General features: G+C 34.3%; 29 protein-coding genes and 3 long non-coding RNA genes across 51 annotated transcripts; 16 read left to right on the forward strand and 16 right to left on the reverse strand.

The window, feature by feature from the left end:
- Positions 1–8,097: 8,097 nt before the first annotated feature.
- Positions 8,098–57,369, reverse strand: LOC117234277 (paired box protein Pax-6). Of its 4 annotated transcripts, none has more exons than XM_033495329.1 (10): positions 56,662–57,369; positions 47,761–48,067; positions 34,993–35,245; positions 34,581–34,761; positions 28,342–28,618; positions 24,067–24,231; positions 23,084–23,154; positions 15,404–15,630; positions 13,618–13,874; positions 8,098–9,412 (listed from the first exon to the last, which is right to left on the reverse strand). In XM_033495329.1, the coding sequence occupies exons 2-10, from the start codon at positions 47,771–47,773 to the stop codon at positions 9,324–9,326; spliced, it is 1,533 nt and encodes a 510-aa protein (XP_033351220.1). In that variant the 5' UTR covers positions 47,774–48,067; positions 56,662–57,369; the 3' UTR covers positions 8,098–9,323. The 4 variants fall into 4 exon arrangements, with proteins under 4 accessions (XP_033351220.1, XP_033351222.1, XP_033351219.1 ...); XM_033495331.1 differs by having other exon boundaries at positions 23,072–23,154; positions 34,993–35,158; positions 56,662–57,365; XM_033495328.1 differs by having other exon boundaries at positions 23,072–23,154; positions 56,662–57,365.
- A 13,568-nt stretch (positions 57,370–70,937) lies between these two features.
- Positions 70,938–71,491, reverse strand: LOC117234360. The gene has a single exon (XM_033495484.1). The coding sequence runs from the start codon at positions 71,481–71,483 to the stop codon at positions 70,938–70,940; it is 546 nt and encodes a 181-aa protein (XP_033351375.1). The 5' UTR covers positions 71,484–71,491.
- A 7,618-nt stretch (positions 71,492–79,109) lies between these two features.
- LOC117234286 lies at positions 79,110–80,434 on the forward strand. Its single transcript, XR_004493497.1, has 3 exons — positions 79,110–79,245; positions 79,578–79,843; positions 79,960–80,434. It is a non-coding gene; the product is annotated as an uncharacterized LOC117234286 (long non-coding RNA).
- Positions 80,435–94,179: 13,745 nt separating this feature from the next.
- Positions 94,180–128,149, forward strand: LOC117234368 (torso-like protein). Of its 2 annotated transcripts, none has more exons than XM_033495490.1 (3): positions 94,180–94,968; positions 123,974–124,637; positions 125,584–128,149. In XM_033495490.1, exons 2-3 carry the CDS (start codon positions 124,002–124,004, stop codon positions 125,977–125,979), a joined length of 1,032 nt encoding a protein of 343 aa, XP_033351381.1. In that variant the 5' UTR covers positions 94,180–94,968; positions 123,974–124,001; the 3' UTR covers positions 125,980–128,149. The 2 variants fall into 2 exon arrangements, with proteins under 2 accessions (XP_033351381.1, XP_033351383.1); XM_033495492.1 differs by lacking the exon at positions 94,180–94,968 and adding an exon at positions 122,607–122,770.
- Positions 126,368–130,094, reverse strand: LOC117234367 (tetratricopeptide repeat protein 5-like). The gene is made up of 8 exons (XM_033495489.1): positions 129,607–130,094; positions 129,042–129,392; positions 128,708–128,950; positions 128,584–128,637; positions 128,320–128,505; positions 128,007–128,179; positions 127,768–127,912; positions 126,368–127,697 (listed from the first exon to the last, which is right to left on the reverse strand). Exons 1-8 carry the CDS (start codon positions 129,688–129,690, stop codon positions 127,578–127,580), a joined length of 1,356 nt encoding a protein of 451 aa, XP_033351380.1. The 5' UTR covers positions 129,691–130,094; the 3' UTR covers positions 126,368–127,577.
- A 100-nt stretch (positions 130,095–130,194) lies between these two features.
- On the forward strand, positions 130,195–242,873 carry LOC117234369 (ubiquitin-like protein 3). The gene is made up of 4 exons (XM_033495493.1): positions 130,195–130,641; positions 229,629–229,737; positions 232,979–233,143; positions 236,772–242,873. The coding sequence occupies exons 1-4, from the start codon at positions 130,612–130,614 to the stop codon at positions 236,834–236,836; spliced, it is 369 nt and encodes a 122-aa protein (XP_033351384.1). The 5' UTR covers positions 130,195–130,611; the 3' UTR covers positions 236,837–242,873.
- Positions 242,874–245,264: 2,391 nt separating this feature from the next.
- Positions 245,265–262,394, forward strand: LOC117234411 (putative protein FAM10A4). Its single transcript, XM_033495573.1, has 5 exons — positions 245,265–245,467; positions 245,762–246,052; positions 246,195–246,607; positions 261,413–261,628; positions 261,959–262,394. Exons 2-5 carry the CDS (start codon positions 245,770–245,772, stop codon positions 262,184–262,186), a joined length of 1,140 nt encoding a protein of 379 aa, XP_033351464.1. The 5' UTR covers positions 245,265–245,467; positions 245,762–245,769; the 3' UTR covers positions 262,187–262,394.
- Positions 246,912–257,359, reverse strand: LOC117234410 (sarcalumenin). 3 transcript variants are annotated; one of them, XM_033495571.1, is made up of 10 exons: positions 257,159–257,359; positions 251,770–251,856; positions 251,618–251,703; positions 251,386–251,527; positions 249,816–250,985; positions 249,555–249,671; positions 249,140–249,369; positions 248,874–249,065; positions 248,547–248,810; positions 246,912–248,444 (listed from the first exon to the last, which is right to left on the reverse strand). In XM_033495571.1, the coding sequence occupies exons 1-10, from the start codon at positions 257,229–257,231 to the stop codon at positions 248,064–248,066; spliced, it is 2,742 nt and encodes a 913-aa protein (XP_033351462.1). In that variant the 5' UTR covers positions 257,232–257,359; the 3' UTR covers positions 246,912–248,063. The 3 variants fall into 3 exon arrangements, with proteins under 3 accessions (XP_033351462.1, XP_033351461.1, XP_033351463.1); XM_033495570.1 differs by having other exon boundaries at positions 251,371–251,527; positions 257,159–257,352; XM_033495572.1 differs by having other exon boundaries at positions 249,140–249,312; positions 251,371–251,527; positions 257,159–257,350.
- A 1,144-nt stretch (positions 262,395–263,538) lies between the features above and the next one.
- Positions 263,539–264,856, reverse strand: LOC117234413 (lateral signaling target protein 2 homolog). Its single transcript, XM_033495576.1, has one exon. It carries the CDS (start codon positions 264,751–264,753, stop codon positions 264,322–264,324), a length of 432 nt encoding a protein of 143 aa, XP_033351467.1. The 5' UTR covers positions 264,754–264,856; the 3' UTR covers positions 263,539–264,321.
- Positions 264,755–287,602, reverse strand: LOC117234409 (proton channel OtopLc-like). The gene is made up of 9 exons (XM_033495569.1): positions 286,495–287,602; positions 272,498–272,723; positions 272,090–272,204; positions 268,440–268,665; positions 267,661–267,818; positions 266,502–266,718; positions 266,205–266,367; positions 265,218–266,084; positions 264,755–264,877 (listed from the first exon to the last, which is right to left on the reverse strand). Exons 1-8 carry the CDS (start codon positions 287,576–287,578, stop codon positions 265,250–265,252), a joined length of 3,024 nt encoding a protein of 1,007 aa, XP_033351460.1. The 5' UTR covers positions 287,579–287,602; the 3' UTR covers positions 264,755–264,877; positions 265,218–265,249.
- Positions 287,603–293,729: 6,127 nt separating this feature from the next.
- LOC117234412 (zinc finger matrin-type protein 2) lies at positions 293,730–295,700 on the reverse strand. Its single transcript, XM_033495574.1, has 5 exons — positions 295,472–295,700; positions 294,886–295,106; positions 294,728–294,801; positions 294,490–294,635; positions 293,730–294,400 (listed from the first exon to the last, which is right to left on the reverse strand). Exons 1-5 carry the CDS (start codon positions 295,478–295,480, stop codon positions 294,257–294,259), a joined length of 594 nt encoding a protein of 197 aa, XP_033351465.1. The 5' UTR covers positions 295,481–295,700; the 3' UTR covers positions 293,730–294,256.
- An 883-nt stretch (positions 295,701–296,583) lies between these two features.
- Positions 296,584–298,661, reverse strand: LOC117234332 (adenosine kinase-like). The gene is made up of 6 exons (XM_033495430.1): positions 298,641–298,661; positions 298,051–298,272; positions 297,600–297,773; positions 297,253–297,523; positions 296,869–297,138; positions 296,584–296,797 (listed from the first exon to the last, which is right to left on the reverse strand). Exons 2-6 carry the CDS (start codon positions 298,248–298,250, stop codon positions 296,597–296,599), a joined length of 1,116 nt encoding a protein of 371 aa, XP_033351321.1. The 5' UTR covers positions 298,251–298,272; positions 298,641–298,661; the 3' UTR covers positions 296,584–296,596.
- A 406-nt stretch (positions 298,662–299,067) lies between these two features.
- On the forward strand, positions 299,068–303,457 carry LOC117234272 (RNA cytidine acetyltransferase). The gene is made up of 17 exons (XM_033495318.1): positions 299,068–299,175; positions 299,302–299,565; positions 299,631–299,789; positions 299,920–300,156; positions 300,232–300,436; positions 300,497–300,618; positions 300,696–300,832; positions 300,909–301,184; positions 301,260–301,341; positions 301,405–301,521; positions 301,598–301,774; positions 301,839–301,986; positions 302,072–302,216; positions 302,292–302,497; positions 302,574–302,746; positions 302,846–303,094; positions 303,177–303,457. The coding sequence occupies exons 1-17, from the start codon at positions 299,068–299,070 to the stop codon at positions 303,402–303,404; spliced, it is 3,033 nt and encodes a 1,010-aa protein (XP_033351209.1). The 3' UTR covers positions 303,405–303,457.
- Positions 303,458–303,537: 80 nt separating this feature from the next.
- Positions 303,538–309,749, reverse strand: LOC117234273 (nuclear fragile X mental retardation-interacting protein 1-like). Its single transcript, XM_033495319.1, has 6 exons — positions 308,986–309,749; positions 308,266–308,457; positions 304,560–304,858; positions 304,261–304,490; positions 303,980–304,165; positions 303,538–303,872 (listed from the first exon to the last, which is right to left on the reverse strand). The coding sequence occupies exons 1-6, from the start codon at positions 309,412–309,414 to the stop codon at positions 303,553–303,555; spliced, it is 1,656 nt and encodes a 551-aa protein (XP_033351210.1). The 5' UTR covers positions 309,415–309,749; the 3' UTR covers positions 303,538–303,552.
- Positions 309,750–310,533: 784 nt separating this feature from the next.
- On the forward strand, positions 310,534–312,697 carry LOC117234402 (cyclin-A2). The gene is made up of 6 exons (XM_033495557.1): positions 310,534–310,924; positions 311,122–311,592; positions 311,678–311,901; positions 311,988–312,192; positions 312,262–312,509; positions 312,603–312,697. The coding sequence occupies exons 1-6, from the start codon at positions 310,763–310,765 to the stop codon at positions 312,682–312,684; spliced, it is 1,392 nt and encodes a 463-aa protein (XP_033351448.1). The 5' UTR covers positions 310,534–310,762; the 3' UTR covers positions 312,685–312,697.
- A 1,282-nt stretch (positions 312,698–313,979) lies between these two features.
- On the forward strand, positions 313,980–316,837 carry LOC117234403 (clathrin light chain). 2 transcript variants are annotated; one of them, XM_033495558.1, is made up of 7 exons: positions 313,980–314,135; positions 314,597–314,755; positions 314,957–315,043; positions 315,123–315,212; positions 315,296–315,407; positions 315,615–315,626; positions 316,458–316,837. In XM_033495558.1, exons 2-7 carry the CDS (start codon positions 314,602–314,604, stop codon positions 316,636–316,638), a joined length of 636 nt encoding a protein of 211 aa, XP_033351449.1. In that variant the 5' UTR covers positions 313,980–314,135; positions 314,597–314,601; the 3' UTR covers positions 316,639–316,837. The 2 variants fall into 2 exon arrangements, with proteins under 2 accessions (XP_033351449.1, XP_033351450.1); XM_033495559.1 differs by lacking the exon at positions 315,615–315,626.
- A 132-nt stretch (positions 316,838–316,969) lies between these two features.
- LOC117234401 (ankyrin repeat and LEM domain-containing protein 2) lies at positions 316,970–321,013 on the reverse strand. Its single transcript, XM_033495555.1, has 10 exons — positions 320,442–321,013; positions 320,014–320,345; positions 319,612–319,920; positions 319,335–319,487; positions 319,042–319,268; positions 318,813–318,960; positions 317,779–317,914; positions 317,584–317,689; positions 317,349–317,477; positions 316,970–317,204 (listed from the first exon to the last, which is right to left on the reverse strand). The coding sequence occupies exons 1-10, from the start codon at positions 320,566–320,568 to the stop codon at positions 317,156–317,158; spliced, it is 1,716 nt and encodes a 571-aa protein (XP_033351446.1). The 5' UTR covers positions 320,569–321,013; the 3' UTR covers positions 316,970–317,155.
- Positions 321,014–322,155: 1,142 nt separating this feature from the next.
- On the forward strand, positions 322,156–333,360 carry LOC117234400 (1-acylglycerol-3-phosphate O-acyltransferase Pnpla3). 2 transcript variants are annotated; one of them, XM_033495553.1, is made up of 13 exons: positions 322,156–322,630; positions 329,130–329,242; positions 329,413–329,532; positions 329,626–329,814; positions 329,963–330,046; positions 330,357–330,533; positions 330,610–330,785; positions 331,340–331,450; positions 331,980–332,134; positions 332,215–332,302; positions 332,383–332,476; positions 332,553–332,751; positions 332,826–333,360. In XM_033495553.1, the coding sequence occupies exons 1-13, from the start codon at positions 322,471–322,473 to the stop codon at positions 333,014–333,016; spliced, it is 1,857 nt and encodes a 618-aa protein (XP_033351444.1). In that variant the 5' UTR covers positions 322,156–322,470; the 3' UTR covers positions 333,017–333,360. The 2 variants fall into 2 exon arrangements, with proteins under 2 accessions (XP_033351444.1, XP_033351445.1); XM_033495554.1 differs by lacking the exon at positions 331,340–331,450 and having other exon boundaries at positions 322,158–322,630.
- A 3,398-nt stretch (positions 333,361–336,758) lies between these two features.
- LOC117234398 (transcription factor SPT20 homolog) lies at positions 336,759–343,737 on the reverse strand. Of its 3 annotated transcripts, XM_033495552.1 has the most exons (22): positions 343,438–343,736; positions 342,328–342,438; positions 342,044–342,235; positions 341,811–341,929; positions 341,455–341,704; positions 341,092–341,304; positions 340,792–340,970; positions 340,501–340,710; positions 340,239–340,398; positions 340,081–340,155; positions 339,945–339,963; positions 339,631–339,857; positions 339,385–339,544; positions 339,096–339,301; positions 338,879–339,026; positions 338,581–338,774; positions 338,370–338,507; positions 338,188–338,284; positions 337,941–338,017; positions 337,672–337,855; positions 337,292–337,458; positions 336,759–337,145 (listed from the first exon to the last, which is right to left on the reverse strand). In XM_033495552.1, the coding sequence occupies exons 2-22, from the start codon at positions 342,373–342,375 to the stop codon at positions 336,990–336,992; spliced, it is 3,219 nt and encodes a 1,072-aa protein (XP_033351443.1). In that variant the 5' UTR covers positions 342,376–342,438; positions 343,438–343,736; the 3' UTR covers positions 336,759–336,989. The 3 variants fall into 3 exon arrangements, with proteins under 3 accessions (XP_033351443.1, XP_033351442.1, XP_033351441.1); XM_033495551.1 differs by having other exon boundaries at positions 337,292–337,455; positions 339,631–339,963; positions 343,438–343,737; XM_033495550.1 differs by having other exon boundaries at positions 339,631–339,963.
- A 449-nt stretch (positions 343,738–344,186) lies between these two features.
- Positions 344,187–353,751, forward strand: LOC117234240 (rho GTPase-activating protein 26). 5 transcript variants are annotated; one of them, XM_033495238.1, is made up of 22 exons: positions 344,189–344,207; positions 344,272–344,356; positions 345,329–345,492; positions 345,946–346,103; positions 348,941–349,012; positions 349,107–349,208; positions 349,279–349,389; positions 349,490–349,594; positions 350,158–350,229; positions 350,472–350,538; positions 350,618–350,715; positions 350,805–350,899; positions 350,972–351,053; positions 351,149–351,251; positions 351,334–351,555; positions 351,696–351,801; positions 351,890–352,211; positions 352,312–352,501; positions 352,585–352,741; positions 352,821–352,877; positions 352,983–353,062; positions 353,146–353,385. In XM_033495238.1, the coding sequence occupies exons 3-22, from the start codon at positions 345,333–345,335 to the stop codon at positions 353,235–353,237; spliced, it is 2,451 nt and encodes an 816-aa protein (XP_033351129.1). In that variant the 5' UTR covers positions 344,189–344,207; positions 344,272–344,356; positions 345,329–345,332; the 3' UTR covers positions 353,238–353,385. The 5 variants fall into 5 exon arrangements, with proteins under 5 accessions (XP_033351130.1, XP_033351128.1, XP_033351129.1 ...); XM_033495237.1 differs by having other exon boundaries at positions 344,188–344,356; XM_033495239.1 differs by lacking the exon at positions 350,158–350,229 and having other exon boundaries at positions 344,187–344,356.
- Positions 353,752–354,337: 586 nt separating this feature from the next.
- On the reverse strand, positions 354,338–357,323 carry LOC117234241 (putative neutral sphingomyelinase). 2 transcript variants are annotated; one of them, XM_033495243.1, is made up of 7 exons: positions 357,276–357,323; positions 356,238–356,370; positions 355,888–356,061; positions 355,624–355,807; positions 355,213–355,539; positions 355,024–355,129; positions 354,338–354,912 (listed from the first exon to the last, which is right to left on the reverse strand). In XM_033495243.1, the coding sequence occupies exons 2-7, from the start codon at positions 356,309–356,311 to the stop codon at positions 354,566–354,568; spliced, it is 1,212 nt and encodes a 403-aa protein (XP_033351134.1). In that variant the 5' UTR covers positions 356,312–356,370; positions 357,276–357,323; the 3' UTR covers positions 354,338–354,565. The 2 variants fall into 2 exon arrangements, with proteins under 2 accessions (XP_033351134.1, XP_033351135.1); XM_033495244.1 differs by lacking the exon at positions 357,276–357,323 and having other exon boundaries at positions 355,965–356,061; positions 356,238–356,670.
- LOC117234238 (cytoplasmic FMR1-interacting protein) lies at positions 356,945–363,570 on the forward strand. Of its 2 annotated transcripts, none has more exons than XM_033495235.1 (20): positions 356,945–357,075; positions 357,393–357,557; positions 357,741–357,968; positions 358,056–358,235; positions 358,333–358,514; positions 358,587–359,111; positions 359,189–359,393; positions 359,461–359,675; positions 359,783–359,913; positions 359,990–360,160; positions 360,233–360,315; positions 360,521–360,589; positions 360,927–361,000; positions 361,066–361,471; positions 361,563–361,762; positions 361,854–362,383; positions 362,453–362,547; positions 362,652–362,890; positions 362,960–363,107; positions 363,182–363,570. In XM_033495235.1, exons 3-20 carry the CDS (start codon positions 357,759–357,761, stop codon positions 363,395–363,397), a joined length of 3,879 nt encoding a protein of 1,292 aa, XP_033351126.1. In that variant the 5' UTR covers positions 356,945–357,075; positions 357,393–357,557; positions 357,741–357,758; the 3' UTR covers positions 363,398–363,570. The 2 variants fall into 2 exon arrangements, with proteins under 2 accessions (XP_033351126.1, XP_033351127.1); XM_033495236.1 differs by lacking the exon at positions 356,945–357,075 and adding an exon at positions 357,293–357,310.
- A 1,304-nt stretch (positions 363,571–364,874) lies between these two features.
- Positions 364,875–367,111, reverse strand: LOC117234234 (WD repeat-containing protein 55 homolog). The gene is made up of 8 exons (XM_033495232.1): positions 366,995–367,111; positions 366,606–366,770; positions 366,278–366,470; positions 365,998–366,180; positions 365,851–365,924; positions 365,616–365,782; positions 365,312–365,529; positions 364,875–365,229 (listed from the first exon to the last, which is right to left on the reverse strand). The coding sequence occupies exons 1-8, from the start codon at positions 367,017–367,019 to the stop codon at positions 364,968–364,970; spliced, it is 1,287 nt and encodes a 428-aa protein (XP_033351123.1). The 5' UTR covers positions 367,020–367,111; the 3' UTR covers positions 364,875–364,967.
- Positions 367,112–367,926: 815 nt separating this feature from the next.
- On the forward strand, positions 367,927–373,097 carry LOC117234233 (E3 ubiquitin-protein ligase TRIM33). Of its 2 annotated transcripts, none has more exons than XM_033495231.1 (12): positions 367,927–368,006; positions 368,217–368,741; positions 369,457–369,686; positions 369,774–370,054; positions 370,151–370,261; positions 370,339–370,533; positions 370,606–370,718; positions 370,879–372,057; positions 372,190–372,328; positions 372,401–372,584; positions 372,669–372,821; positions 372,924–373,097. In XM_033495231.1, the coding sequence occupies exons 2-12, from the start codon at positions 368,411–368,413 to the stop codon at positions 373,095–373,097; spliced, it is 3,090 nt and encodes a 1,029-aa protein (XP_033351122.1). In that variant the 5' UTR covers positions 367,927–368,006; positions 368,217–368,410. The 2 variants fall into 2 exon arrangements, with proteins under 2 accessions (XP_033351122.1, XP_033351121.1); XM_033495230.1 differs by having other exon boundaries at positions 367,929–368,006; positions 372,169–372,328.
- On the reverse strand, positions 371,565–374,751 carry LOC117234236. The gene is made up of 4 exons (XR_004493488.1): positions 374,654–374,751; positions 371,933–372,042; positions 371,785–371,859; positions 371,565–371,701 (listed from the first exon to the last, which is right to left on the reverse strand). It is a non-coding gene; the product is annotated as an uncharacterized LOC117234236 (long non-coding RNA).
- A 501-nt stretch (positions 374,752–375,252) lies between these two features.
- LOC117234232 (centromere protein J) lies at positions 375,253–379,412 on the forward strand. Of its 2 annotated transcripts, none has more exons than XR_004493487.1 (3): positions 375,253–378,737; positions 378,887–379,029; positions 379,152–379,251. XR_004493487.1 is itself a non-coding variant. In XM_033495228.1 (3 exons), exons 1-3 carry the CDS (start codon positions 375,364–375,366, stop codon positions 379,278–379,280), a joined length of 3,699 nt encoding a protein of 1,232 aa, XP_033351119.1. In that variant the 5' UTR covers positions 375,253–375,363; the 3' UTR covers positions 379,281–379,412. The 2 variants fall into 2 exon arrangements, 1 of the variants encoding a protein (XP_033351119.1); XM_033495228.1 differs by having other exon boundaries at positions 378,834–379,029; positions 379,152–379,412.
- On the reverse strand, positions 379,391–379,999 carry LOC117234237. The gene is made up of 2 exons (XR_004493489.1): positions 379,733–379,999; positions 379,391–379,667 (listed from the first exon to the last, which is right to left on the reverse strand). It is a non-coding gene; the product is annotated as an uncharacterized LOC117234237 (long non-coding RNA).
- Positions 379,997–382,692, forward strand: LOC117234235 (serine/threonine-protein phosphatase PGAM5, mitochondrial-like). 2 transcript variants are annotated; one of them, XM_033495233.1, is made up of 5 exons: positions 379,997–380,488; positions 380,875–381,053; positions 381,791–382,005; positions 382,113–382,243; positions 382,321–382,692. In XM_033495233.1, exons 1-5 carry the CDS (start codon positions 380,334–380,336, stop codon positions 382,463–382,465), a joined length of 825 nt encoding a protein of 274 aa, XP_033351124.1. In that variant the 5' UTR covers positions 379,997–380,333; the 3' UTR covers positions 382,466–382,692. The 2 variants fall into 2 exon arrangements, with proteins under 2 accessions (XP_033351124.1, XP_033351125.1); XM_033495234.1 differs by lacking the exon at positions 379,997–380,488 and adding an exon at positions 380,728–380,750.
- Positions 382,693–383,302: 610 nt separating this feature from the next.
- Positions 383,303–385,369, forward strand: LOC117234298 (serine/threonine-protein phosphatase PGAM5, mitochondrial-like). The gene is made up of 5 exons (XM_033495374.1): positions 383,303–383,613; positions 383,927–384,114; positions 384,228–384,442; positions 384,517–384,647; positions 384,803–385,369. The coding sequence occupies exons 1-5, from the start codon at positions 383,450–383,452 to the stop codon at positions 384,951–384,953; spliced, it is 849 nt and encodes a 282-aa protein (XP_033351265.1). The 5' UTR covers positions 383,303–383,449; the 3' UTR covers positions 384,954–385,369.
- On the reverse strand, positions 385,236–387,192 carry LOC117234297 (nuclear speckle splicing regulatory protein 1). The gene is made up of 3 exons (XM_033495373.1): positions 387,174–387,192; positions 386,687–386,906; positions 385,236–386,606 (listed from the first exon to the last, which is right to left on the reverse strand). The coding sequence occupies exons 2-3, from the start codon at positions 386,710–386,712 to the stop codon at positions 385,487–385,489; spliced, it is 1,146 nt and encodes a 381-aa protein (XP_033351264.1). The 5' UTR covers positions 386,713–386,906; positions 387,174–387,192; the 3' UTR covers positions 385,236–385,486.
- Positions 387,193–387,516: 324 nt separating this feature from the next.
- Positions 387,517–396,542, forward strand: LOC117234262 (carboxypeptidase D-like). Its single transcript, XM_033495290.1, has 15 exons — positions 387,517–388,103; positions 388,198–388,442; positions 388,530–388,685; positions 388,766–388,941; positions 389,017–389,164; positions 389,246–389,340; positions 390,970–391,472; positions 391,597–392,073; positions 392,152–392,420; positions 392,862–393,039; positions 393,132–393,517; positions 393,674–393,815; positions 393,902–395,381; positions 395,468–395,644; positions 395,863–396,542. Exons 1-15 carry the CDS (start codon positions 387,645–387,647, stop codon positions 395,997–395,999), a joined length of 5,028 nt encoding a protein of 1,675 aa, XP_033351181.1. The 5' UTR covers positions 387,517–387,644; the 3' UTR covers positions 396,000–396,542.
- Positions 396,543–397,581: 1,039 nt separating this feature from the next.
- LOC117234285 (cysteine--tRNA ligase, cytoplasmic) lies at positions 397,582–401,373 on the forward strand. The gene is made up of 10 exons (XM_033495344.1): positions 397,582–398,190; positions 398,286–398,480; positions 398,596–398,938; positions 399,083–399,223; positions 399,306–399,516; positions 399,582–400,051; positions 400,160–400,304; positions 400,454–400,659; positions 400,728–401,090; positions 401,150–401,373. The coding sequence occupies exons 2-10, from the start codon at positions 398,302–398,304 to the stop codon at positions 401,273–401,275; spliced, it is 2,184 nt and encodes a 727-aa protein (XP_033351235.1). The 5' UTR covers positions 397,582–398,190; positions 398,286–398,301; the 3' UTR covers positions 401,276–401,373.
- The last annotated feature ends 7,046 nt before the right edge of the window (positions 401,374–408,419 follow it).

Raw genomic sequence — 408,419 nt, forward strand, 5'->3', positions numbered from 1 at the left:
AGTCAAAAGATTCTGTACAAACGCGACGATCAGCCGCGAAATCGAAAGAAATTCGAAATCTTGGATGGAAATAAATCTGCAACACATTTGGTTCTTTTTATCTAAGCGACGGTGAACGCAGAAGTGGTCGATGCGAATCCGAACGAAGTGTACGACGTCGAGAACCGAGGCTCCCGACCGTTGGAGAACCGACAGAATGGCGGCGTTTTCGCTCTCACAAGCGATCTTTTTCCCTAATTCGGCCATTACGTTCTCTTTGTTTTGTTTCAGTTTTTTTTTTTCGTATTTTTTCTTCATCCAAAAATATAAATTTTACTAATGTACAGTACACAATCCCCGTTCGCCGTAGAAAACGTTCAATCGAATTGCGGTACACCAGCTGCGTGTCAAAATCGTGGAAAACGATGTCCTTTCTACCAGACGAGGCACGATTTCTATTATATTTATAATATATTTCGTTCGTGCCTTCGATCGTCGTCACGATTTCGACTCGCGAATATCTTCAATTATACCCTATTGACTGCTGACAAATCGTTTATAGCTCGTCATCTATTTAACAAGAGAGAGAGAGAGAGAGAGAGAGAGACTCGACAACGACGTTCTCGACGGTAACGCGACAGTTGCTCGGCAGAAAGCTTCTTCTTCGAGGAGGAGAAGGAGGAGGAGGAAAAGCTGTTTTACTGGAGAATCGGAGAGTCTAATTAAACGGATGTTTGTTGCGTAACACTGATATACACATGCTCGAGGAATATGCTTCGGCGAAGGGAACAAAACGTGGTCCAGAGTGTCTTGGAACGGCGAAGTCTCGTGACCGATCACGATTCGAGTGTCTCGTGAAACATATCGCGAAACTTTGATCGTTTCTTGTATTTTCTTATTTACCGTTGCTATTAACGTCTTGACAGCCAGGCTCTGAGTAAGAATACGAATCGCATATGAATTGAAACCTTGTAGATAAATGAAACAATCGTAAACTAGTTATGCTAATTGTAAGTAAAAAAAGAAGTAATTTCTGAAAATCCAGACAAATTTCCTAATTAAATGTTCTGTTTCATTCTATCGATCCATCGATATAAGAACGAACGAGGATTAGTTGACAAAGCTGAATAATATAATCTACTCGTCATCGGTATTCGATTGACAATATTCTCTCTTCTCAATGCCGGGCGTCACGAAATTAATATTATCATTTAATTCTCATCTCGCCAAAGTCTTTAGGTATCGATCGTCCCAACCGTGACGATTCAACTTTCGATCATACTTATTTTCATCGCCCATTCTGTTCCGTTACTGGAACGAAACACGCGATATTTTCAACGACACCCTGGCAAGAAGTCGTAGACATGTCACAGAAGTCTTAGACGCGTGGAAAAAGTGGATCGGTTTCAAGTCGCCGACATAACACCGCGTAATCCTCGCATCAGGTACGAATCAGCGACCGAGAAGAAGTTCAATCGACTACCAACAAACGCAGCCAAGTACGAGTAGTCCTCTTTTTCCTTCTTTTTTTCTTTTTTTTTCTTTTTTTTTTTTTTAAAGAGAGAGAAAAAAAGCGAAACAACCGGAGTAAGAGAGGGAGAAAACGGAGGGTGAAGCGCGTGTTTTCCGAGAGACACGAAGGGGTGGTTGGTCGTTTTATCACGTTCGAGCCGCGTGAAACGGACGTCGCGACCGGAAAACCTCTGTCGACGAAAACACCGACGAAAAATCTCGAGTGGTTCTCGCGGTCGCGCTTGCGCGTCCTCCTCCGTTTTCCCATCCCTTTTCGCTCCGTTAATGCGATTAATTAGAAATTTTATATCGCGTAAAAAGCCTTGTCTCTGAGGTAGTGCATCATATAATATCAAATTACCCTGTACCGTAATTTTCCCACTTTTCGCGACACTTTTGTACGTGTGTACGTGTATAGAAGTACGTGTGCTTCGGATGGCCGCACGGATGGTTGGCTCGTACGTGCTACCGCCCCCCGTGGAAATTTATTTTCGCGGAAAGTTTCGGGCCACCGAGAACTCGATTCGCGCCGTCGCGTCGCGGTCATTTTGAATCTTTGCGAATGTTTTAAGCGGCCGATTGATCCTTTGAACCGTATCGCAAAAGCTTTCTTTTTCATATTATAATAACAAATTATAATAATCTATGCTAGTAGATTTTGTTCGTTTTACAATGCGGGAGAAAGTTTATGTAGAATTCTATTTTCTATCGTACGAGTCACGCGGAAGTTAAATTCGTTCGATTCGGTGTTTGAAGGCGAAGCCAAATTTCAATTTGGTAAGAAAATTTTTGCTCGTCGATGCCAATAAACTGAAAAGTGGTAAGTGTATCAGTTTTCCCATTAAGGAAACCACACACAGCGAAGCATTTATTTAAAAGAAATAGCCGAGAGACTGAAAGACTGAAAGCTTCGAAACTCTATCTAGTACACGGGAGAAATCTCGGTTGTCAAGATTGGTCGAACGATAGTCGTGCATCCTCTGCGAGAAATGCACTCTCGACATGATATCGACAGCAATCTAGATTATATAAAGAAAACTTTATTCGCTAATATTACTGAAGACGAAGAACCTCGTGTAAACCAGTTTGATCGTAACGACCATCGATCTTAAATTTATCGAGTATTGCACATGTCGCAAGAAATTCCATCCTAACTACCTAGCAGCAAAATCATGGAAAAACAATTCTTTCCTATCCTCTTCGGACTTAAGAAACGTTTTAAGGATAAAAAGGAAACACAACACGATCAAGCACCTAAATTGCAATATCGCGAAAATCGATTTCGGTAACTCGACAAATATTTTATTTTTCAATTTTAAAAACAAATTTGGTTGCGGGCGAAACCAAGCTTCGATCAAAAAATACCATTTCCGTAGATCAAAGTCTAGTGAACCGCCACCGGCGTAGCGAATCGATCTCTCGAGGCCTGATCGTCGCGGATCCATCCCTAAATCCTTGCACATTAGCGTTCGTGCGATGTGATCGTATGACTGGTTGTGACGCGTCGTCTCGCGTCGATTCGAGATCCGTTCCAAGACTTCCGTATGCAAAGATCGATGTATGTGAAGCGTGAGAAGAACGTATAACGCGGCTTGGCGTGCGTGTGGCTGGAAAGTTGGCTAGCGCAATGGCACGATAAAATAACACGTACTTTGCTAAATATCAAATGACTAGACTTGGTGTGTTTATATATTTCTGGAAAAATGTCCTCGTACGTAATACAATTATTAATATCCGTTTCGTGTAAACAGTTAAAGGTACATAGTATTAAACTGTTCGTCCTAAAATTTTCGTCATCTTATACCACTGTCGGAGAAAGAAATATTATATATATATATATTACAAATACATAAAAGAAGAAATAATACGGAATTAACATTGCACCGTACTGTAAGATAACGAAATCCTTATTTTCGTATGGAACCGAATTTTATCTTTGAAAACGTGTAAATTCGAACACGTAACCAATTTCCTAATCTCGCTATATCGTTTCCTTCCACACAGATTCTACTTGTCATAATATTTAGATAACATCAATCTCTGCTAAGGTTCCATCTCTTCGATGGTATCGAGAAAAATATAATATTTGCACAAATATTCGCGGTCTACGGATAATCGATATGTGATCAGTTCGACCAATAACAATAGATACACATACGCGCGCTATTTTCAAGCTTGTTCTATTGTATTTGATATAACATGTAAATTGATCAGATGTATATTCGATCCGCTAGCCAACTTTGCAACCTCAAACGGTATACATTTGCGTGAAAACAATGAGCGAATAATAAAAGTAGGCTCGGGTCGCGTCCTCGAACGCCGATGGACCACTCCCGCCGTCAATTTTTCCACTCTTCGCAACGACAGAGGCGGTCGATCGTCCGTTTCCGGTTTCCAAGGGAGAACATCGAATACACGTGGCAAAGAGATTTCCGTTTCTTTATGTTAGCGTGTGTATGTGTGTATGTGTACGATTTCTATAAAGTGGTATACGATCGAACGGTACCGAAACGACCGTCTTTTCGCTTATCTAAACGTATATACACAGCGTGTCGACGATTTCTGTCTAATTTACATTACAGGCTAAGAAGAGTATAACAAATGCTATTTTACAATCGCCTTTATACAAGAAAATCGACGAGGGAATTTGCTTCGATCGCGGGCAATCGAACTGTCGGTAAAAAAAAAAGGGGGGGGGGGGGAGAGAAAGCAAGAAGAGAGAAAAGAAAGAGACAGTTCGTTTACGAAAGGAAATTCTTTCAACTTGCGATGCGAATGAAGCTTCGTTTCTCCTCGTCCTCGATAACTCTACGTATTTCTTCCTTTTCTTTCTTTTTTCTTTGTTTCTTTTCGTGATAACACGTTTGTGAAACGTTCTCTCGGCGTGACTTGTGCTTCTAGAAAACGTGTGATTCCCGCGTTTACAAAGTATATAATATATATACTCTAAAGTATCCTCTCTGTTCGAGTGGTTCCGCGATCGGTCGATAACGATCGAGCAAATCTATTTTATATTATTTTTTTCTTATTTCTCCTTCTTCATCTTCTGCTTCTTCTTCTTCTTCTTCTTATTCTTCTTCTTCGTCTTATTCTTTTCGTTACCAGCTACAGATTGGATTGTCTTAATCTAGAATCGCGTGGAGTTTGGACCAAGGGGTGGGACCACCCCTTTTTCGTACCCAGGGGGAGAAATATAGAGAACGTGCTCGATGGACGACGAAAATATATCGTCGTGTCCTTGGTGGAGCATGAGAAGAGGAAAAGAGAGAGAGAGAGAGGGAGTCGGTTTGAGAAACACGTTTTTCTTGTTCGACTAGTTGGAGGAGTCCTAAAGCTAACGCTGTATCCTTGAACCCTTCGTAAAGTCTGCGAGAAAGAGGTTCGGTCTCTCAAACGAGATTACGCGAGGACCTACGTAGTTAGAGCGAATCCTGCTGAAGTGCGTTCCGCCTGCGTCTGAACACGGTTCGTGAGACGATCCATCGCGACTGAGCGTCGTTTGGCAATTTGCGAATCTTTCTGCAGAGTTACTATTTAGATTATAGCGAACGTGATTTGGAAATTTTACCTTAGACAATGATAATTATCGTAAAGACGATTCTTTAGTTGCTTAATTTAAAAATAGTTGCACTTACGATCGAGATAACTCGCGATGCGACGTCGTCGTTCGATGCTTTCGAACGAGATATCTCGCGTATCTACTTTTTAAGTACCTAAAAGTAACGTTTTATTTGTTAAGTATCGACGTCAAAATATTTAAATTAAAATAAGAAAGAACAAAAATATCGTATGGCACTCTCGAAGCAACTACAAATTTTAATTTGTACTCGATAAAAAAAATAAAATATTTCCTTTTTCGTTTTAAAAATATGTGAAAATACATATCCAACGTTTAATTATATTTAACATCGTTAAGTACTTTACGACGATTTGGGTGAGATTCCCACCGTTTACAACTTTTTGGAATAAACTTTTGGCATAAACCAAATTTTTAAACATCGCCTTGCAAGATATCCCGTCCATAGATTCAAAGGGGAGTTACACAACAAAAGAGTTACACACTTTTCGAACCTCGTTAGAAAAGTATCTACAAAGATTGCTGGTCATGCAAGGGTGCAAGATACAATGAATATTTTTTCAAACGTAAAAAAATACTGATTTTTATTTCGTTACATTTTGTCGTTTATAGTGTTAGCTATGGTTAAAAAATTGATTCGATGAAAGACCAAAGCTGACTAACGATTAATCTCTTAAATAAGTATCGAAAGCTTTAAAACATGTTACACTGTCAAAAACATAACGTGTCGCGATGCAAATCCAACGATAGAAATGAAACATTTCTTAGAAAAAAAAAAAAGAAAGAAAACAAAGAGAAATCAATTTCTTTATCGTTTTCGATGAACGAAAATCTTTATCGCTACAAAAATGTTCTCCACGACTTTCGCGGAACTTCTCTACGAATTTCCACTCGACGAGGGAAGTTCGATCTCGTAAGCAGTCACTTTTCCGAAGCAAGTTTCTGGCTGGTGGAACGTTGTCAGCCGACGCCATATCTGCGAGCAAGCGTGATGGCCGGCCGGCGAAAAAAGCCACCCTCGAGGTAGCTATCAATCCCCGCAGCTCCCACCCTTACAAAGGCAGCCAGCTTGGCCAGAGCCACCCTAAAGTCTCGCGAGAATATTTGCAGCGGATGCCCGCCCTTCCTCCCTCTGTCTTCGAATCCCTCGAAATTTCCACGCGAATCGCTCGGCTGTCATGCGTACCACAGCCACGCGTGAAAAATTCGATAAACGAATCTTGCCGGTCATCGATCGAGAGATATAAGAACGCCCGTAAACGATAACAATACACAAATGGAAGTTTGAAATTATTTTCATGCTACGAGTAAAAAGATATACTTCTTTTAGAATAGTTGAAATAAGGATATTTTATTTCATTTCGAAATATCATAGATTCTATTCGAATTCGTTAGATTTTTTCAGATATCCAGATTTCTGAAACAATGATAGATTTTTAAAGGATATTTACTTTCAAATTGGTTCCACTTCACTGGCCTATATCTAATTTGGATTAATAGTTTGAACTTTTGTCGAAGATTCCGGCTTTTCAATCGTTTTAAGTTCACAGTCCGCATAAAATTAAGGAAACTGTCGCTATCGATCGTTACATTCGCTGTTACTATAAATACGCCAGTTTACCCTTCGATTCATATTTTCCTTTTTCGTAAGAAACATCTGCGTTACAAACAAAATTGCGTTTCTTCCAATACGTCACTATCTTATTCATCTTTCTAAACGATTCCGTCGAGAAACTAAAATGCAACAATTAGCAGCTACTAACTTATTTGACGTAACATATGCGTCAGTAGCAGCGGATGTGTTACACTCTGTTTCCTCGCAACGGTACTCATAAGCAACGAAGTCATTCTTCAACTTAAAATTTCCAAATTTGAAAATTTATCCAGACAAACAACAAAGAAAATATTAACACCATGCTACTTATATACAATAGATAACCTACTTCGTTGATGTTCGTTCGCTGGTATATAAAATTTCAAATATTATGTTTTAAATGTATATTGCAATACGATATACTTGTAGCATTTCGTACATTGGATCGTCTAACGAACATGTTCGACGCCGATACGTTCATTTGTACACTGTCGTGAGTAGATGGATAATATACCCTGCGTGACCCGGGTCATGCGTATACGTCTATGACCACTAGATTAAACGCGATTCGAAGAAAGGACGATGAGCGTCCGCCTCGATCTTTGATACATCGCGTTCGCGCGACGATCGACGCGATTTTCCGACATTAAAATGTACCAAGTAAACAGCTGTTTGAAGAAGTTTAAGCTTACGTGCAGTTTCTCACGCAATGAATGTTCATTAACCCCTCAAATCAGTTTCGCGTAGGTACAAGAAGCGTACGTCGTCATAACTTTATCGTTTATGGCAATTCGATGTATACGTATCAGTTTGTTGATACATTATCGTTTGTCTGTACGTATTTGTTAACACTTTGGCGGGCAAAACGATTGTAATCGTTTCTCAATAAAGATCATATACCGAAATTTAGTACGTTGTACGATACGATACGATACTGCGAATGTTTATGGGAAAATTCAAATATGATAAAAATCTATACAATGTGAAAAAATACATTTTCTTGGATATAAGTTTTTCGTCTTTGGTTGCGTTCATAGAAATCTGAATTTACATAATATATCCACCATCTAGGATCTAGATAATAATTTCAGTAACACGGTACTCTACTTATTGTACACGTTGTATTACTACACAACAATTAGAAATGGGTTTTCAAGCACGTTGCAAAAATATCTACATGTCGGCGAAAGTGTTAAGAAACTTGCTGAATTTAGACGAATTAATTACCGACCGAATAATTGCCGACTCGAGAGGTTAACGCGCAAAGTGCGCGAGAATTTGCGATCGTTCGTATTTAAAATAGCGAAAGATATTTCAAAGAATTCTTCGATTTCAATGGAACAACGAACGCTTCGCGCGCGTACTTTCCGTTACGAGGGTGTTTAATCGTAAATTCTGAACGAGAGTGTGCGTACTTGTTTTTTCGGTGACCCAAAGTAACGATCAGCAGTGTCCGCTAGTTGTCGAGATTTGGCAAGCTTCCAACGGGTAATTAATCGAATTAAAGCGGACTCGTTAACCTTTTATTCCCTTTTTTCAACTCCTGTTGCGCTGGTCCCTTAACAGGTTACCTGATCTCATTCGTGCAACCCTTTCCCTGTGACTCTGAGAAAGTGGGAGAACACAACTCTTTGAAAACGAATTATGGCTGAAACGTTGATTCTTTGTTTTTATTTTCTCGATAAACTAGATTACGTGCGGTACCTCTAAATTCGAAACAATAGAAAATCGGATACGTTAGATCATCGTATCGAATATCGAGGATATCGAACATGAACATTGCTAATCGGTATTTATACGTCCCAAACTGTTAAGCAAGACAGATATAGCAAGTACTTCTCGTCCTAGCCAGTTTACTTACTGCAACGAAGAGAACAAACGAATATGTACATCGGCTAAATAAAAGAGAACAGTTAAACTGTATTAAAATCATATTCATAATATGAAACTTGAAAACAAATTCCCATAATAATTCACATAAAACACGAACCTAAAATATTGCAATACGAAACAACAAAAAAAACTCTTCACTCTATATTTTTAATAACACATTATCATACGACGCCGAAGAATCAACCAGTATATAAATACATTCATTAATCGATCCAGAAAAAGAAAACAATTTTATAGCGCAGCAGCGCCGTATACGTAAGAATAAAATCATAACGTATGAAAAAAAAAGTTACTTTGATATTAATTTAAAAACAAAAAAGAAAAAGATCCATCTAGGAACACTGCTGACCCGCTGAACTTGCAAAGTCACAATCCACGTGTGTTCGGGGCGACGCTGAACAAGCGTCGTCGATTATCTCGTTCGAATGTCATCGCGCGCCATCATGACGCGATCGCGATGAACGCAGTGATCGAGGTCGGCGATTCGCCGTACGGCAACGAACCGTCTCGTGTGATCGAGTATCGCGCGCGCGACCATCTCTGCAAGAGAGCGTCCGAAGAGATTGATCGGTTGGTTCACTCACTGGTGTCGGAGGTGTGCACGGGAGTGGTAGCCGGTGTGTTCGAAGGCTGATGCTGCGCTGGCTGCGTCGGTATCCCGAGGGAAGCGAGCAGCGGCCGGGACACTGCACCAGGGGTGGCTGTCGGTGGCGGCGGGCTCTCCTGGCCGACGAGCAAGCTCGCGGGCGGGAACCCGAAGAGCTGGGATCACTGGAGCCTCGGCCAATAGTTGCCGGTCAGGTCTGGTGTTTGAGACGGGATCTGCACGGGAACCGAGACGCCAGCCGATATCACACCTGCAATGCGATTGTTTGTTTTCCGATTAAACGATCGATCTAGTTTTGTTCTGTGATTGTGTTGCAGAAATAAGTACGACGTGGACAAGATTCTTGGTGGAACAGCGGACGCGACATTTACAATGGAACTTCTTAGGAGGCAAGTTGATCAACTTTGCTTCTTGTGGCATTTTTAATCTTGTTCGCGCATGTTCACTGTTAACGTTCAATTCTTAAGGAACACTCGGCTTCACAAGCAGATTATGGGAAGAGATTGACATAAATAATGTATGTTGTAAGATACGCTCAAATTGATATCAGATTTGTTTACGTTACTGTCTATGGCGTTGAGCGGTTTAGCTTTTGAAGCAAGGATCTGGAGAAAAAATCGAAGATTTGGATCTTTAGATTTGCGAATCGTAAAATGAGATACTATAGAAACATACAATGGCTCACGAGAGTATTTGAACGCTTATGGTAGAAACATTCTACGTGCAAACTATTTGTACAAAAATTACAAACCGATCATTCTGACTTCGATAACTGTACCCTTAACAATTACCTAAAAACGCTCTTCGCTCTACTTACGAACGAGCCAGCTACAAAACAAACCGATACTTGTTCCACGTGAATCGTGGCGAAAGCGATACGTGAAGAGGCATTGCGGAAACCAGGGTGCTTAGCAATGGAAAGGATGGGACATCGGAACGCGTCAAAAGCAACGTTAACGAAAGCAAGAGAGAGAGAGTGAGAGAGAGAGAGAAGAAACACGCGGTGAAAGTTCCCCGCGCTCATGCACGTAAAACGATTATGATGGATAAGTTGCGGCTCGTTCCGCACGTAAGAAGCGAGAGAAAACGAGTAACAGAGGGAACCTGTTCGCGACAGGGGCCAGGAGACGAGGGAGCTAGAAAGGAAGAGGCGGATAGAAAAAGGGGACGAAGGAAAAGAGAAGAATCCGGTGCTAGGGAAGGAGGGAGACAAGAGGAATGCCGGCGCGTGTTCCGCAGTATTCCACCATTCTACGGCGTTCCACTTCATTCCTGTAGGTACGCCGCGCACCCCCGTATTTCCTCCCCTTTGGGTTCGCACGTTATTGAGCGCTCGCCCAGCCGAGGCGAGACCCAACCCATCCACATCCTCTGTTCGCCCCCCTGTATACCCTGAAGAGAGGAAGAGCCATCGAGAGAGCGAGAGAGATGGGTGAGAAAGAGAAAGGAGCAAGAAAGGGAGAGAGACAGGGACAGGAAAGAGAGAGAGAGAGAGAGAGAGATCCAGGAGGGTCGAACCTCAGCGCACAGTTTTCGTTAAACGAGAAAGAACAGGGTGAGGAGAGGGTCGTTGGCGGAAGAGGGACAAGTCGAAGAAGAAAGAAACAGAAGGCAAGAGGGTGACGGAGGGAAAGTGAGAATCGGGGAAAATGGAAAATTCAGCAGCCACGTTGTTGGATGGAATGGGCGCTTGGAAAACCACCGAACATACCCGGTCTTCGATTCTGCCCGCTGGCGCCCGTACGAGATTTGTTTTAAAATCCTTTTACAATTCCGTGGACGAACGGTCAAGTGCTTAAACGAGCTACGGGCACTGTTGCTTACCGTTCAGAGATGAGAAGACGGTTAGTACGTAATTTTGCTACGGCTACGTCCACCTTTAACATCTTTGGAATGTTCACTGTTTCGGTTTTTGCACACTTTGACCTGCTGTAGTATCAGCTTGGCCCCAGCTACGTTCTTCTAGCTAACCATTTTCTGATCTCTGCACGGAACAACGTTCTGTAGCTCTCTAACCGTGCCTTGACAAGACACTTTATTCTGCCCTCGACACGTAAGATACGCTGGCTGATCGATTTTAGAGAACCATTGATGTATTTCGGAAGATTTCTCAGAGGCTGGTGGTTCTGTTTGCCATTGACTTTGGCTAAACGGATTTGCTCGTATTCTGTTGGGAGCCTGAATTGATTTATTCTAAAAGTTTAGACTCTCTGCCGAAGCATTCGAGGTGCAAAGCGAAAGGGATTGTTGGTTGGTAGTTTAGTCGACGTTCGAACGATGAAAAAAAAGGAGCAAATTAAATGATACGAAAAAATATATCGAAGCAGTTCACACGCTTGATGTTACCTACACACGACATTATACTTTAACAATATTATGAACTAATTAAACGATAAACGCATTGGTTTCTGATATAACTGCTCCTACGTATAGAACGTAAGTGTACCTTCTTTCGAAACATCAAAAATGTATTCCTATCGTTGACGGTAATTAATCGAGTAAAATAAATTTCCCCCGCAATTCAAAAAATATTTAACGTGAAAAGGGTGAACTTCGGCAGTGAGAAGGAACGAAGACACACGGTTCGTTAGGAAGGCGTGCGAGAATTTATTTGAACATTTTCCACGTCAATCGTACGGTTTCCGGCGGCACAAATTTCCTCGCGCCCATTAAACGTATTTTCCACTCGTGTCGTTCGCTACGGGTAACCAGAGTTCTCGCGAAGACGCTTATCCTTTTTCGTCGTTTGGCCACGGCCGCGCGCACGGAATTCCCGAGTGTACGTAATCAACCGGCAGTTTCAATGTTACAGAATGAGCACGTTTCGCGAGTGCCGCGAGCACGCGACACGAATCGCAATTTTTTCTTCCCCATCGAGCTTCGCTGCCACCACTTCCGGTTTCGGCCAGATCTTTATCCGCCATCGAACTCGAAAGCTCGAACGAATGAAACGAGCGATCTTCAAATCCGTTTGTAAATGGGAAATTATTTCTTCCAGCGGGTCTTCGTGGAAAGTGAAATGTCCGGTACATCGTCCTTTGTTAAATGTTGTTCGAGTTCTCGCGTGTGGCCGTGTTTGGAAGTTTTTGAAATATTTGGATCAATAAGAAGCTGTACACATATGTCGATTAACTACGCAAATCGACGAGTAGCGTGGCGAATTGGTCTTGTTAAGTTTATCTTGGAAATTAATATCGTTTATAGGGTGGGAAAGAAAATTGAAAAGAAATGTTCACAAGTCATTTAGATAGAAAAATGAGAAAAATCACGACGTACAACCATCAAATAATTACGCGATACATACATATTTAGCTATTGGCGTTCTTAACCAACCAATTCAGTTTACCTATAAATTAATCAAGATAGCGTCTAACCATACAGACCATTTACCAGTAACTATAACCTCCAACTGTTTAATAGATCCATCAAGCAATAACATCTGCGCCATTACTCTAACCAAACATCAAAGCAATCCTGTAAATCAACATTCCCTTGGTCTATCCGCCTTGAATATGTCCAACCGCGAGAGAACACGCAGAATCTTGGAAACTGGCAAAAGCCTCGGAAATTTAAATAATATCTCCGAAAGGAATCTTCCAAGCCACTTCTGACATTAAAACTATCGATGACAAAAGAACACGTTAAGAATCCAGTGACTACCAAACGTAAATAACACACGACACCATCTCTGTTACAAATTCCTGAGAATTTCTGTCTATGTAGTAAGATATAGCAACCGCTATATTAACTACGAATTAAATAAGCCGTTCATCTGTAAAATCGGTTAGCCGCACAAAACGAAAAGCAAAGGAAATTGTGGAAATTACGTGAGATAAGCATCGATGAAATGCGTTGACGAAAAATGTTAAATGTTTCGAAAAATGAAGTTAAACTTCACTTTGACCTGCGAGCGGTACAAATGTACAAACTTTGCCAAAGTTAGATAATTTGCTAATTTAATACTTATACACTGCAACAAGCAACACTCACCTATCATATCGTCGTGGTACATATTATCAATAGTCATTCGATTTTACAGAACCATTGATGTATTTCGGAAGATTTCTCAGAGGCTGGTGGTTCTGTTTGCCATTGACTTTGGAAAATTTAGTGATAATTTACTAATTTAATACCTATACACTGCAACAATCAACACTCACCTATCACATCATCGTGGTACGTATTATCAATAGCCATAGTTAAACAGCCAACAACCCATCTGACCAACAATAAAATACACCTGTCATTCGCACGATCTGCATTCATCCAGTCGAACGATCGTTTCAAGGTAGCGTACAACCTAGAAAAGAGGCGACTAACCGGAGTCCTATGTATACGATCGGTGGCGACCTTGATCAGCGTTTAAATGCCGTGGTGGAGACGAAGCGGATACCGGAGGATGGCCTTGAAGATTGAACAAGAACAAACAAACAATCCTTTAAAGCGGAAACTCACCAGTCGCGGTCGAGGTCGTCGGCTGGTAGGGTGCACCACCTGGTCCTGCAGGCTGCCCTCCTGGCGTGGTGGGGGTTCCACCATGAGAGGTCGGTATACCACGATGGGGTTGCGAGTGCGCAGCAGTGCTGTGTGCGTGGGAGTAAGACTGCGTCAGAGAGTGAAGAGGCTCGTGGAACACGTACGCCGGATATCCCTCGGCGCGCTGCTGAAGACAGCTTCCACCCATTGACCCGCCCAAGCTGCTCGACATCGAGCTGCCAACAGAGGAACGAGATCCGCGTCAGATCAAAATAACCAACATGTTCGATTTGTCTGAACGTCGTTTCTAGCGAATAGGTCGAGTGGTTTTCGTTATTAATAAGCTATGGACGTTCAGGCAAATTTATATTTTTGTAGACACGAAGAGGCGGAACAGCGATCTGTTTCGCCTACTTGCAACGACCGATATTTTTCGATATATTTGGATATTTTATACGGTTTTACGATTTACGTGCATTTGGGAAATTTTTGTAACTCTAAATTCGTCATAAATATATAAGAATCTATCAGGTCTAATTATTGCCAAAACTAAAGCTCGACGTTGGCCCTTAAATCCTCGAAACTTATCCTCTATATAAGTTTAAAACACAAGTTTCGAGGATTTAGGGGCCAACGTCGAGCTTTAATTCTTATTCTTGCCGAGAAGAATTTCGATTTGCTTTGAATCGCGTGGAAGGTTAAAAATAGCGAACTTTTTGGCAACTTTCGTGTAACGATTGTATGCGAATTTTACGCGGTACACGATATTTGTTACGGTAATTTAATGAATATACAACGTAGCAAGTTGAATTCGATATTTGCAGAATTTAATTTGTTCCGACGAATATTCGATATCAAAGAGTCGCCAGCGCCTGGATTATGATGTTTTTGTTTTTGGAAATGACATTCGAAGATAAGCTTTTAGGAAGATTAAATGTTGACAAGGTCAGATATTTATGTACACAGCGCGATTTTCAATGAATCGTGAAATGTTGAACGTGAAAAATACAAGGTATTTGAGGATTGTTTGGGAAATTTAAACTCGACGATACCGATATCTGTAATCTCTGCAACAATGCAACACCGATTAAAGCGTAGTACAATTGCCAAATCTTTAAACAACGGATCGCAGTTACCATACTATTGTTAGTCTACCACGGTTTACAAATGAAACGTAAAAGAACGAACTATACTCGTCAAAAAGCCTGCCAATACGTAAAAAAAAAAACATTTAACAATACCACGAGTTAACTGAAACTTTCATAACACAGACTTTTTCAAAAAATGAATCGCTATAGAAAAATGCATCAAATTCTTCGAAATACACGATTCGATAAACTATTATAATTAAAAATCTCTCGATATACTCCAGAAATTCCTCATAAACGGGCCCTAATTTTTAACAGACAATAATTAAAAAATAACCAGTGTTGATTATTTAACTCGATAAACTGACAAATGTATCTTTGCCTATATTTACAAAACTTTCGTAAAGAAACTCTGACTGTTACAATAAATAAACAACAATTATAAGAAAAGCTATGAACCTTCTCCATTCCTAAATTGACTACTCTAACTCTAGGAGATCGTTCCACTTATGATCCTTTCACCGTCCCGTAACAAACATCGTATTCAACCTCGACGAGAGAGAGCTCGATCCATACTCTCTTACAATACACAAAGTCTTTGCACCCCTGTATAAGTATACCATACACGTAGACGGTTGGCGAAACAAAAGCGAAAGAGACGGTGACAGAATGATTACCTGTAAGTGTCAGGCATCGTAGCGATCGGCTGCGGTATCGACGAGTACATGGCGTTGAATCCGGCGTTTAAGGGTAACCGTGGCGTGGCAGGGGTCGCAGCTGGGGGCGCGGTGCTGCTACCACCCCCGCTGCTGCCTCCGCCGACTACCTGATCGACGGCTGCTCTCCTTTGGTTCCGTAATTTCTCCTCTCGACGCCACTTCGCCCTGCGATTACTGAACCACACCTGCAACCGACGCAATGACGGTGCTTTTGTCACGATAAGGGCGTCACTCCGCGCGATGTGTTCGCATTATCCGCACCTATTCATCCTCGCATCCATCCTCGCATTCTCTCGCCACCTCGCATTCTACTTTTTTCCACACTTATCCTCTCCGTGTCTCGTTCTTTCATCCCTCTAACCATCCACGTTTCTCTCTTTTCGTTCATCGTCGTACCCTCCATCATCCATCGTCTCTACACACCCTCTCTTCTTCCCTCTCTTTCTTTCTCGTTCGTTCCTCGCTTCTATCTACCTCTATCGAACCCTCTCTACCCCTTCCTGTTTGTATTCTATCTCTCGACCTATTCTCCTTGTCCAGCCATCCGACAGCCGTAAAATCTAGATACCTTTTTCCAACCTCTTCCCCCTTCTGCCCGCCAGCCCCGGGTAAGCTCACGCAGTCGAGTTTGCACGAGACTGTGCCGCAGTTTGTTAATTGCGATTGAGCAGTTGTCGGATGGAAAATTGAGTTACTGTGTGTTCTCAGTGGTGTGTACGTCTGTGCTCGTACGTCTCGCTATCTCGCATCGTTTGCCGCTGTTTCTTTCCCTTACGACCTATCCGACGCGCTTTTAGTATTACACAGAACCGACGATGAGTAAAATAGGAAATTTGCTTTATCGTGAGAAAGTAAGACAACTTGTGAATGAAAAGATACACGTGGATCGATTATATTCGATAGCTTATATTAAAAATTCCTCTGAAAGTGCAGTGAGTTTCTTTCGGATTTTTGCACCGTCCGATTTTTAAGGGAGAAGTTTTACAGAATACGATTTCTGAAATACCAATGCTCTGTTTCCTTCCTAAATTCCAACAGAATATTTTGATCATCGTACGGTAATATAAATTAACGTGAAACATTCTACAATATTCGATTCTTTCAATTCAATTTCGACACACAGAGGAAGCTCTCTTTGAGCGATTTAAATTAATCTCGAACGTTCTACAGTATCCGACTCCTTTCGCGTAACAAAATTTCATCTAAATTACGTTTTCTGGATGAATTATAGAGTCGTACGTAGTTACGCTCTGAATATTCAAAATCGAAAACTGAGTGAAAGATCAAAAGATTCGTGACTTTTGGTTAAATTTGTTCACAAATATTCCGCGTTTAACTGAATGCTGGTTATTTCAAGACGTACAACTCTAAGCTAAGCCAAGCCGCACGTTTAATAAGCTGTTCATTCGAGAAATACGAGGAAACGTTACCGAGGACTCGAGCCAATCGCAAAGTTCAACTTCTCATTGCCAACAAACGGTTAAACGATTCGTTTTCCATCCACATTTCCTAACATCAACAATCTTCTCTAAGTTGTATAATATATTCTCCGCAGATTATGAAACAGAACTCGTAAATTTCATATTGTACTTGTTACTTCACAATCGAATAAGCAGCATCAGTTCGTTGAATAAGGTTTGATTGAAATGATTTCACGGAAAGAAATAGACAAGGATGAAGGGAAGTGCAATTATTGGAAAATGAAAAGAAAACAAATGAAACAACGGATAGGTAATGGATGGCGGAATGGATGATGATACAACGAGGAGAATGTTTATCTAAAGTATTTAAAGATAGGAGAGATATAACGAAAGAATCGGTATATTTTTATGTTATCGTAGTTATTTATAAGTTTGTGTTTCATATCTCTTATGTTCCAGTTATCATTTATGCTTGTAATTTATGTAGAAGCAAATCCAATTTCCAGGCTGAAATAAATAAAATATAGATACAGAAAGAAATTCAAAATAGGGTAATACTTTAATAATTTATAGTCAAATATACCATACGTACATAGAAAATGACGATAAAGTTATATAACATAAATAAGAAAAGTACGTCGATATCTCGATGCTTAATAAAGGTAAACGTCAATTTCGTCAACGATCTCTAGAAATTTTCAGTTCGTTGTAAAGGCAAAGAATCTGAAACCATTTTATTCGATTTGATAGTTTAGTTCGACAGTGTCAACGATAAGATTGGAAACAAATCATTCGTTCCTTAGGAATTGTACAGTAATTGTATATCTAGATATACGAAACGAAGAAATTTTCGAAAGATGCAGCTGATGAGTTCGGTTTCTGTGATACTGTCCAAATCGCGATGGCCACCGACGATATCTTCTAGCAAAGATCTCTCGCGCGAGCATCGCGGAAGATGGTCGTAATAACAAGTAATCTCGAGCAACAAATCGGAGCTTAAGTTCTTTGTTGCGCTTCCACGGATTTCCTGATTTCGAAGATACCTCGTCGCGATAAGAGGATTCCCTCTCCCTACGATATGTCGATTTCCCTTCCTGCTACCCTCCAATCACTCGTAGCACAAACACGCTCCGGATTACATCGTAATTTCTTCCCTCTAAATGTCCCGTATCATCCTCTCGTGTATAACAAACAAAATATTTACTCTATAATCGCGTTTATACCAAACAAACAAAGGAAATAAGTAAATAAATAGAACGAAATGAAAAAAAAAAGTAGAAATTACGTAGAAAAATAAAAGGAAGAAAGGAGGATAAAAGGGAGAGAAAATGGAATCAAGCCGGAATTGTTAAATTATGAAACGACTCGATTGCTCGGCTCATTTGCAAAGGGTGGAAAAAAACGCAACGAACATGCTCTTTCTCTTCTTTCCACTAGCAACGAAGAGGCGCGCGCTTTTATTAATAGCTGACAATTGCTACGTCGGCTGTTCCGTTCGCGAACAGCCGCTTAAACGTTCGCGCGATAATGAGAATAACGATATAAAAATTCGATTGCCAACAATGAGCGCAACTTTCTCAATTATCATGCGCCACCGAGAACGCTAACAATAAGCCAGACCCGGCAAGGGGCGTTATTATTTTTTCTCCTCTTCCACCCCCGCGTTTCAACTCCCGTCCACCCCCCTCGCCAACCCATGATTCTGACGCTAATTTGTACGTATTCATTCGAGCTATTGATGGAAAATAAAATAAACAGTAAAGAGAGAAGCCATGGGAGGAGGATCAATGATTTACCTCGGTATTGAAGTGTTTCACGGAATGGACAGTTTTGTAAGTGAAAAGTCTTGCAAGTCCTTCTTTCTCTCTAATAATAGAAATACTTCGAAACGATACTATGTAACTACCTTTAACATCTTGCAATTTTTACAATACTCTCGTCGTTTCTTCATTTCCAAAGCATCTTTCGATTGATCGCTATAATTCACATGATTTCTTTCTTCACGCCATTACCTATAACTTGATTTAAAGCTAATGTATCCAAGCTCGGATAATAATATGTTTGGATAGGAAAAAATTTTGCGAAGCGAGGAATCGCTATAATATCGTATTTAATAGGCATCAGAAATAAAACGGAATAATCTTGGTGCCTAAAATGGTCACCGAGAGTAACCAAATATTTTCTTCTCTCCCCATATTATTTCAATAGGCAGCGAGAAAATTCAAAATTCATTTCGCCCGCCGCGAAAAACGTGATCCTGCACACCCGGCGGCCCTCGATTGAACGAAATAAAAAACAGAAAAAAAGAGGAGAGAAAAAGTAAAAAAGAATAAATTTCGTGGCGGCAGCGACGTGGCAAATCGTGTTCTAGCGGGCCACCGGCAAATATCCACCATTCGCCCGCAGCGGACTCCTTTCGCCCAATACCGTCGTTCCTCGTAAACTCGTCCTACCGCGTCCCGAAAACTCGTTTGAATCGATCCATTCGGAATTCCACGAACCGGGTACATCGCTCCCGTCCCTCGCGGCAGACCTTCTACTTTGATTGGCAATGTTTAGAAGATGGCGTCGCACGCGAATTTTAAGATCGTTTCGTGAAATTTTGGCTGGTTCTTCATGTATACACGATGCTGCTCCATGAAGTTTCATATATATAAGCGATAGGATTGTAGGAGCTTTTCCTGCTGTGTTAATATTTCTTACGTATTTTTCGCTCGCAATTTTTTTTCTTTTCTCTTTTTCTTTTTCTTTGGGAAGTAGAATGTCGTTCGATTGAGTATTATAGGAAGAAATAAAGAAAAATTTGGGTACTCTTATTTTATGTGGAATTTTCTTAATCCGATATGGATGAATATTGCGTTGACATAGCATTTCATTTGCAAGTTTTCTCTTCAATCAATCGAAATTAATTCCAACCTCGGTTTCAAGGATTCGTTCCATGTATTTTTTGCCACTATTTGGTCTAGTTACGATCGCCGTTGAATGGATTAGAATTAAAACACCGACTGAGAAGATACTTTTTTCATTTAACTCCAAACAACACGAGAAGACATTCGCTCGAATATCTTTGGGGCAGAACGAAAACTATCGAATAGAAATCTGAAACTGTATCGATCTACTACAAGAGATGCCTTTTTCGAAGTATTCCTCGAGGGAAACTTTAAAAACTTCAAAATTTTCGACAGAGGTAACTTCATAATTTAAGATGGACCAAATGAGAAAAAAGATTTTCACACTTTATACGAAATTATCGATCAGCTAAGAGAAGTTGTACTTCTAAAGAAAGTTGTACTTCTACGGAAGTTTCGAAGACCTTTAAAACGAAAATTTGAAGAAATTACTTTTACATTTTTTTTAACTAAAGAAAGAGGAAACTTAGACTCAACTCCTATTACTTTCTTGATCAACTACAAGAAGGGAGGATACCTCTATCGAAGGGTTCCTCAACCAAGTCGAGGAAAGTTTTTGGAACTGTACGATTCAAGAAGATTCCTCTAGAATTAGTTAACTAAACGGAAAAAGAGAATATTCGTTGGACCCGGTTCATACTCCTCGAAACTATAAGATAACCAGGACCAAATTATACCACTATTTTCCAACCTTTCCAATTATTTCCAATTAGCCAAATGACGCATAAAAAGACATTCTTAACAGAATAATCATTTCCTTTGATGTATCAAATTTCATCCATCGATATATTACGACGATTACAATAGAAAATTACCACGTATTTATATCGAAATAAATAAGTCTACAACTTCTCTGCAATAACATTTTCCACGTACAGCAGTCATCCTAATTCTACGAAGATAACCGTGACAACCTTGCATAAAAGACTTCGTAACCTCTTTTTACATCTCGTGTCCCAAAGAAACTGAAAATCTCATAACACGGAGAGTAAATACCACGAAATAATTTTTCCCAACTACCATCTACTACTATGACACATATTGGCGAGCGAAGATTCTTCTCCATTTCTTTCGATCGTCTTCGTTTTCTCTTAAAAGGCAAATGCCAAGGTTGACCGTGATGATCGAGGGACTTCGGCCATCGCGGCTTCACACGAGGGATTCTCCGCTCTCTGGCCAGCGCCATAGATGATAATCGGGCAGTGGCGGCGGTGTTGCGCGGCGCGGCGTGGCGAAACTCGTGCGAGTATCCAAGGTATAGGTGGAAAAGCGAGGAACAACCAATCAGAGGGCAACCTCCCTGGGGACGCGACGTTGCCATGGTTGCGTTCGAACCCTCTTAGGCCGTCTGTGCCGGATCCCTCACGGCTTGCTCGGGATATGCCGCGTGCGGCGTGGCGTTTCGTATCCGTGGCACACGGCCGTGTCGGCGAGTCCACCACGCCGTGTCCTGGCCAATGCCACGCTTTTGCTTTCTCTCCTCTGCACGTTGCTCTCTACCATACCTTCGTCGTCGTCCATCCGTTCTCCTCGTTCCACCGTTTGTTCGTCCATCCAACGACGTTCGACTCCGCGCTGCTGGTTCAATCGTTCCTTTTAGTCCCCTTTCACCCTCTTTCTCTTTCCATTTATCTCTACCCTTCTTTCTCTCCTTCTCTACCCTTCCTTCCCTCACCTCTTTATCCCTCTCTTTCGCTCTGCCTTTGCCTCTCGCACCGGCACTCCCGGTTTCCTGCACTTAGCAAGATCAATACCAGCCAACGAGGCTTGAAAACATGCGTCAACATGGTCTTGCACTGTTTGTACGTCCACATAACGCTCAGCGCCCGGTTACTACCACCGACGCGAAAGCCCGCCGGCCACTTCACCACCCCCTATCGTCGGGCCAGGTGAGGGAGGCCGGCCGGATAGCAAGAGGGTCGAACACAGGCCGAGCCAGAGGCACGGCGCGGCCAAACAATGTTCGATAAGGCTGCGTACATATTAGCTCGTATAACCGTGCGTCACCCCATGACTCGAGCAACGATGTTATATTAATTAATTACGACACACTCTCTCGCGCTCGCTCTCTGTCTCGCATCATTTCTCTACGTGCTATGTGTGTCTTGTGTATGCCCGCATGATTTACATCTCGATACGCGAATTATGAATGGCACGGACATAACGATGGACCTTTGTCTTTAAGAGGAACAAAGATTTTGGACGATTCGTTTCTTTACGGGATATGTTGCGTCTGCTTGAACGATACGTTGTCTTTGATATTTGGATATTAGTAGCGAATACTGCGAGCGTATGGAATTTATGGATAAATGGTATGTCGGAATGTTGCTATAATGATTGATCACGGATTATGATTGTTCGTAATAGTCACACGTTAAGTGTAGCTAACTATAAATCAGGAAATTCATCGTTTAAATTACAAATTCGTGATAATCGCTCATCATATACAGTTAACCATTGATTATGAGAAATTTGACCACGAAGAATAAGTTTCACAGCTTTCATCCTAATTTCCAAAGACCAAGGTTTCTTTAAAATGTATAATGTTAAAATGTATATATAAAATGTATATATGTAAATGTATATCTTTATAATGTTTGCTCCAATGTATCCAAAGCCAAGGGAAATTAATGAAACGTATAAAAGTTCCAAGACGAAGCTATTGTTAATAAAATACGCTACCTAAAATTGCTTTACCCACAGCTTCCACGGATACTTTTTCAAGAATGCAACGAAGAAAAACTTCTCGCGGTTCAGTTTAGATTTTTAAGAAACTTAATACACAGACGATGAAACAAGAAAAGTCGAATGGCGTTAAGACACACGGCGAAAAGGGTCTGAGAAGAAGACACGGGCATAAAGACGAAATCCCCCCGGGTGGTCTCGCAGATTCGTCGTCGGAGGTGTTTAACGTCCCCGCGCGTTGGCGGTCACGCGTTTAATGAAAGGGCATCGTCGCGCACTTAACAGCCGCCCTCTTCGTCGCTCACAGCTGTGTAGACGAGGAGAAGACGTCGCGTCGTCTAACCTCAAGAATGGTGGAAGAGGATCGACACGGAGGACGAGACGCGGTGAAAGAGAAAGAGAAAAGAAATTGGAACGAGTGAAAGAGAACGTGCTGCACGTGTAACGAAGAAAAGAGTAAGATGTAGAAAAAAGAAGAGGAAAAGAGAAAAGAGAGATAGAGAAGGAAGGAGAACGAAAGAAAGGATAAAAAGGGGAAGGGAGAAAAAGGGCGGTGGGTGGAGCGAACGAGAAAGAGGAAGCACACGCCGCATTCGCACATTCACACTCACCTGGATACGTGCCTCAGGCAATCCAATCTTCTCAGCGAGACGCTCCCGTGCAAACACGTCCGGGTAATGTGTCCGCTCGAATTCTAAAACGAAACCAGTTTGCAACAAGTGCTCGTTATTAAACGTGCCTCCGTTGGATAGCTGGCGCGTTTCACATTGTATATATATATATATAATATATATTCTACTATGTGCGTATGTGTAACGTATAGTATGATAAAAGAAAAATATATACACGTAGCTATACGTATAGAACTACATAATATTTGTTTGTATTCGTATATACGCTCGTGTACATACAATTTTATATTAATCGCGCATAATTTCGATTCACTGCGAGACAAGATTAAAAGGATAATTATCGACGATACTCGAACGCGAGGGCGCGACTTGAATGGCCGCGGATCCAATTAAAGCAGTCGTGCTGCTCCTGCTGGGCGTACGAAGAGAGGAAAGCCCGATATATTCGAGGAAAGCAGTAATTTACCTCGACCGTCTCTGAATATGCATGCATCGCCGCGAAACGGACGGAATATACAGAATCCCCGAGTGCGCGCGCGATCGTTCGACGTTTATATCGTTATTACCGGCTGAACGAAAATGGAGCTTTCGTCGAGGATGAGCACCGATGTTTGTTGATGTTTGTTAACGTGGAAACATGCAATTGAAAATGTACGCGCTACTATTTTTCACTATCTTCTTTTTTTCACCGGTGCTCGTAATTGTATAGCTGGATTTTCAATGATTAGAAGAGAGAACGTACGCGATTCGTAGCAATTTCAGTCGCTCAGAGTTTAAATTACAAATTTTGTACTCCGGTAGATGTTCCGAGAGGGTTAGCAATTTACGTTTTTCGCGGAACTAACTCGTTCATTTTTTTTTCTTTTCTTTTTTGAGATTTATTTAGGATATGGTGTATTTCGTGCTATTAATACCGCGTATACGTAGAACGTAGCATGTCCGTTGATAAATTGAATTTATTCTCGTGCGCTAACCTTTCTCGAGGCTGTCGATCTGCTCGTTGGAAAAGGATGTTCGGTTGCGCTGCAACTTTCGTTTTAGCCTCAGTCGAACTTGCGAGTCCTCGTCGCCGGACGAGTTGTGCTCCGAATTTCCATCTGACGTTGTTTCTTGCTGATGCGACAACAAAGAACCTGTATCTGAAAACAAATACGAAAATTCCTGTTTTACGTAACGAGCTCGAAAGACATAAAGACACTGCTCGAAATCCATAATACAAACATCTTTTCTTTGCATTCTGAAACTTCTTCTCTTTCCTCGACCAGCGCGGATAACGTCCGACTAAATTAGGGGTGGCAAGTGATTCCTCGCGCGAGAAGGATAAAATTCGGGAAGGCAAACGGAGGAGAGAAGGATTCTCAGGACCAGATCCAATTAAGGATCGTCCTATGTCAGTATCGTTCCAGTGATTTTGCGATGGACGCGGACTAACGACGCGACGGCCCTCGACATTCCTAGAAACAACCACGAGCATACCAACGAATTAAGAATGGGACAGAAAGTGGCAGAGCGGAGGCGTCTGCATAGTCGTCTCGCTCGATCATAGTGATCGTGTTGGTGCGTGTACAGGATGCTTCAGAAAATTGATGCTAAACTTTACAAGCACATAGCACTTACGAAAACAAGCAAAAAGGCTTAATATGTATAGGTCCAAATAGGGCGAGGTCGGTAGACTATTTGAGTCGAGCGAGGTAATTTGCTTCGTCCTTCGGTAAATTTGATTATGAGAAATTTTTCGAGCGATCTACAGTTGAAAAAGAGACGCTTTAACCATAATTTTCTTCAAAAACATGCCTTGATGTTATTATAAAAGGGTTGTCCAAGCAGCTAATATTTTCAGTTGTAATTTTCGTAATTTAATAGTTCGTGTATATTCTTTTATTCCTGCAAATTATTTTGTCATATATTTTATTTAATTTTTATATATACCTTCTTGCTAACTCAAATAATCCTGCCATACGCTTTTCTTGCTGAACCTGAAGTACACGATATTTTCTTATTCTTTCATCATTATGTTAAAGACTAATAGCGTAGCACAACAATTTTGACTATATCGCGCGTAGTCCAGGAGTAAATTTTAATATATCGATGCTCACCTGACTCAAATAGGCTCTACCTTATTATAAAGTTGTAGAATCTGTACAAATATCACTATTACAGTCTATAAGTCGTGAACACTTTATTAAAGAAATACTTTAATACAAAACGCAATTCCTGGTATAATAATTTATCGAAATAAATACGCGCGTGTCGAGAAACTCCGTATACACTATGATGCGTCGATATGCTTACACTGCGATCGCTGAACTCTTCGCTCGTCAATTCGCTTGTTTATTTCTACTGGTCGGGGGACGGTCGGAAAGTTTGAACTCGACTGCGTTTGACGGTTGAAAGTAACGGCGACATTGTTTTGCTCGGAGTTCATTACACCTTGCAATATCTATGACCTAACGGTCATGATACTCACGATAACTCGAAACAAAACAACAATAAGATTTGAATTTATTCTGCTCGCGTGCCGCTACAAAGTCAAAATTAGGGACATTTTGACCGACGTTTATTAAGACTTTTTTTTATTTGTTTTCCTGAGTACTACATGACCCTGAAGTTTAATAGCACTTTCTGAAACATCCTGTATGGAAACAGTCCGCTCCTCCGGTCGTCATCGTCGTCGTCGTCGTTGTTGCCGTTGTCGTTGTCGTCTTCGTCGTCGTCGCCGTTGCCGTCGTCGTCGTCGTTGTCGTTGTCGTCGTCAACGTTGACGGCTCCCGGTGAGCCACGATTACTTTCCGCCTCCGCGCACCGAACCCTCGCCTCTTTCCATCCCTCTCCCGATACCTTCCTGCCATTTCCCTTTCCCTCTGTCCGTGTCCGTCCCTCCGTACGCTACGTGTACCTATATATTTGCCCTTACGCTATATACATACGTATATATATGTATTTCTAAGTGTACCTATATATCGTCCGCTCGTCAGCTGCTCGCTTTCTCGTTCGCTCATCTCTCGCACATCGCGCACCCTCTATCTTCTCCACCGCCGCCTCCACCACGATCCTACGAAATCTCTCGCCCACTCCTATCTCTCTAGCCCCGTGGTACCGTTCTGCCAATTCGAAATACCGCCATCTTCGAACATGCTCTGCTTCGAACCAGATTATATTCCAAAAAAGATATCTCTCTATATTTTAGAGAAAATATTTTCTTCCGTTTTGAGTAAATATTATTCAGTTACTGCTATTACTATTAGTACTAGACTCTACCTGGAACGAAAGTATATTTTATATTTTGTACCATTTTATTCTAGAAAATATTTTCTTCTTTTTCTATTTTTTTTTCTATTTTTCTGTTTTTCTATTTTTTTTCCTTTTTAGTAATATTGAATGTGAAAAACGAGGTATAGGTGTATGTTTGTGTCAGTTTTGACAATTGAAGAAATACTACCACCCTTGCAAGTATCAACATATGACATACTAGGGTAGAGCCCATCGCTACGACCAAACGAGAGTATATGCAATATTCCATCACATCCTCTTATATGGAATATTTTCTCCTTCTTTGACTTTAATTTTCTAGGTGACGACGCATGATTGCGAGGGGAAGAAATGGGGTGTACGGCTCGATGACCATGCGAGAAGGTTCAGTGTCGGTCTGGCTACTTTAGACTGACCAGTTTGCGTTCTTGGAAAAGCGGTTTGTAATAGAGATTTTCAAGTGTAATCCAAATGTTAGAATCACAATTGTACATGAATTTATTTAATAGGAACCAAGGGAAGATTCGTGTATTAAATTGAACACAATTCCATATTTGATTATCGAGATACTTATTCGAGTGGTTATAAGAAAGTCAGATCAAAGATGGATAAACCAGAAAGTCAGTGTTCTCGAGATAATTTACTGTTTCAATCAGCTCTAAAGCCAACTACCCAAATAATTCATCGATGAAAAAAAGAAAAAAAAGAACCTATTTTACGAACGATTTACAAAATCTAATTAATCACACCAGCCCCTACAAAATTTTATAGAACCACCAATATTGCCTTAACAATTTCAGACAGTCACGACCAAATCGCAGCAAATCACACACAGCCTACGGTATTCGTTATTAAAACAACCTTCGACCATCGAACTAGCTTAACAGTTTCGAGAATTTACTTATCTTGAATCGCGGTTACATTCGAAACCATCATCCGTGGAGCAATTTTGGTGATGATCAGGACCGCAAGCTCCGATTAACGTGATCCTATTAGGAGAAACGTCACGATCCAACGACACCAGGCATTTCCTTTATTCCGATACGTAAACCGATCCAATATACCGGTGGAAATACAACGGGACAATACGCAGGTTCGCGGAAAGGCTGTTAAGAACGGGACGAGGGTGTCGCGCGTACGAGCAGATTATAATACGTCGAGGGTGCTCCCTTGACTTCCACCTTGCCTCGAGACCATTGTCGATCCGCAGAAGAAGTGGATCAAGCATTGAGAGGACCTGGTTTCCTATGGCGTCTGATTCTATGGCTTTTCTCGACCGCGTGAAAGGCAAAGGAACCCCCAACGGAAGGTAACAATTCCGTTTATGAAAGGTAGAGGTATTGTAACGAGTTGTCGAAACATTTCGATTGACGAATGAATCTTAAGGGAGAAAAGAACTTTAGCTGTCGATTCTTGAGAATTTGTGGCGTAATGGGATAATTGTGAATAATAGACATTGTAAATAGAATTGGTTACATTCTTAAGTGTTTCGTGATCATTCGTATATATTTATACGTAGGATGATCGCAATAGCAACAAAAATGATACTAATAACTGATGGTTTTCGTTTGAAACAAGTCTAAATTTTGTTAAAAAGAAAGTTAGCTTAAGCTTCTATTACTTTTGAAAATTTCTTCTTCGAAGGTCATTGTGGATATCATTCGCGTTAATTTCGAGTCGATTACAAAATTAATTTGGAAGATTGAGTATAAGTACGATTAAGAAGCAACTGCGAACTTTTAACCAGTACAAATACAGTCTCGTTTTCACTTTTGCATTACATGCACATCTTTTACATACAGTCCGTTGTAATTTTTTTTTTTTTTTTTTTTTTTTGTCAAACTTTACAAGTTTCGTACCTCAAGCTCTTTTACACGTTACAGTTGCTGCGTTAAAAACAATGACAAGAGATGAAATGAAGTCCTTCGAAGCGACACATGAACAAGGAACGTGGGATGTCGTGCGTTACATTTAGCAATTAACGTATAATTGGGACTCACCGCTTCGTTTGAGCAGAGAATCGTCTCGACCATGAAGCTGGCTGCCGGGCAGCAGCGACTGGCCAGAGCCAGGGGTCGCTGCCGTTGGAATTCCAGTGGCCAAGGGATGATGAGAGGGCGTAGCGGAATACCAAGCCGGTGGCCAGCCTGCAGCCTGCCCATTGAACATCCGAAGCTTATCGTACACGCTCTCGGCACCCTGATGCGCCTGCACCGCCGCAGCCTGTTGCTCCTTCTGCGAGGCCAGGTTCCTCAGCACCCTGTTGATGGACGACACCTGCGAATAGTACATTAATTGCTATTAGCAAGTGAGCGGACAGAAGTAACGACAGCTAGCGAAAAAAGCTTTGAAGAACTTTGAACTTGTTGCAGATTAAATGGTATCTGGATGATTGGGCTTCTGGTAATGATAGTAAAGTATAATAGCAATGAACGGTGAAGAATGCAACGATAATAAAAACAGTGCGAGAGGAAGTAAATTGAGTTTTCAGTTTCTGGTTTTTTTGAACGGTAATATTTCGTACAACAGTGTATCGTAGATTGACGTAGAAGCCTGTTTGTCCAGAATCAATCATTAGTAGAACGCAAACATATTGTGGTGGATAGGTGGTAAACGGAGTTGAAAAAAGTTTGTTCGTTGTAAGTTACGTGGTATCGTTCGACAGTGGCATTTGATTTTTCATTTACAAGGGAGTATCGTAGCTTGGTACAGAGGATTGCTCGGCAAGGACCAATCGTTGTTAGAACACTAACACGTAACTGTAACGGTAGTCCAGATTGAAAGTAGTTTGTTTGCTGTAAGTTTGGTCATATCGTAAAACTGATTGGTTTTTGGTTTACCGAATGCTGGTAGTTTTTGGAAAATTGTTCCATAAAATGCTCGACGCAATCGATCGTTATTAATAAATGAATTAGTTACTAACAAAAATAACGAAATCCACATCGATCCAATCGCGTAACGGACCTAGTATCATTCATAATAACATGAGGTGGTTTATTATTAAACGTGTTGTTTTATTAAGGAGACGAGTGATAAGATTGTAATAGTTAATTATATTAAAATTACTGTAAGTACAAGTACAGGAATAGTGTATGCCAGTTATAATCGTCGCTCGCTCAATCCTATTGTTCAGCTATACGCTCGCTATTCGGCTATGTGCTTCACCTAGAGAGCACGTTCATCTATTTGTATCGACCAGTATTATTATAAAAAGTTCAAATGTAACTCCGGTTGACGATTACAAATAACGGCAATAATATTTTGTCCGAAGTTCGTTTACCTTTGAACCTAGCAAAGCAAAACAACGTTGGTATTCCAAGCCACAATAATATGAGTCTCTCCTGATTCAAATCTTCCGTTGGCTCACGTGCCGCTACAACCACAACACTGAGATGCAATTGGCGCCGAATTAATGTCCGACGAGCGAAGAAAAGCGGCCAGTGGCAAGCTCGAGCAAGAAACAAAACAAAAGAGAAAAAGATGAGAAGAGCAGAGGAAACTTTTGAAAGTTTCATCTGGTTCTTTGCTAGCCGCTCGCGACAATCATTTCCATAGTTACATCGGTTGTCTCTCGTTCACCGCTTCCCATCATCTCTTTCTTTTGCGTTCTCTTTGCCGACCTTCACGCTGAGGGAGCGACTAGCAGATGAAAGGACACCGCCATCCAATTATTATTACATAAAACGGTTTCCATGGCTCTTCGCTCCCCTAACCAGCGCGGTGGTAACGCGGTCTTCTTCACCTTGTACCGCGACCGAACCACTGGCTAACTCTAAAGTTATAACGAGCCACGGGGGCGAGCCTTGTACTCTCGACTCTCGCACATAATAGTCTCGGTGTTCTACGCGCGCTCAATCTCTCCCGTTCTGCACCCCCCGAACCGCCCCTTGTGCAACCTCATCCCCCAAAACATCGACTCGTCGATGGTGCAGCAAGCAGCGAGTCGAACATAGCCGAACTCTCTCCCTCTGCCTCTCTCTCTCTCTGTCTGTCTCTGTCTCTCTCTCTTTGCGCTGCACTTCTCCCATGGATCCCTTGGCTTGCTTCGATGTGGATGGAGGATATCGAGCGGAGCTTCTTAATTACTAGGCTTTCGCTGAAAGGTTCTATGAGAGAGGGGAAAAAAGGAAAGAGAGAAAAGGTAAGAGAGAGAGAGAGAGAGAGTAAAAGCCGATCCTTCTCGCGTGTGGCTCGACTTAAGACCTCTGCTGGAAATAATGGCTGTATGCCGTCGGGTGCCAACGACGTTGTTGCCTCGAGTATTCTGCGTATGTACTGAAGGCTGTACAGGTCAAATATATGTGTGTATAGGAGAGGAGTACGAGTTATTACGTGGAATAAAAGCCGGTAAATTCAATCGAGCTTTTTGTTTGCCGCCTCGACGAGATCGATGTTGGAGCACGCGGCGATAGGAACAAGTAATCTTAGCTTTGTAACAAGCGAAACACGTTTAACGCACACGATAGCAATCGAATCTTTAAGTGACATGTAAATAATTCAAGTGTAACGTGTATAGAGTCGTTTAATCGGTTAAAATTAAGGGTGTGCTATAGAGGGAAAGTAAGTACGTCATCAGTGGGAAAATTATATTAAGAACATTGGTTGAATCCACTTAACTTCGATAAAATTCTACATGAGTCATTCACAAGCCATATCAACTGATCAACCTTATATATTGAAAGACAGAGGAACACGATAACGGCACAAACAATTATCTAAATTCACTTTGGAATGTATGATCGACTTTCATGGAAGTAAATCGTTTATTTGTATTTTTTCCACAAATTGAATATTAATCACGTATGTACTTAGTTCATAAAATTACGAAATTTATGGAAAGCGAACTTGATCGATTTCACCTTGGAAGATTCTCTCGCACATCATGCTATAACATAATAGTTTCTTACGAAATTGTACAAATCCATCGACCAGTTCGAAACGAACGAAGCTCGACGTAATGCGGAACCGCGTGTTCCTTAACCGGAATCAATCGAACGAGGAAGGAGGGTGGTAAACTCGCAGCAGTAGACAGCGTGGAAAGTTCGTATCGCAAGATTCGTCTCAATCCTGCGGAATAATGGCTGCGGGAGAGGACGAGAGGAAAGGACGTTTCTAAACTAACTGCATACAGCATCCAGAGAGAGAGAAAGGTAGAGAGAGAGTTTCAGAGGCAGCCAGGCTAGGCTTTCCATCATCAAACCAAGCAACCTGGCTGTTCTACGCTCCGCTCCACTCGGCTCTCGCCGCACAACAGCCGCAGCACCGATGCAGACCATTACACGCGCGACCGGACACGAATAATTGTGCAACACGCTTAACTGATCCCATTCACCCTGATTCTACCCGCTTCCATCCGCTCGTCGGCGACTAACCCCGTCGCACCCCATTGCCGCGGACGATATGTACCCACCGCAACAACCAACGGCTACCACCACTACCATCATCGTCATTGCTATCATTACTGTTAATGTCGTTGCCGTTTCACGAGACAGTCGTCGTCGTCATCGATGAACCCGATCGAAGATTCCTCTGGAACGACTATTGATCTATTAGTTGTCGAGAGTACCAATTCCGTTTCGTCAATCTCGTTGCCCAGGTTTTGCTTTGGCTTGGTTTGAATTGGTTTCAGGAATTGAATGGCATTGGCTGTTGGGAAAGAATGCAGAGAAGTTTTAAAGATATTCTTCAAGTTATGGATTATGGATGGAATTGTAAAGCATGCACAGTTGAAAAGTATAGGAGAAAGCATGATAAGTTATATTTTGTGCTTTTTATTGGAGAGTAATGTTAAAGTTCGATAGTTTAACAACGATGTTAGAAAGAAATTTCCTTTTTACGTCGGTATCCTGAATATTTCGAAAATATCGATTATCATGAAATATTTCTTATGAGGATATCGAGGCTTGCTATTGGCGGTTTGTAAAATTCCATGAAGGAGATATTTATTCATATTAAGATATATCGGAAATAGTTTATAGTATCCGATAATATCTTAAGCGATTTCGATAATTGCCAAAAACACTCAATAGAATAGTTTTATGTCTATGCAGCGTGAATCTCTAAACTGAGTGATCCCAAGTTGCTTAAAAATTGTATACTTGCTACGTAACAAAATATTTCAAATGAATGCTGGATAATGTCAACGATATAATTTAATATTAATAATTTTCTTCAGAGTTAGTCGTCATTAATCAATAGCATATATGCGATATAAAATACAATCTAGAATAAATCCAGATCGAATTCCAGCATCATTCGCAGTTCTTCCCAATTATCATCGTACATCCACTGCGAGATCAGAGAGATTTTCCTCGAATATTTCACAAAACTGATCGACCGATCAAAATGGTAACACACATACACACACACACAATATCGAGATTTCCTCACTCTCAATATATATTCCCTCTACCGTCAACGATTCGACAGACAACAGACAATTCCATCACGAACCTGTTCTTCTGCCAGCACCCTGTACGCTACACCTACAAAACCAGGCTGTGTGATCATTATAACGATCCCAGCATTAAAAGCTGAAACAACGTTTCGCGTGTTCGATCGAACCAGATTCCTTTCCCGAATATTGTCGTCGGATAAGCATCGGCAGAAGAGAACGGGTCTCTGTGTGTAACCACGCTGATTGATCACCATCCCCTTCACTAGGTGAACGAGGCAAAGCTCTGTTCCCAAAGAACCGATAGAAACGAACGGTTCCTTCGCGAGCCGACGGATAACGACTCGTACGCGTGCCGTCCCCCTCGGTATTCCTGACAGACACCCGGAATCGTAAGGGGATGGTCGAGGGAAACGGCGGTTCTTTTCGAAAGAAGACCTCTCCTAGAGGAAAGACACGACTTTTCGAAATATTCCTCGTCACGACAGATCGAACGTGCTGGGGATACATCGAATAAGAGGAGAAATGGTTTCAGAGCTCAGGTTCCCAATTTTTGGATCGTATCTTTTAAACGTATCGCGAAGTTTGATAGGTGAAGATTTTTAATGTCATTTAAATATTAAACCAAAAATTATATATCTTTCTTCTATGCATTTTCTTTATCATACTACAAAAGATCCTTTTGCTTTTACATTTGGGCAAGGAGTTGCGGTTTGTCTGACTATCATAGAAGGAGATCGCCAATTTGTTCGGAATGTCGCTACCGATATTTTTTTAGTATTTAATTAACACGTTGGCTGTCGTGAGCAGCACAACATGACGGAGAATTCACTGCGGATTATCCATCGCGGTAACCAACGTGTTAAATGTTACATTTGAAATTATGCGAAAGAAGGTTGGGAAACACTGTTTCAGGGGATTGCGGAGAAGACCATGGAATATCGATATTCGCGAGGGTGGGAAGGATGTTTGGAAGACGGACCGAGGATTCTTGGGAAGAAGAGGGGAAACGACTAGCAGGACCAGAGGGTGGACAATACCGAGGCCCGCGTAATGGACCGATTACCCCTCCCAACCGATCGTATTGACGAGACTTTGATTAGGGTCGAGTGGCCAGATCCGACGGGTAAGTACCGACCCGGCTGCGCACCCTGATAAACCGCCGCCACCATACAAAGCAACTCCGTGTCTAAGCGAATGAGCATCCCGTTGCTGGATCTCCCCACGCGAACGCTTGGAACGCGACTCCTGCCCCCGGAGTCATTGCGCTTTTCTTTCTCTGCTGGAATTGGCAGCGGTGCACGGTCATTTGCTAATTGCGCGTTGGAATGAGAGTGGAATAAAAGTGGAATGCTGGTGCGTTTGAGAGCACCGATGGAATGACTTTCGATGAAGTTGCCCAAGTGTTTGTACGTGAGTTGGTTCAAAGCCGAGAGTTTTGAGTTTGAAGAGCAAAGGAAAGAAGAATTTGAAGCCTGTTGCCACTGATTGCACTTGTTTATCGGTCATGCCGAGCAAGCGTTTCTCAGATTGATTTGGATTTCTGCGGATACATCGAAGTTATATTTGAAATATTATTTCCAGATTATTTGAGATAGTTCAAGGTTTCTGAATGTTTCGGAATAATCTGTATGTTGAGATAAATACTTGCATGATATTTCTTATTAATTGTTACATGTATTAAGTAATAGTTTCATGTAAGACATTTTGTAACAGGTTCCTTAGAAAATTTCGGAAATTTTTTTGACCTGTGACTTTTTCTTAAATCGCGTCAGGCTATGCTTGAAGTGAATCTTAAGATATTTTCAAGCGAAACCACTGTATCCACAAATATTTTGTACTTACGCTTGGAATGTTGTCGTTGTTGCAAACACCTTCCTGCAGCAGTCGATCACGGATCTCCCAGGCAAAAATCGACGGGCATTCTCGTTTGTAGTCGGCAATTTTGTTCACCACTGGTGTGGTCGCTACGCGTGGCTTGCTACCACCGATTGCACGTGGTTTGATCGAACCAGTCTCGTAATACCTAAAGAGCAAATCAATTTCTTGAAAAAATAATTAAAATATTTATTCATCTAAGTTATAATAAAGAAAAGAGGACAATAATAAAATACAAAATAAAAAAGAGTCGGTCTCTTTCGAAATTATAAGATTCCTAGCCAATTCAGAATTACTTTAATCTTTTGACAATCATACGAATGTTATATCAAAGTTTCTCGAAGTCTTTCGTCCTGAACGATGATCCCCCATGACTGACCTGCCGAGGATCTTGGAAACGCATCCATTGCTGACTTGCAGTATGCGCGAGATGTCGCAGGGCCTAGCACCACTGTGGGCCAGTTCGACGATCTTCTGCCTTGTCGAGTCTGGTAATGGTCGGCCGTTGACGTAAACACCGCCAAGCTGGTTAACCCCGCTGTGTCCTGCAGCCGAGCACCCAAATATTGAGTTCTGTCCGACCATAGAACCCCCGCCAATACCCGCACCACCCCCGTGCATCAAGTCCTCCTCTGTGAATCAAAACGCGCGCAATGTGTATTCTGTCACTTAGCCAGAGTGTCTGGTTGGATAAACACCAACCCATATGTATCCACGCGTACGCATCGTCCACGTTCTTATTAGTCTGATTGCACCGCATGCATCGTCATCAACATCGTCGTGGACATACATAGGCGATGACGAACCGCGTGCTACTGATAATCACCACATTGTCGATTCAGTTCTCGATATAATGCGGCTACTAACGTCATGGATTGAAGATCAGAAATTCGATTTTCCACTGAACGATTAATTCCTTTCACACGACCAAATATCGATGCGTAGCGGATCTTGTTTTTTTGGAAAGAGGAGGGGGGGGAGGAATAGAATTGATATTGATGAAAGAGGATTTCTAATAAACGTTTAATACCTGTGATTCGAAAATTAATGTTTTGTTGATAATTAATATCTTTTTTTTTCATCAAATTTTGAAATAGTCGTTCTGTGGAACGGGTTAAAGTGGTTAAAATACAGTAGCGTGCAGAATATATTTTTATTTAAATTTCCTAAAAAGAGATATGCAATGGTATATAGGAAAGGTAAGAATATATCTCGATTATAAAATGACACAGACAAAAATGCATGTATTCTTCTGCGTGTTATTCCGTAGTTAATGTTTCTGGAGACGTAGAATCATGGCGCTTGAAACTGCCTGGAAGATACAGTTGGACCGCAGAAGGTTAATCCTCGTACGTGTACTGTTCCAGAATAATATATGGCGTATACGCCATGTGATCGTTAAAATGGAACGCAGAACTACAAATAACAGTAACGTTGAATTTGTTGTAAATCGTGTAACAATTTGCATAAGATAAACGCAAATATTCGCGACTTTTAATAATTACAATGCCCATAGAACGCGAGTCAATTGTAGACGATGAATATTTGAAAAAAAAAAGGAGCGCCATTGTTAATTTCGTTACGCAACACAGTCGGAACGATTGTAACTGCCTACAATTGCGGAGGTACAATTCCAAACACTAAAGAGTACACTGGCAATATTTGCATTGGTTAATCGATGAAAATAGCCGAAACCACAATTAACTCGTTTTTCGATGACACGCGTTCGTAAAAATCAATAGACTTTTGTTAAATTTAACAAGATAAACGACTGCAAATAATCAGGCCATTCGCGCACGTACCTCGGCGATTTATCAAAATATATTTTCAAAAATAAAACGGTAAAAATGAATTTATAAAAGGACGGGTAAAAAGAACAGGAGACAAAGGCTAGCATTGAAGGACGTTAACATTCCCACCACCAAAGAATCTGTATTTAATAATAACTCTGTGTTATTACGGTGAATGCGCGTTTTAATAAACCACCGTTGCGATGAATGCGTCAAATCGTGCATACCATTAATAATTTTTTAAATATATAATTGGGCCTAAAATGAAGGAACGCAGTAGGAATAACATGACGAACGATTGCAAATGATCAGACTATTCACGCGCGGTACTTCCACCATTAAACAAGATGTATTTTCAAAAACAAAATAATAAAAAGGAATTTAAAAAAGAGAACGCTGTAAAACACAAGAAAGAACAACGTTATTTCGCGTTGCCATTAGCAGGAAAACGAAACGATTTGAACGAAGCGCCACCCTCGAAGGACGTTAACGTTAACGTTCCCTCCGCCAAAGAGTCTACATGGTTTTACAGGGCACGAAGAAACACAACGGGGTGGACGTGCAAAGTGGGCCTTTTGCTCTTTTGTCGCCGACCTTTCTCTAAATTTACGTGCTAACGCCGACAGCGTGCGAAGAATAAGGGCGGAACGAACCTTGCAGCCGTGACTACGGGGTGCACACGGCTGGGCGCAGGGACTACAGCGCGGCTGCCGTACTTGGCATTGCTGCTCGCGCTAAATGCATCTTGCAATTAACGAATTTAATTAATCTCCTGCTTTTGCGCGGCGCAAAACGACAAGAAATAGTTGAAACGCAATTTGAATGGTTTGCCGTGGCGCTGCGGCACCGTATGAAACCACTTTGTGTGTAACGTCGCAGGCACACCACGCGTTCTCATCAGCCTTTCCCCGGCATCACGAGAGGGCCGAAATTCCACGCGTTTCGTGCTTATTTCACGCTCAAAGTGGGCGTGTTTCCGCCTCTACAACTATCTGTCACTTTTCCTTCCTCGAATACCCTGCCGCTTCGCGATATTATATTACTGCAAACACAATGCCGGAAATATCGCGATTTCTTTTTATTTTTGAAAGAACTGGCAAAAGACGGCTACAAAGGTACTCGTTTGCTGTTCTCTCGTTTTTTTTATATACATTTTCCTGGTAGAATTGAATTAATGATAAATTTCAAGGGTAAAGGCACGGAACTTGAAGGAAATAAATATTATTTTCGACTAATTTCTGTTAATACCTGAACGAATGCATTGTATATAGTACTGTGTCGTGTGACGGTACGAATCATTCTTGGCTAAGCATTTAGATAATTTGAAATCGATCGTTCTCTGTTTTCTCCACTTAGCTGTTTATCATGACGAAGTTACTAAATTAGACGTTTGATAAAGTACTTAATATCGCTAAATTTAAACTCTTATCATATGCACGCTATCGAAAGTTGTCTTTATATCGAACGTAACTTTCAAAAGTGAAACTCGTCAAAAAACACACACATAATCGTACGGATTCATGAAATAAAATCGCTAAGGCTTAGTTTATTAATCGTTATCTCGGGACCTTATCTGAACGTATGTCTTTAAGGGGCAAGGCAAACGAGAACTTTGCATAAAAAAAATGGAGATATGTTAATGGATAATAGGCATTTCTACAGGGTACTTTGATGACAGCACTGAAAGCGATGGTGGACTTTGAATGGAGGCGCAATGTCTATTCAATTATGCATGCTGCGTAAAAGAAACGATAACGACATAACGTTAAGACTTTTTTCTTGATCCGATTAAAATGACGGCTATCCTTCGAAAACCCCGCTTCACCTTGCGACCACTCGATGAATATTCATTCGGTAACCACGCGAATACCCACGTATGTAAGTGTATTTACAAACGACACGCACTATTTTTCGATGCGTGTAACGCAAAAATCACGGGAAACATTTCCTGGCACATCACACGCCATATTCTAACATAACACTGGGTCTGAACATTCGTGCCTGTTACCGACTATCTAATCATACAGAGTTCTTTCATTCAGCGAGAAAGAAGATTATCTCTCGCAAAGGAACACATTCTTCTTTATGCCAGCAAGATGTTGCCATATAAACCGTTACTGTTACGCGATCGGTTCGCGCATCAAACTGCCTTTGCCTCGCACGATAAATAATTTAATGATGGGCACAACGCACGGTCTAAGAAATCCTCTCCAAGCCTCCTATAGAAATCTATCTTAGACAATCATCAACATGTTTTTTTTTCTCCTAACGTCCTCGGAAATACATATATTGAAAATCACGACCTAGGAAATCGAGCAAAACTCAAGATTGTTCCATCGATATGGTTGCCCGATCCCCTCGCGGGGGCCGCTGCTTTTACTGTGAAACTCGTGTGTCGTAAAAATAAACGGTTGGGGGCATCGAAATCCCGACGTCGCGTCGCGTCGCCGCGAGAACACGCCGTCGTCTCCGCTTTGTGGGACGACACAAACCCGCCGCTGGTTTTTCACCAGTTTTAATTCATTACAAAGAGGGTGTGACTCGGACGCATACATACACGACGAAAGAGAAACCGGCTGGAGGAACGCACAAAGTAGAAGGCTTTCTCTTTCCCTCTACTAGCTCCGCTCCTATCCTTTCCTCCTTGTTTCTCTCTCGTCTCGCGCGAGGAGAGCGAATCGTCCGTAGCACAGCGGCACCGACGACCCGTGCACACGCCGTCCGCACACATTCTTTATATATAATTTCGCGTTAATCTACGCGACGACCAGCGCAAAAGCGAGTCATGCCGCAAAGTGAGGCAAAAAGGTTCCACTTGGCTGAGCGTGAAACGGGACACAGATTAAATCCCATCCTGCCGGCGCACGACGTCGCGGCACCCTTCCTCTCCGTCCAACCACCCCCTCTCAACTACAGCCCCTCCGTCGCCTCCCTACCTTCCGTTCCTCTCACCCTCCCTTCTCTCTCTCTCTCTCTCTCTCTCTCGCCGCGACCGACCTCCCTCGCCAAACAACCCCTAAACCTACCGTTCCTAACGCTACCGCCCTAGACAAGAGGGGTGGGAGGAGTGAAAATTCTGCCATTTCGTTCTGTTTAAGCGTGGAAATACTTGTGTGAGTCTGCTGTTTGTAGCGTATAAATACTGTCTTCGCAACGATTAATACAATTTCCACTCGTTTTGCACCTCGGAATATCTTGTAATAGCGCTTCGTTTGAGTCTATGGAACTTTGATATGTTAAGAGTTGGAGCAAGTAGTTGTAAGATGCAGATAAGATACGCGAGATTGGTACGATTTTGCAATGATGACACTATGCGATTTTTTTTTTACGCTATTTGTTTTTTTTTTAGAGAGTGTTACGCGAGTATGTATACATATACATGTATATACGCGATTCAGTTAGCAAGGATAGAAAGCAAATGTACATATAGTGTGAGCACTGTGAAATCAGAAAAATGTTGCACGCCTCGTTTGTGTCGTACCTATCTGTGGAGCAACTTGTATATACTTGTTTTGGTTTTAGCTCTGTTAATCTTGGAATTTTCAAGCGCAACATTATCGTACTAATGTAGTAGTAGATTACATATTTTCGTGATATTTTTTTTATGATACTTTCGTCAGAAAAAATAAGCTGATTTATAATTCAGTTTTTAGAAGACAAGCAAGCTGAATTACGTAATTAAAATAGCGCTAATACATGGCAAAAAACTGTATGTGAATTTCAATTCGTACTTCACTCAACTATGCTCTACGATTGAAATACACGTGTATCAGGATAAAATATTAGCTAACCATAAATGACTAATAATTAAACCATACCTCAATCGCAAACATACCTCATCTCGTTAGCTCCTTTACCCAAACTATAAATTCTCCTGCTAAAAACGAGCTGTATCCAAAAAATAGTCGCGTTATAGAGAGTACACGCAATTCACATTTTACTAGTGCGCCCGTGTACGGGCTAGAACGCAGGGCAAGTAATAATCAGTGGCATACAGAAGGCGTTATCTCTCTACCATGCATTTGCGAGTGCTTCAACGATATCTACGTTCCACTTACGACATTCTTTATTTGCGAGACTAACGCGAGACTAACGATAGCTTGTAAACCGTCGCGTCGTGTAACTCCGTTTCGCATCTAATAATGTTCACTAACGCTGCAGAGAGAGACTATGGCGAATTAGCAAATTTCCAGCGGGTTAACAGCGGCGAATGTATATATGCACACTCGTAAACAATGCGATACTAAACGATATATTACTCCGTGAGAAACGGGAAAGTAAGCAGCAAATGGCTGGAAAGAAACACGATTGATCGTTATCCCATAATAGAAACAAAACAGGCCAGCGAACCGGTTAATACGCCACTTCAATTCCCAGCGATGACGGGAACTTTACGTCAGGATGCTTGTTTAATGGAACGCAATAATATTACGCGCGTAATTAGCCAGTGCGTTTTCGAGTGGCATCCTTTCGAACGTTAAGAGTTTTCATGACCGGTTCGTTCCATGTCGTAGACCGCACAGAGAGTTCGACACGGCGATATTTCCGACATGAAGTGCCACCATTCTCGTTAAAATCATGTAAACTCCTCGAGCCAGCGACCAATCTCTAGAAAAAGTTATCGAGCACTCCGAGATGCTCCGTTCGTTTAATGAATTGGAAGACTCTTGTTCTTGTCAGGTTTCGTTTTATTACGTTCGATATTGCAATCCGAGTGTTGTTGATATAACCGTCGTCAATGTAGTATTTTAAGCTGAAAATGTTTTAATGATATACCCACACAGTTATATATATACACACGCATATCTTATGCATTCTAAAAGTTAATGTTCAAGTTAGCGGTATTACATTGTTCGAATTAAATACTTTTACATAAGAACACAGCAGGTAAAGTTTCATAGAGTTCATTTAGTACTAGAAATAGCGCAAGAAATTCAAATAAATTTTGAAGAACTATAAACGAATTTCATTTAGCACAATCCTTTAGCCGCATATAAATATTTTTAGTTAAACATTTACACAAACTTTTATATCTCAGTTCCAAAACTAGTGCTTTTCAGCTGGGAGGCTTTCTACGCAAATAAGAAACTTGAATAGCAAACCTCGTCTACCCACCATGGCAGAATTCCTATACGATTAACACGTTTCCGCGTCAACGAAACCTTCAAGATCAGATAACAGAATTTCCCCCTTTTTCCATCGCATTCATGCACCGTGCTAGAAAAACGTGCTGTTGCCCCGAGAGAATCGCCCTTCCGTGGCTTAATAACGTTCAAAGACGTAACAAGCGGTAATCCCATTAAGCGCGAAGAATATCCCGCGTGCGCGCACGTTCCGCTGGAAATACATATTTTCTTTTCATTCATGCATGTCACTGGCGTCAATGACGGAAGAGGAGAATAAGTAGCGCGAGAAAACCGGCGGTATGATACGTTTTATTTAGTCCAAAAGAGAGGTAACACTCGTTAAACGTTATTATCACGTTGTCGGAATGAAGGATTGAAAGCGCGAGAGGAGAGAAACGAAGAGAAGAGAGGGCTCGCTCTGACAACTTGCTGGAAGCGTTATTCGGGCTAAATCCACGCCACGAGGAAGCAAGAGTTTCATCTGAGCGCGTCCTACCGCGACATCAAAGATGGCGTGCGAAGCATACATACTGTAATGAGTTGAATCGCGGGCAGAGAGAGATGCTCTACCTGTCCTCCTTACTCTAATGGGCTTAAAACGTACTCCATCTCGCTCGAGGTTCCTCCTCTGACGAATTCATTAAGGGCCAGTATTAAGAAGCAGCGTTGAATTAGCGAAAGCAACGCCATCCTAACGGCGTATACTCATTACCACGCGTCTTATTATTAAAGCCGCGAGGCATCGGATCTTCGTCGGTTTTCACCACCAACAGAAACCACGGAAACGCGCGCCCCCGCCCGCCGACATGGCATCGAAGTTAGTAGTCGGGTGATTACACTCGCGCGTTCCTTAATTATAATTGCGAAGTCGCTGGTAATGTAATTGGTATTTAAATGCGCGCCGGGTAATTTAAAGTCGCTGACGTACCTCTGTTTTCCCTTTAGTTGTCCTTTCCCTTTGCTTTTCTTTTCGATTTTGCTCTTGCCAAGTTGTTATATAGTTTGAGAGGCGTTAAAGGGTTCCGTTTTTCTCACCACTTTTAATTATCTATGTATAATGCTAATGGATATTTTGTTCATCAATTGGTTGATTTAAATATTGAATCTGTAAATACGAAGATTATACGTTGCTAAATATATGTATGCAAAAATTATTGAATAATAAATATTAAATATTTAATCCGAAATATATCTTTCAAATTACGTATTTAATATTACAAAATTAACATTAAATACGGAGTTTGTATGATAGGAGGGTTATTCAAAATGATTTTACGTATAATTGTTCTACTAATGAAGAACCACACAAGACAAACTTGATTGTTACTCGTTACAATACAGCTTCAGAACCAACAACGTTGCAGAATTGTTCTTCTCAAAAATTGTTCTCTCAGTCGTCTCAACTCGAAACTCAATTTCTTCGACTCACCATTATCCGACATCAGAAAATAACAAAACAAGTATGCAGTACAGTCTGTCTATATAATGTAACAATTACCCAATTTCTTTTCTCTTCAACTAACTTTTCAATCATTCGAATTTTCTAAAATAAGCATACATACTCGAATATGTTACTTTATTTACGTTTATTGACGATGCATTTACGTCAATTTCAAATTCTTAAATTTCCAAACATTCAAATATTCAATTATCCAAATATTCAAATCGTCATTGTTAGTACGCAACTTTTATACATCCATTCCATTTCTTGGACTTCGACGGGTCCAACACTATGCTATTCTACTTAATTACTATATTGTTACACTGATCCCCTCTAACTTACTTATGGAAATTACTTAGTTCCTAATTCCTACTCAGACCAACATTTTATGATATTTTCCTATGCAAACAAAATTCCACTCATAAAGGGTAAACCAGTCGATTCTTCGCACAATAGGAGAACTGACCAAAGACCCGGAAGGAAAACTGTTCCATCAATGGGGCTGTAGCATAAATTATGAAACTAACAGGAAATCTGGAGATGCATTACGAGCGATATCCTATTGCCTGGGCATGGATAATCCCGCGCCCTCGACATTTATTGCCCCTCGAAAAGCCAGCGCAGGTAATCTCCACAGCTTCGGCTGGCACGCGAGCCGACCGGCACACGAGCGCCCATAACCATTAACAAATCTTGTAACCTAGCACGAAATAAAGTGCTCTCGTGAATCGGCCGTTTGATTCCAATAGCTACGGGGGCTGCTTTTATGGAAGCAAGGAGAGATAGATGAAGGGGAAACACCGAGCCAAAGAACGAAGAGGAGACGATAGAAAATCGTACAAGAAAGGACGGTGGTTGTGTGCATGTTCGTATGTGTATGCGTCCGCGCAAGCTCGTGCCGCAAGGGTATTGTAGTTGTAGGTCTCCTCTCGCGACTCTCTCCGATGCTCGAATGGTGCTCACACCACCACCCGAAGGGGAGAGAACTCTTCTGTGCTCGAACTCGGGTATTATGATCGTCGAACGTAATACGATCCGACCAAACTTCGGATAAACATACACGCCCCTGGTACAAACGGCCTGACCTGAGACCTGCCGCGCGAATCAATTTTAACGGACTGAAACTGAAGGGAATTTACCAGATTGATGCGTGGTTCTAGGTTTCGGGGTGGTGGAAAAACTGTTGTTTGCTTGTAGAAAAAGCTACAATTTTGGGGGCGGGGTTTGAAGATTTATTTTAGCTAGGTTGAGTATGGCAAATTGATTTTTTAGTCCTGCGGTTTTTCTTTTTGATAGTTTGTATAAAATCATAAGAGGGTAGTATATGTCATATCAAGTATTTTTAATCACTGAAAAAGGTGGAAGTAGTGTAAGGATAACATGAATATTTAAGAAAACCTAATCGAGGAAAGAAATGTAAGTTATCGATAATACAAAAATTGAACATTAAATATACATGTAGATTGTAATTGAAAGTATGCTTGCGCATTTTCGTCGACATTTGTAAACAGAAAATACATAGCAACTAATTAAACTTCAATTAAATACACAATCGTATTTTAAATTTAAAAAATATCAAGCAAGATATGGAATCAGAACTAAAAATCGCGTCAAAAATCAATACAATGGAAAACGATTCGCGCCCTGAAGAACGCACGAATTAATCTGACCAACGTCGTGCACCGATTTGTAGCAAACAGAGGAGAGGAGCACGCACACAGACAGAACGCGAAACGAACGTTCACAAAGGAGAGACAAATTGGCGGTGTAGGCGCTCCGGTTATTAAAGCCAACGCCTGACCCAGCCTGACCCGAAGCAATACACCCCGATTGTGCCGAGTGTTGTAGTCGGATAGGAGGGGAAAGTCGGCTAGCACCGAATCGGCAGAAGCTTTTTAGGTAAAAGGCGCCACCCTTCGAGCGTCGAGTTCTCCGTTGAAGGGGCTGTTGGCCCGACAGAAGCCAAGGAAAGGCGTGTCGGGTTACCGGCTAACCCCGGGGGTAACCGCGAGCCCCACCTAAGCCCATAAGCGTACACGTATTTGCGCACCCCTTCGTATAACTCATTGCGAAGGTCACAAATTTCGCCCCGAAGGCTGCGGTGCGATCCGAACCACCTATGTGATCCTACGGGCCCACCCAGAAACATCGGCCAACCGTTAGCGGAAAGGTAACAAGATGTAAATTGAGACGCGTTTAGAAAGGATACACTGTTAATTAGGGTACTCCATGTTGCATTAAAGTAAAATAATATATGGTAAAGCTTTGCGGTTGCAGGAATGCTTGAGGATCGAGGATTTCTTAACACTAAAACTACCACATAAGTCAAATTGACTGGTTTTACAATTTTATTTTAAAATTCCTACTTCGTGTTATATCTTTTCTTCCACAATGATGTAATGACTTTCGTAACGATAACTAATAGAATAATAAAATGAATTTTATTTTGTTTTTTATGTATTCAAACTTAAAATAATTTTGTATCAAGGCTACTTATACCAATACCAGTCAAAGTGACTGGTACCTGTCAAAGTGTAAAAGGGTCCTGCTTTTTGTTTATCGAACCCCAATTAACCAGTTTCCTCGTTTTGTACAATTTCCCACATGTTTTTTAAATTGTTACCGCGTATCATTCAATATGATGATATCAGGTATCAGGAAAATTCCGGATCGATCGCTAGATCGCTAGATGCTAACACTAGAAATACCACACCAGTCAAAACGACTGGTTCTACAATTTTATAAATGTGTTAATGATGGATTAATAATACCAAAAATGTACGACATAACATGGAATTCCTTCTGTAAAAAAGTAACAGGTCTATAAATATAAAAATATTCTACTATTGCGTATTTTTTAAAGACCAGTCATTTTCACTGGTTTTGGTAGAATAGCTTTGTGTTCACTAACGGTAGTTCTAATGTTAAGTATTCAGAATTAGCGACAGTTTAGGATATTTATTGTAGCGAGTACGATTGGAGTTGTACAAAGAAATTGGTTGGAATAAACAATACATTTTTGATAAGTTACGATTGGACTAACATCAGAATTACTTGCACCTAATGAATATTAAATTAACTTCATTGAAAATATTGATTTTTTCTTATGACATATTTTTACACAACCGGGTATCCCATTTTCAATTGCATAAAAATTTGCAACATAACTCAAATACACAAACATCCATCTAATTATACAGACTCAACTATTCCATAAGTTAATTGAAATATTAAATCGTATGCATTTTATCATCAAGAGTCTTGTTCATAGCAAAAATTCAGAAATCTGGTATAAAAATAAGGGGACCTATCTAGGTGGTCAAGTAGATCGAAACATCCAGAGAAGAGCTCGTGTTCGTCGGCATTTTGTATCAGAGCGAGGCTCAGAACTGATTCAAGGAACCGGGCCCTCGCGTCCCGGTTGGAGACAACTCGAAATCCATCCCGAAGATACGACCATCGTTCAACCCGACTGTGTATCGATAAAAAAGAAGAAAAGGAAATAAAATATCCCCGTGTCTCGGGTTTCACGGTACACGGTACAAAGTTGACGCTAACGATCGCTGACAATACGAAAGGCGACCGACGCTCGACCGCATTGTAACGGCCTTCTATTAGCACAGTCAACGAGATACAAGAGCCGGATCGTCCAGATACCGCATCTGAATGACAGATAATCGGCCACCTTTCAGTTTTCTGAGTCTCGTGATTTCCACTCTTTTTCTTATTCCTGCACGAAGAAGAACTTGTCTTCTTAACAGGTTTGAGAGACGTTCGTTACCCTTTTTTTCTATGGAATTTTATTGTTGTTACTAAATAATATGTCAATAAAACGTCATGTTGGTAAAGAAGAAAATAGTAATGTGGTAAAAATAAAAAATTGCTTTGAAATACGTGAAAGTTTGATTAACATAGCTTGTAAGGAAAACCAAATAAAGAGAAGAAAAAACTAAACTCTCAATTCATCGAAGCACAGATTACAATCGAACACTTTGGCGCCGGGATGTTGCGCAACGGTAATTCCATCTGTGGTGAATGAGTTTTGTAATATTTATAAATAGACGTGTATAAAATGACAATAGTGCATTTGTAAAACTTTCGTAATTAAAATTTGTTTTGGAACGGTTACGCATTAAAAATTGTTATACCACAGTAAAAGCAATATGTATGCTTTACGATTGACCTTAACTACTTGTCTTATAACATCGACCAGCCCACGCGATAGGAATTATATTTTAAATGTCAAAAACAGTTGTATTGAGTTTTAACTTTAATTTAATAAATTACGCGCTTTCAAATGACTGACTTTAGACTCTAATTAATATAATAACCAAAAATCTTGCAAGACAAAGAATTAACAGTCCATCGCTTACGCTTAATTCACCGCTCACACGCAAAATGACAAAACGAAAAACACAGCATCCAAAGCTAACTCAACTTATAAACCATAAAATTCAATAATCAATCGACGCTAGATACATAATAGATCGATCTCCTTAATTTTGCCCATACTTCAAAAAAACATAATCGGCAAATCAATAATAATATATAATATTATATAATGTGTAGTATACATACACATATAATAACAATTGATCATATTACATATCAATACAATAAATGAATATCAGGTTTACATTTCCCTAATTCTGCCCACAATACAAAGGAACACAACCCCGCATAAAAAAAGATGATAAAAAATATCAGGCAAAAAAAAGTTAACAAAAGCCCGAGAACTTTCGGGTCGTGGTGTTTTTAGCCGCGTAAATAAACAAGCTCGTTTGACCAACCTTTGTGTGGCATCTTCCAGAAGGGCGGTTCGGGGGTGGGCGAGCAAGGGTTAGCCACCCCCGCGCCCAACAGGGTTCTTGCCGCGTGCAGCGCCGCCGCCGCCGCTTCCCTGCTCCGCGCTGCCGTAGCACTTGGCGGGTAATCCGAAGCGCTGTCACTTCCGGCGATGCCGCCACCGCCACCGCCGCCTCCGCAAGGACGAAGGTGCAGGTTCAGCCGACCGCCGCCGACCGTTCCACCGCCTCCACCGCCTCCTCCGCCGCCGCCTCCGCCACCGCCGCCACCTCCGGCCACGCTAACACAGTGCTGAAAGGGAGAAATCAACGATTTCTTACGTCTACCATTGATTAATTGGTCGCGGATAAACGTTTGAGAATCGTTGACAGTAATATTTGAAAGAAGAGACATTTACATCGTGATTAAGAAGTTTTGTATAAGAGTTATTTAAGCCTTTAGAGTTTCTGAGGCAGATACTCTACACAGCAATAGGTCATGCGACACTTTGGATGAGATTTATATATCGTGTGTGTGTGTGTGTTTTCCTTAAGGCGCTAGATTTTCACAGATTTTGTTACATTTTTGTTTAATATTTGAAAATGTGATTGAGAATTTGTATGTAAAATTTATTCAAGAATCTCTTGTAACTTTGGATAAGATATCGTGCGACGCAATATCGTTCATGCAACGCTTTAGATAAAATACGCATAACGAAACGTATAAATAAAAGTATGAATGAGTTTTATCGTAGCAGTTGTGCGTTGAGTGGTTACAATACATTATTTTACAAAAATGTCCTGCACTTCTAGTTCTATTTATGAAATTCATATTACATACTATCTAACTGGAGGGTCATTTACGATTACGTTACCAAAATGTAGACAATTACGTACGCGAAAGACGCACGAAAGTCATTTAAAGAATAATATTTCAAATTTTGGCAAAGAGAACAGGAAAATCGGATATATATGCAAACCACGCTGAATGAAAAACAGATTAACTTCGATCGACGATAACGTAGTATCAGAAGCAAGACTATTATCGAATATTAGTTTATTCGATAGTACAAATCAATAACACAAAAAATTGTTGAATACGGTTATCTGACATTGAAATTTACAACGTGATCGAGAAAAAGCATTCGAAAATAAAATTCGACACTATTGTGTCAGCGGTATAGCTAACACTATACCATATTTTATCTACTTTACTTTCATAAACTTCCATCGAATACTGAAAGCATTTTTACTCTATGTATATTTACGCGTTGTTAATGAGAATTTGTAATAAAGAGGCACTCTATGCAGGAACTACTAAAAATGGCAAAAATTACGTGGAAAATAAGAAAAATAGCGATCGCGCCGCAATCTTATAACATCAACGACAACAGGAAGTCACAAGGACATAGAAGGCTAATGCATAAGATTTACAAGCGAGAGCTTGCACGCCGGCGTTTCACAGAAACAACCTGGTGTTTATTCATACTAAACGAAGCACATGCTTCCGCCTTCGAGATTCTACTCCAACGTGAGCACGCTGCTTTTCATACATGTTTCTTGTTTCACTTTTTGTTCTAAATAAAGCAAACCAACTTCATTATAGCGTACAATGTTTTTTGCCATTCATATATATAAGTATATAGTTAAAAAATATGTATATATTCAAATTTGAAATACTACAAAATTAACTCCTTATCATACAAAGTTCACGGGGAAAAGCATTATAAGTATATTTTTGTCCATTTTCTAATTTTAATGATACTTTGTGATCAAAGGATTGTAATATGCTATATAATTATATACTTTATAATATACTATAATTTTAGTATAGATTAATTTTTTAAAAGTAAATAAAAGCTAATAAGTTGAAGTCGTGTTAAATTGAAGTTCAAACATCCAATAAATAGAGAATCTTGGCAACATGGGATTGATTGACAACGTATGTATAGAATTTTAAAATTCTTTTCCCTAAAAAACAGGAAATATATATTTCTCCCTGTAGCTGTTACATTTATGATTAACTTCTTTTCTAACAAATTTGTCGAATGAAATTTTGCTGATTTCAACAAGAAAACATTTCTTCTTCAAAACTCGCCATAAAATTAACTCGATACAGAATAGTTCTTTTCAAATCTCGAGTAATATCCCGCTTCATGACTTCTCCTATATTTTCAATAGGGAAAAAGCAAACGCTGCGAACCGTGTTTCGCTTAAATTTCGCTTTCACGGAGGCTCACACCGTGGCAGCACGAGTCGACGAATGTCTCGCGTTTCCTACTGACGACTTTCGTTAAAGCTTAATTTCGACTCGAAGCTGACGGTTAAGCGGACCGTTGGAAACACAAGAATTACGTGTCAAGTGGCCCCCGATGGATTAAACGCGGATGGAGAACGTTAACGTTTGAACAGACTTCTTTTTCTTCTCTTTTACGCCAGTAAAAGCCTGATTTTAAACGAGCATTCGCAATTTACCGTCGCCGAGTGCAGAAACAGGCAAAGAAGCGTATTTCCTCGGACCGTTCACACTCTTACACTTTAAATAGTCCGATCCGTTGAGATGCTTAGTTTGAATGTGAACACGGACGCGCGAACTCGTGTCGACATCCAGTGAAAAGCTGAAATAATTTCTTAACCTCGCGATGTTTCTCCAACAATGGCGTTGTTAGCCAAGCGGACGAACGTGAAATGTTGGTTATTACAAAACGCCGGTGGAATTTCTGACACTTCTGTCGACGAGACTTTCCGTTGGCATAAATTAATTAAAACCAGGATGTTGCGTACTGATTAAGTAGAAGATGATTGCTGTGTATTGTGCGATTTCAAGGCCTCGGAAGGGTGAGAGTACCGTGTTTGACAATTGTGTCAACGATCATTAAGAAAGGAAAGATACCTTAACAGAAGGAAGTTAATGAACTAGAGATATTGACAATCAGGAGAAATATACGTTTATTTTTATGTACCTTCATTCATACATTCATTGTCGTATAGAGTGTATCTAACGTAAGAGGTTGTAATAATGACGATACTATTGTGTTGTATACTAATGAGTTGTAGAATTTTCATTTCTGACCTGAAGATCTAATACAAAAAAAAATTGCCGCAGGTATTTCGTGAACTCGTATATTATTAAATTCGTTCGTTAAGGATTGATAATAATTGGCTATCAATAAACAAATTACTCGAAGCATTCCTGTTGAAGAAAGATGAATGAAATATGCGAAAATAATTTTAACAAATTTGCATTTCTTTTAATCTCACAAATTTGTTAACCTAAGCCAAAATCGACATAAACACCACCTACCCTTCCTCCAGTAAATCGTATCAGATTTATAAACTAAAAAATCCACAGTATTCAGGAAACGCAACAAAAATGTCTGGTCGTAAATCTGTCGGATTGATAATCGCGATACATTAAAAGCGCACGTGTGAAACATTCGAAGAGAAAAAAAGTCAAATTTCGCCGGGCGACGGGCCGGGGTTTCGCGTAAAGGCAGATCAATGTTTCCGCATGAAACACATCGAGCCGACTATCAAAAATAACCGGCCGATATTGTTGCGAGCGATTTCATAAGCCAACGGTAAATCACGAGAACTCGATTTGATCTCTGTACTTCTGCACGCTCTTTCACGTGCCCTTCCACGCATACAAAACAGCGGCCGCTTCAAAGAACATAATTCAGGGGATTATCGCACGCGCGCGAAACGGGACAAATATTGGCACCGTCAAAACTGGTTCGCCGAAAGCAAATTTCAAAGTGTACCAGAAAATAAATAACGCTGTGGTGAATAATAAACATCGCGGTGTCGACGGTAAATTTTTCCATTTTTCCAAGCTTGATTACGCCGCGCATAAATTTATCGTTCGTCGCTCTCTACCGTTGTTTCGAAATTGCGATCGAAAAGCGGATCAAAAACACACGCGACGCGTTGTATTTTGCGTACGAAAAAAATTTTACTCGTTACAACGTCAGTTGCTATGTGAACATTATTTCTGATTGTTAGATTCTAATTGTTTATTTGAGATTCTCATTCCCATCATCATCGTGTTTATGTATGTGTTTGTAAGAGACACTCGCTGCGATATGAGAAAACATCAAATGTCGTTACTAGATGTCACTACATTCTACAAACCATTTTTGCTTTACATAACTGCTGTTTTATCATGTGAAGAATCTAGATTAGAATGATCACTTTGATTAAGAAAATCATGCATATCTTATAACACTTATATTACTTTTATTCATTTACAATGTTCTACTAAACTAATAGCAACAAATAATCGCCTAAATTAATGTACATATATAATGATATAACATATCCTATACGAACTACACAAAAAAATCAAAAGACTAAAACAAACAGATACCTTTTTCTGTGGATAAAAAAGAAATTATTTGTCAAGATAAACCAGCATTCTCTGATCATATACATAGCTATTAAAGCAGCCCTAGTAGAAAACTAAGTATATCGCGAAACCAGATCTGCAGAATTACATTCTAGCCCATTTACAACGCTAACAAAACGTCGCATGATGCACAGTTCAAACGTGATCAGCGTGTGTTGACGCACGAAATCGTTTGTTCCGCTGAAAGCAAGAAGAGCTTTTACTATCGACCGTGTAATTTAACTCTTGCACAGCCGAGATGGTTGCGGTCAGCACAGTGTTTACATCGTCGGTAATATGCTCTTTGGCGATCGGGACAGCTCGTCCGAAGGCGAGTTTACAACGTGCGACGCGGACGCACACCTACGCGTATTCCACCGTCGCTTTCGTTCATCACGGTTAATCACGTCGCGGTTACGATAAGTGTTAATTATGGTTTTCGGTCCGCTTCGTAGATCATTAGCTCCTTTCATCTGCATCGCGGGAACGTCACGACGAAGGGGGTCACTGGTCGGTTATAGACGACGATCCGGCTCGATCAAAATGTGCAAGCTGTACACCGACATCGACTGATTATAGGTTACAACGCATTGTATCGCGCTAAACACCACATTTACTTCAAATACCCAGCGCGACTATCAGATTATGAAACGTAATACGGTACTATTTATCGCGTTCATTGCTCCTGCTATTGAAACTTTGTTCAGCAGAAACCACCAATCCAAAATCCACGAATTAAGAGTAATATATCGTTGACTCTCCTCTATTCCTGTATTATCTCATGATTTTAAATCGCAGATAATTGAAATTAAATATATTAATAACGAATTCGTTAATATATCTTCAGTTTAAAAAAAAAAAGGAAGAAATTAATCGACACAGAGATACATACCTACATAAATGTATTATTCGATGAGCCAGAATGCACCCGGTATAGTGTGTGTTAAGTATAAGCGTGTTTAAATTCTCACAGAAATTAAATCTGCACAAAATTTACTAATTATGTACTCGGTTTCTTGGGTCTCCTACGTCGCGTGTTTAGAAGAGTCTGCGACACATTAAATTACTTCGTTTCGTTAGCCAGTCAGTCTGAGACACTTTACGCGAAAAATTACCACGGGGTAAGGTTTCGTCGCTTTCTCGCAACGGGACGAAAAAACAAGTTTCAAAGCGACGGGTCCAACGCGTAACGACATCCTCGACGCTCGATTTACAATTAAATACAGGCGGGCGCACGCTTTTCCTTTCAGCGAAAACGACTTCCGGTGAAAAATATTTCGCGATTTTGTGGCCTCGTTAACGAGAGATCGTTAAATGCAAAGAGGATTTTTGTACATTAACCTAATGCCTGACAATTTTCGGTTCAGGACGCACAGTAAATAAACATGAAATTACGATGCCTCTGTTCGAGGACCGTCGGACGCGGAATGCGAAGGAAAGCGAGAAAACGAGCCGCAACTACTCTCGTTAGAAGCATACGACCCACGGCTAACTTCGTGCGGTACTGAACATCACATCTCTCCGACAGGTTGCATCTCGTTAGGCGGAATGAACGATAACTTCGAGACGATGCACTGATGGCACGCAAAACAACACTTCCCACGCGCATAATAGACCGTGCTAAAGACCTTCAACGCATTGCAAATTATAAGAAGATAAAAACTAAACTGTCATTATACGCGTGCTGATTTCTCATGGTGATTTTCACGATATGTATTAGGCAAATTGTAAAATCCAATATGTTGTATACTTTCTTTTCTTTTCTGTTACTAATTTTCAATGCCGCTTCAGCGCAAATGTGGTTATTAGTGAAGATGATGATGATCAAAAATATTATAGGAATTTTGTTGTAGAACATCGTGAGTTTCAGAAAGAAACTAAAAATTTGTTTTCTCTCAATAAGATTTTCATTTACGGCTTCCCCAATCTGAAAACTAAACTTTGTATATCCTGTATATCCTAATATAACTTTGTATATATGTTGATGGGTCATATTTAAAAATTAGATTGCGGTTAGGTTCCTTTGATTTTTTCTACACGCTAAGCCGTTAGTAGCCACAATTTGTAAAGAGAAGAAAGGTGCATAGAATTAGTAAATGATTTGGATCGGTAAATTTCCTGCGACAGGCCGGTTGTCTCTTCAGCCTGGAGCGGTTCAAGTACAACAAAGGGCTTTACGTGAAATCTCAGAGGTAGACGAAAGCGTTTCTTTGTCGAGCACTCGAAAGCAACGAGGGGACATCTGTTATTTTCCGAGATTGTATCACTTTCAATGAGCGCGCGCGATGTTTCTTTTTTCCCCACCTCTGCAGCTCGCTCGCAGACGAGTCGGCGTTCGTGTAAAAATAATAAAGGCGGACAGGTGTTCGCCGTGTCCGCGCGCCATCGTGGCCCGCGATCCCTAATTCCGTCGACGATGGCATAAATTATTCATAAAGGGAAAATTTGTTTTATTCGTTCGAAATATACTAGCACGTTCGCGCACGCGGTTCCGAAATTTTGAAAGTATAATGAGATGAAAATATCAACGGCGGAAGCTCAATCAACGCGAAACGGCGCCGTACGGAAATTCCAACCTGCCATCGTCGTTCCGTCGTTCTACAATTGATTTAACAGCGTGTTGTTCTTCGAAAGATATCTCTCGCGAAACGAAGGAAGATCCATTTTCAAGATATGAAACGGTCGTTTGCTATTCGCAATACGACGAAGGTTTATTCTTTGATAATTACTAGACTTCATTTTGATACTTGATATAGTCGGCAAATTCTTCAATTTATCTTATCTAAATCACTTTATCAATAACAATCAGAGTAGATGTGCTTTACTTATTTGACATGTAACATCGTTTCAAATTCATCTATACATTTATTACGTACAGACTTCTACCACATAATCTAGAATTCATTATAATTAGAAAATATCATATTTAATCTTTAATTCTTTGCTACTTCAGACATTTAACCAAGCTTCTTATCAATGTTGTAACATAAAAAAAAATTGTAGTTTTTCAACAACGATTTTGGTGAAGAACTTTATAGTGTCCCGCCTCGTTTATCTTAATTTCAACGAATCACAGCGGATAACCTTAATTTCCTCGATTTCACGTGAAAAAGGTAATTTGGATGCTCGGTAAATTTTCGCCGGCAAATAACAAAGCGTAGCGGCTGCATTATTTAATCCCTCGAACGGTATAAACCCGATGCAATTCACTTTCAATTGACAGCGTTTTTTCCGCGATCACAATAAGCTACAGGAGTGTTAACAGCGCTATTGTGGCTCGCGCAATTTGTGGCTAAGCGTTATGCCGTCGGCATTTCAAGTTATTACGTCTATTCTGGTTTATTACAGTTTCTCATGGGCGAATCTACGCGAAAAAATTTAGTCCATTGACGATTCGGAACGAGCAATCAGTTTCATTGGCTCAAGGCGTAAAATAAGGTATAGTATCACTTGCGGCTATAGCAGTTGCAAAGCACGTTACTTAAAGGATTTACTGCTCACAGAAATGCACTTCGTTTTACAAACTCGGATCGACTGTTTGGTATTTTCGTAAATTATTAGCTTACGTTTCATCTGTGTTTTTTTATAGAAAATATATCGCAGGATATAGTGAATAATTAGCGAGCTTGTAATTGACGGTAAATTGATAAGAAAAAGTTGCACAACGTTAACGAATGACTTCTGTATATAAAAATATTTGGCTCTGTTGCTTTTAGAAACGCATAAAATATAAAACAACTTTTATAGTGATGATCGCAAGATTGTATTAATGTAAGTGGTTTAACGTAAAGCTTTGTTACAAAGAAATTTATCATAAAGATAATATGAGAGAAAATCAGTGCTACTTGAATTTAATAAAAATATGAAAAAATGTGAAAGAAAAGTAAAAGCACTTTGTATTTTTTAGATATACAATATTATTAACGCTATTTTCCATCCTTGCAACTGAAATACTTTCACAATTAACTATTTAACAACCTAGTAACGAATCCGTCGGCAATCACCGATACAAAACTTTAAAGATGTAATTTTGCGAAATAAATAACGTTTTATAACTTTTCACTATAAAATAGCAAAAGAATGCCATATCATTCAATTTCTATGTGATAATGTTTACAGGAGAGGAAATTCTTACAAGATATCATTGACCGCCGGATCCTGATAACCGACAAGTTTCATACCATACGTGAATTTTTAAATTTCGCGCCTATTTCCAGTTAAATTGAAGAAGACGCAAAAGCAGTTGTAAATGTAACTTGCTTTAGGATCAGCCGTTATAAGTGCTTGATAATTAACATCAGGCAAACCTACTTTTACATTCTTAAATATTAGGAAGTACATGAAATTTACATAAAAGAGATAGGAAATCATACCACGGCTTAATTATGCATATGCATATGCACTGTAACTTCGCGCGTTCTAACCTGTGTCTTCCAATAACGTATAATCATCTCTATGAAAATTTACATTCACGACTGACACATCGAAATTTATCGAACGATTAAAACTAATAAACGTACCGTGTCGAGAATGGCCGTGGTCAGGCCGGATCCAGTCACCAGCTAAAAGCACAATCCGCAGCTACGTGTCTCCGCGGGATGTTCACAACACTTTTTGAACGCAGCTCGACCAGCGGAACTATTCGAGCGGCTCGATTCGCCACGACTTCGAAAACAGACGAATCTCGCTGTACGTATCGTAGATCTTCTTGGAAACGGTCTCACTGATCACTGAGAATTGCACAGTTTAAAACGGAAGTGGCGCGAAATGCTCGTAACGGAATTCACCACTGCAGCTTAGCTGCGAATCGATCTAAAACGAAGATTGCCTCCTGTGTTGCAAATCGGCACAGGGAAAATCGACAACCACGGAACGACAACGACGACGACAATGACGATGAACGATTCGTCGTTCACAGAAACACGAACGAGACCCGTGGTCTGCGATCGGAGACGAGGTTCGACGGAACGTGATAGAATGACCGCGTCGCGAGAACAACGTTGCTCTCTACCATCGGCAACGACTATTTCGGTATTTTCGGGCGGGCGAGTCTCGTATACTGTGTTTATCGGTCGTTATCGCGGCAAGCTGACCAAGGAAAACTAGAAGAGGACAATTGAACGTGAGCGTCGGTGAAGAGGAAAGAAACACGTGCAACTCGAAAACAGGGGTGCAGTGACGCGTCACTGCTGCGGTGCGCGGCGCCCGATTGACCATCAGAGTCTGCCTTCCTTCATGCGAAGATCCCTGCCGCACGATTTCGGCACCCCCACCCCTCACGCTCAACACACTCCCAACCGTACGATCTCCCTCTCTATCGGGCTGTCTTCTCTTTCCTTCTTCGTTTCTCTTTCTAACAGCAGGCTCAGCTAGCCCGACGAGGTTCCTGCGCTGCCGGGCAAAGTCGCCGAAGCCGAGGTGGCTGCGAGACCGACCAGCGTCCCGTTTCGCCTGAGCGTGTCTATGGGTGGAGCTAGCGACACGCTGGCGTGGTCGTGTCTCGTTTTCTCGTACATCCGACATTCCCCGTTTGCACCGATGCCGTTACAGTGGGGGAAATCGAACAAGCAACATCGTGCGACGTCGCAACGTTCTCGAGCCTTCACCAGCCAGTATTCGTGCCACACAGCCGCTTTCAACGACGAGGATGTTGGAAATGGGCGGCGCTTCGTGGAGGTGGCGCCCTTTGTCGTTGGACCGCGCCACAGGACGCCATTGTCTGTTTGGCGGCGCAGCACCGCGCGGCGTGCGCGACGCACGTCGACGCCCGGCGTCGCGACGCCACTCTTGCACGCAACGCCGTCGCGGCCGTCGTCATCCTCCTGCCTCTTTTCTCTCTGCCTTCAGCTAGCCGCCCGAATTTCTGCGCCGAGAGGTAAGTCGACGATCCGTACGTATGCGCGTGTGTTTGTGCGTCGTTTACATGTTAGTCCTATACAGGTATGTGTGCATATGTGTGAGTTGTGTGCGCGCACGGACGTGAGGATGCGTGAACGAGATTCTCGTATGAACGTGTGTCGCAATTTGCTACTTTATTGCTCCTTTTCCTCCACCCTTCTTTTTTTTCTCGTGTCTCTTTCCTGCCATACATTTTCCTGTCTGTATAACCGTCTTGTACTGTTTACCCCGTCTTCCAACATAGACAAACATTATTCTTTATGTACACCGCTTTTCACAAATATTCGTTACACATTGTTTCTTTTATACATTGCACGAACACATGTGGACTAGAGTTTTTTAACGTAAAGGCAACGCGAGGAAGTTTCTTAAACTGGAACTGGTGTCATTCGGAAGTATGCGAGACTGAACAATGTCAGTCTTCGACTGCCACCTATGCACACATGCTTGTACTCGCAAGTTTCCTATCTTCCTCTAATTTCCTACTTCGTGGAATACTGCGTTACAGTTAACCTATTGTACCATCAATATGTGTATTTTACGCATACGTATACCAAAGATTCGTCCATCAAAGAGAAACATTTTAATTTCCTACGTACGTACATTGCACTGCTTTCTTTTATCTCAAACAGTTTCTCTGTATGACAATAATTATTCTGTACTACTGATACTTTGTATAAATCGCCTAACCTATGTAAGTACTTACTGTATCATCCACATTGTATATACTTAATTACATAAGACGTGAACTTCAGATCGTGTCACAAGAAGGCAGCATACACGCGAAATAATTGTTCGGACACGTTCGATCGTATCGCGAAGTCGACATCGTTTTGCCCTAGAACAGGTGACTCCAATTACGGTCCAATTACCTGTGCGTTTAATTCTCGTCCGACGCGACGGTTGAGGCGTTAATTCGAGAGCGTGTACTTCGCAAAAAAAAGGACAAAAGAAAAGAAAAAGAAGCAAGAGAGAGAATCGTTACCAATGACAAGCAACGTGTTAACACCCATACCAAGTATAATGGATCACGACAGAGTGTCGCACATGCATTTCGGATATAAATCTCCAACGATTGTTCCTTCCATTCGGCGACGTACTCGACGCATGAAAAGAAAAAGAGAAAAAACAAACGACTCCTATGGTCGTTAATTATTTTCGAGCGCGAGAGATGCATTCTCGTGCGTGTCCCGATTTTTCCTACCAATCATCGTTTCTCGTTTCGACGTTATTCAATGCCGGATGAATGGCCGATTTAATATTAATTATTGTTTATAATGAACAGCATTTTTTCGTGTCACCTCCTCCATCTTCGTTAGTCTGTTGATCTAATTGAATATTTATAATTGTTTACGTTTCGAGCATGACCATGCTTCTCTCTGCGTTCGTCGGATGATAGATATTAAAGTATTCTAATTATACAGAAAGGACAATATAATGAGATATATTGTATTATGCGTATACTGTTATTTTTATTATCTGATAACCACCGAATAATATTGTAGTAAAATTTAATGACAAAATGAAAATACATATGTACTATGTACATAGGTAACTACTATAGTGGTATGCAAGACTTTGGGTAGACAGATTTTTCACTTTATATTCGAAAAGATATATTTTAAAAAACTTTAATTTATATCATATGTCTATGTAACAATACTTTATTTATCGTACTATTTTCTTATATCCAATACTATTTAAATTATTATTATTATCGTCCCAATATTAGTTAACATTCTTCCAGACATTGTTCTTGAAATATGTACGTATAAAGTGAGAAATCTATCTAGCCAGAAAATCTTACACACCATTGTATATATCGTTACGAAAATAAAAATTTAGCAAGGAAAGAAAGCGACAATCTTACAGCAGCTTCTAGAACGACACAAGAACAATGTATTCGCAACAAGCAGTTTCCACTTCGTTAGTACGAACCTTTCTTTCACGTGCTAAAGAGCAGCACGATATACGGCCGCGACATCGTCTCATGTTTTTTCCTTAAACAGTCGGAGTTTAGCTAAAAAGCCAGCAACCTGCACTCGGCCGATTTTGCCTACACGTGAGTGGTCATACACCGGCCGAACTTTCCGAGGGAAGAACACCGAAGATACACCGCCAAGGACGGCCGATCTCACTAGCGACGCTACTTAATACGTGTACTCGACCGAGTGTGCAATTAATCACCGATCCGTGGGTAATTGGTGCCGGGGCACGGGAATCGATCAGGCCGGAGCATCGACGTGTGCACGGGCCATTCAACGAAAGTTCCGTCACACTATGTCCTGTCCTCCGAGACATCCGGTTGAAAGTGTTTCGTTCAGAGGCTACTGCGGGAAAAAAGGGACCGAAGAGTTCAAAAAATAGACTAGGATGTGACGTTTATACTCTCTGTTCAATGAGAAATCCAATGTGTTAGAAGAGGCAAATGAGATCACGTGATCAGATTCTAAAGAAAACTAGGATCAATTTTCAATTTTGGTATTTTACTTGAAGTAGATAGTTACCTCTTAGAAACTGAGTTTAAATATTGTAAAGATTATAATTCATTATATAATAATTATGAAACAATTGTTGGAACATCGTGTAATCAGTTATGCTTATCTCTTATCAATTGGACTCGTTGGACAGAATAAGAACCTGGAAAATGTAACAAAATATAAATTAGAATTAAGCTTAGAATTGAAATTAATCTTATATATAAAAAAAAAAATAAATAAATTGTAATTGCGGAACTAAAAAGGGAATAAATAAACTACCTTTGAATTATTCGATACTAATCCTTCGATCTCATCCATAGATTATCAACAACAGTTATTAACGATACGTTTCGGAAAACTATTTCACGACTTCCTTAGCATAGAGAAATATTTTCCCAGAAACTTTCAACAATAAAATTATGCAAGCGGAAAAATCTGCTTGCAAGCAAAATTCTCGTATCATTTCACTGATCAAATCGTATCTGACTCGATTACGTACATAGACAGTCTTCTCAGATGAAAGGAGGAAACAGAGTACGAAAAGAGAGAGGAGAAGAGGAAAAGAGAGGAAGATGGACGATTACCAGATATGTAACTAGATTAAAGTAGAACGGGTAGATGGGTAGCGGATAGATACCTATGTATATAATTATGTCTCGACGCTTGAGTGACACTTCTCATTTATTTCGGTCGTTGATCCCACAACTGAGCACCCTCTTTACGCGTGGCTCCCGATTAAAATGCTCCGCGAATACAAGCATGGATCAGACGATTCAAACGATACTTCCGCTTGTACTTCTTCCTCTGAATTGTTTGTAACCGTCCCTATATCAACACAGATACAAAGAACCCCATAATCATCTTCTTTCATTTCTTTTTGCCTCTTCTCGTACAGTTAATTTGTTTCCCAGAAATATTATCCGGGGTCTTTGAAAATGCAGTTTGCCTTTTTAACGAAATACCCATCTTAAGCAAAGTATTTACCATTTGATTCGAAGGATTCCTGTCAACAGGTTGTGAGCTTCTAAGCTTTATCCTATAGGTTTGGGTCCTGAATCTTTAAGAATGCTAAATGGCCATTACCCGCACTGGTTGGCTACAAAAGTGGGTTTCGTTGGAAAATTGGTTAAGTGGGTGAAAAATGACCGGTATAATCCGTATAACAAAATTCTATTCTTATATTTTGGTTTTGTTAATATCGAGCGGTGCTCGACTCACTGATAGATGTTGTTCATGTAAATATCATTTAAGTTTGGCTGAATCTTTATGTGTCGCATTGTCAATATGGAAAACAATTTAGTTTTTGAAAATATAAAAAAATGTAGTCTTAATATTAAAGTACGTTTCAGTAATAACGGGGAAATCGCTTGATCCCTTGATATCCTTCCTTCTTTCTCGATAAATTTTCTATCAAAGGCGCAAAGCTTCGTTCAAATCGAACTATATAATGGAACAGAGATCAATAGCATTTGTATCGGTGGGATTAGGTGGCTTCCGTGAAACGTGGGACAGTCATATCGTTGTCAGAATTTCGACGCGGCTCTTTCGTCACGCCCCTCGTGTACCGTTCAGCTTATCCAGCGCGTACAATTGGATTTATCAAGTTAAAGTTGAAATCGACGGGAGCCATGCGTTCCTGTTGCAAACGACGACGACACGTACCATTGGGACATCGACTGATGCTCGTAAAACGTGTATGTCAAACATCGGCCGTATCAGATAGTTTAGCTGCGGAAATTCCACTTGGCTTCTGACTGAAAGTTTATCTCAAAAGTGTGCCAAATCGATGTTCCATGGGTCAGTTGTCTGTAACGCTTCTCAATTATTGTGTTTACTTCTGTTCACCACTATTCATTATCTCTTTGGTGGAGGAGTTTTTCATAGATGTAATCATTCCTTCTCTGCATTTTTGCGAAGTTTAGAATACTTTGAAAAGCTGAACGACGCGTACTATAAATTGGCAATTAATAATTATTAAAGAGTAATTTTTTAAGATACCGATTTTTACATATATTTTTACATATTTTGCATGAGAAACTATTTGGTGGAATGTGAAAAACATTTAAGATAACGTTCTATCAGATTACATACATGTTACTTTTACTTTTCTACAAAATAAAAATCATAAATCACTATACAGTAGTTCATCTTTAAATATTTCCACCTAACAATCTTGATCGTACGACATCAATCTAAAAAATGGGGAAAATATGATCTAATCATATCTAGCAAATAATTTCTAATCTCCTTCTTTTATAGGCCATAGTTCGTCGTGAACGCCACACCGTATCTTCACCATATTGGCATACGAATTGTCACATTTGCAAATCTCTGGCGGCTGTGTATCGAGTTTTTCAATAAACCGCGAGTCCCGTGGCTCACATTATATATCCGGCGAAATCGGATGGCCGGAGGTCGGAAATGGACAATCTATTGTTTACGCGGATAATCTTATTAATGGTACGTTAATCCCTGTGTCCAGCGGTGTTCAAACAGCCGCGTTGCAGTTCGTTAACTTAATGGTTATTATTAGAATGAAACGCGGCTCGCTCGCGGCCCGACGCAATCCGGATAAGCCGAAAGGCAATAAAGAGAGAATTGTAAATGCTTCGGTTGAAAATGCTGCCAACAATACGAGGGCTGGGACTGGCAACGAGCTTTTCCATTCGCGTTAATCGTTCAAATAATACCCGTGGAATATGAAATTCACCTAGTCGGAAATGCTGATACCCGCCGAGAGTCAAGTTTTCATTCATGACAGCGAGACCGTGCAATGGATACCCGGAAAAAATATTTTCCAACATCCGTTTTCTACGAGAACCGCCTGCTTTAAATGGCAGCCTCATTTCCTAATTATTAGGCTAATCTCACGGCATGTGAATTCGACATAACAACGTGGCAAATCCTACGAGAAATATGATCCAGTGGCTGGATCGTGGTTCGCTGCATGTACTTCCGGTGAGGACACCGGAAGTTCTCGGTGTCACGGGTAGCTGAATATATGGTGGCTTTGCCTGTTGTTTAGTGAATATTTTTGCATGCATCCATGTCATACGATTACAGATATCGGCGAAAATACTGCAAAGAATAAACTTTGCGCCTTTTTTGTACCTCGATCGAATGGATCAGATAGCAACATATAAGATAAGATAAATTTCTTAAGAAAATACAGGGCACATTGTATTTTGAGAGCCTTGACCCACAGTAACTTCGTCCGAAAGAAACATAGTATATAAATATTTCGCCTAATCTCTCAGTGGTTACATAGAGGGCTAAAAGTGGGCCCACTCGGAGATCAAAAAATGTATCAGATTACCGAAAGACGAGTTTCGAGAAGGGAATCGATAGTAACTGTCGAGGACATTTCGAATGAGAGAGAGAAGATAATCAGATGATTCGCCTTTCTATACTGTAATCTCAATTATTGGCACAATATAAAAACGTATAAATAGTTACAGGTCAATCGGATAATCAAATTTTTCACGTTTCGTATAAATATCATCACTTATTACATATAACGTGTTATATGTAGTATACTATAGTTTGTATTACACAGTATATTTTTAAGCTATAAAATTACGAAACTTTTTTAAACCAATTCCTTAAGATTATTTTTCTTTCGTACTCCATATTATTTGGTTAATTTATATCGTTTACCTAGCATCTTGATGTTTAATGGTAAGTTCAGAACTACAATCTGATCAAGCACTAAACTCGTTGATACATAAAGAATAGATTTAGAACATTAATTTTGTTTACCCGATATCACTTGAAAGAAAGATAAATATTCCGACGATTAAAAATTCGAATAAGCAATGCTTGGTCTACTAGCATGTATTGGGTTAGGTGAATCCGCTCTTACACACATAGGCAGATTTAGCGAGGACGGGAACACAAGGCGCGGCATCGAAACGGCAAGTGCATTTCGCGGCAAACGAGCCTCCCGACATCTCGGTGTAATCAGACACCGATGCTGGGGAGTGCTGCAAATGTAATTGAAAACATTCGTGGTGCCTCTGATCCATGCCGCTCCCTTCTCGTTTTTTCTCGTTCTTTCGCCGCGGCGTACGCGCCTCCCCTCTGTCCCGTAATTAAAAGTCGTTTCCCCGTGATTTCTATCCCGTCCCGTTCCCGTTTCGCGTTTTACCTGTGAAACGTTCCTACTACCTGTTCCTCGTCCCAAACGCTCGTTCTCAATGCTCTTTTCACGATTGTGTTACGGCTTTGTGAAAACGCCAACTCGTTATACGTTCTATCCCTTTTTTTAATCAGTGGTAATACTGGCAGAAGATGGGATTCGTCGTTGAGAAGTCGCAGAAAATTGTTTTATCGAATTTTCCTTTTTACACGTGTAGCATGTTAAAGAAAGTTAATGGCGTTTTTACATACGGTTTGGTAGTACGGCTTTGTGGATTAACGAGCTACTTAATGTCGATAGTAACACGCTGAGTCTCGAGGAAAAAGAATATCGAATGGGGAAATATCGTCGTGATATTTGTAGTCTGAATATTTTCACATTTTCTAGTGGCTTCAAAAATTTACGAATTTCCTTACTACGAATAAAGGAAACTTCTACGAACGACTATATCTTCATTTAATAAAATATCTAATAGTTAGTCGTCTACATAATAAATAAATGAATTACATCGTCACATATAACTAAAAATATTGGGTCGTAACTATAGATATAAAGTAGACCAAAAATCTGTATCCGGAATAACCACATAATCTAGCAAAAACATAGGAGGAACGATCTATTCGATATATCTCGTAAGCTTGGAACACTTGCCAAACGCTAAATAGCCATCAAAATAACCATCCACCGCAGTCTGCTTAAACGAAACAACAATAATACAAAAGGCGTATCATTGGTGCCTCCAGTGTGCGCGACACAATACACTGGGTACGCGCGTATCCGTGAAATCGTGTAACTTTTCAGAAACGGCCGTAGACCGTGCTCTCGGAGAGGAACGCGATAATGCGTTTCCAAGTAGCCGAAAGTAGGTGTAAATACGGGCGGATGATTTTTTTCCCTCGGCAATGGAATATTAGGTGAAAGGAGCCGACGAAGGCGGTTCCCTTTATTGCGAATATTCTCAATGGAAGAAGCTTTTTTTTTTCACAAACCCCCTTTGGTGTTTCGTTGTATACCGACGTGTACACACGTGAACGATCGAAGTGAAAGAGGAAAAGAGAAAAGAGGAAAAGAGAAAAGAGACAAAAAAGGTAGAGAAGAAGGAGAAGAGAGGAGAGGAGAAAGGAGAGATCTCAAAAGGTATACGCAGAGTACCGCCTCTGATGAATGCCGCAACCAGTGGCCACCATGTTTTCCCTTCACTGGTCCGCCCTACTACGAAACATCCCCCTGCGCATCCCCCTGGCCGATTTTCCAACCCCTCGCCAAACCGCGATTGAACCCTTGTACACGTTGGTATGCGCATCAGAGGAATACATTTTGCAGACAGGCGGCGATGCACGAACCGGAGAGCGCAATATCGATAATAATTACGCTGCTGGTGGCGTTTGCCGAATAACTAACCGGACCAGCTTGTTGAACATCCTACACGCGTAATCGAACCCGAGGAGTCAACATGAAAGGATTATCCCTCGGCATTAGGCTTTCTTGAATATTTGCTTTCTTTTCTTCACTTTTATACGTTGCACTTTGTTTTTTGTATTATATGTTGTGTATGCCTGTATTTTCTTTGGGGCTTTAGTGATTTTCATGATCTATGTATTTAAACATGTTTGAAGTTTGCAATTAATTTCAACATTCAAGGAAACGTTGTTGAAATATTTTGACGACTAATATATACAAATGTTAACGTTAGACAAATATCGGACAAAAGAAGCATCCACTAAATCAATCTAATCAAATCCTCAGTACATAGTACTCACCAACGTCAACCAAATCATCTTATTCGTCAAAACAACCTTTTAAAACTAATAAAATAACGGCTTCGCTCTTCGATATATATCGCGTGTGCACACGTACATATATGTACTTTGTAGGATAGAAAAGAAGCAAGCGGCAAAAAGAAAAGAATCGGGTAAGGAAAAAGAGGAAACCAAAGTTCGGATCAAAGCCACATAACATACATATTAACCAAAGTCTGGCGGTCCGTTTGCAACGCGAAGCGCGCGCCGCGCGTTTGAGGAAGCGCGGAACGAGGAAGAGAAGCCGCGAGTAGAAGAGAACCGCCTTCAAAGAAAAAGAAAAGAAAGAAAAAAAAAAGAGAAAAGGAAAAGAAAAAGCGACCGATAAACAAACCGTGGCGTTCGGATCGCGGGCGCTTTAATCTTTCTTTCGAGGCATCATCGGCCGCCTTTTGCGGCGTTCGATGAAAAGGAGGAACGAGCTGGGCTTTCTGCCCTCTACATCTCTTGCCCCAAAATCCCCTCCAAGTCCCTTTCCACTCATTATGGCAACATGCGGTAAGTATACTGGTGTTTAAGTCTCGCCGGTACCCTTCGAACCAAGGGTAGTTACAACGAGGGTACGTCGTTCACTTATATGTATAAGTATATCGGTGCCCTGTAAAAAGTGCCATAGGATGGATACCATAGACTGAAAACATGGTTCAGAAGCGCGCGCCAGCGTTTGAAGGCCAGAGAGACAAGGACAGGATTGGAAGAGCATCCCTTATTCTGTGGCGGCTCGTTGTACGGCTCGACGCATTCGAATGCTCTCACTCCCCTGATCCTGGGGATTCCAGGTGGTTTCTGACCCCCTCTTCTCCCCTTTGCGCGCTATACGCCCTCTCGAAAATTAGGTAGCCTGGATCCGATGCACACAGCTGCGATCCGTAACAGCGTCGAGGACCCAGGAGGATGCCGCTCGCGGATATCTGCCGCGATTCTTTTTACTTTCTTCCTTTTTTCCTTTTTCGAGACGGTTCCGACGGCGTTGTGTTATTTCGTGCGTTTGATGTTTGGCGCCGGATACCGTTTGGGCTGCATAAGTTGCGGATGTATTCATAGAAAAAGTAGGAGTTTGTTTAGGATGTAAGCAGGAATACTGGTAGATTGAAATGCAATCTGAGCTTGATTACATAGGTTTTCTATTAACATTATTACCAATATTACCATTCTATTGCTATATAATTGATTACATGGTTAACGATAAAAAGTTTGCAAATGATGAGCTCTCTGTTGAACAGCTTATACATCGATATAAAAAGAGTGTCTCTTCCATTGGATTACTATTCTGACATCCTTAAGTTCGTATTATCCATCATTTAGGAGTAATTTATCGTATTCGATGTTACAAAGGCAACGCAAATGCGTAATTCTCACGTCGATCAATAAAAGCGCGATTTCTTAAAATTTACTTCTGTAAATCACATTTTTAAAAAACAGCAAAAACCAAATGAAGACGCAAGGCGGTGTGCTCTGTGTGTTCACAATTTATTCTACATTCTCTCATCAGGATACGTATCTAACGAAATACACAGTGTGCGAGACTAAGGAAACTTAGGAAACACCCTATTACCCACAAATATCAGCCATTGTCGCGACCAGTGGGGAATCGAACCAGGTAACTCGGGATCCTGGACGACCTAGCTGTCCAGGTAGGAAAAAAAGCCGGTGTCGGTCCGCGCCGCCCAGAGATAATCCGCGTAGTGACGGTGGTGGGACTTACTTGCCCCATCCCCTCCGTATGGAGCGGCGCGCTGCGATGTCCAACCCCTATAAGAGGCAACGATACCACGGCTGAAAAGCCGCTGCGAATAACGTGCTTACGCGTGATCATCCGACCGCGATCCTCAATGCCCGTGACAGATCAAGCTGCGCGCGCTTCTTCCTCTCTTTCTCTCCTAGCGAACAATCGTCGTGTTTGCCGACACAATTTCCACGGATTAAAATCGTGAGAGCAAGGAGAGCCGGCTAGAGGTTAAGATCCTTTCTTCGTACGTTTCCACGTGGACGCCGCCGTGTGCATCGTGACGGGAATTTTTCTGATCGCTTCGCCGAAGTTTGACTATTCCGAACTTTGTGAGCTTTCTCGAGAAAGAAGGAATGACGTGATATTGAGCAGATTCGTGCAACCAGAGGTGTATGCTTACACATACATTAAGGAAAGGTAAGTTTGGAATATATAGAAGATTCCTTAGGATACATAGGTGCGTAGTCCACCGGCGTGGGCTGGTTATTTATCTGGAAAAGAATATCATATTGCATTCTTTCAAAATTGTTGCCATTTTCTCTATGACGCGCCATTCACAAATAATTTTCTATATATTTTCTACATATATACTTTTAATGTTTCCAAATGCATAGAGAATTATACTTTAAAACTACCTTACATCATCTCTTTAGACTTAATACTTAATACCGTCACCTTCTACGCTACCTTAGCTTCTTAAAAAAAACCAAGACCATCCACACTTCTTCCCAGCTCTTTTCTTTACCATTTCACCAGCTTCGCCGTCATCCTATCTACCGGGGTAGTCTACACGAAAAGAAGAAAACAAAAAAGCACACGCACGTCGCCTTTAGAAATTCTGAAAAGTCGAGGGATCTCGGCGTTGACCACGATCGAGAGAGTCAAAGAGAGTATTCGATCCTTCGTGGACGGTTGACGGGGTAACAGCGGACACATTCGATATCAGGGTCCTGATGAAGGCTTCTCGGATGTCGTGTCAGGCACTCTTGGAACCGAGAAGGGAAGAGAGGCAGGAATAAAATAGAAAGGGAGCTGGAGAGGAGGCCACATTCCTAGACGGCTTACCGATCGGTTATCGCGGCGGCCATCGCTCGTCTTCTCATATCCAAAGGTGGCGGATTTGTTTCTTCCTCCTATCCGACCCTTAAGCAGAGGCTTTCGCGCGGGGGTGGCGGTGGCCGCTGGTTACAAAGGCACCCTAGGGACGCAACAACGGTATCATCTTCAGGGGAACGTAAAGCTACCGAATTTTCGAATCGTTCGAACGTGTCGCTCCGGATTTTTTCCAGACCGATGGCCACGTCCCATGGATATGAAGCTGTCTCGCGTTCTATTGTTTGAAGGCTCGCGCTGCCTTTGGATCCTTCCTTTGCCTGGTCCGATATGCTAAAAAGACAATGCGATCGAATTAATTGAAAAAGACGCTGGGAGAGAACGGTTACGTTTCAGGGGCTGAGTAAATGTTTCGTTCTTGTTTCGAATTTCATCGGTACAATCACGATAATCGTGCCTCGTTGCAGGGCTGATAAAATCGTTAACAATTTTGTATGACACATATAATATATTCATGGAGGTTTGGATGGTAAGTGTGGAAATAGTTTTGTGAATCTCTGTGTGTCTTAAAAATTATCGTCTTGTTAACACTAGGTTTACGGACGTTTTTTTTTATACCTATCTCTACGAGGACCCGTCAAATTGACGGGTAAACGAAAATACGTATTTTCTTTAAAAAATCGATTTATTCAAATTAAGTCGGAATTGAATAATATTAGGCTTCACGTTGAAATAAATTATTAATAAGTAAAAAGTCTTTTTTTTATTATCACGGAAATGATAACAATAACATTAACGTTATAGGGTAATCGTATTTATTGAGCACATTTTTTAGAAATATACTGAATTTTGTTTGTATATTTTCCGCATACGATCTTTTTTTGCAATATATACAACAATTATTGCTTCTATTTTTTTTTGCAGTAGCCCACTTGGCAATTTTTTCGCAATTCGGACGTTGAAAGTGACAGAAATGAAGCGTCTGATCTTTGGTAAAATATGAACTTTCTGGATAATTTCGATCCGGTACACTCTTTACATAATATCCACGCGTTTATCGCTGCCAAATATCGAAAAATCGATATCTAAAATATCGAAAAAAAATTTGAAGGGGCCATCGGAAACTCCCTGCTTTCACACTATATTTGCGTGCCATCTGGTCAACGAAGTCCACATCAAACTTTGTTTTATTATAAAAAGCAATGGTTTCTGGAACACGTTTATAATTGTCTTCTACTTGTATACCTGTATGTTTGGTGCTTAGAAGAAGGACTTTTACGTTAGGCTTACTTTTATACACAGTAAGCGTGCAGTTTTCTGATTTATATAAATTTGAAGAAAATAAAATCACCTTGTTCTTTTTTTCCCTGAGCATAGAGTTTCATGTTTCCCCATATGAGGGAAAGCATTCAAAATATATTTTGTTTGGACGTCAACTGCAAACCAAAACTTAATACCAAATTTATGAGGCTTATTCGGCATATATTACGTAAACCTGTATCGGGCTTTCGTTGGAAATAATTGTTCATCTATTGAGATATTTTCATATGACTTGTAACAAACCTGGCTATTATTTATAAATCTGTTCTATATTTCGGATATCAGCGCAAATTTATCTGTTTGTAATCTTTCAGAGGCTTTCAATGATCTCGCTTCATATGCGTCCCGGGTATATAGAATTCTTAGAAAACTACGTAACTCAGCAACTATGATTGTCTATGTCTTTTTTCAAAACTCGATGCGTCTCGATTTCAGTGCAATCTTTTATGTGTTCCATTATGTGTCTGTTAATTATCAATTCGAAAGCACTGGTTACACAACCCGACATAATATTTCTCTTAGCATAGCCAGTAGGCCCTGTGACATCCTTGAATATCATACGAACGGGCGTCCTACCCCTAGATCCGCCTGCTTTCAGTTTTATCCACTGTATCCCGTCAATTGCAATTTCAATTTCACCCATTACATTTTGGGATGTGCTTGGAATACTCGTCCTTTCATCCTCGAAGTTCAAACTAGAAAAAATACGCATCCTTTTCTTGTTACGAAACATTTTCAAGAAGTTTCCCTCTTCATTACCCGAAGGTCCTTCTATCTCTCCACCTTCAGTGTATTCAGAACTTTCACTGTCAGCTTCGCTTTGGCCTAATTCATATTGATCTTCTTCGGAGGTATCCTCAGAACAATCTTCATTGATGTTGACAATTATGTTCAATATCTTATTATATCTCCTGGATTTACTCATAATTGCTAGAAAAGAGAGTTTAATCAAAAAAAGAAAATACTGTGCCCAAATTCAATTATCCCATTGTCTACAATAACTGAAACTTTTGCACAGTCTTTGAAAAACGGTTAATTTGACGAGTTTCGTAGAGATAGGTATACTACATACAGATTTCAAAAATTAGAAAGCCTAGGAAAAAATAATTGCGTGTATAAATTCTTTAGATGAAATGATTAATTTACGATGCAAAATGGTTAAAATTAAAGCTATGGTTTTTGAGATATTTCATTTCGAAGTTTGAAATCCGTCAAATTGGCGGGCCCCGTAAACTTAGTGTTAAAGGTGCTTTTACGTATCTTCCACGTATCTTTCTCATATCACTTTTACAATGCTTGTGTTATGTAAACGATCAGCAAGAGAGAAGTCAATTCGCGAATATTTATGAAGCGACGATTACAACGAATAATAGCGAAACGAATCGAGAGGACGGTCCCCCAAATATCGTGTCCCCTTTTTGCCATTATAGGGAACCACCCATGCATGTGGTATTATCATACAAATATAATCCCTGTACGCCCTTACGCGAAATAATATTTGTCCCGATCGTCGTACGACCAATTATCTTAACTTACGCGATATGTCAACCCCTATATATACGTATGTACTACATGTGTACACACTTCTATGCGCATATTGCGTGTGTGTAAAAGAGTTTCACGTACTCTTTACATCCTTCGACGTTGTTGACATAGCGAAATAAATAGCAATGACGATTTTTTCCACAGTTTTGACTGTATTGTTAAATAAAAGAATTAAAGATTCTTTTTATTATCGATTATACAGAGTGGTTGGTAACTGGTGGTACAAGCGGAAAGAGGGTGATTCTACGCGAAAAAGGAAGTCGAAAATATAGAATAAGAATTTTTCGTTTGAGGCTTTATTTTCGAGAAAATCGACTTTGAATTTTCGCTCGGTACGCGTGCGGTATGTTATAACGGATCTCACTGTAGATCGTTGTCTCGATGGAAAAATTAAAAAAAAAAATGTTTATTCTATATTTTCGACTTCTTTTTTCGCGTAGAATCACCCCTTTTCCGCTTGTACCACCAGTTACCAACCACCCTGTTTAACTAGTATCAAGCTAATACTTAAACCGCAATGCTTAACTTTGCCACGTTTCTCAAATTTCCTTCTCGTTTCAATAAATAACACTAAACCCCTGAACGTTTAAACAAAAAATTGAAACGAGAAGTCGACGACGACTCTTTCGTATTTTCTCGATCTTACGAAAATGTTTGACAAAAGACAGAGAAGAAAGATATAGAAGAAATACGATTGACAATAGTCAAAAGGATGTAGCACGTTGCTTGAACTTAAGATATTGTTTAGCAAAGAAAATATAGGAAAAGCACGGTTGAAAATGATCGAGGGGTTTTGGCATGGTTAAGACGCGAGAATGTACGAGGCGCTATAAAACGCAGCTCGAGAACAGAAGGAATCTGTTGGAGAAGGATCATTGAGGGGGCACGTATAGGGAACACGATAACAACAGCGGACCATTCTCGGTTTCCCAACTCTTGGAAAACAGTTGGCTCCCTGATTGGTCATCTGTGTGTGATCGAGCACGTTACACATCGACGTGGAGTCGCACAACGACACGCGTTCTCCGTTTCTCTGTCCACGGGTTCCGCGCGGGCAAACGATCCGTGAAAATCTTCTAAATCAATTTCTGCGCCGGCATTTATCGAGTCGCGTCCCTCAATCTCGCTGGATTTAGGATGAAAACGAATGACCTTCGACGGCCAGGATCGATAGACGCTTCTACGCGGATATCAGGCTCGTGCATTTGTCTCGATAGGAGGGAAAACGTCGATCCGAACTCGACTCTATCCTAAAACCCCAGCCATCCCCTTCGTTCCTTATGCCCTCGTGGTTTAACATCCTTAACCGTAATTTTCTTGATTGCCCTTCTGCGTTATCGCACGACCACGATTGTAACGTCGTAATATTTTACGAATGAAAAGCCGATAATGACACCGCCAGGTATTCCATTCTCGTAAGTTGAATTTAGAGTTTGCTAAATTTTGTGTTAGATGAAGAAATGTATTGCATACGTTTAACATGCTTATGGTTGATTGGATTCCTTTATATTTCCTTATGATTTTAGTTATACTGTTGATCGAATCATCCCTCTGTTAGACATTTCTAAAATCATAGAATTCGAAGTTAGTTAATACGATAAATTAACAACTACTTCAAATGTTCAAATCTTTAGATTAAAAACGGTTTAAATAGTTCAAATCGAACAAATTTTCCCCATAAATACGGTGGAGTCTCGGTTATCCGAGTTCCGTTTAATCGAAATTTCGTATTATCCGAGGTGTTTTGAACTTTACCATAACTTCATCTTTTTCGAATTTCAATTTTAACTCGTATAGTACGAGAACGTTAATTGTTAGGCACATCGTGAAAGCAGCGAATCAATCTTTCGACCGATTAAACAATGAATTACACCTAAATACGAGCACAATATTACATTAGCAATATGTTTTCTACGATCTTATTATACGATTTATAAACGCTAATAAAACTTTCTGTATTATCCGAATTTTCGATTATCCAAGGTAGACCCGATCCGCATCACGTCGGTTAGTCGAGATTCTACTGTACATAAGTGTGTACTCTAACCAATTGGAAGACTTTCTTAAAGTTCCTCGCTATACCTTATCGCGATCTTTCCATACCGTATAAGAACGCTCAAGACAGAGAAAAACCTACTAATAGCCCCATCACCTCGTACACTCATCCCAGACCCAATGATCCACATCACAGCGAGCGTGGTTCCCTTCGTTTCAAGCGCTGCCAAAAGAACGTCCAATCGAGATTTAATTAAGAATTCTTCAAACTAGACAGCGTACGATGGTTTCGCGCGGCTCGCTCTGATATATCTAAAGTCTAAAGAATCAACGTCGCTGCCAGAAACGTAACATCGGAACAAGACGCGGCGCAGCATAGAATCAAAGAGGAACGACAGGAGGAAGACGTTTGGAGCCGGGCCGTTTCGCGTTTCGGGCCGGTAGCACGAACAAGGTAGCTTGGTTCGTTCTCGGCATCAAGCAAAGCATTCCTTGTGTCAGAACTTCACGACGATCCACCACTGTTAAAGAGAGAATCGAACAGACGAGAGAAGGAAAGAAAGGTCAGCGGGATACTTCGACGAGGGGCTACTGGTTTCTCCGCGTGGACCTCTAAAACTTCTCCCGTGATTCGTTCCTTCGTCAAAAAAGTCGCTGCGTGCTCCCGTACGCTCGTAACGCGTCACAGCGTGAGTTTCATCCGCTTCTATCCACCACGTCCGTACGAATTTCAGCGGCATTTCGTCGCGTTCCGTATGAAAATCTAGTATAAGAAGAAGAGAGAGAGAGAGAGTGAAGGAGCCGTATGGAACGCGGTAAGGCGACCGACCAAGTCGGTGGAACGATCTGAATTTTAAACCGTAGAACGAGAGACCCCGAAACAACATGGAACCTGCGAACGATCTTCCAGATCGTATTGATCGATTTGATTCGTTGAGAGGGCCTTTGAAGTTACGGGTTTGGTAGAGCGGTGCTGATAGATTGGGAGGATGGAATTTGTAGCAGAAAATCGATCTTTGATTGTGTGGTGAAATAGCCATATACGTTAGTCGCAAGTGTAGCGTTGGTATTTTGAGATAAATTAGTTGTTGTCTGACATATTGGACGTAATTTTTTGATAAAGCATTTCAGTTGAATTGCAACAAAACTGAGTTACGAAGAATTTTAGTATATAAATCTAACGTTATCGAAGCACTACATCATTGGGTTCTCTTTTCGTTAAAACTAAAAATCTAACATCTAAAAACAATTTATTGATAAGAAATAAGAGACCATCTCATTTTCTAGCATCGCGAACATGCTCACGACCGTTTTTCGTCAATATGTGGTGTGAACACGGCATAAAAGGCACTGGCTGGCACGCAGGACCCAGTAAGGGAGCAGCTCTTCCCAGCTATACGGTCGCGTCCGTCGAATATGACAACAAGATCGGTCAGACCAGTGACAGGGGTGCGTTCGTACGCGCGTGTGTTGCATTCGAAGCGCAGGAAGGGCGAAAGACGCGGGGACGAGCCAGCCTCGTGCGAAAGAAAGAGAAAACTGAGTGGACATGGACAGACGGACCACCCCGTTTGCCGGCGATCATGTCCCGATCACGTAAACTAGCCGCCCCCTCATCCATCATGCCTTCGTCGTACATTGTCATGTGTGACCAGATCGATCTCTTTTTTCTTCCTGTACCTTCCTCCTCGTCCTCTTCGTCCTCTTCGTTCGAGACGCACCGGTTTTCCTCTTGCGTGTTCTCCATCTTGTTCCGCCAAAGGCGTCTTTCGCGGGCCCAACCTCTCGTTGCAAATTGGCAGGGAAAAATAAACCGCGAGAACGCTCGAGGCCGACGTAAATGTACCGAACAGGGGTGGTCAAGGTCTCAAGATCCATAATTAGAGTCAATATCTCCGGTTGTTCGTGATACTGCTTTAGATCGTTTGCACGTTGCTTGGATTAGAGAAGATTCTTTTGTACGAGTATCATTGGCGAGAGAATATTCGCTTTGTATAGAGTAGACTGCAGATGTTTATTAGATGACGATTTGTCATTTGGACTGTCACTCCCTCGGAATACTTATAATTTCTTCATTTAGGAATCTTCTATTTTTCTGCGTGTCGTTCCATCTTTGTACAGGATGTAAAGACTAAAATCTATCTAACTGGAATTGATTCGTCTTTGATCATTTTTAATCTCATAATTGTAGAAGTTTCTTGTTAAGGGCCAACCCCCTAAAATCTGTCTGGAGTATCTGTACATTAATAAAATACAATAAAACAATTGTACATCTGGATGAATACAGATTTTATTGATAATTGTTACCGATGTGTATAAGTACTAACGATTTAATGATACATTTCGTTCAAGACGAATAATCCACCGAGATAATTTATAATTGTATCATGCACCATGTCCTAGTCTGTTTTAGATTGCACGGTCTGCTCACCCCAGGCTGGACAGTACATAGCTAATTGCTGATTGATCGTTTCTGAATAACGCAATTAATTGAACAAGAATCTTGTTGCTTGTACAAGAACACGAAGAATTAAAACATAACCTGAATTCCTACTTTCTGTTTTTCTTGCTGGCATGTCCATATTTTTTCATGTGACAATCTCGTTACCCATTATTTAACTCTGTATAATTAAATTTATCCCTCCGAAGCTCTCCTCTCCAGTCTATAATTTCAAAATATTCTCTGACATTGTTATAACACTTTGCAATGATTAGCAAAATAGTAATAAAATTCAACTCACCAAAGTCACAGATCTAAACTAAACCCCCAAAAAAACACAGCATACATAACTTTGTCATCCTAAGTCAATAAAATTTCATTCGTAAAATTAAGATAACTAACACCTACCAAAAGAAAGATTCCAAGATATCTGACCCTAACCTGTTTACCAACAGTTTGACCATAACTTAAAAATTGGTTATACAACTTCAAGAATCTCTTTTAGAAATCTGTAAATCTTGTAGGAAGGATGAACAGAGAGATATAGAGTGGAAGTACCGATGCAGCGGTCGATCACACAAAGGGTGAGAAACGAAGGGCAGAAAACGAATAAAGGAGACTCCCGACTACGGCACGTGCGAGGGCTGCGAACCGCAAAAGAGGCGGCTTATATTATTATAACCGTGGGCAGGTGGGCGAGGCACTCTATTGGCAGTGCTAACGAGGGATCGGTAATTATTACCCACGACTTAACTCTTAGCTGCTCGTGCAAAGACCTTTATTGTAATCGCTCACCCTTCGTCCATTCTTCTTCAAACCCGAATCTAGTTTGCGGGAATCCTATAACATGACTGTGGCTAAGGAATTAATACGCATTTACGGATAGAATTCCGACGCGCTCGTATTTTCACAACTTCTTTCCCAAGTTCTGTACAGGTATTAGAAATAGGGACTAAACTTTATTGTTCAAGATAATTGGATACTAATAATTGGATCTATTAGTACCATCTTTTGATAAAAATGATCACAAATGGTTCTTCAAAGTCGTTGTGAAGATTTTACGATTTTGAGATTCGATAAAAATAAACGTTAAGTAATACAGCATGACTTAGTATAATTTTATGATGATAAAGATAACAATATCTCTTTAGATCTTGTTTAAATGTACGGATAGATATTGTATGTATACATTTATTCCAAGAATATTCCTTGAAAGATGGAATCTACTATTATTATGATAATAATTTATATAACAGAAGAGAGGAAATAATAAACGTTATTTAGATGTACTTATATAAAAGAATATTTACATTCATGAAGTGTAGAATATTTATATTTACAATATTTATATAATTATGAATATACACATATGTGTATTCATAATTAAATATATACATATGCATATGTACGTCTATTGTTTATTGAGAACGATCATGTAACACTGGATTTCGTGAATGTGTTAAGGTTCATCGCATGGCAAGTTTGCCAGCAACCGGGTCGAACATCGTATCAGATGATTTTCACGTTTTGATGGAGTTGTTGACCCTTGTAAAGGTATCTGCGTGCCGCCACGATTATACACTTTCAGCGCGCTAGTGTGAATGTACGACTACCTGTCCGGTCAAGGTGGACGATCCATCATCGTGTCAACGGAGCGTTACACTATACGACCAGGAATTTCTAACATTCCCCCTCGTGTACGTATTCGTCCTCTATCGAGTTTGAACGATTTTTTTTTTTTTTTTTTAAGCGGGCCAGATAAAGAATAGCAAAATAAGAAGGGTGCAATCTTATCGCGAACACGAGGATTAAAGGAAAAAAATAATATAAGATTGAAAGTGAAATCGTAAGAAGCACGAATATCGTTGAAACTTGTTTCATTCGTGCGCAGAAAAACGAAAGATATACGGTTGACAAAGAGATAATGAGTCATGACATGAGTGATGAAAGATGTTGTTGAGATTTCGCGTCTACATTATTTTTATTTCTTAAACTAGCGATAATGTAAAGTCAATTACTTTTGACAGATCAAGGAATAATATTCCTAACTAAATATTCATGAAACAAACAACTTAATTCTCAAACTTTACCATGCAAAACTTCCAACGGTTCTTCATTCCACAAACTCAAAAATCTCATGCAACGTTAGCATCTTTCAATTTTTGGTTAAAACCCAAAAGGATAATCGCTTATTTCTTATCTTCCCTAGGAAGCCTTCTGTTCTTGTTGGAGAGCCAAGTATCTGTCGAATTAGCGGTAATCCTTTTTAAATAATAAATCTTCCGTCAAGTGTAATGAATCCGTGAAAAACGAGGATGGCTGAGAAGTGCAAGGTGCCAGGATACGAGGCGTCTTTTGTAGAGGTTAGGACGACCAGTGGCGATAAACGGTGCCAGCGATACAGACGTAGCTGTAAAATAGGCCAAGACTTTAGAACGATACTCGCTGCTTGCTGCTTAGCCTCGTTATTAACCAGGACTTGGATATTTGGATACCCTTAATCTCTTTTCTACGATTCTACAGAGTCTAACCTGCCTGACCGAACAATATCAAGTTGCCTACCGCGATGCCAGCGCTACTCTGGACTCGTTATCTGATTTTAAAGGACACGCCATCGAAGATGATCCTCCGTTGACAAAAGGTGTCAAGACCGAACCTGAATCGTTGTCCGGAATTTTTCCCAAAATTGTCAGCGCCGTTTTACCGGGTAAGCCTGGCAGGACCATTTTCTGCTGCTTGTTTGCGTGCGTCAGGTTAGACCTTGTAACGGCATAAAGGTTTCCTGTAACACGAACGCTTTCATGAAGATAGATTTTTGTATTGTTACGTTTTTTTTTTTTTTTTTTTGAGAAAATATCATATTAATTATTGTATATGAATCGATCAGGAGCATTACTGTTTAGAAGTTAATTTTATTCTATAATCGTAGATATTACTATTTACACTTGCAAAGAATTAAAACAATAAGTTCATTACACAGTCCTTCGATTTGAAGGTTTTCCGCTGAGAAAAATTTAATGAAACTTATTTTAATTTTAGATGCAATTGACACGCGTGATAAAATAAATGATTGATCGAATGCTTGCGTAAATATTGTGAAGGATAATAGAGATATAAGGAAAGAGGAGTTATACAAGAAAATACCACGTTTTAATGAAACTTGAAACTACAAATATAATTTTCCGCTATTAATCATCGTACCATAACTGCAGCTCGATGCTATGAGTCAAGAGAATAAAATCGTTTAAAACAAGATTCGTATCGACGAAAGTGGAAACCGCGGCAAAGAAACGGTAGAAATCAAGGTAAAAGACGATCACCATTCGCTTTCGTATACTCCCTTCCCCTCATTACTCACAATCAGTCGAACGTCTGCGCGGTTATGCATACGAAATACATAGCTGCGTATATCCTTATCCAGGCCAAGTTCATCAACTAGGAGAAAGAACACTGAACACCTAACAAGACCAAGAAAAAGAACGAAACGCAGAAGGAAAGACAGAAAGAAAAAAACATATACGCACACGGCAGCATCGTCGAGATCCTTCACGAGTCAGTTCGATGAGGAGAACGGCAGAGAAACGATACGCGATGAAGATAGACGAATACAGTGGAATCACGAAGGGAAGAGAGAAAGGAGGAGCCAGTTCAACGAGTTCTAAGGCGGTGGCGGCCTTAAAAAGATGTCGAACGCTTTGATGTTTGCCGCACGTCATCTTGTGCGCTACCTTTGCGCGCTGATCCACGCTACAACCAACGACTAGCGAGGGATTGCCGAAAGATTGCGATCAAGAGGGTAGAATCGCGTGCAGGTACCCTTTAGTCTTCGCAGTTTGCACGAATTTGCATCACCTTGATGGTTCACTGGTATATGCTCTTTTTAAAGACGTGTCTTGTCGACGTTCACGAATAGTTCATGAACACTGTTTGCAAAATATATGCTAGCAAACATTTATATTTATATATATATGTATGTAGTCATGTATTACACCTTTTGATTTGATCTACAAGCTTTGAGATGTTCGATTAACATTTATGTCCATGTCAAACATTTCACAATTTACACAACTTCAAGAACTCATCTCGGAAAAACTGTTATTACTCTTTAACATGTTCCAAAAGAAATTTGAATATGTTCAACGAGCCTTCAGTCGATTTTTTAACATTTTCAAAACGCATCTGCTTTTAAAAATAATCCCAAATGTCTCGTATCGATAACTATATCAATGGTTCAATCATCGATATGGACCGTATTATACGGCTACGTGGAAGTTTTCCGCGTGATGCGAGTTCCGCTAAGCGGTATCGCGGCGGTCGATCGATTGCGAGGACATCAATACTCATTAACGTTCGTTGCATCGGCGTTCGGATCGTTCCGGACAAAGATTTCAGTGACTTGCCCGGTAACCATAACGGATGACCACACGGTGAACGTGCAGGTCTACAAGGGTTGATGACGATGCCAGGATCACTGGTAACACAAATTAAGGCGCAGTAGAGGAAGTTTTCATTGAAAGCTAGGAACCACAAAGAAGCAGTTGGAAAATGGGCAAATATCTACGAGGCCATTTTCATGAATAGAACTATCCGAGATGTCAGACTTCTTGTAGCTACATATTTCAATTTCATTGTCCATTCATAGTTGATATTCAATTTTAAGATTTTTCATGATATCCCTAGGTTTACTGTCGAAAAGAAGCAAACGGCTAATTGTTACTAACGTACATATTTTTACAACATGAACCATAACTTACATCCTCAGATTCATCCAATAACCATCATTCACCAGTAACTTAATACCCAATTTCTAACAAAGAAACATTTCTAAATTCCAGGAATACACAACAAAGATACCAACATATGAATTATACAAAACTCAAATAAATCCAAAACACCATACAAGACTTTCCAAATCACAGCTGGAATAATCTGGGCGTGTGCTTTCGAGGACTTTCCACGATCTCGAGAAATGAAGTGCTCATCGATACTGTTCTCCTGACAAATGTGCACATTGTCGGTGAACAGCGTGCTTCCAACTTCACAATTACACCGTTGCTCGATTATTCGATGTAAAAGGAGAACCAGGATGCTTTCCATCGATGGGAGTCGGCCGTTCTGGACGAACGGATCGTTGAATGCCGGCAGATCCTTTTTACGCTTCCTCCCCAGAGGATCGGTCGCTTCCTACGATTCGTCATCGGCAAAAACTTCTCTTCTCAATGACCGAATGTCGCTGAATGTGTCCCGAACGACGTATCCATGAACGGGTGCACCTGTAGCTACTGGCCGCTATTGCCGAAATAATTCGGGCCATAATAATAAGCCTGGAGCTGGAACGAACACAAGGACGACGGCCCATTGACTCCGTTTTTCGTGCGAGTGAATAGGAACGAGACGAATTGTGCACACGATGAATCGGCACCATAGCTCTCTCGAAGCTAGTGGCTCCTTGAATGAAGATGTCGTCGCTGTTTCCGCAGAGAAATAACATCGAGTCGATCCTGCGATTGTCCATAAATTATATCCTCTACTCCAGTTTGCTATTTCCCCGGCTATTCTTCTCTATTGGTATTTGGGGATTTTTCCGGTTAGTTGTTTACTTACCTGCGCAGCTGAGTGAGATGGCATTTTTTAGCAAATTGTCAGCGTAAGAGGGTCCTGCGGTTAGTGCAGTTTTATTAGCTGTCTGGCGTTTATAAGGTGATTTTCTGGGTTGGAATTACTTACTTTGTAATGTGACGTATCGGTATCAACAGAACGTCGACAGGTCACAGTAATAAATTTATTTTATGTATTATATTATATAAATTTATTTTAATGTATTTATCTTAAGTATATCTAGATAACGACAGTTATTCATTCGACTAATGAAAAACGGTTACCTTCCATGAATGTACACGTAGTCGAACAGCGACGAGGTAGGAATACGGCTTGCAACGTCTTATTTTATTTGAGACAATCCCAACGGTTGGAAGAATAATTGGTTTCTCACATGCTGTGACACATAGCTATAGGTGCACTTCTAGTCGCAGGGGCAGCAGCGTGTAGAGACCTGGCTATTCCAAACTGGAGGTACGGATGTAAAATAATGTATCTGGACCTATGACTCGAGTTAAAGTAACTTTTATTTAATTTTAGCGAAATGAATTAATTTGAACAAAATTGTTACCTTATAGAGGTTTCCGAGTAATAAATGTTCAACTATGTATACATATGCACGTTATCAAATTTTCAGCTTTGATTCCTTCTTTGCCAGTACGTCGCTAAAATATCCTAGATCACGCAAGTTGGCGTAACGAGGAAAAAGTCATAACGTTTAACTCCCCGCGAACAAAACATCCTGTACCCCAATATCGATAACTACCCAATTGTGCAGCCTCTGGAGGTTCGTTTCTGATGTAATCAGGGAATACGCAGGGGGTGCTACTAATTGTAATCGTATAATACAGTCGACCGAGGGGTAACGGGCATCGCAAAGAATTGATTCTGGTTACGTTAATATAATCAGAAATTCAGGACTTGCTCGTCCCTGCCCTTATGAAATATGTACCACGGGAGTTGACAATATTCGCGTCTTATTTATTTACCGCCCATAGCACGATCGCAGAAAATCAACGACCCGTTTCGAGCATTTGCTGCACTCTGCACGAAAATATATTATGGCACGACAGTGGGAAGTTTTTAAGAATCAAAAAAGTGTCCATATCTCTGAAATGTTCGTATTTCAGTGCGCACAAGTGTTTATTCGATTATAGATCAACTTATATGATATTTTTCAAAGTAATGTTATTTCCAAATTGAATATATTCATTAAATTTTGATTACCATGATTAATTGAGTCCTCTTGCACAGGTATAATATTTTCATACATTAACAAACTTTGCAATAAAACAAACGAAGGAACAAATTACACGACTATTCTGTATCATTGTGCAAGAAGCTGCTGTTTTTCCAAAAGTTAGCTATCCTTCCAAAAGAATATAGAAAGTTATGGTAAGAAATCACGAGGGGAAAGACTAATATTAAGCCACGTTTCTAACGTTTTGAACAAAGTTTCGAATTCAATTTGTCCAGTGGAACTCTCATAAATTCCTAGCCTATAAACATCTGACGGTAACCTCGCAATATCTAGTGCAACAAATAGCGTGAAACGAGAAACGTTCCGCGAGAGAATCGCAACAAAGTAGTAAGTAGATGCGTAATGTCGAAAGAGGGCAGCTTGGCGGCAGTGTATTAAACATCAAAGACAAGAGTAGGAAAGAGAAAGGGAATCTGAATGGTGAGAGGAGGAGGTTGGTAAAAGTGGGCAAGATCGCGCGCGCTTGAAAAGGCATCCATCGGCTTCTCTTTCAGCGGCGCGCATGAAACGAGCGCGCGGTATCGGCGCGGCGATGGAGCGGAGAGCGCGCGTAATCAATCAGTTTCATGGGAGCACGGAGGCCCGGCGCGTTAATGCCTGGTAGAAAACTGAATACACGCGCGGTTACCGCGCTCGCCAGACGAGGATTCGGCCGAGTGCAACGCGCAAGATGAATACGGGACCGACTACGAATGCATCTTGCACCAGCTACCGTTCTCGTTGGATAGTTGCCACAATGCCCGATCCCTGTGTGCACGTGTCTTCGTATATATATGCGGTGTCTCAGAATTATAGGTCAATTAGATTGGTGATGGTAAGGATTGAGAATATAGGAATATTTTTGTCTAAGGAATATGCAATTGATATTGCTTTACTTTCTTAGGAACACAGCTATACACGCGCGTTATGGATACGAGTTGATACGTTTGGTAACGAGCTTGACCTGTTTGGAATGAGCAGTTGTTAAGTGTGAAGTAAGAAACAGATTATTGTTTGATGATATACGAAGAATAAGAATATTCTGTTCTTGCATTTTGTTACAGTACTTTTCCAAATGTGATGAGAGAATAGAAAGTTAAGGTGTAAATAGTGTTGTCCGTGATAGAAGAAAAATCAGAGACTCCGTCGCCGGGATTTGAACCCGGGTTCCGAACGTTCGTAATCTAAGGCGCTAACCACTACGCTGCCGTCGTTCGACTCTAGTTAGTGTCCAGTGGTGGTATTTGCTGTTGAGTGCCGCCACAAAGTAGAGTAGTAAGTAGTTAAAAGGTTTCCAGCAGTGTTAAAATTGTCAATTCACGAATATTTGATATGAAATACTGCAAAACTATAAATTTTACCGATATTTAAGGGACAAAATAGGGAACAGCATACTTTACATATGAAACAATACATACACAATTTCCTATTTCAGATTTCACTGAAACACTGAAAACGATCCATAAAGTTATAAAGTGGATTGCTCATTGGCAAATGCTCAAAACCTGCGCTCTTGAAACTTCGTTATTAAAACTTAAAACCACGTTGTATGTATATATATATATGTTTATCAGGCAAAAAATGTTATTTACAACTGCTCTTATCAGCCCTCACATAATGGACTAGTAGTTCTGAAACACCCTGTATATATGTACATGGTATGTTACGCCACTGACGAACGCATTGTGCCAGCGTAGCGAGTAAACGAGTCACGCTGCGTCACGTTCTGGCCCACCACCGCAGCAGCAGCAGCCCTTCTCCTTTTGTACGAACACCCCGCCGCTTTTCAGCCCGGCCAGAATTACGTTACGCCGCTTTACTATCGGCCAGTTTATATTCGAGGTTTATGCGGACCTCGGCTAGATACACGTGAATAGCGTTTTAATCGAATCGCGCCGCAGCCACGTAATGATATTTACTCCCTTCCTTTACCGTGCACTCCACGTTATAGAATGGGGGAAGACTCCCCCTTTCGCCCTTTTTCCCCCGTTTTTTGATATGTCTTTGTTTTTTGTCCCCCCTTATTTGTTCTCTGTTCAGTTGTTTGTCCGCAGATTGGAAAATTGAAATCTTTTGGCTAGTTCCTTGGCCTTTGGTACCGAATTTTGAATTCTCCAATTAGATTGGATATGATAGATTTGGTACTTGGTTTTTAGGTATTTGGATACTTGGTTCCTTTTGCACGATCGAACTAATGACTTTAATGAAATTTTACAAGTTATAACTTGCAAGGTATTTATCATTTGATAAACATTCTTGCGTAAGATTAACGAATCTAGTAATAAAGTTAACGAAATTTTGCAAGAATTATATAACAAAAAACTTATAAAACTTCAAAGAAGAAGTCTATAATTTATAACCTATAACTTGTCAGTTTGCTAATATTATTAGTTGGTAAATTATTGTACACAAGGATTCTGGTGTGATAGTTAGAACAAAAGTTACTTTTAATCTGATCACCCTCTCGTCTTCTCACAAATTTTCTATTTTCTATTTAAATATAAACAAACTATTGTTAACACGCGTATTTTTCAAGTTATCACAGATATATATCAAAAACTCTAAAAATAGTGTGCCAATATATTAACTAATAATAACAACTCTATATGTTTATCTCTCTTACCTGATTTCAGCAGATAATAACTCTATACGTTTTTCTAACCTCATTTCAGCCGCTCAAGACATCAATTCGTTGGCGTGCAAACAGCGAATCGAATTCCGAGTTCGAGGACGGAGAAGATGAAAACTGTCGAAATATTCGCACATGCCTGCTCATAACTTAATGGAGTTGACAAGTCGTCGACGAGGATGATGGACTGCGCTAGATCCAGGGGATTCCTGCAACCCCAACGCGGGGCTAAAAACGGATTCGCCACGGGCAGCTGCGGCGACGCGACTCCTCTCGCCTTCTAGCTCATTTTCCTCCTCCTTATTTTTCGGGGGAAATCAACTCTCTCACTTTCTCTCTCGTCCGTGTAATCGGTTTTTCTGTTGTGTCACTTGAACATGGCAGCCTTTGTGCACACGCGTGTTTTACACGAGGTCCGTGTCCAGAATTATGCACGGGACGACCCCTCGTCGGAACTTCGAGAAGCGAAAACCACTTTATTATACGCCCGTCGAAATTTTCATTCATACTCGTTTTACTTCGTCATGGTTCCTTAATACCGTTCGATGCTGAAATATAAACGCGAACGTGCGTAACTTATGCGTAATAGGTTCATTGTTTAGTCTACAGAATCTTCCTTGAGTGAAAAGTTAGTCAGATGTTTAGTAGATGATAATGGTGATGGTAGATAGATAGACTTATATAATTATTTTTTTAACCTTACTTCGATTACTCAAAGCATCAGTATAGTATTGTGAGATAAAGACAAACTGTATTAAATTAGTGGAACTACCTTTATGGAATCTGGTAAGCGATGGTTTTCACGTGTTCAATTATTTTTTGGTTTGATAAATGATGTCATAACGTATAACAGTGATATTAAAAAATAAAGATGACTTATATAGATAGTGAACAAAAATTGAACGTGCTTTATAATTTCAGGAAGAGGAAATTTAGATCGACCGATATGGAAATGAATTTTGGAAAATTTATATCCGATGGTAATATATTGTTGTCTTAGTTACAGTTGATAAAGTAGAAAATGCTATACAAGTATGCTCACCTGATATGCATTTTATTCTAATGGTTATTTTAATGTCATTCCCAACGTTACCGATGCAGCAAAGAATAAGATTAGAATATCAGTAGCGGTTGGAATTAAAACTAAATTTTACGTATCAAACTATAAATAAAGTAGATGGTATAGATAAAGAGAAAGGATAGATAAGGATTATCAAGTATTCATAAGTAGCCGATGTAACAATTATCTTTCTACTAATACTACTAATTTATTAATCTTTCCATTTCGCTATTTTTTGTTCTTACTGTTTTTGTATGCGAAAGAAGAAATAACTGTTAAATACAGTTTCCAGGCTTAGGTCTACTGCAATTTTGAACTTACTTTCTAAAGCGTCATTACATATCTTTACATTAACAATTTACACTAACATTTGATGTTACATTATGATTTATATTTCCACTTAAATACCAATAAGTATTCAATATTAACCATTTTCCTTTTCCAGAGTCACTTAACCCTTATACATAAGCTTATTGCATATTAACACATTCTTACATTCCATCAACCTGCAAGAAGTTCTACGGAAAAAGCAAAAGAATATGAAACGTGTTACGCCACTATAAAAGCGTCTTGCATATGTATTATTTAATTATAGAACTCTTCGATTAGTACGTGCTTCGCAAAGACAAGATCCAGTCGAGCCATACTCGATGATAAAAGTAAGGTCTAACGCTTGTCTCCAAATTATATGAGGTAACACCTATGCGACAAGGTGAAACCGATTAAAAGGTGACATTAATCGAGTTACCTCGTGCAGCGAGTGCCTAATCGATCATAGACTTTCAATTTATTACGAAAGCCACGTCGAGGATCGTCGTCTGCATACTTGCGCGTCATTGAACGTTGTAGCGTGAGAAGCACGCTCAAGCGATGATGTTAGAAGACTGCATTTATGATAACATTCGATTTCAAGGCCGCGAATGCACTCTCTTACCGATGCTCGCGCAACCGGTTCCTTCGGATTACATCGATAGTCTGGCAAAAGATGCGGCGCTTTCGCGTCACTGTTACTCATCAAGAAAAACGAAATTTCAAGCACATTCAGAGATGTTCTCGAAATGTTATTAATCGAAAACCATACGTGAAAAATATGATAAGTCGTATTTTGCGGAAGAGTAATTTTAAAATTCAATATTATCTTTCCATTTGATTTTGCGATTAAACAGGTGTCTTTCGTTATTCTGAATATTTGGCAAACTATAAATTATTTCAACTACAAACTATATATATATTTAACTATAAATCAATTGTTAATTCTCGTTAATCGTAAATTGCTATTTATCTCGTGGGTTGTTTGATAACGGCAAAAATTATCTTAAGAAATTATAACATTTACATTTATGATCTTAAGCAATAAGAATTGTAAACCAGTACATACGTATAGTAAGTGTATACACCAATTTCAATTTTTACGTTTAAACGTACACTTTCTTGATACATTCTCTGCCAAATTGCTAATGCATTTCGCATAATATATACATATTAGCATTAAACCGGCCCGGCCTTATTTCACACCGGTTGCTCGGCAAAAGGGCCGAATTCACTTTCACAAAGCCACACGAAGTGAAGTGGAAGACTCCTTTCGAAACGTGGCAACGAAATCCCGTCCCACGCCAGGACATAATCAGATCATTGCCGATTCCATGGATAAGATCGAGTATAGTTAAATTGTCTCCATCAGCAACGCGATCGTCTTTGTTTAAAAGCCTGAAACATATGCCTGTGAATAACCTGCCTGATGGTGTATCGTGCTGAGACGCGGCTGCTCGTGACTAATGTGACCTTCACCCTTGCCTCGTTTCACCGACTGGTCATTTCTCTTCCAGTGGCCAGCTAACTTCTTGAACTAGCACCGCAGCCGGTCCGGTTGCCAATGTTTAGGTGATGGTATCACGAAAGAAGATTTCTTCGTTGTGTCGTCGATACTCTGCGAATTTTTTTACCGAATAATTTTTATTATAACGACAAACAAGAGGAGAAACGTCGAATATATTTTTATTGTATTGTATGTATCTTCTTATACATTTTATTTCGTGTATCTTCTTTGTTATTGAATAATCTGTTCTTCCATACTATTCTACGAAACAGCAAATACTTCCTTGCGGATCTTAAGCGAATTTTTAATTCAGTAATAATGAAACGAAGGAAAAGGAGCAACCTGAGATATTTCTTTGTTAAGTCCTTAATCCTCAAATTTTTTTGCTGCATAATTTTTTCTTCTCCAAACTAATCCAATAACGACGGAACCGTAGACGAATAAGAAATATTTCACAAGATAAAATTAACGTGCCTTCCATAAACGATCCGTTTCCTCGTAAATATTAGAACAAATCGTTAATGTAATAAAGACGAAGAAGAGGAACAATATGAAATATTTTACTTCGACGTGAGATTCCATGCTGGATCTCTAATAGCGTGCAGGTCTCTTGCTAAGCAGTGTTCCTTTTTGTGACTGCTGTTAGGTATGCTGTTAATCTGGTAATACAGCTTTTCAAGTAACGTCTTCGCGGTTATTACTGATTACTGTCATATACGAGTGAAAGACAAGATGAAATATTTGATGTTCATAGGAGATATAATTTCAGTTTAATGACCGTTTTTCGTTCGATAATTTTTCTTCGATAGTAATTGATGACGCGGTATTACAAGCTTTCGCATAGGTACGTGATGAAATCGCGGAAGAAGAGTAAGATGCAATGTTTCGTGTATTTAGCACGTTCTTCGATATACATGCACATGTACTTGGCTTGATCGTATATCTTTCGAAATTATCAAAAATTTAAATAAACCGACAATTTCTTGACACTGAATCGCACAGGAAAAAGAATTAATTGAAGTATTTAATCGAAAATCTATATAGTGATTATATAGTGATTGATTGGATAATAGATATTGGTCTTTGTAATAGGCTTTTATATAATCCTTTGATTTCAAACGAACGCTATATCTTGAGAACATTGTTATATGCAACTTTATAGATTATGCTAACAAGTAACCTTGTTTCAAATGATATTTTAATAATGATCTTATAAAATGAATTATGGATTACACTCATATTGAATAAGAACGGTTCATTGAAAATACCACGATCTTTAATAAGTTAATATTTCCGGACAAATTACAAGAGAAAATTTCGCTTGCTCGTTGTTCTCAATTTCTAATTGTACGCGATAAAAGTTGTTCAAAATTGAATTAAACACGAACTGTAGCAAATTACAATTAATTAATACCCGATCTATTCTCGACGATAGATTTGTATCGTTTTATATCCTTCGTAAACGTCATAAATTACAAGAAATTCAACGCAAAGCCTCGTATATCTTGAAACGCGAAGTATCCCACAAAAGCATAAGATGCTGCACCAAGCTCCAAAGACACAGTAGGAAAAAGGGAAACGAAAAACAGTCTGAGGATCACGTAACGTCGTTATTCAACGTTATTCAACTCGATTAAACGTGTTCCTTTGCACCGAACCACCCAGTTAATTCGCACGATATCCATAGTCATTTCTTTTCCGGCTGGTCGCGGTATCAGAACTTTCACGCTCGAAATGTTGGCTGGCCATTGCGAAATCAGATGATATTTACAGAAACGTGTCGGCTTTTCGCTTGTTCGCTTTATAAACCGATTATATCGTAGAAATTGTATGGAACGATGACGCCGACACAACAGCCAACTGCCGGAAGAATTGCAGCTGGTGTACGTGTTGTTGGATGGGTCGTTAGTATTCTTCAAGGTCGCGATCGTTGGATGCTCGGAATACATAGGGCGTTTATAGAGGCGAGATAGGCCTCGAGCGTGGGCGTATCTCACTGCTATGCGCATCTTAATTAGATACGTGTATCGGGCATTGTGGCTCGTGTAAGGAACCCGAGTGTGTCAGCTATTTTTGGCCAATAAATTGAACTTTCCTCGCATCACAATGCCGCATACAAATAAAAATACGCTCCACGGGACTGCCTTGCAAGTGGAGGAATTTCGATGAAGTTCTGGAGAAATGGTTTTAAGGTTGAATTGTATAGTGTACGAACAATGACTCACGAAAGAGGTTTGGATACTTGTAGAAACTCTGAACGTGCGCTGTGTACTATATAAAATATTTGAAATTTTATTAGCACTGTAATGAGATACAATTATAACTAAAATTTCGATATGGTCTTGAATTTCTGCATCGGTAAGTAGGTTTTGTTTACCGTAAAATGTTAATACGATATTTCGCCGTAGCAATTTTTAAGGCACTTGCATAAAGATTACAGTCTTTATCCGAGTATTGAAATTCCCGAATACTTGGAATATATCAGTTGTCAGAATGGATTTCTCGCGCATTGAGATCTTCCTGATTACATAGACGTAGATACTTTCACAATCGGAAAGATTGACATAATTAACTGTCTCGACGAGACTTTTGTTGTCAACAGAATAGGAATCCCTTTCACCGATTATTTGCGCGCTTATGTAATTCACCACGAAATGTTGGAACGACAAATTTTCTCGGAAAAATTAACTTTTGATAGGAAGAGTTGAATAAACAAGGTAACTTGCGATTCGAGCGTTAGGAAAATTAACGTATAAACTAATTTCTATTAATAATATCGATGAACTCTCTGTGAACTTAATATTTCCTATATATCTCGTATAAAAATCGGAGTCAATTATTAAACTTACTAGAAAATAATCGCTAGACGTCAAAACCAGCTGCAGTATCCTTTCTCAAGTCAATTGTCTAAACGAGCAGCAAACTAGCGAGGAGGTGACTAGATGAAAAGATCGTTGATTCCATTTAGAATGAACGTGAGAGCGGAAATAAGGGCCGAAGGTGCCGCGAATTAGGCTTCATTGTTATCAAAGAAACGACAGGAAGAGGAGCTATCGTAAGAAAGAAGCTTACGCATAATGGGGAAAATCAGATCGGCTGGTTATGAAATACGAGATCGTTTACCAACGTTGTCTTGCAACAGACTCGATGAAGTTTCAAAAGTGAAACGATTACCACATTTCTTATTCCCTGTTTTGTCGTGTGCATATTTACATCGTTTTTGTGTCACCTCGATTGCTACGGTAACACTCTTTCAACGCGTTATCGGCTCAAAATGCTTTGCAAATACATTTTTCTTCTATTTGTATTTAGTTTTCATATTCAATCGATGTGTAACATAAGCGAAACGCAAGCTGCGTTGTTTTCTTCTGAAAATAAATATAAACAATCTATCGACTTATAAAAGTTAATAAATTATCTTCATTGAAATTTTGTACAATTTTTTTTGCAATAATACATACTTTCTGGATATATTACTGTGAGATAATAGAAAATTATTTCGATTTTATATCAAGTGAAAATCTGGCATTTCGTTTATATACCGTGAAAGCTTTTATATAAAATATAACGAAACGTATTCGAGCTTTTATTGTCTTACGCGATACTTACCTTCGATATTATCCTTTTGTCGATAGAGACACCTTGAATGCGTAATAGGAAACGATCTTAACATACTCGAATCTTAGTCATACATCTCCCGTTTAACGTCACAAACATTTCATACATTTTAATCTTGAAAATCGATCAATTATCATAAATGAATTGGCCATCAGTAAAATATAAAACACGTTATCCTTGAATCTCGCTTATCCGATCCTCTAATTAAAATCTCCTTTTCCTTGAATATAAACATGAATATCAATATGGATTAAATTCCATCATTATCCACTATCTAGCGTGTATCTCTGACTGTAAAAGGAAACGTGTCATAAACACACAAACTCAATCGCGTTTATTCGTTACACTCAAACGCATAATATCCTGAAGCATCTACAAGTTGCATATTTATGCCCATAATGACGTTTATGTATCCCTCTTTTCTGGTTTTATGTAATCAGTCCGTTTTCCTCGTATGTTTTTCCGACCAGACGGCCATAAATAACGCGTCTTGTCCCTCTTATTTTCATCCTCATCTTCGACATAAATCGACGATGGACACAGATTTTCCACCTGCTATAAAACTCGTTCTTCCCTGCGGTGCAGCGTCCAAGCGACACAAAATAGAAGCCACTAAGGACACGTACGATTCTGTGCCACCTAAGGATCCGTATTATTCAGACAAGAATCGAAAAAAGGAAAAAAGACGAGGATGCATCTTATCTGTCGTTTACCACCCATCGCGAGACTGGAACCTTCATTCCTTCCCTCCACGTTATCCCAACTAGTCCACTTAGTGATCAATGTGTGCGTGAACGATCATTTATTATCGTTTTATGTATGCAGGATGTTGTATGCAGTAGTGCCTTGTTAACTGACCGCAAGTTGGAAACGAATTTCGTTAATTGATACAAGGCTTAAGACATGCAACGCTTAAAAACAAGGATTCTATGTCGACGTGAAAGACGATAAAGATATTGTGAGTGATATTAGATTTAATCTAATACTATATAGTATTAATAATACTACGGAGATTATGAAGTCAGAATTGTACGTGAAGAGTTGAATGTTAGAACTTGGGACAAGCGAAATGAAAGAAATAGAAAATTAAGGAAATTATGAAAACGAAGAAAAGTAAATCTTTCAGCAAGTCGTTATCAGATAGAAAGCTTAAAGTAAGAAATTACCAATTGCTCAATCACTTAACAGATAAGAATTTCTTTCTTTCAGCATTCCATACTAATACCTCATACCTCATATCCTCATTTTCCAAAGAAATATTTATTTTATCAGCTCTTTCATTTTCATGGTATTAAATCTTTTTTAGTCATTTGAAAGAATATTATGTACTATCAAATGATATCAAACTTTATATATTTGAACGCTGTACAAATACCTTCTATATTCAAAAATGGTCGTATTTTCTATTATGACTAGTTAAGAAATATGTGTCATTTTATGCAGCAAGTATAACATCTTCATCTTAATAAATGCTGTACTTTTAGAATTAATTCTTATCTTAAAATTGACGATTTACTTTTTTAACAAATCCACGATACAATGCTCTGCTATACGAAGTCCCTTCTAAGAGATGGCAGGGATAGCTATGGTCAGCTGGCAAGGCAGAATTCCGGCCAGTTAGCAAGGCACTTACTATACACAGGCGCGCGCGCGCATTCACCGGTGATCGTTCGCTCACAGCGAGTAGATACGAAATAGCGGCCGCAGTCGCGAAGGCTCGCTGCTCACGGTGAGATCGTGGTACGTCGGGATCGTCAACGGAGAACGGTGTCGATCGTGATCGATCGATCGATCGTTGTCGGTGGTGAACGCGGCGATTCCCAACGTGACAAGAAGAACGAACGGAAAGACACGCCACACGTGAGAATACATCGTTCAGGATCAGAACACGAAAAAGACAGATAGATAGACAGATAGATAGAGAGAAAGAGAGAAAGAGAGAGCGAGAGAGAGAGAGAGAGAGAGACTGGTGATCTCGTTTTTTATCGATCGATTGTCCTCAAAGATTCGCAACATCGATCGATGGTCGCATTCACGACGATCGATTCAACGCGCGGGAAATAAAAGACCGCGTAAACTGCCGGTACGATTCTGCGCAATGACAACATCTTATCCGCGCACAAATTATTAATATTTCTAATAAATTGCATGTATGAATTTGAAGAAAGTAAGTGGTAATTGGTTTGAATTTAATTGGAGACTGAGTGACATTGAGTGATCAAGTTTGATCGTTGATGTAATATATTATCAAAGTAAGGTTAAGCGGATGTTTGTCACTTGGTACGAGATAGAATAACTCAAAGTGCACGAGGAGTGTGTCTGAAAGAACCACAGTGGTGATTTAGTAGTGAGAAACGACGAGTCTCGAAAGAAATGCTGATACGTTCTGTTGGTGGATCTACATAGTTGCGGCAAGATTGGAAGAGTAACTGCGAACAAAGAGAGATGGAGAATCCTTAAGACATCCAGGTGAGCCTATCAATTGCTCGTTTTTAAGTCTATGCAGGTGTTGCAGTTTTATCGATTTGACGTCAATATTTTGTAAGGGGAAACTTGACTGCTCGGTCGAAGTAATCGAAGTAAGTCGATGCGCGATAATATCGACGGATAATGTCGAGATCAGGATCTCTTCTTGCATAATAATTTATCAATTACAATACATAATATGTATTAGTAGATTGACAGGTTAGAAATTATTGTAGACATCTTTTTTACAATCTGATCATTTTTCATCAAATGGAATAATGAATTTATAATTTGCCAATCTGACTTGTGAAATTTCGTTAGCGTTATTACCAAACAATGTTAATGTCATACAAGGATACTTATTAATAGTTGTAATTTGGAACTTCTTCTGGCTTCTTTCGTTAGTTTCGTAATGTTAGTAGAATTGTGCAAGATGACCCTGATCATTATATAGGCTATAGAATAATATCATTCGTGGAAATATTTTTTTTATGAGGCTGATTATTTCTTAACAGGTAGGTAGGAAATTTAATTAAAGCTCCTTTGCTTTATGAGAGTTCGTTGTTATCGTCACATAAATAGTTTGGTCATCAGATACCCAGTCGTCTCTGCGGCGCCATGAATGAGAATTTGAGGGTTTCGTATCTTTTTATTTCATACTCATGTCCTGATCCATCTTTCGTGCACCTTGTTGCTTTTAGCATCGGGGTAAGGTCGGCTCTTGAAACGTATCCAATGTTCGGTCGTTTTCATGAAAATTCAATTGAGCACGAGTATCTTATTCAAATAAGGAAATGAAAGAAAGAAGGGGGACGAAGAAAAATATTCTGTATATGTAATATTGAATATGCTCAGTCGTGAGAATCAATGGTTGAAAAAACACGTGCTGCTTACAATGCATGTTTTCAAACTCACTATGTATACAAAACGATATTTTATTTCGTTAGATATTCTGACGTATAGTTTTGAAAATGATCAAGATAAACAAAATTTATGATAATATCATTCCATATATCCTATGTAAAGTAAATCTGAATAGTTGAATGATGTTTTAAAGTTCTGATAGCATTTTCATATAATTATGTTTGTGATCCATACACATTTGCATAGATATTTTAACTATCTTTCTAGAAATCTTTTATAGGTTTTTTTTATTGATTTCTTTGGTGTATTATTGATGGAACAATTTATGTTAATGAGGATATGATTTCTATTTAACGAAACAAAAACTTTACTATATATTTACATACATGTATAATTTAATTATTAGTTTAACCAAATTACGACACAAGCCAAGGATAATTATTAACATTGCTTACGCATCAAATACAACTACGTACACATATGCCAACCAAAACTTTAGAATCATTAAAGTATATAGTTCTCTATAATCAAATGTATCATTGTTCTCCTGCCAACTTTTCTATTAATTCGTCAATTGCATCAAGTGCCAACTACTCTTATAAACCTGATGTCCTTCAATTAATTTAACTCTAGAAAATTATTTAAACTAACCTAAAGTCATCAAGTTTCTTCTAAAAAAATCCCAACATCTCTTGCAAGCTGTAGTTAAAAATTTTCTAGTTATTAACCATCTACAAATATAGACATTATTCGTTATAAATACAATAACATAACATTAACCTATATTTAGACTCGCACGTATATCTATAATGATATAAAAATCACATTCAACGAACACCAAACGATTTCTTCATACGTTTCGAGCTCATGGAACCGATCTGTCAGCCACTTGGTAAAGTAGGTCTCCATTCAGGAAGTGAACTTACCGTCGAAATGAAGGTGCACATGTATACACGAGCTGCACGTGAGTCTACTGTTCGAACATTGCGTATCGACTTACCTAACGCGTTATTTAACCTCTCGCTACGCTAAACGTTGGATTACATTCCGCGGGACCATCGGATTGCATTCCGAAATTCTATCCGAATTGTTCGCGATGACCGATGCTCGAATGGCGAATCAATAGCTGCGGAATCGATTGCAAAAAGCTCGTCTATTAGGTTAGTTTTGATGCACCGTTAGCATTGACTAAAACCGTTAATCTGCGATGCGCGCGAACCTTGTCGTATTTAAAATAATAGCAGTAGCCTCGCTACGTTTCTTGGTTCACTTTCGTTTTTCTCACTCATCGTGTCGTCCTGCTAATGAACAATGTCTTAAATTTGAAGAATGTACGAGATAACTGTTACCGATACTCGTGAATTTCTGCTCAATTTTACGTTCAAATTTTTCTTGAAATATCGCAAGACTTTTGATTGTTGAAACAAGAATGAGATTCAGATACGCGCAAAAAGGGCTAATTCACAGGAACAATATAAGAAGGTGAGAACGTGGTAGTCGATTAGGGTTGGATGTTTCAATAATCGTTTCGTTATTACGTAGTACAGGGAAATTCTATTCATACAGAAATTTAATTTTTATTACTGTTGCAAATAAATATGAATTATGTATAGTATTTGAAGGTTCTATGTGTATGTGTATGGCAGTGGAGAAAAAGCTAAAAGTTTAATATTATGGAAAGCTTGTTATAGAGAATTGTTTATCAATTTTACAATTTTTTCTTTTCTTTTGTATTTTTACATGTTCGAATTCAATCTCTTTCTGTTTTATCTGCAATAATTAGAAAATTCTGAAAATGATCTCGTGTTTAATAGAGACAGTACGTTTCGAGTACAGCCGTTTGTGAAATTGTATACTATTATTCGAAAGAATGAGCCTCCAAATATCTAGCAATAATTAGCTACTAAGCTGAAGACCTCAGAGCCCACTGAAAGTTGTATTGCGACAACGTAGCCTTGGACTCGTTGTACTTAGGGGATTAACGGACTCATTCTCTAGCTGATTTCTATGTTTTCGTGCAATTATAAAAGAATTTCGACGTTATGAATGGCAACATTTAACTGTTAGAGATTTTTCTTTATAATAATATAATAATAATAATAATAATAATAATAATATAGTAATATATTATGCTACGTATATCAATGCTGCAAACTTCGCAACTTATTAATTAATAAAAATTATTAAATTATTTAAATGTAATGCTCATATATATGATTTTTGTCGAATAATGTTTCATACGGTAAGAACTCTCTCGTAGAATAGTGATTGCTAGAGTAATCATATCTGACAAGAATAATGTCTGGAAAGTTTGCAAGTAAGTCATTAATAATTTCGATTGCTTTCGATTTTCAAATAACAGTGGGGTACTTCGAACTCCGCTTGAGCACATGTGTTTAACACGTGCAAAAACAAGGCTTTTGATTTGAGCAGTAATATACAGATGTCTGGATTTACATGGAAGTTGCAAGGTAGATTAATAGCTCAACAGACTGTGCGAGTAAAATAGATCTTATGAAGAAAGGACAGGATGGGGATAAGCATTCCTTGGATGAAATTGAGCTTGAAATATAATGAAAAACGAGTGGAAATAAATCTTATGACTTATAGACAAATCTTACACTAATTTGCTCACAAAATATATGATAATTTTAACATTGAACGTTCAAAGATTTTTACATTTATCAGATAACACATTTAACAGATTTTTACATCTATAATAATTTAAGTTGAATTTTTTTTTTAATATCTCATTCAGTATCGAACATTGCTCGATATGCGAAAGAATTTTGGAATAAAGGTCAAAATTTTCGAAATCGTACAAGGATAACTCTGCTGTCATTCGATAGGTGAATCGGATATGTTGGTCAAGGTAAATGTCTGCAAATCTTTAACTTCTAACTAAAATAATATTCCAAAGACGTATTGTCTCTAGGTCATCGGATTTATAAATTAAATAATTTATAAATTTAAAGATACGGTATCTCCAGGTCATTGATAATGATATAAATAAAATAATATAATATCTATTTATTTAATAATATAATTTAATAATATTTATTTAATAATATAATATCTATTTTATTAAAATGAAAACAATTTCCCATTCGACGCTGAGAACTAAAATTCACGCGACAATTACGCAAATTCGTAACGCATCGAGCCAGAAGCAGTTGGTTTCGTAATCAATTATCACGATGAACTTTCATTGCCTTTATTATACTTTCACTGTGGCAGTACAGCTCGATTAGGGGGGCACGCGCGTCATAATAGAAATTATTCCCTGTGTAAGTTGCTTAATAGACAGGATACGTTTACGGCGAGGCAACGATTTCGTTGACGGTGCTCGTTTGTGTATAAAACAGTATCTGCTGTTCGTACGTATGAGTGTCGTAATAGTATATCCACCGTGTATACTTGTAGAAGAAAAATTGAACTAGAGCAATGAGTCAGGAGTCCGCGAAACCGTGTCAACGCGAATTAGTTACGCGAAATTGGCAAATGTGAATCTTCTCTTTTGCTAATTGCATTTTTTCGGAAGCTTCGGTCGCTAAATCGCATTGACCACTGTTCCAGCGATTGTGCAGAGATATTATGTCGTGTAGAGATGATGATGGTACTGTCGGTGAATAGTAGTGATAGTACATGTGACTAGCGCTACTAAATCTGTCACCTGATTCGATATTGAAATAATGATCCATTTGTAAATAAAAATGCCATAAGATAAGAGCGAAAGAAAATTCTGGTGTAACTCAAACTATGCGATCGTTGCTGGTTTAATATTGGCTAGTTGTCAATAGAGGAACATTAATTAAGATGAAGGATATGAAAATATTGACTATAGATTATAGATTCTAAAAATAAAGGAGAGAGATAAGGAGAACATAAAAGAACAATTTTCTAAAGTATACGATTTCAAGCTAATAGCAATATTTCACCATATGAAATTGTATGTACTTTATTATCAATTTAAATGATTTGTACATTATAAGAGATAAATATTATTGTCATTAACCAAGAATAGAACACGAATCCTGTTAGTGTTGATTTATATTTTTAGAATATTGCCGCTAACTTATAAATTAAATTAAAATATGTGTATAGGTTTCGAGCATTTCTACCAATTTAACGCATTGCATAAATCAACCTGCAATCACTCTAAATCTCTAGCATTTGCGTCACGTGTGCAGATAATAACACGTGTCTACCAAGAAAACCATAACGAAATTGAAAAGAATCGTACAACTGTTCAACCTTATTTTAATTCTCTCCTAAAACAAAGTAACCTACAGTTTACTATGAATCAACCAGAGTATATAGTGTACATGTATAACGAACCAACACTGACCATTGAGCGTGAGTTCATTAGGATCGACGCGTTATCCCAATCGATTCGTAGATCCGGCGATATGGAACAGCCGCAGGTGCAACAGAAACTATCAAAGAAAGAACGAGCTGTAAGGCTATAGAAAACTCGGACCACACGGTGTTCTCATTGCATTTATCACTGGCATCGCGACGCACTTTCACGCACATTCGTGTACCATACACTACCACATTCTTGCTATTGTACAATACAATGCTGTGTGATACTCCTTATCGTCTATCAAACATTTTTTTGTTTCGACGAACGAATAATAAGATACTCGATGCTACCTTAAGTCTCTCGTCCCTTTTTCTCTTATATTATATTATCCTGTTACATATTATTTTCAGTATTATCTGTTGTTACTTATTCTAACAATAAAAAGTGTTTAATTGAAGAACTATTGTTAATTTCCTTGTAGAACATTGAAGTGATTAGTATTTTCTACGATGTTTTTATTCTTCCAACAGCAACAGTTCTTTTAAGGGCCGTGTCAAATAACTGTTAAATAAACTTTATTTACGATAAACTCCCTTTCTTCTCGCATCTCATTCCAAATCCCATTCCAAACCCATGTGCATAAAAATGCACGCGATAAAAATCCAATACTTAATTTAGAATATTGCGTTAGAATACCTGTTCTACGACTAATTTCTATTTCTAAAAAAAAGTATTTCTAAAAAGATTTACAAACTGGAAGAAGCTACGAATAACTGATATACCGTAAAGAGAATATCTAAAGATTCGTTTAAGATTACTGTCGTAGACATTTGCATGGTAATGTATTCGTAGTATACACGCAAGTATCAATACATGCGGATGTGTAAGCTCGCGACAGATTAAAAGGAAAAGCGAGACAGAACGATTTATAACACGTGGTACGATTGCGGGTGACCGTCCTTATACCAGTTACCCAGATTTTCAACCAGGAACAAGCGGTCTCGGAGTAGTACCGGCGAGCACGACAGGATTTTGCAAGAAAAATACCAGGAGCTTGTACTTTCAAGTCGTGTTAGCCAGGTAAATCGACGACCTTACGCGCGTCATTGGCCGCGATCGATCGGTTCGTTCGTTATCCGTGAAATATTGATACGGTTATCTGTATCAACATATCGTGAAACCGTATAAATAGAAACTGATTGGATCGCATCAATAAAATCGATTGTTACGTTGCTGTATAGAATAATTGATGAGGCAACAGCGCGATTTAACAAGATGAGTGAATGTTCGTTAGGGTGGTTTGATAATGTTCATACTTTTGTGGCGTTAATGGTTTGTACTGATTGGATGTTAATTGATACGAGGCGCTTGTATGAATTACAATAGGCATTGATTCATTAATACTAATTGCTGTGTATTCGACATTAATTGGTTCTGATTGCTGATAACAATGATTGCGATAGACTATGATGTAAAGGAACGTGATAATTTGATACTGCGACTCGTAGATTGCAGTCTTCGTACGAGAGCAATAGAATTTGGAAGAAAATTGTTGTTCTTGTGATTTTTGTCAAATTAAAAAGGATTCTCATGGTTGGAGGAGTTAGAAAATGTCGGAAGCATTATTTGATCCTGTTTTATGATCATTGTCATTTTTGCTCGTAAATGCGATCGATAAATGAGTATCGTGTTTAAACACTGTTATTTGCATATCTGAAATAACAACGTTTCCAAGTTATGTAATTTTCAGGGAAAAGAATTTAATCGATTGAATTATTGGAAATCTTTGCGCTGGAGAGAATGATTGCTAAATCGTTCACTCGCTCATCCAAATAATTAAAAAGCGTAAAAAGAGTTAACAAATCTTTTGTAATACAGCGTGGCTATAAAATGAGAAAATGTTGCTCGAATGAACATAGAAACAAGATAAGAGACAATTTAGATGAATAAAGCGTGGCAGATATTATTCATAAATAATCGTAAGACGTACAATATAAATTGTTTTGAAGAAATAAAGAAGAATTATGCGTGTACAGGAATTTAGTTGAGAATATTTTTCGCGGTTCGAGGATTTCCGCTCTGCTTCGTCAGCTGTTACGTGGTAACAAATCAAGTATAAACCGCGAAATTGTTGCTCAACGCTAAAATGACTCGAGGTTAATGTCTCAAAGCCATTCACACCACTCGCAGAGCTCAAGAAAGCATTGTAATCATTATTTCCTCCGCGCTCGACGATTACCCAGTATTCTCTAGTGAAGTAACAATGCAGCGCGTATCTTTTGGCAAACTCGTTAGACTCGTTGAATGTGCCAATCGCGAGTTACATTCACGTTATTCTCCAAAATTATCTCCTCTCTTTCCCACCATTTTCCTCTGTTTTTATTTTCTGCCTTTTATCCGTTTGCATTCGAAGTTCATTGAGAAGAGTATAGCTGTAATTTATTTAAAAAATGATTTGATCGAACCAACCTTCTAATATCTTAAAACGATTCTTTATTTTTTCACAATCCTGTCTGTGATAATACGTTTCTATAATACATAACGCAACATTTGTTCTCATTTGCCTGTTTTCGCAATCGTGATAATATATACTCGTACAATATACATAATACATACATATAAGAAAAGCGTTGCAACAAGTCTTGTGAAAATTAGCTGCAACCTCTGTTATTGAATCGAAGGTATAAATATGCTCTCCTTTCAATCGCTTTAAAAAGCTATCAATCGATATTAGTGTTACGTGGACTTGCTTCTGTAATAATTCTCCGAGAGAATTCAATATCATAACGTAATGGGGAGTTACATATTCCAATTTTTCCAATTCTCGAATTCTCAAATTTCTCAATTTTCAAGCTCTTAAATTTTCAAATTCTCAATTTTCCAAATTTCGTTTCGTCTTGCGTTTACTTGCTTTTATCCGTTACTTTACTTATGGTCGTCGAAGGATCAATCAGATGCTGAGCATAAGATTACCAAAACCATTCAAACATCAATAATCGATATCGTCCGGATTGCATCAGCAGGATCGCAACGAACCTTAATAATCCTCGCGTTTACACAATGTTCCTTGAACAACGCTGAAGTAACCGCTCGGAAGACTAACGACCGCCTGCAAGACCATACGAAAGCGGTTTCCTCCGAAACGTTGGGCTCTGAAAGTCTGTATTCAGCCGTTGCAAAATCGCTCGTGTATTCCCGATGGAAACGTGACCACTGACGCGATTGGCTTCTCATGCGGCACTAGATCTTCGCTTCTTCCAGCGCTGTTCCTTTGGAAGAGATCCATGGCGCAAGATGATCGTAAGCGTCGTCATGCAAATGTCACGGGATGTGTTGTCGAGTGGACAGAAGAGAATTGCACGTGCAACCTCGCACGAACAATTTTCTTCTTTTTATCCTTTTTCCGAATAATAACCACGATCGAACACAATGACATTGTAGAATAGCCGTAAACGGTCGAAATTACACGAAAGACTGTAAAGGAAATTGACGACGAGGAGATGCGCGTTAAAAGTTTGCCCAAGGTTGACGAGAACTACCTTTTTTATTGAAATATTTTAGCAGATATAAATAGCGATGCCTCATTTTGCCATTCAAATTCTTACTTACTAATGCGTTCTTTATCTTTTTTTTTTCACTCGTGAAAAATGTCGACGATTACTGCTTTTTTGCTTTTGTAAAAAGATTGGCAAATCGAGACGTCTATTTTAATATTTAAATTTTTCGAATTTATTGCTTTAAAAATATTAACCTTTTCTTAATGTCACTAATCTTGATACGTGCCAGGTTGCTTTCTGAATTCTTCTCTTATTTACTCTTGTGAAAAATAGCGAAGAAATTTCGTTGATTTTTCCTAAGCAATCGCGTTAATACGATATGAACTAAGGGTCTGCAGATGGAAGAGGAGATTGCTTTTTCTTCGTTGGGAGATTCGAAACGGTGGAGTATGCTAGAGTGTATGGATGCATGCAAGTATTCGCGGGAACGAGGTGCTCTTATACTCCACGGTTCTAAAGATACGCTTAAAATGTCTCCGTAAATGCCAGGTTGGTTCCCGAAGATGTAAAAGGTATACGAATATTCTTCTTTCGCCTGTCGTTCAGTAACGACAATGCAAAGAATAATAAGCGAGACTGCACCGTCAACCTGCAAAAATCTCGTCTTGCTTCGACTTTCGAGATAAGAGCGAGGAAGATGATTTACAAATTAAGGACACAGTTCAAGACGTAGAAAACACGTCAAAAAGCATTAATATGCAAATAAAATATAAAATTCATTAAAACTGACGTTTCAAAAAATACACACGATGACTACAAGAAGCCACATCTCCTTATATTTGCTACGGCATCTACGTAGTAATTAAATCAAATACGAATATACTAAATCTCCTGCTATTTAATAATATAATTTCGTATGATTGTAAAAACTTGATGCTATGAAAATGAAATTTCAATGATAAAAAAGGTCTTCGTTGAAAAATAGATGTTTATGGCGATACTTTCCGTAGCCGGTGTAATTGCAGTGAAGTACAAGGAAATTTCGTCGCATATCCGAAATCTCGAGCTGTTTAACAATGGCGATATGCGGTTCGATGGTACAACGAGGGATATCGCGTAAAGTCGCTGACGGATATCATGGATACCATGGACTCGTTATCAATCAGTTGTATAAACGGTGGCATGTTCAATATTGACGTATGTGTAATTCCTGCGAGCGTGGCGCGTCGTAAACACAAATTGTTAGGATGCTAGCTAATGGATCATGGCTCGTTGGCGACGGATGACACCGGATTCACAGTATTGATTGTCGTGATACGACAACATGGAGGTGCGAAGTCGTTTATCATGGAACATTTAACGAATAATTTAATTGTAAAATAACGATATTGCTGCAAAGTGTATGTTTGTTTATTCGAGGACCTATCATTGATAAACGTACGTTTTATTACAGAATTCTATGTGAAAGCGAGACTCGCGTATACGAATGAAAACAGATCGGAAAAACAGGAATATTCGTGTCGCTGAAAATATCATGAAACGTTCGAAAAAGATGTTTTCAATCGCGTTCTTTTTGAATTCTCCTTTAAATACACCGATCGTGTTCTAGAATTTCTCGATTAAATTTCAATAAATATAGAATCATAGTTATAGCATAGATATAAATATAGATTGTTTTAAATTTTAGAAAAGAAGTTGCAAGAAAAATGTGGAATACGAAAGAAGCAAGGCTTTCAAAATAACTTACGTTTTATACAATTTCTTACTTCTATTCGTAAAAGAATTAACAAAGCTCTTGAAAAGCTTTGCAACTCCGTGTGAATATAATCGACTTGATCGTAATATTTATATAATCGATTATTATTTATATAATTACTTATATAATCGATTAATATTTAATGTTCGTTAAGGATTCCAATCGACGTGTGTCTAGTAGAGATTTTCGAAACGTCTACGAACGAGGTTACGAAGGTTCAGATGCAAGTGTCGCAAGTCACAAACATGAGTAATTTAATAAGTGAACTGCTCCAGTTATCATTATAATAGCGAGCGATTAACGTGGTCGTGTTGCCGAGCTCGAAACACAGGCCGCTGTTTGCAGACTGATTTCCTGGCTGTAAAATATCCATAATTTGTCTTGTCGCCAGATAAAAGGAACATTTGCTTTTCGAGACCGCGTTTGTCTCGCAATTAATTTACATACATACGGTACGTCGGTCGAGTGAATGACCTCGACCGCGTTATCCACCAAATTCTCTGATTCGGCTCCCAATTGAAAATGTTGCGTAAATATCGAGGTCTTATTAATGTTGAACGAACTAATAATAGAATGCTTGATTAGTACATTTGTTATTTAACGTATCGAGGTTGGATAAAAAGTAGAGAGTGGAAACGATGTCACGATATCTACAATTAACATACTTCGTGGATCACCGATGACCCATGGTTATCGGTTGCGAAACTTTCATTAGATAACAACAAATATTTTCTTGCCAACTGTTTGATTACTATAGTTTAGTGCAATTAGATTTTCTTTTACACTTGACAAGCACACTTTGCTATCGAAAAATAAGCAATTCAGGTTATTTTGTTCGGAGATAACGCGAACATAAACTTTAGGTGAATACTAAGATTCTACTATAAGTTTTCCTTATCTGTATCTTTCAAAGATGTGGAGATCTCAATTGTTTTCCATATAAAGGATATTTAAAAAGTTATGCAATAATAAAATTGGTCGAGCTATTAGCAATTATTATTATTAGCAATTTGTGTCAAGGATAAGTTGTGCAATTTTCACGATTATTTAAGGTCGAAGGTCGTAATTCATTTACGGAGATATAATTTGCAGATATAATTATTATAGCAAACAAATGTACGCTTTGTGATAAAAAGTACGAGTTGCTGACACAAAGTGCTGCACGCAAATGACTCCGTTTTAGATATATACGCGTTCCCCCTTTACGGCGTCATATTTCACGTGGCTTCGTGCTGTGATTTCTCCATGGTCTCTTTGCGTATGTTTTGTAACAAAAAGGGAAACATCATATTCTATCAGCCTGGATTCGAGAAACCAATTTAAATGTTCCTATCACGTGAAACTGTGTACAAATGATAAAAAAAGTAATTCATTGATTGGTTCTATTTCTGATATATTTTTCCGTGTTTCTTCCTTAGTTCGATATTTGTTACTGCGATTATTTAACGTGTTGTCAATTTATTCTTAATAATGTATCAAAATAGATATTCCAATATTTAATTCTTTATTTTTAGAAAAGTAGGAAGTAGAAATTTCCTTCCGTATTAACGTAAGAAACTAGTTTCAAGTATATACTTAAATTTAGAATTTATCAGTTCTTAATAAAGCAATAAATTCGAGAAACGCAGGAGTAATATTATACGTTGCAGATTCTGCGACATGTTATCGGAAATTTTAGTCAACGATGCTTCTTGAGTTCATTCGTCAGAGATCATGGAGCTTAAGCGATTAAAAGGATGACGTGTATCGCATATACAATTATATATCATTAAATATGCATATTATTATGCATTGGAAATCGTATGCGCATATAACATTTAACTTCCTTTCTTTCTGTTTCACATTTGACATTTGAGTATTAATTTTATAACATAATTAGTTATTAACTAATATTAAAACATGCAACCATAGTAATTTTAATGAACTTAAATTCTCAACAATCTTTGATTTAACATCTCAAACGCTTTTCTCTCTATTTAATGGATCAATGACTCAGTTCCTTGCAATTGGATTATAGACGTTTATGCATTTATGCAAAACTTATAAGCGAAAATAATAGGCAAAAATAAGCAGAATATCGAATGTTTAATAATTATTACGATGTTCAGTGAATTGAAACAGAAGTTTTCAAGTTTACTATAAAATTGATCGTACAGTGGTTTAACAGAACTCAGTATCTCCATAAAATTATACTATCTTGAATAAAAGTTCTATGAAACTGCATAATATGCCTTGACTTCAAAGAAAAGATACAAATAAAATTAACCGTCCTACTATCAGCGTAAAGAGATATTACATTTCTTCGTATTCGTAAAAACATAAAATCGCATAAACACACACACACACAGTTTATTTGTAATATATCTATACTTATTATATAACCATGATATAACAATATACAATCAACCTTCTGACTCTAATAAAAAAAAAGCTGGAATGATAGAAAGATAAATTCAAGCAAACAATTAGGGACGACACCACAGGATCGTCGGTTCGATGGAATTAGTGCAACAAGTGTGCAGTGGCAACAAGTGTGGCGGTGATTGGAACGGCAACGTCGGTGGCTCGCGTTATCTTTGGCTGTCTTGCAACAAGTATTCAGTCAGTGACCCATAACAATTAGTTTCATAGTGGAAGGGATAGTCTCTACGATGTAGGGGGGAATGTCGATTAACGGAAGTGGAATAAACTTGGGTGATCCGGTAGGGTAAGTCCAGCTGGACTTCTTGACCCTCGTATAATTCGCACACCAACGATGGACATCGAGCCTCTCGCTTTGATTACGTTTGTATTTAAGAAGTTTATTGCAGAAAGAGATCTCGTTTTCTCATTTCAATGGATCTCGACTTTTTTCAACAAAATATTTATCATATTACACAATCGTTACTGGTGTTATTCATAATTATATCACGGAAGAACTGTATTCGATCGAAACGTTCTCCAACATTGTTAATAGTTTACGATTGATATTAATTATTAAGGAAAGAAGGTTCTGCGCGTTAGCGAGTAAATGTCAAGTAAAAACGATTGAACGTAATACAATAACATTGTAACACGAGAGAAACAAGGCAAAAGTGCAATCATATAAAGATTGAGTAGATATTGTAACATCCCAGGAACCATCAGCGTAACGACATAATAATAGAACGATATTATATTCAACAACATAATGATGCCAACATAACGATATACAAGAATAATACTGCAATATAACAGCATCCATATTAATAAACTCTACCAATGTAATGCAACGATCAGTAAAAAGTATCATTCTCATGTACAACACGATCGATACATGTAACGATACATTTAACTCGTACGCACAAATCCTACCAACGACACGACAAAATTGTATCCCAGGCACGGACGCAATTTATTGAATCATCCATCAAACGAATTACCCAGCCGTTGTCAGAGACAGAATACAAGTAAGATCCCTATGCACTTGTGCATTGAAATCATGAATTTGTAATACGACATTCGCAAAAGTTTTCACACAGAGTTCGTTCGTACATGCGTGCATGAAAAAGATCGATCGAACGATCGACAAATAGAAGTAGATCGGTAACGGTGTATGTAAAAATTTATGCAGTTCTTTCATAGGTTTTGTCACGTTGCACAATGGTTAATGAATGAAATTTAGTAGCTCAATGGTCTAGAAAGGATGATTTATTGGTTTATAGACTCCATAGATCTATTTTCCAATGAATTTAAGTGGCTCAACTGGCGATATAGTTCTAAAATTGTTAAAGGAGCTTCAAATTTATTTGATTAGATATTGCCGCTACGTTTTTACACTAAATATTGTTAGTTTTAGAAAATTATTATTTTTTTTTGTTACTAACATTTATTATAAACTTATCGTGATTATTGTACATAAATATAGACTAAAATGATTAATTTTCTATTCTTATTCATTTTTGATATATCAAAATTTATTAGTAGAAAAATTCTGAATTATTTCAGTTAAGTAATGGTACGAATTACTTAATGCTGCGCGCCATCCATCTACAGTAGCAGACAAAAATTGAAGACAACAATTTTTGAGTATTGTCGTTATATTATCGGTACTAAATAATCAACAATTCGAAGTTATCCAATATTCAGCCAGAAACTGTGAATTGTTTTCGCCGAAGAACAAGACTGTAGAGAACAAGTGCAACAGTATAACTGGACAGTACAAGATTTAGGTAAAGTATTATTTTCCGATGAATCGAAGTTTAATAGCGTATAATAGGATGAAATTCGATAACGAACAATTGCTTATTTGCTCATTTATTATCTACAACGCATTGGTTATTTATTGATTGTTTATTATCTATAATATAGCGCGATAATCTACCATGAAGGTAATCGTCTTAAATTCATGTCCGGTACTGTAGGTAAACAAGACTCTTTAATGTCCCAATGCAGGCAGTTGAAAAGGACAGAGCCCTCAGATCTGTATGCGGAATAGACAATTAAACCACGTTATACCTGGCAAGAATCGTCAATAGTGTGTCCTATTAGCGTACATCGCGTTTGGCGCAGTGGTGGCAGGTGGCCATAAACACCTATTTTTCATCGCAGTGGCAAGTTTAAGTAATAATACGAGAAATTGAATTTTTAACGAATATCGAGTGCGATCGATCGATGATCAGGTAAATTCGATACACTTGAAATACACGTGCAGCCGGCACGCGTCGCTGAGTAATGGCGCGAACGCGTGCGCAATCATTTATGCATTTCAGGCGTATTAGTAACGTTAAGTGCGTTACCGTTAACCAATGAAACAGTCACCGAGGAAGAAAATTGATCGCGACCAGGTTGGACGGGACCGCGGATTCTATTTACGAATTGCGTGTCTCCCTTTCTAAATCCGTCATACGATAGCAATGCTGGGAATGAAGGGAACACGTCATTTTCATCTGCACCCGTGTTACCGAGGGACGAGATTGATGTGTTCGCCGAAGTGAAAGACAAGGGGCATTGTTGTAAGATGGATCAAAGTATCTTTACAGAGAATGAAGGATTAGATGATACGAGTCGAAGTATGTCTCAGGTCCGATACATGGAATATATACGTCGAATCCAGGCTAATGCGGATATTTATTCAAATTTATATTTTTATTAATGTCATTAAAAATATAGAGTTTAGATGAAAAGCTTCTACTTGTGAAAGTCTTGCCTGTTTGACGTTATAGAAAATGCTCTATTTTGCTTGTCGTGTGCATTTTGTGTACTTGTGTATCTTGAAAATTTCTCATAAATATCGTGCTTTATGGGAGATACCATGATCTTTTGTTACGTGCGTTCCATGTATTTCTACGACATCGAATTTCAATATCGTAGAAAGTACTTTTTCTGATAGCAGTTACTGATTTGATAAAAAGCAGTAAGGAAAAAGCTGGAAATTCCCTGTATAACTATGCGTTTTTACGAGTCTGGGAAGTGACAAACTTGACTGTAAGGAATTCCTGGTACGCTGCTTGGAATTCGTGAGACATAACCGAGTTCTCATAATAGAGTTCTTGTAGGTTTGATATATTGTACAGGGTGGACCACACAGGGAAGAGTTATAACCTGATATAATTCTAAGAACTTTTGGTGATCCCATGAAATCTTCGATTATTCATGCTTTAACACTATGAGTCACATCGAAGTTAGTGTTCGAAGAATAGGAAGTCATTTGTATGAGATGCAGTTATGTATGTTTGAAGTTATCTACCTCTGCGTGTTTGAAGTTTTCAGGGTTGTCTGTGCCAGAAACCATGAGTTCAATAGCTTTGACTCCACGAACTTACGGCTATTTATAACAAATTTAATCATAAAGATTAGTCACAAGAATCTCGTCTATTGTTTAGTTTCTCAGTGTTTTCATTATAATCTGCTTCTGAAGAAATATCGTAGATGATTATGCTTTAATCTGACAACTAAGAATTAACGATTCTAACGGATGAATAATTTAATACCAACATGAAGTTACCAGTAATAAGATAGAATAACATAGATAGACAGAGTAAAAACGAGTTCTAAAAAAATTCGAACAATTTCTGAGTTACACGTTAGATCGATTTAACGTATAAAAAAAGGTGACCTGGAAAATTATTTCAAGTCGCGATAATTCACTTTCAGTGCATTATCATCAATCGCTTCATTTCCCCAAAGTAGGCAAAAGTTTCGGATCGAACCTGTTAGATGAAATCCAGTTTCAACGACCTGTTCTCGTTTCTTTCATTCAGACGTACCATTTTAGGAGTAGACATTGAGAACCGTATTGGACACGAAGTTGATAGACCAGCAAATAACAGTCACGTCGTTTAAAGTGCACGTGCATCGTGATTCACGAGCGCTATAATTGTGACAATCATTTATTATACTTCTCTCTTTCCCTTTCTCTAAACTCTTTGTCTTTTAGAGAACGCAAGTCGCGTCTAGAAGCCTTGAGACGTGCATACGAATTGCGAATTCAGTTAACTAGCCTCGATTTAGCTAAATCGCGGGAATCGACTTGTTATGCTCGTAAATTAATGTACGGTGATGAAAGTGGGTGCGGGAAAGTCGATAATTATACGGAGTGCCTAATGTAACGAATAATTTACATGTTTGCGGAGTCGCTAGGATTTCTGTAGAACTTCTGCAAAATTTAGCAATTTCGTGTGTATCTTTATGCTGAACTTAATGAGAAATTTTAGAAGAAAGTTCCATTTATTTAAAAATCTTTTATGATTTTGGCGAGCAGCCACATACAGCGGTATACGAATAAAAATTTCTCAGCAAACATAGATACCTAAAGACAAGAATAACTATCTATCTTCTGAATCACATAGTGTATTACACTTGGCAAACCCTTCGCAGAAAATATCGCTTCTTTCCACGGTACAAAACACACTATTCTTCCTTCCATCATCCACACGATGATATCAATCTCGATTTCTATACACATTCCACAATCTCGACGTAAAGGAAGCGAAACCATTACAGCATAAACTCTCTGCAACCTAAGTAATTCTCCCATCGAATAACTTTTTATATCACAACTGAACTGATATTACGCTATTGCTACTAATTAATATCGCAAGCACGATAGTGCTTCTGCATAAAATACAGGTAGAGATCAAAGAAAGATCTTTGAACTTGCATATCAAAAATACGTAACGATTGTATTGTATAACATATAAGCGTCAAGGTAGTCAAAAGTGGTTATCGATGTTGCTCTATTTTTAACAACGATTAAAATAAGATAGATTTCACGAACCGATGTATTTTCAACAATACGAATGATCTGGATAATATTGTGAGAGAGAAAATGCACAAATACTACGTAATAATTTATGAAAATTAAATATCGTCGTGCAGTATACTTCAATCTATCGCGGTATAGGAAAAAGTATATTTTCAACAATACGAATGATTTGGATAATATTGTGAGAGAGAAAATGCACAAATACTACGTAATAATTTATGAAAATTAAATATCGTCGTGCAGTATATTTCAATCCATCGCGGTATAGGACAAAGTATATAAAATTCGTGTTAGACGATGGTCGGTGAAAAAGACATCTCACCCGGGAATAATTCGTCTGTGGCACCGCTTCCGGTGTCTAATTCATTGCGCAAAGACTCCTTTCGTGGCCCCAGCGACCACACGACCACGCTACTTAAGTAATTCCTCCCCATTTGCCTCTACGTCACGTAGATCTCTCGCTTCTTGTACCAACGACAACTGAATCGCAGCGCCCGCGAGCGCTCGATTGTTCTTTCAATCGTGATTTTTTTCATGACGCGGCTGCTCATCGCACGGAAACGCATCGAATTTTGTAACGAAGGTTTCCTCTTCGACGATATTCCTCTTGGACTCTGTTGTATCCTCAAAGCATCGTTTCTTCGACAAGGAAAGGCGAAAGGTACGTGCTTCGAGCGATTCGAGCGATCGTCATTGCGGTTAGGTGCTGTTTCGAATCGATGACAGTCGACACGTACGTTGCTGTGACGTAAACGTTAGGATTGATCGTTAAAAAAAGTTGCGATATCCTGGTTTCTTCTATTTTTACTTATTTTTATTCTTATTTTGAAAAATCGCTTTTCGAGAAGTGGTGTTTTAAAAAGCATCATAAATATACGTCGGAAGACCATATTTAAGATAGGTGAAAAGTTTTAGAACATAGAAAGCTGGTAATTTTTTCATGACTATCACAACAGCATCTCTGACTCGAGTTTGACAATGTTACCAGATAATATGAAATCATTCGTTGATTCTTGGTACTTTTTTTCTTTATCTGTAACAAAATTCTATAAGAGATAAATATTTTCCATAAGTTTCTTTTATTCGATCTATTCGGACTTTCGACTTTCTAACGAATTACCTGATTCATTGTACGCAGTAGTCTTTAAATAACTCCTTAAATGTCATTTAATTAACATCATAAAAGCCATCGATAGATACGTAATACATCTTATAAAACAAATTATTCGCAAATGAACGTGCGTATCCTCTGTGTCTTACGTTCAACGTTTCATTATTCCCCCACCGAAACTGCAATTTCTAATGTCTCGTGTGCTGTACCATTGAACGCACATCAATTCCAAGCGATTCTTAAGGAATAAAATACGGCGACACGCACGTGACTTACACACCCGCGAAATTACGAAATGTACCTTTCAGAAGACCACGACGTCGTACATCTCGCTTTATGTCTGCCCCATACGATCGTTCGATGCATAACACTTATTACACAACGTTTGGTATAAGTATGCCTCTCTTGGAGCAGCATCGCAAGAATGAGCGTGCAGGGACATCCGATGGTGTTTACGATCGTTTAATTCCACGAGACTTTCTAACGTTACGCTCGAACGAAAGTAAATATTTATCGCGCGCCAATGGTCGAACCGGAATTACTTGCCTGTCTTAAATAGTTTGGAACAATAGCTTAAAACCTAACACCGTTACATCTATGACTAGGCAAAGTTGTTTGTGATAAATCGATAAATTTCCCTTTCGCTATCCTTGAAATCCAATAAAGGAGAATGTCAATTAGGTTAGTGCACAATGCGTGCACCGTGCGAACTTCACCTGTTTAGTATGTCCGTGAACTTCTAATCATGGTGACAAACCACTTTCTTGCGCTTAATGGAGAATGGCGAAAGTGGAACCTGTTCCACTTCCGTTTCACTAATTTGGAAGCATCGACATCCTCGACTGAGCGGATGCGCGCTGCATAATGTTCCATTGTACCATTCACGCTGGCTTTACGGCTGTTGAAAGCTGTATTTATACGCTCCTGTAGGCGTTAATTTTGCTTAATCCTATACTTTGCTGGAAATAATTAGAGTATTGCGTGTATCGACGATTAAATCGCTGTATATTACGTTGTTTAGTATACGAAGATTATAGGTGAAAAGTAAGACACGTAGATTTTGATATATTTATAGGAAATTGGAAAGCGTAGGATTTCACAAAATGCACATACGTAGTATGAAAAAATATATCAAATATCCAAGACATAGCGTTTTCTGTAATACTCGATAGGTTAAACAATTTTCGACCGAGGTTTTATTTTTTTAATTATATCAAAACTATGAATTTACATAAAAATCCGCAGTCTAACGATAAGTAATTTTTCTGGTCTTTTATAGAAGAACGATTTTAAGATTTAATTGAACAATTTGTTGTCGCTCGATTCTACACTAAAACTATCTTCCCGTTTGATCTCGACGTTGTTTTATGATTTCTCGTACTGCAGAAACAATTTCTAACGCTCATAACTTTCAGTAGGGAAAAATCTCGATTTCTATTCAGTTTCTCTATTTCAAACGCTAGATCTTCTTCGTATCGACATATTGGACGTCAACGTCGAAAAGCAGTGCACTTTCACGCGACTCGCCTTATTAAATATTAAAATGATAAAGGATGAGGTCACCTTGAGGCGCCGACAGTTCTACGCGATGAACCCTTTGTTGTAATCTTATGAATATGTATGGCAACTTTTGTTTGCAACACAGCTACTGTGAATCTAGGTATGTGGAACGATCTTCCTTTCGAGATAAATCGACAAATAGTTTCCTATTATGTAAGTCTATAACGCGTAGGTGTGAATGTTCTTTCATCAAGGAAGGATGCTTAGAATATAATAGCTGACCAATCTTTTGATTGCAGCTAGTAATAGTTTCTTTGAGAAGAATACTTTTAGGTAGATGCTTGTTAAACATTTTGATAAAAGTTTTCAGTAGAAAGGGTCTGAAAGTTTTATTTTCTTTCGATGTCACAAACTTTGTTCCAATACTTTGGATCGTTATATAAAAAATGTTAAGAAACATATGGATTTTGTAAAATAAAAGATTCACGTCGATTTTGGAATGATTCTTATTAGTAGTAGTTGGTATTCATTATTAGTAGTAGAACAAATTGAGATGATTGGGGTTAGGAAATCATTCTGAACGATATCACTGCAAAACATGGAACGATTGTGAATATTTGTTGTATCTTCTTATTCATTTTTCGGCCCTTCATTCTGATATATGTCATCATAATTGCAGAAGAAATATCTAATTTCATATCTGTGTTTAGCATGCAATAATTGGCACGTAAGAAGCTGTTACAAGCATCTCGTATAAAATGACATAATTCTGTCGATATTAACGAAAAACGAACAATAATTGCAATATCGTGTTGCAAATAAAAAGAATCCAAAAATGCAAGTACACAGTCTAGATATATCGTGTGGAAGATTTCAATTCTACTTTCACTCTCATCTCGCAGTACCCGATTGTTAAGGCCTGTATTCATTCTGCTGTAACATTTTGTTACAGTATGCACTCGTAACACAATAAGTCATCATCGACGATAAATCGTGAACATTATGCTTCGTATTATTTTAATCCTAACGTTAGAACGAAGATGCAAGCGACCCTACATTATGACATTAATTCTATGAAATCTGAGCAACGTAGTATCAAAAATTCAGCGCAGTAGTTAATTAATAATTAATAGATGATTTTATGAACTTTGGATCCCATAGATCCTGTGAGATCCACAGACTAACTTTCGGCACTGAAATGATAAATATCGATTTCTCATCGCCTACATTATACATCTTGTGCGTTGTATAATTTCTTGTACACTTACTTCACAGATGTTACATAATGGCTTATGAATGTACTCTTTTATTTCTTAGATAATTTAATATTAGATATAGATTTAATAAACTTTTTTTTATTTACAATACAATATTGCAATTCTTGTTCGTTCTCCGTTAAAATTGACAGAATTACGTAATTCTATATGAGATGCTTGTAGCAACTTCTTACTTGCCAATTATTGTATGCTAAAAACAGATGTGAAATTAGATATTTCTTCTGCAAAAATGTTAGAAACTATGTTATTACTCAACGGTGGTTTAATTACTTCACGTGTCTCCATAGTAATTTCACTTTGAGATTATGACAGATTCTAAGGTAATAATAATTCTAATCTTAATTCTGCAAATAACTCCAATAGATGAATTAGCAAAGAGCTTGTCATGCTACTATTAAACATAGTGCACATATAACATAGTAACAATATTAATTTCGTGAATGACATTCTATGACTTTCCGCGTTCTAACGATATCATAAATGCCAGAGATTTATTTTTCGTATTTTATCACGAGACAAATGTAACATTATAGCATAACACGTTCCAAGAAACGTTATACTCCAGGAATGACGCTTTTAAACCAGAGAAGTTCTTATGAATTTCCGTTTCTTCCTCGTTATGGCTACGCTCTTGAGAGAAACAATCACGTTTTACCGTATTAATTGATGCTCCAATACGGTACTTCGTTTGAAACGTTCTTCCTTTGAACTCATTTCCATTATTCATTTATTCAATACACACGTTTTCATGCAATAGCACCCAAATTCCCATAAATCAATCGGGAAAGAGCAGGATTAATATTAAATACTAAAATAGCAACAAAAGTATAATTAAATATCAGACAAATATATTTGAAAAATTCTTTACGAGGAATTTAATCCAAACTTAATCCGAATTACTGTTCATATACAATGTATTTTTTCTCTTATTCGATTAGGAAAATTTTGATTATAAATAAAATACGATATAATTAAAAAGCTCGAAAATAATGCGGATGCAACGGAATTAACAGAAATAGATGGTGTTGAAAAGCCACCATTGTAGACACTAAAAAACGAAAACGTGGTATTGACAATTATCTAAAACACATAGATTTCTCAGATGCCGGGAATAATAGGAAAAGTTCAAATATACCGGTGTAATGAAATGGTTTTATTGCGACGAGGACGTCAATAATGACGATTTTATGCAAATAGAAAAAGCAAACGAACGTGATAATTGAGACGCGCTTCCTCCTGTCAAAGCATTCGAGGAAAAACTTCGACGGCTCTAAGTACAAAAAGAATGTAAATCTATGCGGTTACTTATGTTGAAAAAATTATGTGACTTAGCAGCCAAAAAGATATTGGATCCATAAATATTTGAAGAATCTGTCAATTAATCTTAATTCATTATTTACTATACTACCATTAGTTTGGATAAGAGAGGATCTACTATACATAAAAGTTAATGTTCAAAGATTATAAAATAATAAATTTACTAAAACTATAAGATATAAAACATATATTCACTAGAATTCTTCTTTCCATCTATTATAATCTAATTTTAATTTTTATGCTTAGAGCCACGGTATAAATTAGGATGATTTACTTTGTGGATTAGTATAATCATCGAATACTGCATTTGCACATTTTCATTGAGACAACATACTAGAAAGTAGTCTTCCTCCAACATATTCGAGTCACGAACGCAAACATAAAATGTACACCCGAGCCAACCGCGTAATTGTTCACATTCCTTGGACAGAGAAACGTTCAACAAGTAATTACCAGCCGATATTCCTTCAGATGTAAATCGTTGCAAAACATTCGCGTCGCTAGGACGATTGCCAGATTGGAAGAAATCCAAGGGCTTAGCACAACCTTCGTTCGTTACGCGATCTATGCATGAGCGAAAGCGTTTAACGATATTACTAGGAAGCCTCGTTCTTAAAGTAGACTTTTCATAGACGTCGTTAAATGGAACAAAAAGAGGTAGGCGAAGGTTCGACGAATTAACCTTCAAAGCAAGTTTTTAGAGATTCATAAAGCCTATTATTAGATTATTATGAAAAGTTTGTGGCATAATTAATGTGCTTCCTATTGGAATAGAATATTTTTTGCAATTTGAAAGGATAAAATATTAAGCTGAATTTTTGTAACTAAAATTATATTTAAATTAAAAAAAAAAAAACGGTGGTTGTTAAAGGTGCCTCTAAGCGAAATTAAACTAATGATACGCCAATCGAAAGAACTTGCCGAGAAAAACATTTCAACAAACCTTTAGTACCTTACTCCTATTATTAGGGTACTTATTTACCTAAACATTACAGTCTATGCTTGGTTTCTTTTGTTCTATCCTATAAAAAATTGTGAAAAAAATCTGAGCTACTATAGCCGTGGTGTTCCCACATTTTTTCAGTGCGGAATCTATTTTTTAAAAATTAGGAAGGATAATTGAAATGGAAAATAGCAATTTTCTATTGGCGTTATTAAATGACAACATCTATGTTTTTATAGTAGAAGCTACCTATAACGTTTATTAACTCATAATTTTTTCAGATTTTCCGGAATGACGCGTAGCTAAAAAATTAAAAGTCATCGTCTTTTATCTTTCCATGTCTGTAAGAGTGATTTATGATGTATTTATATAACTGATTTTTTTTTGTTTTATTTTTATTAAACGAACGAATCTTAAAGTGTCTCATCTTTTATTCATTTTCGTCGCTGTCAACGTTGATCACAGAATTTACTCGCTCAACATTGAAAGCTTTGTTGAGTATTTCAGCAAAGCTTGTAATGTGTGCTATATATCCAACATGTGATAAATAGTAAATTATCGCAGCGATATGCAAGCTAAAACCCAAGAGTGCCATTACTGTTTGCACAATGCACATTCACAAAAGTGACTTTTTATTCTCTAGCAGCCATTCATTATTATTTTCCTTCAAACAACATTGCTCTATATTATTTTTTGAATCCATTACCTCTAGCAAGTATCACACTGCTTGAGATAGTCGATCGGATCCAGCAAGAAAGATTTTTAAATTGTTATTTGGAGAAAAGTAATGATATGACACTATTGATACTGTCAACACTAAAAACAGTATAAAACGTACAAGTGCTGCATAAAGCGTATACAGAAAATATGTTCGAATTTATAATTATTTGCAGCACTGAACATACCAAACTCAATTGACTGCCCGAGAATAGAAAGACATTTTTGTTCCTCACGCATCGCTGCGATAATTTATTATTTATCGCATTCTATATATAAAAATCATGTCGCGTACACGATAAGGCCTGCTGAAATACTCAACAAAACTTTCAATGTTGAGCGAGTAAATCTTGCGATCAACGTTGACAACGACGAAGATTAGTAAAAGGTGAGACATTTTAATATTCGCATATTTAATAAAAATAAAATTATTTAGAATTGCATATAATATTCATATGATATGCTCTTTATATAAATTGTATAAATACAGAAATCTATACATTGTTTAATAACACTAATACAAACTTGGCATTTTTAAACATTTCTGATTTTTAAAAAATAGATTAGAAATAGCACAGGAAAAATGTGGAAAAATTGCCAGATATGTAACGTCACGGCTATAGCATCTCAGATCTTTTTCATAGTTCTCCATATGGTAGAACAAAAAATAAACCAAGCATAAGTTTTAAATCGTGTTTAGGTTAATAACTATACTAATAATAGGGGCTAGATGGCTAAAACTTTGCCGGAATGGTTTTCCTAAGAAGCTCTTTCGATTGACGTGTCACAAGTTTAATTTGGCTTAGCGGTACACATTTTAACATGCTTATTCCGCCATGCTCTTTAGAATACAGAGTGAACCGATAAATTCAATTATTGATTATTGGTCTTTTCAAAAGTTTGGAATTTTTAACATAAAATTTAATTACCTCTGCCAGTATTTATAATCGGTCGATAGTTACTTTTTTTTCTTTTTTTAATTGAAAGATTTCCAACAATTTCAGAATTATATTTAGTTAATATTTAAGTTCATCAGGTTTACGTGTCTTACTTGTTTTACTAGTTGTAAAATAATAGGATTATTAGCCGATTTCAATGAGCTGTAGTAAAAGTTTATTAAACATTGAATATAAGAAAGAAAGAAAACAACGAAATTGTTTCGCACAAGATACTCAAAGTGGTATATCTGTTGCAGCAATGCAACATTGCAATCGTCTGGTCGCTATATCACGTACTCTTCTTATCACTTCCGGATTGTTTCAAAGATACGTTCCAATCATTCTTTGCGTCATATCATTAACTTGATTTTTCTCTAAAGATTATTCCTCGAATTTTTTCACTTGATATTTTAATCTTGAAAAAGCTCCTCTTACGCAAATACGTAATTTAATAATTACGTCGTAAAACAATCAATAACCAGAGAAATTATAATAACCTGTTACTATGTTACTATGTTAATGAATATCGATGAAGGTCGATCATACACACACACAAACACACTAAAAAATGACCACTAAAAAGAAAGGGAAAAAAAGAAGAAAGAAAAAAAGAAGGGAAGAAAAGGAAGGGAAGATGGTGAACGTATCAACATTTTACGTATTAATTTCGTATTTTCGTATTAACTCATTTACGTATTTTTAATTCAATTTTACGTATTAACTCATAATTTTTTCAGATTTTCCGAAATGACGCATAGTTAAAAAAATTAAAAGTCATCATCTTTTATTTATTTTATCATGATTTATGTATTTATATAACTGATTTTTCTTTTAGTTTTATTTTTATTAAATGAGCGAATCTTAAAATGTCTCACCTTTTATTAATCTTCAACGCAATTTTACGTCTTCTCCAATTATCAATACGGAAGTAAATGGTTCGAGGCATTTCATTGTCAAACGCAGTCCGCGAGCGATATACCGTTAACACAGAGCGGTGCATAAATCGTAGCCTGCGTGCATAACGATCAATCGTGTCGCGTGGACATTCATCAAGATGAACGGGCTCGCGTGCACGCGGCCAACCGAGACGAACGATTGACCGCAGCCCGAAACCTTGCATATCCTCCTCGAGCCTGCAGAAGACAAAAAATCTACGGATCTTAAGTTAATTGAGAGGAGGATCAAGCCGAGGCTGCATCAGTCTCGCAGAATGCGCACAAATGCAAGAATTCGTAAGAACTTGAAAATGTTAAGTGACATTCATAACGAATACCTTACGAATATTTTACGAATGAATAATAAATTATATAATAAATATCGAAGGATCTCAAGTTCAAAGTCTTTAACTCAAAGCTTTAGAAGATATACATGGACAAGTTCTTCTTCTCTGAGGAAACTTTCTGCAGACCAAATGACTAAATTTTGAGAGATTGCAAATCAATGATATTCTTCTGGTAATAAAACAATGTTATTAACGCTATAACTACCAATTGCGTAATAGCGAGGAGTCACGGGCTGTTTGGTTTCGCAAATACTAAAACTGTCCAGGTATCATTGGCAAAATTAACGTTGACTTTTATGACAGAAGCGAATATTTACGGCGAATTCCTTGTATTAGGTTGTCCGAAAAGTATCTTTCTCTTATAGACACGTCTTTTACAACAACGCATCTTTATAGAAACATGAAACCAAATCAGTCAAACGTTGTGATTTTTATCTTGATAAAACAAAATGTATCGTGCGTAATTCGATAAAATAATATAAAACGGCAAATCTCGTGCATCCACTATTTCCTTATAAAACGGAAGAAACTTTTGAAAGAAAGGGCCTAATGCATAGCAACTATTACGGTAGCAATATGGTTCGTAAAGAAGGGGTTAGAACTTTTTGAAACATTTGTCCGACCGATGGAGACCCGACTTCGCACGTTGGAGAACCGCGTTAGACCAGCGTGTTTGCCCGGTAGACAGGTGGGGATGAAGGCCACGTACTGCTTCTGCAAATGCCTCGACGATGTGCACCTAGACCTACAAAACGAGATAACTCGTGGCGATCTACCGGCGGACTCGTTGCGTCGCGCGTGCACTCGCGGTTTCGAAGCGCCGGTAGATTCCAGCTGAGTACACGAGTTGTTCCGCCACTCGTAGGTTCATTTTAAGAAGGACTTGTAACATTTTGTGTAACTTGTATATCATATATGTATAATTTTAATGATAATCTGTTTTTATATTGGACAAGTTCCTGATATCGCGGGATTAGTAGTTTCGATTAATTGTGGCGCGAAACTGTGAATGAATTTGCCGATGGTGTGAGGAAGTTTGTGTCGTTTGCTACTTGTCTCGAGGATCGGTTCTGTAAGATGTTCCTTGATATTTTCATTATTTCTATTGATCATAGTTTTTTCTAAACATTTTTTTTTTTTTGGAACAATTAGACCTTCTAAATGAATATTTAAAATATATTTGAATGCTTGCTCCGTTTTGTACGTAAAATTAGTTTCTAATTATATTTATTTTTATTTGTATATTTATTTATATTTGTTACATGATTGATATTTCAGTGTAGCGTGCCAACTTGTATTTTGTAGAAAAGTATATTCAAAATGAAAGAAAATCTCATTCGAAGATAAATGTTTAAAGTTTGTTATGTTTATACCTGGTACCATATAACGAGATAGAAATAATTAAGTACTGTAACAAAGAAATATCGAAAGTTTCTAATGAATATAGAATCCGTATAAAAAGCACTTAGCAAACTTTCATATTCCAGTGAAACATATTTTAACGGTTCCTACAATGTCAGAGATTTTAGCGAAAGTTGTTACGATAAGAAACATCAGCGAAGGAATGTTAAGAATCTGCAAAGACGTTACAAAGCGAAACGCGGTCGGCTTAGGTATCCGCTAAATTGCAATCCTCTTATGTTTTATATTAGTGGAATCGATACTTACCGACGATTCCTATGTAAGGAACTCATCTTCTTTCAGAACCACGCGTAAATTTTCATTCGTGTTCGAAACTTGTATTCATCTCAGCATTTAGATCTTTGGAAATTTAAATTGTTCATTTTTATTTTCAATTTCATCTGAAATTGAATTTTAATCAAAACCCATTTAACAAATAAAAATCCCTGATCATTAAAGTTTCTTTACATTCCGTACCACTTTCTCCCAGCTTATTCTATATATATAAAAATTCCTAATTTTCAAAAATTCTTTACACTTCCAGTTTCATCATACTTTGTATTCAATATTATCTCATTTTCTTTGTTTTTTTTTTTTTTTGTTTAATTTATTCTCCATACAACTTCTCAATAAATACAGATTCCTGATCACCAAAAATCCTTTATGCTCTCTGCTTCTTCCATCCAACTTCACGCCTAACGTTATTTCAGTCCAAAAAAAAAAAAATATCCTCGATATAACTTTCTCAATAAAGAAAGATTCCAGCTCGCCAAAACTCCTTTATATTCCCAGCTTCTTCCATCCTAGTTCACAATATAAGATCACGCACTTGATATTATTTCAGTGTTGAAGCAATCTCATCGTATGTTTCCAGGTGGTTTCGCCGCAGGCAGCCGCGAGAGATGTGGTCACGCACGCGATTCTTGCTCCTGGCGTGGATGATCTCGTTGCTGGCTGGCGTACGGCTCAGCAACGGGTCGCAGAGGCCGCGTCTCGGCGGCGCCGTCAACATCTTCAGCCGTTACGGTTACCTCAGCATCAGCATGAGAGTGGTCCCCAGAAACGACACCGATACTTGGATCTTCCGAGAACCGACCCTAGATGTTTTCAGGAATCCAACCCCCATAACGACCAAACAACGCCAACAGGCAGCGGTGTTCGATGGAGACTTTCATATGGAGTTCTGCGATAATGTTCGTCAACTTCTGCAAGCTTACTTCCGGGACTTCACGTTTGAACGACTGGAAAGGCCATGGCGAGCGTTTAGCGCCAGCTGGTCCAAGGCGGCCATTGCTCGTCATTTGGGCATCAACTCGTCGTTCATCACCGGTGAACATTGTTACGTGCTGGTACGCGTTGCCAGGTTCCGTGAGAATCAGAAATTGGCTGTTACAGCAGACTCGATGATTCTGGACGAGGCTGTTCTCCGGGAAACAGAAAACGTCACTGTTGGAGATACTGCCAGCGTGGTTCGGTTCATCAAGCACTTCGGATCGCACTATATTGCTGCTTATGTCACTGGCAATTCTTTGTATCAGGTAAAGATGTTTGTGTTCATTGTTTTAGCGTATAGTTATTATTATTAAACTGTTTTGTTATTAAACCGTAAAACGTAGAAACTCTAAATCATAGAACTTAGAACATTCTAGGTAATAATTAGATCCTTGATCATCGATCATTTCATCTTACCAAACGTTCCTCCGTTCTTCTGGGAAAAATTACACAGACGATCCTTGGCGTGTAACAACAAATACTTTAGCCTTGGTACATCTCTTCTTGACTACTTGCGCAAGATCAATGATTTATGGGTGCATAAAATTTATTGCTTCAAGCTTTACTTCCGAGAATCAATTTGAATCTCTAGCTAGCACCATCGAACCATCTCCACTCACGTCGCGTTACAAAACGTTACCAAAGAAATCCTGCTTCAGTGGTTATTTGCTCCTCCCACGCAATCAAAATTATAGTCTGAAGAAACAGACGTGTGTACCCTTTTATCTGCCTCTTACCAATGTATAAACCTTAAAGACCAGTTTCAAGGTTTACGAATAGAATGACGACACCAAATAATCTGATAAACACTCGGAATAAGTATTAGAAACAAGAACAGGATATGTAAAAATAAGTGGCCATCGTTAATTCGTTGATTATCTAGATAATTACAAACGTAAATGCTACGTGTCTTATACAGGATATGGTGTGAGGAAGCAGAAGGCTAGTGATGCTTCAGGGAAAAATAAATTAGAAGATGGCAATAAAATTTGTTCGTCAACGACTTAACTTTCTTTTCTTTAATATTTTAATAAAAGTTTTTAAGTTGCACTGTAAAAAATGTTGATAATCTGAAAAGTCTGCAATTATATACTTTGCAAGTACTTTCTCTATGTAGATTTACCTTTTTCACCTTTCCTTGATTCCTTGATACCTTGTGCTAAATTATATGTACCTACCTTAAAATTTTAAAAGTGTTTTTATTCCTTCTAGGTGTTCGTGTATACTCAACAAGCATATCTACGTATCAAAGAGCGGCTAAAGACTCGTGGTGTAGCAGATTTATCGAATATCGAGTTGAGCAACTATTTTTCGCCGTGGTACGCGGAGCACATGGGCTCGATACAAGCAGCGAGCGGAAACCGCACCGTCGAGGCTTGGGCGGTAGAACGGCTTCGAAACCAATACTACATTTTCTCGTATGCCAGCTTGCTGAAATTACACGGTGATGCGATGTTGCTAAAGCAATTGGACGGTTTGTTGGAGAACGAAGCGTTACTACAGCTTCAACTGAAGACGCTCGCGCCGATCTTCAAAGATCCTCAACGACGTGAGTGGTTCCTCGAGGTGATCGACAATTACTTTAAGTTATGGGAGGTGAACATGTGAAGTAGAACGAGACATGTCCCGAAAGGAGAACATTGATACACCTCCGTTTCACTTACGTAAAATTACGTATCGGTATGATCTGTACGTGGAAGACCACGCGTTTACGCGTACGTATTTAATTTAGAAGACGTCGGCCGATGACTTCGACGTGAAACGATTATTCGTCGTTGTGAAACGATTCCTAGTACTCGAAGAGTCGTTAGTCACGGTCCGCTGGAAGTTCACTATTGTTTCTCCGTCAAACGGATGCTAGGTTTTCATAGAGAAACGCCCAACTACTATATTATTATTAAATAAGTATTTATTATATTATAATCGATAATAGAAAACATTTTTATACAAACGTTTTAAATATATATGTACATCACAAGCAATTTTCGTAAAAGTGACTGAAAAATGCGCGACGTCCTGCTTCCATGTTTGTCGTTTCGCTTTTGATACCGGTTTAATAAATTTATGTTGCATTCCCGTTTAAGCTCTTCAAGGGCGTAGCGACAAACGCAGAAACAGAACTCGTGACCTTTTTTCTTCTTTCTCGCGTTGATTTTCTTCTCGAGCGTGTTCGAACTTTCATAAACCGATGTTTTTAAAAATAAATCTACGCATTGTGTATTTTATAATACGTTCTATCCTTACGAACTTATGGACGTTACCGTTTCTTTTTTTTTTAATCGAAATGAATCGATATGAGTATTCGAGTATAAAAGAATGATTAGTTTGTATGTTTCGTACGAACAAGCAAAAGTTATTTTATTGGCACGATGGAACGACTGATGAATAGAACTTATAGAAAAAGTCAGTTTATTTGATCTTGTTAAGTATTAAATGTTATTATATCTTATTTTTATGCTTGCTTATCTTTTGTCTTTCCTCTTAAAGAACTATAACAATAAACGTAAAAAATTCATTAAAAAATTCCAGAACGTTTAAATGTTTTTTAAAAGAAAATTATTTGATTAAAGATTAAAACTACACCTAGGTGTATTGTGAAAATTAATATTTTTATACTAAATTCGATTATATATTCTATATTTTGGAACTGACTTTTGAGCTGACGAAAGAAACTTGAAGAATGCGTACTCACCTGTTCTTATAAAATTTTGTAGATACACTATATGTAAAAGTTTCTATTGCTTATTAAATCGCATCCAGGAATGCGATTAAAATTCTACAAGATACAATCATTTAAATGAACTGCGTTTTATTATGTATATACAAAATTTTATATAAATCGATGAATTCGGATTCTTCAAGCTTCTCTGCGAATTAACATATTACAAACAAAATATAACGATACTTATGAACGAAGTTCTGTGTAAAAAGACAGGTTTCTTTTTTAAATTTCATCGTTTCTAACTTGCATGACATTCTTCTAAGGAAATGCGCAACAATTGTAAATGGATTGACCTATCTCCAGAAATATTGACTGTGGTAAGATTATTCAATTCTATTCATATACTATATTAATACTTAGATTCAAAATTCGAATATCACAATGTCTATTAACAGTGATATTGGTTTAAAGTCGAGATAAAAGGAAATCTCATCACTAGCTACGTTTCGCTATAAATTCGTGAACGAACATTTGTGCATTAAGTTCAATCGGTCTTTTTAAAGGTGTGCAATTTTGCAGATGCTTGTTGCTCTCTACCTAATTTTCTTCCATTAACAACCAATATAACTGGAGTTTCGACGCGTATAGATTTGAAGTCAAAATCCTGAAAAAGTATATAGTTGTATAACCGTTAATTTTAAAAGAAGCATATATATCAGTACAATAATACTAACGTTATCGAGATAAGAAAACTTATGATGAATCACACATGGTTCAGGTATAGCAACAGAATCTCCTACGGTTACTCCACGACCTTTAGCAAGATTGTATACTGTTACAGCAATACACATTTTTTCTTCGTCCACGAGACAAAACGCGCTAAAATATTGGATACGTACTTGTTAATCATGATCATAAATTACAATCCTTGTTTTGTTGTAATTAAAGTAAGGAAACTGAAAAACAGACTTACAAAGGTACACAATCGGTGTCTTGTATCCAACATACTACTTTCCCAAATATAACTTTTTCTGGATTTAAGCCGAGGACTAGGTCTTTAAGTAATACTAAATCTAATTTTACAGTCTTTTGGCCAGATGTGAAAGAGCCACCTTTGTATGGTCCCAAATGTTTAACATCCAATGCCTACATTTAATCAGAAACCTATAAATATGTATAGGTACCAGCATCATGTATTAAGTTTATAGAATCTTATAAAATGAAACACATCTTGAAATTACATTGTCATTATAAAAACAAATATATTATTTAAAAAATTTAGATACCCTTATCATTTGGTACAATCTTTTTGGTTTTACTCTTCCATTATTATTTACTGAATTTTGTACATCTTTTAAATATTGTAACAATTCATCCCTTTTGTTATGAGGTGTTTCCCATACTGGATCTAGTAGTATTGCCCTCTCAAAAGATTTTAATGCTAAACTATATTCTTCTTGATACTTTAAGGCCTATTGTTGTAATTTATTTACATGAATACCAGAAATTAAAGTTCATTGATATTGTATTGGAGATAATAAAATGCTTACCACTGCCTTATTGTGAAATAAATCAGGATTACTTCCTGCTACAATATCTTTTTCCTAAAAACAATTTCAATATGTTTATTGCCAGCCAACGATGAAAGTTTAAAATTGTCATAATCTAACTTACTGCTTGTGTATAAGCTGACATGCAAAGTCGTAAAGTTGCAGGATTTTGTGCTATTGTAAAAAAGGAAGACAAATAAGCATTTCCTAAGATTGCCCAAGAAATACCATCTGATGTATCAAGACTGACCGCTTCCTTAGCATATTCCACTCCCTTCTGTATATTTTGTATTCGTTGTTCAGTATTAGGGACTGGTTCTTGTCTGAGTACCATCGATAAATTTCTTAAAGATACTTTATTCCTACCCTACAATATTTATTATTGCATTTCAATTATATATTACACAATTATAAAGCAGGAAGATGGTAATGGATAAGAATAAGAAAAGAAATTTTACATGGCGTAGAGCTCCAACAAAACAATTTTTTGCTTGCTGAATATCATCGTTTTTCCAATAACATTCTCCTAATTCATTCCATGCTTCTACTAAGTTAGGTTCTAATTTTACTGCTTTTGTTAATAACTCTTCTGCTTGTGGTATAAAACGTTCTGTAACATTTAAAGCTTTTCCTTTTAGGTAATAATATTTTGCTCGTGATCCATCAATTTCATATCCTTTACATTCATCGAGTTTACTTAAAGTATCTTTCATTTCTTTTTCTACATCACCATTCTTTTTAATGGCTTCTTCGATAGAATGATTTTCAAAATAGTGATCTCGAAAAAAATATAATGCATTTACTTTTTCCTAAAATAAATATATAAATAAGCGTCACAGAAATAGAAAATAAAGTTAAACGTAAATTTAACGATGAAATCATATCTTTCTATAAATATTAAAGCTCGTTTGCTAAATTACAAGGAAACGGAGGAAAAAGGTTATTTTCTGCACATCAATAAAGGAAAAAATATAACTAAATCAATTAATTGTTTAAGTTCTGTTATTAAAACGGTGTGTATACCGTCAATGCTACAATGGGGTCTTCTTTAACAATGTTTGCGGATTTCGCTCCTGCAACCACTTTATCATCTATAATTGCGGACATTTTTTAAAATACTTTCATAAACTGCTTATCACAGTAATTTCATTGTGCGTCAGATACACACTGAGTTTCTACTTTTATACATAATTTACAATGTTATACATGCGAACTAACGCTGCAACAGTAGAATACAATCTATCATTCGGAAACTGTCAAAATTTTAACGCTCGCAATACAACGGAAGAGGTTATATCGTAACATTAATGCAAACTAGTGTAAAGTACTATCCACAATAAAATTAAAATGATTCATTATCGATTGATTTATTCTCAACAGATGGAATCACAATTACTAAAACCTCAGTTCTGCAATATTACAACAATATCAGTACGATGAAAATAATACGTAAAAATAGTTTTCAATTTATGATTTTTCACATGTTTTTCACAAGTCTCGTTCGCATAGTTCTCCTAAATTTAATTTTATAGATGTAGTACAGGTATACATCGGGAGTGGCGCTACTGGCGCTTCTCCCACTGCCACCTGTCACGAACGTCCAACGAGTGTGACTAGTGCAATCGCGTACTCTGTGACCGAAGCTTCCCCAGAAGGCTGCATCGTCTCAGGATCGCCATTTTATGTGTTTGGCTCTGAGACTGGGACGGTGGGTGCGTGCGGTGCAAACTACAGAGCGTATTATCCGTGTATTATCCGCAAGATGTTACCCAAATACTTTTCGCCCGACATGTACAAGTAACGACAGGTGTCGGAGTGTGTGATCGGGCAGCGGAAGGCTCGGGCCGAAATGGTCCCGGAATAGTGAGCTGTGCGTGAGTGTGTTTTCATCGAGTAAGTGCGTCGCACACTGGCTTTTCATTGCTGTCATCAGTTTGTTGAATACCTGTGCCATTCGGAAAGTCACCTTTGGGTCAAATTACGGACGGCCTCTGGATTTCCTGCGACCACCCTTCGCCACCATCTACGATGAGTTCGCGCAACATACCCTCAGACAAGGTGAGTCTCTTGTCACTTGCTCTAATATGTCTACCGCACCCTTCCGCCTCCTCTTTCTCCTTTATCCTTCGCATCCAACGCAATCTCCAGTTACCGTTCGATAACCATCGTACAGCTACGTTTTACTTAGTCGTACTTTTATTCACTAAGTCACGGCCATTCGACCATCAATGCGTAAAATTATAGCTGGATCAATGAGATGCCACTTCGCGCCTATCGGCCGCCTTTTTCCTCGATTAAATAACGGATATACAATATACACTGTACACCCTCGCACTAGCGATATACGTATCTCTTTTGTTTTTTTATTATACTTTATCTGTTTCCTCTAACTTGTTTTACTAGGAGCTATGTATTTCGTTGAAAACTTAGAACTAAGATTTAGGCATGTTCGACTAAATGTCGAAAGTAAATCCCGCGCGGTAATTATTCCTATTAAAGAAATCGGAGTGAAAGTTGTTAGGAAGAGATACCACATACTGAAAAGAACGTAAGATCTTTCTCCGCACATTGTACAAAATATTGTATACGTAAATCTTTAATAATTTATCTTTAAACATTTATCATATACATATAAATGTACGAGATTACTGAAAAAATTATGAATCTGCCAATTTGACTACCGTAGTAGGGATTCCAATGTTGAAACAGTCGAAACATCGTAGATCGATCGTTGATCGATAGTACGTACTTCGCGTTATAGGTATTTAAATGTATTTATTAACTTTATTCCCCTCGTATGGTCGTTCCATCGACTATTATCATAAACTTCCACCGGCGGCTAATTAATCAACAAAGGATTGTCTTTGATTGCAATCCTCGTCGTTGCAACGAGTTTCGCCGGTTTTCTTTCTTCTCGCGTCAAGAGCTCACGCTGCCGAGCCGTTCCATCCCGCCATCCCCTCCGTCCTCTTCCACAGCAATGTAAATTAATCGTGTCGTGAAAGTCGTGAACGTTCTCCACGCTTTGTGAATTATACACCTACCATCGCCTACCATCATCGGCGCGGCCATTCGTCGCGTTTTTTTACAAAGTTGTCGCGTTACTCGTACCAAGTGCACTCGTAGTCGGTCCAACGAGACTGTTTAATTGGCACCAATCGCATCACAGGGACGGCTAGAGCACTTGATGCGTCGCATACGCTGTCTATATCGAAAACGTAGTTTGAAGTCGATTCTAGAGATTTTTATATTTTTTGTTTCTAGGGAAAATTGAACAGCGAGAGGTAATACAAGTATGTAGTGGCCAGTCTTTTCTTTTTCATAGGTTACACGGTTGAAGTAATATTGTACGTAAATATTTCGGAAGCTGATAGTTGATTCATTTAGTAACGTTGTTCTACTCAGTTTTTCTTTGTGTATGTATCTTTTGAGATGTTTTCTTCTTTTTTCGACATACTTTATTTATGAAAAATGCGGAACACAAAAGATGGCAAAATAATGTTTATTGAAGCTATCGAAGCTATTATGAAAGATTTTAGGAAATTAGCGTTAATGTTAACATTTCTTGAGAATGCGATATTTCAGAAGAGATTTTTGTTTCTGATACAATCTTCTCAAATTTCAATATCTCTCGAAAACCTTTTGTTAAATGAAGAAATGCAGAATTATTCTCTAATAAGGACACGAAGCGTCTGAACATGATGATAATTATCTTACGCAAAATCAGAACGTACGAATGTACGTAAATATAACCGTTCGCGCGAGCTCTAAATTTCCAAGATAAAAAATGAATATTTCCTTCAGAAAATTATAGAAATAACGGTAATTACTATCCAAAAAGTGTGCATTTTCTTATTAAATAGCTTTATGCAATAGTTTAACGTTTACCAGAAAGTAAATAATAAAAGAAACATAAAATATTACTCTTTCCTCTTAATAAGTTGTTATTTATGCCTGTCGGAGTAACAAATTACACCAATTAAACGAGACTTAGCTAGAAAACTAATTTTACCCGACTTTCGAATGCAAATATCGCGGCTTGCATAAATCGGTGTCCTTCCGTCTAATATCGATTCGTGTTCTTTCGCTTTTGTTTGGCGTTTCGAATCAAGACTCTCGATATTACTAAATGAAGGCTTGCGGCAAGGAAACGGGGCGCATGCGACCACGGGCTACTAAAGAATAGATCGACACACACGGCCTATTCCGCTAAAAATAGCGCGCATCCAAAATTCAGTAGCATCGATGGTGTGTAAAATAGATGCAAATATTTGCGTGGCCCCCTTTTCCACCGAATTATGCACGCCATTCCCGGCTATTTTCGTGTCCCACCATAACCATCCCCTTGTTTGTGATTAATCGCCGATGCGGTGTACACTTGGTCGTGCTCGACATGGTTTCGCGCGGTTTCGTGTTCAGAGGTGGAAAGAAACGCATTATCCGGTTGCACCTAACGGTGTAGATTATATTTCCTATGTGTGTATTGTCGAAAGACTGTCGCGATGACCGTTTCGTATCAGAGAGAACGAGAGAGAGAGAGAGAGAGAGAGAGAGAGAGAGAGAGAGAGATGGTATTTGAAGTTATTGGGTTGGCAACTAAATGATTGCGGATTTTGTCAATGCGTGGTATAGACAAAATCCGCAATCATTTAGTTGCCAACCCAATAACTTCAAATACGATCTTTCTCTCTCTTTCTCTCTCTCTCTCTGATACGAAACGGTCATCGCGACAGTCTTTCGACAATACATACATAGGAAATATAATCCACAACTATATCAATGCGTGGTATTGACAAAATCAGCAATCATTTAGTTGCCAACCCAATAGACAAATTTCTCGATATAATTTGTCTATACAGGGTGGTTGGTAATTGGTAGTATAAGCGGAAAAGGGGTGATTATACGCGAAAAAAGAAGTCGAAAATATAGAGTAACAATTTTTCGTTTGAGGCTTCGTTTTCGAGAAAATCGACTTTGAATTTTCGCTCGGTACGCGTGCACTTTATCACGTCTCGTTATAACGGATCTCACTGTAGATCGTTGTTTCGATGGAAAAATTAAAAAAGAAAATTTTTATTCTATATTTTCGATTTCTTTTTTCGCGTAGAACCACCCCCTTTCCGCTTGTACCATCAGTTACCAACCACCCTGTATATCATCGGGAAGATATTTAGAAGATACAGTTAGTCGTGAGAGTATCTATTCGACTATTTGAGCTATTTTGTAATAAATTATGATTTGCCAATGCGTATATCATTACTTTTCGATTATTAGACTAGGTTACAGCGTTGCAAATGGTTGTGTTAAAGTCAAGTGTGTATAATACAAATCGATCGTCCGTACTTTCCGTAGCCGGTACTTAAAATAGACAAGAATTCCGGTAATTTATTCTGGTCTCGGTTCACGATAATTGCAGAAAAATGAAATGGCAGGCTGTTCCGCTAGGCTGACGGCGAGTTTTCAATTAAGAAATGTTTTCCGCGGAGAATTGCGGGTCGTAGAAGCTTAGTTTCGTTACAATTAATCGTGTAAATTGGAATTCATGGCGAGCCACCATTCCAGCCCTGGATACCACCAGGACAAGCAACGCGACTCCTTTCACCCGCTATCCCGCCAAAGATACTCCGTCACTTAATTATTTCATCCTGTGGCCGACGCTTTCATGGGAAAACATTAAAATCTTCGCTTTCGGTCCGATATTCGTCAGTTTCAATGATATATCAAGATTAGGGTTCTCTTGCGAAATTATTCACGAATTAATAATATTAGCGAATTGACGAGGTATACGTAAGTTGTGGGTTATGGAATTTTTTTTTTTATTATTCCAACTCTTAGAAGCATCATCCCTTAAGTTTTATAATTAATTAACTTATAAGCTGATTCTTGAATATATTTGGGAATTTTTAAAATATATTTCTAATATATTTCACGATGTGTTTCGTAATATAATAAATTTCTTCTAATAATAAACGTACAACATCGTCTGGTGAAAAGTAGCGATGGATGATTGACTGACTATAATTCCCGATCCTTCATTCGTTAAAGTTATTTGTCGTATGCGTGGAATTTATTAAGTTTGTATCGGGCCTTGTGAAATATGTAAAGGCATGTACATATGTCATAGTTTTATTTAAAACTCGACTCTCGACGGCAAATGTTATTCTGGCGCTGTTTACAACAGCTACCACGTAATATTTACGTTTTCGAATAGCATACAGCAATACAAGCATCCGATAGATTGATTCATTGTATAGGGTCAGCTTTATTTTTTCGTCACCTTTGCAATGTTTATTTTGTGGATTGATATTCGGAAGTTATGTTTACACATGTATTATTCCTCCGTCCTTATACTCCAGTTTATCTTCGACGTATCATTTTTGTTACGGTCCTTTTGTCATTTCGGATCCAGCGGTTCTTTCATCGCCCCAAAAAGCTTTACAAATTTTAAAAGATGTAAACCATCCTTCTGTTACCTTCGTTCTTCTTGAGAAGCTTTTCGTTAAAAACAAAAAGATAAAAAATGCGAATTTCCAACGAAACATTGAGAGGCAATTAGTTTTCGAAGTATTTTTCGCAAGATCGAAGCAGCTTTTAAAAATGGAAAACTAATCGATTTCGAAACAGCTGTGCATTATATGACCAAAAAAAAAAATTGATTCAGGTTTGAATTTGTATTAAATTTTCATATTTATGGGGAAAAAGAAACGCGAAAGTATTTCGATTCAAAGGACAAGAGCAAATTCACCTTCGAAAACTGCGCTAATCGATAGATTGCGAATTTTCATGCATTTACGAGAAGATCGAGGATGCAAAAATATACAGGAAATTCACGCGATATGCAAAAATATATAAAACGTCTAAAATATATTGCTTCTTATAACATTTGGTAGGTAAAATAATTTTCTACCTAATTCTCATTTTGTTTTAATTATACTCGCAAAAATACGAATTCCTAAAAATATCCACAGTCTGTTGATCGATCATTTATTTCTTTACTAACGACCGTGCATTCGTTTTCGAATTTTCCAACTTATTTTTCCAAGCAAGCTCGTATCGCTTTGAAAAAGAAGACCACGCATCCTCGGCTTCCATTTACCGTAGGTGGCAACCATATTTAGGGTCCGACGAGTCTAGACATAATTGGTCAAAGCACCTAAAACGAATGAAGCGTACAACTTGTAACCACGAACCGGCAAACGAACCTAATCCGACCAATTTTCTCTTCTACGTCATTAAAATCACTTAAGATGATTTACGTAGTTTCCAACCGCGCTGGCTACCAATTCTTTCGTTTTTCGCTGAATACGCTGCTTCGAATCGAGGTACGTGATTTATCAAGTCGATTCGAACGTCTCGTTTGGCATCGAGCTCGAAGAACGCGTTCAGACGCGCCATTGTCGTGTGGCTATCGAGCAAAGCACGGTCAAGGTCGATTAAAGAACAAAAAGAATGTGTTTCTTTTCTTACGAGAGAGGAAAATGAAAAAAGGAAAAGAAAGATAGGACCGTGGCGTGGAGAATATAGTGGTACAATGAAAATGATGTATATATCTGCAAACTCATAGAATAAACCGGTGGCGAATGCGATTCCCTCTGCTATAGTTGGTACAAAAGATGTAATAGTATGGTCGTAAAATTAGACAGAATTTAAAGTTTACGTGTTTCCAGGACCGAAATAAATAATTTGAAACATTTTGTGGAAGATAAGGGGCTCGAGATTTCGATTAGTAACTATCTCTCAGATTTTCCTTTTTACAGAACTTAAAACAAAATTTGACTGAAAGTTATCTAAACCTGTCCAAAAAATGCATTGTTATCAAATTTATAAAATTGAACATTTTGATGGGTTTAATAGTTGGAATTTTAAAAAGTAAAATCCTGGCTAGTCGAGATTATTAACATATTCTATTGTGCACAGATAAGGTGACTGATAAATGGCACAGTTATATGATTACACGATCGTTTGTAAATTTATCGATTTCCAACTGTTTCCTTCTAGATATAAATCCTCGTTTACAAATTTCATTCTATTCGTAAACACGCGTGCTTATTATTCTGATTGTATCGAATCTATCAAAAATACCCATTGAAACCATTTTTTTCTTTTTATGTAACCAATTTCTCGTTTCTTGCAATACACGCGATAATTCACGATCTCGCGTATACCTCTTCCGCCGACTATAACATTTTAACGTTTTCTCCTCGTGGGAATACACGTAACTTGCATAGAAAGGCGTGGCGGGGTAGGAAATATGGGTAGAAAAAGATCGAGTTGTCCGACGTATGGAAAGAGACCGTCCGGCAAACGGATCAAGGCGAATCAGCTTTTGTGAAACGTCTAAATCGATTTTCTGTGTCGGGTGTGCTTTTCTTCTCTGAACTGAAAATGTGTGTCGGCCGTGCTTGCGGGCTCGTTTCCTCTACGACGAGCTGACGATTCACTTCGTCCTTCTGAGCGAGTCGAGGGCAAACCTTTTCTGGATGAAACGATTCGATGACGTTGGAGATGAAAGGCCGCGTCGTTCTAGATGGTTCTCTTGGTAAATCCTTGGATTGCTTTGTGAAATAATATCGGTAGATACGAGTAACTCCTAGTCGATTTTGTTATCTCGGGAAAAATTATAATCGTCGATGAGCTACGTGAATTATTTCCAAGTAAATATCTTCTAAATGAGATTATCGAGGACCTTTTCTTTTTTATTTCCGTTACAAAAGACACGCTGTTTCTGATATGTGAAAAGTCACATGAGTTTTAATCGTAAGTCTCGAATTAAATGAATTAAAAAAAAAAAACATATTTGTAATATCGTCACGTGTGTTTAGTTTGCAACTTATGAATCTGATGTGTCCAAGCAACTCGTGGATTATACTTATAATAGGTATAGGTTCGTAGGATCCAATTTCATCAAGATCCTTCTTGTTTTTTTTCAATGAAACTTTATATTTTCCATGCTACCCTTATGTAAGACATATGAAAATGGATACAGAGATACACAGTTATATTATGATCTTCGAGTAATCTCGATATTTTTATATAAACGATACAAAGGTGCGATCTAATTTAGAAAAAAAGTGGACAAATATTAGGTTGTCCGAAAAGTTTCTTTCGTTGCATAAGGTGACAATAGATGAACAATAATTTCTGTTTTATATTATTTCACGTTTCGTTCTATTTCTATTATTATGTTCCTGCGTAATTCAATAAACTAATATAAAACAAAAAACATTGTGCGTCTATTATTTCCTTATAAAACGAAAGAAACTTTTCGGACAACCCAATATAAGAAAAAAAAAAGATGCCAGTGATACAAGTTGTGAGCGTTTCAATTTTATAAGGATTTTATTGGAGCACCTTTTGCGTAAAAGAATGTCAAACGACACAAGAATTGGAAAAGAAGTAGCTTCGTGTTTTCTCCTTACTGGCACGTTCCTTGTAATGTAATTGAATTTAAAAGTTTAATACAATGCATTAAACTCTGATCGATGTTTCGGGAGAGCAGTTCTACATCCATACAAGGGAATAGAATGTAGTTGAAAAAAAAAAAATATATATATATATATCTGGGCGTAATTGGAACTCGATCCACGCGTTTACGTATAATATATCGATGGTATTCGCGATTATAGGCAACGTATTGCCTTTTTTGAAAAACGTACAAATGCATTTCACGTAATAGCCGTACGATTTTCATCGGTGAATATTTCATAAAGCATCGAACAAATATCCGCGACAATAAAAATAAATGAAATACAATACTATTTCATCCTTCTTGTGTTTCAAATTTCGTTTAAATCGCCTCCAAATGTTATTATATTTCTATTACCATATGCTCCAATTAGCAAACTTTGCCTTTTACGAAACTAAAAGTTAAAATTGGAATTCCCCTTTGAACTGTAACGGTCAAGATATTTTCAGATCATTTACATTCTCGTCCAAAAATTTGCAGTATCCTTTGCTTTCTGGGGGAAACAAATTTTCTGACATATTTTTTCGAGAAATAAAAATATTATAATTATGCCTCTCGTTTTTACCTATTACATGCGCTCGCTGCTATTTTAAAAAGCCTGAGAATTATCTGAAATTCGAATCTACGTATTTTTCAAAATAATGAAAGAGTTGGACGCACGGATAAAAAGCCCAGAAACATCATAATATTAAGCGCCGGTCACAGTTGTAAAAGCTACCATGAAAAGAGAAAGATAAAAATACATACAAAACAGAAAATCCACCAGATATATCCTGCTTTTGCGCTATTTCGAATTTATTCAGCGAATCGTTGCTGTATAGAAGCTGTATTCGATATGGCTCGTGGTTTTGTAACGTCGTTCTTCATCAAATTAGTAGTAAAAGAATAGCAAAAAAAAAAAAAAAAAAAAAAAGAAGAAAATCTGCTGAGTAATACCGCTTGCGCTAGGATGAATCAGCTTGTTTCTTGAAATTCATGTTATTTTCGCCAAGGAATGATTATTAATTTTATAAAGAGAAATATTCAGATACAAAGAGCGAACTTTTTATCGAAATGAAATAAAATATTGTGTTTTCGTTTGCCAATCTGAATGATAAACGAAAATAATCGGAAATTCTCTGTTAGCATTGATAATCATATTCGTGAAATAAAGCGCAGCTTTCACGGTAAAGAATATCGTAGATTAATTTAAAGTTTATTGTTTTCCTCTTCAAAATAACAATTTCAATAGCCTTGTAGGTAAGCTGATTGTTTTAAATAATACGATCTTCGAATGACCTCGTTGCTTAAACGTCTTTTCCAACAGGGGGAAATGGTTTCCTTACAGTCGCCTTTTATGTATTTCGACCAAGTTTCGAAAGAAAAGTCGAATAAATATTGGACGGTGCTTCAACTGTAAAACATCTAAAAGTAGATTCGAACGAGATCCTTTAGTCTTTCACGACCTAGTTAAAACTGTTCGAAACTTCTGAATATAAACTCTCGTCTCTTTTCAGAATAATTCAAATGTTACGCGAAACACTTTACCCCGCTTCAACCCACGATTTTTCAGAAACGCATAGGATAACAGTACATCTTCACGGGTTTAATAATATCAACTGTATTATCGTAAAAATGTTTTAAAGGTTCATAGTTAATATTATATGACATATATTGTTTCAGTGTTCTTTATGGCTTAAAAAGTATGACAAAGAAGAGCGAAAATTTCGATTAGGTTTTTCGTTACTGCGAATGATAATAACGACTCAACAGCCAGTACTCGCTCCATTGTACGGTGACTATAGTTACTTACTCACTATCGAGCGTCTGTCATACTATTTAACAACGATTCTAATAATTATTTACTGCCGAGTATTCTTTGCATGTTATAAGCAGACTGCTGATGTTTATGCATTATTGGGAGATTTGAGGTTCCGAAAATCTACAGGGTGCGCATAACATGCAAAAATATATGGGATATTTAATATAGAACACTTACTATGGTATTTGTAGTAGATGAAACAAATTCTATTTAAATTTCTATTTAATTTCTATTTAAATTCCACTTCTCTAGAACCAAACATACGATTATCATTTATTATTCACGTTATAGTACCACGCCAGAATAATTTACTTATAATTCTCTATGAGAATTGACTGTAAATTACTTCCAAATAAAAAAAAAAAGAAACTTCTTCAATTATGTTCATAAAAATATAAAATTGCATAAACATCAGCAGTCTAATTATAAATCGTGATAGTCGTCATATACATAAGTTATTATTTTATTTATCTATATTAAATCTCTTCTCTCCCAATCTGAAGATTGTTGACGAGCAATTGACGAGTGTTTCAATTATACGTATCTCAAGTACATTACGAATTTAAATTTTGAATCGAGTCTCGAGTATCCGTGACAACGAAAAATTACCTAAAGAGGGTACGTGTCAAACGCTGTTAGGAGTCATACAATTTTCAGTATCTAGACGTTTGTAGCATCTGTTATATTACATCTGTTATATTGCATCTGTTAGATCGTAGAGTGTAAGCCATGTAACTGTAACTACGTTGATAATTCCATAATTAACACTATGACGACCGATGATGCCACGCTAGTGTCATACGAGTATTGGCTACTAGGACACTTATATAAGCGACACATTTTGTGTAACGTAGAACATAGTTACTTTAATACTTGGGTGGTTTACGATTACAAGAAACAAATCACATTACACGCTGAGGGTCGCAACGAACCGGCCAATAAGGTTACTTAACGAACTAGTTCAGAATCCATTTGCAAGAACAGTTAGGACAAGCATTGTTAGAATATCTTCTAATACTGATAGAAGGAAATATTGCTACTAGTTAATAGTTTCCATCGTGTTTTGTAACAAATGTGTTTACTGTTCGGAGAAGGTGAAAGAATAAGTTTTATAGAAATCGAATATGTATATGAAATGATCGATTAAACGTTCGTGAAGCCTATTTCTTGCGTCAATCATTCGTTTCAATTTGCCGAGTTGCCTAAAATAATAATTCTAATTATGTATTTTGAACGTTTTGCCATATCGCGCGACTGCACGAAACAAATAATTAAAGTACGTGTTGCTGTTACTTGAAATATGATTAAACTAGTAACACAGTAATATACAATTTATATTTACACGTCTCGGCGAGCGTGGAGGAAAATATGAATTAAGGAAACAGGTCGGAAGCTTAATATTAATTAATACGACATTCCTACCATGAAAAGATATTTTTTTCTTTAGAAAGAAAGAACAGGAAGGAATTTCACACGTCACGCTTGTTCTTTCCAACCACCCAGTACTTATTAGCGCGATTCAAAGGCAATTCACATCCTGGAAGCCATTCAAAGTTCATCAAATATTAAATATTTTACTGGATATTAAAATCGTTCGAGTAAATAATCCTTTGATCATAGCGGCGGTCAAGTCTTTTTTTTTTTAATATCTCCATGATTTCCATCCTCCCACTCGTGACATTTGTAAGCTTTGAAAAATACATTAGTTTAATAACATAAATTCTATTCCGATCTCTGCGATTGAACAGTGTGCACCCGCGCATTTTCTACTGAATGCACGATCGATAGAAATTGTAGGACGATGAAAAGCAATGAACGAGTTCCAAAATTGTATTAATTATTTATGCCGTAAGTAGAGCAAGGTGCACGAATTTCGTTTCCCGAAAGCTTTTGTATCATTCACCCAGTACTAAGTCAATTTTTTAATCTGAATAAATTTGCATAATTACCTTGAAAGCTTAGTAACGAAGATACGTAATCAACGTTTTGTACAAGTTCATACAAAGTAAATAGTATATATGTATAAGGATGTGTCTTTCAATTGTTAGAAAAGCTGTTCCTTCCAATTTCATCAAGGTTCTTCTTATTTTTTTCAATGAAACTTTATATTTTGCATGCTACCCTTTTATGTGAGACATATGAAAATGGATACAGAGATACACAATTATATTGTGATCTTCGAGTAATCTCGATATTTTTATATAAACGATACAAAGATGTGATCTAATTTAGAAAAGAAGTTGACGAAAAAGAGGATGCCAGTGATACAAGTTGTGAGCGTTTCAATTTTATAAGCATTTTATAAGGATTTCGTCGCCTTAATTTTAGTGAAAAAATATTTATATCATTGGTTTTTTATTTGCTTGAATGTTTTATTATAGAACTACACATACATAGGACAAAGCATGCATTTATACAAGAATCACGTACAAATTTTTGTATTTATGATATAGATGTGCTCATGACACCATCTGAAGCACCGCTGTGCATCCAACTCAGTTTTCTCCCCTCGCGTCGTTCGAAAATTCATTGCCACATCTTGATCCTTTTCACTTTCACTTGATGACTCGATGACGTTTTTAATTTCGTTGCCGGCTATCTACGCAGGGCAGCGAAATTAGTCAAACAAAGCCATTTTTTGATATAATTGCAAGTTTCGATCGATAAGTGACGACCAAGGTTGCCACTTCGTGATGCAAAAATAGAAACAATATGCTACACATTATCAAAAGCAAATGGTAGAATTACGTACTTTAGACGTTGAAATACTACTTCAGGTATCAAGAAATAATGCAATGCGCTATTCGTGAAAAAAACAATGTTACAGAAAACTCAGGAAACGAGGAATTCCTTTGTTTTTGCTATCGCTTAATTAGCAGCGTATCTATTTCAAATTCCAATTGTCGCTTACATGCTATAGCACTTAACAACAAAGATTGATCAGCAGACGAGATATATCTAGCTATTGTTAACTTATCGTTAACTAATTATTGTGCGCTTTTATATCGTACTTGTACCTATATTATACTTCAAACATTAATATTGCGCTAGATTATAGCATTATCAATATGATTGTATACTTTCTCTCGGAATTAACGTAACCATACTGTACAATGTCTAACGTAACACGTAAAATCACCTGTGTTAAAGCCAATGATTTTCTTGTTGGTAATATTTACTTTTGTATTTTAATAATTCACCGAAACAACGAAGCTTCGAATATTATAGAAACAAATGTTTCTCGATGCTAAAGCCCTGTGCCGTGTATTTTTAAACCACGTATATCCATTTACTTGTAATTTCGTATTTCATTGAAAGTTCGATTCAGATAAAAAAACATTTGAGACGCCTATTCGAGGTTATGCTCCAGTTACTAGAGCGCAAAACTCTACGGTTGGAAAACAAGGTCGGATCGGTCATCTGTTCGCGTAAACTTATTTCGTTATTTATAAAGCGCTCAACTCACTTCCAAAGTGTATTTCCCACGTATTAAATCACACCCTATATACACGAAACTTGTTGTTGTAGTCGTCCTTTCTCCCCTGGTTCTATTTTAACGCGGGTTCGCTTTCTTCTTCTTCTTCTTCTTCTCTGTTTTTTTTTTTCTTTCTTTTTTTTTTTTTGCTCTGCGCACAAAACACGTGGCGTGTTTACACGCGTACTACGGAAAGCTCATTAATGGGGCCGTAGTACACATTCGAGAGGCACTGGTTCGGTGGCCACAACACAGTTCATAAGGAACCGGTCCTGTTTACCTTAAAAGCAAATAAAAACCTATCGCGGCACGCGTTCCTCGCGCGGAATATTCAGAACCGTTTGTCGGGTAAATATTGTAACACCTGCGCCCAGGTTGACAAAATAGTTACATGATCGGTTGAAATTGGGTCTCTCTCGACTCATACGCTTTGTGATTCGTCACAATAATGTAATGGGTTTTTGTGTACATGTATGAGAGGAATGAGACGATCGTATGTTATAATATAATATAATAAACCTAATTATGTGAATTTAGGATATATTGAATTTGTTATATTTGTTTTGTATACTTTAGAATATCTAGATTATCCAGATTGTTTGGTAACAATGTTTATTTTTACGAAATATTTTTAATCTCTGTTAATATCACTCTGTTATTTAATCACACGTTTAGTAGATAAAGTAGCATTTTATAGGGGAATTATTTTTTAATATTCGTGTTACTTTTATACCGATGAATTTCCAACAATTCTTACCAAATGCTTTATTAAACATCGTATCTACTCAACGAATATCGTAATCTACTTTTCCATATAAATCGAAAGCACGGAATAAAGCTAAAAGCGACTTTTTATTATCAAAAAATTACTTTTTTCTCTCCATTCTACTCTTACTCGGTATCGTCTAACTTAATTTTACTTTAAAATATCGTGATATACGAAGGTTTAGAAAAACATTGATCGTTTTTGATCGGTAAATATCGACTTGCTAGCACGAAAGCTATAGCGTGGTAATGCAAATTTCGTGAGTTAGGTCCTGTGAAATTCATGATACGTTAAGCATACATTGCCGGACTACATTCAACTGATTGCATCAGGAGCATATTCTCGTATCACAATTACCAGCTCAATTCGTTACCACTACGGGTTGCACAGCGACGGACAGGTGGATAAGCAAGTGGTATTCGCGATCGTTTTCGAACGCGATAATATCCGATATCGTAACGCGGCCGATATTTCTCCAATAACAGACTGGCACAATGAACCTCGAAGATCGTAACAGATGCCATTCAACTGGCGAAAAATGTACATCTGTTTTTCTTCCTATCAACTGTATGTAGTAAAAGCGGAGGAAACAATTGTACATTATCGTGACTATACGTTTCCTAGTTGGAAACACGATTTATAAATGTAGTTCAGTGGTTCACAGTGTTAACATGTTCATAGCAGGTTGGAGAAAAATATCGATTAGAGATTAAGTATTTCTTACACTTTTGTACAAGGTACACTGGCACTCGAAAGTATTTAAATAGTTATCATAGAATATTTTTTTGCATATATCGCGTATGTTATACGTATGAAACATTTGGAAATTTCATCAGCTATGAAACCAATTTAAGAAGAGATATATTGTCGGTGTGTATTATACAGGGTGGAGTTGGTGTCGTAGTTCAACCGGGCAGAAGATGAATCTAGGTAAAAAAAAAAATAAGTCGAAAATATGGAGTAACATTTTTTCATAGAACCCTTTTTTTTAGAAATTTTTTTTTTTTTTTGAAAAGTCGAGTTTCACATATTTGTCAAGTATGCTTTATCTTGAGTAGATACGAGTGAACAATCAACAGGAGATTGTTATACGGGTGAAAACAGGTCAAAAATGCAAAATAAAGTTTTTCCACTAGAGGCCTCATTTTCTGGAAAATAAAGTTTAACATAATTAAACACAAGTTTAATTATGAACTGGTGTGTTCCATACGCTCTCGTTATACATTTTCAAGCTAATCTCTCTCGAAAATGAAGCATCTTGTGAACAAATTTTATTCTGCATTTCTCACTTATTTTCAAATGTAGTTTAAACCCCTGTCGATTATTCATTCTTGTTCAGGCCGGAATTGACCAGATTAAAAATATTTAAGTGTACTTATCGAACCTTCAAAGTCGATTTTCTTGATGACGAAGCCTCGAATGAAAGAGTGCTATGCCAAATTTGTTTCTTATTTTTCCACCTAAAATTACCATCTGCCCGGTTGTGCTACGATTACCGCCACACTTTGTATGAAACATTTTGAAATTTCATTGGCACTATAATGAGACGCGACTGACACGATTATATTGGTAAAATTTGAAACCAATCCGAAGATGCGTACAGGACTTACAAGATATTTATCGCAAAGATATATTTAATAAAAAAATTAATACGCGGGATGAACAATGGTCTTAAACATATAATTAGTGCTAAAAAATAATCCAACTAAATATCGTGGCTTATTAATACAAGGAATAATTGAACGATACTTCGCCGATTCTCTGTAAAGTATAAGTTTTGTAGTAAATAATTCGGAACTTCTATAATATACAGGGTGGTTGGTAACTGATGGTACAAGAAGAAAGGGGGATTCTACGCGAAAAAAGAAGTCGAAAATATAAAATAAAAATTTTTCGCTTGAGGCTTTGTTTTCGAGAAAATCGATTTTGAATTTTCGCTCGGTACGCGTGCGGTACGTTATAACGGATTTCACTGTAGATCGTTGTCTCGATGGAAAAATTAAAAAAAAATCTTTTTTAAATTTTTATTCTATATTTTCGACTTTTTTCGCGTAGAATCACCCCCTTTCCGCTTGTACCACCAGTTATCAACCACCCTGTATACATTTTCAGGTATCTTTCAAATTTTAATTATCATATATATATATATATATATATATATAATTATCAGTCGTGTTTCATTATGGAACTCATGAAATTCCAAAATGTTTTATATAGCACACAGTGATACACACTCGTAAAAGATTTCTATAAATGTGCAAACAATTTCTCGTGCTACCATACAGTATATCATGGAATGTTACGATATTTGAATTCCGAATTTTATCGTACGAACGTGTTTTTCGTATTCCGAGAATGAGTTTCGAAGAGTCGAAATAAATATTCGAGCAGTACAGAGGAACGCAGCGTGCACTTAGAGAAGCGCTGACGTCAAGCACAAAGTCTTTGTCTGGCCAGTTCATCCGCCTTTCTACGTGTCTCTGTTTTCCTATCCTCGCTCTCCCTCGCTCGGTTCTTTTCTTTTGCTCTTCCTTTTTCTCTGGTTCTCGCAGCCGTTACGGTTACCGTTTTCCGTGGAACCACGCCACGATGAATCTTCCTCTGACCTCTCTCTCTTCTTCTTCTTCTTCTTCTTCTTCTTCTTCTTCTTCCCCTCTCGTCATTATCGTTTGCTTTGGAACCTTAAGTAATTAATAGCATAACGGAGATAACCCTTGTTTGTTCTTGCCAAGCATTTCGCTGTACTGTGTTACACTTTGAAGAGATTTCGCTTGCCATTGCGTGAAACATATTTTATACGTATGTAAATAAGAGCATACACTCGTCAGATTATAATTTATTATTTATAGTAGTTGATTATTATTATTGTTATTTATCGTGGTAATTAATTAGTGGGAGAATCTTTCGAACGACAAAAAGATTTTCGGTAGCGAAAAGAAGTTATCAAAGATGTAATGAATTAAAGATAATATAAATATGCTAATTTTCATAATCTTCAAATTATATTTTGAAATATTGCCCGTCGTAATATTAAGATATTAAAATTATCTTAATAATTATACGCGTCTTTGGTTTTCATAAAATTGTCAATTTATCAACTATGTTTAAAACACGTACATTTTAGCAGATTCCTTTCGTTTTCAATCGTGTTATATTAAAATCCTCCTGCTGTTTAGTCATAAAGTAATTTTAAAGGACGTACATTCTTGTGGCCCTAGCAAATTCTTCTCTCTTTCAACTATGGTATGTTATATTAAAACCCTGCTGCTTAATCGTAATGTGATATTAAAATAAAAAGTCAATGAAAACGTAGATTCGTAGTCGTAGGTTTTCTACACATAATAAATAATAAAATATATTATTGTAATGGGAAGTAATCCCATAAAGAAGCAGCCAGTATCGCTTCTAGTTATTAATTCATCGATAATTTTCTTAAAATTAACGTACACTCCATATACCACAAACCAACCCAAATATTTAGATTCTTTTCGGAGCTATTCGGAAATTATATTGCACGACTCCCTATTTACCAATTTACCATCATGTACGTCATTTTCTACCGATGACTGACCCTATGGAAGTGACTCATTCGTTTCTTGAAAATTAAATATTAATCCCGCGCAAATGAAACGAAATTAAGGAATAAAGAAAATATGAAGTTGCCCAGACTAACTTTAACGCCTACATATGAACCGTGTAGTATATTTGGAGCTATCCTCGTCGTTGCCTTTCCGTATTTCTCCGGCCATGTGTTTCTTTGGCAACTAGGTTAGCCAAGATTGATAGGGAGGCGACATATAAACACTCTGGTATCTTCAGGTTATAAGTTTAGCGAAGGGAGGTCGCGGATCAGACGTTACGGCTTGGCAAGCAATTTACGAGGGTTTTTGCTCGGTACCGTTTCGCGTCCGCGGTGCAAAACCGCTCGAATTTCGCCCACTGTGTTTCACCGGCGTTACGTACCCGCATTCAGAACAGCCGTGAGATAACCTAAATTTCTTCTTTCACGATCTTCCATTTCTCTGGTATTTACGGGATACGCCGAATTATCCCGGCGAAACGTATTTTTACCTCGTTCTCCGGCCAGAATTTTCAAATTTAATACCCGCCGAGTTTCGTGCGTAGTTGGATTAAAAATTATGCAGTCGGAGAAAATGAACGGGCTGCGATATTTCAGGTGCCTGAAGAGCTTGACGCATGGCCTATTATCATGAGAGTTAGCGATAGCTAATATACAACTTTCTCTGTGACGTTTATTTCAGCGGTGGCTTGGTTAACTTGATTCGCTGTGTGTTCCAGGGTTATTTATCGATAGCACTGATCTTTTTTTTTCTACGTAAATTATGACGAAGCGAGATGGAAACTAGTTTTAGATAATAATTATAGACGTCTTACTCCAATATTAAATGAAAATGATGGCTTCGTGTTTATTTTGTGCCAACGATCCAAGTGGAAAAATGTCTGTGATTAGCGATTAGAGTGATTAGTAGTGGCCTGAGGGGGAAAATTACATGTTCGTGGTCAAAAGTTGACGCGTTAAGTACTGTCTTCGATGTATTTATAGGAGTAAAGTAAAAGAAGGAAAAAAAAAACAAGCCAAATAAGGACATTGAAAACGCGTGACTCGTAAATCAATCGAAACGTGCGAACTTTCACGTACGCGGTATTACTCAATAGCACGAGCAGCCATTAGTAAACGGCAACGATGCGGATTCTGTTGTATATACACGAGCGGTAAAATGACTCGTGGTAACGTTTTCATTGCCACAATTCCACGGAAGTTTTTCTACGCTTTCGTAAAAGTGTACCTGACCGCGCACAAAGAGAAAGTGTACGGACTACTTGCGCGGTTCTTGCGATATTTCGATTCTTATCCAGTACGTGGTCCGATTACTTTATTATACGTAATTACCTAGATGTTGAATTACCTAGACGAAATATAGAAATTTATAGAAGCATGAAATTGCGAACAAAATTAAGGTAATACTTGAAAGAATCAATATGTATTAGATTTGAACAAAAAAGGAAATTCAAGATAATTTCTTTCGCATTGTTTCAAGTTTTGGTTCGAACTACAGAATTTGCAAATTTATAGAACCAAAGAATTACGAAATATCAAGGAATACTTTTAAACACGGTAAAAAGGAAGTTTACAATAAATTTCTTTAATATTATTTTCGATTTCAGATTTATTTCATTTTGGAATAATTTCTATTTCTTCCCAATTTACTGGAGCTTCTGGTCTTTTTAGAAATATCTAGTAAATTAGAAAACGCGCTTTGATCGTGAAAACGAAACCTAATTGTGTCGCGTCTTCTGGTGTAAATTATGTTCGTCGTCGAAAGTCGGAAGCTTTCTATTGGGATAGCCTGATTCTCATCCGATATCATATTATCCGCGTGGAAATTGAATCTTTGTGTCACAGGTAGCAAGAAGTTACGGCTTGGTATACCTAACCGTGAAAATTGCTAGCCAATATTCGAACGTTTACCTAAATGGGAAACGCTTTGTGTCTGGGGACAAACATTTAAACTAACTAAACAAAGTTACGTGGTAACGGCTGCATTTGTTCGTAAAATATAATTAACGAAACATCTATTAGACAACTTGATATTCTTGAATTCTTTTTAATATTCTATATACCTACGATCGATCGTATCGAATTAATTCGAAGTATTTTTCACTAGAAATATTATTATAATCGAATTCTCTCACGTTTTCTGACGTACGAAGAATGAATTATCGAAAGACATAGCGCGGAAAGACTCTTAATATTCTCCTATTAAACTTTACATATTTCGTTATGTTAATGGATCTCTTTGCTTGGATAAGTCACGGCCGATCGCGTGTATAATTAACCTACGGAATAATTCATTGTTTATTCTTCTGCTTGTATCTATACGATTTGGATTTTGTTGACGTCGTAAATGATTTATAAGAAATACATTTTTCTTTTTTATTGATCGTAGTCGGTAACGTTTCATTCTTGGCTTTTTCGTATCATACGATAAAATGATAGAATACGTGTAGCTCGCTGTAATTGGGATTAGAGAGAAAATGGGGACAAGAATAAAAGGATTAGAAGCGGATGGGGGCTGGGTGAAGGTAATACTGGTAAAACCTGTACTTCTAACGCTTCTAACGTGACACATGATACGTACGTGCACGGTATCGTGAATTTCACATAGATCATCGATATTACGTAATAATAAGTATTTGTGTAAAATATTCGATACACCGATCTTAGGTTTTCTGCTTTTTTGTATTCATTTTCAAATTTCTTGTTTATATTTTATCAAGTCATCGTTGATTTTTGTTTTGTTATTTTTGAAATCTTTTATCAATTTCTCTATCGTAATTTGTATCTATCGTTAAAATTATCAAGTATGTAGTTGTATGTTGCAATTGAATGTCATGCAGTTTTTATACAACACACCATTAACGTACCTTTTTCTCGGCACATGTTCATTTTTGTTTATAGATGATCATATAGTCTAGTTCTCTCTACATGGTGAATATTTTTTTTAGATTAAAACATTTGTAAGTAGCATGTTGCGGAATCGAAGTATTAAAAATACGACCACTATAAGTATAATATCGAAAAATAATTAGAAGTATAAGAAATTAAATTTCAACTACAGGAATATTGGAAAACAATCATATTCTTCGTTAATTACAATAATACAATTGCGCTAATTACCATTAATCGGATTAATCTTAATTACAAACTACGTATTTTAAAAACTTCCTGACAATCAATTTTCTACTTCATTTTACTGTTTCCTTCTTGTAACCTTCGTCAAGCTATTAGCAACCATATATCAGTAACTAATTAACCCCTCCTTGTAACTATTTTCATATAACTTAACTACTTAAACAACGAACGTTAGTGTCACATAGCAGTTATGAATATTTATGCCATTCATTGTTTGTTTCGCGAATACGTACAGTAATTTACGAACGTATTCAAACAGCCTTTAAGACAGAATAATATTTTTGATATTGAACCGAACGATTTGGTTGTTTTTTTAGAAGTTAGATAAGTATACTGGACGCGTGAAAAGAATTTTGAAAAAATTGCAGTTTGTCGGAAGGAAATAGTACGGTAGTGAATTTTTACAACCTTTTTATCTGAGAATGTAATAAAAATTTTTAAGATACTTTTTGTCAGCTATACGTATGTACGCTGAAAATTTCATGGAAATCGGTTGATGCAGAAACAAGGGAAGACCGTTGAAAGACGTAAGAATCGTTAGATTTATTACGATTGTAGGCCCAAAACTCGTGAAAAACTGCGATTTTCGCCATTTTCAAGCATGTTTATAGCCGATAGCAACGTTAAACGAGTTCGATGAAATTTTAAATAACTGACATAAATGTACAAAAGGTATTTTTAAAATTTTCATTACAGCTCGGATAAGGAGATTGTAAAAAGGAGTTTCGCTATTTCCTTCGCGATTTCGGTCAATTGCAATTTGAAAGATCTTTTCTGTACACATCGTCTAATAAACTAATTCATTTAACTTGTCGAAAAATACACAAGTCGTTTGGTTCAATATTACGAAAGTTACTCGGTGTCAAGGGATGTTCAAATAGCTCAAGTTTTCTGAGTCACTGTATATGTATACGTCTATGGTAACTGTAGCAAAAGCAGAGAAAGTTCTGTTACTTAAACGCCTCCGAAAACTCGCAGTAATTTCTCCGGTCTGCAATTTCCTGTCGTCGTTTCATTCGCTACGTCCGTTTCCGCTATTGTTTTACGATGAACCGTGTGGTCATTCGTCGCAAGAATGATATATGTGTTGCGTTCTGTAGATACATATTTGCAAATATACATCACTCGGCACATCCTTGAAACTTTCGCCGAAGACCCAAGTTTCTACTGTCTCGAACAGTTTCTAACTTCCGGATGGAAACCATAACATTTTGGAACACTGTTCTATTATTTCGTTGATACATATAACGTTAGGAAAACCACGTAACTTCCATCGCTACGTTTCACGGTAAAATTATAACAGAGGTTGCTTTGGCGAGCAAACGTTAAAAAAATTGTTAAAATAATTATTCGAATAATTATATTTGAGGTAGAAAACGTGCTGTTCTTTGAATCTAGAGTTCTTTCAGCGATGAAATTTTCCGAATTAAATTGCGAGAAATTAAGCTAAAATTATTATTAACACGTTGTACAGAACGAATCTCTTTTTAGGACGTTGTTATTAAATCGAAGCAATTAACCAAAACATTAATAAATCTAATATCTATCATACCGAAGTTTCTGCAAATTTATTCTCATTTCTCTGAAACAGCCAGTCGAGTTGAATTGAAATTTCAAACTTCATATTAGAGGGGCGTTGAAATTAATTTCGATAGAACGAAGTGACAAAGCGATAAACGTTACAACTTTATCGACCAATTGTATGCTTCGATTATGAAGATAATCGATCAACAATTGCAAGTTTCATACTCGAATTACGCACGAACGATTCGATCAGCTAATGGCTATAACAATAACGCAAATGAAGCGGGATTAATAATGTACAAGACATGCCTTTCGTCGATATTAAATGCAGGCAATGGGAAAATTTGTTTGCTTGCTGGATAGCTTAACCGATTAGAGGATTTGACCGACGAGAAAATGACACGGACACGAATTCGACCGTACTAATTCATTTTACTGATTCGTTTTCGTCGTACATAGTGATTAACATGTTGACTGTTCCGTCTGACTCACCCATGAGTCATGTTCTTCCGGCAGGACGTACACGATCATTGAATTGTGAGCTCGCTCTCTTTCTTCTTCTTCTTTTTTGAGGGGCATGAATTATGAACACGAATGTTACTTTCTTAACAGAAGAAAAAGGTACTTTGTTTTGCACATCAAATTACGCAGAAGAAAGAAACGAATACGAAAAGAAACTTAATATAATATGCAATGCACCGTACAGTGCAAAATTACGAACATCTGGAACTTATTGTCGGACATTCTGTAACTGTTGTTCGGATTATTTTTTATTTTTAATCTTTTCGTATGAATCTCATATGTGTGTGTCTATATATACATATGTACATATGTAATTGAAACAATTTTATCTAATTTGGTTTTTGTACGATACAAAATTATTTAATTTATTCATTTTGCAAATGGTGTTTGCTAAATCATTTCGCTCATATTAATCTCCTAATAATAATCTCCTTCAATCATACTGACCAATGAATTACATTTATTAATTAATTATTATCGGTATTATATATCATTTAATATTCACTGTGTTTATCGATCGATTAAAGATTTAGATTTTTACATAAATACGAAGTGTAATCGCTATGTATAAAAGCATTCTATTTAGAGAATTAAACATTATTTCATAAGTTTATACTATTTTGTAGTATTTATAATTAGAAATTTTGGTTAAAATGACATGGGAAACAAACTGAACTACCGGTTTTAACATAGTGACTGGAAAATTGCCTTTCAATTTATCCTGTGACAACAGGCAACCGTGTCGTTAATGAAATTACCGAACGCGCCGGTTATTTAATAACATGACATAAAGTCGCGGCGGAAAATTATGAAAGGGAATTACGAGCCGCCGAAGATAATCATCGATCGATGGACCATAATACTATAAGACGGAACCGGATTAACCTCGAACGGTATTTGTAGAGACTCGATCGCATGTATACTCGAAGTACCGTTCCCGTATACCGTATATCGTAACGCTGTGTTGTTATAACGTACTAAGTAGTTCAGCCAAGTCCCGCTTTCAACCTGCTGGAAAAGTTTATCCGTGGCACGCCGCCGTGTTCCAACCACATTCGTCATTTACAGTTTAACGCTCCGATCATTTCGTGAAAAATTAACGAAACCTCGGAGATTTCGACTTTTTACTGAAAAACACACATGAATAAGTAACAGACAACGATGAAAGATAAAGTCGGCGCACGCTTGATATTGCTCCGACAAAATAAAGAAATAGTTAAAAATTGTCACTCTAGCATGGTATTCGCATTGCAAAATATTCAACTAGAGTGACATTTTTTAGGAATTTTTGAGATCGCTGCGGGTGAAAATAACGGCCGTTTTTCACGGAAACATAGCGTAAAAAATTTCGGTCGACTTGTTGATGCGTGACGTTTTTTGTGGATTTTGACGATAGCCTTTTTTCAAATTTGCTACTCTCGCTCAAGTTTGCTCTACTGTCTGCTTCGCTCTGTATGCATTTGAATCGCGAGTATTGGATTAGGTTTGGGTCGTTTTTTATTTTACGTCGTGATCGTACAGAGAGCTGTAAGCGGCGAAATTCGCATTGGCTATGCCATCACCTGGTTCGCCAGTTACCGCTCTGTACGATCGCGATCTTACGCGGATTTCTACACTCAACACCCTTTATCGACCAAATATTCACAAGGCCGAATTTCCAAAATCGTCTATTTCCCTAAAAAGTGATCCTCGTTTTTGGCCTTAGCGACTTAAAATACTCCCGAAAGGACACATTCAGATAAAAAGTTTTGCAATCCGAATACTATACTTTGTCCAAAATTTTTATTTTCCTCATTTTTGTATGTTGCACCCACGTTTATTTGCCACCTGTTAATCTCTAACAATAAACAAGTCCTCTGGGTAAATGAACATGTACAGCTGTGGTCGTAGATCTTGTGGCTATTGGCTGGTGTCTTCTTTCTTTTATGGGATAGCTGATAGAGTTAGAATCTCTTACTATTGTCCGAAGATTTAAAGTGTTTGACTTTACGGTTGACTGTCTCCAATCAGTCGTTTTGCGAGACTATTTGGATGGTGTATATCATCAGTGATTGACAATTTTTCTTCTCTTCTTCTTTCTTTTTTTTTTTTTATTCTGTCAGGGCAGTTTAAAAGTTTTATTCTCTGAAGCATTAGTTTTTAGAGAATTTATTTATCGATATTGGCACTGATTTTAGCATACTGTATTTCAATTAATTCAATGGAGAGGAGTATGCCTTTGTAGGTAAGATATTATGTATCATTAAGCGTATAGTTATGACACGTATATGAACAGAGATTGCTTTAGAATTTTAAATTCCGTCCCAATGAATTTTTCATTACTTCTCTTTACGGAGACGGGATAGCGTTACGCGTGGAATATAATAAATAAATTTTTCCGCCGAGAACATTTATTAAGCACAGTCATCTTCTCCCGGACTTAAAATACATAACCACTTCAAATTCAGAAATTTATCTTTCTAAATATTTCTCTGTCCTAGATAGTCAAGCAATTTAACAATATATATGTACACACATATACATATATGTATACGATTAGGATTAAGGTTAGATGATATATATCACAAGAGATGAAAAAATCATATATAATAACCTCTCTTCCCAAAATTCTATTTCCAGTCGCTAGTCTTAACAAAACACCCTTTATTCCTAGTCCGTCAAACTTAATAGTTAGACTGTGAATTTTTATACATTTATGGAAAATGTAAAGGTGTAATACCCCGTAGACTGCGCATAGTACAGAAAAAAACATATATAAAAAAATCCAAATTGTTATACTGTTTGGCATGCGAAACAAACATCTGCCTAAGTTTTAAGGCTTTCTTTACCTATCCCCACAAAAACATACATTTCCACAGAAATGCGCATCTCATTAACCACACAGATAACAATAACGCAGCCAATAATTATACAAACTTGATACAAATTGTTGCCAAAACGCGCGTCTAAATTTATCAAGATTCCATAAACCATGATTTCATAGGGGTAACGGATTGATCCAGGCGATCTTAATATCCTGCAGTCGGAAGGACCAGGCAACATTGTCTGTGTCTCGGCAGTTCGCCATGAGCCTCGGTATTAAATGGTTGACGAGCTACCCGGCAAAGTGACCGCCTATCGCGATAGACCATTCCAGCAGGACGTACACCGGCATAATACCCGGTCGCATAGATGCGTACGGAACAGCATCCTGCGGTCTACCGGTATTCATGGCACGCTTTGCGATTCAAATTCGTTAGACTAATGGCTGGACGTGTCGGTGGAGGGTCGGTCAATTTTGCGGCCTAACGGCTAAAAGTTGCTGGATACACGGGCTGCGTGCACCCTGGAATAAGGGTAATTTACAGGCGGCACAGCGGCTGTACGCAACTGGAGGAAAGTGGAAGAGTCGTTCTCGTGGTACTCTGTACGGTATTGTACAACGCTTGGGAACTTTGGAGTGGTAAACACTTAATTCGCGACAGACGCGTGCCATAGTTCCAACCTTGGTCTCCTAGGGAATTCTTCTTCCTACGCAAACTTCCACGCTGTTCTTTGTTATCTTGATGGTGACGCTGGATTAGGGACGAGGAAGATCGTTACGAGGGTAAGAAATACAGGGGATGACATATTGATGGGGTGAAGCGTACAGAGTGGATTCGTGATCGTTATCTGTGGTGTGCTTCAGAGGGGATTTGATGGGAGAAATTTGGATAATTGCTAGGACAATACATAAGGAATGCTGTTGAACCGATCAATAATGAACGAATAATAATTGGCACAAAGAGATTTTCTTTCGCAGTTCGATATTCGTTAATAAATAAACTATTCAATTTTCTCCCTGTTTGTAGACTATTACGTTATTATAAATATTGGATTATTGATACGTCTGAATTGAACACAAACAGATAAGCTAGGTATTGAATCAATTATAAGTACGAATTTTGGCCATTAACGTGAATTACAATATTTCCACGTTAAAATTTAACGATTTTAATACATTTGGTGGGTGGTTAACATTCAACGGTATACATTCGAGTTGTTTCAATATTTAGTTTGTATTTCAACTCTATCAAACGTGTAAAGCGTACTCGATATATATATATATATCTGAAGCTAATCGTTCTCAGTCCAAGAAAACGAGGGTTTAATGACGCATGAGAAAAAGGAATAATATATAATATATTTTATTTGTGAGAGAGCTCATAAATACTATCGCATAAACGTGTTCAAACGAAATGTACGCAACGTAACAGAACCGCTTGTAAAACATATTCTCCGATAGAAGTTTAAGCATTTTTGCTTTATTTTTCCTCTGACTATGGTTTGTGCTTCCGAATAATTTCAAATGGTTACGTAAAATATTGACGAATATATTAAAATGGAAATCGGCGTTTGGCAAAGAAACTGTTGCCTTTGAACTTGCGTACTTCCTGATTCATAAATTTCTGATTTTTTTTTTTTTTTTTTTTTTTTTTAGGGGCAACAACGAAGATGATTGACTTTTACGATGAGATAAATTAGAACCCAGATTCCTGACTTAATCTAACTCTTGATTCTTCTAGGGATTGAAGAGAAGATTACGCGTCCAAAATGAAAAAACTTTCTTTCTAAATTCATTCCCTTCTTTTTTCCGTCGTTCAAACTTTTACTACCTCGTAAACCGCGATAAAGTTGTCTGATGCTAACCTACGTTAAGAGTGTTCAGTAATCTTGGAATTTAATGGAGCAATAGTACAATTTATTGTTTTCGACTTTTGAGAGAACACGTTTCCTTCTTTCTTTTTCCGTAAACGTGGTATTTGAAAGAAAGCTAAATATAAAGAAATAGAATTTTTATAAATTCTTTGTTCAACCTAATTATTTTTACGATCACATCTCAACAATATTTCTAATATTAATATAATCGGGAATCGTAAGATTTTTAGCAATAAGTATACGAACGTTTTACTCGAAAAATGGAAACTCTTCTCAAACACGTTCATCGCCATTCCAGAAAGTTAATAGGAGAAATCTAGGAGGTTCGCGTATTCGAAATTAATAGACACGTTCAGCAAAGTCTTATTTAAATATTCCACCCATAAAATCCAGTCGAATGCATCTGCCTGCTATTTGAACAAATTTACTTTTCCTCCCCTTTTTTTTGTACTTTTAAAAGAAGGACAGAAAAACAGGAGGAGATCGATGAGCTTCCTTCGAACGAATTTTCTCTTCTTGAAATACTTTTTACTCGATGCATTACACAAAGTCGTCAAGCAGAAAAATTTCATGTTCATCTCCCAGTTTTGTGCTCGTTTTTCCTCGTTCGCGAATTCGTGATTCGCTAACGGAATCGCGCGATGCTTGGCATTTTATCAGTAGCTTGTCATTTTCTATTTAACGATCGTGTAATTGGAGCGACTCCAAGGTTAAGTGTATTTCGAAACGACCGAATTTTCCCGCGAATCTTCGTCAAAATGTTGAAAGAAAAGTTAACTTTAATTTTATATAAGCGTGTAACACATTTTTTAATAATTTTTACTATTGATCATTATTGGTAAGATCGGAAGATAAATTTTAACAATTTTTAAATTTCGACAAATTTTATACCTGTCTAAAAGAAACGATGTGCATTTGTAATTTTTATAATAAAATTACGTACATTAAAAAATTCGCTCTGTTTGAACTTGTCTTTTTGGAAACATCGTTAAATGTTGGTAACTATTCCTATTGCAAAATTTATGTATACACTGTCCTCTTCTTTCCCTCCAAATACCTGGAAAAAATTCACTATAAATATCATTTTTTACAAATGACAATAGTAACGAACGATATTTTTTAACACGACGAATATATATAAATATTTATATATATAAATATTAAATATAAATTATATATAAATTATTCTACCGAAGTAAGTTTCGTAGATAAACGACATTCTAAGTGATATTTCGTAACAATTTAGAAGCTTAAAAAGCAGACACTAGAAAACGATCAGAATATTATAATTTTTCTGAAAGCGCAGATCAAAAAGTTATCTTCAAAACAGTGTTCGACATCGCGCCACTCTTTTTACATCAGGCCCGAGCTTTAAACTCTATTCAAAGTCTCCAGCATCCAAATCGAGCGACCATTCAAACTTGCTCCCCTAAATTATGCGCATACCTATCAACCGGCAGTTTTTCTTGCGGCGTATTCTTCGTTGAATATTGAGAGGTATAATAAGTCCTCTGGAACAGAGGCGGTTCTCTCGTATAGACGTTCGAAGGTCCTAGAAAAAGGGAGCCAAAGGAAGTGGCAGCTACCCACTTGGTCGTGGCCAAGAAATCAGAAAGAAAAAGACACGGAGGAGGAATAAAAGGAAGAAAAAGAAGCGTAGATAAAGAGGGACGAGGGAGAAAAGGTGGAAGGCAGGCCCAGGGCATTAACGAAGAAAGCTTTCCGAGCGAACGGTTAAGTTAGCCTGGAATTTATGGCCGCGCCGAATCAGACGTGAAACACCCACGGCGAAAAGAGGAAATCAATTCGAGAGCCCTCCGACTGGTTCTGGCCTCGAACGGAAGTCGCGAATCCGACTGTTCCCGCAGGCACAAAACCTACGTCTTCCACCTTTCTCTCTTTTTCTCTCCTGCTATTTAAACGTGTAGAACTCGGTGTCTCGATCTGCTACGAAAAATTACCATGAGATCGTTCGAATGGAGAAGAAAGTATACGCAGAGTGGCAAAGAAAAAGTGGACGATATTTATAAGGTGTGATTTTGGATACGAAGAGAACGAAGTGTTTTATCGGTCACGAAGAGTTACAATCGATGGTTAGGTAAGAGAATTTCGTCGAGTTCTTATGTGATGGTGATACGATAATCGTCAGACTAGCAGCAAACAATTTATTGATTGATAGAAGATGGAAACGTGAAATTGAAGCTGGCAAACTAGTTTTGCGTGATAGGTGGGGCAATTGTGGTTTAGATATGTAGGAGATTTTATGGCGAAAGACTGGAACAGAGGCAGTGGTCTTTTATAAATGTTACGTAGACGCGATGTTAGCGAACAATCGGAAAAATGATGTGCCAGCAATCAAAGAAAGCGACACGAATATATATTTACGACTTAATACATTTTGAACGCAAAATGAAATGATGTTGATATAAGAATTCGAATCGTTGAATATTTTAGATAGATAATATTCACTAAGCTATTCGACTTGTTTACTATACTTCCTTTCGCTAAAAATACATTCAGTTTATTCTTAGCTATTGGGCAACGTTTAATTCGAACGATAGGAACGGAAGTGAAGATGCGACCCAGTTTAAGTGGGATAGAAACGGCGACGACGGTAGGGAAAGAAGTTTAACGAACTTAGCCAAGCACCGAAAGTAATTCGAGGATGATTAACTTTTCAAGTTTCCACGCGATGTCGCAAAGTGTCGTCGTGTTCAAGTTCTCTTCCTATCCTCTACCATCTCGTAGCGTTCGCTGGGAATTTTCCTAGACATTCAGCTAGCTCTCTCGGTCTGGACAGCGAGTAATTTACATGATGCATCCTCCGAGATCTGCCGGCTACCTGTTTACGCGACGAAGTCTCTTCTGGATATTTAACACTTGCAGATTTCCTGATGGAATGTTAGTTCTAGATGGTAGCTGATATTTTTATTCCATTTTTATATTCAGATCTATGGCTGGAGAAACTGCATGCATACATATCCTTGATTGCGTATATATAAGTTTGATAGATGATAGGAAATGTACATAGATCTATGTATCGTAGGAAATACACAAGAAAAAGAAATTATCTACAGGTTGATATCTTTATTGACATATATAACGTTGAAACGTAGTCGATGAATATGATTTACGATATCAACTTGTTTGCGGTTCGATGATATAATGCGATAATGAGTTTAATCGAGGTTGTTTTTTGTTCTCTATCGCGGTCGATATTAATCAAGGATGCAGTCTGATTTCCTGTTTGATAATATTAATCGACGCTAACGATATTGAATATATAGAAAAGATTCGTTCTTTAGGAATTTCTTTTCAGAAGATATTCGTTGCTACTGTTTCGCACAATGTAATATAAGGAAAACTTTCGGGAACGATAATAAGCGAAATACTTTTACGTAATGTACATTTTTGTGAAACATAGCGGTGTCTTTATATTCTTGTTATGTTTAACTCTCGAATAATTGTTTCTCAGAAGGTTACTGTCCAAGTTTGCGCAGTAACAAATTGCATTGCAACGATAAAACGTATTTGAACAACAACTCCCTGCGATAATGCGAGGTGCAGTAAAGTTCGAAGGTCGAATCGCATTCCAAGAACAGAGTTTTTGAAAATGTACCGTGCCGAGGGAAGATTACGTGAAAAGAAAATTACAACTGATTGCGGTTCTTCCGTTTAGTCCACGATTATTATATTCTAAGAAACTATACGATAGCTGTTTAACGCTGCTGTAATCGATAATTATTATTCTAAGAAATAATAAAATAATCGTATGGTGCTGGTGTAATTGCTCGTACACGTATTCATTCACTCACGCACACAGGACAAATGAACATAGTTGATTTGTAGCAACAGCTGGCAATAATTAACCGACTGAAAGTAATACACGTTGTCCTTTTATGCGACGTATTGTGCAATAATTTGGCTAGTGATATATCAAACTTAAATGCTCCATTCGTTGACAAATCTGATTAGATATATACTACTCGAATGAATTACCCTATTCCTTCCTATTCATCTAAATGAGCCTTCCCTATCTCGATCGGTTAAAGATTAAACAATCTGAAAATAAAGAAATAATTAAGCACGTCTATCATCAGACTTAATAGCTACGAACACGATATGCCGAAATTATTATTCCATATTAACGAAGAAAGTCAATATTATCACTTGGCACGCACAAAATGTTCATAATTTTCGAAAATGAAATTATCGTTTGAAGCTATCGTCGCTATACTGGAATGTAATTTGAAAAATTTACGTGACCATAAAAAATATGATCGCTGACAATCTTTTAATCTTGCAATCTTTCATAATTATCCAACCGATATAACTTTGATGATTGCTTCCAAAATTCTACTTATCGTCTCTTTTTTTATTCCATGACCATAATCTGAAAATTAATCAACAAAATACAGTATGAAACGAGATATTTTTTTGTTTACGAAAGCAACGTAAGTAACAGATGATAATCTCTATTACACAGAAAGCAACATCAGCTCACGTCGATCATCGATAAGCTCTTTGTAGAACGAATTAATCACACGTACGATTATATGCATATTGATTGATAACATTACATACGTTTAGATTAATCCGAACGAAAAGTTTATCGCGGTTCATTGACGATACGTTACTCGATACGTTCATTACACCTGGTAATGATATACTAGTTAATAATTTCATCAACTGTTTAACGATAACGCGTTGTTTAATAACAGAGTGACCAGGATGGAAAGTTCACTGTGGATAATCGCTGATACGCAGTACATCATATCAGAGACTAGTTGATCGTATCGACGCGTTAATGATATCATGTATCGGTTAATGATACCACGAAGTGTTTCAGGATAGTAAATATCTCTTGATGAGAAAATTATTAATCGACACGAATCTTCCCCATGATTTATCGTTGAAAGTTCAGTAATGAAGGTATCTAAGCGATAAAAATGAAGATTAATGATAGTGTCTAATGACGCTGTGAACTTTTGATTAGTTTGAAATTAACCTTCCACTCAGTTTCATTTTCTGCGTAATTTTGCGCATCTCTTATTGTGCAGTTTTTAACATTGCTAAAACTATAGTGATTTAATTTTTCTTAGTATTACGTACTGGTCGTTGTGTTATTTTTAACGAATATTATTATTTTCAACGAAGTTATGAAGGATTGATCTCCTTCTTTTCATGGCACAATAGGAGATTAGTTTAATAGTAATAAAAATTATTACTGTTAAATAGTAGTAATATTAAAATATTATTATATATACTAAATATTGCTATTTTAGTAATTTAATACCAGTATTATTATTTTATAGTGATTAAATTATAATTTTTGTTACTGTTATTTTACTATCGATATACGTATTAATTTTGACTGAGAAATAATAATCAATAAAAGATATTTTTTAAACATATCGTAGGATTAATTAGCATTCGTACACTGTGATAACTGAAATAAAACGTGATGGGAATTTCTAAAGCTTTATAGCTTAGATTTTAACTTCCACGGTACTGGGTTAATCCTTTGTTCCGCATATTCCTTTCTTTTTCATTTTTTGGCCCGCTACGTGTATAAACTTAGTTTATATTTACTACTTGAACACCGACAGATGAAGAATGGTAAAATGTTACGTATATAACTTTTACACAACCTGCAGGCTAGCCTTTGGTTGTATAAATTAAAATTAAAGTCAGGATTAAGATAGAACAAATGCGGATTACGTTTGTCCTCGTTTTGAACCAGAATCTAATTTAAAATCACAAGATTAACTCGATATCCCAAAGTCCTGCAGCAAGGGACTAAACTGCTTAACTGCTTAAATACTTTACACGTAACTTAACCGAGGAAACTGAGTTTTATTAAATCTAAAACAATGATTTATGATTTGCCACTTGTGACTTATATAAAATGTCGCCAATAATTTTGTTTCTACTCTTATCGTACCAAAAACTACTAATAATAATTATTAACAATTGTACTAATCTAAACGTAAATCTACTTTCGACAAGATCGAGTCCTAAAATATTCCAACTGCACAGTGTCAGAGTTTCTTCTTTTTTATCAATTTCATAATGTTCAAAGCGGCACGTAATCGAAAAAAAAAAATGACGAAAGGCGAGTATTTTATCGTACTTTATCGTCATATTCGGGGAAAAATGCAACCAAGAGATCGCGAAATCCGTGAAATTCCCTTCGCTTGCAGCTTCGATGACACCAACGAGGATCGCCGCTCTTGCAAATAGGGTCGGCGTTAATCCGACCGTGAAGATAATCGTTTTTCCGTTAGGGACGCCGTTGCTTCTCTTCCGGTATGTTGCATCAACGTGTCATGTAGATCTGATTACGTGGTCTCGCATACAGGGTGACTCCAAATCATCCAACCAAGATTATCGATACACGATACTAGGATAAGATACTAAGCTGCACTATCGACAGCGCTATTTCGAATATAAATTTAAACGGAAAGAATATTTATATGGATAATGCAGTAAATTTCTGGATAATATTTTGCAACAAATTTTCATATACGGTGTTATTTATTGAACGTGATCATCGATGTGCAGTTTCGTTATTGTCTGATTACGTGGTGCTCGCATACAAGGTGGCTTCGCATTATCCAACTAGGATTATCGATACACGATACTAGGATAAGATACTGAGCTACAATATCGGCAGAATTATTTCGAATATAAATTTAGAACGAGAAATTAGAAGAATATTTATGTAGATATTCCAGGAAATTTCTGGATAATATTAGGTTGTCCGAAAAATGTCTTTCTTTTACAGACCCATCTTTTACAACGATGTATCTTTATACAAACATGAAACCTAATCTGTCGAACGTTGTGATCTTTATTTTGATAGAATAAAATGGATCATACGTAATCCGATAAAATAATATAAAATGGAAAATGTTGTGCATTCACTATTTTCTTATAAAACGAATACGTTGAAACCAATTTTTATATACGATCTTATTTATTGTGTATATATATAATTATGGTGTGATGATAATCATGATGCATTTTTAGTATTTTTAGAACTCTTAACATTTAGAATAGATAATGACAGAAGGAAAATATCTCATTTCCTCTTATATATATCGGAAGTTTATTGTCAGGTACAGTATTAGGACTTTTAGAACGTGTGTAGGCGCAATATCAATGAGTCATACTATACAGAGTGTCTATAAATATATAGATGCTTAATGACCTCGAGGTAATGAAACAGGTTCATATGTGCGTAAAATTCGAATGAAACTTGTACTGAAAATCACGAAAAATTTAATTTTCTTGTTAAAATGGCTTGAAATAGATAGTTGGTCGAATCCAGTAGGGAATATGAACATGTACGGAAATGATATGTATTCTGAAGATATAGCGTCATGAATACTTCACGAAGAAATGATAACGTGCCGTATGATGAACTATATGTCGATCCATTATTATACTTCACCTTTCATATTTTGTTAGAAGCATTTAATAAGACTCCATCAAACTTGAGGGGTCGCAAGGTAGATCGTCGGAGACCAAAATTTAACCTGAATATTTTATTTAATCCGAGTCACTTATCAGTGTCATAAAAAGGACGATTATCGTCTGTCAACCTTTCTATTTCCATTCACAAAATTTTAATTCTTTTAGGGATACCGTCACACAATCAATAATATCGTCAATATTTCGACGTTCTCAACAAAGATGCGGTTTGTGAATAAATATTGACAACATTATAGTGAAACTGTTGCATTGACAATAAATATTGATCCTTTTAGTCGAAAACCTTGAAATATTGACAATATACATAATATAAATAAATATAATCCAATGGCATCGTACGATCAAAGACAAATACATCTATTGTTGAAATTCTATTTAATCAATAATTTACTAAGGTACAACGTTGTGTACACGTAACGTCAAGCGTGAGAGGATTAATACGTTTTGAATAAAATTTTTCTTGCTCTTCGTCATCGAGATAATTCACTCGTATTATCGCTCAAATAAATACAAAAAGGCGCGAAAAAGGCTAAGCCTACGCCGTAAGAGAGATGTTCGCTAAATTTCCGTATCGATCGGCAACCGGTCGCTGACCCTCGTTGCAAAAAGCGAATCGTCGACGACGTGGACGCTATAAGCAGCTATGAATTCACGTGGGCGTTCCCATAGCCTGCATTACCGCGAAAGAAATATCGTTCTCGTAATCTACCATCGATCTCATCCTCTTTTCTCCTTCAGTCTCAAGAAGAAGAAGAAGAAGAAGAAGAAAAAAGGACAAAAAATCTTCATTTTATTTCATGAGCTTCGTTAAACGTTCCACGATAGATGTTTGTATTATCAACGGCAATTCTGGTCCATGTTTCGCTTCAATGTCCATAGGTTACTTTTTAAATAAACATCGTTTTTCGTCTTCTCTCCTTTTCGTTATATTTCCTCTTCTTTTTTTCTTTTCCATTTTTGTTTTTGTTTACCATCCTTTGTTTTCGCCACGTTGCCCGTAAATTTCTGCCAGTATTTTTGGAAGGTGTATACAGGACGCACGCGTACTTTCCAACGAAACAATGCCTCTATTTCCATCGTGTTTCTGGCACAACACCGGCTTTTCGTAAATTCGAACCATTAAATATGGAGGCGACGCGACGTCTATATTTACGGGGGCCGTGGCGCGCCACCGGTTGCCATCGATCGGACTATCAAGAATCGAATCTACGACAGGAGGCCACTTTGTCAATCGAAACTGTCTTCCAGTGTCGAGCCTTGCGTTTCACCAGATATACCCAAGTTTATGCGCGCGTGTGCGTGTCGCGATAGAATACTGTACACTCTGTATCGATCCTGTTTCTTGTTTATTTTCTTGCCGCTTTTTCGTTTAGGAAAATTGCGAATTTTTTGTTTCGATTAATTCGAACGTTCAAATCATTCAGAAGTCTATAATAAATGACCGACTTCTGGAAATTTTAATTTCCGTGAATTGTGAAGTCTATATAGACGACAAATTTCTGGAAATTGTAGACTCCGAGAATTTTTCAGCTTTAAACAGCAAAATACACACCGAACGTTTGATTCGATAGAAAGTAAGAAAAGCTTGAGTGTTTTAATGTTATTAAACATGTAACAGGTAAAAATTTGAGAAACTTGATAAATTGAAAAAAAAAAAAAAAAAAACGACAGGCTTTGGAAAAGAGTTCGTCATATGGATTTTAATTATAATCGTGAATTATTAATATATATATATATTTATTTCAAATAAGGAAAAAGAAAATGTAATATTTCGTATTGATTTTCAAGCACGACGCAAGGGACGGTTAATTAATATTTGCTTTAATTAACTTCGATATTTCGATAATTGTCGGAAAGTAATAAGCTACGTGTATAAAATTAAATTCGCAGTTATTATGCTTGAGAATTATCGTCTATTTCGTCGAAGAGAATAAAAGTACATTATTTTTCATTGTTCGTTTCGAGAAATGAAATTTTCATTCGAAAGAAGGGAAAGGAGAAAGCAACGTCGGTTTCGAAACATAGAAGCTGGCGTTCATCGACGACTATCCAAGCACGTTATTATTATCCTTCTGATTAGTGCCGCGCGAGATACTAAGAATAGCATCGAAAGTAAATTGATCGCGAAAGTTTCAGCGCAATGCATTTCTTAAGCGAGTGAAGTACTTTATCGTGTAAGTTCTCGTCGAGAAGGAGCTCTACTTTCCTTAGAAAGCAATAATAATGGGTCATGTATATACTTTGAAAGATACAAAGATTTGATTGGATTATGGATTTGCGTTTCGATCTAATTTGAAAAGAAACGAAACTTAATATAACGTGTGTCCTGTAACTATAATTATTGGCCGAGTATCTGGATTAATTCGCCCAACTAAACTATGCAAGCATCGATAACACATATCGTTTCTTCGACGAACGTGTTGGATACGGATTTCGTGTTTTCGATGTCTGGCAGACAAGTACGTATTATGTAAATGTATTGGATGTAAGCTGTAGAGATCTGCGATGACATAACGTCGATGTGAATGTTTGTTCTCAGAGGATGCAAGGAAGAACATTTACGAATTTGCTCCTGCGTAGTGAAGTTTCGATCACGTTACAATTAACGTCGAACACTCGTTCGAATATTCAAAAGAACGTATTTTCAATGAGTTACAAATCTATAAGATTTCTTATATATAAGATTTAAGACAAAGATAATATATAAGACAATATATAGGACAAAGATATAAGATTTCTGTGAAAAATCGCGGACTGATCATTAATTCAAACCTATATCGATCATTCTAGTCTATCAAATTTTTATGCAAAAATACGTGTTAATGAATCTTCTAGTTGTAGATTGATAAATCATCGAAACCAATATAACTTCTATGAAAAATTGGGAACGGATCGTTTCTAATATGAAACTTCGTTGCAAGTGCTTTCAAGAAATCTGATAATTCCATTTTCTTGTAGAGCTTTTAAAAACCGCTCTTACCCTGTCACTTCATTCCGAGTAACAAAGTAGAACACAAGGATACGAATCTCTGTCGAAAGGTAGAAAATTCGTGGTAGAAAGCAGCTCGGTTTATCCTCGTACTACCGTGCATTGTTAACGCGAGCTGGGCGCGTTGCTAAACCCGACGCTGCCTCTAAACACCGGATGTTCCGTGCAACGGCTCAAGAAAGCTCGCTTACGAAATCAGCTTGGTCGCGGCGGTTGAATCGGAAAAATCACAGACGTTAAACTCGGTCGACAGGAGTTGGTACGTCTACCGAGAAATTCTCCCTGGTTGCGTAATTCCTTCTACGTGCGTCAATCAGAGTGTCTTAAGCCGGCTATAACACGTTCCGTTTTATCAGACTGCGAATGTTTATGCATTTATGGAAAATTTGTCGATGCAAGAATGTACACATGAAATGCTCAGAGTGTTTGAAGTTATCGTTATAAATTATAACATGTATTTTAATATTTTAACGAAACATTTTTCGTTTTTACGTTCATAAAGATAGGAAATTGTAAAAATATCCGTGATCCACTTGCTGAGATTATAAAATAATTCTTTTAGAAAGAGAATTATATATTGGATGAAAAATTGTTGAAAAAATAATTTTCTCTCTTTACCTATCGTTATTATCGACGTAATTATTTCAATTAACTTGTTGAGCGTGTTCGATAATTCAGGAATAGGTATAAAAGATTCGGTTAGATTTCTTCTCTCAGATCTATAGAAAATGAACGTGGGACAGGGATTCATCGAAAAGTTATTCACTCGATAATGGAATTTAATTTTTCAGAGAATTTAATGGAAAGATCGTATCTCAAATTATTCGGAGAAACTTATACCTCAAATAACCTGATTCTTTTAAATTGCGAGCCTCCTTAAAACAAACAATAATTTAGATTATTAAAATATAAATTGGATAAAGAAGAGTCTAGTTTCCAACGCAGTTCAACTTCTTTCGATCAGAGTTTCGTAAAAACATTTCCTAATGCCATCAAAATATCATCGATCCATCTCCGTATCTCCATTTCCGTTTTTTTGCTAAACAATAATGGAAAACAGATTATTGGCCAGAATATTAATGAACGTTCGTTTCTCCGCTAGCTCGGTTCGTTTCAATTCATTCGTCGAACGTGGATTCGCCTTTAAGCTCGACTATTCGAACGATCAAAAAAAAAAAAAAAAAAAAATAAGGAGTGGGGGAAGGAAGAGGATGGATAAAAAGAAGGAAGGAGGTGGAAAACTATTCCACTTTTCTTTATTCCGTGGCGCACGATGATCGTCTCGGATAAGAAAAGTGAAAACGCTTGCTCGCTCTCTCGTCGGCAATTGAAGTGATTCTACGTGGAAGTGGCTGTAACCGGATGGAATGCGTATTGTTGACGATCATCAAAGCCGTTCCAGGAATAACGAACCCCTCACTTTCACCCGTCATCGTTTCTTGCCATGGTTCCCCGGGGATAATTAACGACCAACAGGAAAGCTTCGATATCAGCCAAGCCTCTTCTTCTTTCTTCATCCTTCTACTCTCTATCTCCCCTTTGAACAGGTCCGCGATCTCAACGAGTTAATTATTCGTCGGCGATTGTTAATTAAATAAATTCCATTCCGCCGTGGCTGCTACTCGTCCATCGTTTCTTGTTTTCTCCTTTGAGATTGGTTTAATCGTTCAGCGATTATGTACGTTCGAAGGTTTCTTATTTTGTTTAAGAATATCGACTTAATCGTTCAGAAATGGGATGGGGATAGGCATGCGTTTGCGTCATTCGATTCCAAGTCGTACGATAGAAGATTTTTCTTTTCTTTAAGAAGATCTTAATTTCGTCATTTAGAAGCTATTCACGAGCGCGAATTTTTCTTATTTTAGCTTGCTTTTGTCCCCTTATCAACTTTCGTGGGATATTTAAGATTGATTACTACACGACGGATGATGAAGTCATTTTTCGGCAAATGCGCCGATATTTGCAAACCAAACACATTTTTTATCTAAATCTAAATCTAAAGGAAGAGATGTAAAATGCATTCTAAAAGAACGAAAAGGAATAAAAGTAGCTTAAAAATGAATTGTCTGAATGAAAGTATCTTACAAGTTGATTTAAACGAAATTAAGAAAATATCGCGGAACGAGGTGGAAGGAATAAAGCCGCTGATAAAAAACCATACGACTGTCGGGTTATCTTGTATAGGTGCGACAACAATGTCGAGAAATATATTACGTTCGTAATTGATGGATCCTTCGATTGTTTTTCAGTAGCAATATAACGCTGTGTCTATGTCACGTTGACATCGAGACACGAGATAAGAGATAAAACGGTTTAAAAAGCGAGGATTAAAAACGTGACTGATCGTAGGATTTCTTTAAACTTCAAGGACAGCAGATGCGTCGATTAGATCTTACAGGAATTTTTCTTCTTGATTTCGAATTAATTATTAAGTAAGTTTAATAAATAGATACAAGTTTGATGGAAAAATTAATATCATCATTAATATCATAGTCTTGTCTTAAAGAATAAAATAATTATTTTTCATTCGATAGCAGGTGCTATTATTTTCTATCTACGTCGCTATGAAAAACAGTTTAACTCGTTTTCAAAAACAAAGATCAAAGGTTAGTCACGATAGATTAGGGAACCATTATCGACGAAGAACGAGAAATAAATGGTTCGATTGTTCCAGGAATATTAATAACATCAGCTTATCAACAAATTCCTTATATGAATTAAAACTCATCGTGACTAATGAGTGGCGTTAGAACATGAAATGACCTTTGACCAGCAATGCAATTCTTTATCGCCATACTTCTAATATTTTTTCCTTTTACCCCATGTTGTTTGAAAATCTTTTAATAATTCCATTTATCGCCCCTCTACTTTGTTCTTCAGAAACAAAGAAACAAAACGAAGAAATCCCTTTGTATAAGAAATTTAAAAAATGCAATAAAAACAACCGTCTCACGATTGTCTTGAGTGGCAAGTTTCTTGATAGAACGTATTCTATGACGCAAATGGCAACGATGATCGTAGGTGACCCGCGTTACTAAATATTTTCAAAAGATTAAAATAAGATAGATACATTGCACGGGTTAAAAAGGTTTTAATAATGTGGATGACCTGGATAATATGATCGAAAAACGAAAACGAAAAGGCGCAGACACTACTTATAGTATTTTGCAAAATTAAACGTTGCGGTGTAGCGTATTTCAATGTACTGCAGCGCTCAGGGCAAAATATGTAAAATTCACGTGGCAGTCAACGTGTTTATATTAAACGACCAATTCGAGAGAGGCAAGCTGTTCCTTCTGCGCTATATGCTACAAATGTGTATCTGTCGATATCGCGATGATACGTAAATACTCGGAATAATAGATGTGGATGTGTCAAGTGGCACGTTTCAAATATCCAAAGTATTTTGAATATTTGGTAGCGGAAAGAATGCGAGGAGGAAACGAGGATACGACGAACGACGCAAATGTGAGCCGCATTTGCAAGTGAGTCTCAAAATATGACGGAGGGTAAAAATGTGATGCCATTAGACAGTCAAATGGAAGTTGGTGAATATTTAAAATATAATAGTGGGATGCAACGTGAGAGAATGAAATGAATGGAACAAACGCGTTTTTATGATTTTAATACATGGTTTAATTGCGACCAGAGGAGAATACATTGCGCAAAGCAATGACAAGGTATTTTATTAAATGTCTATGGTGATATAGTGTTCAAAGTAATTAGAGGATCGCTATGTGAAATATTCTATTTCCCTAACCAGCTAAATGAAGCGAGAAAGTTCTATAAGCTTAATATTAATTAACGTGTTTCTCTTGTGATACTATAATAAACATGGGCTATGCGACTATTATTAAAAAATATTCGTTTATCGTATTTCTCTTTTGCTATGATCTTGTGCTTTCAGAGTTACATATCTTGGGCATTTGGAAACAGAGCTTACGATTATTTAGTTTTATGGAAGATATAACGTAAGGGAATTAAATTAGAGTAAAATATGTGTTTGCAAATATCCAAAATATGTAATTTTGACGAGAAACGTAGCACAAAGGAAATATAACAAATTAAACGAGGGAGCAAGAGAATGACGCAAATGCAGGGTTTGTTTCCAAATATTTGCTAAACAATGGTGAGCGAAGATTTAATTGAAGATACTAAAATACCGCAGTACAATAGTACATGATGGATATAATGCAAGAAGCTAACCGATTTAAGATAGTGGATAATGCATGTAACGTAAGCCGTGTTTTCAAATATTCATAAGATGCGATGCAGAGAAAGTACGAAGTTGCCATGTGAGAAGATAAAACAAATGCGAACTGTATCTCCAAGTATCTAAAATTATAGGTTTTCAAGTTGCATTTCCAAACATCTGAGAGAAGAATAAAAATAGCGAGCAACAAATACAACGCATTGAAACAAGTATATGTCTCGAGAAAGCAACGAAACAGTCACAAAATAGCGTGTTTTATCATACGAAGTAAAAAATTCTGGATGAACACGGGTTTCGAAAATACGAAACGCGAATAAACGAAAATAACATGTAACAAGACGAAACAAATGCGAACTGTACTTTCAAGTATCCAAAATTATAGGTGCCAGTTACGTTTTCATACACTTGAGATTAAGAAATAAATAAATAGAAATAACGAAGAACAATACAACGCTTTCAAAGAAGCATACATCGCAAGGAAACAATGCAACAACTACAGAATTCTATGCCACTCGAAGCTAAAAAGCTGTTGACGAACATGCGTTGCAATAAAACAAAGTATGTGCGTTGCCGTGTTTCCAAACAAAATTCAGTGCACAGCCAACGTACATACAGGGACACACAATACGACAGAATGAGATGGAAACGCGACGTGTAACCGCGTTTCCACGCGATTCGAGATAACGCAAGAACGCAACGCGGACAAATTGAATTAATCCAGAGAGCGGTGAAGACGCATAATAGAGTGGGCTTCCGCTAGGAAGAACGCTTGGGGTCGCATTCAAATCCAAGCGTTGGTGCATCCTAGCTTTATGGAAAGAGCTTCCACTATCACGTGCCATTTATCGATTTATCCAGAGAACGACGCACCAGCGACACGTATTGCGGATCGTACGTCTCCTGTAGCACTCGTGACATTTTCTACACGGCTTCTACAAAATCGCCGTCAATCGATTTACAGAGGAATTTCTGGTTGTGTGCATATTTTTCATTGGTGGATAGAGAAGAAGAAAAAGAAGAAGAAAGAGGAGGAGGAATCAGGAGAAAGTAAAAGCGAAGAGAAATAAGAATTTCTTTCTGTCTGCACAATTTTTTCATTCACAAAAAAGGAAGAAGGAGAAGGAAAAAAGAAGAAATAGAGAAGAAAGGTAGAGAGAAATAAGTTTCTTCCTGTTTGAGCGGGTTCTCCATCGATGAAGGAAGAGGAAGATAAAGAAGGTGGGAGGAAGAAGAAGAAAGGGAGGAGAAAGTAAAAGGAATAAAAGAAAGGAAAACGAAGTAAGAAGTAAAAAATAAAAGGAAGAAAAGATAGAGAGAAATGAGTTTCCTCCTGTTCGAGCGAGTTCTCCATCGATGAAGGAAGAAGAAGATAAAGAAGGTGGGAGGAAGAAGAAGAGGGGGAGGAGAAAGTAAAAGTGAAGAGAAATAAGAATTTCTTTCTGTCTGGACAATTTTTTCATTCACGAAAGAAGAAGAAAAGAAAGGGAGAAGTAGAAAATAAAAGGAAGAAAAGATAAAGAGAAATAAATTTCTTCCTGTTTGAACGGGTTCTCTATCGATGGAAGAAGAAGAAGAGAAGGAGGAGGAAGTAAAAGGAAACTAATAACATTTACCTCTGTAAAGATCTTATCGATGACTCGTAGGAAGATCACCGAACACATGTAAAAGGACAAAAAGTCAAAGAACAAGAAAAAGTATATAGAAGATAGGCAAGAGCGGAAAAAGTAGAAATGTCTACCTTTGTGCAGACCTTGCGAACGACAAAAGGAAAAAAGAGGAAAAAGTAAATCAAAGATCCGAAGAAAGAACTAGGAAGTAGAAAAGAAGGAGCAAAATAAGAATTTCTTCTTTTGCTTTCCAACTAATGCAGCAAGAAGAAAGATAAAAAAACGAAAAAGAAAGAACGAGGGGAATAAAAGTTTCTTGTTCTGCGGTTTCTTTTCGACACCACCATGCGGCATGCAGCGACAAAAAGGGGAAAAATCCAAACAAGTAATCTCAATTTTGATCTTTCTGTTCGATGGCGTCGTCAATCCGTAAGTAAATAATTTAAATTGTAAATAATAATTCGAGCAGAAATCGATAGAGAATTAGGAAAAATCTTTTGTATCCAAATCTAATCAGTTGAATGTTAGCTCACTCATTCACTGTACATTCTTGTTTGTTAATTCTGGTTAAATAGTGTTTGTTAATTTAAATATGGAGAGTCTGAGCAAATATACGTATAATTGTAATTTCCAATTAAAAAGTTTCTTGCTATAAGGAGAAATTTAAAAAAGACGACAATTCAAACCATCCTGTAGTTTCGACTGTTCTATGTCAAGAATGTATTGTATTACATTGCTGTATAATTTATTTCTGCAACAAACTGCTACACTGGACCTTCTTTATCTTCGTAACGAAATCCATCCAAGTAACGGCGACTTGGTTGAAAAACGGATTTCTGACCAGATTTATTTCAAGGAAATTTTGATAGTTACACGAAAACTGTTCTTTACTAAATGTCAGCACAGTATCCGACGAAACGGAAGGGAGGATAAATGTTCCCTGTATGACTCTTACGAAAAAATCGAAAGATCGTTCCCAGCATCGGCACTATTTCACTTAAAATATTAGGTTGTCCGAAAAGTTTCTTTCGTTTTATAAGGGAATAATAGACTCACAATGTTTTTTCTTTTATATTAGTTTATTGAATTATGCACGAACATAATAATAGAAATATAACGAAATCATACCTAATTCAATAAAATAATATAAAACAAATTGTTGTTCATCTATTATCACCTTATGAAACGAAAGAAACTTTTCGGACAACCTAATACAAGTTAGACAAAGAGACAAACAATTAAGATATTTAAATCAAGCCAGGAAATTAAACTGAGTCGGGAAAATACTAACAAACATTTGATAATTCCTCGATATCCCCGATATCGTTTCAAAAAAGCTACACGTTATACGCGTTTCTTCATCTACGCCCCAAATCCGCGTTCAAACGCCGCGCTATGAAACGCGAGAACGTGGCTTGCAAAAGTACGTACCCAATACGCGAACCTGCCCAACGAATTTTGATTTTTATCCCGAATTCTCATTCAAACGCCGCACTGTGCGACCATATAGATAGAAGAAGCAGGAAAAGGAAGTAGTAGGAAGATAAGAGTGGGTGGATGCCGAGCAAAGAGATTCGATAGCCTCCGAGAAGGTGTCACAACGTGTGGAGTACCAGATTCGCCCACGTCACGACTACTCGAGCGTCCTGAAATAGCATACTTTTCTTCATCGATCAGTCTCGACCGTCTGCACCAGCCAGCCCTCCTCTCGTTCGCTTGCAACCCCTCTTAACGAGAGAAGGCCGGGGGTCGAGGTTAACCAGTTCCTCACGGTTACTCGCGGTTAGATTATTCCAGAGGACAAGCTATTTGGGTGGTCTTATCAAATTACCCATCAAATGTTCCACGACGTTCCGTGGATTTCCAATTGAATCGCTCTTACGTGTCGTTACCGCCTTCCTACTGGAATTTTATCTCTGAAACGAGTTGTATAGGAACCACGACAGTCTCCGAATTTTTTAACCTGTTTTTTTTTTATGAGAGATAAGATTCGTAACTTTTCGAGAGATTTGATAAAAGCGGAGAAATTGTTAAGCTTGGAATGATGGCAAATGAAATTGTTTTTCTTCCTTGACGAATATTTTTATATCTTGACAGACTCGCTATTGTCGACATATATGTTGCGTCGATTCGGTTAAGTTTCCGCTGATTTGAACGAAACTACTTGGAAAGGCAAATGACAGTGATACTTTTTATCGATACAAATGGAAATTTAGGGATTGGTAACTGTATTTTAATAGCAGCCAATGTACTTTTGTATCGTAATATAATACAGTGGCAGATGAAAGAAAAATAAGTTTAGAAAATGGAATTATATTTGACAAGAGCGATGAACAAAAATTGATTATTATAGTACTTGCCTTTCGGCTTACGATGGTCAGAAGTAAACATTGATATTGACGTATCACATCGATTACTTATGCTATCTTATATTCTAATTCTTATGCTAGTATCTTCTGCATAGTTATTTGCATTTAAAATTCATCGCGCAATGAATAAATACAATGACAGAACGACGAATAGATAAGAATAATAAAAGATGTCTGGTATAAAAGTTGCTAATATTCAAATGCCCAAATACCATTCTTAAAGCCTTTTTTATCTGCCATGATACGTATATGTAATATATATTTCGTTTTCCCTTGCATGAAATAAGTTCTATTCATTTATTTTTTATTTAATATTTACATTTATCACAATCGAGATTTTTTGGGGAAAGGGAACGAGGTCAGTTCAGAATTCTAACACGATATTTTGTTAAATAATACGTTCAGAACGTAAAGAAAGGGATGAATTTAATGGAATGAGCGAAGGCGCGCAGTATGTGGCTCACAGACAGGGAGTTCGTTGGTTCTCCGTCAGAAAGAACATGAAAGGGACTTGAAAGCGCATTTTAAAGCAAATAAACACGTGTTTGGATGGCAGGTGTCCGTTTTCAAGCAAGTGTACCGGGTGAAAGAGGTCAGGAATTTATTTCTCCTTTCTTTGTGCTATTTGCACGCAGGATGTCGTATTTTAACCAAACCATAGCAAATATCGTTGAAACGTTTAATATGGTGGTTCCACGTAACTGGTAAAATGTAATTCGTACATGTTCTTTCACGCGAATGTACGTAAATTTCATTTGAATTACATTTTCAAGAGGAATAACAATAATTTATCGTTATGCTTAGTGAGATTCTTCTTTCTTTTAGCCAAATAAATTTTTGTTAATGCATGTAGGTACTGTCTCGTTTCAATTTTACGTTAAAATTTTTCTCGAAACATAACAATCTTCCTATTTGTCGAAACGAACATACGTAGTCATGACTTTTTAATATAATTGTTCTAATATTCTTTCGCATAATATTCTAACTCATTAAAAAATACGTAATTCTATTTTAAAGAATTAATCTGACCTCAACCTATGAGAAAACAAAATTATACAAAATTACGTTCCTCTTAAAACCATTCAACTTTTCGTGTGAAACATTTTTTGATATAATTAACGGTATAGTTAACAGTTCTAGTCTTGGGTAACTCACTTTGCGTATATATCTTTTCATATAATGTTCCTTCGCATTAACATCTCATTCTCGTATCGCTTATTTGCAATGAAACTTGTACCTTGTATAGTGCAAAATTTTAATGATAAATGCTCTATATACATAGATATATGCAACACGCAACTTCCATAAATGTACGTAATTACGTTCCAAATGAAGTCTTCCCAAGATCATTATGTGCGCTTCACGTTACGTAGTATGTACATAAAAAAAGACTTTTTCAAACTCAACGCTGGGAAAAACGCGCTCGGCTTTTAAATTACATCGTTCTTGTCGTAAACTAGCGTCACGTTGCGTATCGTTGGTAACCGGTGCAGTTTCGAGGTTTCGATGTTTTACGTCACCGATCGAAACCATCGACGATTCCTCCTCCAAATCTAATTAAAAACTTGGAGAATGTTCGCGTCGTCACGTTGTCGTAATCAGGTTAATAAATTCTTCCACGCAATTTGTGACAAAAGTTGCGACACGCCGTGAATCACGGAAGTATTTCCCTCGGCGTTAATAGATTGTTGTTTCAAGGTTTGGAGGAACGTTAGTTTATCGCAAGAAAGATACAGTCCTTTTATCTGCCGTCGCATTCTTTCTAACGTTTCGTTTCCATCAATTCTACGAATGATAATTTCATTCAATAATATTAAAATAAAATTCGATAATAAATTTTCGAAATATCAGCGTGTTTCAATGAGATCAAAGAATATAACGATTATTATTCTTCGTTCGACGTTTATAAAATATTCGGACATTTGAAAAAGATGATGCTTTTAATGAATCTACTTTCTCTCATAAGCAAACAATCTTTATCTTTTCGTTACAATATGAACCGTTCAGAAACCATATTGATCAACTCCATAAATTGCACTGACTCGAAGAGGCAATCGTGGTTTCAGACGATGAACAGTCCGTTCTTCGTTAAGTTGATTTTTTATATTTGATGATATATTTGATAATTTTATATTTTTATATTTTATATTTGATATAATTTTTATATTTGGTATATTGATATTTTATCAAACTTGATATGTGATGGTTTACGTACCTTGGTAACCAAAAAATTGATATACCGAAGAGATCTTTACTTGCGAGATAAAAAGATCTGTTCTAATTCTGCATGTTCTAACCACGGTGCAGAGCAGAATACGCAAAGTATGTTCGTTGGTCGAGTGAATTCGCGAGTACGTGTCAGGTCACCTATATTTAACGTGGAAAGAACGTCGCTAGGAAGAGGTTTGGATAGATCCAGGGGTGGCTGCGTTATTGAGAACCGTATCTTCCTCTTCGCCATTCTACTATATTAGTATTATAATACCGCTATAATACTGAAATTCTTTATAACTATTTCACCATCTTATCTATAAACAAAATTTGATTTTCCAACGCTATTGTCAGCCTTACCAACGTCTCCGAGCGACTTCGACGAAGCTTCGCCGTCTCCTTCCGTTAAATGGATCGCGGCAAACACGCCCAAGTTCTCGGAGCATTAATTAAGGGACAAGTTGACGCGATAAGACCGAAGGAGGCTTTTTCTCTCCCGGTGGAAAAGGGCACGAATACATAGAAGGCGATCGTCGCTATTTTTAAAAGAATCGCCCACAGGGACGAGAGCTGAAGGTTCGAAGAGGCGTTGAAAAGGGACGGCCTCGGTAGAGTATACCGAGAAGCAATTAGGCCGCTCCCTAAGGACTGCACAAGAGTCAGCTAATCTCGAATCTCGAATTTTTTAAGAGGCCACGATCAGAAGAATCAACGCGGTTCAGACCTCCACTTGACAGGCTTGCCAGAGGCTTCCTGACACGTTAATTGTACGCCATACATCTATTGAATTATGAACATCCTAATGAATCGTGTTAGCGCCCTTACACTCTCAAATTAATTTACATAATTCCGACTATCCTTTTACGATTTCGTACGACGCAATTCGTCTTGCAACGTCTTGCGACGTCTTACAGCGCGTTTTTTTTTTTCTTTTCTCTTGTTTTGCATATCTGTACAACTTATATCCTTACGTTGGCATATCTGTTACCTTTTCGGAGAATAGATATTGTTCGTTGTTGTAGCTTTAAAATTGACGGAGTTACTGCAAATTTTTTGAGTTGATATATGGATCTATCTAGCGACGATCTACTAATGCATAATTCAGAATAGCACGGTAATAAATGTACGATATGACGCATAAAAGCTGTTCACATATAAGTGTAGCACTTTCAAGTTTTAAGCCATGTGGTACTATAGAGAAAATTAGGATATAAGGTAAGATACGCTCTAATATTATAGTGTGTCACGCGATACAGTACGCCAGACAGGGTGTGACACGTTATCTCGTGACGACCAACGTATTAACTAGCTACACCGAACGATCACTCGTGTTAGTTTAACAGTCTCACTACACATTGAAACGAAAAATTTAAGTTTCCTAGTTTATTAGCAAAATGGATTAACTATCAGATTTCGCGAACCTATATAATAATCTTCTTATTTATAGAAATCTCTTACCTTCTACCGGTCGTTTCGTTTCCTCTAAGAACAAATTATATCATGCGCTACATTTAGAAACACTAGAATGTCGAAACGTTGATGTATTTTAATTAACTCTTAATTTCGTGATTCGAGAAGGGTCAATTTAGAGAGCAACCGGGTTAATAAGTCAGGTAACCCTCGAACTCTTGAAAATAGTGAAATAATGAAGATAGTTGAAAATAGTGAAATAATGAAGATAGTTGAAAATAGTGAAAAGGTAAAACTTGAAAATAAGCAAAGTCCCTAGTTTCATACAAAAGTTCTCCTATACCCAGTTAATAATTAATTTAACCGCGAAATTCGAAATAGTTGACGCAAGGTGCACAAAAAAACGCGTAGGAAGCAATCACCAAAAGCTGACACTATGTATTATATAGCTAGTGTCAAGAGAATTTGCATTCATGGCGGCTATATCCTAAGGCACATGGGTGGGGGACCCCCGTGTGTTATCGATGTTCGAGAAAAATACAGGATCGTTGATGGTTCGCGTTGCTTCCGAACGAACCAACGTATAATACGTTATGTAAGCTCATTGGCGACACCCTTTCGTCGGCGTGACGTCGTTTCAAGGAGAGATAGAGCAGCTCCGCGTGTCTGCATCGTCGCATAACCGGGCAACGTTTCCGTGACATAACCTAGATGGTACATAGCCGCACGGTCAGTTTTAGAGATGACGTTCTGTTTACCGATCATCTTAGAGGAGACACGGTTGTCCCGTTTCGCTGTGGACCGATGTTATTCTCCGACAATAACTTCTTGGGCAAACAGTCTTTCCAAAGACATTATGGTCCGAGCTCTTTTTGTATTTCTTTTTTCCTCTTTTTTTTTTTTGTAAAGGTGCTTCATAATACCTGCTTTTATAGGATAGGTACTTTTACGATTTTACTTCAGTTGATCCCTTTTTCAAGCACTTTAGGAAATGGCGAATAAATATATTCGTAATTTCTTCGAGTATATTCTTTATATTTTTAATAAATCAATGTTTTATTCTAACAAAATTTTCTCTTAATGTATTTTCTATTTTTATGTATATCTCAAAGCTAAAGAAATATGATATTGGAAATAACGTGACGCTACTTCAACTTTACACGTGGCAAAAATCTCAGCGCATTTTCATCAATGAGGATAGTAATTATCGATCGATATTGTCTCAAGATGTTGGAGAAACTGACAAACGATAGCGGTTCGTCCGATTTCATCGATTAACAAGGAGGATCTTGACCCAATTAGGTTGCCACCGGCTTTAAACTGATCGGCTTATCGAACACTGATTACCTGTTTTCAAACTGAGCAGCTACCAATAATCCGTTATACGTTTAACGGCCGTTAGACATTTGAACTTGGGCAACATTTAATCCGACATTTAATTATTATTCATGAACCGAAATGGTCTTTCGTTGTAACGTGATAAGCCATGAATCCTTTTTTAACGAGATTCTGGTTCCGGCTCCCACTTATTCTCTCATCTCTGTGCCAGCTGAAGTTGTTACAGCAACGCTGGCTGTTCATGGAACGATATTCATAGAAAAGGCTCCTTATGTCAGTGCAGATCTGTCATCGACTCGATTTGTTTGAATTGTGTATTTTGGGTGATTCCGTTCGGAACGAGCGTAACACAGATGACAAAATCTTTATTACTCGCATACTTTAAATTTAGTTCTCTAAAATTAAAGACTTTGCGAATGTAGGATTGAAGTTGAACTTCGTGCAATTTTCTCAAATTAAAATTAAGCTTCTGTTGGATCCGTACCGGTATAAAGTTGCGTACTCGCTACTAATCACGCTTACGAATATTTCTCGTCACAAGCTCGATTATTCTGACAACCTACGTAAATATTTTATATACCTACTAAACTGTGTTTGCATTTACACCGGTGACATTGACAGTTACCACCGGTTGCATATTATTTATTTACTGCCTGCAGTTGTTTGAATTTATTTCTCAATAAATCAGTTGGCCAATACGACGTTTTCTGATTTGTGATCAGGAATGGATTACATAAACAATACAAATGTGAACACTTCCGTGAATGTTCAATAATGTCCGAAGTCGAATGTCGCAATTAATTTTTGAATACGTTTACGCGCTACTACTGAAAGTCCATTAATCTTTTAAACTTCGCTATTGTTTGAAAATTACAATTCAGATATGAAAATAATCCCGATGTTCTCTAAAAAGAGTATTTCTTTGTATAAAAGAAACAGCATCGATCACGTTGACGAAAATGTTTACCTTGTTTATTGAATTATTTGTCTTTATCGAAAAATAAAGAATAAGTTGTTCCAACAATTAATCGAGTTTCGCGTTTAAACAGATAAATGCAGATAAATGGATAAAAATGGAACGAAAAGGGGAAAAAAAGGGAACGGAAGTGGGCTTCTAGGGATTACGTATAAAAAGATACAAATCGGTGCATCAGAAAATAATATGGCGTTCATTAAGCGACCGGCTCTTTTCCCGACGTCCGTGAAATTGCCAGAGGTCTGAGCTTCCAGAAGAAAAATAATAATCTCTTCTTCTTCCTGTTTCTCCCGCTCTCTCCTCCTCTTTCTCTTTAATCAAGACGTGTCTAATGCACTTCCGCAAGAAAGCCACCGTACCACGAAAAGACTGTCTTTCCTTAAGACAGAAAACTTATTCCGCATGAGGCACGGCGAGAGGAATTCACTTCCTTAAACCTCAAAAAAAATGCAGGATCCTGTACGACCAAAAACCAATGTTAAGCCTCCCTTTTAGCTCAGGTGGACATGGACACCGGAAGCTGAGGCTCTACCCTCGTTATCCAGGGATAAAGCGAAGGAGACTCGATACTTGTTGGGATTTCCCTGATACTCGTCGAATTTGATGGTTCTTTGTATTTTTGTACCTGATCAATTTTTTCAAAGGCTTTGAAAAATTTAAATTTCGTTAGAAGGATTGTTACCTGGAAGGTAACATAATTACTAGCCAGCGGATCTTTATTTTCTTAATATAAATAAATAAAGTGGTCCTTTATATTTTCAATAATGTTTATATCTCGGGGATTGTGGAAGTGTTTCTAAATGTAAAATGAACATTATGCAAGATTCACGTATCGCATATTATTAGCATTATGTTTTTTGTCGTTATCTTGTCCCGAGTTGAAATTCTCTTTCAAATCGATATTTCATGCACTTTGATGGAATTTATTTTTGGAAATATCTATGCACATTTTATGCTACGAGACGGTAACTGTACGAATACTTACAATAATTTTGTCGAAGCACCGTACAAATATTTTTTACGCTGACCGTATATTCTTGCAGCGATACTCGCAGCCAGTTAATTAGAAACGAATGATAAATAAATAATTCATTAGTAAACATGTCGACTAATAACTGATCTTTTATTATAAAGATACCAACAGTATTTTGGAGTGAATAAAAAATTTGTGCAGGAAAATATACGTAAATATATTACCGAGGATTAAACTAAGCTCCTAAATGCAATCAACGAGTTATTTATTCATCTACATTTCGTTTAGTATTAACTGCAATTTCAAGTCTTCGTTACGTTCATTTATCCCTATAAACATATTAAGGTGATTTATGGATGAGAGCGTACACATTTCAATCAGTACACAATGTTTAAATCATTTATTTAAAACGCATATTACATCTGTGAGTTTCTACACGTCCATTACGAGGCACTAATTATCTATGTACAATTGTTACATTCAACATTAATTCAATGAGAACTCGATATCATGCATAATCAATGGCTGCTTAAATAAATTCCTACACGTCTGCATTCGAATGGGTAGCTCCTGTTGATACTTCGTTTAAAAATAAGTATTATACGTCGTGTCCGTAAGAAAATCTCCTGCTATTCTTTTACTAAAATTGACGTTTACCGAAATTTTATTATCGTATATTTCAGACAATTAATATTTGTTACAACAAATTTCTCAACAATGCATTTTATGTATCACCGTTAAAATCGTTCTCACGAATTTTATTAAAATAAACAGAAATACACTGGCGATTCGATATTCGTATGAAATTCGTAGAATGGAGACAATAGAACGAAACGTACAGTACAATTTTTGGTTTAACCTTATGAACTATAAACCTTCGACGCTGAATAATCATTTCGTTAATGAAGCTTGCCCATTGGCTCGAAATTAAAACACGAATACGCACACGGTAACCGCGAGACAATTCTCCGAAAAAGTCACCGCAAACGGTTAATATTTCACGAAATTTTAACCGGCGATCGTGGATTAAAGCTTCGTTTATATCACAGCCGTTCGTTGGTTACCGATAAAAATATTTGTCCCCTGGATGGCTGGATTATATTCGCCGCCGTTGTATTGTTCAATGAACATTAAACTCGCCTACATAAAAAAAGAATCCATACAAAAAAGCGAATCTGAATTAATTCTCACTTGATCTGAAATGGATGATACGGAAAAAGAATTGAATTACTTTATGGTTTAATATAGACTTTTTATGTTATATATATATATATATATGTAAATATTAAATTGATTTCTTTTTATCGAGAAATAGATTAACTTACCATTTATTCTCCCCTTTGGTTTCATTGCCAAATCTATTCTTTTTTCACTGATACACGTTTTAAATTTATAGTATCGTCGTGGCTGATTATAAAATGATCATAAAAAAGGAACGAGCAGATTTTTGATATAAAAGAGATATATATCGTAACTTCTGTGTTATTCACCTATACTGTGACCAGCGAAAGTATTTGAACATTTATAGAAACTTTTTATGAATACATTATATGTGCCACACATACTGGAATTTTATAAAATGTTTTTACAAATATTCTAACGCTTTGGTGAGCCACTCTATACATTCATTCATCGTCAAACGATTTGATAAACATCTTTCAGTTACGAACAATGAAACCAGCCAACCGTTAACTGCAACCATCGCAAATGACGTTCGTCGGAACATCAACGTGGTCAGGATGTTCGTGTGATCATCGCCTAATGAATAAAGTATCGGTTAACCATCGCGGAGGCCTTTTATATCTATTATAATCCTAAAACGAAAATATCTCGCGGGTTTGCCTGCCAATCGACAGCGAACAATTCGATTCGATCGTAGGAAACACACTCCAACATACACACACTTGTACGGGCTTTCGATTGATACGGCCTGACAGGTATACAGGCTTTTGACGCATCATCGACAATAGTCTTCGTTTTCATTCTGCTATCTCATAGCGTGTGTGCTTCGTTTGTTGCTGGAAATTGAAATTTTCATGTCGATCCGCGCACCGCGATTCCGAAATACTAATGGATCCGAAAGAGCTGGGATAAAATAGCCGCTGCCTTAATCAACGAGCAGCCACATAGCCTTCTTTTATTTTTCCCTTTTCCCCCTTTTTTAACTCGCTCCCTTTTTCTTCCTCTGCTATCCTTTCTCTGTTTTTCTTTCCTCTTTCTCTGTCGGCGCGGTGTTTCGACGTGGAAACGGACGTGGCTCGGTGAAACGAAAGCGCACGATATAAAACGCACAGTTAATTGTCGATTTCGACGGCGAACCGTAATCCAGCGGGGCGAGAGATCGAGCTTCATTTCCGACTCCGGAGCAGGCATCAGGAATCCGGCTAAACAAAGACGGGCCGGCAATTTGGCCGAGAAATCCTGAAGTCGGTCGGGAATCAAGCAGTCGGCTAACTCCATTACGAGTCACGGAAAGAGAAAACCCTTCGTGCAGTGTGTACCAGCGTAGAATGGAATTTCACTTGGAGATCGAGAGAGATCCAAAGCCGAAACGTGTCGAGGAGGGTTAGGCTAGGAATGCCAGGGAGGAAGTAAGCAAGGCAACGAGTATTAGAATGAGAAGTTGCGGGTTCGTCGGGTATATGGCCTGATAGAGGTTTGCTTTCGTTGATGTCGCGTACGACGTTTCTAACCAGGAATTTCTAAGCGTGGTTTTCTTCTCGCCGCGCGTTCCACTTGTCACACACGTTCATTCTCTATTGTAACAGGAATTTCGTGTGTACACGCGAGTATTGTCAAATATTGTCAAAAGAACGTAGCTATGTAAAAGCATGAAATGTTTTTTTACTGATAGAAACAGGAAGGTAGAAGAGAGGCTGGGGATATGTATGGGTTACTCGTTTCACTCTTCGACCTAGGGACTCTCGGAACAATTGTAACGATATATTAATAACGAGACACGTCATTCAATCGCAGTGGTTTTAACAAAATGAACAGCAAAGACAACAGCTGTTATAGGAGGTGTTATAGTCTTCGTAATAACTTAATTTCCAATCATTGCTGAAGGCGACAGTACTGTCTATAGATGAAGACTTTAGTGTCTCATATTTCTATCCTACGTCATATTCATAACCCTTTCTTTACTTTTTTTACCGCTTACTCCACAACTTGACACTAGAATTACCGATAGTTAACACAAAGCTATTTCCAGCAAAACCAGCCAAAATGACTGGTCTTTAAAAAATACGTAATAATAGAATATTTTTATATTTATTGATTTATTAATTTCTTACAGAAGGAATTTCATCTTATGTAGTACATTTTTTGATATTATTAATCCATCTGGGACCATGATCCCTAAACGAGAGTTGACACATTTATAAAAATTGTATGGTGTTTCTAGTGTTAGCATCTGGTGATCTAGATAACTGATATCATCATATTGAACGATACGCAGTATAAATTTAAAAAACATGTGGGAAATTGTACAAGATAAGGAAACTGGTTAATTGGAGTTCGATAAAAACAGATTGCAGGATCCTTTTACACTTTGACAAGTACCAGACACTTTGACTGGTGTTGGTATAAATAGCATTGATAGAAAATTATTTTGAGTTTGAATACGTAAAAAACAAAATAAAATTCATTATATTATTCTTTTAGTTATCGTTGCGAAAGTCATTACATCATTGCGGAAGAAATGTAACACGAAGTAGGAATTTTTAAATAAAATTGTAAACCCAGTCAATCTGACTGGTGTGATAGTTCTAGTGTTAATAATAACTGATAAAAACTACAACGTGCTTAATATTCTTTTATTACTGTTACACGCGATAAATGTCTGAGATTTTTTTAAGTCAAGCATACGATTAATTCATTTATACATGTCAGTTTAAAATTAATTGTTCGAACGCCAGACGCGTGTGACGTCGATAGCGAACGTATCGAGTATCATTCGTGACTCCACGATCAATCACCAATAGTCTGGCAACTTTAAAAACTTGTCCTCGGTCAATCGTTCGAAATGCAAAGGAAATTGCTGCGCCTTTGCGTTCACGGTTCTCCCGGTTCTATTTACGAAGTTTATTCGACTCGATAAATGCCGATTACCCAGCGATGGCCAAAGTGCAGCCGACTTCAAAGTGGCTGAAAGTCACGGCCGACTCGTTGATACGATTTTTTCGATTCCGCCTCCGGCCAAGCCTTGCAAATATTTTGATTGGATCCCAACAGGCATCGACGTTCCCGCGGGTGGTCGCCCCATGCAAATTGTCTTCGTAAACGTTCCTGCAAATAACCGGTACGCGTTTTCCACCGATAACGAACATTCCGAGCTTGACCAAATGTCGTTTGCTCGATGCTGAGTTTGCACAGTAACAGCATAAAGGAGGGAAAAGAAAAAACCAGCAACAAGAAAGAGTAACACGAGATCTCGATTCCACGCGAGGGTATCCAGTCAGCGAGAAAACACCAAGTTCCGTTTCTAATCCCGGCGTAACAAGCGGAATGCCCGCAGTCTGCAAGTTCCGAAAACACGAAACTCATTCTACACGTTTTCTACATACTACCGTCTACAAGTTCGCCACGGTTACCTTTGTCGACCTTCATTTTTCCTTTAATATATTACGAGAAAATCCGCTATTTTCTACCATACTCAGTATGATGCACATACATATTTTGTATCTTTTATATCCCTTTTCACGAGAATATCCTGTTTTTCTTTTCTGATTTATGGCTTTATTGAGCGGGAACGAATGTGGAGAAAAAGGTGGTCGTGATGCAAAACTGATATTATTGACCCAGATATTTATAAGTTTCATTTTATGTTTTAAATTGAATATACTAATGAAATCTTTAGTTCAGTCAGAACAGTAACGTTGAATGTAATCCTTGTACGAGAATAATGGACATATCTGGGTTAATATTAATTAGCGAATTTTTTCTAGTAAATTCTTTTCAATTAATTCGTATCGAATATAGAAATGATTACACGACGCTTATCTGTGATTTTCATTTTGTTTACAGGTAAGAAAAATGAAATCAGTGGACTATTCAACAGTTTGACTTAGGCTTAGGTTGTTTCTTCTTCTACAGGTAACATTTTTATAATATTTCTTGAAAAATTTTCTACAGCAATCTTTACGCTGCAATTACAGTCGAATACTTCAGAGTTCCCTCCTGTTCGACTATGATCCACTCCGTGGTTAAAGATTAAAGAATTATTTTCTTGCAAAATTGACATTTGTCAAGAATAGCTGGAGAAATAAATCATACAGAGCGTAAAGATTAATACATACGCCTATGACCTATACGAATATAGGCATTAAATTCTTTGCTTGGTACTTTGTTTATTATTTTAATCGTCGATTTTTACGGATACACCGCAATTCGTATATCCTATGAAGGATATGCATTTTCATCGTCGATTATTATTTATTATAAACAAATTTCATTTTCATCGATACGGCAAACAAAGCCTATTTGATATTCAACTACGTTAGAAGCTGCCGCTACGAGATTCAAGTTTAGTCTACGCGTCGTTAAAAATTTCTTCTTCTCCATTACGATAATCGCCAACGATATACATACTATAGCATAGCGTGAAAACTGCAGGAAATGTCGAAGGTCGGGCAATTTTTCTAAAACCGACGCATTTCAAGAATAGTTGGCAAAGTTAATTACACTGTAAAGGTTACAGGGTTGAAACACGTTGATGGACGTGTAGAACGTAAAGTATAAAACAACCGATGACCCTAAACTTCCGGCCGATGGTACCTATACGTATCCATTCACCCTGTACATTCTTCTAGCACGTATAGGAGCTTTCTCTTCTTTCGTTTTTCCTATTCCAGCCATTCTCCACGGAAATCTTAGGAGAAACACGAGCGCGGTAATGCGAGCGTCGCGCGAAGCCAGACGGGTTGCAGCAGGCAGGCGTTCTCTGGCTGGCCTGTACCCGTGAAACACGAGCCAGACAGAGAAGTATAGAGGGAGAAGGTCGAAGCAGGGTGTGTATCGGAGGGAGAGTGATGGACTATGCTTAGGAGAGTGGGGGTTGACTGCAAGAGAGGAAGAGAGGAGTACGAGCGAACGCGGTACGATCGATCGGCACTCCGGCAAGCAGCGGGGGTTCCCTGTATATAGACTGAGTTCTTCTGCACCCTGCACCACCACACCCACGCTCTCTACCTTCTTTCATCCTCCCCCATCGTTCTCTTCTACCTTTCTTTATCCTTTCGATACTCTATCTGCGTCCTTCACAGTTGTCCCTTTCCTCTCGTAGCTCTTTGCTTCCCTCTTGCATTTTCTTTTCCTTTTTCTCCATAGATACAACCGTACATACGACGACTATTTCGCTTTATCTCTGTCTCTTTCTGTTACTTCTTCGCTCGTCGAAGGAGCTCTGTGACGAACGACGGACATAAGCAGAAGCAGCTGTTCCCAACAGACGTCGCTCTTCTTTTTCTCTTTCGATGTCTACTAGTAACCCCCTCTGGCCACTTCTCACCCCGCCTCACCCTCTTCTTCCACACTGTTCGGCTTTCGTCTGCGGCGTCCCCATTTTCTCGGTTCGTCGGCGAAATCTCATCTTCTCTCTCTCTCTCTCTTTCTCTCTCTCTCTAGCTACTCTTTTAGGTCTTATTTGCTCTCTGTCGCGCTGTCTGTCGGTCGGAGAATCGTAACGAAGTCGTAATGAAAGACCCTTACGCTCTCGCGTGTCACGAACCACGCGGAGGGGTTTCGAGAGGGAAAAAAACGCTCGCGGCGAAAAGCTGAAACGTTGGCCGACTAATTCCCCATCCGTTAGAGGGGAAAGAGAGAGGTTGGTTGGTTGGTTGGATAGTGCCCCCTCGACGATTACCAAATTCTGCGGTTTTTTTCTCTCTTCTTTCGTCCTCTTTCTCGTTCTCTCGCCTGCTTCTTTCTGTCTTTTCCTTCATCGTTACTGCGCGGTCGAACGAGACGCTCAGACACCGTGTGATTTATCGTGGCACACGCTTTCAGACGTAACTCGGGGGTTTTGGTTTAACGGACAGGGTAAAATTAAGCGAACAGTATGTAGGGCGAAATGCTTGTTACGTAATCGCTTGGCTTACAGTCTGCTGGTTCTTATAGGGAATAATAAAATGGCGTTCTAGTAATTTTTTGTAAGTCCCTATATGCGTATATGACAGAGTTGTAGGTTATAAATGTAGTATTAGGTCGTCCGAAAAGTTTCTTTCGTTTTATAAGGAAATAATAGATGCACATTGTTTTGTGTTTTATATTAGTTTATTGAATTACGCACGAACATAGTAATAGAAATATAACGAAGCGGATCATATCTAATTCAATAAAGTAATATAAAACAGAAATGGTTGTTCATCTATTATCACCTTATGAAACGAAAGAAACTTTTCGGACAACCTAATATATTGGTTTGTTCGCATCTTTATAAATCTTATATATCTTTAAAAAATATGATTTGGAGATACAAAATACTATCGGAAGAATGTATATACTCTCTGTCTATAGAAATATCGTATATAAATACGAAGTATAATCTGGAAATACAAATCGCCTTGGTAAAGTTCATATGCTTTTTATCTACACAAATATTGGACACCTTCAAAGTAATCAGTTTATATGGAGTCTTTGTGTACAGATAGCATTAATTCCTTATAATTCCGCAAATAAAAGCTGGACAATCCACGAACGCGTAACGTAGCGAGTGGAAACACGTAGTGTCCCCAATTCGAGCTATAAAACTGTCCTCCTAAAACGTGGACGTAACAACCAGAAATAACCTTAAACCGAGAATAAAGGAACTTGCACATAAAATTCTCTTTGATAAAAACAAAGAATTTGTTCGGTTATTCTATACATGCTTCTACATTTCAATTCTCTCTTTTATTTTTTTTTTTTTTTTTTAATAATATTATTCATCCAAAATATTATTATTTTCTTTATAATATTATTACATAGATATATTATAAGTCTCTGCTTAATAGATTAAAATGTAACATCTGTAACACTATAGGTATTTGAAGATTTACTCTAGTCACACGCCAGTGGGAAAAGGTTAACTCGATACTCTCGCATCTATCGTACTAAAGAAACTAGCTTGAGAATGAAAAACGGATAAAAAAAAAAATCAAACAAAGCAGACGAGAGTGTAAAATGCACGAAGTAAAGGGAAATCGCGGTATAGTAATGGTATAGGTGGTCGTAAACGCGAGAAATTCGTTTCCAGTCGGGTGGCTAAGGAAGACGTATGTAATAGCTTCTGAGAGAGCCCGTTGACACTGGATTCGCCGAGATTGTACGGAATCTTCTCCCCGTGCCACTTTGGATTTCCGTACTCGTATCAGCGGCTTAGAGGCTAATCCATTTACGCTTTATTGGGCGAGACCGCGTGGCCTTTGGCCGAACGAATTTCCGCCATCGCCGCCTCCGGCCTCAGACAGACGTAGTATGATAACGCGGTCGCGTCGTCTCGAACAAGGAAACGCTGTTTGTTCCTTATTATCTGGTGAAATATCGGGCCGGGAGCCGCTGAAAGCTCGTTACAACGCGATACGTTTGCTCGCCAACGAAATTACCGGTGACACCCTTATAAATGTTTCCATGGTTGTTCAAGCGTGCTAGGACCGCGAATACAAGCGAATACTCGGTCCAAAATGACGCTAGAGAGAGGAGAGACACACAGAGGAAGTTACGTAGTTAGAGAGTTATTTAACACGTTTCACTTGTCCAAAGAAAGACAAACGTTTTGATAGAACTTCAAATTTTTAGACGAGAATGTTTAACCAGAGAAAAGTACTTGTACCGGGTTTCTGACAGTTACGAAAAGAGTATATTCTTGTTTGGCAAATAGATCTTTGCTTTCGCTAATTATAGTGGCACATGCTTTGCGTTTGACAAAGTGTTTATTAGTTTGGGAAGAATTAACGCTGACTTTCTAACACCCTGACAAGTTTTATGGCGATTATATAATTATTTAAAGACATTCGTGATTCTCAGTTCTTTTCACTCATCCACTCCGAAGATTTCCAATAAATGTGAAACAAACTGCGCATACTTCCTGTTTAAACGTATTTCGGTTTGTTTGTTTCTGTTAATTTCTGGAGCATAACCCAGAACTTCCGCAGGAATTCGTTGGCAATATGTACGGATGACCACTTCTTCCTGTGTTGGCCACAATTTTCTTGTACTTCTCTTCGTTTCTTTCTATCTCTCTCTCTCTCTCTCTCTCTCTCTCTTCATATCTAAATCTTGGAAGAAAATTTTATTTTATAGATCGCAACTGGTATTCCCTAAACTTCTTACCTTACACTTTGAGAAATTAATAGGTAAATCAACAACATATCCCACGTAAATATCGTAACAGAATTTCACAACTCCGTTGAAACTTTCTAAAAAGTTGTATTAAACAAAAGTTAAATTAAAATGAAATAACTTTCGCGTGCATAAGTTTCGCAAGTCTGATTATTTTCGCGTGCAATTTTTTCAGAAATTTGACACCGTTTTATATGAAACTTTAAATGAAACTGCATAGTGTTTTATAAAAATCCTTTGTTACAGCAAACTGCAACGGATTTAACTCAGGCTTCGTTAATTTACACGATGCCATGGCGAAAGAGTCGTAGTTCGTTTTATTATACGAAACTGGCGAAAGAAGCAGCGGTTTACTCTTCGGTTGATTGAACGCAGTCGCGATACGAAACGCCTCGTTACCGGAAGTTCTCCGGCAGAGGCGTGGAAATATTCTTGGAAAGTTCACCGTGAAATCGATTGAATCCTACGAGCGTGCAAGACGAGAGGGAACCTTTCGACACGAATTTCTTCCTTCCCCACTCTCCAACTACTTCTCCCCTCGTTTCTTAATTAATACAATAATAACTTCGATCGCCCCCGATGGTCGATGGAACTTCTTTTCTCTCGATCGTTCTAATTGAATTTTCCTTCCCATTCTCTCTCTTTTTTTTTTACCCCCGTCTTTCGTCGAGTTCGCGCACTAACAATAAGTTTGACCCTATTCGACGCGTTTGCAATTTCAATGGCGATGCTTATCGAGGGAGAATCGAAGCGAGACTGCGACAAGCCCGCGTGATGAAATATTACCGAACCGATATATCCATTGAATTTCAGTCGCTATCCGTTTGAGGAGAGCCGAAGTTTGTTCGAATGTTGGATTTCGAACGCTGCACAATTTATATAGACGCAGAGGATCGGCCATGAGATAGTCGGATTATAAAATCTGTCAGCAATCAAAGCATTAGGACAAAGGGAGTGAGAAATGGATGTACATAAAGGATAACAAACGTTAGCCAAATCTGTAAGAAGAAATTTTTGATACAGAGCAATTTAACGTAATGTACGTTACATAAGTGAATTTATATTTTGTATTGCAGTCTTTGTTTTCTCATTTTCAATTTGTCGAAATAGCAATTAAGATTTGCAGTTTTTAGGTACGTTATTAGAACCTGAGTAGATGTACAATTGTTCTATGAGTAACGGTAAGTTGATTTACAGGATTATTTCATATTCATATAAACTGTCAAAGAACGAAGATCCGATTCATAAAAGACTTGTAGTACTTGGGAGTAAAAGCGCAGGTGTTCGCAACACATTGAACGTATGTAGTCAATGAAAGAGAAATAGCGTTATCGCGGATTAAGCGAAGCATGAAAAAACATACGTTCGGTATGTCAAAATAGTAACACGAGACGATGTTAGTGTTGTTACAGAGCTTGCGGGACGTGTAACGGTGCTCGTCGATACGAATCAGCAGTGAGATAATTTTCGAGCACTATTCTCGTCTCAAGTTACTCTTTCGACATACCGAACGCGTGCTTTTTCATGCATGACCGAATCCGCGATAACGCTATAAGGAGACTGAAATAAATTACCGTTACATTCACAAATATTTGTTAATCATCGTATCTATATTTACTCATTACCGAATCAAGAAAATACGTACAACGCTATTGCAAAACAAATTTCAACTGTCCGGATATTCTTAAATCTTATGTATGTCACAGAAACCACAAGAATCCTATCAGATTTAATTACATCGCATTACTAGGCTAATACTATCTTCAGCTTAATAACTTTCCATCGACTTTCTCCAGATCCATAGATCTATTTCAGATAGTTTCCGATACTTCAATTACTCTTGCATATTAAAATCGGAGCTAAGGCAATGGAGTTGATACTCGTATTAAAGTTGAAACTACTCGTGTTAAACCGATGTTTAGAAAGCAAGCAGAAACAACGAAAGTACATGGTATATAAAACACGAGCCGTAAACGTAAAACGATAAAACACAGTAAACGCGTTTTTTTTTTTCTTTTTCTTTCTTTTTTTCTTTTTTCTTTTTTTTTCTTTTTTTTTTTTTTTAGTACGACAGTCGATCAACGAAAACAACGATCGCGCGCGCCACTTAAAACCGAATCGATATTCGGGTCCTCGTAATTCGAGTGGCTCCGTGATCGCGGCGCTATGTGGAACGTCGTTTATTCCTTGATTCGATTGCCGAAGCAACGTGTCGGTGGCTGTGTTAGCCTCGTTTCCGTCGAGAACTTGGGAAAGGTCGGGTCTAGGTCGCGTGCCTAGATTCGCGCGAGCGATCGAGCACAACTCGTGTCGTAACATCGACTTTTAATGAAACGTCTCGAACGCAGCGCTGCGGCTCGCTGCACGATTCTCTACTCTTAAGGCTGCCGTACGTTCAGTTTAATTTAACGTTACATTTTACATCCTCATTTTGCACAGTAGAATCGCCAATGATTTTAATCCAGGAATTTGTTATTTAAATTGTCATAGTGTGTGAGGGCTGCTTTACACGATTATGCAGTGACAGACAATAGGAAGTTTCAAAGATAAATTGTACGGAGAGACATTAATTTGTGGAATTATAATTGAGGAATAAGAACAATGAATAAATATAGGATATATTATTAAAGAAGTGATTATATCGACATAATACGAAAGTTTCTAATATTCATATACACGAACATAAATTTCAAACTTTATTTTGCCCGCCATTGTATGTATTATTGTATATAATTACAATATATATAGAATTTATATTTAATGTTTTTAATTCCAGACATACAATTACAAAATGTTACAGTATTATTTCGTACGATATACCTAGCGACTTACAGTTTATTATGAAGATATCCGACCACGTTAGTATATTATTATTTAGTTATTATATTTCATTTAGCATAGTTTCTTTGAAACTATGTAACAGAGAAAAAGGAAATATACAAGAAAGAATTCTGACAAATATTTATCCTACTCCACAGTGGTCTAATAATATTGTTGTACTTAATTCTACGTTGAAAAATTATATTTTATATTTTAGGAACAAAATATTTGGGTAGTCAGATACCTTTTCCTTTCGGTAGCCAATTGTACTATGAGATTATTCGATTTGGTTTTCATTCGATGATAAATCTAAATATTGGTTCAAACGATGTGAGACATCCTTTGTGGTTATTCTTTCTCTTTGGATGTCTACTAGAGGAAAAGTTGGCAGCTTTACGTTTACTTGCACGCGATCATATTTACGCGATGAAAAGATGAAAAAGCTACGTTCAAGAAACAGTAAAGAAGTTTCAGGAACCATATGCGTTGACGTAGATGCTTGTGTTAAAGAAAAGAAAAAGATCGGATTAAAATACCGTGTATAGACAAGTTACTGTAACAACAACGAACTTGATTTTCGTCGATTCTAAGGCGCGCGAGAATTCTTACTGAATTCTTTAGTAGCAGGGACGTAGAATAATGACGTGGGATCATCGAAAAGCTGTTATTATTTTTATAAGCATCGGTGTAGGACTATGTAAGTAGCTTCGTGAAGAAACTAGCAGGTGAACGTGTGTGATTTAGACATTGAAAACCTTTCATTTGGTCTTGAAGGTTAAAATACTACTTGCTGTTGCGTGCTTCTGCAATGTAAAGCGTAACACTTTATACCTGTAGCGCTATATTTTCTCGCAAAGAAAATGTTTTCCAACCTTTTAATGCGATATTGTTAATGTTCCATAAGGTCTTGTTGTTGCATCATTTGCATTTTTCGTTTTACATTTTTCTAGCCTTCGATAGTATCAAACTTATATGGCATTGGGTGTTGTAATTTCATCTAACACGTGTGTTAACATTACTTTTTCTAATTGACAAAAACTAGCCTAATTATGTGACGACATTTTCTTCTTTATGATGTCACGTAACTAAAAAAGAAAAAAAAATGATATTCAACGTGTGAACATCCTTCATCACCCAATACCTGATCCTTTCTTTTTCTTAATATCCGGCCGTCGTCGGGGATACACGATGACGAACATACCAGCTGGTAGTGTAGTTCCTTAATACCGCCATAGTGATTCACAAGCTACCAATGCGTAAAACAAAAAACACATGGTTCAAGGAACTGTAGAACGATGGCTTCGTGCTTGAAATATTCATTGAAAAATTGCTCAACCAAATTTACATACGTTTTGTACACGAGTAGAAACAGAATAATTCTTGGATGTATACATTACGTTTTTATATACGTATCTGGGAATGTAGGGAGTAATCGACTAATCTAACAGGATCTGTTGGTGCACATTATTTACTCCCTTTGCTAAAGAAACATGCATATTCACGTTCCTTGGATCCATCAAACGTTAAGTAGTCAATGAATATTTATGTACGCACATTTCATTGGTGGCTTGATAACGCAAACTGGTATCTCGAATTAAGTCACTGGCTATGTGCCTCTTCATATTTCTAAATGCAAGTATTGTTCTATCGCAGACTCTGATTACCCTTTTTCTTCCTTCTGTAGCAATTACGTACATTTAAATTGATTCATGATAATTATCTAAATGATAATTAGATCGTGAATATTTATGAAAATTCATATCTTTATGAAAACGACTAAAAAATTGAAATGTAAGTAGATGAAGTATTCTAAGGAGAATTCTATCTTGGATGTTTTATATATTCTTGCGTATTACGTGCGCATCCTGTTTATTGCTGAATATTGAAATTTTCCATAGATCCACAAACACTCGCTGTCTGGTAATAACTATGTGGAACCAGTCAGATCATGTTTTTATATCTTACATTTGTAGAACAAGTAACATATTATACCTGCAGGCGTAGAATACGTGATCAACTTGTTATGCAGAAGAAGGCTTGTAATGCCAATAGTACTCAAAGGATTAACGTCGTCGTATTTAACAAGACTTAACGTGCGCATTAGAGGCTATTCGCTAATTTTCAGAAATATTTTCTTGCTCAATATGTGCATATATTATTATACACGGAACTCAGCCTTCGTTTCAAACATTTTGTTTCTACATCCTACATCTACTTTCTACATCCTTTAAACATTAAGCTTATGCAATGTACGACTATATGGGATATCAGTACGCCTCTATATGTGTTAATTTAATTCTATTTGAAACAATCGTGTATTGTTAGCATTCAATGTGAAATATTTGCGTGTAAATACAAATAGTCGTGCTTGCCTATCTTGACGCCAATATTGAATATACAAATACGAAATGTATGAATTTTGCACCAGAAACACCGATAGATCCATCGATTATGTAACGCATTGTAGAATTATAGACGGAATTACAACTTGTTGATTCTTCATAACGATAGAAATTTTTAAGTTCTTTAACATTTCGTCGTCGTTTTCATTTCGAGGATATAAATATTTATTTGAAAACTTGCGCTCCAACTTGCAGAAAATAAAAACGTTCTACTTTGAGTTAGGACACGATGAAAATGATATTTCGCCATTTTTATCCTCGAGATAGAAGTCTGTCGAAAATACGAAGCACGAAACTGCATAATTAAAAAGAATTTGTCAGTTTCTTTCGTTAGAATAAATTAATATGTATACTCCAATTTCATCGTTATATTTATACGATTTAGATTTAAATATACATAATTATATCGTTTTTCCTAGTTCTCAATTCCTTCGCTATGAGTAGGATTAAAATTCGAAAAATGAAATTTTATCGACAATATAGGATTAGATTAATTAAATTCGGAAAATTACTTCGAGGAAAGGAATGATTTGCAATTTTGTGGCCATAGCTTGACATACGTTAAGGCACCCCTGTCTCTTTGGTAGCGAGCACGTATCGAGTTCTTGGAGCTTCCTGTCGGTCGAGAGTTTCCGCAGAATTCGGGTCGCAATCAGGACGTATGAAATTTAATATCGAGGCATACGTTACGATGGAAGTCTATCGGATTTGCATGCGATAGCTGAAAGCCCCTGTCAGCGCACTTCCATTCTGGCTATAAGTAATCGACCGAATGTATCGCGTCGACGTTTAACATACGATAAATATGCGCATATTTATGATTATGGATATATTAGATTTCTAATATCTGCACGTCGGTGTTCAAATGCAAAGGAAATAATAATCTTAAGAGATCTGTAAGAAACTCGTAATACGTTTGTGAATCGTCAGATTAAATGGAGAAAAAGATTTAATATTTATATCCGCGCTAATGTAGCGGGGAAAAAATTTATGATTCAAGTTAAATGGAATTTAGCTGGATATAATAATATTGAAATTATAGAAAAGTATATAGTCATAAAGAAATAAATGACTAACTTGAAGAAGGTTATATGCATATGAAAATATTTACCGTGAGTTGCTCATGTAATCTGTTTAACATATCTGCTGTATATTTTATCAGTTTCAATTTGATTATAATGCAACTAAAGAAGGATATTTCTGCTACACTTGATGTGTACAAGAAATCAGACTACGAAACAGACATGACAAGAAGCTGTTCGATAACGCTTGACGTCTACAAGATAAAACTGATCGCAGGAAAATTTAAATTTCCTTTCTAGAAGATCTAATTTCTTAGTAGCAATAAAAACGCCACGGCACGACTCGAGTATTATATAAAATTAATTCAAGTTCGAATGTCTCGCGTCGCGAAATAAAATAAAAGCACGCTCCGTCTTTTCTTCTTGTAATAACATAACACCATCTGTACGTCTTTTAAACTGGTTACGAGAACACAACGAATTCAAAGGGATCCTTTGCACCGCAAAAATATAGAAATAATAGTCATATTTCTCTTGTAATGATATAATACTACTTTAATGTCTTCTGAACCAGCCCGGAGAACTTTCCCAAACAAATCATAAACGCAGCTCACGATCAGATTCTCAACAGCTATAAATAACAGCGAGTGCGCGAACTTTTTAGAAGAACAAAAATTTTCGACGCCGGTTCTCCGATAACAGAGAAGTTGGTTACGACCCGGCCAACAGCAGTCCGGTATCTCGATCGCGACAGTAATTACGTTTCTCCTTTGTTCGTCGTCGAGTTGTTAACTTAATCCTCCGAAGGACGATGTAGTCGGTAAGCGACATTCCGTTCTACGTGTTCGAAATCTCAATGGACAGGGACAATGTAAGTCGGAGAAATTAAACATCGATATTCGAAAGGCACGTGAATCGTAGCCCGTACGATAATTAACTTCGTTCGATCGTCAAACGAGGCTGCATTGTTCTCTTTTGTATTCGAAGGGAGAAAAAGATGAGGAAAATGGCAGAAGGACAATGAGAACGTCACGATGGATCGATACGGCGACCGTTTCGAAGATATCTTTCGATTTTAACTTTCTTTACTTGGATCAGGTTCGGTCAGTCTCTTTGATTTATTAACCGGGTAGCTGTTTGCCCGTGAATCACCTTTATAATCAACAAATTAAAGACTACCAGAGTAAATATTTTCGCGAGCAGAAAGAAGGATGGCAGATGAACGTTGGAAGAATTCTAGGAGAAGAAAGGAAGGGAGAAAGATGGTTGAAATATAAAAGAGAAAAAGAAGAGGAACGGAGAGACGAGAAAGAAATTGATTGGTGATTAGTTTGCTTCGTGGGTGTTAAATTTTGTAAAATTTACCAGGGTTAGAAAGTATAGTAGAACTACGGTTTATCACGGTTGTGTATAGACTGTAGATTTTGATGCATTCTTAGGTAGTTTGAAAGTGCAAAATTGCACAAAACGTGCATAATATGACAAAATATATGCAATATGCAAAGTATAGTGCTTTCTATAATACTTGGTAGGTTTCAACTATATTCTCAAAAATATGAATTTCCATGGAAATCCGCAGTCTAGTTATATAGTTATCAGTTTAATGGAATAAGTTAATAAGTTTAGATTCAGATAGCATAAACATGTATGTATTCGCTACTATATAGTATCAGGTTGTTCCAACAGTTTCCTTATATAATATATAATAAATAATATAAAACAAAGAATATTGTGCATCTGTTATTTCCTTATGAAACGAAAGAAACTTTTGGGACAATCTAATACAAAGGGTATCTTGTAGCGTACTTAATGGAAGATGGGTGATTTGTATTCAACTAAGCTTTCGAAAGATCTGAACAAATTTTTGAACACCTATTGATATATTTATTACGTCATGAAATCAGTCTTTAGGGCAAATGTTTAAAAGAATCCCCAGGAAAAATAAAAGTTCGCATCGAAGACATTCGCGAATGAATAAATTAATAAGGACAAATCAATTTCTACTGGGTTTTGATTATTGTAAATGTAAATGAAAGCCACGGGTGAAAAAGATGAGGCATTTTCTCTATCTTTTACAGAGAAATGATTTCAAAATTCGAAATATTCTAATCAATTTCACATATACACATCTATTTTCAAAAGGCTTATGTACATTTTCCAATATCAAGGTATTCCGTTCTTGAACTACTCCACATTAAAATATTTCTTTTTAGTCGAGTCACAGAGAAGTCAGAAAATTAAACATACAAATTTATATAATTTATTTTCGATAGAAATGAAACGTCAGGTAAACAGATGAAGCACTCCAAAATAAAGGGATTATTATATTTAATTCGTTGACATTGGCTACGCAAATAACGAATTAACTAGCCTTTCGCGGTTAATAGGTTAAACTTTGATCAAAGATAGACGGTGTCGCATATCGGCCAATCCTGTTATATAATTAAATATACGTACAACGTTAGCAGCTTCTTCGCCACACTCGACAAAATTTCTACGGCTTTCGAACGTAATTTATATCGTTGCACTTCGACAATACGTTGTAATTGTTTTCGTTCTCTCTTTCTGTTTGTTTTTTTAGCCCGTGATGAATAGGAAACAAGAATGCAGCAAAATTACAAGCTGTTAACCCTAATTGATCTCTGCGTTTTTGTCACCACGCACTGCTTATTAGCGACACTTCTAAGTCGAGTACGGCTGCACTCGAACACCTCTGTTGGACAACTTTGTTTTCTCGTTAGAACCGCTAATGTTTGAAACGATAATGAGCAGAGGCAACGAAGATCGTCCTTTTTGAAAACTTCCTGTATAATGATGAAAGTTGCAAACGTTCGTGTTACTAACATGCAATTTTAAGGGGCGAATGGTTATGAATTAGGAAAATTAGAAGTTTTAATAGAACCTTCAAATTAGATGAAAGAGTTACGCGTTAAAGATTTTAATCGTAGAAAAGAAAGGAAATTGGTGAAATTTTTCATACCTTTATTGCGTGGATACAGAGATATTGCTTTTATATTTCCCAAAATAATTAAAATCTACCACGCGTTCAGGCAAATATAATGGTACAACATTTCCACCATTTGTATTACTATTTACAGATATAACACGTTAATTGGTCGTACCAAAGAACCAAATACTCGTGTTATTAAAAAAAAAAAAAAAAAGCTGCAGAACAGATAAAACCGACTGTTCTACGAATTTGTTAAAGTTGCCGATTTTTCATTTTTACCTTTTTCCCTTTTTTAAATTAATCGCGCATGTTAAACGAGCATTGTAGTCGCGAAACGGCCAATTCTATATCATAAATATTCCGTGGGATAAAAAATGGCCAAAATCTTTCCGTGTATATCGCTGTTTGACAGTTTGATCACGCACGCATGCATCGATAAACGCAGCCGAATCGAAAGTCACGCTATGTGAACGAACATATTCGCCATCAAAGTACATATACAACGAACAATTCCACGTGGGATAAAAAAAATATCGATCGACAGACGAAATACAAATTTGGGTCTCCGGGACGTTGGAAGTCAGCCAGAAAGTGAAACTACCGGTTCTTCGGGTTGCCTATTGGCCTATTCGCCGGCGCGATGTTTTCAATTCGGATAATGGCGGTGTTCTGGGGATCGCTGGAATATTTTAGCGAAGCCACAATGGCTCTGAAAACGCGTGGCAAGTGAAATCGGCCAGACCATTGTTTGTACCGTTATGGCAGAAGATTCGATTAGCGTTATTGCGTTGTGCTTCAATTTCCGGCCACCGCGATGTTCTGATTTTTCAGGATTGCTTACGTTTATTATTTTATTGAAAGCAAGATTGACCCAACTGACTTGCTCGCTCGAATTAGAAGGAAACTTGCTGCAACAAATTGCTCGCTTTTACTCGATAGAAAATTGTTTCGCGATTTACCACGTTCTATTTTATCGCTGTTTTTCTAATAGCTTGACGTTCGAATTTTATTTATGCGTTTCTGAAACTTGTTATTGGACCATTAAGGACTGTGTTGAAATTTCTATGTATTATATTATTTTTTATATTTATTAAATCAAATTGTACATATTATACTTACGCGTGGAATGCTTGAAATTGGAAATCGAAAAGGTCGAGAATCGTGTTAGCAATTGATATCGTTCGATATTTGTTCCTTCGTGTGATATTTAATTTTATTTTAACACAGATACATAAACTTATTTTCAAGATGCATATGTATGTGTCAGACGAGAGCGATTACTCGTCATTTCGAACTGAAGTTTAACTTGAATTTTTGAGCTTAATTATCGATGTTAGTGATCGATAACTGGTCACCTTCAGATTCTTACAGGAAGTGTAAATTTCTCGCATCATCACCTTGAGGGAAATTATCGTTCGTTACGAGGCTTAGTCGATTGGCCGCTGTTGGCAAGCGACGACCAGCACAGAAACATTCATACCGGATGGGACAGCATTAGTATTTATTAACCTAAGGTCGTCTCGTAATTGACGTAATTACCAGCTCGAGATATTCCGCGAAGATTGGGAAAATTACTTGTATCAACCATATCTACACTTTGTCACTGAGTCATTAAGAGACCGTTGGAATTTGATCAATGACAATTGAACGACACCTTCCTCCGCACGATTCTCATACTCCACATGATCTTCGCTCTCTTTGATTCTCGTTATTAGTTATTCTAATTTTCCTTCATCCTCTTAACCACCCAATTAATATAAACGATATTTATAATACCGTACGAATAATTCGTCGTAAGTGTAATAATAATCGACGATCAATTTACTAGCAGCGTCATTCATTTGAAAATGGCTTGCATTAAAAATTTCCTTCTTCGTTCCATCACCAATCAGCGAGTCGATAGATGCTATCAACGATTTCCTATTTCCAATTACCAATTAACGCATAATTTATATGATAATGCAACGATCGAGAAAGAACAAGCACGGTCATTCCCCTCCTATTTTCCATCCACTCTGTATTCGATTACCGAGCCTTCTCTTTTTTAACCTCTGCCCAGCGAAATTGCCGTATATCGTAACAGCCTTAATAATATCAACGATAACTCGCCAGCGTTCAAAAGTACAACGCTGTTATTTATGCATCGACAACGAGTTAAATTCATCTCATCGTCTATCCCTATTTTGCTCTCTGTCTCTTTTTGTCTATTGTTTTGTTCTCTATTCTATGATCATAAATCATACGCACACCACGGAAATCTAGAGCCGAATCTCAATTAGCGAACTTGCTCGCGAGTTAATAGCACGCGACATCGGTAGCCACTCTTCGACGTGTTCCTCGGCTGGTAAACGACATTGTCGTCCCACGTGATAATAAATCAGGCCCGCGGCCATCATTCGTAGCCGTTAGTTAACGTACACGGGAACTACAATTATTTTAATGATGCTGCCTACCGGCTGCCAATCCCATCTGGATTATTACCACTAGCGTGGCCATCGATGCCCGTGACATCAACGGGCTGCACGGGCCCCATCGATAATCTCGCAGCTAGATGGAATTTATTGATAAAATGCTTACTCGCGTGTATTCCGCCCCGACCAGACCGGCAAGTTGTATCGGCGCTACACGTGTATAATCCCTTGTTACGAATCGCTTGATGATTGGAGGGAGGCGGGGGACACGATTGCAACATCGTGTATATTGTGATGCGTTCGCATTAAAACGATCGTGGACGCGCTCGAAATGTCCAGGTGATCGATGCTCGCGCACCGTCTAATTTACACGCGTGCAACAAGATAATGGAAGCTTGTCGATATTGTCGCGGCTCGCGAGACGAGTTTTGTTTCGAGTGATAACGCCAGATTAATGAAATTGCGTAGGTATTGAGATAGAACGATATCGGTTGTATTAATTGGGCGTTGGCACCTTATTTGGCCGATTATCAAGCGCGGCGCATTGTTATCCATTAGTCACGGCAGACTTGTTACGTTTACCATGGACATAAATGAATGTTGTAATTACAGAGATTTATTAACGGCGTGTAAATTATCCTACGGCGTTTTTTCAATTTTACTGTTCATGTTTGAAATTAGCGAGCGTTCTATCACTTATAGTCGTGACTGTATGTATATTCTTCATTAAGAACAAGTAAGACAGGGTTACCTGATACACCTGTTAATATTACATGCATAAACATTAGTTACTCACGGGGTTAGCACCGAGAACTACTGATGAGGACAACGATGACCAGCTAACGAAGCTAAATCCTGGCCAATTATTATGATACTATTGTACTGGAAAGCTTCTAGTTTGCCAGATTTGCATACGAATAACACCAAACAATAACACGTAGAATAACAGCAAACTTACGATCGCAAGTCTTCATTCCATTAATGGGAAATCATGTTCCATGCCGTAAAGAGGCATCCACAATGCGGATTGTAATAACGTCGACAACAATGGCCGTACAACATTTTTAGAAGCTTTCACAAACGGTCGGATCCTTCCTTTTGGACGAAAACCTACCCATTTCCGTCAATTGCTGCTTTCCGTTTCGCTGGAGCTGCGCATCAGATAATATCGATTATGCGCGCAACGTTAAACGTTTCCCTCTTCAAAGCACCACGGAGCTATTCTCGAGGCACTTTTCATCGGGAGCACGCCGAATGTAATCTTTGAGTGCATTGAAATCTAACCTTAAAAGCGTTTGGTATTATACACGGTGGAATTGCAGGCGGAACACGAGAGGAAAAATTCTGTCGCTGAATAGAAACGACTCTAATGCAGTTAGCTTGCTGTCGTTTCACGCTGGAAACGACAATTCCACGTCCATACACTACTCTAGGCTGTACCGATCTAACTATATTCTATTCTGATGCATCTGAAACTGGGATTTTTGAAAAGGATACGGGTTTGGTTTGTTCGGCCAGGTGTTACTGGCCGTTTCGTGGAAAGCAGCCGTGCGGAGAACGTAACTCGAGTCGCTGAAAATCTGACCTGGTCGCCAACTCAGCTTCGTTTCCTGGGATAATCTCCACGAAAACATTTGTTCATGGTTCACGTTGATTGCTCGCTGCTCTTTTTGTCCCGCCTCTTTCACTGCTTTCGCATACCTACGCTTTGCGTTCAGTCTGTATCTCGTCCCCTTTTTGTTTCTTTGCCCGACGTTAGTCGTTGATGACCCCTCAGTTAGCTAAGCCCGCTTTGCGGGATTCCGAGAAACATCAGATACACTCGCCATCGATCTGATATAACGATTCGCTTGAAATCTCTAAGCTACATGCGAGTGCATCTTGAACTCGTTGCTTGCCTGGCGATAGTTGATTGCAGCTTTAGCAACTGCTAGAACCAGTTAGTTCATAGGATGAAAACGAGTATATTTGTTATTTAACGTATCCTGTATCCTTAACGATGCCTGTTACTTAACCATGGAGAAATCTTAGAAAAAGGTTTTTAGATCGAAATGCACAATATGAAATTAGGAAATAAAGCGTATCAGATTCAATCGATAATATTGGAATGGAATTAAGATGACATCAAATTTAGATGAAATAGAAGATTGAAACATCGTTTGTCATGAATATTCGGATAGAAAGTGAGAGATGCATTCAAATAGTTGGCAGTGTATTAAAATAGTCTTCTTGGAGCTACGGTTGTGATCTGGCTTGGCTAATTTTATGTGATTTTCTTGAAACTGGCTACGGTGCCGGTTCTCTTACATTCGCTGAGCTTATTGAGTTCATTAGCGTATTTAAATACGGAATTCGACGTATTTGGTATAATCTTAGTTGAAATTATTTATGGTTGGGAATTTTTTTTTCAGCATGGCGAACGTATGATCTTTTTTATTATACCTTTTTTATTCCCCACTCCCTAATTGACTAATAGTTCGTTACGCTTTAATGAGAAAATACGCGTACGATCATTACCGTCTGAAAAACGGTTTCTTATGCTAATTATCTGCGAAAACATTGTCTAAATGCGATAATTCTACGGAAACTTACCGTTTTATCTGGATTTTTATTTTCTCGAATTCTTTGTTCCAAGGTAACCTATATATTTAATTCTACAGAGTTGTCATCGTTCGTGAAAGAACAGCGCGTGAAAAAATGAACACCAAAGAAAAAGAGAGCCGCGCTGTGTAATAGTTTCGTTTTGTACGAGCATGATAAAAGCTTGCCGGTATTATGAAACATAGGAGCGTATCATCGTTAAAAAAAAAAAGTATAGTACAATTGCCCCAGTATGTTACTTCTACCTCAACAAGGGAGTACTATATATATGTTAGAGACCACAACGCCTGCATGTATGTATATAGTGTGACCTATTTCAGTCTTTAATGAACCTTTCTTTACAAGTATATCGAACGGAAAAAAAGAAAAATACTCAGTCATAGTATTTCAAAGGGAACATTTTCAACTTCGCATAATGCTGAATATATGAATTGAAGTCACTTGAACGAGGGATGATTTACATCCATTCGACTGAACTAAAAATAGAAATAAATAAATTTTAAATACAAGTCGCCGCGTAAAGAACTTTTGCACCAGATGCGAGGATGAAATTTTTGCAACAGATCTGTGCCAGGATCATTTGCAAAATTCTTGTAAGATACTGGCTGATAGCGAGCAAACGTTTACAACAAACGTGGAAAAAGAAATCTCTACAGTAGATTTATAGCAAGATATTTTTTACGAAATTCTTGTCAAAATATTGCTTACTAGGCAGTGAATGAGCAGACTTTTACACCAGATGCGAATATAAAATGCGTAAAATAGATCCGTACCAAGATAATTCTTGTGAAATTCTTGTAAAAAAGGTGCTACTTAGCAGTAAATAAGCAGACTTTTGCTGCAGATATGTAGATAAAGCCTCTTAATATAAGATAACACGTCGGATAAGACAATACGCTTGTTCCAGGTTTTTTTATACAAAATTCTTACAAAGAAAAGTAGCTACTCGGTGATAAATTACCAACGATAAACAAACGTATTTCTAAAATTCTTGCGATAGATCCGTATGGAGATAAAAAGAATCTTCTAGAAATCCGCTACCTATAGGAGCGAGCAATAAACTTTTGCACCAGTGGAAATAAAATCCCTACAGTCGATCCGGTACAATCTCAATAAATCCAATGTAATTCCTTCCTACCCTTCGTTAAAACTATGTCACGTCGCGTCGTCGCGTCGATCAGTTCCGATGGCGACGCGTCGATTACTTGGCGCCTGGTATTCACGGCGAAGTCTGAAAGAAGACCCGTGAGGAAGCCGTTGCGAGCCACCCTAAAGAAGAAGTGTAACTTCCACGAACAATGGCCGGTTGTTATCTTGACCGGCGCTTCGCCGTAATTTCTACGAAAGCCTCCACCTCGCCAGTCGCTTATTTTTTTTCTTTTTCTTTTTTCTTGCCGTTCCTTTTTGCGTTTTGCCTTCTCGCCGCAGGCACGCATTGTGTTCGCGCCGTATCCTTTCCGTGAACACGATCACCGCAACAATGCGCTGCCATTGACTCTTCCCTCGATCGTTCGACCAGGATGTAAGAACGAAGGGCGAACAGAGATAGAGAAAGAGAAAGAAAGGGAGAGAGAGAGAGAGAGAGAGAGAGAATTTCGCCGAGTGTTCAACAGCGGATTCTCCACGAGTTTTCTAGTGTTCGGTGCACGTTGGGATAGTTCACCGGATTGCTACCATTTCGTGGAACGATTCGAGGCTGTAACGGATGCCGGTGAATTCTCGCGCAAATTCGCGCGAAATCGCGGCAAAGTAACTTCCTGCTTTTAATACTTCTCTGACTGGAGTGGTTTCGAGTGTGCATGATGGCGTTTAGATTGGATTCGGCTGAATCTCGAAATAAATATATAAAGCCAAGGAGTACTGCAAGGAGAGCGAAATTGCAGCTGTAGCTGCGAGATACGTGTATGTGTAGGTGTGACGTTCGTTGTTAGATTACGTGTTGAGATAAATAGAGAAAATCGAAGGAAAATATGAAATCATAGCTTTAAAAGTGGGATTTCTTATCAACGTACGAGCACATTCGGTTGGATACTACTGTTAGTTGCAGATTTCCTAACAGCAGATTACGCATGTTCACGCATCTATGGGAAATTCGAATGTGTAAAAATGCGCAAGTTTGATGGACAACGCGATGTATAGCTTTCTACATATTTCTTTTTTTCGTTCATTGCGTTAGAATTTTATATATAGTTTCTTAAACAGCCAGTCGATTATGAAAGGAAATTGCAAGTATCCGCGTAATATTTTACTACCGCTGGCTCCATAATCTGTTTAATTATTCGATTACAATGGTTATACGAAGGTTATGAATACAAATCTGGATTTAAATTTAGATTCGAACGCTCTCAACTGCATTTAGAAACTTGGACTTAGAAACTCGGTGAAAGAAACTAAACAATCCTGGTACCTCATAGGCGCCTAACAACGTTGACGAAATAGATGGTATAATCGAGCTCATAATGCCTGTTAATTGTAATAAAGCATACTGCCGTACGGTAATTAGCATGCATGACGATCGTTGTACGAGACTTATGAAGATAATCAAGAAGCAAGGTTGCAAGTATCGGGCTTCACGGATCATTAATTCGTCTTTGTTTATATCGCCATTATCTCTGTGCCGCGTATCTGCAAATAATGTGCCATTGTGCACGGATAAATCAGCTTTATCGCGACACGTTGAAAGGATTTCCATTTTTACCATCCTCTTCTCTCGGATAATAACACGTTGAACATCGTTCTGCGTACGATTATATTTTTCGTGATGCTCCATTTAGCCGCGTTTAATAACCCACGGATATTATTCTTCGAGGATTTCGAATGAGAAAATAATAAAATAGATAGATAGAGGGAAAGTGATCTCCTTAAAAAATATGACGATATCGCGTGAAATATTGGCCGAGATATCGCGAGCACGCTATCATTCATTTCCACGTTGGATCCCATTGTCCCTCCTTCGCTTATCTACCGGCCATCACCATATCACCCTGTGAATACGTACCGTGTTACTTTATTAGATCCGACTATTTTTACCGTTCACCGGAATAACCGTGTCCGTTACGTTCGTTATTAATTTTCAGGGACGGAATGGTGGCGATAAAATCGACGCGGATTTCTCCGCCGGATTTATTTCGTTGAACCGACGCGATTTCAGTTAGAACGACTGTCTCGACTTTAGTGACGGAAAATTGATTCGTCATCCGCAGCCTTTTTATATCCGGTATATACCAACGTTTCTTTCTGCATTTTTATTGCTATCTATATTTTAGTATACTTTAGAATGTAGTTAGGATGTGAAAGTAATGGAGGAGATTTCTGAAAAAGAAGCCTTTAAATCTATGATGGATATATTATTCGTATGGAGATTATAGAGAAAGAAGGCGATAAATCAAATTTCCTATCTTTCGCAAGCAAGTAGTTTTAAAAATCAATGTCTTTCGTCGATCAATCTCGTGTTATCAAAATTCTACTTTTATTTAGTTCTGCTAGAAACTTTTTAAATTCTTCGTCGTAATATTAGAATATTGCTACTCGAGCCAATAGTTACGTCGTTGGTATCCACGAAAACTTGAACATTTTGTCAATTATTCACCATGATATTAAAATATTGTTCGCCTTAATAATTACGTATAACTTTGGTATCTACAAAATTTTAACAAGTTATCGGCTACTTTTAAAAGATTTATTTATATCTTCGAGCTGAACGAGTTATTTTCGTTTTCAATTATTAAAATCAGTCGTTAAATTAATATACACGTGCATTAAGTGGCTTGTCCGCGTTACCACGAATATTCTCACGTATTCCTTCTTTCATTAATTTCCTTGCTTTCGTACGTATTACTTTGTACTCTCTTTATCTTATTATTTTATGCATTATCTTATTACTGTTCATTAAAATTTACCATTACAAAATCAGAAAGCTGCTTGTACAAACTCTTCGTTCAAAGTCGCCGCTTTTTAAACGATCGTGTAAAGGCGCTTCCGTTTCGCAGTTTCACAATCCAATTACAGTTTGGAATCAGCTATAGCGACTGCGATTAAAAGCGGCGTACTTTGTGCGTCGCTAACAAGTGGTGCCATGCGAAAATCTTCGCCTCGTTAAAATTACGTCAAAGTGGCTACTACTACCCTTCCTTCGACGTCGAAAATGAATTCCTTATTCTTGGCCTCGAGAGCAATGAGGCTTCTCTCTGCGAGTTGAAAAGTTCTTCGCCGATACTGCGAATTCTAGACATTACCGAGAAAATTCTTTTAAAATTAAATATATTAATAATAATTATTTTTGTAGAAGTTATTAAAATAGAAGTTACAGATTTATAGATATAGTCTTTTAGAATTTTAGGGTAAAAAATAAATAGACGACTTATAGTTTGTAAAATTTACTTGTAAAATTCAATTTCATTATTAACAATCTTGTTAATGTTATGCAAAGATATTTATTAATAAGATCTACTAATAAAATAAGGAATACTAGTTACGGTATTTCTTTGAATTCCTTGTAACTTTTAACTAAATATTGCTAATAACTGAAATTTTGCTAATAACATTAGGTTTATAATAAGATGGCTGAGAAAGTAGTTCTTTAGATTTGTAACACAGTTGCAATATTTTTATAGTTCTTTCTCATGACGCGATGTGCGCGTAGGTCTTACAGATATTTTTTTGAAAAGGAACATATTTACATTTTCATAAACAAACACGTCAATTTTGATTCATAAAATTGCTTGACATTTCGATATTGAATTATCAATGAAACAGTGGCATAACGTGATAAACGACCAACCATTAGCGAGGTATTATTCCATATTACGATATTTTTTCCCTTGTAAAGCCGACGATCAGTTCTCGATGACTCGTTGCATATTCGATACATGAATTGACTCTTGTATTGTTGATTCATTGTATCTTCGTAACACAACCATGTTGAAATCATGATTCGTTGTGAATCACGATCTTCTTGACAGAACAAAGAAGCGTATACGAGTCGGCTAGTTTGAGAAAGTTCATCAGTCGAAATTCCAGCATAGTGCCTCATCATCGTGCTCATTTTCTTGATCCAGCCAATCCCGATATTCTTCCTACCCTTCGATTCATCAGAATTAATTTCGTTATGATAATTTGTGATTTAAAAAAATGTATCTTAAAAATTCTTTGCACAATTACGCGGTCAATTGAAATTATTCAGTTTACATTCTCAATCATCTACATGGTACGTTGACACACGAGAGAACAGAATTACTTATTCAGTTCTTGGAAACTTCAAGAGTATCGTTTAATAATTATTACTTATTTCTAGTAAATAATTAATTCGCTAATAGATATGTACACATTCTGTTGGCGCCGAATTCTCATGAGAAAATTAACACATTCACCAACGTGTAAACAACTAGATCCACGCTGAATTTCGAAAATAAAATTATAATAATATTGGAAATATTTAATGGCCAGGATAGTAATACAAATTTTAAGAACTTCAGCTCGTAAAAGATCCAGCCCAAGCGTCAAGTTGCGTTAATTTGTCCAAAATTAAGAAACTCTTCCAAGGTAACCGAGCTATAATTTGCATTTCCAACCTCGTTACTCCTACAAAAAATAACCAAATAACCAAAGAAAGGAAAAAGAAAGAAAACGCATTCATCGCATAGTTTTGACTCGCATCTCGTAAAAGAGCGTGACCGCAATAAAAAGCGACGCGCCGATGCATCCCTGCGCAGCAGTAAAGACGCCGGACGAGATATCCGACCAGGGAACAACAAACTGTTGGGATATTTCGTTCCTTGCGGAAGTGTGTCGGTGTTATCTCTGGTCGCTGGCCGACCGAGCCCAACCACGTTTCACTCCTGGCGACTTTCGTCTGAATAATTCCTGATATCTCGTTGACCCATCTTGGGAAACGCACATGCGAGAGAAACAGGGACGCGGTAACGCGTTTGCGCGACAGTCTTCTGTGGCGCCTTCGCAGCGCAAGGAAAATGAGAGATCAGAGGCTGATCAACGCGCCACGCACTTTTTCCGAAGGAGTTTCACGTGCCTTCGCGTTTCATATCGTGGAGGAAAAACTGCAATAATTAATTTTGCATCGGTAATAATGGGACGCAGAGTTCCAGGCGAAATTTTCAATGTTAAATTCAAATAAATAACTGCGTATCAGACTCCGTGGTTTGCCCACTGAAAAAGACTCGCATCTACGAGGCTTTGACTGGCCAAATACCGTTTATCTCGTTTATCTCGTGCCTTTGGCGACCCGTATTACCGCCCACGTCAATATTTTGGTGACACTATTGCGAAAAACGTTATAAATATTCATTTTATGTATTTTGTAACGTTTAGAATTCTAATAAATGACTTCTTAAGATCTTTTATAAATCATTTTGAGATTTATTTTCGAAAATATTTTCTAATAACAAATAACCCAGCCGAGGATGGCGAAAATTTAGGTTTCAAAATAGTTATACTTTTCTAGTATAACGCATATAATATACCATCGGACTGTACTTTTTCGTTACTTTTCTAATTATAATTTCTTTATATTTTTGTTCAGAAGATCATAGTTATACGTTATGAATGAAACCCTGCAATAACACTTTTTAGTATTTTTTTATTGCAAAGCTGTGTACTTGCAAACAAATTACCATTTTTTTTACAACTTTCCGTCAAATTTTTATTTCCATTACGAAAAAGCTTAAACATTCGGCGAAAGTATCATTTTTACAGCAGATTGGGGACTATAATAAGTACCTCAGCAATTTTTCACATTTGTTTAAAGCCTAAGACAATAAGAAATCAGGCCAGGGAATGAGAGACCCGTTATACAGACCACATTAATAAAAACCCATATTGCCAGCGGAGGGTTGACATGTGACATGCTTTTGTGGTCGCTATACTTTTTTGATAGCACTACCAACTAGTCGAAACAAGTTTGGGTTAATAAATATTTACCGCGCCATTCTACTTTGGAAACAAATTTTAAATGCTACCACTGTGGCGACATCCGATTGCAACGTGTTAATAATACAAAGTAAGGATAGATACGAGTTGTTGAAGTTTCGGTTTTATATGACAATGTATATATTTTAATAATGATAAACCTGATTGAAACTTCGCTTCCCTCGTTTAACACAAAAACGAGTATACTACGATAACGATAGTACTGAATTCTTGAACTTTTGATTTCTTGATTTTATATGGGAATGAACGTGCTATAAATGTTACAAAGATGGAACTGAATTTTTGAAACTCTGGTTCCTTGCTTTTGGAATTGGATCAGAAAAAGACGACGATAAATCTGAATTATCAAAGTCTTAGTTAAAACCTGACTAAGTCTTCATGAATTCTGAAAGTTTTGATTTTGTTCTTATTTTATCTTTATTTGAATGTACACGTCACATGGCACGTGCAAATTCTCGAAATACACTAACTGTTCGTTTTATAATCGTACAGAGAGCTAGGATGTAACATGAGATTAATCAGAATTACGAACGATATATCCAGTCAGCGTAGTCTGCTTTTGAAAAGGTTATTAAAACACAAAAATGAGTACTGGGAAATAAGGTCAAGCAGCGTATATGTGCTCGTACGAACTTTTATTTTATTGTTCCTACATTTCCAGTGCTCTCATAATCCAGTGCGTACACGTTATGTATATCGAAGTTATACATATTCACGCGGAGTATAAATCACGATATATTATAATATATCGCAATAACAAGGCATAGTAATAGAATTTGTTATTTACTTCACTGATACCTACGTCTTCAATTAAAACGCGCGTCGATGTTGCAAGATGATAAGCAACAGAAATAGAAAAATAAAATAAAATATTCATACACCCGTCGTAAATCACTTTATGAATAAGATAAAACTAGTTCGCGAAACAAATATTTCGCGTTGCCCGAATGCTTGTCCTCTTTGGTGTATCTTTTCTCCAACATGTTTGAAGATCTTAGTCTAGAGATCTGGAAAATCCTAATCGCGTTTTCCGTGGCTTATTAAAAAACGATCTATCGAAATACATATTTCGATGTCGCCGTTATAGAAACGTCTGGTTGAAAGATGACCCGGTTAAGATGGAAGAGAGAAGGAAACAGCCTCTTTGTATTCTAATACCGTCTAAAGCGAGAAAGCATTCGAAAATCAAGAAAGTCCTACCTCGACTACTCGTCTACTTCAACAGAAACGAGAGTGGAATTCTAGATCCCAATAAAAGGATTCCTTTTCTCGAGTTACGTCAACAAAGCCTCCAGCTGTGACGTAGCACAAGGTCCTCGGCAATAACTTCCAGCGAGGCTCTCAATCGATAAAGCCTCCCACTTCGGTCAGGCCGAAAACCCCGTTCCCAGGATGCTATATACTTTCTTGCCTCTAATAACAATTTCAGAAAAATTCCGCTCGCGATAATTCGCCTGCGTTTTAAGTCAGCAGAGCGAGATTCCGTCTTTTTTTTTCTCTTTTTTTTTTTCTTTTTTTCATTTCGCGCGTTAACGTTTCTCACGGCGCGCTCGCTGGAGGGGAATATAATAACGTGAAGGCGACAGCAACGGCAACAGCAACGAGGCAACGGTACGGTAACGACGATGACGATGGGGAAAAAAAAGAAGGAAGAAAGGAAGAAAGAGTGAAAAAAACGTAACACTCGAACGAATGTCGTATGAAATTATAATTGCATTCGACAGCGGAGGCGCTGCCGCCTCTCATTTATTAAGCAAGGCGCGCATTGACGTCATACGACTGTAGCTAAGCTACGGAAAACCTAGCTTCCGCGAAAACTTGACCGTACTGGCTGTTTCAAAGTTAGCATTGGTTATTAGAGAGAGATACAGGATTCTTTATCAGGATCGGCGTTGTTGGATTATGGACGATTATCTTAGGTTGGGTTATTGAGTATAATTGGGATTAGATTTAAATTGGACCGATTAATTTTGTGGTCTTTTATTCTTTTGTTTTATATGTCTAATATTATCTTTTATTTAAGTCACGTTCTATATCTTATTTAATAAATGTCACTGATAACGTTTGTTAAATTAACTACAAAATACGAATTAAAATGAAGTATACTTTAAAATTTCGTAGATCTCTCATCGAGATCAAGTTATTATTTTATAAAATATCAAGCCACGTTTGTATTACAAATTCCGCACGCAATGTATATTTGAAAAGAGGAAGTTTGCCCGTAACGCTGAGTTCGAATTTACATGGTCAAGGTCGGTCAGGCGTCGATTAGAAAAGTGCATCTATATTTTCGCTATGTGAATGTTGCTATTGTTAAAAATCAAAACTATATATCCACTCAGCGAGTTGATAAAAATTAACGCGACGGGAAACAAATTGTGACGTGTTTCAAATCATATTACCTTCCCCAAAATGGACACAATATCATATTCACTGAAAAATAGAAAGTCCGTAGAAAACTAGATTATTCTTTCTGCAGCAGCGTAGCAAAATATTTCATCGTAGAAAAATTAATCTCGATATACGAAAATAAAATAAAATCGCGACAACGACGTTTATAATTTAACTGCTCGATTTTGTCTGCCCCTAATCCACGTTTTGTCACGTCACATTTCGTATCTCGTTCTCGTAGGAGAATTTCTAGGATACTTCCACATAAAAAATACATACTTCTTTTACGATGCCCTATCATTCTACACTTCATCGACCCGTTTTCCCCTCGGACATCCCGCAGTTCTTCCATCGAACGCACAGAGGGATGATGATACAGCAGCGCGGCGCGCTTCGCTGTCCGCTCGTGCTCGGAAATCCCGAAGGTATCGACACACATTCACCGGTACCGGGTCGCGTTTTTCGACGAGCTTCTTCGACGGGCTGGTCCGTTTCGGGCGAAGGACGACCACGGACACGCGCACCCGCGTCCCGAATCTGGGTCATGCCGTATGCATATGCGCATAAATGCACCCGGTTTTGCACCCGAATGCCCCAATGACCCAGTTTAGGAATCCCGACGTGGTGCGACGTAGCGTCGTAGCCTCGGCCCTGTGACGCGCGCTCTCCTCAAATCAAGGTAAACCACCCCCGATACAAGCTCCTACTCGCTATTAGGCCACTTGTCTCTTCTTTCTTTGTTCGCCGTTTGCTCGACCCATCCACCCGTAGAATCTCTCCGCGGTTGAGAGCAACATCTTTACCAGTGTCGCGATATTTGGTATACATATACAACGATTACGAAATACTATGCAGAGTTTCAAAGATGACCAAAAGGTGGTACAGGGGTAAAGAAAATACATATTACTCTCTCTCTAGCTTATCATCGTGCGTTATTATTGTACATATATTACTTATACACGGGTCACATTCGACCAATGTTTCTCTTTGTGATCTTGTTCCTTTTCGCGTGGTTCCTTTGTACGGTCATTATTATATTCTGAATTGTATTTGATGTTACTTTGTTAATGAAACATTTCTTTTTACAGGTTCCATGTTTTATCTTTGTAATACTTAATTGTTACAGTGCAATAATTACAAGTAATCAACAATTGTGCGTAATTTTATTATAATATAGCGTACAAAGGACATATTTGACATCTTCATTGGTTTCAACAAATCAAAAATCTGTCCAACGATTATACCTCGGGAAAAGTGTATGAATCTTCAGTTCACAATCATCTTATATTTAAATATTTAAAACTATATTCGCTCTAGAGAAGTATAAAATGCGTATTGCTACGAAAAGCGCATACACTCGAGTATTTATCTTCTCGCACTGTTTTTTTCCGGCGATGGTAAAATCGATTAATCGAAAACCGATTGAAATTGTTGGATCTTTGTTCTATCCACACTATGTGTACAGGTTGTTAACGGTACACGTTACCTGTTTCCGCGTGAAACACCCTCTTTCTGCCGAGTATTTACGTAATCACGCGGTGACCTGTTTCAGCCGGCGCTTAAGTATGTAAATTGCGCGGAATTACTATTGTGCCGGTCGCGTTAAGCTTCTTATTCAAATTGTTGCTTTTAATCTTTTCCCGCTGGCCGATCTAACACGTTTCGGAACAACGCTGTCTCGATTAGTTTCTCGTAAGCTCTAGCCCCGTTTTCCATTCTCCGTTTCTCATATCTGACATCTGGATTTTGCTTCTTACGCCTCGATCCATTATAATGGAACTTGTAGTGGAACGACGATAATGCATTCTGATCTTAGACCAAGCTGGATCGTATTTTCAATCGTTGCATTCTCGAAAGTGAAAATAGCGTATTTTGCTGTTCGAAAACAGAAATACCAGCGTCCTGTTATTAAAATTTAGTTTAATAGAAATATAATGGATTGTCCATTTGAAGAAATATTTGACACAAAAGTATGAAAATACAAATTTCTATCTTCTATAAAGATTAATTTATATGTAAATAATTATTGCAATCATCGAACGATAATCTTTTTAGATACTACAATTAATTATCAGTTCGTTATGTTACAAACGTTTGTTTTAGTTTTCACTTGAAGGGAATCTGAAGGATCTACAAAGATCTTGTTTACGATATTAATTATAAATCACGCATTACTTTTAAAATATATTAAAACACGACTAATAATCTGTCTGAAAATACCACAATTATAAATCATTCCTTATAAACATAGTCGCCATTAATCTAGCACGAGCTACTCTACTTTTAGCGTGATGATTTATTGCATTTCACTCTCTGTAAAATTCGTACGTATTTTATTCCTGTTACCAATGAAGTAGTTCAATGAAAAGTTCAAAAGGAAATTTGTCGATCCGCGCCGAGTTAACGTTTAAATACTTCTGTAACGTAAAAAGTCAAACCTTTCTCTTTGAAGTGAAAGTAGCGAAAGCCAAATAACACGCTTTGAGGAAGATGATCAAATAGAAATGATCCATACATGGATCAGCAAAATCCACTGACCATAATCAACTAGCACCACGGGGAGTTTACTTGTTATTCTGCTTGAAGTTTTGCTCGCATTCACTTGCGTCAGCAGGTTGTAGAACCAATGCAGCTCATATTGAAAATTGCGTGGCTTCGGACACTATCCGTAATTATCTTTAATGAAGCGCACCAATACATTCTCTTTAATTACTTTTTAATAATAATAGCGTTATTCTAATAGAATAATAACATTATTCTCTTTAGTTTTATATGAACATTAAATTCTGAAAGAGAAGGATATAATACAAATTATGAATATAGCGGTATCCTAACGTCTTAAACGTATCTCATTTTTATCATACGGTTATCCTTTACATAAGAGAATCGACATTCTAATCGTTGACGAAACTTTACTAAACAGTAAACACTTTCCGCAACTTGTCAACCCTAAATGGTCAGATGAGTAGAGAGCACGTCTCGAGCCTTGAATGTCAGCGTGTCAGCAACACGATGGCAACATCGTGACATCGTCCGCGAGATACGATGAAAAACGATATCTGAACTTACCGAGCGAAATAGTGTCGCCTAGTAGCCAACACAAGATTCTTGCATTGGCGTTTTACACTTCAAGCCAAGCCACTGTTCACTGTAACGTTTCGCACGAGTGCAACTCTTTGACCTAGAATTTTAAAGACGTATTTCTTAGATTTACCACTCTAACGTGACCATAATAAACCATAGCCTTCGCGCAACGAATTCCAAAATAACGAAGCTGTTTCATGAATCAGTTTCGTTACCTTGGATCTATTACAATTTCGCTACACGAAAGTTAATCATTCTCAGCCCACTATGGAATTCTGATACACAATTCCATACCTTCTAACTATTTTTAACTCGATAAAAAGCAGCATCGTTGCTATTTTTCTTATGGAAAGTAAAGTAGGAAATAATTGATATCACGACAAAATATTTTAAGAATAGACGATAATAAAAGCTTCGCTCACGTTCTATTCTTTATTTTAAGACGTATACTATTTTAAAGACAACAATTTCCTAATAATAAGAAATAGCTAAGGGCCTAAGTTTAATCGCCGATACACCGGTAACACGTGGGTTTGGAGCTATCCTTTCTCCCATAACTCAGCTAAGGATTATTTCACGCGTATTTGCTTCATGGTTGAACGTCTTAATGGATTCACTATGCTTCACGCCATAATTAGCCCAGAGAGGCATTAAGGATGAACGACTGTTTTGAAAGTGGCTTTGAACAGATGTCGAGTGAATTCGAGAAAAAAAGAAAAGCGGCGATCGGTATCAGTTTACAGCCGATCCCCGGACCACCGGTGTTTTTTCACCGAGAAGTAGGAAGATGATGAAATATGAGCCGTGCTTCTAGCCAGGTTACGCCTACGTCTGGTCGACTAAATAGGGTGATCCTTTGCGCGACGAGAGTCAAAGTATCATTTGCCAGTGAATAAAGGGAATTTTTGTAATCCTAATGAACCGGTTACACCCATATCCTGTGTAGCTCGATAGTTACACAGAATCATCCTTACTCTTCGAAGTTACGCTTACGAAATGCATTCGTTTTATCTCGGTATTATCGATAATGATTCAACGTTGAATTAATAATACTGGAAATCTACTAAATTTTTTGTAAATCGCGGCTTGGTTTTTATAATATAGTTGTCAAACTAGTAAGCTAGTAACTTTCAAATGCTGGAGAAAGGAAATTTTTTCCAGTTCACCTTGTTTATTATCGTGTATATTAATTGCTAACAAGAATGATGCAAAAACTTAGGGATAGTGAAACTGAGCACGTTTCTTTGTTTTACTTTTCGTAAGTGCTGTATCCTGGATAGGCAGATAATAAAGAAATACCAGGAGAATAAACGTCAGTTGTCGCTCTAATAATCCATACAGCGAACATTCGAACAAGGATTTTCATGTTTTCGTATGATCGAATTCAGTGACGAATGAATGATACGAGATACAGATTGAAATGTGTTCAAGTTTTTCGCTCGAGTCTTTATTTTGAATAAAAATACAACATTTGTTATAAAAGTTACATATGACAAAATGGATATACTACATCTTTTAACCTCGATTCACAAAAACGAATCGGGAATTTTCAAAAAGAGTAAAAATTAAATGGCATAGTACCATGTCATAGATAACAAAAACACGAAAGGGGGAACAACATTTCTAATAATAGAAGTTACGAATTCATAATTTTCTCTCTCTCTCTCTCTCTCTCGCATCATTTTACGTCTTACTTTTGTTGCGACGAACGCTTTTCACGAAAGCAAATAGAAAAGGTATAACGAAGCGCGCGGCCACGTGCTCTGTTCGTTACGTTCGCTTAACGAGTGCTTTAACACTCGAACTGTGTAACGAGTACACTTAACTTATCTGCATTGATAAGCGGACCGTTAGATTTTTACAACCTTGATCCTAATAAAGCTGATCGCGGCGCTTGCATCTAGTGTCGCGTTCGCATTGACCAAAATTGATTGCGAGCTTGCTCATTGATCATGAACTAGGCAGCACCTTAAGGCGCGTGCTCACTGGCAAGCAGATCATAAATAATGAGATTGCCAATGCGCGATACTTTTTCGCATGTGCTACTCTAATATGCTACTCTAATATGGAGCACATTCGCCAAATGGACTAATCAGATAAATGGCAAATTTAAGCAAAGTAGAAATCCATTAATCCGAATTTCATTTACTGAAACGAAATTTTAGTTAATGTCCGATTAACTGAACTTTCGCTTAATCGAGTTCACTTATCTGAACACGAGCTGTTATTATACGAATCCCAATTATAATAAAGTGTTTGTTCGCCGACTAGTTTAGAGTAGCGAATTTCTACTGTAAAAAGTCATCATCAAAAAAGTGTTCGCGAACAAGAATTTACGTCAGCTCTACGCAATAAAGTTGTAGTTTACAAACAGTATGCAAATAAATGACAAACAGAGCGAACAGAACAGATAGAAAGATGCATCCTCGATATGACAGTAGATTTTTTTTATTTATTTATTAAAATTACAATCAATTCTCACTTTGAGAATTTTCAGTAATTTTTCTGCTGTTGCGCAGTGACATGGCTGCAATGACAGTAGATGTAAAATATTTTTGTAGGTTTCAAACTACGTAGAGTTCTTATGCATTTTACGAGTTCTGTTCACGAATACTGTTCACGAACATATTTGTCAGTGAGCACGCGCCTTAATGTACCGTCCATTGAATGAATGGCATCCGCTGATCATCAACTGGTTTGCAATCTACTGTCTACAAAAGTTTCCGCATTACCGACAAACGCAGTTTCACGATCCATTCGCGAACTAATAGCGTGCATCAGTATGGACGCGGCATAAAGTGCGCAGGAATTCCATTGAAAATAATATTGCAAAGCGTGTCACCTTGTAGCGAAACGTTTAACCTGAATGCTTCGTGGAAAAAAAGAAAATCGGTTACACTCGTTACAGAACGTTCGCAACAGAAAAATATTTCTACCGTGGCCCCGTTGTCTATTTCGAATCATCTCTCTCATTTCCGTCCCTTTTTTTCATCAAATCTGTATTTCACGTCGCGTACCAGGGATGCGATAGTTTGTAACACGTTTGTCGTGCCCCATCGAACGCCTCGTGCGTGTTATCGATAAAAGCGGAACCGAATATATCGGCCGAACATTATAGATTTTTTTTTCTTTTTGTACACTAGACAAGAGACTCGAAACACAAATGGTTTTGCTTCGTTTCTATTTTTGTCGACGAGAGAACGTATTTATTTGGTTTTGGAAAATTTTAAAACGATCTGAAATTGCACAGTGAACAAAACGTTACTAACTCGTTGGAGTTCGTTAGACTGTTCTCTGTATACGTGTTTCGTGCATCGCAAGTCGTATCGACGCGAAATGGATAGAGTGGGCATCGGTTGCGTTTGACACGCTGAAATGCGTGCGAATAATTTACAGAAGAGCACGTATTGTGTTACTGTGTCCAATGTGACACTGAATACGCCAGAAGTAGAGAGATTGCATGTGAAAATGAAAATCTCTCAAAACTGCGAAACGATCGAACGATATTTTTTCCGAATATAAAATAATCAATTTAAAGAGCTAAATTAAATTGTAGAAATAATTTAACAGTTATATATTCAACGATAAATATATACTCGAAATGATTAAACGCGTAATTGAAAAATTTCCCTGTTTCTAATTTTATTTTATTAGCTAGTATGAACGCAATCTATTTATAAACTCAAAAAGATCATTTTCCACGTCGAAGGGAATGCTATTTCATAGTAGATTCGTGTAATCAATTGAATACTGACCAGGAAACAGGACCGAGTTTTCGATTGTTAGGATTCCTGGTTCGAAATTCAGCTTCTGCAAACAGACCCGGGTTCCGTGTTACATGCGACAGCAAGGACGGTCATTCGGAATCGGTGCTCACGACACGATGCATAATACAAATTGGTGTTCTCGCGTCTGGTTTCTGGTCGACGAGTTCTCGCGACGATCGATGGTCCATGTTCGATTGTTCCCTCAGGACTGGTGCCACGTTGTTATTACAAACGACAGCTACGTGCGAGCTGTTGCTGTCGCTCCCCTTAATTAGTACTGGAATTGGTTTAAAATAGATTCCTCAATAATTCGTTGAAAACATTCCATAATAACGTAAATTACTATTTTTCTACTATTATTTCGTATCGTTTCTTTTTCATCTCCTCCGCATTTTGTTTCTATATTAAGATACTATCAATCTGATGTCTACGACAAAGAACGGATTTACTATCGTTTTATTTTATTTGATTGACGTGACATCCGTTTTCTGAAGAACTGTTATCTTGTTTTTTTTTTTATTAACGTTTAAAGATAAAAAATGTCTTGTTACGTTTATTTCGACGATGGAACAAAAGTGTTGCGATTAAATAAAGATGTATTACAATATCAAAGGGGGATTAAGGAGTATGAATGAACATACACCAGTAAGCTAGGGTTTATCATACTTAAGAACTCTTGATTCGTACGTATTAAGATTAATTATAGGATCTAAAGAATGATTTCAAGTGATATAATTATCACTGAATGAGTTCTTAATTTTTATAAACACCGGTTGCACCTTTTCGTCGTTCTCCTTTTGCAACGTTTCAAAGTTTCGCAGCTATAAATCGAGAAATCTGTAGTCACAATTTTTCTTTATAGCAATTTAATTCGTAAGAAATTATTTTATTCTCCGGTATGGATGTTTTGCGTGTTCTTCGATACGCTTCACGATTCCAGCCACTTGACGCAGCGTATTCACGATGAATGCGAATGAAAGATATCCATCAATTGCACGCGAATGCACAACACCGCAGAAAAAGCTCTATTCTCTCGTTCCGTGGAAAAAGAGAGAAAATGAATCGCCATTCTCCTGTATCCCGTCACGATAATTAGCCAAAGGAGAACGGCGAAGAAAGAGAAGGTACCGCGAGTGTCGGGTTCGAGTTGTACGCTTCGCTCCGGCTTTCTTTCAAAGCTCCGAAACTCGTCGCGCAAATAAAGAGAAGGGCCACGACAAGGACGAAGGCCGCAGCTACGCATTCATCTTTTAAAGCGGCACTTTTCAAAGCCTCACATTACGAGCCATCCAACTGCGTTACCAGAACGCTCATTCCCTGTTTGAACATCGCACGGAGGAAACACGCGATAAGTCAGATTTTTTTATTTTAAAATTGTACATTATCAAAGCCATTAATTTCGTTAAATTTTGATTATAGGCCTCTTTCGAGAAATATCTACATCAAAACTATTGATTTCAATTCTCCGGAGAAATATTAATTTCGAGAGTATTCGTTATCATTCTACTGCAGAGGTTTATGCAAACGCATACTTCTATGAATACAAGTAAGAAAATGCAACCTAGAGATACAGAGCTCTCCATTCTCTGAATATTGTAACAGATCCTTTAATATACTTTTGCATATTACATATCTACATTATGCACATCTTTGCGCGTTTAAATTTCCCATAAATGCATAATCATCCCCAGTTCAGTTATCACAGATTACATATTAAATATACCATTAGCTTTTTCATAAAAATTGTTCATAAAAATTCCTGGATTTGTCGGCTACTTTTAAAATACACCAACATCTTTGGACATGGTTATTTTCCTTTCCAAACTATTGTATATCGCATGAAAATACACATAATACGTACAACGAAGCGCCTGTTTCACCCTTTCGCGCTACGTCCGTAACAACGACCACCGGCTACCCGTGTGCTCGTCGATATTTCCCATTTTTATTATTAATCTACAGCCTCGTTCGCCCTCGCTTGCTCGCCTTTTCTTAACAGAACGTACTTACACCCGTCCATCCATATTTAACGTCGTTCTCCGCCACGTGGGATACACTTCACCCTTCCTCCGTCCTAGGTAGTCGTTTTATCTTTGAGAACTAATTGTTACTGAACATGCGGTTGAACTTCTCCACGCAGAGAGGAGCCGGGAGGCCGGAAAGTGTTGTCAAGCTGAAACAGCTTTTTTCCCCCCACGGCTTTTTAAAAGCATCGAGTCGTGGATGACGCATCAGGTAGCACAACACGCTCCTTCTCCCTTGCACTCTCTCTTTACCTCGGTACCGTCGTCTAGCGACCGTGTGCACGGTAAAAAACCGAGTATCGAATGCTACCGCATGAATAAGTCCCTTTGAAGTTTCCACCACCCACGGCTTCGTTCCGAAAAATCTCGCAGCTTCAACCCCTTTAAAACGACGCGTTCTCCGTGTCGACTACAGGTCCCCTCTGCGCGCCTTTAAGCTGAGTTCACACACAGGTGCGGCCAAGTTTTGTCATCCACCCCTGTGATGCTTTCGTTCCACGGAACAACAGACTGAAACAGGAAGAGAAAAACGGTGAAAGAGAGATGCGGAGGTGGTGCACGTGTTTGAAAGTGTCGCGTGGGAGACGAGCTTTTGTTCGGAATTCCAGTAACTCGTCGTGTCGCTAGAAATATTTGTCCGAGATCTGTCGCGCTAGCCACCGAGCTTCCGTTTCGTACGAATTAATTATAAAGTACGAACTAACGGCATTAGCGCGTGCCACTACCAACTTTTGCATACCATTAAATTCTATTTATGACCGCGCCGACTCTGACTGAATTCAGCACTTACCACGCGCTTGATTAATTTTCCATTGCCGCGCCGTCGGGACTGCAGAATCTCGTTGAGTATCTGTGATTTGTTATTGATCGAAGGATATTTGTAAATATAGCTTCTTCGTGGGAGATTTGACGATTCCTAAAATTTATATTATAATTAATAATTGAATAATATAATTGACAATTACGTATGATTCATAAGTAATCCATAACGATAGTTGTAGAATTTATTAATTGTATGTGTATTTATGTACAGTTTATTGATTATTCTATATATGAGTAAAATTTGAAACAGTGTTAATTAATTTTAATGTTTCGTTCATTGTTAATAATAATGTTAAACAGTATAGTAGTATAGAATGTTTATCAAAATTGGGAATGACCAATTAAATATACATTAAAAATTAATAAATATGAACGTTTCCAACTAAAATTCAAATTGTCGTTACAAAAGAAAGTAGTTTTTTATCGATCGCGTATCAATATCAACGTGATATCAATACGATGTTGTGGAAAGTAACGTCCGATGAGAAGAACAAGCTAAGTATTATAATAAATAAGCAATCTGTTTATATTTTGCTTGTCCATCATTTGTATTGTTTCCCTTCTTTTTTTTATATTTCATACAAACAACGATTAACTTTTTATTATACTCTGCTGGAGTTCCATGGAAATCATGTTTCAAAGCACAATTTAAAATAGTGGAGTTGCATTGAATACTTATTACTGCAGTTGAGTAAGAAACATGGAAAGTGTAACAGGAACGGTAAAACGCGATACAGTACGCGCACAAAAGAACTCATTGTAGAGGAAAAGGAGTACTAAAAATAAAATACGATGGAGTATTATTGCAGAAGAACGCCATTGTAAAGGGAACGTTCAAAGAATGTTAGGTGAAATAACGTTATGTCGAAGCAATGAGTATGTATCAGTGTTCGCACAAAGATCGATGCTTTTCGATCGATCCGTAATTTTTTTTTTTTTTTTTCTATTCTGATAACAAGTCGGCACGACTCAGACTTGAATATTTAAGCAGTTTAAACTGAGTCTAAGTCAGTAACATTTCTATACATAAAGAACCTACTGACTATACCATAAAGTAGAAATTTTGTAAAATATTCATCGAAATTAATCGGATGGACACGTGCCTTCTCATGTCGAAGCATTCGTGGCATTCGAAAAAGATTCTCGATAGTTCGAAGTACAAAAAGAACGTAATTCTATACATTCAACTCACCCAAGAAGATATGAAATCCATAAAAATGTAAAGAATCTGTCAATTGATCTAAATCTATATTTGAGGAAGCGAAATTTCATATTGGAAAATCGATTGTTCTATTATCCGAAAATCCCATTATCCGAACAATTCTGTTCCCCTATTAGCTCGGATAAGGGACGCTCTAGCGAATTATAATAAATCAGTTCTCAAAACTGCGAGTTCTCGTCAAAATTATCTACAAACCATTTTCCGCTACATTATTATGCATTTATTTAGCTACCGTTTGCAACATCATCACGTTTCTTTATTCAATTTATGTGGTCGACCCTGTATGATTGCTAAACGAGTCGTACAATGTCGTACCTCGATAAATTTGAAATTTTCCGCGTCAGGTTCGGCGGTACGGAGAACAGGGGCGTAGTCGTAAGGCCACTGCTGTGGAAGGCTCACGTGCCAACGAGCGATTATTCGCAACCAGGTGACAATGATTTATGTCGTAGCAACGTTAGCGGCGGATTCTTGCGACCGCAGAAACCGCGATGGGTCACGAGCTGCACTCCCTTCCCTCTCTTTCTATCTCTTTCCCCGGATGACCGCGCCGATCTGGCTTCGTCGGTAATTATTTATGTTGGCCGGTCTTCGCGCGAGATGGTAATTGAATTTGCGTCCGTAGAACGGCCGCTGACCGTAATTCGTCGACTGGTCAAAGGGAGAGAGGAAGACAGAGAAACGCAGACGATTAATACTATCTTAATTGTACTCGTCGTACGAACGAAACGTGGCTGCTGACGCGCTTAAAGAGCAATTGAAGTCTTTAGGGCAATCTTCGATCGCCTCGATGTCTGAATAATGAAGCTCTGTCGCCGATTTTTGGGAGAAACAACGTGAGATATTTTACGAAGAGTACCTAGCTATTCGTTGGAAATTTCGTGGATGGATTAGAACGGTTCGTTAACGCGTAAATTGGTCGTAAGATAAATTTTGTGCTCTGCTTCGTGCGTTATAGAACATTATAAATGTTAAAGCACGCAGATACGTTTGATAAAACAAATGGCGATTTTAAAAAAACATGAGAACATCATTAATACATTTTTTTATGTCAAATCGCTTTCCTCTTAGTTTATGATATTTTTAGATAGTATACTGTATTATAGGTCAGTAACTGTAGCGTTAAAAATGATTACTGGGCTGCGTTATTTATGTCCATCTATTCCTGTGACGACATCCCTCATCCAACGAAAACTGAGCGAAGAACCATGTCTAAGAACTAGAATTGATAGTTTGCAGCGGTGCCGAAGCATCGACCTAACCATCCTATAACTTATCTAAAATAAATTTACGTAACATCAGGCTGTCTCCGTTATATACTAAAAGTTGCAACATCGTCGACCTCGCGTAAAATAAATCTTCTCTTCTATAGTAAAAAAATCCGAACACCCATAACAACCCTTGGAGTCAACTCATACTTTTATCGCCCATAGAAAAATTTCGCTTTTCCCTGTGTTTACCGCCTAAAGGCGACGGCTACGTGACCGTAACGTAAAAGTCAGGCTCAAGGGTTTAGGACAGAGGAGCCGGGACTAATTCCCTTTCATACCGCGTGTCCCTACGCAAAGATAGATAAGAACCATATATGCGTACCGTGAACAACCATAAATACCACTCGTGGCCCTTTCCTCCTCGGCTTTCCCCCCCTCGACCAAGCTTTCTTTCTTCTTTTCGTTTTTCAATGTTATCCGAGCGTGTACTCTGCCTCCTCTTCTCTTTTCTGTCTTTGTCTTTGCAATGGCAAACCAAGCAAAGAGGAGGCGGCCTCTGTTGCGAACCCCTCGAAGTAAGAGAGATACGCCACGGAACGGGGCGCGACATTTGCGATTCAAAGTGTTCGCAGCGGGGAAATGAAGATTAAGGGCGGAGGGTTTAAACGAACGAGAATTACGACACGTGTACTCGTGCAGTAGAGCACGAAGGGTGCTACGGATGATCTATAGCCGCCGCCCGACTCTTTTGTCCGGGTTCATTTTGTAAGTCAATATCGCAGCCAGAGGCAAAGAATCGACCTCGTACTTATAACGCTAACTGGACAGCGACTCGCGTTCCTCCAAGTGTTTCGCAAACGAACCGATTGACAGATTAATGAAATTGTTCGAATCGATCGTAGTTGGATTTTCGACCCCTTGTTATTGGGAATAAAATGTGTACTCTGCGCGATGTGTATTCTTGGCTGTTAAGATTCTTATAGCGAATTTCTATAGATTATATCTATACATGTTCTATGATAATCGCATATACTCGTCACGGATATTTTTATTAGTTTTTCTAACTTGTCTTTATATGTTCATTACTATCGGATTGTTAATCTCGATTAGATCGTTGCGAGGATATCGAAGATTGCGGATGAAGAAACCTAAAAGATATTGGTTTTCTTAAGAATAATATCGTAGCTGTATGTATACTTATCAGAGATGTTCTGATTATCTTTGTAACTTATATATGTCTGTTTTTTATCGGTTTATCCATATGAAATTGAATCGTTGCATACTTAGTGAATTTTCATATTTGGCATTTTTTTAAAACCTGTCCATCCGTTTTTCCAAATATTCTTACAGGAATCGATCACAAATCGTTATTATCGATATAATTGTTCCAATTGTCTCTCACATTGTCGTACGTTGTAAACGAATTAAACAACGTTAACGAACAATTTACTTCGGAGTAATATCAGGAACAACGCTTGTTGGAAAAGTTCATAGGAGTATTAACAGCTATGTTTCTCTGTTTGCAGATAAATCTACGCCTCATTCTTGTCAGTGGTAAGACAAAAGAGTTCCTATTCAGTCCGAGCGACTCTGCGGGGGACATAGCGCACCATGTGTTTGAAAACTGGCCGGAAGGTACGTTTATTATTGAACTTTGCCCGAAGCGTGTAACGAATCTGTATTCGCTCGTTAATCAGCAGTATTCTACTTTTCCCGCAAAACGGTGCTTTCCATCCGAATAATAAAAAACAAGACGATATAGAAGGAGGGTATATAAAATAAGATTCACGAAAATCAGACGATATTTGTCAACGACCGTCGTATCGTGTGTTCACGAGATAGTCATCCGAGATAATCGTGGAGAACAATGAACGCAAGACAGTCCGATTAAGCGTCCTGTCGCGTTAATTTATCACTCGAAACTTCCCTCGGCATGATGTGTCATCGAAATTCCCTTATCATCGAGAAACTCGATGGAAATGTCGCGTTTGTCAAGACTCGCTCCTACAATTATCCAAACAATATCCGGACAGTATATACCCAGCGTGATATATTAGAAGAGCGTATCTTTCTATCGATAAATTAAACGTAGTTTATTGTTCATCCGCACTATACGATACTATTTTACGCCTGTATTTTCATCGTCTATCACTGTCCAGCCACGTGAAGCATGAAAGTGCCGGAATTGAAAACACTCGCAGAAATATATAGGCCGTGAAACATCGCTATTCATCGTGAGATATATCAGGAGCACCGAGTACAATTCAATTAGGCATGGAAGAACGCGAGATGGTGAAACGAAAAATTTCGAAACACAGTGAGAAATTTGTTACCGTGATTTATCGCGCAACGAGATTTTCCTAAAAATTATGCCTGGTATAAAAGAATGAATAGCGAAAGGGAATTGATTGATGAGCGAAGTTTCGAATACACGAATATTATTTCTGTTATACTTTTATTATGTTTTATGAATGCTTTGATAGATTAACGAAGATAATTCGTTAATTGAAGAGATTCGTTTTATTGAAAATTCGTCAGTTTCACGAAATTTATGCCACGTTGTAAGAATATAGAAAGCATAAAAGTTTTATCGTTGGTATAAGAAAGCGATCGATACTTTTGCGATAATCATCGTTAAGCCTATTAATTACATTCATTATTACTCGGTTTTAATTTTAATCGTCGTTTAGTAAAATCAATTTGAATCCAAGTACTTTAGTGAAAAAGAAATTCCATAGAATGTTCCTAATTGAAAGTCAAATGTTGAACATCCAATGCTATATATGAAATTTCCTTTTTATTGTTACTATCTTATCGCTTTTTCTAAAGCGTAAAAAGAAACAAAGCCACATGAGATATCTCGGCAACTAATATTACTAATTTCAATAAGCTCAAGTGAAAGAAAACCATCGCACGGTATAACTGGTAAAAAGGTGATCTAAATTCTTCCTTTCGCTTTATTTTTATTTTAGCATTTCTTTGCCCTCCTTTCTTTATGAACACATGATCCTCTTATACACATAGACGTTACTTACTCTTACATCGAAATAGAAGAGAAACAAAATTGGCTTGGCCTTTGTCTTCGTGCTTTAAATACTGTAAAAGGCGAATCAAGTGGACTTCCATTCTTCTAAGTAGCGTGTTTCAATGCAAATCTCTGGGATACTTGGCAAGTAACCCGTTTAATATTAAAATGCATTCAGCGACCGCATCTTCTGCTATCTCGAATTGTCGCGCCAGAATTACTTTGGTCCTGAATGGCAGGAAAGAAAAGTTGCATTACCGTTAATACAGTTTCATCAACTTAGGTGGCATTGTTCGGAAGTCCCCTAATTACCTGCCTTAAATTTCCGGTATGTTACATTGTGGTCTAATTATTGTACCTTTCATGGAAATCTTCTTTTCTCCTCGATATTTCATTCGATATTTCATTATTACGTGGAATTACGTGCACGTATTATGTATCTATGTATATCAGTTTGTCTTGTGTTTCGTTATAATTTATTATTCATTTCCCCTTTCGTTATACTTGCTAGAATCATCCTCTGATAGAATTAAAAGTTTTATACTAATTATGTAATAATATTAAAAAATGCTCATAACACCAAATATATATAATTGTTTAAACACTATAGAATTTAAAAGAACCATTCAAAGGGACAAAAGTAATTTCTATTTTTAATTTCTAGTTCGAGACTACTACAATTCTTTGCGCATCTTTAACGCTAGAACTACTAGCGGCTAAAGTATAAAAATTGTACTAAGGAAATCAAACTCAAAGGTACATGAAAAATCACATGATGGAAGGGAAGATTTTACCAAACATCATTCAAATACCCAATAACGCACTGTTGTAAATCTATTTCCCATGAAAAATTATCATTATTGATCATTGTTAACTACAGTTGACCCTTGAACAACGCATGGATTATAGACACAGACACTCCTCATAGTCGAAAATCCACCTATGATATTTGATTCTCTGGAAACAGCTATATCTGTACGCATATGTATATAACAGTCTATTGAAAATTTCATTTTCCCCCACATATGTACATACACGTGTTATTGCTGTATTCTCGTAATAAAAGAAATAAAAAAAAAAAAAAAAAGAAAATGTTATTAAGAAAATTATAAATATACATATAAGGAAGAGAAAATACATACACATGTACAACATATAAATACTAATATATACTTATATTATTTATACATATATTATATTTATACTGTGCTGATGTGACGATCGACACACGGCTGATCTCACGCAACGTCAATAATATGAGCATAGTCTAACGCGATCGTCTTTTTTTTTTAAATGCTCTTCATCAGACATCTGGTTTGTTACAAAGTCATGGTTTATTACGCGGATTATGTGAGTAAATGTGTATCTCCTACAACAACTGACCGAGAAAATAATCCGCGTATAACCAATTTCTCGTTGTTTGACGGTCAACTGTACTCTGGTAGTTCTAGTGTTAAGAAACCCAAAGCTACAAGTCCATTACAATCCGCCAAATACCTTGAAGAAACACGTCGCGCCATGTCACAACCTTATCCTTCGCAATAGAGCCTCTCCAATTCCCTGTGCGTTCTATTCCGTGCTCTGTTACATCGTCGTCGAGTAAATCCAGACGACGAACGGTCGAAAGAAAGTCGAGGGAAGGTTCACGTTCACGGAACGTGTGCCAGGAACCGGCTGATGGGATTATCAACGCGAAGCTTCCGCGTTTTCCGGTACAGCGGGCGCAGTTATATTTTTTTCCCGCTTCGTCGTCGTCGACTCGGCCGGTGAAAAACGTTGAAAATATTCGAGGCAAGGCCGTAGCTCCGATATCTACTGGCGTCCATTTCTTTTTTCTCTTTGTCTTTTCAGATTGGGCGGAAGAGGCAGTCGCTAAAGCGGAGATCCTGCGGTTAATCTACCAGGGACGTTTTCTGCACAGCAATGTTACGCTCGGTGCTCTTGGGCTTCCTTTCGGGAAAACCACGGTGATGCATCTGGTCCCACGAGAGAACCTTCCCGAGCCTAATTCTCAAGGTAAATCATCGAACAGCCGTTACCCTGTTTACCCTATCGGGGGGGGGGGGGGGACGACAAGCGATGTTCTCCACCTAAGGGGAAGAAGAAGAGTGGCTGTGCTATCAGCCAAGATTGAGCACGGTTTAATCCACAAACGGTGAATTCTCTCGAGCGAATATATTATAGTAGCAGTCGATCGTTTCAGTCTTCAATAAGAGGTTTATTAGGGAAACTCTCGGATTTTTCTAACTATGGTTTCTCACACTTAAGGTATTTTATTATTTATTATGTTATATAGGGCGCAGAGAGATATATTTATTAGGTAGACATAATTGTAGCAATTTTATGAAATAGTAGATTGTATACGAATCAAATGTCTTGCAAGTAATTGACCGAGACCCAGTAGTATCAGATAGATGTAAATATGTCAGTTTTATTAGAATTGCGATAGAGGACTATTTTTCGTTAGTACTACATCGTTTTTTTCCATTTCTTCTACAACATATCGTGAGGCTTATTGCTGAGGAATAGTTCTTTCTGGTATATTTATGTGTCCATTGTTTGCGATTGATCGTGATCAACGAAAGGGAACGAAAAGGCAGAAGAAAGAAGAGAAGGTGGGGAAAAAGAAAAAGAAAAAAATAGAAGCGAAAGTAAAATGGGAATAGAAAGGGGAAAAGAGGAGGAAAATGAAGAAGGAGAAGAAGAAAGTGAAGGGAACTGGTAAGAACAGACGGGAAGAGAAAACAGATGGGACGAGAAAGAAAGGGAAGAGGAGGAAGGCAAGCCATTACTTTCGTTTGCTGTTTCTACTCGCTCCAGGAGTCGTGTCGTACGTAATATAAGACTGGTATAGTCCGCTGCCTGACCTCATTTCGTCTGTTTACAGATCTGTAACTATTAAAACATCCCAAAAACTATAGCCAATTAGATGTATTATTAAATTAATCCAATTAATTTAATAACTGATACGACGTATCATTTAATCCATTGTACATTCAGTTATCAAGTTGAAGAATGAAATGTTTATGGCGTTATATAAACTTCGGTAAAATTTAAGTTTTATTCCCTCTCGATGTATTTTTCTCTATTTTCAAATTTGTAAGGGATTCATAGGTATCTTGTTTCTCATGATTCAAGCTGTACAATATCAGACAAGTCGAAACGGACTGATATCCACCAGATGGAAGGGTTGAAGAACAGCCGTGAATACGCGTGCACCGTTACTTTATTTTATTGTACGCGGTTCACGTTCCTCACGGAATAAACATGCAACCCTGTTTATACACGCTCCAACTCATTGTTTTTCTTTCCCTGGGGCGTCCTCGTTAATCCTGTTACTTTTGTATATCCGGATGCATCCGAGATAAAAGCGATATTTTACGTTCTCTATAGCTACCATGTAAATTTCTACTCCTATTTTTCATCTTTGATTTTGTTAATCCACCTTCGTTTCTAGATTGTTTTTTTAGCGATTGCTCTCAACGAATATTGTGCTTAGATTTGATGTTACGCAAAGCTAAAGTGTGCAACATCGTTTACGTGAATCGTTCGAGATTTAAAATCGTAACGTATATGTTGATTTTTGGTTTATATCGATGAAATCTATTACTTTAGGTAATAGAGATATGGAGTTTGATTCGACCGTAATAGAAAGGGAAAAGGTGAAATAAAATTGATTTTATCGCGATATATATCACGCATGGAATGAGGTATTCATTTATATAATTGTTGGGTTTACAATTTCAAGAAAATGTGGAACAGAGTATTTCATTGTTAGATTGTAAATTATAAGATCAATGCATTTGATAATCTTTTTACTTCTTGGAACTAGATCTAGATAGATTTCCTTAACACGTGAAAAAACTTTATGCTTAAGAAAACACTCCATCTTTAGGAACAAGAAAATCCATCCAAGAAAAACACCTATCCTATCTTTATTTCAAAATCTACTGCGATGCAGAAACGTATTACTTGAAATTGCTTTTCTTAACTCTTTAAGATTTCATTCTTTCTATGGAAAGCTAGATATATCATTTTCGTTCTCTTAATTTCGTTCTGTTAAAATTATTTCCAAATACTTGTTCCCAAGGCGTAAAATAATTATATTGTGTATTCCATATCATAATATCACGAGCAACATCATCGTCTAAAGATCCCAATCTCGTTTTTCCTAATTACAGGTCTTCTGCCTAATGGCGGATACATGCACGTTCAGCCTGACAACACTCTACATCCCGAATATGATTAACAAAACGTTCGAAAAAAAGAAAACAAAATTCAATTCCACAATACTCCAAATCCCAGTGTGTGTCCATGATCATCGTTCCTGTACATCAATCCCTTCGCGATCTTGAGAAAAGAAATTACATGGCAGAACTCACGGTACTTAATTGCTGTTTACTTGCAGGTATTAACTTTGTTATTGTCGACGACACAACAAATATGATTTACGGTGCGGTAAGCACATACTTAACCCGTGTTTCCTCCGTAGAGAAATGAGAAGAAAGAGAATCGAGTGTCTAGCTTTACGGTCCGCGGCCGGAAGTCGAGGACAACGGTCCTTTCGTGCACGCGGAAAAGGATCACGACTCTCTGCTTTTATGTTACGTTTAGCTAGAAATGACAAACGTGTGCGTCACGCTGCGTAACGCGGATGTTACACGTAAATCCGCCTGTATTCTTTTCATTTTATATTTTTCTTTACGAGTCTTGGAATAACCGTGTAATTTATCATCTTATCAGAAGGAATTTTTTATACTCTTTCTCCCTGCTTATCTGTCGTTATAATAAAAAAGTTAATATATTTTGTTTTATGAAATGTTTTTGATATGAGTAATTTGTTTCTGATACAGCTGAGTAAATATTAGACAGCGATTACACGTAATCAATTTCGCTGAATAAATGGCGCACAAGATTATTTAGGTAGGAGAAGAGTAATCAATTAGTTTTATAAAACGTTTTTTTTCATACAGTAGAGCTAAGACGAAGTAACAATTAAATTTAACCAATCTTACTGAATGATTTAGAGGATTATATACAGGGTGGTTGGTAACTGGTGGTACAAGCGAAAAGGGGGTAATTCTACGCGAAAAAAGAAGTCGAAAATATAGAATAAAAATTTTTCGTTCGAGGCTTTGTTTTCGAGAAAATCGACTTTGAATTTTCGCTCGGTACGCGTGCACTTTATCACGCCTCGTTATAACGGATCTCACTGTAGATCGTTGTCTCGATGGAAAAATTTAAAAAAAAAATTTCTATTCTATATTTTCGATTTCTTTTTTCACGTAGAATCATCCCCTTTCCGCTTGTACCACCAGTTACCATCCACCCTGTATATACGAGAAATCTTCTTTAAGTCATATCATATAGTTTGGAGTTCTCTATATAATTAGAATGTTACTTATATATATATATATATATATATATATATAATATTCTAATTATATAGAAAACTCCAAACTATACGATATGTCTTGAAGAGAAATCTTCTTCTTCAAGTGGTATCATTTATTCCGAAACGCTCTATTTGATTAATGTACGACTGACCGAAATAACTTATCGATTTGAAAAGAATCAAGACGTAGTTTTCACATATGGATATTGGGAGAGTTGGAATAACAAAAGCGTCGCTTCTCTGTTACAGATCAGAGGCAAAAAAGTAAAGGTGGCGGGAGTAGTTGCTGCTCAGCTTCCTGTTGCATACTTTAAAGAAAACGTTGGCTGCCCTGGATATATTTTGAGGTCGTTCCGTGTGAGAGCCAGCTCCCACGTTCTTCTAGCTGAGCCATGGTTTCTAAGGTTTCGATGCTGATGTATCACTGTTAGTGGCTGAGCATTGTGAGCAGTGTAGCAAAACGAAGTTGTCGCACCCCTGTTGCTAATTCATCTAAATTACAAACGAATGAAAAAGAGAGAAAAAGGAAAGAATTTACATTGGTTTGCCCGCATGCTAGAACGATGAAAGAGAAAACATCGTTCATCGTCCCAGATGAACAAATTCTTTCGTCGTCGTTAACATAGAAAAAAAAAAAAAACGTAAAAAGGAAAAAAGAAGGAGACAAAAATTATAGTGAAAATGTCTTGAAAGGCAAGATCCATATGTTCATAATTGGAGGAAATTTAAACGTGACCAATGCCAAACAATATGACCTACATAAAAGCTACATCCTATTTTGTTCGCTAGTAACCATGTACTCTTGACCGGTGTGTTTACACTGAAAATCTATTTATAATCCATCTCGCGACAGAAGATCGGCAAACACGTTTTTAGGGATATCGATGACCCAGTTCGACTATGGACATTGGAACGCGTGACGTTGAGAAGCCGTTCAACCCTCCATGATCGAGAAAGTCAAGAGGAAGTTACGCTACTTGTGGGGCATCGGCGATTGATTCGGCTCTCGAAGCCTATTAATTACACGTGTAAAATGGGGCAAAAAGATAATTCCATTAAAATCAATTTTTCGTTGGGAAAGAGATTAGGACACGGTAGAGCCTTTCGAAAAGAATGGAGGACGATGGTACGCGTTCTTGAACGGCGCTACACGATGCTTAGAAACTCAACCACTATCCGATTATACTGCAGTGTTAAATAGTAATTATTATTGTAGACGGTATCCGTGTGTGTATGGGTGTGTGTGTGTTGCGTACGAATGAGTGTGTTACGTTTGAAAGATCGACGGAAAGTGAGAATGACTGGAAAAGAACGAAAGAGAGAGAGAGAAAGAGAGAAAGAAATTTATGTTGTGATATGCAGGTAGTGAATATAATTATATATTATACATACTATTATTAAAATTATATATTATATATATATATATATGAAATTATATATATAAATATATAATGGTATGAGACATGTTGACAAGCAGTTAAACTCTCATACACAGGATAGACTTTATTATCATGAATTTAAAGTAATATTATGACGCCACTTCGAGAGTTTAGTATTCTGGAATAAGATTACAGAGGAAAATGAACATTGGATCTCTAATGGTAGTTATGATTAAATAAACACTCAAATATATTTCCTGTTAGCTCCTTCTTCTCCATTCCTGTTCCCTCCATTGTTTCCTTCGTCCTCGTAAAACCCCTGTTCCTCCCTTTATCCTCATCCCTCAGCCCGTTTCGATTCATCACAACCCTCTCCCTCGTCACTTTATTCTGTTTCCACCCGTCCATTTCCTCTTTTTTCCCTTTTTTTTTTTTTTTTTTTTTTACTTTTTTTTTTATATCGATCGGGCCTAGAAACGTCATTCATAGACCCAAACGATCAATTCATGTTATAGGTGAGAGTATACCCAATATCGCGAGTATTGATTATAGTTAGGTCCAACCAAACCATTTTACGATAAGTTGTAGCCTACTCTGTACTCAACTATACTACTGTATAATGTACTATGACTCTTACCAATGCATAATACGTGTATATATAATGTTCTTATGTAGTGAAATTCATCGTGAGGCGAAACGATGCCGGATGTTTATTTAATTTATTATCGTATAGAACGTCGACGGACAATGCGTTTCTTTACACATTCGAGATCGTCGGTATCTGCTTGACTCATAAACCTGTGTACCATAGAAATTCAACTTGGCGCATGTGTTTCTTAATTCATTATAGGCCATCATTTCTGAAAAATGTAATAATTCTAAGGATGAAAAATTACGAACGAAATTGTTGTTAGTTCGAAATGTCCTTTACGATTTGTTTATCGCGTCTTATGAAATTTAAAGAAAAATTTTTATCGCGTTGTTGACTGGTGACATTGAAAAATTAAAAATCGGATATATAGCAATCTCGGAAGGAGATTAGAAAAGAATGATATAAAAATATCGTTATCGCACATAGTTGCTTTCTTATTCGGCTTATTCTTTCATATTCCTCGAGTATGTAGATACATAGTTCTTAATCGATCGAAACACGCGCATTTTTCCTCGTATAAGAAAATAATACGCCTATTTAAATAATTGGTACGTTGAGTGCATGCAGATACGATTATAGGTTTATGGGGATGGCTAGCACTATGATTTAGCATTTTAATGTCTGATTTCGCGATCGACTTATCATCAATCAATGTGTCGCCGTTTTCGTTTTTGTTCAGATTTCCTTTCCGATTCCTTTTCTCGTCTTTTCTTTTCCTTTTTCGGTTTAAGTACTGTTAAGACATAGATTATCCGTATGAATGCTGTTTATAAAATTAACAAATTATTTAGCGAGTAAGTTTGAAAAATTGCGAATAAACACATCACACGTACACGTACACGCTCATGAATATGGACTATAGAGAAGTAAAACACGATGCCGATGGTACACGATCTTTTCAACTTTAATCAACGAGATCGATCACAGAACACGAATAATAATTGTACTGGTGAAATTGTCGCAAAGGCGAAACCGATTTCCATTTATTTCGACATCGCGAGGTAAAACGACACGTGTATAGAACACAGGAAACCAAAAAAAAAAAAAAAAGGAAAGAAAGAAAGAAAGGAAGAAGTTGCTCTGTAATAAGCTTGTTGTATAGTTCCTTTGACGTTACAATATTACTTTAAAGTCTCGCTAAAGAAGAAACGAAGCGTGTTTGTTCGAAACGCAAGATGAAAAAAAGATAACAAAGAAACAAACAGAATGGAACTCTGTCGTCGAAGTTAATAAGAATAGGACAACTTTCCTTCTGCTAGGTGAATCGTTCGAAATTTTACCTCGTCTATCGTAAGAGCTATTTTGAGTGTTGTGACACGATATGAGAATCGAGCGCGCGATATATTCTTTGTATAAAAAAAAAAAAAAAAGAAAGGTGTTCCGACTAGAAAGAACATTCGACGACGAACGAAAACCCAGCTTTTACCATCTCCCCCCCTAAAAAAAAAAAGAACAAAAACGTGTTTACAAGATAGTTAATCACCATCGTCGCGAAAACCATCAAAAATCACTCCGTCTCTTTCTCTCTGTGTCTAAATATCGATGTCCGTTGTTCTTGTTTTACGTTCGTCGTACTTTACGAAGATGATCTCACACCGAACGCAAGGCGAATGAAAGAGAGAAGAAAAGAGAAAGAGAGAGAGAGAGAGAAGGAAACACAAGTATCGCACCCACCACGAGAGCCGTATCGAGTCGAGAAAAAAAAAAAAAAGAAAATGGAAATGAAATTGTGAACGCCATGGAACTTCCGAGAGATCACGAGGAGGGGAATTAATTGAAAAAACAAAAACGAAAAAAAACAAAGAAACTGTAATAGTGTATTATATATAAAACTATACGCCTGACTCTATTTGCTGTTTAAACGAGAAAGATGATAAATGAAAATAAAATGGTATTCTTAAATACAAAAAAAAAGTAATAATTATAATATTAATAATAATAATATTAATAATAATAATATTAATAATAATAATGAATAATTAATAATAATAATAAACAGTCTACGAGGAATATAACTTACACACACTTACATCATATCAAAATTTCTAGCGGTTAAGAATCAAATCATAGATTTATTTCTACACATAAACGCGTCTTTTCCGATCGAAATGCGACCGCATAATACCATTGTACAACCAACGTACAAAAAAAGAAAAAAAAAAAGGAAAGAAAACACATTTTTGATTCTTCATTAACGAGCATCACGTGCATCATAACCGAGCAAAACTATTAACCAGTTGGCACCAACGCGAATATTCATTATTTACGACGCGTAAATCGTATGAAACTCGGGGATCGTTCGCGATCCTCGATCCGTCGTTTTCTCGCGTAAAATGAGCTGATTACAGGTTTTCATCGCGTATAACGTGAAAAACGAGGCTAGAGACCGGGCTGGAAAATTGTTGTTATAGTCGTATAGAATGGGACAATGCGTGAACACAGCGAGACCGAACGTGATTTTACTCGAGATGTTCGATAATGTCTGATGCGTTGGTTTCTTTCGTTGTGTTCAAGCACGTTCAAGCGGAGAAGAAGAAGAAGAAGAAGAAGAAGAAGAAGAAGAAGCGGAAGAAGAAAGCTAGTTTGACGGAGAAGAAGGGAATTTGATAAAGCGTTGCGAGACCGCCAGGAAGATTTTTCATTTGCGAATCGAAAACCGTAGTCAATTCAGTTTACCACGAATTTCGATCAGACGTTGCATGCATTGGGATTTCTCGTCTCTCAGATAGAGCATTGTTATCGCTAGTCAGACAAATTTTATCGACCGCGGGAGCATATTGGCGGATCAACGAAACGATGATAATATATTAAACGCCGTAATATTCCAGATATTGTAAAGAACGTTATAATTTTATCGCTGTTCCGGCAAACTTAAAATAGATGGTTGTAAAATGCATCGATTAAAACGACAAAATCAAAATAACATAACGATCGTCATACACGCGGCAAACAAACGGGAGTTTTACCTGAGACGAAGTAGAAAAAAAAAAGGGGCGGAACAATGATCGTAACGAATATTAAGCTTCGTTCGTAAGCAAACATTCCAAAAAATATTAAGAAAAAAGAAATCGAGTCCCACCTTCGTGTTTAAAAAACGTGAGCCCCCTGTCCCTCCCCCCTCTTGTAACCCCCTGTTTTAATGAATCGTCCCACTTAAGCCGTGTTAAAGAAGAGAAATCGTATTAGAGATTCCGTGTTATTCGATGTTGAAAAGTAATCGTAGCACTTTACGATGTGATCGTAATCGATGGAACGGTTGTAATTAATGGCTGAAAATAATAATTTGAACGCAGGTGAAACACACGTGCGTGAATTCTTCCTCGCACGCCGTGTACACACGATCTTTATCGACGTCGAGATTCACGATTTAACGACAAAGATAAAAAAGCGAAAAAAAAGAAGAAGAAGAAGAAGAAGAGAATAACGAAATGTACAAAGCAAACTATCTAATTTTATACGGAAATCGGGCTGTAATGATTTTACTTGAGATCCGTGAAACATTAAAAAAAAGAATAATAAATTTCGTGCGCGACACTGAAATTCTACTTTAGAACCAAACGACGTATTGTTGTATAAAATTATTCTCTGACGACCTCTAAACTCTCTTCAAGTGACAAATAATCCTAATTCTTCGTTGCTTTGACGTTTCACAGTTTGAAAACAGTATTTTTCTAGGCAAATCGTTTGTATTCACGCGACACACACACACACACGCACACAACACACACAACACACACATGATCACATACGAATGCGCGAGTTCGTGAAAATCGATTTCGAAGGAAAAAGAAAGGAATGCATCCACGCGATTTCATTAAATATATATTTTTTTTTTGTTTCGTTCCATATATTCGCTGAAATTGATCATCGATTCTTTCGTTTCGTTTGTTTTTCTGAAAAAAAAAAAACATCTGGTTTCTTTCTTTTCTTTTCTTTTCTTTTCTTTTTTTTCCTTTTTTCTCCCTGTGTATCTAGAAACTGCGTGAAATTTCAAAAACGATTGAAAGTTAAGAAGAAATCTACTTCACACGTGAGAATGTTTAATTTGCTCTCGGAGGGAAAACAGTTTCGAGCTAAAAATGTCTTTTAATCCTTTGACAAGAAGGAGATGTATAAAAGGTTTTCAACTGGCCGTCCTACATAGAATATGGCGAATGTTAAATATATTATTTGAAAGCTATCCTACGAATTGCCATAACTTATTGATGCGTGTAAATTGTAAACAAAGGATCCAACATTAACTAACGTTAAAGGTGTAAACAAAATGTAACACGCAATAATTTTTGTAGACCTTACGTTAATAAAACCGATGTTAATGAATTCTTCCATAAATTCCTATTGATTCGAATATGTAAAATAATTTCGAAGAATGAAGTGGTAAATCTAATTAAAATAAAGAGGAAAGGGAAAGAAACACTAAACTTGTACTGACGATTAATTTACAATATCTGCGTGTTAATTTTACGATAATGTAATGGAAAAGGGGGAAAAAGAACGTTAAGAACGAACAATAGTAAAATGACACACTCATTTAATGTCTCATACATCCCTATTCTGTTTATGTACTTGCTGTACGAAGTTTCATTTTTTGCCAAGTGTCTCTATGTAATTGTATCATTTTAAACGCAGTCAAGTATCTTATCATACATGTAACATAGAATAAGGAGTATATCATGCCATAAAAGTGACAATGGTAAACGTTTCTAAACGAGAAATCATATAGTGATAACAACCATATTCATTCACCACAAGGATATCTCATATAACTGTGTACATGACATTCATTTCGTATTCTAACGCGTTGCTATTAAATTAACTAGCATTTCAAGTTCCATTCTGCTTTCTGATTTATAATGTTAATTTGAAGAAAAAAAAAAAATTTTTGAAACTATTCATATAATTAATTCTACTATAGAATAGATGTTACCTATTTTACCGCTACTTTTAGGTAACTAATTACATGTAAATAGTGTGACGAACAATTAAATTGAATGACAATGGATCTTAGACTTTTTTCAACGGATTTCGTAAACAGATACATATAATTTTGTTATCTGTTGCGCAAAGGAGAACAACCAATTTCTTACAATAGGGCACAGCATAATATATTGCAGCGTGGCTGGATATTTCTATACAGTAAAGTAATTTCTACGATATAGACTTGGTGTGCACTGTGAAGAACCGTCTTGTAATTGTTGATAATTTTTAATGAGAGTGGATGATAAGGTATATCCACATACTGTGCCGTCTTGTAATGAACTTGTCGATATAATATCAAATTTTTGAAAACTTATTGTTAAGCTTGCGTTACACACCTCATTTGTAAATATTAGATCATATTTTTGTCTGTAGCATAATGAGGATTTTAACTGCAATTTATTTAGTTCATAGTATAAGATAATAAAGCTGGAAAATATAATGGGACAAAAAGAGCGTTATCATTTCTCTAGTTTCTAATTACAAGTGATGTAGTTCTATATAGAATGGGATAACATTTTTTTATTATATATTCAGATCATTTTATTATCCTCCGAAGTTTTATTACTTCCCTACTATCAAATGATAAAGTTGATACTTCAAAACGATGGAAAGTTAAGGTTAAAGGTTATGTATAATAAAATACAGTTATACATAAAATTAATCATGTTTTTTTATTATTTGCATATACTACTAACATGTATATTCTTTCCTAGTAAATAATAAGGAAAGTTATTATTAATTATATTCCATCCAACGAGACAAGTCGATAATATACAAAACGTAATTACTGCGGCTGTAGCTACTGGCTGTCGGTTAATAATACTTGAACGTTGCTTGTGTTGCTAGTCGATGGCCAATAGGAGACAGAAAATGTTCTAATTTCACAGTACAGGTGATGCACCATGCGGTCAAGTGCTGAAGCTGATCGACGCTAGCATATACAAGAACCAGAAAATTAGGGATCTGCCCTGTGTTTGGTTCCACGTTAGTATAGACAAAAACCTGTTTAATTATAAATTACTATTATATTATAATTATAAATTAATTTTACGGAAAAGTTCTTTTTACGGAAACTCTTTTATGAAAAATTTACTTTTCTATCCGAAATAAGCAAGTATGAGAATAACAAAATTGCGCAATAATTAAAGTAATTGCAACTTGTTTAAGAAAGAGAAATTATTTACTTACTATATTTTTTTTAGAGAAAAAAGAAAATATGCGGCGAATTTTGAAAAATGTACTCATATTTGGTAAAGTATGATATTTTTGACATAATAGTGACATCGAGATCATATTTTCACATATTTAGATATATTACGAAAAATGTACATGGAATGCTGATGAAGAACAAAATAAAATAATTGGCTGTACCAGATGTTGTACTTTACTTTAGGGGACATAAAATTATTGACTTTTTTTTTTATATATTATTACAGTTTTCGACACGCAGAATATAGAAATAAAAATCTTAAGCTTAGAAATCTGGCGGTTGAAAAGTTATGTGTATTAAATTTGATCCAAAACATATCTTTATTTTCTCTTGTTATTTCTATGTCAATATTTATTATCGTATTCGCGTAAACACACTTTTCTATTATTATTTAAAGTAAGAAATTCAAACTAATCAGATGTTACTTGCATAAATGATGCCAGTTGTAAACTTGCCAACATATCAATATGTGTATTCTGCCCTGCCTAGTACAGTATTGCGTATCAGATCTAACGATCAGATGAATTTGGTCTCTCCGTCTCTGTTAGGATATAATAGTACGTATCTACTTCGATCGTATGCCTGGTGCATTTTGTTGTGCTCCAAATATTAATTTCATATTTTGTGAACTCGAATAATACAAATTATTTTCAATAATATCAGAACCTTAAATATTTATTTCATACCTTTCGTCGAAATCTACGTAAAGTCTATATTATTATCGGTAAGTATGCGAATTCTGATATGTATTAGAACTATCCATTACCGGTATTTCGAACATTGTAATTCTTTTTCTATTGTACATATCAAAAAATCAAAATGTATTAAAAGATCGAACTTTATTTAAGTCACATAAATTTTTTGCATATTGACTAATCATTCGACATACATAATTGATACATATATGGTTATATGTTGGTCGTATTTACGTGGTTGCTAGAATTTTCTTTCATATTTATGCAGCATAAATGCGCATAATACGTTTTGTATAATTTATTATTTTCATTTGTTGTTTTAGGTAGCAAAATGTCTGTTCCTTTAAAACCAGAGCTTCTTGCACAATTGGAAGCATTTTTCAATATATGCATGATAAATCCTTCTTTGTTAAATCAGCCAGAATATTCCTTTATAAAAACGTTCATTGAATTTTTTGGAGGACGGATACCAAAAACAAATCAACAATCAAGTAATGAACCACCAAGCAAAAAATCAGAAGATGCAAATGCATCTAAAGAACCTGAACCAAAACCAGAACCAGAACCAGAAAGCGAAGAAAGTGATATTGATCTTGATATGAGTGGAGTAATTGGTAAAAGTTTATCTAAAATTTTATCTTAATTTTCATTAATTTTTTTATTTAATCTTAATTTTTTGTATGCATCTTTAATAATATTGAGATTTAAATAGAATTTATACTAATATTTAATAATATTTCTAAATTACAATTGTAGAGCCAGATGAAGATACTCCTCAAAAAATGGGAAATCCTACTTTGCAACCAACAGAAGAAGAAATTGCAGAATCTCAGGCTAAACGTTCCGAAGCTGTATCAGCTTTTATAGAAAAAGATTATGAAAAGGCTATAGAACTTTATACAGAAGCTATAGTATTAAATCCACAGGCATCGTTACTTTATGCCAAACGTGGACAAATTTTCATGTTAATGAATAAGCCTAATGCCTGTATTCGTGATTGTAATCGTGCTTTGGAACTAAATCCGGATAGTGCAGCAGCTCACAAGTTTAGAGGAAGGGCCTATCACTTGCTTGGAAAATTCGAAGAAGCGGCTACTGATTTGAGACTTGCTTGTAAATTTGACTTTGATGAGCAAGCTGATGAGTGGTTACGAGAAGTTACACCAAACGTAAGTATCTTCCTTTTCAAATTGTTGCTATCTTTCTCATAATCTAATTTATTATTTCAATCACTTTGCATATTTTTCAAATTTTTTATTATTGAAAAGATTGCATGCTCACTTAATAAGAATACCTATCAATTAATCATATTGTAATTTTTCTTATAGTATTATTTTATGTAACTAAGATCAGTTAAATCCTGTTTGTTATATTGGATTAATATATCATACTTTTAGTTATCTATTAAATCTTATTTATTATATATATAAATAATCTGTATTTGGGATTGAGAATATCACATTTACACAAATGACAAGTATAATTTATATATTCCTATTTGAAAAATACATAAATTAAGTCTATTAAACCTCAATACTTAACTTACGTAGAATAACATAACAATTTGCTTACTTTCAAAAAAATCAATCACACATGTGAACAACAATAACAATGCAAAACAATTCATGATTTATATGAGGCATTTAATTTACACAAGGTACATTAAAAATCAAATTTTTTACTAAAACAAACAATATATTCATTCATATTGAAATATAGTTTATATATCAACATGGGAAGTTATTATTGAGTAATTAATTAATTTTTTTTAAATAAATATTTATAACTTTTAATAAGAACACGATTTGTAGCTTCAAAAAGAGATCATTCTTATCTCTTTCTTAATGGAAATATTTTTATTTATTTTATTTCACATACTTATAATATGTAACTGCTCTCATCGTATGTTGTTCTGATGGCTGAAAGTGTCACAGCGTTATGCTATAATTAGCACAACCATTACACTAAGTTCCAAAAAAGTCTATCGCGCGAGTTCACTATATTTCCAACTTCTATATTTGTGTGTTAGACAATAGGACCCACCATTATTGTGATATGTTTTCCATAACTGTGTAATCAAAGCTGTATTGGAACACATTCAAAGGAAACACACTATTCTTTTCTTAGATTGGAATGGTAACACTCGTCCTATTTTCCAAACACAGGTTTCTTGAAACCTTCAATTCATTCCAATCCACTAATACACTTAAATATATGTTAAGCATATCATTAACCAACCATATCATCTTCCTTATTGTGTCATTAGTATCCATATTATTTACCTACAAAACCAACAGTACGTTTTCATACTCCACAGTATGTCTTCTCATCCTTAAATGAACTATTTAATATTATCGCGCAAAATAATGTTCCAGGAGAATTCTGTTTAGGTCTTGCATTCTCTTCTCTTCATGTATGATCCAGTTGGACTTTTATCTGAAGGCGATCCAAACCTAAGTTTTTGCTATTTCAGGAAAGAAACTTCTTCTCTGTACTGCTTCAAGTAATGAACTCACACCAATGTTCGTTTCCTCTCACTCTTTCTCTTGTTTGTTTTGTACGATTTGCTCTCACCTCATATCTCATGTGGCATCAAGAGCTTTGTTTGAGAATGTAGGATTACACTCAACTAGAAGGACTTGTTTCATACTCGTGTATGACTTGCTCTACTGATTTCTTGTATTTGCCTACGAGCTCTGGCAAATCGTAAGCAATGGCAACATCGAGTCTATTGATCGGACATCCACGGAAGTACGTGCACGTAGAGCTTAGTAGAGGAAAATCATAAAGAGGATTTAATCGGAAGAAGTCTCGATAAACGTCTGGATCAGGCAAGTCATAGCGTGATATATTCTTCAAAGTACTTAAGCCCTCGTAGATATGGTAATCTTGTGGATTATCGGTAATCTTGTCACTGATCTCTTTTTTGTTTCCAAAGAATGTCTTGTGATTGTAGTACGTGGTTAGATAGCAATCTACCATTTTAGCATGATTGCGCACTCGTACCTATAAGCACGAAGAAATATTTCATATTTAATCACCGATCAAAGACAACAGATTAAGAAGATGAAAAATCATATTAATGAAAAATCGATCGTAATAACTTACAGCGAATCTTCTGGCGCTCGCTATCTTATGCTCGACACGTTTGTCGATGGCAGTACGTAAGTCACGTAGGAATGCACGTTCCTGAGCATACAATAATCTGGTAGGTGCACCAGCTTCGTATGGTAACGACCACAATGATGTGGAGTACATTATCGGTGGCTCAGCGCTGGACATCAGCGGGGATATATTCCAAATCAGAGCGCCTTGCACTCTCATCAGTTCTTCTGGTTTTACTTGATCAGCTTTGTTGAGAATGATGCGTGTCTGTTGTAGAAGTTCACATTATCCTGGTGTTAACAGTGTCCAGATTTTAATATCGAAGCTTACCTGGTGTTCCCTTCCTTTCAATTGATCAAGGATAGCCTCTGTTTCTGGCCCAACGTCTAACTTAGATGGATCGTATACTAGAAATATTATGTCTGCGCGGTCAATGAACCATTGACACGCATCGTTAAACGGGAACAAACGTTGGACTTGTTTTCGAATTTCTAAAATTCCTGGTATCTCGACGATATTGACCTATTAATGTAAAAAAATACATCATTGAAATAACAAATTTTTATAGAATGAAATTATTTACAGAATATATTTACTTTTTCTAGCAATTTATTGTCAAGTCGTAAACCCTTAAGACGATCGAGCAATCCTTGGCCGAATTTTTGTAATCCGGAGAAAGTCCAGTCGGCGGCTAGCTGTGTGCCATCGAGGATCTCCTCTTCCTCTCCGTGCATAATAATATTGAAGTAGGCCGGAGATGGCTCGGCTCCTGTGTCATTTCCATTTGGCGTTTTGCATTGCTCCTCAAAGCACTCTCTCAAACCACCTAAACACTATCTGTATATTCATGCTCCTAGCATGCTTCTAGCGCTAAATCTTTACATCAGCATTGTTTTACTATTTGAAGGCGTGATCACGGCCGACTTAGTTAAGCGTCAATATAAAGTAAGTCGAAGCATCCTCGCACAACAAATTCTCACTACTTTCTTCGTTTTCTCGCTACTTACGCACCTGTTCTTAACGATGTCTGGCTGTACTCGATATCGAGCAAATAGTTTATGATGGAAGATTTCCCACCGCTCCACGGACCCATGAAGAGGACTAGTGGCTTCGAAAATATTTCCGGATCTATAAAGTTAATGTTACATATTTAAATATCGAATATTAGTACTTTAGTATTAGTAGTATTTTTGAATATTACTATTTTAAGGAATAATCTTTTTATCAATTAATAGTGACCTATCTCATTTTGTTTATTTTAATTATGCTTACCACCAAAGTGTCTATTGCTCAAGTCTCTATATTTATACAAAGACTCCAATGGTTGGATGGCATTGTCATAAACCCTCTTCAGTTCCTTTAGTATAACATCCGCGTGTTTCTGTATTGCTCGTTCTTTCTCTTCATTTTCTTCATCCAGTTTTAACAGCTGATTAATATGATCACGCGGTCGTAAATTCTCCGGTACCACTATCTCTCGGATCAAGTCTTCCTCTGGGGTAGGTTCTTCTTCGTTTTCTCCTGGTTCCTTCGAGCCTTCGCTATCTCCTTCGCCTTCTTCGCCTTCTCCTACGCCTTCTTCTCCGCCTTCTTCTTCGCTTTCTTTTCCGCCAACTTCTCTCCTAGCACGAGACTTCGGCTTATCAGTTTCTTCCTCTGCTGATTTAGCTTCTTCTTCAGTTCCCTTCTCCGTCGACTTCTCCGCTTCTTCTTCTTCTTCTTCCACTGATTTTGCAGTTTCTTCTTCCACTGATTTTACAGTTTCTTCTTCAGCTGATTTTGCGGTTTCTTCTTCAGACTTACCTTCTTCAGCTTCTTCACTCTGTTTTGCTTTCTCCTCTGTTTGACCTTCTGTACTTTCACCTTCACCTTCACCTTCTTTACTCTCTTCCTTTGCTTCTTCTCCGCTTACTTGTTGCTCCACTGATTGACCTTCCTCTTCAGTTTTACTATCTTGGTCTTTTTCACCTTCTTCTTTAGAAACTGCTTCTTCTGCCTTTTCCGCCTTCGAATCGGTCGCGTCGTCTTCGGTTTTCTCTTCGTCAGACTTCACCTCCTCGGTCTTGGCTTCTTCGTCGGATTTCTCCTCGTCGATTTTCGCTTCTTCAGTCGATTCTCCTTCGGCTTGTGCTTCGTCGGATTTTCCATCGTCAGCCTGCGATTTTTCCTCGGATTTTCCTTCATCTACATCGATTTCAGCATCCCGTTGTACTTCTTCTTCTGATTTTCCAGCATCCGCTGGTTCTTCTTCCTCAGACTTTTCCACTTGTGCTGCCTCCTCCGATTTTTCCTCTTCACCAGATTTTACATCCTTATCCTCTTCAGTTCCTTCCTGAGCAGAATCTTCACCACCCTCTTCCGCTTGTTCCACAGATTCCTCCTTATCCTCCTCGGTTTCTTTGACTACTTCTCCGGACTTTTCATCTGGTTGCTCACTTTCACCTAGAAGCAATAATATGTTTTTTAATACTTTGGCAGTAGTAATGAATCATGAAAGAAGAGACGCGATATTGTATTCTAGCTTCCTTTGTTTTATGATTCTACAAAAGCTCCAGGAATTTAATCTAATTTGTTAAGGTAAGAAATTTTATTGAGTTAAGATACTTTATTTAAGATAAGAAAAATTATATAAAAAGGCAAGAATAATTAGATAACAATCGAAAGAAGTATCTATGCTCATAAAGGAGCAGTATTGAGTATTATACAGCAGTATTGAGCAATATACAGTATTAGTTTGGTGCAATATTAATTACCTAACTTGAATGAATTTATAGATGTAAGAAGAAGATTAACAGGTTGATGCAAATACTGATCCTTTAACATTTACCTCCTTCTGCTTCACCTGCTTCGGCACTTTCTCCAGGTTCTTCTCCAGCTTCAGCACTTTGCACACCTTGTTCGGCACTTTCTGCGCCTCCAGTTTCTTCTACCGATTCTTGTTTATCTTCTTCTGTTGCCACATCTTCCTTTGAAGGCTTACCTTCCTACAGCGAATGTCAAAAAACATTTTCATGATCTTCATACATTAAAATGATAATTATTGATTTTAGAATGAAAAAGATACTTTGTCTTACTTCTTCGCTCGCAGGTTTTGCTTCATCTTCTTGACTCTCTTTATCGACGTCGGTCCCGGCCTCGGCACTGGTCTGCTCCAAAGATCCTTCAAACGAAAGATTCTAGAAATCGTTGTGCTCCAGTTGAATATCCCTCGACATTTTAACATTACCTGTACCGAGATCCTTCAACGCCTTCTCTATATATGGTCGACACAGATCCTCTGGCGGCACTTCTAGCTCTTCTTCGCTTTGCACTCCTGAAAACACGAGTTCAGTCTCAGAATTACTACAGGAATTTACGTATTTATTAGAAGAGAAGAAGTAGTACTCATGTTGAAAAGTATAAAAAGATTATTACTACGAATATTAGTTAATTATGAATTTATTGCACGTTTGAGGAAGCACTTGGTTTCCATTTCAAAATTATTGCAATTTCAATTCCTTTTCTTCAATTTTTTTTTTTTTTATAAAAGAACAGATTGTGTATCTGAAATATAATATTTTATTGATACAATAACAGTAAAGAACCATTGGCATATCCTGATGGTCATTCATGAACGTATACGAGGTGTATATACAATAACAAGAAATGTTTATATGAAGTATTTTTCTTTTGTACGAATTTTACACAAGATTTCACGGTTGGCTTGGTTCTATGCCGATTCTTTGAGTGCCAGGAATTTTCGTCGAGAGTTCTCACTATGCTAAACACGCGGTGCCAAAAGAAGGTGCGGAGTATTAGATAACCTAGCACGGAGCTTAGCAGGAGAGTTTAACGCCACGCGACCACCAAAAATATCTGACCCAGGTGACGCAAGATCTTGTCAGAGTCATTACACATCGTTTGGGTTGAACGCGTGCTCGAACAGTGACAGGTGTGCCGAAACAACAACCATGCTTGATCGTGATCTAAGAAACTAGGAAAAGATAAGTATCGTTCCTAAAGGGCATTAAAAGTCCAATAGTAAAAGATAATAGGTTTCCAAAGTTTGAGACGCAACCCACTAATGGATCAAATATTAAAGTATGAGAGTAGTTTACATGTTTATCAGGAAAGTTTTACTCATCAAGAATCTTCGATAAATAATTTTAACTGAAAGAAGAATATCTTCGGTATATCCTATGGAATGTAATTTCTTGTCCAAGTAGATTTATTGCTTGATAAATTGAACTTAAACAAGTACAAATATTTTGATATTTAGGATGTTCAACGTCAAGTTCTTTAGAAGAAGATGGCTTTTGAAAACAACATATGAAAATAATAGTTCAACAGCCATTGTGAAGTGAAGAAGAAGATGATGATGAAAAGAAATGTACAATAATGGGAACATTGAAGATGATGATAAAGAATGGTTTTCGATTAGGAATGATGTTTTTAGAAATCTACTAGAGTAAGTAGATTTACAGAAGAGAAATTAAAGAAGAATGTAAATGCTGCCAAGTAAAGTTTTAAGAACACAGCAGAGAAGAGTTACTAAGTAATTAATCAGCGGTAGTACCTTGAAAATTTAAAGATGCATTAACACCTTGAATATATTCCAAACTGCGACGTTTTGATACCAGAACAATTATTGAGAAATATGGGGATCAATTACCAGTTAGTATCCTTGTGAGAGTACAACAATAAGAATTAATTGGATTAACTATCAACACCTTTATTACTGTAAATTATTTGACACATAGAAATGTGTCAAAACGTAATATATAAACTAAAGGAAGATTTTATATACACATACATTCACTTTTACTACTATTGACAATTATTGATTATGTACTAAACATCTAGATCTAAGGCAACTAGAGGAAAATGAAGAAATTTCTACAATCTAAACATTACAACAAATCCTCAGGATCCATTAGACTAAAATTGTACTTCACATGCTGTGAAATCATTTCCAAATTTATTGAAAGGGAAAAGGACACAAATAAGCACACTGTTTCAACGTTGAAGACTATGAATCCTATGAATAATGAAGATGACTTTAAATGAAATGTGTCAATACCCTCACACGTTTGTCTATGAAAACATAGTACGCCAGGATCTAGTTTTGGTGTTATAATATGTGCCACCGTATATAAAATCTCGGTCGATGAAAATGTCGATATCATCTTTCTAGGCAGTACCTGGGAGGCCGGTTTCTAAGTTTAGCGACGAGTAGGCGGCTTTGAGCCGAGCAACACTTGAAAATATTTATATATTGGATGAGCGAAACGTATTTTTATCGGTTATTCGCAGCGAAAAAGTACAAATACTTTAGCCGAGATTCTTCGACGATACAAAATTCATTGATACCGTTGATGATGATATCAACGCATTGGAACAACAAATTGAAGTGCAACATCGACAGAAGATATACTAGTATACCAGAGATACTGGATATACTAGTTAATGATTATATAGCAACCAACGATTTCTTACTATGAAATAACTATGAAGAATTTATATGGAGTCAGGTTTCCTGTTCCTTAGCCGATGATGCAATTTTCAAAGTGAAATTTAGTTACTCTGTAGGTATAGATGAAAAGAAAATACGTAGCATGTATTGCTCATAAATTTTCATCATTACATCACACGTGTTGGTACTCTTGGCACGAGATCTTATCATTTTGCACGTTTTAGCCTTTTGTCTCCCACAAAATCAGAGGGAATCTTAATAAAGTTCTAACGATACTTAATTATTTATTGAATTTTAACTTGACTTTACGAGACTCGTCAAATTATTTATGTAGCTTTTCTTCCTCTTTTATTTGTTTTTGTTCTATAGCGGATTTCAAGATTTTATTTTGATTTAGATTTACTGTTTCGTTACTGAATATTATGAGAACAAACAAAGAAGTAAATTATAAGTGAAGAGCTGCTACCGTTAATTTACAGGCGGAATATTAATTTTAGACTTTAGCGATCTGTAAGATAATATGTTGAAATTATGTATGTTGCAAAATAATCCTCGAAAATGTCAAGATACGGGTAATGGAAGTAGAGGTAAGCAGCTGTCGTTTGGCACAAGCATAGCCACCAAGGATAAAGATAGATTCTGAAGTCTTGTTCCGCGCACTGTGGCATGTATAGTCTTTAATCTTTTTGCTATAAAAGTTAGATTTACTTGAAAAGTGCATTGTTCATTTTTTCTTGACTTGCCATTGATCTATTATATTACTCTAATCATTTTTACAAGTACTCTTTCCTTATGAAAGAAAATTTTCATATAAAGATTTTTATAAAGAAATTAAATTATAAATATTGTATTAATTATTATATTGCTTGATATAGATATAATTTATTTAAGAAATTGCACCTTGGTATAATACTATATTCTTTAATAATATTAAGAGTGTCATTGCATAAGTGCACGTTTTTTTTTATAGTAATTTGTAAAAGTTTCAATATTATATGTTTACCATATATTTTACGAGCACGTCAATATATTTGACGAATATTAATTTATGAACTGTTCGTAAGTGGTAAACACGGATTCTGATTATCCTTCGTTGTCCATTGCCATCAGCAAACATGTTAAGGTTTAGGTATCGCTTTAAACGGAATTCACGATCAAATTTGTAGAATTTAGAGCGAATCTGGCACGGATTTATGCCTGTTCTTATGTAATTATTTGCAAGTTGTTGACAGTCGGTTTCCATCGATTCCTAAAATAACAAATCCTTGAATCCACGATCAAAATCGTTTACTCGATCGTCGTCCCATTTCGCTTCGTTAATTTGACCGCAATACCATTATCGTTGTTCTCCAACTGCATTTCACATCTACAATAACCATTCCATATTGCATAAAAAAGAAAAAAGAACGGAAAGAAAAATAAATAAATAATAACCACTAAATGCCTAACATTTTAAATAAATATTCTTTTATATCTATCAAAACTATGGAAAACGAAAAATTTAGTTTATTTAAGAGATTAAAAGAGAACATAATAGCACGTAATTCCTTCAACTTCTTTCATTTCTTCAATTTACAAAGTGCAATCATTTTGTATTCTTTTTGATATATATTTATAATGTTTTTATAATATTTTCAAGAAAATGATTCTATTTTATTAAGAACCGTTACTGATATGACGTATATGTACATAATTATCGGTACTATTTTAAAATGATTCTATTGCGTTAAGAATCACTATTGAACTATCGATACTATTCGAAGGAGTTTGTAAGACGTCACGATGTATCAAGGAAATAAAGTTAAACGTTGAAAGGAAGAGCACGTGACGTTGAATGGAGAAGAGATGCTCGTTAACGGTATCGACATAACAAACCAACGATGATGCAATGGATCGTAGGTTCATCGGTTCGATCACACGTTTGCTCGATGCTGAAGAGGCTTTGACAAGCCAGGCAACCGATGACGCAGACCAGTGACTTTACGTAACATTGACCTTCATCAATCGTCACACGTTCGTCAGCGCGTCATCCATATCATCGACCGCTAAAACTTCTAGAAACTTGACCACACTGACACCTACGCGCTTGAAAAATCGACGATCTAGATCAATCCTAACAATTGGAAACGATAATATCAAAAGATTCTCAGGTCCACGATCATCTTCACGAATAATATCGTGAATCATACTCGTGCAAAAGCAAGGTGTTGCTCTTCGTTTATAAAATTAACGACGAATAAACGTCGAATAAACGACGTCGCGTAGATACATTCTAAAAAAGCGTCTCGTGACAACTCGTTAAAAATAACGCGAAAACAAATGATGATGTCAATGCATGGATTTGTTTGGCAGCTCTGTTCCCGGTTAGAATTGAAACGAATCGATGGAGAAAATTCCGTAAAGGAGATTATGAATATATATACGATGAACGAGGTAGTCTCTTTAGAGAAAATCTTGGCACGAACACTTGGTTTTGAAATTCTACGAAACGATGCAACAATGAGGAGAAGAACCAATTCTCTTCTAAAAAATTCTTGTTTAATTTCTTTCGTAAATTGGAAAACTGTTAAGAAAATCATGCACGAAGAAAAAAGAAGAATAGTACATACGCATGTAAGACTTCGTAGTGATTTCCAGAATTCCATCAACTTTGAGTATCGTATTTAATTGTCATAAAACATAGAACAAAATTAGAATCGGAAGCAGAGATACGTTGATCACTTCCTGATATAAATTTTTCTAAATAAAAACTTGGACGAGAAACTACGTCAAAAGCACTCAAAATAGATGAACTCCCTTGAATCAAACGATTGCGGAATAATTGAAAAACAGGGATGAAGATGGTGCAAAGTCTCTTTCTCAAGGGACGATAAAACTTTAGAAGATAAACTGTATCAGATATAAAGATCAACTTTCTCAAATCGAACGATTGCACAATAATCGGAAAACATGGATGATGATGATGATGATGATGATGATACAAGATCGCTTCCTGAAGGAACGATAAAATCTTGGAAAATAAACCGTAGCAGAAATACTCGAGAGATTAATTACTTCAAATGAAGCGTTTACGGAAGAATCGAAAGAGAAGAATGATAATACAAAGCGAACAGGGGAAGAGAAGCATCCTTGGAGGGAAGGAGCCTGATCGAGGGCTACTCACCCTGTAAGGCGACGGCTAGAAGGGCCAGCAAGAGGCCCACGAAGTACGCGGGTCTCAGCCGCGAGCCCGTCATCTCGTTTCACTAGGCACTACACGATGAGCCAGGGCTGGCAGCTCGTCTCACTCGATAGTCGCCTTCGACTCCAACTCGCCCGCGAGGAACTGGCATTGTCACTACCGCCAAACCCCGAAGTCGCCCCTCTACTTCTCACCCCACAGCCGGGACCACGCGAGCCATCATTCTCTCGTTTTTTCCCGCCTGATCGCGAGATTCCATTCGCGTAATTTTCGAATACCTATTGTTTTTGGTATTTGCTGGCGAGAAGAATTGCATGTTAAATTCCTTATCGTTTATTGGATGGATTAGCGTCAAATGAAATAAAATTAAATTTCAATCGAGAAGATCTTAGTACGTCCGAAGGAAGGAAGAGTGTTTCTTCACACTTTTCCTAAGTGTTCTAGAAATTGGAAACATTTTTAATATATATATTATTAATGGAGAAAGGATATGCGCGTGAAGATTTGGATTGTTACTTGGACTTCGTATAATTAATTACGACGTAATGATATAAATGGAAGTAAATGATTCTATGCTGCAGAGAAGATCTAGAGTACATACAGGTATACTCTATAAATAATTACTCGATATTTGATGGAGTAAACATGTTTGTTTCGAAAGCGTTAGGAGAGAAAAAGAAATGAATCTGAGCGAAGAAGATCGTAATCTTTAATGTTGATGTTGCTGATTTCGTAACGTGTTGATAGCGAGGATGATAGGTTTAAATAGAATAGATACTATACTAGGATTTTAATGAAAGATTAAACCTGAATTGAGTTATTTTGACAATTTATCAGGTTCCTTCTCTACTCGACTTCTTTACTCAAATCAATAGATTGATCAAAGCAACTCGTAGAAAGTTCTATAATTACGAGAATTAACCAAAAAGTACGGCTTTTAAACGAGTCCAATGAAGCGTTGCTTTTATTCGAGGCTAGCAATAGTCTACAAAACGACAATTTGGTTTTTCCTGAAGTATGCAGAAGATGCCTGAGCACGACCACCACTGATTCACCGAATCATTATCTCGTACAATCCGTAGATACTGGTCGTAGAGTGGCAGTTTTAAAAATACCTCTTGGCGGCCCGGTTTTCTCGGGTTTGCAGGGTCTACCTGGCCGACAGACCGCTAAGACATTGACTAGCGACCGTGCACGAAGATCCTGCACACGTTTCGACCTAACTATCACGTCATCCTCAACCTCGTTTCCATCGTCGTCGTCTTCGTCGATCTTTTCTTCCTCCTCTTCCTGCGTGTTTTTTTTTTTTTTTTTAATATATGACGAAAGTCTGTCATCGACCGTTTTTCTGTTGCTATATTTTCTCATCGATGGTCACAGTATGTTACCCCCAGAATTTGGTAGGCCAGATGAAGGAAAGTCGATGACGGAAATTCATGACGAGTATAAAGATAGAGGTTTATAAATAATCACGATGATCTCTCGCAGATATATTTTCTTTGTCTTCGCAATGAAAATTACGATGCTTTATCGAAGATCAAAGTTGTGTAGTTACTTAATACGAGCCAATTATATGCGCCGCAGTCGTAGAATTCCTAAAATACATGCGTGATACGGGGACAAGGTCGTCATGGAAATCGGCAGAAAGTTAGATGTTGATGAAAGTAGTACATCTTTGATCTCGAGGAATGTGTGTTGGTTTTACTAGTCAAAATAAATCGAATATCTTAATCAAATAGTACCGAAATTGTAATACTTCGAGTCTTTAGAAAATAAGCCTCCGTGATTCCTATTTAGTATATAGGAATTTGGAATAATTCGATTGTTTAATTGTCCATTTTCAACTTCTTTATATTGTTAAAGGTAGGAAAATCGAAGTATAATTTCATTCTCATTGAAAAAATTATATCTAATACATTGTTATATTTGATAATATGCTACGTAACTTATTATAGGTTTTCATTGTCAATGAAAATAACGTTACATCAAATAAACTCTCCTCTTGAAATATTCAGGATGCAAGTGTAATAATTCTCAGTAGCATATACGCTACATCGTATACTCGCATTTGCAAGTTCTGTATAACATTAGCAGGTATCAGTGCTTGTATATTGTTATAATTATATATATATATAGTTACTTGTATATAGTTCCTTATAAAACTCGGAGTTTTATACAATATACAAACACTAAAGCTTGGAATTTCATAAAAAATTCCCAATATATATATGGTTAATATATATAATGTATAATAAATAATATACAACAAATAGAACATAAAAGATTATATCGAACGCATCGTAAACACATAAGAGATAGTCAATTCTCAAAATTACAATCAAAATCACATACCAAATAACAATTTACATCTTCCTGGCTTCGATAACCAGATTAATACAAAGTACAAAAATAGTTTTAATTGCCTGAACCTAAATTCCTAAAGCATATTCTAACAGATATAATACAACATGATACATAAAAGTCCATTAAATTTTCCAATTATAATAGCAAAAGTCAGATCAGGACAAGACTTTAAGAACTCGTTCTATTAACAAGAACTCAAAGGCGCCATCTCCACCAATTTTTCAATTACTAAAATACTCTGTACTACTTGGAAATCGCTAGAATAAAATTTCACATAACGTGGGCAGCAAGCTTCCACCGAAACGCTTCGTTCTGAAATTAAAGAACCGTGAACACGAGAACACGAAAGGTGGAAAGGGGACAAACTTTTGTGCGACGTAATATTAGCGGAATTCCAGACGTCTGTTATCGACGGTCCCAACGAGAGAACGTGGCTGCGGCGCGTGTAGCAAAGAGAAGAGATTCGCAGCGAAATGCGTACTCGTTCGGACAGAGAGAAGCATCGAAACGACGGGCGCCTTTATATTTAGAAGCCCGGGTCGCCGCCGTATAAGGTGGTGCTTCCCTCGTGCAAAAGTTCTCGCGTTTGCTCGCTATCTCCCGTGCTCTCTCCTTTATCCTTTCTTCTTCTTATCTCTTTATCTTCTCTTATCTATAACATTATTCTATCAGGTTATCGATCTTATAGTATTGTTCAAAGGTTCTGTCAGTTTAGGTAATAAAAATATAACAAATGTTTTTAATATCTTCTTCTTTATATGAACTTCAATCATGGATATCTTTCCGCCTTAATTATTATTGTCATGACAAAGAGCCATTTTATTTATTTATTGTTGAAATAAGACATTCGTAGTTATTATATAGAACTGGTTTCTATTTAAGTCTATCACAATGTAGTTAAGAAACAATGCTATTGATAAGTAACGTAGAAACTGACAGCACTTCTGCATCCATCTAATTATAAATCGTTGTTGTCCTTTCTTCTTATCTTTGTATTATAAATGGCTCGTTACGGTCAAACTTCAATATTAAAATATAAATGTTGCGCTTCTATGCGATGGATAATTTCCATTATAACATTGAATATTTCTACCTATTATTCATTGATATTTAAATAAACTACGATAAAACACTCTGATTTGATATAGTTCCTCTATTATAAATATTCCTTCGAAACAGAGATTTCAATGTTTCATTATTCGTTATGATTTTGCGTAGTACGTGAGACAATGTAAAATTCTTTTCATTGACGCCAAAACGGTGGAATGTTTAGGTACGAGCGTAGATTTCATCATTGTAACAACGATGGGGCATAGTTTAGTGCACACAAAATTTTCATGGTCTATTCGAAACGCTAACTGATCCTTGCCAAAGATAGGAGCTGAAGTGTAAAACTGAATTACAAATGGAAAGCTGTCGAGTATGTATGAAGTGTAAAAGAGGGAAGTATAACGAGAACGGGAAAAGTATCGATTTGAGAAACGAAGTTTACTGGCCAAATTGGCCGGTACACGATCTATAATAAGCTCGTAATCGTATGAGGTCACAATACGGCTTGGACAGACGTGTTTCACGTCATTATGATTTAGTATTTGGACAGGTTCCTGAACCTGGACAGATCCCTGAGTTACTCCTTTCACGGAACATAATGATTAGAGTACTTTGTTTGTGTTAGATCGCAAGCATCGTACAAAAATTCGTTCTTTTATATATTTTAATTAAAATAATATTCAAAATATATAAATTTAAATTAGACATTAAAAATAAAGATTCTTTCTATGTATTATTTTTACTTACTGTATTTATTATATTATTTTGTCTATTATATTCTGCGATAAACCAGTGTATTTTATATCAAATTTTCCTTTATAGGCTCGGAAAATCGAGGAACATAAGAGAAAGAAGGAACGCAAGATACAAGAAAAATTAGAGCGCGAGAGACAAGAAAGATTAAGGAAAGCTCGAGAAAGTGCAAAAGCTTATGAGGACAACACCCGTACTTCCCAAACTGATCATCCCGGAGGTAGCCCTGGAATGGGAGACTTTTATAAATTTTTAAATGATCCAGACGTTCTCCAAGCTTTCCAGGTAAATATCTACTAATCAGTTCATTCGACGATATCGTTTATGCGTTAAAATAAACTTCTGTATCACATGGTTATATAGAAGTTAAATTATATAATTAAATTAAAATATATAAAACTCGTGATATCACTGCACTAATATAATCTTTCTGGTAATTTTTGGAGTTCTTATAGCGTGGATTATCACTTTCGTGTCAGAACGAAATCTATTCTGATATTGGTATTATTAACTCTTCACTAAATTTTTCAATTAATTCTTCAATTAATTTTTCAGTAAATTTTTGAATTAATTTCTCGATTAATTTTCTAACTAATATTAATTTTTCTTTTGCAGGATCCTGAAATCGCTGAGGCCTTCAAAGAAATTTCTACAAACCCAGCAAATATTTTGAAGTACCAAAACAATCCGACGATCATGGCGTTTATTAATAAGATGGCTTCGAAATTTGGCGGAGCTGGTAATATCCCAGGTGGTTTTCCTGGTATGATGGGTGGTATGCCCGGAGCCCCAGGAGCTGGAGCTCCAAAACCGAAACCACAGGACGACGTTGGCCTTGATTAAAGCTAGTGTGCTCGAAATTCCTTCTCAATTTACCTTCAGATGATTTACAAGGCTCTGAATAAAGCGACCATTATATGGTGTCTTATTAAACTAATACTAACAAATTAACCGCGAGTTGGATTGTAAAAAGATATATCTTTGTTGCCATAAAGAAGATTTATTCGTTTCTCGATAAACTTGAGAAAGAAGCATGATTATAAAAATCCTATATAATATAGCTTAAAGTTAGAACTGTAATCTAAATATGGAGTATATCGACATTTGTTATTCTGTAAACGTCCAACTGAACTTCTAGATAATAATCGAATAGCATATATTCTATATTAATACAATATAGACTAATATAATCTGCCGAACGATTTTACCATTTTGATTTCAAACTTGTTTGATTGATTTTAAATTTGCAGAAGGAATTTTTTTGCGGAAGGGATTTTAAATTGGAGAAGGAATTATTTTATGCCTTTTAATGCTTCTTTCTTAAATAATCCTTAATTTTTAGTTGTTCATTATATGGAAATGCATTCTAGAGTAACGAGTGATACTAGAATTCATTTCTATTAAACGTATACGTATAGCTTTTTCATTTTTTCAAATTTAATACTTTATATGTTTAAGCTAATTGTCTACTTATGTTATAAAACGTTTGTTCACACATCAACGAAATATGTCAACGTGAACTATCACTTAACTCTCGATTTAATTTACACTATTATCTATGTTTAGTATTTTACGTATATAATAGGCATTTTGTTCACTTTGCTCGATAAACAGCTGATGCTTGACTCGATACGGAACGAATACGATTTCATATGATATAATCATAATCATGAAAATCAATGGATTCTTTTTTTTTAAAGGCTAAATATTATATGCATCAAGTTAATGTGAAACGTAATGCTAGATCTCCGCTAGTCCTTGAAAAGTACAGCAGATCTAAATTGAATGTATGTATTGTATATACCTACGAAGAGAGAGACAAAGGAAGAAAGAAAGGATGATTTTTGGCAAACCAAATATCGCGAAGCAGTATGATATAAAACTAGGCACTCGCAATTACTCTATGTGATTTAGAAGAGTTTTCCTAAGAGCTGAAGTTTTAGACGAACTTGATTAATTTGTTATGCAAGTTCGTTTATATATCGTACATATTAAGAAGTCCATTAATTTTTAAAGGATTTCTTTTAGTTATTAACCAAAAAGATTCTTTTTTCAATTATGATCTGATGAATATTGAACCAACAGTGTGAGTTGAGCAGTCAACAAACAATATACCGCTTCGAATGTGCATTTTTGAAATATAAACTGCTATACGATGTAACACGAGTTCAATAAATGCATTATACAGTTCTGTGTAAATATCAACAATTCTTATTTGCCACAGAAAAATTGACAAATAAATATGTACAAAAATATTGTTCGGATTAACGATAATCACATATACTTTGTTTTAAAAAGAAAGAGAGCTAAGAAAACAAGAAGAGAGCTACATCGTTGTGTCTTCCTATCTAACGATTTAAAAGAAAGGGTAACGCAATCTCAATGGCTAATAGTAACGCACTATTCGCATGACTTGCACAATAAATAATTTCCTACGCGTAAATTCTTATAAACGATAATATTGCACGTAAAATGAAAAGGTACTGCACTCTTAGGGATAATTGATTAGAGAGAATTAACTCGCTTTGATACACATACAATTATACTAGGAAGTAATTTTTTTCCAACATCTCCAAGGTCAAATAATTTTCCTCATCATTTTAGCTAGTAACATATATGTATATTAGATACATAAAAAAATATTCTATTTATTGAATAGAAGTTATATTTCTATATTCACAAAATTCTACCAAATGCAATAATTTTGTAAAGTTGAAGACTAAAAAGTATATAAGTAAGCTATCTAAACATTTACACTTGTAATGAGGGAAATAAGAATTGTAATCTTGAAGATGCTAAAAGTCCGACTCTCTACAATAAGATAAATAATGCCTCATCGTAACAATCCTTCGAAAAACAAGGATAAAAATAAAAAAAAAAGACAACGAGACGATCGATCAACTTATACGATATTTTCGATAAAACTCTTGCTCCTTTCGTATCATTCTAACGATCCAGGTTAGCGTCATTTTATCGTGCTAGGTTCTTCTAATTTTGAGCATGTGCAAGTTAGGATGCCATGGCACTTTCCTGAAAGTCGACGTTTTCGTCTCGTCAGGGGATGGAACTTCCTTGTCGGTATCGGCTGTCTCGCCCTCCTCGATTAATCTAAGTCCAGTAATACCCGTATCGTAGCTGAACATTCGACGATGTCGTTTTACATCTTGGTTATCGGCGTTCCAATCTCTTGTACCCGGATCGCTGACCACGCGTCGATGCTTTCTGTGATGATGATGGTGGTGTCGACGATGAGGATGATGATGATGGTGATGACGCATTTGCCTGGACGATCGTATAACATGGGCCGAACATTGAATATCCACGGCTGGTGACGCGATGCAGAACAAAGAGTTCGGATCGAAGTAGAGCCGATTGTCGACGAAAGGAACGAAACTCACTGAATTCGTCATCCACGAATTAGGGCAGATTAATTTCTTTGGGCTTCTCTGGATCGTAGAGGACCATTCGTTGTCCTGTTGCAGGTTGATAGTTACCTTTCTGCGGCAATAAGAGCGACGCGATCTCCATTGCAATCTGTGAAAAAAATTATTTACCCCTTTTTATGAGGGAAAAGTTTGTAATGGATACCCTTTGGTGGAAGAAGGATATAAAAGAAGATTAGACTTGAATAAATATGAAATCAAACAATTTCTGTTACATTTATATAAATACTTTAACTTATTACGTAGTTTTATGATAAATATATAGGATATTTCAAAATTAAAATCAATATCCAAATACAAACATCGGGTTTGTATCATAAAAAAATTTCTTATATATAAAAATAAGTATATTGCAAGATCCAATATAACTAAAATTTTTAGTTTTGAACGTATTTATTTGTAATTAGTTAAAATAATAATTAACAACACACCTAGAGGAACATGGATGTAGCGGTCTGTGTCGTCAGTTGAGCGGATGTTCTCCCCTTGGCATCCTATAGCATTTATTCCACGCTTCCAGTAGCAGTACACAACTATGAAACCGATAAAAGATCAACAGGGGCAATCCAATTCTGGATATAATGCCCCAGGCGAGAACCCCGAAGAATCTCAGCTGCAGTTCTTGCGAGATCCAATTTTGTGTGATCACAGTATCAAAGGCCCACAAAACGGAATTACTGAACAGCAGGAAAGTGATCACTTGCCTGGCTGGTTTCGCTATTATTTGGAAACGAGCTATGCAAGATCTCTTCGATGCTTCGGCGATCAGTGTACTTTGAGCGAAACATTGGATTAGTTGTAGAATCGATGCTGTGAGTAGCATGATGTGTCTTCCTTGTGTTTCGTCGCTTTCATCCTCTAGAAGAGCCAAGGAACAGGCAGAAACAACGATCGTGAAAATGGAGTATAATTGAACTCCGAAAAGGGCCACGTTTGATAATAAATTATCTAAAATGGCTGGTGCCCTTGACACTATGGACATCTGACGAACTTGAACAAGTCCACTGGCTGTCATTAAGGTACTCAATATTAAAATGCTGGTCAGTGTGCCACAAGTTAACCAGGATAAAGTCGACGAAGGAAAATGTTCGTCTTCTCTTACGACCAGAAATATCAGTATAACTACTATGCCAGCTACCATACATAGTATTCCTAGGAATAAACCTTTGCTGGAGCCATCGCAGCCGACTTTGGTATGACTCGTCAGATCTTTGCTACCGTGGAACTTCTGCTTGTGTGACAACCGATTTCGACCCACGTTCTGACCCATTACAAAAGTTACTGCAGCAGCAATTAAACTGAAATCAAATTGGAAAGAATATAAAATTCAGATCACTTAAGATGTAAATTTTGTTTAGATGTAGATTTTAAGGTATTATGATCTTGAATTATATATGGATCAGCGATATAAAATATACCTAAATTGCACAATAAATGGATATAAAAATGGCATGCTCGATGTCCATAATTGTCCGAGGGTGTTTGTATTCAAACATTCTTGTAATGCAATCACTTGGGAGATTTGTTCGTTCGAGATAGGTTGATATGGTTGGAAAACTTGCTTTTCTATTGGAGAATGATCTGAAAAAGATTAAATAAAAAATAAAAAAAACATATTTTTATATCGTACATTTTATAAATTGATATAATTTTTTACATGCACATTTATAATATTTATTTTCACATTAAAATAATGTTCATTGCGTAAAACATACTTATCAGATCTCGAGAATGCCTTGTCAAAGACTCCGGAAATCCTCGAAGATTTAACGGAGAAGCAGAATTGTGGATACCTCGTTGAGCTAAATGAACAAAATATGTCCATTCTTGAGCAGAATCCCAAATCACTAGACGAACCCAGACAGCAATATTCGTGGCAGTTAGATGTATAAATCCAAACCTCGCTGCTAAACCGAATCTCTCCACAAGAACCTATAAATAAAATATAGTCAATTCCATCAGCTTGTTAATCCTACTTTCACTAGTTTATTTTGCACCGTGATAGTAAAAGTTCAAAGAACTAAAAACATTTGAGTCAATTACGAACAGCTACGTATCTTGTTAGTAATCGCTGATAATCTTTAGAAATTATATCTTCAAATATCGTAAAAGAGAACGTTATTGGATTTTCAAGAAGAAAGTGAACCTATACAAAATTTAGTAAAATTGCGTTCCTTTTTTATAATCGAACTTTCCATAGCTTAGTTCTTAAATTAGAGAGTTATAATTTACTTGATTAGTTATTACTCGAATACGTGCATTTGACACATTTGTTACTCTGCTTTTAAAAAATTGCTAATTAAAATATCACATATTCATAAATATTATACAAACGAATATCTTATGTCACTAAAGAAATATGATACAAATCAAAGGAGCGATTGACTGCCACACGAGTAAAAGTTGCCATACATTGAAATATACAACATCATAACATTTAATTTGTGCAAAATATTATATTGTATTTACACACTTTCTCTAACAATGTTATCTAAGTCATATATATAGGATGTGTATGCACATCGTTAAAAGTTGTTTAGTCTACGAAAATTCTAAAAAATGTAATAACGTGAAATGAACATAAAGAAATATGTAAATCACTGTGGAAAACTTATTTCTAGTGAAAATATTTATCTCAAGTTAATTCATCTAATTAAAAATGGCTTATCAACAATAATTATCATATATGTAGATTGGTCTATCATTTACGTTTTATACCTTCGAATCAAACAGCAAAATGAAAGTAATACATATCAGAAGGATGAACAACTAAAACGAAAAATTAGAAGTATCACCTCAATTAATCTTAAGATTTCGCTTTCGATAGCCTCGACCCAATTGATTCTACACAAACATCAATTAAGATCTGCTCACCTGCGAGTTTACGAAGAGAAAGTGCATCTGCAGAAACGTAAATAGCCCATGAAGCACCGGATGTACAAAGACAACGTCGCTCAAGCATTCCGCCCCTTGCATCATGGAATGCATCGCCATCTCTAAACCGTTGAAGACGAGAGTCGCCAAACCGAAAACTGTTTAAACGTGTTCATTTTTCAATGCTATCTTCCCTTAATCTTTTTTCGTATAAAATCAACATTGCCTTATAATATCGAATCACACTCCTGACATGAATTAACTCTTTTGCTATGGTTCCTTTAAAATCGAAAGCTTTCAGCGAATAAATACCTTTGTAGATATTAGATTATTAATAAATAGTTTTATGGATATATAATCTATCGATAGACCATTTTTATAAACATGGAAAAATAAAGTAAAATACGCATGAACGTTTTATTACTTTAAATAATTAATTGTGACGCAATACGTATAGCTGGAAATAAAAATGATTTTAAGTTATAAGATGTATTTATACGCCTTTAGCATGCCATTACTCGATATTTGAGAAACTCATCTGCGAAAAAGTTAAAAACTAAATACACAGAAGACTGACTTTTATACTTTCATCGAAATTCAATGTTACAATGTTTGACTTCTCTACTCCAAATGACAACTGAATGCCATCAGTTGCTGAATGCAAAATTCTATCTAATGTTTCAATATAATGTTTCGTACTAAATGTTGCATTAAAGTAGTAAACAGTTGATCGATAAGGCAAAATGTTGATGGGCATTGAAGTGGCCAAAAACACTCACGGAGCGCTCCAACCCGAATGTAGAAACTCGTCGGTGCTGTTCTAGATCGCGAGATGTGAGCACGTTTCAATGATCCAAACCTAGTTAAAGACGCGCCACCAAGTTCCGCATCATCCATACCGGTTGCACCGGTACCGAGACTCCCGCAGCTGTCTATCAATACCCAAATATAGATACTGATGATCACTGCTATGCTTCCTACGTACAGGTACATCAGGAATACGCCCTGCAAGTTCAAGTGGTAAAATAAACAAAATTACATTGATATCTTGGAAAAGATACATTTTTACACAATGTACATTCTACACGAATAAATGGAAAAGTTTGGGGAGAGAATGATATAAATTTGGAAAAGAATTTTTCGATATTTGAAGAGTACCCTTTTCTTAAATAATACAGGAATTGATTAATATGAAAGAACTCTGAAAGTAGATTCTATTAATGAGTTGAGAGTTAACAATCTAGAGTAATTATAAATGAGATAACAACAACACGAGTTATCATTTAAAAGACCATAGATCATTAATTGTATCTTAATTAAAACACAATTATATTAGCCCTGAAATCTATTTATATCTTTCTTTTATTAATAAGCTTGAAAAATTATATGTTTAAAAATTCTATGATTTTATAGTATATTTTACACGTTAATTTCTAAAATATTGTCAATTGTCACCGATATCAATGCTCCACTCATGAATATCATAGTGATTCATCCTCGTCGTCAATATTTCTTTGACTAAAAGACTTAATTATCGTTATGAACTATGGTATAAAGAAAAGAACAAGAAGGCACGCCCAGGAATACGAAAGACAGGTAGGAAGATAGAATACGGTCCTCGATTCATCGTAATTCACAGACTGTAAAGCTAAAGAAATACATAACTTCATGAATTCATCGTGCGCTGAAATACGGTTTGTGTCATAAGCAGCTTGGAAATCGTAAGTACAATGCTTCAAATGACGGTTACCGTAATAACACAGTGTTTCAAGTCAAACTGATTCATAATTTAGTCAAGAGAGCATAATACAATTGGTGAAATTAATTACGAATGCCGTTTGAAATGGACAGAAATGACAAAAATGGTGACACTAATTCATGTTTCTGTTCTCGATATATCGATATAATTATATCCATGATCGTATAATAGTCCTAGAGATACAATATATTCATGATTTTTGAATATGAATATACGTATATAAGTATATGCAGGATGTTCCAGTCTTTTCCGGCCATACGTTATCGGTATATTCTACAAGTCAAGATAAGAAAGAAATACGATATAAACATATGCTAATGGAGGTATTGTTAATGAGTTGTAACAAAAAAAAATCAATATCCGAAATGAGTAACGAACGTACGTTACTATGGTACTAGATATGAATAGATCAAATTAGACATAACACTTGTACGACTTCGACCTCAAAGAGTAATAAACGAAAAGTTCAAAAAGCAATAAATTTTATTTGTTGCCGCAGCCAATCTTGTGTTGACGGGAATAGTGAACATTTTGAAATGGAGTTGTAATTGGAATTGTAGAAGTATTTTTTATACGTTTATATGACATTTTTTCTTGTCTTAACCCATAGAATATACTAACAATGTATGGCCGGAAAAGACAGGGACATGCTGTAGTGATTAATTCTATGATTATTACTTTCCTATTTTTATTACATCTTTACTTTAATTACTGCAAGAGTAATGAATTTAACATACAATAGCTATAATTCTCTTAAATTCTGTCTCACTTGAATTGTTTTACAGTATATCTATAACTATGTCGAATTAAAACTAAAAATTAAATCTATCTTTAAATATATTTCACACGACGTAATCCATAATTATACGAATCACAGAATTATGGAAGAAAAATTATTATTACGTATTTTATTATGAAGAATAAATCTCGTTACTTTGTACAGAAAAATAAATTACAAGTATGGGATATAAGAAGGATATAAATTATAAGTATGGGATTTATCAGTAGAAGTATGTATATAGTAACATTTTTCATATGAAGATATTTACTTTCAAATAAATTTAAATGTAAAGGCAAGACAATTTTGTTACATATACATGTACCTATCTGATAGTACTAAATAATCAAGGGATCAAACGTTAGCCTAATATGAGAACGTGGGAAATTATTTGCAATTACGCTGAAGAAGTGGGACTAAGCCGCAAACCACTCAAAGGTCATAGAATCACATCGAATACAGGATATATTGCTATGAATCACCCTCATGTTGTGAGAACAAGCAAATCGAAAGGTCATATCACAGATCATCTCGAGGTCGTAAGATCCGCCTCATATTCGTACACGATTATACATTATTATTATACAACTCTGCAGATTAATTTCAGCAGCGTTATGAAAACAAACTGAGTACATGGCACATTCATCATCATTCTGGGATTGTGAAACTATTTTCGGGTGAAAGCATATATAACACAGACCATTTTGATATTGTAGAACCATTGAAGAAATTGGTCTTGGCAAAATTTGAAATTGCAACCGTACTACTTTGATAAAAATTTAATACAAAATAAAATTTCGATATTTATCTTTCCATCTTCGATGGAATCAAAGGACCATGTCACAAATCATCTTGATATCCTAGGACCATAGAACTTAACAAAATTTGAAATCGAAACCCTGTTACTTTAATAGAGATTTAACGCGATATGAAATGTCACTATGTATTCTTCCATTTCCTCTATAAATATTAATTCACACATGTGCAACTGCAAAACCATTCTATTATTTAAACCTCTAACGATTCAAATGAAAAATCACGTGGGTATGTGTTTCATAGCTGTAAAGACGCAGTAATTGACTTAACTATCATAAAACCTATAAACGTTCGCGTTTATAGCGTATTAAGAAAGAAACGTGATCTACGATGAACAGTTCACCAGAATTATCCCATATTTAGCGTTATCGTACCGTTATCTAACCTGGAAATTTCAAAAAATCTTACACGGAACGATCATAAAATCCACAAAGCACAGAAGAAAATTCACTAAGTTTTATGTCTAACGACCTTATGGGAACGAACGTATACGCGGAAGAGCTCAGGTAAAAACTAGAGACTCTACATTCTGGATGCGACAGCAACACTAAAATGATAACCCAATGACGCACATGTTTCTCGGTAGCTAAATAAAATACTACCGAACGTGGTATGTTTATTTCACATATTCACTTCGCAATTTGTCCCTTGCTATAATATTCGTATTTTATGGCTCGAACGCCTTCAACATCTGTTACTCTTTGACGTTTAGGATAAGTGCTAAATTCTCCAATTTTTATGATCGTAAGTTATCTGCATTAATGGTGATGCGTTTAGATAAATGAATAGTCTAGATTAATAAACAGATCTTATTTAATATTGCCCGGTAGTCGAATTTTTATGTTTCAATTCTGCTCACATTTCAACAGAAGATTTCACGAAAAGATTTGTAATATTCGAAGAAAGACTTCGCATAAAATTGGGACAATATATACGAACAGACATTCTCTCATACTTTCTTTAAACTTGAAATTCTGTAACACTAAGAAACACAATTAGATCGAGAGTGATCCAAAAAATGGAACAAGGTTCAAATCTAACGAATCCGTTTGAAATTAAAAAATCTCTCTGCATACCTGCAAACTGAGCAAAGGAACAGGAGTGTCCATGACCTCGGCCAAGCACAGAGCGATCATCAGCACCACGACAAGCTGGCCGTAAACGTTCGAGAGAATGATCCATAGTTGAGAACTGTAACAATCACCATAAAAACCGAACCGTCGACCGCGAGATCTTCACCTCATCATTTTTCACCATAAACATGAACTCCATTCATCGTGAGTTCATCATAGCCAATACTTATCTCTGCCTTCTGATAAATTACTGTTACCTATCTCGTATAATGCGCGGAACGTATCGCAATTTATAAAATTACAGTGTTTACCCGGTGAAATCGAAGACAACCATTACTTATTCCCTTTTTACATCGTTCGAGAATTAAATGTGTATAGATCCAATAAGTTGTTTGAGAAGAGAGGTCTTACAAGGGTTCAGAATGATCCAGTAGATCGCTCGTAGATCGTGTCCTAGAAAGGATCCTGGAGACCAGAGACCTGGATGGAGCGGCCCTTGTTACTTCTGCATTGTTTGTCTCGGCCTCGTTGTTCCTTTCACCCCTATTGGGGGCTCCTCCAGGTGCACCCTCCACGGTGCCACCCGTCGTGCTTCCTGTCTCGTTCAGGCTGTCCTTGTCGTGTTGTTCATTGCTGGCTGAAATTGTTAAAGAAGATCAATGAATGATCAAGGATCTTTAACGTATCAAGTGCGGGTAACTGCACAGTGATGTCATGTCATGGCTTGGGTGCTCTCGGAGACAGGTAACGTTACGTTGTCGCGTTAAGAAAAAATTTCACGCTGAGCGGCCACGTAACTTTGGCTCCGCGACGCGTTAAACGACGTGTTAAACAGTATAATTTAGTCTAATTTTTATATTATTATAAATAATAGTTTAAATAGTAGCATATAATTTTTCAAGCATTCTTTTTAAATCGTTTAACAAGTAACTGTCAATAGTAATTGAGAATTCTGATGTTAAGAAACTGTCTGTTATATTTTAATATGCTGTTATATATTTATATTCGTTCAATGTATTTCAATTATCTGCATACAACAAAATTATTTTTCTTTTTGTTTTTTCTGTAGATACACTAAAATAAGATTTTTTAAATAATTTCATAGTTTTTTCTGAAATATTCGATTTATTTTCAGAACTTTCTTTACAATCGTATTGTTCATTTTCGTTCAGAGACGCAGGAACTAAGGATCGAAGAACACTAAAAAATGTACTTATTTGCATACAAAGCACTAGATACAGCAGAAGTTTGTACAATAATATATATATAAGACGTATATATGTATAAGACATATAAATAATGTATATATAAGACAGTAACATATATCCAGGTGGGAAAGTATAAATAAGAGAAACTGAAAGAAGAATGGCCACGAAACTTGGGAAGCATGAAAAATGCATCAGATTAGGCTACATACCATCAAATTACTACGGATTCGAAGAGTTGTTGATCTCAAATCTTTTTCAAGTCACATAAACAGACTGGAACATGGCCTTTTCACTTTCTTCATTATACAACTTTACTAATTAAGAAGACTGATGAAATTGTAGATCAATGAACCATAATATGCATACAGATGCTTGCATAAATTAAAATTTTATATAATACGTATAAAGATTCTGATAATAAGCTGAATGGCTGCCAAATTTTACCTGGTGATTTTCTGTTGAGTAATCTTTTTCTGAAGTTTTTTATATCTGTTTTTTTCGTCTTTATTACAGAATTTAGATTGTCATAACCACTTAGCTTCGACGGTCAAGGTTAGCATTATATCGTTATTAACATTAAGCTTATTAGAGTTTTTTATTAAAGTTCATTATCGTTAAATCTTTAAATTCTTAAACTTATAGATTATTCAAAAAATGAAGATAACAGTATCAATTAATTAATATTAATATCAGTTAATGAATATTAAAATAGTAAAGCAAATAGTAAAACTTGCGTATTTAAAAGGAAAATCAGTAAAATGTTATTTGTTACATCTAAACTCAGGTATTTAACCAAATATTCAACTATTTAATTTGCTTGAAAATTCGTGATTTCATTCTGCTCTTCTTTAACTTATCGCTTACTACTTTGCCCTATTTACTCATCATTTCAAAATTTATCCTGAAACCGAAATAAATTTACTTTTACAATGCTTAAAAAGGACTCTTGAGCTTAATTTACATAAAGAGCTATCTCTTTTTAAAATTTCATTAGCTTTAACAGTTGTATGTATAACACAGTAGCAAGAAATTATCATCATGATACACATATTTAAGATAAAGTGGATTTTCGAAACTGTTGCCCAAATTCCATTTGTTAACTGAGTCTACTCTCCGTGGCCTTTTAGGGTCAGTAGAGTAATACGAGCAACTTTCGCTAGAGGAATTCGTACATCCAACTGTTCCTTCGGTAATTTCGACTCGACTGATTTAAAAACGTTCTAAACGCGACGAAACGGATCTGAGAGTTAGAAAACTCGATCGCTTTAACGAACAAGGTAAATAAAAAGTATAATGATATTCGTCATAACAGATAATATTGGAAATTAAATGATATTGATGATAAATCGAAATCCAAAGATATATCGAAGATTAGGAATGTAATTATGACAAATCAATAGTATGTTATAACATTATACCTCATGATATTAGGTTGAAAAATTTGTAGCATCTCTGACAATTAATATCAAGTTTCATTATATGTATATTTAGCTCAGATGAAAGAAGATTGTTTTTATCTTAGAAGCTTACAAACACGGCCAAGTTTTTTCTAAAAAGTGATCATAAATCTACATAGATGAATATAAGTAAGCACTACATAGTAAAAATTTACCATTAAATATTCCTAAAATCGCAGAATTCATTAAATTGTCCAACAGACGATATAAGAAGCTAAATCCATAAAAATATATTAGCCGTGAATTTTTCTCAGACATCATCGCCACTAAAATAATCTAGTAGAATGTGTCATAATAGTTGGAATTAAAAATCAAAGCACTATTTCACGATTGAAACGCAAGTGACCATGAAGCGTTGATAAATTAAAGGAATTCATTTCTTTGAAAGCCGCATCGTAAATTCGTTAATTGATGCAACCACAATGCAAATAATTGTTTTCCTTTACATTTCTTATTCTTACTCTGATGTCGATGTACATATATAGACGTTCTCGAGATTTGTTAAGTCACTGGCAATTAACTGGGCCCGCGCTACCGTATAATTGAGTTGTTTAAGGTAAAAGTGATGTAAGCCAGTTTTTCGCGTACTTCGTTTAACACCACATCTCGAAAGCGTAAACTTAATTCTAGTTTATGCAGAAGTGATGTAAGTATATCTTCATTGGTTTCCCGATGAATAGCAGATTAAGTGAGAGTTGTCCACTCGATCCCTTGCAGAATTTTTAATTTATCTTCACTATCAAGTAATCGACTTTTTTGACTTACAATTAATTCCAAGGAAAACTGATCGTCTTTCTCTATACAGATAAACCTGCTCGAGTACAAGAGAACGTCACTTCATTACGATCATAGAAATACATAGTTGAAATACTAATCTCACCTCCATTCATATTAACCTAACGTCAAACGATATTCAAACGATATTCCAGATAGATCATCTGGATTCTTATTGTTCCCCGACAGAGATTGAAATCGGTAAAGTGAAGAACGATCGTCGGTGGTTGTAAGGATTGTTCATAATGATCTGTAATAAATGGACAGTCATGAATACCGCTCGTTTCAAAATGTTCGATAAGCATATTCGCCGAGGAATATTCCGTTACTTCGTGATATAAATTATTATTACTTCAGTTTCAAGCTGTAGGCGGTCTTCGTACAAAATCAATAGTACTATTGGTAGACTTCTACAGAGATGAATACCTGATTATGCAACGTCAGAACCTGAAGGTGAAGAGTCAACATTCGACAATTATTTTACAGAGATCATCAACAGTAACTCTGTATTCACATATCCATAGTACCGTTAATATTATTTTGCGGTACCATATACACTGGTTATGGGAATAAATAAAAATAGAGTATATGTTTAAATGATTGAGAAATATAACTTTGCCAATATAGCCTGTAATATAATCACTTGAAACAGATTCAGATCTGCGACTGGATAGTCTTGATCCCATTAATCTATTGGTATACTGATGTTTTCGCACTAAACTTTCCTATGTATACCTACTATTTTCTCTAAATCAAGATTACTATTTATTCTTATTAGTAATAGATAAAAAATATTGAATGTTTGAGTTACTAAAAATTGAATTAAGAATGTACACAAAACTACAATGTCTTAGCTATATTTGTTAATGCGTTAAAGAATTACCAAATAGAATAAATAACAAAAGGTTGCAATCTCTTAAAGATAACTGAAATAAAAATTGGTAGAAAATGCAGTACCCTACTATAATATTCTATTCAGGATTAAAGAAAATGAGGCGCAGTGGAAACTTGATAGCAGTGACACGATGATGAATGGGCCAAGAAGAATAATACGAATTGAAAAGAAACACGCAAGATCATTTGAAGTTTAAAATTAAAGATAAAAATTGTACTATATTATGAAAGTAACTTTTATTCAAACGAAAAAAATGTGACATTTTTTATCGTAAATTTTTGATGCTGTTGAATTATGAAAAAACTTGTTCTCCTTAATTTATAGATAAATAATAATTCATTATAGGTAATTGATACCTTTGAATTATGGAAAAATAATACTTGGTGTGCTTGATTTATTGCTACATAATATGTACAGTAATGTATAAATGAAGAAACTTACAAAGTATGTTAAGATATTCGAAAAAGCGTATCATTGGATTAGCGCGATTCTAAGTCGTAAAATATATATATAGAATCAATCATCAAAATACGCGGATATAACTTCAACGGTGAATTAGATTTGATGGAAATACTAAGAAAAGTTGGTATGAAATCATTGGCCTATTTAATCAAATGGGTAACAGAGCTCGGTGAAAATTATTTATCATAAAATACGTCCGTGCGTTTTCACACAACCTGTTATATATAACTTGCAATTAAAAAAATTCTAAGATATAGATATAGATAGTCATAGATCTTAAACGTTATGGCACAATAAATTTGCGGGAAGTGAATCCCACAGAATGTTGAATAAAATTAAATTTCTTTAAAAAGAATATTTACATCAAAATGGTGAGGTATAAAAAATATGAACAGAAACTGTTTCTTTAGAGAAAAAAAAGAAAGAAAAGTTAGCATTATAGAAAAAATAATGTTTATGTTGAAATATATCAGACTTTAATATTCTGTAGGGATTAAGTTAATTGTTGTGCGAGAATAAGCAGATATGAGTATCTTTTTCAAACTGAGTATAAAATAATTAATCAATACCTAAAAATATATGTTAAAATACTAAGAATTATTAGTAGAATAATTATAGTAAATAAAGTAAGAATTTATAGTTAAATATAGAATATATTATATAATGCATTTTATCGCTTTTGATCCGTTTATATGGCTTGGAAGGAATCGTCGGTATTATGAAGTGAAATGTGAAATTTTGTGACCCAGCTGGGTAGAAAAATTAGGTCGATACCGCGTAAATTTGAGACCTTACGGTTTATCTTGAAACACGGTCTGTCATTACGCTGTCGGAGAGTTGCAAAAAAGGTAGAAACTCGTCTGTCAGCTGGCAGAAGGATTCGAGAAATTCATTTTCTTTCTGACACCATGCTTGCAAAAAAATAGATTCTCCGAAGTTTTATTTCTATGTCATAAATCATGAAATGAATTGGCGCCTGTTATTAGCATTTTTGACAGCTTTTACAGAAAATGACTAACGATTCATTCAAATCATTTTCATTTCAATACGATTGATATTATAAAAAAGTTTTAAATAAAACAATAAATAATTCAATAAGTATACTGTTAAAAACACATAAACTACATGTACTAAAATACATATACGCTTAAACAGAGCAAAGATATTAAATCATCCAATTATTATGAATAATACATTTAACAAATAAATCTCAATCAACAATTCATTCGCTATTGTTAATATGAATGTTTCAGAAAAACAAAAACGACAAAAATGAAGAAAGACCATTAAGCATAAACTCACAATCACATCATCAACATATGGCATACTACGTCATCAACTAATAACAATAAACTATCAATTCGACATTTATTATTATAATTCACCATATGCACGAGTCCAAGAGAAATCTATATAAAAAACAAAGAACCCGTTACTTACACCAACTGTTCGCGACGTTAATTAACATACAAAAATTTACCTCGCGGGGCTTTCTTAAAAGAAAACAATCGTCATCACAGGCACGCTTGAATCATCGTCCATGATAAACGTTGACGTGCGTTCCTATAGCAGAAGACAGGCAGCGTGCACCACGATATGCAACTGAACAAGAGAGATGTGCTCCAGAGACTACCACCAAACGGAATGGCTTGTAACCCAGAAACATGCCAGGAACATATCGACTGGTCTGGGACACAACACGGTGGTGGTAACCAAGATGATGATGAGAACTATGATGATAATGAAGATGACCGCCAGGATGATGATGCCGTTTCTCGTAGCCTCGTTTTCAACACTTCGACAAGACTATACGATCAACGTATGCCGCTTAGCTTCTGTTACTTTGATATTTTCGCAATGATGGTGGCGGATACCGTAGGATATTTGAAATTTCCCGTGGAATTGGATAACGACCTGACCTAGATGCATCTTCACAAAATTGAATTCACAATCGGATCATATTATTTCTTTGTTTCGGCGAATAACACGATATTATTATTCGTTATTCCCTTATTTCTCTATTTATTTATTTATTATTCCTTTTCGTAGGGTTTCTTGTATAATTAATAATTCTGATATTATTATACGAGATGTCAAGAAGGATTGGAAACTTCAAGAGTAAAAATCTTCAATCAGATGGATTTTTCTGCGATTAATTTAGCATTCATAAAGAAAGATTCAGTTCTTATGCTATTAATCTATCTATCCTTGTTTTGATAAAAAGAAGGATGATCTTTCTGATTGAGTATTTTGGAACAATACTACGGCACATATGCGATAAAGAAATGTTTTATGATGTTTATTAATGAGATAATAACAAAGATCATAAAGATCTGTTTGATTCAAAGATTGTAAGGTCTGAAAAGATGCTCGATATAATTAACTTGCAATATCATTGTGTAAGGGCTACGGGTGTTTATGCATTTATTTAAAAATGCACAAAATGCATATAACGTGCAAAAATATATAAAACCAAAAAAATAACATATTCATTAGACCACCTAGATTTCATTTCTTAATTAATTATACATTTATAAAAGTATGAATTTGCGTAATCATCCGGAATCAATTTTTCATGTTAATCCACAACTTTCTAAAGATATCACTTCTAATACACAAAATTTTCCTCTTCTGACATCCTTTTCTAACGATTGATTTATCCACCGCTACAATAATTTGCATTCACTTCCGTGTTTATGAAGGAATTCCCTCTTAATATCCCACGCATCGAACACTCAATTAAAAGATCGCGTTTCGCGAGTCCTCTGTAATTTACAGAAATGCCGTCCAGCACGTATGATGGCCAACCAAGCGGATCGAAACTTGTTTAATATCATGACGATCAAGATGCGCCTTAAAAGATCGTGTTGCAGGACATTCGGTGGTTTTGACACGCCAACGCGCACGAGTGAACCGAAGGCGACTTCTAGAGATTAATACGATCACGAGCATGCGATCCTGTTATGATCCGATTAATCGTTCGCCTCTTACGGCGTGGCTCACGTGAAATCTTGACTTATTACACCATAATGCACAGTTCATGACACAAGAACGCTAAGAGTCGAAAGTATTCGCCGCAGCCACCTGTTGTATGAATTATCGGTTCCATTCGTGACTCGAGGTCATCCGCCTCTATGTACATACATATCTCGATTTCTTAACTTGGCTAATGCATGCTTAACAGATCTCATTAGAGGTATGAGTATGATAGATGTAGGAAATTGATAGGATGGAATTTTATATATATAAAATTACTATATTATATACTACTACTATAATACTAATATATTAACTTTAATAGTAACTTTAATAATAGAGCAATTTGTAAAAATCGAACGATCGATCGCAAATAAAAGATTCATTTATTCAGTTTCAAGCATTATTGCGTTAAGGCGTGGAAGAGCGGATCTTTAATAGTCTTTAATAGTCTTTAGAAAGTGTACAATGATGTTTGGATTTTGTAAAGATTAAATGATAATATTTACAGCGGTAGTAAGGTGTAGCTGATCTTCAATTTATTCTTTGACCTTGATCAGGCTCTTGTTGAATCAATCATTCTGTTTAGAGAAAGCTGAATGAACAGATTCGTACAACCGAAAAGTGAGCGTTTTGGCAAACGTCTAAATTGAAGTTGAAAAGTCTATAATTTAATTCATTAAAAGAGTATTTAACTGAAAAGTATGACAAAACACGTGTTCATTCAATGAAAGTTTTAGTCTGTTCACTGTTATATTATATATTGTAGACTAAGAATGTAAAGTCGTCATTAAAGTAAAAAAGGTTATTTACGTCGATGAAGATGAACTTAACAAAACGTCTAGGTTGACTTTCCATCAATTTAAAACGCACTTTTACTTCATGACAATGAGTCACTCATCGCAAATACCTTCGTGAAAAATAAAGAACCTGTTTTCTGTACCTTTCACTTGGTCACTTGAAAGTTCAAACCGAACTACCGATAGTATCTAAAATTTCTCTTTTCTCGATTCATCTCGCATAAAAAGTGACTTTGTGAATCGACTTCGAATAGAAATAAACTTATATGTTTATGGAAGTAAACAAGAATACTACCTCTAAGAATTTGCATTTTATAAATCCAAAATTTTTATGCCAGATAAATTACTGTTATACCTGCCAACTATAAGTGCCATATTGCCAAATATTAAACGATAATTTTCAATATAAATCCCTAACATCGATTTATCATGAAGAATCAGAATAAAATCTGAAGTATCTGAATTTCTCCTTTGGTATATGACATATATCTTCGAAGGTGTCAGGAAACTATGAAAGAGAATTTTCCACAGTATACACCAGCCTCATAAAATATCGTTCCAATCTCCTCAGCTGATTGTATCTTCGCGGATTACGTGTTCCCTGAAAGGATGCCGATGATAACGCTCCTACTTTTCCTCTTTTTATACTTCAGCCATGCGAGACTAATCGTCTCGTTTTACGGCGCATAGAACTGAACGGCTCCGTGATCATCAAAAAAACGACGACTACTACCCAATTTGATATTCCTCTAATTAAGATGCATTGCTTGTCAAGAGAGAAACAAAAATGGAAAAGAAACGAAAAAAATGTGGGAAGATGCAAAAGTACGTGAATAGTTGTTAACACTACAAGTAACACTAGGAAGATCATTCCATTTCTTTCGACTCGTCATCGAATCGATAAAATTTGTTATATTTCACAAAATTTTAACACTTGAAAGAAATACGTTTTTTTATGTTTTATATAAAATAATAACGTACTGTCTTTAACAAATTTTCGAAATATAAGGCGGTTCTCTTCTACTCTTAAGATAAACATGAAAAAAATTCTGGTAAATAAACGTCAAAATTTCACTTTGAACAAAAATATGAATGTTCCTTTCTGTTTTACACAGCAACTGATTTTTAGACAGGAGAGAAGCAATACTTAAAAAGGATATAAAAAAAAAGAAATTCTGATATTTCTAGCGTTAAAATTCGATACCAAAACGTGATAAATAATCGTGAAGATATAATAGCCTCGATAAAGAGGGAAAGAACCAGTTCCGACGTGTGACACGCGAAATTATGTTCGAAATTCATTTTCAGCGCTCAACTGGTTTCTTTGGAAAACGATCGTTCGCCACGTCGTCGTGCATCCGTTCGCAGGATAAAAATTCATGAAAGTTTGAATGAACGAGGCAACGACACACACGTTAAATCGATTTGACCGCTCTTCACGATGCAACGAATCTGCTTTCACGCGACTTGCATCGATCGTGTGCATAAAGGACAATTTGTCGTTGATCAGGAAACGAGCGTTTCAATGCGATTTCGAAGCGAAAAATTGCGCTACTCCATGGAAAAGGACATTTTCCACGGATACCTTTCACCTCGTTTTACTCTTTGCTTTCACGATGTACGCATCCTTTGTGCGTGCTTCTGCAACGCATTCTCTTGATCGTGAACTTTGCTTGAACGAACGTATTCCTGCTAAATATTATGGTAATTTTATATTTCAAAATCGTTGGATTTCGAAAATTGTTGGATCGAATATTAAATTTAGAAAGTTGCTGAATGTGAATTAAAAAGCGAAAAACGTGACTTTTCTCGAATTATTGATATAATGTATTAAGAGTTTCTTATACTCGAATGAATGACTCCAACTAATCTTATTGGAATTATTGGAGTTATTCAAATATCAAAATACTGCAGTTAGAAGTATCGTAATTTATTGAATTAAAGTTTGAAGTATCTATAACATTATATCGGTCTGAAGACATCCAATTACGTGTACTAATGAATAAGATCTATGGCAGCTGAAAGGATTAGAAATGGGCACATGACAAAAATTATGCGACATATAGAATATATGTACTTATGAGGACATTAGAGAAAGTTCAGAGGGAATTTGGACGGCATTCACAGCACGTGGAGTGTCAAATGTCAACCGCTTAATTACGTCCTAAACGACAATTAACGGTTAGAAAACACATATGTTACTTGTATAACACTTAATGCACACAATTAATTTTTCTACTTCCTTAATAACTTGTTCACAAAACTTTATCTGTATTCATCGCGAAGGCTATGTGACATTTAACGCAAGCGAAAACGGTATGTGGTATTAGATTAAAAGGCACGTTAACGACGTTAACAGAAAAATCTTGAACATCCTTAAACGGTAAATAATGATGCCTACCATATTTATTAGCTTAAACTCGACAAATTTAATAGACGTAATACCTAAAATAAAATTTTCTTCTCCTTCTGTTGAAAAGTTTAGAGTACGAGAAAATTTAAAGAAGCTTAAAGATGTTTAACAAAGGTTGAAATAAAAATGAATTCATTAAAACGGGATATAATCTCGTACTTCTAAACAATATCTTCTATTGAAATGGAGCTATCAACAGTTTTATTCCCAGAAAAAATAGAAGAATTTAATTGAATAATGAGCAAATTGCAACAATGCATGAACATGAGCTGATTTATATTCGGAATTTTCTTTTATTATCTCGTAACCAACATGCAACGAAAAATTATGCACTGAATAATTCATTAATATCCATACTCGCTTATGATCTAAACGAGATTTCCACGATTCTAATTTCATAGATTTCGACATTAAATTTGACTTCAGCAATGCTAAAAATCACAACATCTAAGAAATATTTTTATCAAACGAATTAATCGTATAATAATGATATTCTCATGAGAAACTAAGTATCAAGTACAAAAAATTTCAAAGAACAACGACATAAATAATACCGAACTCACTCAACTAAAAAATTTATTTTCAGCAAAAGAATTACAACCGTTCAACAATGCCCACATGAAACATCAAGGAAAACGGTACAAGAATTAAAATTCTCATACTTCGACTAACAGGAAAACGAAATATCACTAACAGCACAATACAGACGGCTGGAGTGAAGGATTTATCACCATTCTTTCCCATAAACTTCTCTAAAAAATGTTTTTCATCCGTAAGAAAATATTTCTGCAAAGTCTACAGATTCTCGTGTGCAAATGCAATTACACTGTTCTGGCACTCGAAAGCAATAGGGGACTATGATGCGCGAGCAAAAGTGGATAACTGTACTGAGGAAGCCGGTTACAGTAGATGGCAAAATAAAGATACAAATCCCTCGAGATGCGTCGTCTAACAACGGTAACGTGGTAATGTGTAACAGCGACAAAGCTGTCAGAAGGCCAATAATCACGGCGCCACATGTTGGATAAATCGATGTAAGTTTCGTGATTAATGATCTCGCTGATACATACCACTGTGGAAACGAAGTGGAACGAGAAAGTAAAGGGTCATCGAAGACAAAATGCTTCTTTGGATCACGCGTTTCGTACAAAGGACACGTTGCTCTCCACTTTCTTTTCCATGAAACGAAACGCGCGAAGATCGTTCAACTTTGCGCCATTAACGACCGACGACATTCGTTCGTCATGCGAGATTATTCACCAGCCACAATTCACAAATCCTTGAATTTAGACTTTGTAAATTACAAATTTCTATTAATTCTTCCTTTTCAGAATTTTAGAAAGATTATTATATTTAATTATTTCTTTATTATTCATTAAATATTTTTCTGATCTTTTTCTCACCGAGGAGACCTTATTATTTCAACTTTGAGTGAATTATAGTTTGTGTTACATGTTCTATTACTGTAATCAGTATTAATTAGAAAAAAAGATTAATCTCTCATTGAGCGTTAACTTTGAATGAATCGAGAAACGCTCGAGATTTTCTAAAATCATTCGTTCTACGCGTATCACTGTTATTCTCCCTCGAATATAAATAAAAGAAAGTCAATACGACATCGCATGGCTGGAGAAGTTGGGAGAAAATATTACCTGATAATTTAATATATTTATGTTAAAAGGTACTAAATCAACTTATTTTCTCGTTAAAACGATGTCTATTGTCTTATCTCGGAAAACTATCATCTGTGGATCACAATAAAGAAAGTTGGTACTAGAAGAAAACAACCGAAATTTATTTCGATAGTTCTCTTTCATTATAACATTTTCTTTTATCAATCCTTTCATCCTTTGAATGCAGCTGTCATTTATATTTACGCTACCCATTACATAACTCAATTTCATCATTAATTTCTACGTATAAAAATTCACTAAACGCCATGATCAAAGATCCATGATACTTATCATACACGTCTACGCCATAAAGGGGAGGAAAATAAGACAGATAAGGTGCAAAAACAGCGAAAGTTGAAACCGTCTATTCATTACCGCAGACAGCGATAAAAAGTACTGGAACTATGAGATCCATGAGAGCCATTCGATGTATTCTCAAATAGAATCCTCGTCATGGTGAAAACTCGATTACTGTGTTCCACGGGGGAAGATTGAAACACGACATACGTGCGACTTTAATCCTTAATCAGCGGTATGAAAATACCGCATAACAGGCAGGATGGGGTTAATAGGCTCTGTGGCAGGCTAATTTGAAGAGTTTTTGCAGCCACTGAAAAGTTGAAGACCGGCATGTACCGTGAGTCATCGCCGACATGCCATAATGCAGGTGTATTGTACACGTTAATTATCCATCAGTTAACAACGTTATAATATGTTTCATGGTACAAACGGTACTCTTTAGCAGCGAAGATAGTTGATTGACTAAAATGGAAACTCTTCTGTAGATCATAGTTCATCCACGCTACAGCAATTTTATTATATTTGGTAAATTCAAAGTCACAGAATTGTAAAGCTAAGATTTTACGAATTTCAATTTAATCGTCTATTTCGATTTTTAGAAGTGTCATCTTTATAGCTTCATAATCGATTTAATTATAATTTTATTTTCTGAAGGAAAATAGCAGTAAAGAAAGATATCGATCGAAATAAACACAAATTATATCAATTCATATACGATAAATTCTTTATACTGATCCACGTACAAAATAATATTTTATTAGATTTATTTTGATTAGTTTCAACACCCAGATTCATAACACTGTTACTGCAGAATAAATAAAAAATTTCCACAAATGAAATTCACCTATCGCGGAAAACAACTGCAGCTCTTTAAAAAGGAAAGTAGGTTATTCCATTCGATCTATAGAAAATTAATCAATTGGAGAATTAAATGCTATTCACACTTCCAGCCTAGATTTCATCGAACACCTTGCCAGCTAGTTCCAATAACCGTTAACCATCGATCGAATTAGATATTAGTATCGAAAACAGTCCGACAAACAGAATATTGGTTAATGAATGCATTGCTAATAAAGAAAACTTCGCACGTATCAAGTGGACGAGACGCGTATACGCACGATTCACGTCGGATCTACCGCTAGCTATTTCTTTTGGTCGCCGACCCGATACCGTACAGTGTACAACGACTAACGAACAGCTTGCATACAAATTCATCGCGTCTTGACAAACGAAACTATGTCGCGCGCAAAGTGTTATACCGTTGTACTTGAACAACCATCGTGTCGGATGATCTCACCGCAGTTGCATCTTTCACTCAACCGGATCGCCGGAGATCGAAGAGATCACCGACTGAGAAGAGATTACCACCGATTTCCCTCTACTAGACCGAGAGTATCATCGAATAAACGGCTGTATTAGCAGAACAGAACATGAAGAATCGGTCTCTCACCCTTTTTATCCATTGCCGAAGACGTGGAAACTGTTGAAGCTTCTTCAGGCACATCCACTGCTCGTTCCTCTTTGCCAGAAACGATTCCACCGATATTTCCCTTAAAATCCTCCTCCTTCGATATTAACGCCTCGTCGTTCTTACTATAATCAATAGTAGTTTGATCGTCAACTTTCTTCCATTCCGATAAATCCTTGTTGTCCGCCTCTGTAGCAAATCCCTCGAGACCAGCTATGTTCCGAATATCAGGCACCAGGGTCTCCTCGTCGTCCTCTCTTATCCGCCATTTAGCTCTTTGATGGTGTTCAGTGGTCCCGTTGTTCTCGCGAGCCGCGATTTCACTCACAGAATCCACCACCTCCTCGACCAGCTCCTCCTCCTGAAGCATGTACTCTCTTCTCTCATTCGGATTCTGGTAAACACGGTAAGGTCCTACCAAACCGACGATTCCTCTGGGCACCGCCACGGTCCTCTTCCAATCCGCATGCAGCTGATCAAACTCTCCCAAGTGGTTCGTGTACATTTCACCGAGACTGAAGAGACGTCGCGGTTCCGGTAGCTGTCGAGACGCGACCTGTAACCAGCGGCGAAGTTCCTCTTGCCGTGAACAAACCTCCAGCTGTGCTTGCCTTTCCTCCGACGATTGTTCTTTGATCGGCTGCAGTTTCCTTTCGAAACAACACGTTTCGTTTAACTGAACTTTTTTTGGTTTTTTCACCACGCTATACAGAGGATCCTCATCTTCTTCGAGTATCGTCGAGTCTTGAAACGTTAATTTACTGTCTGTCGGTAGCCAAACGTATGGAAGCCCCCTTTGCTCCGCTCGAGATACTTCGTAACCGCTTTTTCTTGGTTTTTCACTTTTCACGGCGCTTATCACGACCACTTTGTTTTTTACGTTAGATGGTAAGTTGTTGGCAGAATCGTTGCTGTCGAGAACACTGTATATAGGCTCGCGAGTAGCAGTCTGAATCCACTTCGGTCTGTTCTTTGGTTTAGTCGAGCACCTAAACTGCTGCGGATCAGCTGTTGGTGTCTTTCGTTCTGCGTTTGCAACGGGAATGTCAGTTAGTTCGGCCACCATGGTCAGGTGTTTCGATTACGATCTAGGTGATCAGGTTCGCCGGATGTCACGCTTAAATCGTGACAAACATATTCGAAGGCTATTCACCGGTCTTCTAGACCAAATGTCTTTGGGTGCGACCTGAACGTGTCAGCATTTACAGGACACCCACGATTAACGTGAATTTGGCATGAACTTATTGACATACAAAGTGCTTCTGATTTAAAGCTTCAATGATTGATCTACGAGTAATTGCAATTTTTGGATCAATACACAGTAGCTTACAATAATATTCGAACACTTACAGAAATCTTTTATATATAAATTGTATATATTATTGTAATGAGATACTTTACCGATATTGGTAAAATTTAGTACCAATAACTCATTGTTTAAATCCTTTCCTGATCTCTAAGAAATACATATATGCTTACACTAAATGTCTTGTAATTCCTACGTACAATTTCAGATCTGTTTCCAATATAGTTATAATAATCGAATCTCATTACAGTGTTAGTGAAATTTCAAGATGTTTCGTATAATACATATAATATATTCATAAAAGGTTTTTATAAGTGTTCGAATACCTTCGTGGACTACTGAAAATACAATCTTTCAAAATTGTGATAACTCTGATCGTTGCACTAAAATTTAAATCACCAATTAAAGAGACCCGTAATTGTAAAACATATGTTTCTTCGATGAAGCGAATTCCAGGTTCTTCTTTAGCAATTTCTTGCCAACTCCTTAAATGATTCTATCGATGAAATCCAGGCGCTGGAGACACTAACAGACACTTTTATATTTTTCTCGTATTTCTAAGCATTTTTGAAAGCTCCGTCTTCGACGAGTGCACCCGATCAAACACAAAAGGTAAATGTCGTTTCTTGGCTTTAGTTTTACCAGAAACAATGTCCCGTGGTCGTGGAGGTGGCTGGAGGTCGATCGTATGGATCTGGCTCTTGTTCGTGACCAGAATGACGAAAAAGGTTTCACATCCTTCATGGGAGCGATAGCTTTTACCTTTTCCATCATCTGGGTTAGGTGATTTTCCAGAAAACGTGTTTCGTTGACGTAACATCTCATTAATCAAGCTCGTCGTGGTTACGGGCCATTATCTGGATAAAATCGCTGCTTATATCCGCGAGAATAATCGTTACTTTAATAAAATGTTCAGCAACGATGACGTTCAAGATATCTATTTTATTCGTTCGTTAGATGTAATAAAAGAGAAGAATAATGGAAATTTGAGATGATATGATGATACGAAGAGTGATTCTCAATCTTAATGTAGATCAGAGATTCGCAAATTTGTTATAAATACATATCACCAGATCATCAGAACTGATTTGAGATAAAAATCTATATCTTTACTGAGTAGATAGTAAGTAAAAAGTTATAAAAGTTAATTTGCTGCAAATTTTTATCTATAACACGTATGTTGTATTTTACTTCGTGGCAGACAATAAAATTATAACTTAATTGATCATAAAACTAAAGAAATGATACTTTTAAGAGTTGAAATACGTGATCAAATTCTCAAAGTTACGAATTACAACATTACAATTTTCAACTGCCATATCTTTCCAAATTATTCAATCTTCTTTCCAGAGCACCCTGTATATTCTTACAAATCTATCACCTCATCATTTGTTTTTTCTTTCTATGTATTCTACTTTTACACACCAACAGCCACATAGGCATTTCATTCAACGCGATTCTCACAAGTGGATATCAAATAATATATTACCATCCTAATTACAATCAAACCTAACAATTAGTAAGTGCGATTATGTTTCCAGTATTAAAATATCTGCAATTACGGTGACATATACAGTGTGTCGTTTTCCTATGGAGAAGCAACTGTTATCATCGGAAAATTGCAGTCAGAAGAAAGACCGTTAACCCTCGGTACCGATTATGGTAAAGTGGAAACACGGATTTTTCACGTGTGAACCATAAGTTTAGAAGAGACGTGACTGAAACTTCGAGACCCTTTATCCACGGGCAAAACTAACTTAGAGAGAGAGAGACGAGCCTCTAACAGGTGTTAGAGGTCGGAGCATTCTGCCCGATAATCACTAGCTAGCTATACCGATGTTCCAACGGCAAATTCTTCCGCGTTTTGCTTTAGGCGAGCATGCTCGTTCGTAAATAGCTGGACAGTAGATAATATACCGCTAGAAAAATTGATAAACGTCGGCCATTGTAGAAACTCGCGTATCATCGTGACAAGACGCTACACAAGGTGACCAATAAATTATAATGCATTTATTACAAAGATGATAGCACTGCAAGATGATACAATAAAATAGACTAAATTTATTTGAATATAATTATTAACGTTAAATGAATAAATAAATTAACGTAACTGCGAATTTTTTGAGGATGATATAGTACTTTTTGAATAACGATGATGAAAATGCTTGACAAATTATGTCAGGCTTGATAACACATTTATATTATATCTAATATATCACAATGCACTAACAAATATCGTTACGTGTTTAAACTACAATTTATTAAAACGAAACAAATAGTGGATATAAATGATCGAACATATGCTATCATAATCATTAGTAAGAAAGCACAATAACAAAAAATGTATCGACGCGTTGTCATTACAAAGAACTTATAAGGACCGAATAGTTCAAAGAACTGCATTCCAATGTCGCACTGGGAGACGTGCGATTCTTAAAACTCGCAATACAGTTATTGGTTGTATATTATAACGTCATGGTACTGTTATTTCAGAAACTAAACAACTTCTTCATTCAACACGACCTATGCTTCTAGTTCTATACAAGTATCTCTATACAAGTAAGTAATAATGATTTCATGTTCGAAACAATATTTTTCATTTATTCGATCACGAAAGTGATCATTATCATGTCGATTATATCGTAATTTAACAAATACTTTGTGCGCAAAGTATTGATATTTAAAAGTCCTCCACAATTAAACGCGTGTAACTCAATTAAAATTATTATTTAATCGCGTCGTGTGTCCACGTTGAAACAACAGCGTGACGGTAAACCTAGATTCGCTCTGCTAAACTTGGTAATTGTTATTCTCGTTTTCTATTTGATAACAGAAACTTTTTTAAACTGGATGCTCGTCGTTCGAAGTTTCTCTCTTCTTCACTTTTCTTTCTTAATCAAATTTTGGTAAAATAAAAGGATTTCTTGTAGCACCTATCCACACTTTGATGCAGAATTGGAAAAGTGGCTATGTTCTTATATGAACTTCAGAAATTGATTATTTTTTATTATATAAACTCTGGAAATTGACAAAAAGTTTATACAAATGAAAACCAACAAGAGTAAAGTTCAAACAAAAAAATAAGCAAGGATAAGAAAAAGAATGAATACAACAACATGTAAGAAGGATAGGTCAGTGATTAAAAATCGATCGAAATTACCACGTGCCAAAGCACATTACGCGACAAAAAACGAACACGTTTCTAGTTTAGTTCGGCCCGCAAAGAAGAAACCCGTTATGATTGAGGACAGTGTTGTATGAATTTCGAGAGACGTCATTATGGGTACCACTCTTAAAAACTGGACATTGAAAGACTTTCAGAAAGTTCTATAGAACATGGCTATCGTTACATTAAAACTAACGTCGTACGTTAAACACCTTCTGTCGGCGACTTTCGACGTTTACTTTCTCGATCAAGCCTGATCACAAGACACAGCTAGATATTACATTCGTGAACGCAATATTACTTTTATTCCAAGCAATAATTGTCTGAGATTCATTTAACTAACCACGTCAATTTGACATTAACTTATTTCGTTACTTAAAATAAATCTAAATTAATCTCAAAGTGCCACTCATATAAAATACTGGTATATAGAGGTACGTAACGAACGCGTTCAGCATGACGACACAGTATTCTTATCAGGCATTGAAATCACTGGCGTTGTATATCGTTAGTGACGTTAACATTATAATACATATTGCTAATACAATCATAATAATATTAAAAATATTAGTCTTAATATAAGAATATTATATATATAAAGAATATTATAATATTATAATAAAACATTATAATAGGAGATTAGTGAATGTTATTACGAATGCATAAAATACATCTTATTAAAATTTCTATTACCTCAATATAGACGCGGACAAAAATTTCAGTTCCTTCTAACAATTATTCAGAATGTTTTATAAACCAAAATCGATATCATATCTATTTTTAACCCCTACTTCTCATATTTTGCAGAGGATTGAATAGAGAATCATGATTTTTTATCAATTCACACAGAATTTTATGAGATAAGTTAGTCTGCGCCAATACTTCTATTCATTACTCTATTTTTTTATCAATTTTAGGTTAAAAGTTAAGACAAACGAGAAATTCATCGTGATATATCGATCGTTTCGGTACATTGGTTCGATTGTGGCGATCGATCGCGCACGAGTGAACAGAAATTCTGAAAATAAAAGTCGGAGAGAAGCAAGCAAACGGCATATAACGGGAAAAATTCATTCTAGACCGATTATTTTCACTTCCGTGGAAAAGAAAAGGGAAAGTGCACGTCGTTTCAGAACAAGAAACATCGAACATCTGTAATACGTAAAAAGAGATTCTTCATATGATCCGTTAAAATACACTCCGAAGAAGATAATTTTTCATTCATTAAAAACGATTACGAATAATCGTTAAGAATAATTTGAATTACATTTTTTCAAACATTTCCGTCAAATAAATTATCTTTTTATGTGCCATATTCTATTATTATCATATTAAATTTATTAATGTAGTGAAGTTAATCTAGTTTTCAAACCATACAACGATTCACAGAATTATACGTACAGTCGGGAATTTAAAAAAATGAATGAAATAATAAGATAATAATTTTGTAATGTAGAAACATGTGTATTTAATTTGCGTACGAATAGTTTCGTGGCTCACTGTATGTAGCTAATATCTATGTTCTACAAAATTGTGGCAATATAATAATATATAATATATAATAATAATATATAATAAAATATTTTATTGTCCGCAATGTATGAATGTATAAACTAAATATATAAACTCACTTGACTTTCCGGAGTTACATTCCTGGATGGGATGGAGAGTTCGTGGCATCGTTAAGTGAAATTTCTCGAATTTTTCATAGAACGGAATAATAGTTCACCAGCACTCACGTTTGTAAAATCTATCATGAAGACATTCAAATTAATCGTTGTTCATCCGCGTTGTATCACAACGAATCTTCTGTCAGAATTGCTTGATTTCTGTCATTTCGACAACTATCACGAAACATCATATTTTTCTTGAAATTCTCGCTGCTCCATTCATTGTTTAGAACTCGAACGTTACTCTTGATTTACGTTGCTCTTGAAAATTTTCAAATTTGTTAGGTTAATTTATATTTTGCAGCATTACACTTAATTCTTCAACTACTTGAATATATGACTAAAGACATAAATTTTTATTATTTATCTACGCGTTATGAGTTTTGAAGAGCGAAAATAGTAAAGTATCGACTACTTGAGTATATGATGAAGTATAAATTTTTACTGTTTATTTGCACATTATGGATTGTAAAGAGCAAAAGAAGCGTCGAAACGTCAAATTGATGCGTGCCACTAACGCACGTGCACTGACTATAGTCAATCAGAAATCACGTGCAAACTATCTCGCGGAGGAACGACCTCCGAGACTACGGCTTCCAATCTCTTGACTACGAATGATCGACCTTCGGATAAATGGCGGCACTCGTGAACGCTCCGTGATCACAAGTGTTGACTACACTGGACTACGATGCTAAGATGAACCAAGTAAAACGGTCCCAGAGTTTAGTTCTAGGTAGGAGGAGCCTACATACTTACTTGCTTTCAATTCTCCTGGATACCTTCTCTCTTGCAACTTCAGAAAGAAAAAGAGTGAGAATATACCTAAGTGTGTGTCGAATATGCATGTGTGCGCGTGAAGGTAAGCTGCGAGTGGATATTATCTTCCTCTTTTTCGAAGGTAAGATAAGGAACGAGAGATTGGAAGTGCAAGAAAGAAAGTTGTAGAAATGATTACGATACAGCAGCGAATATTTCAGAGGCATCCACTTTCGTTTTATCAAAAATTTGAAACTTGCTATTTATCGTAGACTTCACGTGTACAATAATGTAAATGCAGTTTTATAAACGACAATAATTCCATGTTTATAAAATCTCGTACTTTTATTGACAAATTACAATATTGTTTAAATAATGTTCATTACATTGCTGGTCCAGGAAAACTGTAAATACACTTCATAAAGCTTAACTTTAGTATTGCAGTAAATCTAGAGTACATTAACGACAAGTGACTCATAAGGCTAAAGCTATTTCACATAATTTCCATAGTGATTTTACTGTTTTATATGCTAAATCAACATACTTTCATTGTGTTAGAAAATGAATTGCTGTTCATTATATCAGATATACATAAAAATTATCTATTCATTTAAACACTGGTCATGCAAGAAAAAGGAAATAAATTACATTATATTGAAACTTAAATATTGATATCAAAGATAAATCTTTATAATAAGATCAGTCTTTTTTATCCATGATCTTGTAGTGTTCAATGTTAATTCTCAAATGAAACATTTCTTAAGAAATTAATAACATCATAGTCTTTTCTTAAGATACATCTTCAGAAGGCAATTTTTCATCAAATAATCCGATAGTATCTCATTGTCACTTTTTTTTAGAACCAAAACCTGAAAAACCCATTATCGCTGCCATTTCATCTGAAGGTCCACCATTATCTTCATTGATTTCTTCAATTTTTCTTTTCTTGTCTTTCCTCTTCTCCTTTCTGTACTCTTTTATCTTCTCTTCCTGTGGACAATAAAAAATATTTGATTATGAAAAATTAGGTAATAAATAAAGTATACTTGCACAAAAAGAATACAGGGGATAAAACAAACCTCTTCCTTTAATTCTTTTACTCTCTGTTCTAAATCATAATCCTTCTTTTTTTCTTCTAATTTCTTTTTGTTCGTTGCAAAGCGTGCTTTAACCTGCTCTAATGTAGATCGTTCTATTTTCATTGACATACCCAAATTACGTTGATCTGAAAGATAATTATTTAAGCAATTAATATCGAAGTATACAAAATAATATAATAATGTAATAAAATAAAAAATAATGTATATAGTTGATTACGTTTTGTGCCATTGATATGATCCAAGAAATTAATAGAATCCTTGACAACACAATCGCAAACATTGCAGTAGTACCTGTAAGTATAATACGTTTACAAGAATTACAATTTTTGTATCTTATATTTCATATAAAAGAGACTTTTTAAAATGTATTTTTACCCTCCAGTTTGTGATGATGGTGTATTTTTATTAATAACAACACTTTTTCCTAATTTAGATTCAAGATCAACTTTATAATCCCTTTGTTTGAGCAACTCTCTTTTTACTGCAGGTTGTTTTGGAATTCCCAACTCTTCTTCAGCAATCTCATCCTGAAGACGCTGAAGTGCTATTCTTTCGTACTCTTCTCTGTTCCATTTTCTCCTATGATCATCAGGTCGCTAAAAAAGTTAATTTACTACGTTATTTAAATAAACTGATACCAATAAAGTATAAAAGACATAAAATCTTAATTATGAATATGAAAAATTGTGCACTTTCGTTGTATATATGCATATAAACACATATAGATATATATTATAAGCTGCATTCATGATTTAATTTCCCTTTTTTTCTCATCATATCAAAATTAATGATTGCATGTTTAAAATATTATTATTTTTACTACTTTAACATGAAAGTTAGGTTAGGAAATACAATAAACGGTGTTTTTACTCGAAATCGTATAAATTACTTTAATGATAGAAATACATTAACGAAATTTACTATGAAACTTCATATGTATGAAGATTATTTAAATCCTTACCATAGACATTTTCAAAATTCTTAATTTCAGTCAAGTCTATTACACATAGAAAAATAAATTATTTTCCTCGCTTCGTTTTACTTGCACTAAGAGCACACTTCTATTGCGCCATTTTGTATTTGAGTATTTGTGAATTTAAATACACCTGCTTTTATGAAAAAATATTTTATAACATTTTATTATACTTAAATTAAAGCGCAAACACGATTAGAAATTCATTAACTTTCTCCCTTGTTATATTTTTTGACTGACAGTACGTTCATTAAAATTAACTTTTTATATATTCTGGAATTAATAGTTTATTGATTAAAATAAAATATTGAATAAAATAAAATAATATTTTAAACAATACTAAATTTTGTATTTATTTTTTTAATAATTTCTTACTCTTTTTTCAATAAGATATTGAAACAATATAGAAATAAATACCAATCGAATATGTTTGTATTTAACCTTAAAATTATATAGAAAAAAATTACTTTAACTGAATTAAAAAATGTCTTATGATTAAAAATGAAGAGATATTTTTCAAAATAATTTTATTTGTAAAAATAAATTTGTACAATATTTTTGTACATCAGTTTTTATAGATATAGCATCTTCCCCAGTGTATAATAAACTTTATCAGCTAAACTCTCTTTGTTTAAAAATTTAAACTATAAGATTTTGTACAATGCAATATGACAAACATTTATATATCTGAACAAAGTTATACATTTTGTTCTTTTTATTAATGTTAATAGAAATTTGTTAAAGATATTGTATTCTACCATTTTTTAAATACAATTAACAATATAAGTAAATCCCTTGGCACCAATCTATATGATAGATATACGATATGACTTTTTTCACAATAAAAACAATGATTATTTTTAAATTTTATAAATCTAACATTGATATAACATATTAAATAAACTAAAACTTTGTTTCTACAACAATCGTATAACAGTTGTAGATAAAGCTACAATGTAGTTAAGATGTAAACATAAATATGAAGCTTTATATTTCTATTATCACAACAATTCTTTTTCTAATAAAACTCTGAGTAAAAGTTACTTGTAGAATTTCACATGAGATAGATAAGTATTGTTTAATGATAAACCATTTCGTTCGTAATTAACATTGTTATTCTAATAAATCGGGTGGTACATTATCTGGTAGTGTAATACCAAGTTTGGTTACCATAAATGATGCTACTTTGCAACCATATTCTAAGCAATATTTTGGTTTCCATCGAGCTAAAACGCCGGCTAGAAAACCAGCTGCCAAAGCATCACCAGCACCTGTAGTGTCTACAACAGGAGCCTTTGGTTTAATTGGTTGTACCTGAATAAAATATAAACGAATTTTCATTCAGTTTTGTAACTTAGGAAATTGTTTCTCTCTTTGTAACATACTTGAACAGATTGACTTCTTCCCCAAACAGTAATTGCTGGAGCTGAGCCACCTTGAGTCATAACAAATACTCCCCCATGACGCAACCAATCTTCATTGACTGTATTACAAACATTAACTGTAATTCTCTTTAAACTATTCAGTAAAAATGGTATATCTGTTACATCTTCATATGTAACATTTAATGATCGAGCCAAAGCTTCCATTTCTCTTGCGTTACCAAATACAATATTTGCATACCCTACCATTTCACAAATTGCTATGTGATGATCCTACAAAAGTTGATTTAATATTATTATTAATTTCTAATACTATTACCCTAGATGTAATAATTTTGTCGTTTCATTGATTAAAACTACTAGTTAAAATTTAGAATATTTACGTACATTAAATATATATGTTCCATTTAAGTTGAAAGCAATAATTATGTCTCTCTCTTCTGCTTGTTTAACAAGATCTTTTACTAAAGGAAAACTGTGTGTTAGGAAAAATCCTTCAATATAAATTATTTTTATTGTATCCAATGATAAATTGGTTTTCTTAAGGTCATCTAGAGTATATACACCAGCAGCTCCTATATTGGCAACAAGACAACGAGTTGATTCACTTGTCAATGCTATACAATGTCCTGTAGGTAAAGTTGGATGTATTGCATATCTGTAAAAATATGTACATTTAAAAACATATCATAAACAGAATAAATTGAGACAGAAAATTTAAAGCATCTACAAACCTGACATCCACACCTGCTGATCTAACTAAGATCTCCAACATTTTTCCCCCTGAATCATTTCCAAGTCCTCCACAATATATAGTATATTGATTTTGATGAGTATCATCGCAAAGCCATTGTAAAACTCTCATTGAATTTTGTGCTGATCCTCCAGCACTGAATCTATGTCGTGATCTATTTCATATATATCATTAATGACATTTAAATTGTTAGTAATGTAATTGTGTTGTTTTCTTTTATAGTAATGATACTAATAAACAAACAATATTGATTGAATTAAAAAAATTTGTAAATAAATATTAAAGTGACAATGTTTGCACTGTATATTTTTTACACAAACAAATCAATTACATTTATATTTTGATTTTTAAACCACAGGAAAAGATAAATACTTGTATAAAATATACACAATGTGAACATATAACATGTATTAACAAATATACTTATTAACTCTAGTGGTAAATCCGCCAGCAACTCCTGCATTTTTTCAACAGGAAGTTCTATTTCTCCATCCGTAGGAAGATTGAACTTTTTCAACAAATCATCATTTTTTATTGTTACATAAACATCCAGCAAAGGATTGCCAAAAGCTATAATAGCTGGACAATCCAGTTTTGCAATAGATCTTCTTAATGAAACTTTTTCAACCATTTTTTATAAATATACTACAGGGCTACATTTATAAATAAATCATTTATAATTAATCTATGACATATTTATGTATGTTATAATTATAAATATTCGACATGCACTTTGCAGTTTTTAAAAACAATAATATTTGAAACCAACTGTAATATGTTTATGATAAGAAGTACAACTAATAGTTACATTATTTATCTAAAAGTACTTTAAATAAATTAAAAATATTTTCTTAATATTCACTTCATATAATATAAAAGTTCTCAAATGTTTTTTTTTATAAAAATATTCATGTTTTTATGAATAATATGTAATCGCGGAAAAAATCAATTACGTGTGATATGCTTTATATATTTTTGCTCTACTTAAGATCCACGTAAAGATTACTACCCTTCAAAATACCTTTAAATATATAATTATGCTTCTTGCTTTTTATTAAATAAATAATCAAAATCTTTATTCGTGTTATAATCATATACGTATAGTCAAATTATTGATACCTAAGTAAAGAAATATATAAATTTCACATACTATTCAATTTTAATATGAATCGAGTCTAAATATTTAATTTTCGTCCAATTTTAATGTATTATGTATTATTGTGATATAATTAAATCGTATAGCTATAAAAATTAATGATTTTTACACTATTTATTTTTTATAGTAATTAAATGTTTTCATAAAAATATTTAGTGACAATTTATTGTACATGTGGGTTAACATTAAGGATATAAGATGGATACGAGCATTGTGATTTAAACGTACACTGTGCGCGTAGTACACGTTTTCGAATAAAATTTAGACAAGAGAGAAGCATTTTATCCTCGAAATGGTTCGAAAAAAGATAGATAATCGTGTTCGTGTTTTAATTGAAAATGGTGTTGTTACGGGACATAGAACAATGTTTATTGTTATTGGTGAAAAAGCACGAGATCAGGTTAGTATACATTAAATTTGTAAATAATAAATATATAAGTGTATAATTAAATTTCTGTTATATATTTATGTTAATTTATATGTGTTAATAAATTTTAAAAATTTTAAAATTACAATTTTTTATTAGATTGTTTTACTACATCATATGTTATCAAAGACTATTGTAAAAGCTAGACCTTCCGTTCTTTGGTGTTATAAGAAAGATTTAGGCTTTAGTAGTCATAGAAAGAAGCGAATGAAATCCATACAAAAGAAAGTTAGATCAGGAAAATTGGATGTGAATGAAGATGACCCATTTGAATTATTTGTTGTTTCTACTAATATACGATATTGTTATTATCATGAAACACATAAAATATTGGGAAACACATATGGCATGTGTGTTTTACAAGTAAGATTTCCATTTATTTAAGTTGGACATAAATGATCACTTTAACAGAAAATAATTTTTCTTAGGATTTTGAAGCAATTACACCAAATTTATTAGCACGAACTATTGAAACTATTGAAGGAGGAGGACTTATAGTATTTCTTTTACAATCAATAAACTCCTTAAAACAATTATATACCATGAATATGGATGTGCATAAAAGATTTCGTACAGAAGCACATAAAGTATGTCATTAATTTTTATTTTATTAGTTTATAAACAGATTTGTTTAATTTGAACAATAGTTTTAAGTAAGTTGTAAACTAATAACATTTTAACTTAAATAATTTCTTAATATTTTTTATCTAATTCTAGGATGTTGTTGGTCGATTTAATGAAAGATTTTTATTATCTCTTGCTTCATGTAAAAGATGTTTAGTTGTTGATGATCAATTGAATGTATTGCCATTATCATCACACAATTTAAAGATTGAATCCATAGAAAAACCAACCTCTTCTGAAAATTTATCAGAATTAGATGCATTGAAAGAAAGTTTAAAAGATACACAACCTATTTCTTCTCTTGTTAATTGTTGCAAGACAATTGATCAGGTTTAATACATAAAATAAATAAATATGTATATTTTGGTAAAATATATGATATATAAGATATATTAATATTTTTAGGCAAAAGCACTTCTTAAATTTATTGAATGCATATCAGAAAAAACATTGAGATCCACTGTTTCCTTAACTGCAGCCAGAGGTCGTGGAAAATCTGCAGCATTAGGTTTAGCTGTTGCTGGTGCCATAACATTTGGTTATTCAAACATCTACATTTCAAGTCCAAGTCCAGAAAATTTGAATACGCTATTTGAATTCGTTTTTAAAGGTAAATATTAAAAGGTAATGTCATATTTCAATATAGTAAAATTTTATTTTATATTTTTAGGATTTGATGCATTAGGATATCAAGAACATCTTGATTATGGACTTGTACAATCTACAAATCCTGAATTTAATAAAGCTACTGTACGTGTAAATGTCTTTCGAGATCACAGGCAAACAATTCAGGTATACTTTTGATATATAAGATCAATTTGTCAAAATAATAATGTAAATATAATTAACAAGAAATATATTTTTCTTAGTACATTCATCCTACTGATGCCCACAAATTAAGTCAAGCTGAATTACTTGTAATTGATGAAGCTGCAGCAATACCTCTCCCCTATGTGAAAGCTATGCTTGGTCCTTATTTAATATTTCTTGCATCAACTATTAATGGGTAATTATATCTTATATTTCAATTATCTTTTTAATCATGGTTTAATATTTATATACAACTTATATATTTTTAATAGATATGAAGGAACAGGTAGATCTTTATCATTAAAACTATTACAACAACTAAGAAGTCAAACTATAGGCTCAAATAGTCACGAGAAACAACAAAATGAAAAGATTATTATTGGGAGGCAGTTACATGAACTGACTTTAGAGGAATCTATTCGTTATAAACCAGGAGATTCTGTTGAGCAATGGCTGTGCGATTTATTATGTTTAAATGCTACAACAAATACACCTATATTATCTGGATGCCCACCTCCTGATATGTGTCAGTTATATTACATAAATAGGTAATTAAGTTTTCAACAATAATTATTATTTTGTATAATGTTTAGTGTTTCATATTATTACATTCTTTTTTTTAGAGATACCTTATTTTCTTATCACAAAGCATCTGAATTATTTTTGCAAAGATTAGTAGCTCTTTATGTCGCCTCGCACTATAAGGTAAATATATTCTTTCATTCCTTTAAAGTTTGAAAAGACACAGAATTTCTAATAATGTTTCAGAATAGTCCAAATGATTTACAAATGATGTCTGATGCGCCAGCACATCATTTATTTTGTCTTTTGGGTCCAATAGATTCAAACAAGAAAACGTTACCTGAGGTATTAGTGGTTATTCAAGTGAGTAATATAATATAATATGTATATAATGTAACTTCAATACTTCTGGTAGTTCTAATATTTCTATAATATGTAGATTTGCTTAGAAGGTGAAGTAAGTAAAAATACTATAAATGATGGACTAGTTCGAGGGCGTAGAGCAGCTGGTGATCTTATACCATGGACTATTGCGCAACAATATCAAGATCAAGATTTTCCGGCGTTGGCTGGAGCACGTATTGTCCGCATTGCAACACATCCTGAATATCAGGGAGTAAGTGTATATCATCATATAAATCAATGAAAGTAATTTGTACTCAATAAATATTTTGATATAGATGGGATATGGTGCTAGAGCACTGGAATTATTGAAACAATATTACGAAATGAAAATACTGAATATTAACGAAACACTGCCAGAAACATGCACAACACAAATATCAAAAGTTCAAGATGAAGAAGTGAATTTGTTAGAAGAAAGATTAGGTAACTGCACAAATTTATTGTACTATATACTAAACATTATATAATTTTAATTTATCCCATTAATTTTATATTAATTATCTTTTAGAACCTCGAGCTTCTCTGCCACCACTTCTTTTAAAACTAAGCGAAAGACGCCCAGAAAGTTTGGATTATATTGGAGTGTCTTTTGGGGTTACTGAACCCCTCTTAAAATTTTGGAAACGAGCTAGTTTTGTACCAGTATATTTAAGGTTAGCATTAATGTTTATTAATATTATTACATCATATATTAAACAAAAGTAAATATTTATTTTTTCTTTCTTTAGGCAAACAACAAATGATATTACAGGTGAACATTCATGTATTATGTTGTACAAAATAAATTCTGAACAAGATGTTAAGTGGCTACAAGCATACTGGAATGACTTTCGTAAACGATTTATAAATCTGTTGTCTATATCATTTAACATGTATTCGTCCTCATTGGCTTTAAGTATATTGATTAACAAATCTGTTTCATCAGAGATTACAAGTTAGTGCATTTCTAATGATATATTTGCCTTGATGTTTATATTTGTCTCTATAATATATATAATTACTTTCTTTAGCATTGACGAAAGATATATTAGATATTTATTTTACATCTTACGATCTAAAACGTTTAACCATGTATGGTAATAATATGGCGGACTATCATTTAATAATGGATTTATTGCCATCGTTAGCACGTACATACTTTCTAAACATGATGGGTGATACTAATTTATCGGCAGTGCAATCGGTATTTATGATGTTTATAATGTCTCTAATAACGTTGAAATAATTGTATTTAAATATAACTTTTTATGATATTTATTAATGTTCCTATTTTTATTCTTAGGCAATTTTATTAGGATTAGGCTTGCAACACAAAACTGTTGATAAATTAGCCGAAGAATTAGATTTACCACCAACACAGTTACTTGGTTTATTCAATCGTACAATACGTAAATTTGTACAATGCCTTAATAGAATAGCAGAGAATTTTATTGAAACCACCATGATGAAAATGGAAACTGATAATGAAAAAGTGCAATTGAATCCCATCAATGGACAAAGTTTGTACGATGAATTAGAATCTGCAGCTAAGGTTTGATTATTTTCTTTACAATATCAAATATATTAAATATTTTTTAATATATCTATAATAAAATTTATTATATTATATTTAGGAACTAAAAGCAAAACAAAAAGCTGAATTGGAAAAATTGAAAAGAGAAGACTTAGAACAATATGCAATTAAAGGGACAGAAACTGATTGGAATGATGCACTTTCAGGAAAGAAAAGTAAGCATCTTATATCTATAAAAAGCGGAGAGAAGAGAGGAGGAGAAGATGATAATGCTTCAGAAATTCCGAAGAAACAATTTAAGAAAAAAAAACGTTCTTTCAAAACTTAATTGGTGTAAATATATAACCTATAAAATTTAATAAATGATTATATATCATAATATTCATTTATCCTTGCTCTATTTTAATAAAAGATATATTTTGATATAAAGGAAGATAGTTAACAAATATCTACATTACGGATTAAACTACAAAATTTTAATCAAAAAAATTATTATCTACTATATATTTTACACACTGGCAAATTAAATTTCTCTCATGTTGAATAGATCTTGAAAGTAATTTTTGCAATAATTGGGACGTATATGGTTGTTTCTTATTTATCGTTGTATTTGAATTTCGTTTTACTGTAATAGGCTGTTTAATCTTAGAAATTTTAGGAACTGTATCTGTTGACTGCAAATTATTCCCAACAACTTTATTTTTATCAACCATTTTTTTCATTGCACTACTTTCTTCTATTATTGTGTCATTATCTAATTTTATTTGTTTAAGTGGTATTTCTTCAGGTGCATCACCTACAAATATTATTTTATAGAACTTATATGTAAAATATATATGAACATTAAATAATTTCTCCATTACGAATAATGAGTTTATTATAAATTAATATAAATATACCTACTTTCCTCAGAAGCACTTCTGTAATCTGCTACTAAATTGGGTATACTACAAGTAGCAATAGTAAATTTTGGTAATGCAACTAATGTTTCCTCTTCATCAGAAATATAATTATTATTTTCCTTGTAGTCATCTTTAATATCATTATTAGATTGATCTTCTGTTTGTAAACTTTCATTTCTTAAGCTTACTACAAATATTATTCATATAAATATGTTAAAAACGAAAAAAGAATATTAAAATATATATATATAAATTACATGAACACAATAATAGAATGCTCACATGTTCCAGAAAATTGATATACACCCCTGTATTTCTCTTTCAGTTCTACAAAATTGTTCGATATCTTGATAGGCTCCTTCTTTATTGCTGTTTTTTGATTATTAGAACGTACAAAATTTTTTCTTTTCCGTTTAGTAACCTCTTGTTTCTGTTTAATTATTTCTCCTCTTTGTACCTTTTCCATTTCTTCTGCCTTTCGCAATTCAACATTAGCTTTTGTAGGATATCTCCTACAATATTATTAAATATCATACAAATTATCTTAATTATTACCAACTTTAAAAATTATTATAACTTACCTTTTTCGCTCCATTATCCACTTCTCAATCTCTTCTGGAGTTGATACATTTTTTATTTTATGATACAAACCAGTATTATGTTGCATAATAATGTGCTTTTCAATAAGTAATGGATGAGCAGAGAAGGTACATCCATCAATACCACAAAGTTTATGTCCCGTTTTGTGTTCAGAAAGAGCATCTTCTGATGAAAAGTCTTTATCACATATTTCACAATAAAATAATTCATCATCCTCTGAACTGATGTAATTTTCATCTCTTTGATCATATGGTTCTTCATCACTTGGATAAAGATGAGCCTAAAAATAGTTATTTCAAATATTTTTTATACATTGTTCACATTCAAATTCAATGCAAAAATACTTCTTGAGGTACAACTGTTAATGAAAGTAGTAATATGTGAGACTTCGCTGACTTCTTTCAATGCTGTTTTATACATTAATTCCATGGTTTCATAATTTTTTGTTTTGGTACCATATAATACATGAATATTTACTTGAAATTCGAAGAGTGCTGTATTTTTTAAAATAATTTTTTTGTTTAGGACATGATAGATTTTTAGTTTGAATAATTTAGATATAAAGTTATGCATAGAGTAATTGCTTACAAAGATGTTTTACATTAGTAGATAATGTAAATTATTTCTTAATTGAGATATCTACATTCACATACCTACATTCTCAATATAAAGTTTGTAGAAAAGGATATTAAAAATTAATAGGAATTATTAACGGTACTGTAACATTTATAAGATTATAGAAGTATTTTTTCATAATTATTTGAGTAAAATGAATATTTCATATATGTATATAAGTAAATATAAAAATGTATTACAAATAATGATTATTTGTATGATTGCTGTTATATGCAACTATTGCTTACACTTTACATTTTAAAATCTTTTCCAGGGTATTCAGAAATTCACTTATTAAGTTTACATAAGTATTATAAACACACATTTATATCTCATATTTTAAATCAACAATTAACATAGGATAAATTTTGTGTATAGTTACAAAAAAAAATATTTTATGGTTACCACAAATGTATAGCAGTAGAAAGTAATTTGTAAAAAATGTAAATATTATAGTCCTAAAATATAGAATTAGATTGGCAGTATAAAAAGTCCTTCATTAAAACTTTTAAGCAATATAATAAATTCTTATTTTAAATTGTTTTGAAGTAAAAGTATATCTAATATTGTAGATCTAATAATTTTACTTATCACATAATATTAATTAAACAAAGTATATCTTTATTATATGCGATGATGTAACGTGTAATTGATCAAAATTTTAGGAAGACAATACTTTTATAAAAATTATTTGATGCATGAAATCTAAAAGATCATTTTCATATTTCAGAACGATTATTGAACGCATATTAGAATTCTTTTTGTGGTTTATAGAGTAATTGGGGACACCAGATTTAGAACTTATAGAAATACGATTTATTCTTACAATACGTATCTTAATTACAAATTTATCTTGTTCTGAATTTATATTTTGTGGAAGTCATGTATTATTGAAATGAAAATATTCAATACTACGGCACATAATAACAAACAATTACAAAAATTGTCATATCTTGATACAGAGCCACAAGCTATGAAGAAAATACTTAAGAAACATTTTATATTGAATGAAATTTGTATGTCATAGAATATTTTAGCGATTCCACAAAATTTTCCATTAAGAATGTTATAGCTTGCAGCACTGTATACTGGCCAAAGAGCAATTAAAGAGCTTTATGATAACAGAGTTAACAAAGGCCAGATTTTTATATAGATATATTGGTGTGAAAAAAGGTTAGATATTTAATACTTCTAACATGAAAGTATATGTATAGGAAATATACAAAATTTTACATTTATATATAAGCATATACTAATGATGTAAGAAAAAAAAACAGTTTAGTTTTTATAAGTATTACTAAAAATAAGAGAATATCTATTATTCAAATGTTATTCATCATTAAACTCTACTTTCTCAAAATATTTTAGCATGATAGTTTAACATTACACACTTATAATATAAATGCTAAGAATGAACTTATATTGCAAAGAAATGATATTTTACAAATGACAAAAAAACGGATAATAATACAAATTTTGTGATTAAAAATGATACAAGTATTTAAACTGCAGTGTTCTCAATATACTGCACATTGAAATAAGAAAGAATCAAATCGTTCTGAAGTTTGAAAACAGAATACTTGTGTAATTTCAACTGTTCAATTGTTTATATGGAGGAGTAGCCTGAAGCTTAAGACTGTGCCTGTTCGCTGGAAGGCTGCATCTCCTCCGTTAGCTCCATTTGCTCTGATTGCTCAGTCGCATTCTCAGTTTTCTGAACACCCTCGGATTCGATCGTATTCTTATCATCTGTTTTTTGACCACCCTGTAATCAAAGCAATTTGTCAACTATGACAGGAGCCAATTAAATGATGCAAATAATATTTACCTTGTACATAAATAATATATTAGTAGTATTATTATCAAAATTAAAAATTTATTATTAGACAAATGTAATTTTTTTAGGATCTTCTTTTTGTAAAAATACTTTTATTATCCCAATATTTTATAATCCCAAATATATTATTTTAAACAAAACAATTAATACAAATGAAATAAATGAAATAAATGTATCTACATATATAATTATTATAATGCAATTAAATATTGTTGGCTTGTAAATGATTTGAATATTATAAAAAAGTATTTACATTTATAAATTATAACTATAACTGTTTAGCATGTCAATACATATATAAATCATCTCACAACAAATAAATCTAAATCCTTATTTTATATATTATATTAATACCCTTAAATCTTAAGAAATGTTTTAAAAATACTTAGTGCAAATTGCTAAAACAAATGAAGTGGAATTTTATTGTACCTATGATATAAGATACACCAAATACAGTCTTTGATTATTATGTTAATACTCACAAATAGTAGAAGAATACAGATATTAATTGCATTGAAAGCATGTACAATTACTTGTTACTTATTTCTACAGGGTGGTCTACCTCTTTTGTCCTCTCATTATAATGAAATATTTATTACATAAGTAATAATAGTAAAGCTATTGTTAAAACTATTAAAAAGGATGTGCTACAAGTTAGTGTATTATACTCATTTTTTACAATAATTATTGATTATTAGAAATGTGCAGAATTGTCTCAAGACTTGGAAACTCAAAAGTCTTGGAATCCCACACAGCCATACAGATTACCAATCCTGTAACTGATATTTCACAAACTTTTTGAATTGTATAAAAGTATATAACAAATCTTTCTATAGATATGAAACTGTAAATGGTGTTGTATTTTTAATCGTAGTATAATATCTATAAACATTATAGGAAAATGTATAGTACACAAAATATCAAGTTATAAATATATAAAATATTGACTCTTCTTTATTAAAATAATTTAAAATGTATTATGCAGAAAATAAAATGATCAAAATTGCAAACTTAGTTACTGTTGTAATTTTTCCTATATTGTAGGGCTACTACTTTATATATAAAAATTACACCTTCTTCTTTTTACATAATTTGTACATAACATATTTTAAATAAAAGATATATGAAATAACTATTAATCAAAAAAGTATAGTTTAATCTCCCTTAATAAATTGTTAGTTATGAAAAGAATATTATTTTATACTATATGTACAAAAATTAAATGGAAAAAATACCTGTTCTGGATGTTTTGCAAGATAATCATTTTTAGCATCCCTGATCATCCTTGTTACTTTGTTTCTTAAATCCTTAAATTCTTCCCATTCTTTTGCATCTTTATTCTTTTTTGCTTTAGCATACAACTTATTTTTCTTTTGTATTTCACTTCGAATTTCATCAGTCATCCATGGTTTCTTTAGTTCTAATTCCTAAATAATTATAATATCTTTTAGTCAGAATTTAAATAACTTCAAAATTTGTATTCTTAATTTCTTTTTAGATATCAAAGCATATACATGTATATGATAAAACAAGTTGCTGTTTATTGTCAATCAATACATTAAATTTTATCAGAAATCTATTATTAGGCAATGAAGAATTTTAATAATTATATCTAGAAACATAAACTTTTCTCCTTCATGTGTTTCATAATAACTAATTTTAGATTGATTCATAAATCCATTTTATTTAAATACCACAATCTGAAATAAGTGACTTCAAATACAAAAGACAATTTAGAATAAAAAGTAGATAATTATTTCCTTCATAATACTACTGAGACTAAAATACAAATAAATCATATTTAAATAAGAAAAATAATAATCAATAAATTAAATAAATTCATTGCTCATGCCTTCATTCTCATGCAGTTATTACTACATGTTTTGACAAAGTAATAGAATTATTATTTGCTCAACTCTACAAATATCAAGATGATTAAAAAACTTCATACTTACTTCAAGTTTACTGACTTTTTTTACATTATTCAGTGCTTTGCCTTTTGCATTGCCATTGCCAACTGAAAATCTTGGTCTCATATGAGATAAAATCTGAGGAGGTAATGCTCTTCTATGCCAAGGCCTCATTAATGGTCCTCTAGGTCCTACACCTCTTAAACTAATCGGTGGAACCATAGGAGCAATACCTCTGACTCTTGGACCAAATAATGGCATTGGTCCACTTGGTCGATTCACTCCAACTGGTCGTGGTGGTGGTGGTAATCTTTGTCTTATCGGCCCAAAAACTGGATTCATTGGAGGTGGTGGCATTCTTGGAGGTAAACCAGGAGGTGGAAGTCTACCACCAAATCTAGGAGGTGGTGGAGGTCGTATACCAGCGGGTGGGACTCTTGGCCCTAGCAGAGGTCCTCGATTTAAAGGACTCATTATTATTTTCTTTGATGTGAATCTTTTTCAATCACTTTTACAATTTTAAGCAGTATATGATTGATATACCGTCGAATGTGAAACGTTATTTACGAGGTTAAGACTCTAACTTCACACACTGTTTATACGAGAAATACGTAATATATGCCGATATTATACACTTCTCGATATTATCGTAATTAACTTTGATTGCAAAACCAATCACGGTATTAGTTGTAGTCGAGAAAATCGTGAAAACATTACGAACTTGTACGCAAATAAACCTTTTATACGGCAAATAGCAATCAGTACCGATGAGCCTGCTCTCAGTAGTCACGAACAACAAACTTCAAGATGTATAAATCGATTTGAAGTTCCGATATCTGAAAGTAAAAAATATTAGAAAGTTGATCTGAAATATTTTGTACAATTTAAAAATTTGATATTGTATAATTAATACTTATTTTGCTAGCTGATTATTTTACCAATTATTTCCTTATTTTTACATTCCCTTCTCAATAGGATTATATTTCCTTATTTTATACTGTCATTTTCAGTGTAAATAGTATCTATACTATACTAGAAGAAAAATAAACATATAATACTTATTTCATAATTAACTTATAATTTATATATTATTGAATTTAGAAAAAATACGATACATATAATTTATTTCATTTTTCTATATAATAATTTTGCCATTTTCATTTTTCAATTTAAATAATTTTCTTAGTAGTACAACTTTTTAACCAATTCAATTTTTAGCCAATCAATTAAAATACATTATAAATAAATTATATAAAAAACTATATCTCCTTTTTTACATAATACGATAATAAATGCAAATATCAATCATTAAAGTATGGCTTTTACATTTAGTTATCTACATTCACTTGAAATAGCTATATTATATGATGAAACTAAGCCTTAAGAAATTTAAGGATAATTCATACGTTTAAAAATGTGTATAGATAACAAATTTTTATATTCAAAAAAGTTTTTTTATCGCACATTAATGTGTATATCCGCCTATAAGCAAGGATAATTTTAAAGGCGCAAGTTAACACGTTATTTATCTGATTGGTGTATTTCCAATTTATAAGAGACATGCTCTTCTCATTGGTCTATTTGAGCAACGCTTTTAACGTATCGCCAGCTGTTGAAGTTACGTTTGTTTGAAATCAAACGGCAACTGAAGTTTGTTGGGTTGCTTAGAGCTTCGAAATTTTATCTGCCATGTATGGACGGTAAATACTCTTAATTGTAACAAGAAGTGGGCATGCATAGTGTTTAAAAAGTAATAATAATTTAGAAAAGGAGAAGAATCGAATTATATATAAAAGATTTGGTGTAAAATTGGAACTAAATAATGGCCACGATTCGAGTACACGAGGATCAAGAAAATCGAATTAGCGATGTTCGTCGCGGCAAAGAAAATATTTCCGTGCCTCTTCAAAGTCAAACATTGCAGCCAACAAAACGTGCAGTTTTAGGTGTTCTTCACAATAATTGTAATCGTAATACGAAACCAGTATGTATACATTTCGTAATCTTTCCTCCCGCGTTTTTCTACACTGGAAAACTCGATATTTATTATTTTTATAGTACACATTAATCAAACTGTAGAAAGTGATTTTTGAAGCTGTACAACATTTTTATGACCTTAAAATCATTTATTATCAATGTTAATAGTGAAATATGTAATTATATTCGTTTGACTTTGTGTAGGAAATATACAAGGATGAAAAGTATCCAAAAACAAAAGCTGTTATACCTACACAGTTTGAACCTTTTAAAATTTATGATGAGAAAAAGGAGGAAGTTACATTTAAAATCTATGAAGATAAGTTAGAAGAAGAAACTTCTGTTGCACTTAGAGACACAAAGGATAAGAAAGAAATAAAAGAGAAGGAAGATGTGAAACCAGAAAGAGAGAAGCCAAGGTTAGAAGTGAATCCTATGACTGTCTCAAATTTACCAACATTTTATAATGCTATTGAAGATATAAATAAAAAGAAAGAAAATGATGTCATTTTTTCACAAGGCAGTCCAATGTCTTTAGAAAAATCAATTTCTTATTTGTCTTCCTCAAAGAAAAACCATCAAAAACGAAGAAAGTCTATTAAAGAATTGAGAATGAATTTTTTTGATGTAGATGAATATAGAGCTGATATATATAATTATTTACGTGCTGCAGAAGTATGTATTTACCTAAAATTTTTTTCTAAATTTAGAGTAATTAATAGATATTAACATATTGTTTTAATAAAATATTTTATTTTAGACACAGCATAGACCAAAACCAGGCTATATGAAGAAACAACCTGATATAACATATTCAATGAGATCGATATTAGTGGATTGGCTCGTAGAAGTTGCCGAAGAGTATCGGTTACAGACAGAAACACTTTATTTAGCTGTTTCATATATAGATCGCTTTTTATCATACATGAGCGTTGTAAGAGCAAAATTACAACTTGTAGGTACAGCAGCTATGTTTATTGCTGCGTAAGTTTCACTTATTTATATATCTATTTAATTAATTATATCTAGTCTTTAGTTTTTCAAAAAATAATATTATACTAATAATTTAGAAAATACGAAGAGATTTATCCACCTGATGTAGGCGAATTTGTATATATCACAGATGACACATATACGAAAAAACAAGTATTACGTATGGAGCATTTAATATTGAGGGTTTTATCTTTTGATCTAACTGTTCCAACACCACTTACCTTCCTTATGGAATATTGTATTAGTAATAACCTTTCTGAAAAAATTAAATTTTTAGCAATGGTAAATACATTACATATATTTCCTCATTGTGTTCTCAATATATGTTAATTTTCATACAAAATTTTATAGTATCTCTGTGAATTATCAATGCTTGAGGGAGATCCATATCTCCAATTTTTACCTAGTCATTTAGCTGCATCTGCAATTGCACTTGCACGGCATACATTGTTAGAAGAGATGTGGCCACATGAGTTAGAATTATCGTCAGGGTATAGCTTAAAGGATCTTAAAGAATGCATTTTGTGTTTGAACAAAACCTTTTGCAATGCATTAAATATTCTACAACAAGCCATCCAAGAAAAATACAAAAGCAGCAAGTAAGTTTAGATATTTAATATTCAAAGTAATTCTTTTCTTTTTATCCTTTAAATCAATGATTTTATCATTATGTCTAATATATTTTTATTTAGATATGGACATGTAGCATTATTATTACCACGATGTATTGATAATGTTACACTGAGCTCTGAAGATGAAGAAGAAAATGCCTAATAGGCATTACACAGAAATAGAAAAATCTAAAAATCTATACATATTTGGAGATAACGAACCTCCCGTTGTAAATCCCGTGTTTTGAAAGACAAGGAGGGGATTAGGGCAAGACTGAGCTATTCTTTCACAAATGAAATGAACGAGTTACTTCTATTAACATATGGTCACTATGTTTAGCCTAGACAAGCATATTGACTTTATTTTTCATATCCCACCACCACCTATACGTTTTATAGGTTGTAGGTAAATTTTAATAACTGTTTTTAGAGCTCCGTCATTATATTAACGAATGAAGCTCTAAATTATGTTATTTAGGAATTTGTATTTTTATATGCATTTTTTAGACGATTGTTAACAGAACACTTGCTCTACATACATGATATCTAAATTTTGTTGCCAGTGATCTGTCATAAAATAATAGGAAGTGTAAGAGACAATAACTGTATTTATTATTCACATTGTACTAAAAATATACATCATTGTGATGGAAACGCGTTTATGTATTAAAATGATTATAACATTCGTTTATTTTTAGGATTCTGACATAGCTATTTATTTACGATCTTTTATGGTGTAACCAACAAAAGTAATGTTATTAATCACTTTCTATTGTACATACATTTCATAGATCATGCTATTTTAAAGACATTTCTGTTTATACATTCACGTACATTTACAGATAAATTTTCATTTTAAAACATACATTATACGAATGTTCATATGGATACTTTCGTTAAATATTAAAAATATATATCATATTTTATGCATGATCTCTGAGCAAAACAAAAGTATTCAAGTGTTTGATACACTATGCGTGTCTATAATGTTCATATTAAAAAGGGATATACACATAATTTTGTTTTTTTGTTGTATTTCGATTATAATATTGAATGTTTTAATTATAATATTTACGATATATATAAAGGTACATCTCATACGATAATTGTGTAATGTTTTTAAAAAGACATGACGAAATCAAATTGTTATGATACATACTTTGAATTACAAACTTTGAAAGCAAATTAAGCAGGAAGTTAATAGTTAAATAGCAATATTCAATGTTAAAACGTTTAGACAAATTTAAACAAGAAACTTTGAAATAGTTGTTTCAGTAGAATATTTTTTTTCATATGCTATGACAAGAAGAATTAGGTTATTACTAATATTATTCATAAAATAAACAATATTATTAATTTCACATATTATGACATGTGTTTTTTTAAATACATAAAACATTTGAGTATTCTTAAAGATATTCTCTTCATATTATTGATGTTGGTAGTACTGATTTCTCTTGCTTAGCCATTATATTTAATTGTGCGCATGTGTGCGTTGTGCTCTACTAGTATTGACGTTGACAATTTGCAGTTGATATTTAATAGAAATCAAACGAAAAGACAGTTGTGGGAGTTTCCCGAGATAAAAATTACACATTCCATAATATTATTGAGGTATAATATTTGATTCAACATTTTCTTACGTTTATCATTAAATAAATATTCTCATTTTATTTCGCATATTATACTCAATATTTTCGATTTTATACAATTTAATCATATCTTAAATGAATAAATACATGCTTTTAGGTTACTTTTACTTATGTTTTTTGATGGATAAACAAATTTATTTATAGGATTTTAATTTAACCTATAAAATGAGTAATATATATTATATTGATTTGAAAGTTAATGTATTAAAATAAAATGAAAGTGAAAAATGTTAATATAATAATAAGTAGTTAATATAATAGTAACAGTAATATATATTTGTCTCTTATAAAATTGATTGACTGAATGTTAAACAATAAATGTATGAGAATTTTGTATAAAATAAAAGTTTATATTCATAGGGTTTTTTTTATATTTAAAAATATTAATACAAAGTTTGTCAATTTGTTTGATATTCTTATTAGACAAAATGGATATGGCATTTGGTGACAACTTTGTCAATGAGCAAGAAGTAGATCCAGTGGCAGAATTTGTAGCAAGGGAACAGGATCAGTTGGCAGGGCTTGAAAATGAAATTCCACCAGTTGCTATGTCTGCTCCTACAATGGCATCTGATATAGATGGTAGTTAAATTCAATATATGTATAAGTAGAAGAAAAGTTATCATTTTATTGTCTTTTGTAATATTTGATTTAATATCGACAAAATGTTTCATTTTTATACTGTATATTAATATACACATAATGAAACAAATCACTATAAATTACAAATATATTTTTATTTGGGTAATTCTAATTAATTATCCCAAACTTTAAAAATTTAAGTTGGCCCAGGTGGTGATGCTGAAGGTAGTTTTGAAATAATAGATGCAATTGGACAACCTTCTGAAACACAAGCACCTCCAGTAATAGGTAAACCATATTTTATTGCTTTTTTATTAAATCATTTATAACTTATTATGGGATGTTATATTTTTAAAAATATTTTTAGAAACTGCTCCCAAGCCTCCACCTGTAAAGGAAGAACCTGAAAAAATACGAAAATGGAGAGAAGAACAAAAAACTAGACTAGAAGAAAAAGGTAAATATCTTCTTTTAGCTAGATTCCATTATATAACATTCATAATTTTAATATTTAATTATTGTTATATGTAATTTATTTAGATGCAGAAGAAGAGAAGAAAAAGGAAGAATGGAAAGAAACTGCAAGAAAAGAATTAGAAGAATGGTATAAACATCATGCAGAAGCTATTAGTAAAACAAAAACTACAAACAGGTAATATTTAAAATTGCCATTCCTCCCTCTCTTTTAATTTATTTAATTTTGTTTTATTTTATATATTTTCAATATGTTTTTTATAAATATAACTTTTAATCGCATATCTGTAGATGCAATTAAAAGTCTTATTCTGTATAAAATTATAAATATTTTATTTAAAATATGTACTACATACAATTATATTATTTTCATTCTGCTTCTTAGGGAATCTGCCAAGTAAGTTATACTATATTTTTTTGCATGTATAATTGCATTGCATTGCTGTATAATATAGCTTGCTTATTCACTTTATAAAGCAACTTGCAGAATGGTATCGGAAATATTTTCATATATGTTAGCTGCTTTTTTGTAATAATTCGTATATTTTGTGCTTGATGCAATTATACTTGAGATCTCATTGTTTCAAATCATATCATATGTAAGCCACACATTTATTGACTTTAATTACATTAGAAATTATCATAAAGATACATGTTAAAACATTATAATATTTTATAATTTTTATATCGTTATATTTTGACATAAATGTTACAACAATTAAATTTTAACAATTTCATTATCAAATATATTAAAATGTTTCAAACGTATAAATACTATAGGAATTATTCATTTCTATATTGTATGTATACATTATATAACATCAAATTACCATATCTCTTATGGTAATTTAAAGTATGGTAAAGTTATCTAACTTGTTTATCTAAGAACGGATACAAAAATATAAACGTTTCCTCTTTATTTACGATTTTCAATTTCATAGATAGAATTATATGAAATATTTGTATCAATTTTCGTTACGTAGATTATAACTTTCGTGATACATTTTATCAGAAACGAAAACAAGAAACAAAAAGCATATTTTCATGTGAATAAAAATTACAGAAAAAATTTCGAATTTGCGTCGCTGCACACATTATATGTAAGAAACGAAAATAAAATTATTCAATACATATACTGCAATGTCATTAGTGCATTTAATGTTCAAGTATTGTCGCATTTCAATTTTTATACGTTGTAACTTATGTAATATAATGGATTTATCTCTAGGAACGCAGAAAAACAATTCGTAGCAGAAGCTGATGAAGTGGAACCAGGAACTGAATGGGAACGCATTGCAAAACTTTGCGACTTTAATCCCAAATCTTCCCGCACTTCAAAAGATGTTTCTCGAATGCGTTCAATTATTTTGCAATTGAAGCAAACTCCACCAGCTCCAGTCAGTCTTTGATTAAATTAATAATTTGGTATGGATTATAGATATATGCATATATATATACACACATACACTCACATATGTATGTATAAATATATTATGAAACAAAAGAAAAGTGTATGCAAGTTATAATATCATTTGAAAGAAAGATCATATATGGTCTGTTAAGAAAAAATGTAATATTATTGTGAATAAAGATTACTGATAGCAAGTACGTGCATAAATATTAAATTTAAAAAATTAAATGTGTAACGTAATTACTAATGTCGTTATATATAAAGATATACATAATAACGCCCTTACATATATAAATTTAACGATAAATGGTAGTTTACAAAACAATATATAAAATTTTCATAAATTATTTTAATCATATATAAAATTTTATGAAAATATATCGCTTTTTAGTACACTTAAAATAAGTTTTGAAGTATATTAATGTTATTTAACAAATAACTCTTATTGTGTGTAATATAAAAATTTTTTATAGTTTTAGTTTTTACATCGTTTAACATCTTGATATCTCACATATCTAAAAATTCATAATCAATTTTCTTCTAATTCCCCTTATGCTATTTTTTCTGAAAATAACAACAAATTAGATTGTATTAATAATTAATACCTATGTAATTAGAAAAATAACAAATTATAATTTGTATTATATTATTGTAAAAAATATAATATTAGTTACTTCTTACAAGTATAGAAAGATAAAAGATCGATACCTATGTAAATCACGCTTCATAGCAAGTTGCATGTCATGTTGCCAACGATATATGTTTGGATATGTAATGGAATTAAGTGATGTTGATACTGCATTATAAACAGCATGATCTAACTTTGTTGGCACTGGCCTATAAAATAATAAATAACGGAAATATATATGTATAGCAATTATAATGTGTTTATATAAAATAGTTATTTTGCTAAAAAAATATTTATTTTCATGTGATATTTTACCCTTCTAGAAATGTCCCATGTCCTTCCTCTGCATTTTGCATTTCATCATCTGAATTATCTACCGTTAATTTTGGTGATGATGGCGGTGTAAAAAATTCCAGTTCATCTAAAGAAAAAAATAAAACGTCATATTTATAGATACTTTTTATTGCATACTTTAATATGAATTTTGATTATAAAGCATTCTAGACTTACCTACATTATTTTGTTCTTCACCATTTGATGTAAGCAATGACCATGATTGTAATTTATTATATAAGTAATCTATTTCATCAATTTGCGATTTCGTTTGTAAATTTTCGTTTGAATTAATTAGGTTCTCATTTGATGTCTGTGAAAAAATTATGTAAGAAGTATAATAATTTTTAATGAATGTTTGTTACATCGGGCGATACTCTACCTAGACCAAATATATAAAATGGTCATAAAACCAATCTGGACATACGGAATAGCACTATGGGGAACAGCAGCAATGAGCCATATAACCAAAATAGAGGCAATGCAATCTAAAATACTCAGAACAATAGCAAACGCGCCATGGTACGTTAGAAACGAGGACATTCAGAAAGACCTGGGAATACCAACGGTCAAGGAGGAGATTAACAGATGTGCAAGAAGGTACAGAGAAAGAATAGCAACGTACCCGAACTGGCTGGCAGCGGAAACGGTCGGCGCATCAAACATAAAAAGAAGATTAAAAAGGAAACACCCAACAGATCTCACAAAGGACATAACCTAACATACAAACACTCACCACACTAAAGAAATAAATCAGTCAAATTCGAAGATGGTATCCCACTGGGGATAGCCATCCACATGTTATATTATTATACCACTAAGTTATAATATTTTACCAAATGTCCTACTGGACAAATTGTAAAATGTAAATAAATAAAAAAAAAGAACCTAGACCAGGCCATACACCGCGGGCCAGATGGGAACCAGATGTCCGCTCATCCTTATTGTGTCTTAAAGACCCATTATAAATCTCAGTAATTTGCTAGACAATAATCTACAGAAAATGATTGAGAAACAAAGATATTTGTTCGATCTGAAGGACCTTAGCTGGCAAATTACTGAGATTTATGATGGGTCCTTAAGACTATTGAGGGTACGCAATAAGGATGAGCGGACATCTGGTTCCCATCTGACCTGCGGTGTATGGCCTGGTCTAGGTAGAGTGTCGCCCGACGTAACAGTGTTAAAAATTCAATGAATATTTGTTGTACCTGGTTATGATGAAGTAACTGATTCTGAAATTTATGTTCTAAATATTTTTCAAGTTTTATTAAACCTTCCTTAGTACGAAAATCTGCAAAATCGTTTAAAAATAGCCAATATTCCTTCCATGATACTTGGTACTCTTCTGCCAAGTCTCTAAAAATTAAATTGGGTTGCAATTCTCTTTTTTAATCTTTAATGATTATGATAAATCTTAAAATTTACTATGAAATATACCTTCCAACTCGTTCAAGTCCCTTTTCTACATCTTGTAATCTTAAAGCTAAATTATTAGTGGGACTATCTATAGCATTAGATTCATCATCAGTTTTTTTAATAGGAGTCATACGAAGACGCGGTGGCGTTTTCCACTTTTTTCTAAATTCTAATGCCCGAGATTTTGTCATTGGTCCAGCAAACGCACGTACTTCTAAACGTGGACTAATTGGATCGGTATTTAAACTCTACAAAAATGTTATCCACATAAAATATTATAGACATACGATATAAATTGAAATATTGTAACATACCAAAAGATTAGTAGGAGAGAAAGGTTCCCCAATCACAGGTTGTAATGTATTATCATCTGATCTTAATACAGGTACATAATACTGATCTTCTAGTAGCAAACGTATTTCTTTTTTTAATCCTTCATCTTCTTGACATGTTCTAGTACAAATTATCTGTAATATTAACACAAACTAAATTAACATATATTATAGTGGTAATTACAAAAATATATAGAAAATAACAAAGATTATAAATCAAAAGCAATAATAGAAAAGTTTTAAATATTTTATTACGTACATCTATTGGTAGTTGTTTATATTTATTTGGTAATGTCTTTATACAACATGGATATGAAACAAGAATTCGAACTACATTTTTTAAACCAAATTTGACTGCAAAGTGTAATGGAGTTTCATTTAATCCCTTGTCAGGTGTGTTTAAATATAAATCTAACATAATTTGTGCACGATCCACATAACTCTTGCATTCATCACCATAAAGTAATTTTATGAAGTCTGTGTTTCCAACAGTGTTTAATATTAACTCACACATATCAGGTCTGTCTGCCCTAACTGCAATATGTAATGCATTATAACGGCATCCTTCCTATAATAAGTAATAATGAAAAAATATAGCATTATATATGCATATTAGATAATTTATACCTTTCTTAAACATGATTATAAATTATAAACTTACTTGCAGAATTGCAGGTGTATCTCCACTACCAATTAAGTAACGCGGATTTTCCCATACTGTAGTTTTTACAGCATATAAATCTCCATCTTTAATTAATTTTTTAAAACATATCAGATCTTGAGATCGTGGAGCTTTAAAATTATTTGATTTTTCTTCTACTACAGGTACAGTTGCATTTATTAAGGTACTATTCACATAATTTGATTTTTCAAAGCCAGTTTGAGCATACTCTTCAGCTTCTGATCTTTTTTTAAATGATTTCAGACGACCAGTTTTAAATTCTTTAATTACTTTTAAAGCTTCTGCTTTGTCTTGATAAACTCGAATATTTTCTATAATAATTAAATGTAAATTATTTACTTCATTCAAATAATAGTTGCAAGATTATAAAAAAATAACAAGATAACTCTTTATTTTTATATATTTACCTTTAATACTGTTCTCTATTGAAGAATCAATGTTTTCTTCAGGTATGTATACTGCATGATAAATTATTTCATTTGATACATTGGAATTTCCATGAATCCCATGTAATGTTTGTACGTTTTCATCCATTGTATTCAACTTTGTTTTTCTCTTAAATTATTTTAAGTCATATAGTCATTTATTGGTTATATCGTTATATGTCACATACGAAAATGTCAAAAAACATACACTGAAACTGGAACTGCTTAAATTTAATGTGATATTTATAATTCGGTATGCAATTTCTCTTGTCTTTTCTCCTCTCTCTTTTTTTTCTAATCGGAAAATTTCATGTACTATTAATGTCTTCTTCCTTTGTAATACGTAGTTTGTTTTAAAATCTATATTGTAATTTTTAACAGTTAGTTAAAATTTATATGGTTTTTAAATATCAAATAATTGGTATTAATTTTGAAATTTATTTTTATAAAGTATCTTATTTAATATATAAAAAGCTATGATAAAATACACCAAGCATTTTTTATCAAACATAAATTTTCAAGAAACAAAATAGGAAACATATATGGTATGCCAAGTAAATTCAAGGTTAAACTTAATTTTCAAGATAATGTACAATTAAGCCGTAATTTAAGAAGCGTTTACATTAAAAATGCTATATTTATGAAATCAATATAATTCATAATATAAAGTATAACTTTCTTACGCAAAATAGAAAATGCTTAAAAACCGTATCAATTCATAATCAACTGTTATTTACAAAACGAACCAATCCTAAATGAAGTCTAAATGGTTGACCAATTACAAGACCAATTACAATTTAACCAAGTACAAGATAAAATAAAATTTTATTTATAATATTTTGACTATTTATTTTTAAATAATACTAAAATTAACTTAAATATAAATCTAGTAACACCATTTGTTTAATACATACATTAATTAATAGCATTCGTGAGAGAAATATCCTCCTTGATAATAATCATTTTCAAATCTATATTTTTCATTGATTACCAAAACAAACTAGAAAGTATCTGATTATGATTTTACAGTTTCATAACATAAAATTCCATAAGTCATTTAACTGTTAATAAGAAATATTGGGCTGGCAACTATTTGCCATTGGGTGGTATTGACAAAATCCGCAATCACTTAGTTGCCAACCCAATACATTCTCTCATATTATAATATTTCTTATATTATTATATCTATATATTAAATTAGTATTGTTATATTATTATAACATATTATTATAATATTCTTATAATAAATTCTTATAATATTCTTATAATATTCTCTTGTACCATGGACTTTATTCAGATCAATTATTTATTATATTCATTAGATTAATACAAATAAAAATTCTATTTTTGTCAATTAAATTCTATATTTATACGTAAAAATCGAAAAATTGCTAATAATTGCTTAACATAAATGCAATATTTAAAAAAATATATAAGAACGAATATTTTATATAAAAAAGGACATTAATTGTCATTTCAGTAAATTTTACTTACATTAAATAATCATAATACGATTTGTCAAACATTATTTATTAAATGAGCATGAACGCATTTTAAGCAATCATATTGTTGGGAAAACACGTGCACCTGTAGAAATATGTATTACACATTGAATGAGTTTAAGAACGCTGAGTGGGCGGGGCTATCACCACACCATTGGGATGTGATTAAAATCGACCAATCAGAAACTTGGCAAGTATTTACAAATCGTACGTCATCAAATGTGTATTATCTCTCTGGCTGTTTGTAACATCATGTATTTTTTTTTTCAATCGTATTCAAGATTAGACTCAAGAGTTTCGGGAGACTATTGTTGCTGCTGCAAAGGACTACTAATAGTTGAAACGCGGACGTCGTGCGAAGTACGTCGTTCATACTGTCTTTCTTTATGTGCGATGTTCATAGTGCCGAAGAAAGGGAATCAGTATTTTTTATTTATCATATGATTATTCTTGACAATCGATCTAAACGAATTAACAATAAACGACATAAAGTATAAGAGAATTCCGAAATGAATTTATCGTTTGCTGGTTGCGGTTTCCTTGGTATTTACCATGTTGGTGTAGCAGTGTGCTTTAAGAAATACGCTCCACATTTACTTTTGGATAAGATTAGTGGTGCATCGGCTGGTGCTATCGCTGCTTGTTGTCTTCTTTGTGATTTACCCCTCGGTAAGTGAACTCCTTTGTTTATATATATCTACCAGATATATAGTATCTTAAATAATTAGTTTTTTTCAATGTTATGGTTCGATTTATTGACTTTCTGATATTACACGATCTTACGTTTTGTATCCATTGCGCGCATGTTAAACAAATTGTCCCGGTGGCTCCGGTGATTTCACGCTGTAATTAAACCGTAAATATCTTTATTCACTCCTTTAATATAAAATATGACGATGTTGCAACTCAATATATACTTAAGGTTATGTTCATGTGCTGTTAATGTAAAAAATATAGCTGTCAAAATTGACTTTCATCAGTTTTTATATTTCCTAAATAAATCTTAAATAACGATTATAAATTTTAACATTTTTCAAGCATCATTACTAATTTGTTATATAGACCATATAAATGATTTTCTTTTTACTTATGTGAATAAATGATATAAAATTTATAAAACGTAATTATTGTAATTATATTTTAAAATCTCAAAATCCCTATTTCACTATATGCAGCTAAATATAATTTATTTCACTTCTGCTTGTCTCTATATTACATTTCCTATTGTTTATAAAATTTCAAAATTATTGATAGAAGCTGTATGAACTTGGTAATGCTGGAAATGAATCTCATAATTAGGTCAAGCATAGAATAAGCAAATGGGAAGTAGTAACAAGAACACTTATCAAATGCTTTTCTTTGTAGTAAGCCTGAGAATAAATATACAATATACTGGAAGCAATTATAACAGGCATATTGGCATTAGTTATTGCGCATTACTGAAAATTTTTTATTGTAATAAAAACTTATCACTTTGTGTAAAAGAGAAGTATTTTTTATTTTAGTAAATCTCACAATGGTAAAATATTTTATCAAATATTTTTAAGCTGGAATATAAAAGTAATTTCATTTAATCTTTTAATCAAAACATTGCAATAAATTTCTCAAAAAATTTACTCAAAAAATTTATAAGATGAAGATTTATAATTGGTGATAAATATCAAAATAATCGTTTGAAAAACTATATAAATGTTGTTAAAAAGTACTCTCTGAAGATTTTTAATATAAATGGGGAATAAATATGTAAACGCACAGAATATATAGACTGCGAAAATTCTTAATCGTTTCGTATATACATATATATCCGCTTATAAATTCACTGTTGTGTTTACATCCTATCTTGTAGTACAGTACCATGGCCAACTAGAAATCCGATGCTTTCGTAATACATAATATTTCGTAATAATAATAAATAACTGATAACGCATAGTTAAATATTTACGATTAGTATTACATAGTTGTTAAAACATTTTAAATAATAAGAACAACAAACATGGTACGAATAAAATGTATTATAATTTTATATATCCTTTGGAAATGTTTTGGAATAAGTATGTATTACGTGGAACATTTTTTATAGACGATACGGGTACAAATATGTTTTACATATAGAGTCATTAAAACATATATACGTCTTGTGACATATACGTAATATACATAAAATGCTAATATATTTCTTTTTTTTTATTTAGTTGTTTACATTCACAATTTGTCCAATTTGGACATTTGGTAGAATTTTTTGGCTGTTTGATTATCATGTGGGTGGCTACCCCCAACGGGGTAGCGGGGGTACCACCTTCGTGTTTATTAGATTATATCCTTTATGAGATCTGTTGGGTGTTTCCTTTTTAGTCTTCTTTCTATGCTCTATGTGTTGATCGTTTCCGCTGCTAGTCGGTTCGGGTGCGTTGCTAATCTTTCTCTTTACCTTCTTACTCATCTGCTAATCTCCTCCTTGACCTTTGGCATTCCCAGGTCTTTCCGAATATCTTCGTTTCTAACGTACCATGGGGTGTTTACTATTGTTCTAAGAATTTTAGTTTGCATAGTCTCTATTTTGCTTATATGGCTCATTGCTGCTGTTCCCCATAGTGGTATTCCGTACGTTTTATGATCGTTTTGTATATTTTTAATTTATTTTTTGTGCTTAATTTGGATTTTCGACTTGTTAGCCAATAAATGCTAATATACGTGCGAAAGATTTATATGAAATATCCAATGTTAAAATGGAGAAAGATTAATTTGGTTCACACACATATTACATAGTTTACGTTTTATGTGTTTACATCTTTAATTTCAAAAATATACCAGTTATTTGATTAAATTTCATTTCCTTCAATACACATCACATATTTATTTATCAAATTAACAATATCGCCTGATATCTTTCTAGCGTCATTACTTCCGTATCACTCTATGTGGAATTATAATACATATAGCGATAACAGATCAAAGACATAGTTATACATATACAAATCAGTCTCGATATTAATAAGTTAATATTAAATCGCAAAAAGGTAGATGGTATTTGTTTCGAAACGGTGATTCAAATATGTATGTGTATTATTGTATACTATTACTATACATGTAGCAATCAGTCTTATCAAATTCCATTGTTAATATGCTTCTTTAATAAATGAATCCAACATTTTCGAAAAAATTATTTATTCATATTTTGAATTTTCTCAATATAGATCTTTTATGTGTAATGTATATATGCAATCAAGCATTAAATATTATTTTGATTACAATATATGATTTTTAATTAAAGTAACATTTAATGTTCATTCATATGTATTTAAAGAATCAGTATTAAATAACTCGATCGTATTGAGAATATTAATTAAGTCAATCACTATTTATATATATATATATATGCTCGTAATTTTAATGTATGATAATTTTATTACTGATACTTATGCGTGACAGCATTCTATAATCATGTGTATAATCTATGACGTAAACGTTTTCACAATGTTATCCTACCGAAAAGACACATTTAAGGTCGTTTCCAGATTAATGCAACTACTACATAACACGTATATTAAATATACATCAATACGTTTGTAATAAGCGATAAGTGATGCAGCTACGAAGCATTTAAAACAATATACATACATATCCTGGAAACGAAACATGTTCGACAGCTAGTGCATAATACATATTTAACACTTCAGATACAGAGAAATAATGAAATATTGGTTCGTATATCTAGAATAAGAGTATAGCTACAGAGTAAATTAGGAAATGATTGTAATTCTGTACTATTTGTAATAGGTATACTACTTTTTCAATATTCTTATATGAATATGTAATGCGGACTTTTATTCATCTATGGAAAATTTGAAGGTGTGACAATACATAGAATATACGAAAATATGTAAAATATGCAAAACGTAGTACTTATTATAATCTTTATTAAGGAAAACAATTATGTACTTCAGTCCCATTTTTTTTACGATATTCATAAAATATGAATTTGTATAAATATCCATAGTCTAATAATATGTAATTGTACCTAAGTATTTATGTATAAGGTTATTATTGAAAAAAATTAGTACATCTATTCAACTTATATAACTACATGGTCTCTAAGATGCATATTTACTATATTTGTTATATAAACTGTAACATGTCATTCATGTTTAGAAAAAATGGAAATTTTTAAATTAACTGTAAGAAATATAAACGCGTGGTATGCAAACAGCTCGATAATATCAATTATTTCCATTATTCAGGATTTTTGTTATCGCGAAAAAAATGGTTAAAGTCTAATTAATATCAGCAAATACAGACGAGTAATTTGATATGAGGATTGAACGCGGCTGGTAATCTAAAACTGCGTCGAAATTTAAAAAAACAATGACCTATTATTCTTGTTCTTTTTTATGCTAAGATAATCGATATGTCGATGATATATCTCGATAAATTTTTTATGAAGAAAAATCAAGACATTTATTCTAAAATGAATGAAATAATGTTTTTCTTTAAAGAATAACATCTTTTAGTTAAAAAGATTATTGTAGTTTCTCTCGTTAAAAATGCCAATTATCAAAGCGTCGTGATTTAAGTGTCCTAGTCAGAAAATAAACTATTCCCTTCTGGTATTGATAACATCAATACCATGCAACATGTTAAGCAAACAAAGGAATGTTTGTTTTTGTAGAAAGGCAATGCCAATTCATACGATAAAAGATAAGGCTATATATATGAATACATAAGAATTGACCACTTTATTTTACAAAATAATGCTAATCCACGGAATCCGTGAAATTGATGCGGCTGCATCTATTTTCATTAATCACGCAAAATTATATTTATGTTATAAAATATCGAACTATCTTTTATATTATGATCTCTCTCACAATCTCTCTTTCATGTTACGATGTTAGAGATTTTAACCAGGTAGTTCGTCCAAATTCCAATCGCTCCAAACTTTACATTGTGAATCAGCAGCTTAAAGAATTTGTTTTTCTTCGTATAGGAGTATTTAAGGGCTCTATTCAGCATTGCCAGAGGGTATTTTTTAGTATTCCCAGAAGGTTTTGTAATCGTGTAATAAATCGTTTTCCTTTCTATCCTTCTATAACTCTAATGCACTTTACAATTTGTCCAAGAAGGATATTTGGTAAATTGTTTTAGTAGTGTTTTAAATATTTATCATGTAGATGCTTTCTTTTTGGTAGCTTTCCAGAGTGAATAGTTCATGTCTTCATTGGGTGATAATTTCATTATGTATTCGTGAAACTCTATATTGCAATGATTTGGGATTAATTGTTTCACTTCTTTAATGATGGCGTTTAATCTGCTTTTGTTGAGCTGTGTTTTATGTTTTTGCCAACTACTTTTCGATTTACGTTTAAACTTAATTTTCTGCAATGTATAAGCCGGGAAGGATAGATAATTTCTATCATTTTCTACTGGTTTGGTGGCTATTCAACTTGAGGTATCTAGAGGTATATTATTATTTATTTAGCTTCTAGGTATTTTTTAAATTGAGCCTAATTAGTGCTATTGTTGTATAGGTGATTTGTTACGTTTGTGTACACTGGTTTGGATGGGAGGTCTATAAGAATCGTATAGCTTGTTCTAACATTTTATCTGCGGTGTGTTAGTTTGTAATCCCCATAATTTATGCTTGACATTATAATCCCTAGCAGCAATAAATTTATTCCCTAATGATTTTAAAAAGTTTTCATACTGGTGTATCGTTATTGGTGTAATAAACCATAGATTTCAAACTGGACATTTTTCTGAATTTTATAGGTTTAAGGTCTTTACTTCGTAAGATTTTCTTATCGTGTTGCCCTTGCCGATCTAAGATACATTTGATAATAATTTATCTGTAGCCTCTGAAGAGTTATCAGCAATGTCAAATATTTTATAGTTCGAATTGAATAGAACTTTCTCAATCTATTATATTTCTGTTCTCTTTTTGCAATAACTTAATATAAGGATCTTTTATTGTCGTTTTTAATCCTATCTGTTGGCATGATAATCACATTCTATCTACCTATAATAGAAATGTTCACTTTTAGTTATTATCTTGCACTCAACGTTTTGTGCATAGATAAAAATTATGTTTACTTTATTTTCACGATTTCTAGATGAGATATTAAATGTTTAATGTTATGAACAATTTTAAATGGTAATTTTAAGGGACATAGTATAATGAGTTTATAAAAAGTGAAAAAAGTGAAAATTATAACATTGCCGGATAAGAATTTATCATATTTTTGTCCATTTTTTTAATCATTAAGTCATTAACCAAATAGTATACTTTTAAACGAACTGTAACTGCGATCATGTAATAAATGTAGGAAGTATGTCTAACTTTGAAACTGTAGGATAATTTAGGTAGATTCAACGTTGTATAATGGAAGTATAATGTAAAACGATAGTAGAAGTTATGAAATCCTACATACAATCTGTATTCATTATGAGGCTTCATAGCGTTAAATCGTATAAGTTGGCTGATGTATTAATGCTAAATAAATATGCAAAAATATCGATTTTATATTCTTATAATATTAGTTAATTCATAATATAAATTCATTCATTTTTCTGATCCTATATACATATATTTTTTCACAGCTTATAAATGAACACACCCTATAGATATAATTTTGCGTGTACTTATATTTGTGATATAGGGATATGTATATATCACAATCAATTTAATCTTGATATAATTGAAGTATATTGTAAATTCGGGATAAGATAAATACATCAGTGGTATTTGCTTCTTATTTACGTCAGGTATAAAAATATACTAAATTTATCTCGAAAAATATGTTAAGTTAATGTAATAAAAGCTTCTACGGATTTTTGAAAAAAATAAAAAAATGTGTAAATATGAAGCTGTAAGTGAAAATATCAAGAACAACTCAAAGTTTCTTATTTTTCCTATCTTATAATTGAACAAAACAATTTATAGCTTTTTCCCATTTTATGATGGAAAAAGACAAATAAATGATCTGTTTTTAACTACACCAGATTGCATAGATCGCTATATACGATTTAAATGAAATTTCTACTTAAACGGAGTTTATGCAAGTAAATCTTAATATAATTAATTTTTAATTAATGAGATTTATTTCTATAATTTACTTTAAGTTATTCCTAGTTGTTGTTCCCTATAATAATTATAAGCACACATTTTTTATAGGGGAGATCACAAGTAACGTATTACGCGTTGCGCGTGAAGCACGACAACGAACTCTTGGTCCATTTAGTCCATCATTTAATGTACAGGAGATATTGTTAGAAAGTTTACAGAAGGTACATATCATTAACTATAATTTAAAATGAATATAAATATTCGAATTTTGCAAAAATAACATATATAGTATTTACACTTTTAAAGTTATTAAATACAGCAATAGACATTTCTAAGATGAACTCTTGTTGTTAATATTTTAATATATAACGAAATATTATCTTTGTTCCAGCATCTGCCTAATGATGCTCATATTCGTGTTAGCGGCAAGCTTCACGTTTCCTTAACAAGAGTATACGACGGAAGAAATGTAATTGTTTCACAATTCTCGTCTAAGGAAGATTTATTGCAGGTAAAACAATATTCATGTTAAAATTCATATAATTTATATAACTAAAAATTTATATAAATTTAAGTTTGTAATATTGAAACTTTTCTTTTATAGGCATTATTGGCTAGTGCATTTGTCCCAATTTTTTCTGGTCTCTTACCACCAAGATTTCATGGTGTTAGATATATGGATGGTGGTTTTAGTGATAATCTTCCTACACTTGATGAAAATACTATTACAATTAGTCCTTTTTGTGGGGAAAGTGATATTTGCCCTAGAGATGTTTCTTCCCAACTTTTCCATGTAAGTTACTTATGATTATTCAGATAATTTACGAAATATTTAAATTGAATAAATAACTGTTCTTGCTAAGATTAAATTACTAGATTACTAAAGAATAGATTACTAAATCGTATGTAAAATATAATAAATGAACATTTATAATTAATAGGTCAATCTTGCCAATACAAGTATTGAGCTTTCAAGACAAAATATATATAGGTTTGCAAGAATACTTTTCCCACCAAATCTAGAGGTAAGTTTATATGAAGTACTTGTAACATAGAGAGGATATTAAAGAAATAAAATAACATAGATAAGATAACATAAAAAGGATATTATGAAATAAAAATTAACAAAATTATATAGATAAGATTTAAACATTAATATCATAAAGAGCTTTAATATTATTAAATATAACCAGTTATATTAGTTATTAGTTATAACTAGTTATAAATATTACCAGTTATATAGTTATTAGTTATAACTAGTTATAAATATTACCAGTTATATAGTTTTATATTAATATTATTAAATATATTATAAATATATAATTGCCTTTACAGATGCTCTCAAACATGTGTAAACAAGGTTTTGATGATGCATTAAGATTTCTTCACCGCAATAATTTACTTAATTGTACCCGATGTTTAGCTGTACAGTCCACATTTGTAGTCTCAGAAACTCTTGATGATAACATGGATTATGATCCTGAATGCCTAGAATGTAAAATGCATAGACAGGTATAACTTTAATATGTGCAGTGTAAGTTACAATAAGAATATTTTTTATACATAAATGTACACATATATTTTGTAGGAAGCGCTAGTATCTAATTTACCTGAAACAGTTATGACCATATTTCAAGATGCAATTGATTCTGCCAATAAAGGTCTCATTAATTGGTTATTTAAACATCGAAGTGTAAAGCTTTTATCATTACTTAGTCTACCATGTACACTGCCAGCAGATGTAGTATATGCAACTTTCACAAAGTAAGTATATTATTATGCATTGCATCATTTGTTTTTTTCTTTTTGACGAATCTTTTATTTTTAAAATAATTAATGTATATATTACATTTGTAATGTTTACATAATTTGATAGAGTTGTGTGTATCAATGGAATAAGAAACTAATATGCATGATATATTGCTTGTTTAAAACTGCATGCTACTAAAGTAATAGTGTAATTAAAATGATTTATAATTAAATTAAAAATTAATAATATATATAAATACAGACTTGTTGTTGTAGTAAAATTAGTAAGTATATTCATATCTTTTCTATCTATTAACTAATGCTGGTTATTAATTTTTATGGTTAGTTATCATTAGGAATCAAATTTATGTTTTCAACCTTTCAACTTCATTCTATGTAATATTACTTTAAAATCATATTTACATTAAAATTCCCGTAATCATCCAAATTGATAAAATATAACTTAATTTGTCTCATATTCTAATTGTCTGATTGAATGAATTTTTTTTATTTATTTGATATTGTGATTATGTATAATATCATATTTAACATTATGCATGTGGTCATAGTCTGATTGGTAACAAGATAGAAAGTCACACCTTGGAATACAATATAATTGGCAATATTCTTCATACATCTCCACAAATGTCATGTGCTAGACATAATATGACATCTTCTTGGTAAGCTTTGCATTTCTTATGTATTGCTATATAAAATGTCTTATATATTACCTGAACATACAATTATGAAAAATGAAATTGGAAAATACATAAATTGAAAATACTTACTATAAATAGAATTCTTATTACTTTGAATAAGAATTTTATAAAGTTTCATTCCATATATTCACATATAATGCATTATTATTTTAGATCTCTTTAAATATAATAAATGTATATATATATAAATTTTTCTTAAACCAGTTAAGTATGATATTTCTCAAACTTAATGTCTAGTACTAAGTGCCACAGACTATTAAATGTCAATTAGACATTACATACATGGTTCAAGCAAATAGAATTTTTTATATTTATATATAATATATGTTTTAAATTGTGAAAAAGTTATTTAAGTTATTTATTTAAATTATTTACATTTAATGTCAAAAATCTTAACTTTCTGCTTCTGTAACTTATTCTTTTTACTATGCGTATACTTTCTTAGTTTCATAACAGTTGTCTATGAATTAATATTTTATTTTATTTTCAGGTTTATTTTGAATGTGCCTAAATTGCGAAGGAACCTATTAGAATTAAGAACATTTTTATTAAACGAATTATGTATGCTATTTCCTAAAATCAATGCCTATTACCAAGTGCCACAGACTATTAAATGTCAGTTAGACATTACAGAATATGGCTCAAGTAAATAGAATTTTGTTTATTTTTTGTACTAATTATAAAAAATAACATTTTCTTGTATATTAATCTTTCTCATTTTTTAGACATATATGATATGGAAGTAGCAGACAAGACTGATAATTTATATAAAAATAAGAAAAATCTAAATTTGACATTACAATACAATGAATTGTAAGTTTATAAATCTTAATAGTATTTTAAAACTTTTTAATTAATAAATGATATTTCTTATTTTAACTTATATCTTTCAGACAACCATGGGAGGATAATAGTAATACGTCAAATTGTGTTATAAATATGTCCAATCTTTCAACTGTTGATGATACTTTTGAAAATATTCTTCAGGTAAACTACGAACATTTATTAATGATTATATATAATCAATATCAATACAATGTAAATTTTCTTCTTAAATATATAGGTAACTTCTGAGCAAGAAGCTGTAATGGCATATTATTACATGGATGATAATAACAAAGTGCAAGTGACAGAGATATTTGACGTTACAGACTCCGATTCACATGCAATGTTATCTATAGAAGAAATTGAAAATAATACAAAATTACAATTTGATGAATGGGATACACCCACATGGTTATCTCAACACACCCTCAATGATAGTAAGTTATTTTAAATACTGATTATTGTATATATATTATATAAATAGATTACACGTGAAATATTTATCTTTTAGCTGTAACAGAATCCCTATATACTGATGCAGATCAACAAAGCATAGAAAATTTATCAGAAATGTCTTTAGAAGATGATATTTTGGGTGTGTTAAATACATCTTCTGATCCAGAGAGTGAATGGGAAATAAGTAAAAATTTACAAACAACAAGAGCTTCCAACCCACCAATTTTCCAATCAGAAATGGATTAACAATGATTAAAGATTTAAAGTAAAATAGATTTTTTCTTATGATAATTGATATAGACAATGAGTATCATCACTATCTATAGTCAATTATATTATCAGGTATGCATATTTTTGTAGTCAATAATGTTGGTGATATTATAGAGAGAAATAGTATCAGTGTGCTTAATATTGATAATTTTTTATAATATTTGAAGAACATGTCGTTTAAAGAAGTAAAGAGTATGGATGAAAACACTTTTATTAAACAAGAGCAGTCTGTGTTATGCACTGATAAGTATAAGATGCAACACAAGTAACCATATAAAAATGTGATATATATATATATATAAGAAGTATCTTCAACAGAGCATACGCAGTATTTTATTATTAATGTATCATGGTAAAAAACATTTAACATCATTATTAAATACTTGTAAATCAAGTATGAGTAGATCTCCAAGAAAGAGGCTGACTATGATGGAAATGCACATCATAAAAGATATTTATTCGGATTTTATGTTGAGTATTGTTAGAAGTTTCATATGTTAACCACAATGCTTCTACACTCCTCGTCAAAAAGATAACTCAGGTGTGCGATCTTTAATTTCTCAATGACGCGTGTAAACGTTTTTTGTTTGTAACGTATAATATAAAAACATTATGAGCATGAGAATATGCGGTTCGTTGAAAATAATTAAAAATATTATGAGGTTTAGTGTGTGACAAAAAAAATTGTTTTATTTTAAGAACGAAATGATAACACACTCTGTTAATATGTTTAGAAATTGCTCAGTAGTTCATGATCTATCAACGAGTAAAGATTATAGTACAATGTTATATAAATTTGTAAGGGACGCGGAAAGAGATTAAACGAGTCTGAAAAAAAGCAAATTCTTGAACTAAAACAGCAACAGTTATCAGTAGCAAAAATATCGAAAATAATAAGAAGAAGTCGTAAAGTAATACACAATTTCTTTAAAAATGTTGAAGATTATGGCAAAAAGAAAAGTACTGGTCGACCGTCATCGTTATCTGATCGTGATAAGCGAACAATCTTGCGCGTAGCTTCCAACTCGCAGTTAACAACGAAGCAAATAATGGAAAAATCTATTGTTAGTGCCACTATTTCAAGTGTTTGTCGAGTTTTATTATCCTGCAAAGATATTAAGAGGCTACGATTGAAAAAGAAACCTTTGTTAACAACGAAACACAAAATAGAATGTTTACGCTTTGCAAAAGAAAGAATGCATTGGAAAAAGAAATGGAGAAGGGTACTATTTTTATATGAAAAAGATTCAACTTGGATGGTTCTGATGGGTTCAAATATTATTTTCATGACATAAGAAAAGAGACAATGTCAGCAATTCGACGACAAATGGAAGAAGGCAGCGTGATGGTTTGGGCCGGCATCGGTTATTTTGGCAAGACAAGTATCAAGTTCTTCAATGGGAGAATGAATAGTGTCCGATACATAAATTTAATCAAAGAACAAATAAATAATCCTGCAGAACGCATTTCTGGACCTGATTACATCTTCCAACAAGATAATGCATCTGTACACACATCAAGATTAGTCCAATCATATTTTAATGAAAATAATATATCTATTTTGCCGTGGCCTGCACGCTCCCCGGACCTTAATATTATTGAAAATTGTAGGACAGAACTTGTTCACGGCGTATGCGCGGATGGAAAGCAGTATCAACAAGTACAAGAATTAAACAATGCAATTATACGCAAATGGGATACGTTCAGTCAAAATTATATCCAGAAACTATATAAATCGATACCAAATCTTATAATAGAAGTAATGGAAAATAAAGGGGGATATACCCATTATTAAATAAATATATATGTTTGATAAGTAATTATTGTTAGTTACAGTTTATGTTGATTATTATTTTCTTATTGTACATGTGTTATCATTTCGTTCTTAAAATAAAACAATTTTTTTTGTTACACACTAAATCTCATAATATTTTTAATTATTTTCAACGAACCGCATATTCTGAGCTCATAATGTTTTGATATTATATGTTACAGACGAAAAACTTTACACGCATCATTAAGAAATTGAAGATAGCACACCTGGGTTATCTTTTTGACAAGGAGTGTAAGCATGAGAGCTGAGTAAATTTTTTTCCCCATTTTTTCTCCTTTTCTAATTCTATTATACTTCTTAGTAAAAATATTTATGTAGATATTTTCCAACACTGAGCAGTGCCAAATTATTTGTGCAGTTCCTATTTGCAATAAATACTTAAACAAATAATGAAATTAATTATTTAAATTAGAATAAGAAAACAAATTTTGTTATTGCATACAGCTGGAACTGAATGCCAACTAATATACAAAATTTTTATACCGTTTGTTATTGACGTAATCACTGTTGAGGATATTTAATTATGGTTAAAGAATGACATTTTTGTATCATATACTGAACTAAATATCATTACGTAATAAGTGACTTATAGCAATAATTATAAAAAGCACAAGTTATACATTTAATTACATATTAAATTATATTATTATTAAAAAAAATTGCTGTGTTTATAGGTATATGTACTGTACCATATGTTTGACGTATGTATTAATTTAGTATAGGTATAAGAACATCCCAGATTATTATCATGTAACTTATATGTAAATGTTATATATGTATTAATTTTTATATGTTTAAAAAGTGATACTGTATATTACTTAATCTATCTAAATTGTACATAAAAAATGTTTTATGGTGTTAAAAACTGTATATAGTTACATAATTGAAATTTATTTATTTTTTCCGGCTTTATTATTTGACTTACATATTTGTAACTTCCACTCGATCCCATACATAAGTTATGTAATTTTATTTTAAGATTAATTACTTATTTGGATGAAAGATTTGTTGTATTTTAACTTATTACTTCATTTCTGGATACCTTCTCGAGTACTCCCGTATGAAACTAACGGTTCACAAATTATGTTGCAATTGTTAAGAATATAAATAACACTTCATGCTTATTTTGAACTATGAAAAATTATTTTGAAAGTTGTTTCAGTATTTGTAATTATAAATAATACTGAAAATAGCTATCTTCAAGAGTTTATATATTAAATTATGACATGTTAATATATATATAATTAATAAAATAAAAACATTAAGACAAAACTTAATTTACTTTATGTTTATGATTATTGACGAATTAACATTATGAACTTAGGATAAATTAGAATTCAGGTGGATTCGGACAAGATCTCAGAATCTTGAGAAATACGAAAATATCGGAATTCCACTCAAATTTTGATGGTTCATCTCGAATCCCAAGTTGATTCCCTAGTCTCGAGACAATCCCACACATTTTTAATAATTCTAATGTGTTCATATGAAGTAACATAAAACCCGATGCAGCAAATGACTTTATCCGCGCGATATCGCTGCGATCATATATCTTTATTTGTTTTCCCAGTTAACAACAACGAAAACAGACATATGATCAGAGTGATATACTGCGGACAAAGTCGCTCGTCTGCACTAGTTCTAAATGTGTAGCTAGCAGCGACCGATTTTTTACAAAAAGTGTATATCATAAAATATTTTTATTTGAAATAAATAACAATAATATAAAGAAGGGTCGAGGTCAATAAAAAATGGAATATTTATTATATTTTTTAATATAAAACAAATCATATTGTATGTATAAGTTATATATACAATAATTGAAACCATCCTCAAAGTAATATTTTGAGGCAGAAATTTTTCTTTCGTTTTTTATAGAAATAATTTATTGCACATGTGCACAAATATGTATTATGCTGATTTTTATAAAATATGTCTTTACTGTTAAACATTGATCGTTCATGAATAAAAATTGTATAATTTACAATTATAATTGCATGCATAATTAAAATTTTCAAATGTCATATTAACTTAATATATAAAAACCTCATTACATTTCTTATAGGCAGGCTCCAATTATTTCAGTGTGATGAAATATTAATTATTTGAACATGTTCAGGCTGGATCTTCCCCAGGGCCAGATGTAGAATTTCTCTGTGGCTCAATTTGAGTCCTGTTTTGCGAATTGCTAGTTGCAACCGCTACTTTATGTTGTGTAGTTAAACACTGTAACTGTTGGAGCTGTACAGGTTTAACAAGAGTTCTCTGTAACTACAGAATAAACAATCTTTGAATTGTACTTATAATTTTAAATAAATTCAAAAGTATATATATTCTTTTATATTACATCGTCTTTTATAATATGTAATTTTCTTCTCTTAACTAAAAATTTATACTAATAATGCAAAAATACATACTTGTTGTTGTGATAATGTTGCCACTCCAAGACTTTGAGTTTGCTGACTGCACTGCCCTGTAGAAGCTCTAGCATGCAAGGATTTTGTCAATAATGTTTGTTTATTTGCAGGTACTACTTGGGAAGAAGATGTCGTCTGGGACGCCATAAGCACTGGTTTCGTTGCTGCTATAAAACATGACACTATCCTTATTTGTTGAAAAAAATTTAATATAATGTCCTAAACATGAATAAATTAAGCAGCTTATATAAAAATATTTATACATATTAATGTATAATAGAAATTGTAAAATAATATGGAAACAATAGAATTTGTTGTTACTGTCTATAATCTATTTTTAAATAACAATATATTGTGACATGGTATCTATGGTAACTTACCCATTATAGGAGTTAACACCTGTTTATTACCAGACAGTATTAACTGACTGGCTGTCACTGTTTTAGCCACAGTTACTAATTGATTTGATAAAACAGTTGATTTAACTTGATTTGGTTGTACTTGACGCGCTATATGATTAACTCGTGGCCTTTGAGATCCAACAAGTTGAATTGCCTGTCCACCCTAAGAAGTAATCTTTATCTCATTTTGGGACTTTAATAAATTATTATGTACATATTATATAACACAATATATAATTTATAAATACCTGTGCAAGGGTAACAGAATTACTACTACGTATGTTTTGTTGTGATAATCCTTTGACTGCTGAAGGTATTATTTGGGCTACAACATTTATTGTATAATAAAATACAGATTATTTCGTATATCATAATTATTCAGTTTATATAGGCATAAAACATTTACTTATCTTTGTTAGTCAAACATTAATATATTAAATAAAGTAATTTAATATGAAGATTAGAATCAATGCATCAAAAAGAAAAAATTCTTACCAATTGGTAACGACAAATGAGTATTGGCAGGATTAGTTATTACTACTGTTGGTGTACTTCCAGCAATAGCTGTTGTAACAACTGTAGTAGCTACCATCTAGAAATATAAATCAATATTTCAGAAAAATTTAAGTGTTAAACTAACCGAAATGAGCAGACGCGTGAAATACAAAAAAACTAACACTAGAAACCGTGGTGCAAGTATTAGTTGCAGATGATATAGGCAGAGAAACAATAACTCCTGTAGGTGTAACGGAACCCGTCGTTGCTGACACATTTAGCGACATCGTAATGGGTTGTGATAGTCCAGGAAATGATACCTGTTGTATAATGAATAGTACAGTAGTATTTCATCTTCTACGCCATATGTTGAAATAAGCAGCTCTCCACAACCTGAACATTTTGAAGACCATTGATGGAATTCGACAGACTAGTAAGATTTACACCCTGCAGGTTTACATTGGTTGATGGTGGAGTACTCATTGGCGTTGCAGATTGATTATTCTGACTGGAAGAAGCAGTTAACCGCTCAAGGAGAGAAGAACCAGAATTAATTCCTGGTATTGGATTATCTGCAGATGGCGTTCCTATAATACATAATTTTAATTATGTTCACCTTAAATAAGACAGAATAGAAATAATAGAAAAAATACACACTAATTGTATCTTGTGTGTATCTTCAAATATTTACCTGCTAACAAAGCTGAAAGTCCTGACATTGATAATCCAAGTGTTGAATTAGGATCTTGCACACGAGCTAATTTCACAGCTGTTGCTTTGACTGGTTGCTGCTTACAACTTAATTGTCCTGTTAAAGTTGAACTTAAACTCACCCTTACCTAAAAATATATTTCTTACAATTTCGGAATATTGTTAAAAATGTATAAGTACGAGCTTAATTGACTTACTTGACCAGTTGTATTAGGGACATTAATGACATTTCCATGACTAAGAACTCTAGATGGGATGGAAGCATTCAAAGAGATCCTTCGTGGCTGGACTTTCTGTTGCGTCAAATTGGCAGGACTGCTATTTAACAAACTAAGGATCGCAGCATTATTTGACTTGTTTGTAGTCTGTGCATTACTATTCATAGCAGCAGCTGCTGCATTTGCTGAAAGAATGTTTAATAAAATACTTTTATTTTTAGCATTTCTTTTATTTTGTATTACAGTTTATATCAACATCATAACAAACCTGCAGCTTGCTGTTGAAATTGTTGAGCAGAATTCATGAGAGATGTTACAAGTGCTGTTATCGCGGGATTAGTAGAATGTTTTTTAAATGGTATTTCATTTTGGCTCTGATTAACGGTTTCCGTAACACAATTTTGTGTTCCAGCTTGCAATTGAGCTTGCTACAAGTAGAGAAATATGTAAAGTTGTCCGAACATCAAAATATAATGTTACACATAATTCATATAAATTCATGTATAACTCCTACCAAAACTGGAACATTTGTAGATGTAGCATTATTAATATTACTGTTTAATTTCTGCTGAAAAACTAAAATTCCAGATCCATTACAGGAATTGCCATCAGCAACCGACATAGTAGAGTTATCAATCTGTACAGATGTGGAGGCATTTGATCCACCATTAGTTAAAGGTTGCCCTGGACTCATTGACGTAGTCTCAGTCTGAGCAATAACTTGCGGAATATTTGTTGCATCTACGCATGTCAAGTTATTAGCAGAAGTAGTGGCTTCTGTCATAGATTTCATTGAAGCTACTTGACCAGCTAGAGTATTTAACTGACCTTGAGCTCTTGATAAGATCTGAAATAATTATTATTAAATATTAGTTTAGTTCAGAACAGTCTTATTAAGATTTATTACGTTTATTAAAAGTATAATAATTTTATTCAAATATTTAGCAAGAAATATTTAATTTACCTGCTGCGCGACATGTTGAGATTGAGCTTGTTGTAAATGCTGAGCAACTAATTGCGCTGCTTTTGCTTGCTGCGCCTAAAACAAGTTTATTAATCAAAAAGTATTTATTTGAAAATTCATACAATAAGAAAAAAATTTCACTTTTGTAGTATACATACTTGTTGATGTGCTCGTTGCATACCAGGTGTACATGTTACGCGAGGCACCTGCCCTGGTACAACATGTTTTATTCTAACGTTCTTTCTACCCTCTTCCGTAAATATTTCCGTAAACTGTTGAATGTAATGATTTGCCAGAACTCTTGTACCTAATGTAAATCTATAAAAAATTCCAAATATTTATTTGTCCAATCAATTTTTATAACTTCAATAAAATATAAAATTCTATTTGATAAAAAGAGAATGATGAGCAAATACTCGCCGGCATGCAGATCCGTTTTTCTCTCCTTCACGATGATTCTTATCCATATAAAGCTCTCCCAGGTACTCAGAATTAGAAGGTCTTTGTAGAATTGAGAGCTTTATGTGATCTATTTCACCTTGACTTCCTCCCGTTTCTAATATATATTCTTCTATAACATGTGGCAAACAGTCTTTTGTTTCTCGCGGGCGTTCGTATGCTTTTGCAAATCTATCATACATGAAGCATAAATTTGTATTAATACATATAGTGACGTTTGATAAATAATAGTAACTTTTTACTGAAATGTACCTTAAAACATCAATAGGTGTATTTGGTGGAAGTAGAGGAGGATTTGTAAGAGAAGGCGGTGGACAGGCAGTGGTTGTAGCTACTCCTCTCTTTGCTCTTAATTTTTGCATTAAATCTTGTATTGTTAATCCCTCTGGTTGCGCTAATTGTTCCAATTTTCTCTTACGATTAACTGTAACCTATAACAAAACAAGGTAAAATATTTCAAATATTAGAATTAAGCATGATATAATATATTTAAAAACACAAGCAAACTAAATAGAAATCACAGTTGCATTCTAGTCCATTACAATTAATTACCTGTGAAAACTTTTTGGCTTGTCGCATAAGTTGGTGATCAGTAAGCAAAGATTTAGATTGCCTTAATCGTGTTGTAGCTATGCTAGGAATAGGATTTGGGTCAAGACAAAGAGGTCCTTGGGTAGCTGCGACTAAATATGATTCTAACATTAATCGTTCTTCATGACTCCAATCACCATCACTAGTTAAGGTTGATACATCTGAGAGTACACTCTAAAAGATATTAAGACATTATGCTGATTAATTTAAATTCATTAGATAAAACTTAATTATTATTTTATTTATTATCTTATTTTGTCACTTATATTAGTATTTCTCAAATTTCATTTCTAGTGAAAAACTAGTATTTTTTTTATTTCTCACTTGTGTTGTAGGCTTAAGAAGCACATGGTGAACTTCAGCTTTAGTATGAGGAAATGCTTTTCGATAATCTCGAACTTCAGCTATTATACAACCATCATAAAATAAATGAGAATGATTAGTTTCTAGTTGCTCAGCCAACATTGCAGGCAATTGACCATTATCTATACATGAAAGCAATTCACCCTGTTCGTAACCCATCAGTTGCGTTTCAGCTAATATTGAATTTTTATCATACTGATTTCCCTTATCACTATTAAATTAAAATTACTTATTAATCTACTATTATTAATTTAGTTTCCAAATATATTGTAAATAAATATTAACATATACTTAATAGAAAAGTATAATATATTTACCTATTTCTTACAGCTAGTGAGTATCCTTTATTACCAGCATAGAGATTTACGATTAATGTATATAGACCTTCTCTTTGCACCAATCTTCCCAAAAGGTCACATTCATTTTCTAGATTATTCTACATAAATAAAAATATTATTATTAAACTAGTTTATTAATCTATATTAAATTTTTTGGAACATATTTAATATTAAGAATATTAAAAATATTATTTCTATAGAAGTATACATACCAACACAGAGTCAGGAGTTGCATGAGGAACTTTAGTAAGTTCTTCAAAATATAATCTAGTCAACTTAGACTGAATGCTGTGTTTAGAATGATTCTGTTCTTTTTTTTGAATAGATGATTTATCACAAGCTGAACTTATAGAATTTTGTCCTTGAACATTTTTCCAACATTTGGATACCTGATTTATCATATCCTGCATATAAAATGTAAATATTTAAAATTAAAAAATCTACTTGAATTAATTAGAAACTTATAATAAATTAGAAAATAATAATAAAATATTACCTGAGCCTGCCGACACGCATCTTCTAAACTACAGGCTGTATCAATCATTTTAATTTTTGATTGCTAAAACCATTTAATGTCATATCTGATATAATAATGAATTTTCACAATCTAAAATAATTTCATAAAATATTAATATCATAGTTTTTATGACACAAAATTTGTATTATATTAATTTAATAAACATTTATGCCATTATGTTTAAGTAAATAAAATACTTTACTATAAGATATTTTTTTATAATTTTTGAAATTTTACAAGATTTTTAAGATTATTACATTCTAGAAAATGTGTTTAATATAAGACTTAAATTGCTAATATTATGATATGATATTAGTTATATATATAATCATATATAATATAGTGCGATTAGTATAATCTATGAAAGAAAGAAAAAGAAAGAGAAAGGAATAGAGAAAGTATTTTTTATTCATCTAAATAGGTTATCCTTAATATAGTTTAATTATTAATAACTAAATTCATATATATATATATAAATATAAAAATTTGTGTAATAAACTTTCGTTGCTAACATTTGTATCACATTTATAAATAAAATTAATTTAAAATTATATATCAAAACATTACATAAAGCTATATTCAATATAATACAATAATATGATATTAAATAGATAAAATATATAAAAAGATATATATACAGTACAAAATAAAAAATTATAACGTTGGTAAAGGTTTTAGTTAAGTATAATAATTTGATAAAGAGTAAGAACATAATTTGTTATGAATTGTAAAAAATACTAATGTGGAATATTTTACAAATGCATTTTTTATTACATTTGTTTATCGATGAGGCTATTATGTTTCTTATCTCACCTTTTGAACATTATAACAAGTATTTCAAACATAATAGTAAATTAATGCAATCAGAGAGTATCAAAAGGTAAAAAATAAGATCAATAAATAAGATTTATCGAAACAGAGGGTTATGTACAAGTTACAAATAAATATGAGAGAATATGTTTTAATCATAGCGTGAATTCACCGAATGTCAAAACAAGCACGCTACATGAGAGGTTATGTAAATGTTTATGAATTAATACAAATTACATTTAAATCTTTCGAATAAAACATAAACAATAGGTTATTTACCTCTAATGGATCCACAAAGTAATCTAATAGTAAACATTGGACACAGGATGTGACTCAAGTTAATTTTCTTATCATAACCTCACACGAATTGGTAAATAATACACAAGTTTACAGATAGCGAAAATTTTTGTCAACGAGTTCTTATAATCAATAAAAATTATTTAGTGTCAAATAAATAATATTTACAAGTAAGAAACGTCATTTTAGAGGACACAATGTAACCTATTATACAAACACCACACAATCATAGACTGGAAAATTGACCACATTTCTCTCTAGTGAGTTACTCAATTTATAGTTCGCAAGCTCGACTAGCATTCGAACAACTAAAGACGAATTTACTGTTTCATGTCGAACACTGATCTCGAATTTTATTCGAGAAGAAGACAGATCTATCGGGAAAGTTATTAATGTAAGAGAGAAACAGTATTAAGAAGTCTAACCAGCTTTTAGCAAATTTATTTATGAGAAGGATACATAAATAGTAGTCTACATTAATTGATTAAAATTTTATAAGAATAAAAATTTTTTATTCAAGAATCATATATTAGCTTTAGATTTTAAACTTTTTATGAAAAACTTATATTTATTTAATTTGTATAAATTCGTTTTCATTTATGGTACAACTGTACTACTAGGTACTACATTAAAATACCATTACCAATATACAAGTGGGATTCCATTCTTTAGATAAATTGTTCATGTTCAAGATTACGATAATCCAAGCCTAAGTTCAAGACGTAGACATTTTGTATCGAAGATCGATATTTGTAAGTATACAAGCAATGTCATTTTGCTAATTACAATGTTATGTTAATGTAAAAACCATCATAGTGTTGAATGAGAAATGTATGGAATTCAAGTCAATTTAAGAAAGCAAGTTTTGCTTCCAAATTTTCGCAACAATTCCTACTCTTAGGTAAGTGATATTTTAATACTGTCATTTAGAAGGAATAATTGGAAAATTACTTAATATTTGATTATTTCTTATTTATTATAATCTTTATTATAATTATAAATTACATTTAAAAAAATGTAGAAATTTTTATCTTTTGGTAGCATTATATACTTAATTATTAAATTTGATTTTTGTAAAATATTTTATGGGCATATAATACGTATATTCAATCTTTTGAATACTATATTATTCTTAATTTTATTTTAGCATAATAGGTTTATATATTCATATATCCACTTACATAAATACGTATATATATACATACACATATATTTTATATTAATATTAATTAACTATTTTTATAAATATATTTTTTATTTTTAATCAATGAGAAATTATTTATTAAAAAAGAATGGTTTGTAGCTTTTTAATTATAAGTTTTATATGTTAATGTAGTTTTTGTGAATTTATTTAAAATATTACGATAACAATGTATAATTTCATTGTAGTAAAGGTTACTAGTTTATAAAAATAATAATTGTACACATAAGGTATAAGTTATTTTATAAAAGTACTATGTAATTGTTTTGTTTTCACAATATATAATTTTATATTATACATTGTGTTATATCGCGGTGTTTTGAATAACCCGCCATTTAATCTGTAGTTAGTTCATTTGACTCAAGAGGGTATATGATCTTTAATCGTCGTTGTAAAGCTCCTGTCTACGTAATCGTGCTAGTGATTTAGTATTAATCTTAACGAAGATTCAGAAATATATCGTTCATGACTATCAATAAATGAAAGAAATATTGTGAACTGATTTTTCTTCACGTCAAAGAGAATTTGCGCTGCGAAGTGTTTTGATGCACATTCTGTGATATATTGTCTCCGTTAAATGATCATATATCGTAATAGTTATTCTAAGTGTTAATTTATCGGGTCTGTTGTTTTGATTTATTAATGACATTTGAATTTTAATATACAATCAAGAATAATGGGTGTTGGCCTCAAACCATTAGAGTTTACGGATTGCTTAACTGATAGTCCTTACTTTCGAGAGAATCTTCATTATCATGAGCGTGAATTGGAGAAGACCAGCCAACAAATTAAACGGCTCATCAAAGAGGTCAAAGATCTTTTATTAGCTGCCAAAAGTAAGTCTATTTGTCACAAGGTTGATAAGGTTCTGTGTACACATGTAACAGCTGCTCTTATCTTATTCTATTTTACTTTCATGTTTTCCAGTAACATATTTTAGTTACAAAGTTATAATATTGAACAATTTTTTAATCAACTATATTGACACTAAATTTTTTTCAAGGTTTAGGTTATTTTTTAATTTATGATGTATGTCATATTCATATTTTGTAATATAAATATATTTGATTTGTGCTACTATACATATAGACTATACTAAATTTTAATTTTGTTTATTATTTTCGTCATATCATAAACTATGTTATAATATCATATGGAATAATGTTATATTTCATTATAATTGTATTTTTACCATTTATATAATTGAAGATACAAGTAATAAGGTTTTGAATAAATATATTTATTGTAAAATCTATGATCATGAAAATAACAGCTATTAACTTATTTAGATTTGTCCAGAGCGCAGAGAGCATTTTCCAAAACATTGCAGAATTTTAGTTTTGAATGTATTGGAGAAACTCAAACTGAGGACGAAACTCACATATCACAAAGCCTTAAGGAATTTGGTAAACTTATTGCATCAATAGAAGATGAAAGGGATCGCATGGTATGCAATGTTTTTAGTATATAAATATGTTTTATATTCATTGGAAAGACTGTTCTTGAATGAAAGCAATTCATATTATAATATTTTTTATAGTTTTATTAATTTGTTATAGTTCAATTCCATAATATTTAACAATAAAAATTAAATTTTATGTTTGGCATAAGAAATCAAAAATTATAATTTTGATAAAAGTTTACCATAAAAGTCATAGTACAATTTTATGTATCATATTTTTTATTAAACTAGTAACTAAAATATTTAAAATGATATACTTTTTTTATATTTTCTGCAAAAAGACATTGTTGTGTATGATTTATTTGTTTATAAAAATATAATAAGTGTTACTATATATAAAAACTCTGTTTTTATAGAAGGAGCACATCCTGGTTATTTAATGGTATATCTTTTGAAACATATTTTCAATCAAAGTTCTTTTTATAATTAAATTATATTTATTTTTTCAATATTTTTTAAAAGTAAACAATTTAGTATATTACAATGTACATATTTCTTGTCATGTTTCTGAATGCACACACAAATAGCTTTTATTTTTGAATTACAAAAGAGCTTTTAACATTTACATTAATATCCTCTTCAAGGAACAAGTAAAAATTTTATATATTATTGCATGTAACTGTTATATACATATAACATATCTTTATAAAATGTTTCAAGCGTTTAATGCATATAAAAACAAAGACTAAGTGTTCTTAGCACTAACATGTTAGTAACATTCTTTAACAAGTTATATATTTAATAATTTTTAATGCATTAGGTAAGTTGCATATTTAATTACTGTTACAAAAATAAGTTTTTCCCCAAATAGTGAAATAACAGAATGTTGTTATGCTTGTTTTTCAATAGCAATGTCAGTGCTTGTGTGTATGTGTGAACATAGGACACATACATGCATTTGCATTCATTTTTAAACAAGGAATGTGTCTTAGTAACTCTTTTATAGTTCAATAATTTTGTACTTAATCTTCTATTTTAGTATTGATATGGTACAAGATTTTATGATGTTTAGAATAAATAATCAGGATTGGATGATTGAATCCAGTCCCCATTCTGAATATAAGAACACAATATTGTTCAGTTTAGTATTTAGTGCTAAAGTAGTTATAATAAGCTTATTCAGGTAATGTGCGTTAATAAGTCATATATTTTCTCTTACTACTAACATATGTGTGTGTTCGTGCACATAAATACATAAATGTTACGATACATAAATGTGTAATAAATGAAATAACTAAGTTGTAGCTTAATCATTTTATTTACATAAATTGTCTAATTTGTATTATACAGGGTGGTTGGTAACTGGTGGTACAAGCGGAAAGGGGGTGGTTCTACGCGAAAAAAGAAGTCGAAAATATAGAATAAAAATTTTTTTTTTTAATTTTTCCATCGAGACAACGATCTACAGTGAGATCCGTTATAACGAGACGTGATAAAGTGCACGCGTACCGAGCGAAAATTCAAAGTCGATTTTCTCGAAAACAAAGCCTCGAACGAAAAATTTTTATTCTATATTTTCGACTTCTTTTTTCGCTTAGAATCACCCCCTTTCCGCTTGTACCACCAGTTATCAACCACCCTGTATAAATCTTTTTATGTTACTATTATTTAGTGAGACATATTCTACATATGGCTTTTATATAAATACATATGTTAATAAAATAATTTCTAATACATTTCATTTATGTATCAAAAAAGCAATTATAAAAATTTGCAAGAAATTGAAAATCTGTAGTTAAAAATGTATTCTAAATAAAATGTCAACAAAGATTAGAGTTATTATAATCAATACATTGTTTAATATCCTTAAAAAATTATTTGATAATTACAAATTTTAAATAAACTATGTCTTTATTATACGAGGATATTATTGTTATCACCTTAAATACAGAAAACATGTTTATTGTTTCAGTTTAAAATAAACGTGTATATTATTTATTATTATACAGAGCACTCTAAATCTCTTGTGGACAATTAAGTGGGAGGTGATTCGTCATGTGAAAATGAATCGAAAAGAAAGAATATTTTCGTCCGAGGCCCCGTTTCCGAAAAAATCGAGTTTGAAAATTCGGTTAAGTATCGACTAGATATGGATAAACAATTAGCAGGAGATTATTTGTTATTACGTGCGAAAATAAGTCAAAAACGTAAAACGAAATTTTTCCGCTTAAGGCATTATTTTCAAGAAAACTAAGTTTGAACATGCTTAGTTAAGAACTGGTCTAGTGCACGCGCATGATACATTTTAAAATTTATTTTTCTTGAAAACAAAGAATTTTATACAAAATGTGAATTCTTCATCTTTTGCTTATTTTCATATATATTTCAATTTTGTGTCGATTATTATTATATTTCTATCCAGTTTGCAATTAGTTAAATTCCGAAAACGGGGCACTATATGAAAAAAATGTATTCTTTCTTTTTGACTCATTTTTACATGCAGAATCATCCCCTAGTCGATCGTTCACGAGTTGCAGAACGCCCTGTATATATTATATAATATTATTTTATGTTTTCTATAATGTTGCTTTTGTAATAAACATTGGCTGTATATCTCACAATATAATTATTTAGTTTCTCTGTATATATATTTGTATTATGATTTAATTTCACTTTTTATTGTTTCTTATTATGATTAACTTTATTTATATGTTATATGTAGTTGTGCATATATGCACATATAATTCCTAAAAGTTATATAATTTTATTTCTGTATGTATTTATTTCAGTACAAGACAAGATCACTGCTTACTGTGATTCAATGAATTTTAAAGTTATTCTTTTATAAAAATTTTACTTTATTCAATAACTTTTATTTTTAGCTTGAACGTGCTTATGATCAAATTATACTCCCTTTGGAGAACTTTAGAAAAGAACACATTGGAGGCGTCAAGGTAATGTAAAAACTTTAGTAAATTAAATTTCAAAGTTAATGTATATAGTACAATCTTTTATTTATGAAATAATATGAAACTAATATATTAATAGGACGGAAAGAAGAAATTTGAGAAACAAACTATTAAATTTTGTCAAAGCCAAGAACGCTACTTGAATTTGTCTACCAAAAAACAAGACAATGTTCTTCAAGAGGTACAAATATTTACATATTATAAAAGCAAAATATTTATAGTACTTGATCTAATAATATAATTACTTTTAGGCTGATGCAACACTGGAAATGGCTGAAAGACATTTTTGTCAAGCTAGTTTAGAGTATGTGTTCTTGCTTCAAGAAGTACAAGAACGTAAAAAATTTGAATTTGTAGAAACTGTAAGTTTTCTCTTTTTATATGTTTTTCATTAAATTATTATAGATTTTAAATCAAGAATAATTAAATATTACAAGTTACAAATAATACTATTTTTTCCAGTTACTAGGTTTTATGTTTGGTTGGTTAACATTTTATCATCAAGGACATGAAGTTGCAGAGGATTTTAAACCTTATATGACTGAACTGCAGCTAAAAATACAAAAGGTTAGTTCTCTCCTTACTTTGTATTTCATTGCTTTAAAATATATGAAAAGCATTAGAAGCACGATTCTAAAACTGATTACTTACATTAGCACTATTCAGATGACAACAAAGTTGCTTTGTGCATTATAACATTGATTTATATAAATCTATGAAATACATTGTGCATTGTTGTTTCACATTCTATCTCTCATATATCTTACAATTTATTTATTGAATTACTATACAAAATTTGGAAATGAAAATTTTATCATTTTATTATAATATAAATTACTTTGTTAACTTATGTTATTATAAGAATGTGGTACAACATATTCCAAATATTTTGAAAGATTATTTGGGATATATAATTTGGGTACTTTTAAATGTCTTGTTATGCACTTTGAAGTATTTTAATATTAGTAATTCTCTCATAATTGATTTGGTTGTTAATGTTCAACTACTTGTAGATATACTTAAATGTAACTTCTTACTAAATTATTGTGTGGTGCAAATATTATTAGGATAACAGCATGATAAATAGCTTACTAATTTTCAATTTTATGTGTGTGTGTGTGTTTTACAAGACTAGAGAAAATTTCCTTGCTACCCGGGATAAAACAGAATCACTTATGAATAAAATGAAGGATATGAAAAAGGTATGTGATATATTTTTTATTATTTTTATCATTTAATTTTAGTATACATCATTGTTATTTACAATGCATAAGAAAATGTGTTATTAAAACATAATATGTAAAATTGATTAATTAATTCTAGAAATGATTGAACATGAGTTCTATGTTCAAACATTGTATTTAAAAAAAAAATCTGTTATTGTATAATGATAAAGTTAATAGTAATCTATAATGGAAATACTAGTAATATTTTCATTTTGTAGTCTGCTGTAGAAAGTGGGGTCAATAAACTATACACACGTGAAGGTTATTTGTTTCTAATGGAAAAGAGTAAATATATAAAGTTTTATGTAGTTAATAAATGGAACGTATATTTATTACATATTAATATAATCATAAATCTTTATAGAGGCATTTGGCACAACATGGACAAAACAGTATTGCACATATCAAAAGGACAAAAAGGAATTTACAATGATACCTTATAATCAACTTACAGGAAAGTTTGTAAGTAAGCTTTAGGTTTTCTAAAATGAATGTTATTATGAATGTACTATCAAGAAAAAGCATTCATCAATATTGTCTTAACTTAATAGAGTAGCAAAGAAGTTTTTACATTGGCATCTTGTGTACGTCGTATGTCAGATACAATTGAAAAACGATTTTGCTTTGATATCACCACTATTGATAAGTAAGTTCAATTCATAATAATTCATAATACAAATATTTTTACATTACATTTACAATTCTTTTATTTTCTTAGACCTAATGTAGTATATACATTCCAAGCACTTTCTGAAGAAGATAGAAAGTTATGGCTTGATGCCATGGATGGTAAAGAACCAGTAAGTAACAATTATTATTGGATTCCTACTGCATTACTTTTTAAATCGAGAATGATTGAAAAAAATTGATACAATATCTATATTTATCATTCCAGAATTACCCTATAGTAGGTGCATCAACCAAATCTGAAGAAACCACCTTAGATGAAACTGGTTTCATGTTCGTATCAAAATGCATTACAACGCTCGAAGAAAGAGGTAAGTTTGAGGTAGCAATTTACATATTTCATATGTAAATTTCATCAGAAAATTACTTTAATATGATGTATTACTGTTCTAGGTCTTGAAGAGCAAGGTCTCTACAGAGTCGTTGGTGTTGCTTCCAAAGTAAATAAACTTTTAGCTATGGGACTAGATAGAAGGAAACTAGAGAAACTTAATCTGGATGATCGCTTTGAATGGGAAAGTAAAACTATTACTAGTGCACTCAAAACATATTTGAGGACGCTATCTGAACCGTTAATGACTTTCCGATATTATAATAGTTTCATTTCAGCTGCGAGTGCGTATAGGTATTCTCTATAATATTATTTTATTTGAAATCTTTAAATTAAAAATACCATCTTTTTTATATTAAATTTCTATAAATTAAAAAATATATTTTTTAATTATATTTTTCATTTTTATTATTCTTTTCAACAGAACAAGAAATCAAAGAAGCACGTATCAATGATATTCATAATCTTGTTTATCGACTCCCAAAAGCGAATTTCAATATGTTAGTGCTTCTTATTAAACATTTGTACAGGTATATTAATAACAAAGTCAATTTTATTGAATATTCAAAATTATGCAAATTGTGTAATTTTTTAACCTAACTATATGTTGTTTTGTAGTGTGGCGAAAAAAAGTGATAAAAATTTAATGACTGTCGGTAATTTAGCGGTATGTTTCGGGCCATCCTTACTGCGACCAGAAGAAGAAACAGTAGCTTCTATAATGGATATTAAATTTTACAACATAGTAGTCGAAATTTTAATTGAAAATTGTGAGAGAATAATTGCTGGTCCACCACAAGATACTGTACGCTCAGCACAAAATACCATTCCCTCTCGATCACAACGTGTTAATGTAGAAGATGGGTCAACATCTTCTGGTAATGGAACTCCTTTCCTAAGGTATCCAGTACATGCTAATATATCTTCACCACATGGACATGTAAGTTATATATTAGCTGATTTTACGTTTCAAAGCATAAAATAAACTTTTTGTCGATTATACGATACATACATTATTCGAAATTAAATTATTTATACAGCTTGGTACTAGATCATACTATGATAGCCCACTAGCAGTTGTTACTAAATCATCTTCTATAGATGAACGAAAAAATGGCGACTACGAAGAAACAGAACATACAAGTCACAGAATACCGACATATTTAGATAGTCGAAGTGGACGTGTTAAATTAACGAATGCAAATCTTATATATCATTCTGCAGATAAAGGTTATTTTAATTCTTTTTCAAAATGTATTTGTTTATCTGCATGATTTATAATTTAATAATTATAAATAATTATATAAATTCAGTATTAACCAGTGGCAATACGAGTAGCTCGAGTGAATCAATCGCTTCTGATCCACACTCATTTTCATCTGACTTGCCAGTAAAACAAAAACGTGGTTCTATGATGTCTGTACATTACCCGTCGGGTTACACTCAACGAAACAATCCATCGGTATCTGTGTAAGTGCCTTTTTATTAACTAAACATTTTATTTTCTTACTTGAATGTACTTTTAATATGCATACAATTTTATTTGTAGAGTTAATACATCACCTAGCAGTGGACGTTCAAGCCCTGGACAAGTACCTGGTATATGGTAAACATAAAATTCTTATTAAACATGTTCATCATAATTTGTTATGTATATATTTTCATTATGATTTCAATATTGCGTTATTTAAGAATATATTTTTTCTTACAGGAGAGTCCGCACTTTGTATGCTTGTGTGGCCGAAAGCGATGGAGAATTGTCATTTGAACCAAATCAAATTATTACAAATGGTATACAAAATTTAGTACATTTAATGATTGCACATTAGAAAATTGCTTTACGAATAAAGTACTAACATAATATTTAATTATAGTAAAGGCCTCTTTGGAACCAGGATGGTTGGAAGGTACATTAAATGGTAAGACGGGATTGGTCCCAAAGAATTATGTTGAACAATTGCCTTGAATTTGGAAAAGCCAAAGAGTGCCTACATTGTTTTTACATTGCATAATTCGTAGGGTATGTTTAGTACTATTGCCTACTGAAACATATGTTCACGAAAACGGGAATGCTATGCAATGACATTTGTGAAATATAATGTTTTCTATTTAAATTCCTTTGGGTACAATTTACATAGTCAATTACACACACGTGCGCACGCGTGCTCACATATACACATACATACAAACATCTTTATTTATTAGGAGCCTTTTTGCTCAAAAACGACTATAGTGTATATAATCACTTGTAGAAAAATTTATATATATCTACATATATAGTGCTAATATATTATATGATATTTAAATATATTTGTACTAAAAGATATTGATCCAGTATATAGCTTTTAGGAGATCTCATAGGCAATAATATTTGTTTATAGTGCGATAATCTCCACACGTAATGTGCACGCATGTGTACACACATATAATATCAAAATGTGATAAAATAAATAAATACCAAATACAATCAGAATTTTTAATAAAGATTTTAATAGTATAAAGACTACATTAATTTATAATTAAATATATTACAAAAAAAATGTATACGTATTTGTAGTTTCCTAAATAATAATCTTACGTTTCAATTTTAAAAATTAGATAACTTATGTGTAAAACTATTAAATAAAATAATGTAAGGAATGTATTTAAAACATCACCTTATAAAATATGTTAATTTATTCATTACTGACTTTTATCTTTAATAGTAATTAAAATAATATATTACTGTAAAATAAAATTTTACATAACGAAATAAGTTTTTATCTTAAAACACTCTTTTAAATATTTTATAACAATTAAGTTGTAATAAACATAATTAACAGAATAATAGTTAAAATGATGTTCGTTATTTAATTTATCAATTAATGTAACAAGATTTTGTAACTTATTTATTCTTTCATTTTTAATATTTAATATCTATTAAGTACTTTTTATTTTTATTCCATATGAAATTTAGTTTAAAAAAGTATTATAATTTATTATCTATATAGAATTGAAATTATGTGATTTTACAAAGTTATATAAAAGATCGTTAATGCATTTTATCCAATTTATAAAAATGAGATGTTTTATATGTTTTTATGCTTTAATTTGATTATTGTCGCATAATAATATAATACTGAGTATATTAATGTATGTAAATGCTATAATTCATTAAGAATTACACTTTTTTAGTAAGAAAATATACTCTTATTAAAAATGATACTATTTGATTCTTTTGATTTGAAAAATTATGGAATAATTTAAAAAGGAAGTTCAAATTTTGAACTATGTTCTTGTAAAATGTACACAAACTTATTTTTTACATAAATTATTATTTAAATTTGCCAAATAAATTTCCATTCCTAAACATCCTGCTTTTAAAGCATTTGTTTCTACGCTATTCCATAGAGAACTCATGAACAAAATATAACATAATATTGCTGTTAAAAAAATACGTATTATATTAAGTCCAATAGTTACATCGAGAGATGTAAAGGAACAGTCTAACCCCATAGACCAAACAAGTGGTATAATTAATATACAGCCTACCAATAAATACCAAAATCGCCGCCGACGAACTGTTTTCAATGACGTTTCACATATACTTATGGCTTCCTTTATTGAATCTTTGACATCTACATTTATAGTTTGAAATTCACCTATAATAATAAAAATGTAAATTAAACGTAAATGTAAATTAAAGATTAAATAACTTACCATATATATTATTATTATACATATCATACATATCACTATATTTATTAGCTTACCAGGAATAAATTTAAAAGTTGCCATAATAGCCTCATGATCAGAATAACTAAAGTCTTTGTAAGGTATCCGTTTTGGAAATGGATGTTGAAAATTTGTCACCTCTATCTACGAATAATATATTATTAATATGGTTATTTCTAGGCAATTTCCTACGAAAATAACTAACAAATAAAAATAATTTAATGCACCTTGATATTCTTTGAACCTTGATATAAAATATGATCTATACGTTTCCCCTCAGGACAAGTTCTTGCAAGTTTTGAACTAGTATAACTATTATTGGCACACTCATTGGTCCCTAAATTACTTGAAATATTTGAGCAAGCATCTGCCAAACCAGCAACGCCACAAATGATTTTATAAGCTAAATCTTGAGGTTCTGCATTAAGGTCACCTCCTAATATTACAGAATCAGCTCCACCAGAAGTCATTCTAATAAATTGGGCAGTATCAAAAGCTTGTAGAACTCTATGTGCTGTGTATTCATTACTGTGATTATTGTATTCTGCATGTAACTAAAATATTAAACATATTTAATACTTATCGATATGTCGAAAATTATATGAATAAAAACTACAAATCTCAATAATTAAATTTACATGTGCAATATAAACATTAATGTTCATATTATGAATTTGAAGTCTACAGAGTCCAACACCTTTTCCACCAAACCAATCTCCATGGTGTATTTTATGTACATATCCATTTAAAGGCCATTTATGAAATATTACATCTTTAATAGGAAATCTAGATAAGATACAAATTCCAGATCCAAGAACTCCACTACAATGCATTAAATTAAAATTATTAGTAATAAAAAGGCAAGTTTAATAGTACTATATTAATATAAATGAGATATTTGCCTGTAAAAATAATGTGAGTAAGGTAACTGTTCTTCTGTCTTAGCTCTTATCATTTTGAAATCTTTAACAGACCATACCTCTTGTAGACAAATGATATCATAATTTTCTGTAGCAAATTTTTCTGCAATTGCTGTCATACGAACATTCCTATTTTGTGAAACATATGGTATCCCCCTAAAATATAAAATGTTATGAATATATGACAGTATGTATACTTATGTTAATTATAATTTTGTATTCTAGGTATAGAAAAATATTTATAAAAAATATAATTGGTATAAAAATAATTAATTCTAAACTAGATTCAAACTGATAAAAGTAATCCTATATTACATCATAATGCAACTTACCAACAATTTAAAGTTAGAATATTTATTAACGTTTTTACATTTGTCATTTTTATATCATCTTTTACGTCTGACATCTTTTATGGTTTTATTGTTTTAAACAGATTATTGCAAATATATTTTCCCGCAATCAGACCTGCAATTGTGATATAATATGTACTTCTTCTTATTAATTCTTTCCGACGTTTATCAATATCATACTTCATACATATATATGTACTTTATATATGAAATTGTGATAATAATTTTCTTTAACCAAAATTACAAAAATATGAAGAGAATGATTTTAAAAAATTCTGACTTATTATTGTTCTTTTTATCACAGATTCGAAATTTAAAAGATTGGAATAGTGGCAATAATGCCTTCATGGTCACGCTAGAACTTATCACACAATTTCTTCTTCGATTGTTAGTAATAAATTGTTATCTATATATATGTTATATATATATATATATATATATATATATATATAGCGCTAGAGAAGAAATTTTCTCCTTGCTAGCGTATAACGAATTTAGTCTCTACACTTAACATGTATAATATCTAAGCAATGGTTCTCAACTTTCTTGTATGAACAGCAAATTTTTAATTTATGTAAAAATGTTTCTCTTTATAAATTACGTAATTAAATGTATCTAGTTATACATAGTGCAGTTGTTATAAAATGTTTAACAAAATTTAGTAGAATATGAAAATATTCTATAAAACTTTTTACAATATATCATATACAAAAAAATTGATGCAGTAACAATCACTGTAGTCAACGTAGTCATCTTTGTAATAGTACTTATTTTAATCTAATATAGTCTGATATAATCTTACTTCTAATCTTTTACTTTGGTATTTATAAATATTTTAACTAATTAATTAACAAAAATGGCTATATGAATCATAATCATGAAAAAGTAAAAATATTTAATCATCATATAACATTATTGAAATTAAATCTTAATCTTTAAGATATATATATTTTCCCGAAAAATATAGTTAATTAATAAAGTTGCATTGAATTAAATACATATTAAATAGGTTTAACCAACCTTTTTAGTATAAATTTTTATTTTAAAAGGGTCAAGTATGTAATTGATGTAGTGCTCTGTATCACTTTGTTAGTACCTAGGTATTGTTGATAGGATAATCATCTTATGTTTTCTAAGGTGAGGGTGGAGTGTTAAAGATACAATTGTGTATAAGGTACAATTAGAAATTATTGTACTAAAATGTACTGAATAAATTGCAAAATAATCAAGAATCATTTTGCTTTATCATAAAAAACTAGAGGTTTTAGCATACTTGTCTCTAGAAACGTAACCTCTATAGAGGTAAGTTAAATTATAACTGTGATTTTGATCAATTTTTATGTCAATCTTTAATTTTTGTGATTATTAACTTGCCCCTAGACTTTCATTTAAAATTCTTCCCATAAATGTTTCTAAAAAAATAAATTAATTGTATATATTTTTAATACGATTTTATCATTAATAATATGTAATGTTTTTATCTAGGTTTATACTTAAGTTGTAATGGCTACTGATAAAGTAACTTTGGGTGATGCCTTATCCAATGTTGATGTACTTGATGAATTTACATTACCTGATGAACAACCTTGTATTGAAGCACAACCATGTTCTGTAGTATATCAAGCCAATTTTGATACTAATTTTGAAGATAGAAATGGCTTTGTTACTGGGATTGCTAAGTACATTGAAGAAGCTACTGTTCATGCAAGTTTGGTAAATAAGTATCTGATATTAGATAACTCTATCTTTGTGCTATCAATAGAATTATTACATATATAATATATAATTTTTAATTTAAAGAATGAATTATTAGAAGAAGGTTTGAAGCATGCTGTAATGTTATATACTTGGAGATGTTGTTCTCGTGCAATACCTCAGCCAAAATCAAATGAACAGCCCAACAGAGTAGAAATTTATGAGAAAACAGTAGAAGTATTAGCACCAGAAGTAAATAAATTATTAAATTTTATGTATTTTCAAGTATGTATAATAAAAATATCTAATAACTTGTTATTATATGCATATTGACAAAGTTGAATTTATTACATACAAATAATAAATGAATGTTAATCTTCAGAGAAAGGCAATTGAAAGATTTTCTGGAGAAGTGAAACGTTTGTGTCATCATGAAAAAAGAAAAGATTTTGTTTCTGAAGCATATTTACTCACTTTAGGAAAATTTATCAATATGTTTGCAGTTTTGGATGAACTTAAAAATATGAAATCTAGTGTAAAAAATGATTATTCCACATACCGAAGGTAACTATTACTCTTTTTAAATTTATTAAATCATTAAAATTTTTATTGAAAATAGCTATATTCTCATTTTAGAGCTGCTCAGTTCCTTAAAGTGATGTCTGATTCTCAAACATTACAAGAATCTCAAAATTTATCAATGTTTTTAGCTACACAAAATAAAATTCGTGATACAGTAAAAGAAAATTTAGAAAAAATTCCAGGATATGAAGAATTACTTGCAGATGTTGTTAATATATGTGTTCATATGTTTGAAACTAAAATGTATTTGACTCCAAATGAAAAACACATGTTGGTAAAAGTGATGGGATTTGGTTTATTTTTAATGGATAGTGAGCTTTGCAATATCAATAAGTTAGATCAGAAAAAGAAATTAAAATTAGATAGAATTGATAGAATTTTCAAAAACTTGGAAGTAGTGCCATTGTTTGGTGATATGCAAATTGCACCTTTTAATTATATCAAACGATCTAAACATTTTGATGCTTCAAAATGGCCATTGTCTTCTTCATCAAATAGTATGAGTCCACAAGCAGATCTTATGGTACATCTTCCACAAATTAGGGAAGATCATGTTAAATATATTAGTGAATTAGCAAGGTGAGAATAAAAATATTTCCGAAATTAAGAAAAATGCTAATTTTTAAACTTATAAAAATATATTTGCTGTGATATAGATACAGTAATGAAGTAACTACGACATACAAGGAATGTGGCAGTGATGCGGAAAATCGAGAAACCGCAGAATTAGCGTTACGTGGATTACAATTACTTTCTCAGTGGACAAGTGTAGTAACAGAACTTTATAGTTGGAAACTTCTGCATCCTACTGATCATCATATGAATAAAGAATGTCCCCAGGAAGCTGAAGAATATGAAAGAGTAAGACATATTATTTATTATTTCTACTGACTATATGATGTATACTAACACCTTTTCTTTTTATCAGGCTACACGTTATAATTATACAGATGAAGAAAAATTTGCTCTGATAGAAGTAATTGCAATGATTAAAGGATTACAAGTATTAATGGCGCGTATGGAAACAGTTTTTATTGATGCAATACGTAGAAACATATATGCGGAATTACAAGATTTTGTTCAACTTACATTGCGAGAACCATTACGTAAAGCAATTAAAAATAAAAAGGATCTTATTAGGAGGTTTGTATATTATTTTTTATTTATATGGAAGCATGCTTTTCTTTTTTATATAAACATAGTTTCATATACTTGTTTAACGATTTATAAACGTTTATTATATTCTTCAGTATCATTGTGTCAGTACGAGAAACTTGTGCTGATTGGCATTTTGGAGTAGAGCCATTAGGAGATCCTGCATTAAAAGGAAAGAAGGATCCTGATAATGGATTTGGTATTAAAGTACCACGTCGAAATGTTGGTAAGATTAAAAATAAATATAATTATATTTTTGAATAGTATACTTCAATACTTTATTAAAAGATGTATTTTCTCAGGACCCTCTTCAACACAACTATATATGGTCCGTACTATGTTAGAATCATTAATTGCGGATAAAAGTGGCGGAAAACGTACTTTGAGGAAGGACATTGATGGCCAATACCTTGTGCAAATCGATCAATTTCATAAAACTAGTTTTTATTGGAGTTACCTCTTAAATTTTAGTGGTTAGTATAATGAATTAGATATAGTTATATTTCATATTAAAATAGGATATTAATAGCATTATTTTATTTCAGAATCATTACAAGATTGTTGTGACTTATCCCAATTGTGGTACAGAGAATTTTATCTAGAAATGACCATGGGTCGGAAGATACAAGTAACTAAACATTTGTTTAATATAGTTTAACATAGTTCCAAACTCTAAACATGTTTATTAAAGTATATTAAACATAGTTTATTAAAAAATGATAGTTGATATTATTGCTTCATTTTTTACTAAATACCGGTAAATATTTTGTATTAATATATGTATGCAAAAGATATTATTAAATAGCGTTTTGTGTACTTGATTTCATGTCTAGAAATGCCAAGTTCGTCACCAGCATAATGAAGAGTGCAGCGATCTGATTACCATGGAGAAACGTATTCAAGTATGTTATTAGACACGAGTGATGTAGCAGTTATTTATGCTTATAATTTCTTGCAATGATCATCGTTAATATGGTTTACTGATTTCATTATTATTATTATGATGTTTCTATTGTATAAATTTTAACTAATACATAGAGAATACATGTTCTACGATTTTTTAAGCATTGAGTTGTTATAAGTTTATTATTTCACAAATAGTGTGCATTAAATAATGAAATCAATGTATGTCTGTTAAAAAATTATTTTATTAGTACAATTGACAACAGTATTAAGATCTATAATTGATAATATGCAAATTATGTTATAAGTTTTAAAAGCTTTTAATATATGTTTCAGTTTCCAATTGAAATGTCCATGCCATGGATTTTGACTGATCATATATTACGAAGCAAGGAACCATCAATGATGGAGTAAGTAAAAAGGAAATATATCTATCATTTGGAAAATATTTTGTAACATAATATTTTGTTTTTAGGTACGTTTTATATCCACTTGACTTATACAATGATAGTGCATTATATGCTTTGACAATATTTCGTAAACAGTTTCTTTATGATGAAGTAGAGGCTGAAGTAAATTTATGTTTTGATCAATTTGTTTACAAGCTTAGTGAACAAATTTTTGCTCACTATAAACAACTTGCTGCAAGTATATTGTTAGATAAAAGATTTCGAGTAGAATGTGTTGCGTTAGGAGCGTATTTGCTTCCATATCCTCGTGCTAACAGATATGAAACTTTATTAAAACAAAGACATGTTCAGTTACTTGGAAGAAGTATTGATTTGAACAAATTGATTACGCAACGCATTAATGCAGATATGCAAAAGTCATTAGATTTAGCAATTAGTAAATTTGAATCTGGCGATATAACGGGAGTTGTGGTAAGTTGAATTAATAGATTTAATATGTTGTACTTGTATTTAATTTGCATTCAATATGTATTTTAATAACTTAATATCTTGTGTACTAAAGGAATTGGAAGGACTTTTACAAGTGAATCGTCTTACTCATAAACTTTTAAGTAAATGGCTTGCATTAGATGAATATGATGCTATGTTTCGTGAAGCAAATCATAATGTTTTAGCCCCATATGGAAGAATCACTCTTCATGTATTTTGGGAATTGAATTATGACTTTTTACCGAATTATTGTTATAATGCAGCAACAAATAGGTATAATTGTGTTATAAAGTAAAACCCAATTATATAAATACATAAAGAATTCATAATTATTTGTATTAAAAATAAAATATATTTATAATAGGTTTGTAAAATGTCGTGGACTTCAATTTGTACAAGCAGTACATAGAGATAAACCTCCTCAAATGTCTCATCATTATCTTTGGGGAAGTAAACAATTAAATTTAGCATATAGTACACAATATGGGCAATATTCGGGATTTGTTGGACCACAACATTTCCGTACAATGTGTAAACTTCTTGGATATCAAGGTATTGCAGTAGTAATGGAAGAACTTTTAAAAATTGTGAAATCTCTAATTCAAGGAAGTTTACATCAATTTACTAAGACATTAATGGAGGCTATGCCAAAAGTTTGTAAACTTCCAAGATACGATTATGGATCCCCAGGAGTTTTGGGATATTATCATGCTCAATTAAATGACATTGTGCAATATCCAGATGCTAAAACGGAACTTTTTCATAATTTTCGCGAGTTTGGTAACACAATCTTATTTTGTCTTTTAATGGAACAAGCTTTATCACAAGAAGAAGTTTGTGATTTGTTACATGCAGCACCATTTCAAAATATATTACCAAGACCATATTGTAAAGGTAATATTTTCAAATTATATGTGCAAAACAATCTTATTTTTGAAAATATTATAATAACTTCAATTTTAGAGGGTGAAAAACCAGAGACTAAACAAAAACGACTTGAAGCCAAATATGCAGCTTTACAAATCGTCCCCAATGTAGATAATTTAGGTACAGCTAAAGTAAGTAATAAAATGAATATACACATTATGTAACATATGCAAATAATAAAAATATATAAGATGTTTAATTGTGTTGTAAACTTAAAATTATTTTAATCATGCAGCAAGCAATGATTGCCAGAGAAGGAGATTTATTAACCCGAGAACGGCTTTGTTGTGGTTTGTCTATATTTGAAGTAGTGCTCAGTAGACTACGTAGTTTTTTAGATGATCCTATTTGGGTTGGTCCTCCTCCTGTAAATGGAGTAATGAATGTTGATGAATGTACAGAATTTCATAGATTATGGAGTGCATTACAATTTGTATATTGCATTCCTGTTGGGGAAACAGAATTTACTGTTGAGTAAGTAATATTTAATTTTACTATTAGTAATAATACAAGTTTTATCATTTAATACCATTTTCATTACAGAGAACTATTTGGTGAAGGTTTACACTGGGCTGGATGTGCTATGATTGTATTACTTGGTCAACAAAGGAGATTCGAAGCTCTTGATTTTTGCTATCATATTTTGAGAGTGCAACGTGTTGATGGTAAAGATGAAAATGTTAAAGGAATCGTAAGTATTTATACATGAGTTGTAATATAATCTTTTCGATTATTAAATATTTAATCGTTATTCATTTGAAATAGCACTTAAAAAGAATGGTGGATAGGATTAGAAGATTTCAAGTGCTAAATTCACAAATTTTTGCTGTATTAAACAAATATTTGAAGAGTGGAGATAGTGACGCAACAAGCGTTGAACACGTTCGATGTTTTCCACCTCCAATTCACCCCTCGCTTGCTCATGTACAACAGCAACACTATCATACACCAGAATATTTACGTCAAATGAATCATCAGTGAAATAATATAAGTATTATAAGCAAGAATATTTATAATTTAGTATAATCAAGGCTGAATCTCACTTTTTAAATTACTTGTAATATGAGTTTGGAACATTTATCTAAATTTTCTTAAGGTAATGTATGTTACGTTTACATTAGTGCATATAACGTTGAAATAAGTCAATTGAAATCTTTAAAATTTGTTTCATTTTTTTGTAAAAAGATATAAATTCTTATATATAATTTGTAATAATATTATAATTATGTTGTTAACCCCTTAAGGCCCATCTTCGTAATATTACATTTAATATATTATGCAAAGCATTTTTTTAAACACATTTTTCTAAAATTCAGTGAACCCTTAAGGAGGTAATATTCAATATATTTATTAATCAATAAGAATATTCATATATCACATATTTTATTTAAAATATTTCCCAATCGTATATATTGTTTATGTAAAATAAGATTTTCATTATTAGTAACTTTTTATACATATATGAGTGCGAAAGTACGAATACTTGGAAATTGCATAAAAATTTCAAATCTTTAAATTAAGAATTATATATCTTTTACTATCAGTATTATTTATCATAATATGACAGCAAATATATTATGAACTCTGGTATTACAATCCATTTTATATATTTGTATTAAATTGATTTCTTTTTACAAATTAAATGTAAATTATAAGAAATACTTGACATATTTGTAATCATTGCTGGATATTTCGTGAATATTTTTCAATCCTTTTTGTAAACATATTTTATATGTACAAAAACAGATGTAAGCTCACATTTAGTAGAACTTTAACATTGTTTCAAAAACATAAAGCACTATATGGTAAGCAAATTTTATAATAGATAGACTACGAATTATAAAAGGCAATATCTACTAATTAAATACTGTTCTAAAACTTATACTTCGTAATATTTTTTACATGACTTATATTTTCTGTCAATTTCCTCATGTATGTTTTATGATAATTGTACAACACATACGAAAGAATCAATTGTTTGATATCAAATCTAGTTAAAATATGAATTGAGTAAGTCACAAAATTTAGACATTTATTTGTTATTTATGGTTAATTTTCAAAAATATTTTTGTTATAATGAACATATAAAAATAAGTATAAATGGTTACTAAGATTTATTTGTTTATACATATAATTCTTGTTTTATAATATTAAAAATATTAGAAAGTAACATCAAAAATATTTTAATAAAATATTTGAAGCAATGTAAATATACATTTGAAGTATGTTTTCAGGTTGCATGAAATCTGTTTGATGTTTATCAAGCTTCTAAATTTTGACAAATGCAACAAAATACAATAAATAATGATAAATGTAGCTTAAAAATTTCACATGTAATTCATTAAAATATGTTTTTTTATTATTTTTATCTTTAAAAAGTATAATTGTGTTCAACTTTTTGTTATACATATAAACTATGTAATATGTATGTACATGTTATGTATGAATTGAGAACATATTTATATGAAAATATGTAATCTCAGTATTATATGTGAATCTAATAATTTAATCATTTGTAAATTTACAATACATTCATAATAATTTATTTTCTTTATTGAAGATCCAAAAAAAAGGTAGATGCATTATCAATTTTACTACTTGGAAGATTATGTTTTAATTGTCTTTGCTTTCCACCTTTTACACGTTTACTAACGTCTAAAGTTTCAAAATATTGTACATTCCAAAACTTGATATCATAATCATGTGACGAAGATGCAATTAAAGTACCATCACTGTTAACATCAAGTGCTTCAATAGAAAGACTATGTTCTCCTACTATTCCAAGATGATGATGAGGAAACAGGCTGGTAGCCCTGTACATTAATACATACAACAAATACATAATTATTTTAATTAATATATAAAAAAAGATACATAATAAATCTTAAACTATACCTAAGTATTCCATCTTCTCCACCTGTTATCACAACATTTTCAGTAATTGGAATCATACAGTTTATAGCTTTTTTAGTTAAATTCGGAAACTCATCTGAATGAAGACCAAATTCTCCCCAATTATATACATACATTTTTCCTTTACCTGTACCCACCAATATTTTTGTTTCATATTTAAATAAACCAAGACATGTCAGTTCCTCTTGATATTCTTCTGACTAATGAAATGATTATATACATTTATATATATATATATATATATAATTATATATAATTGGATAACATGATATCTATTTACACATACTTGAACATGTAGTTTCTTTCCTGGTATATTAAATGTAGTAAGACATCCATCTCCACTTGCGCAAACTAAGTATTTCCCTTCTTTGTTTGTTACTATAGCACTTACATAATCCTCCATTTTTTTTAATGAAAATATTGGTTTATTCTCTCTTTGTCGAAGATCCCACACTTAAAATACTTAAATATAAATATAATGGATTCAATGAAACAGAGAAAAGAAAAAAACAATAACATACTTTTTACTACACCATCATCGTCTCCAGTTGCAAACATATGTTCTCCAATTACAGTCATTGTATATATTGGCTTCCTAAAATAAATCAAACATTAAGTAATGGCACTTATATTTTTATTTATATTAACTATAATGATTATATACATACTCATGTGCATTTTCATAAAGTCTTATTAGCTTTTCTGTTTCTAGATCAGTGAGCATTACACATAAATCTTTAGCAGTAGAAAATAAAGTTGTACCAGAGTCATTGAATTCTATGTCACGACATGCTTTAAGATGCAATTCTAAAGTTGATATCAGATCTGTTTCTGTATTATTATATTTGAATCTATCAGATAAAGAAATATACATGTATACATGTGTCAAGCTATTCAAAATTATTAACAACATATTAATTATATGATATTAATGAATATAAAATTTACAAGTATACATCTCCTGCAATATCAGCTACAGCCATCATGTTTGAATTAGGATGGAAACATATATCTACCACATGATCTTCTGTTTTAATAGGTGGAGGATGATTTGTATTTATATCTTTTGATCTAATTATTGCCTTTACAACTTCATCTTCTTCCTCACTTGCACTTAATAAAATTGATTCTGTACTGCCACCTTTAAAAAGAAATAGAAATATTACCTTTCTATAATATTATAAGTAATAAAAAGCATATACCACTATGTTAATTTTTATTACAAAAATTAATTAAGTTTAAATTATTTAAACATTAAATTTTATATAAAATTTACTTATGTGTGCATTATTTGAATGAAAAAGTTCCTCATCGTCTTCGTTGTCTATATCATCTATATCATAACTGCTTGAACTGCTGCCTTCTGATAATGTTTGTATACTATCGTTACTTGCATCACTGTCAAGATTATTATTCTCTTCATTATCAAGAACAAAATTACCTAAATAATACATATATTTAATTATAAATAAAGAAAAAAATCTAAGAAATATAAAAAAATTGTGTAATAGTTATTAATGAATTAATTCTTATTAACTACTGTTATTATGTCAATAGTGGAATCAATTTAAACATGTGCAAATAATATTAAGAAGTAAAAATAAGAAATAAATGATTATTTATTCTATAGTAATATAATATAAAAGGCAAAGCAAAAAAAGGTACCTGAATGTCCTTTATCTAAATTCATGTTTTAAAGATCCTAATTCTTTTTGATGATATTTATAAGGTCTCGTATATAATACAACACACAGTATGTATGACTTGTTCACTGTACGAAAACTATTAAAATTAATATTCCCTATAAATTGCACTATATAAAATGTGTTATTACAAATTTATAGTGATTTTTCAGGAATGTGGGTTGGTACCTACGGAGCGCTGATCCGCTCTGTTCGCTAGAGTGCGGAAAATATTCAAATGAAGATGTTAAGTTCTATCGAAATGAGTACTTTGATTCATAAGATCATTCTGATAATTTTTGATACAAGTGGCGTGTCGCGATCCTAGATTGCAATGGCAAGAATCCTGATAATTTTTGTTTCTTCCTTGGCTCGTAAAGTTCCTTCTAGTTCTTCTCCTAGAATCTGGATCCTCTCAGATGACTAGTGGACTAATCGAAAAATAGTTTTCACCCTGTAGATCAACGCTTCATATCCTATACTAACTTCACTCTCCGATCTTCGTTAGTGGATGGTAGTGGGAACGCAAGACTGATGTAATCGACAACGTCGTGTGTATGTGTGAAAGAAAGCATGTACTTTGCGTGGCGCGCAGAAATTATTCGTTGAAAAAATGTATGGTTCTCTTGGGCTTTCACCGAGCTAACTTAGCCGAATGCTTTTAAGACACAAAAGCAGAACGTTTAAGCATATAGTTCTAAATCTCTAATTCTTTGAAACAAACATTCAGTCGAGAGAGCCTGCGTGACTTTAACTGAAGCTGTCAATTGATTGCGATTCTTAACAAAATTTCTCAAGTTCGCTAAATAAAGTATTTTTGTTCCCAAATTTTAACTTTCCCATCGTCGTACTACGCATCAATTCTTTATACAGTTTCTAGATACATTTTGTCTTTTAGACATACACGACGATTAAAATTAACAATTCAAATTACGTTTACATGTATATGTCGATCTTCCTAGATTAAGCCCATACTAAAGCTATATTCGAGACAGGTAATTAAAGTTATGTTCACGCGATAACATAATAGTATAAATATATATTCTATTGTCTAAATAAATAATTAATTAATAAAAGAGAAATTCTATACAATAGTTCATTATACTACAAAATTTTTATTAATTTCTTTCCTTAATATTAAAAAGATATTTGATTTATTATTAAAATTACCAAAATATCTAGAAATATCAAAATCCCTATTTCAGAGGGCGCCATTATACGTTGCATCGAATTTCTTGCCTAACTATAGTAATTGCAATCAAAGTGGAGTGTGGAGTATGTAGTGTGGAATATGTAGCATGGTGGACCATGGCGCTACATGGTTCAAGAAAGATATATTTTCATAAGATATAAAAACGATTCTTCTGTGTAGCCACGTTCATACTTTGATAATTTTAAAATGGAAACTCGGACGAATGAGTTGTTAACAACCGGTCCTATAGCAACGATTAAAGAAGAGCCACTTGATCAAACTGGCGCGAAGCAAGATATGCAACAATCTCAAGTGCAGGGCGTTTGCATTGAGGAAGAGTGCGAACAGCGTATCGAGTGTACAACTGAGGGCCAAGAAAATGAGACACGTGCATTTTTATCGAAATGTGTGTTCTGTGGAAAGACATTTACTTTCGGTGATGATCCAAAACTTTTAGAATGTTTACATGCAGCATGTTCGACATGTGTTAATAGTAAACTCAGTGATCACAACACATCGGTCGACGTGGATGTTCTGTGTAAGGCTATGTTATACGTCTACATTTTGCAACTTTATTAAATTTTGATTCCGCGAGTTTTTCTTCTTAACATCTATAGAGTGAACCTTCTAGCTTAATGATTTCAAATATCTTGTAAATTACTTGCTATATAAAAAAATTTCCCAAATAGAAATTGACTGGGATCAAAAAGAATATTATTTAACATCATTAGCTTTTCTATGGGTGGATATAAAGGATATATGAAGATTAGCTTAATGCATTAATTTTTTAAATGCATTAATTGATGTAGCAATATTACATGTAGAAAAAGTTTTAAGCTGTTTATGATATATTAAGAATACATTAGTTTAGGACATATATTAATTATAATATTGTAAAATGGTACTAGTATTTGAGCTATATCGATTAATGTATTAAGAAATATATGATTCCATTTAAGTATTGTAATTGATCCTTGAAAAATTAATAGCATCAAATTATATCTGCCTCAATACTATTTACTAATCTGTATAATAATATTCATAAATATCAGAACATCTTATTTATATTAAACGACAGAAACAGCATGAAACAAGTCTTATGTTTATTTGAATAAATTTTTAGTAGTATCTTTATGATTCAAAATGATCATTTGATATTAATATAATTTATAAAATATTTATGTTTTTATATATAAGTGTATTATATCATATAATAATTAAGCCATGACTTTAAAACATATATGTCATTGCAGTGGAAAGTAATGTAATTGCTTGTCAGATATGTAATGTCACCACACAGGCAGAAAACTTAATCGAAAATCGATTCCTATCAAAATTTATAGAAGAGGATAATAGTCCAGGTACTGATGATGAATCTAAAGAAACAGAAGAAGAAAAAAAATGTACTAGCTGTCATGATAATGCCAATGCCACAAGTTGGTGTGTAGAATGTGAAGAATTTATATGTCAAAACTGTGTTATGGTAATGAAAATATTACTCAGTAGTATGTTTATTAAATATATTTCCTTAGAAATAACGACAATTATTTTGAATTTGTGTTTCTTAAAGGCACATCAGAGATTAAAAATAACAAAGGATCACACAATTAAACCAAAGGATGAAGTTGCCAATGATAGAGATAATGTTAAAAAAAGCAACAAAAAAATACCTGGCTATTTATTTTGTACAATTCATCCACATGAACAATTATCTTTATTTTGTCAAACATGTGATAAACTTACTTGTAGAGATTGTCAGCTAAGTGAACACAGAGATCATAAGTACAAATTTATTCATGAAATTGCTACTGAAACCCGTGCTTCAGTGTCAACTTTACTTAAAGAAGTGAGGTAATTCTTCTGTATTTGTACTTTTTTTATTTATATATTTTCTATAAATATTAAAATTAACTTTTTTATGTTATGTTTAAAATCTCTGTTTTGCAGTTATAAACGAGTTTTATTAAAAAGTGCAATGAAAGTTATAGAAGACAGACAAGTTCTTATTTTAGAAAAAAAGAAAAATTTAGTGCAAGACATAACACAAATGGTGGTGCAGTAAGTTATTGTAAATTTTATATTTCAAGTTTAAGTGAAACAAAATTATTTAACTTATGTAATATTTTTTCACACAGGTTAACAAATGCAATTAATACACGAGGAAAACAATTAGTTATGCGTCTAAATGAAGTTTGTGATCAGAAACAAAACACATTAAATGAGAAAAAAGTTGCTTTAGATCAATTATCTAAGCTTACTGATCATTGTATCCAATTTGTAACTCATGCCTTAAAAAAAGGTTCAGATATGGAATTACTTTATAGCAAAAAGTATGTATTTGAAATACTAAATATATGTATATAAATATAATAAATATAAATATTCCATAATTTTTTTTGCAGATCTGTTACAAGTCATTTACAAAGAATAAAAAGTAGACGAGCTGACATTCCAAATCCAGAAATACCAGTTAGAATAAATTTGTCCTTGGAGAAAGTACCAGATTTGATAAAAGGTTAAATTAATAATAATAGGTGCTTAATTATATGTTATTAAATAGGTAGTTTTATTGCTACAAGCAAAACTGATTTTCTTTTTTTTTTAAATTAGTCATCTAATAAATATTTGGTTTGTATAATATTAAATATTTTTTTTCTTTTCTTTCTTAATTTTAGTGGTTTCATCTATTGGAGGAATAGTAGTGGATGGTAGAGTATATCCTTCAATATCTCCACTGGGTGGAGTAAATACAACACCATCTATGCCATATAATGAATCACAGACAGATCAAAAGCAAACAACTAATTTGTCAAATGTACATATGGATGGTTCTTCCATAGCTGCACAATTACCTGTTGCTACACAACAATCTAATAGTATGCAACAAAATTCCTATCAACAAGTGCCTCTTCATATAGCATCTCAACAGCAGCAACAAACACAGTCGCAAAATTATATGCAACATTATCCTATGAATAACATGCCACCTCGGTCATCACCACAAGCACATCAACCTCGTGTACCATATCCAGTCAATTTCAATAACAGATTACAACAACCAATGATGATGCAACAACGTCCTTTGGGAAGCTGCCATCAACAAGTAACATCGTCCACGCATCCTCATCAACAAGTTCACATAGATCAACTTGGTCAGAATACAAGTTTACGTGGACTTCTTGCACATAATCCACCACCTTTCCGATCTTCTACAAATCATGTATCATATCGATTGCCACCTTATAGATATCCTCCAAATAATTCCCAACGACCAGTACCACCACCTGCATATCAACCAACAAATACATCCATGGTATCTGGTATAAGACTTCAGCAATGTAATCCAACTTCTCCATCCGCACAACATATAAATTATCCTATGCAACAACCACCTACAGCTCGTTGGCATATACCTCAAAATGTCAGTCCCTGTCTTCCTTTTTATACTTCCCGCCATCAATCAAATACACCTTCCATGTCAGTTCCTACTAATGATACCTACAAGATAACGTTAAAAAATCAACAATCAAATGTAAATCAAAAATATAATACACAGACGACTACTGCTTCTGATACTCCACCTCAGTCACAAAGTTCAGTGTCTGTTGGTCATACAGTTAGTTCGTCAGTACCTAAAACGCCTAGTCCTGTGCCTCCTGGAAAATCAGATGAAACTGAAAAAAGTTTAGACAAATTTTGCCAAAAATCTTTGAATGATCTAATGCTTACTATCGCAAAATTAGATAGCAATGGAATTGTAGTAATACCAGAAGCTCAACGAAACCAATTAGATTCAGCCCAAGTAGATAGTTCAACCGATGAAGGGTTGAATCCAATGGCTGAGAATTCATCAGGTAATTTAATTGAAATAATAAAAATATGTAATTATTATTCAAAATATTGGTTAAATATGTATTTTGTATGTATAAAGTATAAGTATATATGTACAATTATGTGTCCAATAGATAATTCAAAAAATGCTGCAGCATCCATGGCAAAGGATGATCCAAATGAAGACTGGTGTGCAGTATGCATGGATGGAGGAGATGCAGTATTATGTTGTGATAAATGCCCAAAAGTCTTCCACTTATATTGTCATATTCCTAGTTTAAAATCGTTTCCTGAGTAAGTGTACGAATAATATAGTGTAATAATATTTATGTTTAATAGCTAATGTCAAATTTTGTTGTGCAATAGTGAAAGTGAAACATGGCAGTGTATGTTATGTACTAATGTACTAGACTGCTCAGATGACCCACCAGGAGAAAAGAGACCAAACACAATGAGTGCAAAAGAATTACGAATTGCACAAAGAATTGTGTTAGAACTTTATTGTCAATATGAGCAAAGCTTACCTTTCCGTGAAATAGTATCTAGTGAGGTAAATTTATTCTATGCAAATTTAAAAAGTATATAAAATATATTGAAGGAACATAACAGTTATTATTTCATTTATAATTAACAGATAGTTGATTATCATCGTATCATAAAAAAGCCAATTGCACTAGATGTAATTAGAGATAAATTAAAACCTGAGCATGCAGAACATTACACAGATTTAAGACAAGTAATGGCAGACATCAGGTTGATGTTTAAAAATGCTTTTACTTATAATCCTGTAAGTTCTCTATTGAAGAATTTATATCATATAAAATATGATACAAAATTGTTATAAAAACATTCATACATTTCATATAATCATATACTTTTTTTTATTTAGGTTGAATCACAAGTGTATCAAGAAGCACGTAATTTAGAAGAATTTTTTGAAAAATTATTATTAAAATGGGCACCAAATTACGCATATGACGATCCTTTTCTTTCGGGTGACAAGGACGAAGACGAAGAAGTGTTTCCTCCTAATAGAAAATATCGTCGTATACTTACAGACTAATTTTCACTTTCCGTAATTAAGCACATAAACAAGTATATTATTTTTAAAACACATAGCAGAATTATATTTCCATATAATGAATATTTCTTAATTATATTTAACATTGCTTTTCGTGTTTAATTAATTAATAAATGTCTATAAATACTTACGGATACTAACAATTGAGCAGACATTTACAACTGTAGTATAGACTTCTTCACATTTTATGTTCAGTGAAGAAAATTTTACTTCTTGCTTAATATTGCGAGCTTATTGCATGAATTTATAAATTAAAGGTGATCACAAATTTAGTTCATAAAATATTTGAGTGTGTTGACTATTTCTTATAAATTTATCATAAAATCTGTTAGAAAACCTATCATTTAATTATATCAATAATAAAATTACTAAAAAATAATTGCATTAATTTTACAATAAAATATTTCAGTAAATATATAAGTATTTTTTTACAAAGTATTACGACTTTATATACATGCATATATGTGTGTATGTATATAATATATACACAGAGTGTTCATATGTGACAGTATTGCAGAGTTGAGTTGAGGATATAAAAATGGAAAAACAAAAATTCAGATAAACATATGAACTATTTTTGTGTTCTCAATTTACTTCTCTAATATACTCACATAGTACGAAACATTTTGTATATCTGTATTATCATTTTAATAAAACTATAGAAAAAAATGTTGAATTACTTGTTGATAAAAAATTACAGTTAACTATGTAACATATTGACTGAAAATTTTATAAATTAATATCATTTTTAAAACGTTTTGCTGTAAGAAAACCGTTTAATTGTTAATATTCCGATGTATTTGATAAGTAAATACATGTTTGTTACACGAAAATGAACAAAAGATTGAAATATATTAACATTTGAATTTTCATGTTTATTTCTCATTTTATTATAATTAATTTTATTATTTAAATTGTCTTATATTAAAACGTTTTAATGCATTTATTTGGTAGCATCAAATGTAGACAACTATGTTGTTAAATTTCACATTATTGTATTACACCAGATGTACAAAATAATCTTACATAAAATATACGGAATGGAATTTTTTAAAATTGTTTTTTCGTTTCCAAAATTATAATTTGTAATACACATTTTACTCTTACAAAATTTAATATTAATTAAATTACTTTAATACAACAAAAAGATTAACAATTTTAAAATGTATTGCATCATAACTTAAAAGTTATATTACACATCAGAATAAAATTTTACAATAAAGATAAAATTGATGTGTAATAATTTTATAAGTACAATAAATTTATGTAATATTGCATGATACTCTTATATATGTATATAGTTACATAATAATTTCTTTTCATTGTGTGGAAAATTCATATATTTATATTTACATCTTAATTTTATTTTTCTATTTTTATAATAAAAATGACAATGGAAAGTTATTTTACATAGTGTAATTTAATTCAATAAATACTTTCTATTTATATTAATGAATTATTGTTGATAATTTATTACTTCTAAATGATTCCAAATATAAAAAAGATGTATAATATTGAAAACTTTATTACCTACTTACTTTACTACTTAATGGTTGCATTGGAAGACAGTTTCGTGGCCCTTTTTCCATTATGAAAGAAACATTTGTACGAGTAACCAATCGCATGCTTGTATTCAGTAGTCAGTGTTAGGTAACTGTCTTATAACGTTATGAATTCAAATGTATGATATCCGCATACATATATATGCATATTACTTTTAAACTGTCAGTCGGGTTTTGTAGCGGAAGAAGTATTTCTGTATGTATTTAAAAACATATTATGAATTTGACAAATTTAATTTATAACGTATCTTTTATCGCTTTTGTAACTTTTCTTTCTTTAAAGGTGAAAATATAAGTATGTTAATTTTAAATGATCAATTAATACTTTTCGTGATAATATATACACGTACATACCTACATGTTTGTTTATGTGTATGTGTGTGTTTTAAGATTATTTAAAACTTTTTAATAATTTTCAGTAATTCATAGTTAGAATTTTGAATAAGAAATAAAATATTTTTTGTTAAAATGAATTTAAAAATTTTATACATATCAAAAGAATTTAATAATGTCACATGAGACTAATAATGTTATATCCTTAAAAATGTCATAATATAATTTACATTTTTCCGTTTGTATGTGTTAATATATATATTTATGTATGTAAATCATTGGAGTGTTTATACTTCTTTAATATATAACTATATTATAAATCAAATTTACATATTAAAATTATTATACATTCCATGCCCATTCAAAAAATGGACTTAGAAGCAACTGTAGTTAAACGTTTACAAAAACTAAGGCAGTGGCAGTTAGAACAACAAGAACGATTGTTGAAACAGCAAGAGATACAAAGACAGATGTTAACTCAGAAACAAGATTGTATGTATAAAGCACTTGAATTATCAATACAAGAACTTGATCTGGATAAAGATATATTAGATATAAATAATTCAAATGAATCTGATAAAAATACTGGAATTAATAATAAAAATCTAATTATGTTACATAATAAACCACAAACGAAAGAAAATTATACACAAGCAATAAATAAGAATGACTCATGCATTAATCAAAATATAAGTGGCAATTTTGAAAACATAATTTCACGACAAAAGTCACCGACACAAAGATTCATTAAAGATGTAATTAACATTGAAAGCCATATAAGAAGACAGTCAAAGGATAAAACAGGTATAAAAAATGACATAGAAAAAGAAAAACAACTAGAACAATTTATTATGGATGGAGTAGCACCATTACCACCTGATAAAATAGTTGTTCATCACATTTCTATTGATGATGTACCAATATTTTCTCCGAAAAAGGATTTTCATACATTGCTTGAAGAAAGATTGAAAGACAGTGAAAATGAACCTCCTGGAAAAAAGTCTAGTGCTAGTTCAGGGAATAAAATAAAAAGGCCATTTTTAAGAAAAGGAGAAGGTTTGGCTCGATTTAAATTGAATCAACAATTACAACCTTCTACATTGAAAACAAGATTACGTAGTATATCATTTACTAACAATACACAATCTAGTTCTAAATGTCCTAGAAATGAAGATAAATACAATAAAACTCAACATTTAAAGAATGCACAGTTATCAAAAAAGACACATTGTATAAATGTAGCTCAAAAACATTTATGTCTAAAAAATGTTTCATTACCAAAGAAAAAAATTTGTAGTACGCCTAAATCTAATACCACAACTACATATTTGAAAGATGATATTAATGAAGTGAAAAATGCAGTTGAATTAAATACTTCAGATTTTCATTCTGGAACTCAGAAAGAATTAGAAGAAGTAAGAATATTTGAATTGTTAGAAGAAAAAGCAGAGAATTCTAGCTTCTGTTCTACATCTAGTGCAGTTACTGCATTCTTACAACAATCAACACCATTTAAAATAAAAAATGCTGAATATAGAATGGGCAGTAGTGTGCACAATGCAAAACAAGTTACTCCAAGAAGTAACATACCTAAAGAACAATTGATTGTAAAATCTAATCAAGCATATAAATGTATGAAGTCCAATAAGGATACTGATACTCACTGCGATCTCTTACCTTTTATAAATCAAAAGATTATTCATGATGATATACATGAAGATATAATGTTTTTGCAAAATACTAATGAAGACAATAGAATAAAACAAAATAGAAATGGATACATGTCATTAAGGGATCAAATCGAATCTATACATAATGAACAGAATGTTATAAATAGAATTGATGTTCCTATTGCTGAAGACAATAAAGAAGTCAGTCCCCATGTTAGATTTTCTGAATTTAATGAATACAGAACAATTGGATTAACAGATACCTCAAGTATATCAACTGAATCATTAGTAACAAAAAGCTTTTCAGATGAAAAGGCTTGGAGTGATTCCTCAATCCTAGAAACATCTACTGTACAAACATTATCAGTGCCATTTGAAGCATCAAAGTCTCCTGTAATAATGAAAAGTAAAATGCATAAGGCACAAACCTGTAAAGATATGACAGAGAACAATGATTCTACTTGTAATACAGATGATATGTACCAAAATGTGTGTCATAAAGATGAATCAGAGTTATCAGATACTGAGGATTTAACTTCCAATGATGAAGTAAGTAATTTACATAAATGTGGACAAGATGATTTAACACCACAAAAAATTGATAACTTTTATGATATTGGAACATTAAAAAAAAATATGAAATTTTGTGACAACAAAAAAATAGATGAATATGTAGATAATTATAATAATGTAGTTGTAACTGAAGATCAGGAAAATATAAAATACTTACAAGAAACAAACGAAACTATTTTTAAATCAGAACTTTTAAAAGCTCGTTTATTGGAACTTGAGCAGGAAATCAATATATTTCGTAAAGAAAATGCAGCTTTATCTATGCAGCGTAAAAAATTACGTGAAGATCATCAAAGTTTACGCAAAGAGTATGCGGAAAAAGAAAAAAATTTTGCAGAAAATAAAAAACAAGTTGAAGAGCGTTTACAAGAAGAAAGGAAAAAGCTTGCACGTGAAAAGTCCGCATTAGAAAATAGAATGCGAGATTCACAAGAAAAAGCTCAACAAAGTAAATTGGAAAGACAGGAAATCCAAAATTTGAAGCAAGAAATAGAACAATTGGTGCAGGACATGCATATAAAGGAAAGTAGATGGAATGCAGCACAATCTAGACATAGATGTCAAATGAGAATATTAAAATTAGAAAATTCAAAACTGAAACAAGAAGTAGAGAAATTAAAGAAAAATAATATTAGGAATAAAGGAAGATCTGGAGCTTCTGCAAATACAAGAGCAATTCATCAAATTAATAAACAAATTAACATGCAGTATAAAGAATCTAAAAAAATTAATGATGCTTCATCAGATGATGATCAAAAACTGACAGAACCAATAATGAAGACAATAAGTATAGCTAGTGAACAGGATATAGAAAAAAAGAAGGAATATAATTGTAATAGTAATACGAATATTATGAATGATAAACGACCAAAAAATCAAACAACTATAATAGATATTGTTAAAAAACGAAATTTATATGAAAATTTAATCAAAGAAGCAACATTAGATTTAACAGAAATTCCAGAAAAATTTGATGCTCTTGAAAATTTAAGTGAGTCTAAGTCAGACTCAAACAATGAATTGAAAAAAGTAAATAGTCAAACAAATGTTACAAAAGCTAATTGTAAAAAATCATATAAAGAATGTGATACACCTTTTAATCATAATGGTATTAATGACAATACTCAATTACATGTGCAAAATGATTATAAATGTTTTAATGAAAATTATACAAAAGATTTAGCATCAGCAGATAAACTGCCTAATATACACATAGAGAATTTATCTTTGTCTTACCGAAGTAATACTAGTACTGATAAACAAGGTATGACACAGATTGAACACCCTGATGGTTCCATTGAATGTCGATTTCCAAATGGAAATATTAAGAAGATATTTCCCGATCAAGGTATAACTAAGTTAATATATTATAATGGCGATATTCGTGAAACTAATAGAGATGGAAAAATAAAATATTTTTATGCATCAACACATACATGGCACACAACAATGCCAGATGGTTTAGAGATTTTAGAATTTTCTGAGTAAGCTTTATTCATCACTTCATTTTATTATTTAATTTTTAATTTCAGCATATAAAAATTTATTATTCAGTGAATATTACTTTTTCTATTATTTAGTGGTCAAGTAGAAAGAAGATTGCACGATGGTACAGTAGAAGTATTATTTCCAGATGGTTCAGTACGAATCGTAAAGTCAGATGGTATTGAAAAATGGACATTACCAGATGGAACATTAATGCAAATTTTTACTAATGGTGAAAAAGTTCTTACTTTACCAAATGGACAACGTGAAATACATACTAGTACTCATAAGGTAACAAGCAAGAATATTTCCACAAAAATATATATTCCTTAACTTTTTATAAAATACATATATATACAAAACATACTTATATTATACATATTTATACTTTAATACTTTTATATAAAATTTAGAGACGTGAATATCCTGATGGAACCATTAAATTAATCTATCTTGATGGCACACAGGAAACACGATATTCAAATGGCAGAATACGTCTCAAAGATAAAGATGGTAATCTTTTAATGGATTCCTATCAATAGAAATTATATCACACCTAACAAAATTGAGGATAGTATCTAATGAAACACTTAAATTTTATTTAAAGTTATGCATATTTAACATAAATATATTTTTAATAATAATAAATAAATAAAATTATAATTAGATATATTTGAGATATGTTTTAAGTAAATAAAAATAAAGACTGAATCTTTTACTGTTAACATAAAGTGTAGTAGTGTTTCCAAATTATGAATATCTCTCGCATAACTAGAGTAGATTAAATAAAATTGTGATCGATGGTACATATTGCCTTTTTGAGGTGAGGAGATTACCCTGAATCATGCTTATATATACATATGTATATGATCGATCATAGAAACTCATCTCTGTATAGACAGGTGTCGACACTCGCTAGGGATAACCACCTGAAAACTAAATTGTGATTATTGTGAAAAATCAATATGGAAGATAACAAAGTTCGCGTTCTTACAAGGTAGACAGAGGTGGGTAGAATGTCTTTGTCTTTATCTAAGACAGTCATAGTATATCACGCCTACATAGAACGAGAACATTCTTATGTTCCATATTGATTTTTCACGACTCAATTTTCAAATGGTTTCTTTAGTGCTTTTAATATTTCTAGACTTGTTTATATGATTGTGTTATCTACAATTTTGACGTTTGAAAAATGTTATTAATAACTAAAACATTAACTTTATAATTACTTGTTTAATATTACAATGTGGGCATAATACAGAAAAAGATGATAGAAGAAAGAAATAAATGACATGAAAGACTCCACCGCTGGATAGCGCTACTTTACACGGAAACTCCACGAGCGACATTTTATAGTGCAATATCGTGTAGTCATATGACTACCTTTGTTGTTCTTAATAGGAAAATAAAGAAAGACATATGGTCGTAGTAGAATCGCGCGCGTACGAAAATGTTGCTCGTGTACATTTAGCCTAAAGCTGTCCGAATAAAAATATATTTTTATGTTGCTATAACAACATAATCCGGTGTATACTTGGATCCGATAATGTCGATTCAAATCAGTTAAAAAATTTGATTGTTAATTTATTATAGCGATGCCTGTACGTCCAAGTTTTAAAAAATGGATTATAGGATTTGGCGCATTAAGTGGTGCGATGTTCTTTTATCCGCATAATAATGATAAAAATAAATTATTGCATACGGACAAATCTAGGATATCTTCTTCATCTTGGGATTATAACTGGGATAGGTTGTATTCATTGTTATTATTGTTACTAATAAAAATGTCACTGGCTTCGCAATACAATGATAGCGTACAATTAAAATTCTATTTTATTTCTCCTTTGTTATGTATCATAAATAAATAAATAGAAGAACTTAAATGTTTTCTTAATAAGTAGTTGATAGATTAAAATTAAGAGCATTTCTGTTAGTTTCTTTCTAAATAATGCATAATTCTTTATTCTATTTGAGATTTTGACATTATTTTATTGATATTTTATTAAATAAATGTATGTGTTAAATATTTGTTGTTCCTTATATTATTTGATATTATATTGATATTGCATTCTGCTTTTGTGTATTTACTTTTGATTCATTATTTTGGTCCTTTTATTTGTATGATTTTATTTATAGGAGAGATCCAAAAAGTTTAGTGAAACCAATGAAACCAGACAACGAATCTAATCAAAATACATATCATGAACAATTAATAAATAAAACAGCGAAAGCTACACGTCACATAATTTTAATTCGTCATGGACAATATAATGTGGAAGCTAAGACAGATGCAGATGGGACACTTACAAATCTTGGTTAGTATTTCCAATATAAAGCATGTTTAGTTTATTCGTATATATGTTATTATTCCCTTAACTATTGAAAATACAAAAGAATGTTTTATATGAAAGACTTCATGGAGAAAATTTAATAAACTAATTCAATGTTTTTTTTATATTTTTATTTAAAAAGATTTCAATGCTGATATAAGTTTTTTTAATGGAACTCAATCAACATTCAATATATCTTTTTAATTGTTTACAAAGAAGTACTTAGGTCAAAAATGATTACTTTAAAAGATGTTTCAATTTTAATCATGCAAAACTTATTGTATGAAGACAAGGAAAACATAAACATAAAAACATTTGTTGTCTTTTCATGTCTTTCATATGATAAGCTTTACAAGATTAAAGTTAAAATTGATCCAAGGATTTTTTGTAGATAATTAAAAGGTGCATTAAATACTGTATAAAAAGATGTACAGTTCCATTTTAAAAAGTTAGATTGGTATTGAAATCTCTTTAAATAAGAATATAAAAAAAACATTGAATTAGTTTATTAAATTTCCCCCATGAAGTCAAGCTTTCATATAAAACATTCTTTTGTATTTTCAATAGTTAAAGAAATAATTGTGTGTATACAAATGAAATAGGCATATAGTAAAATGTACATTTTCAATAATTAAAGAAATAATAGTGTGTATGCAAATAAACCAAACATACGGTATATAGCAAAATGAACTATTATAATTATAAACTGTTAAAATGTTAAGGTAGGCAACAAGCTGAGGCAACAGGAAAACGACTGAAAGAATTAGGTTTTCCATATACTCTGCTTGTACATTCAACAATGACAAGGGCTCAAGAAACTGCTAAAATCATAGAAAAATCTCTTAAAAATATAAAGGTAAGGTGTGATCCAATTCTTAACGAGGGTTCACCAATTCAACCTGAACCTCCATCATCTAACTGGAAACCTGAAGTAAATGTAAGAATATTACTACTTATATGAATTTAAAACTTCTATGTATATATTTTTTAAACTTGATATTGTATTTAGTTAAAATAATGTTGAATAATATTAACACATTTCAGTATTATAGAGATGGACCTAGAATCGAGGCTGCATTTAGAAAGTATTTTCATCGTGCAGATTTCAGTCAGAAAAATGATTCATATACAATTCTTGTTTGCCATGCAAATGTTATTAGATATTTTGTATGCAGGTACATTACTTTATATAATCACTCTCATAACGGACTTGTATTAAACATTTTTCCTTAAATATCGATACTCATTTCAGAGCATTGCAATTTCCACCCAAAAGTTGGTTGCGATTAAGCTTGAATCATGCTAGCATTACATGGGTTACTATTTACCCTGATGGTATTGTAAAATTATGGATGTTTGGTGAATCAGGACATATGAAACCACAACTTATTTCATAACTAAATTGACCATAGCGTATCACTTTATTTAATGAAATACACTTACGTTATCTACATTTGATATCATTTTAATATATAAATTTTACAAGAACGTATTTTTAACCATTTATTTTATCTATGAAAGCTTATAATTTGTTAATAAAAAACTAAGAAATACTTTTTTAATTATTAACAATCAAGGACAGTACATTTAAAGACTGATGAAAAATACATATTCTTATATTTGCGATAAGTCTTATTATAAACCTCCACCTAAACAAAATTTATGTCTCTGGTAAGATACTCCCTTTGAAACAAAGTATATAAATCCTATTTGCAAATAAATATGCAAAGTGTATAAATATTTATATATACCACGTAAAAACTATATATTACTATATATTACTACGTATAATAATAATTACTATGTATTACACCTATTACTCTGAAAATATTTTGAAAAAATATGTACTTAATCTGATTGTAAAATTACAAATATCTAATATACATATATATGTATGTATTATATATATATATGTATGTATTTTATATATATATATAATAAATGGAATAAAAATAGTTAAATTATATGGAATAAAATTAGTTAAATTATATTTCAATTATTAAATTCATGTTAAAATATAATTTGTACCTAATATGAACTTCAACAGTGAGTCGTTTTTATAAAAAAGAGGGAAATTGATTTAAGTGCCAAAGGAATCATTTCAAATTTCCCGGACAAGAAGTAATGATTTTAAGCGGCAGTAAGCGGTTACTATCCAAATAATTTTCAAAGTATGGGAAAATTCTCCAATTTTATCTTTCTGATCTCATCACTGATATTGAAATAACATTTAACTTATCTCGCCTCTTAACAAAACATTCTCTTTTTATAACTATTATAAAAGAAGGTATATAGATAGCGATCGCGTAAATACGTTCTACAGATGAGCAGTATTGGTTTAAATCGTTAAAAAAATTTAGTCGCTGCAATTTACTACAATAATGCCTATACGTTTAAATTTTAAAAAATGGATCGGTGGATTTGTTGCAATAGGTGGTGCAGCTCTTTTTTATCCAAATGAAAACGATCATACTCAATCATCAGAAAAACAATCTTGGATAATACCTCCGTCATCCTGGGGCAGATGGGATCATAATTGGGATAGGTTATATTCTTTACTGCTATTGTATTTATTTATAAAAATATTATTGATTCTACAAATTAATAATTATATATAATTAAGGCCCTCTTTCGTTCCTTTTTCTTACGTCAAATTAAATAAATATCACAAATAAAATTTCTGTACTAAATATACTTTGTATACATGTATATTGCTAAAATAAATATTATTCCAGTATTTGTAAATTTTCATCTACTTCATATTCATTGGATAGTGTAAAACATTTTTTTTTCTTTGTTTAGAATTTATTTCTACTATTTAAAAGTTCAATTTATAATTTGTTTGTGTCTATTTGTAGACGACATTCAGAATGGCTAGCAAATGTAGCTAAATTAAACAATGAAAGTGATAAAGAGTCACGTATAAAGAGATCTATTACAAACGACAAACAACAATCAAATGTTAGACATCACATAATTTTAATCCGTCATGGGCAATATAATACAAATGGTAAAATGGATTCAGATCGAACACTTACAACTCTTGGTTGGTATCTCTCATGTTATTTATGTATTATTATGTCATATATATTAATATTTTATAATTTTATAAATATATTAAGTTTTGTCATTTACTGTGTAAAAATATACGTTACAAAGGCAGACAACAGGCTGAAGCAACAGGAAAGAGATTACAGGAATTAGGATTACCATACTCCATGATTATACAATCAACAATAGTCAGAGCTAAAGAAACTGCTAAAATTATAAAAAAATATCTTAACGATATAACTGTTAAGGAAGATTCTGTTCTTAGTGAAGGTATGCCAATTGCACCTGATCCACCAATTGATATTTGGAACTCTGAAGTCGTTGTAAGTATACTATGTTATTATGGGAATTTTTATTTTTTTTCTATTATATTATAATATTATGTAATATATTTTAGGTTTGTGAAGATGGACCTAGAATAGAAGCTGCATTTAGAAAATATTTTCATCGTCCAGAACCCAGCCAGGAAAAGGATTCATATGTTATTCTTGTTTGCCATGCAAACGTTATTAGATATTTTGTATGCCGGTAACTATTCATAAAAAATGATATTGGCGTAATAGTAACGTGTTTGTTGCCCAGTCTGAAAATACCGTGCAATCGGACTTTTAGAGCAAAATCGCGGGCTAGGTAGCGAACGTATTAATACACAGAATTAAATGCTTCTTTATTATGTATTTCAGAGCATTGCAATTTCCACCTGAGGGTTGGTTGCGTTTAAGTCTAAATCATGGAAGTATTACATGGGTATCTATTCGATCTAATGGGAGAGTAACACTAAGAAATTTAGGTGATAGTGGACATATGGAGCCACAGCTTATTTCATCTTATTGAAACTGAATGATATAACTTATACCTTTGTTTAATAATGAAATATTTAAGTTATGCAATTTATAATAAGTAATATAGGAACAAAATATTTTTGATTATTCATTTGTGAAATAACTAATATTATAACTTCATCATAAAAAATTTTTGCAAGCATTTATTAAATATCAAAAATTAAGTTTAATGTTTGAAATAATTTGAAAATTAAGAAAAATATTTATGTTTTCATTACTGTATGTTAATATTGTAGAATTTAAAGAGGTATATTATAATTATAATGTGCCATCATTTGTTTCTATGTATAGAAATTTATATTTTGTAATATTGAAAAGACAGACGTTTTTCCGAAATACAGTGTATCATTAATGCAATTTCTATACAATTTTATATTACAAATGCTATATTTAAAAAATGTTATCATACATATAGTGTAATCGTTTTCCTAAACAAAAGATTGCTGAAATTACTTAGTACTTAAACACACAGATATATAGACAAACAATTCCTTCCTTGTACACACACTTTATAGTTACATTAAATTATACAACTGATAACCTCATAGATTTTCTAGCATAATATCTTTGCAATGCTGCTTCAAATACAGGCCCAACTGTTCTTTTTTCCCAAATCTTAGATCTCTCTCTTTTCTCTGCTTCTATTTTTTCTTTTGCACTAATACTTATTTTTTCAATTTCATCATTTTTACTATTTTCTAATATTTTTTCCATATCCTTTGAATTTATGGGATTTTCTATTTTGGTCTCATTACAACTTTTTTCAAGTTTAGCACTTTCAGTTTGTTGTTTTTGTTTTTTAACATCAGGTTCCTCTATTCTTTCAGATTCCCTTTCAACATTTTTACGTTTTTCAGGTACAGGAGTTTTTACTTTATTTTCCATTTTCTGTTGAATTTCAATATCTGTATCACTATCTTCTTCTATTTTTCTTTGCCTATATTGTCTATTCTTTTTTATTTCTTTATTTTTTACCTGATCTTTGTTGTGATTGATATTTATTTCTTTATTTATATCCTCTAAATTGTTATCTAAATTAGTTTTATTATCATTGGTATCATTCTTAACTCCAGATTCCTCTGAAGATTGAACAACAGTCTGTTCATACAAATGTCTATAAAATCCTGAAATATCTTGTTGCTTTTTAACATCTGCAATAGCTTCTAATTTATCCATTTTATTTTCCTCTTCTTCCATTTTCTTAAATTCTTCTAATTTTGCTCTATAAGCAGAAGTAACAAAACTTTCTTTGTCTGCATACATTTCTCCCTCTGCTTCGCGTTCTTTCTGAACCATTCTTTCTATTCTATATTCCTGTTCTTTTTTTCTTCGCTCTGCAGCTTTTAAAAGATTTTGAATATACCTTGGTTTCTTTTTTTCATCTTTTGCAGTTTTGGACTGATCTTTTGTCCTTTCCATGTCATCATATACTTCATCATATTGAAATATTGTTGGGTCTTCTTTTAAAGCCTTTTGCATATTTAATCTTACTTGCCTTTTTATTTTATTTTTTTCTCCCTCTGCCTGAAGAGCCTTTTTAACCCAATCTGTACCATCTTCCTCATCCGAATCATTATTATCGCCAAATATGTTGTTTACCTTCGGGGCAATACGTTGTTGCTTTTTAGGTAAAATTAAACCATACCTAAAATTTTTTGTAATAGTGAATGACCTTTTATTTTTCTATTTTCTTTAATTGGTTATTAATATTTTTACACAACTTACTGTTTTTCTTCTTTGCTGTTAGACATGTTTCGAAATATTATTCACTGAAGTCATACAAATTTTTATCTACTATTACATAAAATAATTGTGTACATTTTGTAAGCAATCGAATAAAATTCGTAGATGTAAGATCATAACCTCTCTTTGACAATATTTTTCGAAATAATTTTTAGTGAAATTACAATGTTTCTAATATTGAAACAAAGTTTTATCGTTATATCTAACAAAAGATAAGAAATAAGAAACTTAGAATATTTGAAATAAACTAATATGCATTTGACTTTCCCTTATCAATTATTTATTCAATATTGTCTTTAGAATTTAATTTGAATTATACCAAGATATCTTTAAACTAAGATTTCATATAAATTAGTTATAAACATCTTTTTACTGCCAACTCAAAATTATATATACATATACATATATATTTAAGAATATCATTAGTAATTTATGAACTATTTCAACTATATATATTATGTATACATACATATGTACGTAAGTACTTAGTATCACAAAGGAAAAGGAAGAGAAAAATTATTCTTATCAAAAATTTTTATCCATGTACAGTATGTTATATACATACAAATAAAACGTTTCTTATTATGTTACTTACACATATACAAGAATTCATTTTTCTTTCATTAAAATTTCTGTGATTTTTTACGAGAAATTGTTATAGAAATTTAAAAAATAATACAGATGTTACACATGTAATATATATATATATATATATATAGAATAATTGACCAATAAATATTTTTATTCTCAATGAAAAATTATACATATACATATATCTATATCATTCCTAGTAATCCTCTACCCTACTCTACCCACGCTCGCACTTGTGGACGTCATCAGTACTTTTATGCTATATTGACACCGACATCGTGAATTGTGTAGAATGTTTCGTTAAAGTCAAAAAAGCTTGTTATATTCTTACGCTAATAAATATTTAAATATGGTACACGCACGTATTATCTATAACATCGTGTTACTTTTTTTCTTAATTATTGGAATTATTAATGGTTTTGTGATAAATTCTGACAACAAATTAGATGAGGATTTTGTCATCCCACATTACACAAATTATGAAGAGCTTCAACAGTTGTTTAATTCATTGGTTCTAAAATATCCAAATTTGGCAAGAGTGTTTTCCATAGGAAAATCCGTGGAAGGCAGAGATTTGTTAGTTATTGAAATTTCTGAAAATGTTAAGGAACGAAAACTGTGTGAACCAATGGTGAAATATGTTGCTAATATGCATGGTGATGAAACTGTTGGTAGAGAATTATTAGTATATCTTGCTCAATATCTTTTGAAGAATTATGGGAAAGATGAAAGAATTACAAAATTAGTGAATAATACTGATATCTATCTTATGCCGTCAATGAATCCTGATGGCTTTGAAAAATCAGCGGTAATGTTTCTATTTTTTGTTATTATTTCCCTTTATGATTTAAGTTAATTTAAATCCATGCATATATTGGTCTAATGTTCTTTTGAACTTTTAGGAAGGAAACTGTGACTCGAGAAAAGATTTTTCTGGTCGTGAAAATGCAAATCATGTTGATTTAAATAGGAATTTTCCAGATCAGTTTAATAGAAGAACTAATTATCTCCAACAAGGTGGCACTATATTAGATGGACGTCAGAATGAAACAGTAGCCATGATGACTTGGATTGCTACAGAACCATTTGTATTATCAGGAAATCTTCATGGAGGTGCTGTTGTAGCAAGTTATCCTTATGATTCTGGGTAATATAATAATAAATGCAATTATAAAATAAATTATGAAATTTTACTTATTATTTTATAAAAGTTATATATTGTATTGATTTTTAGCATTCAAGGATCTTGTTGTATTGAAAGTAAAAGTCCAGATGATGAGTTATTCAAATATTTAGCACATACATATGCAGATAATCATCCACAAATGCGTACAGGTACAGCATGCAGTTCTGATGTTTTTCAGGGTGGTGTTACCAATGGTGCATATTGGTGAGCATATATATCTGAATTATTTGTTTTTGGAAAGTATTATTTGTGAAGAAAATATTATTAAACTTTATCTGTTTTAGGTATGAAGTTGTTGGAGGGATGCAAGACTTCAATTATGCTCGCTCCAATGCACTTGAGATAACATTTGAACTTAGTTGTTGTAAATATCCATATGCCTCAGAAATGCCAGAACATTGGAGATTAAATAAGGAATCTCTTATAAAATATCTCGAGCAAGCCCATATTGGAGTAACAGGTCTTTAAATATTCATTAAGTATAATTATTTATTAATAACGATGGTATATATTAATTTATATTTTATAATTTTAGGTCTTGTAAGAGATATAAATGGGCAACCAATAGAAGGAGCAACTATCATTGTGCATGGAATAAATCATAATGTATCCACTACACCTCATGGAGAATATTGGCGTTTGTTACTGCCTGGAACATATAACATTCATGCAGAAGCATGGGCGTGAGTATATATAACGTTGTTACAAAACTAGTATTTTGTTTAGTAAGGTTTGATCTATATATCAACTTTTTATGATTTTAGATATCATCCAAGTGAACAAATAAATGTGACAGTAAAATCGGATGAACCAACTATTGTCAATTTCACTTTAACACAGGATACTTATGATGATCAAGGTAATCAGGATGCTCCTTTTGTTCATACACTCCCACTTCCTAATCAGAATTTTGCACTGTATAAACTAATACCATCTTATGATGATATGAATTACTAGTTATATTTACATATACGTAATTAAAGAATTTTCTTGTCTTTTATTTGTTTTCTCATAAAACTGAAAATGAAACGAAATTATTGTTTTTTATATTTACATATGAATTTATTATTTGTTTCATGAATTAGTTTTATCATCATTATTTTCATTTTACAGCACTGATATGATTATATCACAAGAGTATGTGATACTGCCATTTCTATACATTTTATTATCGTTTATGTCCTTAATATAAGCAAATATAAAAAAGATACACACAAGGTATGGAGAAAAAGATAAAGAAACTTTCTGATTTGCACAAAAATAATTATTTACAGCGAAAGTTATTTACTTATGAACTAATTGGAGCATAAACATATGTTAAACATAAATTTTTTAATCATTTTTATTATTTTTATGTTTACGTTTATTTGTTATATTATTTTTTATTTGTTTTTTAAATTTATTTGTCCTGTTTTGTATCTAAGAAAAGATATTTTAAATGCAAAAGTTTGTTAAATGAAAAAGAATGTAATAAGTTTATAATTTTAAACAATTGGTCTAAATACTTTGTAGATGTACAATTGGATCATATATGAATTGTGAGAACTAAGCATTACTGCACATCAAAAACATATCTTCTTGTAACACTCACATTTTTGAGGTGAATAACTTTTATGTTATCGAACAAATAGCAAATCGTGATTTATTTTTTGTTTGAATGCTCTCTTTTATATTAGTGAACAATTACAAGAACAAATAACATAACAAATAAAGTTTTTAAAAATAATTATAAAAATATTTTGTAGTATCTATTCCTTAAATTTCATGTGTTCATTTAAATGTTCATTTAAAGATCTGTATTATGAAAATCAGATTAAACTTTATAAACAAGAAAAACTATACACTAAAAGTAGAAGGTTTATTTCATTAAATGTAAAGAATATGTTAATCTCATTTTTATGAAGTAAATGAGATACATATATAAGAAAATATGTATGAATTATAAAAAATATATCCAAAGATTTTTAGTATGAAACGTAAATATCTTTAGGTAATTTTATTAATATTAACAAAAATATGTAAAACACTGAGAGATGTTTATGATCATATTTGTAATTTGATGTATAGCATAATATAATCAAATTGAATGTATAATGTCTAAAAAATTAAAAAATAAAATACTATATTTGTTTCAAACAGTGAGTTAGTTTTCTCAAATGTTTTCCAGCCTTTTCCTATATTTTTTATCCATCAAGTAGTGATACATCTTGAATATTATTATAATATATTATTTATTATTTCTTTGGTTTTTTGTGTTCTCTATACCTTGTGTTGTGTTGTAAATGTTGTAATAGTTGCATATTTTTTAAATTTTTAGTTTCATGTTTTTCATGATTTATTTTTGTCTTTTTAATGCATATGAAAAGTTTATTAAAGAAGATATATTTACATATGTACTTTTTGTTGAACTATTAATTTTTTTATTTAAGACATTTATTCTTACAATATGATAGTTTTAATTGTTTTGTAATATTATGTTAATTTGTAGGAAAATTAAAGTCAGATGAAGTTGAGGAATTTATTAGACCTACTGACAAATATGGTTTTCTCCATAATACGGAATTCAAACATCATAATTACATAGCAATGGAAAAATTCTTGAAAGAATTAAATTTGAATTACCCAAATATCACAAGGCTTTATAGTATAGGAGAGTCTGTTAAAGGACGTCAGTTATATGTTATGGAAATAACAGAAAATCCTGGTAAACATAGCCAAAATAAACCTGAAGTAAAATATATAGGAAACATGCATGGGAATGAAGTTGTTGGCAGAGAAATTTTACTAATGCTGTTGAAGTTCCTTTGTGAAAATTTTGGAACTGACAAAAGAGTTACGAAAATATTAAAGAGTGTCAGACTACATGTAATGCCAAGCATGAATCCAGATGGTTATGAAATTTCTAGAGAAGAAAATATATATGAAGGAAGAACAAACGCTAAAAATGTTGATCTCAACAGAAATTTTCCTGATCAATATGAAACAAATAATGTATGGATTTCCACTTTTTTATTGTTTCACTTTTGACGGATTTAGCACATTTTATATTTATATCTATTAAATGTTTATTGATTCTATAAATTTAGATTACTAGTTATATTTTTATATTTTACAGTATAATAAAGAACCAGAACCTGAGACGAAAGCAGTAATGAATTGGATTGCAAGTATTCCATTTGTACTTTCTGCTAATTTTCATGGAGGAGCATTAGTGGCAAATTATCCATATGATAATAAACCAGAATACATGTATGATAATGAAAATCTAAGTCCGGATGATAAAGTTTTCAAAGCTTTAGCATTAACATATTCAAATGCTCATCCTCGTATGCATCTTGGAGAACCATGTCCTTCATTTTTAAATGGACGATTAAACACAGTACAAAATGTATTAGAGAAAAGCTTTCCAAATGGTATAACCAATGGGGCTGCTTGGTATTCTGTTAATGGAGGCATGCAAGATTATAATTACGTTCATAGCAATGATTTTGAAATTACGATAGAAGTAGGATGTACAAAATTTCCAAATGCAACTGAATTACCAGAGTATTGGTTACAAAATAGAGAACCTCTCCTACGTTTAATTGAAATGGTATTTATGTATTAATATGTATAGCATGTTATAAAAATAATTATTTCTTTCATTATACTTATACATTTTTTTTTATAGTCTCATAAAGGAATACATGGAGTAATACGTTCATCAATTGGAAATCCTATACCTCATGCTAAAATATCTATAGAAGGAATTAAACATGATATCTATGCAGCCAATGATGGAGATTATTGGCGTCTTTTAGTCCCAGGCAAATACAATGTTACAGCCAGTGCAGTAGGGTATGAATCTCAAACGCAAATTGCAGTGGTATCAGATGATGTTAATATTGGAGAAGGAGTAGTATTGGATTTCTCATTAATGCGAGATGATCCTCAACACTGGTATAACTATATAACATATAATTTTATGATTTTCTTAAGACTAGAAAGTACTTTAATATAATTCTTATAAGCATTGCAATTTCCAGAATAATGATACTTATATATTGTTGAATGTTAAAAAGGATTGTTTTTGATAAGGAGTTATAAAAATTTCATTTTAGGAAGAAATTTAAAAACTTCACGGAAGTAAATATTTTAATATATTATAAAATATATTTCGACTATAATAAAGTAAATTACAATTATATTTTAATAGAAGCAGAACTGATTATTAGAATGCTTTATTGTATAATCATTTTATGTGTTTCCTTATCATCAAGTATTTTAATGAATAGATCTTTTTTAATTACATATTAATTTTTTCATGCTTAATATAAAAACAAATTTTTGTTTCTTAATTTGGTATATATTCGTATTTTATGTAATAATTTTCTATTTCAGGTCATCTGCTTATGATTTTCGGTTAATGACAAACTTAGACAATATTTATTTAACAAATGTCGAGTTAAGTGATAAATTTAATCAATTAGAAAATGATCAACCAAACATTGCAGAATTTCAAGCTCAAGGGGAGTCATTAATCAGTGTAGATATTCGTTCTTTAAAAGTTACACATAATGTGAGCATATCATTTAAAAAATATATAGCCATTTATTCCAAATTTTACGTTTTACGATTATAAAAAAATAGTTACAAATTTATTAATTATAGATGGGTGCACCAGAAGAAAATAAATATCATATTGGTTTAATTGGGGGTCTATTTGCATCTCAACCAATTGGTAGAGAAATGCTGTTACGATTAGCAACTCATATACTGAAAGGAAATCAAATTGGAGATCCCCCTATAGAAAGAATATTGAAAAACTCTGTATTACATTTTGTACCCTACATAGATCCAGGTTTTGATAATATAGTACCAAATGCTCAAGAGTGTAATCCTATTGTAGATGATGAAATAGGCAAAAGGCTATTGCTACAAAATAATAATGCTACATCAGATAAATTAAACATGATTACTAATGCATTTAAAACAATGTTATCTAATGAAAAATATGATGTAATAATAATATTAGGAAGTGGAGCACTTGAAGTCAGGTAACGAAAATTTAAGTTACTGATATAATATACTAATATATAGTATAATAAAATATATTTACGTATTTATTTTTTTTTTTTTGTTATATTATATGATTCAAACTTAAAATAGTATAACATAATTTAAGATAATAATACCTTATATTCTTATTTTAGTTATACAGATGATAGCTTGAATGTGTATAAAACTCTGGCCAAAAATTATGAACATTTAATACAGAAAGAAACTTGCAGTTTTATTAACAATGATGTTAAAAAAGTACAGAGTTATATTCAAAATCAGTATAAAATACCAACAGTAAGTAATATATTTATTAATATATAAAATCATTTCTAGTTTATATTATTTGTATATTAATCTGTTACAATCTGTTATACTTGTAGATAAGTATCAACATGGCTTGTTGTAAATATCCACTTCCAGGATCTATTCCAACTATTTGGCGTGAAAATTTATTGCCCTTGAAGCAACTTATTCAGGGTCTGACAACTGGTGTTCGAGCAGTGGTAACAGATACTGACGATGCTCCCTTAAGGGAAACTGTAGTTAAGATTGGAAATAGTTACCATGTTTCTAAAAACATGGCTTATTTTAAAATTATTCTTCTTCCTGGTGAATATTCGTTAACATTTGTTTGTGAAGGTTATATAGAACAGTCTATTAAAGTCCATGTAGATGATAAAAATATAACTGATCTTCACATTAAATTGACGAAACGTCATGTAGAAAAAGCAAAACACCAAAAATACGATAACGATCAAGAGACAAATGTTGTAAATCAAGTTTTGATCGATCTGAACAATAAATATTCACAATTATCAACTTTACATATTATTGGTAAATCACAAACGGGCACTCGAATAATATGTTTAGAAATTGGAACTGAAGGTAATTACAAACGCATTGGTCGACCATCTATAGCCTTCGTGGCTGGTATTTCAAATGGTGCACCTGTAACATCTAAAATTTTACTTGATTTTGCGACCTATTTACTAGATCGTTATCGGAAAGACACTAGAATTACAAATTATTTAGATAAATTTACGATATACATTGCACCGGATTTATCTCAAAATTCTAATAATAATCAAACTTGTGATTCATTCATTGTGGACAATTTACAATTTCCTATCAATGATAGACTAAGCACTGAGGCAAGTACACTAATTAATTGGTTCAAAAACATTAATGCTGTATTAGCAATAAATTTAAATATTGGTTCGCAACATATTGAAATTCCATTTGCGGGAAAGTATGGAAAAACATTTGAACAGATATATAACACCGATGATAATGATGTATTGCAAGATTTAGCATCATTATATACTAAACATAAGATGAACATGACTTTTAAAAATCCAGAATGTGATCACGATTTAAATATAGATTCTAATGGAATTATTCATGCTGGCATGGGTATAAGTGGAAAAAGAAAACATTCTTTAATGGATTATCTTTATTTAAATACGAGTACTTTGATGCTTGATGTATATGTTACTTGTTGCAACACTGATGATTCAAGAAATATATGGGAAGATAATAAGGCTAGTTTATTAATGATGATAGAAAAGCTTAATGAAGGAGTAAAAGGATTTGTCCTTAATGAGAACAATGAGCCAATTGAAAATGCTATTTTATCATACAATAAATCAGTGCATCATGTTAAAAGTGGAATAAATGGAGCTTACTGGTTTTTATTCAAACCTGGTGCTCATATTATAAGTGCTAGCGCATCTGGATATATTCAACAGACTAAATTGTTTATAACATCAGATGTACATAGTGTTTCGCATTTGATATTCAAATTAAAATATGATGACAACTTTCTTGGGATGCCTAGAATTGTTTTTATAGTTCTTATAAGTAAGATAATCAATATTTTTATAATATATATAACACATAAGTTATAACGTATTATTAGAATATAATTTTAAATCATATTTTTGCAGCCACTGTATGTTTGGGAATTATTGCATGTTCTATTTTTATTTGTGCTAACTGTAAATCTTCCAAAAATTTAAAAAAAAATAATTGGAATGGATATGCGTTTAGTCTTTTAAAAGATGGAACAAGCTTTTTTGATGATGATGAAAAAGAAATTGAAATATTTAGAAGACCATTGAATGGTAAGTATAATAACAAAGTGATGCATATAAAAGTCTTTTAAATATTTATTTTTTAAATATTTGTAAAAATTTAGAAGGCAACTATTTGCAGTTTCTCTTAATATGTAGAATGACAGAGTTTTGAAATATCTATTACAAATTATTAATACAGGATCGTATTATATTTTTATTATGATTAATTATATGATTATTTGTATGGTTATTTCATGTTTTTTTAGGACATATGCAACCAAACGAAGTTACAAAACCATATTTTGATGACGATAATATTTCAAGTTCTGAGGATGCTAGTGACTTAGAATTTATCAGGCCAGGCAAAGAATGGGAAGAAGAGACAAATAAAGAACATAGATAATACAATATTAATTTTTAAATGAGATGTTTTGTTATTACATTTAAATTATATATGAAAGTATAAAAACTGAACAAATAATTACTAACAGAGAAGAAAAGAATAACAATCCTAAAATGGCAACACGTACTTTTGTTTAACTTAAATGTTGAATCAATTATACTTACTAAATGATAAAATGATTTTTTCAAAAAATACTGTTCTCTGGAATAGTCAATCTTGATCAAGATAAAAAATAATAAAAACAATAAAATCATTTTATGTAGAAAAACTGTCGTACTTAAAGTAATATAAGGATAAAGCAGGATATATATAATTAAACATCTATATATTTAACAATATAATGAACTTTGTTCCGAAAAAAAAGGTATGTGTCTGAAAAACTTTAGCTAACATTTTGCATTCTATATTTTTATATATAACATAAGATTAATATTTTATATATGAATATGAATTATACACATTCCAAAGTGCTTATTTTGTATGTTATCTATGTGTGATCTTAAAATTTAATATAATAAAATGATGTAAATTTTTTAATACATATATGAAACAAGGATTTTTATGCATAATATCACATTTAAAAAAAAATCATAATATTAAGTTCATAAATGTGTGGAACATTTTACGTATTTTTACAGAATCTTTGAAATATGAAAAATATGTTTATAAAGATATTTATTATAATGACATGTACTTTATACAAGAATTTGAATAAAAATATATCACCTACTGATATAACTAAAATTTTATTTCAAGTTATGTGGGTATATTAATTTGTTTAACAAGAATGAAGTTATTGGTATATGACTACATATGTGTTGTAATTTATAATATTATTGACGTAATATATTTATAATTCTAATATATCTAAAAGATCTAGTAAGTAATATGACAAAAATAATATTTATATATATGAATCTTATTTACAATAGATGATATATACAATCAGTTTTATATTTATTTGTTTTTGATATTCAATATATATATGTTTTTGCCATTATCTGGGTGTCTGGCGTCTATAAAGTACAAAAGTACTTTTATGTTTGTTCGCTTATAACTTTAAAGCTAATAAATCGATTTGAATCGGATTTGGATCGTTCGGTAGAGAATGCCCCAAAAGTGGTGTAGTCAAAATGGCATTTTATTTATTATCTCAAAATACTAAAAGATTCAGAACAAATAAACTGCACATTGCTAGTGACGCGACGGTGAGAGACGGCCCGAAGAGACCGATTATGATTCTTCGGTTGTGCTTGAAATATATATATATTTCTTGAAATATATATATATATATATATATATATATATATATACACACACAAATGAATACCAAAAAAAGCATTGTACATAAAGAAATATTATAAAATTATTAAATATGTAATTTTCTTCAAACGATTGCTATCTACTTCCTTTTCGTTTTAACTTATTCTTTATTATTTCTATACTATTTACTATTCTGTACTCTATTTAATATTAAAATCTATCTAAAAATTCAATTATTAAGGACATACATCCGGTCAAAGCCATCAGTTAGTATGTATGTATGTGTGTGTGTGTGTGCGCGCGCACATACACACACACACTCTGTAAAGCATTGAAGTCAGTACATTTCAAACTGTTAATTAGGTTAGGATGATGCAAGTTTTGTATTCGAAGACTAATTATTTATACATGAGGTTTACTTCTTTTTTTACATATGGTTTATAGTTAAAATAAATAAATTACTTTTACGACAAACAGTTCAAATATTATCACATTAAACTGTTTCTTACAACATGATATTAAAGATTGAGTAGAAGCATCGGAGATCGGAGATAACAGAAAATTTAGACAACGTCACAATGTGAACGCTTTTTCTACACTGATATATACATGCAACGATTTCCTCGTGTCTTTTCGGATATCGAACGTGAATCATTCAAGAGTTTAATGATAGTTAATGTGAACAGTATTTTATATTATTTGATTAAATTAAGAGAAATATATTAACATTAATACTAAATATCCTATACGCGAATATATTGAAAAAGTAATGTATGTGGAAACAAGTAAAAATTTGCAACAGAATTCTAGACACGTGATATTTATTTGACAATCTTTCTTTGTATATTTGTCTAAACATTTCTTTGAAAGCAATTGTACACAGAATTTTTGTATTGAAATATTTTTGAGTAAAGCTTTTCATAAAGAGGTAAGTTTAATTGTATAACTTTTATTTTCTAGAAGAGGAGTAATGAGATAGATAAGATATACTTTATGGTTTTCATCACTTTTGGATATTTCCAGTTTCTAGAGATTAAAAATGGCAAAAAGGTTACAACCATCTTGGATGCCACCAGAAAGAAAAAGCAGCTCAGTTCTTAAGTTATACAACAGCTTAACTAGGGAGAAAGAAATATTTGTCCCTCAATTTGGAAATCATATATTATGGTATAGTTGTGGACCTACTGTTTATGACGCATCACATATGGGACATGCTAGGTACAAAGTTGCGTATAAAATTATGTATTTAAAAAATGCGTATTATTTTATTAAAATACTATAGATAATAATATTTATTTTTTATATATTTGTTATCATTTTTGTCACTATTTAGATCATATATATCTTTCGATATATTAAGGCGTGTCTTATCTGATTATTTTGGATACGATATTTTATATGTGATGAATATTACTGATATAGATGATAAAATTATAAAGAGAGCTAGACAAAATTATTTATATGAGAAATATATAGAAGAAAATCATACTCTTGATGAAATTCTGGATGATGCAAAATATGTAATGTGTATTTTTGAAGATACAGTGAAGAATACGAATGATACAGATAAAAAATGTATGCTAGAGGCATTGTTGTGCAATGTGGAAAAAGCTATTGAAAATTTGGAAAACGTAGTAAAGCTTAAAGATGAAGAAAAAATGAAAGAATATCAAGAAGTATATATATATTTTTCATATTTTTAGAGTATAAGTAATAAATTTATAAGTAGAGATTATGTAATTTAATATTAATAATATTCTTATTAATTTTATTTAATAATTTATCTAAAGATACTATCTTTGTAACTTCTATGGATACAGTTATTATTAAAAGAAGCACGAGATCCTTTGGCAGAATGGTTGGATAAAACGAAAGGAGCTACAGTTACAGAACATTCTATTTTTACCAAATTATCACAACATTGGGAAATGGAATTTCACAAAGATATGGATTCTTTAAATGTAATATTAAGTATATTTTCTTGATTTTAACTATATATATTTATTAATTATATTGAATAATTCATAATGAAATTTTCATTAGATACTAAGGCCAAATGTTTTAACAAGAGTTAGTGAATACATACCTGAAATTATAACATTTATTGAAAAAATTATAGAAAATGGAATTGCATATGAAAGTAATGGTTCTGTATATTTCGATGTTGCTACCTTTGATAAGCAGGATAAACATTATTATGCTAAACTCGTCCCAGAAGCATATGGCGATACATCGAGTTTGCAAGAAGGAGAAGGTAAAAATTCTTTTTTTTTGAAGATGAATGTGTTCATTTTTGATAACTTTTAATATTTTTGTTAGGAGATTTAAGTGGTACAAAGGTATCTGAAAAAAGATCACCAACTGATTTTGCACTTTGGAAATGTTCAAAGGAAGGAGAACCTTGGTGGGAAAGCCCTTGGGGTAAAGGACGACCAGGTTGGCATATAGAATGTTCAGTTATGGCATCTATAATTTGTGGAGAAAGTTTAGATATTCATACTGGAGGGATAGATTTGAAGTTTCCCCATCATGATAATGAAATGGCACAAGCAGAAGCATACTATAATAATTCTAATTGGGTTAAATATTTTCTTCATTCTGGTCATTTGACCATAGCAGGATGCAAAATGTCAAAATCACTAAAAAATTTCATTACTATACAAGATGCATTAAAAAAGCACTCAGCAAGACAACTTAGGCTTGCATTTCTTTTGCATTCATGGAAAGATACATTAGATTACAGTGATGATACCATGCATATGGCCATTCAATATGAAAAGTTTTTAAATGTAAATATAATTATTTGTTATATAATATTTTATGAATATTTTATTTAATATTATTTAATTCAACATTTAATAATGTAATATATGTACAACACCTTGTTTGTATTATAGGAATTCTTTTTAAATGTAAAATGTAAAATTAGATCTTTGGGTTCAGAGACAAATATTAATACTTTTACTAAATGGACTAAATCCGAAGTGGAATTAAATGAAAAGTTTTATCATGCCAGGGACTTAGTACATAACGCATTATGTGGTAAGTGAACATTTACAAATATTGTGCACTGTAATTGTATAACTAATATATATTTTGCTATTATGTAATTTAATATACATATTATATTATATAATTATATATTATATTATTTTGTATGTTAATAAAACCTACGATACATTTTATTATAGACAATATTGATACAAGGAGTGCGCTTGATGCCGTTAGGGATCTTGTGACGCATTGCAATATTTACATGAAAGAAATAAAACAACCAAATACACTATTACTTAGAGATGTTGCAGTTTATATTACAAAAATGTTTATTATATTTGGGGTTATATCATCGCATGATAGTATTGGTTTTCCAGTTGACAGCAATACAGCGAATTTAAATGTATGATTTATATACATTTATTTTCTCTTTCCTTATGTTCTGACTCCTTATTATAAATTTTATTAAAGGTTGAAGAAATCGTTATGCCCTACCTTGAAATTTTGGCAAATTTCCGTGAGAAAGTAAGAAATCATGCTAAAGCTTTGAAAGCTAGTAGTATTCTTGAGGAATGTGATACATTACGTGACGATATTTTACCAAATATTGGAGTTCGTTTGGAAGATAGTAATGAAGAAGTTTGTAAAATTAAATTAGTAAATAAAGAAGAACTATTAAAAGAGAAGATTCATAAGAAGCAAATGGAGTTGGAAAGGACGTTGGAGAAGGAAAGAAGAAAAGCAGAAGCTGCAGCGAAGGAAGCGCTGAGAAAAATTCCGCCTTCTGAGATGTTTAAGCTAGAAAAAGATAAATATTCTCAATTCGATGGCAATGTATGTAGATTTATAATAATAATACATTCCATTTTCTAACTAAAAACTGTCTTGTTTAGGGTGTACCGACGCATTATATTGATGGTACAGAAATCAGTAAAGGACAGATGAAGAAGTTGCTGAAATTGCAGCAAGCCCAAGAGAAGAGATACAACGAATATCTTGCTTCTACCAATGATGCTTAACACTTTTTGTCCGCATAGCGTTAATCTTGTATACTGGAAAGTTGATTATTTAAGAAAGATATTGGTTTCACCTTTTTAATATATTTATTTCAACATTACTTTTTTTATCATTGCATTTATGAACGTATTACGTTTATGAACGTATTTATGCTTACATAATATTTATGTTTATGTTTGTACAGTACTTAATTGAAGAAATTAATTTTATTTTGGCACATGTTTCCAATATTTTACAGGTTGCTTATTTATCGTTATACGCATACTTACAATATCAGTCATACTATTGTATTAAATCAACATTTAAATATTATATATGATATGTATTAAATAAAAATTTATTAAATAAATTCCTCTTTAATATTAAAAAGAATCCACATGAATTTATAAAAATAGAACTTTATACATACTACATACGATTAAACTGCTACATTTTGTGGTAAAAAGTCGTTTTGGTGATATTTGTAATAAATTAGCCTAATGTTATTTACTACAGAGATATCTTTTAACATTGAGTTAATAGATTAGTGAAGGCATAAAGATAGTATAACAGAATATGTATTTTTTTGTGTCCCACATTTTGGGGTCACTTAAGCCCTTAGCATTTTTGTTACATGCGACGTCATTATTCAGTATAGTAATGATATGAATTAAAACCACTGACGAAATATAGAAAAGACAGTGTTATAATATTAATTGCTTAAATATTATAAATTAAAAATTTTATTGTTTTCAATAAGTAATTAAAAGCCTTTTCTGATGTTTACGTTACGAGAATTTAGAGAAAAATGAGCTTGCGCGCAAGTTCGATCGGATATTCCTAATATATATACCCGATGACAGGTTACATATTTTTGACAAGGTTGCTCGAAAGTTAACGACCTTCACCGATGTCATGAAACATAATTTTTTCATTATAACAATCAAATTTAATCAAATTTAATAATTTCTACATTTTTATTGTAATTTTACGTCTTCAACAATTTATTACAATAATCATTTTTATAATTTTTATGCTTTTTTATAAGTTAAAACAAAATTTACGCTTTTATGGTACTAGTTTTTGGCTTAGAACTATGTTAATTTGCATTAAATTTTGATTATGATGAAAATAATTATACTATAATTGTTATTTATCAGTGGTTAAAAATAATCACTCAGCCTAAAGAAAAAAAGATTTACCTATGTATATAGTATTTCAACTTGTAGTAATTACTGCTTTTTTGGAATTGTTTTACAAGATTTTTAATTTTTACCTAGTCATCATAATATCTTATAACAATTTATAAATTTGTTTAACTTAATTCTAAGCATATAAATAGACGGACACACAGGCAATTTTGTTTTACTTTCTAATATAAGATTATATTGAAGTATTGTTTTAGTTGAATCACTGATTTAATTACTTATGTTATTTTATTTAATAATGTCTGTGGTTTGTTTTTAATATACGATAGCACTCCATTTATTTAAACTTGTCGCGGGATAAATAGTTCATATATGTAATAAGATCATACTGATTTTCTTTACTGCTTGCGATTTGTCGTTCATGTAATAGTAATTCACATTCAGATAAATGAATTTAATTACTAGAGGTTTATTTAATCGAGCATTAATATGTCAAAGTTTTATTTCAATAACAGAGCAGGTTTAAACGGACTAATTACATTCGGCATTATGTTACAAATTGTAGGGAGCGTAACAAAACCTCTGAATAGTCGGTATTACAGAACATGTGGCACAAAGCTCCGTAGATGACAAGTTCATTTTTATCGTTGAGTCGAATACAATTCCCATATTTGCCGTAGCAAATCGCAGAGGGCGTAAGAAACACTGATCTTTTTCGAGGTCGGTATTTCAGACACGTGAGACACGAAATCTATCCTGATATCAAGTCTATCATGCATTTAGTCAATGGCGAAGATGATGGAGTAAAGAACAATCGAAAGATATCTTAGAATGCAAGCAGATAATGTCATTGTTACATATAAAATTATTATTTTCGATCGTGCAAAATGTTTTGTGACACGTTGCGATTGGAAACACCAGAGTCCTGGAACGAAATAAACTTTGCACCATTTCCATCTAACCGGATGAATCTGACATGTGATGCTGTCCATTATTAAAGCATAATACCCCTTTCACAATGACGCATGAGTTGGTGTGTGACAGCTTTATAAATGTAAAAGCGATATAATGCTCGACTTGCGGCGAACCAGACCGATATTCATCCCGCATTCAGAAAGTGTGAAAACGCGCGGCGTGGCGAGGCGAGACGAGAAAGGCAAACGGGTCGTGTATCATGCGCTTTTCCAACTCGGGAAAATACGTCGTCCGATAATGTCTCGTATCAAAAACCTGACAGAATAATTACAAAATATCTTTCGACTTTACATATTTTTCATATTATGTACATATTTTTTTTAATTAAAAAATGGTGAAGTAATATATAGAGTGTCCGCACTATTAGCTTCTACTTCTTTCGTGTAACAGGATTTTGAGAAAAATACAAACAAACGAAGTTTTACTAATTTGTATGCGTAATACGATCGCTTGAATAGATTTGTTATATTTGTCATAACCTTCATTTAATGACGAGATTGTGAATGCTTTTAAATTGGTAACTACAATTTTCTCATACATTAGATAAAAGTGGATATAGAAACGTTTTTAATGATTTACGACACAACAGAATTTAAGATTGCTGAAATACGAAAGTTAACCGAGTGTTTTGAAGATTTTATAACATTGTATCTATTGGGAACGGTTATGAAATTTATATTGTATGCTGTATTGCTGAATTCGTTGCTAATGATCAAATAATCATGGTAAACGAAATAAAATAAACGAAATAAAAGAAAAGATATAAATGCAATTATTCCTGAAGCAACCGTAACATATCTTCCTAACCCTTCGAATCACATTGGTCAAAATTCGTTCACCGGGATCACACGATATTCTAGCGAAATTACAAAATTCCTGTTAGCGTGTACTGGATTTTACCAGACGGTTTTCTTTTCGTTGCGACGCACGAAGAAAAAAGAAAAAAAAAATGCGAATGAGAGAAAGAGAAAGTAAAAAAGACGAGTAAGTTGACGTTAACAATGCGTGACGGTTGGCGCAAAAAATATGCTCTCGAATATGAAGTCAAGAGCGGTAAAAAAGCAAACAGACTTTTCGCTCGAATTCTTTCTTTTTCACTCGCCCCCTCTTTCACTCTCTTTCTCTTTTATACTCCATCTTTTTCCATCGGTGGCGGCGTGAATGAATACGTAAATTTTTTCGGGAGAAGTCCGATTTTCACACCCCAAAGTCGAAAGGTCTCGATTCTTGATTGACACCTGAATGTTCTCGTATGCATATATAAAGCCACCCTCTTTCTCTACTCTTCACCCTCTTCGTCGCACTCCTGACACGCGGTTTCGTTTCGTTCGTCGGTTTCTCTTCACTGCGAAATCGGAGTTCGGTAACTGTTGTAATTTAACGAGCACCACTTTTCACTCGTATTACCAACGTGTTCATACATTTTTTCCTTCTCCTGGTTTCTTTCACGCGTTGCCATTTTTCCTCCTCTTCCTCCACTTTCGTGACGCCACTGATCAGAGTAACCGAACGATATAAAAGAACAAAAAAAAAAAAAAAAAAGAAAAAAGGAAGAAAAAATACATATAGAATGGTAGAAAGGTGAAACGTTATTGTATCGAGAGATCGACTTCGTATGGTGAATTGAATCACGTTGGTAAATTAGAATAGCACCCTGGGCTCTGTAATCTGAAAGACCTGCACGTTATGCTGATCGCACCAACGGTTTTTCTCGAATTCGTTACGTAGAAATTTGTAAGATTGATTTCGGGGGCAATGGCGAAATTAGTGGAACAAGGAAAGAACAGACTTCTCGCGAGAATTCTATACGTAGAAACATTGTTGATCATCGTACGTGTAACGTTCCACAGGTTTTGTAAAGTCCAGTTTTTAGTTATAACGTACTTTAAATTAAAAACCATTGGAAGATTGATCAAGATATCTCGAAATTATTTGAAGATAACTCAGAATGGAAGTTATCAAATTCCAAAATTGTTAGAAATTGATAAAAATCATCGACAAGAGTATATTGAAAATATTAATACATATTTTAAATACTAATTAAATACTAATTTTATCGAAGACCTTCCTCCAAGCAACCTGAATGGCCTTTCTAATTTTCCCTAATTAATTTGTTTCCTTCTTTTTCAATTTATACAATGTTTTCTTACTCAAGTATATGATATGTGCATATGTACTTAAATGTTTCATTGATTAATATATTATATATACATATATCGCTAAGCAATGATAGATTAGAGTATAAGCGTGAATTCTTTGGTACCACAAACGAATTCCGATATTAGGAAGATAACTATGAGGTAGACATAAATAATGCATTGTTCGGTATTCGAGGACAGGCATCCCAGTGTGTGCTCGTGTGGTATCGGGGTGCGTTCGAAGGGGTGGCAAGAGGCCACGAAGCCCACTTTTATAACTCTATCGACGATTTTCAGCTACCCTCTCGTCGGTTTTCGATTTACACCGCAGACTCCACCGTGCTCTTATCCTTTTGTTTGATTTATTCTTTTTTTCCCGCGGAGGAGTGATTTTCGAAACTTTCCTAGTAGCCCAGCCGATTATTGCTATTGTTGCGCCCTTTCGGCTGATCGGTCACGTTGAAACGTTCGAAAAGTCGATGACAAATTGCCGATAGAATGTTCATCGGCCTCCTTTCATCTATGTTACATTTATGTTATTTATATTCTCGGCACAAAAATTATTATGGAAGGAATGGAATTGTTTTTGGAAATATTATGATTATATTTTTCACGAATTATGTTCATTATAATTCGTATTATATTTCTTCAATTTCTATTCGATTACAACAACTAGCTATTGCATTTCCCGTATTAAAATCTCTACAATTATATTTACATATGGATACAATGAAAGTTATAGTTACCTATATTCACCATGAAAAAGCTATGTTTTAGAAAGTTCCGATATCATCGAGGAAAGATGTCTCCTATGTAAGAAATTACCACTGTGCATTTAATTAAATTATTGTCATACGATCTCTAACATAGTTACTTGGAATACCAATATAACTTGAAAAGCACGAAAATGTTGATTGAAGATTGAAGATTGAACTAAGAAATTGAATTTCAACCGAGGAGACCGATATATATAGTGCTTGCGTAAGCGTTAACCGTGAGAAGCTATCCGACGAAATCGACCATCCACCATCCACCATAATTACTCCAGAATTGCTTTAAGCAGCTATAGACGCTACTTGATCGTCTGTATCCGATCTCATGGGTGAGGGTCACGTCGTGCCAGTGTGTGTTTTTCCAGCGTAAAAACAGCGCATAAATACAGCTTGTTAGACGAGTTCACCTCGAATCCGATTGCGTCTCGCGTCGTGTAATGGTACCCTTTTATGTTAATCGGTAACCCTTCCGCGTTTAACCAGCTGCGTTCGCGCATTGTCTCGGCTAAGTTTTTCACGTGCTTTTTTTCTGCCCGCGTGTTTTTAATGAAACAAAACGCACGCGCCTATGCTTTGACCTGACCCACGTGTCGACTCGCAGTTAGGCTACGTTTTAGGGGTCAGTTTTTGCCGTAGTCCGCGATAGTAAGGATGGAAAAAAGAGGGGGAGAAGTAACCAGAAAGAAAGGTGGCGGAGGGTGAAGATTGGCTTGAATTAAATGAGAGCGAAAAAAAGACAGAAGGAAAAAATGTCAGGCTTGATGAAAAGTAAGAGCGGTTGCAAATGAACGTAACGCGCTTTCTCGCCGCCTATAATCCGCTCAACCCTTCGAGATACTTATTTATTTTTATTTTTAGACTTGACGAGGCGTTGCTGCGAGTACCGTTATCCGATTAATCACGAAAGGTTCGCGTACTTTTTTTTCTTGCAGTTTCCCAGTGTTTCGTTGGTCGAGACTTTTATTAATAATTTTGGTTGGGATGCATTAAATGAGATTAAAAATGAGCGTCTTTCGTATATAGCGACTATATTTAATCTAAATTCTCGCGAAACAATATTTTGTATTTTCATGCCTCTTCTATCAATGCTGTCGATATCGATTTTGGTAGCAATAACGATTAATTTTTAATTTACTTTTTACAAACTCGTTGGGAAGCTGTTAGACGATCTAATAAAAATGAACGAATAACCGATGTGGGACGAAAGAGTTTCTATGCGCGCAACAGTATCGTCGTGAAATAAATCAAAGCGAAGGTTTAAACAACCCTGAAACAAAGTTTCAAAAATGCAAAATTCCTACCAAAATTCATACCAAACAGAAAGTAGGCAAAGAAAGAAACGATAATTCTCTAAGGGAGAAATACGGTAGGAAGAAATTACAGATCTCGAAGACCAGCCTTCGAGCAAAGGGTGGGCAGACTTTAACCCTTTCGCCCTGAAAGGCATGCGCACAGGAAAGTCTGCAATGCAACCTCGGTAATTGCTGCACCCGAGACAAAATGGTAGGCGCTCGTAGCGATGGCGGAATCGCTGAATCTGTAAACCTTATCAACACCTTAGAAACTGAAGATGTAAAAACTGTTTTTATCTTCTGTTTTCATCGAATCCACCACTCTCCCATCGATCGTCGATATACATACAACATACCTATATCTGTCTTCGAGCACACGAGCAACTTTGAAATTCAAATTTGACGTCGTTTGACTTTCGACTGAGTCTCGTCTCGTTCGTTTCGTGGTTTCTGATAGGCCGATAGCGTCTTCGAGGTTGCACTGCCACGCGTAAAGTCATGCTTCGTTGAAAGGAAGCAATTACCAGAGAGATTTAAGGAGGGCAAAGAGGATCACAGCGTCTTTCCTCTTTCTTTTCTTCTTCTTTCTCCAAACTCCTTTTTCTTCCTTCTACTTGGTCCAGTCTTCTTCGGGGTTGATGGCGCGGCTTGCTCCGTAGTTAGCGGGGCGTGTCTTCAGTTTCTTTGAATTAAACATCATGCCTGCTTCAATCAGCCCATCCCCTTCGCCTCTTTCGCTCTTTTCCATTCCTTCCTCGCCGGTCCACGAGCGAATCTCGTCTTCTCTTCGTTGCACAGGCCTCCGTTCGACGACTCGTCTTCGTTCACGAACACTTCGAGC

The sequence above is a fragment of the Bombus vosnesenskii genome, unplaced genomic scaffold (assembly GCF_011952255.1).
Source record: "Bombus vosnesenskii isolate JDL3184/JDL3185 unplaced genomic scaffold, Bvos_JDL3184-5_v1.1 scf7180000013304, whole genome shotgun sequence".
NCBI classification, from domain to species: domain Eukaryota; kingdom Metazoa; phylum Arthropoda; class Insecta; order Hymenoptera; family Apidae; genus Bombus; species Bombus vosnesenskii.

What these genes read in the sequence shown, in the direction of transcription:
- LOC117234277 (XM_033495328.1), bottom strand. An exon ending in GTTTCCAAGATCCTCGGCAG is followed by an intron (nt 34,762 to 34,992) that starts GTCAGTCATGGG and finishes TTTGCTCTTTAG; the next exon opens with GTATTACGAGACTGGTTCGA. An exon ending in ACGATGCCTGACACTTACAG is followed by an intron (nt 13,875 to 15,403) that starts GTAATCATTCTG and finishes CTCTGTTGGCAG; the next exon opens with CTCGATGTCGAGCAGCTTGG.
- LOC117234360 (XM_033495484.1), bottom strand. Translation starts at nt 71,483, where the DNA reads ATGAGTAAATCCAGGAGATATAATAAGATATTGAACATAATTGTCAAC.
- LOC117234368 (XM_033495490.1), top strand. Translation starts at nt 124,002, where the DNA reads ATGTGGTCACGCACGCGATTCTTGCTCCTGGCGTGGATGATCTCGTTG. An exon ending in CTGGCAATTCTTTGTATCAG is followed by an intron (nt 124,638 to 125,583) that starts GTAAAGATGTTT and finishes TATTCCTTCTAG; the next exon opens with GTGTTCGTGTATACTCAACA.
- LOC117234367 (XM_033495489.1), bottom strand. Translation starts at nt 129,690, where the DNA reads ATGTCCGCAATTATAGATGATAAAGTGGTTGCAGGAGCGAAATCCGCA. An exon ending in TTGTTGGAGCTCTACGCCAT is followed by an intron (nt 128,951 to 129,041) that starts GTAAAATTTCTT and finishes TAAATATTGTAG; the next exon opens with GGTAGGAATAAAGTATCTTT. An exon ending in TATTTCACAATAAGGCAGTG is followed by an intron (nt 128,506 to 128,583) that starts GTAAGCATTTTA and finishes TTACAACAATAG; the next exon opens with GCCTTAAAGTATCAAGAAGA.
- LOC117234369 (XM_033495493.1), top strand. Translation starts at nt 130,612, where the DNA reads ATGAGTTCGCGCAACATACCCTCAGACAAG. An exon ending in GTTTGAAAACTGGCCGGAAG is followed by an intron (nt 229,738 to 232,978) that starts GTACGTTTATTA and finishes TTGTCTTTTCAG; the next exon opens with ATTGGGCGGAAGAGGCAGTC. An exon ending in TCCCGAGCCTAATTCTCAAG is followed by an intron (nt 233,144 to 236,771) that starts GTAAATCATCGA and finishes TCTCTGTTACAG; the next exon opens with ATCAGAGGCAAAAAAGTAAA.
- LOC117234411 (XM_033495573.1), top strand. Translation starts at nt 245,770, where the DNA reads ATGTCTGTTCCTTTAAAACCAGAGCTTCTTGCACAATTGGAAGCATTT. An exon ending in TGATATGAGTGGAGTAATTG is followed by an intron (nt 246,053 to 246,194) that starts GTAAAAGTTTAT and finishes TTACAATTGTAG; the next exon opens with AGCCAGATGAAGATACTCCT. An exon ending in ACGTTCTCCAAGCTTTCCAG is followed by an intron (nt 261,629 to 261,958) that starts GTAAATATCTAC and finishes TTTCTTTTGCAG; the next exon opens with GATCCTGAAATCGCTGAGGC.
- LOC117234410 (XM_033495570.1), bottom strand. Translation starts at nt 257,231, where the DNA reads ATGACGGGCTCGCGGCTGAGACCCGCGTACTTCGTGGGCCTCTTGCTG. An exon ending in TCTAGCCGTCGCCTTACAGG is followed by an intron (nt 251,857 to 257,158) that starts GTGAGTAGCCCT and finishes TCGTGTTTTCAG; the next exon opens with GAGTGCAAAGCGAAGAAGAG. An exon ending in TGAAAGGAAGGGAACACCAG is followed by an intron (nt 248,811 to 248,873) that starts GTAAGCTTCGAT and finishes CTTCTACAACAG; the next exon opens with ACACGCATCATTCTCAACAA.
- LOC117234413 (XM_033495576.1), bottom strand. Translation starts at nt 264,753, where the DNA reads ATGACGAATTCAGTGAGTTTCGTTCCTTTCGTCGACAATCGGCTCTAC.
- LOC117234409 (XM_033495569.1), bottom strand. Translation starts at nt 287,578, where the DNA reads ATGGTGGCCGAACTAACTGACATTCCCGTTGCAAACGCAGAACGAAAG. An exon ending in CATTCGGGTTGGAGCGCTCC is followed by an intron (nt 267,819 to 268,439) that starts GTGAGTGTTTTT and finishes ACGTTTAAACAG; the next exon opens with TTTTCGGTTTGGCGACTCTC. An exon ending in GCATTCTCGAGATCTGATAA is followed by an intron (nt 266,368 to 266,501) that starts GTATGTTTTACG and finishes AATCTTTTTCAG; the next exon opens with ATCATTCTCCAATAGAAAAG.
- LOC117234412 (XM_033495574.1), bottom strand. An exon ending in TCATATCAATGGCACAAAAC is followed by an intron (nt 294,636 to 294,727) that starts GTAATCAACTAT and finishes ATTATCTTTCAG; the next exon opens with ATCAACGTAATTTGGGTATG. An exon ending in TAAAAGAATTAAAGGAAGAG is followed by an intron (nt 294,401 to 294,489) that starts GTTTGTTTTATC and finishes TATTGTCCACAG; the next exon opens with GAAGAGAAGATAAAAGAGTA.
- LOC117234332 (XM_033495430.1), bottom strand. Translation starts at nt 298,250, where the DNA reads ATGGTTGAAAAAGTTTCATTAAGAAGATCTATTGCAAAACTGGATTGT. An exon ending in TCAGCAGGTGTGGATGTCAG is followed by an intron (nt 297,524 to 297,599) that starts GTTTGTAGATGC and finishes ATATTTTTACAG; the next exon opens with ATATGCAATACATCCAACTT. An exon ending in GAAGAAGTCAATCTGTTCAA is followed by an intron (nt 296,798 to 296,868) that starts GTATGTTACAAA and finishes TATTTTATTCAG; the next exon opens with GTACAACCAATTAAACCAAA.
- LOC117234272 (XM_033495318.1), top strand. Translation starts at nt 299,068, where the DNA reads ATGGTTCGAAAAAAGATAGATAATCGTGTTCGTGTTTTAATTGAAAAT. An exon ending in TTTGTACCAGTATATTTAAG is followed by an intron (nt 302,217 to 302,291) that starts GTTAGCATTAAT and finishes TTCTTTCTTTAG; the next exon opens with GCAAACAACAAATGATATTA. An exon ending in AATTAGAATCTGCAGCTAAG is followed by an intron (nt 303,095 to 303,176) that starts GTTTGATTATTT and finishes TATTATATTTAG; the next exon opens with GAACTAAAAGCAAAACAAAA.
- LOC117234273 (XM_033495319.1), bottom strand. Translation starts at nt 309,414, where the DNA reads ATGAGTCCTTTAAATCGAGGACCTCTGCTAGGGCCAAGAGTCCCACCC. An exon ending in AAAAAGTCAGTAAACTTGAA is followed by an intron (nt 308,458 to 308,985) that starts GTAAGTATGAAG and finishes ATAATTATTTAG; the next exon opens with GAATTAGAACTAAAGAAACC. An exon ending in CAGAAGTGCTTCTGAGGAAA is followed by an intron (nt 303,873 to 303,979) that starts GTAGGTATATTT and finishes TAATATTTGTAG; the next exon opens with GTGATGCACCTGAAGAAATA.
- LOC117234402 (XM_033495557.1), top strand. Translation starts at nt 310,763, where the DNA reads ATGGCCACGATTCGAGTACACGAGGATCAAGAAAATCGAATTAGCGAT. An exon ending in ATTATTTACGTGCTGCAGAA is followed by an intron (nt 311,593 to 311,677) that starts GTATGTATTTAC and finishes ATTTTATTTTAG; the next exon opens with ACACAGCATAGACCAAAACC. An exon ending in GCAGCTATGTTTATTGCTGC is followed by an intron (nt 311,902 to 311,987) that starts GTAAGTTTCACT and finishes CTAATAATTTAG; the next exon opens with AAAATACGAAGAGATTTATC.
- LOC117234403 (XM_033495558.1), top strand. Translation starts at nt 314,602, where the DNA reads ATGGATATGGCATTTGGTGACAACTTTGTCAATGAGCAAGAAGTAGAT. An exon ending in AATGGCATCTGATATAGATG is followed by an intron (nt 314,756 to 314,956) that starts GTAGTTAAATTC and finishes TAAAAATTTAAG; the next exon opens with TTGGCCCAGGTGGTGATGCT. An exon ending in AACTAGACTAGAAGAAAAAG is followed by an intron (nt 315,213 to 315,295) that starts GTAAATATCTTC and finishes TAATTTATTTAG; the next exon opens with ATGCAGAAGAAGAGAAGAAA.
- LOC117234401 (XM_033495555.1), bottom strand. Translation starts at nt 320,568, where the DNA reads ATGGATGAAAACGTACAAACATTACATGGGATTCATGGAAATTCCAAT. An exon ending in ATACACCTGCAATTCTGCAA is followed by an intron (nt 319,921 to 320,013) that starts GTAAGTTTATAA and finishes TACTTATTATAG; the next exon opens with GAAGGATGCCGTTATAATGC. An exon ending in GGACTTGAACGAGTTGGAAG is followed by an intron (nt 318,961 to 319,041) that starts GTATATTTCATA and finishes TTTAATTTTTAG; the next exon opens with AGACTTGGCAGAAGAGTACC.
- LOC117234400 (XM_033495553.1), top strand. Translation starts at nt 322,471, where the DNA reads ATGAATTTATCGTTTGCTGGTTGCGGTTTCCTTGGTATTTACCATGTT. An exon ending in AATGTAAAATGCATAGACAG is followed by an intron (nt 330,534 to 330,609) that starts GTATAACTTTAA and finishes TATATTTTGTAG; the next exon opens with GAAGCGCTAGTATCTAATTT. An exon ending in GTATATGCAACTTTCACAAA is followed by an intron (nt 330,786 to 331,339) that starts GTAAGTATATTA and finishes ATGTGGTCATAG; the next exon opens with TCTGATTGGTAACAAGATAG.
- LOC117234398 (XM_033495550.1), bottom strand. Translation starts at nt 342,375, where the DNA reads ATGATTGATACAGCCTGTAGTTTAGAAGATGCGTGTCGGCAGGCTCAG. An exon ending in TCACTAGCTGTAAGAAATAG is followed by an intron (nt 341,705 to 341,810) that starts GTAAATATATTA and finishes TTAATTTAATAG; the next exon opens with TGATAAGGGAAATCAGTATG. An exon ending in TGCAACGAGCACATCAACAA is followed by an intron (nt 340,156 to 340,238) that starts GTATGTATACTA and finishes AACTTGTTTTAG; the next exon opens with GCGCAGCAAGCAAAAGCAGC.
- LOC117234240 (XM_033495237.1), top strand. Translation starts at nt 345,333, where the DNA reads ATGGGTGTTGGCCTCAAACCATTAGAGTTTACGGATTGCTTAACTGAT. An exon ending in TGCAGCTAAAAATACAAAAG is followed by an intron (nt 349,595 to 350,157) that starts GTTAGTTCTCTC and finishes GTGTTTTACAAG; the next exon opens with ACTAGAGAAAATTTCCTTGC. An exon ending in GATATCACCACTATTGATAA is followed by an intron (nt 350,900 to 350,971) that starts GTAAGTTCAATT and finishes TTATTTTCTTAG; the next exon opens with ACCTAATGTAGTATATACAT.
- LOC117234241 (XM_033495243.1), bottom strand. Translation starts at nt 356,311, where the DNA reads ATGTCAGACGTAAAAGATGATATAAAAATGACAAATGTAAAAACGTTA. An exon ending in ATTCTAACTTTAAATTGTTG is followed by an intron (nt 356,062 to 356,237) that starts GTAAGTTGCATT and finishes TTTATATTTTAG; the next exon opens with GGGGATACCATATGTTTCAC. An exon ending in TTAATGTTTATATTGCACAT is followed by an intron (nt 355,540 to 355,623) that starts GTAAATTTAATT and finishes TTAATATTTTAG; the next exon opens with TTACATGCAGAATACAATAA.
- LOC117234238 (XM_033495235.1), top strand. Translation starts at nt 357,759, where the DNA reads ATGGCTACTGATAAAGTAACTTTGGGTGATGCCTTATCCAATGTTGAT. An exon ending in TTACCTCTTAAATTTTAGTG is followed by an intron (nt 360,161 to 360,232) that starts GTTAGTATAATG and finishes ATTTTATTTCAG; the next exon opens with AATCATTACAAGATTGTTGT. An exon ending in ATGAAAATGTTAAAGGAATC is followed by an intron (nt 363,108 to 363,181) that starts GTAAGTATTTAT and finishes CATTTGAAATAG; the next exon opens with CACTTAAAAAGAATGGTGGA.
- LOC117234234 (XM_033495232.1), bottom strand. Translation starts at nt 367,019, where the DNA reads ATGAATTTAGATAAAGGACATTCAG. An exon ending in TTTAGATAAAGGACATTCAG is followed by an intron (nt 366,771 to 366,994) that starts GTACCTTTTTTT and finishes TGTATTATTTAG; the next exon opens with GTAATTTTGTTCTTGATAAT. An exon ending in GGAGAAGATGGAATACTTAG is followed by an intron (nt 365,230 to 365,311) that starts GTATAGTTTAAG and finishes ATTAATGTACAG; the next exon opens with GGCTACCAGCCTGTTTCCTC.
- LOC117234233 (XM_033495230.1), top strand. Translation starts at nt 368,411, where the DNA reads ATGGAAACTCGGACGAATGAGTTGTTAACAACCGGTCCTATAGCAACG. An exon ending in GTGAAATAGTATCTAGTGAG is followed by an intron (nt 372,585 to 372,668) that starts GTAAATTTATTC and finishes TATAATTAACAG; the next exon opens with ATAGTTGATTATCATCGTAT. An exon ending in ATGCTTTTACTTATAATCCT is followed by an intron (nt 372,822 to 372,923) that starts GTAAGTTCTCTA and finishes TTTTTTATTTAG; the next exon opens with GTTGAATCACAAGTGTATCA.
- LOC117234232 (XM_033495228.1), top strand. Translation starts at nt 375,364, where the DNA reads ATGCCCATTCAAAAAATGGACTTAGAAGCAACTGTAGTTAAACGTTTA. An exon ending in GAGATTTTAGAATTTTCTGA is followed by an intron (nt 378,738 to 378,833) that starts GTAAGCTTTATT and finishes TCTATTATTTAG; the next exon opens with TGGTCAAGTAGAAAGAAGAT. An exon ending in TACATACTAGTACTCATAAG is followed by an intron (nt 379,030 to 379,151) that starts GTAACAAGCAAG and finishes TATAAAATTTAG; the next exon opens with AGACGTGAATATCCTGATGG.
- LOC117234235 (XM_033495233.1), top strand. Translation starts at nt 380,334, where the DNA reads ATGCCTGTACGTCCAAGTTTTAAAAAATGGATTATAGGATTTGGCGCA. An exon ending in TGGGATTATAACTGGGATAG is followed by an intron (nt 380,489 to 380,874) that starts GTTGTATTCATT and finishes TTTTATTTATAG; the next exon opens with GAGAGATCCAAAAAGTTTAG. An exon ending in ATTAGATATTTTGTATGCAG is followed by an intron (nt 382,244 to 382,320) that starts GTACATTACTTT and finishes TACTCATTTCAG; the next exon opens with AGCATTGCAATTTCCACCCA.
- LOC117234298 (XM_033495374.1), top strand. Translation starts at nt 383,450, where the DNA reads ATGCCTATACGTTTAAATTTTAAAAAATGGATCGGTGGATTTGTTGCA. An exon ending in TTTGGAACTCTGAAGTCGTT is followed by an intron (nt 384,443 to 384,516) that starts GTAAGTATACTA and finishes AATATATTTTAG; the next exon opens with GTTTGTGAAGATGGACCTAG. An exon ending in ATTAGATATTTTGTATGCCG is followed by an intron (nt 384,648 to 384,802) that starts GTAACTATTCAT and finishes TATGTATTTCAG; the next exon opens with AGCATTGCAATTTCCACCTG.
- LOC117234297 (XM_033495373.1), bottom strand. Translation starts at nt 386,712, where the DNA reads ATGTCTAACAGCAAAGAAGAAAAACA. An exon ending in AACAGCAAAGAAGAAAAACA is followed by an intron (nt 386,607 to 386,686) that starts GTAAGTTGTGTA and finishes AAAAAATTTTAG; the next exon opens with GTATGGTTTAATTTTACCTA.
- LOC117234262 (XM_033495290.1), top strand. Translation starts at nt 387,645, where the DNA reads ATGGTACACGCACGTATTATCTATAACATCGTGTTACTTTTTTTCTTA. An exon ending in AGCCCATATTGGAGTAACAG is followed by an intron (nt 388,942 to 389,016) that starts GTCTTTAAATAT and finishes TTATAATTTTAG; the next exon opens with GTCTTGTAAGAGATATAAAT. An exon ending in ATCAGTATAAAATACCAACA is followed by an intron (nt 393,816 to 393,901) that starts GTAAGTAATATA and finishes TTATACTTGTAG; the next exon opens with ATAAGTATCAACATGGCTTG.
- LOC117234285 (XM_033495344.1), top strand. Translation starts at nt 398,302, where the DNA reads ATGGCAAAAAGGTTACAACCATCTTGGATGCCACCAGAAAGAAAAAGC. An exon ending in AAATGAAAGAATATCAAGAA is followed by an intron (nt 398,939 to 399,082) that starts GTATATATATAT and finishes CTATGGATACAG; the next exon opens with TTATTATTAAAAGAAGCACG. An exon ending in GAGTTTGCAAGAAGGAGAAG is followed by an intron (nt 399,517 to 399,581) that starts GTAAAAATTCTT and finishes TATTTTTGTTAG; the next exon opens with GAGATTTAAGTGGTACAAAG.